This window comes from Bos javanicus, chromosome 13, assembly GCF_032452875.1.
Source record: "Bos javanicus breed banteng chromosome 13, ARS-OSU_banteng_1.0, whole genome shotgun sequence".
Classification (NCBI taxonomy): domain Eukaryota; kingdom Metazoa; phylum Chordata; class Mammalia; order Artiodactyla; family Bovidae; genus Bos; species Bos javanicus.
In genome coordinates, this window is record NC_083880.1 from 75,289,815 (window position 1) to 75,714,562 (window position 424,748).

The following is a 424,748-nucleotide window of genomic DNA, read 5'->3' on the forward strand; positions in this document are numbered from 1 at the left end:
GGGTGTGTGTGTGTGTTTGACAGAGTGGTAGGAAAGTGCACTGGCTCCTTGATTTTTTTTTCTCCAACATCTAGGCTGGGCTTGTATGAGGGAATTCAATTCAGTAAATGTTTACCGAGCACCCACTACCTTCCAGGCACCAGTGCAAAAACCAGGGCTGGAGCAACAAAGCAAACACCACCTTGGCCCCCAGAGTGGCCAAGAGGCAAACGAGCAAGTGAATGGAAATGGGAGCAGGTGCTCGTGAATGGGTTGGAGACAAAGCTGGGGAGGCAATGGGGCACCTTCTGCACAGGATCCTCCCGGAAGACCAAGTGGAGTCTGGGAGAGACTGGAAGGAAGCGAAGGCGGTGGCCACGTGAGGAGGTGGGAGGAATAGTGTGGCAGGCAAAGGGAACAGCAAGTACAGTGGCCCCGAGTCATCGGAAGACAGTTCCTCCAATGACTGTCTATTGGAAGAACTGCGTGACTGACCCAAGTGAGAAGAGGGGGTCAGAAAGGCAACAGGGTGAGGGTGGGGGCAGGTGGGTCTCTGGCCCTGAGGGAGGTGGCAACCCTGGAGTGTTTTGGACAGAGGAATGAATGACATGATATCAAATGGCCTTGAACAGGATTCCCTAGGCTGCTGTGTGGGAACAAGACCAAAGCGGGTGAGGCAGAAGCAGGGAGTGTGGTGAGGAGACGGCCAGAATGGTTCAAACAAAAGAGGAGAAGGTCCAAGTAACAGGATGTAGGTTTTGTGGTGGAGGTGGGGTGTGCTGGGTGGGGGGACAGGAGCTAATTTCTGTGTTCTCATGAATAGGATTTACTTTTGCTAGCCAATGTATATTCATAATTTCTGGCAGATCCCCTGAAGAAGTGAACGGCTACCCACTTAATATTCGTGCCTGGAGAATTTCATGGACAGAGGAGCCTGGTGGGCTACTGTGCATGGGATTGCAAGGAGCTGGACACAACGGAGCAACTAACACTTTCACTTTTTTTTTCCAAGAGAAAGATTCATTTATTCTAAGTGTGCGTGCAGTTGGATGAAGTTTTACAACAAATCCACCCAAGTAACCAGCGTCAAGACGGAGAAATGGAACTTACCCCTCCCCCCACAGAAGCCCCCAGAAGCCTGTTCCATGTCTCTACCCCTCCTCCAAGGGGAGCCACTCTCCCAGCTTCCCGATTATATTCTGGAAGTAAAGCTAAGAGGATTCACTGCTGGGTTGGGGAACGGGGTGTGAGGATGAGAGAGAGGAGTCAAGGGGAGTCATTTCCTATGATGGGAAGCTGGGTGGGAGCAGAGACCAAGGGCTGGAACCAGTTTTTTTTTTAACAGACTGCATTTGGAGCTGCTGGTGCAATCCCTGGAAAAAGATAGAGACCAGCTTATCTGGGGGCTGCAAATTCAATACTTACAGGGATGAACAGCACGAGGGGGAGAAGGTCTGCAAGTAAGAAATGCTTCACTCTCCTCTTAACTGCATCATGAGAAGAGCAGGATGAGCATGGGGTTAATTGTGGCCAGCAGCCAGCCTCAGAGCCAAGGGGCAATAGGGCAGGGTGGGGACTGGCGTAAGCTGGCACACACAAGCCCTCCTCACTCAAAAGGGGAAGTGCTGGAATGAGGGTCCAGTGTGGCTGGATCTCCTGATGATGTTTCCAGAGAAGTCAGATATCTGGACGTTGCTATGAAACCATCCTAATCATTTAACACTGGCAACCAAAAAGACACACACTCCATGGACCCATCAAACATGTCTACAGGTACAACAACCAGTCCGATCCAGATGAGAACCTTCATTTTACAGACGGGGAAACGGAGGGCCAGAGAAGCCTGGGATTTTTCCTAAATTCAGAGAGGAAGTTAGTGGAGAGATGGGCCAGGCGCTGAGTGGGCCGGATCTCAGGCCACTGGTTTAACCTCGTTCACCACTGCATTTAAAAGCAGGCATTGTTCCCACAGTGGGCAGCTGCACAGGCACCCATGCCAGGCTGTACAACATGGCTGGGCTGCTGCGCTGCTGAGTCTTGCGGGCAAAGCAAGTGCCCAGGTCCAGTCTTGTGCCACCTGGCTCCTGGGCACCACTGCCCCTTTTGGGTACTGCCATGGCCACCAGGACCCCAGCAAAGTCACTGCGACAACAGGAGGCAACATCAACAGTACAGGGAAGAAAAAGCAAAGCACGTCGCAGCAGCTGAAAGACTTTTCAAAAATATGGTGCTCTTGGCGTGTCGCTGCACACTGGAATCTCATTAACCTCCTGGGGCATGTCTTACATGGTTGTTTCAAGCAGTGCGGGCATGTCGGCCGTCCTGCTCAAGCTCGGGTTTAAAGAGTCACTGGTCCAGTCAAAAATGGCAGCTGGCACCAGCCCCTTCGTGGTAGCGTTGGCCACCCACTCACACACACCCATGAGGATCAGTGTTACCTTAGTTTCCTGGCCCTTGACTGTCAGATATTTTTGGAAAGTGAGAATTTTTAAATTCCCTCCAGCTGCAAAGCCTTGATGAACTCTTCAATTGCGGACCTGAAAACCTACTTCTTTTAAATGACACATTTTGGGTTGGCTTTATTAATAGGATGTAGGGTTTGTGGTGGTGGTGGTGGGGGGAGGGCAAGGGCTAATTGCTGTGTTCTTGTGAACAGGATTTACTTTTGCTAGTAAAAATTCAGGGTTTCAAATCATTGTAATTTTGGGGGGGGCTTTATTAGTTTTGGTAATGCTATTCATCACAGGGCTTGTCTGCATAATTGAAAATGTCAGCAAAACACCACCAATGAGTTGTCATCTCAAACAGTCAGCTAGGAAATATTCTTCTGGAAGGCCATTGCTGAGGGTCTGCCTGCAAAAGCCTCAGGGTTTTAATGTTTGCTCAAGTTCTTAACGGACAATGGTTCATCAAGCTGGTTTTTAAAATTCTCTCTCCTCCAGTATTTGTTGTCAGGCTGCCTGCAGCTTAGCGTGCAATATTGTGCAAAACAGCTACCAGTGCTACAACTAATGAAGCAGAATTTAAGGCTTCACAATATGTAATCAGGATCTAAATTAGCATCAACACTTTGACAACCATTACACTTGCTTGGGGGGAAAGAAAAACAAATATTTCTGGTATTTTCATTAATCCCCCCAAACACCTTCAAATCTGGACATGATGGGGCCTGCCTCAGCTGGCTTTTCCCAAATTTCATTAAAGTAGATCAGAATCATTTGTCTCTGTTCAGGTACAATAGGAAACTTCGTCCAATACTAACGGCATCAGTTGGCTTTGGACACCTGGGTCCTCAGAGCAAACTGGATACTGCACTTATACGGAAAGCTGAGGCCAGCTTGGCCTAACTGACTCCATCTCAGACTTCAGACATTCCAGAACTACTGTCACGAAGTTTACATTGTGTTGCTACTTATATTTTTTGAGTTAAAATTACATATTAAAAAAAAAAAAAGATTTTGCGTCATTCTCTAAAAAAGGGAAATTACTAGCAGTTGCTGTAATTGGGAGGCAACTGCGAAATAAGAATACAAGCCCAGGAGGGGCTGAACCAGTTTATCAGCTAAAGGGGGTGTGACCCGAGGCCCCTTGCTCTCTGAGAGGGACATTCCTTAAGAATAGAAATCCAAGCACACAGACCCAAATTGAGACTTTCTCTTGAAATAGTCAGGAACAGGCAAAGGAAAAGGAATTCCTCCCGTGGGCTTCAACATCAGTGACCGCTGTGACCAGGCTCCTGCAGGGCACCTGTTAGGGTAACCAGTGTGCCCTGCCACCATGCATGAGGGCTTGTGCTTATCTTTTCTGGCTCCCAGATTTATTTTCATTTTGGGGGCTTGATTAACTGCATTTGTGACAATAAGAAAACTAAAGGAACTATAAACTGACCAACCTGGTTTTACTGAGATCTGACTATCGACAGTTTCCTAGTTAGCCCATAAAAAACCCTTATCAGTTATTTCAGTTAACTTTTATAAGAATCTTTGTGGGACAAATTCTCCACTTTCAAGATCTCTAAAGTGGATCTGTTATACCCCTGCCCCCTTAAAGCAATTAAAGTGAAAGTGGAAGTCGCTCAGTAGAGTCTGACTCTTTGTGACCCCATGGGCTACACATCCATGGACTTCTCCAGGCCAGAATGCTGGAGTGGGTAGCCTTTTCCCTTCTCCAGGGGATCTTGCCAACCCAGGGATTGAACCCAGGTCTCCCGCATTGCAGCCAGATTCTTTACCAGCCGAGCCACAAGGGAAGCCCAAGGACGGGGTGGGTAGTCTATCCCTTCTCCAGCGGATCTTCCTGACCCAGGAATCAAACCGGGCTCTCCTGCATTGAGGGTGGATTCTTTACCAACTGAGCTATCACCAAAAGGTTTCAGATGGCATCATCAACTCAATGGACATGAATTTGAGCAAACTCCAGGAGACAGTGACAGATAGGGAAGCCTGGTGTGCTGCAGTCCACGGGGTTGCAAAGAGTTGGACATGACTTAGTGACTGAACAACAACAGGTTTTAGCAATTTAAAGTTGGAGCTGCCTTTCTGGGGTCTAATTCCAAGGACACATGTACACAGCAGAGCCAGACGGTAACACCAGTGCCAGGTAATTCCTCTCGAGGACAGGACTGGAGCTTTTGTGTTGCTGTCTTTATGTGAACAGTTGGCTTTGGGTTCCTAACCACCTTCCACAAGGAGCCTCCCTACCATTGAGATCCCAAGTAATGCCTCTGCAAAAAAGCCGACAGGAATTCCTACAGCTTTAAGGGCTTAAATCTCAAACTTTGATTCTGTGTTTGGAGAAATGGGAGTGGACTGAAAGGGCAAGCAGGAAAGCAAATTACCATACCAAACAGCTATTTGTTCAAGGCATAGTTCTCTTCTAAGCCCTGACTCCTACGGCCAGTGGTCAAAACGCAAGAGAGTAACTGGAGAGTAAAGTGAAAGTGTTAGTCGCGCAGTCGTGTCCAACTCTTTGGAGCCCCATGGGCTCTAGCCTGCCAGGCTCCTCTGTCCGTGGAATTTTCCAGGCACGAATACTGCAGTGGGCTGTCATTTCCTTCTGAGGAGAAGTCAAAAGATAAGGGAACTAGAGCATTAAGTGAATTCTTCAGCAGAGTGTACAAATCACTTGTAAATTTACATTGCTTTCACGGAACTAGGGGAATAAAACTGATGATCCATTTAAAAAATGTAATGAAGAAATAAAAGCAGACATTGTTGATGGGGGTGTGTTGGAGTCAGAACTTAGAATTCTCATACTCCTCTCACCTTCTGTAAGATGCAAACTCTTCCCCCAGAGCAAACTCCAAAGCTTTTCTCTTGTGTCTTATTGGCCAGAAAAAGGTCACACACCCACCCCTATCTCAGGGACTGAGCTTAACTTTCCTGGAGCCACCTGCACCTAGTAAATACCTGGACAAATCGAGGAATTGTCCACAAGGATTAAGGGGGTTGGCTTTTAGGAGGCAACAGACAACGTCTGGCACAACCTCTACCGTACAGGCTGATGACTCTGGGCAAGGTGTTTCCTGCGAAGATCAGGAAATGGATGCTGGGTGGCGAGGGCAGAAACAGTAATGAATTTGCTCTGCCCCCTTTTACAGTGAGGAAGGGAGGCTGGAAGGGTAGGAAGTTTAACTTCTTTGCACCCAGAATGACAGAAACTTGCGACCTCTGGTGGCAAAGGAGAGCCACTCCACTGGGTTCAGGGAAAGGGGAATTGGGTCCTTTGGAATTGCTGGGCCCTGAACTCAGGACACAAGAGGAGATTCCTAGTTCTCAAAAAGAGGGTTGGGGGCAGGCCCTTATAAGGACATGGGCACTCACTCAGTCAGGGTCTCCATCGGTTGGTGACGGCGGGGTTAGGAGTTAAGGATGAGTGCAAGGCCAGAGCAGTGCTTGCCTAGGGTCCCCAAGACTCAGTAACTGAGACAAATATTTTAATGTGATATTTTAAACAAATCAACCTGGCAAACTATGGGCCACAACCAGGCGCCTGTCTGTTTAAAGGAAATCGTAAGGGAAGCGGCATCAGGATCCAGGCCGACTCCTCAGTTACAGCAGAGACTACAGCCCACGGGCCTTACCAGCGCGCCCACCTCCCCGAGGGCAGCTCAGACGGTTCAGGAGCACGCCTGCATGGGCCACTCGCCAGGCCGGGCTTGGGTAACTGCATTCCGTGGCCCATGGCCCAGCCAGTTCTCCAGATGTGGCCTGTGTCTGAATCTGCGGGACACCTCTATGTCAGCACCTTGCCCTGCTCTGCCACTCACTCACTGTGTGACCTGGAGCAAGGCTGAGTTACTCTGTGCCTCACTGCCTTCCCTTGAAGATGGGGCGATGTACACAAAGAACCTAACTGCTCAATACAGTTAACTGATGTTGCAAATGGGAGCTTGAATCCCAGCTCTGTCGCTTACTGCGATCCTAGCACATCATAGGCCACGTTGCTTAGTGTTTCCTTATCTGTAAAATGGAGGTTTGAACCCCTGTCTGGGGGGCGGGGGGATTCCAGGGGGAATTCACACAAGGCTGCTGGTGCTGTTGGCTCACTGATGCAAAGCACAGGCCGTCCCCTTGTGGAGGTCGAGGGATCTGGGATCGCAGAGCGTTCCCTAGCCTGGCCTCTGTGAGACACTGAACTAGGAGAATCCACTGATCCCCCCCAGGAAGGCTCGTTCACCCTTGTTTCCCAGCCTGGACTGAGGAAGAAGATGGAATGTGCCTCCTGGGAACAGGCAGACATCTCTCCAGTCTCTGGTTATCTCCTTCTCCCCGCCTGCAGAGGCCAGTTTTTGCCTCCCTGTTGCTACCGACACCTCCCCCAGCTGCAGGCCAGCGTGTCACGTAGCTTACCATCCACCTGTCGACCATCATCACAGGCTCAACCTTCTCGCTGCTCTCTTGCCTTCACTCTGACTCCGTACAGTCTTTCCTATACTGATGCCATCCTTTCACAACACAGATCAGATGCTCCGTTTAAAACTTCCTGAGTTGCGTTAAGAAGAAAAACCCAACCTCATTACCAGGCCCGGAATGACCCAGCGCGTACCCACTTCTCTGATTTCACTTTCTGCTTTTCCTTGCTCGGCTGCCAACCAGTCCCACTGGCCTTGCTGTCCCTTAAGGAAGTTCCTCCTTTACCAACTTGGTACACCATGCTCCATCCGCCATCTCTCGGTTCTCTGGTGCGTCTTAGCGCCAACGTCACTTCATCAGAGGCTTCTCTGACCACTCCTGCCCCTCGCCCTGCGACGCACATTCCTCGAGGGCACCTGGGATCTCAGCATCCTTTACAGCCCTCATCACTGTCTGAAACCGTCTTAGGTACTTAGTTTGTTTCCCGAGTGGTTCACGCCCCCGGTCTCCGGGGCCTGGCACACAGAGAACACTAGGTATCTGCTGACGTAACGCCTGCACACACGGGTCAACCATTCCCGCCACGAGGCAGAGATTAGCCATATTAGCCGTATAGTACAGGAGGAGACTGGGGAATGAGCCTGCAGTCTCGTTGAGAATATTCATTGAAAAAATTATGGTCAGCCTCTGTGGCCTTGGAGTTCTTTGAAAAACAGTGTGATATAATGCCAATACATAATGTAATAATTTGAAGACGTGTCATAGCCAGCATCTCATTTCTTAAAGGGTCAATGGAGTTAAGCAGCATTTTTCATTTTTACCATATTCTCAAAAAGAACTGTATTTTACACCAAAACCTAGTATGTACTGTTGTCTATATACACATTTGAAACAAGTTTCATAAAACAATATTTACAATACTACATACAATGCACTTTAACATTTTCTAATCTCTGATTCCATTTCATTTTTTAATATGCTGGTTGCATCCCACTGTACTGGTTTCAAGAGGAATATGTCATGAACACAGCAACAAAAAAGGCTGGGTTAGAGAGCTGATAAAGATACACAGCCACCAACTGAGGTTCTGTCCTTGTCTCACCAGAAGGACTGAAAAGTGGTTCAGTGTGGTTCACTGGTTCAGTATGTGGTTCAGCATTTTGTAACGTCACGCCCTTCAATCTGAGGTGTATGCCTTACAACTGCAGAGAAAGCCTGAGATTTCTTCTGAATGCCCAGTTCTGCCAGACATATACAGAGTGAGAACAGCCAACGGCAGGTGATAATGCCTAACAAGCACAATCGCAGCACTTAAAATTACCTGATCATCTTTATTTAGGTAGGATCTCATACTCATAGCCTTCCTTCAAATGTACCGTGAACAGTGTCCTGCCTGTGGCTGTCACACAGTGATTCTTCTAGCCCACCATGGATCTCTTTCTCCCTCTGAGGCGCACCTCATCTAATTTTTTTAACACTGGTTTGGACTTTCTGGAGGCGGCGGAGTAGCTCTTCAGAAAGGCTTCAAACACAGTCTCGGTGTTGGGATGGGTACTGAGGAAGGCCTTCTCTAGGACATACAGGTCAACTCCCTTGTCTTCCGGAAGTGCTGAAACGAAGCTCAGCCCAAAGTCTATGAGTACAATGTTCAGCTGCTCCAGGGGGGGTTTCAGGAGCATGTTGGATGTGGTGAGATCACCATGAATGAGGTCTTCGTCGTGCATTCGAGCCAAAACCTGCCCGATGGTCCTGGCTAAGTCCAGGAGACTTTGGGGAGATTTTTCAGTCTCCAGAGTGGATTCAATATAATCTCGAACAGTCACTGAGCCTTCGATTTCTTCCATAAATAAGCAGTTGGAAGCATAGTCCACAAAAAAGACTACTGGGGCACATATTCCTGTAACCAAGATATAAGGGGTCATTGAATTAGATACTTTTTTTCTTAATAGCTTAATTTTCTAGCTCAGTCAGAAAAATTTTCCAGTGTGTATCTGAACATTTTGGGGAAAAGATTTAGGAATGCTGCAGAAGGGTACAGCTTTCCTTCTCTGGAAGTTTCTCCTGCCGGACTATGCTTAGACCACCCCAGCTAAGGTCAGCACAGCCAGGGCTCCCTCCTCCCTTCTACCCACTGTGACTGAACTTCATTTGTCATATTTGGGCTTCCCTGGTAGCTCAGCTGGTAAAGAATCCATCTGCAATGCAGGAGACCCCAGTTCAATTCCTGGGTCAGAAGATCCAAAGGAGAAGGGACAGGCTACCCACTCAAATATTCTCAGGCTTCCCTGGTGACTCAGCTGGTCACGAACCCGCTGGCAATGTGGGAGACCTGGTTTTGATCCCTGGGCTGGGAAGATCCCTTGGAGAAGGGAACAGGCTACCCGCTCCAGTATTCTGGCCTGAAGAATTCCATGGACTACAGTTCATGGGGTCACAAAGAGTCAGACACAACTGAGCAACTTTCACTTTCCCTGTCATGCTGCTGCTGCTGCTAAGTCACTTCAGTCGTGTCCAACTCTGTGCAACCCCACCGACAGCAGCCCACCAGGCTCCCCCAATCCTAGGATTCTCCAGGCAAGAATACTGGAGTGGGTTGCCATTTCCTTGTCCAATGCATGAAAGTGAAAAGTGAAAGTGAAGTTGCTCAGTCCTGCCCGACTCTTAGCGACTCCATGGACTGAAGCCCACCAGGCTCCTCCATCCACGGGGTTTTCCAGGCAAGAGTGCTGGAGTGGGGTGCCATTGCCTTCTCTGATACTTCTTCCCTAAAATACAAATCAAAGTAAACAGCCAGAAGGGTAAGCACCATTAGTTATATGTTCAAACATATGAAAGCAGTTTCCTGACAAGGACAGAAGCAGGAGACCAAGCAGCGTGCTGGCCTAGAGACGAATCTTTACAGAGAGGAAAGAAAGTGAGTCGCTCAGTCGTGTCTGACTCTTTGTGACCCCGTGGACTGTACCTACCAGGCTTCTCCGTCCATGGGATTCTCCAGGCAAGAATACTGGAGTGGGTTACCATTTCCTTCTCCAGGGGATCTTCGCAACCCAGGGATCGAACCCGGGTCTCCCACAATGGAGGCAGATGCTTTAACCTCTGAGCCACCAGGGAATACAGAGAGGGAGGACAAGTTCAAATCCCAGCTCCCTTCCTTATTAACTGTGTATCTGTAAAGTCACATGCATTTCTCTAAGCCTCCATTTCTGCTTCTATAACATGAAAACAGTACTACCAATAATCCAATAACTTCACTGAATTTGAAGATTCAATGACTCTTTACTGAATGTCAATCACACTCAAGACACTTCGAGATACTAGAGACAAATGTGTAGAGATACAGCAGAAAACAAAGCAACCGGGATCCCTGCTTAAGAGAACTAAGCTCCTGGAAAGGGTGAAAATAGGAAATACGAACGCATGCATAACTGCAAATCCAAGCAAGGGCAGAGACAGTGTGCTTGTTGGCAACTGAATTTCTTCCAGATCTCCCAGCACCTAACAACGTCTTGGTGTACAGTTGATGCCTAAAAAATCACCAGTGAAAGAAACAAAGGTAGAAAGTGTAAAAGTGAAAAGCCAGTGTTTCTGAGTCAGAGGGATAGGGGGTGAAAGCTTACTAACTGTGTAACCTTGAGCAAGTTACTTCTCCCCTCTGAACTTTGTTTCTCAACAGAGGCAAAGGTTTATGGTCATGGTGCAAAACAGTGTTTAGTCAAGGCTATGGTTTTCCCAGTAGTCATGTACGGATGTGAGAGCTGGACTATAAAGAAAGCTAAGCGCCAAAGAATTGATGCTTTTGAATTGTGGTGTTGGAGAAGACTCTTGAGAGTCCCTTGTATTGCAAGGAGATCCAACCAGTCCATCCTAAAGGAAATCAGTCCTGAATATTCACTGGAAGGACTGATGCTGAAGCTGAAACGCCAACACTTTGGCCACCTGATGTGAAGAATTGACTCATTTGAAAAGACGCTGATACTGGGAAAGACTGAAGGCAGGAGAAGGGGACAACAGAGAAAGAGGTGGTTGGACGGCATCACCGATTCGATGGACATGAGTTTGAGCAAGCTCCGGGAGTTGGTGATGGACAGGGAAGCCTGGCGTGCTGCAGTCCATGGGGTCGCAAAGAGTCGGACACGACTGAACTGAACTAGACTGTGTGAACCCAGAGACCCTGGCTCCTGCGCAAGTACTTGTAACTACATCTGCTTCTTAAAAGTAACTAACAGTGATCGAAAGTTGAGATTGTACAGATGGGGAAACTGAGGCTCGGGGCAGTTAAAACACACGCTCAACGTTGAGTAAAGGTGGCAGAGTCGGGAACTGAACCAGGCGCCAAGAGCTCCGGGACAAATGCTCGTCGTTACAACGTCAAGTGGCTTCTTAAGAGTTAATGAAAAGAAGGATGAAAGGAAGACATTTCTTAATGGAAAGCCGTGAAGAAGGTACAAACAGAGAAACTGAGTCAAATCTCGCCCTCCCCCACCACCCCGCAGCGCAGGGGAGCCCCTCACCTGCGTCGCCCGGGCCCCGGAGCCTCGGGGGTCCCCCGCGTCCCCAAGCTGGGCCGTCTTACCTGCGCGGCGACAGCGGAGCAACGCCCGGGCCTCCTGCACCGTCCGCCGCCGGCTGAGCCGCGCTTCCAGCGTCGGGTGCCGGTAGCCCTTGGGGAAGCGGTGCTTCACCACGGCCGCGCGACCCTGGAAGCGGCCGCGGAACACGCGCGCCTCGGCGCCCTGCTTCACCAGCTCCAGGCCGCTCAGGAAGCGGCTGTTCCGCTCCCGGGCTGCGGCCAGCGCTTCGGCCGCGGGCGCCAGATCCTCGTTCGGCTTAGAAGCAGCAGCGTCGGCCGCCGCCATGTTCGCCGTTTCCGCGTCGCCGCTCGGAGCTCTTCGGCCGCCTCCGGAAACTGTCGGGGCTGCTTCGGCTCGCTCCGAAAGTTCTCGGACCTCTTCGGCCTCTCTAATGCCGACCCTTTTGCCTCCTGGAAGTGGTTCCTCCTCCCAACCTTTCGGCTCTTTTCTAAGCCGCCTGATCTCGCCACTCGGCTCTTCGGCTATTTCCGTACACCCTCGGCAGCTCTCGGTGAGCCGCTCTTTCCACTTCTCGGCTCTTTCCGGAAGCCCTTCGTGACTCTTGCGGTTGGCTTTGGTGGCGCCACCGCTCAGCTCTTCGGCTATTTCCGGAAAGCTTCGGCGTCTCTTTGAAAAACCTCTCTTGGACTCTGCTCTCAGGAATCTATCTGGATCCTGGGAAGTTGCACGTCACAGTCCCTGAGTTTCATACATACACAGGGAAGGTAACCTTTTCAAACATCAGACCCTTTGTTTTGTACTAATGTGGTTTCCAGCACCTTTCTTCAGTTCAGCCTACTTGAAGCTCCTATAGAACCAATTCTATTTGGTTTGGAAAACCCAGTTTCCCAAGTTTGTAGTTTCATTATCATAATTCTTAGTGTCCATATGGTCATCTCCATGGTTCCCAAATCTGTCTGAACTGCTCTGTATGGTTGTTAGCATAACTGAGGCCATCTTGGGTCTGTACAGTTCCTTCTGTCCTTCTGCTCACCCTACCTATGGCTGTTCTGTGTAATAAATCTCTTCTCTGTCATCAGTGATTTTTAGGTCCAGGTGGCCTCTATGCTTTGTTAGCCTCCAAACGACGAAGACCTTTGCTGATGTACTCTTGGTTCCTGCAAAAACCAGTTACGCATTCATAAATCTTGACTTAGGAATGCACTTCCTGTTTCCAAGCATGTATCCCTAAACCCTAGGTTAACTATAAAATTGTCCCAATGGCCTCTTGAAGGTTCAAAGTGCAGCTGCAAATGCTTCTGGATCTCTGTCCACTTGATTCTACCCTGTAAGTTACCTTATAATACACTTATCCGTTGATTATATGGAGCTGCCTGCCTTGTTTTCCATTCTCAAGATACCTTTTCAGTTTGGAGGGCACTTTTTGTTTCCTCTAATTTCCAACACCCTCCTTTGGAAAAATCCATTGTGCAAACATATTTAAAAGTCCCAGGCTTGCTATAGTCAGACTGGTTCTGACTTTTACCATAGGAAATCTACTTTAAAATCTTTCAGTGGCTCCCTGTTGTGCTTCAGACAAAGACCCATGAGATCCTGCATGGGGCCCTGTGTCCCTCTCGCAGATTCATCTCCCACCAAACTCCCCTTTGCTCTGGGATCTTCAACACATTTGCCTTCTCTCAGTCTCATTCTTGCCAGGCTCCCTCTTGCCATGGGGCCTTTGCAGCTGCTATTTCCCACATCAGAAGTGCTCTTCCTTCTCTTGGTTGCCTAAACTCATCTAGGCATCTTTCCATTTCCAGCTCAAATGTTACTTCCTCAGGAAGCCCTCCCTGACTTCTCATAGGAGGGAAAACCCAACTTAATAATTCCTGGAGTCCCTGTGAATCTCTCTTTTGTGTTGCCTTTTTGTTTGCTTACATGACTACTTGATTAGTGGCAGGATTTAGTTCCCCACAGATTGTTAATCTGAGGGCTTTAGTTCCTCCCTGGCTATTGCCTGGAGGCCACCCTCAATTCTTGCCACATTGGCCTCTCCACTGGGCAACTCACAACACAGCAGGTGGCTTCATCAGAGTGAGTAAGTGATCAGAAGAGGTTGAGCAAGATGGAAATCACCATCTTTTATAACCTGATCTCTAAAATGACAAATATTTTAGAGTACACTTTTGCTGTATTCCCTTTGTTAGAAATGAGTTACTAGCTCCTGCCTCGCCTCAAGGGAAGCCATTTTTTAAAAATAATGTTTATTCTTTAAAATTTTTATTTATTTATTTTAATTTTCTTGTGGCTGTGCTGGGTCGGCCTTCGCTAGTTGCGGTGTTGTGGTGAGTGGCAGCTACTCTCTAGTTGGGGTGTGTGGGCTTCTCATCGCAGTCGCTTCCCTTGTGGTGGTTTCTCCTGTGGTGGAGAACGGGCTTTAGAGCACATGGGCTCAGTACGTGTGGCCCGTGGGCTTGCAGTTTGCCCCATGGCATGTGGAATCTTCCCAGACCAGGGACTGAGCCCACGTTCGCTGCGTTGGTATGTGGGCTCCCAGCCAGTGGACCTGCAGGAAAGTCCAAGGGAAGTCATTTTTGAAGACGCCTACCAAAATGCCCAATTAGAACTTTTTCTTTCTCATTTGGGGCAACCAGTGAAGAGAGATTCTGTATTCTCTAGAAGAGATAGAACCCGGCAGCAGACTTGCAAACATCTTCCTGACATAATGCAAGCCATGAAGATCAAAGACTTCCTGCCCTTTTCCATCGTATAATTTCTACAAGTTATCTCAGGAATGGAACAGCCTAAGCTTTTCTGTATGTCTCCTGGTGACAATTCCAGATACGCACGTGAAGGAGGAACTGTCACGTGGCAAAAGCCAAGAGGCCTCCTTGGGTTCTTCTTCATGCCAGAAAGGCAGTAGAGCTTGATGGAAAGAGTGTGGTTTTTCCCCATGAGCTTGACTTCAAGATCAGCTATATACTAGTGTGTGTCCTTAAGCACTGTTGATTCCATGTATTGTTTATGATGCAAGTTACTTCAGTTCCCTTTGCCTCACTTTCCTCATTCATAAAATGCTCCTCTCCCGGTCCGTCTGCCCTCATCGAGTCTGTCTGCCAACTTTTCTCCAGCCCCACTGCTATCACTTTAGTCCACATCAATGTCACCTTTTCACCCTGCAACAGCCTCTAAAGGGTCCCCTGTTTCCACTCCTGCTCCCTACAACCTGCTGCTGCTGCTAAGTCACTTCAGTAGTGTCCGGCTCTTCGAGACCCCATGGACTGCAGCCCACCAGGCTCCTCCATCCATGGGATTTTCCAGGCAAGAGTACTGGAGTGGGATGCCATTGCCTTCTCCCTATAACCTGCTGCTGCTGCTAAGTCACTTCAGTCATGTCCGACTCTGTGCAACCCCATAGACGGCAGCCCACCAGACTCCCCCATCCCTGGGATTCTCCAGGCAAGAACACTGGAGTGGGTTGCCATTTCCTTCTGCAATGCATGAAAGTGAAAAGTGAAAGTGAAGTCGATTAGTTGTGTCCGACTCTTCGAGACCCCATGGACTGCAGCCCACCAGGCTCCTCCATCCATGAGATTTTCCAGGCAAGAGTACTGGAGTGGGGTGCTATCGCCTTCTCCGTATAACCTGTTAGAACTGCCCAGTTATTTCTGTGTCAGTTGGAATAAAGTCTCATCCTGACCTCGGCCTCCCAAGGACTTAAATGATCTGGGTTTGCCAACACCTACCCTGGACTCTGGGCTTCCCAGGTGGTGCTGGTGGTGAACAACCCGCCTGCCAATGAAGGAGACATAAGAGCCTTGACTTCGATCCCTGGATCGAGAAGATGCCTTGGAGGAGGGCATGGCAGCCCACTCCAGTATTCTTGCCTGGACAATCCCCATGGACAGAGGAGCCTGGCTGGCTACAGTTCATAGGTGAAGAGGTGGACAGAGACTGAAGCGACTTAGCATGCATGCTTGCACCTTAGACACTATCTCCCCCTGTGCTCCAGAAACTCTGGCTTCATTTGTTTTTATGCTGCACAAGCTCCTCCCTGCAGGGCCTTTGCCTTTGGTCTCCCTTCTGTCTGGAAGCCGAGATCTTAGCTCAAAAAATCCCCTTCCCACCCCCAGCTAAAGCAGCCACCTGTGGCTGTCTAACCCAGCACCCTAGCTTAATTCTCTGCCTGGCCTTCATCACTAGATGGTATTTCTCTGGTTCTTTTGGCTATTTATCTTTCTGCTTCCCACACCAGAAAGTAAACTCCACAGGAATAGAACGAACTGTCTTTCTGGTTCTCCCAGCCCATCCTCAAGACATAGGAGAGTGCCTGAAGGCAGATGGGAGGTGTCCAAACCTAAGTGTTCAATGAATGGAACATGAATCCGTGAAAGCCTGAGCGGCTGAAGTGGGTGTGTGTCAGTGCGGATGTACACACGCTCGCTGGAGAGGCCAAACTAGCGTGGATCGCAGTGATTCTGACTCCTTTCCTCTAGGAGGACAAATTGTGGGCTCCCCACCCGCAACCGGGATGACGGTGGGTGGGGTCCCAGCCGGGCCGGGCGAGACTGGCGACGTCCCGAGCACACCACCGTCCCGCCCCCTGAGCACAGGGGCCCTAAGCTGGCCGACGTGGCGGCGGCGCTGCAGGCGGACAGGCGGGGAGGGAGGGACGGAGGCGGGCCGGAAAGTTTGTCCGGCTGCGGCTGCCGAGACAGGGACTCGGCGGGGGCGATGCACACCCAGTCCCCCGGCGCTCCCCGCTCGCCTCGGGAGCCCTGGTCACCATGGGTAAGTCGCGATCGGCGCTGCGGGCAGAGGGGTGCTCCGGACCGGGAAGCCCCGCGACCCCATCCTTGCGCGCGCGCACCCTCTGCACGCCGCTGCCGCTCCCAGACCAGATACCGCCCACTCGGGTGGCCGCCGGGACAGCAGGCCTTGGCTGGGGGCTGGGAAGGGACTTGGGCCCACTTCCTTCCACGCTCCTTTCTGCCCAGAAAAAAGTGACCTGAGAGGGCTCCTTAACTTGATACCAGGAGTTTTTTCTGGGGCCCTACCCTCTCCTGACCGCTTGAAGCCTTGCAGCGTCCCACGAGTGAAATTGCTCCTATTCTGCAGACGAAGAAGAGGCTCCGAAAGGAGCAAACTCATTCATGGATTCGCTGAGCACTTCTCTCCAGGCACTGTTCTAGGCTTGGGATGCTGCTCTACACAAAACAGACAAAAACCTCTGCTGTCAGATGCCTAATAGACGGGAGATAGAGGAAAGTGGGGCGGGGTGTGGGGGGCGGGGGAAGATTAGGAAACTTCTTTGTTGCTCCGGGGGCCTAAGGTTTGTGTTTTTCTCTCTGGATTCAGAAGCCTCAAAAGGTCAATCATTGATCCACCTGGCAGACATTGGTTTGGGGGTTGGGGACTCAGTGGACCTGTATGTAGATTTGGGGGATCAGAAAGACAGGTGGTGGGGGGTTTCCAGCCCTCATTCTCCCATTTCCCAGGTGCATCCTGATCTAGGACAGGGTAGTTAACTTCTCTGACCTTAGTTTCCGCATCTCCAAAATAGTCACCAGGAAACACCCCATCACAGGGAAGCCATGTGAATGACATGAGAATATGAACTTAAATACTCCATATACCACTTGCACATGGTAAATGGTCCGTTAACGTGAGATTTCTTTTTTTTTTAAATCACACCCAACATCGGAACTCTGGAATCAGATTACTCAAGTTCAGAATCTGCTCTGTGACTTGATAAACTCTCACCCTAGGCAAATGTCCTTACTTCTCTGTGCCTCAGTTGCTTCAGCTGTAAAATGGGAACGGCACCAGTGTCTGTGACACAGGGTTAATGCAGGAATTAAGGCAGCTGCTACAGGTATGGCTTCTGGAAAAGGAAGTGAGCTGACTGATAGTATCAACAACAGTCTCACTTATATCACCTGTCGTTGGGACACTTGGAAGCCAGCCGTCTGGGTGAAGATATTTGCATGGGTCAGCTTCACCCCTGGCTTTTCCCTGGAGTTGCAAGGGAAGCCACGGCAGGTCTCTGGCCGGGGAGGGATCCAGTTCCTTGTGCCTCTGGCTGAGAGGCTGCTCTAGAGTCATTCACCGAAGGTGCCCTGCGACTTGCGGCTGGTGACATGTGCAGCCATGAGCTGGGTTTTTCCTCTCCACCTGCCCCTTGATTCTCTCCCCTGGGAAGCTCTGCTTTCAAGAACTGAGGGACTTCATCCAGCGTGAGCCAGTTTCACATACTGTATTTAGACAGACAATCCATAGAAAGGGAGTCGTTTAGTCGCTCAGTCCTGACCGACTCTTTTACGACCCCATGGACTGTAGCCCACCAGGCTCCTCTGTCCATGGGATTTCCCAGGCAAGGATAATGGAGTGGGTTGCCATTTCCTCCCCCAGGGGATCTTCCTGACCCAGGGATCGAACACAGGTCTCTTGTATCTCCTCCATTGCAGGCAGATTGTTTACCTGCTGAACCATCTACTACCTAAACTCAGGCTGGGCTGTCATAATTTGGAGGCCAGGATTTACTCCACTTCCTGTCCATGGCCACTTCCAGACCCTGAATCCACCAAGACACTCAAGAGCCCAAATCCTTTCTGTCTGGATCCCCTATGTCCTGAATTCACGCATTCATTCAATCATGTGTTTACTCAGCCAGTATTTACTGAGTGTCCACTGTATGCCAGGAACTGTCCCCAGCATCAGGAGACAACTGAGAACTCACAAAGAATTCATGTCCCTTTAGGGCTGATATTCTGGTTGTTGAGCCCCCCCAAATATGTAAAATGTATAGTTATTTCATATGATGACAAGTACCATGGAGGAAAACAAGCAGCAAAGTGGGATATGAAGCGCTGGATGCCATGGGAGCTTGCAGTTTTAAGTAGAGCACCAGGGAAGGCCTCATGAAAAGGTGATACTTGAGCAGGACCAGAGGGAAGCAGGGGTGGGGTCGCTGAAATGGAGGGAAAGGCTTTCCCAGCAGAGGGGAGACCTGGTAAAAAGCTTTGACTTGAGACGGGCATGGAGTGAGGAGGAACCGCAAGGAGGCTGGTGCAGCAGGAGCTCAGCGAGAGGAGGCAGGTCCTATAGGGCCTTGAAGGTCACTGTCAGGACTTTGGCTTTTTTCACAGAGAAAGAGGAGCCTTGGAGGGCTCTGGGCAGAATAATGTGGCCTGACTTGGGCTATCATAGGATCTCTCTGGCTGCTCTAGAGCATTAAATTAAGTTCAAATGTATCTGACACAGTCCTTGGAATGGGATGTAAAGATACTGCCGTGGATCCTGACTCAATCTTTCATTCACTCAGTAGAAGCTTTAATTGGCCCATCTTAGGTTTCAGGGTGGGGCTGGGGCCTAGAGACACGGAGACAGTAAGTCTCTGTTCTCATCATGTCCTGTTTAATAAGGAAAACACATCAATTTCACGATTACTTAAGCAAATGCAGAAGAAAGCAGAATTGGCTGGAAGAGAAAAATATGACTTGGAAAGTTGAGGAAGATGTACAGGAATTAGAGTCTCTGTCAAACTAGCTTGACCAGGAAAAAAAAAAAAAGTACTTATTTATTGGTCCAGGAAAAATCCACAGCTTCAGGCATGGGTGGATCTAGGAGCTCAGGCAGTGTAGTCAGGATTCCCTGCTAGGGAAAGATGACCCTCAGCTGCTCCAGGCAGGTAAACTACCAGCTCAGAACCCCTTAGCAATCACCCTGGGCTGGACTGTCTCTCACTGGCTCAGGGTCAGCCACGTGGCATTCACCACTGCCCAAGGCCGGAGAACCTGCTAGGTAGTCAGATCTGGGTCACAGACACAACGTCTGGAGCTAGGTGATGGGGGCTGGAGGTGGGGAGGTCAAGTCCACCCAGATCCAGAGACTTGAGAGATGAAGACAGGAGAGGTGAAGGCAGCTCCCCACAGAGCACAGGGGACTGAGGCCAAATCACAATGTGTATTACCAGAGCCCCTCAGGGAGGTGAACTGGGACTGAGGAAGATGAGTGAGCATTTGGGGAAGAGAGGTCGGGAAGAGAGGGACCAGGTCGTGTAGAGGGCAGAGCAGCATGAAACTCTATGATGTGTGCTGGAAACAAGTGTTTGCAGGGTGTGTCGGAGGGGTGGGGGTAGGGGTGGAGAGGAGAGGCGGCCAAGGAGGTAGGCTGGGGCCACCAGCTCGTGCAGGGACTGGGAGGTCATGCTAATGAGTTAGGACTTAATAGAGCAGGTGGTGGGAGCCTTGGAAAGCTTAAATACATGGGTTTGGGAGTCAGATGGGACAGCGTTTGAGTCCTGATCCTGTTGCTTCCCAGCTGTGAGAACACTTTGTTTCTCACAGAACACTTAGAATCTAAGCCTTAGTTTCCCCATCTGTCAAGTGGGGGTAATGAGAGCAGTACCACCTAGAGTTGTCACCAAGGTGACTTGAGAGAAGGCACCTGGAGTCTTTGCAGAGAGGAGACACCCTGTCAGTGACACTTGTTAGTATTACTGTTTGATCTTCCTTTACTGTTGCTGTTCTGCTCTTACCACTGAGGCCTGAGTCTGTCCTTCAGCATTTTCCGGTGGAACCTGTGGACGGTTAGCTTTGGCCCTGGGCCCTTTGGCTGGGTGCCCATTCACCTCCAGAAGAACCCAGGACATGGCAGAAAAGTTCTGTGTTTGCATGGGATTGTCTCACATTGCCTCACTGCCTGGACGAACCTTCCCTTCTGGCAGTGAACTCTAGAAACTGAGGGACGTGGGGCAGAAGGGGGTGACAAGGGGCAGGACCTGGGTCCCCAGGATGTTGGTTGATGGTCATGAAGAGGAAGGACTAGGCCAGCCAGGGAATGGTAGGGGGTTGTTTCCTGGGGGGCAGAGGTGATGCAGAGAAAAATGAGCTGGGTAGGGGGAGGTGATTCCTCCACCCATGAAAGTCCTCTCCCCGCCCCTGCACAAAAATTGCCTAACATAGATGGGGTGAGGCAGAAGTGAGAAAACAGTGAAATCTTATTCTGCCAAGGTTTTATACTGGAGTACCTAAGGGTACAGACTGTGGAACCAGACTGCCAGGCTTTGAATCTCAACAAGCTACTTACCATTAATACTCTTCATCTTAGGCAAGTCATTTCGTGTCTCTGATAATCGGTTTGTATGTGTGTGCTCAGCTGCTCATCGATGTCCTACTCTTTGTGACCCCGTGGACTTTAGCCCGCCAGGCTCTTCCGTCCATGGGGATTCTCCAGGCAAGAATACTGGAGTGGGCTGCCATTCACTGCTCCAGGGGACCTTCCCAATCAAACCCAGGTCTCTTGCATCTCCTGCATTGGCAGGCGGATTCTTTACCATTAGCACCACCTGAGGAGCATGGCGATCAGTTTACTCCTTCATAAACAATACAAAAGCCCACCTCATAAAGTTGTGGTGAGAATTAAATGAGCTAGTCCACGAAAAGGGCTCAAAGCAGTGCCTGGTCCAGAGCAAATACTCCATAAATCTGACTACAATGTTACGAATGTTCTTGTCAGGTCCAGGGTAGGGGGTGGGTGAGGCAGATATGTCTGGATTACTCTAGATGCTTCCAGAAGTATTTGTTTAAATATGTGAATTAAAAATTAAGAGCAACCTGTTTAGCTACTCTGCCAGTACAGTAGTTGCTGGCCACATGTGGCTATTTTTACACTTAATTAAAATTAAATAAAATTAAAACCGCAGTTCCTCAGTTACACTGGCCACATTTTAAGAGTTCGATTTAAAAAAAAAAAAAAGTGCCTAGAGTCCACTGAAAGTGAAATCTGTCAGTGTCCTCCTGATCTGGCCCCTGCCTACCTCTCCTACCTCATCACCCATTACTCTCACTTACTGATCTCCAGCCACTCCGGCCTCTTGCTCAATAGGCCATGATTAAAAGCCTGAACTCTCTAGTCACATCAACTTTGCCACTTACTTGCTGTGTGAGCATGAAAAAGTTTCTTCACCTCTCTGTGCCTTGGAGGATGATGCTAATAATAGTAGATTTTAAGGTTGTTGTAAGAATTAAATGAGTAAATACATGTAAAGCCCTTAAAACAGAGCCTGGTACTTAGTACCATAGGAGTATTAGCTATTAATAGTTATTTTTCAAATATGCCCCAAACTGTCCAGCTTCAGAGCCTTTGTTTCTGCTATTCCCTTGTCTAGAATGTTCTTCTCCCATACTTGACATGACTTCCACCCTCACTTCATTCAGATCTCTGCTCCAGTTTTCCCTCTTCAGAGATGCCTTAGCTGTCTGGCTACCCTATTTAAAACAGAACCCCTCCATTGCTCTCAACCCCCTTTCAGCTCAGCCCAATCGCTCAGTTGTGTCCGACTCCTTGCGACCCCATGGTCTGCAGCATGCCAGGCTTCCCTGTTCATCACCAACTCCTGGAACTTGCTCAAACTCATGTCCATCGTGTTGGTGATGCCATCCAACTGTCTCTTCCTCTGTCGTCCCCTTCTCCCCCTGCCTTCAGTCTTTCCCGGCATTACCTGCTCTTTTTTTTTTTTTTTTTTTAATGACACCTATCACCTATTCATTTATTATCTGCCTTTTTCTACTAGAATGTCAGGTCCTTGAAAACACCACTGTATTGCCAGCCCCAAGAACACAGCCTAGTGTGCTGTAGATGCCAGATAATTTTTTGAATGATTGGATGGATGAATGAATGGATGGGTGTGTGTGTGTATCTGGGTAAATAGAGAATAGAATACAATGACGGGTGGATGAATATATTTTTGGATAGATGGATCAATAAATGGATGGATGTTTGGGTGAATTAAGGGGTAGATGAGTGGACCAATGAATGGAAGAATATGTGGTGGATGAAGCAGGTGGGTGGACGGAGGAGTGGATGATGAAGGGATGGGTAAATTGATCAATAACTGGATGAACAGATGGAGTGGATGGATGAGGGAAGGAGTGGATGGATGAGGGAAGGAGTGGATGGATGAGGGAAGGAGTGGGTGGGTGAGGGAAGGAGTGGGTGGGTGAGGGAAGGAGTGGATGGATGGGTAGATGGATGGAAGGAAGGATGGAGGGAGAGATGAATGAAGAAAGAAGTGGATGAAGGGATGGATGAAGGATAAAGGAAGAAGTGGATGCATGCGTGCGTGCATGTGTGGGTATATGGATAGGCGGATGAATAAATGAATAGATGGATATATAGAGGGATACACAAATAGATGAGTGAATAGATGGAGAGATGGAGGGCTGGACAGATGGAAAGGGACAGACGGATGGACGATTGGATGGTCTGGCATGGACACATTCTGCACCCACCCCATCACTTTTGTTTTTCAGGCCGACCTTCACTCCTCCTGCCCCTGTGTGCCTCGGTGTCCTTGCTGGGTGGCCTGACCTTTGGCTATGAACTGGCAGTCATATCGGGTGCCCTGCTGCCGCTGCAGCTTGATTTCGGGCTGAGCTGCTCACAGCAGGAGCTTCTGGTGGGCAGCCTGCTCCTGGGGGCTCTCCTTGCCTCCCTGGTAGGGGGCTGCCTCATCGACCGCTATGGCCGGAAGCAAGCCATCCTCGGGAGCAACTTGGTGCTGTTGGCAGGCAGCCTGAGCCTGGGCCTGGCCGGCTCCCTGGCCTGGCTGCTCCTGGGCCGCTCGGTGGCTGGTTTTGCCATCTCCCTCTCCTCCATGGCCTGCTGCATCCACGTGTCCGAGCTGGCGGGCCCACGGCAGCGGGGAGTGTTGGTGGCCCTCTACGAGGCAGGCATCACCGTGGGCGTCCTGCTCTCCTACGCGCTCAACTATGCACTGGCCGGCGCCCCCAGGGGATGGAGGCACATGTTTGGCTGGGCCGCTGCGCCCGCTCTCCTGCAGTCTCTCAGCCTCCTCTTCCTCCCTGCTGGTACAGTCGGGGCTGCAGCCCGCAAGGACCTCATCCCGCTGCAGGGAGGCGAGGCCACAAAGCTGGACCCGGGGAGGCCGAGATACGCCTTTGTGGACCTCTTCAGGGCCCGGGACAACATGCGGGTCCGGACCGTCGTGGGGCTGGGGCTGGTGCTTTTCCAGCAGCTGACCGGGCAGCCCAACGTGCTCGCCTACGCCTCCACCATCTTCCAGTCGGTCGGCTTCCAGGGAGGCTCCTCCGCTGTGCTGGCCTCCGTGGGGCTCGGTGCGGTAAAGGTGGCGGCTACCCTGATGGCCATGGGGCTGGTGGACCGAGCTGGCCGCAGGGCGCTGCTGCTCGCTGGCTGTGCCCTCATGGCCCTGTCGGTCAGTGGCCTCGGCCTCGTCAGCTTTGCTGTGCCCCTGCACTCAGGCCCAGCTTGCCTGGCTGTGCCCAATGCCACCAGGCTGTCAGGGCTCCCTGGAGACTCCGGCCTGCCCAGGGGCTTGGCTCCACCGCTGCCGCCCACGACTGACCAGAGCCCCAGGCAGCCAGTCTTGTCAACTTCTGAGAAGACCAGGCCTCCTCCCGGAGCCGAGGACCCTACAGCCCTAAGCCTCACTCCCCCTGCACGCCTTTCTCCCACCCCCAAGCACACCCTGCTGCACTGGACCGCGCTGGTCTGCATGATGGTCTTTGTGAGCGCCTTCTCCATTGGCTTTGGACCCGGTAAGTGGGAGTCTTCTGCAGGTAACTTGGAAGCCTTCTACCCCTCCTAGCGGAAAGCCTGGGGACTGAAACTGTCAGGGTCTCAGAAGGACCAGATGTGGCTTGACCGTGAGGACAATGAGCTCAGACTCCAGGGCTCCTTGCTTCTTTGAAGCTACTTCTTCCAAGAGCAGGAGCCTAATTTGTGTCTGTCATGTTTTCTTCCTTATAAAGACCCAAAATCTTTTAAGCTTCATAAAGTCAGAATGTGCCCCTGGATGGCTCACTCAGAAGGGTTGACTGGAAAGGAATTTAATAAATAGGGTGACCAACCATCCCAGTTTGCCTAGGACACTGAAAGTCTGGGGTCCCAGGAAACCCGTCGGTTTCCTGGGCAAACCCAGGTCGCTGGTCCTTCTAAAGGGAATCTTATGGCCACATGGGTGAAACAGCAGGGAGAAATGGGTGTCAGGGGCCTGACCCTGCACTGAGTCCCATTGTTGGGGGACTGCCTCCTGGACTGTGGGTGCCAGGCCCTGGGTCCCAGCTACTAGGCATCCTGTCTGCCCTCCTGTTCTAGTGACCTGGCTTGTCCTCAGTGAGATTTACCCCGTGGAGATCCGAGGGAGGGCCTTTGCCTTCTGCAACAGCTTCAACTGGGCCGCCAACCTCTTCATCAGCCTCTCCTTCCTCGACCTCATCGGTGAGTCCTCTAACCTAATTCCCTGGCCCAAGACCCAGAAACAACTGCCTCCAAACAGAGCCCAGGCTTCCATATCGTCTGGGTATAAGTGACAGAAAATCCCATGCAAACCAGTTTATGAGCAAAAGGTAATGTTTTTGTCTTAAGTCATGAAAAGAGGAGGGTAGTAGCTGTCTTTAACCATGACTGATCCAGAAGCTTCAACAAAACTGTGGGCCCGCTTTCATACTCTCTTGGCTCTGCCTTCCGTGCTGTGAGCTTCATTCTGGGGCAGACCCACTGCATGGCTGCAAAGATGACCACAAGCAGGGCTCTTCATCTTGGCAGCCTCCTGGGAAGGAGACCCTGTTTTTTCCAATGGCTCTCACTCATGTCCTGGGACTGACTCTCATTGGCCCAGCAAGATCACATGCCCATCACTGAACTGTCACTGGAAAGCTGCAATATTCTGATGCCCAGGCCTTGGGTCACATACCCAGTCTAAACAAGGTGGGGTGTTAGACACCCCACTGCATGGACTGAGAGTTGGGGGAAGGTTCCCCGAAGGAAAACTGAGGTGCTAGTGAAAGAATGAGAGGGGTCGAGAGACAAAGACAACAGAAGATATGACCTGCGAAATTTCTACTTCATTCCAGGCCCCGTTAGTTGGCAGCAGGCGGGTCAGGGGGCGGGGAGTGGAGGAATTGGCTTTATTGACAACCTGGGAGTTGAGGCTGAAGGGGGGGATAGAGTGGAAGTGTCCAGTTCTCCTCGGTCCAGGAAGCCATCCCTGACTGGTGGTGGGGGATGAGTTTGTTCTCAAACCCGGAGTTTGTTCTCCGGGTAGGGTGTACAGAGATTGGGAGCCCTGAGTGTGGGTCTTTGCTCTCTGCCCCCATCAAGGCAAGTCCATTCTCCCCCAGTAACTAAAAGTTTCCACTCTACGCCAGAGGAGTTTGCATTTTTTTCCTATTTGCAGCAGCAGAACAATTCTCCAAATAAAATTTTGTGCAGAAGCTCCACAGAAGTGCCTGACAACATCCAGAACTCTCAGACACACTGTAAAATCCTCCAGGCTAGAGAAGAGGGGAAGGTCCCCTCCCCGACCCACCCCTACCCCTAGAGAGAACGTGTCTGAGACCAGCAGGAGCCACAACCTTTCCTTTCCATTCTAAACTTTTCAGCTTAAACTGGCTCATGCCCGCCTGCCAGCAGGAAGCTCTGCTCATATCTGGTTTGAGTGACATCTCTTCCTACCTAGCATTCAGACCCAGTCTGAGTGCTGGTGGGGTGGGGTGGGAATTATATGGGCCCAGAACACCAGGGAGGGGTGTCCAAGATGCAGAGGATACTTGTGACCCAAGGCCAGGGGTCATCGGGGCCCAGGTGATGGGTGGCTGGGTGGGGGGGCTCCACCCCCAAGGCACAGTTCTGAGAGTTCAGTTTTTTTCCCACTTCCTGCAGCCAAGGGTTTCCCCTTCAAAAGAGGAGCCCTTGGGGGCTGTGGGAAATACTGGTGGAAGAACCCATCCACCATGCCTGTCCCCTACACCCAGTCTTTGGGAATTCAAATTTCTCACTGGTGCCTCAGTTTTCAAGCATTCCTTTTATGTGGAATGAATGAGAGATAAGAGAGGAAGGAAGGGAGAGAGAGGAGGAAGGAAGCAAGGGGAGGAAGGGCTTCTTAGAATTGTTTCATATTCTATCATCCCCATCTCACAGATTGGGAAATACATCCTTCCCAAGTCTAGCCAGGTAATCAGAAGACTAGAACTCAGTCCTTCTCCCAGCCCAACACTCTCTCTCTGCTGGTATAAGCATTAAGTGGAGGTCAAGCTTCTCAGGTGACTCAGAGGTAAAGAACCCACCTGCTGACACAGGAAACACAGGTTCAGTCCCAGATGTTTTGTGGATTTGGGTCCTGGGCCTTTGCCTGCCTCTGGGACAACCAGTCCCACTCCTGCTTTATGGTACTTTTATCTGACAGTGTATTGGTCATTCTGCAGATCTACCATCTGGAGAATCTGTTCAAGGTGAACTGATTTTCAGTGTTTCACCTGGAACACTGGTCAACCAGTTGGCCCAGGCTAAGCTCTGCCCACATTCCACCCTGTTGTCCCAGGTGCCATTGGCTTGTCCTGGACCTTCCTGCTCTACGGGCTGACTGCTGTCTTCGGCCTGGGCTTCATCTATTTATTTGTCCCAGAAACAAAAGGCCAGTCATTGGCAGACATAGACCAGCAATTCCAGAAGAAATGGTAAGGTGGTCAGGGCTGGCCAAGGAGGAAGAGTGACCTCAGACTGTGAGCACTTTGCTTCGGGATTTAGTCCTTACACTTGGCCTTTGCAGAAGAGTGTTTTTCTTCTCTTCCTGTTGTTCTTACTGCCTGGACACAATGACTTTTGTCCTATCTTTGTATACGAGCTCTTCTCCTTGAGTGGGATGGGGAAAATGGGACTGGAGGGCGGTGATGTGGGAGAGGCTGGTTGGGCGTGATGTCACTTCCCAGCAGGAGGGACAGGAGCTAGTCTTTGTGTTTAGGAGGGTCACCCCAGCTGTGATGGGGGTATCTGGCTGTAGAGGGCACAGGTGGACCCAGGAAGACCAGGGGGAACAGCTGGGCCGTTCAAAGGAAAGGTACATTAAGGCAGAAAGCAGGAAGGCTCAGGTAGGAGTGGGGAGGAGAAGGGATGGGGACCCCAAGCATGGCCCACCCCCATCACCCCCAGGGAAGGCCGCCAGGCCCTGCCGACCTCCGACCCCACCTGCTCTCTGCGCTCCAGGTTCCCCCTGAGCTTTGGCCACAGGCAGAGCTCAGCTGGCGTCCAGTACAGTCGTATCGAGGTCTCTGCAGCCTCCTGAGGGGGTCCATCTGGAAGGTGCTGGAACCGTGGCTCTAGTCTTCAGCTTCCTGCTTGCCTGGGCCCCAGAACACAAGGGCTAGATGGCCCTTCAAGACTCGCCCCTGCTCCAGAAGAGGTCTGTTTTGCTGGGGGAAGAGGGATGAAAGTCTGAGAGCTGCAGTCTTCATTTTGAGTCTCAGGCTCAGAGGGTTCCTGAGGCTTTGCCTTCCTGCCTCAGTTTCCCCACTGACTCCGCACATCTCTGCAGTAATGACATGATGAGAGCATCTCACGGTGACTCTGCTGCTCTGTGGGCTTTCTCAAAGAATCTCAAAGGTACCACCCTGGCAGGAAGTCACTCCTGGAATCACCCCTAAATCCAGCAAAGTATACCATATTATCTGCTCTCTTTCTCCATCTGGCTGGGACTTTTGTGGGGGAACACCTGCTTTTTGGTACTCAGATCTCATTTTGTCAACCCCTCCAATTCCCTTGCCCAGAACACTTGTCATTCACCAGAGACTCAGATGGTTGGTAGGAGGCTTGAGTTCTAGCCCTGACTGTAGGTGTTCTTGCTGTCTGACTGTGGGCCTCAGCTTCCCTTGTATGTACAATGGGGGATCTGAACCAGGTGGTTCTTAAGATATCTTCAGAAGCCAATGAGTCAGAATTTTAAATGCTGGCAATACCACAGATAATCAGCATGGGCCCTGCTTTCAAGTTGCTAGTCATCCCTTTGGGGGAGATAAGTTTTAATTAGGGGAAAGGTGAAGAATTCCAGAGTTGTGTGCCCTGAAATCCAAGGGCCATCACAATGCGGGTCATGCGCTCCAAGAGCAGTTTCCAGGATGGCACAGGAGGACTTTGCAGAAAGGAGACAGGTCTGAAAGCTAACAAACACGGTTGTAGGTGTGGCCTCCACCTCTCGGCAGCTACTGAACTTGAATAAGTAACAACTCCCTCAAGCCTCAGTTTCCACCTCTGTAGAATGGAGTTGACTTTCCCCCTAAGGGTGTATTTAATCTCTGTCTCCCATCAGGAGTGTCTTCAACTAGTCCCATTCAGCTGGTCAGGGTGAATGGGATTTCTCTTTACCCTCAATACCTAGGTCCCTACCTTTGGGACATTGTAAAGGGTCACTCCCCACTGCCCCAGGCCACAAGGGTCGAGTCAAATGGGACAGAGCAAATAGCTCCACCCCACAGGACTCTGGCCCTTCCCGAGTCCTCCTCTCCTCCCATTTCTAGATACTTCCTTTAGAGCACTGGAGCTGGCTTATGCTGGCTTGTGAAAGCTGATTGTTAAATTTTCAGACTCTTGCAAGCTCATTATTAAACACAGTTGCTAAAAAATTAAATTATTTAAATTTATACTTAAATAAATTATCTTAAAAACCAAGGTAATTATACTCTAAGCTCATCACTTCCTCATTTTACTGCATTTTGCTTTTGTCTGTGCTCTTAAGGTGATTTACAGCTATTGTATCACAAGAGGAGCATGGGGGAGGGGCACTGCCCACCCCTTGCCGATTCTGCATTCAGTGATGTCATGCTGGTCACTTGAAACGTCTGCAGGGAGTGTCTTTGCATCAGAGAGACTGAGGAACATGACAGATCAGGGCTTGATGTATTGTTTTGTTGATTTTCCAGTCTCAACAATGTGATTGATAAAATGTTAATAATGTAAATTAAACTTAACACTTTGTCGTGTCTGTAGTCGATACATTGTGAATGGCACAAAAAAATGGAGGGATTATTATCCAGTTCAGCCAACAGGTGACTCATGTCACCAGTGAAGGAGTCTGAACACACACCTTCCTTGTTTTCCTTCCATCTTACTCGTTCACATGAGCAAACATTTCACCTGGAATTCGTGTCACAGCTGCACACATGCTTCGGCGGTGTGAGCACCTTCCTTACCGAGCCGTGTTGCTGCCACGCATTTCTTCATGGTCTGATTTTGTGAAATCATGGCTAAATTGCAGTGACAGTTGGTTTTGGAATCCAGAGTTTGACAGGAAAATCAGTGAAAACATTTCTGAGAGAATTAGCTAGCTGGAGTTTACAACAAAGAGTATTTACAATGAAGTGTTTATTATTATTTGTAAATTTGTCAGGTTTGTGCAACAGTACATCCTTTATCCCAGTAAAATTTACATACACACATTGTTTTTTTCCCCTAAAGAGCAACTATTACCAGTCCACTAGCAGCATTTACCCGGCCACCATTGCTTACAGCCGTTGTTTTGACTCCTTCAGACCTAATTTTCTCTGCAGGAGCCCCCAACCTTCTGAGTTCTCCTTTCCTCTCAGCCTAAGGGGATACTTTTCCAGTCTTAGGGTGGGTTCTCCTCTGTTTTGATCAGGGTCATAAACTCATAGATCAGGCAGGGGATGTATTTGCATGTACAAAGGCCCTGAGGTCAGACTGAGATTCCATCTTGGAGGAATGCGAAGGAGGAGTGAGTGAAGGGTAGAGTGATGGCAGAAGATGAGGAAGAGGTCAGCAGGGGTTAGATCATGAAGGACCTTCCAGAAAACAAGTTTCCGACTTTCTTCTAAGTGTTCTGAGGAGCCACTGGAGAACTTTGACAATGGTATGGCATGATCAGACTTAATGGTATAAAATACCCTTTGTGGGTGACGTTGGTGAATACAAAAAAAAAAAAGAATGTCAGTTACAGAAATAGAAACCACAAAAATACTATGGAAGTAATCCGGTTCCACTGGATTTGATTCTTTTGCAATACTGTCAACAACCGATGGCTTTGAGCTTAAGGCCTCCTCTGTGTTGAAAAGGGGGGCTTAGCAAGTGAGAGAGGTGTTCATGACATAGTAGCACCATCCTAAGACTGTGTCTGGATTGAAAGAACAGTGGTGTGATTCAGCACATTTACATGTTTGTGAACCACCGAAAACCATTTCCAATGCCATGGGCACTAATGCTTCCCAGTCTTTGGTTGGTGTAGCACTAGAGTGAAACGATCAAGGAAAGCTTAAGCACCAAGAAAGAGACAGGGTGCCTCAGTTACTCCCTAATCAGACCCTGCTGGAGAGGAGCATTGGCAGTGTCAGCCTGGAACCATGGAGACAAGAGCAAGGTCCCCACAGCAAGTGACCTTCAAGGAGGACTGGAGGGATGAGGGGATGGGTCCTCCAGCAGAGGAGAAGGCTGTGTACATCCACCCTCTATCTCCCTGATGCTTTGAGGGGCTGCTCATTCATGGGACAAGAAGTGAAACCCATCACAGCCCGTGCCTGAGGTCATGGGTCATGAGACTTGGGAGGGGAATCTCCACTCCTCCTTTGTGGATAAGGAAACCAAGGCTTACAAGGAAGATGACTGATCCTCTCCAGCTCTAGCATCCTCTTGGATGACACCTCAGCGTGGCCTCTCTGGGTCCCTGTACCTGCCATTCCATCAGCCTCCTGTTCCACCCCAAACCTGGTCAGCCTCAAGCCCTACTCAGTCTTAATGTTTTATATCAAACATCCCACTTCCTGGCCACCATGTGCTAACACTTCTCCTAGTGCTTGAATGCTCCCCCTGGCAATAACTCTCTGACCTCACTGACATCTCTGATCTCTAAATGCTGATCCCTGACTCCAGTGCTCTTCCAGAACCCATCAAGAGGTTCATGGGCTTCATTGTCCTTCTTGTCGAATCTAGATCCCACATCCCAGCCTTAGGATGAATCCCTGCAAACACCGTCTTATAGATTAGCCATGTTGATACTGGATTAATGTACACGCCTGCTGCACGTGGGCAGAAAATGCACATGTCAGCCAGCCTGACAAGCAGGTTTCACTGGAAGCCCAGGAACTCAAAGCCTCACACTCACCCTCCAAATGCTCCGACACAGCAAAGGAAATGCTCAGTGAGTGGAAAGGGCAACGGACAGAATGGAAGAAAATACCTGCAAACTCTAAATCTGATAAGGAGTTAATCTCCAAAGTATATAAGGAACTCAATAGCAAAAAAGCACATAATCAAATTTAAAACTGGGTTCTGGACCTGAATAGACATTTTCTTCCAAACACATACAAATGGCCAACAGGTACATGGCAAAACCACTATCAAAACCACAATAAGACCACACGGGTGAGGATGAGCATAATAAAAAAGAAGAGATGACAAACGTCAGCGAGGATGTAGAGGAAAGGGAACCTGCTCCATTGGTGGGGATTGCAAACTGTTGCAGCCACGATAGAAATCAGTGTGGTGGATTCTCAGAAAGTTGAAAGGAGATCTATCGCATGAGCACCCACTCCTAGGTACATGTATGAAGAAACTGAAATCAGTATCCCAAAGAGTTATCTGCATACCAGGTTCACTGTAGTATTATTCACAGCAGCCAAGCTCTGGAAACTACCATAGATGTTGACTTTGGCCATGTGACTTGCTCTGGCCAATAGGATGTGGGCTGAAGCTACAAGGTATCAGTTCCCAGCCTTGACATTAAGAGGCAGTGGGTGTCTCCTCTCTCTCCTTGGGGAACTTTCTACATCTACCATAACAACAGGGTACCCCAGCCCATCTAGTCTGGGCCCCAGAAGGAGAAATCTGGTACAGTCCTGAAGCTGACCTGTAGCCTGCGGTGGGGCTGTGCCAGCCAACTCACAAGTCTGAAAGTGAGTGCTAACTTGTGATTATGGAATTGATTATCACACAGCAAATAGTGACTAATACAGAATCCACCCAGATAGTAAGTGCTTTTAACCTCACCCACAGGGTATACAATTCTCATGACTGAAAGCCCTAAAATAAAAAAATAATAATGACGGCAATAATAATAGTAATACAGTCTTTGCTTGCACAAATACAAAATACTGAAACATCAAGAAAAATAAAACCCACCCAAGCCCTACTACTAAAACATAATCACTAATGTGTGTCCAGGCGTGGTCACGTCAGTCGTGCCTGACTCTCTGTGACCCTACGGACTGTAGCCTGCCAGGCTCCTCTGTCCATGGGGATTCTCCAGGCAAGGATACTGGAGTGGGTTGCCATGCCCTCTTTCAGGGGATCGTGCCCACCCAGGGATTGAACCTGTGCCTCTTATGTCTCTTGCATTGGCAGGTGGGTTCTTTACCACTAGCGCCACCTAGGAAGCCCCAAATCACTGACACCTTGGTGTACATCCATCTAACCTCTTATCTCTGATGACAGATGAAGCAACTTAGGAAGAGAGATAAACGGCAACTTCATCCTTCAAATTGTTCAGATTAAGACCTTGGAGGCATCCTTGACTCCTCTTTTTCTCTCTCACATCCAGTCTGTCAGTGCCTCCTGACAGAATCCCATCTTTCTGATCACCTCCTCCATCACCATCGCCACCTCACCCCCACCTCTCACCAGGAAGATTGCAATAGTGCAACACCGGCCTTCTTCCTTCTGTTCCTGCCTTCTCGTCTGTCCTCCACGCAGTGGCCAGAAGGAACCTTTCTAAACCTAAGTCGGTCCATGCCACCCTTCTGATCCGATCGCCCCACGATTCCTCCTCTTACTCAGCAGAGCACTGACCACCACCTCCCAGGCCCTCCGTGCGGTGCCCACCCTTTCCTCTCAGACCTCATCTTTTTTCCATCGCTTCCAACTCATCTGACCAACCCCGCCTTCCATTCTTGGCTCCTCTGTGCCCTGTGGTAGGAACGTGCACACAACAGATATCTGGACTGCTCAACTCCTTGCTTCCTTCCACCTGTTATTCCAAAGCTGCCTTCTCCGGAAGGCCTTCGCTGGCTACCACAGCTAAAATTGCACACTCGCATGTGCAAATGCACACGCACACCACACATGTGTACACACAGCTAAACTTGCACACTCACACGGACACGCACACACTGACACTTCACATTCTCCCTTCCCTACATCCTCGCTTCTCCTTGGCCCTTTCCAGTCTCCAACAGACTGTAGCTCATTTATTTGTTCGTTTATTATCCATATCCCCTGTGAGAATATATGTGCCGCAAAGGCAGGGTATTTTGACTGCTTACCTCTGTACTTCGTGTCTAGAACAGCTCATAAGTGGACACTCAGTATTTATCACATGAATGAATGAAGGAATGAATGAATGAATGAGCGATGGATAAGTGAATGTAAAGTGCCTAGAGTGTGGCAGATACAGAATAAAGGGTATTTGTTAGTACCAGAGACTTAAAGAAAAATGCTTTCTTCCTCTTATATCATAGGTGTTATAAAAAGTTGATATAAATTTTTTAATGGAGTATAAATATTTAAAGTCATAAAGGTCACACTGGTAGAATAATAATATAAGCAATAATATCACTAATAAAAACAAGGGAGTAAAAGGAAAGAAAGCAGCAGTGGAGGGAATGCAGATGACCAAAATTCCTCATCTCTCTCATCACCAGACATTGTCTAGGACTGATAATTTAAGAAAAGCACTCTGTGTTTCTTTTTTTAAAGAAGAGGTCTCAGTGCTCTAAAAACAGGTCCTAAAGTGTATTCTATTTGGCCCAACCATTGCTTTTAACTTTTTTGAGTCAGTACCAGCTTTTGAAATTTGGGCAGTTTTCACACTTGCACTCTGAAGTCTAGCCAGCAGGTGGCAAAGGGTAGCAGCCATTCTCTGCAGATGTGGCTTTTAACCCACAGTTGGCTGCGGAGCCACCTAGCATTTCATCCCTGGTATAGTTTTATGGTAACAACCTTAAAGGAAGGAAGGTGGGCAGGGACGAAGGGAAGGAAGGAGACAAAATTTTAACAGTTTTTATCTCACGGATGTGGGGCCTGGGAGTGTTGGAATGATCAGCTACTCTCTGATTTGAGCCTTTTAAGCTCCATGTCTTCAATATATTCATGTAAGTTCAGGTACGCATGTCTTGTTTCAATAATAAAGGGACTGCTGCTGCTGCTGCTGCTGCTAAGTCGCTTCAGTTGTGTCCGACTCTGTGTGACCCCATAAATGGCAGCCCACCAGGCTCCCCCGTCCCTGGGATTCTCCAGTCAAGAATTCTGGAGTGGGTTGCCATTTCCTTCTGTAATGCATGAAAATGAAAAGTGAAAATGAAGTCGCTCAGTCGTGTCCGACTCTTTGCGACCCCGTGGACTGCAGCCCACCAGGCTCCTCTGTCCATGGGATTTTTCCAGGCAAGAGTACTGGAGTGGGGTGCCATTGTCTCCTCCAATGAAGGGACTAGTTAGGTTTAAAAAAAAAATCATTGAAAAATAAATTTTTACATTAGGAAAATCTCAAAGCACTGAAAAATCTAAAGTTCAAAAATAAAACTGCCCAGGCCCTGCCAGTTACTAACCACATGTTGGTGTATGGTCACTGAACCTGTTACTTATGATGATAGCTAGTTTAAAATGGAGACAGACAACACTCTGATAGACACCTCCACATCACTTAGACTGTACTCTATCTAAAACGAGCTGGCATATACCTTTGTAGACCATCGGGCATTGACATGAGGCTGAGTTCATGTACGTATTGCCTTCACCGGTGTTAAAAACTGTATCAGCAGTTTCACTGTCTGGCTTTTCCTTTACATCGGAATGTATAGAAAATCAAATTATGTGCATACCAAGTCAGCATTCCAGTTTTCCTGGCAAAGACTGATTTTTGCCAGTGGAAACAGAGTGTTCTCATTTTCCTTCTTCCCCCCACCATCCTCTGCTTTTCTGGTTTCTCTGTGAGCATATTTTCCCCCTGGATCTGGCACTGTGAAGTTGCTAAGTTCTTCCAGATTTGGGATCCGATGCCATCCTACATCTCCAGGTTTGACAGGCGAGGTCGGTGGTCACTGAGATACGATCCAGAAAGCTCGCTCTGAGGTCATCGCTCAATCAGATGTCAACTCCCGAGGTGGGGGGAATTTGGCAGCCGTCCTGCCTTTGGACGCCAGCTTTCACTGCCTTCTCCCTGAAATACATCTGGCACAACGCTGGGCACAAAATAAGTGCTCACTACATCCTTGACACTTGGAACCAGTTCAGGTAGCTCTTGGCAGGAGGTAGAATTTTTGCTCCAAATCAACTCTTCACTGCCCTCCTTACCAATATCTCCAGATCTGAACAGCATTTAAAGCACCAATGTGCATGCTCAGTCATGTCCAATTCTTTGCGACCCTATGGACTGTAGCCCGCCAGCCTCCTCTGTCCATGGAATTTCTCAGGCAAGAGTACTGGAGTGAGCTGCTGTTGCCTTCTCCAGGGGATCTTCCCCAAACAGGAGTCAAACCTACATCTCCAGCTTTGGCAGGCGGGCGGATTCATTACCACTGACCGCCTGGGAAGCCCATAAAAGTACCAACGGCCATTCTAAATTCTCGAATGCCATTGTGGCTCCGTTTCTGAAGATATTTACAATGTGACCCCCATGTTAGCACCTGCGACTTCCAGCCTTCCAGAGTCACCCTCTCTCATACCTGATCTGAAGCTCCATTCCATATAGTGATCCTGCCTGCCATCACTGTCTCTTTGAACTTGCTCCTGGGGCAGACACATTCGCGTACATTGAAAGTGAGGAAGCCAGCAGGTGCAATCACCAACCCTATTTCCTCTCCCGCCAGGCACTCAAACACAATGAGTGGGAAGGTTCTTTACCTGGCCTCGTGTGATCTATCCCACAGACTCCACAGCTTTTCCACTCACCCTTAGATAATGATAAATAACAATATAAGAACAATAAAACACCTTCCAGTTATTTCCAAGTGTAATGGTCTGTGTGTGCTCAGTCATTCAGTCATGTCCGACTCTTTGCCACCTCATGGACCGTAGCCTGCCAGGCTCCTCTACCCATGGAATTTTCCAGGCAAGAATACTGAAGTGGGTTCCCATTTCCTACTCCAGGGGACCTTTCTGACCCAGGAATCAGACCCGTGTCTCTTGTGTCTCTCTCCTGCATTAGCAGGCAGATTCCTAACCACTCTAGTGCCACCTGGGATGCTAAGTGACAGTCTAAAATCAGTAATTAACATGTCATGTCAAAATTCCCAATTTCATTCATGTTACATCTTCCCCTTCCCCACCTCCACCAGACACCAAAGATGCGAGAGGCAAAAAAGGCCTTACCTGGCTGGCACTCTTAGGACACGGTGTTGTGCCTTCTGGACTCAGCGGGTGTTGGCAGTGGTTTGCAGTGGGGTGTGCGTGTGTGCGTGCGTGGGGTTTCTTGGCCATTCCCCCGCCTGTGAATGCACTTCCTTGGAGGCAGATCCTTGGCGTTCCGTGGTCCAGTCCCTGCCCTTGGATCTCTCACCTTTCCAGGTGGTCCTGCCACTGAGAACCCAAGTGATCTCAGGCTTCTGTGGGGTTCAGAACCAGTCCTCGGGAAAATTCACACCTTTGACCCACTTGAGCCACTTCCTGCTGTTGCTCGCAGTAATCCATTTCCTAGGGAGGCTGAGCGGCCACTATCTGAAATTTGTAAACTGTTGGAGGCCTGGGCGTGTCCAGGAGACTCAGGGCAAACTTCCAGGTGGTTCCCCCACATCGCTCTGACTTTTCTGTAGGTAAGGAGCCGCCAGCAAGGAGAGCCTGGTTGAGGATGAGGCCAAGACGTAACGTGGCAGGGTGACGGTAAGGAGAGAAATAGATTTCTAATGACATTGTTTGAGCATCTCACATCCAAATTCAGACCCACTCATGAATCTCCTTTTGTTCTTTTAAACCCGTTCACCTTATTTTTTTTCTTCCCTTGCAATCAAGAGACCTGACTGATACAGAAGGAGGAGCAACTGTCTCCCAGGAGGGGAAAGGGTTAAGCATTTAATCTGAGACATGCCCAATCTTAAATGTCTCCTTAGCATAACTCACAGCAAGAATTTCATCAATTCATTCATTCAGCGAGTATTTCTGGGCTTCCCTGGTGGCTCAAGTGGTAAAGAATTCACCTGCCAATGCAGGAGACATGGTTCGATCCCTAGTCAGGAAGATCCCACATGCCACGGAGCAACTGAGCCCGTGTGCCACAACTACTGAACCTGTGTTCCAGAACCCGGGAGCCGCTACTACTGAGCCTGTGGCCAGAACTGTTGAAGTCCATGCACCCCACAGCCAATGCTCTGCAACGAGAAGCCACCACAATGAGAAGCCCACACAGGCAAAAATAGATAAATAAAATTATTTTTTTTTAAAAAAACAAGTATTTCTGAAGCACGTGGATTTCCCTGACAACCGCCCCCCTACCCTGAACCAAGTTAAGTATTATTATCCATATTTTATCAGTAAGGAAATGCAAGTGTCAGCAAGGACACGAAGCTTGCCTGATGTCGCACACTGGGATGTCAGAGCTGGGTCTGGACCCCATGAACTTTCCCATAAGGTTTCACTGACTGCTCTGTGAGGCTGCTTATTGGATCACATTTCAGGAGAGAGCTTCTGGAGGTGCAGGGCACAGGTTGTGCCATCCCCAGGCAGTTGACCAAGGCCATCGATTGAGGCGGGGTAGGCAGCAGGCTCTCTGCCCTGGGAGAGCCTTTAGATTATGCCCATGTGACTCAGTGAGTCCAAGTCAGCCTGGAGTTTTTCACGGGACTTAACACAAAGCCATTGGAGAAGGCCATGGCACCCCACTCCAGTACTCTTGCCTGGAAAATCCCATGGAAGGAGGAGCCTGGGAGGCTGCAGTCCATGGGGTTTCGAAGAGTCAGACACGACTGAGCGACTTCCCTTTCACGTTTCATTCTCATGCATTGGAGAAGGAAATGGCAACCCACTTCAGTGTTCTTGCCTGGAGAATCCCAGGGGCGGGGGAGCCTGGTGGGCTGCCGTCTGTGGCGTTGCACAGAGTCGGACATGACTGAAGTGACTTAGCAGCAGCAGCAACACAAAGCCATACATCCAGTAGGTGCTCAGGAGTAGTTTGTCAAGTGAAGGAAATAATAGGGAAAATGCCTGTCTCCGCACCTGGTGCCAGTGCCGATTCAAAGCGGTGCAAATCGCCCCGGGAAGGACCACGAGTGTGTCTGCGTGCTAGGTTGCTTCAGTCGTGTCCAACTCTTTGTGACCCCATGGACTGTAGCCTACCAGGCTCCTCTGTTCATGGGATTCTCCAGGCAAGAACACTGGAGTGGTTTGCCATGCCCTCCTGCAGGGGATCTTCCAGACCCAGGGATCAAAGCTGCGTATCCTGCAGCTCCTGCATCGCAGGTGGATTCTTTACTCTTGAGCCATCAGGGAAGCCCGAGAAGGACCACATACACACGCAATTGTATGTCTAAGAATTTTCCCACAGGTACATTTGCACATCAGGGCTCCAGTGCAAGGCTGGGCAGACTGCACTGTCACACAACATGAGGGGAGCACTTTTTTACATCATGGAGGATGGGAGTGAGAGGCAGATAACTTTTCACTGTCTACCTTTTTGTATCGAACAAATTTTTTTCCTTTTACCATAGTCATGTAAAACTTATGGTGCATTTAAATCACTGGTACACTGCTCGGCACAGCAGTCATTATAACTATTGTTGCAATTTTTAAAGATGTACTGTTTGAACCTCCTACAGTGTTATTACACCATAGAGACACACGAGGGCGCGCCAAGCACCTAATAAAGAAGAGTTTTCATAGCTGTGACCCTTGGAGGCTCTAACTTTAAGAACACAGTGGTGGGGGGGAAAACACCCTAGGGGTCTCCTGTAAGTGAGGAGGGCGATTCTTGGCACCATCTTGGTCCTGTCGGCCAACCCTGTCAGGGTGAGGGTCCACTCCCTGAGAGGGTGGGGAGGAGAGCTGGAGAAGCCAGACTGAGCAAGGGAGTCTTTGTGCTCTTGGGTCTCAGTGTTCTCATCTATGTGATGGGGACGGTAAATCCCACCTTGCAGGGCTGTTGCGAGGATCAAGCAGGGACTCCTAGAGATCAAAAGAAGCCTGAACTAGTTCTCTCTGTAGTGAAAAGTTGTAAAGAAAAAAAGAGAGAGAGAAAGAAAAGATAAAGCCCCAAATGGAGTTACCAAAATCGAAGTCACTTTTACGAGGTTAGATTTTAAAACACACACACACACACACATGCAGGGCAACCTAACAGGACTAGGCAGAGACAGAGATGGTGGGATGCATTTTAAATAAGTAATTCACGTGGTCTGATAGTGGGACCCAAGTTTAATGATTTTCTATGGTCTCTTCTGCCTTCAGTTCTGGTGGTATCGCTCTGTGACTTGGGTACAACTTTATTTGAAGATCACATGTAAAAGCTGATGCTAGGACCTGCAACAGAGAGACTGCTGTCCTCCCTTCCTCCTGACTGAGCGAACTCCCACTTTGTTCCAGCACAGAGCAGATGGCAGTGAGCTCAAGGGAGAGATGCTCCGGCCCCAGTCCCAGGAGGACAACTGTTATTGATGTAAATCATTCCCCTTTGCCAGTGATTGGTTTCCAGGTGGACTGATGCCCTGACTCCGGCCAATGAGAAGTAAGTTCATGTCTCCTGGAGGCTTCTGGGAGAGATTTTCCTGTTTAATAAGAGACAGACAGACCCTTGAGAAACTTCTCCTTCTGCCTCTCCTCCCACCTTTGAACATAGTCAGAATGTCTAGACTTGCAGCAGCCATCTTGCAACCACAAAGCAAAGCCCAGGGGGATGCAGGGATCCCCACCCTTCTGTTTGACATAATTGAGGCTGAGTGAACCAAACTTGGAACCATTTAATTCGATGCACTTTCTAGAAAATACAGTTCAAACCTCTTCTAGATGATCGGTTACTTGCAGCCAAAAGCACATCTGATGATACAGGGCTTATGTGAACTCCGTGAGGCACCTGCCAAATGCTTCTTTGGCAGAACCTGAGAACTGCGTATCTAACAAGCTCAGAGTGGATTGCCGTGCTCTCTTCCAAGGGATCTTCCCAACCAGGGATCGAACCTGCTTCTCTTATGTCTCCTGAATTGGCAGGCGGGTTCTTTACCACTAGCACCACCTGGGGAGCCCCAAATGGAGGATAATCGCTTTGCACTGTTGTGGGTTTCTGCCATACAACTACGCGACTCAGCCATAAGTGTATAATGTATATCCCCTCCCTCTTGAGCCTTCCTCCCATCCCCCTTCCCACCCTCCATATCTGTTTTCTTCTCACTGTTGTATCTCTGCTTCCAAGCATGGAACCTGGCACACAGTAGGTGCCCAATAAATACTGATATTTGCTGAATAGAATAAATGGATGACTAGCGGCTTATTGATATTTGCTGAGTACAATAAATGGATGACTAGCAGCAGTTATACACACTGCATAGTTGTCAGGATTTAATGGGATAATTTTGTAAGGCATTTGGCACAGTGTGTGGGCCTTAAATGTTAGTCGCTTAGCGGTGTCTGACTGTTTGTGACCCCATGGACTGGGGCTTGCCCGGCTCTTCTGTCCCTGGGATTCTCCAGGCAAGAATACTGGAGCAGGTTGCCATTTCCTTCTCCAGGAGATCTTCCTGACCCAGGGATCGAAACCGGTTTCCTGCATTGCAGGCAGACTCTTTATCATGTGAGCCATCAGGGAAGCTGGCCCAGCCCTTAATCTGCACTCAACATGAGAAGGTCACTAATCGAGACCACCCTCCCCGGGGGCAGGGTGGAGCGGAGCAGGCAGTGAGAACCTTCCTCTACTCTAATTTCTGATTTCCTGAGGTTCAGGCTTTGGGGATAGGAAGAGCTTCTCTCCCCAGGAAGTGAGGAGGTAAAGAATCCCCCGCCTTGACCCCTAACTGGACTCCCCAACCTTTGAGCACTTTCTGAGCCAATCTTGTGGCTCTCTCTGCTCCAGCCCGGGAGGAACCCAGGGAGACTTGGATCCCACTGTATTTTTCTTGCCCCCACACTGGAGAATGGGAGGCCCACGGGCCAGGGAACAGAGCGAGTTTTTGTTTTGCTAGCTGTCCCCGGCCCCTGTAGTGGGGGGGACACGGACGCCTCCACACCTCTGGGGATTCTCCCAGCTCAGCCAGCCTCTTTGGCCTCCCTCATTCACCCACACCCACCGGGGACCTGTTTGCCAGATTCTTTTCACCACTTTTCTTTCTCCACAATAACTCTGACCCTTTCTGCTATTGTTTTTCTAGGTTAATTGGATATGTGCTCTTTGCCGTGGAGGCCTGCGGACCACGCCAAGCACAACAGGCCCAGCACGAAGTGGGCCTGGGAGGCCCGGCCCACCTCGGCAGCCTGGGGCCCGCTCAGGCAGGGGCAGGGGATGTCTCTAGGGGACCAGGGATGTGAGCTCACCTCGCATGGGCAGCAGCCAACTGGGGTGGGAGGCAGGAGGGAGGAGGGCGTCTTATCTGCTTTTCAACTTCTTTTTCTTAACAGAGCAGATAATCCCCAAATTGTTCTTTTTTTAACAATTAATAAAAAAATCTTTTGGCTGCACCATACAGCATGTGGGGGTCTTGTTCCCTGACCAGGGATCGAACCCACGCTCCCAGCACTGGCAGCATGGAGCCTTAACCACTGGACCACCAGGGTTTTTGTTCTTGTTGTTTAGTTGCTCAGTCATGTCCAGCTCTTTATGATCCCATGGACTGTAGCCTGCCAGGCTCCTCTGTCCACGCAAGTCCTCCCCGGTTATTCTTTAGGAACTCATGTTGATATTTTCTGAGCCCCTTTCAACAGAAGAAAACTGTAGCAAGGTGTTGGGGGTAATAATAGAAACCAAGAGTGCAGTGGTTCTCAACTGGGGGGCATCCATGCCCCCAGGAGGCATTGGTCACTGTCCAGAAACCTTTGGGTTGCTGTGATCTTTGGGTGGAGTGTTGCTGGCATCTACTGAGTAGAAGCCAGGGATGCTGCTAAACTTCTTACAGTGCACAGGACAGCTCTCTCAGAGAGAATTACCCGGCCCAGAATGTCAACAGGGCTGAGGCCAAACAACCCTGATTTCTCACGATCCCATTGTATGGATGAGCTGGCTGAGGTTCAGAGCAGTTATGTAATATGTTCAGTGACACACAGGAAGGAAGGGTTGGGACAAGGTTTCGGCCAGAAAGCCTGCCCTGCTACCCTCCTGTCCCTCCCACTATTAGATCACATGATGCTTGCTCCTTGGAAGAAAAGCTATGACCAACCTAGACAGCATATTGAAAAGCAGAGACATTACTTTGCCAACAAAGGTCCATCTAGTCAAAGCTATGGTTTTTCTAGTAGTCATGTATGGTTGTGAAAGCTGGACCATAAAGAAAGCTGAGCGCCAAAAAATTGATGCTTTTAAACTGTGGTGTTGGAGAAGACTCTTGAGAGTCCCTTGGACTGTAAGGAGATCCAACCAGTTCATCCTAAAGGAAATCAGTCCTGAATATTCATTGGAAGGACTGATGCTGAAGCTGAAACTCCAATACTTTGGCCACCTGATGTGAAGAACGGACTCATTGGAAAAGACCCTGATGCTGGGAAAGATTGAAGGTGGGAGGAGAAGGGGACGACAGTGGATGAGATGGTTGGATGGCATCACTAACTCAATGGACATGACTTTGAGTAAACTCTGGGAGTTGGTGATGGACAGAGAGGCCTGGTGTGCTGCAGTTCCTTGGGCGGCAACGAGTCGGACACGACTGAGCAACTGAACTGAACTGAACTGGGGTGATGGCATGTGAAGGAGCTTGGAGGAGGGGCTCATTCCAGTCGAGGTGGGAGGTGGGAGAGGGGTGAGAAGTGGAGGGTGGAGTCCAGGAACCTACCACAGACGGGGGAGGCACTGGGAAATTTGGAAGGATTCTCAGAGGATGGCCAAGTCTGTCATGATCCCTCTTCTCATTCACTTTTACCTGCCTCCAAACTTCCATAGGGCACCTCCAAACGCGCCACTTCGGGCAGATCTTGGGAGCTGCGCTGCAGTATCCAATAGTGAGCATCAGAGGGCGCAAGAGGTCCTTTGCTGCCTTTCCCGCTTAAAAAGCTTTTTCATTATAAAGGAATAGGTGTGCCTTAAAGAGAACGCGGCCAAAACAAAAAAAAGTAGAACAAAGAAATTTAAACTGCCCCTAGTCCCACCTCCAGGGGCAGCTAAAATTTAAATCCTACTTTCTTCTTTTTCTTAAGCCAAGTTGTTTATGATTTCTCTTTCGTTAGTTTTTCAACACAGGTGTGATCACCCCCAGAGGCTTGATTCTGTGGCCTGGATTTTCACCCAAGGTCACATCTGAAGTTTTTTCCCAACTGTCTAACAATCTCTCCGTGCCACCTGTAGTCTCTGAGTGGCGGCATTGGAGGGGGAGGGGTGTAGGCGTCCACCCGATAATTGGGTTTTAAGTGCCAACTGCGTGCCAGGCTGTGTTTGTGCCCAGTGAGGGGTGGAGGCCAAGGTCTAGGGAGACAGGAGATACCCGGGATCCCTTCATATCTGGAGCAGTGCAGGGGGGTGGGGTAGGAGGGGACCCCCAGGGTGATGTGATGGGGACTCTGGGGTGGTGGTCCAGGAACTGCCACTCCGAGGATGGGACCTTCAAGCCGGGACCTGGAAGATGACAAGCAGTCAGCTGGCAAGGAAGGAGGGATGAGACAAGTGCTTCCGCCAGGAGCATGCCGGGCACATTCGGAGACCAGGCTGGGAAGGGGGCGACCGGCTGGGGGCTGGGCGGAGAGAGGAGAGAGGGCAGCCGCCAGACCAGGGGAGTCCCCCGGAGGACCACGGAGGGGAGGTCCAGCAGGATGTCTCGGGGGTTTCTGCACAGTGGGTGACAGGCTCTTTACACTTTTTTTCCTTGGAGATGGGGGAGCAGCAAGAGGAGAGGAGCCAGGAGGCTACTGCAGACACCCAGCAAGAAAGGACCGTGGTCGGGAGAGTGGACAGAGAGCAGCTTCATCCAGAGCAGGACTTTCCTTTCCCAGTGGCGCTAGTGCTGAAGAATCTGCCTGCCAATGCAGGAGATCCAAGGACACGCGCCATCCCTGGGTCAGGAAGAGCCCCTGGAGGAGGGAATGGTTAACCAGTATGCTTGCCTGGAAAATTCCATGGACAGAGGAGACTTGCCGGCTATAGTCCGTAGGATTGCACGATTGAATGCACATGCACACAAACATTTTCTTAAAAATCTAAACAAAAGTAGAGAAAATGGTAAGATTGACCCCAAGACCACCCCTCTGACTCCCAACTCCCGGTCCATCTGCCCTCATTGATGGACCCACCCCACCCCACCGCACTGGGTGATTTTGAAGCAAACCACAGATGCCGCGTCATTTTACCTGTGGACATTTCGTAAATATCACCAGAATGAGAATTTTAAAAAATGTCACCTTGAGACCATTAACATGACTTCAAAAATTACCCATGATTCCATGCTGTTGTTGCTAAGTCGCTTCAGTCGTGTCCGACTCTGTGTGACCCCACGGACAGCAGCCCACCAGGCTCCTCTGTCCACAGGATTCTCCAGGCAAGAACACTGGAGTGGGTTGCCATTTCCTTCTCCACCATGATTCCACAGTGTCAGCCTAAATCTAGTGTTCAAATATTCCTGATAGTCTAATTAGCTTTACAGTTTATTTGTTCAAACAAGCACCCAAAGACGGTACAGATACTGTGAATGGCTAATCTGCCATGGGCTTCCCAGGTGGTGTAGTGGTAAAGAATCTGTCCGCCATGCAGATGACTCAAGAGACACAGGTTCAATTCTTGGATCAGGAAGATCCCCCAGGGGAGGAAATGGCAACCCGTTCCAGTATTCTTGCCTGGAACATTCCATGGACAGAGAAGCCTGGTGGCCGGTCCATGGAGTTGCAAAGAGTCAGACATGACTGAGCACACGCACGTACAACCTGCCCCTTAAATCTTTTAATCTACAGGTTCCGCCTTTTTCTTTGTGTGGTTTTTTGGGGGTCGGGGGAAAGCTGGCATTCAAAGACTCAGAAGGAGCTGGACGTGGGAAGAATCAGGTTTAACTCTTTTACTTAAAACCGCAGTCATTCCCCTTTCCATGCTTGCTTCCTTTCTCACCTTCTAACATAGATTTTGATTTCTGAAATTAAATTGTTCACTTGTGTCTGACTCTTTGCAGCCCCATGGACTGCAGGCTGCCAGGCTCCTCTGTCCGTGGAATTTTCCAGGCAAGAATACTGGAGTGGGTTGCCATTTCCTTCTCCAGGGGATCTTCCCGACCCAGGGATCGAACCCATGTCTCTTGTGTCTCCTGCATTGGCAGGCAGAATTCTTTACCACGGCGCCACCTGGGAAGCGCATTAATTGGATTTATTGCTTATGTCTTTTCATTGGAATGCCAGCTCCGTGAGGACTGTTCTGTTTGCCAGGGATCCCTCAATGCTTAAAACAGGGTCTGGCACACAATAGGGGCCTAATAAATTTTTCTTGAGTGAATGAACGTTGCACTCAGAGGCAGCTTCAGATTTCTTGTCAACAGTGAGTTCCCAGCAACCACGAGGAATCAATCAGAACAGGCAAAGGAGATAAACCCAAAGCTACGGGGATTCAGCAAGAGGAGACTAGGGATTTGTCAAAGAGGTTCCAGCTGAAAACCCTTTCAGTGGACTTCTAAATTGGACTGAATTGGCTTCAACCCCAGCTCCACCACTATATAAACTGTATGATCTTGGGCAAATCCAACGTCCTCTCTGAGCCTCAGTTTCTACATCTGAAAAATAGGGAAAAACAATAGACGCCTCCCAGGGTCACTGAAAGAATTAACAAGATAACATATGCTAAGAGTTCCAAGGGCCGCGGGAAGGAGAGGGATTGGGGCCATTACATTTCATCTTTAAATTGACTTACCATGGGTCTTGTCTACACTGGAAGGTGCATGAGGTCATCACAAAGCTACTGGGAAATCGGGGAGCCAGGTAGGAGGAGTAGGGGTCACTTTGGGGCCTGGGCACTCTCTGTCCCCTCTCCCTGCCGCACTGTCCCCCTCCCCTGACTCTTTCTGGTCATTCGAGTTTCAGGTCCAACATCAGCTCCCTAAATGGGTCTTCCCTGGTCACTGTGTTAGAAGCAGCCTCTCCTCCCCTCTCCTCGCCTCCGCCCGTCACCCTCGCCTCCATCACGGAGTTGATTTCTATCATAGTGGCCATCACCAGCCGTAAGTCATCATTGCTTCGCTGTCTTCTTTGTCTTGCCCTCCACCAGCCATGCCTCCCCACCAAACGTGACCATAAATTCCTTTTCTGCGGGGAGGGGCAGGGCTGTGCTGGGTCTTCACTGTGGCGCGCAGCTTTCTCTAGTCGCAGCTCGTGAGCTTCCCTAGTTGCGGCACACGGGCTTAGTTGCCTTGCAGCACGTGGGATCTTAGACCCCGGACCAGGGATCGAACCCTCATCCCCTGCATTGGAAGGTGGATTCTTAACCACCGGACCACCAGGGAAGTCCCTCGATCACAAACTCCTTGAGAATGGGCTCTCACTGGTTTTTTCTTCACCACCTGAATCCCCAGCACCTAAAACGGTGTTCGTCCCATAGCAGCACTCAAGACACAGGTGCTGAACGGCCGAATCAATGAGGGAGTGACTTAGGACAATGGGAAGAACTCATGGAGGGAAAGCAGGGGAGGAAGGGAGGCTGAGAGGCTGTCCCCCCAGGAGAGGGATTTTGGAGTTTCAGACCGCGGTGGGTGGAAGTGTAGAAACAGATCCCCAGGAAATACCAAGCCTCCTGCAATATTACTGGTTTTTAAACGTGGCCTTAATGTGATTTTGGCATATTGGGAGTAATAAAAGTGTAGGCGATGTCTGCTCAGAACACACTCCCCGATTCAATTTCCACTCTGCTCGTGAGCATGTTGCTAAATTGTCTGGTCCCCTGGGTTAAGAACTCAGATTCCTAGTCTGCTAGAATCGAAAGGCCCTGGGAAGTGATCTAGTGCAGAGCTTTCCACTTCCTTCGACGGCAGCCCATGATAAAGAGCTACATGGTAACCCAGTACCTGCTCCAGCTCACAAGAACCTGAAAGTCAGAGGAAACTCACTCACCCTTCCTCATGCTCAGCTACTCACATTCTGCTATTTTCTATTTTTGAAATAATGGTCCCAACCCCCAACTTGATTGTGTGACTCATTTAATAGGTTTCAGCTCACAGTTTGAAAATCAGCAGACCTAATGCCTTCAACTTACAGATAGGAAACTGAGGGATCGGTGGATCAGTGACCTTCCTAAAACAACGGGAAGTTAGTGGTAGAGCTCAGGGCTTCCCAGGTGGCACTGGTGGTAAGTAACCTGCCTGCCAACGCACGAGATGTAAGAGACATAGGTTCGATCCCTGGGTCTGGAAGATCCCCTGGAGGAGGGCATGGCAACCCACTCCAGTGTTCTTGCCTAGAGAATCCCGTACACGGAGGATTACACGGAGGCAGGTTACTGTCCATGCGGTCGCACAGAGTTGGACACGACTGAAATAACTTAGCACACATGCATTTCAGGGTAAAGGAACTTCCACATTCCTTCCAGAGTGGATGTCTGGGAGCCTGGGAGTCCAGGGGAGAGCAGAGAGCCTGGAAATGGAGGAAATCCAGCGTGGAGAAGAGCAATTTTGCTGTGATGCTCTATGTGCCCCACTAAATACCCTCTCCACACCTGCCCTGCCAAGCCAGCGTGTACAGCATCACGCTGTCGGATTGTCCTCAAGATGTTATTGCCAGCCAGCAAGATGGTGTTCATTTGTAGGTTTCCTTGTTGTCTATTCCACCGCACACAGTACCCAAAATATAATCCACACGAGAGGAAGGACTTAACTGTGATTCTCTGCTGTGCCTCCAGCACCCAGAAAGGTGTCTGGCACATAGTAGGTGTTCAATAAATCTTTATCAACTGACTATGAGAATAAATGGAGCAGCTGACAGCGGGCATCCTGGTTTTGATGAAAGCAAATCTCAGACCACATCCATTTTACACAAATTGTTACTTATCAACAGGCAGCAGAAAATAGCCTCACAGGCCGACCTGGAAGCTTAATGGACTGCTGGATCCTTGTCCTCTCTGAGGCTCAGAAAACACTTTGCACAAAAGGTTCACAGTGGGGCAAAGGCAGCAATATTCCAGCAGCAGGATTTGTCTGACATCCACAGGGGTCAGAACCAAAGTCACTCAGGGATCTGACCTACGATAGCCAAGGGTACCACTCCCTAGATCAGCTCTGTCCAATAGCACTTACAACAAATGAATCGGTTCTGTCCAGGACATCAGCCCCCAGGCACATGGCTATTGAGCACTTGAAATTCAAGCTGATGTGACTGAATTGAACTGAATTTTCGATTTTATTTAAACTTGGGTTAGTTTACAATGAAGTTGAAATTGTAGCTATTGTATCAGACAGCACAGCCCTAGATCATTAAACCCTGTTCGTGCAAGTGCAGGGAGCTGCTGTAAAATATTTTCTGCCACCTCCTTCCCTTGAGTAGCACTGAAGTCACTGAAGAGAACACATTCTAACATCCACTTTGTTAATCATCAGCCACGACTTTCACCACTGCCATTTATGTCTAACGTTCATTGTATCAATTAGTGAAGTCTCTGGTATTGACCAAACATCAAAGTCATTGCCTCTGGAGTGTGGTCTCTCTGATGCCTTGCTAGGGGATCACCCACAGAGAGTGAATTATTGATTAGAACAACTGACCACCATGAAAACGGTGGTTGAAATGAACACTGTCAGCCCTCCATATTCCACGGGTTCCGCGTCTGCAAGTTCAGCCAAACGCAGGGAGCAAACCTAATCTACCGTCCAAAGGTGGTTGAACCCGTGGATGCGGAACTGTGGATATGGAGAACTGACTCTGGGACTTAAGCATCTGGGGATTTTGGTATCCACAGCGAGTCCTGGAACCAGTCCCCCAAGGATACCCAAGGATGACCGCCCATCTATGTGCCCCATCTCTGCAGAAGAAAAAGAAACACTAAATGCATTTTAATGTAATTATCTTTGATGACAAGTTATGAAGGACCTGAGAGCGGGGATAATGGGAGAAGGTTGTGGTTAAGCCCAGCTTCCCAAGCAGGTGATTTTTGAAGTTCAGGACTGAGAAGGAGAAAGCCAGAGGAGGACAATGGGAGAAAGCCTTGCAGAGGCAACTGTAAGCGCTCAGGACCGGGGGCTGTCCTCGGTCAGTTTGAGGAACAGAACAAAGACCAGTGTGGAAAACTAGTGAGCAGCCAGAACTTAACAATAACAAGGATTCCGGATTTTGTTTTCTCATCCTTCACTTGAGACACTAACAGATACTGGGTTAAGCAAAGCTCAGAAGAAGCCGGAGACTTCCAGTTGAAATGAAATCCTCTGTATAGACTTTCTGTTATGGGATCCAATTCAGTATCGATATTCTCATTTAAAAAATACTAATTTCCATTAGATTGAGGCCAGAATGCCCTGGGAAGCCTAGTGTGGTTTGCCAATTGATTCACAGAATGAAATCTTATCTAAAATCTTTTTATTTTATGCTATTAAGGACACAGGAGGGAGCCAGGAGTAAAAAATTTCCCCGCCAGGTTAATGCATGGGGTCAACTGAAAGTGGCCCCAGGGCTGTCTTAAAAAGATTGTCATTTGTGATTTCTCACTATTTTGTTTCCCGCTACCAGTAATTGAAAAAAATTTTTCTTCCCTTTGGGGGAGGTTAATGCATTGACACCTCCTTATCAGCACCTCAGATCTTTATTGGCAATTTCTTCCCGGGGCTGGCATCACTCCCATGTGCCCTTGGGGGGAGTGAGGCGGTCAGCGTGGTTTGCTCACACTGGTCTCTGCTTCTCCTCCTGCCGATGGGAAGCGGGGCAGAGGGCGTTGAGGGAAGGAGGGGGTGCTTCCCACAGTTCTTAGACCACAGGCATCTTTGGTGCTGGCCACGTGATAACCCAGGGAAGGACAGACTTGATGGGATGCTCAGGTCTCACGGGAAGTCATCCGCTGCGCCGATGCAGAACTGATCAGGAGGAGAAAACCATCAGCTTTCCAGGGCCAGAAAAGAGGAGATGGCTTCCCTCCTTCTCTTTTGCTCTTCCTTTAATGATAATAAAGGGTTTTTATTTCCATGATGAGACTTCCCTGGTGGCTTAGCAATAAAGAATCCACCTGCAATGCAGGAAACATGGGTTCAATCCTTGGGTCTAGAAAATTGACCCAGTCCAGTATTCTTGCCTGGAAAGTCCCACGGACAGAGGAGCCTGGTGGGCTATAGTCCATGGGATCACAAAAGTTGGACATGATTTAGTAACTAAACCACCACCATTTCCATCATACAAGTTCTGTGCTCTCATTAGAAAGAACACAGAAAGCACAGCAAACATCCACCCCTTTTTCTCTCTGCTCCAGCCTCACTAACCCCCAAGTTTTTATGCACTTGCTGTTCCCTCCACTTGGAACCTTCTTCCTCCAAACATCCTCAGTCCCTCCTCTCCTCCCCATCTTTGTTCAGCTGTCACCTTTTCTCACTGAGGCTTTCCATCACCCTGCTTGAACTCAAAACCCCCATCCCCAACCTAGCACTTCTCGTCCCCCTGTCCAGTTCTGTTCGGTTCTCCCAGGTACGTGCCAAGCCCCAGCCTGCTCTGTATTTTACTTACTCAGGTGTTTACTGTCTGTCTCTATCCATTAAGAATTTTTGCAACTTGTTAAGCACTGTTTTCTTTTTCAGTGCGTGTAATAGTATCTGGCACCTAGTAGATGCTCAATAAACATTTGTCAATGAATGAAGCAGAGAGGTTGGAAAAAAATCACCCACACTTCTCTTTCATAGTCAACCACTGGCAGTATTTTGGTGCATTTGCTTCCTAATTTTGTGGCATATATTGGCTTTTGTTTTCATCTCTACAGTGGAGTCATTGTGTACACCAGGGTTAGAGTATCAAGAAAAACGCCTCTGGAGAGAAACCAGAAATGCCCATGAAAGCTGCTGCTAAGCCGCATCAGTCGTGTCCAACTCTGTGCGATCCCATAGACGGCAGCCCACCAGGCTCCCCCATCCCTGGGATTCTCCAGGCAAGAACACTGGAGTGGGTTGCCATTTCCTTCTCCAATGCAGGAAAGTGAAAAGTGAAAGTGAAGTCGCTCAGTCGTGTCCAACTCTTCGAGACCCCATGGACTGCAGCCCACCAGGCTCCTCTGTCCATGGGATTTTCCAGGCAAGAGTACTGGAGTGGGGTGCCATTGCCTTCTCCTATGAAAGCTGCTAATTGCTCCCAAATGATTTTGTCTACCCACGAAGTAGCTGGTTTGCTTTTGAAAGGTTTGTTGCATGGAAATTACACACCCTGAGTTACCAGAGAGTGACGCTAAGGGGGAGATGCTCTCAGGAGTATTGGACCCAGAGTCTCTGTCCCCCCAGCATCTCACCCCCCATTTCACACTCAATACACGGCAAATTGTCCTTAAATTAGAGGAACTGCCTGTACTGTGTAAATAAACTTTTCTTACCTATTTATTTATTGCAGTACAGTTGATTTACAATATCATGTTAGTACAACATAATATATGTATGTTCTTTTTCACGTTCTTTACAAGTCACTAGAGAATATTGAGTCAGTTCCCTGTGCGTACAGAGGTCCTCGCTGGTCATCTGCTTTGTATAGTGCGTATATGTGCGTCTCAACCTCCTCGCGCCCTCCCCCTTTTCCCTTGGTGACCGTAAGTTTGTTTTCTGTGTCTGTGAGTCTCTTTCTGATACGTGCACCCCAACATTCACAGCAGCACTATTTACACTAGCCAAGACATGGAAGCACCCGAAATGCCTGTTGACAGATGAACGGATAAACCTATGGCATGTTTATACAACGGAATACTACTCAGCCGTAAAAAGGAATGAGATAATGTCATTTGCAGTAACATGGAAGGCATACTAAGTGAAATAACATACTAAGTGAAACAACGCAGACAAAGACATGCAAAGTGAAATCACTTAGCCAAATATCACGTTATTATATGTGGAATCTAAAAAAAACACAAGATACTAACGAGCTTATTTGCAAACCAGAAAAGTCTCTTTCCTTTTTAAATGTTTTCAAACAAGAGACTATACAGGTGACTTCACTTGCCATTGATGGACATGCATGCAGCTCCCCTATGTACAACTCTAATTTCAAATTGTGCTTTTTCACTTCATTATACTGTATTCGTTTCCTATGTTCTTGCAAACTTGTCATGCCTATCATCTGTAAAGGCTACGTAATCTGCCATCAGGATATGCCCTCATCTATGTCTTGTTCAGCCCATCCTGTATTCTCGCACATTTTTTCCCTGTACCCTGCCCAGCTTTGTAAATAGAAACCTCCCTTCAAAGGGCCCTCTTTAATTCTGTCCCCATTTCTTCCTCAGACCCCGGCTGATACGGATCTCTGTTAGTCTACATACCCTCAGCGTCACAAGCCAAGACTGCAAACTAGTGGCCCTCGAGGGCTGAACTGGGTGTCATTCTTGCTCAACTGATCTTTGCCACCGTTAGTCATCAGGAGAGCTCGAGTAACTGGATGTCCACATGGAAGTTCAGATCTGGCCACACACGGCTGCCCCTCACAACATCTCTCAGCCATCAGGGAGGAGCTGTGACATCTGCTGCCTTTTTAGAAGCTTGACCCCAAGTTCTCCACGAACTACCCTCCCATCTAAACCCACCTTTCCTATTGACATTACCTGCCTGGCTCCGCTAGCCATTGAGTTTATGATCTCTCAAGTCTTCCAGACTTCACCTGCCTTTAACCACGGGCCTGCTTGCGAGAGAAACCAGAACTAGGATCCCACTTTCGGGTTTGGGGGAAGAGCTCGGATGGCAGTCGATGTTGGAGGAAATGGACCACAGTGATGGCCCAGGAGCTCAGCGGCTGCGGTGGGTGTGGAGGCAGCAGGCAGGCTACGTATAGATCGGCCCAAGCTGGAGAGACTGTGCTCCAGCGAAGCTAGTTAGATTTGGGAATAGCGGCCTTGGTAATTAGCCAGCGGTAAGAGCTGAGAGGCAACGTGAGAGCTTCTCACTGAAAAGTCTCTCTCTGCGATATGAGTTCAGATGGAACCAAAGAATTAGAAGGCTCTGCACGAGGCCACCTTTGCCTTCCTCTCTGGGGTTTCTGATGGAGCTCTGGGACCCAGTAAGAGCGAGATCAAGGCCCTTGACCTTCTAATGAGATGATGCTGTAAATTTCCCTCCAATTTGCTTATCAAGTTTACCAGCTCACACTTAACCAAATGCAAGGTTAGGCCTGGAGAGAGCTCCCTTCATGATCAATGAGCTGAGAAAGCTCTCTGGAAGATTCCCAACACACACACACACACACACAAAGATCCCAAAACCCAGCACAAGAAAGAGCGTATACAGAGCAGGGAGAGTTAAGGCAAAGAATCCCAACTCAGGGGCTTCCCAGGTGGCAGCAGTGGTAAAGAACCTGCCTGCCAATGCAGGAGATGCAAGACATGTGGGTTCGATCCCTGGGTCAGGAAGATCCTCTGGAGGAGGGCATGGCAACCCACTCCAGTGTTCTTCCCTGAAGAATCCCATAGACAGAGGAGCCTGGCAGGCTACAGTCCATAGGGTCACACAGGGTCAGACACAACTGAAGCGAACTTGGCCTGCACACAAGCACCCCAGCTCAGTCTGGAGGTTACACCGCCTAACAGGTCTCACTGTGCTGGTTCTGAGTTGGCACCCACGATATTCTCACATGGACAGTTTGGGAAAGTTCAGTTTTGCAAGCACCTGAGGGACAATTTTCAGACTTGGGGTCTGCAGTATGATCGGGTGATCCATTAACATCTGGGAGTTGGACAGACTTCAAATCCAGCCCGTCTCGAAGCTTGGTGCCTTTAGCAATGAGAGTAACCTCTCTGCGCTGGCTTTACTCATCTGGAACATAGATACCGGCCGTCGCCGCTGAGTTCTTGCTGCACAAAGCAGAGGGCCAGCAGCACAGCATCACCTGGGAGCTCGTAGAAATGCAGGACCTGGGACCCCACCCCAGGTGGGGGTTTCCACCCCAGAAACTGTGTTTTCACAAGATCTCCAAGTGATTCGTGTGCATCATACATCTTGAGAGGTACTGACTGAGCTTTTATGAGAAGGACATGTAATTAATTCATTGATTCGACACATTTCTTCAGCACTTAGTCTGTGCCAGGCTCTATGGCAAACCCTGGGAATACACCAGGGAACGTGATCCACAAATCCTGACTCTTTTGGAATTTAATTGCTATGATAAATATGTAAATATGTAAAGTGAAGCGGTGCTCCTGGATGGGGCTTGGTGAGAAAGATTATGATGGTGGAGAGAATGACAAGGTGGCAGCTGAGCATCAGCCTGATGGAGGTGAGGAAAGGGGCGTATCACAGCTGACCTGAAAAAGGACCTGCAGAGACACCTCAGCAGAAGCCATGCTTCCTGCGTTTGAAAGAGCAGAGTGGCTGAAAAGAAGAGAAGGTGCCAGAAGATGAGTTGGGAGAGACGAGAGGACAGAGGTAGGTAATGGGTGACTTTAGGAGTCGCCAAAGACTGTGGCTTCTCCTTCAGCAAGCAGGGAACCCCCACCACTGGCAGGTGGAGAAAGAAGGGGTAGCAGATGGTAAGTAGGCAACCAGGGGTGCCGTTGTTGGAACTGTCCCCGTTATACAGACAGTGTGGAAGCAAGCTGGAGGTTTCAGCTTGGACATCCCTTCTCTAGAATTCCTTCTTGGACTGCCCACGCTGGAGGGGAGGGATTGTAGCTGTTTGAGCACCCACAGGCTTCTGAAAGCTCTTGGGTGTGGCTGGGGTGGGGAGTTGGCCAGTCTTATTCACGATCATATCTCAGAGCTGAGCACAGTGCTTGGCACCTACGAGATGCTTAACAAATGCTTTGCCAGCTAAAGGAATGAGTGTACACAAAAACCCAGGGGTGTGGACAGGCGGGTGTGCTCAGAAAGGGTGAGAAAGTGGCTGGGGAGGAGTGGTGGGGTGTTGTTAGATGCGAACACCTGAGCTTTGTCCCTTCAAGGCGCCCTGGAGCCTGACACCCAGGAACAAGGCAAGGGCCCAGGCCGGCTTTGGTCACACAGCTGGGACATGTGACCCAGCGGCCGCAGGGACTCGGGGCTGAGAAATCACGGCTTTTTGTGCTGAACTTGGTGAGGCTTCTATCCTCTGGCCACCTTACGCTTGGGCCCAGGCTCCTCCACGCGGTTTTTTCCCCAGCAGCCGTGCTTGGCCCTGGGAGCTGGAGCAGAGCCCCTTGGAGAGCCACGTGGCAGCACTCCAAGAAAGTAACAGTGCGCATGCTCTCAGACAGGGCATCCTGCCCCATGGCAAAAGCCCGGAGCAGGGATTCTCAACCAGGACAACCCTGCGCCCGGGGGACACCTTGGCAACGCCTGGAGACATTATTTAAAGTCTTCACTTATTTATGCGGCTGTGTCAGGCAGTTAGATTGCAGCGGTACGCGGGATCCTTTCCCTGCAGGCACAGACTCTCTAGTTGTGCCACGTGGGCTCCAGATCATGTGGGCTTCAGTGGTGGCCAGAGGAGGGCTTAGTTGCTCTGAGGCATGTGGAATCTTGGTTCCCCCACCGGGGATCGAACCCCTGTCCCCTGCATTAGAAGGCGGGTGCTTAACCATTGGACCACCAGGGAAGTCCCTGGAGACATATTTGATTACCACACCTAGGGGTGCGCTACTGGCATCCTACGGGTAGAGGACAAGGAGGCTGCTAAGCGCCCTACGCTGCACAGGACAGTCGTCCGCATCAGAGAATTATCTGGTCCAAATGTCAATAGTTATTATCGTTTCCTAAGGAGCTTTTGAGGAGGGCATGGCAACCCACTCCAGTATTCGTGCCTGGAGAATCTCCATGGACAGAGGAGCCTGGTGGGCTACAGTCCATGGGGTCGCAAAGAGTCAGACATGACTGAACGACTAAGCACAGCACAGCACAAAGGAGCCTTTAGGGACATTTTTCCTAAATGCCCACCCCCAGGAAATTTTAATACCACGGGGACACTGTGAGTACTGTATGTGTTTATGTGCTGTAGGTATAGCTGTGCTTTATACATAAGCAGAGTTAAGGGTTTTAAGTGTCTATCGACAGATGAACAGATAAACAAAATGTGGTCTAGACCTATGATGGAATACTGCTCAGCCTTAAAGAGGAAGGGAATTTGGACACAGGTTACAACATGGATGAACCTGGAAGATGTTATGCGAAATGAAAGAAGCCAGTCACAAAAAGACAAACGCTTTATGATTCCACTTATAGGAAGTGCCTGTGTGCATGCGTGCTAAGTGGTCAGTCGTGTCTGACTCTGCGATCCTACGGATTGTAGCTTGCCAGGCTCCTCTGTCCATGGGATTCTCCAGGCAAGAATACTGGAGTGGGTTGACGTGCCCTCCTCCTGGGGATCTTCCCAACCCAGGGATCGAACCTGTGTCTCCTGCAACTGCTGCATTGCAGGTGGATTCTCTATTTCTGAGCCACCAAGGAAGCCCATAGGAGGTACCTAGAGCTGTCAGATTCATAGAGACAGAAAGTAGAAGGGTGCTTGGTAGGGGCTGAGGGGAGGGCGAACGGGGAGTTACTATTTAATGGGTATAGAGTTTCAGTTTCACCAGATGAAAAGGGTTCTGGGAGATGGATGGTGATGATGGTAGCATAATAATGTGATGGACTTAATACTACTGAACCATATGCTGCAAAATGGTTGAAATGGTAAATTGATGCCATGTGTATTTTAGCACAAACTTTTAAGAGTTCTGTATTGCCAGCCCCACAGCAATCGATTCTTATCCCCTGGGACAGTAGGACACCTGTTAAGAATGCATAGTTGAGCAAGTCCCTGCATAGGACACGCGTGTACATGCGCATGGCAGTGCAACTCACCCAGGACACACGTGTTTGCATGTGCATGGCAGTGTAGCTCACACAGGACACACGTTTGCATGTGCATGGCAGCGCAGCTCACCCAGGACACACGCGTTTGCATGTGCTTGGCAGCACAGCTCACACAGGACACACATGTCTGCATGTGCATGGCCGTGTAGCTCACACAGGACACACATTTGCATGTGCATGGCAGCGCAGCTCACCCAGGACACACGCGTTTGCATGTGCTTGGCAGCACAGCTCACACAGGACACACATGTCTGCATGTGCATGGCCGTGTAGCTCACACAGGACACACGTTTGCATGTGCATGGCAGCGCAGCTCACCCAGTACACACGCGTTTGCATGTGCATGGCAGCACAGCTCGCCCAGGACACACATGTTTGCATGCGCATGGCAGCGCAGCTCACCCAGGACACACACGTTTGCATGTGCTTGGCAGCACAGCTGGAGGAGATGGGACCTGGGTGTTCCTCCCTGGTGACTGGGGGAGGATGGTGACTGCCCGGCCATGGAGGGCGGAGGTGCTCTGATGGAAAGATGCTTGTGTTCAGAGACTACCAGTCACAGGTGCTCCACAATCATCCTCTCCAGGTTTTCAGAAAATCCATTTACAGCCAAAATGTCTCTTTGCTCTCTCGAGTTGATGACTCAATGACCATTTCAAGCCAACTGCTTCCCTGGATGCTAGAACTTTCAGGAGAAGGATTAAAGGAGAAGAGGTCACAAACCAAGTGAGTTCTGCCGGCTGCCTGGGAATTAGCCAGGTGAATGAGGCAGGGAGAGCACGGGGCACATGGAACAGGAACCATCAGGGATCTTTCAGAAATTCTCAGTGACTGAGTGGGAGGCCAAAACAACGAGCCATAAGATGAGAGCAGAGACGTAGGCAGGGGCCAGACCACGAAGGACCCTGGTCACCCTGGCGAGTGAGGAGGTCAGTGGGTTTATGGGATGGATCGTATAATTTCTGGCATACCATTGTAAGGACTAAAATTTCCCCGGAAGGAGATGGAAGCCACTGCTGGGTTTGAGCAGAGGTGGCACATAGTCTGGGCTCTCCAGGTGGCACTAGTGGTAAAGAACCCGCCTGCCAGTGCAGGAGACATGAGAGACGTGGGTTCGATCCCTGGGTTGGGAAGATCCCCTGGAGGAGGACGTGGCAAGCCACTCCAGTATTCTTGCCTGGAGAATCCCATGGACAGAGGAGCCTGGTGGGCTATGGTCCATAGGGTTGCAAAGAGTTGGACACGACTGAAGCGACTTGGCACGCACGCACAGCACGTCGTCTGACTTCGGTTTTAACGGAAAGGAGGTGCCACTGATACTTGCCCCTGAAACTCAGCCAGACCGTACAACAGATTGAGGTCTGTTACTTCTTCTCCGGAGTAGTTTCTAGATGAGAATTCAGCCTGTCACCCCCAAATACAGCAGGCCATTAGCCCCCCATCTTAATCAGATCTCGCCTATCTTATTAAGCAATTTGGGGCCGTTTCTAGAGAAGATTTTGTTATTTCCCTAAATCTCTGGCTGCTTCATTTAGACCTGGTGTTTAGGTGGAATGCAATTAACACGTTCCAAACCTGGTTTCCCCTGAAATCCAATCAATTGTAACTCGTTTTTAAATCACGCCGCTTTCTCTAATTGGGAGCTGCAGCCTCCACAGAATAGCGATTTAAGTCAATTATTGCATCGCCTGCATGAAAATTGCGCGATTTATGTTGGCAGCTCCCCCACATTACTGATGAGCTTCCTCCAGCTAATGGAATAATGAAAACACAAAACAGATTTACCGTTCTTAATAAGAGAGAGAGATAATGAAGGCAAATTAAAATGGAAGCTCAGATCTGCGTGGAGAACAGGTAATGCAGTTTCTTCTTTTAAATTAACATTTGAATTCTCAAATGCTGATGGCAGGCGGTGGAGAGGAACTCAAAATTCTATTAGACACAAGTGTGCCCCTTGGGTTTGGTTTGGGAGATGGTGGTCTTCCTTTGCACTTCCTGGACTTCAGTTACAGGATGCTGTTAGGAGATGAGCCCCCGGTGCCCCGTTCCCCCATCCTCACCCCACAGCCCCATTTATTACAGAAAACTCACTACCGCCAACCACCCGGCTTTCTTGTTACATGCATTCAGTCATCTGCTGCTGCTGCTGCTGCCAAGTCACTGCAGTCGTGTCCCACTCCGTGCGACCCCAGAGATGGCAGCCCACCAGGCTCCGCTGTCCCTGGGACTCTCCAGGCAAGAACACTGGAGTGGGTTGCCATTTCCTTCTCCAATGCATCCCCCTCAAAATTCTACAAGCTTGGTGGTGTTATTATCACCATTTTACATTAGAGAAACAGGGAGTTAAATCATGGATCTACGTTTAAAGCTGCACGTGAATCCATATCAGAGTTTCTCAGCTTTGGGGCCCAAATTGTCATCTGGGGCCAGATAACTCTTTGTAGGGGGTGGATGATTGTTCTGCACATTATAGGACATTCTGTGCATTGTAGCATTCCTGGTCTGCACCCACTAGATGCCAGTGGTACCCCTGTCCCCCCGTTGTGACAACCAGAACGTCTCCAGACATAGCCAGATGTTCTCTGGAGGGTGATACCATCCCCGGCTGAGACTCACCGGTCTAGAATGTGGGTATTCACCCACCACCCAGGCAGCCTCTCTTGCCAGGAAGGGGAAGGAACACGGGGTTGGAATTTGGGAGACTGATCCTGCTTCACAGTGGGATCCACAAGAAATCATGACCCCTCCCTGGCCTGGTTCCCTGACTTGTCAAATGGGGGTAACAACACCAGGACCTGGAATCTGGCTTGGCTGAAGAGGTTTGGCCAAGGTCTTAGACGGTCTGGTCAAATAAGAAGCAGCAAGCCAAGGGGAGGATAGAGAGAAAAGGACCAGATAGATGCCAGGGGCCAGGAAAGCTAGTTGGAGGGTCCAGACTGGCAGGAGGTAAGGCCAGGGACTTCCCTGGTGGTCCAGTGGCTAAGACTCCGAGCTTCCAATGCAGGGCGCCCGGGTGGGTTCCACCTCTGATCAGGGACCTAGATATCCCAGGCTGCAACAAAGATCGTGCCACAACTGCAACCCAGTGTGGCCAAATAAATAAATAAATGTTTTTTAAAAAGAGGTAAGGCCAGAAGTGGGTGCCCAGCAGCCAGCACAGGCAGGGCCCAACTCTGGAAGGCCAGGGGAGTTGGACCCTCTGCCATCCTTCTTCCCTGCCACCCACCCCACCCTGCCTCCCTCTTGCACCTCCTCTGTACCAGGCACTCAGCGTCACAGACTCAGTTGTTGTCGTTTAGTCGCTAAGTTGTGTCTGATTCTTTTGTGACCCCAAGAACTGTAGCCCGCCAGGCTCCTCTGTCCATGAAATTTCCCAGGCAAGAATACTGGATTGGGTTGCCATTTCCTTCTCCAGGGGATCTCCTCAACCCAGGGATCAAACCCGCATCTCCTGCACTGGCAGGTGGATTCTTTACCACTGAGCCACCAGGGAAGCCCATAGACTCAGTTACTCCTGGACTTTCATTGTGTGCTTTCTCATCTCCTAGGGCAGGTGGGTCTGAGTGACAGCCCAGAGGTTATCAGAATCACAACAGTGATCCCAGTAAATATGAAAATGGTAGCAATGTGCGTGAAGCGCCGTGCTAAACCCTTCACGTGCATCATGCCAATGCCACGAGGTCCTCCCAATGGCTCTTGTTTTTTTTCAAAGTTCACTCATTCCTTTTTTCTTTCTTTTTTCCTTTTCTGGCTGTGCTGCATGGCATATAGGATCTTGGTTCCCTGACCAGGAATTGAACCCTCGCTCTCTGCCATGGAAGCTCTGAGTCTTAGCCGCTAGACTGCCAGAAAAGTCCCTGGATCTGTATTCTTATGACTACTAGCCCAGTGGGATGGCCTACTGCTAAGTGTCCCAGAAGATAAGGAGAGGCAAGAGGGTCCTTTGAGGCCAAAGAAAAAGAAAAGAGAAGGGGTGGGGGACGTTTGCTGGTACCAGCTGTCATTTACTGAGTGCATCCTCTACACCAGGCCTTATCCTAAGGCCTTAAATGGTTTCACCTGTTTACTCCTCACCATAACTTTTTATCTCCATTCCATAGCTAGAGCTTAAGCCAGTTGCCAAGTTTGCACAGCTAGTAAGTGGCAGAGCTACGATCTGAACCCACGTGGCCTGGCTCCAGATTCTGTGCCCCAACATCTGCCCATTAGAGCTGTTGGCTGCAAAGCGCACCTGGGAAGTTCGGGCTAATCTTACCAAAGGTCTTGTGTCCTGATCATGGCATGAGTGACCAGGGCTTCCTGCCTGGGTGGGAATTGGATGTCTCATCAAGAGGGGACTGTGGACCAGTAAGAACCGCCTCCCATGACTTGAGCCATCCCCGGCCACCGGACATTGGTACAAGACTTGGATGGGGGCACCCAAAAGGACTAAATCTGGTTTTCCCTACAGTTCACTGACATGCATGTGGCTAGGAGACCAAAAGAAAGTGCTTAGCAAAATGCAGCAAAAATTTACCTGAGTTTGTGGACTAAGAATACTCCAAGGACAATATTCAGTCAGTAAGAAAGAGGCCCAGCATGGGGGGTGACAAGGAGCAGATACTTAGTAATCATTAGCTTCTTCCCAGTTCCTTACTGCCCCACCCACACTCAGCTTGGCTGACCCTGTGGCTGGGGTTAGTTTTGGGGTAGCTTTGCAGACTTCTGACTGCCCCCACCCCTCACTTGCTGCAGACCACTCTCCCTTAGTGACTTCTCTTTCTTTTCAGAGGCCCGTGCTTAGCTGTGTGAACTTGGGCAGGTTGCTTGGCCTCTCTGAGCCTCCACTTCCTGGGGGGGTGGTCAGGATCTGTGGACTCCCCCTCTAAAGCTCTAGGAATCTGCACTCTGCTCCCCTGGCCACCCTCTCCTCTCGTCTTTTCCTCCCCACTCCTCCTCCTACGCTGTTTTCCTTGCACCTCTGCACACAACTCTGAGACTCTGTCTAGATCACGATTTCCCAGGGATGAGGGGCAGAGTAGCATAGAGAAGACCCCCTGTTTTTCTAAGAGGTTCAGGCTAGATATGGGGGCGCTCAGTTTGCCTTTTCCAGAACTTTCTAGCACAGGTAGAGCTCAGCTGACATCTGGTCGACAAGCTAAATATTTATGGAGCTCCTAAGATTTCCCGCCATGTTAAGCCCATTGCTTTATCTCCCGTCTGCACAGAGCCCTTCTCTGTTCACCTTGGGTCAGGCATTTCCCAGAATCCTCTGGGTTTCAGGCAGCATCTCTCAGGAGGGTGATGAAACCACGTCCGCCTCTAATCACTTCCAGTAATAATAATAGTTCCCGACATTGTATAAGATTTCTCAAAGCCCCTTTGCACACGTTATCTCACTTGCTTCTCACAATAACCCTGAGACTTGGACATTCTTTTGAGTCCTATTTTAGAGAGCACTGTTAAGTCACCTGCCTCCGAGCTCCCGGCCATCGTGGTGCAGAGCCATCACAGCCCCTCGTGGGCCATCTGCAGTGGCCAAGGGCCGCTCATCCAGGTTCAGCTTATCTGTTGGACCTGGAACAAGAGTGTAAATGGAGGCCCAGGGACTTCCCTGGCAGTCCAGTGGTCAAGACCCGGCATTTCCAATGCCAGGGACACAGGTTCAATCCCTGGCCAGGGAACTAAGATCCTACGTGCCACTTGGCACAGCCGAAAAATAAACAATACAGTAAAGTTAAAAGTTTTAAAAAATGACTGGAGACCCTAAGCTTCATGTGCAAAAGGTATGAATAAAGCTAAGAATGTGTTTTTGTTTTTTTTTTTTCTTCCTCCTACCTTGACAAACATATCTGGAAGGCCAGGTTTGAATTTAGCAATCTCACACTCTTTGGCGTTTCACACTGGAATGTGCTAGAAGCCATAGTATACATGGCCTTTTCAGTTGCATGAGCCAATAATTTTTCTTTATGCTTAAGCCACTTACGTTTTTGTCACTTATGACTAGAAGACCCGCTAATACATCACTGTGGAAGACAGACTGGGAGGCAGGAAGGTGGCTCAGTTGTACCCTTTCAATTGTGAAGGTCAGAGGCCCACAGTAATTTATAACCAGACCTTTTAGATAAAGAAATAGTGATAGTTGAATCGAAGAATTTATACCAGAAGATGCATAAATCTCTGAACAACACACATATACACTACACCTTTTTTTAAAAAAAATCTTTTTAGGTTTTATATTTAGGTCTATGATCCATTTTGAGTTAACCTGCTGTATATGGTGCAAAGTATGACCAGTTGCTATTTTTTTGCATAGAAGTATTCAAATTTTCTAGAGTTATTTTTCATTCCGCACCTCTCAGCATGTAGGATCCTCGTTCTCCAACCAGGGATCAAACCTGTGCCGCCTGCATTGGAAGGTGAAGTCTTAAGCACTGGATGGCCAGGCTACTCCCATCACGCCTTTTTAAGATAAGCAAATCATTCAGAAATAGTGTGGGCACCTTGAAATTCTCAGCCACCACTTACTCTCACAATCACAGCTCATCTGATTCAATCCCTTTATTATACAAATGAGGAAATGAAGGCTCAGAGAGAGGAAGTGATTTGCTCAAATTCTCACAGCTCCTGAACTGCAAGAATCATTCATCAAATCAGCAAATATTTATTGATCACATACCACATCCAAGATCTTATGGGAAGCATTGGGATACCACAGGGCAGAGGTGACAGAAGATACCACTGTGGCCCACCGTCTGTTTTTGCAAATAAAGCTTTATTGACACACAACACTGTTCATTGGTTATGTATTGTCTGTTGCTGTTTGTGTTTTGCAGGAAGGCTGTTCAATAGCTACAACAGAGACTGAGTATCATGAGAGGGTTGGGCTTACCTTGGGTTCTGACCACCTACAAGTTGATACCCCATGCTCGAAGCTTCCACCATCCTTATTGGAAGACAAAGACCCTTGGGTCAGCAGGGCAGGCATTCTGGCTCCTCTCTCCCCTTAGAAGAGGCCAGGGCAGCAATCTTGACTTCAGAATCTTTATTGGAAAATAAACACCGTTAATGTACAAGAAATCCATCCAAGGGTCCAGTCAAAACATCCCCGTGTGGGATTGATGCCATTCTAATGGACTCCAGATGTCCTCTGGCCCCGGTGTCCCGGTGACCTGAAGGAGGGAGGAAGGCCCTGGGAAGGAGACATGTAGCAGGTTCGGAACCCAAAGAGGCATCTTTATCACCCCAATTTCTTCCTAGTGGGGAAGTTTGGGGGGACTCCCTCACCCCGCTCTGCTCACCAGACCCGGTTGATCTCTGCTCTCGGTGGTCTCGACAGCCCCCTTCTCTTGCGTTTATTCACCTGACCAAAGGAGATACCCAGGGTTAGGATTCTACTTGGAATGGGAGCTGGGGATGCTTTCCCAAGCTAGAATCTCTGCCAAAGCCAGCCAGTGCAGGAGAGAGAATTGTGGAAGGAGCCGGCTGTAAGGGGTGGGGAGTGAGTTATGGATGGAGGAGGCCAGAGATATGTATCAGAGCCCAGAAAGGAAGACACTGAGTTGGGGGTGGGGGCAGGGGCTGCGGTGGAAAGGCAACCACAGAAATGGCTCAATGTATTATGATTTTAAAGATAACCATTCAAAATCATCACTTAAATACCTCTTCACTCACTTTTCCATTTAAATACCTGAGCTGGCCCCAACTGTCTCCCTCTCAGGCCTCACTTCCTGCTACCCCGCCCATCAGTCATAGGGCTCCAGCCGCACTTAGTCTGCTTATTATTCCTCCAATAAGACCAGGATCATCCTGACTCCAGGCCTTTGCAGCTCCAGGCCTTAACTGTATTTGAGGATGGCTTGCTTTATTCAGATGTCCTTCTCCAGCAATGCTTTCCCTGTCCTACTAAAACACTTGCCTCCTTCCCATCTGATTCTTCTATCTCTTAAATTGTTTCACTTTTTTTCCAAAGCACTTCTCTAGCTGCTATCAGATTCAGATGGTGTATTTCATTTTCTGTTTATTCATTTATTTTTCCACGTCTCTCTCTGCTAGTTTCTATGTGCCACCTGGGGACTGTATCTCACTCATTGCCTTGTCTCCAGCGCTTAGATCAGGGCCTGCACTCTCAAGGCGCTCAGTCAATATTTCTTGAACAGGACTTCCTGGGGGTCCAGTCGTTAAGAATCCGCCTGCCAGCAATGGAGAAACAGACATAGAGAACAGACTTATGGACACGGGGAGAGGGGAGGAGAGGGTGAGAGGTATGGAGAGAATAACATGGAAGCTTACATTACCGTATGTAAACTAGATAGCCAATGGGAATTTGCTGTATGTCCCAGGGAACTCAAACAGGGGCTCTGTATCAACCTAGAGGGGTGGGATGGGGAGACAGACAGGAGGGAAGTTCAAGAAGGAGAGGACATAGGTATACCTATGGCTGATTTGTATTGATGTTTGGCAGAAAACAACAAGATTCTGTAAAGCAGTTATCCTTCAATTAAATAAGAATAAGAATAAGAATCTACCCGCCAAGGCAGGAGATACAGGTTCGATCCCTGGTCCAGGAAGATCCCATGTGGTGCGGGGCAACTAAGCCCCCCATGGCCACAACTTACTGAAGCCCGTGCACCTAAAGCCCAGGCTCTGCAGCAAGAGAAGCCCCTGAGTGAGAAGCCCGTGGACTACAACTGGAGGGGAAGCCTGGCTCGCTGCAACTCGAGAAAGCTCGCGTGCAGCAACAAAGACCAAGCACAGCCAAAAATAAAAAATAAATAAAACGATAAAAATTATTTCTTGAGCAACTACTGTGCTCATAACATCCTTTTTGTGTAAAAAAAAAAAAAGATTTTTTGTGTGTGTGTGTGTGGACCATTTTTTAAGTCTTTATTGAGTGTGTGACAATACTGCTTCCATTTCATGTTTTAGTTTTTTGGTCCTGAGGCATGTGGGATCTCAGCTCCTTGACCAGGGATTGAACCCATACCCCCTGCACTGGAATTGTGAAGTCTCAACCACAGGATGTCCCTGTGCTAATGCATTAATGATGTAAAAATAGTTAAATAACCCACCAGATGAGACTTGTGCCCTTGGGAGAGTTGAGCCACCCCCAACCTGGCTCCTGGACTGCCACAGTGCCCCACGCCCCTGGAGTCAGGAGCAGACAGCCACGCCTCTCTGTGATGCAGTCATGTCTGATCCCAAGGGCTGAGAGCTGGGAGCCTGTCTCATGCACTCTGGTTGGCCTTCCTCTCACCCCTTGGCTGCCAGAGGATGACCACTGGAGAGGGCTGAATAGCAACCAAGGCAGTAACAGTAATTCAGGCTGATAGCTCAGAGACCTCGTTAAGCCTCACAATAACCCTGGACAGGAGGTTGCAACCATCACTACCCCGTTAGCAGAAGAGAAAACAGAGGCCCAGAGAAGTTAAATGCTTGCCCAGGGTCCTGTGCCCAGCAAGCAGAGGAGCTGAAGGTGGAAAACCATAGTCATCCTGGTTAGGAATTTGGTCTAGGTCTGCTTGGGGCCAAAGCTGGCATCCTTGTCTTTACAACAAGGAGCTCTAGTGTGCTCTGGAGTCCAGGAGAGTTAAGTAGTTTTCATCATCAGTGTGGTTCTGAAGAGGAAAGAAGCCGGAGAGGAGAATTACCTTTGGGCATAGGAGAGGATCCTGCTAATGGGATGACCCAGTATCCAGGATCCTGCTCCACCAGTCGCCTCTTAGGGTGGCCTTCCATCCTCCCGTCCCATTATTGCCAAGATACTGGAATCAAGCTTTGTGGGGGCTGCAAGAAAGAGCCCTGTGCACTCTCACCAGGCCTCCCTCCCCGAGAGAACACAAACTTAACAAATGCCCAGTGATTGGTGTGAATTTCTCATGATGTACACAATCCAGGATTGGCTCTATCAGCCAGAGGGAAGCAGAGACTTTTAGAAATCTAGCACTAAAAGGGAAGTTAAAAACCATCTATCCATTCTCCCTTTCTTTCACTCTGTCCCACCCTCACTGCTGTTCTTGGAGCACACAGGGCTCCCTCCTTCCCCAGGGCCTTTGCATTTGCTGGGCCTTCTGTATGGAACAACAGTCTATCTCTTTCCTATCAGAAAAACAAGTCAGCCTCTCAGTAAGGCCTTTCTTTAGTGTTTGTTCTTCTTCTTCTTTTTTTTTTAATGTGGACCACTTTCAAAGTCTACATTGAATTTGTTACAGTACTGTCTCTGTTCCGAGTCTTGGCTTCTTGGCTGCTGGGCATAAAGGATTCTAACTCCCTGACCAGGGATTGAACTCGCACCCCCTGCCCTGGAAGGCGAAGTCTCAACCACTGGACCATCAGTGGAGTCCCACCAGTAACACCGTCTTTACCATTACAAACTCACACCTCCCACTGGTCCTTCTACTCCTCTTCCTCACTTTGTTTTCTCAGAGGACTTTCACATCCTCTGTGTGTGTGTGTGTGTGTGTGTGTGTGAAGTCACTTCAATCGTGTCCAACTCTTTGCAACCCTATGGACTGTAGCCTGCCAGGCTTGTCTATCCATGGGATTCTCCAGGCAAGAACACTGGAGTGGGTTGCCGTGCCCTCCTCCAGGGGATCTTCCGACCCAGGGATCGAACCTGAGTCTCTTATATCTCCTGCATTGGCAGGTGGGTTCTTTACCATTAGCCCCACCTGGGAAGCCCATTCACATCCTGATATACATGCTATTTACTTATTTTCGTGTGTATTACCTTCCTCCTATTCTCTGGGATGTCAGCTTCATGGGAGTAGTGGTTCCTGTCTGTTTATCCAATGCCAGGTACATAAGAGGTGCCCAATATACATTCATCGAATAAATCTATGTTCAAGAGCATTCCATTTTACAGGTGAGGAAGTTGAGGACCAGCAGAGTGACAGACTCGATCAAGCCATGAGATAAAGTCTATGTAGGTGTCCTCAGGGTGTTGGAAAAAATTACCACAAACTTGGTGGCATAAAACAAAGCTATTTATTGTCACAGTTCTGGAGGCCAGAAATATGAAGTTGAGGTGTTGGTAGGGGCTGTGCTCCCTCTGAAGGCTCTCAGTGGAGGGTCCTTCTTGTCACTTCAGCTTCTGGGGGCCTCAGCATCCTTGGCTCGTAGCTGCATACCCCGCTCCAGTCTCTGCCTCTGTCTTCTCACAGCTCTCTGTCCTGGGTCTCTGGGTCCATCTCTTCCTTCTTGTAAGGACACCAGTCATTGGATTTAGGGTTCCCCCCACCAGCTCTGGGATGAGCTCACCTCGAGACCCTTAACAATTACAAATCTGCAAAGAGCCTATTCCAAATAGGGTCACATTCTGAAGTTGCGGGTGGACATGAATTTGGGAGGATGCTGTTCAACCACTACACTGGTAGAGCTGACAAGGACCCGGGTCTCCCCCCAACCATGTTCCCTAGGGGCTTCACCAGCGGTTCGGCTAAGAGAGGCTGGGTTGGCAGCCGGCGGCTGTGGCTGTCAGTCTCCCGTGAACTTGTCAAGACGGAGAGGGAAAAAATAAACTCTGGGGTTAATGAAAGCAGCGAGATGATCTAGGCTGATCCCTGTAATCCCCTGCTCTGAGCTCAGCTTTCCATCATCAGTCGAGGGTTCTTTTTTTTCCCCCCTTCTTTTTCAGAGTTTCCCCAGAGAAGCAAACCTTCCAAATTTAATAAACTTCCTCTGCCCCCAGCCTTCCCTGAAATAATGTAATAGCAGGATGATTTTCAAATGTCTGTCCTGACCCCATGATTGATGAATCTCAACGAGCAAAAAACGAAGGGGAGGGGGACATGGTGATGAGGGGATGAGAATGCACCAGTGTGGTTTTTTAAAAAAAATAATTTTAGTTACTTATTTGGCTGTGCTGGGTCTTTGCTGCTGTGTGCAGGCTTTCTCTAGGTGCGGGGAGCGGGGGCTGCTCTCAAGTTGCGGTGCACAGGCTTCTCACTGCGACGGCTTCTCTGGTTGCAGAGCACAGGCTCTAGGGTGTGCAGTCAGTCAGTTCAGTCGCTCAGTCGTGTCTGACGCTTTGTAATCCCATGGGCTGCTGCACATCAGGCTTCCCTGTCCATCACCAACTCCCGGAGCCTACTCAAACTCATATCCATCACGTCAGTGATGCCATCCAACAATCTCATCCTCTGTCATCCCCTTCTCCTTCTGCCTTTAGTCTTTCCCAGCATCAGGGTCTTTTCCAATGAGACAGCTCTTTGCATCAGGTGGCCAAAGTATTGGAGTTTCAGCTTCAGCATCAGTCCTTCCAATGAATATTCAGGACTAATTACCTTTAGGATGGACTAGTTAGATTTCCTTGCAGTCCAAGGCACTCTCAAGAGTCTTCTCCAACTCCACAGTTCAAAAGCATCAATTCATCGGCACTCAGCTTTTTTTATACTGCAACTTTCACATCCATACACGACTACTGGAAAAATCATATCTTCAACTAGACAGATCTTTGTTGGCAAAGTAAGTTCAGTTCAGTTCAAGTAATGTCTCTGCTTTTTAATATGCTGTCTAAGTTGGTCATAGCTTTTCTTCCAAGGAGTAAACGTCTTTTAATTTCATGGCTGCAGTCACCATCTGCAGTGATCTTATTTCCCAAAATAAAGTCAGACACTGTTTCCACTGTTTCCCCATCTATTTGCCATGAAGTGATGGGACCAGATACCATGATCTTCGTTTTCTGAATGTTGAGCTTTAAGCCAACTTGTTCACTCTCCTCTTTCACTTTCATCAAGAGGCTCTTTAGTTCTTCTTTGCTTTCTTCCATAAGGGTGGTGTCATCTGCATATCTGAGGTTATTGATATTTCTCCCGGCAATCTTGATTCCAGCTTGTGCTTCATCCAGCCCAGCGTTTCTCATGATGTACTCTGTATATAAGTTAAATAAGCAGGGTGACAATATACAGCCTGGACGTACTCCTTTCCCTATTTGGAACCAGTCTGTTGTTCCATGTCCAGTTCTAACTGTTGCTTCTTGACCTGCATAATTTCTTAGGAGGTAGGTCAGGTAGCCTGGTACAGTCAAAGGCTTTGGCGTAGTCGATAAAGAAAAAGTAGATGTTTTTTTGGAACTCTCTTGCTTTTTCAGCGATCCAACGGATGTTGGCAATTTGATCTCTGGTTCTTCTGCCTTTTCTAAATCCAGCTTGAACATCTGGAATTTTACAGTTCACACACTGTTGAAGCCTGGCTTGGAGAATTTTGAGCATTTCTTTGCTAGCATGTGAGATGAATGCAATTGTGCAGTAGTTTGAACATTCTTTGCCATTGCCTTTCTTTGGGAGTGGAATGAAAACTGACCTTTTCCAGTCCTGTGGCCACTGCTGAGTTTTCCAGATTTCTAGGGTGTGCAGGCTTCAGTAAATGCGGCTCCCAGGCTCTAGAGCACAGGCTCAGTTATTGTCGCACACGGGCTTAGTTGCTTCATGGCACGTGGGATCTTCCCAGATCAGGGATCGAATCCATGTCTCTGACACTGGCAGGCAGATTCTTTAGCCACCAGGGAAGCCCTGTTAGTGTGTTTGCATCTCTGCACGACTGCTGTGAGTGACGGTGGGCGTGGTCAGCAGAGAGGTGTGTGTGTACGAGAGTGTCAGGTGGCGTGAGGGGGGTCAAGGCTGAGTGTGAGTGAGCCATGTGTGGGCAGCTGATGCAGGTAAGCCTGTAGATGTAACTGAGTAGAAATGAGCACACGTGAGTGCACATGCATGCTTGTGATTGTGTGTGCATGCTGGTGTGCGTGAGTGCATGTCGGAGAGAATGTGGGCAAGTATGTCAGTATGTGTGTCCAGGCAAAGGATGTACATGTGCATGTGTGAGTGTGTGTGCTTACGTGTCCATAGGCTAACATAAGTGCAGGTCTGAAGGGTATATGTGGGCCTGTGGGACTGTGGGTGTGAGTGTGTGATGGAGAAGGTGTGAAAGGCTGACAATATAGTGACCATGGTCAACACCACCATATTGCATCCTTGAGAGCTGCTAGGAGAGTAACGCTTGAATGTTCTCACCATAAAAACAACAACAACAAATTGGAATTGTAGGATGAGAGCTATGTTAATTAACCTTATTGTGGTAAGCATGTCACAGTGCATGTGTGATGAAATCATCACACAGTGCGTTCTAAATGTACACAGTGTCATATACAAATTATATCCCAACAAAGCTACAAAAAAATGTGTGGGACCAAAAAAAGGATTTATGTACCCTGAACATCATGCTAATATTAAAAAATAACACCCAGCTCCCCACACAGTCTGCCCCCTCCCACATTTCCTCTCTGAACTTGCCCCGTACCACTCCACTCCCCCATTCCCTCTCCTCCAGCCACACCAGGCTCCTTGAACACAGCAGGCTCATGTTTGCCTCAGGATCTTTGCACTTGCTGTTTTTTCTGCCTGGAATACTCACATTCCAGAAACGTACATGACTTCCTCCCTCACCTTTTCCTGGCTCTGCTCTAATGTCATCTGATCAGAGTCTCCAGCTGTGACCACCATTGGCATCTGCCAGCCATCCCAACCCCCAGTCCCTGGGGTGGAGCAGAAGGACAGAAGGACAGACTGGGAGGAGGGAGTGAAAGGGCGGCCAGAGGTGAGCGATGAGTTGGTAACTATTAGAAAAACTTCGCTGGCTTGACAAGCAATCCCAGGTCGCATAAAATTCTTTGTTGTCAAATCTTGGAAGGGAAGTTTTTTAGACTGGCTGGAGAGGAATTTAGAAACCATCTAGCTTCATGCTTCTTAAATGATTTGTGGTTGTGAACTAGTATTAAGCCTCTCTGGATAAAGAGTGACAAAAATATAAAACTTCAAACCGGCTTAAACCAAAAAGCAAATCTGTTGGCTCATGTAACTATAACATCCAGAAGTAAAATTGGCTTTCAGCTTGGCTGGATCCGGGGACTTACTTGTGTAGTCAGGAATGGTCCCCCTCCATCCCTCAGCTCTGCTTTCCTTTGTGTTGGATTCAGACCCAGGGGGCTGTCTTGGCCTGGGTGTCTTGAATGATTTTGGGCTTTCATTTAGCTTAGCAACCCGAGTTCATATCCTTGCAGAAACAATTCTAGGATGACACCCACTGCCCTGACTTGAACCCTCCGCTCAGGCCAGAAAGACGGCTCGACACACAGGGTGTAGAAAGCACTTATTATTTTTGCTGACCAGCACGTGCTATGCTGTGCTGTTCTTAGTTGCTCAGTCGTATCCGATTCTTTCTGACCCTGTGGGGTGTAGTCCACCAGGCTCCTCTGTCCATAGAATTCTCTAGGCAAGGATACAGGAGTGGGTTGCCATTACTTCTTTAGGGGATCTTCCCCATGCAAGGATTGAACCTGTGTTTCCTGAATCTCCTGCATTGGCAGGTGGATTCTTTACCACTGAGTCACTTGGCAAGGCCAGATACTGTGCAGTGTTGCGTGTACTCTACACAATGGTAGGTTTTATTTTCTTGGACTCCAAAATCACTGCAAACAGTGACTGCAGCCATGAAATTAAGAGATGTTTGCTCCTTGGAAGGAAAGCTATAACAAACCTTGACAGTATATTAAAGAGCAGAGCCGTCACTTTTCTGACAAAGGTATGTCTAGTCAGCGCTATGGTTTCTCTAGCAGTCATGTATAGATGTGAGAGTAGGATTAAGTGCTGAGGACCTCATGCTTTTGAATTATGGTGGAGAAGCTCTTGAGAGTCCCTTGGATCGCATGGAGATCAAACCAATAAATCCTAAAGGAAATCAACCCTGAGTATTCATTGGAAGGACTGATGCTGAAGCTGAAGTTCCAATACTTTGGCCACTTGATGCAGAGAGCCAACTCACTGGAAAAGACACTAATGCTGGGAAAGATTGAAGGCAAAACGAGAAGGGGGCAGCAGAGGATGAGGTGGTTGGATGGCATCACTGACTCAATGGACATGAATTTGAGCAAACTCGGGGAGATAGTGAAGGACAGGGAAGCCTGGTGTGCTGTAATCCATGGGGTCACAAAGAGTTGGACAGAACTTAGCGACTGAAAGACAACAACCACAATAAAACAAAAACCTCCAAATGCCGATGCGTTCCTTATTTGTTTATATTCTTAAAACTACAGCTTCATGGTACCGCTAGTTATCTGCCTTTGACGTATATCTGTCCTGTGTCCCCTCCCCTCATGGGCTCTCTGGCACCTGACCAAGCATCTGGATGAAGGTTTTAGCAGGTGCCAACGAGCTTAGCACTTCTGGATGTCACGGTGTGAGTTCACCCGGGCTCTTGGTAGAGAGTTCAAGTCCAAAGGCGGGCTCCAGGGGTGGAACAACCTGAGAGTGAGCTGGCTTCCCCACAAATCCATAATAGCTTCATTCAACAAGCAGCACTTCTTGAGGTCCACCTCCTGCCCCTGGGAGTGGCGAGCCCAGGCACACTGGACTGCAGAAGCCCCCGGGGGGCCCCATTCCAGGGGAGTGGCCCCACCTCCCCTACAAGGAAGCAGACTGCGGCAGGCCAGACAGACATCCCACTCACCCCTCTGCTCGGCCCTAAATGCTTCCCCACCCGGATTTTTATCCCTGGGGGTAATTACATGTGATTTCCTGGTGACAGATGCTGTCAGATTCTGAGACCCTGGTGGGACAGGCCGTTGGGCCTCCCCACTCCCTCCCTCCTCACCTTGTCTGGCTCCCTTCCTTCGCCTCTCGACCTCCAAGTGGTTATTAAAGTAATAAGCGGCATTTCTGATCCAGCTGCAACATTTCTGACGGTTCTTGTCGCCATCCTAGACAGGGGACTTCCCCTCTCCCTCCAGGAGCTGGAGAGATCTACCCCAGATGGCCTCCTCTCCGATTTCTCTAGGTCGTCTGCTCAGTGGTTCATGCAGTCGTGCATTCATTCTGGCCGCTGCAATCTCGCTGGCCTCATTTCCTATCTCTTTTACTTGATGGTGGGCCCCATCACACTCACTCCTTTCTGCTCCTCTGACGTGCCCATCTTTCCGCTCCTTCCCCTTCCCATGCCAGCCCCTCAGCCCTTGAGCTGGCCTTGCTCTCTGCCCAGAACTTTTTTCCTTCAGAGCTTCCCGCGGCTGCCTTGTCTTCATCCTCCAGATCTACCTTATCTCAGAGAAACCTTGCTGAACCACCCTGACTAAGACAGTCTTCGCCCACCAGACACTTTCTGAATCATGGTACTGTTTAACTCTTTGGGGCATCAGCATTTTCTGTTGATTTTCTTGGTGATCTACTGATGGGCTTGTTTCTGGTCTGTGATCCATTCCAATCAGAGGAAATAAAGGTCAGAGGAAGCCTGGTCAGTTTGTTCCTGGAGACCAAAGCCACTTCTGGCCCCAAGCGGGTCCTCAAAATCTTTGAGTGTCTGATTTGGTCTCCGCAGGAGCAGACACCGTGACAGGAATTCAAGTGCAAGAAGTATATTTGGGAAGAATGGGAAACAGCACTAACTGAGTGGGGAAGTGATGTGGGAAGGAAGACGGCGCCCACAGCAGGTGGCATCAGGCAAGTTTCCACCTTGGGCGACTGGAGCCTGATCCCATTGGGATGTTCGGGGTAACCATGGAGAACACGCACCTCAGTTACCCTCCCCTGGGGAGTGAGCAAGCTGGAGTAATCTCCAAACTCTAATCAGTCATTAGCTGAGGGTTGCTCTTGGGAAGGGAGGGAGTGTTAATTCCTTGGTACCTCCTACCTGCCACATGCAGGGCAGAACTCATCACAATGGCTCATGGAAGCCCTCAGGCAAAGAAATACAGATGTTGGCACCTGCAAAGTCAGTCTGGGGTATACTGAATAAAGACCAAATGGACCCAGGCAGAGGGCGGCGGGCTGATGGTGTCTGCTTGGTGAATAAGTGAATGAATAGAAAAATACCATCATTCATTAATTTCATAAGCCTGAATACTTACAGAATATACAAAGCCCTGGCAACACAGTGATGATTTAAACAGACACAGTTCTTGGCCTGATGGAGCTGGTGTCTGGGAAGGGAAATGAGATAGACTAGCAAAAAGCAGATCATCACAGACTTCACTGTTCAATTTCAACTATGACACAGGCACTAAGGAGACAGGGAAGGGAGAGTGGGGCTCTGAATGTTTGTAAAGTGGAGACCTGGGGAGGGGGCTGTGGCATGATGGAGGGATCTTCCTGAGCAGATCATATTGAACTGGAAATATTAACTTGAAGGAACAGCATTTGCACAGAGGGAACAGCATTATGAATGCTCTGAGACAAAAGGGTGATTTGTTTGAGAATTACATCATTCTGCAAATTCTATCTTCAGTGGCCTGTCTTGAATCTCTACTAGGTATTAGCAGCTAATGAACATCTCAGATTAATGTGTTCCCCTAAAAAATGTTTTTCGGATCCCAAACTTGCTTCTCCCAAAAAAGTTTTCCCATCCTTGTCAATGGTTCTTGCACTCTCCTCAGTTACTCAAATGTCACCTTGACACAGAAGAGCCCTTTGATCACTAATGTGAACATGAAGCAGTATTCCACCCCATTTGGTGTCTTCATCGCTGGTATCACCACTTGACTATAGTTTGTGCCTTGTTTATCGTCTGCCTCACTGAAATGTCAGATTCTCTAGAGGACAAATGTTTCTGTTTCCTGAAATATCTCTGCCCCTAGAATAGTACATGGCTCAACTAATATCTGTTTAAATAAATGAATATCTGAACAAAAAATGAGTGAATGATTCTGTCTCCACTACCAGACTATGTGCTACATGAAAACTAGGACTGTGTCTGAGTTTTAGCTTAGGCTGCAAGAACCAAAATTCCCAGCCAGCAGTGGCTTAAGTACTCAAGACATGCAATTGTATCATTTAACAAGATTTCAGGAGCAGTCCTGCTCAACCAGGGGTGATTTTGCCCATCATGGGACATTTGATAATATCTATAGAGATTTTTTTTTTTTATTGTCACGACTGGGATGTGAAATCTACTGAATGGAGACCAGGAATGCCGCTAAACATTCTATAGTACACAGGACAGCTCCCCACAATAAAGAATTATCTGCTCCATGTGAGGTTGAGAAACTGACCTAAATGAAAATTTCAGGGTCTAAATGGTTTCAGAGTTTGTTCAATAGTTCAGCAATGGCAGGACTTTGTGTTTCTGTGATTTTCTAGAGTTTTTCCTCCTGGTTATAATATGGTTGCCATTGCTCTGAGCATCACACTCATCATCCCAATCATTCCAAAGAGAAACAAATATCTCTCTTGCTCTCTCTCCCTCTCCATCTCTTTCTGAAAAATCTTTCATTATATGTCCAGTGACACACCTTGGGTCACATGTCCACTCCTAGTCCAACTGTCCAATGAAGACTGAGTTACTGTGATTGGCTTGGATCAATTGACTCATCCTCTGGGACAGGACCCTGTGCCTGGGATCAAAATCAGGGTTATATGAGTAATAAAGAAAGGGAATGGCTGTTGGATAGTCAAGTCAAAGGGAAATGTCCATCACTGAAAATAATTTCATTTTTTACTTTTTATTGCTGCTGCTGCTGCTAAGTCATGTCAGTCACGTCCGATTCTTTGCAACCCCATGGACCGCAGCCCACCAGACTCCTCTGTCCATGGGATTCTCCAGGCAAGAATACTGGAGTGGGTTGCCATTTCCTCTTCCATTCTGATTGCTCCTACCACCCAAACCAAAAACCAACAAACAAGTAGAACATGCCTTGCTCTTCCAGTTATTGCCCACCCAGAGTTCTACTTTTGCCAACCTAACCCCACTTCCTCAGTTTGCTAGAGAAAAGTAGGCAACTCTTTCCACTGTTCCCCACAAGATCATGATGGGTCCTAGTTTGCCTTTGAACCCAGATCAATCGGACACCCCTTCCAATATCCCCTCAGGGAAATGCCCCTTCTTCTTCCTGCCAGAAGTCTCTTGCTGGCTGGACAGATCTAAGCTGCTGGTAGCAGTGGAACAAACATCCAAGTTCACCAAAGAGGCCTGACCTCAGGAAGGCAGGTGGGTGTTAAGCAGCCTGAGCCCATCCGTCCGCAAATGCCAGACAGCTGTGCACATCTTTGGGGTGGAGATGAAAAACAGATACTTAATGTATCTGGTTAGAAATGAGGATTTTCTGGTTTGGTTATGCCTGTCATTTCGAATGTGTCTCTTCTATTATTTACAGCATTTGTGCACCTGACCTTGTCAATTTCATCCCCAGAAGCAATTTGGCAAACCATCTTCACAATCCAACCAGAGTGCGGGGGAGCTCTCCGCCCAGACTCAACCTCTCAAGCCTTTGTTGGGAGACAAGTCTGGGTAAAGATGCGCCTGTAGGAAAAGATTTGGGAAGCTGTAGACAACGCTCCTCAACTAGGGGCAGAGCCAAAGCAAACTGGTTTCTTGATTTCATCCTCCTTTACCTTCACCTCCAAATCTGTGGATGGCCCCAACACCCAACCCATTCCAAGTCCCTCAGTCTCAAGGTTATCCTTTCCTTCTCTCATACTGTACATTCTTCCCATCCGTAAATCCTATTGGCTCTTAATAAAGTTGATTCCCCAAACTCATCTACTTGCCGGTACTTCCCTAGCCATCACTCTGGTCCAAACCACCATCATCTCTAAAGTACTGCAATTGCCATCTCATTGGTGTTCTTGTTTCTATTCTTGCCCTCCTTTAAAGCCAGTCTCTATAGAGCAGACAGAAAGATCTTTCAAAAAAGAAATCAAGTCAGGGGACTTCCCTGGTGGTCCAGTGATTAAGGCTTTGCCTTCTAAAGCAGGGAGTCTGGGTTCAATCCCAGGTCAGGGAGCTAAAATCCCACATGCCTGGGGCTGAAAAACCAAAACATAAAACAGAAACAATATTTTAACAGTTCGGTAAAGCTTTTTAAAATGGTTCATATCAAAAAGAAAAAAAATCTTAAAACAAAAGAAGAAATCACATCAGGTCCCTACCTTGCCTGAAATCCACCAATGACTAATTATTACACTTAGAATAAAATCAAATTCCTGGCAATGACTTCTAAGCCCTGCGTGGTTGGTTCCCCAGAGACCTCTGTTCCAGCCATGTGAGCTCCTGTCTGCTCCCTGATCACTGCAAACTGAGTCCCACCTCCCAGCCACAGAGGATGCCTTCCTCACACAGGAAAGACACAGTTCTCAGACCAATCCTCAGACTTCTCTTGCCATGGCTCACTCCTTGTCATTCACATCTTCACTTCAATGCCATATCCTGAAAGCCTTCCTGAGCATCTAGTCTATGCGGCCAACTCACTTCATCAGTCACCATGACACCATCCCATTCTGTTTGTTGATTACTTGGTGAGTACTTTCCTCCCTTCATTAGACTGTCACCTCTGTGAGAACAGGAGCCGTTTCTAACTCTTTTGACACTATTTTCTGAGTCTAGAATGGTACCTGGAACATAGTAGAGGCCCAGTAAATTGTTGTTGCTGTTCGGTCACTCCATCGTGTCGGACTCTTTGCAGCCCCATGAACAGCAGCGTCCCAGGCTTGATTACTAGTGGCCTTTTTGCCAGAGAGTTATCCTGATATACTGGGCCCCCAGGACCCCTGCCCTCTCTGAGTCTCCCCGAGCCTTGGCTGTCTAGGAACCTTCAGAAGGGAAGCAAACACCCTGGGAATGCCCTACTCTCAACTAGACTCTGAGCTCATCGGGACAAAGCCTGGACTAGATCTAGCTCTGTCTACCCCCGGATAAGTGCTGGATACATGGTGGATGGAGAATTCCGTCTCTACCTCAGAACAGTACTGAGTACCAAGAAAAGCTTGATTCTTTATTCTTGGCAAACTCAAAACAGCATAGCATCTGCCCCAGAGTGCAACCTCTCTGACGTGGCACTTCCACTGCTAGGACACAGGTGTGAGGCACACACAGGTGAGGCAAACCGCATTGGGAGGGTGTTTCCTGCAGCATCGACAGTCCTGGGGGAGACCTGGAACTTAACCCAAAAGCTCCTTTTTACAGGAATGGCTGCATGTACCATAGTTCTGCCAGTATTAGGAAATACTCTAAGTTGACTTCTTTTTTTAAGATTTTTTATTTTGATGTGGGCCATTTTTAAAGTCTTTATTGACATAGTTACAATACTACTTCTGTTTTAGATTTTGATTTTTTGGCTGCAAGGCATGTGGGATCGCAGCTCCTTGACCAGGGATCGAACCTGTATCCTCTACACTGGAAGATGAAGTCTTAACCATCGGACCATGAGAGAAATGCCTCTGAGCTGATTTAAAAGACACAAAAGTGCTTGGATGCTGTGTTCTTTCTTGAGCACCTACCACATGCCAGATACTGTGCTAAATATATGGGGAGCAATGAGGACAGAAATCTGTGCTCAAGTTGAGGAAGACAAGCAGAAAAACTAAGTCAAAGGAAGAATAGGGCAGATGGGGAAAAGGGCGATGGAGGAAAATTAAAAATTAAACAGGCCAGGGTTAGGGGATTGCCTAGCTGTCTCTGAAGTCTCGTGGAGATAAGGGTCCTGGGAAAAGAGGGTGATGAGGGTCTGGACTTCTTGGGGTGTCTGATGGAGCCAAGGGGTCAAAGACAGATTAGTTCTGATGGTTTTGAGGCAGATAAAGGTGAACAGTGGGTGTGGAGGGGAGGTGAGGAAGGGGTCATGCTGAGAAAGTGCACGCCTCCAGCACCCCCGCCAGGCAAGCTGACAGAAGGAGGTCCGGGGCGGCAGGTCACGTGGGCCTCCTTCGCTGCCCCTCCAAGTCCATCCTGAAGGACAAGCCAGGGGGCAAATCTGAGCTCTCCCCTCCCCCAGTTTCCTGTGGGTTCAACCAGTGAGAAGCCCCAGCAGGAGATGGACGCATAGAAGCAGAGTGAGCGCAGGGTCTCTATCCCCCTGCTCCCTGCCGGGCACAGTCTCTCTCCATGCATCTCTCTCTGGGTTCAGGGGCTCCTCCCTTCCTGAATCCCTTCTAGCCTGGAGAGGTGAAGGCTCCCACGGCTGGTACCCCAAGTGCAGAGCACCGTCTGCAGGGTTCTCCCTGCCTCCCCCCACGCTTTCGTAAATATTTCATTCACTGAACTCTCCTCTATGACCTAGACTGACTGCTCCATCTGTTTCCCACAGGATCCTGATGGACACACGGTGGAGTCTCTTAGCTATAAGAGGTAAAATTACCCGTAGGCAGGCACAGAGACTTCGGGACTGGAAACAAAGCCTCACCAGGCCCACCGGACCCCCGGGAGCCTGGACACAGCCCACACTCTCCAGACTGGCAGAGCTGATCAAGGTCCCTCTTGGAGAATCCGAGCAGACTTCAGGGATGGTCTGACTTGAGACAGGCCCAGGACGCATTGAAACACCAAGTTCTAGAACCTTCTTGGGAAAGGAGCACGTGAGAAGCGTCCTCCTCTGCCAGGCTGCCTGTCCTTCCCAACACCTGGTGCACCATTGGAAGCAGACAAGATGGGGGAAACCAGCCATGCACCAAAAGCTTCAGAGCTCTCTTTTTCCCAATTTTCTGATAACCTCTGTGCAAGAAAGCTAGCATTTCATAAAATCACAGCTATTTGCCATTCATTTTCTAAAATTCCATATGTCCATTTTTCTGATTAAAGTTCATTCACCTTTCTACAGTCGGCAACCATTCTAGTGTGTTCAAGATGTATTTTGGGGGAATTCCCTGGGGGGTTCCAGTGGTTAAGAATCTGCCTTGCAATGCAGGGGATGTGGGTTCAATCCCTGGTCAGGGGACTAAGATCCCACATGCTGCAGGGCAATTAAGCCTGTGGGCCACAACTAGAGTCCATGTGCTACAAGGAGAGATTCCGCATGATGAAGGAAAATCCCTTGTTCCAAAAGTAAGACCTTATCCACCCCCCCCCCCAAAAAGATGCATTTTGGGTTTGCATGTGCCCATATGGACATGGAACAACAGAATAGTTCCAAATAGGAAAAGGAGTTCGTCAAGGCTGTATATTGTCACTCTGTTTATTTAACTTATATGCAGAGTACATCATGAGAAACACTGGACTGGAAGAAACACAAACTGGAATCAAGACTGCCGGGAGAAACATCAATAACCTCAGATATGCAGATGACACCACCCTTATGACAGAAAGTGAAGAGGAACTCAAAAGCCTCTTGATGATGAAAGTGAAAGTGGAGAGTGAAAAAGTTGATTTAAAGCTCAACATTCAGAAAACGAAGATCATGGCATCTGGTCCCACCATTTCATGGGAAATAGATGGGTAAACAGTGGAAACAGTGGCAGACTTTATTTTTCTGGGCTCCAAAATCACTACAGATGGTGACTGCAGCCATGAAATTAAAAGACACTTACTCCTTGGAAGGAAAGTTAGGACCAACCTAGATAGCATATTCAAAAGCAGAGACATTACTTTGCCAACAAAGGTCCATCTAGTCAAGGCTATGGTTTTTCCTGTGGTCATGTATGGATGTGAGAGTTGGACTGTGAAGAAGGCTGAGCGCCGAAGAATTGATGCTTTTGAACTGTGGTGTTGGAGAAGACTCTTGAGAGTCCCTTGGACTGCAAGGAGATCCAACCAGTCCATTCTGAAGGAGATCAGCCCTGGGATTTCTTTGGAAGGAATGATGCTAAAGCTGAAACTCCAGTACTTTGGCCACCTCATGTGAAGAGGTGACTCACTGGAAAAGACTCTGATGCTGGGAGGGATTGGGTCAGGAGGAGAAGGGGACGACAGAGGATGAGATGGCTGGATGGCATCACTGACTCAATGGACGTGAGTCTGGGTGAACTCCGGGAGTTGGTGATGGACAGGGAGGCCTGGCGTGCTGCGATTCATGGGGTCGCAAAGAGTCGGACATGACTGAGCGACTGATCTGATCTGATATACAAATTGTAGTATTTGGGGATACATATATGCTTTTACCTTCTGTAAATGGTAAAGAGCTGTCTACTAGGACTAAGTTCTCAGGATGCATTCATGCTGTAGTGTGTATGCCTCATCCATTGCTCAGAACTGCAAGAGAGCCTCCATATTTTATCCATCTACTCCCTCAGTAATGAACGCCCCGGTAAACTCTTCTTGCCACCTCCACTGATGCTGGAATGATGTCCTTTGGGAGGTCCTTTTATGATCTTCATGAGAGTTTGTCTTGAATTAATACCTGGGAGAGGATTACCTCTACTAATTCAGCAGTGCCTGCCTGTCCGCTCTTTAGAAAGACTGCATCAGATTACCCTCCTGCAGGATATTTTTGCTTTACCCAGTTTTTATTACTTTTTACATTTTGAGTTTCCACAGTTAGGTATACCCATGTCCAAGGTCCTTCTTGTTCACACACAATTTCCCTCTTTGTCCTTTTCAAAGCTCTTCATCTCAAATTCTGTTTTGTTGGGTGCCAGGACCTGAGTGCTTTCTAATTTTACATGCTGCCTTTCTGACTCAAAACTTGTGCCTGCTAATCCCACTGATCAGATTTATGTCAATGCCCATGGCTCATGCATGTCCATTGTCAAGATGGGATAATTCCTGTTGATGGATTCTTCAAAACAACAGCCTTTTGCCAGCAGAGAAAAAAACAACTAACTGTCTAAGAAATGTAATTAAACTCGGTTGTTTATGCCTGCTCAGAATCCATTCCTTTTTCTGGCCTTAGAAGCCCAGTTTTCATCTGGGAAATCCATCCCTCTCCTATTCCTAGTCTGTGAGGATCCATCTCTCCCCGGATCCAAGTCCTGGCCAATCAGAGTATCCCACTCCTGGCCACTGTGATTGGTTGAGCAAGGGCAACTGACCCACACCATTTCACAACATTTAAACCCAAGATATTACATGGAACTTTTTAGGAAAAGGTACTCTATTCCTGCAGAATGAAACATGGAACCACTGGAAGCCACCTTAGCCATAATATGTAGAAAGCCTGCTCAAAAAGGGAAACAGCTGACAGAGAGAGAGAGACAGACACAAAGAATTGAAAATTCATCATGACATCATCGTCTTCTGAGCTACTAGATTCAGCCACGCCTGAAGCCTGCATGCCTATGTTGTTTTATTTTTTCCAGATACACGATCTAATAAAGTCCCGTTTCGAAGAAGATAACTTGAGTTGGATTTCTATCACGTACAGCTGAAAAGTGCCTAATACGGTGAGTGACAGGCAGTTTACCCCAGCACCTATTGGGAAAAAACCAAACTACCCATCAATTATCTATTAGCCTTAGCCCCTGCCCACCTCCTGAAGCTCGTGGTTTACCTGGCTTTCTCACACACACTCTGCCTCCTGGCTCTTCCTGGAGCACCGCAGCTGGTCCTCCGTCAGACCTTTGCGTTTGCTGTTCTCTCTGACGCGCGTGCTCCACTGCCTGATTGTCACCTCCCCATTTCCTTGTCAGGCTTCAGGACTCAGCTAGGATGGGGACTCCTCAAGAGGGACCTCCTTGACAAGTCCATCAAGATGCTCTCCCAACACCCTGCTTTTCAGCCCGGTGCAGCCGTCCCACATATGTGATGCCTTCCTGTGTACTGAGTCCTTTACTTTGTTCCTACTTGTTTCCCTTGATACCATGATTCTGTTTTTTCATCACCACAACCTGGTGTTTAGAACAATGGTTCCTGGAAGATGCTCCATAAACTAATAAAAGAAGGGAATTTGGCAGGGAAGGAGGAGGTAGGGAAAAAAAGGAAGGAAGGAAGAAAGGAAGAGAGGAAGAAAAAAGAAAGGAAGAGAGGAAATGAGGGTGGTGGAGGATGGATTCAAACAAATGTTCTAGGTCTAAGAAAGAGCCATTCCTTTCTTCTTCACACACTCAGACTTGGTCCAGAACCAAACTCAGAAAATATCAGAGCCTTTGAAATCCCATCTCGGAATGTCCCTCTGGCCCGTCACTTAATTAAATGACCCCATAATGAAATTTCTCCCCATTGAGTCTATATTTAATAATTAATTGACCTCTTCAGCCCAGCCATGCTTGGAGTCTCATCAATTATGCATCTTTCCCTCCTGCACTCAACATTCACCTCCTGGGAAAGTAGGGCCCAGACAGGAGAGGCTCGTAGTGGCTGGAGCCTGAAAGGGCCCCTCTGAGGCCTGGAGGTCCCCAAAATGCTGATCTGCTGGAGAGATACGGGGTGGAGGTTTGGGGGCAAAGACAGTCTTGGGCCTGAAACTTATTCTGAGGGGCCCTCTTTATTAAGAAGAAGACAAAATTACTGATACAAAATCTCATACAAACTCAATATTTAGAAAAAAAATAAATCAAAAACAATTACTTTTTAAAAAGCTGGCATAAGCCACAAAATTCAGAAATAAAAAGCAATATCATTAATTAACTTCCTGGTATGCTTTGAGAGGGCTTGCCAGGTGGCTCAGTGGTAAAGAATCCACCTGCCAAGCAGGAGACATGGGTTCAATCCCAGGGTCGGGAAGATCCCCTGGAGAAGGAAATGACAACCCACTCCAGTACTCTTGCCTGGGGAATCCCATGGACAGAGGCGCCTGGCAGGCTACAGTCATGGGGTCCCAAGAGTTCAGACACAACTTGGCAACTAAACCACCACTGCCACCACAAAAGAGAAAAGGAAGGTAACTCAACCTTTCCTCTAGAAAATTTGATCAGGAAAAAAAAAAAAAACAACTGACAGTTTTTAGAAAAGTTTCTCTTGGCCTGGTAATCCATAATCGGTAATGTCATACCCAGTGTTAGTTTGCTACAGCCGTCATAACGATGTACCACAGACTAGGTGATTTAAACAATAGAAATTCATGTTCTCGCAGTTCTAGAGGGTGGAAGTCTGAGATCAAGGTGTCAACAGGGGTGGCTTCTACCGAGGTCTCTCTCCTTGGCTCAGAGATGGCTGTCTCCTCCCTGGGTCTTCTCTTTGTGTCCGCGTCCTCATCTCCACCCCGTCTAAGGACATCAGTCATATTGGATTAGAACCCGCCCTGAGGACCTCATTTTGACTTAATGACCTTCTTAAAGACCCATCTCCAAATACAGACACATTCTGAGGTCCTGGGGGCTAGGACTTCAACACAGGAACTTCGGCAAGGATGCAATTCAGCCATGACACATACCTTTGCAGGACGGTTGTCAGATTTGGGGAAACCACTCTCAAGTTTCTTTCCTATGAGCTAAAACATTTCAAGGCATTTCAAGTTTTCTAAGCCCAGTGTCTCAGCTCCAGTACCCTCTAACTGTTGACTCTCATCAACCAAACTGTCAATGCCATCCATCCTCGTGTTGTGACGACGTCCCTGGGGCCACCGTGAGCAAGAGGAATTTTCTGGGAAGCCATTCTCACATCTGGAGGTCAAGCAATGACTTAACTATGCAGAGATGTCTGTGAGCCACACAAAACATCTCATGGGGCCAACTGAATGCAATCCCAACAAAACTTCCCTTTGGCCAGCCCTCTAGGGCTGTCCCAACACAGTGGTCTTGAGAAATAGTAGTTAAAATAGCACACTTTTGCAGATTTCACAAACATATGGTTCCATGGACATGGTGTTAGGGCTCTTCCCAGAGTTTTAGAAGATGCCCGGGTGAGTGACTCGGGCCCTGAAATTTAAGCTTCATTAACTTCACAGGAAATCTGCCTCGGGGCGGTGCGGCGGTCTGTGTTCTGAGCATCCCCTCTCCAGCCCCTCAGAGTCCTGGCCAGGCCAGAGTTCCAAAGAGAAAAGCAAATGGGGCTTTTTGTGTGTGTGATGAGGCGTGTATTTGTTTCCTAACATCACTGTAACAAATTACCACAAAGTCGGTGACTTAAACAATATGAACTTATTCAGCCAGTTTTGAAAACAAGAAATCTGCAATCAAGGTGTTGGCAGGTCCGCGCTTGCTCTGAAGATTCCAGGTGAGAAGCTGCCGTGTCTCTTCCAGCCTCCAGTGGCCCCTGGCAGGCACCGGCTTGGGCTAGCGTCACCCCAGTCCCTGCCTCCATCTTTACCCGCCCTTCCTGATGTCTTTTCTGTCTCTTATAAGGATACCTGTCACTGGATTGGGCCAACTCAAACCCAGGAAGACCTTATCTTGAGATCTTTACTGTAATTACATCTGCAAAGACCTTTATTTCAAATAAGGACACATTCATAGCGTCAGGATTTGGACATATCATTTGAGGAGGGGGACACTATTCAATCCACTACAGGGGGTCACCAACGCCCTCACCAGGCATGGCCTTTAAAGAACAGGCCTAGGCTCCAGGGATTTCATTGGAAAGACCACCTACTCAAGACTGAAATCCCACTATAATCATTCTACTTCAGGCTCAACTTGATTTCAGCACATCCATCCATCACCCACAGGTGAAGCCTCTGAAAGCAAATGCTTGGGAGACAAGTTTCTCTCCAACACAGCAGAGTTGTCCAAACTTCAATCATTTTCTCAACTTCTGGGATGAATTTCATGTCCACAAACCACTTAATGTTCTACTATTCATTTAATGTTTTTTCCTCAAATGGATCTATTTTAAAAAATTCACACCCATGAAGGGGTTTGACATGCTTCTTCTGGTTTTGTCTCACATCATATACATTCACATCATTAGAACTCACAGGTAGGGATCTCTAGCTTTGTGCCAAGGGGTCTCTAAGCCCTGGTTAATTAATCCTCACAGCAACTCTGAAAGGAAGGAATTTTTAAAATTATCATCCCATTTTACAGTTGAGAAACTGAGGTATAGAAAGGGTAGGTAACTTGAACCAGGTAATACAGGAAAAAATGGGGTGCAGCTTTGTTTCATTCACCGCTGTTTCCCAAGAGCCTTGAGCAGTGCCTGACACAGTAGGCACACAGTAGGCATTTTATTGTGGAATGCTGTCCCAGTGTAGCAGGATCAGTACATATAGGGAAACAGAGAAAGAAATGAGGGCAGAAAAGTGTCCTGGCGCAAGACCGGTGGGGGCCACAGACCTTGATAGGGATCAGAATTGTGTTCTTGTGCAATAGGAAATTAATGGAGGACTCTGGGTCACAAGAAACAAGTTCTGGGTTTTTTTTTTTTTTTCTATTTTGATTGACTATGATTTCTTAAAAAAATTTTTTTAAGTAGAGGGTAATTACAATATTCTGGAGAAGGCAATGGCACCCCACTCCAGTACTTTTGCCTGGAAAATCCCATGGACAGAGGAGCCTGGTAGGCTGCAGTCCATGGGGTCGCGAAGAGCCGGACACGACTGAGCGACTTCACTTTCACTTTTCACTTTTATGCATTGGAGAAGGAAATGGCAACCCACTCCAGTGTTCTTGCCTGGAGAATCCCAGGGATGGGGGAGCCTGGTGGGCTGCTGTCTACGGGGTCGCACAGAGTCGGACACAACTGAAATGACTTAGCAGCAGCAGCAGCAATTACAATATTCAGTTCAGTTGCTCAGTTGTGTCTGACTTTTTGTGACCCCATGAACCGCAGCACGCCAGGCCTCCCTGTCCATCGCCATATTATTAGAGGATAATTACAATCTTCCCTCATAGCTCAGTCAGTAAAGAATCTGCCTGCTATGCAGGAGACCCTGGTTCGATTCCTGGGTTGGGAAGATCCCCTGGAGAAGGAAATGGCAATCCACTCCAGTGTTCTTGATTGGAGAATCCCATGGACAGAGAAGCCCGGCAGGCTATACCATGGGGTCGCAGGAGTCGGACATGACTTAGTGACTAAACCACCACCACACTATTATGATGGTTTCTGCCATAGGTATACATGTGTCCCCTCCCTCTTGAATCCCCCCCCCCACCTCCCTCCTCATTCCACCCCTCTATGTTGTCACAGAGCACCTGTGTTGGGTTCCCTGATTCACACACCATCTCCCACTGGCTATCTATTTTACTTACGTAATGTACAAGCTCTGATTTTGAAAAGATTGCTCTGGCTGCCTCAGAGTGATGCTGCTGCAGGTGAAAATTTGGCAAAGTATCTGACACTGAGAATGTGTGTTCTAATCAACTGGCCTGAGAGCAGCTGAGTGAGGAGGTATTTGGAGAGGCGGGGATGGGACCAAGAGGTCCTCCTTATCCACCAGGCCAGTGGCCCTGCTGAGGAGGGCCTGGCACTAGGCCTTCCGAAATTACATCTAAGTGAGCTCTCCACTTAGTCCCAGGGCTTCCTTGATAGCTCAGTTGGTAAAGAATCCGCCTGCCTTGCAGGAGAACCCAGTTTGATTCCTGGGTCGGGAAGATCCCCAGGAGAAGGGAAAGGCTACCCACTCCAGTATTCTGGCCTGGAGAATTCAGTCTATGGACTATACAGTCCATGGGTTCACCAAGAGTCGGATATGACTGAATGACTTTTACTTCACTTCACTTCGTCCCATGGACGGAGGAGCAAGTGGCTGATAGGAAGCAGAGGTTCACCTCCTACAGAGAAACCCCTCATCATCCAACCAGACCCTTGACCGCATTACTGGCCACCCTGTCTGCAGGGCTCTAAGGAACTAGCATTGTACAGCTCAGTCCTATAAGCGTCTTTAGGAAAAGCACAACTTGGTTGCACTTTTGATTGGTAATGGGCTGGGGGGCGGGGTCAGGTACGGGTGGTATTGGGGTGTGGGGTTTGGGTGTGAAGAGGTTCAAAAGCGTTGATGCCGTCAATGTCTATTTAAAATGGGATAGAATTTCAAAACCCTGCTTCCGCATTTCGTGTGCATACCTGGTGTAGCAATAAAAATGAAGCGGAGGGGGTCACTCAACGTCACCGAGGGTCCCCTGGGGACAGTCCTGGACTCGGAGTCCCTGGGGAGCTCCGACTTGCTGGGCGTCCTTGGCTGCGAGGTTGGTCTCACCTGGCTTCAGTCTCCTGCACTAAGCGAGGTCACAGAACTAAGGAGGAGGCCCTGGGTGCGACAGAGGGGTTGCGGCTCCCCTCCCCGCCTCCAGCGCACGCCTTTTACCCCTGCGCGCGCTCTCTCCATCCCCCCTCTCCCCCAGGCTGGAACACCCCTAAGAGACGGCTGCGGTAATGACCCGCGACAGCTGCGCTCCCACTAAGCAGCCGCCCCTCCCCGGGCCCCCGCCCTCCACCCTGCCGCCTCCGGAGACAGGTTCGCACCTGCTCGGGGCCATTTCTCATCAATTAGGCCTTGGCAGCGCTTGAATGGGGCCCGGCGAGGGCGCGTCCCGGCGGCCCCTCCGCGCGCCGCCCCCGGCCGCCCCTGGCGGCCCGGCGCACACAGATGGCAGCCCGGGCGCAGCTGCCCGCCGGGCTCGCGGGGGCCACAATCGGCCCAGTGTTCGCTGCCCCCAGGTTGGGCAGGGGGCCGGGCACACCTGCGCGGCGCAGATGGTGCCGCCCGCGGCAGCAGGCACCGAGGACCCTCCAGGGACCAGGAGGCGGGACGAAAGCTGGACGGGGGCGTGGGAGGAGGAGAGGAGGTATGGGGGGGGGGGTGGTCCTTCCCTCCCTCCCCGCCCGGTGATTCCTTTCAAAGTCTGGAATCTGGAGAAGGGGCAACTGAGAAAATGGCACTGGGCTGTGGGACCAAGCCAAGCCCCCGTCCGTCCCTTCCCCATACCATTCCCTGCGCCCCTGGCCCGGTGGACTCCCGAGCCCCCCTCGCTGCAAAAAAGAGTGAGTCCCTTTTGGTAACCTAAATACTCAACAATAGGGGAAAGACTAAAAAATGTGCTGTGGTTTCTGCAAAGCCCTGACATGCGGCCGTGAAAAAAACATACTACAGAAGGGACGCAGGTCTCGAAGCAGTATGTTCAGTGTACTGGATCCAAGATTGGATTCTGGCTTGCTTCATTGCTTTGGAGCTCTGCAAAACTACTGAGATCACCTCTTCCAACATCAGTTTTCTCATCTGTAGAATGGAATAGTAATAGGACTGTTGCAAGAGTTAAATGAGACTGTGGGTTCAAAGTGCCCAGCATAAGACACAGTTAAGTACTTAGTATTTTTTATTTCTTATAAAAATAACACATACTCATTGTTAGGAATTCACACTCTATCAACCTATGTAAGATTCCAAGTTAAAGTATCATGCTTTCACCTCTACCTGAAATATCCATTAGTAATGGTTTACTGTTTGGCTCCAGGATTTTTTCTGGCATTATATCTACATTATATGTATAATATACATATGTGCTGTGTGCTCAGTCATGTCTGACTCTTTGCAACTCCATGGACTGTAGCCCACCAGGCCGCTCTGTCCATGGAATTTTCCAGGCAAGAACAGTGGAGTAGTTTGCTATTCTCTTCCCCAGGGGATCGTCCAATCTGAGTCTCCTGCATTGGCAGGCAGATTCTTTATCACCAGCGCCACCTGGGAAGCCCCCTATATATGTACATAGACTCCCAAATCAAAAGAGAAGCAGTTTGCTGCTGCTGCTGCTAAGTCGCTTCAGTTGTGTCCGACTCTGTGCGACCCCATAGACGGCAGCCCACCAGGCTCCGCTGTCCCTGGGATTCTCCAGGCAAGAACACTGGAGTGGGTTGCCATTTCCTTCTTCAATGCATGAAAGTGAAAAGTGAAAGTGAAGTTGCTCAGTTGCAACCCCATGGACTGCAGCCCACCAGGCTCCTCTATCCACGGGATTTTCCAGGCAAGCAATCGAATTCTTTAAACAGCTGTAGAATATGCCATCCTATGATGGACCATCACGGACTTAAGTGGTCCTCTTTGTGGCTAGCTGGTAAAAAATCTGCCTGCAATGCAGGAGACTCTGGTTCAATTCCTGGGTCAGGAAGACCCACTGGAGAAGGCAAAGGCTACCCACTCCAGTATTCTGGCTTGGAGAATTTCATGGACTACAGTCCATGGGGTCACAAAGAGTCGGACACGACTGAGCAACTTTCACTTTCACTGGAAGGGACTTGGGGTTTGGTTCCCTAGTGTTGGAGCAAACACCACTGAATGCACATCTTCATGCCCTGCAGTGAGATTTTCTGTAGTTTCAGGTCCTAAAGGTGGTTTTGCAGAGTTAGACTCTCCCGGGCTGGGACTAGGGAGAGGCAATCAAGCCACTCCACTCAGGCACAAAATTTAAGAGGACACCAAAAAGAACCGTAACCAAGATACATCAGACGTTAATGCAACAGTTCTTTAAAAATGAATGCTAAAAACACGTCACAATGAACAAAATATCACAGTTTTACAGATAGGATCTGGCAGTGCCATACTGAACTACACTGAAGGCTGTGGCCAAAGAAAATGCATGCCTCTATGTACAGAATTTTGTATATTCTTTAATGGTAATTTTTTCCAGAATATTTTTAAAATTTATTTTATTGAGGTATAGTTGATATACAGTGCTATGTTAATTTATACTGTACAACAATGTGATTCAGTTATACATATAAATGCATTCTTTTTTCATATTCTTTGCCATTATGGTTTATCCCAAGATATTGCATATAGTTCCCTGTGCTATACATCCATTCTATATAAAATAGTTTGCATCTGCTCATCCCAGACTTCAAATCCATCCCGCCTTTACCCTTCTCCCCGCTTGGCCACCTAAAGTCTGTTCTCTATGAGTCCATTTTCTGTTTCATTAGTAAGTTCATTTTTGTAATATTTTAGATTCCACATATAAGTCATATCATATGATGTTTATCTTTCTGACTTCGTGTGATAATCTCTGGGTCCATATGTATTGCTACAAATGGCATTATTTCATTCTTTGTAGCTGAGTAGTATTTATTGTATATATGTACCACATCTTTATCCATTCATCTGTTGATGGACATTCAAGTTGATTTCATGTCTTGGCTATTGTGGATAGTACTGTTATGAACACAGAGGTGTATGTATCTTCTCTAATTAGAGTTTTTTTCCAGATATATGCCCAGGAGTGGGATTGCTTTTTTTCCAGAATACTTAAGTAGTTGGCAAAAAATATTGTAAAGTTGAAAAGTAGGCATATTAAACAAAGCAGCATTATTTTATGTTTAAATATTTTACTCATATCAGACAGAATTTGTATCAGTCTTACTTTCCTGGCTTTAACGGAAGTAAACTCATCACTAGTATTTTCAAAATCTACTTCTACAAAGAAATTAACCATGAAAAAAATTACATAAAAATGTGTTTATCAGGGATGTACATTTTTTCTCTTGCCTCAGGCTCTAAAATGACTCAAGAAGGTTCTGGATGCTTTAAATTTGTCATCCCAAAGGGTTATAACAATTATCATTCCCACTGACAAGGGACTTCGTTTTTCAGGCATCTTTGGGCATTAAGCTGCTTCCAGCAGACAGTCATTATCTCCACATTAGGCCCTTGTCTGAGAGGACCCCGGAGCTGGCTTGCCTACCGGGGCTGGCTTTCTTTCCTCATTCACTGCCGAGGAAAACCCAGACAGCCCTACCAGTGCCTGGGCGGGCTCAGGTTACGTCAGGCTCCGAGAGCGGCCTTATCACAGATCTGCAAAGGCCCCGCGCGGCGCTGCGCTCTCAGGAAGACCTTTCAACTCCGGGGCAAACTCTAAAAACCCTGCAGCTGCCTCGGGGGCAATGAATGCAGCTCCGAATTGACTAGATCTGGGACCCTCGCTGAAATCTCATGAATGTTGCCTCACCTGTGGCCAGCAACAGGGGCTCTGCTCCTTTGCCTCTTCACTCCCTCTACGGACACCCCGGGCCTCTCTGCTCTCGGCGGCCCTGAGTCAAGCCCTAGGACCAGGGCGAGTTAGTCACGGTCTCTGGAGCGCAGAGGGGCAGACGCAGGGGTGAACAAAGAGTTTCTAAAACATTTTCATGTCTGTTATTATCTCACCGCTTTGTTCTGGGAGAGCTGGGAGCACTTGGGCCAGATGTAACTGGATGTCAGCGGGCATCTCAATCTTATGTCCAAAGCAGTAACAGTAGTAGTTGTAATAGTAATAATGATGATGGTGATGATGATGACAGAGTATTTACGGCAACCAGGACTGTTCCAAGTGCTTTATACACATTAACTCATTTAGTCCTCATCACAATCCAATACTTTCCTGTACTGTCCAGTTCCATTTTACAGATGAAGAAACTGAGGCATAGTGGGGCTTAGTCACTTGCCTGAGTTTCTGAAGATGCTAAGTGGCAAAGCTGCAAAATGAACCCACGGGTCTGGCCCCAGAGTCTGCTACACTGTGATCTTCTATTCCTCTTTTTTCTCCCTTAGTTTTCCACATCTTGGAAAAACAGCAGCACTCAAAAGAAGAAAAAAAGAGAGAAAAGAAGGAAGGAGGGGAGGGAGGGAGAGACAGAAAGAGGAAGGAAAGAGATTCAGCCACCACTTTTATTCCACTCTTTGCCAATCTTTTTCAAAACCGACTTCTCATCACTCAGGTATCAGAGACACCTGACATCTGAGTTTCCCCAGAAGTGTCACAGGCATGTAGTTTATTTGAGAAGCGTGAGGCAAAGGGAAGCAGGGAAGGAGACAGGGGTGTGAGCAGCCAATACCGTATCCCTTATTAAACCAGCGGCCACATGGGTGACCACGGTTTCATTCCTCAGACAAACCCTGGGAAATGGTGCAGATTACATGCCCCAGAGTTATTCTGCCCAAGGTGAGGGAGCTAGAGTGTTTATACATTAATTCCTGAGTCACTGGTTGAGAATTGTCACAGTGTTAGATCCTGGGTACTTCTTCCCATTGGCAGCAAAGCTTTCTAGTTTCAGGGAAAGAAGCTCCCAGGCCCAGATGTCCATACTGGCAGTTACAAGTTATTAGAGCCTCCAGGGACCATTTTCCTTGTCTATCCCCTACTCCTTCTTCTCCTTTCTCTCCATACAATGTTATGGACTGAATGTTTGCAACCCCCACCCAAACTAATATGCTGAAATATAACACCCAATGTGATGATATTTGGAGGTGGAACATTTGGGAGGTGATTAGATCATGAGGCTGGAGCCCTCATGAATGGGATTAGTGCCCTTATAAAAGGGGACCCAGAGAACTTGAATAGAATTTGCATGCTGCTGTTGTATGAACATAGTATAAATCTTGATTATGTTGAATTGGTTCACAGTGCTCTTCTGGTCTTCTGTATCCTTCTACTTCTTTGTATATTCATCCTATTAATTTGCGAGAGTTGGATATTGAAACTCCAACTAAAAATCTTATTTATCTACTAAAAAATAATTGTAATATATAGTGGAGCTGTATGTAACTTTGTTCTATATTTTTTTAAGTCTCCTGTAAATGTGTTATCATACTTTCATAATTTAAAAAAAGAAAAAAAAGAAAATTACTGACCCCAAAAAATAAGTAAATAAAAGGGGACCCAGAGAGCTCTCTTGCTTGCTGTCTCTGACAAGTGAGGATCCAACAAGAAGTTGGCAATGTGCCACTTGGAAGAGGGTTCTTCCCAGAGTCTGGTCATGCTGATCCCCTGATCTCAGGCTTCCAGCCTCCAGGACTGTGAGAAATCAATTTTTAAAAAATAGTTTCTCTTTATTTTTTTGCTCGCACTGGGTCTTTGTTGCTGCATGGTGGCTTTCTCTAGTTGCAGCAAGCGGGGGAGGGAAGCTGCATCTCATTGCAGTACACAGGCTTCTCGTTGAAGTAGGTTCTCTTGTCGTAGTTCACGACCTCTAGAACGTGGGCTCAGAAGTTGGGGGACATGGGTTTAGTTGCTCTGCAGCATATGGAATCTTCCCGGACCAGGGACCAAACCCATGACCCCTGCATTGGCAGATGGATTCTTCACCACTGCACCACCGGAAAAGTCCAGAAATCAATTTCTGTTGTTTTTAAGCCACCCAGTCTGTGGAACTTTCAGACTGAGACAGAAGACAGAGAAGAGAAGGAAGCCAATATAGAGTGTGTAACCAAGGAGGTGATCACGGCAGGCAGCCAGAGTTTCATCTCACTGGGGCTGTCCGGATGTGGCGGGTGGGGGGCAGCACAGAACAGGTGCCTCCTGCCGGGAGAGGGAGCACAGGTATTTATCCTCCAGTCCCCACCTGTCATTGGGCGAGGGCTGCTTCTTTGAGCATTAACTCCTCCGTCCTCTGGCTTGCCCTGAACGCAGGCCAAGCATGCTCCTGGGGCCAGAAAAAGAGCCTCAGGCTGGAGGTTGGCAGGTGTTTGCAGTGAGCATTCTCTGGTGAAAGGAGGGCAGTGCGAGAGGATGTAGATGAGGCACCGCTGTGGCTGCTCCAAGTCACTAACTTAGAGGGAGAAGCGGGTGGTGGCCCTGCTATTTGCCTAGCATCATGCTGAGTGCTTTCCTTGTACAATTTCACTGCAAAACATTCTCGTGTAGCCTCATAGGTGGATGAGAAAGGCAAACTTTAGGGAATGTAGGGCTTTGCCTAAAACCACATACCCAGTTAAACATGGCAGATTCATGACTCAAACCAGGTCTGTTTGATTTACCAGACCCAATATTTTCCCCCTCAGTCCATTTCTCTGGCTTTCTCTGCATCTCTGAGATTCGTGAGCCTCAGCATTCAGGCCCATCAGGGTAATATGTACCAAAGCTCTTATGAGTGCCGAAGTGAATAAAATGCTAATCCTCATCAATAGATTAAACTGAGAAATGCTTAAACCAGAGATCTGTCTGCAATAAAAGCAATTGGGTTGTTTCTTTGTAATTTGACTGCTCACATGAGCCCAGGAACCTGCCTTATAGCTTTACAAATCTGTGATAATTTCCTTCAACTTTTCCATTTTATTGCTGCCATTAAAATCCCGTTGTGTTCTTAAAACAGGAAAAAAAAATGATTAAAACAGATGTGGCTCTTAAAGTTACAATATGAATTTTACAACCCAGGGTTTTATGGTACTGAGAGAAATTTCAGCCACCAGGGTCAGAGGCAAGAAAAATGGGACCGGATTTCTGAAATGGGTTTGGGGAGGGGGAAAGAGTAAGGGCACGGGGGTTCAGAATGACAAAGACAGCCAACAGAGCTAATTTCCTGACGTTTACTTCTCTCTCCAAACTCTTGGGACCAACTACAGGATGTCACATTTGCAGCTTGCACCCCAAGTTTAGTCTCTGCAGCTACCAAGGTTTGATTAAACCACTTTCCCTCACTCCAGCCTTCCTGCCAAGCATCTCTCTTCAAATCATACTTTCCACGTAAATAGTCTGCACGGATCTTTGTTTTGTTTATGGAGGCAGCATTTTGTCATAAAAAGAGCATTGAGACACAAGTTCTAGACCCAAATCTTCAACAAATTCACTGTGTGACTTGGGCAAATCACTGAATTCTTGTGCTTCAGTTTCTTTGTCCACAAAACCAAGGACTGTACGAGGTCTCCAGTTTCTCTCCCAACTCCGCAATTTCCTGACCTCGTCCACAGGATCATGGTTTCCAACACAAAGAACACTCTGAATATTTGTTGCCTGGAGAAATAAGTGAATTCCTAATTCTTCTTTGTTTCTCTTTTTAGAAAAATGAAGGGGTTATTGACTTCTACTAACAATCAAAAAGAGAATTAAAACCACCATGAGATTGATTTTCCTTTTTTTAAAAAAATAAGTTATCAGCCTGGCAAAGAAAGACAGAGAAATGGGGATTCTTCTATACAGCTGAGTCAGATTGTATAATGGTATGTGTGCGCTTAGTCGCTCAGTCGTTCTGATGCTTTGTGACCTTATGGACTGTAGCTCACTAGGCTCCTCTGTCCATGCGGATTCTCCAGGCAAGAATACTGGAGTGGGTTGCTATACCCTCCTCCAGGGGATCTTACTGACCCAGGGATTGAACCCAGGTCTCCCACATTGAAATTAAAAGATGCTTACTCCTTGGAAGGAAAGTTATGATCAACCTAGACAGCATATTAAAAAGCAGAGACATTACTTTGTCAACAAACATCTGTCTAGTCAAGGCTATGGTTTTTCCAGTGGTCATGTATGGATGTGAGAGTTGGACTATAAAGAAAGCTGAGCACCGAAGAACTGATGCTTTTGAACTATGGTGTTGGAGAAGACTCTTGAGAGTCCCTTGGACTGCAAGGACATCCAACCAGTCCATCCTTAAGGAGATCTGTCCCAGGTGTTCGTTGGAAGGACTGATGCTAAAGCTGAAACTCCAATACTTTGGCCACCTGATGCAAAGAGCTGACTCATTTGAAAAGACCCTGATGCTGGGAAAGATTGAGGGCAGGAGGAGAAGGGGATGACAGAGGATGAGATGGTTGGATGGCATCACCGACACAATGGACATGGGTTTGGGCAGACGCCGGGAGTTGGTGATGGACAGGGAGGCCTGGCGTGCTGCAGTTCATGGAGTTGCAAAGAGTCAGACACAACTGAGTGACTGAACTGAACTAAACTGAACTCCCGCATTGTAGGCAGATTCTTTACCATCTGAGCCACTAGGGAAGCCAAAAGTGGTATAATGCTTATTATCAAAATGTTAAATGGGCATATCCTTTGATCAGCAATTTCATTCTCAGGAGTTTATCCTAAGGAAATGATCAGAAAAATATAGCATGAAGAAATGCCCACAGTAACAAGTCTAGGTAAAGAGAAAAAAAGAATATAAACAACTTATGTGCTGTAAAAACCTGAAAAGATTTCTGTACTGGAAAAATAATCTGAATTCTTTTCAGATTATATATATATATAATATATACATGTATATATATACATGTATACATACAGGGGCTTCCCAGGTGACACTAGTGGTAAAGAGTCCACCTGCCAATACAAGAGATGCAAGAAACATGAATTCGATCCCTGGGTCAGGATGATCCCCTGGAGAAGGGAATGGCAGCCCACACCAATATTCTTGCCTGGAAAATCCCATTGACAGAGGAGCCTGGCAGGCTACAGCCCATGGGGTCACAAAGAGTCAGATATGACTGAGCATTCATTTCCTAGTATTTATATATACATCTGATATATACATGTATATATGTATAGATGTACATATATATATATATCAGAATCACTTTGCTGTACACTTGAAACATTGTAAATCAACTATATATCAACAGATTATTTTATAAAACCTTGTATTTCACATGTGTTTAATTACGTATTCAAGTTTCACTCAAGTTGCCCCACAACCTGAGTGTCAAGTCCATGAAGGCTATTTCCTTAGTACCTAAACCAAGCCTGGTGTATAGAAGGTGCAGAAAACATGAATGGTGACTTGAGTGGATGAATAAAATATGCAGATATGTATATACAAGAGTAATCTGTCGCAGTGTGGTTTATAATAGTGAAAGTTTGTTTAGAGGTAATGCAGTATATTTTTATGTATATTTGTCATTCTGTAAATACTCCATTTTGCTATTGAAATGTTTTACCTTTTTCTTGTCAATTTCTAGGAGCTCTTTGTAGGTTAGGAATATTGTATCTTTGCCTGTCAGTTTTGTTGTAAATGTCTCCTCGTGCTCTCCTGAGTGTATATAAACATTCTCTCAGTGTTATCCAAATGTCATGTTATTTTCTTACATTTAGATACTTGATCTACCTAGAATTGATTTGTGTATAGTATAAAGTAGGGTCTAACCTACCTCCTTATAAATAGATAGCAGTAAGCCTATCTGAAACCTTACAGCAGTTCTATTGTAAAATAAAATATCCTGTTTCTACTGAATTGAAATGCCACCAAAATATTTTTTTCCATATATACTTTTTAGATTCTCTTCTGGAATTTACAATTTCCTACAAATCTTTTTGTTTATTCTTAACATTTTTCTTTCACTAATTTTCTCATAATATAGCAGCCAGGGTCTCAAGAGGAAATAAATGTCCCACTCAAGCAAGAGGACACAGAAGGGTTTAATACACAACTTGCCAAGGGAGGGACAGGGTCTATGGAAGCCAACAAGGGATAAAGCAGTACAGGGCTACTCAGGGAGCTGCCGCGATCTCGAGACCTTAAAGGAGGCAGAGAAATGCTGGAACTGGCTTGCACTGGCTAGCAGGAACCAGTTGTCGGCATCTCTTTTGGGCTACGCATGACTTCACGTGGGTAACTTGAAATCAGCCACGGTGGGAATATTTTACACCAAGGAAATTGGCAAATGCTATAAATCAGAGCTCCTCATCCCCAGAGTCGACTGTTCAATGCTTAGCAACACACCTCCGGGAGAAGTATTGCCTGGAACTGGGAGAGTAGACTTGTCTGGAGCAGCCTGTCTGTGAGGAACTTTGATCTCCACTAGGACACAGCCCAGTCACCACAGCCCAGCAGGGAAGGAGGGGGGAAAAGTATGCTGACCACCTTCCATCCCTTCATACCTCTCTACCCTTGCAGCGCCTCCCACTCCGGAAACCCCAGCAGATGTCAGGGGACACGGGAGCTGGAGACACAGTCCGAGAGATCAACTTCCAGGGGCATGGAGCAAAGGGTGGAAATGGAAATATCCAGATGGAAATGTCCTCCCAAGACAATCTGGTAGGACAGCTTGTCTAATCCACCCACACCCTGATCCTCATTTTCAAAAACATCTTGGAGATTCTTATCCATGTCCCTAAAGACCTTGTTGAGATAAGGATTGGAATTTTATACAACTTAATGATTAATTTGGGAAGGATTGAAGCTTTGTGAAATTAAATCTTCTCATGCAGGGACATGGAATGTCTTTCTTTGGATGCCATTTATTTAGGATTTTATTTCTTATTCTTTAATTAAATCTTAAAGTCCTTTCGATATGGGTCTTGTATTGTATTTTTATTGCTAAATTTCATCATATTTTATAGTTTTGATCACTGATATGAGTGAAATCATTTACCTTCCTTGTTCACTAAATTCATACTTAATGAAAAGAAAAGCTATGGATTTACTCATCTTTAAAACATATCAGAGCAATTTATAAATTACCATTTACAAATACCAAATACTCAAGTGAATACTATTTTTTAAAATAACCTCTTTTGAATTTTCTACACTTACAATGATATGATCTGCCCCCTAAAAGAGACAATTTTGCCTCCTTATTTTGAATATTTACACTACTTATTCCATTTTTATATAATTACATTAGCTAATTATATAACTAGCTAAAACTCTTAAATAACAGTAGAGACAATGACCTTCCTGCCATATGTCTCATTTTACTGGGCCTGATTCATGTTTCATGGTATCTTAATAAGTCATTGTTAGGTTATCATAATTATTTTTATTCTATTTATGTAGCTTCTTTTTATCCTTGGTTTTACTTAGAGTTTTTCCTAGGAACAGCTGTGGAATTTTATCAAATGCCAATCCAGCATTTTTTTAAATATAAAAATGGTTTTCCTCGCTTAATTTGCTAATGTAATGATGTAATAAATTATATTGTCAGCTCTTCTAATGAGCTATTCCTGCTTCTGAAAAGGATGTTATTTTCCCATGATATATTATTCTTTTTAATATGCCACTAAATTCTATTTGCTGACATTGTATTCAGATTTTTAGTATCTCTATTCACAAGTGAATACGATCTAGGGTTTTCCTAATTATACTAAGAATGAGAAATCTTGGCATTAAGGTTGTTCTTTGCTTTGATAAATGACTTAGGATCTTTGCATCAATTTCTACTGAAACGCTTTGAATAACATTTTGGTAAATTTTTAACAACTTCATTTTTTCCTGTGGTTTGCCTTTTAACATTTCTGACCTCTTCTTGAGTCAGTTTTGGTCATTTATATTTTGATTTAAAAAATCACTTATTTCCTCTAGATTTTCCATGTTTTTGCCCATGGTGTTTCCAAGCCATTTTCTTAAAATAATTTTACTTTCTTCTTTATCTGTAATTACATTCCTCTCTCATACTCGATGCATATTATTTTCTTTATTTTTCTTCCAGAAGGCTCACAAAGGCTTTATCTAGTTCTCCCCTTCCTCTTGACCCTCTCTTTCTCTAAAGAACTTTGTTTGGCTTTGTGTTCTGACTGTAATGGCCTGTGGAGCGATGGGAAGGGTTTTGGGGGCCAATACGCATTCCGCCACTTGCAGGTGGGGGACTTCGACAAATCATTTCACTTTTGTGAGCCTCAGGCTCCTTATGTTCCCATGTCCCAGCCTTGCTCCCTATAGTCATCCATTGTATGAACTGATACATTTTGATTGAGTTTCTGTCACTTGCAACTCAGAGACCTGAGTAACTCTAAGGGGTACCCTATGAATTAAATTGCAGTTGATTTTTTGACCCAAAGGACCCCCTCTGTCTGCTTGCACAGCCTCCAATCCCTCCACCCTTGTGTCCCTAATCCCAGGATATGGTAATTGCCTCTCCTCTTGTCTGTCTCTCCCCAAAGACTGCAGCTACTAGAGACCAGAAAACTTTTTCATTTCTGTGTTCTCCTCGTCCAGCCTAGAGTCCAGAACCAATCTCTCTGACGTAAGCCCATCCCTAACAGTAGAGTCCAGAACCAATCTCTCTGATGTAAGCCCATCCCTAACAGTAATGTGCAGGTTCCTTACTCATTGCGCAGGTAGCTGACCACATCCACCTCTATGGGGAACTCCTCGTGCCCTTCATACTTCAGAGTCCCCATTTTACCTGCCCTTAATGCTCTGTATGTTTCCTTAACACCATCCAACACACCTGTTAATCACACACCTGTCTAGTGTCACATGGGAGCAAGGACACCGTCCTGATGGTTCTCGGCTGTGTCCCCACCCCTGGAACAGGACCCGATCCACCCTGTATGCGTACTCAGTCACTGAGTCATGTTCAACTCTTCGAGACTCCCTGGACTATAGCATATCAGGCTCTTCTGTCCGTGGAATTGAACCAGCAAGAATACTGGAGTGGGTTGCCATTTCCTTCTCCAGGGGGGTCTCCCTGACCCAGGGATCGAAGACATGTCTCCTGTGTCTCCTACATTGCAGGCTGATTCTTTACCACTGAGCCACCAGGGAAGCCCCACTAGGAAATCCATAAATATTTACTGACTGGATGAATGAATGAGATCAACCAATTTGTGCTCAAATCTGGAGGATTCTGGTGGGTTAATGATCAATTCCCCTCAGATTGCAAACTTATTTATATGTCATCAAAGTGTTAGTTGCTCAGTCATGTCTGACTCTTTTGAGCCCACAAAGCTCCTCTGCCCATGGGATTCTCCAGGCAAGAATACTGGAGTGGGTAACCATTCCCTTCTCCAGAGGATCTTCCCAACCTAGGGATCAAACCCGTGTCTCCTGCATTGCAGGCAGATTTTTTACTGTCTGAGTCACCAGGGAAGCTCCAGACACCTCCCAAACCTTCACCTGGAGCTGGAATACTGAGCACGAGAGCGGGGTGACCTCTCACCTGGTCTGGATTAACATGAGGACACTTCCACACCCATCCCACTCTGGGCTGCCTGCCCTCCTAAAGCTGAGGTTATGTTTCCTATTTGTATAAAAATCTCTCTCTAGCCTCTGCTCTTAACTCCCCTGAAAAATGTCACCCCCATCTGCCTTTAAAGGAGTAATAAGTGAAGTTGCTCAGTGGTGTCCAACTCTTTGTGATCCCATAGACAGTAGCAGGCTCCGCCGTCCATGGGATTTTCCAGGCAAGAATATTGGAGTGGGCTGTCATTTCCTTCTCCAAAAGGAGTAATAAAGATAATATAAACAAGGATGATAGGAATTCTCTGGTGATCAAGTCCCTACTTGGGGAACTAAGATCCCACAAGCCACATGGCATGGCCAAAATAATAAAAAAAAGGATGATAATAACAAGTGTTTATCATGTGCCAAGCACTTAGCACACTTCAGATCATCTAATCTTCTCCCATAAATCCTATAAGGTGGAGGTACAATTATTGCCCCCATTTCAAAGACAAGGAAACTGAGGCCCAGATGGATTAAATCAGTTATTCACGGTCACACAGCTGGTAAGTGATGGAGCCAGACAGTCTGACCCCAGAAAAAACTCACGTAACCACTAAACTATATAATAATGACTTCCCTACATTTTTTACGATGACTCACAGCAAAAAATACTCTTTCTCTCATGACCCAGTTCACACATATGCATTCACCCACAAGAAAGACTGAGACAGAAGTTTCGCAAAGCAATACTTCCTTTCATTATGTGTCATGCATTCTCTCTCCTAAAGAGAACAGATGATGGGAATGATCCGGGGCAGCTAACAGGCGGTACATATTCAGTAGGTTAAAAACTAGGTAGATGTCACGTTTGAATGAGCAACACTGCTTTTTGTTGTTGTTTTACATCAGAATTCGACAGCCCCATTTTAGCCAATAAGACCTGTGTCAGACTTCCAACCTACAGAACTAAAACGATAATAAATCCATGTTGTTTCTAGTCACTAAGTGTGTGACAATTTGTTACAGAAGCAACAGGACACTAACACAACTAATAAGAAACCTTCCGTTCTTAGTTGCCTCTGGGAATGATCAGTTGAAGGACAGGAATGAAAAAGTATACATTGTTTGAATTTTGAACTATGTGAATGTATGGTTTTAACATAAACAAAATGTTTTGACTATTTGGGAATTCCTTTTAAGTCTCCCCTAAACCCAGACTAGAAAGCCATTGATCCACTCCAGTCCCCCTGGTAAACATCAGGTAATGTTACCTTCATATAGCATGAATCCCCTTTACTGCAGCTCTTTCAGTCTGATTTTGCTCTGAGAAAAACTTTCCCACTCTTGGGCTTCCCTCATAGCTCAATTGGTAAAGAATCCGCCTGCAATGCGGAGAGCAGGAGACCCTGGGTTGATTTCTGGGTTGGGAAGACCTGCTGGAGAAGGGATAGGCTACCCACTCCAGTATTCTTGGGCTTCCCTTTTGGCTCAGCTGGTAAAGAATCTGCCCACAATGCAGGAGACCAGGGTTCAATCCCTGGGTTGGGAAGATCCCCTGGAGAAGGGAATGGCAGCCCACTCCAGTGTTCTGGCCTGGAGAATTCCATGGGGTTGCAAAGAGTTGGACACAACTGAGTGACTTTCACTTCCCACTTACTCTCTGTCTACGTGATTTTTGTAGGTCCAGTCCCTAGTGTTGGGCTTCCCTGGTGGCTCAGATGGTAAAGAATCCACCTGCAATGCAGGAGACCTGGGTTTGATCCTGGGTTGGGAAGATCCCCTGGAGAAGGAAATGGCAATCCACTCCAGTATTCTTGCTTGGAGAATCCCCATGGAGAGGAGCCTAGTGGGCTACAGTCCATGGGATCGCAAAGAGTCAGACATGATTGAGTGACTAAGCACAGCACACCACAATCCCTAGTGCTGGGGTGAGCACGTGACTCAGGCTGAGCCCATCCAGCCTTGTTCATCCGGGCACAGTGACTGTTCGGGCGTGGGAGGTGGCTCCAGAGCTATTACTCTTCCCCACGACACTATACCTTGCTAGGTGGTGTGCTGTGCTTAGTTGCCCAGTCATGCCCATGGACTGTAGCCTGCCAGGCTCTTTGTGACCCCATGGTGGCAAATGTCTCCCTCATTGCAGGTGTATTCCTTCTGAGCCACCAGGGAAGCTAGGTGGTAGTGAGAATTAAATGAGAGAAAACTTGCCAGGTGCTTGGTACAGGGCATGGCACAATAAATTCCAAGCTCCATAAATGATGCTTTTCTGACTTTACACACTCTCTTCTGCCGCCTCTATGTCCATGCCTTACTTTACCTGTGACACACCCAGCTACATGCTTCTGGAGGCCTGGCATCCACTGATCTAACTCTGGAGAAAGACTGAAGTCAGTCTATTCCTCACAACAGCTCTGGAGGAGAAATTCCCACAGGTCTCACCCAGAGGTGGCTAAACCATGTCTCTGAAAACCTTGGCAGGGCCAGAAAACTGTGCCCTAGTCCCAGGCAGACAACCCAGAGAACTCAAGTTCAGAGTTGAAGAGTTCAGATCCCGGGCAGTTCATGAATGTTCCTGGACCCCAAAGAGTAATCTGAGAAATTGTTTGTATCAGCAAAGAATGACTTAACTCTTGGCAAATTCTAGAAGACAGCCTCTTTTTCGATTTCTAGAGGCCTTCCAAAGAAAAGAAACAGTTTAGGTTTTGCTCTGCTCTGTGGTTGACTGGAGACTCCCACCCTCTGTGGTGTAGGGGACCCTTGGGTGAGGTCTCAGCTCCCAGGAACAGCGGGAGGGAACATTCATGGAGTGCAAGCCAGACAGTTTGGTTTCTCTGGCCACGGGGGCCTCTGAGTCGACTTCAGAGACCACCAAAGGGTGGAAGGGTCTTCAACACTGATCCCAGGATCTCGACTCTGAACTGCACCTACCAGTCGACAAGGCTGGTCTCCTCACCACTCCAATCCAACCTGCTCCCTCTCCCACCATCTTGCCTTCCCACACATGGAGCCAGCTGCCTGGGATGCCCAACCTGCCATGACTAAACAAATCTATTTCAGTTTTCAATATCCAGGTAAAGTGCTACATCCATCCCGTGGAGACTGCCCTGAACACCACAGTTTAACACAAACTTAAAAAGAAATTTTTTTTAAGATTTATTTGTTTGGCTATGGTGGGTCTTCTCTAGTTGCATGTGGGCTTCCTCTAGTTGCAGAGAATGGGAGCTACTTTTTGTTCCCACGTGTAGGCTTCTCACTGCGGCGCTTTCCCTTGCTGCAGGCACAGGCTCTAGGTGACCAGCGTCCGAGGCTGCCGCACGCGGGCTCAGTAGCTGTGGCGCATGGGCTTGGTTGCTCCGCAGCAGGTGGGATCTTCCCAGACGAGGGATCGAACTGGTGTCCTTCGCACTGCAAGGCTGATTCTTAACCACTGGACTGCCAGGGAAGCCCCCAACACAAACTTTTATTTCTTTCCCTCAGCCCGCTATACTACTTCTTCATTCATTAATCCAGCAAATCATTTTAAAGCAAGCAGTTCTCAAGGCTGCTGGTCTCATGAACCCTGTAGACTCTTGAGAATGAGAGAGGACTCCAAAGAACACATTGATTTTTACTGTATTAGAAATCAAAATCAGGAAATGTTTAGAATACACATTAATGTATGTGCAAAGAACAATAACAAGCCCAGTCTATGTTAATATCAGGCAATGACATCATCATACATCATGTGACCTCTGAAAAACTCCACTCGACACTTGTGAGACAATGAGAGGGAAAAAGGCAAATAGCATCTTATTATCATTATATCAAAACAAAAATAAGTTTTGATCTTATGGAATTGCTGAAGGTTCTGGGGGAGCCCAGGGCCCCGGAAGCACAGTTTAAGCATTAGAACACTTAGAGGCACTGAGATCTCCCTCTCCTTCCGGAAGCCTTCTTATCTTTTATCTATCATTGCCTTTTTGGTGTAACTTTAGTATTTATATTACGGGTTCTGGTTAGCATTTTTAAAAAATCAAATAGGATCAGATCAGATCAGATCAGTCACTCAGTCGTGTCCGACTCTTTGAGACCCCATGAATCGCAGCACACAAAGCCTCCCTGTCCATCACCAACTCCCGGAGTTCACCCAGACTCATGTCCATCGAGTCAGTGATGCCATCCAGCCATCTCATCCTCTGTCATCCCCTTCTCCTCCTGCCCCCAATCCCTCCCACCATCAGAGTCTTTTCCAATGAGTCAACTCTTCGCATGAGGTAGCCAAAGTACTGGAGTTTCAGCTTTAGCATCATTCCTTCCAAAGAAATCCCAGGGCTGATCTCCTTCAGAATGGACTGGTTGCATCTCCTTGCAGTCCAAGGGACTCTCAAGAGTCTTCTCCAACACCACAGTTCAAAAGCATCAGTTCTTCAGCGCTCAGCTTTCTTCACAGTCCAACTCTCACATCCATACATGACCACAGGAAAAACCATAGCCTTGACTAGACAAACCTTTGTTGGCAAAGTAATGTCTCTGCTTTTCAATATGCTATCTAGGTTGGTCCTAACTTTCCTTCCAAGGAGTAAGTGTCTTTTAATTTCATGGCTGCAGTCACCATCTGTAGTGATTTTGGAGCCCCCCAAAATAAAGTCTGCCACTGTTTCCACTGTTTCCCCATCTATTTCCCATAAAGTGGTGGGACCGGATGCCATGATCTTTGTTTTCTGAATGTTGAGCTTTAAGCCAGCTTTTTCACTCTCCACTTTCACTTTCATCAAGAGGCTTTTTAGTTCCTCTTCACTTTCTGCCATAAGGGTGGTGTCATCTGCATATCTGAGGTTATTGATATTTCTCCTGGCAATCTTGATTCCAGCTTGTGTTTCTTCCAGTCCAGCGTTTCTCATGAGGTACTCTGCATATAAGTTAAATAAACAGGGTGACAATATAGGATAGGAAAGGGGAAAAAAGGGACAGGAAGGAAATATTAGCGTGTAAAAATGGATAAAAGTGACAGTTTTCATTACTTCCCATGAGGCTGTGTATCTGAAATGAACAAGAACCATAAAATCAACCAAGAGTAGGATACATGTGTGTATATTCTAGGTACTTTGTTATGCATTGTTCTAGATACAGCCAAGACTGCATTCAGATATCGATATATCTATACAGATTGAGATATGAACGGGAATACAGATATGGTGATGAATGTGGGTTTATACTTGTTACCATCAGTGGGTGATTGTAAAACCTTGAAAACTAGTCTACAACAAGACCTCTTGTTCCTCAGTGTAAGGCAGTGTTTAGCAAAGTGTGGGGGCCTTTAACCGTGGTGGTGTGGGAAATGATGTTTTGGTTGCAAACTGCATGTGAGTATGCCATGGAACACTTTATCACATAGTGGGATTTGCCGGGCAAGAGTGCTGGAGTGGGTTGCCATTGCCTTCTCCGAGTGATAGTGTTAATAATCCCTGTCCAATTATCTTTCAACTATTCTATTACATTCAGGAGAAAGTCTCACTTGAAGGTGAGGATACATCTAACACAGATGCTCTCGTGCATGTATGTTCAGTTGGGTCCAAGTATAATCCTATGGAGAGAGGAGCCTGATGGGCTACAGTCCATGGGGTCACAAAGAGTCCTCTGTCCATGAGATTATCCCAACAAGAATACTGGAGTGGATTGTCATTTCCTCCGTCAGGGGATCTTCCCGACCCAGGGATAGAACCTACCTCTCCTGTGTCTCCTGCATTGACAGGCAGAATCTTTAGCTCTGCCCCACCTGGGAAGCCCCACTTTCAACACTAACACATAATCTCCCTTCATAATTGAGGCAGCTTCAGGTTCAGAGTTCTCAGCGCATCACAGCATCTAGCTGAGATTGAACAACATTGTTTTGGTTTCATTAAAAAATAAGTATATGTAAGTACATACACATAAAGTATTAGAGTTACTGTCTGTGTTATAGTGATGCTGGTTTTCCATTCTGAGATGTAACATTTCATATTTAAATAAATTTATTGCTGTAATAAAATGAATTGATTTAAATAGCTTTAAGAAAGTAATGGGCATGTCATGGTGGAGAAGTCTGACAGAATGTGGTCCACTGGAGAAGGGAATGGCAAATCACTTCAATATTCTTGCCTTGAGAACCCCATAACAGTATGAAAAGGCAAAATGATAGGATACTGAAAGAGGAACTCCCCAGGTCTGTAGGTGCCCAATATGCTACTGGAGATCAGTGGAGAAATAACTCCAGAAAGAATGAAGGGATGGAGCCAAAGCAAAAACAATACCCAGCTGTGGATGTGACTGGTGATAGAAACAAGGTCTGATGCTATAAAGAGCAATATTGCATAGGAACCTGGAATGTCAGGTCCATGAATCAAGGCAAATTGGAAGTGGTCAAACAGGAGATGGCAAGAGTGAATGTCGACATTCTAGGAATTAACAAACTAAAATGGACTGGAATGGGTGAATTTAACTCAGATGACCATTATATCTACTACTGAGGGCAGAAATCCCTCAGAAGAAATGGAGTAGCCATCATGGTCAACAAAAGAGTCCAAAATGCAGTACTTGGATGCAATCTCAAAAACGACAGAATGATTTCTGTTCGTTTCCAAGGCAAACCATTCAATATCACAGTAATCCAAGTTTATGCCCCAAACAGTAACACTGAAGAAGCTGAAGTTGAACGGTTCTATGAAGACCTACAAGACCTTTTAGAACTAACACCCCAAAAAGATGTCCTTTTCATTATAGGGGACTGGAATGCAAAAGTAGGATGTCAAGAAACACCTGGAGTAACAGGCAAATTTGGCCTTGGAACATGGAATGAAGCAGGGCAAAGGCTAATAGAGTTTTGCCAAGAGAACACACTGGTCATAGCAAACACCCTCTTCCAACAACACAAGAGAAGATTCTACACATGGACATCACCAGGTGGTCAACACAGAAATCAGATTGATTATATTCTTTGCAGCCAAAGATGGAGAAGCTCTATACAGTCAGCAAAAACAAGACCGGGAGCTGACTGTGGCTCAGATCATGAGCTCCTTATTGTCAAATTCAGACTTAAATTGAAGAAAGTAGGGAAAACCACTAGACCATTCAAGTATGATCTAAATCAAATCCCTTGTGAATATACGGTGGAAGTGAGAAATAGATTTAAGGGCCTAGATCTGATAGATAGAGTGCCTGATGAACTATGGAGTGAGGTTCATGACATTGTACAGGAGACAGGGATCAAGACCATCTCCATGGAAAAGAAATGCAAAAAAGCAAAATGGCTGTCTGGAGAGGCCTTACAAATAGCTGTGAAAAGAAGAGAAGCAAAAAGCAAAGGAGAAAAGGAAAGATATAAGCATCTGAATGCAGAGTTCCAAAGAATAGCAAGAAGAGATAAGAAAGCCTTCTTCAGTGATCAATGCAAAGAAATAGAGGAAAACAACAGAATGGGAAAGACTAGAGATCTCTTCAAGAAAATCAGAGATACCAAAGGAACATTTCATGCAAAGATGGGCTCAATAAAGGACAGAAATGGTATGGACCTAACAGAAGCAGAAGATATTAAGAAGAGATGGCAAGAATACACAGAAGAACTGTACAAAAAAGATCTTCACGACCCAGATAATCACGATGGTGTGATCACTGACCTAGAGCCAGACATCCTGGAATGTGAAGTCAGTGGGCCTTAGAAAGCATCACTACGAACAAAGCTAGTGGAGGTTATGGAATTCCAGTTGAGCTATTTCAAATCCTGAAAGATGATGCTGTGAAAGTGCTGAACTCAATATGCCAGCAAATTTGGAAAACTTAGCAGTGGCCACAGGACTGGAAAAGGTAGTTTTCATTCCAATCCCAAAGAAAGGCAATGCCAAAGAATGCTCAAACTACCACACAATTGCACTCATCTCATTCATGCTAGTAAAGTAATGCTCAAAATTCTCCAAGCCGGGCTTCAGCAATATATGAACTGTGAACTTCCAGATGTTCAAGCTGGTTTTAGAAAAGGCAGAGGAACCAGAGATCAAATTGCCAACATCCGCTGGATCATGGAAAAAGCAAGAGAGTTCCAGAAAAACATCTATTTCTGCTTTATTGACTATGCCAAGGCCTTTGACTGTGTGGATCACAAAAAACTGTGGGAAATTCTGAAAGAGATGGGAATACCAGACCACCTGATCTGCCTCTTGAGAAACCTATATGCAGGTCAGGAAGCAACAGTTAGAACTGGACATGGAACAACAGACTGGTTCCAAATAGGAAAAGGAGTACGTCAAGGCTGTATATTGTCACCCTCCTTATTTAACTTCTATATAGAGTACATCATGAGAAACACTGGGCTGGATGAAGTACAAGCTGGAATCAAGATTGCTGGGAGAAATATCAATAACCTCAGATATGCAGATGACACCACCCTTATGGCAGCAAGTGAAGAGGAACTAAAAAGCCTCTTGATGAAAGTGAAAGAGGAGAGTGAAAATGTTGGCTTAAAGCTCAACATTCAGAAAACGAAGATCATGGCATCTGGTCCCATCACTTCATGGGAAATAGATGGGGAAACGGTGGAAACAGTGTCAGACTTTATCTTTTTGGGCTCCAAAATCACTGCAGATGGTGATTGCAGCCATGAAATTAAAAGACGCTTACTCCTTGGAAGAAAAGTTATGACCAACCTAGACAGCATATTGAAAAGCAGAGACATTACTTTGCCAACAAAGGTCCATTTAGTCAAGGCTATGATTTTTCCAGTGGTCATGTATGGATATGAGAGTTGGACTGTGAAGAAAGCTGAGCGCCGAAGAACTGATGCTTTTGAACTGTGGTGTTGGAGAAGACTCTTGAGAGTCCCTTGGACTGCAAGGAGATGCAACCAGTCCATTCTGAAGGAGATCAGCCCTGGGATTTCTTTGGAAGGAATGATGCTAAAGCTGAAACTCCAGTACTTTGGCCACCTCATGCGAAGGGTTGACTCATTGGAAAAGACTCTGATGGTGGGAGGGATTGGGGGCAGGAGGAGAAGGGGACGACAGAGGATGAGATGGCTGGATGGCATCACTGACTCGATGCACATGAGTTTGTGTGAACTCCGACAGATGGTGATGGACAGGGAGGCCTGGCGTGCTGCGATTCATGGGGTCTCAAAGAGTCGGACATGACTGAGTGACTGAACTGAACTGAAGAAAGTAATGTTGCAGGTGGTGTGCATATCTGGTGAAAAGTGTGAGATGAAGGTGGCTACTGAGTGGTTGAAGTTCCAGAAATACTCAACGACTTGGAAAGAGCATCTGATGGAGTTAGACATATGTGAGTTCAAATTCTGACTCCGCCATTGGCTTTGTGATCCAGCCAGTCTGGGATGCATTAGTCCTTTGGGCTCTGGAAGTTTTCAAGGATCAAAGACATCCCAGGGTGAATTAAGAAGACTTCAGGTGAGAGAAACATCCTTGTAATGAATTCTGTGCTACACTGTGTGCTAAATAAACAATCCATGGGCATTATCTCACTTCAGACTCACAGCTACCTTGATACAAGGATGTTAGTTCTACAGCTGAGAAGAGAAAGGCAGAGGAAGTGCAATGATCTGCCTAAGGTCACACGGCTGGAAAGCGCAGGAGCAGGTACTTGAACTCAAGCGCATCTAGTGCAGCGTCCACTGGGGTCCTAGAAAGCTTGCCCAACGTCTTGGATTCAGTTCCAGAAGCAGGAGTGGCCATCTGGTCAGGGTCCCCTCTAATCACCCTCCTCTTTCTGCCTCTTCTCTACAGATGCTACTACATGAACATGGTGGGAAAAGTCGAGATCATTTTAATTTCTTCTGCTATAGCCATAATTTATTTTTACTTGCTTTGTAATTTACATCTGGGGAAAAAAAAGCAGGCCTTTTATTTTCCCCTAGGTCTAAGAGGCTACGATCAATGAAGTCATTGTCATTGAGTTAAACATTAAGAGGCTGGTTTGTCAATTCAAACTCAAGGTTACATTAAAAAAACATTTAGTTGAATTTTATGAGGACAAGAATATGCATAAATCTGATAGAAAAGATTTCTTCCCACCCACCCTGCTTATATTTACATTTTTGAAGTCTTCAAGGTCTGACTTACAACAACAGCTTTCACCTTTATTTAGACAACCAACTGTCATGGCTGGTTCAAGGCTTTGTATTTTGAAGGACTTGCATTCATAGTTCAAAGTTTCTATTACAAGTGAATGGCTTCTGATTGGAGGTTTAATTTTATTCAAAATTACATGAGAGAATTTTGGAATCATCGTTGTGATTCCTTTCAACAAACCAATGATCTTAGTTTCAAATTTGAATACCCTCATCCCCGGGCATAACTTTTTCATCGGGTCATCTTACGGGGGCGGGGTGGGGGAGCATTCAGGCATAGGTAACAGCAAGCACCAAGATCTTGAGATGAGAGTGACCCCCCCCCCAGTTTCCAAGGAGAAGCTTCAGGGTCTCCAGAGTCAAGGGAATGGGATCAGATGGGATCAGAGAGGTGACGGGAGTCGGGAAGTAGAGACCATTCAGGGTCTGTGCTCCATAGAAGGACTTTACCCCTCCTACCCCAGTGCCTCAGTGGTAAAAGAATCCACCTGCCGAGGTAGGAGATGCGGCTTTGATCCCTGGATCAAGAAGATCCCCTGGAGAAGGAAATGGCAACTCACTCCAGTATTCTTGCCAGTCCCATGGACAGAGGAGCCTGATGGGCTATATTCCTTGGGGTCACAAATAGTTGGACAAGACTGACCACATCCACACCTATTTTCAGGTAAGGACTTCGGCTTTACTCTGCATAGGATGGGAAGCAATTGAAGGGTTCTGTGCAGAGAAACAGGATGTTCTGTTTTAGGTTTCAATAGGACCACTCAGGAAATTGTAATGATACTAGGTCTTGGGAGGACTAGCTGAGGATTCTATACAATAAGCCGCGCAAGAGATGATGTTGGCCTGGGTGAGACCAGGAGTTTGTTCAGGCCACGAAGTTTGAAATGCCCACTAGACATACAATAGCAGATGTTGATGAGACAGCAGGGGACTGAGTCTAGAATGCAAGGGAAAGGCTGGGCTGGAGGTAAAACAGAGGGAGCTGTCACCACGAAGACTCTGTTTGAAGCCCAAAAGTGTTTACCTAATGACTGAAGGCTGTCGAGGAAAGAAATTTCCATTGAAAAGGAAATTTGAGTGCTAAAAAGCTAGAGCATCTCAAGAAATTGGGGAGTGTTCTCTGCCCAGACAGAGAAAGTAGAACCCACAAAATATCACCCAGCCGGGACCCCAGCCTGAGGGTAGAGGCTGCGCAGAGGCATGGCTATGGACTGAGTGCTTCTGTCCCCCCAAAATTCTTAGGTTGACATCCTAGTCCCCGTGGTGATGGTATTAGGACGTGGGCCTTTGAGGGTGGGTTGGGATTAGTGCCCTCATAAACAAGGCCCCACAAAGCTCCCTTGCCCCTTCTGCCACGTGAGGTCACGTCAAAAGGGCACCGGCTGTGAACCAGGAAGCCGGTCATCACCAGACATGGCATCTGCTGGCGCCATAATCTTGGAACTGCCCACCTCCAGGACTGTGAGAAATAAATTTCTGTTGTTTATAAGCTGCTGGGTTCCTGGTATTTTGTTAGAGCCGCCCGAACAGACTAACACAGATACCCAAGCCAGGGCAAACCACGAGGCCTGGTTACAAAATGACAGCAGACGTGTTGTAACTGAATCACAGGCCACTGTCTCTCCTCTGAAGTATTTTCCCTGAGACTCTGCCTGCTTCTGGCTTTCCCATCCCTCTCGTGGTTCATTGTTTAACAGCTACAGATTCCTCCATTCCGGTTCGCACAGCCCTTGACAATGTGACTGCTGCTTCTCCCATCGTGTCCGGCTCTTGCGACTCCATGGACTATAGCCCTCCAGGCTCCTCTGTCCAGGGGATTTTCCAGCAAGAATACTGGAGTGGGTCATCATTTCCTTCTCCAGGGACTCTGGACCAGGGATCAAACCCCAGAATCCTGCCTTGCAGGTGATCTCCTGTACTGCAGGTGGATTCCTTACCAAATGAGCCACCAGGGAGGTGAGGTCTATTTCTCCACCCCTTTGAATCTGAGCTTGACTTTGTGACTTGGTTTAACCAACATGATGTGGGGTTCCAGAACATGTTCTTAAGAGACCTTGACGCTTCTGCCTTCACCTTCTTGGAACCTTGAGACCACCACGTAAGGTGGTGTGTCTAAACCTCCTGGGGGATGAGACCCTCTGTGGAAGAGGAGCAAGGTGTCCCAGACAACAGCCAGCGAGACAGAGGAGGGTGTCTATTTACAGCCCTTTCAGCCTCAACCTATCTCCCAGCTCTGCAGACACATTGGTGAGCCCTGGCCAATCAGGAGAGAGACTGCTCATCCAAGCAGAACCACAAGATGTCACATCCAGAGTCACCCAGCCTATCAGCAGCAAAATCTGTGTTCCCAATGACTTTGCCTGCGTTTTCTCCTTCTATGAGTACACACAGCCCCGAGCTACAGTGAAACAGGCTAAGAAGAACGTATCTGAAAAATGCTTTTTAAGCGGCCTCACCATCCCCGTCTCTCTTCCTGACTCGCGGCCCTGCTCCCAGATTATCCTTGGAAAACTCAAAATGTCTAAGACGATAAAAGTTTCCAAACTTCCCCAGCCGACAGGACTTTGATCTCAGTGTTTCCCACATTTTGCAATGATTTGCCTTTTGAGACGCCCCGAATTCTCTCGCCTGACCAGTTAGCAAGAGCCAGACCATCTCTCAGGAGGGCTGATGTTAGCCCGAGAAAAGAAAACATCACTGTGTATTTCGCAAATACCATTCAAATTCAAATGTCCCAATTTTTGTTTCAGTTATTTAAATAATGCAATCAATTAACTTCTTAATTTGAATTTTTAATTTATTACTAGAGCAAATTTAAGCCTCTCCACCCCTCAGAGAGAGAGAAAAAAAACCCCACATCTTTAATCCATTTGCTTCCATCACCCATGTATTGCATTTGTAGGGGAACAATATAGTTACAGTTCCATGGTTCCCTTTTTTTGTTATTGTTTAGTTGCTAAGGGACCCAGGGAAGCCCGGTTTCCTTTTTTTACACTTGATAGAATATTGTATGGGCTTTCCTGGTTGCTCAGACAGTAAAGAATCTGCCTGCAATGGAGGAGACCTGGGTTCAATCCCTGGGTCGGGAAGGTCCCCTGGAGAAGGGAATACCCGCTCCAGTATTCTTGCCTGGAGAATTTCATGGACCGAGGAGCTTGGTGGGCTACAGTCCCTGGAGTTGCAAAGAGCTGGACACAACTGAGTGACTAAGACTCACTTCCCAGGGATCAGCAAACTTTCCTCTGTAAAGGGCCTAATAAATCTTTTAGGCTTCGCAGACCAGATGGTCTCTGTTGCAATGACTTGAGTCTGCCACTGTGATCACAAAAACAGTCACAAGCAATCCATCAGGGAATGGGTGTGGCCGTGTTCCAATGAAAACGGTTCGCAAAAACAGGTGGCCCGCGGGCCACAGTGTGCAGACTTCCTGTATATGCTTTTAAGTATGAGATGCAGCGGCATGGTAAGGAGCTGAGGCTGAGAGTTTAGTACCAAACCTGTGTTTCAGTTTGATCTGTTCCAATACAAGTTATAGAAATCTGATTGCACAAATCATATAACCGCTCTCTGCTCCAATTTCTTCATCTGTATAATGGGAGCAGTATGACTAGATCCCACGTCAACAGTATTAAATGGGCTAAAGTGTGTCGCTAGCTCAGGCCCTTCACTGGACGTGGCAGCACCAACAGAAACAGTAGCTGCCATGATGACTTGTTACCTTGAGCCAGGCTTTTTGCTTGTCTTCCATCCGTCTGCACGTTAGTCCATTGAGTAAATATACTCTAATCTTTTTCATTATTTCTCCCAGGCTGTCTACTTTAAAAATCATTCAACGCCTTTGAAGAGTGAAGGATGAAGGGGAGAAACTGATTTGAATTTGGGACCACATGTCTGAGTAACTCTGTGTGTTTGATGGGTGGTGGTGTTTAAAGACATCATCAACAGTGAAACATTAGTGCCCAGGAAGACTTTTCTTCCCCTCCCCCTATCAAGGACATGTCTACTAAAAAACGTGACTGCATTACAGAATTCATTGAGTGTGAGTTGGGTTAGATAGGCTCTTCATTGAAAGTAAGAGAAACTTAAATTCCTGATGGTCCAGGGAAGTCCGTCAGTGGGGTTCTTCTAAACCAAACAAAGGAATTTGTTATAAGGAATCAGGGATGTTCTATGGATTCCAAAGCCCAAACATGCAGGCCACATCAGCAATCCAAGATGAGAATGGAAAGATATTGGGGCCAAGATAAGGGCATCTCTTCCTCTGGGGCAATATGGTATCTCCTCCCTGCAATGACTGCCGAAAAAGGTACACCTGGATAGTGTCCTTTAAATCTCGTTCTGTGTGCAGCCTCCTTCACTGGATCCAAGACTACAGAGTTATTATTATCAGGTGGGGGCAAGGAATGACAGCGAGAATAAGAGAAAAGAAGGTGTCTGTGTCTTAACTTCCCACCATGGTTTTGGGCCAGGAGACCTACATCAAACAGGTTAGGGGGAGCCTGAGATAAGAGGGGCTCCTGCCTCAATTTTTCATGTAAGACTGAAAATGGATCCTCTCTCTGGCTTCCTCTGGCTGACTTGTCTACACCCAGGGATGTCACATTGGAAGTGAACTTGGAGCAGCAAGTTGGTGAGGCCAAGGACAACCTTGGCTTTCTGCTTTGCCCTGTTATTCTTGGTTCCCAACATAAGTAAGGGTGAGACATGGCGTTCCCTGTGGCTTAGAAGTTGGGACTCAGAAGGCAGCTAAGTCAAAATTTAGCACATGGATCATGGTACCTAGGGTGGTGAAGGCAGCACGGCTCGCTGCAGAGGCTGGGATGGAAGGTGGACTGCCTGGGCATGATAAAATTATGGGGGCGCAGTTCACGGTGGGAGATGGGGGTAAAAGGGAGGCACTGCGGCCATGTGCAGGGGGAGAGCATTGGCTCAAAGAATCCCAAAGTGAAGGAGAAAACAAGTTAATAGTGAGGTTCTGGCCGAGTTGAGGAAGAACAGATATCCTGTTCCATCAGCCATCAGCTTTCACTGTGGAGGCCCCAGGACCTCCAGGGAGTCACAACAGCAGGCTGTGGATGCAAGGACATCTTCCCTTCGGACCACCCACACTCACACTGCCTCTGAGCACCTGGAGATCATCTCAGCAGGATAGACACAGAAATAGGGGACCTGGGACTAAAATAGTACAATTTAAATACATGTAATAGGAAAACAAAATTTGTTAATGCCCCTCACACCTCAACAGTAGAGGTCTTCCTCTATTTGAAGATCAGTTTTCAGGGACTTGGAAGAGCCAAATGGTTGATGGGAACATAAAGATTCACCTAGCCTTTCCATGTTTGTATTGAACGTTGATAGAACTGGGTGGAGGCAGACGGAGGTGGGAGTGAGGATTGGGTGTGAGCAGAAAGGGGAGTCCGTTGCACTGTTGACAGAAATATGGAAATTCATAAGAATCGTTCATTGTACAAATTACAAGGTGTACCCCATCCATGATGTGTGCTGAGCTTAGTCTCTTAGTCATGTCTGACTCTTTGAGGCCCCATGGACTGTAGCCCGCCAGGCTGCTCTGTCCTGGGGGATTCTCCAGGCAAGAATGCTGGAGTGGGTTGCCATGACTTCCTCCAGGGGATCTTCCCCACCCAGGGATAGAACCCAGGTCTCCCATATTGCAGGTGGATTCTTGACTGTCTGAGCCATCACGGAAGCCCATCCTTGATAGTAGTTCTTATTACAAGCATAATGTTCTTGTTTAGTTACTAAGTCATGTCCAACTCTCTCGGAACCCCATGAACTGTAGCCTACCAGGCTCCTCTGTGTATGGGATTTCCCAGGCAAGAATACTGGAGTGGGTTGTCACTTCCTTCTCCAGGTAATCTTCCCGACCCAGGGATGGAACCCATGTCTCCTGCATTGCAGGCGGGTTCTTTACCACTGAGCCACCAGGGAAGCCCCATCTCAAGCATACGACTAGGTAATAAAGAAAACAAAATATAAAAAAAAGAAAAAAGGGACCTGAGTAGCTCAACAGCTGAGCATTACCTAGATAAAGTATTTGAATCACTAGATTAGACTCTTTTTTATAGGATAGCTTCTAAAAATTTTTTTCTTTAATGTAATATTTAAGAGGTCAGCAAAGTTTTTCTACAAAGGGCCAGAGTATAAATATTTCATTTTCCAAGTTATACGGTCTCCACCATGAATACTCTATTCTGCTGTTGTACTCAGCAAACAGCCTTAGGCAGTTGTAAACAAATGGACATGGCCACATTCCAACAAGACTTTATGGACACCGAAATTTAAATTTCATATAATTTTCAAGGGTCATGAAATAGTCTTTTCATTTTTTTTAACCATTTCAAAACCACAAAAACCATACCTAGCTTGAAAGTCTTACAGAAACCACAAAAAGTTATATATAAAATATGTTATAAAATATAAGAATAAATGAAAAACCTGTGAACTTGGTATCCAACTCAACTCTCAAAATATTACTCACACCATCGACTCTCTACTCCCTTCTCCCATCACCCTGCCTCCCTCTACCCTGCCCCAAGGGGACCACATTCTCAGTTTTGTGCTTACCTTCCAGTTTTTTCTTTCACAGTTTTATCAAATATGTATGTTTCCCTAAGCAACATGTGTAAAAACTTCACTTGTGGGGGAGCTTTCTAAAAATAATATTATATTGTCTATAATTTAAAGGGACTGGCTTTTCAGATGTGACATTTTATTGCTAAGATTTATCCGTGTTGTTCCATGCAGCTGTGGTTCCCTCATTCTCACTACACCAGGGGTCCCCAACCTCTGCGCTCCATTGCCTGATGACCTGAGGTGGAGTTGATGTAATAATAATAGAAATCAAGTGCACACTAAATGGAATGCGCTTGAATCATCCTAAAAACATCTCGTCCGCGGAAAAATTGTCTTCCACAAAAGCGGTCCCTGGTGCCAAAAAGATTGGGGACCACTGCACTAAATAACATTTTAACCAAATAGAGATGAGAGTAAGTTTCTTTCCATGCAAGAGGGCTCATGAGAAACCAATCAGAAAATAAAATCGCCCTGTATATCCACCACCTAGACGTGTCAGCGTTGTTTCCTCCTTCACTCACTGCTATTTTTTTCTTTCCAGCAGGCATATGAGCAAACATGGCCACCTCCAAACCTCCAGCTTCTATATCCTCACTCCTGACCTTCGTGGAGGAGGCTGCCCTGTACGTTGAGGGATGTTTAGCAGCATCCCTGGCCTCCACCCGCTAGATGGCAGTAGCACCCCCAAGTTGTGGCAACCAAAAAATGCGTCCAGGCAATACCATAGAGGACAGTGTCAACCCAGGTGAGACCTGCTGCACAGCGCACGCACAAGGACTTGTTTTAAACTTGAGTAATAGCAGAGACCCACTCAGGGTTTGAGTGTCACATGTTCTGATTCTCCGGAGGACAAATCTGACTGTTCAGCCTGAAACTGGAGAGGCAACAGTGGCCAAAGATGGCACGGGGGTTGGGGGAAGTCACGTGGTAAACACTTGGCCTCGGGGACTTGGCCACAGGTCACTGGGGGCTGTTCTCCATGAATAGGATCGTGGGCTAGGTTAGATAACCTCTAAGGTGTGGATTACACCAGTTCATTTTATCAGTAAGTATTCAATCTCGTATTTCGCCCACGGAATTTGATGCAGGGAATTGATTATGAAGGTGTTGGAAGGGCTGGAGGAATGAGATGGAGGATGTGAGGTTACCGGAGTCCACAGGCGTGGTGCCGCTGAGTCTGCTGTTGATGGGAACGAGCTGCCTGGGTAGGGTCAGAAGCCGCGTGTCACTCTGCCGCCTCTGTCACCGGTCAAAGGAATCCCCAGGAGCAGGGGAAATGGCCTCTTCCCTCTCCCACCTTCCATTAACTCCACGGTGCCGCCAGAACCACAGGAAGCCAGCTAACGAGGTGGGAAGTGTAGTTTGCAGCTTTCTAGTCCCTGCAGTGGAGGAGAAAGGGGAGTGTGGGCACATGGAGCTGGGAGTCAACCTACTTTGCCTGCTCACACTGCCCAGCCTGCGGCATGCTAGTTCCCCAACCAGGGATCAAACCCACGCCTCCTGCACTGGAAGTGTGGAGTCTTAACCGCTGGACCTCCAGGGAGGTCCCGAATTCCTAGGAATTCTTGAAGCTGTTGTTTATTTCATTTTTAGGAATTACTGCAAATCTTTGATGTGCTCAGTTCAGTTCAGTTCAGTCGCTCAGTCGTGTCCAACTCTTTGCGACCCCATGATGTGCTCACGTGCTCATAAATGCTGCAAAATAGAAGTCTCTTGGGCTCCCCGGTGGCTCAGTGGTGAAAAATCCGCCTGCAATGCAGGAGCCACAGGAGATGTGGATTCTATTCCTGGGTCAGGGATAGAACCCCTGGAGGAGGGCATGGCAACCCATGGTTCTATCCCTGGGTCAGGGATAGATCCCCTGGAGGATGGCGTGGAAACCCATTCCAGTATTCTTGCTTGGAGAATCTCATGGACAGAGGAGCCTGGAGGAGCCTGGAGTCCATGGGGTCGCAACAAGTCAGACATGACTGAAATGACTTAGCAGGCACACGGGAAGCTCTTAGGGTTCCATATATATATATATATATATATATATATATATATATATATATATATATATCTGGCCAGGCACAGGTGCTGTTCCACCTTCATAGTGTGATTACATCTACCCTAATTAAGTGGACAGATTTGGAGATGAGTGGATAGGTTCCCAAGGAGGCTGAAATGCTATTACCAGAAGAGGGAATTATGCTGGGTCAGCCAAAAAATAAAAAAATAAATTACATTCTGAGGGAAGGAGGAAGCAAAGGAGAGTTCCAGGCAGAGGCTGTGAAGATCAAAGAAAACCTGTGATGCTTCAGAGGACCCCAAGGAATGCTCAGGACTCAAGGTCCTACATCAGAGCTGGCAACGTGAGAGATGAGTCTGGGAGGCCAGGCCACAGGGCGTCTCAGCCACCTGAGGGTTTTGCCTTGATCCCAGAGGCAGTGAGAAGCCACTGCACGACTGAAGAAGGAGACTGAAGATTCTGAATTGCCTTCACATTTGATGAGTTAACAGTTTTGCAGAGAGCGGGGTGAGAGGGAAGAAGCACTGCTCTCAATATCAGATCTTGAAAACAACCCTATTAAAGCAATTGGGCAATCACGTTTTCCAGCGGAACCCATGTGGGTGACATGTGTTCCTCCAATGGGTATAACAACCCGGAGATGCTTTTGAAGGGCACGATGGCCCTCTGACCCTCATGCTGTTTGCTGTGATTCACTCAAGTGATTTCATTCCTCAGCTGAAAGAAGAGGGTGCTTGTACAGGGGCTACAGCACGCCCTGCCCTGCAACTTTTAAAAAGGTGCTTCTTGTATCAAACAGCACAGGTGCTTCCAGAAAATGGTTAGAGTTAACCCTTCAGAAGCCTCAGTCATCGCCCTGCAGGTGGGCCATGACCATCCTCCACGGGAGGACAAATCCCACCTTTGAAACAACCATATGGGGCAAGTTCCGCTCCTAAGACAGTGTCTGCATGTCTGTTTCTACGCGTAGTTAAATTGCATGGAAAGTACAACTGGGTTTGTCCCCGGTTTTCCCATTAGGGATAATATAAAGTGGAGGCGGAAGTTAATTGAGTTCCGAGTTGACTGTGTAATGTCGGGGAATTGGGACTCTGGCAAGCTGGTCGTGTGTAACATGTGTTCTTGGGGGTAGCATGTTCACACGACCTCCCTAGGGGAGGAGAAGTTTTCTTTCACCAGGAGTGCAACCTTCAGAAAACAGGCTTCTGGAGTTCCAAAGGGGCTTTCACCTACATTACAGGATAAAGGTCTCATTTTGCTTAGAGAGACTTTCTTGCAATGGGGCATGTTCATGATATTCAAGAAAAGGTAATAAAAAACCCCTGCCTTTCAACAAGAGCCATAAAGTCCAAGTGGTTAAGAGCTGGGACCCTGGAGCCAGACTGCCAGAACACTCACAAGTTGAGAGACATGGCACTGATCACTTAACCTTTGGGGCCTCGATTTTCTTATCTGTAAAATGGAGTAGTCAACTGCACCTCCCCTATAAAACCACAATGAGGATTAAACAAGTTAATCTCTGTTAAGTGCTTAGAGCATTGGCTGGCTATTTAATTGTTTGCTGTTAGTAATGAGCACTTCTGTGCTAGGACATGGCACTGAGTTCTTTAAGTGTCTTGTTTCATTATAAAAAAGAGAGAGAGAGAAAGTCTTCATGAAAGCAAAAGTGGGTTTGCGTGCAAGTTAGGTTGCTTCAGTCATGTCCGACTCTTTGTGACCCAGTGAACTGTAGCCCACCAGGCTCCTCTGTCCGTGGAATTCTCCAGTCAAGAACACTGGCGTAGGTTGCTGTGCCCTCCTCCAGGGGATCTTAAGAACCTAGGGACTGAATCCCGTGTCTCTTGCATCTCCTGAATGGCAGGTGGGTTCCTTACCACTAGTGCCACCTGGGAAGCCCCGAAATGGGTTTACCTTGAGGCTATTAAAGTTAAAAGAAGACCTCTGGAAAGCTCATAACAGCATGTATGGTAATACTGGCAAAAGTCAGACCTGCTTATGCCCTTAAGTTATATAATCTTCAGGCTCCAGAACACCACTTCCTTCCCTGGAGGTAGGGAGTCTTATTCCCATTTCACAGAGGAGAAAACAGGTTCAGAGAAGTAAGATGACTTGTCCAAAGTCGCCAGAGAGGAGTGGAGCTGAGATGCCAGCCCAAGTCTGTCCGGTGTCTACGGGACCCCACTGCCTGCTCTGGGAGCGGACAGACAATTGCAGGTTCCCGCCAGCCAGAACCTACTTCTCATCTCTCCTACCTGAGTCCTGCCCAAGTGGCCATCTAGAGCTTAGCCCCCATAAGCACAATTTAAACAAAAACATTTTCTGGATGAATGAATGAGTGATTTTCTAACCTCCCCTCCCAGATCCAGTCCAAGGACCATGACTTCTCTTCCCCCACTGCGTATGTCTTAGGGGCCCCAGCACTGTTGTTAATCAGGTGGGACCCTATCCCTGGCCTAGGACAGGACACAGGAGTAACCCAAGCTAGGGCAACAGGGGGCTTCCTCTCTGGAATGTGAGCTCAGAGTGACTAAAAGACACAGAGGAATTAACTCCTGCCTCCTACAGCGTCCTTGGTCCTGTCCGTTCCTTTCCCCTCTTCTGAAGCCTTTCCAAAAATTCCATGACCTCCTGATAGCCTCACCGTAAAGTCTCTTTTACTCAAGGTTGCTGACAGCAGGGTGCCAAGATTCACAATCAAGAGCTGCAGTCAAAATTAATTAATTAATTATGAATTTAGGGGAGGGGGAACAAAATTTGCCCTGTAACAATTGGTTTTATAATTTAATTTTTGTATTAAGTTTTAGCTATACATCTTCGCGTTATTTTTTAAATTTCTTTACAGGGTATATTCTCAACTTTTTATAGTCCACCTACAATTACCTTATATCACTTCATGTAAAAGGTAGAAATACTATAACTTCATAGATCCACATTCTCCCATCTTTTATGTTATAGTTGTTATCTGTATTAAGTCAACATACATTATAAACCCGAGATAGTGCTATAGTATTTGTTTAAACATAGGTATGTATTATAAAGAAATTAGAATGGAAAAAGTGAAAACATAGAATTTGGTATTCATCCAACTATTTAACATTTGTAATGGTCTTCATTCTTTTCTGAAGCATGAGATTTCCATTTGGTAGCATTTCCCTTCCACCTGAAGAAATTCCATTAACACTTCTTGCAGGCAGAACCACTGGCAAAGCAAATTCGTTTAGTTTTCTTTCATCTGATAATATCCTTCATTCTTTTTTTTTTTTGGTAAAAGAATTTTATTATGTGGCTTAGGTAGGTCTTTGCATTCTACTAACAGAAAAGCATTTTTCCACATCTTAGTCAACCTAACGATATATTTGTGGTTTTATCTACATGGCTGCAGTATTACCCTATCGAAGAAACCTTCCTTTCATTTGTACTTTGGTGCAATTATACAGTAGATACCTCTTTCTCCAGAAAATAAAAATATTCTTGATCTAAGCTTGAAATGGAAAAAGACAATAACACCAAGTTTCTCACACCACTTGGTAAAAGATTGTAATAGGAATCCAAACAGTGTACTGCTTAACATACAAAGATGACACGTGCGCCACTGTTGTAGGCACTCAAAACTCTGTAGGAATGCTTCAGCACGTGGGTTTATTTTTCTGGGGTTTTCACATGTAATAGGTGGAATTGTACCATAATGAAGAATAGTCACCTTTTGCTCAAGAGACTCAAATATTAGACTCTAGCACGGGAAATATCTCTTGCGGTCATAGTAATGTACGAATGGATAGGGAAAAAAATTGCCTTAGCAAAAATTTCACCACTGACCAAACACCTGAAATGTTTTTATCACAGCTTTCATATGTTAAAAAAAAGTTTCCTGCAGAGATGAAGCATATTCATGAAATGAAGCCTAGTCGCTATCATCTGAACCACGTTCTGAGCCTCTATCCGAGGCCTCGTTGTTGGATCCCTCGGGTTCTGATTCATTTCCGGAACCTGGGCCCGAGCCCTCAGTCTTGATGAATGTAGAATATTCATACTGGATACAGAATTCTGGGTTGACAATTTTTTTTCTTTCTTTCATCATTTTAATCATATGGCTTCACCCTTCTATGCTCTGTGTTTTCCCATGGAGTGTCAAACATAAATCAAATCTTTGCCCATATTTGTAATATGTTGGTTTTTCTCTTGCTGTTTTCATGACTTGCTCTTCAGGTTGACTTCAGCATTCCCTTTCTCATCTCTGTTCTTCTTGGTGTTCATTGAGCATCTTGAATGGGTGAGTTTATGTCTCTCATCAAACTTGTGACATTTTCAGCATTGTATGCTTAGGTGTCCAACTCTTTGTGACCCCAAGGACTGCAGCCCACCAGGCTCCTCTGTCCATGGGATTCTCCAGGCATGGATACTGGAGTGGGTTGCCATGTCCTCCCCCAGGGGATCTTCCCAACCCAGGGATCAAACCCGGGTTTCTCACATTGCAGGCAGATTTTTTACTGTCTGAGCCACCAGCGAAGCCCATTTTCAGCATTATTTCTTCAGTATTTTTTCTTATCTCATTCTTGTTCTTCTCTCCTTTTCTCTGTCTCTCCTACTCAATCAGTTTCAAAGTGGGGTCTGAATCGCCTGCAGGATGAGAGGTGGGGAAGGCTTGTACAAAATGCAGATTGTTGGTTCCTACCCCAGGCCTATTGAATCAGTCTCTGAGACTGAGACCCAGAGAAATAAGGATAAATGCCCCAGATGATATTTATTTATGCACAAAGTCTAAGAATGGCTGCACAGCATTTTCTAGGCTTCAAGGGCTGGACCTCCCTCTGTCCACAGAGATTGGTTCAAGGGTGGGCACTGAATGCACCCTGAGCTTGTGAACCCCAGTCCCAGAATTCTATTGGAAATCTTGTAAAACAGAAGTCCTCTCTTTCCATTGGGAGCACTAATGTGAGGGTGATGGAAACCTGCAGGGGTCAGGGTCTACCACCTGGTGAAGACCCACTGGAGAGTGAAGATTTCAGTAGGCAAAATGGAGCTGGAAAGGGAAAAAGAGGCGTCTATAGATTCTTTTCTTAAATATTTATTTAATTTATTAGGCTGTGACAAGTCTTAGTTGCAGCATGCAACTCTTTAGTTGGGGCATGCCAACTCTTAGTTGCAGCATGGGAGATCTAGTTCCCTACCCAGGGATTGAACCCAGGCCCCCTGCATTGGGAGTGCAGAGTTGTAGCCACTGGACACCAGGGAAGTCCTGATTCTAGAGGTTCTTAAGGGAATAGCCCAAGAATGAACCCATATGCAGAAGACCCAGAGGGCTGAGAAAATCAAAGAGAAATGAGGCCATAGTCCTGAAGCATGCTTCTGTAGCCTGCCCTATCCCTGATTTGCAGTTAGGAGAACCTCTGACCTCCCTTTAGAGCAAAGACAGTTCAAGTTGTGGTTTTTTGTTACCTGGTGGTTCAGAGCGTAAAGCGTCTCCCTGTAACGCAGGAGACCCAGGTTTGATCCCTGGATCAGGAAGATCCCCTGGAGAAGGAAATGGCAACCCACTCCAGTATTCTTGCCTGGAGAATCCCATGGACAGAGTAGCCTGGTAGGCTACAGTTCACTGGGTCGCAAAGAGTCGGACACGACTGAGCGACCTCACTCACTCAAACGGAATATGCACTAAGTCCTTCATTCATGTTCCAAAGCTTGATCATTCATTCAACAGTCATTCATTGAGTGTCTACTGTGTGCTTAGCACTAACGTAGATGCTGGGGACACAGCAGTAATCCAGTCACACAAACTCGCTGGCCTCATGGAGATTCCAGCTAGGAGGGTTGACAGGCCATCAATAACACCTATTTGCATATATACATAAAGTATCACTAAAAATAGCAAATAAGAGGGAGAGAAAGAAAGCAGGGAAGGAGGATAAACCATGGCAGGTTTCTGAGCAGAGGAGGGTCATGGGTTTTGTGGCCTTAGGCAAGTGGTTTCAGCTCTGTGAGCTTCATTTGCTTACGGTATAAAATCAGAGTGAATCCCATTAGGTAAACATCATAGTAATAATTGTTTCAGGCAAGATCCACCCACAAATGCTAAAATCAGTGGGCAAAAGTTTACAGAGAGACAGGATTCTCACAGAGCATGAAAGTATCACCTCCAGGATATTTATTAATTACCAAAGGAAATCTTAGAACTTTACAGCAGAGAAACTCAACAGGCACAACCCTGACCAAATGATCAAGGTTAGTTAGCATCACCAATAATAAGACATAGGGAAATCCTGTAACCCCCGATAAGATGCCATGAGAATGCAACATCACTTTTGCACTGTTCTTGCCAAAGATTCATAAGCTCAACCTAATCCGAGAAAACACCAGACTAACCCAAATGAAAAGACATAACTCACCACTACTCATCAATCAGAGGCCGTGAAAAATCAAAGAAGGTGGAGAAATTGTCACAGACTGGAGGAGACTAAGAGACAATACATCTAAATGCTATGTGGGTTCTTAGAGTGGATTTGGGAACAGAAAAAGGATGTGAGTGGGAAAAACTGGTGAAACTTGAATAAGGTCTGCAGTTGAATTAACAGAATTGCTCCAGTGTGAATTTCCTGGGGTTGGAGATTGATACTTGTGCAACAGTAGGTAACTTGCTAACAGTGGGGGCAGCCAGATGAAGGGTATACGGGAACTCTCTGTACTATTTCTGCAGTTTTTCTGAAAGTCCCAAATTACTGCGAAACTGAAAATTAGGGCGAGTAATAGTTCTTATCATAGAGATGCTATGTGGATTGAACACACATAAAGCCCGTAGTGCAGCCCTGGATAAGCACCCTATAAGTGATGGTGGCTGTGACTGCTAGCCCCTTTCCATCTGTTATCCAACCCTTGCTCACATAGCACCAGCGTGCTCATCGCTGCTTGGTGGCTTTTGCTGTCTCTTGCCCTCAGCAGTGACTTCTCTGTTTGGGATTGAGTAAACAGGACTCCTCAGATCAGTCCTAAAAACCAAGAGTTTAACCAAAAGCAAACTGTGACTCTGGCTGCCTGTATCACTCCAATTATGAAATAGAAACCAGAAGCTCCCGAGTGCTGGATGCAATACATTAACAAACAGTCCCGGCCCTGCCTCCCCCAGAAGCAGATGGTATAATTTATTTGCACAGGTCTACGAGGAGTAAGAAGAAAGCATCCACTCTCAGACAGACCTGCCAAAGTCTCCAAGGCAAAGGAGCCACTTGCGGTTTCACCCTGGATCACATTCCACCCTAAACCAGTGTTCTCCAAACTTCTGATCAGGCAAACCATTTTGAAACATCTCTCCCAGTATTGATATATTTACTCACAAATCATATACATATTCTACTCTATTAGCATATTCTCTGGTGAAGCAGATGCAAGAAAAAGGGTAAGAAGAAGTGATAAATAAAGAATATTTTGCAAACAATGATTCAATGACATTAGAAAATCTTTTTACTCTCATTAAACCATTATTACTGTTTGAATATTGAAAACAATGTGATTCAATAGCCTTTGTTCTTTTTAAATTCTTGGCTTATAATCATATGGTAGATTTTCTAATCAATTATTGATTTTAATGGCTGTCGTAAATGGAAAAATAACTTCATAAAGATATGTCTTCCAACTGGAAGAAGGATTTCACTTGCTGTAGTTGCTTTCTAAAATGCTTTCCAGCCTTTTCATCCCATACACCAGTTTTGCAAAAGTTTTGGTTGAAATCTGTCTGCTTCCTTCTATCTTCCCTGAGGTTAAACTATTGTTCTTGAAAATGGATTCAAGAGCGTTGAATGTTTATGCTTTTAACCCATGAGTTTAAAATCCCCTGACATGTTAGGTTGAGATGATTTTTTTCACAATTTATTCAACATTTATTTATTTATTTATGGCTGTGCTGGCTCTTCATTGCTGCATGCAGGCTTCCTCGAGTTGTGGCAAGTGGAGGCTACTCCCGAGTTGTGGTGCATGGGCTTCTCATTGCAGTGGCTCTCTTGTGGAGTATGGGCTCCAGGCATGAGGGCTTTGGTAAATGTAGCACACAGGCTCAGCTGTTGCAGCTCAGGGGCTTAGTAGTTGCAGCTGGAGGGTTCTAGAGCAAGGGCTGGGTAGTTGTGGCATGCGGGCCCACGGGATCCTCCCAGACCAGGGATCAAACCTGCGACCCCTGCCCTGGCAGGTGGACTCCCAACCACTGCACCACCAGAGAAGCCCTAGGTTGTTTTGCTTCGTTATACACAATGGGATGATTTTAAGTTATATTAGAAAATGCCATTTCCAAGTTTTTACATGTGTACAGTTTTGAGCATTTATATAGGTAATTTACATAATGTTGAACCATGTGAAAATATCAACAGTAATCCCTGAACAAGAATCTTTCCAAGCATTTGTTTTCAAAATAATCTCTCTGTAGTCCAGTTTTCTTTTGAAAAGCAATCCTTTTGTCTCTCATTTTTAAGTGCCACCGTCACCCTGAAGGCCCTGAATAAGTGTGTGGCTGACCCAGTGCCTGGAGTAGGAGGAACATGAACTCTGCCCTCTTCCTCTGCTTGCGTGAGTCTCGCCATCTTCTCCCCAAGGCATCTCTTCAGCCACTTGGTGGCTGCATGCCTTTTGGGAAAGGTTGGTTCAAGTACAACTAGAGTGGCCACAGAGCCCCCATCTGGTCCTCCTCCAGCTGTGTCCTCTCCCTGGGGGAGGAGTCAGTGAGGTGAAGGGGATGCGCCCACCCAGAATCCACACACCATCTCCCAGACCACCCACTCTGGACCCTAGAATTTCCTTCCAGGGCTGTTTGAGCTTCCTCCCCAGGGCAATCCTCCCACGAGCAGATGGCATCAGCAAGGTCCACATGTTGCAGCCCCAGAGAAAGCCAAGCACAGGGGTCAGGTCAGAGCTGGCACATAGGCACTGGCATGTGCCAACGTGTGCATGGAGCTCCTCATAGTAGAAGGAGTTAGAGGTAGAAGGAAAAGGGAGGTGGCTATAGGCTGGGTGAAATTCCAGCCAGAACATGGAGAAGTCCAAGAATTCTAAATCTGAACCTGGCAATCCAAGTCATCATGGCAGTGTATTTGTAAAAGTAGGAGACTTGATAAAGCTTTATTTAACATTTGAATATTTAGACATACGGTAAGTGGGCCTCCATTTGTACAATTGCCCTGGGTCCCACAGATTGATAAGGGCAGTTGATCAGGGCAGATTGGTATCATTCAGCTGCCTCTTCCACAGGGGCAGCCACTTCAGAAGGCCATTCAGTGAGATTCTTCATCAAATGCCACCCATTATCGGGTGCTCTCTCTTGAGCTCTTATTGCCAGAGGGCCCTAGGAGGCTGCCAGCCTGCAATAGGACAGTGCATCAGGTTGCTCTCCCAGCTTGAGACCACAGTGTCCACCATTAATGGCAGACTGGCATGAATCTGAAAGTCCGAACCTACCAATAGGAGAGGATTCACCGTGGGGGACTGGGAAAGAGAAAAGTTTTCAGTTCCACCCCAGACCTAAAAACCCATTTCAAGGGCTGCTGTAATCAACTCCACTGTCAACGTGAAAGATATTCCAAAAAATATAGAGTGAAAAGAACAGTTGTCCAAGAATGGAGAGAGCACACAAATAATTTCCAAGTAGCGTTTATTAATTTCTAAGTGAAAGTGAAAGTTGCTGAGTCCTGTCTGACTCTTTGCAACCCCATGGACTGTATATATAGGCCATGGAATTTTCCGGGCCAGAATACTGGAGTGGGTAGCCTTTCCCTTCTCCAGGGGATCTTCCCAACCCTGGGATCGAACCCAGGTTTCTCTGCATACCAGCTGAGCCACAAGGGAAGCCCCTAATGTCTAAGTAGTGTTAGTTAATCGACTTACCTTCAACACATGACAGAGGTAAGTGAATGAATGAAAGTGTGTTGCTTCCAGCCTCTCAACTTCGGAAAACTCCAGTTCTTCCCTCTGCAGTTCTCAAATCCCTAAGGGACCCAAGACTATCTAACCTACAGTCTGAGAGGGCATCACTGCCAACTGGAATGTTCAGTATTAGTAGAGCTGAATGCCTTTCTTATTATTTTAGATAAAAATTATACTTAGAAATAGTTCCTCTGTTGTCCTCTTGAATTCCAATGGTTAATCTGACCTACTTCACACTGGAGACCCTGCCATAGATGATGAATTCCAATTAGAGGAGTTAAAAGCCTTAGAGCAGGTTATCTGCTGAAACAGATGCCAAGCAACCAAGGCTTCTCCAAATTCAAAGGAGAAAATTCGGTAAGACATTTTAGTTACCTCATTGGAGAGAAAGTTCAAGAATTTCACCTCCTGCTAATGAATATGGAGAAAGGGAACAGGGCCACAGCAGAAAGAGGAATTACTGAGAAGTCAGAAGACCAGCACCTAGTTCAGCCTCTACCCAACCATGTGATTGCCTCAGTTTCCCCATTTGTAAAATCAGAGGATCAGCCTTGATGCTTGCAAGTTGAAAAGCTTAGATATGCATCAAATTAAGGGCTGCAAGTTCAAATGATTGTAGGGTCCAAGGAGAAAAGATACATGAATGAAGAAGCCCAGGAGAGACAGCACAGGGCGTGGTGGAAACCATGGTGAACGGAAGAGAAAAACCACTAGTCAGCTCCATCAGCTGCCACCGTTTAGGCAGGAATAGAAGCCGATTATTGACAGATGTTCCAATTATTTGGGGAGGAACAGAAATCCAGATGTTAGAGAAGTTTTTCATCTCATTCATGATGCCATCCAATTTTTAAAAACAATTTTTGGTAACACTGGGCAAACAAAATCCACCCTGTTTTAGACACGGTCACACGGAACTACAATTCAACTTCACTGGCAGCATTGACTGGAAAGGCTTTATGTTGCCCTGTCCTCATGGCCTTAATGTTTACTTCTGCAAAAGATGTTTATTCGCCTGGGAAGTGGCTCCCTAACAGAAACATTTGTTTTAACTGTTGTGGCAAATCATCCATTTGCTAGGAGACCAAGAGGAACAGCCAAACTTTTTTCCCCTACAAGAGAGGCCAGCTTATAAAAGCATTTGCAGATTTGTTTGTTTGTCTCTGTAAGAGAGGCCAAAGTTGCTTTGGCATACAGTGATGCCCTCTTGTACAGTTGGGATGCAAGTTTATAACCCGGCACTGCAAATTCAGCACCTGATAAGGGAGACCTTGATAATCTTGGTAGAATTTACACTCAGTCTTACACACAACTGTCCATGTGAAGACCCATTCTTCTTCCTTCCTCATTCACTTGTCCATTCATTTATCTGAGCCTGCTTTGTGGCTGATATTGACCTATTTTTTATAATAAATATCAAGTTAATTTCTAGCCTTGCTTCACACCATTTCATGCAAATGATCCCTGCCTAAATGCACATTTCAAAGGGGACTCGTTTTATTTGATCCTTCAATCTTAACTTTGCCCTCTAAGCATGCCAGAGATACCTAGAGCCTCAATTTTTAATATAACTGTACAAAAAATTATGGGAAAATAGAATCCAAATGATGGACTAGATTTTTTTATATAATCAGGCAGGAATTAATTTTTCAAAATAATTGTCTAGAGGTGATTCAGTTTCACATCCTCTTTAAATATGTATTTTTCAGTGTTCTATGGCTTGAAGGAACGATTTTAAATTAGTGTATAGAGTAGGCTCTGAATCATAAAATAAAAATGCTAGCAGTGAAGCTCTGTCATCTTGGTTGCAAAACTATTTTGTCTAAATGATATTCTGCCTTCCTGTTAAATCCACTTTCTTCCGCTCTCTTTCACTGTCTAAATAATTTTATCAGTGGAAAGACAGAGGATTGGGACTTCCCTGGTGGTCCAATGGTTAAGACTCTGCACTTCCACTGCAGGGGGCGTGGGTTCAATCCCTGGTTGGGGAACTAGGATCTCGCATGCTGTGTGGCTTGGGGGAAAAAAGAAAGATAAGAGGATTGTTTGAATAATTGCCACTTAGAGATGTCCTGGCTGGAGAAATTCTAAGATGGCTCCCATGATCTCTGCCCTGGTGTTAATGCCCTGTAGAATTCCATCCCCTGCAGGGGCGGGGGCCCTGTGACTTCCTCCGAGCCAGTAGAATTTGGCAAAGGTGATGGAACGTCTCTCCCTTAATTAGGTTACATTAAATGGCAAAGGTGAAGGGAGTTACTCCTATGATTTTATATATACACATATAATTTATATAAATGTAAATAGTATATTTTATATACATATATAAAACTTCACAGGAATTTTTATATAAAATATGTATATAAAGGTTTTACATGTGTGTGTGAGAGAGAACCCTGTTGCTAGCATGATCTAGAGGAGGGAGAGATTCTGGCCTTGAAGCAAACAGCTCTACCTCTGTGAGCTCTCCATGGTGAGTATGAACTCCCCAGAGTGAGTGCAAATGGTACTGACCCAGGTCCTTGCACTCTTTCCTCTATAGAAACTGTTAAGAGGCTGGGGCTTCCCTGGTGGCTCAGACGGTAAAGAATCTGCCTGCAGTGCAGGAGACCCGGGTTCGATCCCTGGGTGGGGAAGATTCCCTGGAGAAGGGAATGGATACCCACTCCCTTGCCTGGAGAATTCCATGGACAGAGAAGCCTGCTGGGCTCCAGCCCATGGGGTCGCAAAGAGTCAGACACAACTGAAGCGACTTAGCATGTGCAAGAGGCCAGATGAGAAATTCAGGAAGGCCTTATGCTGTAGCATGAGACAGGAAGAACTAGTAACAGGTACCCCTGCTGGGCCTGGCAGAAGGCTGGCTCGTCCCTTAAATAGGGTTAAGAGGGTGGAGCAGGTCAGTGGGTGGGGCCAGAGGCGTGGCTTAGGTGGCCCGCCCCTTGCTGGCAGTGTGTGCAGGCACAGGTAGAACCCTGCTTTTGCTTCTGCCGTCTCAGGAGTGGGGGTTCGTTGGTGGCCTTTTTTATCTTGTACATAATTTGCCCCAGTGGACAGAGGTATGGTTATTTTTAGCCCCTTTCAGTTCAGTTCAGTTCAGTTGCTCAGTCGTGTCCAACTCTTTGCGACCCCATGAATCGCAGCACGCCAGGCCTCCCTGTCCATCACCATCTCTCGAGTTCACTCAAACTCATGTCCATCGAGTCGGTGATGCCATCCAGCCATCTCATCCTCTGTCATCCCCCTTTCCTCCTGCCCCCAATCCCTCCCAGTATCAGAGTCTTTTCCAATGAGTCAACTCTTCGCATGAGGTGGCCAAAGTACTGGAGTTTCAGCTTTAGCATCGTTCCTTCCAAAGAACACCCAGGACTGATCTCCTTTAGAATGGACTGGTTGGATCTCCTTGCAGTCCAAGGGACTCTCGAGAGTCTTCTCCAACACCACAGTTCAAAAGCATCAATTTTTCAGTGCTCAGCTTTCTTCACAGTCCAACTCTCACATCCATACATGACTACTGGAAAAACCATAGCCTTGACTAGACGGACTTTTGTTGGCAAAGTAATGTCTCTGCTTTTCAATATGCTATCTAGGTTGGTCATAACTTTCCTTCCAAGGAGTAAGCATCTTTTAATTTCATGGCTGCGGTCACCATCTGCGGTGATTTTGGAGCCCAAAAAATAAAGTCTGTCACTATTTCCACTGTTTCTCATCTATTTGCCATGAAGTGATGGGACCAGATGCCCTGATCTTAGTTTTCTGAATGTTGAGCTTTAAGCCAACATTTTCACTCTCCTCTTTCACTTTCATCAAGAGGCTTTTTAGTTCCTCTTCACTTTCTGCCATAAGGGTGGTGTCATCTGCATATCTGAGGTTATTGATATTTCTCCCTGCAATCTTGATTCCAGCTTGTGCTTCTTCCAGCCCAGTGTTTCTCATGATGTACTCTGCATATAAATTAAATAAGCAGGGTGACAATATACAGCCTTGATGTATTCCTTTTCCTATTTGGAACCAGTCTGTTGCTCCATGTCCAGTTCTAACTGTTGCTTCCTGACCTGCAGATAGGTTTCTCAAGAGGCAGGTCAGGTGGTCTGGTATTCCCATCTGTTTCAGAATTTTCCACAGTTTATTGTGATCCACACAGTCAAAGGCTTTGGCATAGTCAATAAAGCAGAAATCGATGTTTTTCTGGAACTCTCTTGCTTTTTTCGATGACCCAGCAGATGTTGGCAATTTGATCTCTGGTTCCTCTGCCTTTTCTAAAACCAGCTTGAACATCTGGAAGTTCACGGTTCACGTATTGCTGAAGCCTGGCTTGGAGAATTTTGAGCATTACTTTACTAGCGTGTGAAATGAATGCAGTTGTGTGGTAGTTTGAGCATTCTTTGGCATTGCTTTTCTTTGGGATTGGAATGAAAACTGACCTTTTCCAGTCCTGTGGCCACTGCTGAGTTTTCCAAATTTGCTGGCATATTGAGTTCAGCACTTTCACAGCATCATCTTTCAGGATTTGAAAGAGCTCAACTGGAATTCCATCACCTCCACTAGCTTTGTTCGTAGTGATGCTTTCTAAGGCCCACTTGACTTCACATTCCAGGATGTCTGGCTCTAGGTCAGTGATCACAGCATCATGATTATTTGGGTGGTGAAGATCTTTTTTGTACAATTCTTCTGTGTATTCTTGCCACCTCTTCTTAATATCTTCTGCTTGTGTTAGGTCCATACCATTTCTGTCCTTTATCGAGCCCATCTTTGCATGAAATGTTCCCTTGGTATCTCCAATTTTCTTGAAGAGATCGCTAGTCTTTTCCATTCTGTTTTTTTCCTCTATTTCTTTGCATTGATCGCTGAGGAAGGCTTTCTTATCTCTTCTTGCTAGTCTTTGGAACTCTGCATTCAGATGCTTATATCTTTCCTTTTCTCCTTTGCTTTTTGCTGCTCTTCTTTTCACAGCTATTTGTAAGGCCTCCCCAGACAGCCATTTTGCTTTTTGCATTTCTTTTCCATGGGGATGGTCTTGATCCCTGTCTCCTGAACAATGGACAAACCTCCGTCCATAGTTCATCAGGCACTCTATCTATCAGATCTAGTCCCTTAAATCTATTTCTCACTTCCACTGTATAATCATAGGGGATTGATTTAGCCCCTTTAGTTTCTTTGTATTCTGTTGCTAGAGGAGAGGTTTGTCCAGGTGCTAGCACTGCAGCAAAGAGTCCCAGGTCCTTGGTCTCAGCCTGTCTCATGAACTCTGTAGGATGGATGTGGTCTCTCCATGGTGAACTGAACCCCTTATGATGAGGACAATGTGGCAGGGAACTGCAGGTGGCCTCTGGGATCTGATAGTGGCCTCCAGTTGGTGGCCTTTAAAGAGCTGGGGCCTCAGTCATGCAACCACAGGGAAATGAATTGTGCCACAAACCTGAAGGAGGTTGGGAGTAAGTCCTTTCCCCAGTTGTTAAGCCTGTGGGTGAAAACGCTGCCTGGCTAGACCCTGACTGTGGCCCAGTGAGATGTGTAGAGGACTCAGTGAAACTGAGCCCGGACTCCTGACCCACAGAAACGGAGCTAGTAAGTGTGTGTTGTTTTAAGCCACGTAGTTTGTGATAACTGGGGCTGTACAGCAATAGAAAACTAATAGAATTGATTTGCGAGGACTTTTGCAAATATTTCGAGTCAAAAAAACTTTAATGCTGAGAAAGACTAGTCCAACCCCTTCATTTTAGAGGAGCCCTGGAAATCAGAAATGGGGGCAGACACACAGCACGCAGTGATAAAACCAGGAATCCTACCTCCTGGGAAGTGGATTTTATCCGAAAATCTCATACCTAAAAATAGAACAAGGATAGCTAGCACTGTGTTATGTACCAAGTCTGTGCTATGTGATTTGCATAGATCATTTTACCCTAAAATAATTCCTTTTTAAAAAATGACCATTTTACAATTTGTTTTTAATTAATTGCTAGATCATATGGTAGTTCTATTTTTTTTTTAATTTTTTAAGGACCCAACATACTGTTTTCCATAGTGCTTGCACCAATTTACATCATTTCCACTAAGAGTGCACGAGTGCACAATTTACTCACATCCTCGCCAACACTTGTTATTGCTTGTCTTTTTGATAATAGCCTTTCTGAAAAGTGTGAGGTGACAGCCCATTTGGTTTTGATTTGCGTCTCCCCGATGATGAGTGATGTTGAGCATTCTTTCGTGTGCTTTCTGGCCATCCGATATCTTCTTTGGAAAAATGTCTATTCCAATCTTCTGCCCATTTTTTAACCAAATTGTTTGATTTTTTGCTGTTGAGTTGTATGTATATGTGTGTTCTTTATATATTTTGGTTATTAGCACCTTATCGGATACATGATTTACAATCATGTTTCTTGCATCCGGTATGTTGCCATTTCAGTAGGGGTTCCAGTTTCATTCTTTTACATGTGGCTCTCCGGTTTTCCCAACACTATTTTATTAAAGAGAATATCCTTTCCCCATTGTATATTCTTGGCGTCTTTGTTGTAAATCAATTGATCATATACCCATGGATTTATTTCTGGGCTTTCTATCTGTTCTATTGATCTATGCCTAATTGCTTTGGCTATGACTCCAATGGGCTTCTCTGATGGCTCTGTGGTAAAGAATCTGCCAGCTAACAGGAGACGCAGGTTTGATCCTTGGGTGGGGAAAAACTCCTGGAGAAGGAAATGGCAAGCCACTCCAGTATTCTTACCTGGGAAATTCCATGGATTAGAGGACCCTGGCAGGCTGCAGTCCATGAGGTCATAAAATTGTCAGACATGATTTAGTGATTCAACAACAACAGCAATGACCTCTAGTACTGTTGGATAAAAGTGGCAAGAGTGGGCATCCTTGTCTTGTTCCTGATTTTAGAGAGATAGCTTTCACCTTTTCACCACTGAGTTTGATGCTAGCTGTGAGCTTATCATATATAGCCTTTATCATATCACATCATTACATTTCCTCTATATCCACATTGTTGAGAGTTTTCTTTTGACCATAAATGGATGTTGAATTTTGAAAATGCTTTTTCTGCATCTACTGAGTGATCATATGATTTTTATCCTTGATTTTGTTAATGTGGTGTATCACATTGATTTGTGGATGTTAAACAATCTTTGGATCCTTGGAGTAAATCCCACTTGATCATGGTGTATGATGCTTTTAATTTATTGTTGAATTCAATTTGCTAATATTTTGTTAAAGATTTTGCAACTAAGTTTATCAGGAATATTGGCCTGTAATTTTCTTTTTCTTTTTTTGTACCATCCTTGTCTGGTTTTGTTATCAGGGTAATTCTGGACTCTTAAAATGTATTTAGGGGAGTTCTCTCCTCTTCTGTTTTTGGAAGAGTTTGAAAAGGATTGGTATTAATTCTTCTTTGACTGTTTAGTAGAATTCACCATCTGGTCCTCGACTTTTGTTTGTTCAGAGGTTTTTGATTACTGATCCAGTCTCCTTGCTAGTAATCAGTCTGTTCAGATTTTCCATTTCATCATGATTAAGTCTTGGTAGGTTGTATGTTTCTAGGAATTTATCCATTTCTTTTAGGTTGTCCAATGCGTTGGCATGTAATTGTTCATAGTCATCTCCTATGATCTTTTGTGTTTCTGTGGTATCAGTTGTAACATTTTTCATTACTGATTTTATTTATTTGAGCCTTTTCTACCCATTCCAGTATTCTTGCCTGGAGAATTCCATGCACAGAGGAGGCTGGCGCTCTTTCTTGGTAATTCTACCTAAAGCTTTGTCAGTTTATCTTTTGTTTATTCTTTTTATCATACATAAATACTGTCACTCATATTATTTGTGACATCCCATAAATTACATTTCTCATACATATAGATTCACCTTCTTCTTAAATGCTGTCAAATATGGTACACCAGGGCACTTAGCCATTTCTCTTCAGTTGCCTTTTGCTTCCTTCTGCTTATTCTTATAAACAAGGTTCGATTAAATTTTTTTGTACACGCTCACTGTAGACTACCTTAACCTGGGTCTCTAGTGAGGAGACAGATTATAGAATTCTTGGGTTATTCTTTACATTTTAATTAATATCTCCAAATTTTTCTCTTAAGTGGTCACACCAATTTGAACTTACAAGGGATATTACACAAGAGAAATCATGCACACGAAACTCAATAACCTATAGTCAAGCGTTGAATGTGGCAGAGACTGCTGTCACTCAGTATGTCTTCCTACCTTAGTAATAGAATACAACTGATCCTTGAACAACATGGGTTTGAACTGCAATGGGTCCCCTTATACACGGATTTTTTCCAATAAATAGCATATTACAGTACCATACAATCCGGTTGGTTGAATCTACAGATACGGACAACCCACTGTAAAGTTATACTTGGATTTTTGACTAGGTCAGCATGCCTAACCCTCACATTATTCAAAGGCCAACTGTATTTAGTTCGGCACTATCTATCTGCCTAAATAAAAATAAAATCCACATTTTCCAAACTCCCATGGAGCTAGACATAGTAATATCATTAAATTCTGGTCAATAGAATGTGAAGGAGGTGATGTGTTCAACTTCTGCGCAGATCCTTTAGGAGAAAAGAATGAGCCCTACGGCGCTTTCCCCTCTTCCTGCTGACTGGAATGCAGATGTGATTACTGGCACTAGAGCAGCCATCTTGGACTGTAAAATGGAAGCCACCTGTCAATGGCAGAGCAGAAAAAACAGAAGGACCCTGGGTCCCATGACGGTGGAGCTATCAAACCAGCCATCCACTGCCTACCCAGACTTTTAAGCAAGAGAAAGAGAAGCGTATTGAATAAAAGCCACTTTGGGGGAATGTCTTTCTGTCACAACAGCCAAAACAATGCAATTATTAAATTCTAAAAGAAAATTATCTGGTAAAAGAAGATTCCAACTGGGGGGATTATAAAAATATTATTTTACTTGATCTTCCCAGTAATTCTACAAGGAGGAAATTTTGTATATGGGTATTTAATTGCCATTACTGTTGTAGATTGTTAAGAACGTTTATAGTACAACTATTTTATTCCCCTTGAGACTTTTCTACACTGTTGGAGAGGGAAGGCCAAGGGATTCAGCTCCGTTGAAGGAACCAGGAAGAAATGTTGTCCAAACCAACTGGGGTTTTGGCAATGAATCTGCATTTGTTCACCAGTATAGCTTTTGTTTAGATTCCACTGTTTTGAAAAATTAAGTGGTTGAGTATTTTAAATTTTTTCCTAATCCGAGTGTAACGAATGACCTTTCCTCTCCTTAGGTCACTAAAAAGAATTTTCTTGTGTTTGTGGCTAATTCCTTCATGGCAGAGGCCCAAATAAGGGGACAGGGGGACACTTAGGTCAAAACTAAACATGAGATGAGAGCAGGATCATGGATTTCCTGCGGCTCATTCCATTTTCAGTCATCCATACTGCTATACATGTGTTTGAGTGGTTTTTTGTGTACTGAATAAGCTGTACACAAATTCTAGGAAATAATTTTGAATTACTAAAGTTACAACTTACCTAACCTAGTTTCTCCCCCTTGGGTTTTTAAGTTTCCTTTTTCAAATCTATTGCTCTAAGAACAAAATAACAAAATTCAGCCAGTGTTTTTAAGGAAGTCATGGATTAATATTTGGTCCCACTTAAAACGTAACTAATTAAATGCCTTAAAACACTTGAAATTGCATTTCTAAATTTGATATCCTGGATTTTCTTTGCAAGTACTTTAACTGTTCAATATTTCTACTTCTCAGTCCATTCTTTTTTTTTTTTTTTCTTTAAAGAGAGAGTGACTCTATTTTATTCTTTATTTATTTATGGCCATGCTTGGTCTTCGTTGCTGTGCACAGGTTTTCCCTAGTTTCGGGGAGCAGGGGCTATTCTTCACTGCTGTGTGCAGACTTCTCATTGCAGTGGCTTCTCTTGTTGCAGAGCAAGGGCTCTCGAGCCCGGGCTCAGCAGCTGTGGCACACGGGCTTTGTTGTACCGTGGCATGTGGGATCGTCCCAGATCAGAGATCAAACCTCCCCAGCACTGGCAGGCAGATTCTTAAACACTGGACCACCAGAGAAGTTCTCAATCAGTTTTTATAAATCTAATAGATAACACTTATATAGAAAACTTAAATTCTCTTATGTGTTCTAAATGATTACAGATAAACTTAGTGCAACTTTGACTTACAAATTTCACATTTAAGCAGTGCTTCAATAACATTAAACATGATAATTAACAAGTCTGACCAACATCCTACTCTGATGGGTCCAAGTCACTTAAACATGAGTCTCTTAAAGTATGTAAACTGTTAAATATGAACAATTTCCTTCTTAACAAAAAATATTAATATGATGATTTTGACTTTGTTGAGTATTTCCACATTTATTTATGAACCTTGGTTAAAATATGCTTCCTGATAAAACTGCTTTCCCGTTTCAGCTATTTCTATAATTCACTCTAAATGTTCCTGGAGTTTGAAGATGAAGAACTAAAGAGCCTCTTGATGACAGTGAAACAGGAGAATGACAAAGTTGGCTTAAAGCTCAACATTCAAAAAACTAAGATCATGGCATCTGGTCCCATCGGTTCATGGCAAATAGATGGGGAAACAATGGAAATAGTGACAGACTTTACTTTGGGGGTTCCAAAATCACTGCAGATGGTGACTGCAGCCATGAAATTAAAAGACGCTTATTCCTTGGAATAAAAGTTATGACCAACCTAGACAGCATATTAAAAAGCAGAGACATCACTTTGCCAACAAAGGTCCATCTAGTCAAAGCTATGGTAGTAGTCATGTATGGATGTGAGAGTTGGACTATAAAGAAAGCTGAGCACTGAAGAATTGATGCTTTTGAACTGTGGTGTTGGAGAAGACTCTTGAGAGTCACTTGGACAGCAAGGAGATCCAACCAGTCCATTCTAAAGGAAATCAGTCCTGAATATTCATTGGAAGGTCTGATGCTGAAGCCGAAACTCCAATACTTTGGCCACCTGATGTGAAGAACTGACTCATTTGAAAAGACCCTGATGCTGGGAAAGATTGAGGACAGGAGGAGAAGGGGATGACAGAAGATGAGATGGCAGGATGGCATCACCGACTCAATGGACATGAGTCTGAGTAAACTCTGGGAGCTGGTGATGGACACAGAGGCCTGGCGTGCTGCAGTCCATGGGGTCACCAAAAGTCAGACATGACTGAGCAACTGAACTGAACTGAACTGTTCTGGAGTTTAAAGATGCTTACCTTCTAGGGCAATTATTCCCCTCAAGTAGCTGAGATTGTTTCCAACTAGACTTCTTAACTTGGGGTGCATGGCAGAATTCAGGGGGGTCTGTAAACTTGGATGTTAAAAAAAGTATCTTTATATTCACCAACCTCTAACTGAAAATTAACACTCCCTTCAAATGTGAATGTGGCAACAAACCATAACAGATGAACAGGACCTCAACTCTGTTACCAGCAGGAAGTATGGGCATTTTCATATCATATTATGGTTGTTAACAAACATCTTGAAATATCTTCTATATTCAGCATTACTTCAAAATTATGAAAATTAAAGGCCTTCTCCTTTATTAATGTATTAGTAAAGGAACTCACATGACTATGTCACAATATTTTAATATTTTTATGGAGGTATGTGCTCAGTGGCTCAGTACTGTCCAACTCTTTGTGACCCCATGGGACTGTAGCCCGCCAGGCTCCTCTGTTCATGGAATTTTCCAGGCAAGAATACTGGAGTGGGTTGCCATTTCCTCCAGACCCAGGGATTGAACCCAAGTCTCATGCATCTCCTGCATGGGCAGATGGGTACTTTACCGCTTTACCATGTCACCTCTTTGGGAACATTTTAAGGGTTTAATTGTATCATTGTTGATGTATAGATATATAGATAGAGATATACAGTGAAGTCATCAATACAATCCACAAACTGGACTTTTCTTTTATTGTTTGTTTGCCACATGGCATGCAGGGTCTTAGATCCCTGACTAGGGATTGATCTCATCCCCCTGCATTGGGAGTGCAGAATCTTAACCACTGGGCTGCCAAGGAACTCCCCCCACACTGGACTTTCTCATCATATCCTCGACAGTTTCTTTGAGCTCTTGTGTAATCCATCCTTCCTGCCACACCCATCCACAGGTGACCATTGCTTTGCTTTTTGTCACTGTATATTAGTTTGCCTTTTTGAGAATTTTATATAATTGGAATCATGCATTGAGTCCTTATGGAGTGAATGAGGGTCTGGCAGTTTCCTTCAGCATAATGATATTGATATTCATCTATGTTCTGTGTGTACATTTCTTTTATTGCTGAGTAGTAGTCCACTCGGAGAAGGCAATGGCACCCCACTCCAGTACTCTTGCCTGGAAAATCCCACGGATGGAGGAGCCTGGTGGGCTGCAGTCCATGGGGTAGTTAAGAGTCGGACACCACTGAGAGACTTCACTTTCACTTTTCACATTCATGCATTGGAGAAGGAACTGGCAACCCACTCCAGTGTTCTTGCCTGGAGAATCCCAGGGATAGGGGAGCCTGGTGGGCTGCCATCTATGGGGTCGCACAGAGTCGGACACGACTGAAGCGACTTAGCAGCAGCAGCAGCAGCAGCAGCAGTCCACTGCATGGATATACCACAATCTGTTTATTCATTTACCTACTGATGAATAGTTTCACTGTTTCCAATTCTTAGCAATTACAAATAAACTTGCTATCAACATTCACATACAAATCTTTGTGTGGATTTGTGTTTTCCTTTCCCTTGGGTGTTAGATGGCTGGGTCACATGACTGGGAGATGTTTTACATTTTGAGAAACTGCAAAACAGTTTTCCAGAGTGGTTGTACCATTTTACATTCCTACTAGCCATGGATAAGAGTTTAGCTGCTCCATATCCTTGTCAGCACTTGGTATAGTCAGGCTTTTCAATTTTAGCCAACCTAATGACTACACAGTGGTATTTCATTATATTTTTTAATTTATGTTTCCATGATGATTGATGATGTTGAGCATCTATTTTTGTGCCTATTGGCTATTCATGTATCTTCTCTGAAGTGTTTGTTCAGAAGTTGTACCCATTTTTTAAATTGTTTTGGAATAGTTATTGAGTTGTTCAAGTTCTTCATATATTGTTATATTTCCCTTATATTTTTATGTCTGTCTGGTAGAAGTATTATATTTTTTCCATTCTGTAGCTTGCTCTTCATTTTCTCAATTTTGTCTTTTGAAGAACAAAAGGTTTTATACTTTGATGTAGCTCAGTTTACTGATGTTCATGGTTGGTACTTTCAGTGCTCTAAGAAATGTTTGCCGACCTCAGAGTTGCAATGATTTTCTCCCTGTGTTGTCTTCTGGAAGATTTACGGTTCTAAGCTTTCCTTTTAGGGCTCTAATCCACTTTGGGTTACTTTTTTTTTTTCCATTTTGGGTTAATTTTTGTGAACAATGTGAGGTAATCTTTTTCTTATCAGTAAGAAATAAGAAATTGTTTCTTATCATTATTCAGTTTTTTAGCACCCCATGTGCATTATATGCATTTCTGTATATCTACAAGCATTTTTCTGAGTAAATGTCCTTGGACTTCAGCAGACTGCCAAAGAGGTCCCTGGCAGATATTCTAGAGATTCCAGCAGAGTGAGAGATAAGGAACTGCAGACTTTCAGGGAAAATACTCTTGATGTGTTTGTAGGAACCCATCAAGTCAGCCCACCCAGTACGGGGCACCCTTTTTCAGCACAGTGATATTGCATAATAACCATAGATCTGATCCAGAGTGCTGACTGGGGTCTTGTCAGAGATGTGGATGGAATGCCCCAACCCACATCAGGAAGTGTTAGGTTGATGATTTTGTAATTTCAAGGAGGATTGCTCACAGCCCCTGGTGTACTTATGGAAGCTGTCACCGCCTCTTGTGTGATCACTTGATGGAGCTTCACATGTCTTTGTCCTCAGGACATATCCAAGCCGTTCTGTTTAGGCAGGGTGGCCATCTGTCCCAGTCTGCCTGGAGCAGTCCTGGTTTATGCTATAATTGATTTGATTTTTAAAAATCTTTTGGCCATGCTGCACAGCATGGGGGATCTTAGTTCCCCAGCCAGGGATCAAACCTGTGCCCCCTACATTGGCAGGTTGGAGTCTTAACCACTGGACCCACCAGGGAAGTCCTGATGTTTGCTTCTGTTTTTTTTTAATTGAAACATAGTTGATTTACAATGTTGTGCTAGCTTCTGGTGTACAGCAGAGTGATTCAGTTATATATATTCTTTTTCATATTCTTTTCCACTGTGGTTTATTACAGGACATTGAATGTAGCTCCTCGTGCTACACAGTAGGACCTTGTCTATCCATCTTGCATATACTAGTTTGCATGTGCTAATCCCAAACATGCTTTATTACAAATAGTGCCCATTCCACTCTCTCCTGTCCCAGTATCAGAAAGCATTCTGATTTGTTCAAGTAGTTCTGTTAGTTTCTGTCTTACAGGCTCTGAGGATCATGAACCCAGCGAAGCACTTTGAAATCCATGGCTTCCGATCTTGACTCTGCAGAGCTCTGGATGCTTCTTCAAGACCCTTTACAAGTACCCACAGGAGAAAGGTGCAAGGCAGGCGGCTGGGATTTTTCAACTCTGATTTCCATATGGAGATTCTATGTACGCTTGTGTGGCTTGTGGGAACCTAGATCCCCAATCAGGGACTGAACCCCGGGCCCTCAGCAGCAAAAGCAAGGAGTCCTAACCACCGATTGCCATGCTTGCTTTTTTTTTTTCTTTTAAATTCATGTTAAAAACATGAAATGCTTCAAAGATTTGCACATCATCTTTGTCCAGGGGCCATGCTAATCTCTGTATCATTCCAATTTTAGAATACGTGCTACCAAAGCAAGCACAATATGCTTACTTTTGAGTTCAATAAAGTTTGAAAGCCACTCATATAATCGATTGCATTTTCCCCTTTGCATTGACTGCCAGGAAGCTCAGCATCTAATTCTCAGTCCGCCAACAAGAAGTGCTCAGAACCTCCTACCCTACATATTTATGCAAATCTCACCCTTGAGTGCCTTTTCTTTCCCTCTCCATGTTTCCCCTTCACCTGCTTTTCTTGTTTTCTCATTCTGCTGCAACATATATGTTTTTGCATGTAACCTCAAGTCCTTTTTGGAAAAAGTCAAGGTTTAAACGAATGCATTAAAACAAAAAAACGATGCTTTTTCTGTAGAGGAGATTTTTACAGATGGGAAAGGAATGTGATTAGAATAAGGCATGATTTGGCATGGTGAGTGCGTATGTGTTTGTAGGATATGTATATACACGTTGAAAACCTTGTGAAGTTTTTGTTTTCAAAGTTAAGCTGGTCTTCTGGCTTCAGAGGACATTTATACTTGGAAGATTTTAGGGGAAAAAATACTTTACTCCAGGTTAGGCATGCCTGTGGTCTACACTCCAAAGAATCTGTGTTATGGTTAGCATTTTCAGATTTTGTCTGGGATTATTTTTCTGGTCATTATAAAATGAGGACAAATAGTTATCAAGAAGAAATCAAGGGAAAGAGGGACAGGAAAGAAGTGCTCCTGCATAGGAAGGGGGCTGGATTTTAAGTGATCTTGAGTAAGAAATGGGTGCCTTAAATCTTATCTGAGTTTCCATCTCATATGCTGTGAATCTGTGATCAAGTCCTTTTTCTCCCAAACATGGGGATTCTCACCCTCCGCTGCACACTAGAATCACTGGGAACCTTAAAAAAATATGCTGATGCCTCAGTCCCTCCTCCAGAGAATCTGGTTTAATTGGTCTGGGGTGAGGCCTCAACATGGGGATTTCTAAAAGCTCCCCTGGAGATTCTAATGTGCAAGCCAGGGTTGAGAACCACTGCCCTAAGAGAAGGAAAAAAATAAAATTAATAAGCACCTGCCTCCTGTTTCTGTCTCTGGGGGCCATAGGGTGTGGCTTCGATTTATGAGATAATGGGCCAGATTCTAGTGAAAGAGTTGAGAAGGTGAAGGCGGGTAGGAATAGATTAACCCTTTGTATTCCATTGAGTACTCTTGGTTAATAAGTGTTCATCACCATTTTGCCCACCATTTGCAAGAAGGAACACATTTCACATCCTAACCCAGTATACACACACACACACACACACACACACACACACACAGTCTTACTCTGCATGCAGTTCACTTGATATTTTCTATTCCAGTCTACTCCATTCTTTTACTTTAGAAAAAAAAAAAGGCTGCTTACTGCCACTATTTAAACAACATTCTAGGACTTCCCTGGCGGTCCAGTGATCAAGATTCTGCCTTGCAATGCAGGGGACGTGGGTCTGATCCCGGGTCAGGAACTAAGATCCCACGTGCAACTACAGAGCCCAAGCACCACAACTAGAGAATCCACAAAGAAAGCTCCCGCATAATGCAACTAAGACCCAATGCAGCCAAATAAATAAATATCTTTAAAAAATAAATTAAACAACATTCTATGAAGGCTTGTGGACCCAGATAAATTAAACACCTCTGGAGAGCATTAAGATGCTCAGTCTATAATGACTTAGAACTTTTTGCAAAGATGCTATGGGAAGCAAAGTTTGTACAGTAATATCAATATATATAGAACAATGCTCGTGCCCAACTACAGTCACAGGTTCAGGAACATGATCTCAGTGAATCATCCCAATAATAATGTAAGATGGGTACTGTTTTGTCCAGGGCTTCCCTGATGGCTAATTTGGTAAAGAATCTACCTGCAATGTAGGAGACCCAGGTTCGATCTCTGGGTGGGGAAGATCCCCTGGAGAAGGAAATGGCAACCCACTCCAGTATTCTTGCCTGAAAAATCCCCTGGACAGAGCAGCCTGATGGGCTACAGTCCATGGCATCGCAAAGAGTAGGACACATGTAAGTCACCATCTCCATTTTAGACATGAGAAAGTCAAGGCCAAATACACATATACATCCTGCAGCTAGACAGCAGGAGAGTTAACTTCATCCAGAAACAGGAAATCTAACCTCAGCCATGTCACTGGAGGAGAATAACCGTGTTCACTGAATATTAATAGATTCGCATGCCTGAATTTTGGGGAGCAGAAAAGGGATGGAGTAAGTTTTGACCAGAGGTGGCTCCTGGTAGAGCAGGGCCCGCTGCTTATACAACTTGAGGGCCTTTTACTTAAGAAAAAGAATACGAAATTATGAGTCTGAAATTAGGTACGAAATTTCTTTGAATTAAGAAATCACAACAGGGGCTTCCCTGGTGACTCAGTGGTAAAGAATCCACCTGCAAATGAAGGAGACATGGGTTCGATCCCGGATCTGGAAGGATCCCACATGCTGCAGAAGAACTAAACCTGTGTGTCACAACTATTGAGCCTGTGCTCTAGAGCCTGGGAGCCACAACCACGGAAGTCTGCATGGCCTAAAGCTCGTGGTCTGCAACAGGAGAAGCCACCGCAATGAGAAGCCTGCACACCTCAGCTAGAGAGTAACCCCTGCTTGCCACAACTAGAGAAAAGTCTGTGCAGCAGCAAAGGCCCAGCAGAGCCAAAAATAAAATAAATAAAATTATTAAAAAAAAAAAAAAGAAATCACGACAGGCATATTTTAAGAAGCTGAAGAATCCCACCAACATCACAAATCCCCAACTCCTCTTCCCTTCCGCTGGATCTCTGAGATGCCAGTGGCCACTCCCATACACCCTACTCAAGGTCAAGTGCTCCAGGGGGAATCAGAGTGGAGAGAGATGGTGGGCTCTGCCGCTTGCCACTAACAAAAGCAAACAACTTTCGTAAATTTCACATGAACAGGTGACCCATGAATAGATTTCTAGGTCCCTGTCAGGGCCTTACAAAGAGGCATAGCAAGTAAGGGACCCAAGGGTTAAGTTTCACTGTCTTCCCAGTAACCCCACAGGTGGAGTTACAGGCTTTATATCTTGAGAGCAAGCGCTTTGAAGTCAGCTTGATCTGAACTTCAACCCTGACTCAGACATTTTCTGCCTTCTCTTTGAGCTTAGATGATCATTTGTAAAACAGGCATGCTAGGGGCTTCCTTGGTGGGTTCAGTGGTTAAGTCTCCAAGTTCCCAATGCAGGGGGCCGCAGTACCATCCCTGATCAGGGAACTAGATCCCACATGCTGCAACGAAGATTGAAGACCCTTTGTGCCACAACTAAGACCCAGGGAAGCCAAATTAAAATTTTTTTTAAAAATTAAAGAATAGGCATGCTAGCAGCATCTACCTTCTGGTCTCTTTGGGGGATCAGAGGAGACAAGGAAATGTCCTGCAAACTGGATGGATGTAGGGAGGCCAGATATAGCAAATAAAAATATGGACATCCAGTTAAATTGCAATTTCAGAGAAAAGTGAATACATTTTTAGTAAAAGTATGTGTCACCTATTGCAGAGGACATACTTATACTAAAAGTTAGTTCTGTTTTTCTATAATTCACATTTATCTGGGCATCCTGATCCCAGAAAAATATGATTGCTTGAGCTTAACCAATGGCAGTGGTTGACATTGCTTTCAGATTGAAGCAGCCTGGGTGCTTATAAAGGGCTTCCTGAACATTAGAAGGTGGGTGAGAGGAAGAAAACTGCGGTACAGGCTCTGTTCATGACAGTTTATTACGGGGAAGATTGAAAGAGGAGAGGATGAAGTGGGGTGCCTTCATTTAAGGGTATGTGTGGAGGGCATTATACCAGGCTTTAGGTAAGCCAGTTAAGTTCTTGGGACCTCAGTTCCTCCTACATGTAAAACAGGTCAAAGGAGATCCTCCAACTCTCCTCCCACAGATATCTTCAGAAATGACACTTTCTCATCATACGGACGTCACCTCCTCAGGGAGGTCTTCCCTGACTACTCCAGCCAAGATTCCTGTTCCCTTGCCCCAGCACATACTTCCCCTCCGCCATAATAATTATAATTTTCTGAAATTGACTTGATTCTTTACTTGATTGTTTGTTTACGGTCTCCCAGTTAAGTTCCGGGAAGGAACAAAACTAGTCTGACTTGTTCTAGCTGAATCTCCCAAGAGCTGTACCTGGCACATAGATGGTCCACAGATGTGGAATGAATGAAGAGGTGGCTGAATGAGTGAATGCAGTGTCACCCTTGAGGTCCCTTCCAAGCAGTCTTTCTCTTCTGGGGGGGCCGCGCCTGGGTTGCCGAAGGAGGAGGTGTGGGTGTCGGTGGGTGGGGAGGAGGCTGAGACCTCGCCTCCTCTAGGACCGGCTGGAGCGAGCGCGTCCGGCTGGGCGGCAGGCGCCGAGGGCAGCGCCGAGGCAGCTGCAGGGCCGGAGCCCCGCGCCCCGCGTTCAGCCGCCGGGGGTGTGCGCGCCCGCGGAGCCCGGCGCCGCGCCTCGGCGCCCCCACGCGCCCACGTCGCGGCGCGGGGACCCGGGCGGGGGCAGAGGGAGGGCCCGGCCGAGGGAGGGGAAGGGGCCGGTCCTCCCCGCGCAGGCAGCGGCCGCGGCAGCCCAGGAGGCGGAGGCAGTGGCGGCAGCAGAGGCAGCAACGTGCCCGCCGCAGTCAGCCCGGCCGCGTCCGACCCGCGCCCGCCTGGTCGCCGGCACCGCGCCGCGCCCGGGCGCCCTCTCCACTGCGCGCGGTGAGTACCGCCCGCGGCGCCCAGCCCGGGCCTGCCTGCGGGGATTCGCTGGTGTTGACCCGGACCCCCTGGCCTGGAGCCTCTCTCTCGCACTCGGCCAGCCGGGGCCTCCGCAGCTGTCGGGGCCCTCGAGGGCGCACCGGCAGGGTCGCGGCGTCCGGGGCTCCCAGGGTGTCTCAGGCACAAGGGCAGCGGGGAGAGCGCGCAGATCTAGGGAAAGCCGGTCCCGGGGCCTCAGTTTCCCCTTTCGCCCGGAAGGCCACGACCCTGAAGTGTGCGCTCCAGCGCGGGACAAGTGCATGACGCTCAGACTCGCCGGGGTCCTCCGCGTTTGGTTCGTTTTATGGCCCGGGTGGTTAGCGATGAGCGGCGATCCGCTTATCGGACCCAGAGACGCCTGGAGCCGGGAGCCAAGCTCACGCCCTCGGGCGCTGGTAATGGGGTAACGGAGCAAACGGCTGGAATCCCAGGGATGGGGCTGGAATGGCCCCCTGAACCTTTTTCTAGCTGTATCTCTTAAAAAAAAAAAAAAAATCCATCTGCGCTCGGCCAGCTATGGTCCAGCTCTCCGGGCTTTGTACCGGAACGGGCGTCCGGGCGCTAGATGAAGTTGGAGCTGAAACTTAGAAAACTTTACATCAGAAGGATGTTTAGAAGGAAGCGAGAGTTTGCTGTAATGGGACAAAGCGGAGAATGGAATGGGGTTGTTGCTTTTTTTTTTTTTTTTTTAGGAGAGCAGCCTGGGGTTTAAACGGCTGTGATGGCTCTTAAATCTATCTCCTGTCCCCAAACAAATAGGTTATACAATTAAGAAATGTTAGGAAAGCTTGACCGGGAAAAACTTTCGCATCCCCAAATCCTCAATACGCGAAATTCTCAGCTGCGTGAAAGGGAAGCGCTTTGACGGTTTAAGGTTCCTACTTTCCTTTAGCGAAGCTTCGAAGCTTCACTGGGGCTAAGAGTTGACAGCATGCACGCTTGCTCTTTAAAAAGCAAGACTGATGCTGCGACTTTATGGATAACTTTTTTCTTTTCTTCCCCCGAAATGCAACGTAATCTTTCGAATTACTTTTTTAAAAATAACCTTGAGGTATATATAAATCACCCCTGGTGGAGGTACCTTTTAATTACGGGGCGCAGTGGAATGAGTGAGCATCGGAGCTGGGTGTTGTGGGCAAGGCAGAGGCAAGGTAGAATGATTTACAAACATCAAGTGAGAAACTGAGTGCTGAATTAGGTTTGAGTTAGGGCGCTCCCTTCCAAAGGAAATTATAACCAGCGGACAATTGTATTTCAAGCCGAATCTGTTCATTTCGCGAGCCCTTTCCTGCTTGAGTGAAATTTCTACTTCTAGTCTGAACTAGTAGCCGCCTTACCAGCCTATGGTCCTTTGGGGGGCGGCGGGGTGGAGGAGGGGAGTTGGAGGCGGAGAGGAGAACCTCCTTTTTAAAATAATGATTGTGAAAAAATCTTCAGGCAAGATTTTTTTTTTTTTTTGCCCAAGAAAGTTTCATTTTGTTCCCCCACCTTTCTCTCCCCATCACTTTAAGCCCCTTAAACTTTATACTTCCTTGCATTTAGACATACTCAGACTAGGAAAACTTAATTAGTAATTTATGTAACAAATGCCGACAGTATGAATCTTACTTTAGACTAAGCGTAAACTCCTGTTTGTATCCCAAATCTCCTTGCCTTTTGAGGAAATTCTAAATTTTGCAGTTTCGACCTATGTGGCTAGATCTGAAGGGACCTGACCTTTTAAAAAAGCACTTCATGTGTCCCATACCTAGTTAGTCGCTCCAGTCTTGTACCTGTAGGTTCACAATATGATAAACTATTTTACCTTAAAGGTCTCAGCATTTTTCCTGTCTTGAAAATAGCTCATCTATTGAGTATAGTGACTGTATGTATGAGAATATTCTATAAACACATACATCTTTCCTAATATGAAATAGCTAAAGACAATACAACAAAAGGTTATTATCCCAATACTTTGAGATTTAGAAAAACAGATGTTTTCAGCCCTGGTGTTTTAGAATCTTCTTTTCATGCCTTTTGTGTTGTATTAAACACATCATAAAGAAATATGATTTGTTGACTTGTTATAGGATTACCATTTGGCAAAAACACCCAAGACACGCTGTTTCAAATACGCGGTATTACTTCTGCTTTAAATTGCATGTAAAAGATGGCAAGCCTTGTTCCAGACGGATAAATTGATAAAATGCTAGCTGCTGTTGGGAGAGCAAAAGAGTCCTCCACACACACACTCACACAAAAGACCAAAAACAAAATAAATGCTTTGTGGTGCAGCTGAGTACATTTTGAATTAGGTTGAGCGAGCTACTGAGATCCTGGGCAGCTTGGGGAAAAGTATCCACAATTCAGGCACGTCCACTTTAAGACGTTTTTGGTTCCCCCAGGACAAGATGACTCCTTTCCCACAAAGAAGAAACCGTTTCCTTATTTTTTCAGTTACTTTTCCAAAGATAACTTGTGTCAGGCGCAGGAGACCAGAGTTATGCAGAAAGCCAACCGTAACCAGCTCCAAAAAACGAGGACTCATTCTTACTCCTTCCACCAGATGTTTTTTAGGTGTCCTCAGCTGGAATGCCCAGTTTGAAACTAATTAGGCCAGCAATAAACTCCTTGTATAATAAAATCGCAGGCCGTTATGCTGCATAAGTGGGGTTCCCGGCAGCTCATGACAGATGCCTCTCTCTGCAGAAAGAGCCCATGGCTGTCAAGAAAAAATGAAGGAAGTGGGAATATCTTGTTTGGATTTTTTTTTTTTTTTTTTTTTTTGCCTGGCCCTCAATATCCAAGCACACCACACACGGTGCCTTCTTTTCTCCAAGGAGGTGGGTTGTATCAGGGGTTGAGTTTTGTCTTTGAGGACAGGCCTCCTTAGCATAAAAATGCTCAGGGAAGAAGGAAAACCATAAGTATTAGGCAGTGGCCACAGGTCTGAGGTGTAGTGATGAGTGTTGGAGTGTGTGTGTGTGTGTGTATGTGTGTGTGTGTGTGTGTGTGTGTGTGTGTGTGTGTGTGTACGCGCATGCGCATGGAGACTGGGTCAGAAGGCTTTCTCTCCACTAGGCACAGATAAAATGCAGGGTTCTTTGGCCTGACGTCAATTCCTTCCAGGAGAGGATAACTTTTTCCCCTTAAAGATTTTTTTACCTCTTTCTCCTGATGTAGTTTCTCCTTATCTGCAGGGTGGGGTTGTGGCGGGGGAGAGTTGGTTTGCGGAGATGAAGTGGCTGGTTATTCAGTTACCTCCGAAGGCTGAACCTTCTGCCTCTTGCCAAGATTGAGTTTTGTTGGTGGAAGGAAACTTTTTTTCCAAGCTAGCTGCTCTGAAAAAGGAGTCGGTGGACTCGGCTCAAAAGGAATCCCTTTACAGAGAATTAACCCCAGAGCTGAGAAGACACGGCCCGTTGACAGAAAACACACATATCCACTCACTCCCCGCCCCACAACGCCTCCCTCACTCCCCACCTTCCTCTCTGACCCCCAACCCCCTATATCATAACAGCTTTCCGAAGGGCCCACTTTTTGTCCCCCTGCCGTTTGTGGCTGTTCAAAAGTCCCAAACATACAAAACAAAAAGAAGGCTCTGGTAGGGAAGCAATTAGCGAGAATTCGCCAGAGACAATGCTTCATTTTCCTATTTGAAGATCGTAACTGGCCTAATGGTGTTTAACTAACACCTCTTCTAATCCGAGGATAAACCCCCTCAGTCAGGTGACAAATACTTGAAATGACTGTCTTAGTTAGACCCACTGTCTTGCTGGAAATGAATCAGAGGGGCTAGAACTAGTTCTTTGTTGCGTGTGATTTAGAATCAATTCCAAGATACGAGAGTGCCGGCCAGGTGGATGGAGGGAAAAAGGACGAAGAAAGCCATAGGCTTTACATTTTATTTTTTTGGCTGCTTTTTTTCTTTCTTTTGCTCACTTGGTATCGATCGCTTTGTCATTTCTGTCTGCTTAATTTCTGTCCTTGTATTAACAGTGATGATGAAAATAACCGAGCGTTTGTATGCCAGGCCTGAAGTCAACTCTTGACATGTATTTTTCAGGATGGCTCTGACAACATTTTGAGTTAGGTATGGTTACTATTATTAATTTTCCCAACTTCGTTAACAAAGAAACGCAGTCACAAGTCAAATGTCTGACAAAGCTGAAGGGCGCGTGGGCCAGAATCTAGGCCTTTAGCCTTCTACTGACGGGGCTGTGAAAACCTTGCCTCCGAGAATATTTCTGCTCTCGTTTCCCTTTGAAAAGAGATGCTGAATTTGGATCATTTTAAATGCCCTGAGCACAATGATTTTCTGATTGTACCCTGATGTTTTTTTGCCACTGTCCTAAATGATAGAAAAAGCACACTAAGTGTTTGGAAAACACAAATCTGGGCCTTGGTGAACCATGATATTTAGCAGGTTGTATATGGTCTATAAAGGGAAAAAAAAGTTTATTTACAAGGACTAATTTGATTTGTTCCTTCAATACTATAACGCTATGCATTTCAGTTCCTAAAAAGAGTCAATAAATTTACCGGCAGTGGCAAGGCCCGAAAACATTACGGTAGGCTGTCCAAATCCAGTTTACTGGAAGGTGCTGGATCGCTATGGGTGGGTTGCTGTTTGGAGGTTGAAATACAAACATTTGGAGTTCGAAGAATAATTTGGAACAGGTGGTCCCAAGAGTCAGGTAACCAGAGCGATTTATCTTTGCCACTTTGAAGGTTAAGGGAGGCTTGGCGGTTGCCTGAATCTGGGACAGGCAGCCTGAGGGTCAGGCAAGGGCTGAGAGGGCCCCCACTTTGGGATGGAGCCTGGAGGGATGGATGAAGGGGTCTCTGCACATAGACCCAGGTCTGTAGAAAGCAGGACTTTGTCTTGCGTGTCATCGCCCATCTGGTGATACTAGTTAGGGTGCAGCAGTGACTGCTTATATGTTTTTGCAAAGGCTGCCTCTGCTCTCAGATATACATACACAGAAATTTACAACAGGAGCTCAGAGGAACAGGCAGTCAAGGAAGCAGGTTTACTTCTCACCAGTTTTGAGAATGTGCACATGCCAATTGTCTTTGCCTAATAATGCCTATTTAAACTTGAACCAAAGATTTGAAAGAGGCTAGAAATTATTTTCTCTCTTAGTATCCGTAGTATTGTGTCAATAACATGAAAACAGATGTGGTTTCAATGGTTTGGGTTTTTCCCCTTTAGTTTCCTTTTGAAGATCTAGTAAAGTTAGATTTTTAGATCCGTATTCCCAGCTTTAACATATCTGCACCCATGTACTTATAATCATTTGGAGGAAAATTGTCGGCTCTCTGTGAATTTAACTAAAGGAAAAAAATGTTAAAATCGACATTTTTTTTCTCCGAAAGAATGAGGAACTGAAGGGTTAGACTACTGTTTTACTTTTGTCTCGCATCAGCTGAATCTGTCAATTCCCCTTTCTTTTCTGTTCATCTCCCAAGAATGGTCTTTCATAACTGAAATGTACAGTATATTAGCCAAAAGACGTTTTAATTTTGTTAAGAAAAATCATGCCAGAGACGGCCGAGTCTGTTTCAACCATTATTGTTTCTGTAGCGTGCATACTTTGGGTTTCATGGTTAAGATGTGGATTTGCCAAGAAAGAAAATTACAGCAAGAAACTATGCTGAAAACATATACACTTCTGTTTGAGAAATGGGAAAAACACAGAAAAATTCCACACGGTAATTGCTTTAACGTGAGTTTTAAATGTCATTGTTTGACTTATGTCAAAAAGTCCCTCTTAGCTAATTCTCACAGATGCTGTTACCAAATACCTCACCTTAAAAATGGCAAATGTGGGTCTTACTCTGATGATCTTGAGGCTTTCAGAGATATCTGCAGTCCCGGTGGAAACATTCCAAATTTTTAGATTGTGCAGGCTGAGTTTTTTTTTTTTTTTAAGGTTACTTAGATATCGATTTTATTTTCTTGACCCAAAATAAGAAAACACGGGGAATTCTCAAAAGCTTTTTACAGGCTGCTATTATGAGAAAAGAAGCCAAACCAACATGTATTAGGTCATGAGCTTGAAGTGCATAAATAAGCCCTTGAAGGTCACCAAAACAGGGCGAAAACCACCAGTTCTCTTCACCTCGGCCAAGTCTAAATTCCTGCCTGTTAGACGTGTTTGGTTCAAGTGGACACAGAGTGGGGGGTTCTGAGTCTACGGTTGAAAGATCTTCATTTGGATTCTGAAGACGTTCTTGCAGGGAGAAGCTAGAGCGGAGGGCTGGAATTCCCATCTCCTTTGGATCTCTCCCTCCCACGGCTCCACCAAAAAAGCAGGTTCCGGGGCCACCCCTTCCTTCAAAGCTGAGGTTTCATTCCTGGTGTTTGGCGATGTGGAAGCCAGAGGTCGAAAATGGCTTGTGTTCCTTCTGGTCAACTGCTTCGCCTCCCATCCCCTTCCTGTAGTAACTTTGCGGTTAAGGTATTAGTAGTCTCCAAAACAATTTGTTGTTGTTGTTGTTGTTCTAAGAACACGTATGTGTTTTTTGGCCGGTGGGGCACAAGATGTAAGTACAGACCTTTCGGTCTTCGTTGATGGGCAGCTCCTGAAAATTCAGAGAGGTGGAGAGGATTCTGCCGCATCCCTGAATTTGGTACCAACACTGGGGCTGATGGAAATTCCACGCAGGGAGAAAATCTCTTCACAGGAGACACAGAAAGGGTTTCGCTGCAAAGAAGATTGTTTTCCTTTGTGGGTGTGTATTATTTGCAAGGATGGGAACTTTAGTTTCACAGCGTTCTGGAAACACTTGTCTCCCAGCAAAGGTCTGAATGCCCTTCCTAGTTGGGAAGGGGGAGGGGGAGAGAAGCCGAGCGGGCAGATTCCTGCCCCTCTGGCCTTTTGTGTGGCTAGTACAGTAGAGGGAAGCGGTGGCTCACTGCTTAGAGGGTGTCATGTGGCATAACAAGTTGTGACTTGCCGCTTGTGTTGTAAACAAAGTTTTGTCCCCATCCAGCCGTGGAAAAGAATGGAGCTGAGATTATTCACCTCCGGGTCTGTGATGGGGCTTTCTGGCGGTCTCCCCTTGCTAAAGAGCCCGGGCTCCCTGGAGACTTTAATTTTGGAGTGTGGAGTGAAGCGGGGCGGGTGGGAGGGGAGAAAGAATGTCTTAAACTCAGCAAATGTCTGAAACGCTCCGAATTTCTCCAGCATTGCTGTGACACCCACGAGAAAGACAATGATAAGAGGACACAGAAGCTGGCTTTTGGGCGGATGGGGCTAAGCAGGGAGATTGGGGGCTTGCTAGTAGTTTGATGTAGAGGAGAGAGTTTTCGGACACCTTGGGACCCCTAGAATGCCTTGCTAAGTGTCTGTGGGAAACTAATTTGGAAATGTCTTCCCTGCAGTTTTGCTGTCCTTTCTTCATGCTTGTTTTTAGAGAATTAGGTTTTAGTTTTGTTTTTAAAAAAGACACAAGATTTGTTTGGGAATAACAAGTGGCTCATGGTTACTGAATACTTACTATGTGCCAGCGTGCTAAGCAAACACTTATATTTCTGACTCCAAATAGCCTTAGATGGAAGGGTCTATTATTATTACCCCTATGTTACAGATGCGAAATTGAATCTCGTGGAGAAGTAATTCATCCACGGTTACATGGCTCATATCAGAGCCAGAATTGTTGATTCCTAACCACTAGTATACCCAGCTCTCCCACCTCCAACCCCCCGACCCTGGTGTAATGAGAGCTACATTTCCTGTACATGTCTGCCTTGGAGAGCTAGATTTCAAAGTCAGTCTCCAATTGTTTTGCCTGGAGGATATTATTCAGTGATGATCAGGTATAAAAGTTGGGTTCAGAAATAAGCGACATTACCTGATTCTCACAGAATCTTGAGCCTGTTCTTATAGAATAACTAAAGTTTAGAATTGAAATCTGTTGAAATGGTGGCTGCATCACTGCAGTTAGCTGGTCTAAGCTATTGCCTATGGCCACTTCTGTGCTAGCAGAGTTGAGTAATTACTATAGAGACTGCATGGCCTTTTGTAGAATGTTTGCTGACCCCTGAGCTATTGCAATATGACAAGACAAATTTTGTTGACAAAGAATAACATTTACTTGGGACATGACATATACCATTTTGCTGATTTTATTAACACTATTTACTGAGTCCTACATGCCTTGTGTGTTGCATGGTGATGGGGAAAGTTACAAATGCATTCATTCACTCATTTATTCAGCTTTATTTATTGAGCTGTGTTCTAGGCATTGGGCTAATTAATGGCGACCCAAAGGCAAGAAGGACCCACCCAATCTGGCACCTCTGATAGCAGGATTGATATTCACATGGATCTCTAAGATGCATAAGCCAGGAGCCAGGCTGCTTGGGTTCAAATCCTTGCTCAGCATTAACCAACTACGTAATGTTGGGCAAGTTACCTAACATTTACATGCCTTGGTTTCTTCACCTATAGTTTAGGGTGGTTATCATGGAAATATGGGCTTCCAGTGTGGCACAGTGGTACAGAATCCACCTGCCAGTGCAGGAGATGCAAGAGACACAGGTTCGATCCCTGGATCAGGAAGATCCCCTGGAGTTTGAAATGGCAACCCACTCCAGTATTCTTACCTGGGAAATTCCATGGACAGAGGAGCCTGGCGGGTCCTTGGGGTCACAAAGATTTGGACATGACTGAGCATACGCACACACATCATGGAGTTCAAGCTAATAAATATAAAGTGCTTGCAGTAGTACATGGCAACTAGGGTGAGCTATATCAAAGTCAGCTACTGTATTATTGTCATTATTATTAACATTATTTCAGCTTAAATGCATTATTTACATACTTGCATGACCCTAATCTCAGTCTCCCCTCTGTAAAATGGAGATGATGATAATAATGATAATAGTAAGTGCTTCAAAAGGCCATTGTGAGAATTTAAATGAGGCAGTACATGTAAAACACTTTGCTTTGCTACAGTGCCTGCCTACATTGAATGCTCAATAAGCCAGCTATTATGCTCAAGCCAGCTGTCATTACGCTTGAGGTTATAGGGAATTACATACCGGGCCAGTGATGTGCCTCTAAGCTATTGGTCAATGGAGTCCTTTTTCAGTATCAAGCGAGTGTAGGGCAGTGGTTAACAACACAGACCCTGAACTCAGACAGATCTGACTTGAATCTTAAGTCCACCACTCACTAACTATGCCAGCTCAGGTTGGGGGATGACCCCCTCAACTTCCCAAACAGCGGAGGCAAGGGTCGCTGTGCATTAGGAGGTCCTGAGGGTTAAAAGGGGTAGCAGGGTGTTTGGCACATAGTAAGCACTCAATAAATGCAAGCTTGCATTATTATCACCCCGACTCCTTGCCCTACTCCCACCCCCCAGAAAGCACTGAACATTAGTAAATTTTAATTTGAAAATAAAAGAACACATTTTAAAACTGCCAAACAGATTTAAAATAATATTCATTAAACAAAATTAAAATATTCTATTAAAGCCAGACTTTGGGCTCAGACCAAATTTTTATAACCCAAGCTTAAAGGCCAAGGAGTCCCTCAGCCACAATGGGGACATTGTGATTGAACTTGAGACTTCAACGCTGCTATTGAGCCGTCTTTGAAATGCACGCACGTTTCCCGTTAAAATGAAAGGGAAGTCATAGGAAGAAAAAAAAAAGTGAGGTTCTTGCTCACCCCAACAAACCTTAATGAATTGAAAAAGAAAAACAAAAGATTTCTCATTTTTCTCCTGCTGCCTTATCCTGCCAAAGAAGCCTGGCCCCCTTCTAACCCCAGCTTTGAATGGTACCCGAGACCATTTCAGATCTGATATGCTCCACCAGCTAAGCTAGTATCAATTCTGGTCTTTGTCAGGTTTTATATGTGGTGGTCATGTATCAGTGGGAGCTGGGACCTGAGAGCCCAGCTGCTAGGGTCCCATCCCAGCGCTGCCTCACCGAACTCTGCCTCACTCGCCATAACCAAAGATAACCTCCTCTTACCTTTCGGTAGCATCCTTCATCCTCACTGAGCCTTTCACAACACATGGGAAAAGTAACAGCAGTGGACTGTGACATCTTTCTCTAGGTGGGGTTTCTTGCCAACCAGTGGGTGGCATGACCTCCTTCTCAGACCTTGGCTGTGATGTGGGGCCATGAGATTAGGGGGAGGGAGGCTGGGCAGCCGTTGGGGAGGGCATGGGGTGGACTCCCAGATCCACCCCCGACCTGCTGTGTGATATTGGGCAGAGGACTTGGGCTCTCTGAGCCCCTCACCCATTCATGGGTCATTTGCCATCTCCTCAGCTACCCACTCCAGTGCTCTTGCCTGGAGAATTCCATGGACTGTAGTCCATGGGGTCACAAAGAGTCAGACATGACTGAGCGACTTTCACTCACTCCTCCATGCTGGGTTTGTTAAACAGCTTCAATACAGTGATGGATGGGAACATGGTCTGCAGGTTCAGAGAGTGGTGGTTCTTACAGTGGACCCCTAGAAGTACTAAGAAAAGACAGAAAGTGACCACTACTTGCCTAGGGAATATTCCTTCTTATTCTTCAAGTAGCTTCAGTCTTGGGATTTCAACATTCTGGAAGAATCTACTGGTCTCTGAAGAGCAATCTTCTTCTTAATGGGGAGGGGGGGTGAGTAGGGAGGGTGTACCGTTTCCACATTAAAACATGGATGAATATTTTTTTTAGAGTTCTGTCTTTATGTTATTATACATTTGAAAAATAGCAGGCACTTCAGAAAAATGGTTTCGTATGTTTTTAACCGTACAAGACAAAAGTATTTTAAAAATCAAGTCCACCAGGTAATTCTAGCAAAAGTGGCATCCAGGTATTTACAGCAAATAAGTCAAATAACAGAATTTTCTACTAACCAGAATTGGAATTCTGCACTCAGTTTTCAGGGGAATACAGTGAAACAAACGAGTTTTCTCATTTGTAAAGTCATCTCAGAGCACGTGTCTGGACATATTCAGTTTGTATCTTGTATCTTCAGAAGAAGAATGGCTGTCCTTTGGATGAATATGATGCTAATTAAAATCACCTCAGTTCCAGGATCTGTTCTGATCGACTATAAGGATCAACTCACTTATTCCTCACAACAATTCTATGACGGAAGTCTATTACTATTCACATTTTAGAGGAGGACAGTAGGCACAGAGAGATTAAGTGGCTTGTTCACGGTCACACAGCAAGTAAGGAGTAGAGCCAGGCTTTGTCTGCAGATGGTTCTAGAGACAATCTTCATATCCCCTGCACTCCCTGCCTCTTTAACCACCATAGAAAAAATTAAATTTTCCTTCTCTTTGACCTTCACGTTACTGGACACTTAATTAGTTAGGGACAGGCACGTGAGGGAAACAAAGGGACTGTCAGTCCTGACTGTAGTTTTTCAGTATTTTACAAGGATGTGTTGGTGTATTAGCCTCCGCTGCAGCATAATGCAGGGGTCAAGAGCCAGCCTGTCTAAGTCTACGACTTACTAATACTATCTTTGTGACCTTGGGTTTACTTCTTCCAGCGACAGTTTCCTCACTTAGGAAGTGAGGATCATGAATCTACAACATCAGAGTTAGCAAATATTAATCTACATCATCAGCGTTAACAACTGTGCTCTGAGTAGCAGAGGGCATCTGATACACAGTGACTGGTTGTCTGGTGCTGTTTATTACCTGTTGGGGAGAAAGTAACTGTAGAAATTGTCTCTCCCAGTGAGGCACAGTTGCAGTGGGGTACAGTCTGGAGTGAAGGAGAAGGGAAAGAGCCTGGGATGTGGGGCTCGAGCTGGAAAACAGCCCAGGATTTTCCATATGAGATCAGAGACACTGGCTTTCCTCGTCCCCACGTGAGAAGTTGCAGAGACGACTCCTCAGCAGGCAGCCTGGAACTCTTGAGCCCGCCGGGATTAGAATCTGCGCTTGAGGACCCCACGCCCCCTCCTCCTGGGATGGGGGCGGGGGGGGCGAGGCTTGACTGTCACGTGACCAGTACCTGGCAGCGGGGAGACACTCCTCACCACCCCAGGAAGAGCTGGACTTTGGGCGTGAGCTCAACTCAGAGGCAGAGAAGAACTCTTCCAAAAACCCTTCCCCGCTTGCCTGTGCAAACTCAAACACAACTGTAGGCTGTGATTCCATTTTTCTTCTTCTTCCCTTTCTTCTGTCTTGGAAAACGTCCTTCTCTCCAGAAGCCTCGGCCGAGTTTCCAGGGACCAGGTGTGCAGACCGTCTGGGTTTGCTGCCTTCCGCCTTCCTCCTCTGCTTCAGCTCCCCTCCATTTCCTCCTGAATATAGAAAATGGAATTTCATTCATTCATTTAAAAATATGTATTGAGCACCAGCTGTGTACCAGGACCTACCCTGGACATGGAATACAGTAGAGAACAGAAACAACCAAAGTCTACTCCCTCGTGGAGCTACACTTAAGAGGGGGAAAGACCACAGATAAAAACCTGTATGTGTGCAGTACACTGGATGTCAGACGCTCATGCCCCTGTGGGGAAAATAAACAAGAGAAGGTTGATGGAAACTGTAGGGGGGGCGAGGTGGGAATGAGAGGGCTCCCTGCGCAGACAGCCTCTGAGCACACCACCGCTGGAGTGAGGGAGCCCTGCCCATATCTGGGGAAGAGTATTCTAGAAAGAAGAAACCAGCAAAGGCAAAAATCTTGAGATGGCCATGACCTGGAGCCCAGTGGGCTAGGCCCGCTGAATAGGGGGAAGGAGGAGGTGAAATTGTGAAGGAGGGGCCCCATCCGGGAGGGCCATTCTGTATCAGTTAGATGTGTCTGAAGTCAACAGTATTATAATTTTTAAATGACTTTTTAGAAGTACATAGGACCTAAATCTGAGGTCAGTCATCGCAAGTTCAGATAGCCAGAGTGGCCAGCCAGGTAAGAAGTGAATGAAATGAGCAGGGTAATTACCCAGGAGAAATGAGGACTCCATATTGCCATGTGTTCTGATTTTTCAAAAGACACCGAAACCTGGACCTTTGTGAGAAATGTTCTGATTTTTAAATCAGCGTGAGGAACCACGGGCATGCAATTGCATGCTCACAGTTTGAGCCCACTCTTCCAAACATCCCTGTCGACCTTGGGAGTCTGACTTCAGTGAAAAGGCATCAAGCTTTTCTCAAACACTCTCTTTTCTTTTTTACCAATTCCCGACCAGAAGGATGCCAAGAGATGCTAAAAATTGTTTCCAGGAAAAAGTAGGACTTGAATCTCCTGGGGATGGGGGCTGAGATATCTTCCAAGGAGCAATCAGTTTGCTTCATTTTTTATGTCTTTCTCAGGACTTTTTCCTGATCACCCCTCATCATGGGTAATGGCAAACATGGTCCAAATCTGTCCTCCTTCGGGTTTCCATTAGTTTCATGATGATTATTATTTTGTCATCTGGGGTTGATTTATGAGCGGTGAAATGTTTGCAGGTTTCGTAAATGGTTGTCAGCCACTGTTTAGAATGGCAAGGAACTTCTTGTGTTTTTCACATTGTAAGGACTGTTGTGATAGTTTCCAGTGGCTACAGACATGAAATGGGATAAAAGGAGGGGGCCTTGAAGGATTCCACATAGAGTGATTGGAAAATTGAGTAATTAGTTGGAGGTGGGGGGCTCTGAGGGTGGGAGGTGGGGGCTCAGAGCCCTAAATATCTGGGATGCTGAGACTGACAACACCGACTTTATAGTCTGCCTTCTCAGCCCCAAAGCTGGAGTTAAGCAAAACCCCAGCCAAGGGCCCACATAGCTATCAAGATTCTTCCGGATGAAAGTAACAGAGAACTTACTTCCAAGCTGGTTTAAATAAAAAGGAAATGTATTGACTTGGGAAAATGTAAAATTCTGGGGTGTGCTGGCTTCAGGTGTGGCTGGTTCCAGAGCTCAGATATAGGTGATGCACCCATCTTTTAATTCATCCCTGTTCAGGAGGATTCCGTCCTTTGTCACATGCCACTTCTGGAACTCAGGATGGAGTGGGTGAGAAGTAGATTCCCAAACTGAACGCAGCAACATTTTCTGGAAGTGAGGAGTGGACTGGTTCCCTGTGGACCCCCAAATTGCAGTGTAATGCTGCTCTAGATTTGCCTTGACTGCCCCTCTTCTGCTGAACTACAGTGCCATTTGTGAAATGTGATTTCACTCTTTCTGTACATCATCTCCTCAAATATTCCTGTGAGGATGGCACTTTTAAGGTGTGCTACTATTCTGCCTCCCACGTGTTCTTTCCCACAGACCTAGAGGATGATCTTTTATTTCAAGTAAAGGTGTTTCCGGGGCTTCCCTGGTGGCTCAGCGGTAAAGAATCCGCCTGCATTGCAAGAAACGCAGGAGACTCGGGTTCAATCCCTGGGTCAGAAAGGTCCCAGGGGGAAGGGCATAGCAACCCACTCCGGTATTCTTGCCTGGAGAATCCCATGGACAGAGGAGCCTGGTGGGCTGCAGCCCATAGGGTCGCAAAAAGTCGGACACGACTGAAGTGACTTAGCGTGTGCATGCACAAGGGTGTTTCAGAGACGGTCATCTCTTTTCATGGTGTCTTGTACAAAATTAATGCTCAATCTTGGGGTGCTCCAGCCAAGCATGGGAGCTGCAGAAGACTTCTGAGGAAAAAATGAAATGTCTCAGCATCACCTGGAGTGGCTGGAGCGACCTTGGGGAGGCTGTGCTTATGTTGCTGGGCTTCTGATGATCAACCTGTGTTTCTTATCCTCCTCTGAGCCTTGCCCTTCACTGTTGCCTCCACTCCATTATTGCCTTTTTCCTGTTGCCTTTAGTGACCCTACAGTAATATCTGATGCAACACAGAGGTTGCAAGCCAGCAGCCAAAAGGCATTTTGTTTGGTCTGCAGAACATTTAAAGTAGAAAATGGAGCCAACATTTGAAAATCTGGACATAGTACACAACAATGCAGATTTCTGGCTTCCATTTAAAAATCAGAAGATCTGTTGACACTTTGCCCACATCTTCACATGACCTCAATTGACTGGAACTGGGACATGATTGCCTCTTTTAGGTGGATGAGTTCTCAGTTCCCCACGGTCCCCACCTTTCTCTGTTGTCTCCCCAAAGCAGGGGTCCAGGGTTAATTACCGTTGGCCATTGGGATGGTGCTGTTGGTTGTCCTCCTGTCCTACAGTAGGTTTCAAAGGGAAGAGAAGTCGTTCCTATATCCAGGTCTTCATCAAAAGTATGAAAATGAAGTGTAAATCGAGTTGGTCGTTAGTATTAAGAAAAATAAGGAAAAGCATGTTTCTCAACGTTGGCCCCGTGAAGATTTGAGGTTGGACAGTTCTGTTTGTGGAGATGGGTCCTTGCATTATAGGATGGCATTTAATATGTCCACATATGGACCATACTCCTTTCGGAAATAAATAGTTCCCTGTGCTCCAGGCATCCACCACCAGTTTGGTAAGAAGAGTTACCGTAAGAAAAAAAAGAACAAAACTGTTTTTGCCCTGAATTGCTCACTGGCAGGCCCTGCATTGGCAGTAGAGGTTCTGAGTTGGCTGATTTGGGTTTAATCATAGGTGAACTTGCCAACTATTGAGGCCACTTATGACAGCCTGTCTAAGATGTTATAGAAGGGATTCAGCATTGGAAGAGAGGTTGAACCATCTTAGAGTCTTTGGAGAATTTCTTGACTTTCAGCTGTGAAAGGACATCGTGGCCACTACTTTCAAAAGGCTTGCAAACAGTCGGTTCTGCCACTGAGAGCGGACCAGCATCGAGGCTTGCTGCAGAGCAGATGGAGGGACCAGATGGTCTCCAGGTGTCTCTTCCAGCTCTGATTCTGTGAGCTGCTCCTCAAAGAGTGAATTTCCCCAAGACTGGTTTGGTTTGTTGCCTCCTGCATCACAGCAGCTCCTAACAGTGGTCTGTGATGGAAACCCAGAGGAACATGGTTGTCCAGGGAGGGAAATGAGGCTTCCCTAGGCCAGTACTGTGTACTGCTGGCTTGGTTTTTTTGTTTATTTGTTTTGGCCTTTGACCCATGCTCCAAATCTGGTCAAGTGTCTGAAATAGTGTCCATGTTTCAATTTCACATAATGACAATAATGGGTGCCAATCATCTATTCAACACATGTTAATTGAACACCTGCTATGAGGCAGCCGCTGTTCCAGGCACTTGGCAGGAAGCTGAGAGCAAAACTGACCAAATTGGCCCAGTAGCTAAGACTCTGCACTCCCAATGCAGGGGGCCTGGGTTCAGTCCCTGGTCAGGGAACTAGATCCCACATGCCGCAGCTAAGAGTTCACAGGCTGTAACCAAAAGATCCCGTGTGCTGCAAGGAAGATCAAAGACCCTGCATGCCACAACTAAGACCCAGTGCAGCCAAAGAAATGGAAAAAACAAACAAAAACAAGTGACCAAGTCCTTGCTCTCATGGAGCTGTGTTGTTGGTGGAAGAGAGATGGGCAATATCAGGAAGACAAGGAAAAATACATGTAGTATTTAGTGTTATACTATATGTACATATACATATAGTGTTAACTGCTATGGAGAAAAATTAAGTGGGAGGGGGGAAGCAAGGAGGGTTGTAATGCAGCAAGGAAAGGTGGTATTTTTAATTTAGTTTTAATTTAAAATAAAGTGCTCAGTGCAGTGGTGTTCTAGTAAGTTGGCTGTCTAGAAATTAAGATCCTTATTTGTAGCATTTGCCACTTCCCATGGTGTAAATATTCCCACCATGCTGATTCAAGCTCCTGATGGTGTAAAAACCAGTTCACAATATTCACAGCAATTTACCAGTCATTTCTTGCAGGTTGGTGCTGGCTGGCTCTAGCACGCCACCAGTGGGGAGGGCCTCACCATAAACTATCTGGCTGATGAGCACGTGCAGAAGCCCTGAGTGAGATTGTGCTTGATGTATTCAGGCATAGCCCAGAGTCCATTGTGGCTGAAACAGAGAGAGGGGAGAGGGACAAGAGATGCGGTCAGAGAGCCAGAGGCAGATGACCTAAGCATTTTAAGCCACGGTTGGATTTTTGGCTTCTCCTGCGACTGAGGAGGAGGAAGCAGAAGAGAAACAGGATCCGATTTACATTGAGCAGAACCCCTCTGACTGCCCTGAGAGCAGGCAGCAAAGACAGAGCAGGTAATTCTGTTGTGAGACTGCTAATGGCAAGAGATAATGACTTGGAGTCAATACTGTGGCCCCTGATGCAAAGAACTGACTCAATGGTAAAGACCCTGATGCTGGGAAAGATTGAAGGCAGGAGGAGAAGGGGACAACAGAGGATGAGATGGTTGGATGGCATCACCAACTCGATGGACACGAGTCTGATCAAGCTCCGGGAGTTGGTGATGGACAGGGAAGCCTGGCATGCTGCAGAGCATGGGGTCACAGAGAGTCAGACATGCCTGAGCAACTGAATTGAATGGAATGACTTGGAGTAGGCGAGTAGCAGCAAGGGTGGGGAGAAGTAGTTAGATTCTGGATGTATAAGCGGAACCAATGGAACTGGCCAACAGAATGGGTCTGGGAAGTGCTATGGAGAGTCCAAGGTGACTCCAAGGTTTTTGGTCTGAGTATCTGGGAAGATGGAGCTGACATTTCCTAACATAGGGAGGCAAGTTGAGGAGCAGGTTGAGAAGGAAGGTTAGGCGTTCTTCCTATGAGCCTGTGAGTGCTTACGTGCAGCCTCTTCTCCTTCCATGCTCATGAGGAGGTTCTTTTATTACCCCATTTTCGAGAGGCTGTGACAGGGACTCAACGTGGTTAAACAGCAAGCCCCAAATGGCCCCGCTAGGACTGGACCAGGCCAGAATTGCCCCCTTCCACCGCTCAGCTGTCTTGCCATGTTTCCTTGGCTCTCCAGCCACATTCCTCCTTTTTATTTTGAGGAAATGGAGGCAGAAAATTTCTGCGATGGAACCAACCAAGGAACCAAAAGCAAAGGAGCTCTGCAGGGCTCACCACTGCAGGCACAGGTGGGTCTGCTCAGTCGGTCCACTGCATGCCTCTTTCTGTGACAAGCATGTTGGATTGACTCAAGAAGATTAATATTTCACAGGAGAACTCACACTTGGCAGAATCTGCCCGCCAATGCATGAGATGAGGGTTCGATTCTTGGGTCAGGAAAGATCCCCTGGAGAAGGAAATGGCAACCTACTCCAGTACTCTTGCCCAGGAAATCCCACGGACAGAGGAGCCTGGCGGGCTACAGTCCATGCAGTGCAGAGTCGGACACGACTGAGCACACCGCCCCCTGCACGCCCCTGATGCTCTTGCTAGCGGCTTAGGGATCTTAGGGAACTCATACTTACAAAACATTAGTCAACAGCCTAGAAGGCTTTGGTTTTGGATGGACGTAGGTTTAAATCCAGATCCCACCGCTCAGTAACTTTACCTGCCTGAACCTCAGTTTATCCATCTGTGCCGTGGACACACTAAGAGTTCCACTCGAATTAAATGAGATAATTCATAAGGTGTTTGGCACTGTGCGTAGCCCAGAGGCCACACAGGGCAAATGCAGAGTCCCAGGACCGTTATGGTTTGAGTGAAGGAATGAGAAGCTTGTGTTTAATCGTAGACAAAGGCTGACTGGCCTTCTGAAGCTGGGGTGGGGACAAGGAGTTGTGAAGTGTGTCCTGCCTGAGAGCTTTGTAGTTTGGCCATTTTTTTTTTCTTTTTGTCCAATCCTGGAGGTTGCGGCCTCTATCTGCGTCTCTGCTGTGCTCACAGGCAGCCAGTCCTTGGCCATTAACTGCTGTCGGAGCCCCCAGAGGGGCCGACCTCGGCCCCACGGAGAAGGCTGCCTTGAGATGTCATTTGCCAAAGGCAGAACAGCCTGTTCTCTCAACAAGCAAATCCCCAGATGGGAGCCCATTCAGGGCTGCCACGTTTTTCCTGATGAAATTCCTGACTTGGTGTGTTGTGTTTTTTTAAAAACACGCCCACTGCCTCCCAAAACCTCAGCCGAAGAGAAACATTTCTCGTTGAATTACTGGGTTTTGAAAGGGTGTCAAGTTATGCCCCACTTTCATGGCCTACATACGCCACTCTTTCCACTCACTGCTTTGGAAGAGAGTCCCAGATGGCAGAGCCTGGCTGTTATCTCAGCCGCCCTTGCGTTTCGCGGATGGGAAAACTGAGGCTCGGAGAGGCCAAGGAGGAGAGCCACACGCTGAGTTGGTCTCCGGGCCTCGGCCAGACCCAGATCTCTGGATTTCAGGCCCATTATTCTTCCTCCTTCATCAGAGGTCACCAACGGGCAGCCTGTGGCCACCTCTACCCCACAGATGTGCTTTCTTTGGCCCAGGAGTGTTTTAATTTGCATCAGTTGCCAGCATTTAGAAATCAGGAGATTCCATATAAAAACCCACATTTCTGGCTGCTCTTAGACCATTGGGAGATCTGCCAAGTGAGGTCTGCATTCCTGCCTGGTGACCATTGAGGATCTCAGTAATGTCCACTCCCTTTAGCCAGAGCATGTCTTCATTTTGCCGCAGTCCCCAACCTGCCCTCTAGTCTCCCTGGATGCTTGGGGCTGAATGTCAGTTACCATCATAGAACTTCTCCCTTCCTGGTTCTCTGATGGCGATGTGTGTGTGTGTGTGCTCGCACACACTTAGTCCGTCAGTCGTGTCTGACTGTTTGTGACCTCATGGACTGTAGCCCACCAGGCTCCTCTGTCCATAGGATTCTCCAGGCAAGAATACTGGAGTGGGTAGCCATTCCGTCCTCCAGGGGATCTTCCTGACCCAGGGGTCACACCTGGGTCTCCTGCATCGCATGCCGATTCTTTACCGTATGAGCCACCAGGGAAGCCTGATGGTGTAGTTAAGAGGAAAGTAAACGATATCTTGAAGCTGCGTCTTTATATCAAAAGCAAAGAAACAAAAGATGAACTGAAATGGCTGCTTATTTTAAAACGAATGGTACAGAATATTATTTCTTTGTAGCAGGGAAGGAATTTTCTGTGAATTTAATGTGCAAGCAGAATACATCGGTGTCAGAACAGCCAGCCGTCTTCACTCCCTGATATTCCCTCTGCCTCCCCTTTTCCGCCAGCATCCCATTTGTGACCCCCTCCATGCCAGGGCTGAGGTTTCCACTTACTTTTTTTAAGACAGAATTAAACTTCCTTGACCGAAGTCTGCCCCACTTCTCTGAAACTTGAAATGCTATTAAATGAAATTAAGAAGTTAAAAAAAAAGTCTAAATAATCTTTTCATTACTCAAGAAAGACCGTGTGTGTGCATCTGAGTGAGTCTGCGTGTGTGTCCACGTGCGTGCATGCTGTGTGACTTTGTGATGTGTTCTTGATTTATGGGATTTCCCCTGAATAGAACTGGATGAAAGTGTTTTTTCCCTGGCTCTGGGACTGGCACTTCTGGACTTTGGTGTAAATTTAAGCCAGGGTGCAAAGCCAAGTGGTTTTAACTCTCTTTTAATGGTATAGCAGGGAGCTGGGTTAAGGTTGGGTTAAGAGTGACGTTTCTTCTTTCTGGGCCATATTGGGAGGGCTCGTCGAGAGAAGAGTTGTGGATTCCAAGTTTTTAAAATGATCATCACGCTCCTTCCAGGAGAGCTGACCAAGAGAAAAGAGACTCACGTTTTCAGAATACCTGCTGTGTGTCAGAACTCAGTGTAAAGATTCTCTCAGTCTGCTTTCCGAAGTGAGCTATGGAAGTTTCTTTGAATACTGACCTGTTCTTGTTCATCTGTATTAGGAAAAAATAGAGAAAGATAGCTGTAAAGCACATAATGAGTAGTATTTCCTAGAACGAGGTGCAATTTGTTTAAGGGAGAAGAGTGCATTTAGAGGAAAAATATGTAAATAGCACAGGTGGCTTTGTGGATGTGACAAGATCATGAGTGATGGGTTTGGTTTTGCCCTCACAATACTCAGGAGTGGTCAGGTGGTCAGCCTGCCCCTAAGCTTGGAAACCCTTCTAACATCGTGTACTTCCTCAAAGCACTTAAACTTGTCATTAAATACTTAGTTGTGTAACCTTCTGCATAGTTCTAGCCAACTTCTTTGAACCAAGGCTCTGTGGTCATTTCATTGTTGCTGCGTTCCTAGCCTCCGGGAGAGTGCCAGGTATGTGGTAGGTGCTCAGGGAATGGCAACACAGGATGGCATGGACACCCTGCGAGGCGGGAATTGTCCCCATTTTACAGACGGGGAAACAGAGATTCAGAGGGGCTAAGTGACTTGCTTTAAGGTGTCACAGCTAGGATAGGGCAGAGCCATGGTTCAAACCATTATGTCCTCTGATCATAGGAACACTCCCTTTCATTTATTTTTGCAAAGTTTTTTGAATGCTTTCCTGAACTTCAAAAAAATTATTTATGTATTTATTTTTGGTTGCGCTGAGTCTTTGTTGCTGCACAAGGGCTTTCTCTAGTTGCGACAACGGGGGGCACTCCGCTAAGGTGGCATCTCTTACTGCGGAGCCCAGCATCTGGAGTGCACAGGCTTCAGTCAGTAGCTGGGCTTCGTTGTTCCGAGGCATGTGCTATCTTCTCTGACCGGGGGTTGAACCTCTGTTCCCTGCGTTGGCAGGCAGATTCTTATCCACTGTACCACCAGGGAAGTCCTCCCTTTCATTTATAAAGCCCTCTTGAAAGCTTTTTCATAGCGATTGGACTCACTTCTACAAAATGACATTGGCCTATTTTTGTTGATGACTGATCTAAGGCACAGAAGGGGAAGGAAGCAAGTTAACTTTCCCACCCCTCCGCCTTTAGACCATCCTCACCAACTTTCAGTTTGGATAATAAAAGCAATTTTTAATACCCAGGACACCTCCACCTCAGGGGAGGGGAATGCAAAGTGATTTGATGAACTGCCAGAGTGAGCAAGGTCAGGGAAGACCCTAAACTGTATCATGGAGTCACAGTAAGGGTAAAACTAATAGTAAGTTGAGATGCCTAGAAAAATTCTAGCACGTGGGATAGGAAATAGTTAACTGCAGTTAACTATGGGATGTAGAATGGGGAGAGAAGAGATTTTTGTTTTTCACTTTATATACTCTCTGCACGTTCTGAAAACTTTTACTAAGGACATGGATTGTTTTATATTCAAATAAACAGTGAATTTTGAAATGTAACAGTAGCTGACTTTCACCTGGGACACTTAAGAGTATCAAATAGTGAATTACAAACCTTTGAAAAAATAGGGATCCAGGAGTTTAAGCCAATAATAAATAGATAAGTAAATAAACAGCGGAGAGGGAGGTTTCTTGTTTACAGTAGAATGACAAGGGCTGACGGGAAGTGTGGAGGGAGGGCTGGATTGGAGACATACCATGTTGTAACCATTATGGTAAAAGATTTGGTGCCATCAGGAATCATTCATGAATACCAAGTCTGGGGTAGGGATGTTGATGAGAGCCAGGAACTTTGTGTGATGTTTAAGGATCTCCCCATGGATGGCTTGTTAATTTCAAGGGGGAAAAAGTGGTCACTGTGCAGTGGAGAAATCAGATGACACGTTGCCTGGGTGATCAGTATTAACATCATCAGTGAGAGGAGGGTGGGTACAGGGTACCCTTAGAAGGACACACCATCAGCCGTGCAGTGGGCTGGCCAAGAATGCAGAACCTGAGTCTAATCATGAAGAAACAGCAGAGGAACCCAGAATGTGGAACACTCTGTTTTTTAAAAAACCCCACCTTATTCTTTAAAAACGCCAGTGTTGTGAAAGACAGAGAAAGGCCAGAATCAAGAAGTCTAAAGAGATATGACAACTAACTTCAGAGACTATATCTAGATTGGGTCCTATGTAGGAGGGGAAATGCTATGCGGGACAGGGTTAGTCAGTTGACAAATCGTAATATGGAGAGTGGATTAGGTAAAATAGGATATTGGCATTCAATGAACTGATGGTAACTGTCCTGAGATTATGTACGAGAATATTCTCAGGAAATACACCCCGAATGAATGAATTCTTTAACAGTAAAGGGCCATGTATCTGTAACTTAGTGTTAAATGGTTCAGAAAAAAATTAGATGAGTGTGTGTGTGTGTGTATTGTGTGTGTGTGCACGCATGCACGTGTGTATGGAGAGAAAGAACAGTTTGTAAATCAAATGGGATAAGACGCTTTCAGCAAGTGCATCTGGATAAAAGGTACACGTGTGTTCTTTGTACTAGTAAGTCTGAACACTCCAGTATTCATGGGCTTCCCTGGTGGCTCATATGGTAAAGAATCTGTCTGCAGTGCAGGAGACCTGGATTGGATCCCCTGGAGGAGGACATGGCAACCCACTTCAGTATTCTTGCCTAGAGAATCCCCAGGGACAGAGGAGCCTGGCAGGTCCATGGGGTCGCGAAGAGTTGGACACAACTGAGCAACTAAGAACAGCACAGCACAGCCCTGTTATATCCTTTACTCCTCAGAAAGACCCCTGACATCAGGCATGGTTATGCTTATTTTCACAGATGAAAAAACTGAAGGTCATGGAGGTAAAGTTGCGTCAAGACCCAGAGCGAGTCAGTGCTAGAGCAGTACCCCCACATTTCTGCCCAGAACCCACACTCTTATCTATTAAACTGGTAATGAAATGCCTCTTCCAGTGATGGTTTTTCAGTGTTATGCCAGCGGAGCCCTGCATAACATTAAGTCACTGAGTCATTTTTTTTTAATCTCATTTCCATTCACTTTCAATTCTTTTAAGTTCAGAAAAAGAAGTCTCAAGTTGGTGTGAGAAGGTTAACAGCCTATATCTGATGATTCTTACTGAATAAGAGAGCATCACTGGGCAGGTGACTGTTGCAGGTCCTCCACATATATTTGCTCTAAACTGTATCTCTATGAAGATAGTTTTATTATCCTCACTTTACAGATAAGGAAACTGAGGCATAGAGGTTAAGGATCTGGACAAGGGAGGAGGTGGCTTTTGAAATCTGGGAGTTTGGCTCAGACACTGTGCTTACTTGGGTTCACCATTCTGTTCAACAAGCTCAGGGGCGTGCATTTGAATGAATGAGAAAATAAAAACCCCCAAACCTTCAGTCAAAGTCCACTCTAGGCATCAGTCTCTGATCTTTCAAGTGCTGCCTGGACCATTCTTAGTTCCATGAATTTCCTTTTTGTTATATATGTATAAATGGGGATGTGGACAGTAATAAGATCTGCTGTTTACTGAGCATCTCCTAAGTGCAAGGTGCTGGGACAAGTACCTACACATCTTGTTTTTGTCTCACTTGAATCCTATGCAGTAAGTACTATTGTCCCCATTTTACAGATGAGAAGACTGAGGTTCAGAGTGTCTCAAAATCTTCAGTTCAGTTGTTCAGTCGTGTCCAACCCTTTGTGACCCCATGGACTCAAAATCTTAGGCAACCCATAAGTGGCAGAGATGGAGTTTGAAGCCACATTTCTCAGATTCCAGAGTCTGGATCCATCACCACCCTGCTTGGCCTGGGCCCTTGGGGAGCTGGCTTGAGGATTCAAGCTGTTTTCTGTGCTCTCTGGCACAGGGCACTGGACAGGTAAAACCACCAAGGCCTGGAGTGGTGGTGTTACATCTGCTCGTGGAAAACTGACCTCAGCTGTCGTTGGGGTCTCCCTTTCCTCCTCTGGTGGGTCAGGGTGCAGATGGCGGTGCGGGGAGGGGAGGTCAGGAGGCAGCTTTCAGGGACTGCTTTATGGAAAGGCTTCTAGAAGGTTGTGTGGCCCGGAAGCGGCACTGCGCTGATGTCGGGGGCCTCTACCTCGGAACTACAAGCAAATTCTTCCCTCCAACAAGAGCACATTGTGTTCTGGCCCTGCTCTCCCACCCAAGCTACTTAAAATGCGGATCCTGCTGCCAACAGCTACTTTTAGCAAGGGCAGACTATCATAAGGAGAGAAACTTGTGAGAAAATAGCAAAATGGAAGCATTGTTCCTGAGGGCTTGGAGCAGGCTCCGGGAACTGTGGGGTGGGAGAGGCCTGCAGACGTGCTTTGCCATCACAAATAAGTTGTACAATAATAATAATAATAAAGTCCCAAAGCTTTTTCTGAAAACTGAAAGGAAGAGAGGGCTGGAGAAATGAGTTCTCAAAAGGTCAGAGTCCTGTGGTCCTGTGGAACCTCAGCTGGAGGAGCTGGGGGATGTTTGGAAGAAGAGAATCATATCTAGAGGCTGGAAGGAACCGTGAAATTGATGGAGTGATCGTTTGTGAAGAATGTGGGGCATGAGGGTAAGCTTGTGGGTCAAGAGGGTAATGGAGAAAAGGCCCCTTTTTTTGAGGAGTTAGAGTTCCTAGGGACAGACAGGTATCATGGGATGAAAGGTTGCAAGGGCAGTTCCAACTCCACACCAGTTAGACCTTCTGATGCTGCCAGGAGGCTGCCTCATGCAGTAGTGAGTAGACCGTCCCCAGAAGCATTTAAGCAGAGCCTGTGTGATAATACAGGGATTTCATCTTTGAGCTAGGACACAAGACTTGAGCAGAGGCTCACAACACTGGTCTGTGTTTCAGGACCAAGAGGATTGAGTAGTGACATTTTAATCCGAAAGATGAAATTAATGTTTTTTTAAAAGACTGCCCTTTGAGACTATGACTGAGTGGGTGTTACTCACTCAGTTGTGTTTGACTCTTTGCGACACCATGGACTGTAACCCTCCAGGCTCCTCTGTCCACAGGATTCTCCAGGCAAGAATACTGGAGTGGGTTACCCTTTCCTTCTCCAGGGGATCTTCCCCACCCAGGGATCAAACCTGGATCTCCTGCTTTGCATGCAGACTCTTTACCGTCAGAGCCACCAGGAAGCCCCTTTGAGGCTATGCCCTTCCTGTGTTTCGGTGTTTCAGTGTCCTTTATAAAATTACCAGTTTGTGGAATGTAGAAGCCTGGAAATATCAGGATTAGATAATGTCCCAGTCTGTTCCATTGCTAAGATTCTGTGATTTTAGGAAAATATGCTTCTGATTTGGATGAAACAGGATAGGGGGAATGCATGTAAAATCAAGCCTAAAACTGACACATCGAGAAATGGTCGTGTCAGCATATTATTTAGAAATGTGGAGTTAATTACCAGAAGGAACAGCTAAAAAAGTTGACAGTGGTTGCCCCCTGAGAACTGGGCTGGAGGTGCGTTTTCCTCTAGTATCTATTCTGTGTTATATGAATTTTGAATTTACATGTAGCTATATGAACTTTGATTAAAAATTTCAAAAACTTTAAGAAATAAAACACGATAGTAGCTGCCATTTTTTGGATTCTGTGCTAAGAGCTTTTCAGATATTGTCATATTTAATTAGTTGTATCTTAGAAATGAGGAAATGTGCTCAGGGAGGTGAAGTGATTTGTTTTGCTCTACAAAGAGGGCTCCCTGGTGGCTCAGTGCTAAAGAATCTGCCTGCCAATGCAGGAGTTTCAGGTCTGATCCTTGGGTGGGGAAGATCCCCTGGAGAGGGTAATGGCAACCCGCTCCAGTATTCTTGCCTGGAAAATCCTATGGACAGAGGAGGCTGGTGGGCTACAGTCCATGGGGTGGCAAAGAGTCAGGCACAATTTAGCAACTGAGTGCACACGCACAAAGAGGGAACTGCCAAGGCTTTTTTTGACTTGAGAACCCAAGTCAAACTCATATACACAATTCTCTGTTGTCCTCTGCCCAAGGTGAGACTTCTGTGAGGTTTGAGAAGAGGGAGAGGATGAGGAGGTGGATGGTGCTGCAGAATGGACCAGAAGATAACTGGAAGAGAAGTGATGACAAAAAGAGGAGGTTGTGGTTTGGTTTCTAGATTGTGCGTTCTGAGAAATTCTGCAGAGAAGGCACAGATGCACATTAAAAGAGAAATTAATGAACAGTTTCTTGTTTCATTTTGGCCTTGATGGGAGGGAGGCAGAGAGGGAGAAAGCAAGCTGTTTTTGAAGACTCCACTCTGTGCCAGGCACTGTGCTAGGAACCTTATGTAAATGTCAGCCAGTTTAGTGCTCACCATGACCCTGAGGAATAATCATAGTCACTATGGAGGTCACTTTGGAATGCCTACTGCAGGGTTTCTCAGCTCACAGTTGGGGGCTGGATGGTTCTGTTGCGGAGGTGCTGAGCACCGTAGAATTTAGCCGCACCCCTGGCCTGTATCCTGTAGATGCCAGGAGCATCCCCCACCCTCTCAAGCTGTGACAATCAAAAATGTTTCCAAGAAATAGAGACACAAACATAGACAACAAATATATGGACGCCAAGTGGGGAAAGCGGAGTGCCGGATAAGTTGGGACTGACACACACATATATTTACTGTGCTGTGCTGTGCTTAGTTGCTCAGTTGTGTCCGACTCTTTATGACCCCATGGACTGTCCATGGGGATTCTCCAGGCAAGAATACTGCAGTGGGTTGCCATGCCCTCCTCCAGGGGATCTTCCCAACCCAAGGATTGAACCCACATCTCCCACATTTCAGGTGGATTCTTTACCCTCTGAGCCACCAGGGAAGCCCATGAACACTGGAATGGGTAGCCTATCCCTTCTCCAGGGGATCTTCCCAAAGGAATTGAACCAGGGTCTCCTGCATTGCAGGTGGATTCTTTACCGGCTGAGCTACCAGGGAAGCCCCATATATATACTACTATGTATAAAATAGGTAACTAATGAGAATCTACTGTGTCGCTCAGGGAACTCTACTCAAGTGCTCTGTGGTGACCTAAAATGGGGAGTCTGAAAGGGGAGGGATACAGGTATTCATCTGACTGATTCACTTTGCTGTATGGTAGAAGCTAACATGACATTGTGAAGCAACTATATTCCAAGAAAAATTAATTTAAAGATAAATTAAAAATGTTTACAGACATTACCAAATGCCTCCTGGGAGGCAAGACCACCCCAAGTTGAGGATCACCAGTCTCCTGTGACTGGGCATGCCATATGGATTGTCTTCAGTCACCTCTATAGCTAGTGGTTGGGATGTCCACCTTATAGATGAGAAAACTGAGGCTGAGAACAGGGGAGGGATTCACCTGGGGACATGTAGTTAGTAGTAGTAGAGCCGAAAATCAAAGTATTTCAATAAAGACCTGGATCTGGGCTTGACCTCGATTTTCCCCAGGCTAGCATTAAAATGCAGAATTGAATCATACTAGTATTTCATTAATGTTTTAAAAGCAGGCGGGACAGCACCGAATGCTGGCAAGGGTGTGGAGCAACACAGCCTCACATTCATTGCCAGTGTGAATGCAAAATGGTACAGCCACTTGGAAGAGAGTTCGGCAGTTTCTTATGAAACTAAATATACTCTTACTACTATCCAGCAGTCATTCTCCCTGGTATCTACCCAAAGGAGCTGAAAACTTATGTCCACACAAAAACGTGCACATGAATGTTTATAGCAGCTTTATTCATAACTGCCAAAACCGAGAAGCAACCAAGATGTCTTTGAGCAGCTGAATGAATAAACCGGCTGTGGAAAACTATTTAGCACTGAAGAGAAATGAGCAATCAAGCCATGAAAAGATATGGAGGAAACTTAAATGCACATTACTAAGGGAAAGAAGCCAATTATATGCTGTGTGGTTCCAATCGTATAAAAGGCAAAACTAAGGAGACAGTTGAAAGATCCGTAGTTGCCGGGGGTTAGGAGGAAGGAGGGGTGAATAGGTCGAGCACTTGGGATCTTCAGGGCACTGAACTCCTACATGTGGTACTTTAATGGTGGATATATGTCGTCACACATTTGTCCAAACATAGGTTGTATACCACCAAGATGAACCCTGATGTAACGTATGGACTTTGGGTGATAATATTGCGTCAGTGCATGTTCTTTGATGGTGGTAACAATGTACCACTCCTGTAGGAGATATTTTTCTTTTGGCCATGTAGGATCTTAGTTCCTGACCAGGAATTGAACCCATGCCCCCTGCATTGGAAGTGCAGACTCTTAACCACTAGACCAATGGTAGGGGAGGTTGATAGGTTTAGGGTATGTTGATAGCACTATGCATGCTTAGGGGCAGAGTATATTTAAGAAATCCTGTACCTTCTGCTCAGTTTTGCTGTGAACCTAAAACTGTTCTTTAAAAAAGTCTTAAAAAAAAAAAAAGGCTGGTAGCATTGTAGCCAAGAGAACAGGCTCTGGAGCCAGAAGCCTTTATTCACTCTACTTACCCATTTGGAAACCCTGTCATGTTATTTAACATCTTTGGGCCTTAGTTTTCTTCTCTGTAAAATGGAGTTAATGATAATACCTCTTCACAGAGTTATTCTGAGGATTAAATGACACAGAGTAAAACAGTGCTTGGCAGATCAATATTCAGCATTGATGAATATGAGCTGTTATTCTTATTTGCGAGCTTTTAAATCCATTTCACGTACTCAGGCCTGGAACTCAGACCCCAGTGACGTACATCAGAACCTCATTGCCTAAGTGGCTGACTCTGCTTCTCTGCAGTCAAGTCCTGGAGTTGCAATTTGGGTCAATTTTTCACTGACCACTGAGCAATCATTTCCGGGCTGCAGAAGTAGCCAGATTTGGCTTGAATGTCCCAAGAAGAAGCCATCCAAGCTGATCAAGCATTCGCCTTCCCCACCAACGGGAGTCTCAGGAGAACTATGGAAATATCTCTGCACATGGAAGAGATTAATTCACGCGGCCACAAATAGCTCGAACACTGTGTCCTCAGCGCTGTGATCTCCTATCCCCTGAAATTTACTCAGGGTGCCAGCTCGGCAGCCGAAAAAGCCACAGGGCTGCCTTAGCTACCCAGCCTGTTTAGCTGGGGGACCTCTCAGGAACTGAAGGGGACAGAATGAGATTAAGTAGTTTGTTTTTAATTTCACCCTCCCACTACCATCCCCATCATAGCTTACTTCTGCCCTCCCACACATCAGCCAAATGAGCTTGTTGTATGGCCAGAGTTCCCACCTCCCAGGCCTTTGCCTCCCTCATTCCCCTACCTAAAAAACCCTCTTTTGTCCCCATGACCACCTTTCCAGTCTCTACAAGGCTAAACACTAACATCTTTCAAGTTTAGTGCCACCACCACCACATCCTTCTAGCAGTTCACAGATGTGCGACCTGGAATGGGGTTTAAAACCTCAGCTCTGCTAAGAAGGGGCAAAGGGCTTACTCTCTCTGAGCCTCAGTTACTGGCCCTGTAGAATGGGAAGACTGATTGGTGTCTTCCTCAAAGGATCATATCAGATTTAAAAGAGAGAAGTGTGCTAGGAGCTTGACACTGATGAGCATGTGATAATGACTCAGTTAGGTTAGCTCTGGGTGGGTGAGGCAGAGAGACCCCTTTGTATAGCTGGGGACGGCAGGAGAACATGCAGAGAGGCAAAAGGGAACGCCGAGTGGTCAGAGTCCTTAAGCACCAGATGATGGCAGCTGCCATTTGACTGGCCACACCTCCATTAATATGGCAGATAAGGAGACAAGGCATCCTTATGGACTTAGGCAGCAACATCAGTAAGAAGAGCTTGGCATCAGCTTCCGCATCCCCATAGTCCCAGAGGGCTCCAACCAAAATCTCTACTGGAGCCACAGGATTGACTCTCACTGTCCAAGTTCGGTCCCATATCCATTCCTGAACCAATCACGATGGCCAGCAATGAGTCAAAGCTCTGATTGGCCAGGCTTGGAACATGTGTCCATCCCTCAACCAATCACATTGGTCGAGGACAGGCCAAAGCTCTGATTGGCTAGGCTTGGGACCTATGCCCATCCCTTTGAAAGACAATGTGAGACTGTCAATTTGTATAGACTGAGAGTGAAGGAGGAGTGTTTCTCTAGAGGAAAGTCGAGATGCTGTTAGAGAAGGCGAGGTAAACACTGGGCAGTTAGGGATAACAGGTATCAGTTTGACCCTTGAAGAAGATGGTTGCATGGTTAGAATGAGAGTTCAAAAAGTGGGACAGGAGATCTGGACTGAAGGGAAGGGAACCTCAGAGAGAGGAAACAGCATGAGCAAAGGCCCCAAAGCGTTAAATGACATGTTTAGGAAGCAGATGTCAAGCTCACATGCGTGGATCATAGGGAATTGGATGGGAGTAGGTGGACAAAGTTGGAGAATTGAGAAGGGGCCAGGTGACCAGGGGTCTTGAATGTCAGATGGTTCAAAGAGGAAAGGGCTATGGTCCACCTCGTGTTTTAGAATTTATTCCTTCATCCAACACAAATTTGCTGAGCACCTACTATGTGAAGACGCAAACTCCTTGGTTATATTTTCATGATACCCAAGGACACGATAGGGGACGCTGCGTCCGAGGCAGGGTGGCCAGTGGGGAGGCCAGTGCACCGGTGCAGACAGAAGAGGATCAGACTTAGTGGGGATGTGGAGCATATTTCCCCCGAATCACAGCTCTGCTCAAAGCTAAACCCGGACTATGTAGAGAATGCTTGAGGCAGATTGCCAGGCTCTCATTTGATGCCGCTTCAGGGCAGCCTGCTGGGAACAATTTTGTAGCATCTGCTTGCATAGACTGCCACCCACCGAATTAGCCTAGATTTGAATCCTTGCTGCTGCATACACTACTGGCTCTATGACCTGCCCCACCTCTCTGGGCCTCGGTCTCCTTCTCTAAATAGCTTAGTGATAGTACCTGTCTCCTGGGCTGATCGTGAGGATTAAATGGAACTGTGCCAGCCAAGCGCTTGGAACATAAGAAATGCTCAGTAAATGGCAATGTTACTAATTACTCTTATTACCATTTTCAAGGCACGTCACCTCTGGTACTCATCTGACTGTCTTGGAAAATGAGTTTTGATCCCATGTATCTTGGTGGAGAGGTAAAGCACTTAGCAGCTCTGTGACCTTGGGCAAATGATGTCACCTCTCTGTGCCTCAGATTCCTCATCTAAAAAAAAAAAAAAAAACAGAGCTAATCTTAGTACCTGCTTACAGGGCTGCTGTGCGAATTAAGTGAATTATGTTAGGTGCTTGGAAGAGTTCCTGGTACGTAATATGCTCTTGATATACATCAGATAAATAAATATCAGTAGTCGTATGCTTTTAATGAGTAGGAGTAATAGTGATAATTAAGTGAGGTTATGACATAATAAGAGCTTATTAAATAGTGGCTATTACTCTTATCATCATCTTCCCATCAAACACTTTGAGGGGAAATGACAGCATTTGGTTTTGCGGACAAAAGGGACACCATTTCCTCCCACAAAGGCAGATGCCTTTCTTCCCAGATCACACGGATATTAAATATTGCTCCTTGGGTGGGGTGAAAAGACATCCATTGAGGAAAATTTGCCCCCAGCCCTCCTCAAACAGGACAGGAAAAGAAGGCTGGTGCCTCTCCCTGACTCACTTCTCCCAGGATAACAGGAGGGGTGCCCCCAGCTCCTGTGACAGTCCTGTCATTCCCAGGATTTGACTGTAGCTAGCGTTTTGGTGCTCTGACTTGGAGATTTTTTTCCCCTTTCTTGTGCCTGGAATAATTTGTGGCTCCATTTACAAGAGTAAAGTTCTTGTGATCAACCCCACTCAGGTCCCGGAAGGAGTAATGCCTGGAAAGTGGTTTGGAAAGGTCAGTTGAGGGCAAAGTCCAAAGTGATTTTAAGTGGCCCAGCTAAGTGCCAGGCCGAATGGGGAGCCCTTTTAATTTATGACAGCCTTGCCCTGAGAAGAAAGAAAGACAACACTGCTCTGGAGCCGTTTGACTGCAAAGTAATAAATCCCTCTGTGTATGTACAAAGTACACACAAATCTAGCTCACGTTTCAGGAGAAAAAATCTCAGTTGGGGGGGATTAGAGTTGAATTCATGGACATGAACCTACAGGAGGAACTTCATGGAGAATAAGGGTTTTATAATCATCGTACTTTTGTATTTATATGGATTTGATCTGAGACTGTTTGAGATCACAACTGAGATCCAAAGTTGTGTGACTTTGAGCAAGTTACTTCACCTCACTGTGCCTCATCTGTCCAATGGAAAGGATAATAGTACTAGTTTCTAGTTGTAAGGATTGAAGGGATTATTAGGCATAAGGAAAAACAGTGCCTGGGATACTGAAGACACTTGGTACAAGGCTTACTTAGTATTACCTTATACAGACTTCTCTTTGGAGGTTGGTGGTAATTTTCTGCCTGGCACACAGGAAAGTCAGTCTAGAGAATGGCCTTGTTGTTTGCAAGAGAAACCTGTAATTGTCTATTTCTCCTTGGTTTTCTAGCTTGGAGTCCAATGCAGGCATTTCATCATGTCTTGATTTTTTTTCTTTTTTAATCCAACCTTTCAGGATATGCCTCCTAGCAAGGCATTTTAGAATTCTTGAATCCCAGAGAGATTTTTCTGGCCACATTAACTCACAGGGGAGTTCTTCAAAACCAAGAGGAGAGACTGCAAACCACTGGGTAGAAAACTGACTCATTCATTCATTCTACAAATATTTCTTGTGGGCTTACTATTCACCAGATTTCTGCACCAGGCTCAGGGTACTGCATGACACAGTACAACTGACTCTTTGGGGAACCAGACCCTGATTTTAGAGCTGTACCTCCACCAGTACACTTACTCATCACCACAGTCCTATGATAGATGCCGTTTGCAAGTACAACAGATGTGAAAACTGAGGCCCAGAGAGTTAAGTAACCCAAAGGGCTACTTAAGTAGAGTCCAGATTCAAACAGAAGCAGCCCACCTCCAAAGTCTATTCTTTTCTCTTTTTCTCCCCAGTTTCTTAATTTGGAAACTATCAAACCCACAAAATTTACCAGTGTGGTCCAGTGAATATCAGATCCTTATCACATGGCACCAGTTGTTAAAAGTTTGCCACGTTCACTTTATTACTCTCTTTCTCTATAAATTTTTGCTTGACCATTTGAGAGTTTCTTGCAGACATCCTAATTCATCCTTAAATACTTCAGTGTGTATAGTAGTTATCTATTGCTGTGTTACAAATTACCCACCCCCAAAACATCATGACTTGATAAAACAAATACTTATTATATCACAGTGTGGAGGGCAGGAATCTGGATGAAGCTTGTTAGCTGGGTCCTCTGCTTCAGGATCCATCACTAAACTGGAATCAAGGCCAAAGCTGGGGCTGTATTTATGTGAGGTATCATTATACTAGGGCTTCCCTGGTGGCTCAGATGGTATAAGAGTCCACCTGCAATGCAGGAGATGGGGGTTTGATCCCTGAGTTGGGAAGATCCCCTGGAGAAGGGAATGGCTACCCGCTCCAGCTGCCTGGAGAATTCCATGGACAGAGGAGCCAGGCGGGCTACAGTCCATGGGGTTGCATAGAGTCAGGCAGAACTCAACAACTAGCACACGTCACGTGGCTGTTGGCAGGAGGCCGAAGCTCCTCTTCACATGGACCTCTTTATAGGGCTGCTCGTGGTGTGTTGGTTGGCTTCTCACAAAGTAAGCAGTGAGAGAGCAAAGAGAGAGATGGAGAGAAATGGAGAGAAGGAGAGAGAGAAAAGGAGAAAGGGGAGGGTGAGCTGCCAAGAAGCCAAGATGAAAGCCACAAAGGAGGGACTGAGGGGCAGTCAGAGGCTGTGGGTCATCCCAGAAAGACATGAAGGTGAATCCTGAACTGGTCTTGGGATGGAGAGGATGGCTGGGAGAGCAGTTGGGAAGATAGAGTCTCCTTCTGATGGTGGAGGTGAAGCGGAGTTAGGGAAAGGGAGGTGGTAAGATTTAGGGATGAGAGAGCTCTGCGAAGTCAGCATGTCTTTAAGAAGTGGGGGTTGTCTGGAATTCGGTGCATCAGCTTGTGATGCTTAAGGCAATACTGAGGATGGGAAGTTCTCCTTGGTAGCCAAGTTGAATCACATGATTCAGAATCTGCCTCTTTTAGGAGGGGCAGTCAGCCTTGCGATTAAGACTCCGACTGCTGGGGACTTCCCTGGTGGTCCAGCCGTTAAGAATCCACCTTCTAGTGCAGGGGATGACAGTTTGATCCCTGGTCAGGAGACTAGGATCCCACCTATCTCGGAGCAGCTAAAGCTTCACCCTTCAACTAGAGGGAAGCCTGAAAACCACAACTAAGACCCAACACAGCCAAAAAATAAATAAATATTTTTTTTAAAAAAGACTCAGCCTGTTGCCTGGGTTTAAGTTCCAGTGCTACTCAGCTGGGCAAGTGGTTTAAATGCCCTATTTCCCTATCTTTAGAATGGAAATTCTACCAGTATCTCCTTCATAGGGTTGTTGTGAAAAGAAACCAGTTAACTGGTATTTTCCAGACCTGCCATTCCAGACCCAGAGAGACCTCTGAGTTTTGGGGCTAGCTAACATTCCTTCCTCTTCTTTGGGTAACTTGCCTTGATTTTCCTTGAGGAGTCCCTCACCCACTCTCAGGTTGCAGAGATTTCCCTCTGCTCTAGTTCTGTGCTGTGGCGTTTCACTGTTTTATCTATTACCCCAAAGTTTCATGATGAACTTACATGTCTCTCTCTCTCTCGGCTACTGGACTGGGAGTTGCCAGTCCAGATCCATTCCACTTTCTTGATGTAAAATCATCTTGATTGTCCTTTTGGGAAGCACTCCTTCCCCACTCTCAGTTCAGGAGGGTCTGACTCCCCTTCCCACATGCCTGGTGAGCATATGACACAGGTTTGACCAATGAGTACTATATAGCATCACCTTGGTGATGGTGATTGGTTCAGGGATGGGCACATGGTCCAAACTTGGCCAATCAGAATAATTCCTGAGTGTTAGCTGGTACTATTAAGAAAAAATATAACCTTATTATAGGGATTGAAGAGCTGGCAGGGGATCAAGCTGGACACACCAAGGACTATCTTTGCCAACAACTTGGGGGAAAGAATGCTGAGAATGAAGCCAACATGGAGGAGAGTGAAACAGAGCAAGAGGGATGGTAATGACTTTACTGTTTCTAAATCCCTTGATCAAGCTATATCTGAAGTTAGCTAATCCTAAGGTTTCTAGTTATGTGAGTCAATAAATTCCCCTTCTTACTTAAACCAATTTGAGCTAAATTTCCTGTCATTTGCACTGAAAATGGTCCCAATATGCACATCTTCCAGGGAAAGAGGATGATTTACTGTAAATCCTTACCACAGAAGCTAATTTGTTTGCAGCAGAACTTTGCTGTAAGAGAGCAGGGCTGATATTCTTAGAAATCAGAGCTCTTGGCTTTCTGCCCTCTATTTGTAAAAGATGGTGCAGCAAACCCTCTAACCTTCCTGCCTTATGTAATGGGTTTGCCCATCCCCCAGGAAGTTCATCAAGGTCTAGTTGTTCCCGATATTACTGCTAGGATCTTGAGTAAGTCACTTACCCTCTCTAAGCCTCAACTTCCTTATCTGTAAAATGGATATATTAATAGTACCTAAAGTTTTAGGAAAGAGTAAAATAATATATGTTAAGTATTAGGACAGAGCTGGGTATATAGTAAGTACCCAATAAAACTATAGCCATTTATAATTATTGTTAGATGAACGATCTTCTGTGGGCCCATTATTATTCAAAGATCTGTGAGAAGATATACCCGGAGTATGATATGCCTGCCTGATATCTCAGGAATCTTCATGGAGGAAAATGGCTTGATCTGGCCTTTCAAGGATTCACCCCAATTTAAAAATATAAATAAAGAGATGGGCTTCTTAGACAGAGTGGACAGAAACACAAACCAATGAACTATTATTATATAAACAAGAATGCAGAAGCATGAAGAGGTTAATCATTGGCCCAAGACCACTTTGGTCCTAAGTGGGGACACAGGATTGGTGTGTCTGTATCCAGAGCCCACATTCCTAATCACTCTGCGAGTAACCCAAGTGTTACTTGCTAAATCATGTCCACCTCTTTGTGACCCCAAGGACGTGTAGCTCACCAGGCTCCTCTGTCCATGAGATTCTCCAGGCAAGAATAGTGGAATGGGTTGCCATTCCCTTTTCCAGGGGATCTTCCTGACCCAGGGATCAATCGTGGGTCTCCTGCATAGCAGGCAGTTTACCATCTGAGCCACCAGGGAAGCCTAACCACTCTGCAAACACTATTACTGATTTTAAAAACAAATGAGAAGAACAACAGCAGTTATTGAGGTCACATGGCTGAAAACTCAAATGATGACAAAGATGTAAAAGAAAAGGCATGGAGATCACCCATGTAGCCAGGGCTAGAGCCCAGCTCTCTGGGCTCTGGTCCTCAAGGAGTTAAACCCTTTGTTCTGTGATCGTGGTCAGGCCCAGGCAAGGGAATCTGGGAGAGGAAGGCGACAGGCCAGCTGAGGGAGGGGTAGACAGCTCCAGGCAGCTGGTGCCACTGGGGGCTGTGGCCAGCTGTCTCCCACTGACCAGGCCGGGCACCCCCAGGCCTCTCACAGGCGAGGCCCAACAGCTGTGGGAGGGGAAGGGTGCCTGTCGCTTCAGTGGACCCGCAGAGCTGGCCAGTGACCCCGAGGTGAAAGCTTTGCCCGCCGGCTCCTCAGCCTCCTGACTCGCCATCTGTCTCGTGGCCTGGAAGTGCCATTTCAGATCGTTCCCTTCGGTGTAAATGGGGAAACAACTCTGAAATAGACAGTGGGCACTGTGCAAGACACAGCATCTTTCAAAAGCCCTGGTCCCACAGGCTGCCAAAGGGTATTTGGTGGAGAAGGCTGGTTGGGGGTATCATCAAAGAGATGGTGCGGTGAGAAGACTGTGCCTTGGGACCCCAGGGGCCCGGGTTTGAATCCTGAGTCTGGGCAAGCCCCCTCACTGGATCACATGTCATGTATGTCTTTCTTGAAGTGGCACTGGAAGGATTTAGTGAGATGATGTTGATTACACACAATGTCTAAAACCAAACTCCTAGGTTCATATCCTTAGCTGTGGCTTTGGCAGGCGTCAGTAATGCCTAACGCGGCTCCCGAGCCATGTTAGGCACTACTGACAGGCAGGCTCTGTAATCTTTCTGGGGCTTAGTTTCTAAAATTTCTAGAATAGGGTGACAATTTTGTTGCTGTTTAGTAATTAAGTTGTGCCTGACTTCTTTGCAACCCCAAGGACTGTAGCCCTGCCAGGCTCCTCTGTCCATGGGATTTCATCTATCAGGCTAAGAAAATGAAGACACTTCCCCTAGGGTAAGGAAATAGATGCACTCTTTTTAAAAAAGATTTTTTATTTGGCTGCACCAAGCTCTTGGTTGTGGCATGGGAGGTCTTAGTTGTAGCATGTGAAATCTAGTTCCCTGACCACGGGTCAAACCCGGGCCCCCTTCATTGGGAATGCAGAGTCTTAGCCACTGGACCACCAGGGAAGCCCCAGTGCACTCTGTGTAGAACTTTACTAAGCACTGTTAAGAGAGGCCGTTTGTCCTGGTGAGTAATTCCACTACCTGCCAGCTGTGACCCGAAGCAAGTGACTTCTCCTCTCTGTGCCTCTGTTTTCCTCATTTGTAACGTGGAGCTCCTCATAGCCCCTTCCTCAAAGGCTTGTTGTAAGGACTAGAGGAAATATGATAAAAGCCCCTGGAGAATAGCGGTGAGCATGCTGTAGACGTCAGCCCTTAATGTTGTGAAAGTGCTTGTCGATCGTGAAGTTGATTGTGACTAGAGTTCTTGTGTTACTGACATTCTTTCTAGAAAATTCCTCACCAAAGAGGGCACAATAGACAAGCCAAGGAAAGGCACCATGTTATAACAGAAAGACCTCCTTAAAAGATGAGGAGTAGGGCAAGGGGCCCACTGATTTCAGGGGACATTTTCTGTGTCCTTGAGAGAACCTAAGAGTTGAGTTCATGCAGCTCCAGAATGGAACCTCTTGAAGGCCTCCAACAACCAGCTGTGCAGCCTTGAAGATGTACTTAGAGCCGAATTAAGTGTGCGCAGGTCTCTGGGGAGAGAGACCTGCTAGGCTGAGGCCCCTCTCTGTTGCTAGCTCTGTGACCTTGGGCAGGAGCGGGTGACTTAACCTCCCTCTCATCTGTGAGAGGAAGACCCCAGCAGACTTGCCTCACAGAGAGGATTCTGTGAGTGAGTCCTCGTGGGGCGGTGGTTCCTAACCAGGGGTGACTTTTTCCCCCTACCTGCAGTCGACATTTAATAGTGTCTGCATGCATCTTCGTCAAGCTGAGAAGAGGTTAGAGTGAGTATATGCTATAGAGTGAGTATATGTTATAGAGGTTCCAGTGAGTAAAGGCCAGGGATGCTGCTAAACATCCTACAGTGCCCAGGACAGCCCCCAGCAGAGAATTATCCAGCCCCAAATGTCAAAAGAAATCCTGACTGAGTGTACGGTTTCAGCCCAGTGCCGTTAAATGGTAAAGGCTCATATTTGTTGAAGGACTTAAAAAAACTTGCTCTGTCCGTCTCAGCTTTATTCTAGCATGGAGAGGATGTATATGTGTGTGTGTGTGTGTGTGTGTGTGTGTGTGTGTATACACCTCACAGATTTGTCATGAAATTTAAGGGGAAAAATCTCTGGAAGTTCCCAGCCCAAGGCATGACCCCTTCTGGACCAGGTCACCGTTGTCAGCTGTTGAATGAACGTGGCAACCAGGGGGCACAAAGTCCCAGATCTGAAACTGGGGAGTCAGCATGAATTTCTCCCAGTTCAAACTGTTTTCTCCCTGAAGGATTTCAAGGGTGACATGTACCCAGAGAAAGAAGGCTGGCAGCAGAGTGAACAGAAGGAATCTAGGATCAATTTGACCCCTGGGGTTCCCCCGCCTCCCAGATTTCCAAAGCTGTAAGAATTTTAAGGGGAGCTTAAGGGGAGTGTTGTTGCCTGTTTGTGATTCCTCAAGTCGTCTCTCTGTTAATAGAACCTCTGAGGATCAAAGCCATTTTTTTTTTTTCTTTTACTTTTCTCTCTCTCTCTCTCCTCTTTTCTTTCTCTTTAAAAGGATGCCTTTCCTCTCAAGTACAGGAAGTTGGCTTGGGCCAAAAACAAACAGGGTGGTTGCTGAAAGCTCTCAGGGTCAGCATGGAGCCTCCCAATGCTCCCTGAGCAGGTTTCTAACCAGAAACCTCCTCCCTGTTCTGTCTTCTTCTCTGGCTGGGTCCCAGTAGTAGTAGTAGCAGCAGCAGTAGTACTGGTAGTAGTTCAGTCGCTCAGTTGTGTCCAGCTCTTTGTGACCCCGTGAATCGCAGCACGCCAGGCCTCCCTGTCCATCACCAACTCCCGGGGTTCACTCAAACTCACGTCCGTCGAGTCGGTGATGCCATCCAGCCATCTCATCCTCTGTCATCCCCTTCTCCTCCTGCCCCCAATCCCTCCCAGCATCAGAGTCTAATGAGTCAGTTCTTTGCATGAGGTAGCCAAAGTATTGGAGTTTCAGCTTTAGCATCATTCCTTCCAATGAACACTCAGGACTGATCTCCTTTAGGATGGACTGGTTGGATCTCCTTGCAGTCCAAGAGACTCTCAAGAGTCTTCTCAACACTACATCTTAAAAGCATCAATTCTTCAGCTTTCTTCACAGTCCAACTCTCACATCCATACATGACCACAGGAAAAACCATAGCCTTGACTAGACGGACCTTTGTTGGCAAAGTAATGTCTCTGCTTTTGAATATGCTATCTAGGTTGGTCATAACTTTCCTTCCAAGGGTCCCAGTAGGACCTGTCAAATAATTAGTGCTCAGAAAAGTTTGTTATGTCGGTGACTTGTATTAGTCTGTTTGGGCGGCTGTCACAAGTTACCATAGGCTGGGTGGCTTAAACAATAAATGTTTACTTCTCCCAGTTCTAGGGGCTAGAAGTCCAAGGTCAAGGCAGATTTGAAGTCAAGTAAGAGTTCGTTTCTTGAGTGACCATTTTCTCATTGTGTTCCCACCTGTCAGAAGGGGCCTGGGAGCTCTCTTGGATTTCTCTTAAAGGGGAGCCAGTCCCATTTAGCAGGGCTTCACCCTCATGACCTAATCACCTTCCAAAGGCCCCACCTTTGGATACGACCATGCTGGGGGTCATGTTTCAACATATGGATTTTGGGAGAGGCAGAAACTTTCAGATTATAGCATGTCACAGATCTTACCTAATTGATGCCAACTGTGCACTGAGAAGAGGCATCAGGTAGGAAGGGAGGGGAGCATGAAGGGTAATGATGCAGGCTTTACCATCTCTTAGCAATTCTTTTGAAAAAAATATAGTTCTTTGAAAATGTATGCCCCTGCGATAGCCATGGGAAAATTCCTCCTTTATCTGGATGGCCTTCACTTCCCTGGGCCTCAGTTCCCTCATCTGTAAAATCGAGCTAATTATAGAATTTGCATAATATTGTGGATTCAGCGAGATCGCCTATGTAAAGTGCCTACAATAATGTCTGCTGTTTCCTAAATGCCGTGTAAGAATTAGCCAGGGTGGCCGGACTCTGAGTGCCGATCTGGGGGATTTTTAGAAAGCTCAATCTCCTTGTTTTGTTCTGTTTTTTAACCATCCCCAAGGCATCTCAGAGAGTTCAGCAGCCTGTCTTACACCTCAGCGCTTGATGATTTTGAACAGGGTCTGCCTTTCACCCCTGCGGCTGGCTGGGCCCCGCTGGGCGTGTTGCCGGAAGGGTGCCTCATCGTTCCTATCTGCCTGGTCACTGGTTGTCGCAAGCTCTTGATGTAATGATTGGGTGTTTTGCTTTAGATTTCCAGACCTCAGGCAGGCTCCACTGCGGAGGGTGGAGGCGCTGGGACCGTCAGATCAAACCAGCAGCTGTTGAGTCTCACAGCATGGAAGATGCTAAGCTGCCCTTCTCTGGGCTGAGGTCCGGCACGCAGGCTCTTGTGTACCTGCAGTGAGGGCTGACTTGGAACCCAGGTGGTCGGGGCACAGAACACCCTGAGCGCTGAGGACCTCGAGAATAAGTGTTGACCTTCGGATCTGGGTACCTTTCCCCAGTGGAAGTTAGAGTCTTATGGTCAGGGTTGGCTTTTCTCCAGTGCCTGCCTGTGTTTGAACTTGTTCCTCCCCTGGACTCACCCATTGGTTCCCTGTAAGACCATCCGACCCTCTACCAAGACGGGCCATTGGTGAAGAAGGCTCCTCTCCTTACTTCTAAGCTCAGAACCCTGGGCGGTCTTGCCTGTGGAGATGGGGTGCGTGGCTCTGTGTTTTATTACTATTTATTGTTCTTGTTATTTTAACATTTACGGAGCACGTCTTAGCTGTGAACTCATTTCTTGGGCGTCACTGCGGTCAAAATCTCTCCGGGGTGCAGGGCCAGAGGTTACTTTGATTCGTTTTTGGCTTTTGCCCTATTTAATTTATTAAAAATATTGTTCTGCTTGGGGCTCCCTTTGTTCTAAGGACTTTTCTGGAGATGGCTCTGAGTCCACCCTAAGCCTCCAAACACCATTGTTTGAACATAAGCCTGGGCATACTTGCAGCCAAGAATCGGCAAACATTTTTTGTAAAGAGCCAGATAATAAATGTTTTGGGCTTTGTAGTCCAATGATCTCTTTTGCAACTATTCAGTTTTAACTGCCATCACATGACAGCAACCATAGACAACACCTAAACTAACAAAATTTTATGAAAACAGAAGGCAGCTAGAATTTGGCCCAGGGGTAGGAGCTTACTGAATCCTAATGTAGATGATGCGGTTCTTGTTCTTCTAATAGAAACTCATCTTTAGTTCTTCTGTGGATCTCAAATATAAGTCCTTCCATTTCAATCTGTTTCTACTTCTTTGTTTGATCCCCTGGAGCAGGGGCCAGAAAACTGCAGCCCATAGGCCAAATCTGGCCAGATAACTATTTTGTCAATAAAGTTTTACTGGAACACACAGTCATGCCCATTCACTTCTGTATGGTCTGTGACTGCCTTCGCCCTACACAGGCAGTGTTGAATAGTTGTGATGGAGACCTCTGGGCCTCCAAAGCCTGAAATATTTAATATCTAGCCCTTCACAGAAAATGTTTGCTGACCCCTGCTCTAGAAAGATGGAGAAGAGCTGGAAAACACCATTTCTTTTCATGGGGCTTCCCCAGTGGTCCAGCGGTTAAGACTCTACCTTCTAATGCAGAGGGTGTGACTTCAGTCTTTGGTCAGGGAATTAAGGTCCCATGACTCAGGTCCCACATGAGGGTATGGTCAAAATATTTTAAAATAAATAAACTTAACTTCTTAGACCTTTCCCTCCAAGTTCTCCTTTTTAGTCCTCCAAATTGTTTCAGTTCAGTTCAATCCAGTTCAGTCGCTCAGTCGTGTCCAACTCTTTGCGACCCTATGGTAAATCCATAGTTAGTATTAATTTTATTCCCTCCCTTCCTTTCTTCCTTCCATCATAGTAAGTTCAGTTCCGTTCAGTTCAGTCGCTCAGTCGTGTCTGACTCTTTGCATCCCCATGAATCGCAGCACGCCAGGCCTCCCTGTCCATCACCAACTCCTGGAGTTCACTCAGACTCACGTCCATCGAGTCAGTGATGCCATCCAGCCATCTCATCTTTTAGATGTTCTTTTTTGGACCCGAAGTTTTTCCCAAAGTTCCATAGTATTGGCTCTAAAAACTTTTGACCATGATTCTCAGTAAGAAATGTATGTATTATGATCTTGTAATGACATAAGAAAGAAAAACCACATGTGTACAGAGAAGACACGGCTCCCACCAGCACCACCACACAGAATTTTGTTCAGTCACTTAAGTCATGTCCGACTTTTTGTGACCCCATGGGCTGCAGCATGCCAGGCTTCCCTGTCCTCCACTGTCTCCCAGAGCTTGCTCAAACTCTTGTCCATTGAGTTGATGATGCCATCCAACCATCTCATCCTCTGTCGTCCCCTTCTCCTCCTGCCTTCAATCTTTCCCAGCATCAGGGTCTTTTCAAATGAGTCAGATCTTTGCATCAGGTGGCCAAAGTGTTGGAGCTTCAGCTTCAGCATGAATACACAAGGTACATATATAAATAAAAGTCTCAGTAAGCAATACTGACTCTTACTGCATGCAGTACATGCTCGTATTTTCTATTAATATCAGTCAAGATAGGCTTGACTCTGCTGTAGTAATAAATAGCCCCAAATCTGAGTGACTATAAGTCAACAGATACTTGTTTGCTGTTTTTGTTCTGCATCCCTCCTGGGTTTCTGGTGACTCTGAAGCTATAGAACATCATACACTGGTTCTCTAAGCCTCTGTCCAGAAGGGTCCATCGTCATTTCCTTTAACATTTCTTTGGCCAAAGTAACTCATGTTTCTATAACTTTAAACAGGATAAAGAGGCGTGGTACTAGCCAAAAGACAAACCTGACCTATTTGATGAACAGCACATTACCTTATTAGTTATCTCAAAGACAGGGTTTTAAATTGCAGTTGGCATTTGAGACTCTGTTTTTAAGGGGTTAAGGGACAGGGAGGCCTGGTGTGCTGCAATTCATGGGGTCGCAAAGAGTCGGACACGACTGACCGGCTGAACTGAACTGAAGCGTTTAGTGTGGAAATGTACCATAATGTACTCCACAAGGCATTACCAAAAACATAGATGGCCAATTTCTTTTTATGGAAAGATCTGAAATAAAGAAAGAAACTAGAGGAGTAGGATGGGTTTAATGCTTTAGAAACTGTCCCAAATATAAGTGGGACTAAACCTACTCTCATAGTCAAGACAAGTTACATGTGACAGAAAACCCAATTAAGACTGACTTAGCGAGTAAAGGGACTTCATAGGCTCAAGGAACTGAGAGTTCAGATTTAGATCTACATTCAGGTATAGCTGGTTCAGGGTTCAGGTGAGCCAATCAGGATTCCAGGTGCTTTCTGCCTCTTGATTTTATTTTCCATTTTGGGGGCTTAATATTCAGACTGCATGTAGAGCTAGATGGTAGAGGTATCTCCATCCCCACATCTTCTCAGGCACATAGTAGCTGCTCAGTAAATATTTACTTATTTTTGTCCGTGCTGGGTCTTCATTGCTGCATGGGCTCTTCACTAGTTTCGATGAGTGAAAACTACTCTCTGGCTGTGGTTCATGGGCTTCTCGTTGCAGTGGCTTCTCTTGCCGTGGAGCACAGGATCTGCCGGGGTCCAGCCCCGGTGGATCCAGGGGTTTCGAAGGGGAGACAGCTTCGGGGATCAGGAAACAACAGCTTACTTAAATGTTTATTAAAGATATAAAGAGTGGTTAAATAAGGATAGCTCAGTGAAGAAATTCAGTGGAGAAAAGAGGCTGAATAATTCAGCCAGAAGGTGAGAGAAAGAACGACATGGGGAGACCAAGCTTCAGTGAACAAGGCCCGCACTTTATTTTCCAAAGTAGTTTTTATACCTTAAGTTATGCATAGAGGATAATGGGGGAAGGGGTAGAGTCATGCAGTAAGCCAGGCTTTCTTCCTGCAAACTTATCATATGCAAAAGTTTAGGTGATTTGCATCATCTTCTAGCCTGGAGGCCTGTTAACATTTTAAGACCCTTTCTTCAGAAAACTTATTTTTCTCTAAAGGTGATTAGTCAGGTGCCACCCTCCAAAAGCATTAGATAAAGTTGCATTCCTATAGGGCAAAGGTGTGGTGGGCTATAACAAGAAAAAGAATTAACTCAAGGGTCCAAGGTTACAAACATTAAAGCTACTACTTACACCAATCATATTAATCAATACACTGCCAGGGACACAGCAGGTAAGGGATATGGAGACTTAGCAGCAAACATTGGCCCAACAAGTGAAAAACCCTTCACCAGTACAATTTCTAATCAATCTTTTAACTGCTCAAAGGAATCCGTATTTAGACAGTTTAGAACATCTCATGCCTCTCACAGTTGGGAGGCTCTGAGCAAATCACATGTGGCCGGAAAAACCTATTCAGGCAGGCTAGAGGACTTCCAAAGGAGTTTGTAGGTTGAAACACAATCACACCCAGGAACTTTATTAACTGGAGCTGTAAGTTAACTCTTTTTTTCAGAGAGAGGTAGTGGGGAACAACCTCCCGTAAAGTCAGAGGTGTAGGTGAAAGCACAAAGCAGAAAGTAGGCAGACTCTGGTTTTAGGGGTAGATGCTTGAGAATTTCCAGGGGGACTCCTGTGGCTCGATCCCACCTTTGCGTGTGCCGAGCCTCCTTCCTCATGACCTTTGCCATGAGTGGAGCTCCTCACCGCCGGCTCCTGGCAAGGACCTAGGATGCTGGTTCCAGTCGTTGTATCTCCCTGCCGTAGAGCACAGGAGTTGGGGCACACGGGCTTAGTTGCTCCACAGCATGCGGGATCTTCCTGGATCAAGGATCAAAGCCGTGTCTCCTGCATCGGCAGGAGGATTCTTATCCCCTGAGCCACCAGGGAAGCCTGTAAATATTTACTGAATGAACAGACTACTAAGATTGGTTCGAACGGTTGGTACTTTTGTTCAAGTGTTAAGTTGATACCTATTTTAAGACTTGTGTGCATTGGCCAGTGGATGGCACAGAGGGAAATGGTGAGACAAGTTGCTCTGTTTTTGGATGCACTGGGTCTTCCTTGCAGTGCGTGGGCTTCTCTAGTTGTGACGCTTGGGCTCCAGAGCACGTGGGCTCAGTAGTTGTGGTGTGCTGGCTTAGTTGCCCCATAGCAGGTGGAATCTTAGTTCCCTGACCAGGGATTGAACCCGTGTCCCCTGCTTTGGAAGACAGATTATTCATCACTGGACCACCAGGGAAGTCCCAAAGCAAATTGCTTTGATTGCAGTCTTGACTGCATCACTTATTCACCATGTGGCTTTGGGCAAGGGTCTCAGCCTCTGCGCCCCTTAGTTCTACATCTGCAGAATGGAAGCTAAGAGTTGCCCAGAAGTTCAAATGAGGTCGTAGTAATATTTACTACTTCCTGACAGCTCCCCAAGGGTCACACACTGTCCTCGGGTGTTTACACGAATTATTGAACCTTTACAACATTCCCTATGAAGTAGCTACTACAGTAACATGCATACACCACACAGGGAAAGCATAACACAGAGAAGCTGAGTGGCCTGTGCTCAGTGAGTGCTGGATCGGGTGTGCACCCAGCGGTCTGGTCCCAGAGCACGTGTTTTTATCAACTGTGAGTGCGTCGTGCCTGGTACAAAGCAAGCACTCAATAATTGAGATGACTATCAATGCTTGCTTGTTTGAAGGTGATGGTGGATCATGGAGAGGCTGTGCACCAAGAAAAAGCGAAGCCCAGCCTCCACTACAGCTGCCGCCTGCCCCAAGCTGCTCCTTGGAGCTCATCTTCCACACAGTGTGTGACTGAGTCCTGCCAGTCCAGCCTGCTTATCCCTTGGGGCCCGTGGTATCTGCACTCACTGTCTAAGACCCTCACTCCAGGTCAGCCCCACTGGCATAGAAGCAGGGAATCCTAAGATATATATAGAAGTTACACCCCTAGTGAGTTTAAGATGCAGAGCCCAAGGCGTTTCCCCAGAGGAGTGAGGGTAAAGGAGTCACGCTGTATCTAAACACACAGAAAATGGAACTTCATCTGTATTTCCATTTTGTTCTATTTCAGTTTTGTACAACTCATGTAACTCATGTAACTCGATTTTCAGGTATCATCCTACTCTATGAGACCTGATGTTTGAAGTTACGGAACTCTATTTTTTGAAACGTTTTCACATTAAATAAAGTTTTACCATTATTTCTAATATTACAACTTGGGGGAACTTTTCTGGCGGTCCAGTGGTTGAGATGCCATGCTCCAAGGCAGGGGACACGGGTTTGATCCCTGGTCAGGGAACTAACATCCCCGTGCCACATGGTGTGGCCAAAAAGTAAAAATTAAAACAAAACAAAACAAAAGCTTGGCAGATGTGAAAGAGAGATAGTTGAGTAATCTTAATAGCTTAATGTTTCTCTGTGACTTAGTAATGTGCCACTGTTTGATGCTTTACATATACTAATTCACTTCATCTTTGTGATGATCCTCTGGGACAGGTTTCACGTTAAGCTCATGTTACAGATGGAAAAACTGAGGTCCCAGGGCTCAGTAACTCCCCAAGCTCACCTAGCGGGTAGGAGAGCCCACAGGCCGTGTCCATAACCTCCACACTAGGTTAACCCAGTTATGACATCCGACCCTAAGGAATTTGGTACGGTCACAGGTAGTGTTTGTGAAAAAAAGATCTTGGGGAACAGTTTTGTTTTCATGGTTGATAGAAAGAGCAGCAGCATAGAAGGAGCTCAACTATATTAAAAATAAATGAATATATGAACAAGTGGACTTGGGAGCAGGGGAAATGTCCCAAAACATTGACTTGGAACAGGACTTTTCAGCCTTGGATGTAGGGACACGTGATTGTGGTGGGGATGGCCCCATGCCTTGTAGGATGTTTTGTAGCATCCCTGGCCTCTATCCGCTAGTGCAACCAGCACAACCACCTCCCAGTTGTAACAACCGAAAGTGGCTCTAGTTGTTGCCAAGTCTCCCATGGGATGTGCCATCATCCTGGTTGAGAACCATGTGGTTATAGATACTAAGATCACAAGTGGTATCACAGTGCCATTTCTCCTTCTTTCTTCTTTTCTATGGCTTCCAAAGTTACTTTGAGAGGTAAGCTTAGATTACATAAATAAGTTGGAATAAAGAATCTCCTATTAGGAAAGATCATGTCTTGCTTGTTCAGAACCTTCCAGTGAATTCTGAGTATACTCAGCCTCACCAAGACTGACAAGACCCTGGTGTGGTCCGGCCTCTGGCTGCTTCTTGGCTGTGTTCTGTCCCCATTACTCTCACTCACCACATTCCAGCTGCTCTGTTATTCTTTCTGTTTTTCAGACACACCTGGCTCATTTCCACCTCAGGACCTTTGCATATGCTGCTCTGCCCAGTTGCTCATCCCTATCTCCTCTCCGCATCGCTTGTTAAGCCACATCAGGTGTCTGTTCAAATGTCACCTCCTCCGAGAAGCCTCCCCTGGTCACCCTGTCTGGAACAGTCATGTATCCTCCCTTGACTGTCTGTCTCTCCCACTAGAATGTCAACTCCTGGAGGGCTGGGACTGTGTTTCATTTACTGTTCCATCTCCAATCCCTGGAACAATGCTTGGCACATAGTCGAAGTTCAATAAATATTTGTGGAAGGAGGGAAGGAGAGAGATGGCAGGAAGGAGACTTGGAGGAGAAAGGAAGGAACAAAGGGAGGGAGGAAGGAGAATAATTAAGAAAAATAAAATCAGTAAACTCAGGAGCTTATGGTAAAAGCACAACCTCACAACCCACACAGCTGTGTTTCTCTCTAAATTCCAACTCATTTTGAACTTGTGGTTTATGGACAAAAGATTTGCATAGCAAACAGGCTCCAGGCAGCTAGCTCCCTTGGAGAGAACACATTAATATGATTTTTATGCTGCCTCTTTCCAGAAATACCATGCTGATGAGTGACCTGTGTTAAAGCAGCAATAACATAAGTAGAGGCTCCTTCCTTGAGCTGGTGAGTGATGGAAGGACTCTTAAAATGTGTTGTCCCTCAAATACCAGGAAGCACCCAGAGCCACCGAGTCCTCCTCAAGGTCTCCTGCTCAGCCTTGAGCAGAGCTGTAGTTCACATCGCCCTTGACCTTGACCCAAAGGGAAACAAGCTCTGATGACAGTTCCTACAATGAGGCGTGTGTGATGCTGAACTGGTGTGATCTGCAGGCCGAACATTTTTAATAGACCGCTTATTCTGGGTTTTTTGTTTACTTGTTTGCCTTGCTTTTGGGTGGGGGGAGGAAGCAATGCCATACCTTCGGTTATTCCAAAGGTCAGAAAGAGACGTCAGCATGTCCTAGTCCTGGGTTGATTCCCAGGCTCTGCTGGGTGAGCAGAAGGAGGTGGGGTTTTCTCTTCTCTTTTCATCCTTTTGTTATATTGCTCACTTTCTCCAACGCTTGGCTCATGCTGTCAGTATACATGGTTTTGTTTGTTTTGTTTTGGCCAAGCCACGAGGGGTGTGGGATCTAGTGCCCTGACCAGGGAGCAAGCCTGCACCCCTGCATTGGAAACACAGAGTCTTAACTACAGGACCTTCAGGAAAGTCCTGAGTAAGCATACTTTTAATGAGCATCTACAGTGAGAGATGGTTGGATAGCATCACCGACTCAATGGACATGAATTTGAGCAAACCCCAGGAGATAGTGACGGACAGGGGAGCCTGGTGTGCTGCGGTCCGTGGGATCTCAAAGAGTCAGACACGACTTAGCAACTGAACAACAGCCGTGTTGCTAGCCAGCCCCAGCCTGGCATTTAGAGAGTCTGAGGAGGTATAAGAACTGTCCTCCACAATTTCTGCTTCACCAACAACCTTTATGCTCTTTGAGGCTCAAGTTTCTTGTGATTTTTTTCTTGTATTGGTTTTGTTTTGAATCACAGAAGTAATTAACAGGCTCATCATCAATTCCCAGGTTTCCTCGTAACAGGGCCACTTCTAATTGTTGGGTGTGTACACTTGCAGATGTGTTTTAATGTGTATGCAAACCATCATATGAAGTCATATAGTTTTCTTTTTTACAAAAATGAGATTGGGCTTTGCACACCACAACTTCCTGCCTTCGACTTTTATATGGTGGACAAGTTTTCCATGTCTGACACTATCAGCTGGTTCACTGGCAGATACAGCATCATCTTTTTCCTTCCTCTGTTGGCTAACCAGTACAAGGATCAGCAAACTTTCTGTATATCCAGATAGTAAATATTTACACAGTCTTCACTGCAGCCGTTCAACCCTGTCAGCAACGTAGCATGAAAACAACCATGCTGCTGCTGCTGCTAAGTCGCTTCAGTCGTGTCCAACTCTGTGCGACCCCATAGATGGCAGCCCACCAGGCTCCCGCATCCCTGGGATTCTCCAGGCAAGAACACTGGAGTGGGTTGCCATTTGCTTCCCCAGTGCATGAAAGTGAAAAGTCAAAGTGAAGTCGCTCAGTCGTGTCTGACTCTTTGCAACCTCATGGACTGCAGCCCACCAGGCTCCTCCATCCATGGGATTTTCCAGGCAAGAGTACTGGAGTGGGGTGCTACTGCCTTCTCCGGAAAACAACCATAGAGAGATGTAAATCAAGGGGCATGGTTGTATTGCAGTAAGACTGTATTTGCACACCAGGTAGTGGTGACCAGATTTGGCCTCCAGACCACAGTTTGCCAATCCCTGACTTTGTAGTCTTCTACATTTTTCTTCATACTCTTGTGTTCCTAAACACATGGATTTAGCTTTGGGTTTACTTGGGTTTTTAATTTTTTTCAATTTTGAGGGTTGAGAAGAAACAGGAGGAATTGCTGATTATGTTTAAATAATGTATTACATATGTTTAGCATCTTATTTTTTTTTTTGGTCAGTGATATTCATGGGATTGCCTTTAAGGCAGTTGATATCACTCTTATTTTCAATGGCTGTATAAAATTTCATGTAGTAGATAGACTGTCTGTATTGGTCTAGGTAATGCTAGCTGCTGTAACAAATAAATCATGTAGTCTGTGGCCTTAACACAATCACCATGCATTTCTGGCTCACTTAAAGACCAGTAACAGTAGTGGTGACCAGATTTGGTGGTAGACCATTTCCTGGTAGACTGGTATTCTGCCTGTGGTCCACTAGAGACCCAGGCTCCTTCTGTTGTGTAGCTCTGCCTCCTTTAGTGCCTCAGAGGCTAGTCCAATCAGCAGATGGATAAAGAAGGAGAGGGAATGATCGAGTGTTAAAGACTTCACCAGCCAGGCCTATACATCACACACAATGTTTCTGCTCATGGTTTATCGGCCAGAGCTCAGTCGTTGGCTGCGTGTAACGGCAGGGGCTTCCGTGGTGGCTCAGCAGGAAAGAACCCACCTGCCAATGCAGGTGGATATAGGTTTGATCTCTGGGTCAGGAAGATTCTCTGGAGAAGGAAATGGCAACCCGCTCTAGTATTCTTTCCTGGAAAACCCCATGGACCCTCCTGGTGGACTAGAGTCCACGGGGTCACAGAGAGGTGGACAAGATCTAGCGACTAAACAACAACAACCACAGTAACTGCATGGGAGGCTTGGAAATAGTCTAGATCTGTTTAGAAGGAAGAAAAGCTGGATTTTGGTAACCATGTAAGTACCTCTGCCTTAAGAACTCAGTGACTTGATTAAGCAGTTACAGTCTGGCTCAGTATAGAGCAAGCACTCAGCAGGTGCTACCTTGATGACTGTAAACGTGTGGCTTGGTACTGGTCTGACAGTCTAATGCTCTCAAGACTTAGTACATGAAAGTAATACACTGAGAAGTTTTCTAAGGATCTTTTAGGAATAAAGTGCATAAGTACCTCAATTTGTAGTGTGTTCCAAACCAAAGCCCCTGCTCTCTCCTACCAGATTTCCTCCTATTGGCTGTGAACTCCACTGTCCACTCATGGTTCATGCTGAAGACTCCAAATTCTCACTGGCCTTCTTCCAGTCCCTCCCTTCTTGTATCCAGTTTCATCCATCGCTAAACATTTGTCCAAGTGGCTCAGAAATAGCTCTGGATCCACCCTAACATTTTATTCTCATCATCCACCCTTAGTTGTAACTTTGGTGTCTTTTGCCTCAGCTAGAACTTCTGTTAACAAAACCAGTCTACCTGTCCCTACCTGTCCCTACACCTCCCTCCACGCCACCCATCAAGATGCTGCCTGGGTAAGGTTTTCCAAAATTGTTTCTTTGCCCAACATTCTCCATGGGCTCTCCTGTCCCCAGAAGAGAAAAATTCAAGTGTGCAGCCAAGTCAACTGCATTTCTAGCCAATTTCCAATCATTGTTTAGGAGATGAGTTAGGCTGGGAGCCAAAACATGCCTGGTTGCAATAAAACTTCATGATATTTGGTGAATCTAAGCCCATGTTTTCTATAAGTATGAGAAAACCATGAACATACAGTTTTCCACTGACAGTTAATGTGAAGGTAGTAGCATTATGGGAATAAAAGATAATGTTCCTATGCTTGGTCAATCACTCAGTCTTGTCTGACTCTTTGTGACATGGACTGTAGCATACCAGGCTTCCCTGTCCTTCACTCTCTCCCGGAGTTTGCTCAAACTCTTGTCCACTGAGTCAATGATGCCGTCCAACCATCTCATCCTCTGTCACCCACTGCTCCTCCTGCCCTCAATCTTACCCAGCATCGGGGTCTTTTCCAGTGAATTGGCACCTTGCATCAGGTGGCCTTGATCGGAGCTTCAGCTTCAGCCTCAGTCCTTCCAATTAATATTCACAGTGATTTCCATTAGGATTGACTGGTTTGATCTCCTTGCAGTCCAAGGAACTCTTAAGAGTCTGCTCCAGTACCACAGTTCAAAAGCATCAATTCTTCGGTGCTCAGCCTTCTTTATGGTCCAACTCTCACATCCATACATGACTACTGGAAAAACCATAGCTTTGACTAGACAGACCTTTGTTGGCAAAGTAATGTATCTCCTTTTTAATATGCTGTCTAGGTTTGCCATAGCTTTTCTTCCAAGGAGCTAGCATCTTTTAATTTCATGGCTGCAGTCACCATCCACAGTGATTTTGAAGCCCAAGAAAATAAAGTCTGTCACTGTTTCCATTTGTTGCCTGTCTGTTTGCCATGAAGTGATGGGACCAGATGCCATGATCTTAGTTTTCTAAATGTTGAGTTTTAAACCAGCTTTTTAACTCTCCTCTTTTACCTTCTTCAAGAGGCCTTTTAATTCCTCCGTGCTTTCTGCCGTTAGAGTGGTGTCATCTACATATCTGAGATTTTTGTTATTTCTCCCAGCAATTTTGATTCCAGTTTGTAATTCTTCCAGTCTGGCATTTCAAGTGATGTATTCTGCGTATCAGTTAAATAAGCAGGGTGACAATATACAGCCTTGACGTACTCCTTTCCTAATTTTGAGCCATTCTGTTGTTCCATGTGTGGTTCTATTTTTGATTCTTGACCTGCATACAACAGTTGGAGAGTTCTGAAAAAACATGGTCCACTGGAGAAGGGAATGGCAAACCACTTTGTCATTCTTGCCTTCAACTCCATGAACAGTATGAAAAGGGGAAAAAAAAGCATTCCCACGAGGTGACCCATTTATTCCTTGACATCCAACACGTAGTAGATGCTTAGGAAATAAGTGTTGAATGAGCACATACGTGAAAATGGATCCAGCTGAGTCACAAAGACCTTTTTTTAAATGGACTATAGTTGATTTACAGGTCTTCCCTGGTGACTCAGTGGTTAAGAATCGCCTGCCAATGCAGAAGACTTGGGTTCAATCCCTGGGTCAGGAAGATCCCCTGGAGGAGGAAATGACAACCCACTCCAGTGTTCTTGCCTGGGAGATACCATGGAAAGAGGAGCCTGGCGGGCTACAGTCCATGGGGTCGCAAAAGAATAGGACACGACTTAGTGACTGAACAACAGCGTTGATTTACAATGCTATGTTAATTTCTACTCTACAGCCAAGTGACTCAGTTATATATGTATGTGTACATTCTTTTTTATATTCTTTTCCATTATGGTTTATCCCAGGATATTGGATATTGTTGCCTGTGCTATACAGTCAAACACAACTGAGCAACTGAACAGCAGTAGAGTGGGGTCGTGTTGTTGATCCACTCTACAGTAGTTTGCATCTACCACCCCCAAATCCCCAGCCCATCCGTCCCCCACGTCCTCCCCCTTGGCAACCACAAGCCTGTTCTCTGTGCCCGCAGGTCCGTTTCTGTTTCATAGATAGGTTTGTGCTATATTTTAGGTTCTAAAGACCTTTCTAATTGCATTTGCATCCATCACTGTAGACAGTAAAATCCTCTTCCTCAGCTCAGAGTTTCTCGACCTTGGCGTTATCTACATTTTGAGCCGGATAATTCGTTGTTGTGGAGAACTGTCCTGTGCATTGTAGGATGTTTAGTAGCATCCCTGGCTGCTACCCACCGAATGCCAATAGCACTTCTTCCCCAGTCGTGATGGCCAAAAATGTCCAGACATTGCCCAAGTTCTCCTGGAGGCAAAACAGCCCCCGCCGCTGCTTAGCTGGTCCTGGGGAGGCCCTGTAGCTCTGGAGAACTTCACTGCCTCCCCCGACAGAGCGTCTCCCTCCTGCAGCACTCTGCTGCGTGTACGCCCAAGACACGCATGTGTGTGCACACGTATACACATCTCCCTTCAGCTGCCCCCACTTTGGCATATAGACCTGTCAGAGAATGAAGACTGTCTTACCCTCCCTCTCTGACTGTCCACTTACTGAATCCAGAACCCGGCTGCCATCAGGGGTGCCTCCTTTCTGAAAGGCTCCAAGCACCCCATCCCATTGAAGTCAGCAGGAGCTCCGGCGAGGGATGGTGCCAGAGAATGTGGGAACTGCCTGCCCTGTGTTCTTCTGTGCCTTTGAAACCTCAGGAAGGAGTTGTGCAGAAAGGGTTGCAAGAAAACATTTAAAGGGGCCCCTCTGGCCACACCTACCAGATACAGGCCAGGTCAGCAGCCTGCACTCATAGCCAAGGTTGTAATGTGCCCAAAGTTTGCTCTGATTTGTTAAATGTTTCTATGCGTATCATTCTGGGAAGTGCTACTATTGACTTTGGCTGTTGAGCACTTACTATGCACTCGGCAAAGTACCAGGCATGTATACGCTCATTTCATATCACAGCAACCCTGGAGATGGACACTATTATTACCCCATTTTATAGCTGAGAAAATGAAGGTTGAGAGTCTCCGTGGCCCCAGGGACAAACCTTGTAAGAGAAGTCGCTGGGATTTAATCTCAGGACCTTCCTCTTCCAGATAATAGCTAGGATTTACTGATGTGTTTACCAAGTACTGCCCGGAGCACTTCCTGTGCCTTCATTTATTTAATGCTCCCAACCACCCTATGAACTCGATTCCTTTATGATTCCCGTAGAGAACTGAGGCATGTAGAGGTCAAATGACTTGTCCAAGGTCCCACAGCTGGGCTCCAGTGGTCTAGCTCTTAAGCCCTATGCTCTGGTGCAGAGGTGGCAAACAGTGTCTCAAAGACCAGATCCGACCCACAGCCTGTTTTTGTAAATAAAGTTTTATTGAGACACAGCCATGCCCATTCATTGACATGGAGCTGCTTTCCGATTACAGTGGTAGAGTGGACCAGTTGTAGCAAAGATGATGTGACCCACACAGCCTAAAAGGTTTACTGTCTGGCCCTTTAGAGAAACATTTGCCAACCCTTGCTCTCAGGCCTTCTCTGATCACCATCCAAACATCTGAGCTGTGGGACCCCCACAGCCTGCTAGATTTGGGGCATGTGTTGTAGTTTTAAACAAGTTGATCTTTTTGGCAGCTACTGGAAAGAAAACCCACATCCTAGAAGGTGTTGTGGAGGTGCCCTCAGAGCTGAGTTCTCATCTCCATCACATTTCTTACTTTAAGATTAGGCCAGCAGCACGTGTGCAGGCACCTCCTCGGCCCCCAGGGAAGGGAGAGGTATGTGAAGAAATCTGAGACTCTTTTCCCTTGCTTCATTTAATCCCAGACAAGCAAATAAATAAGCAAATACATAAGCTACTAGTTCAGGTCATCCCAAGTCCTCTGGAGGAAATAAAACAAGGTGACTTCTACACCCAGGCCTTCTCCATACTCACTGGGGAATTTTTTTAAATCCTGATATTCAGGCTTTACCCCGCAGAAATGCCTGACTCAGTTGATGTGAAGTCAGGACTGCTGCTGCTAAGTCACTTCAGTCGTGTCCGACTCCATGCGACCCCATAGACGACAGCCCACCAGGCTCTGCTGTCCATGGGATTCTCCAGACAAGAACACTGGAATGGGTTGCCATTTCCTTCTCCAATGCATGAAAGTGAAAAGTGAAAGTGAAGTCGCTCAGTCGTTTCCGACTCTTTGCGACCCCATGGACTGCAGCCTACCAGGCTCCTCCATCCATGGGATTTTCCAGGCAAGAGTACTGGAGTGGGGTGCCATCGCTTTCTCCTGAAGTCAGGACTAGGCATTCATTAAAAAAACAAAAAGCACTCAAGGTGGTTCTGAGGTTCAGGAGAGTCTGCAGGTGGGTCACAGGCAATGGTGAGACAACATTCATGGGGTGGGCAGGCAGCTTCCCTAAGGAGGTGGCCTTTGGCTAAGCCAGATGAACAATCGGAAAGAGGGAACAGCATGTTCGAAGGCCCGGTGGGGAGAGGGCGTATGATGCAGGGGGTTCAGCCTGACCAGAGCTCGGGCTGCCAGGAGAGGGTGGGGAGGGATGAGTCTGAAGGGCTGCCAGGGCCTGGGCCTGAGAGTTCTGAAACCAGTGTTGTTCAGATTGCAAGTCTGAATGCCTCAGTGGGTCGTGAAATCAGTTTAGTGGGTCACAGCTGGCACTGGGCTGGGGGAGGCAAAGAATAGAATAGAAAATATTCATGTGTGTTGCCCATGAGGTCAGTGTGGTTTCTCGAGACTTTTATTTCAAGTTTTATAAAGGTGTACCCTGCACGGCATTGAAAAATGTGTTTCTTACTGTGCGTCTCAAAGATTTTGAAAGCTGCTGTTTTTCATCCCTGTGAAAGTCTGGAACTGAGCCCAAGGGCAGTGGGGAGTCATTAAAGAGGTTTTAGTAGGAGCACGACAAGGTCAGATTTATGTTAAAATCTTACCTGAGGAGCATGGAGAAGGGATTCAGGGAGGTGGGTCATGGAGGCTGGGAGGTGCCCCCAGGGGCTGCTGGGCTGGGCCATCAAGAAGCGAAAATGAAACCCGAGGGGTGTTCAGGGCGTGGAGGGCCTGCAGGTAGTTGTCGAAGAGCTGCATGTACCCCCAAGAAGTGCCAGGGGAGTTGAGGGGTGGGAGAGTTGGAAGGTTGAGTTTGAGATTCTGCCTCCCAGCCTTCCCTCGGGAGCCTTGACCCCATCTTGTCACCTTTCCTGTGGCCCAGGTATCACTTGCATGACTGACACCTCTTTGCCAGACACTCTGCTAAATACTTTCAAGTATTAGCTCATTTATTACCCTCACAACAACCCATTGGTAGGTACTATTATTATTCATTCCCATTTTATAAATGAAGAAACTGAGGCCCCGAGAGGATAAGGTCACAGCTATGATCAAGTTGCATAGCTGGGATTCCAGCCAGGCAGTGCGACGCCAGCATCAGCAGAGGGTCCATGGGAGCCGACATGCCTGAGTTTGAGTGATAGCTAAGGGCTGTCGTGAGGATTCAATCAGCGATACATTCAGTGAGTAATACCCGTAGAGCAGTGACTGCTAGAGTTTGGTGAGTGATCGCTAAATAGCTGTTGGTGCTATTGCAAAGTGATAGAGCAAATCAACAGTAGAGCCAGGGTTCAAACCCACATAACTAGTGAACAGAATGGCAGCTCCAACTGCCAGGGCTCGGATCCCACCTCTGCGGCTGACCCTCTGGGTTGCTGACACGTGGGACCAGCGTTAGCTCTCATTTGGGCCCTCATTGCTGAGGACTTAGAACTGAGTCTGGCCTGTAGTGGTGACCCCTTTCCAAGTATGAGCTGTCAGTGCTACTATTCAAACAGGAATACAAGCACCAAGGCCAGGGTCAGGGTTCAAGCTCATTGCAGCCAGCTTGCTCCGAAGTGCATAAAACTCAGTTTAAAAGAAGTCAAGACACCAAGGCTTATTTCTCTTCTGCTCCCTCAAACCCTTAATCCCTTCTCTCCACCCAACAGTGGACCTAAATTAGAGCGTCAGGCCCAGGAGGGACTCGGGAAGGAGCAGCTTCAGACAGCGCTACAGACTCACAGCCCCCAGGGGCCACGTGGTCTGGGCTGCTCCCAAGTCTGACCTGGTCAGCTGCCTCCTTCCTGTCTCATCTCAAAGAACTGTTTTCCTTGGCGTAGGACGGAGACAGGTGACCCCACCTGGCTGGTTCAGGCCCAGGCTTGTTCAGCCTCTCAGACACTTGGTCGTGGCCTCTTGGCTTCCCCGAGGTTGGCACAGCCTTGCCCGCCTTGGCTCCTGTCCACCGTGCCGTCCCCTGCAAGTTCAAGTGGCCCTTTCTAGAATGTGTTTGTCCGGTCAAGGTTGACAGACTCCTCAAGCCACCATCTCTTGGCTTTTGTGGGAGACTGTGGCTGCCAGGCTGCCGTGGATGTTTCACTCAAGCCTTGTCTTTTCTTGGGCTGTGAAGTCGGCTAAAGAAGCAGGGGAACTGGCTGAAAGCTGATGCCCGTGTTATCCAAGACTAGGCAAGTGAACGAACTGTAATTTTGTGTATATAGCACCTGGTAAACATTTGGAGAACTTTAAAATGCAATATACAAGCTCTTCTTGACAACCAGGATATGAACCTGGCAACCTCCTGTAGGCTCTTAAATTTGTTCACTCATTCATTCACTCATTTGTTTATTCAGCAGATATTTATTCAGCACATATTCCGTGCCAGCTGTCCTAAGCACTTGGGATAAGTAAGAAACAATCTAGTTACGGTATCTATTCTCATGGAACTTATTAGGTCTCAAGCCACACCATCCAATAGAAATGTAAGTTAAGTGAAAAACACAAACCACATGTGTAATTTGAAGTTCCCTAGTAGCCACATTAAAAGATAAGAAATAAGTGAAATTAATAGTATATTTTTATTTTACCTAATGTATCAAAACCCAATCAAACCAGTCAATCCCAAAGGAAATCAACCCTCAATATTCTTTAGGAGGACTGACACTGAAGCTGAAGCTCCAATACCTTGGCCACCGGATGCAAAGAGCCGACTCATTGGAAAAGACTTTGATGCTTGGAAAGATTGAGGGCAGGAGGAGAAGGGGGGGAACTACAGAGGATGAGGTGGTTGGATGGCATCATCAACTCAATGGACAGGAGTTTGGGCAAGCTCCAGGAGATGGTGAAAGACAAGGGAGCCTGGTATACTGCAGTCCATGGGGTTGCAAAGAGTTGAACGTGAGTGAGCGACTGAACAACAACTATATATAAAAAACTAGTATCATTTCAATATATAAGCAATACTTTTACAATTATTGATGCATTTTTACATTTTTTTGGTATTAAGTCTTGGAGATCAGCGTGTATTTGACATAGCCACATTTCAAGTGCCGAAGAGTCACACGTGGCTCATGGCTGCTATGTAGGACATAACAGGAAAGGGAAGCATCATACAATTAAATTTTCAGCTAACTGTTTGTTACAATGATAATAAACTCCATGATCAAAAAGTGCACGGTTCAGTGAAAACTAATCCAGTAAGGGTGGGTGGTGGTGGTCAGGGAAGGCTTCCTGGAGGCAGTGACATTGTGACATTCATGCAAAATCCTAAAGGTGGGGGTGGGTGGGGCCAGCATCCAGGGCAGAGGTAATAGCTGCCCATAGAACCCGAGGTAGCAAGGAACTTGCTGCTTTTAAGGGGCAACGGGTGAAATACCAGTGTTGCTAGAGGATAGAGTGGTGAGGGACGTGATGGGAGAGAGTGACAGGGTCCCCTGAAGCGGCCAGCATTTGTCTGGTGCAGGGTGAGGCTGCACTACTAAATGGCAACCGGTGCTTGGAGGGGCAGCCACATCTTCTAGTTATACCACGTGTCTAAAAGTTTGGTTTGGCTGGTGTATTGGATTCCTCCAGGACAGCCTGTGTGGATGGCTCAGCAGTAGCCATTGCTCCTCTTCTGGACCAACAGACCCCCAGTCTTGTTGGCCTGTGCTTGGGCCAAAGGGATGAAGGATGACTAGACTAAGCCCCTTTACCATGAGCCAGTTCTGACTGATGAGACATGGCTCCATGTATGCTGGACAATGCTGCTATAGATGGTCCTCCGAGATAAAATGAAGGGCTGAATGCCCCTTTCCCATGCTTCCTCCTCTGGAGAGGCCACCCTAAGTTGTGTTGCTGGGACCTGTGGCTTGTGGCATCTTCTGCCCATGGGAGAAGCCAAGAGAATGCGCTGACCTAGTGTGCGTGTCTCAGTCCTTGATATTCTTGACCCTTCTGGGCCCCATTGACAGACATCGCATGAATTGTGATAACAAATTCATATGTAGTTTCCTGTGAGGTGCCCTGTGTGGAGTGAGCAAACATTTACCTGCCACTTACTACATGCCAGGCATTCTTCACAGCACTTTATCTCACTTCATCTTCTCAGCATCTCTCTTATCCAGGGCATACAGGTAAAGCCAGAATTCACACTCAGGTTTTGGGGCTGTTTAAACCACCATTCTGTACTGCCTCTCCGTTTTTCTAATGTGTTCATTTGCAAAGTTTATTTTTCCCCACAGAACAGCATCGTTCTAAAACAGGGTTTCTCGTTGGCACTTGGGACATTTGATTCTTTGTTGTGGGGGCGTCCTGTGCCTTGTAGATATTTAACAGCCTCCCTGACCTCTACCACTAGATCCCAGTAGTATCCTCCCACAGTTGTAACAACCAAGAATGTGTCCAGACATTGCCGAGTGGCCCCTGCAGGACAAAATTACCCCCTCCCCACTGAGAACCTCTCCTCTAAAAAATGTTTCACTGGACTTCCTTGGTGGGTCAGTGGTTAAAACTCCACCTTCCCAATGCAAGAGGTATGGCTTCGATCCTCGGTTGGAAAACTAAGATCCCGCATGTCACTGGGCATGGCCAGGGGAAAAAAAGAAAGAATAAAAGATGTTTTAGTGCCAGTCACCTAGGTGGCTCTTTGTGCAGGCTGTTTAATCTTTCTGGTCCTCAGTTTCCTCTTCTGCAAAACGATGGCCGGGGCGGGGGCAGGGGGGTACAATATTGATCTTATTTACTTTGAGGATTAAATGAGCCAGTATATGGGAAGCAACTAACGTAGCACATGGTGTACAATGAGCTCTTTCTCAGTGTGAAGATTTGGCTTAGATGTCCCTCTGTCCTGTCTATCTTTAGCTAACAGGAACTGCTAGCTGGATTTTACTAGTAAGAGTGAACTCCATGGTCCAGAGTGAAATCTACCAGGATGTTGATTCTGGGAGTCAGGGCTGCCATCTGTCTTGCCCCTGGCCCCAGTGGACTCCTGGGGCTTCGATCTGTGCCATAGAAGGTGCTCACAGCATTTATTGAATGAATAAGTGACTTAAACCCTTGTGAATATCTACAAAACTGTTCTTTTAAATGCCCCTTAAGGCTTCTCTTGTCTTTCTATTTGTTTTTCCTTTGTTTTTTTTTTTAAACTTTTTTTTTTTAATTTTAGTTTGTTTTTGCTATGGTCATTCAGTCCCTAAGTTGTGGTCAGCTCTCTGCGACCCGATGGACTGCAGCACGCCAGGCTTCCCTGTCCATCACCATCTCCCGGAGCTTGCTCAAACTCATGTCCATAAGTCAGTGATGCCATCCAACCATCTCTTCCTCTCTCTCCCCCTTCTCCTCCTGCCCTCAATCTTTCCCAGCTATCAGGGTCTTTTCCAGTGATTTGGGTCTTCGCATAAGGAAGCCAAAGTATTAAAGCTTCAGCTTCTTATTGGAGTTTCAGCATCAGTCCTTCCAGTGAATATGTAGGATTGGTTTCCTTTAGGACTGTTTTTGCTATAGCTGTTTTAACCATCCTAGGAATTATAGATCCTGAGGATTCTTTGGTACTGCTATGAGCTGAAGAATCACCAGCTGGACCAGCCTAACTCCAGAGCCTCGAACCTGCTTTAGTTACTTCCTTGGCTTATTTTGGGCTTCCCTGGTAGGTCAGCTGGTAAAGAATCCACCTGCAAAACAGGCGACCCCAGTTCGATTCCTGGGTTGGGAAGATCCACTGGAGAAAGGATAGGCTACAGACTCCAGTACTCTTGTGCTTCCCTGGTAGCTCAACTGGTACTGCCTGCAATTTGGGAGACCTGGGTTCCATCCCTGAGGTGGGAAGATCCCCTGGAGAAGGGAAAGGCTACCCACTCCAGTATTCTGGCCTGGAGAATTCCATGGACTGTATAGTCCATGGGATTGCAAAGAGTAGGACACGACTGAGCGACTTTCACTCACTATTTCAGCCCCACGAGGCACCCTTTGGCCCTTTGATTTTTCCCCAGCAGCTTGTGGCTGCATATTAAATCTTGCCAGGGGCAAATCTCGGCAGAGAGGGTGTGCTTCAAGCTGTTGGGTTTAGGATCTGTGTAGAATTAGGAAGTCCTTTCCTCTTTTATGTACAAACACCACTATAATACAACTCCTTATTACATGTAAGGAAAAAAAGGATGCAGAGGGTCACACCTGTCCCTGAAACCTAATCCAACCACTGGAAGAAAACAGGACTGTGAGTTAGGATGGCGTTCCCATCCCTACATCCTTTTTATAAAATGTATCTCGTGTTCTTCCATTGGATCCTGACGGTAGTAAGTACAATCCAGCGTGAGTATGAACTGATATTTTTCTCAAGTGGCCACCATTTTGCAAACTCCTGTTTCCATTTCTCCGCTGGCCTCCACTGTGGAAATGAAGGCTGTCTACTTGCTTAAGTGTATACGTAAATGTTTAGAGTCATGGTTTGTGACCAGGGCCCCAGGGGACCTTTGGCAGTGCCTGGAGGCAGCTCTGGTTGGTACGACTTGGAGAGGGAAGTGCTGCTATTATCAAGTAAGGATGAGGACCAGGGATGCTGTGAAAGAGCCTACAATCCACAGGTCAACTCCACACAGAAAAGAGTCATCCAGCCCCAAATCTTAAAAGTGCCCAAGCTGAGAAATCCGAGATCAGTAAAGGTCCATTGCTTCATTGATTAAAATGGCAAAAAAAAAAAAAAAGATAACATGAGAGTCCATAGATTGGGGAATGACTAAATAAACTTCTTTACATCATTTCTATGGAATACTGGGCATTCCATATTAAGAATTAGGTGGTTCTGTGTGCATGTATATGCTGCGTGTAGTGATGTTGAAAATTGCCCACGGTATATTTTTTAAATAGTATTTTTGGTTAAAATAAATTAAAATCTGCTTTAGTAATATTAAGGAATTTTCTAGGCATAATGGTATTATGTCTGTGTTTTCGAAAAAAGATTTTGGGTTTTTTCAGGGATTCACTTACAGATGATATTTATAGATGAAATTTTCCCAGATCAAAGTATATTTTGGCTGGGATTTGCTTCCAGGTACTATGAAAGAGGAAGGAGATGGATGAAAGCAAAGCTAGATTGGCCATGAGTTGGTTGTTGAGGCTGGGTGCTGGGCAGAGGGAGGCTCATTAGCTGAGTCTGGGTATTTTTGTGTATGTTTGGATTCCACATAATAAAAATGCTACGCATAAACACACACACATGCACACATAAATGCATTGAAAGAAATCTGGTAGGAGATACATAATAAATAGGTGTAGACAGGCTTCCCAGGTGGCGCTAGTGGTAAAGAATCTGCCAGTTCAGGAGACACCAGAGACACAGGTTCAATCCCTGGGTCGGGAAGATCCTTTCCTGAAGGAAATAGCAACCCGCTCCAGTATTCTTGCCTGGGAAATTCCATGGGCAGAGGAGCGTGCAGTCCATGGGATCACAAAGAGTTGGACACGACTTAGCACAGCACACAACACAGACAGACAGGACAGACATAGATTTGGTTCTGTGTAACAGAGAACTGAAATCATGGTGGCATAAATATCCTAGAAGTTTATCTGTCTTTTATGTAAAACTCTGAGCTGATATATATATATATATATATATATATATATACACATATACATATACATATATTTATATAAGATAAATATATTGTTTTTCTATAAGGTCATCAGAGGCCCAGACTCCTTTCATCTTTTTATGTCATCCTTAACATGCTGCCTTTTCCTTGTGGTCCGAGATGACTCTATCACATTGAAACCTAGCAAGGAAGAATGGCATAAAAGGGGAGCTTCACCCCACTTTTTAAAGGACCTTTTAAGTGTTGCATGCATCACTTTTGATTCCATCCCGACCATAGTTTAGTCTCAACCACAGCCTCACCACAAGGAAAGCTGGGATATTCATTCTGGTGCCTGTATGCGTGCCTGGAATCACAGATTCCTTGATTGTAAACGAAAGGGAGAGAGGAAGAATTCTGGGGATCACCTAACAAACTCTACCGTGGCTTACCTCAAACTGTGAAGGATGATCAGTACAGACCAGTGAAACTATAGAGGACCTCATCTTTTTCCATTATATGTTGCTTTAGTCAACTCTTTTATCATACACAATTTGTTTTTATTTTGTAAAAAAGCTATTGATAAATGGTGCATACCTGATTCTTGCGCATAACGCTGTGAGGCTGTAGGGTGAACAGATATTTTGGCTGGGATTTGCTTCCAAGTACCATGAAAGAGGAAGGAGATGGATGAAAACAAAGCTAGATTGGCCATGAGCTGCTTGGTGGGGTTGGAAGATGGGCAGAGGGAGGTATTCAATATTCAATACCCACTGACTGTGTAGTGCCAATTTCAGTGACTTATTCTAGATGCTAAGGCTTCCCCGATGACTCAGTGGTAAGAAATTCGCCTGCAATGCAGGAGTTTCGAGTTTGATCCCTGGGTCAGGAAGATCCCCTGGAGGAGGAAACGGCAACCTACTCCAGTGTTCTTGCCTGGAAAATCCCAAGAACAGAGGAGCTTGGCAGGCTACAGTCCTTGGGGTCGCAAAGTCAGATACAACTCAGCGACCGAACACGCATGCACACTAGATGGTAAGGATGCCACAGTGAACAAGACAAAGCACCTCGGACAGTGAACCAATGAATACGCAACGTGTGTTAAGATCCTGATCAGACTTGGAAAGACAGCAGGGCCCGGGGATAGAAAGTGGGGAGTGGTTGGCGTGAGGGGAAATGGGTTTGATACTCTGATCAGGGAAGGCATCTCTGAGGTGGTGACATTTGAGACAGCACCTGAAGTCGGGGAAAGCTCTGGGAAAGAGAATGTGTGGCGGAAGGAACCAGTGCAAGGCCATGAGATGGTTTGAGTGAAGCAAAACAGTGTCCCTGCATTTGAGGAAGGACAGACCTTCTGTTACTGATCCAGGTTCTCAGACTCTTCAATCAATAGGAGTTGTTAAGAGGCCAGACGAGAAACTCAGGCAGGGCTTTCCTGGGGCTCGTGCAGCACGAGGGAGGGGAGACAAGCACCAGTGGGCGCACTTGCTCGCTCCCCAGGGGAGCTGGTCCCTTAAATGGGGGGAAGGTGGGGTGGGTCCAGGGATCGGGCCACAGGTGTGGCTTGGATGGCCTGCCCACCCGCTGGTGGTGCGCCTGCTCCTACTCCTGGCACCTAAGAAGTGGCAGTTGGGTGTTTGGTGTCTTTGTATCTTGTTGTTCATAATTTGCCCCAACTGTGCACGCAGTTACTTGCAGTTACTTTTCGTCCCTTTAGTTTCTTTGTATTCTGTTGCTCAGAGGAAGCGTTTGTCCAGGTGCAAGCACTGCAGCCAAAGGTCCCAGGCCCGCCTGTCTCACTCCTAGGAGACGAGATTGGAGGGTGCTTAGCACCCACATCATGTGGGACCTTGGATCTGGTGTTATATTAAGCCATTTAGGTATTACTCTTAAGTCATTATGGACAAAGATGGTTTTTCCTAATTATTTGCAGTTATTTTCAAAATGTGGAAGAACATTCCACTGACACAGTATCATGCAGTAGAAGGAGGTCCTGTTCAGCACCCCGTCAGCTCTGGGACCTGAGGACATGTATTCGGCTTATTGGCCTCTAGATTTCTTTGCCTGAAAGGGTGGAAAAAAGAGGAGTTTGTGTCCTTTTCCGTCCTACAAGCTGTGCAAGCAGTAAGTCAGCTCACACTAGCCCAGGTACTGCCATTTATCCCCATTTGACAGGTGAAGAAGTTGAGGCTGAGACGTCAAGCAAGATCCCATACCCCTGGTAAGTGGCAGAGCTGGGATTTGAACCCAGACTCCGAGGCCCCTGAGGGGGTCCTGCTCAAGTCAACCCACTGTTCTGGGCTCCTGTTGGCTTGGCCCAGTTCACAGGCTGGTTGGGAGGAGCAGTGAAGAAAGATTTGTGGCAACAGTTTGGCAGCTTGTAGATGCTGCACAGATGTATTCATACGATTGCAATTCTCTCAGATAACTCTCCTCATTCAAAATACATTTTTGAAAACTTCCAAACCCCTAATGAAATAATTGATTCAGGCCATGAGCATGAGTGGATGAAAACGTTAGATGAAAGGTATAGGGGGAGCTTCATACTGGAGGAGGCAGGGTATTGCCACCTGGTCTCGCTGTCACTGGAAGGGCAGGGGGGACATGTGGACATCATGCCCCTCCTGATGCGAGGCGATGGGAAGAACTCAGCACTGCTCCGAAGCCTTGCTCCCCCACCAGATTAATCCAAACCTAATCTCATTTTAAAGTGAAATCGTGGGAAATGAAGTAGAAAGAGAAATTAACAACACCATGAGGAAGCCAACGGATAAGTCCAGAACATGAGATGGTCTACAAGACAACTAACCTACTTTGTCAACATGTCAATAGTCTGTTTAAAAAAAAAAAAAAAAAGGAAGGGGGAGGCTATGCTAGTTTAAATAAATGTAAGAGATACAATAGGCAAATGTGGTGTGTGGTCTTTGTTTAGACCTTATAAACAGGTATCTTATAAACCTGTTGAGGGCATGTGGAGACAAGGTTTGAAGATGAACAGTGTTCAGGATGGCACCAGGACGCACTGTGACTTTTGTTAGGCGTGATGATAGAGTGTTCAGATTTTTATTATACAAATGAATTTACAAAACAGAAACAGACTCAGACTGAGAAAAGGAACTTAATTGTTGCTCGGTAAAAGGATGGGAGGAAGGGAGTTTGGGATGGACATGTACAAATTGTTATGTTTTAAATGGATAACGGACAAGGTCCTACTGTATATATAGCACAGGGACCTCTGCCCAATGTTACGCGGCAGCCTGGATGGGAAGGGGGTCTGGGGGAGAATGGATACATGTATAAGTAGGGCTGAGTCCCCTTGCTGTTCCTCTGAAACTATTGCAACATTGTTAATCCGCTATACCCCATTACAAAATAAAAAGTTTTTTTTTAAAGTGTTCAGATTTTTAAATGATGTTCAGTGGAGAGAGGAGACTTCAAGAATTTTTTAAAAACACTTTACCAAAGAGAGAAAAAAAAATAAGAGACACATGTGGTAAGATCTTGAAAACGGCTGAATCTGAATGGTACACAGCAATTCATTTTACCATTGTGTCTGCTGTTGCGTATGATTCAGATTTTTCATTAAAAAAAAAAACTTATAGCCCTCACTGCAAAATCATCTTACCGAAAAAGGAGGGGAAAAAAACCCCTCAGTCTATGAAATTGCATAAAATTGAGCTAACCTCAACACAAGAAGAAAAACATTTTAACAAACTCATGAATCACGGCATGGCCCATTCAGTTTGAGCGTAACGATGTAACTAAAAGAGATCCATCATTAGGGAAGATTAATTTTAAGACATCTGCTGCCAACGTGGCAGATGGCAGGAGAGTAGAGCTTTCAGCATCAGACATCCTGGCTTTAAATCCACCTCTGCTACTTGTAGTTGATTCTAGACAAGCAACTTCTACTTCTGTCCTTGCCTTCCTTATCTGTAAAATGGGATCTAAGTTCTGCCAATCTCATGGAGGCTATTGGGAAGATAGAAAGAAAGAAGAAAGTGAAGTCACTCAGTCGTGTCCGACTCTTTGTGACTGTGACCCCGTGGACTACAGTCCGCCAGGCTCCTTCCTCCATGCGATTCTCCAGGCAAGAATACTGGAGTGGGTTGCCATTTCCTTCTCCAGTAGAACATCCCAACCCAGGGATCGAACCAGGGTCTCCCACATTGCAGGCAGACTCGTTACCCTCTGAGCCACCAGGGAATCCCATTTGGGAAGATAACATGAGTTCGAATCTGAAAAAGCCCTTCAAACAGGGCCTGGTTCCTGGACAGCGTTCACTGCCTGAGAATTACTGTTTTTCAGTTTCACAGTGGTCGGTGCTTCACGGAGACCCAACTAAGGATTTGGATAGGATGAAGATATTCTAATATTTATTTTTAGAAGTATTTTTTTGGCTGCACCGGGTCTTGGTTGCAGCTCTCGGGCTGTTCCTTGCGGCGTGTGGCCTTCTCTAGTTTTGCTCTGTAGTTGCAGTGCTTGGACTCAGTTGCCCTGTGAGAGCTTAGTTCCCCGACCAGGGAAGGAACCCACGCCCCCTGCATTGGAGGGCAGGTTCTTATCCACTGGCCCACCAGGGAAGTCCCTCTAATATTTTGTGTTTAGTACAGTTTCTTTTTGCATTTCTCCACTATCTTTCTCCCACCCCTCCCTCTTCATTCACATTAAAGCGTTCTGGCTCTGTGACCTCAGAAGCAGTTTCTCCGTGGTTTAAAATGGGTCCAGGCCATTGCGGTGGACTGTGGTTGGGTGAGTAAGAGGGAGAGGGGCAGTGATGGGCAGCAGGGCTGGTGTGGTGTCTACCGAATGCAGGGACTGGACTCAGCAAAAGGTCTTTGCCATCCAAGGAACGCTGCCTGCCGCCGGCTGCTGCTTGCCTGCCTGCTGGGGAGGTCCCCGGGCTCCTGGTGGCCTCCGAGTCCTTGATGTTCCCCAGCCACCACTGGTGCAGGCAAGCCTTCCCTTACAGTAAAAGTCCGTGGTGTTTTGCTTTGTACCTTGTTTTGTTGGTTGTGGGTTGGAATCTTTTTTTTAATGGCTCTGCATGAGAAATAGTCTATAAAGTTCTGCATTTTGCTCCAGGGCTGTGCTGAACCCAACCTGAAATCAGCGGAGTGTGTGTGGTCCCACCTCGGTCGTCACCACACGTTGGGCGCTTTTGTGAAGTTTGTCTCTTGTGGGTCTACTGAATATGGGAAAGCGCACTGTAAAATGCAAGCATCTGACCTTGAGTCATTTTTTAAGCCAATCTCCAGTGGTCATGTACTGTATGATTCTATTTATGTAATATTCTGAAAGTGACATTTTAGAGATGAAGAAAGGATTAGTGATTGCCAAGGGTTAAGGGTGTTGGGAATGAGGATGGCTGTGTTTCTGAATGGGGTAGCACAAGGGGGATCTTTGTGGTGATGGGATAGTTGTCTGTCTTTTTTTAGGAGGGTTCTTTTTTAAAATATTTATTTATTTGACTACACCGGGTCTTAGTTGCACGTGCAGGATCTTCATATTCGTGTGGAATGTGGGGTGCTTTTTAGTTGCAGCAGGCAGCATCTTTAGTTGTGGTATATGGGATCTAGTTCCCTGACCAGGGATCGAACCCAGGCCCCCTGCACTGAGAGCATGGAGTCAGCCTCTGGACCACCAGGGGAGTCCTGAAATCACCACTCTTGATTGCAGTGGTGGTTACATAAATTTGCAGATGAGATAAGATGACACAGAGATACAAACATACTGTCCCAATGTCAGTGTTCTGGTTTTGATCTTGTACTATGATTATGGAAGTTATAATTGTGGGGGAGGAGGGAGGGATTTGAATCAAGGGTACCCAGGACCTCTTTGTACTTTCTTTTTTTACGACTTCTTGTGACTCTGCAATATTCTCAAAATAAAAAACAAAACTGGATTCTCCTAAACAATGGGCCCTTGTTTTACATGGTATCAGGGCTGAGAGAAGCGTAGTAAAATTCTTCCATTGATGTTTTTATTCTGCACCAAGTTCACAAAGAAGAGAATTTATCAGACCTGAATGAGAGAGCTCAGTCTGGGGCTAAGATTCAAGACTCAGGCTGGTTTTCCTTTCTGACATAATTCACAAGATTTTCCTTTCGAAGAACTTCATCTGCTTGGCTGAAGGATGGTATGAGGAGTAGACTGCTGCTATGGGGCAGATGCAGATAATTGCTGCGTCTTCCTAGGAGAGTTTTGGATAAAGGCTTTCCGATCAGGGAATGGAAACAATGCAAGGTGTGAAGACAGGACATGGCCACTAGGAATATAAATTTCGATCAGCCACTCCGAGGCAATTTGCCAACGTCCCTTACAATTTTAAAGGCAGACCCAGCCTTTGCTCTCTTGGGGTATCACCCCTAGAGAACTGCATGCTTGTGCTCCCAAGAGGACCCATCCCAGGCAGTGTGGCATTAAGTTATATCAGCCAGCCTTGGGAGATCTGAGGGCTGGCCCAAAGCTCTGGGAATCCTATGCAACAGTTAAAAAGAATAAGCTAGATCTCTGTGTCATGACATGGAATGAACATCAAGACATTTTCTTATTAGAGCCAAAAATGTCATAGAATAGGATATTCAGGGAATGACATTGATAAAAATGTATTCATGAAATACATTTATAAAACAATACTGTGTGTATTTAAGGATATATGTGGGTGTTTTGTGTGTTTATGACTATAAAAAGGTCTGCAAAGCTCTTCATTTTATTAATCATTGTGGATATAGCTAATAGGAGATAGTGACCAGAAGTGCCCTTGCATGAGTGCTAAGTCACTTCAGTCGTGTCCGACTCTGCAACCCCACAGACTGTAGCCTGCCAGGCTCCTCTGTCCATGGGATTCTTCAGGCAAGAATACTGGAGTGGGTTGCCATGCCCTCCTCCAGGGGATCTTCCCAACTCAGAGATCAAACCCACATCTAAGATGGCCTTAAAAAAGTGAAGTCGCTCAGTCGTATCCGACTCTTTGCAACCCCGTGGACTGTAGCCTACCAGGCTTCTCCATCCATGGGATTCTCCAGGCAAAAATACTGGAGTGGGTTACCATTTCCTTCTCCAGGGGATCTTCCCAACCCAGGAATCAAACCCGGGTCTCCCGCACTGGAGGCAGACGCTTTAACCTCTGAGCCACCAGCCTTAATTTTATCTAAAATTCTAAAATTTATTGAAAAGTTTTGAGATATTAGCTGGGTCATTAAAACTGTATCATAAAAAAGTAGAGTAATACAGATAATAGAGCTGTGATAATAGATAATAGAGATAATAGAGCAGGAGGAGATCCATCTATATGGCTGGAAGATCTAACCCAGCTATCTGGGGTCACCCACTGATGAATGCCACCTAAGACTGAAGAGCAACTCAATCTAGAATGTCAACTCTGTGAGAGCAGGGAACTTGTCTGACCAATTTGACACTGTATCCCCAGTGCCTGGAACAGTCCTTGGTCTTCCTAAAAAAAAAGGGTGGGTGGGAGTAAATTAGTAAATGAGTAACAGTTTTGATTTTTGGTGTATGATATGAATAGAGTCATTCAAAAAACTAAGATCACAGTATCTGGTCCCATCACTTCATGGCAAATACGCTATGCTATGCTAGGTCACTTCAGTCGTGTCCAACTCTGTGTGACCCCATAGACGGCAGCCCACCAGGCTCCCCCGTCCCTGGGATTCTCCAGGCAAGAACACTGGAGTGGGTTGCCATTGCCTTCTCCAATGCATGAAAGTGAAAAGAGAAAGTGGAGTCGCTCAGTTGTATCTGACTCTTAGCGACCCCATGGACTGCAGCCTACCAGGCTCCTCCGCCCATGGGATTTTCCAGGCAAGAGTACTGGAGTGGGGTGCCATTGCCTTCTCCAACATGGCAAATAGATGGGGAAAAAGTGGAAGCAGTGACAGACTATTTTCTTGGGCTCCAAAGTCACTGCAAAAGCTGACTGCAGCCATAAAATTAAAAGATCCTTGCTCCTTGGAAGGAAAGCTATGACAAACCTAGACAGTGTATTAAAAAGCAAAGATCACTTTGTCAACAAAGGTCTGAATAGTCAAGGCTGCGGTTTTTCCAGTAGTCATGTATGGGTGTGAGAGTTGGACCATAAAGAAAGATGAGCACCGAACAATTGATGCTTTTGAACTGTGATGCTGGAGAAGACTTTTGAGAATCCCTTGAACTGCAAAGAGATCAAACCAGTCAATCCTAAAGGAAATCAAAGCTGAATAGTCACTGAAAGGGCTCATTCTGAAGCTGAAGCTCCAATCCTTTGGCCACCTGATGTGAAGAGCCGACTCACTGGAAAAGACTCTGATGCTAGGAAAGATTGAAGGCAAAAGTAGAAGAAGACAGCAGAGGATAAGATGATTAGATGACATCATTGACTCAATGGACATGAGTTTGAGCAAACTCCAGGAGAGAGTGAAGGACAGGGAAGCCTGGCATGCTGCAGTTCATGGGGTCACAAAGAGTCAAGCACAACTTAGCAACTGAACAACAGCAACATGAATAGAGTCAGCGATTCTAAATGATTGACAGCTTGACTCAGTGAATGAATCAGTGAATGAATTTAGTGTCAACTGTGTTCCTACTTTACCAGCCTTCTTCCTAGCATTTGGAGAGGAGACAGAAAGTACCTCATGCATCTGGGGTGTTGGTTCCTTCTGTATCCCAGCCCTGTCTCAACTTCTGTTAAGTGACATCTTCCCCACTGAAAAGGGGGAGACAGGGTGGAGATGGAGATGTGGACAGGAGGGGCTTGTGGCCGTACCAGTCAGCAGGTGGCATCCTTCCCCCTAGATGTGGAAGTCGTTTGTGGTGACAGCAACCCCTGAATTTCACTGTATTTACAGTTTATTCCTACACTGAACACCAAAGATGTGACATGCATGTATCAGAATGGGAGTCACAGTCTTCTAAGACTGTGCCACTCAAAGGTAGTCTGTGGACTTGCACTGCCAGTGAAATAGATACCTTCCAAGGTTTGTGTTCTGTGGGAGAAATATCTTCTACATCGGGTAACCCCAGACCTCTCATTGGCCTCCACTGACTCATGTGACCATCACCCTTGAGCCAATCACTAGACAGAGGGATGAAGGATGCAAATGGCCAATCTCCAGGCCTGTCAGTCAACCCCACTCAAGCCACATGCACAGAAAGTGGGGGAAAAGCAGTTCCCCTGAAGAAAAGAAAGATGCTATTGCTGCAAGAACCACCAGGACCAAGTGCCAGGCACGCGCTGCTCCCACCATGTTCTTTAAGTGATAACTTTCTCCTCCATGCTGTTACACTGGACATTTCTGCTTTCTAAGCTCCAAGTGGGACTACCAGAATCCCTGTGCAATATATACATGTATCAAATCATCTCATCATATGCCTTAAACTTATGTAATATGTCAGTTATATCTCAATAAGCTGGAAAAAATATAACAAATGGGATGGGGGAGCAGGAACACCAAGGACATGACAGCCAGGCAGAACTTAATAGTGTGATAACCATAATTAACAAACACCTGTATCATTTGACCAGGAGCTATTGGACTACTTCTCTCTTCTGGGATGGCCTGGGGACAGTAGCATCCAACATCTATGTACTTTTAAATTTTTATTTGTTTTTGCTGTGCTGGGCCTTTGCTGCTGCATGTGGGCTTTCTCTAGTTGGGGCGGTCGGGGACTACTCCTGAGCTTCTCATTGTGGTGCGCAGGCTCTAGGCTCGTGGGCTCAGTAATTGTGGCACACGGGCTTCATTGATCCACAGCCAATATCCACGTACTTCTGATCATGTCTACATACAGTGCTAACCCTGGCAGAACAGTAAACCAGGGGCCTCAAAATCCTTTCCTAGAAGGGCCAGGCAGCAAATGTAAACAAGCGTCCTGTGCAGAGCAGTGACAATGACAGTGACCAGCACAGTGTTTGGAACATATAACAGGCGGTTAATATTGATTGAATAAGTAACGTTTATTCATACAGCACATTCATCCATCTTACAACAAATATTTATTTAGTCATCAAGAACCAGGCCCTGCAGGAGATCTGGGGACTGTAGTGGTGGACAAAATAAAATCCCTCAGGTAGGTTGTAATCTGGTTGGGAAGACAGATGGAAATTAAATAGCCTAAAAATTGTTAGAGTGACTGGCATATGAAAGAGAGGGGCATGGGTCCCTGGAATGCGCCCGGGGAAGGGTCTGTACTCAGGGAGGGGTTAGTACCCCAGATCCCTGGGGAAATCCTGCTCAAGTTGAGACCCCCCAAAGGGCAAGCGGAGGGGAGTCGTGTTCCAGGCAGACGGAACAGCATGTGCAAAGGCCCCGTGACAGAGAGCGTGGGGTGAGAGGAAGGCCAGCACCCTGGAATGAGACAGCGAGCGAAGGGAAGCTGGATCAAGGCTGCTCTCAGAAGTTTTTGCTTTGTTCTAAGAACAATCAGAGGTTTTAAGCAAGGATGACGTGAAGGCGGCAGGTTCGGATTTATGCTGTCAGAAGTCCCTCCGGTTGGCGCACAGAGAACAAGCAGGAGGGAGGCCAGAGTGGCCCCATGGAGGCGGTTCGGAGGCCAGTGGTAGTTGTCCAGGGCAGAGAGGGTGGCGGCTTGGCCCTAGGCGATGGGAGTGGGGGCCGGTGGGGAGAAGTTCACAGGTTCTGTGGATGTTAGCAGATACACTTGACAACCCCGAGTGATGGATTGGATGTGAGAGCTGAAGGGAGAGGAAGGCGGGGGGAAGATCCTGGGCTTTTAGTGTAAGCAGTGCCGTCCCCACCCTGCCTAGGCCCGGGGAGACGGAGGTGGAGGGGCAGAGACATTTCACAATAAGCAGATGTATTTTGAATGAAATCAAATGGGGTGGAGGCAGCCAGGAAGGTCCAGGTTTGAGCCACAGCTGTTGCCCCTCCAGAAGCCAGTGATCGCTGTCGGCAGATTTGGATTTCTAAGCCCCTGAAGGCTTCCAGGAGTTGGCCCTCTCTAAGGGCCCTTTGGCTGACTGGCCATCTGTCCTCTGCATCCAGCAGGCAGGGCCCCTGTTCTCAGCCAAGGTAGCAGTGCGCTCGGCGGGGGGTGCAGAAAGGTGAGCTGCCCGCCCGCCTGGGACCCTCCATCTGCTTTTGATGCTTCCCAGCCTTTGAAGTCACCCCCGCCCCCACCCTCCAGCTGTCATCTCTTGGGCTCCTCCACACTCCCCCAGAGCTTCTCTGTCCCCAGGGACACTGGTGGTGACAAGGATAACAAATGATGGCAAGCCGCTGGCAGCCGCAGGAGGAAGAGAGGGCAGAGGGCGGGGACTTAGGCCTCTTTCTCCTTTCTTGTTCCTCCTGTCCCGGTTCTGAAGCTGGTGGTGTATCGGGGTTTTGCAACAGTGCAACGCAGGACAAAATTTTATTTGGTAAATGAATCCCGCGCCTTCACTTCCTTTCCCTGCCTTCATGAAAAGGAAGCTGAGTCTTTCTCCTCCCCTCGGACTCTGTTATGACAAGCCTGACTTCTCTCTAAGCTTCCCTGCAAAGAGAATAAACCAGTCTCCTCTTTCAGGTAATTGTAAGGGGTGGGGGAGAAAGTGAAGGAAGTGTCCCCCAAAACTGTGAGAGAACTAACTCTGCCTGTCAGACCATGATAGGAACCAGTGGTTTCCAGACAGTCCTCAAGGCGGTTCCCAGCGTCAACCACTTCATGTTTCAAGCTTTTGTCTGTGTGAATGCAAATAATGTCAGTAATTACTCTTAATTGAATATCCACTCGCTCATGCCTTCTCGGACATAATGCAGAACAACCTCCCTGAGAGGGTATTATTATTTTCTCCATTCTGTTGGATGAGGCTCAGAGAAGTTAAATAACCCGCCCAAGGTAACAAGGCTCATAAGACCCAAAGCTAGGATTTGAACCGTAGCAGGTGACAGAGCCGGCTCATTGGGTGTTGGAGCTGGATGGACCCTGGGTTTACATTCTGACCCAGTTTCAGTCGCAAGCTGTGGTTAAGAGCACGCTTCCCAGATGGCTCAGTGGGAAATACAAGAGACGTGGGTTCGATCCCTGGGTCGGGAAGATCCCCTGGAGAAGGAGATGGCAACATTCTTGCCTGGGAAATCCCATGGACAGAGGAGCCTTGATGGGCTACAGTCCATGGAGTCACAAAAGAGTCGGACGTGAATTAGTAACTAAACAACAACTACGTGATTAAGAGTACAGACCCTGGAGCCAGACCACCTGGTTGCAAGTCCTGGCTCCCCCACTAACTAGCAGGTCACTCTCTTAGTCTCCTCATCTCTACCCACATCACTGCATTAAGATGAGCTGATACATACAAAGAGCTCCTAGCCCCAGAGTCAATGCTGTCTAAGTGTTAGCTGTTTTTATTTCGGTTGTCTATAAAATGAGCACTCTAATGGGGCCAGGTTAGGACCTTCAGAGCCCTCAAAACACCAGAGAGATTAGTGCCACTTCCTCTGATGCCTCAGGTAATTCAATAATAAAACAATATGACCCATAAAACATGAACACAACATTCACCCTGTGCTGAAATTCACAAAGCTTTTTTTTTTTTTTTAAAGATCCTCAGGGCAGAATAGGAAATGTTCACCAAACAGGAATGATTCTCATTTCCTTGGTCCTTGTGCTTTGCTTAGCCCTAAATCTGTGTTTAGTCATCCTGTTGGGAAATATTGCGTGAGCCAAAAAATTCGTTCCCTGAATGAACTTTTTTGGTCAACCCAATAGACGTGGATAATCCTATTTCCCCAGGCGGTTGAGAGAATTAAAGGAGATAATTAAGGTAAAAATTATCGAGAAGAAAGTGCCTGGCACATAATAGGTGCTTGGGACATAGGAGCTGTGGTTAGAAATTTTGGAAGGATTTTTCTCACTTTGTGTTGCCTTGAACTATTCATGTTGCTATAGTTTGTGGTTAATGGTTTGCTTCTATGAGATAGCAGTGCCCATAAGCTCTAGGTGGCAGCAGGAAAGAACAATAATCGGGTTCTTAATTTAGGGTCCTGTTTAGTGTGTGAGGACTAACATTTTTTTAATATATTGTATTTATTTTAAGGACTACTTTTTTTTTTTTGGCCATGCTGGGCAACCTGTGGGATCTTAGTTCCCTAACCAGGAATTGAACCCAGATCCTCAGCACTGAGGGCTCAGAATCCTAACCCCTGGTATGCCAGGGGAGTCCTGGGACTAACATTTCTATTGCTTTGACTTCGTTCGTGATATTTATTTATTTGCCTCTGAAGGATGGTGTGTTTGTACTGCTCTAGGCATGTTTGAATTTTAGATCTTGCATTACCTAACAAAGACCCTAGTGCAGTACATTGAATGTGCTGCTGCTGCGTCGCTTCAGTCGTGTCCGACTCTGTGCGAGCCCATAGACGGCAGCCCACCAGGCTCCCCCGTCCCTGGGATTCTCTAGGCACGAACACTGGAGTGGGTTGCCATTTCCTTCTCCAATGCAGGAAAGTGAAAAGTGAAAGTGAAGTCGCTCAGTCATGTCCGACCCTCAGCGACCCCATGGACTGCAGCCTACCAGGCTCCTCCGTCCATGGGATTTTCTAGGCAAAAGTACTGGACTGAGGTGCCATTGCCTTCTCCGAGATTAAATGTAGTTATTGATAAATTGAAGTTTAAATCTATCATTTTTTTCTATGCGTTCCATCTCTTCTTTGTTTCTTTTCTTTCTTGCTTTCTTTGGATTAATCAAGTATTTTTATTATTCCACTTTCTCCTGGACTAGCTTGTTGGCATACATTTATTATTTTTATTCTCTAAGCAGTTACCCTACAGATTATAGAATGCACTGATGATAAATCTTTACCAGTTTACTATAAATTAGTACTTGTCAGAGAAGGCAATGGCACCCCACTCCAGTACTCTTGCCTGGAAAATCCCATGGGCGGAGGAGCCTGGTGGGCTGCAGTCCATGGGGTCGCTAAGAGTCGGACATGACTGAGCGACTTCACTTTCACTTTTCACTTTCATGCATTGAAGAAGGAAATGGTAATCCACTCCAGTGTTCTTGCCTGGAGAATCCCAGGGACGGTGAAGCCTGGTGGGCTGTTGTCTATGGGGTCGCACAGAGTCGGACACGACTGAAGTGACTTAGCAGCAGTACTTGTACTACTTCAAGGAGGATGCACAGTCCTTAGAATGTGTTTAGTTTATTTGTTCCTCTCTGCTCTTGAATTTACCCTTTTATGTTGCTCTTTCAGTTCAGTTCAGTTCAGTTGCTCAGTCGTGTCTGACTCTTTGCGACTCCATGAATGGCAGCACACGAGGCCTCCCTGTCCATCACAAACTCCCGGAGTTCACTCAGACTCACGTCCATCGAGTCAGTGATGCCATCCAGCCATCTCATCCTCTGTCGTCCCCTTCTCCTCCTGCCCCCAATCCCTCCCAGCATCAGAGTCTTTTCCAATGAATTTACTCTTCGCATGAGGTGGCCAAAGTACTGGAGTTTCAGCTTCAGCATCATTCCCTCCAAAGAAATCCCAGGGCTGATCTCCTTCAGAATGGACTGGTTGGATCTCCTTGCAGTCCAAGGGACTCTCAAGAGTCTTCTCCAACACCACAGTTCAAAAGCATCAATTCTTCAGCCCTCAGCCTTCTTCACAGTCCAACTCTCACATCCATACATGACCACAGGAAAAACCATAGCCTTGACTAGATGAACCTTTGTTGGCAAAGTAATGTCTCTGCTTTTGAATATGCTATCTAGGTTGGTCCTAACTTTCCTTCCAAGGAGCAAGCATCTTTTAATTTCATGGCTGCAGTCACCATCTTCAGTGATTTTGGAGCCCCCAAAAATAAAGTCTGACACTGTTTCCACTGTTTCCCCATGTATTTCCCATGAAGTGATGGGACCGGATGCCATGATCTTCATTTTCTGATTTTCATCCTCCTTGAATTTTTATGCTTCCAGAGTATTATTTTGTACTGCAAGTCTATTTGCTATAGTAATCTAAATTTTGTAGCAAAATTAAGTGGCAAGTGATCTTAATTTGTTTCATTTTGTCTTCATATTTGAAGGATTTTTGTTGGCATAGTATTCGCATTGGCAGATAAAATTCCATTGTTTTCTGGTTTCCATCATTTCTGTTGAGAAGTCTTATTAGACCGTCTTTAAAAATAATTTGCCTTATTCCCCCTCTGACTGCTTTTGAGATTAGTATATTCTTACATGTGTGTAGTTTGACTGTGATATGCCCTGGAGTATTTTTCTCTGTGTTTATCCTGCTTCTGATTCACAGAGCTTCTTCATTGCTTTGGCTTGATGTCATTCATCAATCTTGAAGGGTTTTCAGTGAGTTTATCACTAAATATTGTTTCTAAGTTGTTCTCTCTCTCCTCTCCTCTGTGGTCCTATTACATGTATGTTAGACTTTACTTGATGTCCGATGTTTACTTTATGCTTTTTTAAAAACTTGTTTTCCAACCTTCTTTCTGAAATTTGTCTAGTGACTTACATCTCAGTTCATTCTTTTCTTCTGTTATATCCAATCTGTGCTTCAAAGGCTCTGCTGAGTTCTCAGTTTCAGTTATAGTACTTTTCGGGTTTAGAATTTCCATTTGATTTTTTTTTTTTAAGGAATTCTAGTTCTCTAGTAGCATTTTCCATTGTAAATCTCTTTTCTTGATCACATTATCAAGGTTGCTGAGAAGTCCTTGCTTAGTTACTCTGATATCCGAATCTTATATATGAGTTTGGTTTTTTTGTCTTGGTTTTTGACTGTTTGGTTTTGTCTCTTGCATGCCTGTGTTTTTGTGACATGCTAAGCATTGTGCAGGAAAAATTTTTGGAAACTTTGGAAGATGACATCTTCCCCAAAAGAAAAGTTGCTCTTTGGCAAGTGGTGACAGTTGAGGCAAATCACTTTGATCTAATAAGAGATTTAAATGATTCAAAACAGGATCTATTTGGTTGGTCCTTACTCCAAGGGAGTGACTTTTCAGAGGTCTCATGAAAAGGCCGATTTGTTTACCAAGGAGTCTCATCTTGATGGACCGTGAACTCCAATTTTGTCTCCCTGGTACTGGGAGATTGCCAAATCTCTGCTTCATTCCTTGCCTTCTTAGCCACCACCTTTCTGCTTTGCTTCTCTGACTCTTACCCCACCCAGGTTAGGTTTCAGCAAACGTCTCAAAGGTAATGACTGTCAACGACGTCAGGCTGACTTCTCTGTGGTTCTCACATCTCTAAGATCTTAGCTCCTTGGGTCCTAGCTGCCTTAGTAACCTGAACTCCAGTTTTTGTCTCCCCAGCTCATTGAGACTGGAAAACTCTAAGCTGCTTCTTTTTTCTTCTGTGCTTATAAATTGGCAAATGTCGTAACGGGAACAGTAGTTGAGGCCAGACTTAGCTCAGTCCACGTCTCACCTCTGGGACCCTGGGCCTTTGAGTCCTGCCTTAGTTGCCCTGCAATGTCTTCTTCTTGTTGTTCAGTCGCTCAGTCATGTCTGACTCTTTGCAGCCCCATGGACTGCAGCACGCCAGGCTTCCCTGCCCTTCACCAGCTCCCGGAGTTTGCCCAGGCTCTTGTCCATCGAGTCGGTGATGCCATCCAACCATCTCATCCTCTGTCACCCCTTCTCCTCCTACCTTCAATCTTTCCCAGCATCAGGGTCTTTTCAAATGAGTCAGCTCTTCGCATCAGGTGGCCAAAGTATTGGAGTTTCAGCTTCAACATCAGTCCTTCCAATGAACACCCAGGACTGATCTCCTTTAGGATGGACTGGCTGGATCTCCTTGCAGTCCAAGGGACTCTCAAGAGTCTTCTCCAACACTACAGTTCAAAAGCATCAATTTCTCTGTGCTCAGCTTTCTTTACAGTCCAACTCTCACATCCATACATGACTACTGGAAAAACCATAGCCTTGACTAGACAGACCTTTGTTGACAAAGTAATGTCTCTGCTTTTTAATATGCTATCTAGGTCGGTCATAACTTTCCTTCCAAGGAGTAAGCGTCTTTTAATTTCATGGCTGCAGTCACCATCTGCAGTGATTTTGGAGCCCAGAAAATAAAGTCGGCCACTGTTTCCACTGTTTCCCCATCTCTTTGCATGAAGTGATGGGACTGGATGCCATGATCTTAGTTTTCTGAATGTTGCGCTTTAAGCCAACTTTTTCACTCTCCTCTTTCACTTTCATCAAGAGGCTTTTTAGTTCCTCTTCACTTTCTGCCATAAAGGTAGTGTCATCTGCATATCTGACAGTAATACTCAGTAAAAAAAAAAAAAAAAAACAAAACCATAAGCTATGGGACTGAGGCCAAAAGTGTCACATTGCTGTCTCTTTCCTCATCAGGCTTGTCTGATGGCACATAATCCATGGAGCTCAAACACAAAAGCCTGTAAGACCACGGGGAAATACAAGGAGATGGAAAAAGAAAGGTCAAATATAAGACACTAGGGAGTGGTGGGGACTGTGGCAAACGAGCTCATATGCCTTGGCCAAAGTGGGCAGCCAACTGATAGTTGCAATACAGAAACGGTCAGTATTCCTCTAATTCTTCAAGAGAAGCTGAAACTCTAGATTCTTATGTGAAATCACCTCATTTTTAAATATTGGCAACTACTTCAAATATTTTTAAACCCTAAGAAGATGTAAAACAGTTCCTTACGTTTTTCACTGGATTTGGTCATTTAGCTAACAATTTGCTGCTTTCCATACCCACACTCAGAGCATTTGTATGTCTAGAGACCAATGCAATTTTTTACAACATTGTCTATTTTTTAACCTTCAATTATTTGCATATATCAAAAAGAATGAAGGGAATGAGTTTGGATAAAATGCAAATTTCTGACACCTACGGTCAGACAATAAGTTCAGTGTCTGCTATTTGCCACTCTCCACGCAATATGTTTTGATATATTAAAGAGATACAGAGGCCTCTTTCTGGAATGTCTTGTGGCATTTGAGGAACAAAAAAACCGGATCTCAGGACCCATGTATACATGGGAACACTTAGGACCCAAATGTTTGTCAGCTAACAGGGAGACATAAACACTAGGAGCTAGTTTGTGTGGAATTTTCTCTTTTTATATGTGGTAGCACATATAAAGTACTTCCTATATGCAAGTCCTGGGATAAGTGATTTCTTTCTTTGTTATAAATTATTAAGTATTTTGGGCATGCAGAGATGTAGAGTAACCCTATGAGAGCTTCCCTGGTGGCTCAGTCAGTAAAGAATCCACCTGCAATTTGTGGGGAAGATCCCCTGGGAAATCCCATGGATGGAGGAGCCTGACAGGCCATAGTCCATGGGGTCACAAGAGTCGGACATAACATAGCGACTAAGCCACCACTTGTTGCTCAGTCGCTAAGTCATGTCCGACTCTTTGCGACCCTGTGCACTGCAGCATGCCAGGCTTCCCTGTCCTGCACCGTCTCCCGGAGCTTGCTCAAACTCATGTCCATTGAGTCGGTGATGCCATTCACACCTCATCCTCTGTCACCCCCTTCTCCTGCCCTCCACCACTTGCTTGTTAGAGGAAGCAACAAGCTTCCTTGTTTTTAGGGGGGTGGCAAACTTTTACTGCTAGATATGAAATATTTTCAGCTTTGTGGGTCTCTATGGCAACTACTCTACACAGAAATTGCAGCATAAAAGTAGCCGTGAAGGATACAGTAACCTGCCAAGCAGGGCTATGCTCCAAGAAAACTTTACTAATGGACACTGAAATTTGAATTTCACATAATTCTCACAGGTCATGAAATGCTATCCTTCTTAGGATTATTTTCAACCATTTAAAAATATGAAAGACATTCTTAGTTCATGGGTCACATAAAAACAGATAAGCTGGATTTGGATGGGTCAGAGTTTGTGTCAACCTCTGAACTACATTGTTGCAAACACAGTTGAAGCCCCAGGGTACCTCTTTCTAAATTTCATCCCCTGATGGCCCCTAGCTAACCAGTCTCCTGAAACAGGTGTCTATCCTTCCTATACATACTATTATCTTTTTTATTGATTGTACCTCTCCCTGAATAGTGTGTCATATTGATTTGTATACTTTTGAACTTCATAAGAATGGTATCGTATGTTGGGTACCCTCTGTCTCATTGCCCATGGCTTTGTCTGGCAAACTGTTCATCGTGCTGAGTGGGGCTCCAGGGCAATCTTCTTCATTGCTGTATTGTATTCCACTGTGAGACCTTTCTACCTGTATTCTTCATTCCTGTGGTAGAGAATGGGCATTTAGGTTGCTGCCTGGTAGGTCCTTTATTTGTGTCTCATCTCTTTGCATCTTCACCATGACCTTGTAATGGAGATACTGATAACCCCCATTGTTCAAATGAGAACACCTTTGACTTAGAGCCGTTTGGTTAACTCGTTCAAGGTACTGAGTAGTGAAGTGGAATTTGAATCCACAGTCTTTTCAGGATGGAATGTGAGTTCATAACCATGTTGCCATTGATTGGTACACTGTGTTCTATTAACACAGTAACGATGGATCCTGCCAAGGATGACCTTGGATACTAATGTGCAGTGACTACCATAGCCTTTCTCTGAGGACGACTTGAATCAGTGTCACGTGTTATTGGTTGTAGTTCAGTCCTTTGAAAATTGCTGTGTTTGACGTTGTATACATTAATAAAAAACCTTACTCCCCGTATACATGATATCGTATGGTATTCGTCTTTCTCTTTCTGCCTTAGCTCACTTAGTATGATAATCTCTAGATCCATCCATGTTGTTGCAAATGACACATTTTTTATGGTTGAGCAGTATTCCATTGTGTGTGTGTGTGAACCACATCTTCTTCATCTGTTCATCTGTCGATGGACAGTTAGGTTGTCTCCGTGTCTTGGCCGCTGTAAACAGTGCTGCCGTGAACACAGACGATGCATGTATCTTTGAGAAGCAGACTCAGAGACAGGACAGACTTGTGGTTGTGGAAGGAGAAGAATTGGGGGAGGGCTGGTTTGGGCGTTTAGGATTAGCAGATGTAAACTATTATGCATAGAATGGATAAACAATAAGTTCCTACTGTATACACAGGGAAACTATCTTCAATATCCTGTGATAACCATTATGGAAAATAATATGCCAAAGGATTATATATGCCATACATATATATGTGTATATATATATATATAACTGAATCACTTTGCTGTACAGCAGAAATTGACACAAATTGTAAATCAACACAAAGAGCCCAGGCTGGTGCTCTGTGATGACCTAGAGGGGTGGGATAGGCAGGGGTGGGGAGCAGAGGGAGGTGCAAGAGGGAAGGGGTGTGTATATAATTATAACTGATTCCCATTGATGCATGGCAGAGACCACCACCACATTATAAAGCAATTATCCTGCAATAGAAAAAGTCAACCATACTTCAGTAAAATAAATTTTTTAAAAAAGAAACCGAATGAGGTTTGGGTTAGGGAATGACCTAACCAAAGTGGGGCTAGAAATTTAAGAATAAGTACTGACCTAGTGCAAGAGTTGGAGAAGGCAATGGCACCCCACTCCAGCACTCTTGCCTGGAACATCCCATGGATGGAGGAGCCTGGTGGGCTGCAGCCCATGGGGTCGAGAAGAGTCGGACATGACTGAGCGACTTCACTTTCACTTTTCACTTTCCTGCATTGGAGAAGGAAATGGCAACCCACGCCAGTGTTCTTGCCTGGAGAATCCCAGGGACGGGGGAGCCTGGTGGGCTGCCGTCTATGGGGTCGCACAGAGTCGGACACGCCTGAAGCGACTTAGCAGCAGCAGCAGCGGTGCAAGAGTTATAAAATTTTTCATTAAAAAATGAGAATGACCCCGAGAGATTTGTCCCTTTTCCTTGCTGCCCTCTCCAACCCTCCCTCCGTAGCGTTTATCAAAATCCTGGGTAATTCAGGAGCTAGTGTATTCTTTCTTGATGGGGACTACAGTGCTGGGCTGAGTGCTCTGCTGCCAGAGGGACGTTTACATATCCATGACATCTTTTGAGCCTTCCTCCGTTTGCATAAGTGACATGTAACACCACATTCAGTCTCTCTTAACTGCAGTCAACGCCACTTTCTCTCCATGCCTCTGGCTTGTAGGAATCCAAATTCAATCCTACCTCGCCACCTGTTTCTCTCTGCCTCTACTGGAAAGTCTCCCTGGCTCACTCCAGCTTAGTTAGATGACATTTAAAAGGCCCAAATATAATTTTTCTAATGGCAAAATACAGGAGGAAGGAGGAGAAAGTTTTAATCAAGTGGGTGTATTCTCTGGAGGGGAGCAAGTACTTCATTTCAATTCCTCATTTCCCTCTGATGAAAAGTTCAGTGAATTTTTATGATGTAGAATTTATAAGATGGCTGAGTTTAGGTAATCAGCTTTAATATTTATACTCTTAGGGAAAGAAATGGGAATCATTAGTAGGCATGCATAATTAATGAATAAATTATATTTCCCTTTGTTTTCTTGCAGGTACAAGGAAATGCTAGAACTACTGGTCTCAGCCAGCCTTACTGTAAACAGTGATCGTCCGGGTAAACTGAAGCCTAGCCGTGCTGACGCCGATGTCTGGACTCTGAGTGACAGAGAAGGTAGGCCTCCTGCTGTGTGCTTTAGCGGGCCTGGTGGTGGTTCCGTTCAGCCCACGGAACACGGTAAGAGACTGACAGCCTTAGACACGCATCCTCTCCCAAGTACCGTCATTACGACAGTTTCTCTTCCCATCCAATTAGATTATTGACTCTGGACCAAAACTTTGTACTTTGCTAACAATTTTGTCTAGTCATTAAAGGTAAAAGTATGCTGGTTCGTGTTCTGAACTTCCTGTCTTGGTCTCCAGTTCCAAGAAATGCTGACACCTCCACAGGCATGAGTCAGTTTCAGGTTCCAGGCCCGGCCCCGGGTGTGTCCTGCAGGCTCTGGGGCTGGACCTCTCCTACCACCGCCCCATCCAAGCAGGCATCCTGTTTACGGGGGGGTTGACGTTGGGACAACAAGTCATCTGGCTTTTGCTTTCAGGTCGGGTTGGAGTCAAGGAAGCAGAGGAGAGTTAAGCTGTTTAAAAAATTATTGGCAAATGATGCAGTCGGACGAGTTTTCACTAGAACAATTCCAGCTATTGTTTGCACTGTTTGGGATCTGTCAGCCTTCCTGGTAAAGCTCAGAGTTACTTAGCAAAAGGCATTAAGCTATTATGTTTAACCATTGAGCTTAACCCTTTGTTTGAGCAGCTTTGAGATTTGCTGCTGGTTTTCCAAGACCCCTGGCTGTCTCTCCTTCATTGTTTGTGTTTGAGGCCAGTTCGTGGGGACACAGTGCTATGTAATTGTCATGGAAAACCAAAGAGACATGGTTCTAGTTGAATATAACATCAGAAGGAATTTGCTTTTAAGCAACTCCAGGCTTTGGGGAGTGATTACTGCTGTCACCAAGACAGCAGTCAGTAATGTCTTACATGCTGGTCGTGAAGCTGAAACAGCCTTGCTGAAAGTACCATCAAGAGAGTCTGGGCTCCTGTGCCAAAGCTACATAGTAGACCAACACAGCCTCGTTCCTCCCAGGCCTGTGGAGCATCTGGATAAGCCACCCTGAGCTCTTTGAGAGTTTGAGATAATTTCCGGAACCCTGTTCAAAGACCGTCTTCCTTTTCCTTCAGCCTGAAGGCACCAGTCAACTAAAGACTCTTCATTTCAGAGCCAGTAGCAACAGAAAAGGACATAGACTGCTGAGAGGGGAGGATCCCAGACTGACTCCCAGCCAAGTGACCTTGGGCAAATAGCTCAACCTTCTGGGGCCTCAGCTGTCTCACCTGTCAAATGGAGAGCTGGGAAACATGACCACTTCGTAGGGTGCTTACTGCAGGGATCAAATGAGGTGATGTTGTGTAAAAGGTTAGTCCTTCAGTCGTGTCTGACTCTTTGCTAGCCCATAGACTTTAGCCCGCTGGGCTCCTCAGTCCATGGGATTCTCCAGGCATGGATACTGGAGTGGGTAGCCATTCCCTTCTCCAGGGGATCTCGCCAACCCAGAGGTCAAACCTCAGTCTCATGTATTACAAGCAGATTCTTTACCGTCTGAGCCACCCGATTGGAAGTGTGATAAATAAACTTACATCCATTGAATCAAATAGCCACAACGGGGACTTCCCCGGAAGTCCAGTGGGTTAAGACTCTGCACTTCCAATGCGGAGGACTCGGGTTTGATCCCTGGTCAGGGAACTATCACGTCCCACATACCACACAACATGGCCAAAGAGAAAAGAACAGATAGTCACAGTGGACTCAAACCCGTGCTTGCAAACTTGGCAGCTCACAGCCAAGCCTGGCCCTCAGGTACGTCTTTGTCTGATTTATACTGTGTTTTAAATAAAGGTAACTTGTAAAAATTGAGAGAGTGTGCATAAAAATCTAGATTTCTAGTTTCTCTGGAGATGCCGAATGCTCTAGAAGTGCTGGGCCTCTGTCCCTACCAGGGAACCTGGCTGCCACCACTGGGGACTGAGGGGCAGCTGTGGCGAATGTGACTGCCACCCCCTCTTGCCCTTTGTTTTTGTGAGCATCTATTCCGTCTCAGGCCCTGTTCAAAACAATAGAAATCTAAATGAATCCTCTTCTCCTCCATCAGTGTCAGAGCGAACCCTTGGCACCTGCTACATGTCAGGCATTAATGTGTATTAACACTTTAGTGTCTGTAACTCTAAGAAGTGGACACTTGTTTTACAGGTGAGACACAGGTTGCTGCTGCTAAGTCGCTTCAGTCATGTCCGACTCTGTGCGACCCCATAGACGGCAGCCCACCAGGCCCCCGTCCCTGGGATTCTCCAGGCAAGAACACTGGAGTGGGTTGCCATGTCCTTCTCCACAGGTTAAGTGGCTTGATTGAGATGACAGTTTAGTGATTGCCAAATTTGAACCTATGTAAACAGAATGGGCGGAGAAGGCAATGACACCCCACTCCAGTACTCTTGCCTGGAAAATCCCATCAACGGAGGAGCCTGGTAGGCTGCAGTCCATGGGGTCGCTAAGAGTCAGACACGACTGAGTGACTTCACTTTCACTTTTCACTTTCCTGCATTGGAGAAGGAAATGGAACCCACTCCAGTGTTCTTGCCTGGAGAATCCCAGGGACGGGGGAGCCTGGTGGGCTTCCATCTATGGGGTCGCACAGAGTCGGACACAACTGAAGTGACTCAGCAGCAGCAGCAGCAAACAGAATGGGAAAGACTAGAGATCTCTTCAAGAAAATTAGAGATACCAAGGGAACATTTCATGCAAAGATGGGCTCGATAAAGGACAGAAATGGTATCGACCTAACAGAAGCAGAAGATATCAAGAAGAAGTGGCAAGAATACACAGAAGAACTGTACAAAAAAGATCTTCATGACCCAGATAATCACGATGCTGTGATCTCTGACCTAGAGCCAGACATCCTGGAGTGTGAGGTCAAGTGGGCCTTAGAAAGCATCACTACAAACAAAGCTAGTGGAGGTGATAGAATTCCAGTTGAGCTATTTCAAGTCCTGAAAGATGATGCTGTGAAAGTGCTGCACTCAATATGCCAGCAAATTTGGAAAACTCAGCAGTGGCCATAGGACTGGAAAAGGTCAGTTTTCATTCCAATCCCAAAGAAAGGCAATGCCAAATAATGCTCAAACTACTGCACAATCTCACTCATCTCACACGCTAGTAAAGTGATGCTCAAAATTCTCCAAGCCAGGCTTCAGCAATATGTGGACCATGAACTTCCTGATGTTCAAGCTGGTTTTAGAAAAGGCAGAGGAACCAACGATCAAATTGCCAACATCGGCTGGATCATGGAAAAAGCAAGAGAGTTCCCGAAGAACATCTATTTCTGCTTTATTGGCTATGCCAAAGCCTTTGACTGTGTGGATCACAATAAACTGTGGAAAATTCTGAAAGAGATGGGAATACCAGACCACCTGATCTGCCTCTTGATAAATCTGTTTGCAGGTCAGGAAGCAACAGTTAGAACTGGACATGGAACAACAGACTGGTTCCAAATAGGAAAAGGAGTATGTCAAGGCTGTATCTTGTTACCCTGCTTATTTAACTTATATGCAGAGTACCTCATGAGAAATGCTGGACTGGAAGAAACACAAGCTGGAATCAAGATTGCTGGGAGAAATATCAATAACCTCAGATATGCAGGTGACACCACCCTTATGGCAGAAAGTGAAGAGGAACTAAAAAGCCTCTTGATGAAAGTGAAAGTGGAGAGTGAAAAAGTTGATTTAAAGCTCAACAGTCAGAAAACCAAGATTATAGCATCCGGTCCCATCACTTCATGGGAAATACATGGGGAAACAGTGGAAACAGTGTCAGACTTTATTTTTCTGGGCTCCAAAATCACTGAAGATGGTGACTGCAGCCATGAAATTAAAAGACGCGTACTCCTTGGAAGGAAAGTTATGACCAACCTAGATAGCACATTCGAAAGCAGAGACATTACTTTGCCAACAAAGGTTTGTCTAGTCAAGGCTATGGTTTTTCCTGTGGTCATGTATGGATGTGAGAGTTGGACTGTGAAGAAGGCTGAGCGCCAAAGAATTGATGCTTTTGAATGTGGTGTTGGAGAAGACTCTTGAGAGTTCCTTGGACTGCAAGGAGATCCAACCAGTCCATTCTGAAGAAGATCAGCCCTGGGATTTCTTTGGAGGGAATGATGCTGAAGCTGAAACTCCAGTACTTTGGCCACCTCATGTGAAGAGTTGACTCATTGGAAAAGACTCTGATGCTGGGAGGGATTGGGGGCAGGAGGAGAAGGGGACGACAGAGGATGAGATGGCTGGATGGCATCACTGACTCACTGGACATGAGTCTGGGTGAACTCTGGGAGTTGGTGATGGACAGGAAGGCCTTGCGTGCTGCCATTCATGGGGTCGCAAAGAGTCGGACACGACTGAGTGACTGAACTGAACTGAACTGAATCAGACTCCAGGGCGTCCCGGACGGCAGAGTGGTAAAGAATATGCCTGCCAGTGCAGGAGACACAGGTTCAACCCCTGGGTCAGGAGGATCCCCTGGAGAAGGAAATGGCCGCGCACGGCAGTATTCTTGGTTATGAACCCGTTTTAGAGATGTGGAACTTGAGGCTTGGGGAGTTGAGTAACTGGCTTAAAGTCACACAGCTCGTGGTAGGGCCAGGAATTAAACCCAGTCCCCTGGCTCCAGTCTCTGCTTCTAAACTCAAGATCTTAAGGGTCTTCAGACCCCAGATGTTCACCCCTCACCCCCAGTGGTAGTACCCACAAACACCTCGTCTCTCTCCTTTTTTGGGACTTGGAGCTGTCTGCACGCTTTCCAATGCCGGGGGGAGCGGGCGGGGTAGGGTCAGCGGGGGCCAAGAGAAAGACTTTGGGAGTCAGCAAAGGGGCAGAGAGAGGTTGCTTCCAAATTCAGACCAGGCAGGGCTGGCAGGGTCAGTTTACACACACACACACCCACACACACACACGCACACAGACAATGTACACATGTTTCTTTCTCTTGATTATTGGTGTGGGCAGCGAGCTCTGGGACTCAGCAGGGGACATTCCACTCTAGCTATGGCCTCAAGTGTCAGACTCAGCTACTCTTCCTGCCCGACCTCTGGTCTCCCTCCTCCTGGGCCCACCCCTTCTGTTACAGAGTGACCACAAGGATCCGCCCCAAAGGAGGACCCCAGGAGACATGGGCCACAAGGCCTACACTCCAGGAGGTCTGGAGGGGAAACTCGAACCCAAGAAACCCCCCAAGGCTCCCATTGTGTTTCCTACTTTAAGTCCTACCTTTTTAAAGTCCCTCGTCTAGTGGCCTAATCTCTTGGGGGCTCATTTGCCTCTTCTGTTAAGTAGAATAATTAGTCCACCAAGCTCATGGTTGATGTGAGGTTGAAATGACTTAAAACATGGAGAGGGCTTGGTGTTTTTAAAAAGTATAGAATCAGATCTAAATTCCTTACTCTTGGCCGGGGGCTCTGCTTTGTGACCCTGGCAGCCTCTCAGGCTGGACTCCACCCCATTGCCCCTGCCATGGCGCCCAGCCCCTGGGCTTGTTTCTTTTGCTGTAACTGACAAGTCTGATTCCGCCCTCAGGGCCTTCACATGTGCTGTTCCTCTGCTTGGACCAGGTTTCCTCCCATCCCAGGACCATCACTTCATCCTTCAGTTCTTAGCAGAGAGGTCTTTCCTTTCAGAAGTAATCATTTGTTTATTCATTCAAGAAATGTTTTCCTCAAGCACATGCCCAGCATTGTGTAAGTACTAGGAAGGAAATACAAAACCTTTGCCTCCTGGAGCCTAACCTGGGGTGCTGGTAGGGCGAGGGTCTGATGGTAATAGTAGATAAGAAAGATATATAGCATGTGGATGGTGCCACACACTGTGCTGGGGGGGCAGAAAGCAAGGTGGGATAAGAAATGCAGGGACATGGGATTGCAGTTCTTGTTAGGGGCACTAGAAATGTCACTGGGAAGGGAACACTTGAAGAAGGACCTGGAAGAGCAAGTTCCCTGGCCATCCAGCGGTTAAGAATCCTCCTTGTAACACAGGGGACTTGGGTTTGATCCTGGTCAAAGAAGTAAGATTCCACATGTCTTGGAGCAACTAAGCCTGTGCACTGCAATGAAAGGTCCCACATGATGTGATGAAGATCCCATGTGCCATAACTAAGGCCCAACACAGCCAAATAAATAGATTAATTTAAGGACGAAAAAAAAAGACCTGAAGGAGGTGTGCGAGAGCACTTCATGGTGACAGAGAGGAAGAGCCTTAGGAGCAGAGGAAATAGCATGTGCAAAGGTCCTGAGGCAGCAACTGTCCCAGAGCACGTGAGGAGCAATAAGGAGGTTGGTGTGGCTGGAGCCCAGTGAGCAAGGGACCGGTGGCAGGGGGACGAGGTCAGAGAGGCACCCAGGATCAGACTCCGTGAACCCTTGGAAGGACTTGGCTTCTACCCTGAGTGCGATGGGAGCTATGGGAGGGTTGAGAGCAGATGAGAGATGATCTGGTCTACGTTGACAGGATCCTTCAGGCTGCATGTGAGACAGGACCGGGGATGCACACAATGGGAGTCCAGGAGCTAAAGAAGAAACGTTACAGTAACCCAAGTGAGAGGCCACGGTGGCTTCCATGAGGTGGTGGTGGTGGAGGGGAGAACAGGTCAGGTTCTGCAGCAGGTTGAGGGGGAAGTCAGCAGAACATCCGGCCATGCTGTTCTGTTTATTTTGTTTGTATTCCTGCTCCCTGCCTGGCGTGTTGTGTTTGCTCCCTTGCTTTTTGTCTGCCCTTCCACCAGAATGTAAGTTCTCTGAAGGCAGATCTTACCTACTTATTTGCTTACATATCTGGTGAGAACAAGGTATGATGCATAGTAAGTGCTTAAAAAATACTTGTCAATAGAAAACAAACTTACAGTTACCAAAGGGGGGCAGGGCAGGGATAAATTAGGAGTTTGGGATTAATACATACTACTATACATAAATTACTCCTTGGAAGGAAAGTTATGACCAACCTAGATAGCATATTGAAAAGCAGAGACAATACTTTGCCAACAAAGGTCCGTCTAGTCAAGGCTATGGTTTTACCAGTGGTCATGTATGGATGTGAGTTGGACTGTGAAGAAAGCTGAGCGCCAAAGAATTGACGCTTTTGAACTGTGGTGTTGGAGAAGACTCTTGAGAGTCCCTTGGACTGCAAGGAGATCCAACCAGTCCATTCTAAAGGAGATCAGTCTTGGGTGTTCTTTGGAAGGAATGATGCTAAAGCTGAAACTCCAGTACTTTGGCCACCTCACGTGAAGAGTTGACTCATTGGAAAAGACTCTGATGCTGGGAGGGATTGGGGGCAGGAGGAAAAGGGGATGACAGAGGATGAGATGGCTGGATGGCATCACCAACTTGATGGACGTGAGTCTGAGTGAACTCCGGGAGTTGGTGATGGACAGGGAGGCCTGGAGCACTGCAATTCATGGGGTCACAAAGAGTCGGACACAACTGAGCGACTGAACTGAACTATATATAAAGCAGATAAATAACAAGCACCTACTGTATAGCACAGAGAACTATACTCAATATCTTGGGTTTTTAAATTAATTAATTAATTTCAATGCTCCATGTCTTAGTTGCAACACGTAGGATCTAGTTCCCTGACCAGGGATCAAACCTCGAACTCCTGCATTGGGCGTGTGGAGTCTTAACCACTGGACCACCAGGGAAGTCCCAGTAGGCTTTTTTCTTTTTTTTTTTTTTGGCTGTGCTGCATGGCCTGCGGGATCTTAGTTCCCTGACTAGGGATCGACCCACATACGCTGCAGTGAAAGAGCAGTCTTAACCTCTGGACCACCAGGGAAGTGCCTATAGTCAATATCTTGCAATAACCTATAACGAAAGAAAATCTGGATCACTTTGCTGTACACTTGAAACATTGCAAATCAACTATACCTCAGTTCTTTAAAATGATACTTACCATGTTTAAAAAGAAGAAGAAATAGTTGTAAAAGGAATCAAGACAGGAGACACAGCATTCTGCAAGACTATAGGATGTGGTGATTAAATGAGCTCCACCCTCCATGATCTCACAGCCTTAGCACAAGCTGTGTCCCCTGTCTGCAGCGCCCTCCCTTGCTGCTGCTGCTTTTTTTTTAAAGACAATTCAGTTTCTGATCACCAGGTAACACAGTCCTTATAAAAAAACTTGAATGCTAGGCCAAATTCACCTTTGCTGCATTTACCCAATCTTAGTGGTTTCCTCCCCTCCCCAGAAGTAACTACTGTTATCAATGTTTTGTGTTACTGTTATTGAAGATTTCTTCTATGTCTAACATGTGCATAAATGTATATTTCTGTAATTTTAAGGAGATACGTTTATGTTCTCACATTCTCCAGTGCATCTAAGTCACCTTGGAAGTTCTGTTGGCACACCGGTTGCAGGGCCCCATTCCCACATTTCTGCTTCTGTCATGGTTTGGGGCTGGGGCCCAAGAATTTGCATTTCTAGCAATTCCCAGACAATGCTGATGTTACCAGTCCAAGGACCATGCTTTGGGAACCAGGCTCCAGGACATTGGGGCCTGGGTGCGCATTGGACTCTCCTGGGAAGTCTTTTGGTAAAAATTTAATGCAAATGTCCAGATCTTACCCCCAAGGAGTCTGATTTAGTTGTTCAGAAATGTGACCCAGGCGGTGAGGTTTTTTTTTTTTTTTTTGGCTGCCCCACGAGGCATGTGGGATCTAAGTTCTCCTGACCAAGGATCGAACCCCACCCGCTGCATTAGAAGCATAGTGTCTTAATCACTGGACTGCCAGAGAAGTCCTGAGATGTTTTTAAAGCTCTCCAAATGCACCCAGTTTTATGCACCCAAGGTTAATAACCCCTGCTCTAGATGTCTACTTCAGGACAAAGACAATTTTTTATTCCTACATATGTGTTTAAATTTCTGTTCCTAATTAGCACACAGCTCAGTGCCTGACTTATGGTAGATCCTTAAAAATTACTTATGGTTGGGTGAGTGAGTGAGTGAATGGAGGTGAAGTGGATGCTTGGTTAGGTGGATGGGTGGGTGGTGGATAAATAGAGTAGCCTACGGGCTTCCCAGGTGAGGCTAGTGGTAAAGAACCTGCCTGTCAATTCAGGAGACATAAGAGATGCAAGTTTGACCCCTGGGTGGGGAAGATTCCCTGGAGGAGGGCATGGCAGTCCACTCTACTGTTCTTGCGGAATATCCCGTGGACAGAGGAGCCTGGCAGCCTTCAGTCCGTGGGGTCACACAGAGTTAGACAGGACTGAAGTGACTTAGCACGAGGAACCATGGATAACTTCAGGTTGGTTTGGTTTTGAGAATAAGATGTTCTGGGGAATAAAAGAGATAAGGCCCATGCAGTCCTTAGCAGCGTGCCTGGCTTGTAGGAACCACTTGAGAAATAGAAGCTATCGTTCGTTACCATTTAAGGCAAAATTGGATTTGAATTTTATCCCGTCTTCTGGAAGGAGGAGGGAAAAAGTTATGGAACTAAGGAAGCAAAGCTGAATCAAGAAAAAAGAAAAAACTTTTTTTCTTCTAAAATGCAGACACATTTTGCAAAAGCTGAGACTATAATCTCATTAAGTGTTTCCTTGGAGAGGTGAAGTCACCGCCCTGTGAAACAAGCAGCTGTCAGATGCACTCAGGCCGCCTGCGCCGCCTCTGCCCCGGGGTGATGTGGTTTCGTTTCCAGTTTCAGTCACCGGTTCTAGCCAGGGGCTGGCAGGTTTTCCTTCATTTCCCCAAGCCAGGTTGAGCTGCCCAGAGCTTTGCCTGGGTCTGGCCGGGGGAGGCACAGATCAACCTGACCTTTGGCATTTTGAAGCCTTTTTCAGCGGGCTTCCTGGGGGGGCCTATGCCCCCAAAACGACCTCCTCTACCTGCACGGTGCACACGTGCACACGCTGGCCTCCTCATACAGTGCTCCCTCCTGCTGTCTCTGCCCCTGGTCTCAGTGCCGCTTAAAGCACCCACAGGAGGGAGATGAGCTGATGAAATTTACAGGCACGCACCTTCAGCAGCACAGACCGGCCTCAAGACATCTCGCATTATCTCATCTCATGGGGATCAGTTGGAAGTGGCCCCTGGGGCCCAATTAGGCAACATAATAGTGGTGGCTGCCTTCAGAATCATTAGTTTCTTAATCCTCCCAGTGAAAGGAGAGGTAAAAAAAAAATGTGGGGACACTCAAATTGGGCTTACAATGGAAGTCGATTAAGCGAGAGCCTCAGGAGAATAGAAAGCTAATAATAGCTCCTCTGTGTTGATCAGTTACCATTTGGTAGGTACCTGCTTTGCAGCAGCCCTACAGGGATGAGATGGTGCCCCATTTTGTGGATGTGGAAACTGAGGTTTAGGGAAAGGAAGCGATGGACCCAGGGCCATACAGTTACAGTGCAGCAGAGTCAGGATTTGAATTTGACCCCTTAGCCCATGTACTTTCTTTGGAAGGAACAATAAGACAACAAATTATGAGACTTGAGTTGTAAATCTGGTTCACAGCGGGTGCATGGTAAGCACTGTTGAATGAATGAACCCACCGGTCTGTCGGTGGGTAAGTTACATCACACAGTCACACACACACAGTCACACACTACCTGTGTGTCCACACACACAGACTCCAGCTCTAGTTTCCTCATATTCCATTAGATCATTTCTATTCCCTTCTTGGCCCCGGTATGCATTTGCTTTGTGACTTCTGGAATGAAGATTTATTTTTATGAAGCCAGAGCTGGGACTTCCTAGTAATTTGCAATTCCTTATGAGCCTGTGGTCTAAACTCTCACTACTCGGAGTGGGGTTTCCGGGCCTGCCGTGTCAGCGTCTCCTGGGAGCTTCCTTGACCTACAGACTCGCAATCTGCATTTTAATAAGATCCCCGGGCGAATCCTGTGCATAGTCACGGTCCAGGTGATCTTCTCTGTATCCGTGCCTTCTTCTGCACCTTGGTACAATTATAATTAAGTTCTTTACCTGTGTATTTGTTTACCATCAGTCTCCCCTGCTAAGTGGAGGGTGGCTCAGACAGTAAAGTATCCACCTGCAATGCAGGAGACCCAAGTTCAGTCCCTGGGTTGGGAAGATCCCCTGGAGAAGGGAATGGCTACCCACTCCAGTATCCTTGCTTGGAGAATCCCGTGGACAGAGGAGCCTGGTGGGCTGCAGTCCATGGAGTCACAAAAAGTCGGACACGACTGAGTGACAGACACTTCCACTCTCACTCCCCTGCTAAACTGGAGTGTCCATGAGTACAGGAACCCTGACTGGTTTTGTTGATTCTTGTAACCCATTACCTACCACATGCCTGGCATGTGGAAGGTGGTGAATGAATGAATGAGATCACCCTGAGGCTCTGGCTATCTGTTTAGCTAATCCTTCTCCCTTCACCCGTAGGAAGAAGGGACTTAGAGCTTTCAATTCACAAATGAAGGAGGCTCTCCACCCCTCCCTTGAGAGCCAGCTGCCCCAGTTTCTGTGTTAACCACATCCCTCGGAGACACGTCATGAAGCTTGGCGTAAATAGATTTGGCTACGGTGAGTCAGGTCACCAGGGCTGTTTTTACCACTGGCAGCCTGGATTTAGTGCTAGTGCTAAGTCACGTCCCACTCTTTGCAACACTGTGGACCATAACCTGCCAGGCTCCTCTGTCCCTGGGATTCTCCAGGCAAGAGTACTGGAGTGGGTTGCCATTTCCTCCTCTAGGGGATCTCCTCAACCCAGGGATCGGACCCACATCTCAGGCGTCTCCTGCATTGGCAGGCAACTTCTTTACCACTAGTGCCACCTGGGAATACCCAACGTGGATATAAGTCACCATCAACGTGGATATAAGTTGCCATCAGTGATTCTGCCATTGCCCCCAGTCTTATCCACCATGCCATGTTCAGCGGCATGGCCAAGACTGAGAACAGAACACTGTAGTCAGTAGGAAGGGCATCTCCACCTTCCAGACTCTGGATCCCACCAGCATCAAAGGGCTGATGCTTCGACAGCCTGTGAGGTCTTCACCACCCTTGGGTCTCACTTGAGAACAAGAGTTAACACGTCTTCTGCCCCTGCGCTAAGGGTCCCATGTTTGTGATGGGGCAACCAGGAGCAGTATGACCACTCCCCCTCGATTGCCAGCATGCCTTCTGGGCCTGGGACACTGGCCTCATGGAGAGACTCGTGACCGAAGTCCACATTCTCTATCCCTCTGGCAAGCTTGGGTGCAATGGGCGTGCTGCTGTCCAGAGGGTCATGCCTGCACCCAGGGGCATTGCCAAGTCTGTGGGCCAGACCATTCCTAAGCTGCATGGAATGCCATCTGGCATGGTCTCCACCCCATGTAAGTCTAGCTCTGACTTACCATTTGGAGAAAGTTGTCACATACAACAGGAGCCAGAGAGTGGTGACTCGGGGGGTCCCTGAAAGGTGTCCAGGGCTACCCCGAGAACCAGGCTGTTCCTACGACATGAACAATAATGCCTCTTCCACCTTTCATGCTGGGGTTGGCGTTGCCCCACGACCACTCCATCAGGCCCTTTCCTGATACACAGAGGATGTATGGCTCCAACTGCAGCTGGGCCTCCTGGTCCACAGGACTAATATCCCTGGACCCCAGCAGAGGAAGAGAGAGGCTCTCTGCTTTCGGGGATTCCCTACCCCACCTCTGCACCCAAAGAGTTGAGCATGGCCGTCCTTGACACAGTCCCACTCCAGGGCCCACAGGAAGGGAAGGAACTTGAGGACCCAGTGTCGTCACATCCCGTCAGGATTCTCGAGGAGGTCCGTGCCAGCCTTACCAGGGAAAAAAGGAAGAAGAAAGGGAAAGAGATTATTCTCTATAGAATACATTCATTTTCCAGGTTCTCAATTCTCCCAGGCATCTTGGATTCAAAAAAGTTAAATGTGATACCAGTTTAAAAAAAAAAAAATAGGAGAAAGCTTACGCTTTTCAAAAAGCACATCATCTGCAGAAGGAAAATCTCATAGCACTGACTGAAGGCCTGTTCCTGGCTTGTGCAGTCTTCCTGGGGGTTGTTGGGGCAGAAGAGGGAGAGGATAGGAGGTTTGCACGGCTGGAGAAGGAGACGGGCCCTCGTGGGGAGGGCAGAGCATGCAGCGGTTCAGAGGAAAGGAGGAGGCAATTGGCGCCGCGTGAACCCACAAACCAGGGCGCAGAGGTTGCAGGCATGGGAAGATGCTTTCTTCACAATCCTAGAATGCCGAGTTCATCTGAGCCCACGGGACTATTTCCATAGGTTGCGATTTTTATGAATATTTACATGTTTATTAAAACACACCACAAAATGTTTAATTCAGTATCTTATGTAGTATTATTACTAAACATAAATCACACGCTTCTTACCAGTAATGAAACTGAGGCTGTTTCAGAAGGAGACGGTCCTCGGGGAAGCGGAGGAAGGGGGATATGGGAGGCTTCACCTGGGGCAAAAACCCAGAGCAGGGACATTAGCGGTGAGGAAGCGGAGCCAGGGCCTTTCCGCGGCTTTGGACCCCTGTTGGCCCGACTTTGTATAAAGACAGCACATAGGAAGATACGTTATATTACAGTCATCCAGCACACACACACACACACACACACACACACACACCACATTCTCACATGTATAGCTAGAATAAAAGTTTTCCACGATTCCTTCTCGTGTGCTATGTGGCCAGTATATGCTGATGCTGTCCGTCCTATTTTATTTTTAAATTCCAGCTATAGCTTTCTAAGTGGACTTCAGGACTTGCCTCCTCACCCTAGTAGCTTGGGACTCAAACAGAATTTGACTCAACCAAGGAGATGATTAAGGAAATGGGCTTGGGACTCCCCTGGCAGTCTAGCGGTTAAGACTCCACACTTCCAATGCAGGGGCACGAGTTCCATCCTGATCAGGGAACTAAGATCCCACATGCCACAAGGCACAACTGCCCCCCCCGACCCCGCCACACACACACACAAAAAAAGCAAATAGACTTGGGACTAAACAGCCTTAGGTTCGAGTCCCAGTTTCCATGTCCACAGGCTTGAGCAAGGCACCTCATTAGCCTTTGGAGCCTTGGTTTCGGCATGACTGCAATGAGGGTGTCCTTGTTGCGTTGGGAGTGAAGTGAGTTCAGGCAGTTAACGCAGAGCCTGGCACGTGTGAGCTTGTTGGTGGGGGCTGGTTGTTGTTAATGATGATGACTGCACTCGTGGGCTGCTGTGCCCTGTTTGGGAAGCCAAATTCCGGAGCCAGACCACCTGAGCTCAGACCACAGATCTGCCCCTTAGGACCCGTGCGTTCTTGAGTGCGTGATGTCAACTGCACCTCCCTTCATCTGTAACACAGGGACGGGAACAGAACCTTCCTCAAGGTGGGAGGGGGGAGGATTATGAGGATTAAAATAGTGAATCCAGATAACAGGTTTAGAAGAGAGTTTGGCTCGTAGCCGGCACAGGGTAAATGATGGATAGAATCATCACCGTTACCATCATCATAATCTCATTTCATCCTCACGCACCGCTGTGAGACAAATGTTTTCCCCCATTTCACAGGAGGGTGCCCTGAGCCCTGGAGACTATAGGCAATCTGCCCAAAGTCTCAGTGCTGACTCAGAGGTACAGTTGGGATTGCAGGTTGGTTTACAGAGCGGCCCAGAGCTCTGGAGGGCGTGGAGTATTTCTCGGGAGGCACAGGGACACCCCTGCCCCTGCCCTGCAAACCAGGGAGTGTGAATTGGCAGGTTGGTACAATCAGTCGACACGTCATCTAGAACTTGCCGGGGCTCCACACTGAGGACATTGCATTGTCTTTGTTCAAGATGACACAGCACAAAATCCTCCCCAGTGAACTGATGGTGTTTGAAATGATCCTCTTGGCAAAATCTCTCCCAGCAAAATTGTATCACCTCTTCATCATCTCCTGATCATTGCCTCCCAACCATGGTTGGAGGCTGAGTGCCCAGGGACACAGTCCTTGTACCAGGACTTTAGGCGTCTCCCATCTCCCTCCCCACACTCTAGTTGGAGCCTTGGAGACAATCCAAGATGTGTCTCCCCTAAGTGCTGGAGCCAGCCCCACCTGAACCCCACGGACTGAAACTGGGGAGGGAGAGGAGGAATATTAATGTGATGTCCTCAGAAGGAAGGAAAATGGGTGTCGGATAGCCAAAGCCAACCAGTATCTGCCTTTCTGGGTTTCTGGGGTTGCCTTTAAAGCAAAGAAAAGAGTGGGTCTCCATCCAGCAGTAGAAATGGTGCCAGCTGACATCTAGTCATGGGCCTAGCTCAAGCACATTCTTTCTGTCTCTTTAGTCTCCATTTCTCCATCTGTACAGTGGGTGGGGGGATGGATTCCACCCTGATGTTTCAAGATGCTATAGATTGTATATACATAGTCTTTCACTTAGTACCTGGAGACAAAGCACACCCAGAGAAGGCTTTTCAAGAAGGAAAAAGTGCTACATTGATGTGGCTTGGATAAGCTTGTGTGCTTGAGAAAGTCCCTGACAGCAACTCCATGAGTTTCTTCCCCCTCAACCTGGCATCTGAAGTCACAGCTTCTGGGGACCATCTCACTGACAGCTCAAGTCCTTCAAATCTTTTTTTCCTCTCCAGGCATCACCACATCGGCTCGGAGTGTGTCCCAGCTCTTTGCAAGGTAAGTACCCTTGCCTTAGCTTCCTCTCACTCTCTCTCCCTTTTCTCCTTGGAGGCAGAGGCTCTGGAGCCAGACTCCCTGGAGAGGAATCCCAGTGATGCTCTTAACTGGTTGAGCGACCTTGAACAAATGACCCCCACTTCCCCAGGCCTCAGTCTCCCCATCTGGAAAAAGGGAACAATCCTGATGTCTATTTCACATAAAAGACACTTAGAATGGGGTCTGGAATAGACTGTTCCGGGAGTGTTGGCTATTGTTTTCTTCTCCTTTTTTCAATCCTTTCTTTCTTTCCTTCCTGTCCTTTCCTAACATAGATTTTCTCCGTTCCTGTCTCCCTCTTGCTTCTCTATCTCTCCCTCTCTGTTTTTCCTTCCTTCCTTTCCTTTCTCTTATCTCTCTCTCCTCCTTCTTCCCTTCTTCCTACTCCACTATTCACCCAACACTGCTCAATAACCAAATCTCCTAGGAGCTCTGGAGACTTGCAGGATCAATGAGACACAGCCCCTACCCTCAGAGAGCTTCCAGTCTAGTGGGAAATGGACCAGTAGATGAGAGAGCTCAATATGGTGAACCGTACAAATACTCCACTAGAGCTGCGTCCAGGGGTCGGTGGGAGCCTGGTGATGGACAGGGCTTACCCAAGGCAACTGGGGAGCTGCCTTGTCTGCACCCCGCAGTGTGAGAAGCCCCAGCCTTGGCAGGATGGTCAGCATGGCCCTCCTCTGAATACTCACCTCCTCCATAGCTGGATATTCTCTTCCCCAGACGACCCCGGAGAAGCTGTTTGTAAGGAACACACTTTCTCAGCACTCCTTTCCCTCCAGAAGATATTTTGGGGGTTGTCAGTAGCAACTGAGGTCTATTAAATCTACCTAACTTGTTTTGTGGCCTTGGGGTTAGAGAGCTTCCTTGTCCTCTCTCTGGCTTTTCATTTGACCCCCAGTTTATTCCATGAAATTCACATCAGTTTTGATGGGAAGCAGGAATTGATCATCTCGGATTTCCACCTTCTACTTCCAGATAGGTGTAAATTGGGAACATTTTCAAATAAAATTCTCTGCTCAGTGCTAAGTCCCATGCTCTGGATGTGTTTCCAGGCACCTCATAGGGTGGGAATCTTGACTGATGAAACACCTTCCAATACTGGATCTGGTGTCTCCAGTTCAAGCGACTTTCTTATGCATCTTGGAACAAATTCCCTGACCCTTTGGCACAGAAGTTGTCAAAAGGAAAGGGGGCCTGAGAACATCTTTTTATAATTCTGTGAATTTTTACATGTGTCTCATACATGCCATTAGGCTTCATATGTAGGAGAAACTCTGGAAATGAGAAGGTTTTACTGTATTAATGTGATCAAAATGGAATCAGATACCAGTTTGGGAATCTCATTACCATCTACTGATAAACTCTGGTCAGAATGATTAGATACAGTTTGTCAAGTTGCACAGAACTTTAGAGTCTGGGTTTTTGACCTAAAGGGTCTGGGTGTCCTAGTGGAGTGGTTAAGGACGTGGCCTCTGGAACCAGGATTCAAATTGTGGATCAGCTGTGTGCATTCTCTCTGCCTCAGTTTTCTTATCTGTAAAATGGGGATGGGAATAGTAAGTGCCTCCAAGGGTTGTCACAGTTGCTATGAGATTTAAATGAGCCAGTCCACATACAGTAATCAGGACAGTGCCTGGCGCATCATAGACCCAAGAATTGTCAGTGTTTTTTATCACAGGAAGGACTGCTGAGGACAATGTGAGAGTCAGAAGAAAGTCTCAAATCCAGCTGAATACAGCGTCCAGGAGAGCAGACCCAGGCTTTCCAAAGCATCTGCTGTGCAAGAGAAGGGGAAAATAAGGAGTGTGTATGTTCATGTGTGAATCTCTCCTGGTATTAAAATATTGGCGACTCCAAATTAAGAAAAAGACTGCACTGGCCAAAGAAATTGCATCTGTAGATTCACCGTCTTGTCCCCATCCGGTTAGAATGAGCTAACCTTGACTTTATTTATTGCTGCCTGCAGGACTGAGTCAGTCCCAGGCCTGTCCCTGAGCAGCAGCAAAGCTCCATGGTTACAAGTGTGGGCTCAGGAGTCACACTTCCAAGTTCAGATTCTGGATTTCCCGCTTTCTAGCCGTGACTTCTGGTCTCTGAGCTTCAGTTTTCTCTTCTCTAAAATGGGAGTTAGCAGAGCCTCTACCCCAGGAAGTTGATATCAGTATTGATGTGATGTAGACCACATCAGGCCTGTGAGACACAATGCCTAGCCTGTGGTCAGAGCTCAGGGGTTACTAGCAGTCATTGTTTTACGGACGTCGTAGGTCAGCAGCCCTTTATTTACTTTTCTAGGATTTTTTCCTAGTATTATTTATTTTTGGTTACACTGGGTCTTCATCGCCACTCACAGCCTTTCTCTGGTTGGGGCAAGCAGGGGCTAATCTCTAGTTGCGGTGTGTGGGCTTCTCTTTGCAGGGAACATGGGTTCAGTAGTTGTGGCACACGGGCTTTGTTGCCCCGTGGCATGTGGGATCGTCCCAGACCAGAGATCAAACCCATGTCTCCCACATTTGCAGGCAGATTCTTAACCACTAGACTGCCAGGGAAGTCCCTCAGTGGCCCTTAAGTCCTAGCCCTTATGGAACCGATTATTCATCTTGGAGTAAGGAATTCATTTGTGTTCTTTGGTTGCAAGTAAGACAAATAGACCCCAGCTGTGTTCAGATGCTCAGTTGTGTCCAACTCTTTGTGACCCAAAGGACCTAGTCTCCTCTGTCCGTAGGTATTTCCAGGCAATAATACTGGGGCAGATTGCCATTTCCTCCTCCAGGGCATCTTCCCAACCCAGGGATTGAACCCGCATCTCTTACGTCCCCTGCATCAGCAGGCAGATTCTTTCCGCTAGCACCCTCTGGGAAGCCCAGACACCAGCTGATATAAGCCCGAAAGGAGCTGTTTTTTTTTTTCTTCTCTTTTTTTTTTTTGAAGCATCTGGAGTAGCTCACAGTGAAATTGAAACTGGAATGATCAGGTCTTGAGAAAGACCCGGAATAGGACCGCTTCTGGGATCCAAGCAATAGGAAGGGAATAAAAACAGTCTTTTCAGAATGTGGTTGTTGGAATGAATTATTCAGCTCAGGATTTCAGTTCCCAGAATAGAATCTGATTGGATAATCTTGCACCCTATGCCCACCCCGTAGCCTAGAGCAGGGCATCTTGACTGGCAACCCTGTCAAAGCTGTATCAGTTGGGAATGTGTCTAAGGGTAGAAAGTCACAGCGGAATGGGCTCTACTGTAGTAATCAATAAACCCTGGTCCCGGTGGATTAACACAACAACGGTCTCTTTCTTACATAAAGCCCAGGAATCGCATGGATCTCTCCAAGGCAGCGCTCCTCCACAGGCTGACTCGGGGTTCCAGGGTGCAACCCTGTTGGCTCCGCCCTCTCAACTGGCACCCTCCACATTTGCTGCTGAAAGAGGAGAGAGGGCAGCAGGTCTCGAGGAGACGGTTTTATTGGCTAAACTGCTGTGTTGAGCAGAATCCAGTCACGTGGTTGAATCTGACTGCAAGGGACCCAGGAAGTGTCATTTTCCTGGTGCCCAGGAAAGGAAACTGAAATAGGACCTGATGAACATGTAGGTTGTCTCTTTCCTGGAAAGAGTACATGGTGGTCCAGGGACTAGGACTAGTACTCTCATTGCTGGGACTGGAGTTCCTGATCAGGGAGGAAAGATCCCAAAAGTCGCAAGGCCAAAAAAATAAAAAATACCCTAAGGGAAATAGCGGTAGTGGTGATACCAGGAGGGAGGGATGTGCTAGGTTGGGCTTGGAGATTTAATCTTCTTTCTTCCACACAGACCTTGCCCGCGTGTCCCACCTGGTCAGCCTCCCTCGGCCATGGCAGCCTACAGCCAGACACAGTACAGTGCAGGGATCCAGCAAGCTACCCCCTACACGGCTTACCCACCTCCAGCACAAGCCTATGGAATCCCTTCTTACAGTGAGTACCTGACCAAGCCCTTGCTTTCCCCAGGATCCCTAACATCATGGTCTTCATTCTGCCCAGACGCTTCAGTTAAATGCAGAAAGAGGCATGCAGCCAGCCTGATTTTGGATTAGAGATAGAGAAGAAGGACAGACACTTTCAATACAGTTCAAGTTCTAGAGACTATGTCAAGGCCTCTTTTGATTGCAAGGGTAAGAAACTTAACCCAAGCTGGCTTAGAGAAAATGGAAATTTAATGATTCACATACTGGTAAGCTTGGGGACATTGCTGATATCAGGTATGGCTGGATCCAGGTGCTCAGAGGATATCAGGAGGAAAATGTCTCTCTCCATTTTCCGATGTTTTCCTCTGAGTTATCTTTACTTCTACCTGGGTTCTGCCAAGATAATCTAGAACTGAGATAAGGTGGCCCTTGGATATTTTTTAACCTATAATATATACTTGACATTTGCAAAATTAATTGCCAGTTTTTAAATCGAAAGTGTTTACGTAGAAATTCGTATTTCTAATGTCTTTGAAAAAAAACAAACAACAGATGACTGGGCAGCACTGGGCCCACATTTTTGCATCAACAGTAGGTAACTGTGTAGGGCTGACCCTGTTAGCCTTTGTTGGCCACAGTCCTCTCCTAGCCCTCATTACTCAATTGAATTAGCTGCCTGAAGACGTTTAAGCTTACAACCCCTGGCCTAGAGGGAGAAAAAACAAATGAACTTTTAAAAATCGTAGCTTAAAGCATAAATTCAAATTATGATTCATGGGATGAAGGAAGACAAGATCGTGAAATGGAACAGAACAAGGAAGATTTAACTTGGGTTCCAGCTCCAAGAAAGGTCTTTTACACAAGGAGCTGTCATCTGAGAACTGAGAGATGACCGTTAGTGAGCACGGGAAGAGAGGCATCCAGGCAGAGGATGCCTGGGAATCCTGGGGAGATGGGTTTGGCAAACCCTAGAAGCCCCGTGGCTGGAACACAGGACCTAGATGAGACAGGCGAGATGGGCAGTCTTAGCACCTGGGGAGGACTTTATTCCAGTGAAACAGGAACTTAAACATAGGTCTATAAACAGGTCTATAAACATAGGGCTATCTGATGCAATCTGGGGTTTTTAAAGATCACTCTGGGGCTTCCCTGGTGGTCCAGTGATTAAGAATCCACCTTGCAATCAAGGGACACTGGTTCAATCCCTGATCCGGCAAGATCCCTCATGCCTCAGAGCAACTAAGCCCGTGCACTCCAACTACTAAGCCAGCGCTCTAGAGCCCACTCGCTGCAACCGCCAAAGCCCGCCTGCCTAGAGCCTGTGCTCTGCAACAAGAGAAGCCACTGCAGCGAGAAGCCCCACACGACAATGAAGAGTAGCCCCTGCTTTCTGTCATTTGAGAAAGCCTGCGTGCAGCAACAGAGACCCACCACAGCCAAAAAGTAAATAAATGTATCTTTAAAAAAAAAAAAAAAAGATCACTTTGGCTGCTGTGGGGAGATTGGATTGGAGAGAAGCAAGAGGAGAAACAGGAAGGCAGATTGGGAGACTGATGAAGCCTGGAGTGGAGTGATGGTAGAAGCCTGCTGGGGGCAGTAGACAGACAGAGATAGACATATTCAAGAACAGTTGTGGCGTTAGGAGTGACAAGTTGTGGGACACTGGGTCGCAAATCCATCAGAGACGCCATCACTGAGATGCTGTGTCTTTGAGATGCTGTATCACTGAGATGCTGCCACCCACAGTCCTCAGGGCTCTGTATCCACTCATTCTTTTAAGCCCCTACTCAACTCTTGAAGGAAGGACCAATCATTATCCTCTTTGAAGAGATAAATAAATAGAGGCTCAGAGAGGATAAATAACTCGCCCAGGGTCCCCCAGTTGGTCAGTGGTAGAGGTGGAATTACACTCAGCAGCCTGGGCTCTGGAGTCCAAGCCCCTCACCGCTGAGCTCTGCTGCCTGAGCACACATTTCAGAAATCCTGGGGGATTACCTGTGATGGACCTCGGCCAACTGGTGTGGGCATCTTTTCTAACTTCTGTCCCTCCTGTGCCAGAAGACAGGTGATAAAATCACAGGTGAGTCACCTGCCTGGCTGACAGTCAAGACACATGAAACCAGATTATTTTTCAGCATAAAAGAGAACCCTAGCTCTGCTTCCAGACAAAACATGGCATCCGGTGGAAATTAATTTGGTCAAAAGTCATTTTTCAGTCCCAGTTACTTTCAGAGGCTCTCTGCCCTCAGAATACAACATAAGGGGCAAGGCCACATATCCTGGGTTCACACCCCACCTCTGCCCCTTAGCTGGTCCTAAGACCCAGGGCGAGTCACCTCCTTCATACAATGGGAGTGATACTAAGTCTGGCTTCCTAACCATTGTTGTTGCTGTAAATGGGATCATCTACATCCAGTATCAGCTACTTTTTTCTTTAAGGGGCCAGTTCCTAAGTATTTTCAGCTTTCTGGGCCATGCAGTCTCTATCACAGCCACTCAGCACTGCCGTTGGAGCATGAAACCAGCCAGACAATATGTGAACTAATGAATGTGTCTGTGTTCTAATAAAGCTTTATTTACACAAAAAAACAGTGGGCCACAGTGGGTCCACGGACCACAATGTGTCAGCCTTTGATCTATATTAAGGGCTTAGCTCACGGGGCCTGGCCCAAGGGAAACGTTCAGTCAGTACAGTAGCAGCCAGGCTGCCATACACCTGGTATGTCCACATCACTGAGTAATGACAGGTGGGCTGAAAAGCCCTTTCCTTTCACACATGCCTGTGCCAGAGCAGGCGGTGTTTGCTCACCGTCTGGACAAACCTTGTTGAATCTTGTTAGGAAACTTTTCTCCTTGCTCCTTGGCAAATTGTGTTATTACCTTTGTTTAAATAGCTGCAGGGAAATAATAACACAGTTGAGCAAACCAGAGGCAAGGAGGTCAGGAGTGTGGAGTACTTTTTTCTCAATTTGTTATGCAAACACAATGTTATGCAACTTTTAAGACATATGTAAAAGAGTAGCACTATAAATAACCGTGAGCTGACCATCCAACATGAAAAATAAAGGGAGGTTATCTCCCTTTCTTGTCAAATACCCACATCCCTGGATTTGCTGGTTACTGCCCCTTTCCCTTTATTAATATCATTGCTCTGCCTTTCTTTGGACTGCTATGTGTGCTCGGGCGTGTCCAGCTCTTTGCGACCCCATGGACTGTAGCCCTCCAGGCTCCTCTATCCATGGGATTTTCCAAACAAGAGTACTGGAGCCGGTTGCTGTTTCCTTCTCCAGGGGACCTTCCCGACCCAGGGGTCAAAACTGTGTCTCCTGCATTAGCAGGTGAATTCTTTACCAGTGTGCCACCTGGGAAGGCCTTATGTAGGGTAGAGCTTGGCAAACTTTTTCTGTAAAGAGCCTGATAATAAGTATTTTGCGCTTTGTAGGCCATACAGTGTCTATCAAAGCTACTCAAGTCTACCCTGTATTTTGATAACAGCCACAGATAATACATAATTGAATGGGTGTACAGGCATGCCTTGTTTTACAGCATTTTGCTCTCTTATGATTCACAGATACTGTGGGGTTTCTTTTTTTGTTTTGTTTTGTTTTTTAACAAATTGAAGGGCCGTGCTTTGAGCTAGTCTGTCATGGCCATTTTTACATTTGCTCACTTCATCTCTCTGTGTTACATATTGGCAATATTTTGGACTTTTGCATCATGTCTATATTTGTTATGGTAATCTGTCATCAGCGACCTTTGGCGTTACTATTGGATTGTTTGGGGCCTCCATGAAATGGGCCACATACGATGGCACATTCAATCAACCAGAGTTGCGTTCTGACTGCCCACCAGCTGGCCGTTCCCTCATTTCTTTCCCTCTTCTCAGACTTCCCTGTTCCCTGACACACAACAATATGGAATTAGGTCAACTAATAACCCTTCGGTGGCCTCAAAGTGTTCAAGTGAAAAAAAAGAGTCACACATCTCTCACTTTAAATTGTAAAAATGCTAAATTTTTTTTTAAATTAAACAGGAAACCAGAGGCAAGGAGGTCATGAGTGTGGAGTACTTTTTTCAACAGGAAGTCCTGTTGAAAGCCTAGACAGAAGACAGCGAGGCTCCGGCACCAAGTTAGCCAAGTTGCTGTCATAAGTGTCGGTGAAGTCGTGTACCATCTAGTGCATAAAACCCCTTCACACCCATTACTGAGAGGCACCAAGAGAAAGCAAAGAAAACCCAGACTTCAGAGTTACCTGCTAATCGCAAGACTCTGATTAAGTGGCCTGGTTTTCTGAACCTCAGTTTCCACATCTTTAAAATGGGGAGAAACTTCCCTGATGGTTCAGTGGTTAAGATACCATGCTTGCACTGCAGGTGGTGCAGGTTCGATTCCTGGTCCGGGAACTAAGCTCCCATATGCCTGCCTCTCAGTTTGGCAAAAAAAAAAAAAAAAAACATAAAATAAAATGGGGAAAGTCATATTGCCTAGTTCATGGGATTGTTGTGAGTACCTCATTCACAGCTTTAGATATTCATTCATTCCCTTTCTTTTCGTCTCCCAGCAATCCTGCCAGTGGGAATCAGCATCTTATTTCATAAGGGAGGGAGTTGGAGGAGAAACTGTCCAGGTCACCAAGTAATGAAGCAAACCGTCAGTCCTGGGCTCCTGCCCAGACCACTTGAGTCAGAATCCGTTGTTTTTTACCACATTAAGCATTCTCTTTATTTATGGGGGTGAATGGGTGAGAAGGAGGGAAATCATAACTACAAAACCATCCCCAGAACTAGCAGTGTCCTTTTAAAAAATGCAAATTTAAATAGTATTGAAATACTGTTTTACACCTATAAGATAAAGATAAGCAATATAAGAGTAAATAAGCAAATAAGAATGTAGAGTCAGGCAGGAAGCTGACCACATGTGCAAAAGATGAGATCCACTTAGCCTGCCTTTCCCTTTATCACTCTTGAACACGTCCTAGGATGTAAAAACAAACAAAAACACCCAAAAAAACTGTGGTGAAAAATAGCACCTTAAAAACCAACCTCCATGTCTCAGAGACAGTTATGGGAACCATGGTGACCTGGAAACTCACAAATTGGGGAGCTTCTGGAGACAGTGTATTGTCATGTGGGAACATGGTCATGAGGTTTCTAGATCATCCTGTTGCTCAAGAGAGGCCGTAAGTCTAGATTTTGGGGGTGAAATCTCCTGATTTTTAAACAAAAACAACCAATTTCAGGTTTTCCTTTAACATACACAGGCCAAGAAGGACACGTGGGACTGAGTTAGAGCTGAAATCATGCTGTCTTGATTCCGCAGCTCTTCTGCGGGTGACAAGGAAGCATCCTAATTGTGTGTGCCTGGTGCTTCTCTTTCCCCTTCCAAGGCATCAAGACAGAAGACAGCTTGAACCATTCCCCCGGCCAGAGTGGCTTCCTCAGCTATGGCTCCAGCTTCAGCACCCCAGCCTCTGGACAGAGCCCGTACACCTACCAGATGCATGGTGAGTGCAGTCCTGCGCCCCTCCCTGCTGTCTCGAAGGTACTGCCTGAGTCGGGTGTCCAGTCGTTCATTCATTTATTCAACAGCTTTATTGAGTACCTACTATGTGCCAGGACCTATCTCAAGTAGCGGAGTTGCAGTGGTGGGCAGAGGAGATAACAACTTCTGCCCTCATGGCAATTACAAGGGCAGGAGGGAGAGACTGACAATTAAACAAGGCAGCAAATAGCAAATGGCTAATTTCAGAAGGGGTTGAATGCAATGAAGCCAATAAACGGACAGAGAGTGATGAATAGTTGAGGGGTCCGGAGAGGTGGGAGAGGTAACTTTAATAGTCATCAAGAAGGCTCTTGGAAGATGTGACATAGGACAGAGGCCTAAGTATGAGGCAGAACCAGCCCTGCGCAGACCAGGGGGAAGAACATGCCTGGCAGAAGGAACAGCCTGTGCCAAAGCTCTGTGGGGGGGGCGGGGGAGTGTCTTAATGTGTTTAGGGCACAAAATAGGGGCCAGTGGGGCTGGAGCAGGATTAGGAGGATATAAGAGGAGAGAGTCTGGGGGAGAGCAGGGCTAAAGCATGCAAGGCCTTGAGGGCAGAGGGGAGGTGTTGGCTTTTATTTGAAGTGTGATGGGACAGGCAAGTCCATTGTAGACTCAGAGAAGTGACAGGTGTTGGGAATACTGGACAGCAGGTAAAAAGCATTGTTATTCCAGGCAGGAGGTTCCAGGCTCCGCATCCCCATTGGGCAGCCTTAGAAAGGGAAGAAACTCCAGTGTGACTCCCACCAACCCCACATACCCTAAGGAACTGGCCTGCTGCATTCTCCTGTTCCCACCTGTCACCATCCAAAGGCCCCTTCCCTTCTCTGGTGCGCCGTGGGGAGTGTGTTGGAGCTGACATATGGAGTAGAGGGCTGATGGCAGTAATTCGGGGCATCCTCCCCCTGGTATTCTTTTTTTCCTTCTTGAAAGCTGGTACGAATGACTACCAAGAGTCTGAAAAGTAATGTGTAAAATTAAAAGAGTAATGACAAGGTGGTGGGCTAATGCATGACGCTACATTTCTCTAAAAAAAAAATCTTTGCAAGTTTTGCTGCTTTGTCTTTTTAATTAAGGAAACAATTTAAATTGATGTTAAGGGCATCCTTTCAGGAAAAGGCATTATGAAGAGACAGCAAATGATCTTGGGGGTATGTAAGAGAAAGGAGGTGATGAGCATTAATGCCCAGACGTTGGAAGACCGTCCATGTAAAAATTTGCAGTAGAGTTTGTTGATGACACCATCAGCTAACGTTAACCTAGCATTCACCACATGCCACACAAACTGGCTTATGATCTCATACAACCTTCATGACACTCCACAAAGTGTTGGTTCTAGTATTATTTGCAGGAGACAGAACTGAGTCATAGAGGGATTGCCTGACCCACCCAGCATCACTGCAAGGAGCTTAGATTTTACTGCAAGTGCAGTGAGAAACAGGCTGCAATAAGTGTCTTGGGGGCCTGGTGGATTCCCAGCCCCAAACCAGACTCAAAGCCTGCTCTTCGCTGTGGTACCTCCTGCCTCCTTTGCTTCTGTTGGCACCTCTGTCTCCCTGGGGGTCTTTTCTGAGTCCCACTGAAGGGGATAAGGTGCTGGGACCCATCTTCAGGTGGGGAGTAAACAGTAGCACAATCCTGATCATAAAGGCTTGTGAAGACCCTGAACTTTAACTTATCTTTGGATTGATCTTAACCGTGGTGTTGGAGAAGACTCCTGAGAGTCCTTTGGACTGCAAGGAGATCCAACCAGTCCATTCTAAAGGAGATCAGCCCTGGGTGTTCTTTGGAAGAAATGATGCTAAAGCTGAAACTGCAGTACTTTGGCCACCTCATGCGAAGAGTTGACTCATTGGAAAAGACTTTGATGCTGGGAGGGATTGGGGGCAGGCGGAAAAGGGGACAACAGAGGATGAGATGGCTGGATGGCATCACCAACTCAACGGACGTGAGTTTGAGTGAACTCCGGGAGTTGGTGATGGACAGGGAGGCCTGGCGTGCTGCGATTCATGGGGTCGCAGAGTCGGACACGATTGAGCGACTGAACTGAACTGAACTGAACTAACCATCTTAACCAGTTCTTTTTTCAGCTTTTCCAATAGAAACGTATGTGACTGTCTCAGGGCTTCTAAGGAGACAGACAGTGAACAATTAAATAAGTCGATCATAACAGATTGTGCTAAATCGCGTGAAGAACCAAACAGGGTGCTGTGATGGGCCTTGAAGAAGCGAGTGGTGATGGACGTTGCCCAGATGGTCAGGAGGCCTGAGTGGTGGAAAGGAACCAGCCTGTGAATAGCTGGAGACTGGACAGCCCAGGCAGAGGGACCGGCGGGAGCAAAGGTCTGGAGGCAGGAAAAGGCTCGCAGTGTTGAAAGACTCCAATGGAGACTTGAATCTGGGGGTAGTGAGAAAGGGATATGAGACTGGAAAGTGAAGCAGGAGGCACCCCTGGACTGGGACGTAGAGAATATGTTATTTCTTCTCTGGTCCGTATTACAGAAGTTACAGGAGGTGGGCTCCATCAACGCTGCTTCAAACACAGTGAACATGAGGAAGTGGCTTGCCCAAGGGCCAGGAAGTGATGAGAGCTGGGATTCAGAGTAGAGTTCCTGAGCCTGTGCTGTTCCCTTGCAAGTGCTGTTTCCCAGACTCCTTCAGACTCCAGACGCTGCCCTTGTTCTGCAATTACACATTCCCCTTGATCTTCCCAGCAGCTCTGTGACCTAGGTTCTGTTGTATCCCCATCTTACAGGTGGAAAAACTGAGGCACACCGTGGTAAAGTGGCTTGCCTAAGGTCACCTGGCTGTGGCAGTGGGATTTCAAACCAGGCAGTTCCCATCCAGAGCCCAGGCACATAACCCCAACACTAGTCCGCTTCCACACTCTCATAGATCCTTCTAGAAGACCAACCTCCATGGATGAGCCCTGGCCCAGACCCCACCCCCATCAGCCCTCACAAATAGAAAAACATCTCCTGACCCACTCCCACTGGACCATGGGAATAGTCCAGGTTATTTTCTTATCGTCTTCATGGCCCAGATGCCAGCTGGACTTTGTCCCAATTAACTGCCTTCAGTCTAATGCTAATGGCCATAAACTGCTCTTGAGACAGCCCAGGCATTTTGCAAGCCTGACATATTCCTCCTTAAGTATTTTTTTTTCAAATGCAAACACACAGAAGGCTCACACACCATGCCCATGTGCTTCCTATTAACTTTTTTTTCAAGTTGTTCCAGAGGAGAAATAAACTCTCCAACTACTCTGTGTGCCTTTCAGAATGGAAGATGTGGGTTAAGCATAGGGTTTTTGAAAGAAGAAGGGAATCAAGAGAGATTGAGATTGAGTTTGGGGCCTGAAAGCACCAACTTGGAGTCAGATTGGTCCATATTCAGAAGCTGAGCTGAGTCCTTTTCTTTAAGAATTTAAAATCATCATTTTATAGAAGTAAAAATAAGTCCCTGAGTGGGGACCACGCCATCATTTACAGATGGGTAAACTGAGGCACAACAGCAGCAGCGTGACTTGTGTAGGGTAAGGACTGGAAAGCATTAAAAATGCCTCCTGCTGGGTCTTCTACCCGATCTCAGTAACTTCCAGAAACTTCAGCAGAGCCATTTCCCCTGCCCCCCACAGCCCTGGTTGGAGATCTGTATCTGCTAATATAGCATTGCCCCACTGCCAAATGTACAGTAAATGTAGAAAAGAAAAGTTCACAGCCCCTGTGGCCTTTTCATGGCTGTTTATTTTCTTTTTTAAGTTCACCCAGGGGTTTTCGTAGCTGAAATGTATTTCTTATGAGTTTGATTTTTTTGTTGTTGTTCCATTTCGGCTTTTCCTGCTAAAACACTGCTGTTCATGGAAACGGCCACAAAGATTAAAAAGAGAAGAAAAAAACAAACAAACAAAAAATCTTGAGAGTGTGTTGTAAGAACTTACCGGTGCCCCCGAGGGGTTAAGAGCCCTGGACCCGGCTGCAGTCAGCACTGTGTCCTGCGGCAGGACCTGGGTGAGGTGCTTGGCTTCTCCAGGCATCCCTTTCCTCACCTGTGGGACCAGCATCATAGCAAGAGCGGTGAGCCCATGGGGCTATTGGGGGACTACACAGAATGGCCATGAGCAATCAGATGAAGTCCTTCAAGACCGGGTGTACTTTTTTATTATTTCTCTCGTTGCTTCTGTAACATGAGAGTTAAAGGCAGTAACCCTGAAGTCAGGCTGAGCTAACTTCCCAGCTGTTCCCTATGTGCCAGCGTGGGACTTTGAGCCTTGTGACTTCTTGGTACCTCAGTTTCTTTCCCTGTAAAATGGGGATACGAACTGTACCCACGCGTGGGGTGCTGCAGTAATTAAATGAGTTAATGTGTGTGAAATATTCAGAACAGCACCGGCACAAACTAAGTGCACTACAAATGTTAAATATTATTTTCATCCTAATGTCTGATTTGATGGTATTATGTTTTCCCCAAATTCATTTCTCTTTCCTGAACTCTCCTTTTTAGGAAGTAGTTTTGGTAAGAGAAAAGACAAATACCAATTTGACATTGTTGAGCCACCCACATTAGCATCAGATTCCCTGCTGGTGAAATATGGTGAATGGGGCGGGGCTGTGCAGGGGCGGGCCTTACAAACAGTGGGAGAGCCTTCTTCTGGGGGAATTCCTCTTTACTATTATTTACCAAAGTCAGGGATTGTTTGGCTGCCCTGGTGGCTCAGTGGGAAAGAATCCACCTGCAAATGCAGGAGATGTGGGTTCAGTCCCTGGGTGGGGAAGATCCCCTGGAGGAGGAAATGGCAACGCACTGTGCTTGCCTGGGAAATCCCATGGACAGAGGAGCCTCGGTGGGCTGCAGTCCATGAGATTACAGGAGTCGGATACGACTTAGTGACTAAACAACATCAATAACAGGGATTGTTAACAGTGAGCTCCGAACCCAACATAAGCCTTTCGAGAGCAACATGGATATGTGTGATTTGAGGATGCATAGGGAAATTGAAAGTCCAGAGGAAGAGTCTGAGCCAATGATTTCATCCAGAGACCTCTGAGGTTGGTTTGTGCTGGATTCATGAAATCTAGCACCTTCTCTGGCTCCAGCCAGATGTGTGACTTTGGACAAGTCACTGAACTCTAATGATCTGTGTTTCACAGCTCTGGCACTCACAAATACTCACTGAAAAATAAAGAAGTTGGGAAAGGTCATTGTCAAATACATCAAATACACTTGGCAAATAGTGTGCAGTGTGAACTCAGATGTCTTCACTGCAGCACATTTCGCTCAGTCATGTCCAACTCTTTGGAGTTCTCCAGGCCAGAATACTGGAGTGGGTAGCCGTTCCCTTCTCCGGGGATCTTCCCAGCCCAGGAATTGAACCCAGGTCTCCTGCATTGCGGATTCTGTACCAGCTGAGCCAGCTTCCCGGGTGCCGCTAGTAGTAAAGAACCCTCCAGCCAATGCAGGTAGACTCAGGAGACTCGAGTTTGATCCCAGGGTGGGGTAGATCCCCTGGAGAAGGGAATGGCAACCGACTCCAGTATTCCTGCCTGGAGAATCCCACTGACAGAGAAGCCTGGAAGTTTAGTTCAGTTCAGTCACTCAGTCATGTCCAACTACTTGTGATCGACCCCATGGACTGCGGCACACCAGGCCTCCCTGTCCATCACCAACTCCCAGAGCTTACTCAAACTCATGTCCATCGCGTCAGTGATGCCATCCAACCATCTCATCCTCTGTCTTCCCCTTCTCCTCCCGCCTTCAATCTTTCCTAGCATCAGGCTCTTTTCCCATGAGTCGGTTCTTCACCTCAGGTGGCCAAAGTATTGGAGTTTCAGCTTCACCATCAGTCCTTCCAATGAATATTCAGGACTGATCTCCTTTAGGATGGACTGGTTGGATCTCCTTGCAGTCCAGGGGACTCTCAGGAGTCTTCTCCAACACCACAGTTCAAAGCATCAATTCTTCGGCGCTCAGCTTTCTTTATAGTCCAACTCTCACATCCATACATGACCACTGGAAAAACCATAGCTTTGACTAGATGGACCTTTGTTGGTAAAGTAATGTATCTGCTTTTGAATATGCTGTCCAGGTTGTTTATAGCTTTTCTTCCAAGGAGCAAGCAGTCCATGGGGTCGTACAGAGTCCGACATGACTGAAACACACACACACACACACACACACACACACACACACACACGCATAGGCCTTTTCAGAGCCTTTGCAGACTAATGTGCCTTGTGACTCTCCAGGAGTGAAATTCAGTAGTCAGTTTTCCCAGGTAGTTTTGAACAGGGACCCTCTCCCTAAACTAATGTTCTCTGCTCACTGGGAAGCCCTGGTTGTAACGACTCTTAGTCCCCATGCTCAGCTGTTTCTGTCGTGTCTGGCTCTATGCGACCCTATGGGCTGTAGCCCACCAGGCTCCTCTGTCCATAGGATTCTCCAAGCAAGAATACTGGAGTGAGTTGCCATGCCCTCCTCCAGGGGATCTTCCCCACCCAGGGATCAAACCCCAGTCTCCTATATCTCCTGCATTGGCAGGGTTGTTCTTTACCACTCACACCACCTGGGAAGCTGTTAGGCCCCTTCCTGTGTTAAAATTCTTTCTCTAAATTTTTTTCATGATGATCACGCATGTGTTCCTTTTTTCCTGTATTTTCATTTATTTTTTTATGAGGTTAATTAATATACCATAAAATTCACCATTTTTAAAGTGTAGATTCAGTGATTTTACTGTATTCACAGAGTTGTGCAACCATCACCCTATCTAATCCCACAATATTTCCATCATTGCAAAAGAAACTCCACACCCGTTAGCCATCATTCCTTAATTCCCCTCCTGCCAATTTATTTCCTTTTTTTAAAATTTAATTTATTTTTGACTGCACTGGGCTTCCCTGGTGGCTCAGCTGGTAAAGAATCCACCTGCAATTCGGGAGACCTGGGTTGGGGAGATACCCTGGCAAAGGGAACAGCTACCCACTGCAGTATTCTGGCCTGGAGAATTCCATGGACTATATGGTCCATGGGGTCGCAAAGAGTCAGACACGGCTGCGAGACTTTCACTTCACTTTTCATTTTTGACTGCACCGAATCTTCATTGCTGCGCTCAGACTTTCTCTAGTTGCAGCAAGCAGGGTCCACTCTAGATTGCAGTACACAGGCTTCCCATTGCAGTGGCTTCTCTTGTTGCAGAGCACAGGCTCTAGGGCACGTGGGCTTCAGTAGTTGTGACATACGGGTTTAACTGCCCTGAGGCAGGTAGGATCTTCCTGGACCAGGGATCAAACCCGTGTTCCCTGCGCTGGCAGGTGGACTCGCCCACTCTGGACCACCGGGAAAGTTCCCAGTGTATTTCCTTTTATAATAACAAAAAAAGATGTATTTAAAGTTACTCCTTTATATTAATTTTTTAAGCAGGTTATGCATTTATCTACTTTAAACATCTACAGAAATCTCTATCCCACCCTCATCCAACATCCACTCAGCTTCTAAATCCCCGGTACTTAGCCCCTGTTCTTGTGAACCCAACCGGAATTTCCTCTTGCAAATATAAGCAAACATGAGCGCAGTCTATTCCATTGCATATTTCTATGCCAGGAATCAACTCATTTGTGATTCATAAACAAGGAAATGATGTCAGGGAACGCCAAAGGTGTATTGGTTCATTTAAGATTTTCTCCTTATCATTGGTTTGAAGCAATTTAATTTTCATGGGCCTTGATGTAGTCTTTGTGATTCGAGTACTTTGTGTTCATTGAGCTTCTTAGATCTGTGAGTTTATAGTTTTCATCAAATTTGGAAAATTTGGGGGTATTATTCAAATATCCTCCCCATGTCTTAAGTCAATTAATCTTTTCTTCTGCAGTATCTGATGTGCTTGTTAATTACTCTCCAGTGATTTCTTTTTCATCTTGTACATATTTTTCATTTCTAAAAGTTTTATATGGGTCTTTTTTTTTTTCTTCCATGTCCCTATTTAACACGCCCAAGCTTTCCTCTGGCCCCTTGAACAGACAGTACTGTTTTAATGTGCTTATCTACTAATTCTGTCACCTGTGTCATTTTGACATTTTCATTGATTTCTCTCATTTTGTTATATTTTCCTGCTTCTTTGCATGCTTGGTAAGTTCTTTTAATGTTTATTTTTATTTATTTGGCTGTGCTGGGTCTTCAGTGCGGCACGAGAGATCTTCTAGTTTGAAGCATGCAGGATCTTTGGTTGTGTCTTGCAAACGCTTAGTTGCAGCACGTGCGATCTAGTTTGAACCCAGCCCCCCTGCACTGAGGGCGCAGAGTCCTATCCATTGAACCACCAGGGACACTTGCTTGATAAGTTTTGATTGGATATCAGGGACTGTGAGTTTTGCCTGGTTAACTGCTGGATATTTTTCTATTTGTGTGAATATTCTTGAGCTTTGCTCTAGAATGCTGTTGTTGCATGGAAATAGATTGAGTCTTTCGAGTCTTGCCTCAAGCTTTGTTGAGGGGGACAGGACAGCATCTGGTCTAGGGCTCTCTCTACCTAACAGGCTTTCCCAGGACTGAGGCAAGCCTCTCTTGAGTATTCCTCTCAGTGCCCCAGAAATAAGAGGTTTTCCAGTCATGTTGGTGGGAACAGGAACTATTCTCAATTCTATTATGAGCTCTGAGGATTGTTCCTTTTGATCATTTCAAGTGGTTCTCTCCTGGCCTTGAGTAATTTCTTCACAAGCATATGCCAGTCATTACTCAAGGGAGCTCTCACGGGGAGCTCGGCAAGTCTCCAGCTCACTTTCTCCGTGCAGCCCTCTTTTCTGGTACCCTGCCCTGTGAAGTCTAACCACCTTGGCCTCCCTGGACTTGCAGCTTCATCTCCTCAATTCAGAGAGAACGCTGGGGGCCGCCTGGGTCCCCCTCCCTGGACGATCCCCACACGGGAGAGAATCTTACAGATCACCACCTGTTTCCTCTCTTTCAAGCATTATGGTCTTTCTTTCCTTGGGTTTTTGGTTGTTTTTTTTTACCTTTCTAATCACTGACCTATTTATTTATTTTTTGAACTCTTTATTGTTGGAGTATAGCCAATTAACAATGTTGTGAAAGTATCAGGTGGACGGCAAAGGGACTCAACCATACATATACATGTAGCCATTCTCCCCCAGACTCCCCTCCCATCCAGGCTGGCACATAACATTGAGCAGAGTTCCCTACTACAGTAGGAGGTCCTTGTTGGTTATCCATTTTAAATAGAGCAGTGTGTATTAGTCGAAGGCATCATTGTCTTTCATTATCTCATGCCCAATGTCTTGGCAATCTAGTTTTTAAACCGTTTCCTGTGAGAGGGAGACCAGGCCCTGGGTCTCAGTCTTGACCAGAACTGGAGGTACTGCTGCCCTGATTCGTCGGCACTTTTTCCCATCACACGTAACAGCAGCTGAACGCGAAATACTTAACCCGGGTAAAGACAACAAACCTTGTAGGAATAATTCTGCCTCTGCTGCTGCTGCTAAGTCGCTTCAGTCGTGTCCGACTCTGTGCGACCCCATGGACGGCAGCCCACCAGGATCCCCCGTCCCTGGGATTCTCCAGGCAAGAACACTGGAGTGGGTTGGCATTTCCTTCTCCAAGGCATGAAAGTGAAAAGTGAAAGTGAAGTCACTCAGTCGTGTCCGACTCTTAGCGACCCCATGGACTGCAGCCTACCAGGCTGCTCCATCCATGGGATTTTCCAGGCAAGAGTACTGGAGTGGGGTGCCATTGCCTTCTCCAAATTCTGCCTCTAGTGACCCGTATTCTTCTTCTGACCTCAATTTGGCCATGTGCTCTGTTTTTGAAGAATCTTTGTTGCAGCTTCCCCCAATCTTTGTGTATTTTGCCCTTGTTTCCATGATTCGACACCTCTGTTATCCTTCACCTCGCACCCCCTCATCAAGATACCTTTATCTCCTTTTTAAGGGGAAGTCCTGTATTTAACATGGCACCTCTCTGTGGAGTACTTATTTATTTTTTCACTGTGCTATTATTTTTATTGGGATTATTATTGCTTTCATTAATGCTGCGGTTACTAAGTTGCATGGCTTTTTAGCAATCTGCTTGAATCCTGCTTTTTCCCATAAGCCCCATTATTTTAGTGCACAATTTTACACAACTCCAAGCCTCTCAGATTATAGCAAAACCTTTGTGTATATTGTTTTCCTAGGAAACATAGTGTGCATACTCTCTGTACTTTGCTTTCTTAACTTAGCTATATACATTGGGGAACTTTCTCAGTCAGTCTGTAGAAAGTGCTTCCTCATTCTTTCTACAGATGCCTATTATTCCACTGAATGATATTCTGTAAATGATTTAACCAGTTCCTTATGGGGGGTTCCCAGTCTTTTGCAATTACCACCAATAGGCTATAAATATACTCCTATATGTATATCATTTTGTTTTTCTGCAAGTATATCTGATAGACAAATTCCCAGAAGGGTCAAGGGGAAAGTCCGTATTTAAATTTTCTAGATATCTCTACCTTACTCTCCATAGGGAGCCTATCCTATACTCCTACCAGCAGTGTATGAGAATGCCTGTTCTGCCAACCCAGTATAATCTTACTATTGGAGTTTTTGCATGAAAAAATAGTATCTCAGTGTGCTACTAATTTCTAATTGTGTCTTACAGGGGTAAGCACCCTTTCAGATCTTTGATCAATTTATGTTTTCTTTTCTGTGAACTAGGAGATTAGACTTGAAAAACTGTACCAGAGAAGAGTGCTAAGGTACTAGGCATACCAGTATTGAAACATAAAGCTGGAGGGACTTCCCTGGGGGTCCAGTGGTTAAGATTCCATGCTCCCATTGCAAGGAGTGCGGGTTCGATCCTGGTTGGGGAATTAAGATCCCACATGCTGCATAATGCAGCCCACAAAAAATTAACAATAAAAAAAAAAATATAAAGCTTTACTAATCAAAATAGTGTGATTCTAATATTGGAAGAGACTGATTGACTAGTAGAGGAGACCGTATAGTCCACAATGAGACCAAACACGTCAGGAAATTTAGCACATGGGGTGAATGGCATCTTAAGCCAATGGGAGAAGAGAGAATATTCAGAGAATGGTGTTGGAACAACTGGTTAGCCATCTTGGGGTGGAGGGTGGAGATCCATTCCTATTATTGTATACCAGAAAAAAATCCAAATGGATCAAAAATTTAAGTGTCAAAAGTAAAACTATAAGGTTATAGAACAAGGGACTTTCCTGGTGGCCCAGGGGCTAAGGGTCCACTATGCCAGTGTAGGGGGCCCGGGCTCAGTCCCTGCTCGGTGGTGTAGATGCCTCCCTGAGGAGCAGCAAAATAAATAAAGTTTTAAATGCTTACCACTTAAACAAACTGGTAAGGCTGGATGGCGTCATTGACAGAATGGACGTGAGTTTGAGCAAACTTCGGGAGATGGTGAAGGACAGGGAAGCCTGGTGGGCTGCAGTTCCTGGGGTCACAAAGAGTCAGACATGACTGAACAGCAACTTAGAACAGCAACAACAAAGTTTTTTAAGGTTCTAGAGCAAGAATGAATCAAACTTTCCATAACCTTGACGTCAGTGGACGTCATGACTAAGAAATCCAGAGGCCATCCATGGAAAGACACAAATCTGACAGTCTTTGAGTGGTTTTGTTGCTGTCTTTGTCTTGGTTCTGGTGTGGCAAAGAGCCCCCAAAGTAATGTTGGAACAACAAAAACAAAACAAAAACAAGCGGTGCACTGGAAGGAAAGGTTCACATGTCACATCGGAAACACATGCTCTTTTTCAAGTGATTCTACAGTTCTATGAATTAAGCTGCTCTAGGATATGATTCTTCTAATTAAAAGAGACATGAGCCAGGTGTACAGTTATAGGGAGTGGTAGGGTCCGTGGCAGCTGGAGAGCACAGACCCATCAAAGTTAAGGGGTGGGTGTTACTCAGCTTCAGCTCCTTGCTGCTGCACTAGAATGGGACCCTGGAGAGGCCAGATCTTTCGTTTTTCAAGAAAATCCTCAAAACTATATATTTTTAATAATTTTTATGTTGATATATTGTATTTTCATTTTTATTCAGTTCACAAAGTTTTTGGTTTTTTTTTGTTGGCTGAGTGACGTGTTAGTTCCCTAACCAAGGATCAGACCCGAAGCCTACAGGGGAAGCGTGGCGTCTTCCCCACTGGACTGCCAGGGAATTCCCTCAAAACTGTGCAGTTGTCTTTTAGTCGCTGAGTCGTGTCTGACTCTTTTGCGACCCCGTGGACTGTAGCCCACCAGGCTCCTCTGTCCACGGGATTTCCCAGGCAAGAATACTGGAGTGGGTTTCCATTTCCTCCTTCTCTCATTCTTTTTTAGTATTGGCAATGGATTTAAACACTCTTTAAAATACCTGTGAAGCAGACACACATGTATAAAGCTGCTGTTTATGCCTCTGTCTTGCAATCTGGTTCTGTATTTTCATAACTGAACCACAGATTACGAGACCAGGAATGGAAGGAGAAAATTCCAAGCCAAGTGATGACCTGGGGAGCCAGAAATATCACCTCCTTTGGCCCCCATCTCTGATTTATTTCACCACCAAGGCACGTCCCAAAAGACTGGAGTTGTGGGTATGGGTATAGCTGAGTTGGAGCCCAGTGGCCTCCTGGTGAAATCAAGTATTTCCCTATTTCTGCTTGGCAGCAGCAACTTTCAAGCCATCCTGGCTCAGCTAGTTTTGAGCAGTCTGAGTCTGCCTGGTCTCACTGTGTCGGTCAAGACAGGAGCCAGGCTTGGCATTCCTCGGGTTCCTGGCTGGTGGTCAGGTTTCCTGGAGTGAATCAGCAACTCTCTGCACACGATGAAGTGGGTGAAGTTTTCCGATACCTGTCAGCACTCTTATGCCACGCAGCGCCTCCACCCTGGTGGCTGCTTTCTAGAGACCTTCATGTGTGTTGGCAGGCTTGCTGCCTCCTGCTTGAGCTGAAGTCTTCTGGATTTAGGACATATCAAGATTAAATGGATGGTCTTTTCCTCTGGTTGTGTAGCAAGTTTGATTTGGTCACCCCCAGCTCCAGAAGCTGCTGGAGGTCACAGATGAAAAAAGTTGGAGAGATTGAGAGTTAGTTTGGGGACCAGCAGAGATTTTGATAAACGACAGTGCACTAAAGCCAGCATTGGCCTGTAGACCTTTTGGTGATGATGATGGAAACGTTCTTTATCTGTGCTGTCCAACATGGTGGCTACTAAGTCCGTGGGGTCACAAAGAGTTGGATTCAACTGAGCGACTGAACTGAACTGAACCACGTGTGGTTGTTGAGCATTGGAATGTGGCCGACGTCCATGGCCATACCACTCTGGACACGCCTGGTCTCGTCTGAAATGTGGCCAAGGCAAATGAGGAGCTGAAATTTCTATTTTCTTTTATTTTAATTAATTATATCAAACATTAATGTGGCTAGTGGCTGCCATATTAGGTAGTGCAACTCTTAAGAGATGATTAAAACCCATCTCTAAACCTGGTTACTTCTGGAGTTTAATGAGGATGACTAGTAGGCATTATGGACTGAAGGCTTTTGTCCCCCTGAAATCCATGTGTTGAAGTCTTAACCCCCAGCATGATGGTATTTGGAGATGGGGCCTTTCGGAGGTGATTAGGGTTAGGTTAGGTCTTGAGGGTGGGGCCCTCTTGATGGGATTGGCGTCCTTACAAGAAGAGGAAGAGAGCGATCTCTTTCTCTCTCATCTTACACCCTGAGGAAAGGCCGCATGAGGACACAGCGAGACCATGGCCATCTGAAGCCAGGAAGAGAGCTCTCATCTGGAACCAGATCAGGCAGCGCCCTGATCTCAGACTTCCAGCTTCCAGAACTGTGAAAAATAAATTTCTGCTGTTTAAACCACTCTGTGGTATTTTGTTGTGACAGCCCCATCTAACTAAGCTGTAGATTTTTCTGAGACATTTAAAAGCAAAGGAACAGGACTTCCCTGGTAGTCTAGTGGTTAAGAATCCACCTGCCAATACATGGGACATGGGTTCAATGCCTGGTCCAGAAAGATCCCACATGCCGCAAAGAAACTGAGCCCATGAGCCATCACTACTGAAGCCCTCGCACCCTGGAGCCCATGCTCTGCAGCAAGAGAAACCGCCACAATGAGAGGCCCACGTGCTGCAACTGGAGAAAACCCACAGGTAACAACAGAGACCCAGCACAGCCAGAAATACATAAATAAATAATTTTTTTTTTAAAGCAGAGGAACGTTTTTTAAAATTTCATCTTTGCAGATGCTTCATCTCCTTCTGTTCTTGCCTCCTACTATGAGAGATATTTTCAAGGCAAAGGTCCATTCAGTCAGTTCAGTTCAGTCGCTCAGTTGTGTCCGACTCTTTGTGACCCCATGAACCACAGCGCACCAGGCCTCCCTGTCCATCACCAACTCCCAGAGTCTACCCAAACCCATGTCCAAAGGTCCATTACTGAGGGCTTAATAAGTGTAAGTTCCCTGAATGTGGAACTGAGAAGGAGGGGCAAGGCTGCCACCTTCTTACGACCATTATTGCAGCAAATATTAATAGAGCATCTTCTCTGTGCCAGGTGCTAAGAGCACAAAGGTGAGCAAGACAGAGAAGGTCGCTACCTGCATGGAGCTCGCAGCCCAGAGTAGGGAGACAAACAATAATCAAATGATGGCAAAACACATGTAAAATTGCATCAGTAAAGCACCGGGAAGTAGAGCCAAGGTGGACTCTGCAGATGTCCGTTCCACGCCTGATCTCTTCATCTGGTCCAAGACACACCCACCAGCCCAAGCGATGCCGGCAATAAATGGAGGAGCCCCAACCCTACATAAGGGGGCAGCTCCTTTTGTTGTATGCATGGGTCAGTTATCTCAAATTTTCAAAACGAAAAACAGAGATCTGGAATTTTCTCAGATATTTCCCAATTTGAAAAACAAAACAAAACTTAAATTGGTGGCAGCAAATTAAAAGAACTACTGTGCAGGTCAAAACAAAGCACAGCTACAGACTGGATTCTGCACCCCCCAGGCCACCATTTTGCTAACGCTGTTCTCCATGGTGACCATGGAAAGGACTGACATCTGGACAAGAGACTCCGTGCTTATTTTAGAGGCCTCACCCTCAAAGAGCTGACACCCAGCACCAGCAAACAGCTCCCCGTTACTTTATCTCTGAGCCTGACTCCAAGGCACTGGTGGAACATGTTCCGCCATTCATTCAACAAACATGTAGAGATGAAAACAGACAAAAAGCCTGCTCTCCTCAAGCTGGGGTTCTGTGGCAGGAGACAGATAATAAATACGAAAGACAAAGCATATAGGATGTGAGATGGCAAGAATAAGAACTAAGGTAAAAACTATAGAAGGAAGCACTGGAGATTGCATATTTTTCTTTAGAGTGGGAAGACTCCACGGAGGAAGAGTTGAGCAAAGGCCTTCAGCAGAGGGATCCACGTGGTAGGTGAGCAGTCCAGGTGTCGTGTGCCTGAGGAGAGTCAGGATGACCCATGCAGCTGGAATAGAGTGAGCAGGTTGAGAGGGACAGCGGAGATGAGAGCTTCGCGCCATGGAGAGAACTCCAGCTTCTGCTTTAGGGTGGGAGACTTGGAGGAGTGGAGGGCTTTGAGCAGGGGAGTGATGTGATACAGCTTAGTTTTAACAAGCTCCCTCTGGCCACCATGTAGAGAACAGACTGCAGGGACAAGAATGAAACAGGACACCAGTGCAGAAGTGACTGAGTAGGTCAGGCAAGAGACGGTGGGGGCTGGACTCGCAGGGGAGGTGGAGGTGGGAGAAGCGGCCAGATTCTGGGTGCGTTTTAAATGCGGAATTGCTGATTGTAGGGTGCGGACGAGATGTATTTGGACCATGAGAAGGGGAACGCTTCTTGATCTGTGGGTCTCTAGGGTCCAGAAAAGGAGCTGCATCTTCAAGCTCAGTTTCCCTAGGAAGACACTTGGGGGCCTGTGACGTGGACAGCAGCCTGGACACCAGGGCTGTTTATATCCCAGTTTCTAACCCTGTCGGGCTTCCCAGGTGATAAAGAATCCTCCTGCCAACGCAAGAGACAAGGGTTTGATCCCTGGCTCGGGTAGGTAGATCTCCTGGAGGAAGAAATGGCAACCCACTCGAGTATTGTTGCCTGGGAAATCCCACGGACAGAGGAGCCTGGCGGGCTACAGTGCATGGAGTCACTAAGACATGACTTAGTGACTAAACAACAAACCCCATCAGACCCAGTGCCCCCTGCTTTTTTTTTTTTTTTATTACAAATGTCCTAGAAAACAGCTTCACACTCCTGAAATTTAATTCATATATAATTTAACCTACTTGCATGTATCTTTTAAAGTCAAGCAGAATGCCCTTGCTATAAAATAATTTATAAACTATGTTTTTGAACAAATAAACTGCCCAGGCATGACCCCACCAGATAACCTAATGAAACAGTCAGACTCACCCGTGGGAAGACTCATGCAATCGCGGCTGATGAGCTGGGCTGTGTGGCCAACCAGACATCACCAGCACGTGGCTGTCAGCGGCATGTACTTCCATAATGGCAGGCCAGTCTTGGTAAAATCCAACCAAAGCAAAGGACAGCCGTCCTTCTACTGACAGTGGTGGCATCCTTGGGAAATTGTCCTGAAGCAGTGACAACCTTCAGGGAGGCTGTTCTCCGAGAGGTCACAGGTATAAGGCTCACAGAACAAATTAAGATGTCCAGATAACATGGTTTATTAAATCGACTTAAACTGAGGAATCCGGGGAGAGAGATGGAGTTGGTACCTTTAGGACAGGGTACAAGGAGGTGGAAGAGCCATACGGCCTGGGGCCTGGGTTCTGTGTGTGTCCTGTCTTTCTCTCTCTCTCTCTCAATCCCATCAGCCTTCTTGGTCAGTCGGACTGGAGTTCAAGCTGAATAAGGGGCTCAGCAGGTAAAAGGTACCTGGCCTTAGAAAGCTGCCTCACCTCTGCTGTGCGGGAGAAGCAGGGGAGCAACACCGCCTGCTTCCACGGTGGCCCTCCACTTGCCCTGCTGGGCAGCCATGATTTTAGCCATGTTTCTAGGGCACTTGGGGCCAGAATGCCACAGACTGGTTGTCCCTATCGGATCGGATCAGATCGGATCAGTCTCTCAGTCGTGTCCGACTCTTTGCGACCCCATGAATCACAGCACTCCAGGCCTCCCTGTCCATCACCAACTCCCGTCCATCGAGACTCACGTCCATTGAGTCGGTGATGCCATCCAGCCATCTCATCCTCTGTCGTCCCCTTCTCCTCCTGCCCCCAATCCCTCCCAGCATCAAAGTCTTTTCCAATGAGTCAACTCTTCGCATGAGGTGGCCAAAGTACTGGAGTTTCAGCTTCAGCATCATTCCCTCCAAAGAAATCCCAGGGCTGATCTCCTTCAGAATGGACTGGTTGGATCTCCTTGCAGTCCAAGGGACTCTCAAGAGTCTTCTCCAACACCACAGTTCAAAAGCATCAATTCTTCGGTGCTCAGCCTACTTCACAGTCCAACTCTCACATCTATACATGACCACAGGAAAAACCATAGCCTTGACTAGACGAACCTTTGTTGGCAAAGTAATGTCTCTGCTTTTGAATATGCTATCTAGGTTGGTCATAACTTTCCTTCCAAGGAGTATGGAATTAATTTCATGGCTGCAATCACCATCTGTAGTGATTTTGGAGCCCAGAAAAATAAAGTCTGACACTGTTTCCACTTCCATGAAGTGATGGGACCGGATGCCATGATCTTCTTTTTCTGAATGTTGAGCTTTAAGCCAACTTTTTCACTTTCCACTTTCACTTTCATCAGGAGGCTTTTGAGTTCCTCTTCACTTTCTGCCATAAGGGTGGTGTCATCTGCATATCTGAGGTTATTGATATTTCTCCCGGCAATCTTGATTCCAGCTTGTGTTTCTTCCAGTCCAGCGTTTCTCATGATGTACTCTGCATATAAGTTAAATAAGCAGGGTGACAATATACAGCCTTGACGAACTCCTTTTCCTATTTGGAACCAGTCTGTTGTTCCATGTGGATGGCCAATTTGGGGTTGATATCAACATCAGTAGAGAGCCTAAATGAGGAAATTAAGTGTCCGTGGGTCATGAGTGTTCTGGACAGACAGGAAGCCCAGTGGCTGGAGGAGGGTAGATGGGGGAAGATAAGGTTGGAAGGTGGTGAAGCCAGACCTTGAATAGCCTAGTGGCCACGTGGAGGTGTTTAGATTTCATCTTGAGAGGATCGAGCAGCCATCAGAGGTTTTCAAACAGAGAGGGTTAGTCTGGTTTGCATCTTCGAAAAAAAACCAGGTAGCCGCCATGGGGTGAGTGGACTGTAGGGAGGTTACGGAAGATACAACCAGGAGGAAGGTCTTTCTGACCACCAGCCCATCCCTGGACCTCCCTTCCGTCCAGGGCTTTAAGGCAGGCACAGTTGAAGCCCATATTCACGAAACTTGGCTTGTAACAATACCCACCAGGTCCCAGAGGCTCAATTCAGAACATTCTAGATTCATCCCAGTTTATCCTTTCATTCTTGAAGGAGCAAAGACCCAAAGAAGGGCTTTGACGTTGCCCCTCTTGTGTATTTGTTTTCATTTTTAGTTCTAATGTGTCAATGAAACAGGAACTGATCCCACAGCAAGGTCTGTGTCCGCAAAATGTGTTGAAAACCTGGAAGAATAAATCTGATAAGTACGGTTAGAGAGTAGGAGGTGATGGGGAGTGAGGAAAGGAAAACAAAAAGGAACCAAATAACAAAACAAACAAACAAACAAAAACCTACAGACACACAGAAACGAAAGGGCTTATACAAGTCCCTGCGAGGCAACTCCTCACAGATAAGAGGAGGGCGCCGTCTGCTCCCAACCCCGGGGCCGGCTGCCTTCTGCTGAGGACTAAAATGGATAATGAAGGGAGGACAGCGAGGGGAGGGAGGAAAAACAGCCTCAGGCAAGGAACCGTTGATTAGCCTAGAGACACAGACAGACAGACACTGCAGATCCATCTTCACTCAGAGAGAAGTCGAGGTCAGGACGGAACCAGGCTAGGGACACAGAATTTGTACCTTAGAACAAATCAGACTTTTCTGCTCCTAAAAGTTGTTAGGAAAGGGGGACCAGGGCCCAGATCCCACCCTGGAGACCTCTTGCCCTGATCCAAGGGAACTCGTAGAGTTTTTCTGATGTCTCAGCGTTTCTCTCTGTCCTGTCTGAGTTCTCTCTCTCAGTGTCATTTCACGTTCAGCAGTGTCCGCGTGCCCCAGGCATGCAGCATCATCCTTCAGACCCTAATCCACTTGCCTTTTTATAGCTATTTTTAGTTTTTCATGTATTTGTTTTAAATCACATAATAATATTAGTGTTGTATCTTTCTGGAACATCTCTCCAAGTGTGTGTGTGTGTGTGTGTGTGTGTGTGTGTGTGTGTGTAAGCGTGTGTATGTGTATTTCTCCTCGCACAACTGGAAAATTCCTTAAAAAAATAAAATACCTTGCTGTTCATCTTATTTTATAAACTGCCTTTTATATTTGTCACTAAATGGCACTTTTGTAGATCTCTTAAAGTTAGTCCAGATACACCCAGATTATTCTCTGGTTTCTGACCTCCTTCTGCTCCATCGGAAAAACCAACCCCCTGGGTTTGAATCCCAGCATCACCACTTACTGGCTGTGTGACTTCACACAAATAACCTCTCTGGGACCTGATTTTCCCATCTGTGAAATGGGGTCTCTAGGAGTAGCTTATCTGTTGTGGATCTGGATGCTAAATAGTACATGCACAGGGCCTAGGGCAGTACTTGGAACAGTCAAGGCACTTTGTTAGTGTCGGCTATTATTATTCTTAGGGCTTCCCTGGTGGCTCAGACAGTAAAGAATCTGCCTGCAATGCAGGAGATACGGGTTCAATCCCTGGGTCAGAAAGATCCCCTGGAGAAGGGAATGCCTACCCACTCCAGTATTCTTGCCTGGGAAATGCCATGGACAGAGGAGCCTGGTGGGCTACAGTCCATGAGGTTGCAAAGAGTCGGACACGACTGAGCAACTAACACAGCAGTAACAATTATTCTTACAGGTAAATCATGGCATTTAGCCATTCCTCTTTAGAGGGGCAGTTAGATGGTTCCCAACATCTCACTGTATTTGCCTTCTGTGTAGCCCATAATCTCTATATCTCTTCTGCCCCCAGAATATGGGTTGCTCTCTGGAGTGTTAGTTGTTGGGCTGGAACCTTGATTGTTGGGCCATCTGCTGCCCTTTACTTCGTCCTGGGATCCCCATCTCTGTGTGTGTTTGTCCCTCTTTGGGGCAACCATGGCACCTTCTGATGTGTTTGGCAACCTCTCTGGGTCTCACCAGACCTTGAGTCTCTTCTGCGCCAGCCCTAGATCGTGGTCTCCAAGACCTGGCTGCTCAAAAGATTGGGCAAACCTCCAAGCCACAGCCTGGAGCCGTCACAGCTGCTGCTGCATTTGGGCCCCAGTCAGCTGCCTGACCTTTACATTCTCCAGGCTTCTCTGAATGACCTCCTTAGAGACCCCTGGGACCAAAGTAGGGATGTGGCCAAAAGGGTGAACAGGAGGACCCCACCATGGGGAGGGAGTGGGACCTGTGACCTCGGAGGCCCAGATTCTTAGCATCTGCTCCTGCTGGGGCTTTAACCTTTCTCATGGCGTGTCACCTGCCATAGGGTCGTTCACCACGTGGGCATCCGATATTGCGCCTTGGGATGGCGGGCCGATTGCCCTGGCCTGGAAGGGTGGGGCAGGTTATTAAAAGGGACAGGTGGACTCAACTTCCAGTGTTTGCCCAGAGTGGGAGTGTCAGGGACAACATGGTCTTCTCTCTGGAACTCACCTTTCCCACCTGTAAAATGGGAGAGTTGAACGAGATATCACTGGCTTTCAACCTTCGCTGATCACAGTCCACACTAAAAAAGACCTTCTACATCACAGCCCAGTATACACTAAATGTACAGATATTTGCTTTTTGCATGACCAAGTTTCTGCAAACACTTAAACAACCACTCTTACCTGTGTTTCACCCTGTGATCTTTTCAAGGTCTAGATTCAGCTCCCGACCCTTTGAAGCTGTGTGACCTTGGCTGGATTACTTAACCTTTCTGTGCCTCAGCTTCTTCAGCCCAAAGTACAACAGTCGCCCTATTCATTTGCTGTTGTTGTTCAGTAGCTAAGTCGTCTCCGACTCTGCAACCCCATGAAATGTAGCCCCTCCATGCTGCTCTGTCCATGGCATTTTCCAGGCAAGAATACTGGAGTGGTTTGCCATTTCCCGGGGATCGAACCTGCATCTCCTACATTGGCAGGTGGATTCTCTACCCCTGAGCCACCTAGGAAGTCCATAGCTTACTTATAGGATTGTTGTAAAGATGAAGGGAGGTAGTATTTATGAACTACACAGAAGAGCACCTAGAACACAGTATGTAGTTGATAAATATAAGTCATTGTGCTTTACAGATATTGTAATTTTTTTTGGAGGAGTTATCTATGATGTTGGTTGAGGACTGAAGTCCATGGAGTATTTATGGTTGCCCAAGGACACAGGAATAGAGACGAGCCTGGCTTTAAGGCCTTTGGCAGGCAACTGTATTTAGCTACAACTAAAACCATTTGTTTTCTGTGTATTTTCTATTTTTACATTTTCATTACAGATGGCAAGTGGTATTGATTTTCTCATATGGTAGTGATGTAAAGTCTTTTTCTCAGACAAATTTATTTAAGAAAAACAATGGATGATTTTGTAGACATTATGACTTAGGACAAAGCAAAGTTTTCTAAACGCGAGTCAATCTGAAGTTGACTTAATAGAAATAGTAAGTAAAATATGTAAGAGTGGCTTGGAGACGTGGTGAAAAGCATAAAGAGGTAGGGAGGTCAAGTCTGGATGCATGGATCTAGCTTGAGATCTTTCTTGTACCAACGTGGAAATGGAGGCTCTGACCGGGGACGTGCTTGATCTGGGGGACCCGCTCCTCAGTGACAAGGCCCAGAGGCGTCCCTGGATTTTGCAGTTCGGAGGCCAGGCTGTCCTTGTGCCCACAGCCCTGTCCCTGCGAAAGGGGGAATGAAAAATAATGAAGGCCAGCAAGGAAACAAAATCAGCTGGACTAGTTCCCTAAGGCTGCCATAACGAGGTTCCAGAAACTGGGGATGCCTTTAAGAATAAAAATTTCTTGCGGCACAGTTCTGGAGGCTAGAGTTTGAAATCAAAGTGTTATTCACTAGGTCAGTTCCTTCTGGAGGAGGCACCAAGGGACCGTGTGTTCCATGCCTGTGTCCTAGCTTCCGACAGCTGCTGGCTCCCTCCGCGTCCGCTCTCTGCCTTACTCTTCCCAGCACGTTCTTCCTGGGTGTCTGTGTCCAAATGTCCCTCTTCTTGCAGTGACGCCAAGTCATTGGATTGGGTGCTACCCTAATCCAAGATGACCTCATCTTAACCTGCATTACATCTGCGGACACCCTATCTCCACCTAAGGTCACAGTCACAAGGACCGGGGGTTAGGAGTTGAACAGGTCTTGTCCGGGGACACAGTTCAACCCACAGCATTGCCCACCCGGGGTCCCTGCCTGAGCAGCAAGAGGCGGCTGGGGCGGGGGCGGGGGGGCGCATGGCAGGGCCGAGAGCTTGCTCTGCCCCTGAGATGTCTGGGCTGTGCAAAAAAATTGAAACCACCCAAGCGAGAGGGGTCGGTCAAGGCCCCTGCTGCTCAGCTGGCTTGCATTAGTCTCAGTCGAACTCTGTGGCGGCAGAGGCGGTCCAGGCCCCAGCACGTTCGACAAGGACCGGCCGCCGCCAGCAAAGGTCAGGGCCCCCTCTTTACAGTATAAATATCACCCGCTTCCTGGCCACCCCCCTCCCGCAGCCACACAATATCTCTTTCAAAGATCTCAAAACACCAAAGCAGACCGTACCAAATTGACTTTATTATTTTAAAACCGGCCCCTTCTGTCCACCACCACCCGCCACCGCCTTCCCAGGGGGAAAAAAATTCATAATAGATGTCTCTCCAGCGTGTGCCTCTGTTCTCTGCTCTCTGATGGTTCTCGGAACCCTGGGGCAGTAACTCTTATAGTGTGTCCTAATATCCAGCCTTTATTTGACAAATATTTAGGGACCGCCAAACCTCACCATGGCCACCAGGAGTCAGCGGCCTGTGTAGTGACAGGTGCTGAATCCTGGTGAAAATAGCTTACCCTGGGCAGCAGTGTGGTGGGGTCGGAAGGGCTTCTGGGGGCCGGGGGGTGGGGGCCAGGCTGAAGGCTTCAGCTGCGTTCACTCCCTTGGTCCTCACTTGAGCGCTTGTGGCAAGTTCGTTACCATTTGACAGATGAGAAAACGGAGGCTCCAAGGAAGGAAGTCACAAAGCCAGGACATGCCATAACCAGGCTTCAGTTCAGTTCAGTTGCTCAGTCGTGTCTGACTCTTTGCGACCCCATGGACTGCAGCATGCCAGGCTTCCCTGTCCATCACCAACTCCCAGAGCTTGCTCAAACTCATGTCCATTGAGTCGGTGATGCCATCCAACCATCTCAGCCCCTGTCATCCCCTTCTCCCTCCTTCAATCTTTCCCAGCATCAGGGTCTTTTCAAATGAGTCAGCTCTTCGCATCAGGTGGCCAAAGTATTGGAGTTTCAGCTTCAGCATCAGTCCTTGGGGCTGAGACTAAAGTAAAGTAAAAAAAAAAGGCATTCTCCCGGGTGCAGAATTTAAGAGGATGTCCAAAACTCAGTAATCATGATCAATGTTTTAATACAGTATTTAAAAGAGTCAGAGTCAATGCCAAAAAACCCTGATGCGGAAAGTGTCAAAAAACTTTTATGCCTCTTTTTTATTTTTTTAATCTTTTCTGGCCACACTGAATGGCATATGAGATCTTGGTCCCCTGACCAGGGACCCCTGCATTGGCAGCGAGGATGTCTTAACCAATGGACCTCCAGGCAAGTCCCTTGTATTTTTAAATGAAGACAGACTGCTGACGTTTCTCTGTTTTTCAGCCTTGCCTTATTGGGCAAGGGGCTTCGTAGGTGGCTCAGTGGTAAAGAATCTGCCTGCCCATACAGGAGACGCAGGAGACACCCCTGGAGGAGGAAATGGTAACACACTCCAGTTTTCTTGCCTGGGAAATCCCATGGACAGAGAAGCTTGGTGGGCTACAGTTCATGGGGTCACAAAGAGTTGGACATGACTGAGCACACACTCACTTACTGTGCAAGGGGAACAGTTGTTTCCAATTGTCCCGTGATTTGGGCACCCACAGTCATGGGGTCCTGCCAGGCTGGGCTATGAGGGTGTGCAAGCAGATTCAGCAACTTTATATATAGTTTTGCTTTTTGAACGTAGAGTGTTTAATAACTTTTTCCGCTCGGTTCAGAACGTGAGAGGATATTTTGGTAAAGACACAGAGAACTGGGTGTTTTTCCTTTCCCGTAGGCTTGGCACCAGCCAGGATGGTCTTCCAGGCAGCCTGGGTGAAAAGTCCTTGTCTTGCATTACTCCCTTCTGGTGGGTCTTAACAATGTCGTCCTATACACGCCCTCACGTAATCTTCATAACCAAGTGTGGGGTGCAGACCGTGGCCTCTGCATCCAGACCCTGACTTCCTATTCCAGCTCGACCACCTAGCAGCCGTGTGACAGGCAAGCAGCTTCGCTTTTCTGGACCTCCGTTTCCACATTTGTAAGATTCAGATCACAGACATCTCCGTTGTGTTGCTAAGATTGTTGTAAGGGTTAAATGAGTCAGTGTAAAACCCTGAGAATAGAGCATGACACAGAAGAAACACCACACATTCAGGAGTAGTACTATTATTTTATTTTCATTTTAAAACTTTTTGGCTGCGCTGGGCCTTCATTGCTGCGCGCGGTCTTTCTCTAGTTGCAGAGATCAGGGGCTCCTGTCTAGTTCCAGTGCACGGGTTTCTCACTAACGTTGGCTCCTCTGGTGGCAGAGCACAGGCTGTAGGTGCACGGGCTTCAGTAGCTGTGACCCAAGGGCTCTAGGGCGCCAGCTCAGTATTAAGGTACACGGGCTTAGTTGCTCCACGGCATGTGGCATCTTCCCGGCCCAGGGATCAAACCCGTGTGCCCTGCATTGTCAGGCGGATTCTTCTCCACTGCACCACCAGGGAAGTTCTATGAGTATTATTATTATTATTTATGAGTATTATTATATTGTTTTCTATTGTTGCTGTAACAAATGACTGCAAAATTGGCGGCTTAAAACAGCACACATTTGTTATCTTACAGTTCTGGAGTTCAAAAGTCTGAGGTCAGAAGGTCTCGCTGAGCTAAAATCAAGGTGTCAGCAGGACTGCTTTCCTTATGGAAGCTCCAGGGGAGAATCCATTTCCTTGCCTTTTGCACCTTCTGGAGGCTGCCCACATTCCTTGGCTTGTGGCCCCTCTCCCATCTTCAGAGTCAGCAGCGGTGGGTCAGGTCCTGTTCACAAAGCATCACTCTGATCTTCCGTGGTTACATCTCTCTCCTGCCTCCCTCTTCCACTTTCAAGGACTATGTGGTAACACTGCATTCACCTGGGTAATCCAGGCTCCTCTTCCCATTTTACAGTCAGCTGATTGGCAACCTTTATTCCATCTACAGCTTTAATCCCCTTTTGCCATGTAACCTCATACAGTCCCAGACTCCAGGGATTATGATGGATAATGGGCCAGGGAGGCATTATTCTGCTCAGTCACTCACTCATTCACTCATCAGTAACAAACAAATATTTATTCAGGAGTGTGCTGTGCTTAGTCACTCAGTCATGTCCAACTCTTTGCGACTCCTAGCCCACCAGGCTCCTCTGTCCATGGGATTTCCCAGGCAGGAATACTAGAGTGTGTTGCCATTTCCTCCTCCAGGGGATCTTCCCGACCCAGGGATCGAACCTGAGTCTCTTGGTCCCCTGTGTCTCCTGCCTTGGCAGGTGGATTCTTTGCCCACTGAGCCATCGGGGAAGCCCCCTGTTTATTCACAGAATGCACCGTGTAGCAGGTTTGAGGTCCCAGCTGTGACAATACAGACAGAAATTCCGCACTCAGCCCCAGCTGTCCTCACTGTGAAGCCGAGCAGCCTCTCCTCCTTTGTGACACTCCTTGCCCTCAGAATCCCTCCCTCCTGGGCTTTGCAAGGTGCCAGCAAAGAAAAAAACTGAACCGCGCCTGCCCCTTCAGATGCGCCTCGTGTAGGAACCCCTTCAATGTCAGAGCAGCTGGCAGTGTCTGAAGAAGTGGAAATGCTGTCCTGGCTCATGTGGCATCAATGCTTGGATCCTGTCAACCCATCGAAGCCAGTGCAAGTCGACCCTGGGACATGTCCAATGGTCACTGGCCAGTGTAAGATGCCCTACCCCGACTGCCTGAATGACAGCCACTGCCTGAACGGCTCGAGGGCTCCAGGGGCCGTGTGTCACTAGAAGTGGGGGCAGAGAGAGGGAAGGAAATCCAGAAGATTATCACTGAATAGCACATGTTTGGTTAACCCTTGGAGTGCCGAACTATGTCCTCAGAGATGCAGGTGATTCAGAAGCACCCTGGGGCTCCTGCAGGTAAGCAGCTTAGGCCTGGGCGGAGGCACACGCCACCACCACCACCAGCACCACCGCCGCAGTGAAGTTAGATAACCAGCCAGTGGGCATCGCGCACTGGGCCAAGAGCTCAGCTGTCCCCTCTACCACTGGAAGTTAAACTACAAGACAGACCTGCTTTTGCTTCTCCAGGGTTTAAAGGACTCCGCTCTTCAAGACATCCAGAAACTTTGTCAGCTCTAACCCACCAGAAAATCCCCCCCGTGCTCTTTCCTTTCATGATATGTTACTTAGGTTGTGTGTATAGTTACTACACACACCGAGTGCGGAGGGAGCAGGTCCGTCTCTCTCACAGCCCCCCGTGACTCCTCCCCAGAAGCAGCTCCTGGCCCCAGTTCTCGAGTGTCCTTCCAGAGATAGTCAGTGCGTGTCACATCTGACACTTTACATACAAATGATAAAAACCCGACCCGAAACGTACCAGGACTTACAACCTTTCTGCTGCTGCCTGTGGCTCACTCTGGTGTGTTCTTAGCAGCAGCAGCTTGCAGTCGCAGGTTCTGGATTTTGTCAGAAGGGGAGAAATCAAGGAAGCCCTTGGTGAATTTCACTGAATAAACGTCTGAGGCCTGTGGGGCCTCAGTGGAAAAGCGTGTGGGGATCAGTTAGTGATGTCTGCCTTGATCGTGGTAGGGGAGGTTACAGGGTAGATGCTGCAGTTTTCTCTCTTGGTCCAGAAAGTGTTTCCCAAACGTCAGGCACTCCAGTTCTTGCTCATGATTTTTGTCACATATAAGTCCAACCTGTGACACGACTGTGCAGCTGAGCACACACACAAGTACTACTTGTATTGTTATTTGATTTTTTTTTTAATTTATAGACTTCTTTGGGCTTAAAATAAATTCATTTTAAAAGGGAAATTTGCGGCATTACCTTAAGTGGAAAGCCAGCATTATTTGCTATAAATGGAGAGAAGTGTGTAAAAATAAGTTCACTGAAAATAAAATAGTATTATTAAATTCTGGCCAAGGCTCCGAATCTCTTAGCTAAAAAGAGATTAGTAAGTATCAGTAAGTATTTTCTCTTGAACCTATTAATAATGAATATTTATTTAAAATTATGTTCCAAGTGGTACCTCATTAACTACTCACAACTACTATATAAAATAGAAATTGTTATCATTTCTGTTTTATAGAAGAGGAGGAGGAAACCGAGGCACAGAAAAAGTTGATAACATGTTCAGAGTCACTCAGCTAATGAATAGTGAAGCCAGGATTTGAACCCAGGCAGTCTAGTTCCAGAGTCCAAGCTCTCAACCTCTGAGCTAGGCTGCCTATGAGACAGATTAAAAGAGAATTAAAAAGGGATTCATCTAAAATTATCTTCTGTACACCCATCAGGGATTTCTGCTACACTCTGAGACCCATAGACTAGTAGAAGCGGCAAAGCTAGTCTTAGGACATAAGTCCAGGTTCTAATCCCATTTCTGTTAATAATTCATCTGTGACCCTGGTCAGTCTCTATCTTCTAATTCCCCACTGTAAAGTACAGGAGTTGGTCTGTATTTGAGCTTCTAGATGGCAGGAACCTTCCCTTAATCTCACAGGACCCATGGCATCTGGCACACATTTTCAGTTAGGGTTCATCCAGCCAGAAGCCACAGAAAACCCAGTGTCCCAGCTTTCCTCGGTGTACCTCCCTTATTGTCCTTAACCTCTAGCTTTCACCCTCATTCTTGTCGCCTAATAGTCACCAAATGGCTGCTTCACCTCCAGCCCTCACCTCCACATTTCAGGCAAGCAGAAGAAGAATCAAGAAGGAGCAAAGCCATAATCACGAAAGCTAACGTTTTCAAGTCTTGTCTTGTCTGGATTTGTATCATATGGCCACCCTTGGCTGCAGGCAAGGCTAGAGAAAGGATTATTTTTACCTGGATGCATTGCTACTCTGGGTGGCTTCTCTTAACAAGAATGAGGAGGAAATGGACATTGTGGTAGGCAACCATTAGGTGACTGTAAACGCTCAAAGAAGGAAAGGAAGGAGGGGAGGGTTAATTCCTTAGACCCCCGCTTCCAGCTCTACAGGACTGTGATAAAGGAATGTTCATCCTGCTCCCTCTTAAGGCGCTCAGTGCCCAGCAGCATAAACACTATATTTTTCCATAAATGGGCTTTTCTGTGAACTTCTACATGTTGAGGCCACTTCTGTTTTTACTGGCAAACTTACTCCAGGGAATGAAAGTTCACCATGGTGCAGATGTATATTTAAGTACGACAGGAGGCATAGGCAGGGGACCCATGGAAAGAGAATGTTTTAAAAGAGGGAGGCAAACATTCAGCCTGGGAAGGTCAGGTAGAAGTCTCCGGAAGAATGTGTCAGGTGCCTCCCTGCGACGGCGGGGACAGGAAGTGGCCTTGGAGCCAGGCTTGCTCCTTCCAGATGCCCGTGGTCATGAGCGTGGACCACATTTTTCACGTGACCTGCCAGCACCCTTTCCACAGTGCTGCACTCATAAGGCAGTTTCTCTGTTACTTTACGACCTGGCCCACCTTAGCATTTCCCCATCCACTTTCTAGCTGGGTGGCCTCGCAAAAGTTTCTTAACCTCTCGGTTCCACAGTATTCTCACCTGAATAATAGGCTGTTGATGATATCACTTCATAGAATTATTATGAGAGTTAAGTGAGTTGATACATACAATGCTCACAGTGACTTTCCTGGCACATTATAAGCTCCATATTAAGGTTATTGTATCGGCATCATCGTCCCACATGAGAGGGTCCACAGAGGTTGATCCATTCCCAAACAATGTTTGGGCAGCTTTGGCATATTCATCTCATTTTCACAATGGTCAAGAGGGAGAGTTCAACAATGCTGTGAGATTCTAGATCCCAGTGACATTGTCCAGAGACAGAAGATCCTTTTCGCCACAAACCTATTAATAAATCCATATTCTTGGAGAGAAGGCTTTGAGAAAGTGTTCATGAGCTTGGTTGATGTTGAATAGAGCAGGGCACTGTTTGCCAGCATTCCCCTTCCCATCAGGTACATGACCCTAGGCAGTACCCTTCACATTCGAGTCATCACAGACGTACATCGTTGCCAGGACTGCTTTGAATGTGCGGGGCCTCCTTCTAATGGGTCTGCTTTCCACATGTTTGTGTCCACACGTCCCCAGAAGTCATGGATGCCCATGAACACTTCTTACATTTATTCATTCATTCATAAAATGTTTGTTGACACCTACTGTGTACTGGGCATGGTTCCAGGCACTTGAGATGCTTCGGGGAACAAAACAGCTAAAAATTCTATTTTTGTGGTGGGAAAGACAGGTAAAAACCAATATAGGAGATAGAACAAATAAGTCCGTTGTATTGTAGGGCGATAAATACTGTGAATGAAGAACAGAGTTGGGGAACTTCCTGGGCAGTCCAGTGGTTAAGACTCTGCACTTCCATTGCAGGGGGCCTGGGTTCGATCCCTGGTTGGGGAACTAAGATCCCACATGCCACCCGGTGCAGCCAAAAAGAAAAGAAAAGAACAGAGTGGCAGGAGGATTGGGGTGTGGCAGTGGGGACAAGCTGTATCTTTCCATCAGGTGAGGTCTCACCAAGAAAGTGACATTGAGTAGTTGGTTCGTTCAGACAACGAGTATTTGTAGAACTGTTGTGTGTGCGCTTAGTCGCTCAGTTGGGTCTGACTATTTGTGACCTCATGGACATAGCCCACCAGGCTCTTCTGTCCATGGAATCCTCCAGGTAAGAACACTCGAGTGGGTTACCATTTCCTCCTCCAGGGGATCTTCCCAACCCAAGGATCAAACCTGGGTCTCCTACACTGCAGGTGGATTCTTCACCATCTGAGCCACCAGGGTAGCCCTTGTAGAACTGTTACATCAACTGTTTCATTGCTTCACTCGATAAATATTAATCAAGAGCATGCTGTATACCAGATCCCATGCTGGAAGTTTAACAAACACCCTCTCATTTCATCTCACAAAAATCTCATTAAATAAGTACTAATATTTCTTAAATGAGCAAATTGAGTCCCAGAGAGGCAAAGTGAGCTCCCCAAGGTCACACAGTCAGAGAGCAACAGAACATAATTCTGAATTCGGGTCTGAGACCCTCTTGAGTACACGCTTCCTACCTCTTAAATATACTTAACAAATAGTCACACTAATCAAACGATGGTGACGTGATTGGTGCTGTCAAAGAAGAGTACACAGGGCTTTGAGGAGCTGTAACTGCACCTGAGCAGATACAGAGAAAAGCCAGACGGCTCCTGTGTGTGGACTGGCTACTGCTGTGCAACAAACCACCCCCAAGCTTAGTGGCTTGAAACAGCAACAGTGTGTTACTCCTCACGATTTCTGGGGTTGATTGGGCTCAGCTAGGGGGTTTTTCTGCTCTTTCTGGTGATGCCTGGGGTCACCATGCTGCCACATTCAGCAGAGATGCCCAGGAGGGCCGTACTCACTCGTCTGGCAGCGGGTGCTACTCTAGGCTGGGCGCTTTGATTCTCCTGCACGTGGGCCTCTCTTCCTCCAGCTGTCTGGTCAGCTTCCTGACAGCATGGCGGCTGGGTTCCAAGAAGGCAAAGGCCAGAACTGCCAGCTCTGGAAGTTCCAGAGCATCAGTCTGCCGCGTGTTATTATTGGTCAAAGCAATCACAAGGCCAGCCAAGATTCAAGGGGGAGGGAAAGAGGGCCCAGCACCAGATAGAGGAATCAGCACCTACATACAGTATTCAAGGGATTCTTATGAGCCATATTCAAAGGCAACCTACCACATTCTGTCTTAAAAATTTCTCACGAGTTTCTGGAGTAGCTAGAATGCAGTGTTCCCATGGCTGTGTTATCAGAAGGAACTTTTGTCTGGGGCCGCCCCTGTCCTTTTCCTCAACTTTTCTCCTGGACATCTACATAAGTAATGGAATTGCTTTTGGGCCAAGAGAATTTCTATCAGAAAACTGCCAGGACCCCTGTCTTGGAGAGTTTCGTTTGACATCAGTGGTGTATGAGGGTTTGGGAGTAGTGTTGGAGTGTATGCAGCTCAGCTGCTGTAACAAGTGAAAGTCGCTCAGTTGTGTCCAACTCTTTGGGACCCTGGGACTATACATTCCATGGATTTCTCCAGGCTAGAAAACTGGACTGGGTAGCCTTCCCCTTCTCCAGCAGCTCTTCCCAACCCAGGAATCAAACCAGGGTCTCCTGCATTGCAGGTGGATTCTTTACCAACTGAGCTGTGAGGGAAGCCTTCATAGCTGTAACAAAGACCAGAATTTAAAACGGTTCCACAGGGGATTTCTGTGGTGGTCCAGTGGATAAGACTGTGCACGTCCAATGCTGGGGGCCTGGGTTTGAACCGTGGTCGGGGAACTAGAACCCATATGCTGCAACTAAGAGTTCACAGGCCTCAACTAAAGACCCCACATGCCACAGCTAAAACCCGGTACAGTCAAATACATGAATTAAATATGTTTTAAAAGCTATTTTTTTAAAAAAGCAGTTCAGCAGGATAGCAGTGTGTTTCTCTCTGATGTAACAGTCTGGGTGGAAGCCGCTCTGCAGAGTTGAACGCTCAGACCCCTTCCCTCGCGCTGCTCCTCGGTCCCCAGTTGCCGCCCTCCACCTCATGACCCAGGGTGGCTCACACCAAGCTTAGCCCAGCCAGAGGGAAGGTGGTGGGGAGAGGAGCAATGGGCCACGCCTTCCTTTTAAGAGCACAACCTCGGGGTTGCACATCACACATACACTCATGTGACACTGGTCAACTCCTAGGCAGTTGGCCGAACCTAGCTGCAAGGGATGTTGGGAGATGTCAGGGTGGCCATGGCCCCAGCTCAGACTTGCAGAGAGAAGGAAGGGACAAACATCTGGGGGCTGTTATCAGGCTCTGAGTGATATAGTGATATAGAAATAGTGACAGATTTTCTTTTCTTGGCCTCCAAAATCGCTATGCATGGTGACTGCAGCTATGAAATTCGAGGATGCGTATTTCTTGGAAGAAAAGCTATGACAAACCTAGACAGCGTATTAAAAAGCAAAGACATCACTTTGCTGACAAAGGTCTGTATAGTCAAAGCTGTGGTTTTTCCAAAAGTCATGTACAGATGTGAGAGTTGGACCATAAAGAAGGCTAAGCACTGAAGAATTGATGCTTTCGAACTGTGGTGTTGGAGAAGACTCTTGAGAGTCTGTTGGACTGCAAGGAGATCAAACCAGTCAATCCTAAAGGAAATCAGTCCTGAATATTCATTGGAAGGACTGATGCTAAGAGCTGACTCATTGGAAAAGACCCTGATCTTGGGAAAGATTGAAGACAAAAGGAGAAGGGGGTGACAGAGGATGAGATTGTTAGACAGCATCACTGACTCAGTGGACGTGAACTTAAGCAAACTCTGGGAATTAGTGGAGGACAGGGAAGCCTGGCGTGGGACATGACTTAGCAACTGAACAGCAATGGGGCTCTGACACCCGTGGCTGATTAGGGGGAGAAATATGTGGGTATGCCCAAGGATGACAGTGACCAAGTTATTTCTGCACAGAGCAGTTGACTCCAGCTACCTACTGGCATTCACAACCCTCTTTTTTTTTTTTTTCTACTTTAAGAATTTATTTATTTTGGCTGGGCTAGGTCTTCATTGCTGCATGGCCTTTTCTCTAGATAAGGGAGCACAGGCTAGTCTCTAGTTGCAGTACATGGGCTTCTCATTGCAGTGGCTTTTCGTGTTGCAAAGCCCGGGCTCTAAGGACCACAGACTTCAGTAGTTGCAGTTCCTGGGCCCTAGTACACAGGCTCAATAACGGTGGTGCACGGGGTTAGTAGTTCCCCAGCATGTGGGATCCTCCTGGACCAGGGATGGAGCCCACATCCCCGGCATCTCCTGCATTGGCAGGCAGATTCTTTGCCTCTGAGCCACCAGGGAAGCCCTCAGCCCCCTCGTGGTGTAAACATCCAGAGTAGGAGCTTTGACGGCAGGCTGGTGTTTCGAGTGGCTAGGAGCCAAATCCTCCCAGCCAAGTGTGGAGTTAGTGCTGATCTGCTTTTTCTGGATCAGTCGTTTCATCTGCTCTGAATGTGTCACCAAGTGGCTGCAACCACAAACAGCCCAGTCCAGGGCCAGCTCCGGGCCAGGTTAATCACCGTAACATGTGCCACTGCTTAAGAGCAGGCTGGTAAGATTTGAGTTCAAGAGTTCAACAGCTTGGTGTGCTCCTCGGGGGAAGCTCTGACAGATTTGAGCACCTCTTGGAAACATAGAACAAAGACAGGCTCCTCTTGGAGATAGCTAGCCACTTACCAGCTGTGCAACTTTCAATCTGTTACTTAACTTCCCTGAGCTTCACTTTCCTTCCTTTTGAGATGGTCACCATGGGTATGATATCTGTTTCCTCCGGGTTATTGTGAGGACAGAACTTAGATGACATTAAGGCAACTTGTCCGATTTTCTAAAATTTTGTGTATTTTCATACTTTTTTTTTTTTTTGGCTGTGAGCAGTCTTCGTTGCAGCCCCTGAGATCTTCAGTCTTCGTTTCAGTATGCAAACTCTTAGTTGTGGCCTGTGGGATCTAGTTCCCTGACCAGGGATCAAACCCAGAGCCCCTGCATTGAGAGCAGAGCCTTAGCCCACTGGAACAACAGGGAAGTCCTTTGTTTTTTGTTTTTGTTTTTTTTTCTTGTTTGCACATTTCGCATACGATTTTTCGCTTTTTGAAGCTTAAATGTTGTGTTTAATCCCCTCAAATATTCACTTAGACTGTAAGATTCTTAAGGGCCGAGTCTGTGTCTCATTCTCCATTGTGTCTTCAGTGAATAATTACAAGACGTGCATGCACGCTTGCATGAATGAATGAATAAGGCTCCCGGGTCCCGGGGCAGCAAACACGAATGGCCACAGGAACAGGGCGGGTCACACGAGTGAGTAAAGTGGACTGAGCCTAAGAGAAATTGGCCTCTGCCGCATTTTTCGCTCTTATTTTTGTTGGAGACAGTACTATTAGTGTTCTATTGGTGCTACAAAAAATTGCCCAAATTTAGTGTCTTAAAATGGAGAAGGCGATGGCACCCCACTCCAGTACTTTTGCCTGGAAAATCCCATGGATAGAGAAGCCTGGTAGCCTGCAGTCCATGGGGTCGCGAAGAGTCGGACACAACTGAGCACCTTCACTTTCACTTTTCACTTTCATGCATTGGAGAAGGAAATGGCAACCCACTCCAGTGTTCTTGCCTGCAGAATCCCAGGGACTGGGGAGCCTGGTGGGCTGCCGTCTATGGGATTGCACAGAGCCGGACTGAAGCGACTTAGCAGCAGTAGCAGCAGTGTCTTAAAATAACACAATCGTTCTCTTGGGACTTCCCTGCCGGTCCAGTGGTTAAGACTTTGTGCTTCCAATGCAGGAGGTGTGGGTTTGATCCTTGGTCAGGGAAATAAGAGCCTGCATACTGTGTGACACGGCCAAAAATATATATTTTTTAATTCGTTATCTTTTTGTCTTCAAGGTCAGAATTCTGAAAGCAAAGGTGTCAGCAGGGCTGCATTCCTTCTGGAGGCTCCAGGGGAGAATCCATTCTGTCGGCCTTTCTAGCTTCTAGAGGCTGCCCGCATTCCTTTCTTGCAGCCCCTTCCTCCACTTTCACATTGCATCATTCCAACATTGGTTTCCATTGTTTTATCTCCTCTCTTAGCAGACCTTCTTGCCTCCCTCTTATTAGACCCTTGTGATTACATTGGGCTCGCTTGGCTAATTAAAAATAATCTGTCCATCTTAAGATCCGACATCACATCAGAAAAGTCCATTTTGCCATTTAAAGTAACATATTCACAGGTTCTGGGGGTTAGGACATTGGTATTTTTGGTGTTGTTTACTCAGCCAACCACAGATACACACACAAAAAAACATTTTAACTGTAGAAAAGTTATCAAGTCAAGGATGGTAGGATTTATCCTTAGTGGTGGGAAGGCAATAGGGAGGGGAGGGGAGTGTGGGCACATGGAGAGCACATTCTCATCTAAAAGCAGCAGACGCTCCTCATTTGTAATGTGTGATGGCATGGCAGAAAGTGAGCCCAATTTTCCAGAGCTCCCATCCCTTTTTTGAAAAAAAAAAAAAAAAAGGCAAAATCTGGGTTATATGAAATTAATAACTTCTGTCAGTTTTATTTTTTAATTTTTTGGCTGTGCCATGCAGCATATGGGATTTTAGTTCCCCAACCAGGGGTTGAACCCGCTTCCCCTGCATTGGAGGAAGCATGGAGTCTTAACTACTGGATCTCCAGGAAAGCCCTGTGTGCGTTTTTAAATCCTCATGCCACAGTTACGTGGCAGATACTATGAAATGTCCAGGTTGATAAGCTGACAGAGAACACTGAATTGCTATATTTGTTTCACCCCATTCTCTCCCAACAAAAGAGAAATAGCAGAAATGAGAGTGATGAGATTAATGATACTAACAGCAGATGACAATGGTTACGGCATTTCAGAACCAGATCCCATTTGCAACACAGTACACATGTTTATTCATTTAATTTTTACAGTAACCTTGTCAGGTGGCTACTATCTCAATACCCATTTTACAGATGGAGAAGTTGAGGCACAGAGGGGTTACTTAATTTGCACTGGGTCACCTAGCCAGTAAGTATCCAATTCAAACTCCATCAGAATTTGTCCTTTTTCTTTTTTTAACTTTTTATTTCAAAGTGAGTTAAGACTTCTAGGAGGAGAGTTGCACAGGTGGGACAGAGTGTCCCTATGCACCCTTCACTCAGCTGCCCCCAGTGTGAGTTTTCTGGAACCGTAGTACAGTGATTGAAACCAGGAAATTAACTGGGGCACGGTGCTTCCAGCTGCACTACAGACCTAACACGAAATTTACCAGTTTCCCCACAAATTTCCATTTTCTGTTCCAGTATCCCGGGTCACATTTAGTTATTTGGTCCCTCCTGGTCCCCTATCTCTGACAAACCTTCAGCCTTTCAAGGCCTTGACACTTTGATGAATACTCGTCAAGCATTTTTGTCAGAAGTCCCTCAGTTGGGTTTGTCTCATGTTTTCTCAAGGTTAGATTGAGGTTGTGCATTTGGGACAAGGAGACCACACACGTGATGCTGTGCCCTCCTTGCCTCTTATCAGGGCTACATGATATCAGTCTTATTACCCGTGATGTTAACCTTGATCAGCAGAGTCCATGCCCTATAACCCTTTGGTTTAAATGCTTTCCTTCTGCAGAGAGAAGGGAAAATACAAAATAAACAGAAAATATGCAGAGCGACTTGTCGGTAGACCTCATCCAGCCCGCACACTGACCTAGTACGTAGGATTTGCTTTGTGTATGTGAACGCCCCTCTGAGTTTTAAGACAGACTTAAAAACACCCACGAGTGATGGCAGGAGTGGGGAAGGACGACACCCAAGTTCTGGGACTTTGGAAACCATTGAAGGTACAGAGATTGGAAGAGCTGACCAGAGAAGGGGAAATAAATCCAGCAGAGATGAAAGCCAAGGTCTGCAGCTGCTTGGACCATCAGATCTTTAAAAGCCACGTGAGGTTTTAGGGCAGGGAGTGAATTATGGCTCTTAGGACCCAGGACAGTCGGCTTTGATCTAGAAGTGGGAGACATCTTAAGGGAAACCGTGGCCTTTACGTAAGGTATTGCCACATCCTCCTGGGGTGCATTAGATGGACCCACTTGGAATTTACAGGTCTGCGGAAGCAACCTTAGTCCTAATGGTAAACACTTGAAAGAGGCAGCTTTGTAAGCAGAGGAACGACGCATTCAGGGAGACCCAGCCCCATACTCCCGTAAAGGGTACCTGAGAGGGATGCACCGTTTTACGAGGCTCTCTGCACCCCCTCAAGTTGGACAGATGTAGGATTTGTGAGCTTATGAGGCATTCGAGGATGGCTGTGGGCGGTCATTTTGGTGAGCACTTGACCTCTCTATTTGAAAAAGTATCAATTTGGAGAAGGTTGTCTTTACTGCCAAGAAACTTTAGACCGGAGGCTGTTCTTTGGTTTTTGGATGGCCACCCTGTCACGAACCAGATGTTGGCCTCTGTCTGCCCCAGGGCGAGCCCCTGGCCCCTCCAGTAGAATTTCCCCTGGTTGCTGAGCGCTGGCTGCCGGGAGATTATAAAAACACGTTCTGCAGGGCTTCCCCACGGCAGACTGGCCTTGGGGCCTGTGGCTGGCATCGCAGAGCATGATCAAAACAGCTCTGCAGGCAGCTGTGTACTGTTGGGGCATCAGAACCCCATGGAACAGATCCAGCAGCTAGGGGCACCCTAGAAGGAAGAAATTTTCACTAGGTTCAATCAGTCATACACTGAAACTATTAATGAACCTTCCAGGGTCGGGGGTGGAAATTCCAGCAGCTTGGAGGTTGTTGAGATGGAGAACAGCAGGGCCCAGAGTCGGGCAGTCCTGGATTCCGATCCCTAGCCCTGCCACTTATAATCTCTGAGTTATAAATGGCAAGTAGCGTAACCCCTGTGGGTGTGGCTCTCTCACCTTCTGCGAGGCTTTACTAAAATACAGAGCCTTCCCTGACCAACCACCCTGTATCCCAGTGTTCCCTAGCTCCCCTCCTCGCTTTGGCTGGCTCCAGCACCTGTCACCATCTAACAAGTTATTTGACATGTTTATTCACTTCCGGCCCCTCCCCACTAGGAGGTCAGCTCCACAGAGGCAGCGGTTTCTTTCCGTTATCTTATTCACTGATGGGTCCTTTGTGCTTAGGACAGGCTGGCACACAGTGGGTGCTCAGTAAACAGGGTGGAATGATTGAAAAGAGATCACCCCGAGCCCCCTTTGTTCCATTCTCCTTGTCAGAGGTGGGATAAACTAGGAAAATTAAAATGAGGGACTTAGTGTAGTTCCTAGTACATAGTATTAATATGTGCTCAATAATCAGTTATCCCAGTCAATTCCTTCACTTTTTTAATTCATTCAATAAATAGCTGTTGAATGTAATGTGCCGCATATGGTGCTAGGAGCTGAAAATGGTGCCCAGAACAAAGCCTACCTTCTTTTGTTTTTTTTTTTCCAAAAATTATTTCCAGAGAGCCCATCATGTACCACTTACTCTTCTAGAAACCAAGCATAATACAGTGAATAAAAGACCAAGTACCCGCACTCAGGGAGCCTACATCCAAGTGAGAATGAGATAGACAATACGTGTGTATCCAAAGATGTAAAGATGATTTCAGAGGCTGCAAGTGCTACCAAAAGAAAAAATCGAAACCAGGGTAGTGTGCGAGGAGTGGCTGGAGTGGCTGGGGCAGTGGGGACTGCTTTAGCCGGCAGGGTCAGAATGTCCCATCGAAGTTGGGGCTGACGAAGGAGGCAGCCCCATGGAGAGGGGGCAGGACCTCCGGGCAGGACCGCCAGGCCTGCAGCCCCAGCATCACCTGGGAGAGGGTTAGAAACCTCAGGGCTCACCCAGAACCTACAGAGTCTACTTTTTCACAGGATCTCTGGATGATTCGTGTGCACACTAACATTTGGGCTATAAGCAGGTATTCCAAGCGGAGGGAGGGGCAAACATAGACCTCTCAAAATGATGTTCTAAACAGCGAGGAAACTGGAAGGAGGCCAAGCGGAGGTGTCCTGGTTTGCTAGGACTGCAGTAACCAAGTCCTACAATTCTGGAGGCCAGAAGTCCAATATCAAGGTGTGTGCAGGGTTGGATCCGTCTGCAGGTTCTGAGAGAGAATCTGTCTCTTGCCCTGCCCCCAGCTTCTGGTGGTCGCCGGCCATCCTTGGCCTTCCTGGGCTTGGAAACACAGCACTCAGGTCTCTGCCTCTGTCCTCATAGGGCCTTCTTCCCTCTGCCTGCCTGTGTCGAGTCCTCTCTTCTCGTGAGGACACGAGCCACTGGATCATGTGTTGTGTACGCAGTCTCTCAGCCCTACTGGATGCTTTGCAGCTCCGTGGACTGTAGTCCACCAGGCTCCTCTGTCCATGGAATTTCCGGGGCAAGAGTACTGGAGCGGGTTGCCATTTGCTTCTCCAGGAGATCTTCTTGATCCAGGGATCGAACCCACGTCTCCTGCATTGGCAGGCAGATTCTTTACCACTGCACCACCTAGGAAGCCCGTCATTGGATCAGGGCCCACCTAATCCAGAATGACCTCATCTTAACTTGATTATATCTGCCAAGACCCTATTTCCAGATAAGGTCATGTTCATAGGTCCTGGAGCTAGGACTTGAATAGATCTTTTCAGGGGGCACAGTTCATCCCACAGCAGGGCAGAAAGGTGGAGCTCTGTGAGGTTAGAGAAGACGCAGGTCACAGCAGGCCTGTGGACGTAGTGAAGGGTTGTAAATACAACGGGAACCCAGGGAGGCCGTACTGATCTGGAGCAGAGTGGGCCTTGAGGATAAGGAACTGAACCAGGACCTGGGTGGGTACAGGAAAATCCATGAAGAGACTATGCATTCTTGGGCAAAGAGATGATAGAGGTGTGGAGGTGGTGGTGGTGGAGATGAAGAAAAATGGATAGACTTGCAGGGTATTTAAGAGGCCGTATTCATAGAAATCAGTGATGGCATTTAAATCTATGAGGTGGGGAGAGCATCAAAGATGATGATTCAATCATTTCATCTGATCTTTCAGCAGACTTTTTTGCATATCTACTCAGTGAAAAATGGGTATGTTATTTCTTTTTGGAGGAGGGCAGTCATGTAAATGCCAAGGGCCCTCATGGTCACCAAGTGGCTGCACCAGCTCAGCTGGTTTACGATCTAATACCTTGAGATTCCCTGTCATTTGGACCTACGTGGTTCAGAGGCACATCCCTAAAGCAGTCATTGTGCTCGGGGGAATGTGATACAGTAATCGATCCAGGCTGGCTCACACACTCCATTCTTGTCAAATTTCCACCAGGGCAATATAAGGCCTGTCTAACCTTAATGCCCTCCCTAGGCACTTGACATCAGCATTACATTTCTCTGATCTTGGGACTACCCTGGGGGTCCAGTGGCTAAGACTTCTGCACTCCCAGTGCTGGGGGCCCAGGTTCAGTCCCTGGCGGCGGAACTACATCCCACATGCCGCAACTAAAGATCCCATGTGCCGTGACTAAGACCAAACACATACATACATAAATAAGTATTTAAAAAAAAAAAAAAAAGAATCTCTGGTCTTTATAGGTTCCCATTCTCAAGAGTCTCTCTCGAGGAGCTGCTTGGCAGGAAGAATTGCGTGTTTGGCCTTGGCATCCATTATTACCTCCTGATGTCTTTCTACCACACTGAGCAGAGAAGTCACACAGTCAGTCCTTTCCTGAGTTGTATCAGATCATGCCATTCCCCTGCGTGAAAGCCCTGCTGGGGTTTCCTGTTGCAATCAGAAATAAATGCCGGTGCCTAGCCATAGCTGCCCCCAGCCAAGCCTGGCCTGGGTCGGCGCCTGAAGAGCCTTTCAGACCACATCATGCATACGGCCCCCTAAGCCCTTCTTCCATTTCAGCTCACACTGGCTTCCCTTTTGTTCTTCCCATCTCAGGGCCTTTACATTGTGCTGATACCCCCAACCTGGAATGACCTTTCGCCAGCCCTTCACTGGTTGGGCTGGTTCTGTCTCATCCATTGAGCTTCTGCACACCTACCATCTCCTCTAAGACGCCCACCCAGTTTATCAATCTTTCTACGTAACTGAAAGGAACAGATTTCCATGTTTCGTCCGGCGTGTTTGCTCGGGGCAGCCTCACCATCCTGCCTCTTGCCTTTCTCACCGAGCGCCTTGGACGTCTTCCCGCAGCAGCACGTGTGGCCCTGCCTGTGATCGCTGGCTCCCCGACAGTATCCTCGCCCCTCTTGGCGCCCCCACCTCCCCCGCCTCTGCCCCAGCTTTATTCCGACTCGTGTGGCAGAGACACAGTGACAGGGCAGCCGATCTGAAAAGGCATTCTCAGGAATGCGGATTGTTTTATTACCAGTTAAATATGCTTTATGCTACCTGTGAATGAGGCCATTGTGACATTTAGCAACTGATTTGATTAAACGCAGATGTGGGCTGGACTCCACGTGGAGCAAAGATGCGAGAGGACAAGCTCCGGGGGTGTGTTTGGATTTGTTTTAAGATGGCAAAATGGGCTTGACGACTCGGTATCAGCAAGACAGACTTGGGCGCCTCCCTTCCTGTCTACGGACCACGAGTGGGTCTCAGAGCCGAGAGCTCAGTGCGGGCCCACCCCAGAATCCTCTGTTTTCATTTGGGATCTGTGTTTGGCCCTATCCAAATTGTTTTCTTTTTTTTTTTTTCTTTTTCCAAACTTCCTGGATGTTTTTACTTCCATGAAAATTTTCAAAATGGTAGATCAATGAAATACTCTCTTTGTTGACACCTCCAGCGGTAATTATGAACCCAGAGAGGATCATAAGCTCACTCCTAGTTACTGAACACTTACTCTGTGCTGGGCTCTGCCTCTCATAAGCCTTATCTCACAGAATCCTCATAATAAATCATAGAAGTAAACTGTGCTCAGTTCCACTGTTCAGGTGGTAAAACTGAGGCTTAGGAAAACTGAGACTTGTGCACAGTCACGAGGGCAAAGTAATCAGTTACATCTGAATTCACTGTTGTCATCCACCCCTTCCAGGCTCTTAGATCCAAGAAGATAGGACCCAGCTCTCTCTCTCAAGATAGAAATCTTGGCACATAGGAGGCACTGAGCAAATATTTATTGAATAAATGAGTGAATGTCTGGGTGAGTGGACACAGTAGGAAAAGGGCTGGGCCAGGGCTTACCAGGTCTTTGCGGTCACTGGATCCTGGGTAAAGAAAAGAAGCAGAAAATCGCCCTGAAAAAGAGCTGTGTGATTTGAACCTGGGCCATGGATGGGATGCTTGAGTGGCTGGGTTTCTATAACAGGCTCACCTCTCTCTAGCTGTGGTTTTTCTCTGTGGTACATTATCTGCTGATGACTTTGTATATCACCCCCCCCACCCCCCGCAACTGCATATCCAGAGTTTTCTCGCTTGCAGTCCTGGTATGGTTTCATCAATCTTATTCTAGTACTGGCAGCAGTCAGACTTAATGAATGAATGAGCACCTGTTGGGGGTGGAGGGATGGGTTTTTTTTAAAGCATCTTTTAAAATAGTTAGTTAGTTGCAGCAAGTGCAATCTTTAGTTGTGGCAAGTGGGAATCTAGTTTTTGAGTGTCATTGTGGACCCAGTAGAGTAAGTTCCTTTGTTACAGGGAAGGAAATTGTAAGATAGATTCCAGAGCAAGTAACATTGATGAGAGGGTGCTTGTGCATTAGGACTCTCCGTGAGATTTCCTTTGCCTGGGATGGCAGGTCAGACATGCGGGTGACAGTGAAATCAGGAGGGCCTAAAGAACCTGTGGCCTTCCCACAGCTGCTTGGAAGGCTGAGCTGCACACAGGCTGGGGCTGGAGCTCTGGAGTCAGGCTGACCTGGGCTTGAACCCTGCCCTGTCACCTACAGATAGAACCTCCCTCCTCTGGTGCGTAGTGGAGACACAACAAGATAATGTGTGTAAAACGACCAGCCCTGGGGAAGGTAATAAGTGTTCAATAAACGGAGAACATTACCCTTAGTAGTACAACAGCTAATGCTGGTAACTGAGGCTTCTCAGGGCTTAGATTAAGTTAAAGCTGAGCTTGAGAGGGAGGAGAGGTTTTCATTGACAACTGTCACCATCTCCTTAAAAAGTGTGAATCCAGGGACTTCCCTGCTGGCCTGGTTGTTAAGACTTGACCTTCCAAAGCAGGGGGTGTGGGTTCCATCCCTGGTTGGGGAGCTAAGTTCCTACACGCCTGGCAGGCAAAAAACCAAAACATGAAATGGAAATAATATTGCGACAAATTCAATAAAAATTTCAGAAGGGTCCACATCAAAAAAATCTTAAAAAAAAAAAAAAAGGAAATCCAGAAGGCAACAAGCCCAAGAAGGGATGTGCAGAGTCACCCAGTCATCAGAGAAATGCGAATTCAGGACAATAAATGAGATGTCCTAACTGGATAGCAGAGATTAGCAAGTGGGGTTATGCCAACCGCTGGTGGGGACTCGAGGACAGGGGACCCACCAGCACTGCCAGTAGCTGTGCCAAGAGCGCTCACTCAGTCCTTAGGGAAACTCAGTCTGTTCGGCCTTGGGACCTAGCAGCCCAGCTTGCAGGAGTACATCCCAAGGAAATTCACACACAGACCACGAGGGAGAGGTCCAACGATGTTCACAGCAGCCTTGTTGGTGATGGAGACATCCCACGTCCCTTCCCGGATGGAGGAAGGAACAAAAGAGATAGGAAGAAAGCACACAGGGAGGGCTGGGCAGCTGCTGGGGCGGCAGGCGGGATATACCCGCAGTAGCATCGATGGGTCTTAAGAACCTAATGCTGACACTCAGTGCCGGTAACTAAGAGGTTAACACCATAAAAGGCAAACACAGACACAGAGGCATCCCACTCGGAAAAGATGTCATACACTTTCCAACTTGTGCTTTTTGTCTCACATCTTATAAGCAGCACAGGTTAGTTTCAACTTCAGTTTTGCTTTCTGATACAGACGCGTGTACCTCGTTTAGACAATGGCTGACTTTTATGTTTTGATTAGTCTGCATTTGTATATGTGACTTTTGTCTTGAAAGCAGTAAAACCATAGACATGTGCAAAACAAATAACAAATGTATGAATATTAAGTACGTAATGTAGAAATCAGCTGTGTACTTAAAAATATTTTGGCCGGGTCTGGAACTTTCAGGGGATTCATGCAAGAAATATGGAACGTAGATTTTTAATGAGCGATGTGAAAAGATACCAGTAAAGGTACTTCAGGGAAAAAAAAGAACCTAATGCTGGATGAAAAAAGCTAAGAAACCATAAGAAATGTAATGCACAAAATTTACCGGAACTACATATAAATGAATGGTGATGTTAGTCGCTCAGTCGTGTCTGACTCTTTGACACCCCAGGGACTGTAGCCCACCAGGCTTCTCTGTCCATGGGATTCTCCAGGCAAGAATACTGGAGTGGGTAGCCATTCCCTTCTGCAGGGGATCTTCCTGACCCATGGATTGAACCCGAAACTCCTGCGTTGCAGGTATATTCTTTACATCTCAGCTACCAGGGAATTATATATTTGCCCGCAAAACGCTAGTGCACCATTTGTAAGAACACAGAAACAAAGGATACACACAGACACACTGGAATGGAAAATGTGCAAAGAACGTGAATTAACTCCTCAGCACTTAACGTTTTGCATGATGACAAAGGCGGGGGATTGGGGGTGGTGAGATGCTAGCCGCACAGGTTCCCTGACATTGATGTAAGTACAGTTCCAGGGACATGACGAATTCTTCAGTCCCTCGTCTAGGTATAAATCTCAATCTGTGCGCTCAAGGGGGTACAAAATAGAACTGATTTTATTTTCAGTATTTCAATGTGATTTCTCTTTGGAGCCACCATTTCCCTGAACCGATGGGAAAGTTTTGTCTGGGGCTTTCCCAAACTCTCCAAAATGTTGGCTGTAGTTCTGGCATCTTACCCAGTGTGTTGTGGGGTTGGGGGCTCATCCTGTCTTCCCTTACTGGGGCCCAGGCTGCTGCCAAATCATTCATTTCTTGGCCCATGTAGCCTTTTTGGGTCTGGGGCTCTTCATTGCTCTGTCTGTGCTACATTGTGGACACAGGAATCTTCTATTGTTCTGTCTTCCTAGACCACAGGTCACAAACTGGAAACCCATTGGCCACATCCACCATGTGACCATGTTTTTAATTTTTTTTGTTTTTTGTTTGTTTTGTCTGACTACTTTGTATTTATTGCGTACACTTTAAAATTGGAACATTTTATACAAATCCAGATTTCTGACTTGTTTGGAAAAATCAGACGCCCTGGCTACTTTAGACTCACATTTCTAGGTGACACAGGTAAGCTGGAGCTGAGTAGTATTGTATCAGTTAAGAATGCTTTGGTCTGCAAGGAACAAAAAGCTCAATTAACATCAGCTTACACCATAATGGTATTTATTGGGTATTTAGCCAGAAGTCTGGACCCCCAAGGTTGTTTGTCAGCTCAATTTTTTATCTTCGAGGACCAAGTTCTTTTCATCTTTTTACTCCTTCTGCCTCAGCCAGTGGACCTTTTGTTTTTATGGTTGTGACCTCATGTCCCAAGATGGCTGCTGTAACTCCAGACATTACATCCTTACATAATCCAAGGGAGGATCCAGCAGAGGAACAAAAGTCTCTCCCAGAAGCCCCCTTGACCAGAGCTACATTACATGGCCATCTTGAAGCTGCTGGGGGGAAAGGAATTGGGAGTTCCTCCTGGAGAGCCAAATAGTGTCTGCTCCAAGCTGCTGCCCCCTTAGATAGAAACTATACATTCTAGTTTGACACAATCCCCACCACCCTCATCATTCCCTGACCCTGAAACTGCATGTCAGTCACCATTTATCACTGTCTGCACCAGCTCCTTCCCTCTCCTCCCTGTAAGGTTCTGAGGGCTTCCTGTGTTAGCCGCAGCACACACGGCCACTTCTGACTTGAGGGTCTTTTATTTATTTTTTTAATTAATTTATTTTAATTGGAAGCTAATTACTTTACAATACTGCAGTGGGTTTTGCCATACGATGACATGAATCAGCCCTGGGTGTACATGTGTTCCCCATGACCTGAGCATCTTGCTGCTTTCTCAGCAGCTACATGCGGGTGCAGAGAATGGAATCCCTCTGCCCCGCGACTCCTGCTCGTCCTCACTCGCCTCCTCTCACTCTTTTCCCTCCCTCTTGCTCTGTCCCACTTCTCTAGCCAGGAGAATTGCATCCCCCACTTGAGAAAAGCCTTCTTTCTTCCTATTTCTTACTAAGCCGTTTTACCTACTTCACCCTCATTCTTAGTTGGCCTGCCAAGTGGGATCAGCCCACGAGCCTGCTGGCTAGCAGGAACAAACACATACGAAACTGGAGTGAGAAACTTTCACAGCAGCTCCATCGTGCCCCCAAATCCATGCCCGTGATCAGAGACTCGTCTCCTTGAGCAGGGTGTGGACCAGTTCAGGACGATCCCACCATGAATTGCCGCATCTTCTTCCCCAAAGCGTTAGCATTTAAAAGCCAGCGTTCACACATCACTGTGTTTTGGTCTGTCTGGAGTTATCTCAACTCCTTGCGTATCTCTTCACTCAGTGGTCTTCTGTCTGTCCTCTCTGAATATCAGCATCAACCCTTGCCCATTGTATGATACTAGAAAAGTCGTAGACACAGTAGTATTTGGTACATCACTGGGAAACGATTATTCAATAAATGAATGACCATTCACTTAAAAACTGTTTTACTGAGCCAGGCAGTAAGAATCAACTTTTACTTAAAATCCAAGAAAACCAACCAATCAAAAAAATAAAGCAGTTCTCCGATATGACACGCAGAATAGCAATGTCTTCAGCAAGAAAGAAGGGCATTTCTTTCTCTCCTCAAAGTCCAAACTGATGTGGCGGTTCTGGTCTGCGCATATGGCGGGGTTCCAAGCTCCTATGTCTGGTTCCTCAGTTTTGTGATCCAACATAGCTCCATTCCAGGCAAGGAAGAACCCACCTCTGCCCTTTGAGGGCACGACTAGGAAGCTGCACACAGTAACTTAGCCCTCTTCCCTTCCCTGGAGCTCATCACATGACCACACCAGTCACAGGGGAAGCTGGGCCACGGGGCTTACTCTAATCGGCCATGCGCGCAGCTTGAAAGCAGAGATTCTCTTAATATGAGAGAGAAGGAATAAAGGGATAGTGGAGGGGACCCCAAAGCAGGATCCGCCACCATCGTCCCCTTAAGAGAAGATGTTTTTCCTCTTCTCATCCTTGCCCTCCCCAGGCCTTCCACCAGCCAAATGGAGGCGAGAGGTCAGTGTTTAACATTCCAGCTCCAGGTGGGTCCATTTGCAGACCACATATGTGGCATGAGGCATCTGGGGCTGTGTGCCCCCTTCCTCCTGCGTCCTCTCTGGCATGGGAGGGCTCTCTCACTGCGGGGACTCGGGGACTGCCCTCGGCATGCTGCGGTTTGTTCAGCTGCCCATTCTTCTCATGCCCCTGGGTCATAAAATATAAACAAACAAGAAGCCGTTTGGGAGAAAGAATACCAAGGGATGAGATTGTGGGCCGGTTTATTTCTAAACCCGCCCAATTCATCATTCAGAAGGTTGCCACTAAAGAAAAGAGAAATCAGGAGAGAAAGCACCGCATCCAGAAGTGACTTCCCAAGGCAGGCATGTTTCTGTGATTTAGCAGGGAGGGGTTGCCATGGTAACCAGGACCCCCAAAATGACCTTGAATGAAATCGACTGGCCTAGACTTTCTGCCAGATGTGTCCTGACAGGCCGTGGAGGAGAGAATGGGATTCCAGCATATCATGCCATATTAGTGTGGACACATTCTCTGGTTTCTGGGTCTCAGATAAGCCTCCGTGGAATGAAGATCTGAAGCAGATGCCCACGTGTGCTGGTGTTCCTGGTTCGTGCTCTCTTCCTGCAGCTCACTCCTACTCATCCTTCAGAGACTAGTTTAGTTGTCATTTCCTCCAGGAAGCCCTCCCTGACTCCACACCTCCCAGTTGGCATTTCAGAACCCTTCCCTGTGCCCCCCAAGCTCCTAGTGAAATCACTTTCTGGCAGTTTACTTCTCCCCCACCTTACCAGTGCTTGGGACACATTCCCCTCACCTCTGGATAAGAGTGGTGTTGTTCAGTTGCTAAGTCCTGTCCAACTCTTTTGTGACCCCATGGACTGTACCCAACCAGGCCCTCTGTCCATGGAATTTCCCAGGCAATAATACTGGGGTGGGTTATCATTTCCTGCTACTCCAGGGGATCTTTCTGGACCAGGGATCAAACCCACATCTCCTGCATTGGCAGGAGGATTCTTTACCACTGAGCCACCTGGGAAAGCCCTGGATAAGGATATGGTTAGTTTATTTTGTCGATCTGACTTTGGAACCATTTCAGTGTTTTATATAGTTATAAAACAAGTTTAACAGCAAACTGTTATGAATCTAATGGTATATTGAGTCAGTGTTATAACCTCTTGGAAAAGAGATTTTACTTGCCCATATTTTTACTCTTTTTCTTTCTTCCTGCCTGATGTTTCAGGGTTCCTTTTCTCCCCTACCTCTCCCCCCCCCGCCTAGTTTTTAAAATTTCTTGTCTCTTTTAAGAACTTTCTGTAGCCCTTATTTCAGGGGAGATCTATTGTGACAAGTTCTCTTGGTTCTCCCTCATTTTGAGAATGTGTTGATTTCCCCCATTTCTGAAGGATGTTTCCTCTGGATATAGATTTCTGAGTTGATACTCTTGAATAATGTCGTGCCGCTTTGTTCTCGCCAATAGAAATTGTCAAGCTTATTCTAAAATTGATGTGTAAATGTCAAGGTTATACTGAGAAGGCGAAACAATCTTGGAAAAGAAAAACCAAGTTGGAGAACTTACACTAGCTGGTTTCAAAACTTCATATAAAGCTACAGTAATCAAGACTGGATGGAATTTGTGCAGAACGGATAGGTCAGTGGAAGAGAATAGAGAGCCCATAAATAAACTCTCACGTTGTCAATTTTTGACAAAGGTGCCAAGTGATTTAATGAAGGAAAGGATAGACTTTTTATACTTGTGTTGGAACAACTGGGTAGCCATGTGCAGAAAGATTAATTTAGGCCCTTATCTCACACAGTACACAAAAACTCACTTACATTAGGTCATAGACCTAAATGTAAGGCCTTCAACTCCAGAATTTCTAAAAGAAAATATTAGAAAGAGTCTTTATGACCTTGAGTTAGGCAGCAAAAACAAGATTTATAAAAAATATTAGTAACTTTAAAACTTTTGCTTTGGTTTTCAAGCAACACCATTAGAAAAATTAAGAGACAGGACTGGGGGATAATATTTGCAAATCATATGTCTGATAAAGAACCTGTGTCCAGAGTATATAAAGAACTCTTATAAATCAGTGTTAAGAGGACACCCTAACTTTTTTTTAGTGGGAAAAAAATTTGAATGAATCTTCATCAAAAAAGATACCTGAATGACTAATAAGTACATAAAAAGGTGCCCAACTTGATCAGTCATTAGAGAAATGCTACTTAAAGCCAAAATGAGAGACCACTACACATCTACTGCTCAGCTGCTCAATCGTTTCTGTCTCTTTGCAACCCCATGGACTGAAGCCCACCAGACTCCTCTGGCCATGGAGTTTTCCAGGCGAGAATACTGGAGTGGGCTGCCATTTCCCACTCCAGGGACACATCTACTAGAATGGCTATAATCAAAAAGAGCTGCCTGAGGCTGAGGATGGGAGAAGAGGTTGACTGCAAACAGGCATGAGGGTTCTTTGAAGGCAATGGAAATGTTCTAAAACTTCATCGTGGTGACAGCTGTACAGTAAAGCAATTTACTTTAAAGATCACTGAGCCAACATTGACAGTGGAGGGATTTTATAAAGTGTGCCCCAAAAACAGTTCTAAAAAGAAACCGCTTTGGCAGTACAGTGTGTGTGCTCAGTCACTCAGTCGTGTCTGACTCTTTGTGACCCCATGGACTGTAGCCCGCCTGGCTCCTCTGTCCATGGAATTCTCCAGGCAAGAATGCTGGAGTGGGTTGCCATTCCTTCTCCAGGGGATCTTCCTGACCCAGGGATCAAATCGAGGTCTCTTGCATTGCAGGCCGATTCTTTACTGTCTGAGCCACCAGGGAAGCCCTGGCAGTATAGAGCCATGTTGGAAAAGCAGACTTGAGCCAGACTGCCTGGATTCCAGCGCCCGAGGCTGTCACTCACTATCCAGGCTGCCTTGAGCACGAGACTTAATTTTCCTCTGCTCACTTCCCCCATGAGGAGCCCTGACACACACAAGTTGACTGCTGTTCTGGTGGTAACCCCCGTCTTCTTTCTCTGGGCTCCCGCTCCATTGACCCCTTTTTCTTTCTCTGTAACCTGTCAAGCTAATCCCTACCGGAGAGTCTCACCCTCAGCGTTCGTGAAGTCTCTTCCCTCAAGGCATTTCCATCACTGGTTTCCTCTTACCATTCATGACTCAGCTCAAATGTCATCTCGGAGGTCTCCCCTGACCACCAGCTTACCTGGTCAGGGGAGACCAGGTAATGACACCACACTCATTCATTGACTAAGTAGCATTTTCTAGTAGTAGTAGTATCGTTTTTATTCCCATTTTACAGGTGGGACAACTGAAGTTCAAAAAGGAGAAGTCATTTTATTCATTCAATTCAAAGCATAATCATTGCTACCTTACATCCTTTAGAATGGCTGCAATATTTTTTAAAAATCAGAAAATAAGTATTGGTGAGGATGTGGAGAAATTGGAACCGAATCACTTTGCTGTACGTCCGAAACTAACACAACATTTTAAATTAGCTATACGTCAGTTTTAAAAAGTAAAAACAAAATGGTTAAAATGGCCAGTGTTGTTATGTACATTTACCACAATTTTTAAAAAACTAAATTATTTTTAAAACATAGTTATGGAGTACCAGAAGCTATGTTGTGTGCACTCTCATTTATCTCTCACCAGAATCCTTTGAAGGTGTTATTTGTATTTTATTCATTAACTGAGAGAACCGAGGTTCAGAGAGATCGTCCGAGTCATAAGTTCCATCCCAAACTGTCGAACCTCAAAGACTCCAGCCTTCCACTGCGCCTTTCTCCTCCACGTCCCTCCCTGACTGTAAGAACCTCATCTGTCACTCCTTCCCACAGGCACGGCCGGGATCTATCAAGGAGCAAATGGACTGACCAACGCGGCCGGATTCGGAACTGTGCACCAGGTAGACTAGCTCCCTACCAGTGGCTTTCTTGGCTCTTTCCATAAGCAGTCCCCTTAAATCAGGGCAGCCAGAGAGGCCACCTGCACCAGGCCTCTTATTCCCTGGGTTTGGAGGCCACAGGGGCCAGGCTACACCAACAGCCATCGGAAAGAGACAGCGTAGAGGCAGAGAAATCGGAATTGTTGGCAGATTTCCAAGATGAAGGGGCTCTGTTCTGTGTTCCATCTTGATCCCCGTTGAAGACACCCATTGACTGTTGAGTCTGGAATGTATGAAAGCAAAAACATGTGCCTTTCACCAGACCCCGAGCTCTTCAAGGGTGAAAGGACATCATCTTTACCTCTGCATCTCACTGTAAAGTGCCCAACTTTACATTATAAATACTTGTGAAACGGAGCTTAGTCAACACTATAAAGATGGATGGATGTTGGCCAATAATGTGAGTCTCTTGGTTTCACTTAGAGAGTGAGTTAAGAATTAACCTGCTCACGGTGGACGGGAACTCTGTGCACTGCCTGTGTACCTTTCCTATTAAGAACCTTCCATGAGTTCTTTGCAAGATTGAGAAGCTCTACTTTCCAGGGGGGCTAAATATATGAAACAGTGACTATGGTGGGAGAGTTGGACTATCTGGTTGGTTGAAACAGACCAAGATACTCTTTGATAAAGAGGATTGGTATTCTTTGATTTCATCTCTAAGACTCCCTCCTATAAGGTTCTGGATCCTTAATGCTGTGTAGGCGTACTAGATTTGAGCCACCACCACCACCACCCACCATGAACCTAAAATGAACCTAGACTCCTGCACAAGTGTACGTGGTCTTCATTCCTCACTCAGTTGTTCTTTAATTTTTCCAGCATTTATTGAGTGCCCACATGTGCCCAGCACTCTTCCAAGCACTGGGGATACAATAGTGCCTGAGACGGATGCTGTCAGAACCATACCCACGTCCCTTAGGGTGTACCCGTTGGCTTCCAGCTGCCAATCTCTGCATCTCTGGGCACACAGGTGTTTTCTGGAACCAATGTATAGGGCAGTAGGAAGTGCCAGGGAATTGAAACCCTCTGGGAGCAGCTCTCAAGCAAAGACTGGCTGGAGTTGGTGTATAAATACCCCAGCTCCTTTGCCCCCTGGGAGAGATCTTTCTGAGGTGTGTTTTTTGCCATCCCAGCATCTCCTGGGTAGAATTCAGCTCCAGTCCCCACTGGAGAAGCCCCCGTGCTGACTGCTTGCCCTTCTTCCCTTTGCTACCTCACTTCCCCATTCCCCAGCTGGTCTTGCCTTCATCCCCCAAATCCTCTACTTGAATCCTTGTCTTGGGGGAAAATCTGCTTTTAGCCAAAACTCCAGCCCTCATAGAACTTTTATTGTAACGGTGGGGGAACAGGGATCAATTCAGAAGACCCAGCCCAGGAGGCCCCTCGCCCCCGTCAGCCTGACAGTCTTCCCCACTCGCAGCCTTGTGGGTTTCCCTTTCCAGGACTATCCTTCCTACCCCGGCTTCCCGCAGAGCCAGTACTCCCAGTATTACAGCTCGTCCTACAACCCTCCTTACGTCCCAGCCAGCAGCATCTGCCCTTCTCCTCTCTCCACGTCCACCTACGTCCTCCAGGAGGCATCTCACAACATCCCCAGCCAGAGTTCCGAGTCTCTTGGCGGTAAGTACCATCACTGCCCTGTGGTCATTCATGGCTGTGGTCTGAGCTCTTGTATGAAAGATGAACTGAGTGGAGGTCCCAGTTTTAATGAACTGGTCACCCATGAGTTAGCATCAGCCCTCAGATATGTTTTGTTGGCTTTTCTTTGTGTGTGGATGTGGGGGCATGGTGTACGTGTGTTTTTAATTGCACCCATGTTTTAGAAAGTCATAAATTTTTACCTAAAAATTCTAATGCCTGCCTTCTCTTAAAAGACAATCCGGTCACCCTAGGCCCACATTGTTAAGTGACAGGGCTTGGCTGGAGCTGAGTAATGTTTGCTCCATTTAGACAGAGCACACCCGATTCCACATCTAGGCCCTTTGGTGATGTTTGCATCCCTGTGTAAACTAGCTCACCAGCTTGTGCAAACTAGCTCACCAGCTTGTGCATTCATTTATTGATTTCGTAAATCTGCTGTGCACGTGTCTACTCTTTATGAGACAATTTAGACTCATCACCATTAAATACCATGGCAGCCATAAATTAGACCGTCCAATAATAGGAAATATTGCATTTTCTTCTTTTCTGAAGCCTCCTGTTTCTGGGGCTTTGTAGAAGGCAAGCTAGCATGATGTGTATGGACATTCATTCAATAAATATTCATTGGTGGATGGCTAGAAAAAGACAGTAGTGAAGACTCACCACTTTCGTTCCTGTAGCTCTTGGTGCAGCTGTTGCTTGCGTTTTCCACCAGTTGGGGTGGGTTAAATCGCACTGGCTTGGTGACAAATGGGAGACAACACAGCCAAGCATTTTTTAGTCAACTTGGAAGGCAGTTTAAGGTTTGGGCGTTGACTTTGGTCACTGTGACCTCATCAAAGAGTATAGAATAAATGCATAATACCCACCTTCCAATTTCCAAAGTTTGCTTCCTTGGAAGAGTATGAAATGTAACAAACTTGCCGAATTATCTTTGCCCATCCTGCTTTTCAGCATGTGGCCTCTTCAAACTGGTTTCAGAAATGAAATATAAGCAGGAAATCTTCCACTTGATGCTACTATCTATAATTTGCTGGTGAACTGGATTCTAGAGACTTGACTTCTCAAGAATTTGGGTTATGTGAGATGGTCATTTTTGTTCCCCATCCGGAGCGAACATAAAGGCTCTTTGTGTCTCTTTGAAATTTTCCCTTATTGTTTCCCCCTGTTCTTCATTTATCCCCTGGCCCTAAGGTTCAACAATAAGTGGTTGAGATGGTTTTTACTGTGTGTCTAACAAGCTCACATAAAATCTAATGACATAAATAATAGTCAGCTGTAACCAAGGTCTCTTGCCTCATCTCCCCCGTGTCTGTTATAAAGGAACGGCATGTAAGCTTACTTGTGCACACACGCACACGCTCATGCACTCTCTTAAAATTCCCCATAAAAACTCCACTTCTGAAATTGTCCAGGATCTCCTTGAGTGGTTGGTTCTAAATTCCAGAGGCTCAAGAGGTTTATATATTACTGACAGATCATGCTCACCCTTTGCGTTGTCCGGATACGCTGTCCTCAGGCTCTGCTCCTCCGCAGCCCGCAGCCCCATCAGCGCACTGTTGGCATCAACACGCATTCACAGTTACGTGAAGCCCCAACAATTCGCGGACGTTTGCAGAGCAATTCACTGATGGCGGGAAGATCCCCTGGAGAAGGGATAGGCCACCCACTCCAGTGTTCTTGGGCTTCCCTTGTGGCTCAGCTGGTGAAGAATCCACCTGGAATGAGGGAGACCTGGGTTCAATCCCTGGGATGGGAAGATCCCCTGGGGAAGGGAATTGGCTACCACTCCAGTATTCTGGCCTGGAGAATTACATGGGATCACCAAGAGTCAGACACGACTGAGCAACTTTCACTTTCACTTTTGCTGATGGCAAAGGCAAAATCTGAACCTCTCTTGTTACTCAAGAGAAAAGACAAATCAGTAGTGGTTGCTTTAATTCAATTATTCTACTTCCACAAACTTACACTAAAAATAAAGTTTCACATAGGTACAAAGACTTAAGTTAAAAGAATTCTTTTTGCAGCAGAGCAAAAGCCTGGAAGTAACCTAAATATCCATGAATAGGAGTCACGTTAAATAAACGGTAGCGTACCTACCCTTGGCACACTATACATCTGTTGAAAAGAATCCACTAATACGGATCTCTCTGAGCTGTTGTGATAGGTGAGGAAACAAGAACTACGTGCATGACATGGTCCTGGAGGGTTTTAAATATGAGTATAGTTAAATGCCCATATTCGCATAGAAAGTTTCCGGAAGGATGCAAAAACAACCGTTAACTCATTTTCTCTGGGGAGGGAACTAGAGGGAAAAGATGTAACAGACAATCTGTAGGCTCCTCCACGGAACAGCAAAATTCACATTTGTTTCAAATGCACATGAAACATTTACCAAAAATAGAACTTCCGGGCCATAAATCGTGAAGTCCCATTACATTTAAAAGGTTTCAAGGAATAAAAAGTACATACTCTGAAGTAACACACTTCTAAATAACCCATGTGTGATAGTTAATTTTCAAGGAATGAAAAGTACATACTCTGAAAATAGGGGAAGTAAAAGGAAGATTTTTGGAAAATTCGCAAATATCCAAAAGCGAAATAACACACTTGTAAATAACCCATGTGTGAGAGTTAATTTTATGTGTCAGGAAGAGAGAGAGTTCTCCCTTCCTCTGCCTTCTTCTACCCGAATCCTCAATGGATTGGCTAATGCCTACCCACATTGGTTAGGGCATATCTTCTCTACTCACTAATCTCTTTGGAGATACCTTCACAGCCACACCCAGAAATAATGTCTTACTAGCTCTCTGGGCCTTCCTTGGCTCAGTCAAGTTGATGCATAAAATAAACCATCCAGAATATGTTTTTTCTTTAAACTTTCAAAACCAATAATAAGAAAACAACCCGATAAAGAAATGGCAAAGTATTTTAACAGACATTTCACCAAAGAATATACCAGCACAGCTGGAAAAAAACGAAAAGCACCTGACTGGAACTTCCCTGGGTGGGTAAGAATCTGCTTTCCAAAGCCGGAGGCACAGGTTCAATCCCGGTGTCTAAGATCCCGCATGCCGCAGGGCAACTGAGCCCATGGACCACGTCTAGAGAGAAGCCCTCACCCCACCACGAAGAGCCCTAGTGCTGCAGCTGAGACCCATCAGAGCCAAAAATAAAATAAAGAACTATTTTGTAAAAAGCACATGACTAGAGTGCTGCGTTAGTCAGAGAAATGCAAATTAAATCCTCAAACACACACCCCTTAGAATGGCTGTAATTACAAAGACTGGCCACACCAATGAATGGCAAGGATGCAGAGCAGCTAGAATCCCCTTAACCTTGCTGGTGAGAGTGTGAAATGCTACAACCACTTTGGAAAAAAAGTTTGCAGTTGCTTATGAACCAGTAACCACAGTCTCTCATAACGAGAAAGGTCATGTCTATGCAGACTGATGAGTACTGATGAGTGAATGATCATAAAAGCTTTAGTCCAGCCAAAAACTAGAATCAACCCAAATGTCCATCTCCAGGTGAACAGATAGGGATACAGCCACCCAATAGAGTGGTACTCAGCAACACAGAGAAATAAACTAGCGATAAACATAGCAACATGGATTGAATCTCGGAACAGTTCTGCTGGTTGAAAGAAGCCAGAAAAGTGTGTTTGTATGTGTGTGGACATCACATACTAAGTGATGCCATTTGTTTAAAACTCTAAAAAATACAAACTAATTTATGGTGAAAGAAAGCAGACCTATGGTTGGCTAGGGAGTGGGTAGCAGGAGGAAGAGACTACAAGGGAATTACAGAGAAACCCTTGCTGCTGGATTTGTTCATTATCTTCATTGTGGTGGTGGGTTCATAGATGTGACCGTGTGTTCAAAACTTATCAAACTGTGCTCTAAGTATGTATGGTTATTTTGTATGTCAGTTATACCTCAACAGTTGTTAAAATAAGTAAAAACATTGAAAGGGGAGAAAGAAAAAGAGTGAAATGACTCCAGGAAAGATTACTATAATTTGCTGTATAGCATGTGCACCTCTGACCTTGTCCTTGAACTTTGACCCTTCATTCTAAGAATGTATAAGGTTGGGGAAAGCTGCTTTTTTTGGCACCCCTAATAAATTGACTTCACCTAACACCTTATTGGGACATTTCTTAGGTAGCTGGTGTTTCCTCCTCTTTTTAATAATATTTGCCTGAATTTTAATGGGGCCAACCGGTGTTTTCTAAGCCTCCACAGTCTTAGAACTACCAAGTGAATCAGGATAAACTTTATTTATGACTCTTAAGCATCTGTGAATTTATTTACTGCCTTTTCCTCATCCTCCAGAAGAAAGTCTTTGCTAGTTTGGTGTTTTGGAAGTCTCTAATGCTGTGTCCCAGAAATTTGGGGGAGCTGGAGACAGCCCAGCCGTTCTACAACTCAAAATCACATCTTTTTTTATTATGTCCTTAGTCTGCTAAGTTTTATAAATATTAAATAAATAAAATTCAATCCCTTGGGTTTGGGAGGGAAATAGTCCTTCCAGGGTAGGAAAAAATTAGTGGCTTGCCAAGTATTTTTAGACAAAAGCGTTTCTCCCCGCCACCCCAATGATCCAAGAACTGGCAATTATGGAAGGAAAGATGGAGTCCACAGGGTACATTTGGGAGCTAAAACAAGCAGATGTAAGATGAGAAAGTGGGATGGGAGGTCCTCTAAGGTTCCACACTGGTTTACAGTTCTGTCACTCTAGTGACACAGGCAGACCCAAATTTTAGTTCTGGCTTTATCGCTCATTTGCAGGGTTACAGGCTTACATCATCTCCATAAGCCTCAGTTCCCTCATTAGTTAAATAAAGATAATAAAGTCTAGTAAAATGCATTTAAAACTTCTGTGCTTAAAAACCAACACAACTTGGATGCTGCCTCTGGGACTTAAGTCCTGCGGGGTGCTGACCACTTGTTCACTGTGGATCATTAGACAATTGCCCAAGGGCAGGAGCCTGGCAGCCTCTCGGCACACTGTGTCCAGAAGCGCCACTTCAACGAGAATCCGAAGGTGCCCACCCTCATCCCTGCACCTTCTCACTGGTCCTTCATGTATGTAGGTCTAGTCAAGCCAGAACTCATTTTGAGCCCTTTGCTGATATCTCCTAATTGCCAGCCCTGTGCTGGATGCTCTTGCCTTACAATCTCAAATTGACAGATTTCTTAACAAGAAAAGTTTAAAGGACTTGCTTTTAAGATACATACAGAAAATGCAGCAAGCTGCCTAGTGACAGGAACGTAGAGAATTCTCCCCACACACCCCCACTCACCCCAAGGGAGGGAGTTTGATAGCCAGCTACGTAGTGAAAAGTGAAAGTTGGTTGCCCAGATGTGTCCGACTCTTTGTGACCCCGTGGCTCCTCTGTCCATGGAATTCTTCACTCAAGAATACTGGAGTGGATTGCCATTTCCTTTTCCAGGGGATCTTCCCAACCCAGGGATTGAACCCTGCATTGCAGGCAGATTCTTTACCATCAGAGCCACCAGAGGAGCCCAGCCAAACACACATGTATATGTTATTTTCCTCCTCCTGTTAGTTTAGGGATTCTCAGACCTTAGGGTATATAGACAGTTGTAAGCACAAAACTCTGTTCACTGAAGTTGTAGCTGCCCACCCTTGCCTCTCTCAGATCCCTGCTCAGCTGTCACCTTATCCACAAGGTGTCCCCTATAAATTAGTGACCCCCCAGCACTCTCCCTGCTCTTATCCGATTTGTTAGTTCTCTGTCACACATGTCCCCACCTGGCATGTTACATGTTTACTTCTCTCTCTGATGTCTCTCTCCTCCCTCTAGTCTGGGTGCTGTGGGAACCAGTGCCTGGAACTATACCTAGTCAGTAAATCTTTGCTGGGTGAATGAATGATTATGAATGAGCAGTTTAAGGAACTTTTGAGAGTTAATTTTGATCCTACATGATCTTTACCTTCACTGCTGCCTTTGAGACCTCCCATTTTGGAGTTAGATGGTTCTGGTATAATCGTTCACAGGAGGAGACACTCAGCCAGCTCTCTGATCTGTCTGCCCTTTCCTTTCCTACGCCAGGTGAATATAACACACACAATGGACCTTCCACACTGGCAAAGGAGGGAGACACGGACAGGCCACCCCGGGCCTCCGACGGGAAGCTCCGAGGCCGGTCTAAGCGGAGCAGCGACCCCTCCCCAGCAGGGGACAATGAGATCGAGGTAACTCCAGATGCTTCCACCCTGTTGAGTGAATGTCACGTCCACGTGTGGCTGGAACAGGAGGTGGGGACCAGAGTTCTCTCCAAGTCCCTGGGAGGAAGATGGCCCTTTGTGTTCACAGAGTGTAGTAACAGAAAAGTGCCCTTGATGAGAAGGAGGGAAGAATTTGACTGGCCACACGGAAGCACTGTTGACTGCAAGGCTAGGAAAAGTGACCCTAGACGTGGTAACAACCGGTGAGCCAAGACAGCATCACCTGGGGGCCTGGGAAAACCCAGACTGTGCCCACCGCCAGGGATTCCAAGTCAGTAGATCTGGGGCAGGGCCTGAGAAGCTGCATTTCCAGCAGATTCCTAGACAATGTTGATGTGGTGGGAGACCACACTTTGAAAACCTCCAGTAAAAAGAGACACAGATGTATAGAACAGTCTTCGGGACTCCGTGGGAGAGGGAGAGGGTGGGATGATTTGGGAGAATGGCATTGAAACATGTATAATATCATATAAGAAACGAATCGCCAGTCCAGGTTCGATGCAGGATACAGGAAGCTTGGGGCTGATGCACTGGGATGACCCAGAGGGATGGTACGGGGAGGGAGGTGGGAGGGGGGTTCAGGATGGGGAGCACGTGTACACCCGTGAAAGATTCATGTTGATGTATGGCAAAACCAATACAATATTGTAAAGTAATTAATCTCCAATTAAAATAAATAAATTTAATTAAAAAAGAAAGAAAGAAAACCTTCAGTAAAGATGACATTGGACAGTGGACCTTCCCCATTGGATTGGAGTGATTCTTAACCTCAGCTACTGGTTAGAATCACCCGGCGTGCTTTTGAAAATTCAGATACCCAGACCTCCTCCCAGACTAATTAACTGGACATTGCAGGGAGTTCTAAAAGTTCCCCTAGTGACCCTACTGGGTGTGTGTCGCTCAGTCGTGCCTGACTCTTTGCAGCCCCCTGGACTACAGCCTGGCAGTCTCCTCTGTCCATGGGATTCTCCAGGCAAGAATACTGGAGTGGGCTGCCATTTCCTCCTCCAGGGGTTCTTTGCAACTTAGGGACTGAACCCACGTCTCCTGCATCTCCTGCATTGACAAATGGACTCTTCTACCACTGAGCCACCTGGGAAGCAATAGTGACCCTCCTACAGCTTAGATATTTATCTATCTGGAGATAGGGGGCTGGCTGAAATGAATTTGCATTGTTTCTGTGATTCTGAGTTTTTCAGACAGTGGCTCTCAGTCTGGGCTGCATATAAGAATCTCCTGGGGACTTTCCTCATGGTCCACTGGTTAAGACTGCCCTCCCAATGCAGGGGGTGCCCAGGTTCAATCCCTGGTCAGGGAACTAGATCCCACATATCGCAACTAAGACCCAGTGCTGCTAAATAAATAAATTAAAAAAAAAGAAGAATCTCTGGGAAGCTTTGAGAAACCTTCATTCTCAAGCTGCAGATCAATGACGATCCAGATCAATGAAGTCAGAGTCCTTGGGGAGAGACCCAGGTGTCAGTATGTTTACGCTCCCTCCATGATTCCAGTGCAGCCCAGGCTCAGAACTACTATCGAAGAGCCGCAGCAGTCCTGATTATAATGAAGCAAGTGTGGGGTTATTGGTCAGGTGCTGACATTTTCCCAAGCAAACAAAAAAGAACAGTGTGCATGAGAGATTGAGGAGACAAGTAAAGGAGACAAATGCCCCCCAGAGTGTTAGTCACTCAGTCATGTCCACCTCTTTGTGACCCCATGGGCTGTAGCCCACCAGGCTCCTCCATCCATAGGATTTTTCCAAGCAAGACACTGGAGTGGGTTGCCGTTTCCTTCTCCCAGGGATCTTTCCTGGCCCAGGGATTGAACCCGGGTTTCCCACATTGCAGGTAGACTCTTTACCGTCTGAGCCACTGGGGAAGCTCATGTTATCTATCTAGCTCATGTTATCTGTCTAACTGTTATCTAAGAGAAAAAATGGGCACATGCACAAGTTTCTACTTGTTTGCAGAAGGCAGTCATTTGTCGGCTTGAGTGTGCCATGGGTATACACGGGTAGTGTTGGCAAAGCCTGGGTCACTGTCTTGGTACCCAAATGCAGCATCATCACACCCCTGTTCACAATCCTGTACAAATCTGGCAGCTACAAAGCTCAGCCGGCAAACTCAGATATGCTAAGAAATACCATTTTCATCGTTTCCTTAAAACCAGTGTCATTTTGACTCTGAGTCCCCATCCATCCAGGTGGTGGGGAATTCCATTTCATTACTGGGGCCCTTCCCCCTGCCGGGATTATGTGAGAATCTCAAGGTTCATGTGGTCTCAGAAAACAGAATAATAGGGACTTCCCTGGCAGGCTATTGGTTAAGATTCTATGCTTCCAATGCAGAGGGTGTGGGTTTGATCCCTGGCGGGGGAACTAAGATCCCACATACTGCACAATGCGGCCAATAAATAAATAAGTATGCCCCTGGTTAAAAAATAATAATTTTTAATTTTTAAAAAAAGACAAAATAATAGCCTCTGTTGTCCAGTGTGGCTTGGTGGCTGCTGCCTTTCTCATTTTCAGGATCTGCAGTGGTCATTGGAAGTCCAGCCATTCTCTGGGGTCTCCTGCCATATGTTGGGCATAGAGATCCTTGTTGACAATAAGGACTTTGAGGTATTAGGTACAGTCATTTGGTTGCAAACAACAAAAGCCAATTCTGGTTACTTAAGCAAAAAGGAATTTACTGGGAGTAAACGGCATGAAGAGGAAGTGATACAACCAAAGTTATGAAGAATATTATCAAAGGCCATGCTGGGAAATCCAGGGTGCCAGCCCCAACTGCAGAGCAAAACATTTAAAATTCTAACACTATGTCACTCGACGTTTGATTCCAAAGAGGCGGCATCCCATTGGCCTGGTCTAGGTCCTCACTCGTGCCCAGATGGACAGTCCCACCAAGACAGCGCGCAATGGGAAAGAAAACGGGATGCTCTTCTAAGCCAGTAGGGGCTTCCCTGATGGCTCAGTGGTAAAGAATCCATCTGCCAGTGCAGGAGACAGGGGTTCAATCCCTGGTCCGGGAAGATCCCACATGGCATCGAACAGCTAAGCCCCTATGCCACAACTACTGAGCCTGTGCTCTGGAGCCTGGGAGCCACAACTACTAAAGCCCATGTGCCCTAGATCCTGTGCTCCGCAACTAGAGAGTGGCTCCTGTTTGCTGCAGCTAGAGAAAAAGCCTACGCAGCAACAAAGACCCAGCACAGCCAAAAATAAATAAATAAAAATTATTTTTTGGAAAGGGGGTGGATGCTGGAGACCCTAACAACAACAAATGGCCAATATTAGGACATTTGATATTTAGCCAGTGTTCTCTGGTAGGACGTACTAGTTAACCAGTGTTTACTAGTAGGGCTACGCCATATTCACTAAGAGAGCAGTGGCAGTTGTTTATGGCTGGTGTCTGTTCCGATCATCCCAGAAGTTATTAAGTATTTTGAACATCACTCCCCTCCCCTAAGGCTTCCCAGGTGGCTCAGTGGTAAACAGCCTGCCTGCCAATGCAGGAGGTGTGGGTTCGATCCCTGAGTCAGGAAGATCCCCTGGAGAAGGGAATGGCAGCCCACTCCGGTATTCTTGTCTGGGAAATCCCACGGACAGAGGAGCCTGGCAGGCTGCAGCCCGTGGGGTTTCAAAAGAGTTGGACACGACTGAGCGACTAAACAATGACTCTTCCCTGTGCTTGGTCAGCCTCTGGAGGTACACCCAGCCATCTCCTCCGAGAGCTGGACTGCCCTAGGAACCTGCCACAGAGCGTGTGTTCCCACTGCTCATGGCACCATTCTCAGTCCAGAGGATTCTGTCCTTGCTTTTCCTCTAATTCTTAAAGCCACCACCTTCCAAAACCAAAGAGACTTTGCACAAACCCTTCAGGAGATTAAGCCTTTGCGAAAAGTTAGAAGAAAATGTACTGGCTCCAGGTTACCCTTGCTTTCTGCCCTCCCAGATGCCTGAGGATTTTCTACCAGCTGGAAGTTGCAGAGCTATAGAAAATCCCGGAGAGCAACTCACACTTTACTATTTTTAAAAAATGTATTAAGTCACTAACGTGGTTTCTGCTCTTGGTAGGGGACAGTGGGGGCGGAGAGACATTTTTCCATTAAGCTGAGAAGGGGGTGGGGTGGCATGGAAGTGGGGGATTATGGGGTGATATTTTTCTAGAAACATCTGCTGCTTGATTCCAGAGTAAGTACCACTGGGCAGGAACAGTTGAAAAGGCGTGAGCTGTGTTTCACTGCCGTGCTTAATTTCAGCATGGAGGGTTTGCACGAGTCGCACCTCCTAAGTCTTTGGTACTGTTGCTAATGACCGTAGCCCACGAGAGAGAAATTAGGTAGAGAAGTGGAAAGAAGGAAAATTCGGAGTCTGTATTAGTTAAAATCCCTTGACTGCAGGTGCCAGAAACCAACTTGAGCTGGCTTAAGTGAAAAAGCAGAATTTATTTTAAGGATACGGGGATTCTCTTAGAACTCATGAGCCAAAGGGACAGCCAGTGTCGGCAAGATACTGTAAGCAGAAGGTGGGAGAGGCCAGGAAACGCATTTACGCCTTCTCGCCCCACGTTCCACAGTGTAGGTGCTAGAATCCCCAGGCAGGAATGTCCCTTCAGTGTACAGGTTACTGGGCACGGCTCTCCTCCAGGCCCCTCACTCTGTGCTCACAGTCACTCAGTCGTGTCCGACTCTTTGCGACCCTATGGACTGCAGCCCACCAGGCTCCTCTGTCCATGGAATTTCCCAGGCAGGAATACTGGAGCAGGTTGCCATTTCCTCCTCCAGAGGATCTTCCCGACCCAGGGATCGAACCCACGTCTCCTGCATTGGCAGGCACATTCTTTACCACTGAGCCAGCTGGGAAGTCCTCACTAAAGCCAGCTGAGAAGCCCTTGCTTCTCAGTAAAACCAAGTCCTACAAAAGTCTTGGATCGTGTTTCCCTCTCTCCAACCTCTGTTCCTCTTCCTCCGCAGAGTGGCCTGGCCTGGCCTCCAGATCATGTTGCCAGCAACAGCCACCCAAAGACGATGAATTTCTTTCCAGGCTCCAGTTTTGAGTTCCCGAGGAAAGGCTTCTGACCCAGTGGGGTTAGGGGCCCAGCCCTGGCCCAAACCCTGGTGGGCTAAAAAGTTAGGGTCATCGGCAGAATGGCCACCGCAAACAATATACCCACTAAAAATCTAGGGCAGGGAGATAGAATGGTGGCCTAGTGAGGAAGAGGGACAGACCCTCTTCAGAGGAAATATAGTCAATAAATTAAGGGACTCTGCATTAAATTTGAAAAATATTCGTTGATTTTTTTAAAAATCCTCTTACCAAAGTATCTAAGTTTAACTGATCCAACCCAGTTGGATAAACTAGGACTTAGCATATTTAACCCCCCACAGTGATTTTCAAACACTTTTTGCCTTGACCTATAATAGGAACAATACTTATTATCATGACCCAGAATATATATACACATAATTGTAAGCAGAGCAAAAATTTCACAAAGTAATATTCAAGTCTACTAATTGTTTTGAAAACCTCTGTATTCATTGATCTTTTTCCTTTGAGATATTACCTTTCTCTTCACTTTTAAAGGCATTACAGATGTGTAAATACAACCCCTGACCCCCCAGAGGGTTTTCCAAGGTGGCCCACTCAAGTTGGTAGACTAAGTAGGTACCTTTGCTGCCCCAACACCAGCTACATAAATGATCAGTCAGCCCTTTTGTTCTTAAAAATAATGATCACCAGAAAAATTAAGAAAACCTACAGTATGAAAAATTATGGCCAAGATAAATGAATAGGATAAATGAGAGGTAATTTAAGAAACAAAAGAGATCATAGAAAAATTCTCTTTGGTTTTCTGCCGGGGTCCAGCCCCGATGGATCCAGGGAATTCGAAGCGGGGACGGCATCGGCAAGGATCAGGAAACAACTGCTTAATTAAACGTTAATTAAGGATATAAAGAGTAATAGAATAAGGATAGCTCAGTGAGGAAATTCAGTGGAGAAAAGAGGCTGAAATAAGGATAGCTCAGTGAGGAAATTCAGTGGAGAAAAGAGGCTGAATAATTCAGCCAGAAGGTGAGAGCAAGAACGACATGGGGAGACCAAGTTTTGGTGAACAAGGCCCGCACTTTATTTCCCAAAGTAGTTTTTATACCTTAAGTTATGCATAGAGGATAATGGGGGAAGGGGTAGAGTCATGCAGTAAGCCAGGCTTTCTTCCTGCAAACTTATCATATGCAAAAGTTTAGGTGATTTGCATCATCTTCTGGCCCGGAGGCCTGTTAACATTTTAAGACGCTTTCTTCAGAAAACTTATTTTTCTCTAAAGGTGATTAGTCAAGCGCCACCCTCAAAAGCGTTAGATAAAGTTGCATTCCTACAGAGCAAAGGTGTGGTGAGCTATAACAAGAAAAAGAATTAACTCAAGGATCCCAGGTTGCAAACATTAAAGCTACTATTTACACCAATTATATTAATCAATACACTGCCAGGGACACAGCAGGTAAGGGATATGGAGACTTAGCAGCAAACATTGGCCCAACAAGTGAAAATCCCTTCACCAATACAATTTCTAATCAATCTTTTAACTGCTCAAAGGACTCTGTATTTAGACAGTTTAGGACATCTCATGCCTCTCACAGTTGGGAGGCTCTGAGCAAATCACATGTGGCCAGAAAAACCTATTCAGGCAGGCTAGAGGACTTCCAAAGGAGTTTGTAGGTTGAAACACTGTCACACCCAGGAATTATTAACTGGAGCTGTAAGTTAACTCTATTTTTCAGAGAGAGGTAGTGGGGGACAGCCCCCCATAAAGTCAGAGGTGTAGGTGAAAGCACAAAGCAGAAAGTAGGCAGACTCTGGTTTGGGGAGTAGATGCTCGAGAATTTCCAGGGGGACTCCTGAGGCTCGATCCCGCCTTTGCGTATGCCAAGCCTCCTTCCTCATGACCTTTGCCACGGGCGGAGCTCGCTCCCAGCAGTTTTCTTATCTTGTATCCACAGAATAAGAAGTGCGGGCTAATGGAAAAGAAACACGCAGAGACAAAGAAAAAGCTACTGTAGATTTTTAAATGATAGACTCAAAAGTTTCATAGAAAGGTTAGAAGAGAAAGTTAAAGACATCTCTGAGAACATTTATTTAAAAAAATTATAGAAAAAATATTTTTAAAGGATAAGTAATATCAATCCAAAAGGTCTAATTTGACTGTTGGAAATTCCAGAAAGAGAGAACAGTGGGAGAGATGAGAGGACATTATTTAAAGAAATAAGATTGAAATTATTTGAATGCTGAACAGTATGAGTGAAAAAAGACTACACCTAGATATATCCTCATGGGATTTGAGGATACCAAATATAAAGAAAAGAGCCTAAAACATCCAAAGAGGAAAAAAGTAAAACCTACAAAGAACTGAAGATCAGTGAAACATCAGACTTCTCATTAATCATGCTGGATACTACAAGATAGAGGGATTCTTTCAAAGCTCTAGACGGCATTATTTTCCCATTGGAATTCTGCGCTTAGAGGAACTTTATAGCGAATTAAGGTATGATTAGATTTGTAAAAATGCAGCAAGATTACTTTCTATGCACCCTCTAAGAAAAAGCAACCTAAGGATATACTCAAGCAAAACAAGGAAGAAACCCAATAAAGAGATTTAGGATCCAGAAAACAGTGAATCTGACCCAGAAATGCAGTGAAGGGGAGTCTCAGGATCCTAGCTATGTGGCAACCCTAAAGATGATCCAGTCCACATTGGAACATTCTGTCACAGAGGAAGAACATCTTTGATATAGAGGGTGTGGCTAAATTTGAGATTCTAATAAAGAGACCATATTGGAAACAAAAGAATTAAATCAGTTAATAAACTCCAGCAAAAATAAAAGTTATTCCAGACAGGCATGATTCCTATGTGAAAAAAACTGAGCTATGACATGATTTTAATCAAGATGGAGTACAAGAAAGGAGAATACATATGACCTTAGTGGCAGAAACGGTTTCCTTAAAGTCATTCTGGAGGGGACCCCCTGGTGGTCCAGTGGCTAAGACTCCACACCCCCAGTGCATGGGGCCAGTGAACTAGATCTGGTCAGGGAACTAGATCCCACTTGCCACATCTAAGAGTTCACCAAAGATAGAAGATCCCACATGCCGCAACGAACACTTGATGGAGCTAAATAACTACGTTGTTTGTTTTTTTTTTTAATAAAATTAAAATAAATGGGCTCCAGAGTTATGACACTGGCTACAGAGAAAAGGAAGTAAAATCCTAGCTCATTACTTGGCTCTTCAGTGAACAGTAATCACAAGATGTAAATAAATGCCCTTTACTGGCTACCAACTTTTAACATCAACATGAAGACAGAGCACTTAAGGTAGTTATAAAACCCAATGCACGAACCAGTTTATCCACACTGACAAGGCAAAAGTAAGGCTGAAGCTCAAATACTGGAGAGGGGAGGAGCTAGTGGAAAGGGTGAAAGTGAAGTCGCTCAGTCGTGTCCTACTCTTTGTGACCCCATGGACTGTAGCCTACCAGGCTCCTCCCTCCATGGGATTCTCCAGGCAAGAGTACTGGAGTGGGTTGCCATTTCCTTCTCCAGGGGATGTTCCCCACCCAGGGATCGAACCTGGGTCTCCGGCATTCCAGGCAGACGCTTTAACCTCTGAGCCACCAGGGAAGCCCTGGTGGAAAGGGTAGGGACACCAATATCCATATTTTCCATATTGAGCTTGCTGTTTTAGCCAAGAGAAAATATCCAGAGCATATGGGAATTGAAAATAGAGCAGTTCACATATGTGAAAAACATAAAATTCTGGAGAAACGGGGGAGATTACCATGAGCTAAACCTTCGTCTTTCACAATGCCCAGTCTAAAGTGGGCAAATCAGGGATTTCCCTGGGGGTCCAGTGGTTAAGACTCCACCTTCCAATGCAGGGGGCACAGGTTCAATCCTTGGTCAGGGAACTAAGTTCGTACATGCTTCGAGGTGCAGCCAAAAATCAAAAAAGTAAAAATAGAAACACAAAAAAAACGAGTAAAGTTGGCAAACCAATAAGTGAAAGTATGTAATTTAGAGTTATAAAGGTAATCACCAGAACTGCTAAAAACAAACTCTCAGAAGTAGCTAGGCTTATGGTGAGCAGTCAACGTAAAATGGTAGTATTTCATTTTGTCAAATGAGTTCTATGATTTTTATTGTTGGTTTTGGACTGAATTCCTCCTTTTTTGAGCTTTTATGTGAAAGGCAAGAACAGGCATCTCACAGTTCTGGCATCTTTGGGTTGACAGGGACCCCCAGGATCAGCCATCAGAATATATTTTACACAGTTGAGGTTGAATGGAGACTCAAGGACCCATCCATGAGTCACATGTTTTAGAAATTAGAGATAATGTTTTTCAAGACATCTTTCTCCTCCCAGGGAGTTAATTTCTGCAGACATCAAGTCAGATGCAAGCAAATGTATTTATCTCCTTTCTCTCCCTCTCTTTCATCCCAGCGTGTGTTCGTGTGGGACCTGGATGAGACGATAATTATTTTCCACTCCTTACTCACGGGGACTTTCGCCTCCAGATACGGGAAGGTAAGAATCATGTTGTCTCTCTGTTTCTCTCTTTTTTTTTCAGCATAACAGTCTGTCCAGCTGGTTTATCCTGGGAATTGTGGGGGCAGCTGGTGAGGCAGCTTCTCCAACAAATGCTGCCCCTTTGCATCACCCCAGGTTTGAGAAGTCCTATAGAATTTTCCCTTGACATGTGAAAATTCAATCAGCTTCCCCCATTGTCTGCCTTGCCTTTTCTTCCAACACATGAAACAGTCAACATCCACTTGATCGGATGTAAGCTTGTAGTCTTCGCCTGTCTCCCTCCTCCTAAGAGGGCTAGGAGATGCTTCAGCCAAACCCAGGAATCCTAGCTGGAAAGTGAGGTAAAGTACTTTTCTTCCTCCCTATTGTTTATCTTACTATCTCTGGCAGATGAATTTAATTTTCCTCCCATTTTTCTGAGACAAGGGGGAGGCATTTTGTCAGCTCCAACAGCTTTGCAAATGTATCATCGACAAATTATGTCAAGGAACCATCCAGTTAGAATTTCAGGCAGATGCTGTTGGTGGACTGGTGGTCCATGCAAGAACCACCAAAAACCCCTTAAAAATGCAAAAATGAGGGTTTCCCCAGTGGCTCAGTGGTAGAGAATCTGCCTGCAATGCAGGAGATGCAGGTTCGACCCCTGGGTCTGGAAGATCCCTGGAGAAGGGCATGGCTACCCACTCCAGTATTCTTGCCTGGAGAATACCATGGATGGAGGAACCTGTCGGGCTACAGTCCACGGGGTCTCAAAGAGTCAGACCAAGCAACAGAGCATGCATGCAATGCAAAAATGAACCCAACTGCTAAAACCCAAACCCTGCTGATTCTTTGCATCCATCCTGAGGGCTTGGTATCAACCCCCCTGTGGATGCTCCAGATGTCTGCCATCTCTTCAGGGAGACAGGTAGAGGTGGAGGGGTGGGGCTTTGGGGGACAGACACAGAATCAGCTTTTCTGAGTTAAGCGACCTGTCGGCAGCTGCTTCCACGCATGAGTGGGAACCAGGAGACTCACCAGCGCCTGGAAAATATTTCTGTTTCTGTTTAGAGCCCAGGAATATGATTTGACATCACCTCATGGCTTTTCCAGCTGCTCGTGTTTTTTATGAGGGTTGTAACAAGCTGGATGTGTAATTAGCAAGATAGATTTATCGTCTGCCGTTACGTTGTAAAGAATGTTAAAATGGTGTTGGTGGTGCAGAAACCTCTCGGCGAGGAGGAATGCCGTTAATATGTCTAGCAGTGCCTGCGGGAAATCCGGCATGCGTTTTTGGAGCGTGCACAGCTTAGGGAAAGGATGGCAGAGTCCAGAGCTGCTGAAAGCAGACTTGGCAGCTATTGCAAAAAAAAAGAAAGAAAGAAAATGGGCTTTCCCAAAGGGGCTGCAGTAGCGAAATGCCCACCCGGGCTGGGTATTCTGTGGTTCTTAACCACCCAGATAAAACCATCTCCCCTAAGAACCATTCCTTCACTCTTCTTGCCCTTCAAGAAGTTCCACTACTTCACGCAACAATTTGGTTTCCATGGAGGGCTTTGTAATCTTGGGTATGATTTTTGTGTCTGTGTCTCACCACCACTTTTTAAACCAAATTATGCTCCTACTGCTGCTGAAAATTTGAGGGTATGGAAAGCTGGAGAGGGAAAGTTTAAGAGATGACAAGCATTTGTTTTCTGCATCTATGTCTCTATTTCTGCTTTGCAAATAGGTTCATCTGTACCATTTTTTCCTAAGGAGGATGGGATGAATTGGGAGATTGGGATTGACATATGTACACTACATATAAAATGGGCTTCCCTGGTGGCTCGGTGGTAAAGAATCTGCCTGCCAGTGCAGGATGAGAGTTCGATTCTTGGGTCAGGAAGATCCCCTGGAGAAGGAAATGGCAACCCACTCCAGTATTCTTGCCTGGGAAATCCCATGGACAGAGGAGACTGGCGGGCTACAGTCAGTCCATGGGGTCACAAAAGAGTCTGACATGACTTAGCGACTAAACAACAATACTGTGTATAAAATGATAACTCATGAGAATGATATGGCACAGGGAACTCTCCTCAGAGCTCTGTGGTGACCTAAATGGGAATGATACCCAAAAAAGGAGGGATATATGTATACGTATAGGTGATTCAACCCACTCCATTCTTGCCTAGAAAATCCTGTAGACAGAGTAGCCTGGTGGGTTACAGTCCATGGGGTTGTAAAGAATCAGACACAACTGAACGGCTTTCATTTTCGTAGGCGATTTACTTTGCTATACAACAGAAACCAACACAACGTTTTAAAGCAACTCCAATAAAAAATACAAAAACAAATTACAGGCTCACTTAAGGCAGGGACAAAGCTCAGAGCTCTCTTCTGGGCCCCATGGCACCTGGTGCGTGTCAGTCCTCATCACTAGCCAGCTCTCTGCAGCCCGATCACCTGTTCACCACCACCTTTCCCTGCAGCTCTCTGGTCTCCAGTCTTGCCCTTTCCAGCCACCTACAGAGAGATCATCCTAAAATGTAAGCCTGGTCTCTCCTCTACTGAAAAATTGTCAGTGGCTTCCCTGTAGAGAAACCCTAACCCCAGCCTCCACGGCCCTTCACGAGCTGGCTCCTTCCCGTCTCTCCCGCCCTGTTTCCTGCAACTTATCCAGAGTTGCTTTCTGTCCTCGTAACCTTCCACATTCTCCCCATCTATCCTAGGTTTCTCTCAGCATCAGAGCCTGAGGCCAGGAGGGAGTGAGTGCTGGTAGTTTAGCCGGGGGGGGTGATCCCAGGGAGCACTGGGCACAGAGTGGGGAAGTGAGGTGGGGAGGGAAAGGCAGCCTCTACAGGGTACGTGAATACTGGGTTGGCCAAAATGTTCATTTGGGTTTTTCCATAACATATTAGCTATTAACAAGAAGTAGCTATGGCTGCAGGTAACTGGGGCTCAGAGCTATTGGGGACCTCTGGGAGACTCACCTCAGAGGTTATAGCCCAAGGAGCAAGGATGATGAGATATTTATCTACAAATTCCCTTCCATCATGGGTTGAGGGATTCTTCTAGGGGTGTTAGCTCCCTGAATTGGCCTGCCCCGTGGAAACTCTAGGGCAGGAAATCACAGGTTCTAACAGGAGAGAGCCTCTGCTTGCTGAGAGGACCTGGAAGAGGGGCATACTGGAGGTTTCTGCTATAATCTAGAATGTTCTAGAAAGTTGGTGTACTTAGGTTAGCTCACACTTATCTTTCAGTTTCCGTTTTCAGTGTAACTGCCTCCAAGAATACTTTCCTAACCACTCCCATCTACATTGCATCTCTTCCCATAATTCTTATTTTTCACTTGCAATTACGGAATTCCCTGGTGGTCCAGTGGTTAGGGGGCTTTCCCAGTGGTAAAGAATCCGCCTGCCAATGCAGAAGATGAGGGTTCGATCCTGGGGTCAGGAAGATCCTCTGGAGAAGGAAATAGCAACCCACTCCAGTATTCTTGCCTAGGTAAGCCCATGTACCCAGGAGCCTGGCGAGGAACAGTCCATGGGGTGGAGTCAGACACAACACCACTGGCCGACTGACGCGCTCACCAGAGGTTAGGACTCCATGCGCCCATTGCTGAGGGCTCAGGTTCCATTCCTGGCCAGGGGACTGAAAATCCCACGAGCCTTGTGACGTGGCCAAAAAATTAAAAATAAATAGAATTATGTACTCATTCTCTGTCTCCCTGCTAAGTTGTATGTGCCCTGAGCACAGTGACCATGAACATTTTTTTATCAACCCACCTAAGCACAGTGCACAGACCAGATTGCTCAATGGGTATTTGTTGGGAGAATGAATCGGGGTGGTCCTCTAGAATGAAAGCAGCATGACGACAGGCACTTTTTTTCCCATTTTGTTCATTGCTTCGTCCCCAGAGCAAAGAACAGTGCCCCCTACTTAGCAGACATCAAATAAATATTTGGTGAATGAAGGGAGGAAGGAAAGAAAATAGTATCAAAACAAAAAATTCCTAACTGGGGGCCACACGCCAAATTCTGCCTGCAGACATTTGTGTTTTGCCCCTAGAGTGTTAGAAAAAATGTGAATTTGTCGCCAACATTTAAAAAACCAGGAGATTGCACAGACCAAAATAATCGCGATGTCCAAGTCTTCTTGAAAAATTAGAAAATCTGGCAATCCTGCACTCCCAGGTGGCAGCAATCAGCAGGAGCTGAGTAGCCGCTGCCCAGTTAGCGGGGGTGGACGCTCTCCAGCCCATCCACGGCCCCACCTGGCCTGTTTAACCCATTTAGGGGACCTTCCTGACCCCACTGGCACCTGAGTTTCAACATCTGTCCTAAAATTTGGGAACCACAGAAGTTAGAGCTGGAAGGACCTGGGAGATCATCACATCCAGTGAGTCTCCATGGGACAGTAGGAGAAACTGAGGCCCAGAGAGAGTGAGGTCACCCAGGGGATAACAAGAGCCACGCCTCAGGCTCATGTGCCTCCCTGGATACTCTCACAAGGTCCAGGGAAAACTAAGGTGAGATGCTCTTGGAGACCCCAGGTCTCCTGTGCCATCATCATCCCTCTTCTAGACTCTTCCACGAAATTAGAAAATGCTTGCTCCTTGGAAGAAAAGCTATGACAAACCCAGACAGCATATTAAAAAGCAGAGACATTACTTTGCCGACAAAAGTCCATATAGTCAAAACTATGGTTTTTCCAGTAGTCATGTACAGAGGTGAGAACTGGACCATAAAGAAGGCTGAGCACCAAAGAATTGATGCTTTTGAACTGTTGTGCTGGAGAAGACTCTTGAGAGTCCCTTGGACTTTAAGGAAATCAAACCAGTCAATCCTAAAGAAAATCAACCCTGAATATTCATTGGAAAGACTGATGCTGAAGCTGAAGCTCCAATACTTTGGCCAACTGATGTGAAGAGCCCACTCATTGGAAAAGACCCTGATGCTGGGAATATTGAGGGCAGGGGGAGAGGGGGGTGACAGAGGATAAGATGGTTGGATGGCATCACTGACCCAATAGACATGAGTTTGAGCAAACTCCAGGAGATAGTGATGGACAGGGAAGCCTGGTGTGCTGCAGTCCATGGGGTCACAAAGAGTTGGACACGACTGAGTAGCTGAGTCAGCCTGACCCCTCTCCCCACTCCCCAAGCCAGAAATGGCTCTTCCAGAACCAGACACTGGCTGAGATTGGAAGTCACATCACTTGAGCCGGCATTGATGGACTCTGAATCCTTTCTTGGCTCCCCAGCCTTCCACCCCAACCCCTGATTTATGAGCAGCCCATAACTTTTTAGGATGTGATCGTATGTGTCAAAAAGAGATGAGTGGGAAGGCCCAATCTGGTAACCAACTTCAGGGCCTCTCTAGATCCATGAATGTTACCAAATGCAATGCTTCCAAAAGTAATTTTTCAGGAAAAGCTCAAACAATGAAAAACACAACTCTTATCTGTACACTAGCTTGTTCTCGTGGGGATCAAAAGTCAGCTGCTTCCGGTGGCAGTCTCCTTCACCCCGATCATGGGGGTCTCAGGTAGAACGCCACGGTCAGTCCTTCAAGACTTTGGACAATGACCTCCAGCTCTCCTAGGTGAGTATGGTTGGTTGGTTGGTTTTGCTAAATCCAGCCACTCTAAGAGAGACCCAAAGTAACCATGGCTCAAACAAGATAGACGTTTACTCCTCTCACCTTGCAGTCCAGGCATAAGCAGTTCAAGCTGATAAGGCTGCTGCCCAACACCAGGGACAATGGCCCCTTCCATCTTGTTCTCCTCCATCCCTGGAGCATTGCCCTCATTGCCAAGGTGAAACGGCTCACCCCTGCGTCTGCATCTATCCAGTGAGAAGGGAAGCAGGAAAAGGAATCCACTCCTCTCTTTTTCAGTTTTATTTTTTTCCCCTCCCTTTGAAGGGCCACATCCAGAAGTTGCACAGATCGTTTTTGCTCACATACCATTGGCTGCGACTTGATCGCATGGCTACCTCTAGTTGCAAAGGAGTCTGGGAAGTGTAGTCTAGACATATGCTGTATTAAAATTCAGGGATTCTAGGATTCTGAGAGGGGGAAAAAGGAAGAAGGTATATTAGAGGACAGCTAGCATTTTCTGGCACAAAGTCACCATGCAGTAAGAGGAAGAAGCATGAAAGAGAAAATTGTTGAGGAAGAGTAAAATTTGCCCTGTTCAAGAGACCTGGAGGGCAATTGTATTTGTGTGTCTGAAGCTCTGAAGGGAGGTCTGGGCTATAAACTTGGATGACAGTGGAGGAGATAGAGAGGAGCAGGGGGAGTGTGAGCCCCATTCTGCAGATAGAGTAACTGAGATACAGAGAGGTTATGTAGTCAGGGTATTCACAATGGAACTAAAATACATGGCCTTGACTTTTGGCCCCCTTCTCTTTGTGCTCTTCTTATAGCTGCAGCTACACGAAGCCCATTATTAATAGCTTATATCAAGCAGGACACTCAGCTTCAGCACTCTGGAGTGTTTAAACTACAAAGGGAATTTATTAGATCACAATAATTGAAAAGCCCAGAGGTAATGGGATTCAGGTTGGGCTGGATCCAGAAGCTCAGTATCTTAGGACTTGGGTCTTTCTGCATCCCTCGGCTGACTTTTTCCATGTGGCAACTCCTTCTTAGAAATCCCAGCTGAAAAAGAAGACCTCCTTTCCAAATTCCAGCACAACTCCCAGGCTTGAATCTCATTGGCCCAAACTAGGTCAAATGGCCACCCATGTATCAAAGTCTGTGGCCCTCTATAGCCAGCCTAGGTCAGGAGCCTGGCATTGAGGGAACAGAGGAGCAGGTCAGCTCTACCCCAACCACATGGGAGTGAGAGGTGTGTCCTGAGTGGGCTCTGCAGGTCACGACCCTCTGTACATCCACACCAAGGGCCAGGATGGGGCTGTTGTGTTGAGCACCATCCAGGAAGCAGAAGTCATATCAGTTGTGGTCCCAGCCGAAGGGGCGACTCACTGTTTACTTAGGGAAATAAAGAGCTACAGAGCTAAAATGATTAAGGAATGATTCAAAACAGAGTGATTGAATTTAAAACAGAAACTGGGCTCTCTTCCTGTTCCCAATCAGGGCATGTGCTGCTCGAGGCTGTCATCTCTCCACTTCCTTTCCATCTCTTCCCACCCAGTGCTCACAGCCAGAGCATCCCTTTGGTGGCTGCACCTCCTCGCATCTTGTGGATCCATTAGAGGTTCCCTGGAGAGCCAGAGCTGCCAGTGATCGCCGCCTCTTTCCTAACCTCTCCTCCAGCCCCACCTCCCCTCCGGCCCTAAACTCTTATTTTTCCAGCCGGGACTAGACAAATGCAAGGTGGTCAGGAGCCTTTGCCTGTGGCCAGGAAGGGATCCTAGGGAGGACTGGTGAGCAGTCTTTCTGGGTTCACAGTGGGTCGGCCCCGACTCCCCCTTTTGTGCCCTGCCTTCCAAGCTGCTCAGCTTGGAAGCTCAGCTCTAGGCCCAGTTGTGGGTATGTGTGTTTTAATAACAGCTTATTGATATATAATCCACATACCATAAATCTACCATTTCACTGTGTACAATTTTATTAGTTTTTAGTATATTCACAGAGTTGCGCAACCATCACCAGCATCTAATTTTAGATCATTTTCATCACCCCCAAAAGACAGCCCAAACCCTTTAGTAATCACTCCCCATTTCCTCCAGCCCACCCCCACCCCCAGCCCCCGGTAACCACTAATCTACTTTCTGTCTCTATAGATTTGCCTCTTCTGGACACTTCTTATAAATGGAATCGCACAATATGTGGTCTTTTGTAACTAGCTTCTTTCACTTAGCATAATGTTTTTTCAATTATCCGTGTTGTACCATATATCAATACCACACTTTTACTGTCACATAATTTTAGTGTATGCATAGACTTCGTTTTGTCCATCCATTCATCACTTGATGGACAGTTGGGTTTTGGCTATGATGAATAATGCTTCTGTGAACTAGTTTGTGTACTAGTTTTTGTGTAGACATATGTGTTCAATTCACTTGGGTATATACCTAGGATTGGAATTGCTGGGTAGTATGGCAACTATATGTTTAAACTTTTGAGAAACTGCAGACTCTTTTCCAGGGTAGTTGTCCCACGTTGCATTCCCAAAAGCAAAGGATAAGGGTTCTACTTTCCCCACATCCTCTCTAGGGCTTGTCACCATCTGACTTTTTGGTTACCGTCCTCTTAGTGCATGTGAAGTGGCATCTCGTGGTTTGGGTTTGCATTCCCCTGATGACAAACTGTGTTGACTAATGACTGATGTTTTCACGTGCTTATTTGGCTACTTGTAATACCTTCTTTAGGGCGGCCTAGGTGGCCCTAAGAATTCTTCAGTAGTAAAGAATTTGCCTGCCAAGCAGGAAATGCCAGGTTCGACCCTTGGGTCGAGAAGATCCCCTGGAGAAGGAAATGGCAACCCACTCCATTATTCTTGCCTGGGAAATCCCACGGACAGAGGAGCCTGGTGGACGACAGTCCGTGGGGTCACCAAAGAGTCAGACACGACTTAGCGACTAAACAACAATAACTATCTGCTTTGATACCTATTAAATCCTTTCCAGTTTTTTATTGAAATATAGGTGATTTACAAGATTGTATTAGTTTCTGGTATATAGCAAAGTGATTCAGTTACACATATATATTCTTTTTATATTCTTTTCCATCACTTTATTTCAAGATATTGAATATATTAATAATTCCCTGTGCTATAGAGTCATTGTTTAGTTGCTAAGTCATGCTTGACTTTTTTGCAACTCCATGGACTGTAGCCCGCCAGGCTCCTCTGTCCTTGGATTTCTCAACAAGAATGCTGAAATGGATTGCTGTTTCCTTCCTAATCCCTTCCTGAGGGATTGAACTGTTTTTCAAGACATATTCAATATTTTGAAATAAACTAATGGAAAAGAGTATGAAAAGAATATATATGTATAACTGAATCACTTTGCTATATACCAGAAACTTGTACAATATTGTAAATCAGCTCTATTTCAGTAAAAAAAAAACAGCAAAGGATTTAATAGGTGTTTCTTTAAAGCAGATACTTGTTGTTGTTTAGTCGCTAAGCTGTGTCTGACTCTCTTGTGACCTCATGGACTGGCGTCCACCAGGCTCCTCTGTCCAGGGGATTTCCCACCTTGGCAGGCAGAAAGTCTCCTGCCTTGGCAGGTGGATTCTTTACCACTGATCCTCCTGGGAAGCCTTGGGCTATACAGTAGGCCTTTGTTATTTATCTGTTTATATATAGTAGTTTGTACTTGCTAATCCCAAACTCCTAATTCATCCCTCCCCTTTGGTAACCATGAGCCTGTCTTCTGTGTCTGAGTCTGTTTCCGTTTTATAAATAAGTTACTTTGTATGTTTTAGATTCCACATATAACGGATACCATACAGTATTTGTCTTTCTCCGTCCACTTACTTCACTTAGTGTGGTAATTTCCAGGTCCATCCATATTGCCGCAAATGTCTTTATTTCATTTTTTTATGGTTGACTAGTATTTTGACCCACACACATATCTTCTTTTATCTTTTCACCTGTCAGTGGATCCTTTGCCCATTTGCGAGTAGTTCATTTGTCTTTTGTCATTGAGTTGTAAGAGTTCTTTATACATTCTGGATAACACACCATTATCAGATATGTGATTTGCAAATGTTTTCTCCCTTTCTGTGGGTTGTCTTTTCACCTTATTGATGATGTCCTTTGAAGGATATGAAATATTGCAGGGGGAAGGGGTTTAAATTAAAACTTTTTAAAAGTGGCCCAGGAAGGAGCCCTCATGGAGAGGCTGAATTTTGAAAAAAAGACTTAAAAGGAGGTGGAGGAACAGGTATCTGCTGTAAGAGCAAGAGGAAACAGCAAGTACAAAGGCCCTGAGGCAGAAGTCTGCCTGATGGACTTGAGGGACAAAAAAAAGCTAACATGTTTGGAGCACAACAAGTCAGGGGAAAAATAGTAACTCAACTCGCTTTTCCCCTGAAGAGGGAGCCGTGAGGTTTGAAACAGAGGAAGGACAGACAGGGTCTGAGTTATACTTCTAAAGAGTCTCTCTTGCTGCTCCCCCAGAAAAAGGGGTTGTCCTGGCTGGAAGCAGAGAGACCAGTGAGGGGACTGCTGGAGCAGTCCCGCTGAAACACGATGGCTGTTTGGACCAGAGTGGGTGAGATGCTGGAAGACGAGCAGTGCAGCAGTCTGGACATATTGTGACGGCAGAACCAACCACACATAGAGTGCAAAGCGAGTCCTTATTCTCACCCCCTGGGCTTCAGAGATGTCTTACTCACTGTCCATGGTCTCCCTCTAAAGGGACCTGATCTCTTCTCCCTCTATTGCCAACTAGCACATTCTTCTTGGAAAAAATCTCCCCTTTTTTTTGGAGGGGGGGGGCACATTCACTGTATACCAAGTACTCTGCTGCTGTGAACATGTGTTTTTTGGGTTTTGGTGGGTTTTTGTTGTTAATTTTGTTTTTTTGAGTTGAACCTAAGTGCCAACATGGAGTTATTCACACTTTGCCCACACAGGCCTCTTCCTTATATCACGTGGGCACATGTATGTTTCCTTGGAGGCCCGTTTGGACTCTCCCTGCTCCCCTCTTTGTAGTTCATCGTGTACCATGCTGTGGACTTCCCTGTAAAGTATGTATTACTTTCTTGTGTGCGTTTATTCCTTCTGCCTGTAGGTGGCGCTGTTTGAGTAGCCCTTTTTCTTACCTTTCTCCCTCGGCACGGTGGTCCCAGGTCCTTCCACGTGGCCGTATGCCTGCTCCATTGCTCTAACTCAGTGGTCTTCAGCTGGAGGTGACTTTGCCCCCAAAGTGACATTTGGCAGTGTCAACCGCTTTTGGCTGTGGCGACTTGGGGTTTCTTACTAGCACCTAGTGGGAAGAGGCCAGGTATACCGCTAAACATCCTACAAGGCTAGCGGTTTTTTGGCGCCAGGGATGGGTTTCATGGAAGACAGTTTTTCCACAGACCAGGGTAAAGAGAATGGTTTCAGGCACATTACACTTATTGTGCACTTTATTTCTATTATTATTACATCAGCTCCACCCCCGATCATCAGGCATTAGATCCCAGGGGTTGGGAACCCCTGCTGTAACGCACTGGACAGTCCCCCACAACAGAGGATTATCTAGCACCAAACGTCCGTAGTGCTGGGGTTGCGAAACATCACATCCATCTGCTGCTCTGAGTTCCAGGGTTCCTCGTCTTCCTTATCCCCTCTCCCTGCAGGGAGGACACCCAGGGTCCACCAGCTGCCCACCAGCACAGAGAATGCTGTGACAAGCACCCTTTATGAGCTGCCTCTGAGCTTTATACCACTAACCTATAAGGCAAGACTGTTCTGTTACACCCATTTCTGGGAAGACTGAGGCTCCGCAAGGCAGCATGATTCAGCCCAGGTCATCCACCTTGAAAGACATGAGACCCAGAAGGCAGCCCACCGCTCTTAGTCAGCATCTAAACTGCATCCCCAGTGATCCATGTGAACGTCCTCAGGGTGCAAATTAAAAGCCACTGGAGGGACTTCCCTGGTGGCCCGGTGATTAAGAATCCGCCTTCCAATGCGGGTTCAATTCCTGGTCAGGGAACTAAGATCCCACAAGCTTCAAGGCAACTAAGCCCACACCGCAACTAGAAGGAAGCCCGTGCACTGCAATGAAGAGCCCATGTGCCACAGCTAAGACCCAACGCAGCCAAATAGTTTTTAAAAAGAAGAACTTCCTTTAAAAAAAAAAAACAAAAAAAACAGCGTTATGAACTCTTCTGCTTGACTGGGCTCCAGGAGCACACAGACTGGATCTGATGTCTTCATAGCTTCATCCCCTGGCAGCCGACAGTGCCTGGCACATCCAGTTGATAAATATTTGTGGAATAAACAAATAAATAAACAGCTCATGGGTAGGGAGATTTCGGTGTATGTGGTTGCACGCACTGCAGAAATGAGATTCCAGGGTGTCTGCCCTGCAGGAAACAAACACCCAGATGCTTGACAAGATAGGGGGCTGTCAGCATCGATCCGAGGCCAAGATGCCAGGTGCCAACCTGGCCTGACCTCACCCAGCTGTGGAGCTGGGCCCACAGCAGGAGCTCAGCAAAGGCTATGGAAAGTTAAGTAAGTGGCCCCTCCAGGCAGGCCTGGGGCCAGGGACTCTTTGGCAGGTGGAGGACCTGGGATGCAGCCAGGTGAGCCTTGGTGCCTGAGCAGACTCCAATCAAGGGCTCCTCTCCACATCACCCCTTTACAAGAGCCAGCCCCTGCTCAATCTGAAGAAATTAGAGGTTTCACACTGGCAATGTAGGGGGCCAGATCTGGCTTGAAGACAAGTTGGCCCTCTGGCATTTCCTTAAGTTCTCAATTCATTGCCAGTATTTTAAAATCTGGATGTCTCCCTTCTCTTGGAAAACAAGAAGATCTGGCAACACCAGGCCTGAGTTTTCAGAGTGGAGACCCTTTGGCAGGACGTGTGCCCTGGGGTTCACCCCTGCCCCCTTCACTCCCTGGAGTCACTTACCCTCCCTGGGCTGTGGGTTGTGGCTCCATGGTGCCTCATTTGCACCCCCAGAGGCATTTACATTTGTGCCCTGCCAGTGCCAGGTTGCACCCAGCCTAGGTGGGATATATAGGGCAGAGGTTACTGGTCCCTGTGCCCTCCAGGTCCTCTGCATGGACTCTAAGACATGTGGGTCCCTGGTTCCCTCCAACCAGATTCCAAGCTTTGTCAGGTGGTTCAAAAATGATGCCTTTAGGACTGCCCACCCCACAAAATGCAGGCTGTTACTTCCTAAGGATCATCTGTTCCAGGAATCCATTATTATGACTGCGAATTCTGTTCACTCAGTTCAGTTCAGTCGCTCAGTCGTGTCCGACTCTTTGCGACCCCATGAATCACAGCACGCCAGGCCTCCCTGTCCATCACTAACTCCCGGAGTTCACTCAGACTCAAGTCCATCAAGTCAGTGATGCCATCCAGCCATCTCATCCTCTGTTGTCCCCTTCTCCTCCTGCCCTCAATCCCTCCCAGCATCAGAGTCTTTCCCAATGAGTCAGCTCTTTGCATGAGGTGGCCAAACTACTGGAGTTTCAGCTTCAGCATCATTCCCTCCAAAGAAATCCCAGGGCTGATCTCCTTCAGAATGGACTGGTTGGATCTCCTTGCAGTCCAAGGGACTCTCAAGAGTCTTCTCCAACACCACAGTTCAAAAGCATCAATTCTTCAGCACTCAGCCTTCTTCAAAGTCCGACTCTCACATCCATACATGACCACAGGAAAAACCATAGCCTTGACTAGACGGACCTTTGTTGGCAAAGTAATGTCTCTGCTTTTGAATATGCTATCTAGGTTGGTCATAACTTTCCTTCCAAGGAGTAAGCGTCTTTTAATTTCATGGCTGCAGTCACCATCTGCAGTCATCTTGGAGCCCGGAAAAATAAAGTCTGACACTGTTTCCCCATCTATTTCCCATGAAGTGATGGGACCGGATGCCATGATCTTCGTTTTCTGAATGTTGAGCTTTAAGCCAACTTTTTCACTCTCCTCTTTCACTTTCATCAAGAGGCTTTTTAGTTCCTCTTCACTTTCTGCCATAAGGGTGGTGTCATCTGCATATCTGAGGTTATTGATATTTCTCCTGGCAATCTTGATTCCAGCTTGCATTTCTTCCAGTCCAGCATTTCTCATGATGTACTCTGTATAGAAGTTAAATAACCAGGGTGACAAGATACAGCCTTGACATACTCCTTTTCCTATTTGGAACCAGTCTGTTGTTCCATGTCCAGTTCTAACTGTTGTTTCCTGACCTGCATACAGATTTCTCAAGAGGCAGGTCAGGTGGTCTGGTATTCCCATCTCTTTCAGAATTTCCACAGTTTATTGTGATCCACACAGTCAAAGGCTTTGGCATAGTCAATAAAGCAGAAATAGATGTTTTTCTGGAACTCTCTTGCTTTGTCCATGATCCAGTGGATGTTGGCAATTTGATCTCTGGTTCCTCTGCCTTTTCTAAAACCAGCTTGAACATCAGGAAGTTCACGGTTCATGTATTGCTGAAGCCTGGCTTGGAGAATTTTGAGCATTACTTTACTAGTGTGTGAGATGAGTGCAATTGTGCAGTAGTTTGAGCATTCTTTGGCATTGCCTTTCTTTGGGATTGGAATGAAAACTGACCTTTTCCAGTCCTGTTGCCACTGCTGAGTTTTCCAAATTTGCTGGCATATTGAGTGCAGCACTTTCACAGCATCATCTTTCAGGATTTGAAATAGCTGAACTGGAATTCCATCACCTCCACTAGCTTTGTTCGTAGTGATGCTTTCTAAGGCCTACTGGACTTCACATTCCAGGATGTCTGGCTCTAGGTCAGTGATCACACCATTGTGATTATCTGGGTCGTGAAGATCTTTTTTGTACAGTTCTTCTGTGTATTCTTGCCATCTCTTCTTAATATCTTCTGGTTCTGTTAGGTCCATACCATTTCTGTCCTTTATCGAGCCCATCTTTGCATGAAAGGTCACCTTGGTATCTCTAATTTTCTTGAAGAGATCTCTAGTCTTTCCCATTCTGTTGTTTTCCTCTATTTCTTTGCATTGATCACTGAGGAAGGCTTTCCTACCTCTTCTTGCCATTCTTTGGAACTCTGCATTCAGATGCTTATATTTTTCCTTTTCTCCTTTGCTTTTCGCTTCTCTTCTTTTCACAGATATTTGTCAGGCCTCCCCAGACAGCCATTTTGCTTTTCTTCCTTTCTTTTCCATGGGGATGGTCTTGATCCCTGTCTCCTGTACAATGTCACGAACTTATTCCATAGTTCATCAGGCACTCTATCTATCAGATCTAGTCCCTTAAATCTATTTCTCACTTCCACTGTATAATCATAAAAGATTTGATTTAGGTCATGCCTGAATGGTCTAGTGATTTCCCCTACTTTCTTCAATTTAAGTCTGAATTTGCTAATAAGGAGTTCATGATCTGAGCCACAGTCAGCTCCCAGTCTTGTTTTTGTTGACTGTATAGAGCTTCTCCATCTTTGGGTGCAATGAACATAATAAATCTGATTTTGGTGTTGACCATCTGGTGATGTCCATGTGTAGAGTCTTCTCTTGTGTTGTTGGAAGAGGGTGTTTGCTATGACCAGTGCATTTTCTTGGCAAAACTCTATTAGTCTTTGCCCTGCTTCATTCCGTATTCCAAGGCCAAATTTGCCTGTTACTCCAGGTGTTTCTTGACTTCCTACTTTTGCATTCCAGTCCCCTATAATGAAAAGGACATCTTTCTTGGGTGTTAGTCTAAAAGGTCTTGTAGGTCTTCATAGAACCGTTCAACTTCAGCTTCTTCAGTGTTACTGGTTGGGGCATGAACTTGGATTACTGTGATATTGAATGGTTTGTCTTGGAAACAAACAGAGATCATTCTGTCGTTTTTGAGATTGCATCCAAGTACTGCATTTCAGACTCTGTTGATCATGATGGCTACTCCATTTCTTCTGAGGGATTCCTGCCTGCAGTAGTAGATATAATGGTCATCTGAGTTAAATTCACCCATTCCAGTCCATTTGAGTTCACTGATTCCTAGAAAGTCAACATTCACTCTTGCCATCTCCTGTTTGACCACTTCCAATTTGCCTTGATTCATGGACCTGACATTCCAGGTTCCTATGCAATATTGCTCTTTACAGCATCGGACCTTGCTTCTATCACCAGTCACATCCACAGCTGGGTATTCGTTTTGCTTTGGCTCCATCCCTTCATTCTTTTTGGAGTTATTTCTCCACTGATCTCCAGTAGCATATTGGGCACCTACTGACCTGGGGAGTTCCTCTTTCAGTATCCTATCATTTTGCCTTTTCATACTGTTCATGGGGTTCTCAAGGCAAAAATAGTGAAGTGGTTTGCCATTCCCTTCTCCAGTGGACCACATTCTGTCAGATCTCTCCACCATGACCCACCTGTCTTGGGTTGCCCCATGGGCATGGCTTAGTTTCATTGAGTTAGACAAGGCTGTGGTCCTAGTGTGATTAGATTGATTAGTTTTCTGTGAGTATGGTTTCAGTGTGTCTGCCCTCTTGCAACACCTACCATCTTACTTGGGTTTCTCTTACCTTGGACGTGGGGTATTTCTTCACAGCTGCTCCAGCAAAGCGCAGCCGCTGCTCCTTACCTTGGACGAGGGGTATCTCCTCACTGCTACCCTTCCTGACCTTCAATGTGGGATAACGCCTTTAGGCCCTCCTGCGCCCGTGCAGCCACCACTCTTTGGACGTGGGGTTGGTCCTCCCGGTGCCGCCCCTGGCCTGGGGTGTGGGGTAGCTCCTCCCGGCCAGCCCCCCTGACCTCGGACGCGGGGTAGCTCCTCTCGGCCACCACCCCTGACCTCGGACTTGGGTAGCTCTTCTCTGCCGTTCCTGCGCCGTTGCAGCCTAGCACTCTTGGCCGCTGCCCTTGACCTCGGACGTGGGGTAACTCCTCTTGGCCGCCGCCCTTCGGGCATGGGGTCCTCCCGGCTTCTGCCCGCTCTCGGCCGCGCTTAGTGCGCCGGTCACAGCCGCCGTCTGTTCACTCAGTGTGGTTTAAATGCTACCCTCTCCTCTCCTAAAACAAAGAAAAGAGAAGCAGTGCTATTATCCAGGGTCCCTTTCTTAGGCAAGTCTGCCTGGCCTTCCCAACTGGTTAGAAACGCCCTCTTGAGATGACAGCAGGCTTCCCCTAGCACGTTTCTTGGTGTGATTATTTGATGATAGAATAACATCACTATTATTCTATGATCGTTCAATGGCAGGGACTGAATTTCCATTGAAGTAGATGCTATTAATGCCTCATCTCTCTCACCACAGCCCTCCCCATCCCCACAGGCATGATGGGTTCCCTCCGTAAGAACCTGTGACACTCTGGGGTGCAGTCTGCCACGCGTCCCCAGAAGGGCAGAACCCACAGCAGCGCCCTGCTCATGGACCTGCCCTTGCTGTTCCTCTGCCCCGCCACCTCCGTACTTGGTCACCAGGGCTTCCTGGGGTCCCCTCCCAGATAAACTGCTTGACCTGAATCTTAGGCTCAGCATCTGCCTCGGGGGGAGACCCAAACTAAGGCATTAAGGATGCCTGGATGTTCAGACATCTTCATGATGCATTACTTACAGGAACTGAAACTCCACATCGCAGGATCCCTGTTGTAACATAAGCCCTCCTGGCCCCTCAAAGCGTGGTCCAGGGACTGGCCTCATGAGGGAGCTGTTAGAAATGCAGTCTCAGTTCTCAGTACCAGAATGGACGTGTTGACTGGACATCTCCACACCTTAGTCCGTGAAGCAGGATGATAGCCATGCATTCCCTGGTGACGGCGTTTCTCGTGGGTCCTGCCAGCCCGCCAACCTCTTTGTGTATCTAGAAGAGGCTGGGCAGACAGAGCCCGGCCAGGTCTTGGCTCTACACATCTCTGCCGGGGGCTCCCCTGCCCTCTCTGATCAGCCAGTCCTCCTCCCCCATCTCTCAACCGGTGTAATTACGTGATTCCGGCTCGGATTCCGGAATCCAATACCCAGCACGGTGCCATCAGGATTCAATCAGATCCAGTTGGCGAGACACGGCTTGGCCTGTCCGTTACTGCTTTACAAACTGAGAAGAAAAAAAAAAAAAAACCCTGCTTTTATGACCCAGCAGTTAAAAACTATTTGTAGAAGTTGCTAAGGTTCAAATCAAAAGTGCCCTCCCTGGAGGGCGATTAGTTAATTTCAGAGGAGCACAGCTTCTTTTCTTTTCTTTCTTTTCTACCCTTCTACCTGGAGATGTGGGTCTAATTCACTTCTGCCCTTCAGACATCGAGAGCGCTCCATCCTTGGACAAACACAAGCCAAAGTGCTTAAGGACATCTGTTTATTTTATTTCTTTAATGAGAAAACCTTCCAATTTCTCCGGGCTCAGCTGTGTTTATTTACATTGTGTTAACCATGTGAGGCCAGCACCTTGGATGTTTAAAGGCCTGGCTGGGGCCCTTGCCGCGGTCTCCAGCTCTGAAATGGAGTCAGCCCAGCCCAAGGAAAACAGAGTCCTTGGAACTCTATAAAATAGATTTTCAAAATAAATACTGCCTAATTCACTCAGTAGATGTGGATTAAGTCAAGATGAATACAATTTGGAAAGGATTTTCTGAGGAAGTCGGAGATTTCTTTCCCCCACTGGGGGTTAAACCTTGTATTTGAGTCTCCGCGCCCACCCCCACCTCCCGCTCCGTCTTCCCCCACTTCCCCCACCACCACCCCCACACCCCGCAAGCTCTCTTTTCAGTTAGGTAAAAGGTATTTAGTCTTTGTGGCTAATAAAGAAGTGATGATTTTGATTGGGCTCCTCAAGCCATGATTCCTTTCTTTGCAGGACTAGGAAGAGTGACTTAACTAATCGCTGTCTTCTATCTGGGAAGGGCAGGACGCGAACATCTGCCCTTGTCATTCCGGTGGGGGTGGAGGAGGAAGAGGTGGGAAACGCTTTCAAAGATGTCCTCGAGGTGAATGACAGTTGGAGGGGCCGTGGGCAGGGGGGTGGGACCCTTTGTAGCTTTAATCCCCTGTAATAGTTCTTCCCTGAGCCACTGGGCCTCCATGCCAAATGCCTCTGCTTATGTATTTTAGAGCATTAAAGGATTATTTTCAACATAAAATATATTTCAGAGATGGTTCGGGGTTGTCAGAAAGGTGCTCATTAGCAGAGACTTTCTTTGAAGCCCCAGGCTCGCTCTGCTGGGAGACAGACCATTTCTACTTTGGCGGAGGGTTTCTGAGCTAGTTAAGACTCCTGAGTATGCCTCGTTTTCCGCCCCCAAATTGAACAAATGCGACTGCTTTCCCAGACTTTGGCCAGTTTTTTTTTTTTTTTTTTCTGTCTAGCCTCACCTTTCACTGAATGCTGCAGGGCACCTGGAAAAAAAAATAATAATAATGCTAATCATAATAAGAGGGAGTTAAATCTCCTGTGTAAAACCTACAAATTGTTGGTCGGGTTAGAATGAGAAGCTCTTTTGTCTGCTATAAATATAGGGGAGCTGCTCACAACGATAAGAAGTGGGAAAAAAACCCCGGGCACCCTGCGAACCTGAATAATGGGAACAATTTTCCTTTACACTTAACTAGCAGGTTGAGAGGCCGTCTCCCCCAGTGTCCCCCCACCCTGTACTTTTTTTGACGGTATTTATTTCCGGACAAAAGGGCTCCTGAGCTGTCCAAATATCCCAACCCTTTCCACGGGCCTTGGGTGATGAGGGTGTCTGTCCATGAGTGGCAGGAAGGTGTCAAGGCAGTTGTATGGGAAGTTAACTTTGACAGGGAGAGAGGTTCCCCCCGCCAGGCCTGCTCCCCACACTTCTGTGAATTCACGAACTTGTGGGCCCTTCCGATGGCAGAGAGGGGAAGGTACTAGTGCAAATTCCCCGATGGGGCCTAATTCAGAGGAGAAATATGCAGTGTAAGAATCTCTTTGGAAATGTCCATCAACAGTTGAATGGATAAACACATCCTCGGATAGTCATACAATGGAGTATTTTCAGCCATAAAAAGGAATGGAGAACTTAATACGCACTCGATGTGGACAGACCCCAAAAACATTATGCTAAAGGGAAAGAAGCCAGGCACAAAAGGTCATACGCTGTGTGTTTCCATTTATATGAACTATCCGGAGTAGGTAAGTCCACAGAGGCAGAATACAGATTGGTCGTTACCAGGGACCGGAGGGGAGGACGGATGGAGAGCAGCTTCTCCATGGGTGTGGGGTTTCCTTTGGGGGTGATGAAAATATTTTGGAACTAAATAGAGGTTTGCTCATCTGTAAAACTGGAATAACAGTTCCTGCCCCACTGACCTCAAAAGACCAGTCCGGGAATCATCTGCTGTTTCCCTAAAAGCACTGTGGGTGCCGTTAAAGGAATGCAACATTGCCTGAGCTGGTAAAAGATGAACATTTTTTAACTTGAAAAATGAAGGTATGTGTTTGTTTTTTTTTAAATACTCTCCTTACCTGGTTTTGGTGTCCAGGTGATACTGGCCTCAAAAAAAAAAAAAAATGAGTTGGGAAATATTGCCACCTCTTCTGTTTTCTGGAAGAGCTCGTGGTGAATTGGTGCTATTCTTCTTGAAATGCTTGGTAGAATTCTCCAGTGAAACCATCTGGACCTGGAGATTTCGTTTTTCAGGAGGTTTTTAACTTTGATTTCAGTGTCTTGAATAGTTACAGCTATTTCACCCTGAGTGAGTTTTGGTAGTTTGTGGTTTTTGAGGAATTTGTCCATTTAATTCATTGTTGAATTTAAGTGTCTGGAGTTAAAAAAAAAAAGTATACTTTTACAGTGACTTTCAGTTTCTAGCATATTATAACCCACACCCAGAAGCCTTCAATTACAGGGATAAAAAATGTAAATCTCTCCCTGCATGCGTGGCAGTGGGCTATGAGTCATCTCCTTGGTCCTTAAGATAAACCTACAAGGTATATGTGATCCTCATTCTATCCAGGACACACCTGGATTTTCGACTACCAGTTTCTTAAGCGGCAGAGAAAGGATCAAACCCCAAACTCCAAAGGCCATTGAAAGCCCCTCTGCCACTGAGCAGAGCACAGCCCATCAGAAGACCTCCAAGTTCCATGCACAGCTTTCAGACCTTCAGTCCAACTCCAGGTCCTTCCAATGCCTGATTTCCCCCAGTGGGCAAGAGGAGAGCTGTGGACTACACCTGACTCTCAAACATAGTTTTGGGTTACATTGTTTAAGTCAGCTGCCACCATTCAAACTGGAGAGATTTTTTTAAAGCTTTATTTTATTGAAGTGTAGTTGATTAGTTGTATTCAGTGTCTTGTATTCAGTGTTGTATTAGTTCCTCTATGCAGCTAAGTGATTCCGTTTTATATATATATATATTCTTTTCCATTATGGTTCATTACACGACATTGAACGCAGCTCCCTGTGCTATGCAATCAGACCTTGTTGTTCATACATAAGAGCCTGCCTCTGCTGATCCAGGACTCCCACTCTATCCCTCCCCCAACCTTCCACTCGCCCTTGGCAACTACCAGTCTGTTCTCTATATCTGTGAGTCAGTTTCTGTCTCATAGATAAATCCATTTATGTCATATTTTAGGTTTCACGTAGTAAAAGTGATACCGTATGGCATTTGTCTGTCTCTGTCGGACTTCACTGCGTGTGATCATCTCTGGGTGCATCCGTGTTGCTGCAAATGGCATTATTTTGTTCTTTTTAGGGCTATTCCATTGCACGTGTGTACCATATCTTCTTTATCCACTCATGTGTGGAAATTTGGTTGTTGCCATGTCTTGGCTGTTGTGAAGAGTGCTGCTATGAGCACAGGACTGCATGTATCTTTTTGAATTACAGTTTTTCTGGATATATACCCAGGAGTGGGATTGCTGGATCATATGGTAACTCTATGTTCAGCTTTTTGAAGAACCTCCTTGCCGCTTTCCACAGTGGCGGTGCCCGTTTGCATTCCCACCAGCAGTGTTGGAGGGCTCCCTTTTCTCCATACCCGCTCCAGCATTTGCTATTTTTAGACTTTTTAATGATGGCCATTCTACATGGTGTGAGGTGGTACTTCATCATACTTTTGACTTGAAGTTATCTAATTATTAATGATGATGAGCATCTTTTTATGTGCCTATTGGCCATCAGTATATTTTCTTTGGAGAAATGTCTGGGTAGGTCTTCTGCCCAGCCTTTGATTGGGTTGTTTGTCTTTCTGTTATCGAGTTGGATGAGCTGTTTGTAGGTCACATCACCTGCAAATATTTTCTCCCAGTTCCTGGGTTGTCTTTTCATTTTGTTTATGGTTTCCTTTGCTGTGCAAAAACTTACAAGGTCCCGTCAGATGATGAGTTTTCTTTCTTTGTTTGGCTGTGCCTGGTCTTACTTGTGGCACCTGGGAGCTTCGATTTTCATTGTGGCATGCAGGGTCTTTTAGCTGTGGCACGTGGGATCTTTAGCTGAGGCCTGCAAACTCTTAGCTGCAGCGTGTGAAATCTTGTTCCCTGACCCGGGATCAAACCTGGGTCCCCTGCATTGGGAACATGGGGTCTTAGCCACTGGAGCACCAAGGAAGTCCCAAATGCGGAGATTTTAGATAAACAGCAAGGATATATTGTATAGCACAGAGAATTATAGCTGTTATCATGTAATAATCTTTAATGGAGAATAATCTGTAAAAGTACTGAATCTACGTACTATGCTATACACCTGAAACTAATATAATATCATCAATCAACTAGACTTTAAATGAAGCATTTTTTAACTGTGAGATTTTCACAGAAATTAAGGCTCTGGGTTCTCTTAAAAAATCAGAAGATCTGTCCATGCTGCATCCACACTCCCAAAGGTCACCACTTGGCTGGAGCTGCATAGCAACTGGTTCCTTTCAGTGGGGTAGGTGGCTTCCAGTTGGCCACAATCCCCACCACTCCCTGTTGCCTCCCTGACATGAAGGCCACGTGTCAGCTGTCATTCCTATCTCGCTTGCACTATTGTCTTTCTCTAAGAAGAGTTAAGGGGAAAGTTAAATATTTCTTGTACCAAGAGGTGGAAATTGACAGATCAGCAAGGCACGTGTTTCACTCCTTGAAGTGAGCTACTTAGTCTCTGTAAATCTTGCTGGCTTTTGTGCCTCATTCACAGAATAAAGTCCAGACCCTCTGGGCTGGCTTGCAGACCTTCCATGACCTTGGTCTTCCTTCCATTCTGTCCTGCCTCACCTCCCAGACTCTCATCTTTCTGTTTTCAGCTACAGCCTACGGTTGCACCAACAGACTCCCCCAGCTTTATCCATGCAGTTCCCTTTGCCAGGAATGCTTTTCTCACTTGCCATTCATTTGCCCAGCTAATGCTCACTCAGCATTCAGGTCTTATGTTAGACATCTCTGCCTCCAGGAAGCTATCCTTGACTATACTGAGTTAGGTGTCCTTCCGGTGTGTTCCCTTAGAACCCTCTTCTATTTTTCACTAATTATTTTATCACCTACTGATTTGTGTCTTTCCCTCACTGGACTTCAGAGCTCAAATGCAGGGACTGTGACCATGTCTTACTTCCTTCCACATCTCTGCTTTCTAGCACAGCACAGTCTATATGCCCCGTAATTAGTGGTCAGGTTAATTTTCTCTCCATTATAACTCAGCACAAGCTGATTTAAACAGAAAAGTGAATTTATTGGCATTTATAACCAAAAAGTTCAGGGGCATGGTTGAATCCAGAGGTTCAAACGGTGTCAACAGAAGTCAGCCTCTTTGCATCCCTTGGCTCTGTTTTCTTCAGGTTGGCTTTGTTCTTTTCACGTGTGATGGCAGAAATGCCCCCAAGCAACACAGGACTGCCAGCCTGATAACTGTTGTAGAAAGAGAGTAACTCTTTCCCAGGAGTTCCAACCAAGTGCCAGACAAAGCTCTCCTTGGCCTGGCTAGAGCCAGTCACTCAAAGGTGGATGTAGGTTGAGACAGCCCCCTTGGGACTACACAGATGGGGAGTGATGGAATCCCCGGCCCCGCACAAACACTCAGGATACTGTTACCAGAAGGTAACAGCATGGATGCTGGGAAGACAAGAACACCAGCCCTTAGCTTCCATGTGTATGTTTTAAGCCATATGAGAGCCAAGAACGCACATGTTCTTACCCAGCTCAGAGTAGGTGCTCAGTAAGCGCTTGAAGACAAATCTGGCCCAGTTACCAGGGGCCACGCCCTTAGATGTGGCTCTGAAGGGTCTGGCCCATTACCTCCATGCCCTCATCTCCTAGGACTCCTCCTCTTCCTCTCTCTACTCCAGCCACACTGGTACTCAGCCCTGCCAGCCACACCCGACCTCAGGGCCTTGGAACACTTGCTTCCCTACGTCTGAACCATTCCTCCTCCCACATGGCTTCCTCCCTCTCCTCCTGAAGATGTGTTCAGATGCACAGATTCACACAAGGACCTCCCTGACCATCCTATGAGATGCAACGCCTCCCGCACAGCCCACACAACACAAATCCTTTGCTGTATTTTTTCCATAGTCTTTATCACTCCATGTATAGAATACACTTTGCCCAGTTCTTGGAAGCACACTTTGGTGGTCTGTAATAAATATAACCGTAAGTAATAATGAGTGAATGAATGTCTTTTAAAGAGCTGCATCTTTATTTATTTATTTATCTATCATATATTTATTTGGCTGTGCTGCGTCTTATTTGTGGCACACAGGATCTTTAGCTGTAGAATCTAGAATCTTTAGCTGTGTGGAATCTAGTTCCCTGACCAGGGATCGAACCCTAGCCCCCTGCATTGGGAGCTCCGAGTCTTAGCCAGTGGACCACCAGGGAAGTCCCAAGAACTACATCTTTAGAAGCATGTTGCTGGTTGTGTAAGAATATCCTCTCTCGTCCGACTCTGTGCGACCCTATAGACAAGCCCACCAGGCTCCCCTGTCCCTGGGATTCTCCAGGCAAGAACACTGGAGTGGGTTGCCATTTCCTTCTCCAATGCAGGAAAGTGAAGAGTGAAAGGGAAGTTGTTCAGTCGTGTCCGACTCTTAGCGACCCCATGGACTGTAGCCTACCAGGCTCCTCCGTCCATGGGATTTTCCAGGCAAGAGTACTGGAGTGGGGTGCCATTGCCTTCTCTGAATGTATCACTACCACTACAAATAATAGTAATAAAAATAATAATGAAAAGCACAAGACTCAAGAGTGTTGATGAGGACGTGCCCATTCCTGGACAGAAGCAGGAGCCACTTTGCTGGGTGTCAAGCCCTGGTCTAAGCATTTGGTGTGAACTTCCAGAAATGCACTGGTCTCAAATGCCCCTTGGTCATGAATGGTGACTCGAGTTAGGGTGGTCATCTCATCTGGGTCATCTGGAACTTTCCCAGTTTTCACATTCAAGGTGCCAAGTCCCAGGAACCTCCTCAGTTAGGCACATCCAGATAGTCGGTCCCCCTAATCCACTTTCACAGCTCCATTTATCTATTTAACATTTTGCATTTAAATTTACATCCTAGGGAAATGCTTTTAAAGCTGCCAGACACCTCCAGCTGAAAGAACATTTTTCAAAGGATAAAAAAAAATCTTAAGAGGCTGAGTAGTTGCGTAAAACTTCAAAAGAAGAACCAGTTTAGACATCTTTGTTTGTTCTCTTCAATTTAACTATGATTTTATCATTTGTAGTCAGTTTGATTCTTTTGTGATTCAGTGATGACGGGCATTTATCCTTCTGGTTTTTTTGGTAAAGTTCTTGTGAATACAAATAGACCCATTTGCTGAGCTAAGAAGATCGTTTCTATTTTCTGTGTTCTCCTATGAAACTGCCAAAGAAGCCAAGTTTTTTTTTTCGTTTTTTTTTTCAGCTTTACTGTTTAAACATGTGAATCAACCTTTTTTTTTTTTTCTTTACCACCATCATTTACTTGTCTTTCTCTTTCAAACAAGCTGATCTGTTTTCCAGGAGTTTCCAAGTAATTAAACCCAATTAAAACCATTAAATTCTTTCTTTTAATGACAACTTTATTATTAAAAGCTAACCACAAGGAGGAGATTTAACTGGCAAAGCCCTCCATTGTGTGTTAATCCGTCCCTAACCTCTGGCTGACACTTCCAAGAGATAAACCCCACAGAATAGCGAGGCTGGTTTAATGAATAGCTTTAATTAATACTTTTCTTCCTTGTGGCAGAGTAATTATTTGTTCAGCTTGTAAACAGCTACTTGGCAGTGTTTTTTTTAAGGCCCAGTTGGCTTGTATGGCGTGATGGCTCTGGTTGATTTTGTGTGTTTGTGCGTTTGGTTTTCTTTTTTCTTTAAAAGGGAGAGGGAGAGCACTGTGTTCCAGAATCGGTGCAAAAGCACGTTGACCCCAAGTTGGGGGCGTCAGGGTAATCGACACAAGAGAAAAGCCAGGCGAACACACGTGGCAGGCTGCCTGAATTTGTGAACTGTCTCCAAGGTAGGCAAGGCTGCCCTTTGCAGAAGTCTGCAGGCCCAGACAGGGTGCCCGCCAAGACACAAGCTTGGCCTGAGGCGGTCTGGGTGCTGGGATGAGAAGGAAAAGGCCAAGATCACAAAGCGCCAAACCAAGCTTCTTCTCCATGTCTCCCCTGATGGCCCCTTCAGGTGGCACCCGAGAAAGGGACGGCCCAGTGCAAGCGCTGGGTGTGGCCAGTGAGGCCCTGGAGAAGGTAACTCTGTGAATAAGGATGACAGACCCTCTGCGCTTGCTCCCAACTCAGTATCCACTAAAGAGCTTTACATACATCAGCTCGTTTACTCTCATCCTTTAGGAGTAGATGCTCTGGTTACCCACATGTGCAGGCCAGGAGATGGGCACAGCGACTTCTGGCAGTCACTGACCTCTAGTAAGAAGGACAGAGCCCGAGTCTGCAGACTGGGGCCTGGCTGCAGTGGTGACGCCGAACAACTGGGCCACGTGGACTTTTGAAACAGAACGGCACTTACACTCAGCTGGTTGGGAGATCGAAGAATTTTTTAACTTGTCACTTATTTAGAAAGCTAGTTTCATCGATAAGGTTGTCCACTCTAGAATTACAGAGTTAATTGACTAAGAGCCAAGCCTTTCATTAATTTTAAAGGAATTAGAGCAGCGGTTCCCCACTTGAGGGTACTTTGGCCTCCCGGGCGCTTGACTGGAGACATTTTTGGTTTTCACAACTGGATGAGGGGGATACTCCTGGCACCTAGTGGATAGAGGCCAGCGATGTCGCTGAACAGCCTACCATGGACAGTACAGCCCCAGCAAAGAATGATCTGGCTCCAAGGGTCAACAGTGCCGAGGCTGAACAACCCTGATTTATCAAGAGCTCCAGTTTTTCACTCCAGAGATATTCTGTAAACACACAAAAGCAGGTTCATGCACCCACCTATCGGACTCCTAAAGAACTAGCCCAAACTTCTTCTTTTAAAGTAATTAAGAGTTCCCTGGTGGTCTAGTGGTTAGGATACAGCACTTTCACTGCCATGGCCTGAGTTCAGTGCCTGATTGAAGAACTGAGATCCTACAAGACAGGGGTCCCCCACCTCCAGCGTCTAATGCCTGACGATCTGAGGCGGAGCTGATGTCATAATAAGTGTAATGTGCTTGAATCATCCTGAAACCATCCCCCCACCACCCCAGTCCATGAAAAAATTGTCTTCCACAAAACGATCCCTGGTGCCCAAAAGGTTGGGGACCACTGCCACGAGACACGAAGTGTGACCCAAAAAAATAAGAATAAAGTAGTTGACTAAGGAAGTCTCTTAGTGAATTTGACTGTTAACCATGCCGCTAGCTTTCAGAAACACATCTAAGGAGCTGAGTTCTCACAGGAATATTAGCCGTGAGCTTGCTAATTAACAAGTAATTAGCAAGATCACATCCCGAACTCACAAACATCTACCTCTGCTGGTTATACACGTTTCCTTAAGAAAATGCCTTGTGAGGAGCTTGAAGTAGGGTTAACTAACTCCATCACCTAAGAAGCTTCAGGGTAAGAGAAGAGTTTGGAAATCTCCGGATGCCTCTTTAGACCTGCTTCCCGCTGGGAGCACTCAGAGATGCCTTTGGAGTGGGAAGTCCAGGAAGGCTTACACCTGGGGCTGGGTCCACTTAGACCGGAAGTGGTTTAACCTGTAGGATGTCGGCATAGGAGCATCTTGGAGGAAAGACCGTGGGCTGCCCCCTCTTCATGTTGAAAGACTGACTGGCGTTTCACCTGAGACCCCCGTGATGAGGGTGAAAGAGACTGCCCCTGGAAGCTGCCGTCCTTTGATCCCCGTGAGAACAAGATAACGTGCATACGAGAGTTGTGTTTTTCATTGTTTGGTTGGTTTTTTTCTGAAAATTACTTTTGGAAGCATTGCATTTGGTAACATTCACGGATCTAGAGAGGCCCTGAATTGGTTACCAGGATGGGCCTTCCCCCGGCTCATCTCTCTTTGACACATACAATGACATCCTAAAAAGTTATGGGCTGCTCATAAATCAGGGGTTGGGGCGGAAGGCTGGGGAGCCAAGAGAGGATTCAGAGTCCTTCAAGGCCGGCTCAAGTGATGTGACTTCCAATCTCAGCCAAAGCGTCTGGTTCCTGAAGAGCCATTCCTGGCTTGGGGAGTGGGGAGCGGGGGACAGCTAAGAAGTGAGGGATTTACTGGGTAACTTTTTTTTTCCACATCACGTCTGGGAAATGAGAGGCACAAATGCTCAGGGGCAATGAAGGGAGATCCTTCCCCAGCACGTGGTCTCTCCTTTTATCCACTCTGAAGCCCAGCAGTTATTAAAAAGGAAAGCTAGCCTGAGACTGAGAAAAGGATCAGGCTGATTTTTGCATGGCAACCACCTGTCATTTCTCTTAACTTTGGAAGTGTAATTTAATTAAATGGGTCCCTTGTTCATTAATGGAGAAGGAAATGGCAACCCACTCCAGTATGCTTGCCTGGAAAATTCCATGGACTGAGGCGGCTGGTAGGCTACCAGGTAGCCAGGGTCCATGGGGTCGCAAAGAGTTGGACACGACTGAGCGACTTCACTTCACTTGTTCATTAAAAGTAGACCTCAACAGTTTTAAATCAGACATTTACCAAAAAAAAAAAAAAAATTCTGGTGGTAATATGACTGTAGCTTCTTTTTCTTAATAAAGCACTTGTTAATAGTTCCTGTGAAGACATACTCCGTGAGTAAAATGGATAAGATTTTGGTTTCTTCGGTAATCCTGTTACCGAAAGTGTGTGGGGTCCGGCTGCTTGCCAATCCAAAAACAGGCCACGTTGATGGAAAGGAAAGTTAGCTTTATTTCAGATACCGGCAGCTCAGAGGGAGGGTGGCGGACGTCTGTCCAAAGGCCAACTCCCCACCACCACCACTGGCAACCAATGGGCAAGAGCTTTTATAGAAGTCTTGGGGGCGGGGGGGTACATGCAGAAACAGCACAGTCATCTCTGACAGTCATCTTCAGATGGGTCATCGGTGGTCTGACCAGTGTCATCTTGATTGTTTTAGGTCCAGTTAATCCTCAATTCCAGGGTCCATTTGTTTCCATTTCTTTGTGGCCAGTTTTCAGAATCGCGGTAGCTCATGTCCTGGGTACAGTCTGGTCATCATGTAGCTAACTTCTCCACCTGCTATTTTAGTATCTATAAGACAACTCACAGGATTTGGCTCAGCATACTATCTACAGCCCTTGAGAAAGAACTAAAGGTCCTTGACTATGCTTAACGACTACATTATTATTATTATTCAGGCTCCTTTGACTGTGTTCCTGTTTGCACACTTCCCACTTCTTGGACTCAACTTATTCTTTAAAGTTTTCCGCCAACCAAAGGCAGGCAGAGGCCTGATAGTGGGGGGAGGTGGGCAGAAGGCACAAGGACCAGAGGGATCTGCTCCGCTTCAGTCCTGGGTTTGAATCCCAGCTCTGTTGCTTTGAATCTCCTCCTCGCTTTGAATCTCATTTAATCTGTAAACTAGGGACAAGATATTTTGAGGAGGAAGTGTGCTAATATACAAAAGACTTACACACACTTAAATATTTATTTTTAAAAATACTTAACCGAGCATCTGCCTTGTACCCGGTCCAGGTTCGAGTTACATAGCAGTAGCTCTCAGAGAGCTTGTGTTCTGGTTGAGAGAGAAGCATCAGAAATCATAAGATCTTTCCAGATAATGGTAAATGCTGTTAAAAACTGAAACAGCGTAATGAGATGCCACATGAGTGGAGGGTCAGCACCCAGGTTACTTCAGGCGGGATGATCAGAGAAGGTCTTTCTGGTATTGAAAGTGGGAACTGAATGTTACAAAGGGGCCGGCCAGGAAAGCATCTGGGGAAAGGAAATTCCAGGCAGTGAGAACAGCCAGTGCAAAGGCCCTGAGGCAGTATCGAGTTGGCAAGCTCACAGAGCAGACCAGTGGGTTAGAGTGGAAAAGTGAAGGATGCTGGCATTATTCAGAGGGCCAGAGGATGCTGATGGGTTTTAAAAGAGGAGGGACAGTTCTGGTTTTTGTTTTAAACAGACCGATCTTGCTGCTGTGTGGACAACAGCTTTGGAGGTGAGTGGAAGCTAGCTAGCCATATATAGCCCAGTATACAAATGTGCTTGCTTTCAGCCTCCCTCACCGTCTCCCTCTCTCAGTGATGATCTAAAGGCCCCTTGGGAATAAAGTAAAAACATGAGTTACAGGCTAGGCTCAGATAATTAGAAACAGGTTTTTTTATAACAAGAGTGTCCAGCAATGAAATGGGAAAGTTACGTGGGATGTGTGACAATTTTTCATTACAAATGACTGTCCTGTGTCCCTGGCACCCTCTAATGTGTATTTCCCAACATCACCAAGCAGTTAATTCAGTTCTGACTCTGTCTTCCTGAAGACAGCGTCCGGGTTAATCCCACTCGCTAAGGGCTCAGTCCCACAAGACCGCCCCCACTTCATGCCAGTTGCACATCTACATTGTTACCTGTGCTTCTGACCAACTGGCTATAAATTAGAGGTTCCATGACCCCCTCCTTGGGTTCAACTAATGTGCTGGAGCTCACAGCACTGAAAGAAACACTTACATACAGGGACTAGTTTATGACAAAGGATATCATGAAGGATACGGATGAACAGCCACGTGGCGTACATAAGGAGGGTCCAGAGGGGTCCCCAGCACAGGAGCACCCACATGCAACTGGGGTGTGCCACCTTCCCAACACGTGGATACGTTCATCACCCCAGGGAAAGTTGCTCAGTCATGTCTGACTCTTTGTGACCCCATGGACTGTAGCCCGCCAGGCTCCTCTGTCGGTGGGATTCTCCAGGCAAGAATACTGGAGTGGGTTGCCATTTCCTTCTCCCAGTATTATATTAGTTTCAGGTATGAAACATAACGAGTCTGTATTTTTATAGATTTCATAGCATAAAAAGGTTTTATAGTATGGTTGACTGTGTTCTCTGTGCTGTCCATCACATCCCCGTGACTTACGTGTTTTACAGCTGGTAGCGTGTACCTCTCAATCCTCTTCAGCTGTTCTGCCCACCCCTCTCTCCTCAGGCAACCACTTGTTTGTTCTCTGTATCTATGAGTCTGTTTTCATTTTATGTTGGTTTGTTTTGGTGTTTTGATTCCACATACAAGTGAAAACAAACAGTATTTGTCTTTCTCAGTCCAGCTTATTTCACTGAGCAAAATATCCTCCAGCTCCATCCGTGTTGTCAGAATGGCAAGATTTCCTTCTTTTTCACGGCCAGGTAACATTCCGTTGTATGTACACACCATATCATCTTTATCCACTCAACTGCTGATGGGCACTTAGGCTGCTTCCATATCTCGGCTATTAAAAATTCCAAGGGCTTTAGGAGTTCTGTGCCAGAAACAGGGACAAAACCCAAATATATATTTCGTACTATAAATCACAATATCAACCCTCCCCAAATGCCACTTCCCCCCAGTTATGACAAGGAGGAGTGTTGCCCAAACTTGCAAACTGCTCTCTAGGGGGAGATGCCACCTTTGCTGAGAACCTCTGCCTTAAAACAGGCTTCTCTGGTGGCTCAGCAGTGAAGAATCCGCCTGCAATGCAGGAGCCATAGGAGACACGGGTTCGATCCCAGGGTCAGGAAGATCCTCTGGAGGAGGAAATAGCAACCCACTCCAGTATTCTTGCCTGAAAAGTCCCATAGACAAAGGAGCCTTGTGGGCTGCAGTCCATGGGGTCACGAAGAGTCAGACATGACTTAGTGACTAAACAACTGCCTTAAAACATGGTATATGAGATCACACACCCAAAAGAGCAGCATTTTGTCATTTTTTTTCATTGCATGCTGTGTGGTAGGCAGACAAATGGGCCCCCAAAAGGTGTTCAGGTCCCAGTCTCCAGAATCTGTGAATGTTACCTTGTATGGCCAAAGAGACTTAACAGGTGTGATTAATGTAATCAGAGTCCTCAGAAGAGGGAGGCAGGAGGTGAGAGTCGATAGCAGGAACTGGCTGCGGCGAAGGAGCCAACGCCAAGGAATGCACTGGCCTCTGGAAGCTGAAAAAGGCAAGGAAACTGATTCGCCTTTGAAAGCTCCCGAAGGAACACCTTGACTTAATTTTTTTATTTATGTTATTTATTTCTGGCCGCACTGGATCTTCGGTGCTGTACGGGCTTTTCTCTAATCGCAGAGAGCGGGGGCTACTCTTTGGTTGTGATGCATGGGTGTCATTGTTGCAGAGCACAGGCTCTAAGCTTCAGTAGCAGCAGCACAGGGGCTCAGCAGTTGTGGCACACAGGCTTAGTTGCTCCATGGTACGTGAAATCTTCCCGGACCAGGGATCGAACCCCTGTCCACTGCTTTGGCAGGCAGATTCCTATCCACTGGGCCACCAGGGAAGTCTGAAACACCTTGATTTTAGATTTCTAATGTCTAGAACTCTGTAAGAGGACAAACTTTTGTTGTTTCAAGCCACTGAATTTGTGGTGATCTGTTACAGCATCCACAAGAAACTAACATACATGCTCATCTTTGTGTTTAACTTTCTGCGATGGTGAGTGGAACAGGTTTGCCATCTGCAATTGTGAGGACAAGTTTCTTTCTGAACTGTGTTTGTTTAAAAAAAAAATGTGCAGGAAGGGTAGCTCAATTAAAGGAAAATCCTAAGTTAACACAGCTGCTCTGCAGTGTGTGAAACTTGCAAAGGTATTACAAGAATGGCCGTGGTTTAGCAAATACCAGGTCAAACTACTGCACGGGAATTTCTAAGTGGGGAAAGCGTTCTGATGGAAGGTTGTGGACTCTGATGCCTTTTTTGCTAATTTGCCTGTGCTAATAATATACCCAAGCACCAGGAGGAAATCATATCGCACTCATTATCCTACGGGAGCCCTAGAAAGGAGTCACTTGCTTATATTCATGTGAGGAAACTGAGACCCAGGGAGGGTGAACATCTGATCCAAGGTCATGTCCCTGGGGAATGGCAGTCCTGGGATTTGAAGCCAGGTCCTGCTGACTCCGCAGTTAATGTTCTCGGTCGCTTTGCTTCAGGAAGCTTCTTGCCTGTGGCCACTTTCACGCATACCTGGTGAATGGTGGAGGCGATCTGTGGTGCTCATTGGAGGAAAGCACTTGCTCCATTAGGCAATGCTTGTATAAAAAAGAGACTGTGGCCCTAAGACCAGAAAATAAAACAGGCCCTTCCGTGCACTTGCCTTCACAACACTTTAGGGTTGAGGGAGTAAGAGGTGCCATCAGTCTTCTGAAGTGCTGCCTGGAAAGGCTCAGTTATTCCTAAGATGTGCAAAAGCACTTGAACTTGCCTGTGGTCATTGCCACTCTGACTGAAATATACCTGTTTGGGTGCAGACACAGGGAAGCTGTGAGCAGAGTCAAGAATCTTTCAACTGCATGCAACAGAAACAGCACACATTAGTTTAAGACAAAATGGAAAATGTATTTGTGTAACCAGAATATCCAGAAGTAGATTTTAGAAACAGTGGGATCTGATCCCCCAATATTTTCGTATGAATTTGCATATGATGATGTACTTTGATGTTTCGTCATCTATTCTACTGCTGCTGCTAAGTCGCTTCAGTCGTGTCCGACTCTGTGCAACCCCACAGACGGCAGCCCACCAGGCTCCCCGTCCCTGGGATTCACCAGGCAAGAACACTGGAGTGTCATCTATTCTAGAGATTGGTAAATTTTTCCCTGGTGGCATAATAAATATTTTAGGCTTTAGGCTAGGCTCTGCAGGAGCGATCAACGCTGCCATTATAGCCCGAAAGCAGCCACAAACGATGAGCAAAGAAGTGGGCATGGCTGTGTTCCAGTAAAACTTTATAAAAATTGACAGCCGTAGTTTAGTAACCCCTAGATTCTCTTATCGGAGAAGGCAATGGCTACCCACTCCAGTACTCTTGCCTGGAAAATCCCATGGACAGAGGGGCCTGGTGGGCTGCAGTCCATGGGGTCGCTAGGAGTCGGACACGACTGAGTGACTTCACTTTATTTTTTCACTTTCATGCATTGGAGAAGGAAATGACAACCCACTCCAGTGTTCTTGCCTGGAGAATCCCAGGGACAGGGGAGCCTGATGGACCGCCGTCTATGGGGTCGCACAGAGTCGGACACAACTGAAGCGACTTAGCAGCAGCAGATTCTCTTATATTTCTTTCATTCTTTTTTTGTCTTTTTTAAGCTGGTCATTTTTAAAGTAAACATTCACTAAAAGGATGACGACCTGCTGCTGCTGCAGCCCACCAGGCTCCCCCGTCCCTAGGATTCTCCAGGCAAGAATACTGGAGTGGGTTGCCATTTCCTTGTCCAATGCATGAAAGTGAAAAGTCAAAGTGAAGTTGCTCAGTCGTGTCCGACTCAGCGATCTCATAGACTGCAGCCTACCAGGCTCCTCCGTCCATGGGATTTTCCAGACAAGAGTACTGGAGTGGGGTACCATTGCCTTCTCCCGGATGACAACCTACTCTTTGAAAAACTCGTTTAATCTTTGTATTAATAACAATTTTATGAGTTGATTAACCCCATTTTACAGATGAAAAACTGAGGCACACAGAGGTTAAGTAACTTGTACAAAGTCATCTAGTGGTAAGAGGTGGAACTAGCCTTGAACATAATAAGCAGTCTGGCTCAGAACCCACACTCTTAACCTACTACAAAACACTCAGTAATGACTGGCTATTATTATTATCCAGCCAGCTGTAAAAAAAAAAAAAAAAAAAAAGACCACACTCTTATAAGTTAATTTCAAGATGAATTTGGGGGTGTGCCTTTCTTTTCTTCAAAGCGTTGTGATGCTGAATAGTGTGGCTCTCACCTCTTTAAATTATAAACGGAATTAAATGATGAATTAAACCATCTACTACAAAAGCGTTATGTGCTTAAAATAGAAAACTTGGAAAATTCAATAAAGGAAATTCTCTTTTGGACGAACAGAGCTGTGATTCATTACATACGACTTTTTGGTTCAAAACTTGGACTCCTTCAGAAATGAAAATGGTTTCCTCCTAATCCACAGGGATTGGGCAGAAGACCTCTTAGAATACGGCTTAAATCGGAGAGCTTAGATATTTGGGAGTGATGAAGGCACTTGACAGAAAACAATTGCCGTCATCTAAATTAACATCTAAATTAACCCCGAAGAATTTTTTGCATTCAGATTTTGAAACCTCCAGGAATCCACATGCCATTTTCCTCCTTCAAGTTTGTTTGATATTCGATTAATTTCGTTTTAGGAAAAGACTTTCTGTTTTAAGGCTCTTACCCTCTCCGCCCGCATCCAGGAAATACAGCCATACGTCACAAGATAACTTACTGATCCACAAGGCAGATCTTTGAGGGGCCCATATGGTGAACACCCCCACCATCTTCCTCTAATTAAGAGAACCTCACCAAGAATGCGTGATAATTAGGTTACAGCTGCATCCAGACCCACAGCGTCTGCCTCGAGGGGGGTTGTTGTGCTTGGAGCGTCCTCATCAGCTTCCTAAATGAAAGCGTGCGAAGCCCACCTCGCCGTCATCAAAGCCGAACCCTGACAAATCTGTAGAACATGAGAGCACATTGAAAAAATCTGCAGTCTGATTTGTACCTTTGTGGGGAGAGAACCACCCACAGATTCTTGAGTCAAAGACGACATTCCATCCGCCCGACCCCAACGGCCCCCAGCGCAGTCCTTTCCACAGACAAGTTACAAATCGAAGCCTGTTTTGGAAAAACTCCCTTTTCTCAGTTCTCCATTCTGGTTTAAATTGATTGTTTCTTAAGCACAATCTGTTTCTTGCTGTTACTTAAGAAATTAACCACCGATTTTTTTTTTTTAATCCAAAGAGTATGTAATGATTAAGAAAATGGTTTTCATGTGAGATGGTATTTTCATAAAGCACATCTTTCGTAGGGTACCATCTGATTCGGGATATTCCTGCTGGGTTTACAGAAACACGAGGAAGCACACTGGGATGTTTTGACAATAACCAGTGCTTGCAGAGTGCCTGATATCCCGGACCCTGGGCTGGGGGTTACACGTGTGCTGTTTCATTTAGTCCTTTTATTAGTTGGAAAAACATGGTGCAAAGACTCCATATTTTAGGCTTTCTTTGGGAGGAGTGCTAGTTCAGGTGGGCTTCCTCCCTCTCCAAGCTACACGGGGTGAATTAAGCTAACAAACCAGGATGGTGTGTTTATAGAGCATGTCAGGGATGCATTCAGAGGGCAGCATGAGATGAAACCCCTGTCACCCTGTCCTCACATTAATTCATGCTCAGCCTCCACCAATTTTTGTTTCTTCATTTCTCAGTCTTTACAACCCTGAAAAAAACATTTTCTACTTGGATACAGTGGTCTGGCCCGGAGTAACACTGTGTGTCACTTAACTACAGGGACAGTTGCGCTTTTCTTGGGCTGTTCTAGACTTTTCCACCTCAGCAGAACTAGTTTTTATCAAGTATCTTGAAAAGAGGTTCCCACTACACAGTTTAAAATCATCTAATAGACAGCATGCAAGCAGATTTTAGAAAAAACTGAAATAAGAGAATGCTTAGGGAGTAGTTAGGTATTCTAAAAGTTCTCCTCAGAAACCTTTGGGTGTCTTGAAGTTTTTGTTTCAGTTTTTAATAATCTCAGAAATGTTTGAATCTCTTCTCTTTAAAAAAAAGAAATTGAGAATATTCTAGATAAGGCTAAAGTTCACTTTGATCATCACTTCTAATTCCTCTCTCCCCTCCACTCGGCTTTCCAAAGGTAATTACTGTTCTGATTATGGATATATAGCTTTGCAGATATTTACAGATATATAAGGGCCCATGGAAAATATGTAGTAACATTTTATATGTCTCCAATAAATGGTAATAACATGCAGTATATAACTCTCTGATATGTACTTTCAGTCAATATTTTTTTGATGTGTCCATGTTAACAACTGGAGATCTGGTTCATTTGTTTCCATTGAATTTAGTTTCCCATTGCACGAATATTCTACATTTTATTTCTCTCTTTAGTGGACAGCTAAATAGTTTTCAGTCATTTGCAGTTTACAAACAACTCTGTAATGAGCATCTTTTTACACATCCCTTGTTCACATATATGGATTTTTCTCTAGGGTAGTATTTACTCTGGTCTTCCCTGGGGGCTCGGACGGTAAGGAACCCGCCTGCAATAAGGGAGACCTGGGTTAGATCCCTGGGTTGGGAAGATCCCCTGGAGAAGGAAATGGCGACTGCCCACACTCCAGAACTCTTGCCTGGAAAACCCCCATGGACAGAGGAACCTGGCGGGCTGGAGTCCATGGGGTCACAAAGAGTCGGACACGACTGAGTGACTAAGCGCGCAGTGTACACTGGAGGGTAACGTTGCTTGCCGAGGTTTCCCTTTCTGGCGGCACTGGGCCTTCACTGCTGCACGGGCTCTCTCCAGTTGCGGCGCTCGGGCTTCTCACTGCGGTGGCGTCTCTCGTTGTCGAGCTTGGGCTCTGGTGCCCGCGGGCTCAGTGGCTGTCACGCACAGGCTTAGCTGCCCCATAGCATAGGGAGTCTTCCTGGACCAGGGATCAGACCCGTGTCCTCTGCTTTGCCAGCTGGATTCTTAACCACTGGACTACCAGGAAAGCCCCTCCTTTTGTTTTTAGTTTTCTTTGAATCCAAGAAATATATGCGTAGAGTTTAAAACTCATGTCTTCTCCAAAGGAAGGGATTATGAAACGCAGCGAGCAGTCCCCAGTGATTTCCCCCCAACCCCACCCTGTTTTTTCACCCAGAGGCAACAACTCTCAACTCTTGATTCTTTGCGTATTTACCTTCAAATTTCGAAGTAACCTGCTTCTTTACCCACTGCATGATTTTTTTCTGTTTTCGGCAGGATCTCTGGCTTCCCAAACTACAATGTAAGGCTTTAGCTCTCTCTTCTCACCCACCCTTGCCTCTCACACACATGTAGACTTTGTTTCCACACCCTCCCAATATCAGTAAGTCATCATTTCAGCTTTATTGATGTAGAGGATTCGGCTTCTTATAACCATGCAAACACTTGTCACGGGTAAGCCATTTTTGTCTACAGTAATTGCTTTTCCTGTTTTGTGTGCTGGCCTGAGAGTTGACATTTTTCTGAATAAATCCTTTCAGTGGATGAATCTAGATGGCTGCTGCTTCTTGCTTCCCACTTAGCACATGGAGGGCTGGGCATAGGTGGTTAGGCGTACAAACAGCCTCACTAGGAAAGAATGTGTGCACTCCTGCGGAGGTGAAATGGTTTGGTTTCGAGCAGTATGTGGAAACACCCCCCAAACCTTTCCCCAGGTCACACAGTGATTCCTTACTTGGCTCCATGGAGTTTGTTTTCCCCATTTCCTCTTCGTTTTTCATGGACCACTCTACCCTGCGACTTCCAGCCAGGGCCTGGCGTGCTAAGGTTTGGCTATGGAAGCCCTAATGAGGTGTTTCACCTAATGGCTGTGTTCCTGGGCTTGATTCTTCACAGTTGTGTGTGTGAAGCTGAGATCACCAGCTGCGATTTTCTATTTTTTTAAGGGTCAAGACGGGTTTATGTCATTCATTATTTGTTTTTATAATAGAGGTAATACAGCCTCCTGGTGAAAAATTCAACTGGGAAAAGAGGTGTATGGAGGTCAAGGCCACCTTTCCTCCTCTCCCAATCCTGGCCGCTCCGAGGCCTCCTCTGAAGCCGAGCTGCCCTGAACCAGATTACCGGCTTCAGATCCCGGCACTCGCTAGCTGTGGCATCTTGAGCAGGGTGCTCTGTGAGCCTCAGTGTTCTCATCTCTGAAATGGGAAGATATTAAGTGCTCACCTCAGAGAGCATTGTGGGGATTAAATGAGTCAATAAATACTTAGAGAGTGGCACAGAGAAAGCACCTAACAGATATTAACGAGGACTGTTACTAAGTGTTGTCTCTCCTTGTAGATCAGTGGTCCTTAACCTTGACTGCACATTGAAATCAGGTGGGGAGCTTAAACTTTTCTCGTGCCTGGATCCCACCCGCAGCCATTGTGATTTTATTGATTTGTAAATGCTCCTTACGCCAACAAAGTGTGCGGCCAGGGCTGAGAACCATTATGACTATATTTCCCGCGTGTATGCTCTATATTTTCCACGTGTATCAGTTGGAATCAGTGAGGTTATGCTGCAGCAACAGACATGCCCCGAATCTCACCTGCTTCTTATTTATGGTACATGCCCGTTGTGGTCTGTTGTAGCTCTGACACTCATCAGCTTTATTCTGGAACCCAAGCTAACAAGTCACGTGTAGCTGGAACATTTAGCCTTGTGAAGTGGGAAGAGAGCATGGCAAACCATATACTAGCTCTTAAAGCTTCCAACCAGAAGTGGAAAAAAAAGGGAGGGGGGAGAGTTAGTCGCTCAGTTGTGTCTGACTCTTTGAAATCCCATGGACTGGGATCCCACAGGGCTCCTCTGTCCATGGAATTCTCCAGGCAAGAATACTGGAGTGGTTATCCATTCCCTTCTCTAGGGGATCTTCCTGACCCAGGGATCGAACTTGGGTCTCCTGCACTGCAGGCAGATTCTTTACCGTCCCAGCCACCGGAGAAGGCCCTTCCAACCAGAAGTGAAACATATCTTCTGCTGACATTTCGTTGGCCAAAGCAAGTCACATGGTCACCGTTGAGTTCCACAGGGAACCTCTAAATCAGGGGTCAGCAGCCTTTGTCTTCAGGGGGCCAGATAGTCAGCACTTTAGGATCAGGAAGGATCTGTCACAACTACTCACCTCAGCCTTCAAAGCCCAAAAGCAACCATATACAACACACTCTCCAAAAATGTAAAAATCGCTCAACTTGTGAGCCATTCAGAACAGACAGCAGGCCAGATCTGACCTGCGGGCTGTAGTTTGCCAGCGCCTGGCGTGTATCCTCTCCCTACAGGGAGAAGCTTTTCAGGAAGGGACCCCAAATATGGATGAAGAGTAATGCAGTCTACACATTATGTGTGTAGGAACGAGAGGGCGAGAGAATGGACCCTTTTATTGTTCACTGTGTTTTACACAGTAATTGCATGCATGCTAAGTTGCTTCAGTCGTGTCTGACTGTTTGTGACCCTAAGGACCGTAGACCGCCAGGCTCCTCTGTCCATGGGATTCTCCAGGCAAGAATACTGGGGTGGTGTGCCATGCCTGCCTCCAGGAAATCTTCCCAACCTAGGGACCCAACCAGCGTCTCTTATGTCTCCTGCATTGGCAGGCTGGTTCTTTACCACCTGGGATGCCCTTTACACAGTGTACTGTGATACAATTTGCTCTTGTTCCTTAATACTGTGTTTCTGGATGATTCTTTCATGTCAAGAGTTCTAGCATGACTCCCTTTTTTTAATGGCTGCCTAGTTTTCCCTGGTATGGATGTACTACATTGGGTTTTGTTTGTGTTTTTATAGTTAATCCTCTCTTGTTAGATAACAGTGGTTTTTTTTAAACATCTGGAGCAGGAAGGCAGCGTCATAGACTGATCAGTATAGAGAACCAAGATCCCAAGTCTGCCAGTAGTTTATACATGGTTTATACTGCTCTCCCTGAAATGTCTTGTTTTCCAAGAGGTTCTCTTTTCCTCCAGCCATTTGTGGTTCTTGCAACACTGAACACAGGTGCCATTCCAGAGGCCTTTGGGGGGCAGATTTAAACACTGATGAGGATAAATAGAAATAATGAAAAGGTAGACGTGAAATCCCAGAAGCTGTGCAACATTATCACGCTGAGCCCACCTGGACACACATTTTAGGCCGTGTGGGAGCCACAGAGATGAAGACAGACCACAAGCACCGTTCACAGGTGGGACCGGAGGAGGGCAGGCTGAGATGGCACCAACTCCACTTGCACGCTCTTCTCCTCTTCTTCCTAACAGGACACCACGGCGTCCGTGCGCATCGGCCTCATGATGGAGGAAATGATCTTCAACCTCGCAGACACACATCTGTTCTTCAATGACCTGGAGGTTTGGAATTGTTTGATTACTTGTTTCATTCCATAGTTGCTTTATTTAATCACCTGCATCTGGTTTGGGGGCGGAGACACTGCCTTTTCGTTTTCCCTTTTTTCTTTTTCATTTGGAGGCTAGAAACTTTTGCTTGCAACCCCCAAGAAGGCATAGGACTGTGGCCAGCCACAGCTTATTGGAAACACACTCGACCGGATTCCCTCTGCGGTTAATGGGCTTTTCTCTCTGCTCTAGCGGTGATGTCCACTGGCAGTTTTACTAATCCAATCAAAGCTGTGTAGTTTCTTCCTCCTGAAATTTACTATTTAATAAAGTTTATTAAGGCAAATTAGTATGGATCCTCCTGGGTCAGGAATAATTAGCAGCGGGCCAGGATGGAAGCTTTTAAAAACAATTTACATTCCCCTGAAAACATGTTTTACAAAGAGAAAGGGGAGGGGGAGCATGCTGATTTAAAGTATCAGCTCCTGTGCCCTTAAGCAAGGAGCAAGGGAGATGGGAGAAGGGGGAGAGCAGCTTCAGGAATAAATTTAATTCATTTGTTTATACACTGCCTGTGTCCGAAAGATTGGGGAAAAATCTCAAATGGAAAACATATTTAAGATAGAGCTACTAAAGCAAACACAAAGGAACAGAAAGCCACGTAATGAATAAGGCTGAAGCATTGTACAAAAGTAAAAATCTGGCTTGGGTTAATGACAGCAATTCAGAGTCTGTCTGTGAGCTTCCTGGTAGCAAAAGCAAGAAAGGAAATAAAATGCACTACCTTCCCCTAATGAAAAAGCAAACGGCTTTCTCCAAGGTAAGGAAAGGTTGTCTGATAAGAGAATTAACATAGGAATCTTCTAGATTTGTAAATTATATTCTCATTATTGGCTTAACAGATAGAAAAATAAAGGCAACCTAAAATATAACTGCTTATGAAAGAACAATTCTATTTATCCTGGTAGGAATATTTTTTCCTAGAATCTGAAAAATCCCTGGGGACTCCACTGCGAAATAGAAACATCAAGGCTATAAATTTCAAATCTGTCCTGGCCAGCCTGGAGCATTGCCAGTATTTATCATCAGGAAAGGATACAGGGTTTCCTTTCTGTTCTGCTGTCCTAGAGTTCCAGAGGGAAAATGCTTGGTGAAATGATGGGTCTTGTGTTCTGTCCAGTCTCGACAAGCCATTTGGGCCTCAGTCCTCACGTCTGTGAAATGGGATTGATGCCCTCTGTCCAGCCTCTTTTTTAAGAGAGGATTGAGATAGAAACTTGCTGAGGAAGAAAGAGAGCTTTGGAGTAGTGGAAAATGCCAGTAGCATCAAAGCCCAAAACTATCTCTTTCACCAAAAGCAACATGCAAGCTCTCTTTACTAAGGCCTCTCATATCTTGGAGGGGGAAAAAAGAGAGAGAAAGAGCTTAAATCTTTAAATTGAAAAAAAAAAAAAAACATGGCAATTGAATTCGGCAAGTATTATGGAGCCTAATGTAGTAAAGACTCCACTGATCACACATAGCAAAACCCAAGTCGCTTTAGCAAAAAATGAAAACTATTGGCCCTTGTAGTTGAAAAGTCCAGGGTAGATTTAGTTTTTCCCTATATTCTGCTTAGAATATTACTTATATAAGAGCAGAGACCATGTCTGTCTGATTCACCTTAAATCCCTGGAGACCAGGCAATAAACAGCCAAACAAATATGTAAACAAAAAGGATGTGAAGAAAATAAAACAGTCAGGTGTGATAGTGAGGGAACAGGTTGGAGTAACAGCATTCTCGTTCTCGAGGGAGTCAGGGAAGGTGTCTCAAGGACATGGCATTTGAGCCAAGGCCTGAATGATGGCAGGGGTCAGCCAGGTAGAGATGAAAGGAGATGGGGTCAGCAGGTGCAAAGGCCCTGAGGTGAGAACTAGTGTGATGTCTTCTAGGCTCTGCGAGAAGGCCACGTGACTGCAGTAAGTGAGTGAGAGCAGAGAGAGATGAGTCTAGAGAGGCAGGCATGAGCCAGACACAAGCCATAAACATCAGGGTTTATTCTGAGTGCTGTGGACAGCCATGGGGCGGGGGAGCATGAAACAAGAAGAGCCACGTGACCTGGCTTATGTGTCACAATGACCACTCTGGCTGCTGCATGGAGAACAGGCAATAGGAGGGGGAGGGGAGAGACTGGGGGACTAACATAGAGGTACCTCCAAGCAAAAGAAGAAAAACGGGTTGGATTGAGATGGGAAGAAGATGTGCACTTAGGGATGGTGGTAAAGCTAAGAGGCCTTGCTCACAGGTTGGACAAGGGGGATGAGGAAGAGTGAGGAGGCAAGAGAGACTCCTGGGCTCAGCCTGACCTGGGTGATGGTGCTGTTCTCTCTGTGATGGACAACACAGGGGAGGTGAAGAATCCATCCCTCTGTCAAGTGCACCTGGGGTCTGAGATGTCTGGGACACTCCAGCGATGACACCAAGTGTGTGTTAGTCGCTCAGTCGTGTCCCACTCTTTGTGACCCCCATGGACTGTAGCCCGCCAGGGTCCTCTGTCCATGGGGATTCTCCAGGCAAGAACACTGGAGAGGGTAGCCATTCCCTTTGCCAAGGGATCCTCCCAACCCAGGGATTGAACCTGGTCTCCCACACTGCAGGCAGATTCTTTACCATCTGAGCCACCAGGGAAGCCCGATGATACCAAACTGTGAGGCAAATACATAAGCGTTTGAAGCTCTTATGCAATAGAAAGGCAGATACACAGTAGGGGCTTTGTCCACCTTGGTTGAAACTGAGACTCAGAGCCAGGTATTTTGAGGGGACCGTTGTATGCTATTCCTCACTGGCCCCAAAGTCAAAGTCGCACCTCTTAGAAAACCATCTTAATTACCAGCTGGAGCTACTCAGGGAAGACAGTTTGTTTTTATTCTCTACACTTTTTTTTTTTTTCCAAAATGTCCCCAATGCCAGAAGCCCCAAGGGCACCTCGGCAGAATTGAAACCACGTTCCTCGATGGAGAAGTTAAGACTCACACAAGTGAAAACATACTGCTTGCTGGTGCTGGGGAGCCCCTGTCAAAATCTGAAGAGCAGCCTCGTGGAGCTCTGCAGGGAGGCTGTTCCGGGCTGGGCAGAGGCGTGCTGTCTGCGGAGCCCAGTGCAAGGCCTGGCTCCTGGGCCGATGGTTAGATGATGGCATTTAAGGAGCAAAGTCTGATCCCTTTTTCTGAGCCTGCAGTGCTGTCTGTAAAAGGTGGTCGGCTTCCACAAGCAGCAGTGATTTATGGAGAATTTAGCGTTCGCCAGGCCCTACTCTTAAGTGCTGTGAATTCAGTGGCCAAAAAAAAAAGCACAGCAAGATCCCCCACCTTGGACGCACTGACCTTCCAGTTGGGGAAACAGACCATAAATAACTGAATATAAAATGTCAGATGAAATGCTCCAAAGAGAGCCTAGCAAAGTCAAAGGAGATGGACCCAGGGGGTATTTTACTTGGTATAACCAGATAAGACTTCTCTGACATTGGAGCAGAGACCTGAAGGAGGTGAAAGAGAGAATCATGTGGGTATCTAAGCAAAGAGTGTGCCAGACAGAGAAAACAGCAGTGCAAAGGCCCTGGGGCATGGGCAAAGTTGGCAAGTTCCAGGAGCAGGGAGGAAAGGCCAGAGCAGGAAGGATTTGGGGGAGGGGAAGACAGATCATATGGCCCATGGTAAAGTTCCAGATAACATTCTGAGAGTGACCAGAAGCCACTGGACGATTTTGAGCGGGGGAGCAAAATGACCTGACTCGTGGTTCAGAGGCGCCCCCTGGCTGCTGGGTGGAGAAGACCAAAGAGGGAAATGGTGGAAGCAAGTGTTTTGCATTAAATCTGATTCTGGGCCTCAAGGGTGAAAGGGCTCCTGGGGCGGGGGAGGGGAGGGTGGAATCCACGGAGGAAGAACTGGTCAGAGACAAAGTAGGTGCCAAGTTCAGCTTTCCCTCTGGACATTTGGGATGCGCATCCTGAGTTCAGGGCAAGCACCTGCTCATCAGCTCAGTCTGCCTTTGACTCCTGGCCCCACCATCTCCTGGGCTGTGTGACGTGAGTGAGTCACTGCATCTCTCTGAATCTCAGTTTTCTCATCTGTTAAAGGGGTAGCTGAAAAGTCCCTACCTTCCAGGGTTATCATGATGATGGGAGATGTATGGAAGCAGTCAGCACAGAGCCTGCTCCCGTGTACATGTCCAGCAGATGGGGCTCCCCACCAGTGGCCACATGTGCCACTGGGACGACACGAGAATGGGGTAACTTGGTACAGGGACAAACTAATTAATAATTGTTAGATGCATTGTGTGATGAGCTAGAAAATACAACTAGCTTACCAATCCCTGATTTTACCATAATTCGGTAACAATACTTATAATACAGAGATATGGCAAAGAAAAGACAGTGGTGGCTGACCTGGACCTCCGTTGACAGCCAGTTGCTGGAATCTGGGCAAAAGTCTTGACAATTACCTGGCCAGTTTGCCTTTGTGCTAGAACTGCTTCTTTTGAAGGAAAATCCAGGGCAGAGGACCCTCACCTGAAATGCCAGCGGGGCTGCGGGGCGAGGGTGGAGGCTCGATTGAATTCACACGCCGACAGCTCCGGAGCGGTCAAGCCTCCGGGGCTCACTGAACTGCCCGTGCGCCCCCCGCCACGCCGGGGCCGGACCCAGTCCTGCGTCCCAGTGACTGCAGGCGCTGGGGGGCAAGCCCTCTGGGTTTTGATTTCAGGGCTCAGTGCACCGCAGGGGTGGCGATGCCGATCACCCGCGTGGCCCCGAGGTGAGTGGGGCAGGGCAGATTCAGGCAAGAGACAGCCGGCCCTCGCTTTTCCCACCTTCCCTGCTCTCAGGTGTCAAGTGGAGGAGACTGAGTGTCGAAATGGGAGGGAAGAGTGGGTTTTCACACGAAAGGGAAGAATTTTTGACTTCTAGCAGGCGGAGCCAGAGAGGCCACATAACCCAGTACTTCGGACGGCCTTGTGCAATGAGGAACCATTCCACCCAAAATGCCAGGGGCACCCCGTTGAGAAATGCTATGCGGAGCCCTTGTATTTGCATATCACCTAGTCAACTCTACCGTATTTACGAATTACCTAGCATTCAGCACGACCCAGGCTTCATGTAACTTACTTGAAAAAAAAATATTTTTTGTTGTTAAACTTACTTTTTTTTCTTACTAATTTTTTGGGGGAGGGTGGGTATGACTAGCACATTATGCCAGTGATATCATTGGTGATATTGCTTAGAATGAAACTAAGGTTTTATTTATTGTTTGTTTTATTGAAGTATAGTTGATTTGCAATGTTGTGTTAGTTTCTGGTGTACAGCAAAGTGATCCAGTTATATATATATATTATTTCATATTCTTTTCTAAGTGCTTTGTTACAGGATATTGAATATAGTTCCCTGTGCTAAATATAAATCCTTATTGTTTATTTTATATATGGTGTTGTATATCTGGTCATCCCAAACTCCCTTTCCGCTTTGGTGACCGTAACTTTGTTTCTTATATCTGTCTGTTTCTGTTTTGTAAATAAGTTCATTTGTATCATAGTTTAGATTCCACATGTAAGTGATATCATATGTTATTTGTCTTTCTCTGACATCACTATATGATAATCTCTAGGTCCACTCATGTTACTGCAGATGACGTTAGTAAATTCTTTTTCGTGGCTGAGTAATATTCCATTGTGTGTATGTACCACATCTTCTTTATCCATTCCTCTGTTGATGAACACTGGGTTGCTTCCGTGTCTTGGCTATTGTAAATAGTGCTGCAATGAACACGGGGTGTATGTGTCTTTTTGAATTAGGAGTTTTTTCCCAACACCTGCCTAGGAGTGGAATTGCTGGATCATATGGTAACTCCATTGTTCATTTTTTAAAGGACCTCCATCTGGTTCTTCATAGTGGCTACACCAATTTATGTTCTCACCACCAGTGTAGGAGGTTTTCTCCAAACCCTCTCCTGCATTTGTTATTTGTGGACTTTTTAATGGCACCCCACTCCAGTACTCTTGCCTGGAAAATCCCATGGGCAGAAGAGCCTGGTGGGCTGCAGTCCATGGGGTCGCTAAGAGTCGGACACGACTGAGCGACTTCACTTTCACTTTTCACTTTCATGCATTGGAGAAGGAAATGGCAACCCACTCCAGTGTTCTTGCCTGGAGAATCCCAGGGACGGGGGAGCCTGGTGGGCTGCCGTCTGTGGGGTCGCACAGAGTCGGACACGACTGAAGTGACTTAGCCGTAGCCGTAATGATGGCCATTCTGACTGGTGTAAGGTGATACCTCCTTACAGTTGAGATTTGCATTTCTCTGGTAATTAGAAGCCAATTTTTTAAACATTTAAACAGGAGAGTTGACTGAAAGAGGTGTGATAAGAATGCACCACAAGTCGTCGTAGTGAATACTGTTTGAGAAATTGTTTCAGTGACATCAGTTCTGTTTCAGTAATTTAAATCTCTCTGTGATAGAAAACGTGTCTCTTATGGAAGGTCACAGTCAAAACACTTGAAAGCCAGTATTCTAGAGCAGGGCTGTCCAGTAGAATTTTCTGAGCAGTCAGTGTTCTGTTCTGCGCTGTCCAGCACAGTAGCCACTGGCTACCTGAGGTTGCTGAGCACTTGAAATGTGGCTAGTGTGACTGAGGCCCTGGATTTTTCATTGTATTTAAGTAATTTTAATGTAATAAGCCACGTGTAGCTGATGGTCATATTGAACAGGACAGAACATTTACCTCATTGTACTCATTGTTAGGCTTCCATGGTGGCTCAGTGGTTAAGAATCTGCCTGCCAAGCAGGAGATGAAGGTTTGATCCCGGGGAAGGGAAGAGCCCCTGGAGTAGGAAATGGCAACCCACTCTAGTAGTCTTGCCTGGAAAATCCTATGAACAGAGGGGCCTATCGGGCTATAGTCCATGGGGTTGCAAAGAGTTAGGCGCGACTTAGTGACTTAAATAACAACTCATCGTAGGAAGTTCTATGAGACAGTGCAGCTCTGGAGCCCTAAATTTGTAAGACATGACCTACATTTTCAGTTAGGATGGTGATGATAATAATAATAACAAGAACAGTAATCACAGTTGGCAGTTTCTGAGCACTTACCAGGTACCAGGCACTGTTCTAAGTAGTTTATAGGTATTAACTTGTTTAATCCTGGTTATTATTATCCCCACTGTCTCAGTCTGCCCTAGTTGCCATAACAAAACACCACAGACTATATGGCTTACACAACAGAAATAAATTAGGGACTTCCCTGGTGGCTCAGATGGTAAAGAATTTGCCTGCAATGCAGGAGACCCAAGTTCACTCCCTGGGTCAGGAAGATCCCCTGGAGAAGGGAATGGCAACCCACTCCAGTGTTCTTGCCTGGAGAATCCCATGGACGGAGGAGCCTGGCAGGCTACAGTCCTGGGGTCACACAGAGTCAGACACGACTGAGCAACTAACAGTTCTAGAGGCCAGAAGTCCCAGATTAAGAGGCTGGCAAATGTGGTCTCCAGTGAAAGTTCTTTTCCTGGCTTGTAGAGATCACCTTCTCACTGTCTCCATGTGACCTTTCCTCGATGTGTGTACAGGAGAGAGAGAGGAAAAAAAAAAGAGAGTGTGTGTGTGTGTGTGTGCTAGCCAGTTTTGAGTCTCTTCTTGACTATTATGAGCACATGTGCTCAGTTGCTAAGTCATGCCTGACTCTTTGCAACCCCACGGACTACAGCACGCCAGGCTTCTCTGTCCATGGAATTTCCCAGGCAAGAATACTGGCATGGGTTGCCATTTCATTCTCCAGGGGATCTTCTTGACCCAGGGATCGAACCTGTGTCTCCTGCATTGGCAGGTGGATTCTTTACCCTTGAGCCACCAGGGAAGCCCAAATGAACACACTAATCCTATCAGATCAGAGTCCCACCCTTACAACCTAACATTAATGACTTCCTTAGATGCCCCCTCTCCAAACAGAGCCACACTGAGGGTTCACACTTCCACACATGAATTCGGGGAGGACACAAACATTCAGTCCATAACATCTATTTTACAAATGAAGAGACTGAGGTACAGAAGGGTTAAGCGAACAACCCAAAGTCACACAGTTGGCAGAGGCCGTCTTCAGACCCAGGCAGCTGGCTCTCGAGCCCTTCCACGCATCGGCTGTGCTGTGCGGTCTCTCCCAGGAGAGATTGCCATCTGGCTAAGAGCAGAGATTCCCAGTGGGAAATCTCGACTTGCACAGGGCTGTAGACAGCAGGTTCTGAGGGAAAGGGGGAGCAGGGAGGATAGATGTGCCAGGAAGCCTGGAGAAGGACTGACAGCAAGAAAATAAATTCCTGGTGCACGTGAAGAAAGTGAAGATGAGAAACTCCTCTGTGAATTAGCACAGCATCTTCACATTGTGTATATAAAGGTCACACAGATAACAGCAGCCTAAACCACACTACAGTACTAGAGCACCCTCCCTCCCCCCGACCCCCGCAACAGGAACAAAGCAATAAACAGAGAATCTAAATGCATTTCTATAAAGCAGGACATGGACAGAGGCTGGAGCTGAGTAGGAGGCACTGGTGGGAATAATAAATGCAATCACAGTGACAGCTGACATGTCCTGAGGGCTCACCTGTATGCCTTCATTTAACCTTTACAGTAGCCGCAGAGGTAGATTCTGTTATGTATCCCCATTTTAGAGACGGGAAGACTGAGGCACAGAGAGGTTAACGTACTCAGGGCTGACTTGTATTGAGCTCTAACACTGTGCCCAGCATCACACATGCATTTTCTCACTGAAATCTTAAGTGCCATGCAAAGGAGTTGTTTCTTTTTTAAGACTATTTTATGGATGAAGAATGAAACCCAGAGAGGTCACTTTTCGAGGGTCACAGAGCTAGTAAGAACAGAGTGGAGGTCTGATCCCGGGCCAAGCTGACTTCTAGGCTAGGATATTTATCTTTCAAAGAAGATAACAATTTTGAGATGAATGGAGACTTGGAGAAGGAGAACAGGTCCACAGAGTGGGTGGAAGAAAAGAGTCCTTCATAAGAAACGAGATCAACGGAAAGGTTTTGGCGAAAGGTATCCCCCGCCCAACTCAGGCCTGGCCAGGCAGGCAGGTGGGCCAGAGGGAGGACATTTCTAGATGCTGCTGGAGCTCTGGGAAGGCTCATGCTGGAGGGACTCAGAAGTAGCTGGAGTCTGGGCAGGCCGTGGCTGCCTGCCTGACACACAGGCCTGATTGCTAAGCATCTGATTTATGGTTCTGCAGGAGCTATCAGGGAGAGTAATATTTCACCGTGTCAGCGCTGAGCTGCTCTCCAGAACGTCCTGCCCAACTGACCATTAATGCAACATGGACCACAGCCTCTTTAATGCTCTTCAGAGAACTTAAACATGCAGACAACACGAGGAAGATGGCCCGGGTTTCCCTCCCAGGAAGCAGGCCCCTCGCCGGCTAATCTAGAGGCAGGATTAAGCAACCTCGCTCTTAAAATATACCTGCCTTGGAGAAGGAGTGGGCAGGGAGTCCATCTGCGCTCTGAGTCATTTTTCTAAAGCAAATTTGTCAACAATTTCCTTTCTGCGTTTGTGTCTCCAAGCAGCCAAGGACAAAAAATAATGGGATTGGACCACAGCAGAGCAGGTCGGGAAAAGCCCAGCTGTCACCAGCTTAATCAGAATGGATTTTGATGGGTATTTGTCACCAGGCTTACTGTTCATAAATGAGCAAGGATACAAAGTAGCGAAACCTGTGGGATGCAGGCAGAGTCTAATCCAGATAACCTTAAATTACATTTATTAGAAAAACCAGGAAAATTAATAAGAACTGGTCATTGAAAAGACCATTAAGTAGATAAGTCCTTGGTAAACACAAACAAGGGGAAAAAAAAGAGAGAGAAAAAGAGATCAGTAACCAACATCCAGAATGAAAGAGTGGACATTATTGTAGGTTCAGAGGAGATTCTCTTTTTTTAAGTATTTATCTATTGTATTTATTTATTTGGCTGCACCGGGCCTTAGTTGCAGCACAAGGAATCTTTAGCTGTGGCATTCGACTCTTGGTTGTGGCATATGGGATCTAGTTCCCTGACCAGGGATCAAACCAGGGCCCCCTGCGTTGGGAGTGTGGAGTCTTAGCCACTGGACCACCAGCCCAGCCACTGGGCACCTTTGCCCAGGCCCTGTGACTCTGTATGTAAGTTCCACTGACCTGGTCTGAACTTCAGTTTCCATGCTGGTGGAAGGAGGGGTCTGGACTATCACTGGAATCCTTTATCAGGCCAGCCGTATGCCTCATCACACACCGACGAGTGGATGCAGTAACCATATTTCATGGTTTTAAAATCCTGGAGACCTTGAAGGCCCAGAAGCAGTGACACTCCTGCAGCAACTAGTGTACGTGGCACCCAGATCTTGGCTTCTAAACACCATTTTCCAGGGAAAGGAACCAGGGCTCCTTGGATATGAGACTGATTCTAGGGCAGGACAGGAAAGACATGGTAACATGGAGCATCTTACAGTGCCCCAAACTAAGGACATACTCACAAAGCCCCATGATGATGGGGTATGTCATAGGGATACAAGAGCTGACCAGAAAGAGTCAGAGCTGGAACAATTTGAGTACTAAAACAAATAACATAGCATCTAACCCTAAGTATGGGCTTCCAGGTGGCACAGTGGTAAAGAATCTGCCTGCCAATACAGGAGGTACAAGAGATACGGGTTCAATCCCTCAGGAAGATCCCCTGGAGTAGGAAATGGCAACCCACTCCAGTGTTCTTGCCTGGAAAGTTCCACGGACAGAGGAGCCCGGCAGGCCACAGTCCATGGGATCACGAAGAGTCGGACGTGACTGAGCAACTGAGCACACACACAACCCTAAGTACAAAGTAAGCACCCGTGAGTCCGTACTGACGCAGATAAAGGATTGAATAAACAGACAAGTGGGGGAGAAGAGACAGCTTTACAGTGGAGAGACCTGAGGAACACTGCCCGAGCCAGGCGATCAAGGTCAGCATCGCCAGTGTTACGTCATGCTGGTACAGCATACCCTTGATGTGATGTGCTGGGAGTGGCACTTTCACCTCTGTGATCTCCCTCACCAAAAGCCCTAGCCCCGGTCTAACCACGAGCAAAACATCAGATAAATCCCAGTTGAGAGACATTCTGCAAAATACCTGACCAGCATTCCTTTAAACTGTCACCAAAACCAGGGAAAATCTGAGAAACTATCACAGTCCAGAAGAACCTAAAGAGACAAGATGAAAAAATATATCATGGTACCCCAGATGGGATCCTGGAAGGGAAAAAGGATGGTAGTGGAAAACGGAATTAAAAATAGACAGTAGCTAATAATAATATAGTGATATTTATTAGTTGTGACAAGCCATTTGAATATAAGATGTTAACAGCAAGGGAAACTGGGCATGTGCTGTATGGGAACGCCCTATACTATAGTCACAATTTTTCTGTGAATCTAAAAGTATTCTAAAATTTAAAGTTTATTTAAAACAAACAAACAAACAAACTGGAGACTCATCCAGTAACTTGCCCAAGATCACACACCTAGGAAATGGCAGGGCTGGTACTGGAGCCCAGGGATGGGCTTTTGAAGGCCAACTATAAAGTCAAGGCCATGTGAAACTTAATGTGTCTACCCCTGTTCTCTTCTGCCCTGTTCCCTGAGATGTATTAATGTGTAGCATCCTGACGTGTCCATGGGATTAGGACTGAAGACTACAGTGTTCTGCTTTGCTTCTAAATTGTTTCATCAGCAGAACTGACCATCCATGAACCTCTTGCAGTGGTGAACTCAATTCAGTTTGAGGCTATGGAATCCACAGTAGTAATACTAGCAATAATCAAGACAAACGTGTATGTGGTATTTTCTACAGTCAAGGGACTTTTCAAAGTGCTCTATCTGTATTGACTCATTCAGTCCTTACAAAACCCTAAGTGGGAAGTACCATTCTGCACCTCAATCACAAACAAAGAGGCTGAGAGTCAAAAAGATTCAATACCTTGTCCAAGTTCATTCTGTTAATAAGTAGCAGAGTCAGAATTTGACCCAGATCCCAGAGTCTGTGCTGTACTCTCTGACCTTGCAAAAACCAGTTAAAAAAAAAAAAAATGGACACTACTTTACGATTTCCCAGTTTAGTAGATGAAACAAATTAGCCAGTGTATTGGGCCTAGATTCATCCTACAGGCCCCACAAACTGCAGAAACAGAGAAACATTTGTCCTGAAATGGGGTAGAATTGGGGCAGTTTTTACAAAGGCAGTGACATCAACAAACCTTGGCAGGCTTTAGATAGTTGGAAAGAGAGCGGGGGAAAGCATTCAGAACAGAAGGAACAGCAAGTGCAAAGGCCCTGGGGCCAGAGGACGAGGGTTGTTGAAGGGCTGCTGCTGCTGCTGCTAAGTCGCTTCAGTCGTGTCCGACTCTGTGTGACCCCATAGACGGCATAGAACCCACCAGGCTCCCCCGTCCCTGGGATTCTCCAGGCAAGAACACTGGAGTGGGTTGCCATTTCCTTCTCCAATGCATGAAAGTGAAAAGTGAAAGTGAAGTCGCTCAGTCCTGTCTGCCCTTAGTGACCCCATGGACTGTAGCCTTCCAGGCTCCTCCGTCCATGGGATTTTCCAGGCAAGAGTACTGGAGTAGGGTGCCATTGCCTTCTCCACTTTAGCAGAGGCTATGTCTGCAGTGCATTGGGAAATGGGGAGTGGAAGGTGATGAGTAGCAGGGTGTGCAGACAAGTGGGGCCTGAGTCATGGTGAGGACTTGGAGGGAGGTGGGAGCCATTGTGGGGTTTTGAGCAGGGGAGGGCCAGGATCTGACTTAGGGTTTAGCAGGATCCCTCTGGCTGCTGGATGAAAACTAGGCTGGAAAGATGGAGGGTAGAAATGAAGAGGTGATGGTAATAGCTGAGTCAGAGGTCCGCAAACTTCTGTCAGGAGCCAGAGAGTAAATATTTTAAGTTTTTCAGGGTCAGACTGTCTCTGTCTCAACTACTCACTTCTCCTGTTGCAGGACAAAATCAGCCACAGACTGGAAGTAAATGAATGAACATGGCAGTGTTCCAATAAAACTTTATTTATATAACAGGTGGCAGGCCAGATTTGGCTCCCAGGTCATAGTTTTCTGCCCCCTGGTGTAAGTGGGAGGTAATCATAGCTTAGACCATGGTGGGAGCAGCAAGGGAAACTCTTTCCCGAGACTCTTTCCCTTTGACATGTTAAGTTCCTGTTTCCAACCAGATTTATGATCTTCCGGATCTTTCCATTTTCATTTATGTGTATGGATACATTCGTATATAGTATCTCATTTTGTTTTTCAGTTCCGTTCGGTCGCTCAGTCATGTCCGACTCTTTGCAACCCCATGGTTTTTAATCCGTGTAGACCCCGGTGATACTGGCCATCTCCTTCTCTAGTCTGCTGCTTTTTGCCCCGCAGGACGTCTTTGTGCTAGCCTAACAATCTCTGTCTTCCTTCTGAGCGGCCGGGTGGGAGTGTCCTGAATGGATATACCACAGTTCATTCCGCCATGACCCAGTTGAGGGAACTGCAGGTGATTCCAGCTTCTCACTGGGGTGAATGGCCTCCTTGTGCAGGACTCTGTGTGTGTTTCTCTGGGTCAGAAAGTGTCAGTTCCTCAGCACCACTGCGCCTCACCAATGTTGAGGCCACAGGAACCCCCCACTCTGTCTTGGAAGGGCATTCCTGCTCAGATCCACCCCCCCAAAATTATAGTCACACTTTGAGTCCAGAGAGGCCAAAGGCACCCTGGGCAGTGAGAAGCTGGCATCCTCAGCGTGAGGATGCCTGTCCCCCACGCAGCCCAGTTGAGGAGCCGGGGGTCCTTGCCCCCAGGACCCAGCCCAGTTGAGGAGCCGGGGGTCCTCACCCCTGGGACCCAGCCCATCCTCACATCCTCCGGCCTGTCCCGCTCCCCTCGGTGCCGGCTCGGCAGGTAACTCGATCCAGGTCAGCTGGCGGAGTATGAGGTAGCGTCTAGCTGAGCGTCATGGTATTTTATTAAGCCCGAAATGTGATCGCTACTGTTGTCACACTTTAGCGCCCCCAACAATCCCCTGGCAGATGAGAAAACCAGAGCCTTCCCGCATGCCTTTCCCCTGACGTCAGGGAAAGTGCAGGGAACCCTGCCCGGGGGCCCGAGAGCCTGGGTGACCCCCCGGAGCAGCTTTCAAGCCTGAGGGAAGGACCGGGGGCCACTGGGCAGTGTTTTTCCAATTTCAGGCAAAGCAACGGACTGGGGGAAATCTGCTATTAATTTCTCCTTGGTGCCTGGGTCTCGGAAGTCAGCACTGGCTTTTCAATACAGTCTCCGTTAACCTATTAGGATGGCAGGCCCTAGGATCCTTCTGTCTTGATGACATTGCTCTGGATCAGGGGTCTCAAACAAGGATGCTCATGGGGGCCCAAGTGAGGTAAAGTGAGGAAAACCCAGCAGAGGCTGTGGGGGAGTGGAGATGGAGCTTGAGGCTGTGGATGGTCAGGACAGAGGCATGCAAGCCCTGCCTTGCCAGAGCATGTAAATTCTCAAAGTAGCAGAAAATCTGGAGAGATGGAGAAGAAGGGAGAGAGAAGGGAGGAAGGGGAAGTGAGGGAGAGAGGCAGGGAGAGAGATGGCTGTTGTTCCAAAAAATGTTTTATTGTTTTAAGACAGTTTGGGCTAGATGAGATACATCTCCTGGCCAGCTCTCAAGCTCTTCCCTAACTGAACCTGTCAACACAGCAGTGAAATTGTCCACCCTGTTCCTTTGTCCCTCCAGAGCTGCGCTGTCCAGCGGAATTTTCTGCAGTGATGGAAACGTGCGCCATCCAGTATGGTAGCCACTGGCTCCATTTGGCTATGGAGCCCATGAAATAGACCTAAGGAACTGAATTTTCTATGGAACTTTTTAATTTATTTATTTATCTTGGACTGCACTGGGTCTCCACTGCTGCACATGAGCCTTCTCTAGTTGCAGCACGTGGGCTTCTCACTGCAGTGGCTTCTCTTGTTGCAAAGCCTGGGCTCCAGAGTACGTGGGCTCAGTAGTTGTGGCACACAGGCTTAGTTGCCCTGTGGCACGTGGGATCTTCCTGGAGCAGGGATCGAACCCTTGACCCCTGCATTGGCAGGCAGATGCTAAACCACTGGACCACCAGGGAAGTCCTCTATTTAATTCTAACTAACTATAAAGAACCACGTGTGGGGACCTCCCTGGTGGTCCAGTGGCTAAGTTTCTGTGCCTGCAATGCAGGGGCCCTGGGTTTGATCCCTGGTCAGGGAACTAGATCCCACATGCCACAATTAAAGACCCTGCATGCTGCAATGAAGATCAAAGATCCTGCATGCCCCAACTAAGACCCTGAGCAGCCAAATAAATAAAGTTAATATTTAACAACAACAAAAAAAAGAACCACGTGTGGCTGATTGCTACTGTATTAGATAACGTGATTATAGGACCTTTTCAGTCAGAGGTATGCCATCACAACTCTTTAGGAAAGAACACGCCGTCTCAGGGACAGGGATCAATTATACCACCAAGAGATTAGAATCCTGGGTGCATGGAAAGAAAGGCGATGTGGAATCATACATAGAAACGGTTTAGGTGTCAGCCAGATGTCTGCTAGCTTGAAGAGTGGTCATTCATTGCCTCCCAGGTTTTTTTTTCCCACTACTACCCAAAGAATCTCTCAGTCGGGGTCACCGCTGAACGTCCGCCATGTCATTTGCCCTCTGGTCTGGCTGCCCTCTGCTCAGGGCTGACCCCAAGGAAGCCCCTGGGCGGACCTCCCTGCTGTTGCTGCCATCCAGGCGTGTCAGAGCGCACCACCCACCCCCAGGGACCTCAGACACACCAGGTCCCATGCCACAGGACCCCAAGTCCTGCTTCACCACTGCCACAGAACTGTGGGCAAAGCAGGCCAGGGACTCTGGGCATAAACCTCTTCCCAAGCCAGAGGCTTCAGCAAACCCCCTCCAGTCCACAGCCCCGTGAGGAGGCCGGGAGGGGTCAGCGCCACACCACCCCTTCTTCTAGGTCCCAACCTTAATCCCCACAAAGCCGCCCAGGCTTCCCCAGGTACGACTGTCTCCACCCTGCCCCCTGTATCTCCATGACAACCAGGTTCCCTCTGTATATCTTTCACAAGTGATGGGAAGGTGGTTCCATTATCCCCCAGCAAAGCTCCTGTCCTCAAAGATGAATTCCAGCCTCCTCCTTGTGTAAAAAGAAATCTGCTCAAGATATTGATAGCACCATTTTTTTCCCCAGCGTGTCTCCTCCTATGAGGAGTCCAGGGATGTAACAACCAGTTTTTTTCTCAGAGGTCAAGCTCAGAGTTCCACGTGTGTCTTCTCTCTCTAACAGTCTTTACTAGGAGGTCTCTACGCCCTGACATTGTCTTGCAAAAACCAAAATGTGGATGTTTACAAATCTTAACACAGTAATCAAAGCTAACATTTATGTAGCACCAGGCTTTTCTTCTCTCGTTAACCATGTAAGCAGGTTCTGTTGTTATCTCCATTTGCCAGTCTGACCTCTGAGGTTCAGGATGGCTGTGTCATGTGCTCAAGGTCACACAGCTAGGCAGTGGTTAGGTCCAGGATCCAAACCCAGGCGATCAGATTGCAGAGCCTGACTCTATAATCAGTACCATGGTGGCACGCACAGCACACTCATGATTTTTGCCTTATGGATCTTTCACCTGAATGTACTTTATGATGGAGGTGGAGCTCTTCACAGGATTGGTGGGATTTGCATGTGGCCTCCTTGGGGGCACTGGCATCATCCTTGCCTCTTGGTTGCCAACTGCAAAAAACCCCTCTCCACTCCCTTAAACAGAAAAGTCCGTGTATTCCTTTCCTGTGACTGCTGTACAAATTACCACACACTTAGTGGCTTAAAACAACACCGCTCTAGAGGTCAGACATCCAAAATCAATTTCACTGGGCCGAAGATGTCGGCAGAGCTGGTTTCTTCTGGAGGCTTTAAGGGGAGAAACTGTTTCTTTGCCTTTTTCGACTCCTGGCAGCTACCTGTATTTCTTGGCTTGTGGCCTCTTTCTCCACCTTCAATGCACCTCACTCCAGTTCTCTTCTCTGTCATCAAATAATACCCCTCTGCCTCTTACTTGCAAGGACCCTTGTAATTACATTCAGGATCCAACCAGCGTACTCTCCCCATCTCGAGATGGTTAACTTAATCACATCTACAGAGTTCCTTTTGCCCTGTGAGGTTCCTGGGATTAGGACATAACACATCTTGGCGGGGGCTGCAGTTCAGCCTACTATAGTGGTCAGGGTGGCCTCCTCTCAATTGCGGCGGGATAGAGCGAGTCATGTGATCGGACCTCATCCCTCTCTCCGGCTCCCAGACCTGCTTTCCTCTAACAGCCCCAGGCTTAACCCCACCATCCAGCAGCCCCAGAGAAAGGAGAGCTCCTCTTTCTCAAAAGTCCCAGGGCTGGTTCTCATTGGTCCATCTGAGACCACACCCTCATCTCTGAAGCAATCACTGTGGCCAGAGGACCCTGGGTCTCTCTGATTGGCTGAACCTGGGTCACGTGCCCACCAATGTCATCCCCTCCTCTCTGTCTTAACTGCCACGTGTTAAGGTATTTCTGCAGAGAACATGAGTGGTGGCCGGCAGCTTGTTACTGGAATCCATTGAATGGCCAGCACTTGAAAGGGTAACCTGGCACATAGCAGACGTGAAGCTGCTCAGTCGTGTGCGGCTCTTTGCGACCCCATGGACAGTAGCCTACCAGGCTCCTCAGTCCGTGGAATTTTCCAGGCAAGAGTGCTGGAATGGGCTGTCATTCCTTCTCCAGGGGATCTTCCCCACCCGGGGATCAAACCCAGGTCTCCTGCATTGCAGACAGACAGACGCTTTACCCTCTGAGCCACCAGGGAAGCCCAAACTATATGCCTGGCACATAGTAAGTGCTCAATAAATGATGGTCACAGGTGGTGGGACACAGAGGGGAACTTGGGCAGGGGGTACCTCCTGAAGCTAACGCTTGAAGAATACAAGGTTCACTAAGCAGATGAAAGCAGAGAACCCTCCACACAGAGGAAGCACCTTGAACAAAGCAAAGGCTTCCACGGTATGGCCATGGTGACCGTAGGTCCTAGTGTACCTGGGGACAGAGGGAGATTGGATTGGTCCTATTTTGTGCCTGTCCTCCCAGTGTATTACTAATAGCAGCCCCCTTTACACTGCAAAACTGTCAGGGAGTGCATGATAAATTATACAGTCATTACCACCCCTTATAGCCAAGCAGCTCCTTCATAAGGAAACCAAAGGCAGAAGAGGATGAGACTTACCCAAGGTCACCCAACATTTAGTAGCAAAGTCTGGACTGGAATTCAAGACTCCTGACTCCCAGTCCAGTGCTCCTTCACCCTCCAGCTTATGAAATCAGCTCTCAAAGCCTGCATCAGCTTCACCAGTCACATATCTCCCTTTTTCTCTTCTTGCCAAATTCTCCATAGGATTGTGACCAGATCCACGTGGACGATGTCTCATCTGATGACAATGGGCAAGATTTAAGGTAGGAATTCAGGGAATCAAAAATGCCCCTTCTGATTGCGAATCAAGCTCACCTATCACTGGGACGCAGAGAGGAGGCTGGTTATCAGTGAAGGGTGTGCCTGCCTCCACCATAACTGGGACTTGTTTCTCTGAACTCAAAAAGCACAGTCATGCCCCCGACCCTACAGCTTCTTCCACATCATCTCAAATCACTGGAGCTGAGCTTCCCATAAATCCCCTGTAACTCTGCTTCTGCTGATCTCTTTGTGGGTCTTTTTTTGCCCTGCTAACTAAAGTAATCCGTGCATGGGGGCACGGGTTCAGTCCCTGGTCAGGGAACTAAGATCCCGCAAGAATAAACTAATGCATGCATATTGTAAAAACTGTCATACACCACTCCTAATCTTGCCTCCCAGAATCACTACCATCAAGAGTTTAGTACACCTTTTTCCAAGGATTGACTGCACTCATTAACATATATATATATATATATATATATATATATATAATCTGATATAAGATCAACACAGTCAACACTCAAAAATATTTCTTGAATGAATAAATGGTATGTTGGTTTTCTAGGAAAATCACTCCAAGGACATGAATTCCAGAAATAAGGTCCCCAACTGCTCAAAATGAGACAGCTTTCTGAAGAATGTGGCTGAGGAATGTTCCAAGCCTGCCCACTATAAAAACAAAACCCTTGTTAATCTGTGCTTATCAAAATGATCACTATTCAGCACCTCTCGGCCCATCAAAAGTATTGTGAGACCAAAACGATGTTTTGCTTGTGGGCCGTTTGTGGTAATTTTGCTTAGCGTTGGCTTCTGAGGTGTGTCTTCCAACTTACTCCAAAAAAAAGAAATCAAAGTGTCTGTTACTGAGCCCTGCAAGTCTTTTCAAAGCCCAGCTCAATTAGAAGTGATTGGTAGGCATCGCCTGCTTCGCTTTAATTAGCCATTCAGAAAATCCTCTGCAGTCAGGCCTGGCCAGGACCAGGCTCCAGGGCCCGCCAGGACTGCTCAATTTATGGAGTAAATAAATCCCAGATCAAGGCTAATTGTGTCCTTTCCATGAAGTCATCCCTGGGAACCACTCTCCCTTTCAAAGCAATAAGCAACCAGCGTTCCATTTTTATCCTCTCTGCTGTAGTGGCTGGCTTGCATCGAAAGCAGTGCCCCTCTGAACCCTGACTCGAGCTAAGCTGTTGGGTACCAACTCACTTCAAGAATCCACAATCCAAGGGTGTTTTTTGCCCCCAGGAGCCAAATTCCCCATGTGTTCATTCAGGAAATATCTGTTAAGGACCTACTGTGTGCTAGGCATCAAACGCCTCCCCCCCTTTTTTTTCCCTCAGTTAATAGTAAAAACAGACTGCCCTGGTGGACCAATAGTTAAGACTCTCTGCTTCCAAGGCAGGGGTCACAGGTTTGATCCCTGGCCGGGGAGCTAAGATCCCACGTGCCACAAAGGTGGCCAAAAAATAATTAATTAAAAAAAAACAAACAAACAGTGAAAAGAAACAGCGGCACCGTCCTTATCTTGCACCGTGCCCTGCTCCAGATGCTTCACATGGCTCACCTCATTGCACCTTCACAGCAGTTAGGGAAAAGTGGCTCTTACCACCCTCGTTTTACACGAGAACAGGAGGTGCAGAGAGGTCAAGTAACTTGCCCAACCTGACACAGCTGGTAAGTGCGGGAGGCAGGATTCATGGACACCCTGCCCTGCCCTCCACCGCTTGGCAGCACATCCAGCCATCTCCCCAGGGTGTCCGCTGAGTTTTAAGTCAGCGTTTTTCAATAAATCCTCTAGCCTTTCTGCACTACCCAGGGAGGGGCTACTGGTGGCTACCCATCCCAGAGCTGACACCTGCCTCTCCCGGAGGCTCTCGGGTTAACCCGCCACCGCTGCTCTGTGTAGCACAGACTCTCCTCTGAGCGGTCCCTGCGATACCAAGGGAGCTTCCCCAGCGGGTCTGATGCGGTGGATACTGGTCCTGGAAGTCGCACGTGCGCGGTACCATCTCCCATAAGTACCCAGGAGGTCGTGCCTGAGCTCTGCTTCTCCAGGGATCCAGAAGAGTTTGAAAAAGAAGAAGAAGCCACTTTTGAAAAGGAGGAATGTTAGGGTGAATGGGTGCTCCAACACCCAAGTTCACTGCCACTCAACCAAGGCCACAGATGGGTCTACAGTCACACAGACGCCCTCTGTGCCTGCCCAGCGGCTCCTCGTTGGAGACTGCGGTGCTCAGACCACTGGATGAGAAGTGGTCTGAAGCTGTTCTTCCATAGCCTCTTAAAAAAAAATGGAAAAGAAGTTGATAGAAATTAAATGAAAAAACAAAATTCTCTAGCAGGATGAGAACCTTGACAGTACAGAGGAAGGAGTATGTGGCAATTTAAAGTGTGGGTTCTTGGGGCATATGATTCTCCTTAGTAACATTTGTATTTCAAACCTTATGAACATTCCCTCTTATAATTTCTCTTCCTAAGGACATGGTCTTTGTATTGTAATTTATCAAAATCCACTGACTTTCATAAAAAATACGTATTTTCCCAACATATGTAAAAAAAAAAACTATAGTTGAATATCACTCATCAGGCTATTCATATCAATGGTTTTAAATACTACTCCAAAATGTGAAACTTATATTTCAGGAAAAAATGTCTTAATATTTTTTATAAAATATTGTGAAATATCCAAAATATTTTCCCTTTACTGTGTCAATTGAAAAGAACTCTTATAAAATTTCCTTTACTTGATAAAACTAATGAGTTAAAAATTTTTTTAAATCCAGAGAAAGAGACCTTATATACAGCAGGCTATGTAATGATTTCCATTTAACATTAGACATAGTGGTGGTCACTCAGATAAGAAGTAACCTTGTATTTATCCAAACACCCAATAAAGCAAAATTCTCAGGTAGAAAAACAAAACGTGTCAGTTCTAGAAAAGAGGAGCCCTGATGGGATAAAGTCACATAGCCCCTTTCTCATCAGGTTAAGAATGTGCTTGAAAAGTGCCCAGCACAGTGAATAATCCTTACTAAATGGCTCTCTGTCCCTTTGATTAGATGTTGTCTGCTCCCTTTTACTAGTTGGGCTTATTTTATTTCTCTTTAGCCCCTGATCACCGCCACCCAAGGGAGGGGCTGAGAAAAAAGTGACAGCAACACCTCTGTGTGACAAAGCCACCGGCATCTTTGGTGGGAAAGGAAGGATTCCATAATTTCAATTTCCAGTCCTCAGGAGAGATGGTCCCAGCTTGTGCAGGACTTCTGGGGCCAGCATCCACTGTGCCAGACCCGCTGGGGAGGCTCCCTTGCGGTTCAGGGACGGTGGGGAGGAGTCTGTGCTACACAGAGCAGCGGTGGGCGGGTTAACCCGAGAGCCTCTGGGAGATGCAGGTGTCAGCTCTGGGACCAGAGTCATGCAAACAAGTTGTTAGAACAGCCACATTTTATCTCCAGGCAGAAAACATTTTTTAGTAATGTTCTCAAGATCTCAGAAGTTACGATGTTAAATACCATGTTATCAAGCTAGTGGTCGAACAAGCTAATTACACACAATCTGTATTTTTCTTTTTTCTTTTTTTTTGGTCATGCTACACAGCTTAGGAGATCTTAGTTCGCTGACCAGGGATTGAACCCACACCCTCAACAGTGAAAGCATGGAATCCTAACCACTGAACCACCAGGGAATTCCTCATCTATTTAAATCTGAGTAATTCAGTAAAAAGCAGAGCAGAGACTGTGATTACCCCTATTCAAATCTACCATCTCCAACTCACCACTTGCTGATATTATGACTTACTTGCTTCTAATCTTGTACACACTCACAAATGTCTGTGAAAAATGACCCAAGTGAATGTGTGTGTATTTATGGCCATATGGGCAAGAATTTGTCTGAAGAACAGCTTGTGTCAGCCCATTGGTATCTCTGGGATTGTCCATCCAGCCTCCTCTGGAGAGAATCCCTGCGTCTGCAGCTGAGCCCTTTCACATTAAGTCACCCTGCTCAGTGTCCTCCTGGGCCGCCTGCCCCAGTGGTGAAATCTGATTTCAAATTTGAGGCATCACGTAAGGCATCTCTGTGGATCCTGCAAGGGTTTTGTTGTCACCAGTTTGATATTCAGGCTGAGCCCCATGCACAGGAGAGAATGACCCAGCACTTCCCACTTCCAAATTCCCTTTTCTCTGTCGCAGCACTTGTGTTGAACTGGGGATACCTAGGGTACAATTCCCCAGTGTTGTTTCATTCCTAGTGCATCACATCTCCACCCTTAACCCATCACAGATAATCCAGAAACAACAAAATAATAGGAAGAGAAAAACGTCAGCCAGCTGCCCCCGCCGCCATTGAGAGGCCCTGGTACCACGCTGAACTGCTCCCCACACCACACCCAGGCTTTTTCTCTCTGAAGAGACCTTCACTGTGGAAGTTTTTGGTCCACATATTGCCTTGTGACGTCCCATGATTTTGCAGACCTGTACCAGGTTTCCGGTGGAGGGAAAGAAAATGGTGTTCCATGAGACCTGGGGTTCTCCTTCTCACGCTCTAGCTGCTGTAGGTGACAAATCGCCCACAGTTCCCCCTTCTGGTTCCCAGCTGGCACTCCTGTCATTAACTTCCTGTGATGCTCTGACATGTCCCCAGGGCATGCTTCATGCTGACGGAGGGTTCTATCTACAAAGTACCAGCAATCAACTCTGCCTGATTTTTTCTTTTTTTGGCTTCAGCGCTGTGCACAGGCTTTCTCCACTTGGGGCAAGCAGGGGCTACTCCTCCTTGCAGAGCGCAGGCTTCTCACTGAGGTGGCTTCTCTTGTTGCGGAGCACAGGCTCCAGACTGCGGGCTCAGTAGTTGTGGCCTGGGGGGCTTAGCTGCTCTATAGCACGTGGGATCTTCTGGGACCAGAGATTGAACCTGTGTCCCCCACACTGGCAAGTGGATTCCCAACCACTGGACCACCAGAGAAGTGTGACTCTGCCTAGTTTAAAAGATAAAATTAGCGTGGGGAATGCCTATGGAAAGACACAGAGATGCTCACAGCAGAGGAAGAAAGGGTTAGCCGCCAGGCCTTTCGAGGCATGTGAGGCAGGGCAGATTTGGGGATCAAAGTATCAAGAGCTCACTGGTATTTTCTTCTGGACTCTTCTCTCGGGGTGAACCGAGGCCAACCACTTTTTTGGAATTGCCTTTCCAGCTTCAGATTCCAAAGTGGGGGGAGAGAGGCTTTCCTTGGCTTGCACTGCATGCAGGGAACAGAATGACTGCCCCTCAAAAAAAGAAAAAAGGAAACAGAGATGTTCTTTGATACCAGAAGGAAAGAGAATGGATGCCGACTGGGCACGAGCACAGGATGCCACTGTTGTTTGGGAAGTTAATGAAAGCTCTGATCCTGCTTCTCCCAGAACGCAGATACTCAGCATCCTCGCACGTTCGGGGACACAGGCAAACATAAGCCCACCCACGAGTCTCCTGGTGAGAAGCTCCCACCTCCCCGCAATAACGCTGTCTCTTCTCCCTCTGCCGTCTCCCCAGCACCTACAACTTCTCCGCCGATGGCTTCCACAGTTCGGCCCCAGGAGCCAACCTGTGCCTGGGCTCCGGCGTGCACGGCGGCGTGGACTGGATGAGGAAGCTGGCCTTCCGCTACCGGCGGGTGAAGGAGATGTACAACACCTACAAGAACAACGTCGGTGGTGAGCGGGCCGGGGAGAGGGCGCTCGGAGGGTCTGCCTGCCTGGGCCCCGGGCGCACCCCCGGACCGAAGGGAATTCATCAAGAATGGATGCTGTCACTCACATCCCACCTGCGCGGCGCCAGGCTCCGAGAGGCCCGCAGACCCTAGCTCACCTGGGGTGGCCCTCGTGACGCCCTCTGGGAGAGGGCACTATGATCTCATCACCCCCACTTTGGGTCTGGGGAAGCTGAGGAAGCGATGACATGTCCTGCCCATGCATGATCACGCCTCCGGCCCCGCCGTGGTTCTCCACCTCTGGTCCTCGGACCAGCAGCATCAGGGTCACCGGGAGGCTTGTTGGAAATGCATTCTCTGGCCCCCACCTCAAACCTGTCAGATCGGAGCTCTGGGGTGGGCCTGGTCCTCTGTATCTTGACTGGCCCTCCAGGTGATTCTGATGCTTGTTGAAAGCTTGAGGGCCACAGGCTTCAGCCCTCACTACTCAGATTGTGGCCCCTGGAGCAGCCACATGAGCATCACCTGGGAGCTGGTGAGAATTGTAGACACCCAGGCCCCTCCCAAGGCAACTGAGTCAGATCTGTGTCTTTAACAAGATTCCCAGGTGATTCGTGAAAACACTGGTTCGCAAGCTTGGCTCATATTGGAACCCCCTGAGGAATTTCCCCTTCTGCTTTTCTTGGCCTGGCTGCCGCTTGGCTTCGGGACTTACTGAGTTCCCTGTGCAATTCTACTGTGTGGCCAAGTCGTGAAAGCCACCAGCTTCAGTGGCAGGAGAGCATTGGTTTATCACACTGAACAAGAAACCTGGAAGGGGCTGGAGGCAGGGTGGGTTCACCAATGACCAGGCCCTTGATCAATATTTCTGGAATTCTCTAGGCCTTTGACTCTTAACAGGTGAGGCTGCTTCTTCCCCGGGAGGTACATGGGGATGTTTTTGATTATCACGACGTCTCTAACCAGCTACTGGCTGGTAAAGGGAATTAGATTTGAGTAGGCGGATAATAGAATCTGCCGTCTACACCTTGACCCCATTCCCGGAAAGAGTCGAGTCCCGGGAAGAATTCAGGGTCTCCAACTGGACAGAATCCACTTCTAGTCCCAGCGTGGCCACTTTCTAACTCCCTGAGCCTTAGTTTCTTAAGTCTGTGAAATGGGGATAAAAATAAATCTGCTTCCCTGGTGACTGAAAGGTTTGTTGTTAATGCGTACAAAAGGCAGGACTGTGCCTGGAATGCAGCAGGCACTCAGTAAACAGTAGCATTTATCACTGGTTCCTTTCAGTTTCGCTGTCTTTTAGATTCTTCTCTGTTTGCTTTCTGCGGGTAGAGCATCAGTCCTTCAGGACAGATTTTCTGCCTTGTCTGAGGCTGCAGTCCTGGCAACAGCGAATGTTTATTGAGCATTTCCTCCATGCGAGGCTCTATTATGAAGGCTTTTTTGTCTAATAGCTTTTTTGCTCTTCACAACACCTCTGTAACAACTTTCTTTTAAATAATTTTTCTGTTATTTCTTTTGGCCTGTGCTGGGTCTTCATTGCTGCACGGGCTTTTTCTCTAGTTGCAGAGAGCAGGGGGCAGCTCTCGCGTTGTGATGCAGGGGCTTCTCACGGCAGTGGCTTCTGTTGCAGAGCACCAGCTCTAGGGCATGTGGGCTTCAGTAGCTGCGGCTCCCAGCCTCTCGAGCACAGGCTCAGTAGTTGGTGGCGCATGGGCTTACTTGCCTCGTGGCATGTGGAATCTTCCCAAATCAGGGATCGAACCTGTGTCTCCCACACTGGTAGGCGGATTCTTCACCACTGAGCCACCAGGGAAGCCAGGTATCAGTTTTTATCACGCATGTTGTACCAAGGTGGAAACTGCGGTCAGAGAGTCTCACAGCCCAAGCGGCGGAGCCAGTCCTGGGCCGGTGACTTCTCCACCTCTGCCCACACTTCACGGCCTCTCACACCCAAGCCTGTCAGCTGCAGGAAGGAAGCAGAGAGCTTCGTGGTCGGCCCTGCCTGCTCACCCATCTCTGCACACAGATGGAGGGAAGCAGGTGTGCTTGGAATAGGGGTGACAGGGACCGAGTCAGCCAACAGAGGCCCTCGGGTCCTCATCCAAGTTAAGCCCCAGGAAATGCTCAGGGCTTCTGTCGGGCTGTTCTGCTTTCCAGTCAGCTCAGGGGAAATTATCTGATGTATCAACAGGCAAGGAGCTGGCGGCTGGCAGAACACCGGTGCGCAGCCCCTTCCTGCTGCCCCGCCCTCAGCTATTTCTGCATCACAGAACCAGCCCAGTGAGGGCTGCAGCCGCCAACCCAGGAGTCACTGTAGACAGCAGCATCCTAAGGGTTTCAGTAAGTGTGTCTGGAAAAGAGCAAGATACAGGATGTAAAGAGAAAATGCTTAATAAGTCAGCATCTGGGAGGCAGTGAATGATCAATCCATCCATCCATTGAGCCTATCAGTCAATCTCAAAATAAAATTTAGGTCACTGGACTGAAGTTGTCCTTGGGTGTCACCTGACTTGAAACCTCAAAGTACAGTAGCTAGACTCCCTTTCTGTCACCCTACTTCCCCAGATCTCTAAAATGATAACTGTATGGTTTTTTGCTTTGTCCACAGGCTTGATAGGAGCTCCCAAAAGAGAGACCTGGCTACAGCTCAGAGCCGAGCTGGAAGCTCTGACTGACCTCTGGCTGACCCACTCTCTGAAGGCACTAAACCTCATCAATTCCCGGTAGGTGGGAGCCCCCATTTCTCTTTGTGCTGCTGAACTTTCTCCCATTCAAGGCTGGTGGCCCCTTCACGTCCACACTGGGACAGTCGAACTCTCCAAATTCTCCCTGGCACACTTTCCAGACATTTGATAAAGCTGGGATGTACCAGGCACCATGGACACCTTGTCCCATAGATGAGCAGATAGCTGCAGAGACTCAATCAGAGGCCAGCAGAGCTAAAGACTTTGGTCCGTAGGTCTGTCTTCTCCCGTCCACTCTTGCCCACAACACCCTGCAGCCACAACATCGCCTGGTGAAAACCATTTTATAGAATGCCCCAGTTTATCTGGTGGGCCCTTAGTGAGGTCAGGGGAGTCCAGTTTCATTCTAGGCCTCCTAATAAATTGCCTCTTACTCTTAAAAAAAAAAAATCACCTGCAGCAGAGAACAAACTACTCTGTACCAACATCAGAATTCTTGTGACCCAATACATGAATGGTTACAAAATGGCAGCCCGTGAGCTGAATGCACCCTACTGATGCATTTTGTCTGATACACACTTGGCCCCAAAGACAGGGAAGGTTAATCCAGAACCGAAAGGTTTTGAGGATGTCAGGTGTCAGAACTCGCACGTGCTTTCCAGTCCTTATGCCAGGCCTCACGTCTCCCTGTTCTCCCACACTTGTTCTGTACCGCTCAGGTATGTTTCCAGCAGGTCCCTGCAGCTATTTTAGTGACCCTTGCAATTAACATTTGCTTTGTAAATAGAAGTATTATACTTGTATTCAATTGTAATGCATCAGGAGGCTTAAAAGAGAGGAATGGCGGGAGGATCCTGGAGCTCCATCCACCCTCACCTGAAGATGACTTGGCCAGAGCCTCCAAACCGCACCAGAATTCCCACCAACTCCAGGCTCAGCTACTAAACTCCTTGTGCTATCCTGGAGTTCTGACCCACAGTCTTCTTTGTCCTCAGGCCCAATTGTGTCAACGTGCTGGTCACCACCACTCAACTAATTCCTGCCCTGGCCAAAGTCCTGCTGTACGGATTGGGTTCTGTGTTTCCTATTGAGAACATCTACAGTGCAACCAAGACAGGTAGGGGAACCTGCACCTACAGGGGGAGGGTAAGGTCGACTTTGCCTGCCGGGATGAGAGGTTTAACGACACCAGGGAAGTTAAAGAATTTGTCCGAGGCATGACCAAATTCCCCAAACCACTCTCATAACCTCTGCTTCTAGAGAAATTGCTTAGTTTTGCAGTTTTCCAAAGTGTATTAGTAAGATATGCACAAAGCTGCTATTAACAAATACCCGCAAATACAAGGGTTTAATTACATTAGTGCGTGTGTGTGTGCTAAGTCGCTTCAGTCATGTCTGACTCTTTGCAACCCTGTGGACCACAGCCGACCAGGCTCTTCTGTCCATGGGATTCTCCAGGCAAGAATACTAGAATGGGTTGCCATGCCCTCCTCTAGGGGATCTTCCTGACCCAGGGATCGAACCCTCATCTCTTTTGTCTCCTGCATTGGCAGGCAGGTTCTTTACCTCTAGCCCCACCTTTGGGAAGACCCTAATTACATTAGGGCCAAAGCTAAGTTCTCTCAGAGGTCAAACAGACCAAAGGCGAGTGATCCAGGCTGATGGGGTGATTCTGTTCATACTCATCCAGGAAGCAAGGTTCTCCCCATTTTTCCCATCATCATCCCTTCTAATTTTATTCTCATGTATATGGTCAAATCAGAATCTGCCATATTGTTATTCTAGCTTATGGGAAGGGAGAAAAGAGGAAGGGGTGATACACCGCCAGTATTGTAAAAATAACACTGGGGGCGGGGTTTACTTCTACTCATCTATTGGCCTAGCTTAGTCACGTGGCCACAACTAGTTGCCAGGGAATCTGGGAAATGTAGTCCATAGCTAAATGACCATAGCTAAGTCCATGGGGTCGCTAAGAGTCGGACACGACTGAGCGACTTCACTTTGACTTTTCACTTTCATGCATTGGAGAAGGAAATGGCAACCTACTCCAGTATTCTTGCCTGGAAAATCCCAGGGACGGGGAAGCCTGTTGGGCTGCCGTCTATGGGGTCGCACAGAGTCGGACACGACTGAAGCAACTTAGCAGCAGTAGCAGCAGCAAGCCCGGGTAAAACTTGGGAAATTCTATTACTAAGGAAGAATAGGAAAACATTTCCCACCCCAGGATGGTACATGAGGTGGTTTTATTTTAGGTAGTACATTGAATAACCTAACTTTGAACCACACAGAAGACTGTTGATTTTTTAATGCTCTTTCAAGAAGTGTCTCAATTTAGTGTTATCCTGTTTCAACAACTCTTTCATATTTGCTGATCTCCCTTATTAACAGATAAAACACCTTAGGCTCAGAGCTTTCATCAAATAAGAGAATTCAGTAACTAAAAATGAACAGCAGCATTTGTCATCAGGACAAGTAATATTGGTTTTTCTGGGGTAGGGGTAGAGGGACACTGTGTCTTGATTAGTACGTGTGTGTGTGTGTGTGTGTGTGTGTGTGTGTGTGTATCACCTAAAAATGTATAATAATACAAAATCTAGTTAAGATGTTTTTGATGAGATATTTTTACCTGTGTTTTGTTTTGGAGAAAAAATCAATTTATAATATATACTTTGGAAGCATTTCCTTAGAGCAGAGCCTTTACTAAAGTTCTAGACCAGAGATGGCACTGGATATCCTTCAGTGCTCAGGGTGGCAAAGAAATTAGCCAGCCCAAAACGTCAGGAGCACCGAGGCTGAGAAATGCTGATATAGGTGAAGCGCTCAGCAGGCGCCAGCATAGAGTCACAGCTGTCACGATTAGAACGCTTCTCGTTATGATGGTAGTTCCTAAACTTGCCGACGAGGTCAGGTCGAGCTAAGATCTGAATTCAGTGTGCCAGGATTGATGCTGCTGCCTGGCCACCTGGGACGAAGGAAAACATGAAAAGATGATCATCTACACGAAGCAAGAGAAAAACAAACCAGGGAATCACATGAGGGCCACCCTGGTGCCAGGCTGCCCATCTTCGGACACGTGAAGCCCGACACTTCTGCTTCCTAACCCTGGGACCCTGGGCAGATCACCTCACCTCTCGGGGCTTCACATCTAATCTGTAAAACGGGTCCATCGCTCTTACACCGGACAGCTGCACAGACACCAGAGCGTGTTTCAAACCCCTGTTCTGCCTTTCTGCTGGGTCCCCGTGGACCAGCCTCTTAACCACTCTGGGCCTCTGTCTTGTTGTCCTGTCGCCTGGGGACAGGGACACCTCCAGGTTTGCTCAAGGATGAAATGATTCATCCCAGGTCCTTAGGAAGATGGCTGCACAAAGTAAGCTCTTATTAGTGGTGATTATTCACCGCAGCCCCAGGTCCTCACCGAGCATCTCCCTTTCCTTCCGTGCATGCAGGGAAGGAGAGCTGCTTCGAGAGGATAATGCAGAGGTTTGGCAGAAAGGCCGTCTACATCGTGATCGGCGATGGAGTGGAAGAGGAGCAGGGAGCCAAAAAGGTACTTCCTCCACGCAGCTCTCAGGCTGCTTCCCCCTCCTCTGTTGAGCCTATCTCCTTTCCAGGCTCTTTGGTCACTGGTCCACTCCCACTCAGAAATCGCAGAAGCATCCTGAGTCATTTCCTTCTGCAAATCCCCCCTCCGTGCCTTTGGCTGCCGCCCCTGGTAGCCTTGCATTGTTTCTGGGACAACTGCTCAGGAGCCCAGAGACCCTCCGTCAGGGCAGGCTGGTGGGGGAGCTGGTGCACGTGTGTGTTTTATTTAATACTCACTGATCATATGTTCCAGGAACCCTTCCCAGTTAATAAAGACAGCATTAAGCTAATAAAAAAGAAAATCCTGCTTTTGTGATCTCAGGCCCATGAGGAGACAGGCAGGGGGGTTCTGGTGGCCGTAGCTCTGTTCTTGGAAAAGAAACAGCTGCTAAAGTCTGGGGTCTGGACCTGTCGACAGCATCCCAGAGAGCCTGCCGCCCCCCCCACCCAGAGGCCTGGGAAGTGGATTGTTAATGTCACAGAGCTTAATTTGGGGGATATGAATTCCCCCTTCCTGTCTCAGAAACAGATTCTAAGGAAATGCAAAAATGTTTAGGGTCTCAGTGGATGAAACCCACAAGAAGATGGAAGGTCCTGAGACGGGCTTGGGAGAGGGGAAGCTTAGAAGGCTTTGCATGTACTGGTCCAGCCTCCTGGAAGGCTCCTCCCTTTCCCTTCCTTGCTCCTCCCCTTACTCTTCCTGATTCATCCTTTTCCAGCCTCAGCCTCCCTCCAGAGGAGGATTTCCCTCCCAGCTCCCACTCCGACCTTCCAGCTCAGTGAAGCCTGCCTGCACTTCCCTCCCCCAGCTCTCCATATTCCTCCTCCAAGGGCGTATCCCCTCTTGTCATGAAAGAGTTACCTTTGTAACTCGTGGCTGCATCACCGACCGTCCACCTGGAGTGCAAGCTCCGTTAGCTGAGCACCTACTGTGTGTGGCCTCTCTTGCAGGCGCTGTGCCTGGGCAGTGAGCAGAACACACGGACCGTCTCACCCCTCACTCAGCTCACAGCCTGGGGACAAGCAGTCAGCACCTAAGTGTAACAAGCGTGTCAGATGACCACCAGAGCTTGGGAGAAAAGCAAAGTGGGGAGTGGAGAACAAAGGCGGCACTGGGGGGGGCAGGCTAGGAGTGTATGTGGTGATCAAGGCCGGCCTGGCTGCGAGGTGACAGCCGAGCAGAGGTGGGAGGAGAGGAAGTAAGCCAAGTGAACATCCATTAGTTCAGTCGCTCACTTGTGTCCGACTCTTTGCAACCCCATGGACTGCAGCATGCCAGGCTTCCCTGTCCATCACCAGCTCCCGGAGTTCACTCAAACTCATGTCCACTGAGTCAGTGACACCATCCAACCACCTCTTCCTCTGTCATCCCCTTCGCCTCCTCCTTCAATCTTTCCCAGCATCAGGGTCTTTTCTAATGAGTCCATTCTTTGCATCAGGTGGCCAAAGTGTTGGAGTGTCAGCTTCAGCATCAGTCCTCCCAATGAATATTCAGGACTGATCTCCTTTAGGATGGACTGGTTGGATCTCCTTGCAGTTCAAGGGACTCTCAAGAGTCTTCTCCAACACCACAGTTCAAAAGTAACTTTTCCCTCTGATGAAGTGAGCATCAGAGGGAGGGAATTTTGGGAGAGGAACCAAGGAGTTCGAAGGTCCGAAGGCTGGAGCTTCCTGCAGAGAGGTGGGGTGGCCTCAGGGATGCACCAAGCAAAGGGCACGGAGGGTCAGGGAGGTGCAGTCATGGAGGTGCCTTGGGCCTTCAGAGGGACTTCAGCTTTTACTCTGAGTACTTCTTTTTAAAGCAGATTTCTTTAACTTTAAAAATGAACTGATTTTGAGGGACTTCTTTACCTGGCTGTCCTTACCACTGGCCCTCCAGTGGCTAAGACTCCACACTCCCAATGCAGGGACATAGGTTTGATCCCTGGTCAGGGAAGTGAGATCCCACACACCACACGGCATGGCTTACATTCAATTTAGAGGAGAAAATATTAATCATAGCTATCGGGGTGACCATGAAAAAAGCTGAGCACCGAAGAATTGATGCTTTTGAAATGTGGTGTTGGAGAAGACTCTTAAGAGTCCCTTGGGCTGCAAGGAGAACCAGTCAGTCCATCCTAAAGGAGATCAGTCCTGAATATTCATTGGGAGGACTGATGTTGAAGCTGAAACTCCAATACTTTGGCCACCTGATGTGAAGAGCTGACTCATTTGAAAAGACCCTGATGCTGGGAAAGATTGAAGGCAGGAGGAGAAGGGGACGACAGAGGATGAGATGGTTGGATGGCATCACCGACTTAATGTATATGTGTTGAAGCAAGTTCCGGGAGCTGGTGATGGACAGGGAAGCCTGGCATGCTGCAGTCCATAGGGTCACAAAGAGTCGGACACAACTGAGCAAGTGAGCTAACTGATATGGATGCTACACCAGGATATGACCAAAACAGTGGTGTGAACCTCATGAATTATCACATGAATCCAGGACCGCTGTGCCAGGTCAAGAGCTGGTCTCTGGTGAACCTACCTGAAGCCCACTTCTGGGGTGGGAGGGGGAGTCTAGAGCCCCTTTTCCAAGTTCAGATCTAACTGAGAACTTCTGCCCAAGCATGTGACAGCGATCAAAATAAACTTTAACTCTGATAGAAGCAGATTGAGAACCTGCTTAGGCCTCTGGCTGTGGGCACCTCCCTACCCACCCTCTGGTTCTCACCTGGAGAATGACAAGGAAGTCCATGGAGCAGTCACTGCTGTTTACTTGCCTTCTCACGTCAAAGGGCATTTCTTAGGACAGTGTAGCAGATGTTTTCAAACGTCTTCAAACACTGCAGTTGCATCAATTCTTCGGCGCTCAGGTTTCCTTATAGTCCAACTCTCACATCTATACATGACTACTGGGAAGACCATAGCCTTGACTAGATGGACCTTTGTTGGCAAAGTAATGTCTCTGCCTTTTAATATGCTGTCTAGTTTGGTCATAACTTTCCTTCGAAGGAGTAAGCATCTCATTTGAAGAGACCCTGATGTTGGAAAAGATTGAAGGCGGAAGGAGGGGATGACAGAGGATGAGATGATTGGATGGCATCACCGACTCAATGGACATGAGTTTGAGTAGATTCCGGGAGTTGGTGATTGACAGGGAGGCCTGGTGTGCTGCAGTCCATGGGGTCACAAAGAGTCAGACTGAGCGACTGAACTGACTGAGCAAATGTTTTGAAATGATTATTTACTATCCTGAAATGAAATACTAATGGATAATAAAACCCCCTTAAAACCATAATGGCCTGCCCCAGGAAAATTTTAAAAGAAAAAAAAAACCATAGCGTCCTGGAGATCAACATCCAGTGATAGAGAGAGAGATAAGGGCGGGGCCTCCCTGGTGGTCCGGGGGTTAAGACTTCGCCTTCCAGTGCTGGGGGCGCAGATTCTATCCACAGGGGGCTAAGATCCCACATGTCTCAAGACCAAAACATAAAGCAGCAGCATCTGGTAACAGATTCAATAAAGAGTTTAAAAATGGTCTACATCAAAAAAAATTTTTTTAATGAAATAAGGGAAAGTCATTTGTACTCAAGGGTTCCTCAGGTGGCGATAGTGGTAAAGAATCCACCTGCTAATGCAGAAGACATGAGAGACACAAGGTCGATCCCTGGGTCAGGAAGGTCCCCTGGAGGAGGGCATGGCAACCCACTCCAGTATTCTTGCCTGGAGAATCCCATGCACAGAGGAGCCTGGCGGGCTACGGTCTATAGGGTCGCAAAGAGTTGGACACGACTGAGCACACACACGTATTTATACTCACAATAACATGTGCTCCAGTAGGTAAATGTTTGAGCACAGAGCCTTGCACCCAGAAGTGCTGTCACTGAGGATGCAGCCCAGCAAATGCAGGACACACATGTGCAGTCTCGGCCACTCACAAAGCCATCGAGCTGCTGCGGCCGTCACGTGATTGCTCCAAACTGCAGAGCAACCCGTGGTTAGGCTCGGAGTAAAACAAAATATAGGCTTCCCCAGTTCACACAGTAATTGCAGCCCTGGAAAACGTTTATTAAAAGCATGTGAAAGATACTCTATTTATGTGGCAAAGTGGAGTTAAGGGTCTCCACTCAGGTTATTATGAATGGGTTTATACTTAAATATCTGGCAGAACATTTGAAAATCATTCAAGTCTAAGGTGTGTGGGATGAAGCAGGCACCTGCCCCATGTGTTGTGCCCCCCAATCATGACAACAGTCAAAACTCACACAGTCACTCCTAGGGGGCAGGCTGCTGCTTTGAGAACTGTTAGTCTAGGGTCGCCCTCCCTTAGAGAGCCAGGAGGAGGGGGAGCTGAGAGATGCCTCTTGATAAACTAAAGGAGTCCTTTTTTTTTTTTTTGAGATCTTAGTTCTCCAAGCAGGGATTGAACCCATGCCCCGTGCAGTGGAAGCACAGAGTCTTAACCACTGGACCTCCAGGGAAGTCCTGGAGGTGCCTCTTTCAACTCTGTGTCCCTGGCGCCTCCCTCGCCTCACCCTACAGCCACCTGGCTCTCACAGAAACAGGTGGCCAGGGGAGCGTATTTTGCCCTAAATCCCAGCTCTGCCATTGTTGGCTGTGTGGCCTTCAGCCAGTAGCAACCCTCTCTGAGCTGCCTTTTTAATCTATCACACCTGCAGAGAACATACACCAGGGGGGCCAGCAGAGGAACCGTGCAGAGTTAGCCCTCAGTAGCCCAAAGCTACTACTCAATAGCCCAAAGTTACTACTCCCTGGGGCTGCAGGAGAAAGCTAAATCCATCTTCAGAAATTCAGAGGAGGGTCTCTCTCCAGGGGAGCCAGCAGAGAAAGAAAACAGGAGTCCGAATTTGCACATAACAAAGAGGGAAGATGAATTGAGCAAAGAATCTAATTAAAAATAAGCAAAGAAGAGGGGGTTTCCCTGGTGGCTCAGTGGTAAAGAATCCACCTGCCAATGCAGGAGATACAGGTTTGATCCCTGGTCCGGGAGGATCCCACGTGCCACGGAGCAACTGAGCCCATGCATCAAAACTGCTGAGCCTGTGTTCTAGCGCAGGAGCCTTACCTACTGAGTCCACTTGCCCTGAGACCGTGGTCGACAACAATAGAAGCCACTGCAATGAGAAGCCTGAACACCACGCCTGAAGAGTAGCCCCTGCCCCTTCAGCTAGAGAAAAGCCCTCATGGCAATGAAGACCCAACGCAGCCAAAGATAAATAAGGCAAAGAAGTTTATCAAAGAAAACCGGAGAAGTCTGATAAAAAAAAAAAAAGTAAACTGATATCAAAAAAGCCAAATGTCATCACAATAAATGGGAATGAAGCACAATTTCAAAGTCAGTGATTTTCTGACAGTTTTTTTTTTTTTTAAGCTGGCTGAATGTGAAAGATTCCTAATATAGAGAACAGTTGAAAAATACAGAAAAAGTGTTCATATGTATACTAACAATGAAAGCCAGTATAGCTGTATTAATATCAAAGAAATGGATTTTAAGGTGAACGTCATTACTAAAAAATTAGAAATATAAAAGTATTCATTTGAGCTAAACTTCAGTTCAGTTCAGTTCAATTCAGTCGCTCAGTTGTGTCTGACTCTTTGCGACCCCATGAACCACAGCACACAAGGCCTCCCTGTCCATCACCAACTCCCGGAGTTCACCCAGACTCATGTCCATCGAGTCGGTGATGCCATCCAGCCATCTCATCCTCTGTCGTCCCCTTCTCCTCCTGCCCTCAATGCCTCCCAGCATCAGAGTCTTTTCCAATGAGTCAGCTCTTCGCATGAGGAGGCCAAAGTATTGGAGTTTCAGCTTTAGCATCAGTCCTTCCAATGAACACCCAGGACTGATCTCCTTTAGGATGGACTGGTTGGACCTCCTTGCAGTCCAAGGGACTCTCAAGAGTCTTCTCCAACACCACAGTTCAAAAGCATCAATTCTTCGGCCCTCAGCCTTCTTCACAGTCCAACTCTCACATCCATACAACTTGCAGGTATCTAATAAAATAGCTTGGGCTTCCCTGGTGGCTCAGAGGGTAAAGCGTCCGCCTGCAATGTGGGAGACCAAGGTTCAAATCCTGGAAGGAAATGGCAAGCCACTCCAGTACTCTTGCCTGGAAAATTCCATGGACGGAGGAGCCTGCTAAGCTAACGTCCATGGGACTGCACAGAGTCACACACGACTGAGCAACTTCACAATACAATAGCTTAAATAAGAAAAAAAACAAAGTCTGCCCACATAACAAAAACTCACCCCAGTATCTTGTTTGGGCAAAGTCCACAGGAGCAAGTGTCACTGAATCCAGGCCGAGGGAGTGGGTAAGGTAGTCCCCAGCAGGGCCAGGTTTTGTTCAGCGGAGTTTGCGACGCCAGAGATGCCGGCTGGCAGCTTCAAGAGCGGAAAGCTGACTCTTTCTCCCGTTAGCTGCCCAAAGGGCGGGGCCAGCACCAGGGGCCCAGGCCCCTCCCGTCTCGTTGCTCTGCCAGTCCTAGTACTGCTCTTACCACACAGACCGCTTCTCTCCCCTCCACGTCTGCATTGCCCCCACCAGGAAAATCAAGGCGAGGGCGGAGGGGAGGACTTCCCGGCCCTTTAAGAGCACAGAAGATACAGGTCGACATCACGGCTGCTCAAATCCTATTGGACGGATTTTTGAGTCAGAAAGTCACACCTTGCCACAAAGCGAGCTGGAAGATGTAGCCTTGATTCTCAGCCACTCCTGCCTAGCAAGGAAAGAAACGAAGAAAAGGAAGAAAACAAGGAAGGAACATTTTCTGAGAGAGAAGGAGAGAATGGAGGTAGGGAGCCAGCCAGCAGTCTCCATCACAGCCGGCAGGTGGCGGGGCTGTAACTCATCCCAGCCTTCAGTTCAGTTCAGTTGCTCAGTCGTGTCTGACTCTTTGCAACCCCATGGACTGCAGCATGCCAGGCCTCCCTGTCCATCACCAACTCCCGGAGTGTACTCAAACTCATGTCCATTGAGTCGGTGATGCCATCCAACCATCTCATCCTCTGTCATCCCCTTCCCTTCCTGCCTTCAATCTTTCCCAGCCTCAGGGAAAGAGTCAGTTCTTTCCAATGAGTCAGTTCTTCGTATCAGTTGGACAAAGCACTGGAGTTTCAGCTTCAGCATCAGTCCTTCCAATGAATATTCAGACTGATCTCCTTTAGGATGGACTGGTTAGATCTTCTTGCAGTCCAAGGGACTCTCAAGTCTTCTCCAACACCACAGTTCAAAACCATCAATTCTTCAGCGCTCAGCTTTCTTTATAGTCCAACTCTCATATCCATACATGACCACTGGAAAAACCATAGCTTTGACTAGACAGACCTTTGTTGGTAATGTCTCTGCTTTTTAATATGCTGTCCAGGTTGGTTACCCACTACTCTTTATTACTGATGTCATCATTTTATTTAATCCTCCAAGCCCCTCCCCCCACAAAGTGGGTACCACCCCACTTCATTTTATAGAGGACCTGTTTGAGACTCAGAGAGGTTAATTAACTTACTTAAGGTCACACAGCTGGTCATGTAAACTGCTACGTGTTTTGTGCCAAACTCCTGGTAGGAAGGAGGCGGACTTAGGAGTTTCAAACACCGTCGTTCCGCACCCCCGAGCTGGTCAGAAGAGAGTGGAGTCCACCAAAGAAGACTAGGGCACACCACCCCCATACGCCAAGCTCCCCTGAAAATGCCCACCAGTGTCTGAAGCAGCAGCCCCAGCATGTTAATGAGCAGCTCTGTGCGCCAGCAGCTCTCCTGGCCTGATGGATGGGCCTCATTAGCCCAGGCCGCCGGACACCTGAGCAGCGTGAAATATGGTGACAGGACGGGGGCTTCGGCTGTCTCAGCTGACAGTGTTGTTAATATCTCCATTTTAGCGGGTCATTTGTCTCCACCTCTCCACAAGTGATAAATCCACCCGGGCTCTGCAGCCACCAGGCCTGGGAGGGAGGCTGCTGAGACAATCTCTTCCCCTTTGCTCATTTCCTCCCAGAAAAATAAATTACATTGTTTAAGGAGGGAGTGGATTGGTCAGGCAGCCACCAACATCCATCTTTGCAGAGAATGAAAGGCTCAGCCAGGCTGAGGGGAGGGGCAGGGGGCTGAAAGGCATTAAAGAGATGGCATCTGTTGCCCACGATGGATCATTTTTTGCTTCCTTTGGGCAAAAGAGAAAAAGATGTGTCCATTGAGAACTTAGCTTTGAAAAACTCTTCTTCCCTCTTCTTCTCCCTCCCTTCCTTTTTTCTTTCATTCCACGAATATTAAGTGCCCACTGTGGGCCAAGAGGCATGCTAGGCAGCAGTGAACATGACCTTCCAAGCTCAGACCCTCCTCGGGGCCTTTGCACTTGCTGTGTCTTCAGCCTTGACTACCTCCCCCCGACATTTGCATGGCCCCTGCCTTCCCATTCTCTGGGGCCTACTTAAATGTCACCCCTCCGGAGACACCTGCCCTGACCCAGCTATCAAAAGTGCAGACCCCCCAGAGGCAGGAAAGGGTTTATTGTGCTCCTGGAACCAAAAGGACACTTGTATAGTTTCTACTCTGTGGGCAAAAAACCTCACAGGGCAGCACACCCACCACGGAACTGGGGCATTCACATATGTTCATCAGGCATCCCCTGTTCATTCAGTAAATAACTGAAGGTCAGTGACCATCTTGAGGAGGCTCAGTATCTTTTAGCTGTAATGAAGACTTAAACACTTGCTCACCTAACAAGATTAGAAGTAGGTGTACCCTAGGTTGTTGCAGTGGGTCCAAAAACTCACCAAGTATCCCTTTCCATCATTTTGCTCTACCTTTCTAATCATCTTTGGCTTTTTCATTTCTGCTATGTTGCCTCATGATCTCAAAACAGCTGCCACAGCTCCCGACATCACATACTAACATGCCAGCATTCAAATGAAAAGGGAATGTAAGGAGAAAAGAGTTCTCAGGTAGTTATCTCTAACCCTGAGGAAAATCTTTCCCAGATGCCCCCAGCCAACTTCCTCATTGGCTTCAGTGGCTCACAAGTCAAGTGGGATACAGGACAGATCCCTGACAAACAGGGTTGGGGTTGTCATAGCTGACTTATATAATCATAATTCACCCCTTACTTACCTCTCTGGCACAGTGCTGCCAAATTCAGGATTCTGGAAGTAGAAAGGAGGAGCACAGTTGTTGGACAGGCATCAGCTTTAGTTCATCTGGTGATGAACACGCAGTCAAGTTTTTTCTCTGGAGTCAGACAGAATCTCTGTGTGCCCCAATCTCCTCATTTGTAAAACAAGATAGACATGGTATACAGCAAGTATTATCCCCATTTTTCAGACAAGCAGCGGAGTAAATCACTTAAGGTCACCCAGCTAATGACGGCAGAACAGAGCTCTGACAAGGACAGTCTTAAACATTTAACCTTCACACTATGGCAGTGTTTTATAGATTTCTCCTTTCACATGAGTGATTTCTTTCCGTAATCAACATAGCACTTCTTTTACACCAGTTACTTCTACTGTATCTGCATGCTGCCTGTCCTGTTACCTACTTCACGTTTCCCTTTCAGTCAGCGCGCTTATGTTTAAAATGAAAAACCTCATTGCGTGACAGTAACAGAGAGCAAGCATCGCCTGCTGTAAAGAAAAGATAAAAACAGTCTCTGGGACCAGCCCTGTCTGTTCACACGGAAATTAGTGAGTGTCAGGGAGGGGTTGAAGACACTGTAGCATCTGGCCAAGACTTTCTGTCTGGAATATCATGATTGAGAACACATTTTTAAGACAGAATCGCTTTCCTGCTGTGTGATTGATGCCATGTCTGTGCACCGCTTCCCTGGTGGCTCAGACGGTAAAGAATCCGCCTGCGGAATAGGAAACTCAGGTTTGATCCCTGGGTCGTGAAGATCCCCTGGAAAAGGGAATGGCAACCCACTCCAGTATTCTTACCTGGAGAATTCCGTGGACAGAGGAGCCTGACAGGCTATAGTTCGTGAAGTCACAGAGTCAGACACAACTGAGCGACCATCACTTTCAGCACACCAAGACCACAGTGGTCCCAATGGAGGGGAAAGGAGCCAGTCAGTCCACATGTCAGACAGTACAGGATAAGGCATCAGAACAGGCGCAGAAGGGGACTCCCCTGGTAGTCCAGGGATTAAAACGCCACACTCCCAGTACAGGGGACACAGGTTCCATCGCTGTTGGGGAACAAAGATTTCCCCAGGACACTGGGCAAAGCCAAAAAATAAATAAATAACAGGCTCCAAAGAAATAGAAAGGATGACCAGACCGGTGGGTACTGATCACATCAGTGGGTGGTGGGGTCCACCATGATGTGTTGACTTGGTGACTTCTGAGGCTCTCGCCACAGGCATGGGATCCAGCGGGGCTGCAGGAGGTGCCAGCAGAGCCGTAACCATGAGTCTGCGGTTCTGTGTTCCAGCACAACATGCCTTTCTGGAGGATATCCTGCCACGCAGACCTGGAGGCGCTGAGGCATGCCCTGGAGCTGGAGTATTTATAGCAGCGCCCGCGGCCTCGCCACCTGCCGTCAGAGATGCAGCCCACCAGCCCAGGCCCCTGGCTTTCCCCGCCGCCCCCGCCAGATGCTGGACACCGGGCAGGGTCCCTGCAGCCAAGAGGTGTCCAGTGACCATCTCAGAAGCTGTCCTTTCAGTCCCATCGCGGGTCCTGAGAAACAGAGCACCCAGCAGTGGCTTTGGAATATTTAACTTTGGGGAAGAGGGCTGGCTCAGAGTCCAGACTTTTCTGCAAGACTCACAGAACAAAAGCAAGGAATTGCTGATTTGGGGAAGGGCTGGTGATGAGAAGGGAACAGGCTTTTTTTTTTTCCCACTTTAATTTATGGACTAATCTCATTACTCCGCTATTATGCTCTTGTACCTGTGTTGATGGTTTTCTTAGCTGTTGGTTTTTTTGTTTTCTCAGCTGGCAATGTTTGGTGGTGCACAGTTCTAATCGAAGCCTCTCTGCTCCGAGTTGTGCTTTGGGGGGACTAGTGAAGGAGACGATTCGGGGCTGTGGGGAAGACTGTGGCTTATTTTGTGTTTAAGAACCTAACCTGACATCATGCGGACAGTGCGCGTGCCTTACGCTGCCATCTTGTTTTCTGGGAAGAGGGGACCCTGGGGAGGAGGTGGTATTTTGCGACGGAAAGAGGCATTAAATAAAACCACGTTTACATTTTGAAGTGGGGTAGGGTGTCACTACTTGATGACCACCTTTGCGGCTTCTGAATATGTTGGTCTTTTCCTCTTTCACTGCAGAAGTATAAAATCCAACTCAAATCGGCTTAAGCCAAAAAACAAAGCATCTCCAGGAACTTTAGTCCATATATGTCTTCAGGCATAGCTGGATCCTATAGTGGAGATGGGGAAACGACCTGATGATAGAGTCTCAGAGCTAGAATCTGATACACAGAAAGCCATAACCGACAGTGAGATAGGCGCGGAGCTCCCTGGGGGCAGGTGCCGTTTGTTTCACGTTTCCCCCCAAACCAAGCATGGGTCCTGATGGTCGAGTGACTTTCTCCTGGGTGGTTTTACTTCTCAGGCAGGCTCTTCCCTGTTGTGGCAAAAATGGCTCCAAGAATCTTTCAGCAAAACCACACCAGTAGAAAGAGCTGCTTCTGCCTTGAGGTTCCAACAAGAGCCCCAGGATTGTGTCTCATTGGCCAAACCTGAGTCATGAGCTACCCATGGAGCTGGATTTAGGGTTCAATCTCTCATGAGCAGAAAGTTGGAGAGAGCTGGTTCCCCAGAGGAGGAATCAGTGAGCTACTGCTAAACGAATTTGGGGGGTGCTATGGAGAAGGCAATGGCAACCCACTCCAGTACTCTTGGCCTGGAAAATCCCATAGACGGAGGAGCCTGGTAGGCTGCAGTCCATGGGGTCTCGAGTAGTCAGACATGACTGAGCGACCTCACTTTCACTTTTCATTCACTTTCACTTTTCACTTTCATGCATTGGAGAAGGAAATGGCAACCCACTCCAGTGTTCTTTCCTGGAGAATCCCAGGGATGGGGGAGCCTGGTGAGCTGCCATCTTAAGGGGTCGCACAGAGTCAGACACGACTGAAGCGACTTAGCAGCAGCAGCATGGAAGTAGAACTAATCTCCATGCCAATGGTAGGAGTTTGTTTTCCAGGGGATGAACTGAGGATTCAGTGTGGGAAACAGGAAGGGACATCCAGAGGAGTTCCAAGGACATCTTGAGCTCTGATGCTGCCCACAGAGTTCCCAGCAGAGCCTGGACCCATTTGATTGGATGCTAAGCCTAAGTATAAGCTCCTCCCTCTATTCATGTTGGTGAAATCCAGGGTCTTCAATTGACTGGCATCCATGTCAGCGGAGATGGGAAAATGACCTGATGATTGGAGTCGCAGAGCTAGAATCTGATACATAGGAAGCCATTACCAACAGTGAGTAGACTCCTCGCTAGGCGCTGAGCTCCCTGGGGGCAGGTGCTGTTTGTTTCATCTCTGTTTCCCCCAAAATCAAGCATGGAATGATATTCTTGGAATCAATCCACAGAGTGGATGCTAACACAAATTGGAATCCCATTATGATGAGGTTCCTATGAAAAACCGACACAGCATATTAAAAAGCAGAGACATTACTTTGCCACCAAAGGTCCACCTAATCAAAGCTGTGGTTTTCCCAGTGGTCATGTATGGATGTGAGAGTTGGACCATAAAGAAAGCTGAGCACCAAAGAATTGATGCCTTTGAACTGTGATGTTGGAGAAGACTCTTGAGAGTCCCATGGACTGCAACCAGTCCATCCTAAAGGATATCAGTCCTGAGTGTTCACTGGAAGGACTGATGGTGAAGCTGAAACTCTAATACTTTGGCCACCTGATGCAAAGAACTGACTCATTGGAAAAGACCCTGATGCTGGGAAAGATAGAAGGTAGGAGGAGACAGGGATGACAGAGATGAGATGGTTGGATGGCATCACTGACTCAATGGACATGAGTTTGAGCAAGCTCCGGGAGTTGGTGATGGACAGGGAAGCCTGGCATGCTGTAGTCCATGGGGTTGCAGAGTCGGATACAACTGAGCGACTGAACTGAACTATAAACGAGGTAGAAAGAAGGATGGAAGTATAATTGAAATCATAGTAAGGTAATTGGCTGGGTGAATGGAATATTTGTAAAAATGGATAAATAGATGTTTAAATAGTTGGGTGGGTAGGTGGCTGGTTATGTGATTGGAGAATGGATGAACAAATGGGTGGATAACACTTGGGATGACTAGATAGATGCTAATATAGACTATGAGTGGTTGGATGATTGGATAGATACCTGAATTGATAACCAAATGGTGAGATGGTGAGGTGAATGGGTGGATGCTTGTCTGGATGAATGAACGGTTGCACAGTGAGATGGAAAGATGGATAGAGGGTTAAGTAGGTGAACGAGTGGCTAAATGGATGGATGGGTATTTGAATGATAATTGGATAGAATGACTAATGGTTGATGGGTGACTGATAGTAATACTATGATAGTTGGATACATGATTGCAAGAATGGTATAATGGTTAGATGGACAGGTGGTTAAATGGAGGTAGAGAATCCCCAGAGTTAGCTGCTGAAAATATGGGTCAACCTCACTGTAATCTGCCAACATAGGTTTCTTTCATTGAGTGGAGGAGTTGTACTGGATGAATTGACTTCTGGCTGGAGAAGAGAGAGAGACTGGAGCAGAGCCACCCAGGGAACCAGTGATGTGAACACTCCTGAATCCGCCCTGTTTTCCCCTTGACACCCTGGCTACTTAGATACCCACTTGTAATCACGTGCTATCCACCCTTCCCTTGCAGCCACCATCACAACCTGGTGTCAGATAGAGAACAGAGTTGTGGTTGTCAAGGGTGGAGGGGAGAGAGACGGGCTGGGAATCGGGGGTTGGTAGATGCAAACTACTACATTTAGAGTGGATAAACAACAAGATCCTAATGTACAGCACAGGAGACAATATTCAGTATCCTGCGATAAACCATAATGGAAACGAATGTGTATATGTGTATAACTGAGGCACTTTGCTGATTTGCAGAGATTGGCACAGCACTGTAAATCAACTATACTTCAGTATTTGAAAAAAATAAAGTAGTCCTACCTCCAAATACTAAAAGAAGAAAAAAACTGCTGTCAAGAAAAATTCTGTTTAGAGTTTAACAACGAGTAAATTTACTTATAAAAAATAAATTTTATTTTAAAAGACTTCCGTTAGCGGCACGAATAGTAGACTCTCAGCTGTCCACACAGAAAGAGGTTTGGGGTGAAACAGACCTGTCCCTTAATCCTGAAATTAAGGGACACTGCCTAGGTGGTCAACTACTTCTCTGTTGTGATGACTGACTGCCGAAGGCTGGTGCTGATGGTCCACAGTCGGAAAGTGTTTCCTTCTGAATTCTAGATGACTCGGAGCTCTCAGTGGGTAAAGACAGTATCTCTCTCATTCTGTAAGAGATGGCAATTAATGAATGCTGGATGATGGATGGATGGATGGATGGTGGATGATAGGCAGATGGATGGACGATGGACGGATGGATGGATGGTGGGCAGATGGATGGATAAATGGATGGACGGATGGATGGGTAGCTAAGATTCAGTAGTCCCAGGCTTCTTGCCTTCACTGTTTATCCAAAAGTATCTTGCAGCCCTCTGGGACACTCTTAGAAGTAGAGTAACTGGACTGTGCAGTAGTCCCAAACAAAAGCCCTTGGCCTTCTGGAAGTCTGAGCATAACACCAGCACTTCCTGGCCAGCTCAGCAGAAGGACAGAGAATCAAAGAAGTCTTCAGGTCAGCCTCCAGGGCTGAAGGTATTTGTTTCACAAGGGATTTAGAAATCAGAGAGCTAACATGGGGATTTTTCAGTTGCAAAGGCATAAATACCATCAAAGTGGCTTTTTTAAAAAAAGATGTCTTTGGCCTGCTTGACTGAAAAGTTCAGGAATGTGTGATCTCAGACCCCATCACCACCCCAAATGCAGAATTCAACAAGTGTCTTTAAATTCTTTTAAATTCAGTCTCTTTGTCTCTACCCCTGGACTCTTGTTTCCTCTAACTTGGCTTCATTTGTGGACAATAATTCACATGCTTGGGGTAAAAGATGCGGCAGGAGTGATTCAACAAAGATTTCTATTGATTGAGCATTGGTTAATTCTTAGAAGGATAATTGCTTAGGAAAGATAGGTTAAATTTATTATGTGAGATTAAAGTGTCCTGATGGTTGAAATATTTCGAGTTCGTTCTTCCTTAGTTATTTGCAGCCAAAAGCATCTCAACATATACAGCACGTAATAAATAGTAGTAGTAGCAGTATTATATCACATGGGCTCAGATGTCTACTCAGAAAATCAGTCATTCGAGTGGAGTGGACATTTTTCCATCAGATATTAATCGAGTATCTACAATGCATTGGCAGTGTCCCAGGTACAACAGACACATATTTGAATAAGACATTGTGCTTGCAAAAACAAATTGAGAAATTTGACCACCTTAAAAAACTTATTGAAAAACTGGCTTCCCTGGTGGCTCAGTGGTAAAGAATCTGCCTGCCAATGTAGGAAATGCTGGTTTGATCCCTGGTCTGGGAAGTTTCTACATGCCGAGGGGCAACTAGACCTGTGCACTACAGCTTACTGAGCCTGTGCTCTAGAGCCCGGGAGCCCCAAATACTGAAGCCCACTTGCCCTACAGCCTGTTCTTCACAACAAGAAAAGCCACGGCAGTGAGAAGCCTGTGCACCACAGCTAAAGAGCAGCCCCCGCTCTCCCCAGCAAGAGAAAGGCCCTCGCAGGAACGAAGACCCAGCACAGCCACAAATAAACTATAAAAATAAAAACACGAGACAAAAGTCAAATTGAAATTCAAATCGCAGACAACAGCAAGTGTTAATCCCCCTTAATACATAAAAAGCTCCTAGAAATAAACAGTAGGCCAACAACCCAAGTAAAAAATGGTCAGAGGCCATGAACAGACATTTTTGTATTTTTTTTTAAGTACAACTGGTTCTTAAACTTATACAAAGATGCTCAAGTTCACTCATAATAATGCAGATATTTTGAGATACCATTTTTCACATCAGATTGACAAAAATTCGAAAGTTTTATGACTCACAGAGCTGGTGGAGCTGTGGGGCTTCGTGCATTGCTTATGGAAGCTGAAATCGGTACACCTAAGGAGGGAAAGTTGGCCATATTTATCCAATTTGTAAGTTTGACTCAGTAATTCCACTTCTGAGACTCTATCTACAGATATATTTACGTAAGCATGCATATTCTGTATAGAGTTATTTTCTACAATACCATCTGTAATAGCAAAGAATGAAAACCAACCGAATATCCATCAGCAGTGGACTGATACATATTGGCTGTGGGACTTTTTATTTCGTTGGAGTTTGGATCTTACTCCAAATCCAGTGAGAAGACGCCAGAAAGTTTAAAGCAGGAGAGGGGCATGATCTGACTTCTATTTTTAAAAAAATATCCTGATCTGGGGGATGGGTACCCAAGTATAACCATGTGTAAGAAAATGTCACGATGCACACTTGAGCTTGGTGCAGTAAGCTGGGTGTAGGTTACAAAGGGAGAAAATACCCTCAAGGTCAAGAGAAAGTCCACGACCAGCTGTTTTTGCCCAGACACCCTGCCTCCATCCTTCCCGCTGGAAACCATGGTCCCCGACGCAGATGAGGAGGGACGACGTCTCCAGGTCCCCTAAAGGGCCCCTCGTGGTCCTTCCCAGCCTCTCCCCGGCCTTCCACCTCTCTCCTGATTTCTGTCACCCCAGATCTCCAAGCTCCTATAAATGGACCCATACAGAATGCAGCCTTGTTTCTTTACTCACATGTCGTCCGGGTGCATAGACAGTCCATTCTGGATAAGGGAAAATCTGGGTTGAGCGCGCTCTGCGGTTCTCCCCCAGCGCCCGCAGCCCCAGCGATGCTGCCGGCTCAGCACCCGCGACGCTGTGCTCGCCAGTGACCACCAGAGGGCAGTGCGAGCCCGCCATTGGCCCCAACTGCCCGCAGGTGCCACCCAAACTTAGGCCTGGAAATCGCACTGCAAGGATTCCAGAAGCACTTTCTTAGGCTGCACCCTTGCTTCGGGGAGTGCTTCCCTGAAACTGCAGCACCTTCAAGGATGTGTTCAGGCCCAAGAGTTAAGGATTAATTGACCTGCTGTGGTCACAATGGGGATTCTAGCAGAGAGCAGCATGGTGGCCTCGAGCCATCAGTAACCACTGCCCTGGAAGCACTTCTTCCTACACTCAGCCCGGCTTTAAAAGTTAACTGCCCTAATGCTTAATAATACCATCGTCATGATAGTTTAAATTGTTTACCAAAATGTTGGGGTTTTTTTTTTATCCATAAATTCAATATAGCAAAATATGCAGAAGTTCATTCAAGGATGATGGATACGCCAGCTCCAGCCAAATACTGATTTTAAAATTCAACCATCAAGTATTTGGCCAAAAATGAGTATTTGGGGAACTCAGGCTGCAGGGGAGAGGGTGTCTCTTTGCCCCTGTAGCTCCGTCCCCACCGCACGGGTACTGGGACCACAGAAGCCCAGCCCTCCTGTCTCCTGTAGCCCTTGGGTCCCTGCACGCCACCTGGCGTTTCTGAATGAGGCGCTGCACACAAGCCTGGCTTCTGCGTTTATTAAACACCTGCTCTGCCCCAGGCACCCGGCTAAGCCCTTGACCTGCACTAGCTCCTTTCATCGCAGTCACACAGGTGCTGTCTGGAGAGGACAGATTGCACGTGGTTAAGATGTGGCCTGGGGTCAAATCCCAGCTCTTCCTTTTCCTGTTTGTGGAAACGTCACTCTCTGAACCTCAGCCTTCTCACCTGTAAAATGGGGTTGATGAGAAAACCCACCTCACAGAAATGTTGCCAGCACTGAATACATTCAGACATGAACATTTTTTATTTGAAAGCCTCCTTTTCGGTCACTGCACATGAGAAATGCATGTTATATACATCAAGACCCAGTCTAACGTAGATATATGTGTGTGCATATTGTGTGTCTAAAACTAAAATATGTTCCACAAAGCAATGCTGACCTATAATACTATGATCCATCCTGTTATTTTCCATCCTGTCCTGGTTTCTATTTAATATTTAAAAGATGCAGGCCACAATCCACTAAATTGACTCCATGACCCACCGTTTAGAAAATACTGGTTCAGTAAAAGGCTCGGCAGACCATGTTGTTCTCAGGAGTCCCATTTTACAGAAGGGGAAACTGAGGCCCAGAGAGTGTCGTCGCTTGCCTGTGACCCCACCCACTGGAAGGTTACAGAGCCCAGACTCCAACCCAGTATCTCTGACGCCTAAATTAAGGCTCTTCCACACAAGATGCACACTGGCCAGATCTGACCCACAGAGAAGTTTGACTGATTTTCACAATGTTTGCAAAATTTGGTACAACTATAGATAACTTGGAAGACATAACTCAAAATATGAATCTTCAACTTTCCACTAAAAAAAGTGGGCAATCTGGCAACACGGGGACCTACGTACACACGGGATCAGCAGGAGCCACACCAGAGCCGCCACTTTGAGCTGCTCTCCAGGTTCACTCGTTTACCCCAGTCCCCGCCGTGCCATGGAGAGAGGAGCCTGGCGGGTTACAGTCCATGGGGCTTCAGAGAGTCAGACATGACTTAGCAACTAAACAACAGCAATCACTGCTGTTTTGTGTCCCCGACACTGAGACAAACCATCAATTGCTGGAGTCTATGGTTTTTTCAGAATGGAGAAATATTTTTCTATCACAAAAGGAAAATCAGGACTTCCCTCGTGGTCCAGTGGTTAAGAATCTGTCTGCCAATGTAGGGGACACAGGTTCGACCACTGGTCTGGGAAGATCCCACATGCCGTGGGACAACTAAGCCCATGAAAGCCATTGACCCCACATTCTAGAGCCCGTGTTCTGGAAAAAGGGGAGCCACCAAAGAGAGGCCCACGCACCGCAACTAGAGAAAGCTCTCTCACAGGAATGAAGACCCAGCACAGTCCAAAATAAATAAATTTTTTCAAAAAAGAAAAAACAAAAACTAAACCAAGGGACCTACGTTTCAAAAAAAAAGCACAAATCTTTTCTCACATATTTAAATACAAAGAAAACACATCAATATCAACTTAACCCCAAATCTGTTTCACCTGTCTCTATTCCCTGACTTGTTGAGAATTTGCAACCCCCATCCTAACACTACCTTTATCTACCTCCGCCTGGTTTGCCCACCACTGTGTCCCCAGCACCCGAAACTGCTCAGCCAAGAAAAAGTGCCTAATTAAGAATGAATGGCTTTTATGCAAAAGCTTCTCCTAACAAATACGCAGTAACGGTGAGAGCAGGCACTCTTTGGTCAACAGGATGGCTTGAGTCCGGCTTCTGCCGTAACTAGCTGTGTGACCTCAGGCAGTTTCCTCCGTCTCTCTGGGCCCCGTTGTGTCCTCAGCTGCAAAAGGCACCGTGTACATAAGTGACCGGGAATGTGAAAAACGCAGGATAAATGAAGTTCCCTTCTCCTCCTTCATTTCGTCAAGGTGAGCCGAGGTCAGTACTCAATCATGTTAACAAGCCCTCTGGTGACCAGTTAGCCTGGCCTTGGATTATCTGCGGGCCAGGGAGGTGATGGTTTCCCATTAACATCATGGCCTGAAAAGAAAGCCCTGGGCCAGAAGGCAACATCAGAGAGTCAATCCCCAGGCACACCTCTGGGTGAGAACTGGCTTTCTCAACGTCCGAGCGTGCCTCTCGCTGCTTACCTTCCTGAACTGAAGAGGCTGGAGAGCAGAAAATTTCATCTCCCAGACTCCCTTGCAGCCAGGGATCTGAAGCCTCTAAGGGCTTACCCATCAGCTGTGTCCACAAGACACCTGTGCTTGTGCTGAGAAAGGGAAAATGGCTGAGCACAGGAGACTGGCCTGCAGGTGAGCAGGGCCTCCTGATCCTGGGGCCTGGCTCCCTCAGCCCTTCTGAGATTCTGTAAATACTCATGATGTTATCAGTCATACCCTAGGAAATTTGAGCAAACTCAGGGAGACAGCGGAGGACAGAGGACTGACATGTTGCAGTCCACTGGATTGCAAAGAATTGGCAAGACTTAGCGACTGAACAACAGCCACACCCCATCAGGGAAGCAGCTAGATCCAGCCCATGTGGCTGGGGTATAAAGAACCTGCCTGCCGATGCAGGAGATGCAAAAGATGCGAGTTCGAGCCTGGAGTGGAGAAGATCCCCTGCAGGAGGGCATGGCAACCCACTCCAGTATTCTTGCCTGGAGAATCCTATGGACAAAGGAAGCATGACGGGGTACAGTCCACCGGGTGACATAGAGTCAGACACGACTAAAGCAACTTAGCATGCACACACGCACGCACAATTCATTATGAGAATTATTAATAAGCCTTATATGTCAGCATGTGGGAGGAGGTTGAGAAGTGAGGTCTGAACAGGGACTTGTGGAGCCACCAACCAGGCAAACTGAGAGGCCATGGGGTCCATCTAGTCACCAAGTGAGGCTGCCGAGGGCCAACAGTAGAGAAATGGATCGGGAACCATTGCCTCTGCAGCCAAGCGGCTGGTGACAGCCAGGTGCTGATGCCCAGGAGTCAGGAGGAAGACATGGACACAGCCCAGAGGACAGCAAGGACATGCCAGAGCCTGCAGGCAGGTCTGCGGCTATTTGTCACCACATCAAACTGCAGCGACCTTGTAAGAGGACAGACTGCTGCTCCCCGTCCACCTTCAAACTCTCTCCCAAGTTACTTTTGGTCAATTTCTACCTGGGAACCAAAGAAAGGGATTCTGGGAAATACAGTCCCAGCCTAGCCAGATAAACACAGCGGAGCACAGACCAGTGGCTCAGTAAACCCTTCTGCTTCAATTAGTAGGGTGACTTCTGCTGAGGTAAACTGACCTGACTGATAGACTTTGGACAAGTCTGCAGTGGGTAGACATTTTTGGTCAATGCTTTAATTTCCCATCTTACAAATCTGCACTAGAAATAGCCTGAATCTCACTTTCCCAGCCTCCCCTGCAGTCAGAATGTAAGCATGTGACGTAGGCTCAACCAATCAGATACACCCAGATGGTACCCAGGCTCAGCCAATCAAAAACATGCAGATGGTACTTGGGCCTCAGTTAGCTACAGCCACGTGGAACGTAGGCTTAGCCAATGGATACACCTACAGGTGAAAGCAACGCAGGCGGATTCTGCTGCGTAGAGTTCCATCTAGAGGAAGTGGAAGAGACCTGACTAGTGTTTCTAGTGACAGCGGCTGTGAGTGGACCAGTGGGCGTGACAGGAAGCTCCTGCAACATAATCTGTATGTTGCTCATGGCTGTCTCTCCAGCCCTCCCTCCCAGAGATCTGAGTCACTTAATATCCTTTGTAAGTTCCTTTCCTGCTCAGACTTAACCTATAATGGATTCTACTGTTTTCAAGTAAAAACCTGACGCTCCTCTAACTTCATTTAACTGCCAAGTCTGTTTCCCAGCCTAGACAGAGGGAAACGATGACCACTCCCGGGGGCAGTGGAGTCAGACAGAGGCATTTTTGTACACTTAGCACAATGCCACAGACTCTGGCCCCATGTCATCGGAGGCGGTCACAGACCTGGGTCGTGAGTCAGGCAGACTGATTTGAATCCCGGCTCTGGCACTGACTGACCTGTTTTGTGACCTTGAGCAGACCACTTTCCTCATCTGGAGAACGGACTGGGATTAGTGCCGGCCTCAGGGGGTTATCATGGAGACCAAAAGATTCCAGTACGGAGCAATCTCTCAGCACACAGCTCAGGGTGCGGGACGCACCCGCACCAGTGATGCTGGAGGGAATGTGAGTGGCCTTTGTTTTGCTGGATTAAAGAAAATAAGTAATCATAAAGGCGCTGTCCTGAGGGAGTCCAAGATGAAGATGGTCTGTGAACGCTGAAGTTTAGAAAACATTTACATGTTTAAAACCCAACCTTGACTAATGTCACTGAATCATACACTTTAAAAAAATGGTTAAGAGGACAAATTTTGTTACATCTTTTACCCCATTAAAATAATAATAAAGTGAAATACCCATAGCAGTTATACACTTTAAATGCTATGTCAGTAAAGCTTTTTAAAATACCAACCACCCTGGCTTCCCAATTCCTTCTGATCCTAATTCAACCCCGCGCCCGCCGACCTCTCTTCTTTCTCTGACCTCATCAACCTCCAGCGCTGAATCCCTCATTCTGGCCTCACTCGCCTTCCTCCTCTTCTTAGAAGATCCAGACGCCCCCTCGGGTCTTTTTCATTTGCTCTCCCTTCTGCCTGGGATGTTCTTCCAACCAGGCTACAGGCTCTGAGATCGAGCTGCCCATCAGGATCACCTGAAGAGCTTTATGGAGGCCCAAGCCCCACCTCGGAAAGTCAGATGTCATTACCTGGGGAAGGAGGGCGGCACCTGGACATTTATTGGTGTGTTGTTCTAACAGGTGCGTCTAACGTTCAGCAGCGTTAAGAAGTCACTGCTCTACACATCACACTCAGTCCCCACCATCTTCAGGTTTCAGTTCAGAGGCCAGCTCTCCAAAAGGCCGTCCCCAGTCACACCATTTACCTCCCTTCCGTATCCTGCTTATTTCGTGTCCCCCCTAGGATTCTGTCATATACGTATCTGACTGCTTCCCAGTGAGAATGTCAGATGGATGAAGGCAGAGGCTGGGTCCTCAGTGCTCGGCTCACACAGGTGCTCAGCACACAGCTGTTGCCCGAGTGAACCTCCACCAGTCCCGCCTGGGTCTAGCGCCAGCTCTAGGGGCTGCAGTTCTCCAGGGAGGCCACGAGGTGGCGATAGTACCTGGCTGCATTAAAGGGCACTTTGTCAACAAAGATCCGTCTAGTCAAGGCTATGGTTTTTCCAGTAGTCATGTATGGATGTGAGAGTTGGACTATAAAGCAAGCTGAGCGCCGAAGAATCGATGCTTTTAAACTGTGGTTTTGGAGATGATTCTTGAGAGTTCCTTGGACTGCAAGGAGATTCAACCAGTCCATCCTAAAGGAGATCAGTCCTGGGTGTTCATGAAACCCCAATACTTTGGCCACCTGATGCGAAGAACTGACTCACTGGGAAAGACCCTGATGCTAGGAAAGATTGAAGGCAGGAGGAGAAGGGGACAACAGAGGGTGAGATGGTTGGATGGCATCACCGACTCGACGGACATGAGTTTGGGTAAACTCCGGGAGTTGATGATGGACAGGGAGGCCTGGCATGCTGCAGTCCATGGGGTCGCAAAGAGTCGGACACAACTGAGCAACTGAACTGAACTGAGACCCACCAGGCCAGCTGGGCAGGGTGGGG

At 46.7% G+C, this 424,748-nt stretch overlaps 3 protein-coding genes, 1 long non-coding RNA gene, 2 other non-coding genes and 1 pseudogene across 9 annotated transcripts; 3 read left to right on the forward strand and 4 right to left on the reverse strand.

Moving 5' to 3' along the window:
- The first annotated feature begins 275 nt into the window (after positions 1–275).
- Positions 276–4,329, forward strand: LOC133258798 (protein FAM210B, mitochondrial-like; annotated as a pseudogene).
- Positions 4,330–7,785: 3,456 nt separating this feature from the next.
- On the reverse strand, positions 7,786–11,853 carry TP53RK (TP53 regulating kinase). The gene is made up of 2 exons (XM_061437830.1): positions 11,407–11,853; positions 7,786–8,730 (listed from the first exon to the last, which is right to left on the reverse strand). Exons 1-2 carry the CDS (start codon positions 11,687–11,689, stop codon positions 8,252–8,254), a joined length of 762 nt encoding a protein of 253 aa, XP_061293814.1. The 5' UTR covers positions 11,690–11,853; the 3' UTR covers positions 7,786–8,251.
- A 3,857-nt stretch (positions 11,854–15,710) lies between these two features.
- On the forward strand, positions 15,711–29,156 carry SLC2A10 (solute carrier family 2 member 10). The gene is made up of 5 exons (XM_061437828.1): positions 15,711–16,138; positions 22,663–23,931; positions 24,491–24,613; positions 26,715–26,850; positions 27,377–29,156. The coding sequence occupies exons 1-5, from the start codon at positions 16,135–16,137 to the stop codon at positions 27,453–27,455; spliced, it is 1,611 nt and encodes a 536-aa protein (XP_061293812.1). The 5' UTR covers positions 15,711–16,134; the 3' UTR covers positions 27,456–29,156.
- A 116,384-nt stretch (positions 29,157–145,540) lies between these two features.
- LOC133259970 (U6 spliceosomal RNA) lies at positions 145,541–145,644 on the reverse strand. The gene has a single exon (XR_009740634.1). It is a non-coding gene; the product is annotated as a U6 spliceosomal RNA (small nuclear RNA).
- A 4,159-nt stretch (positions 145,645–149,803) lies between these two features.
- EYA2 (EYA transcriptional coactivator and phosphatase 2) lies at positions 149,804–412,580 on the forward strand. Of its 4 annotated transcripts, none has more exons than XM_061437833.1 (16): positions 149,804–149,865; positions 235,959–236,077; positions 251,593–251,635; positions 255,482–255,624; positions 261,002–261,118; positions 312,398–312,465; positions 313,947–314,124; positions 320,225–320,367; positions 329,897–329,980; positions 370,793–370,882; positions 389,375–389,433; positions 394,961–395,121; positions 397,729–397,843; positions 398,800–398,921; positions 401,254–401,354; positions 411,813–412,580. In XM_061437833.1, exons 2-16 carry the CDS (start codon positions 235,969–235,971, stop codon positions 411,891–411,893), a joined length of 1,614 nt encoding a protein of 537 aa, XP_061293817.1. In that variant the 5' UTR covers positions 149,804–149,865; positions 235,959–235,968; the 3' UTR covers positions 411,894–412,580. The 4 variants fall into 4 exon arrangements, with proteins under 4 accessions (XP_061293817.1, XP_061293816.1, XP_061293815.1 ...); XM_061437832.1 differs by lacking the exon at positions 149,804–149,865 and adding an exon at positions 150,127–150,356; XM_061437831.1 differs by lacking the exon at positions 149,804–149,865 and adding an exon at positions 185,937–186,100.
- TRNAS-GGA (transfer RNA serine (anticodon GGA)) lies at positions 329,005–329,076 on the reverse strand. The gene has a single exon. It is a non-coding gene; the product is annotated as a tRNA-Ser (tRNA).
- LOC133259845 (uncharacterized) lies at positions 355,844–371,072 on the reverse strand. Its single transcript, XR_009740533.1, has 4 exons — positions 370,653–371,072; positions 365,322–365,472; positions 361,827–363,264; positions 355,844–361,294 (listed from the first exon to the last, which is right to left on the reverse strand). It is a non-coding gene; the product is annotated as an uncharacterized LOC133259845 (long non-coding RNA).
- Positions 412,581–424,748: the final 12,168 nt, after the last annotated feature.

What these genes read in the sequence shown, in the direction of transcription:
- TP53RK (XM_061437830.1), bottom strand. Translation starts at nt 11,689, where the DNA reads ATGGCGGCGGCCGACGCTGCTGCTTCTAAGCCGAACGAGGATCTGGCG. An exon ending in GCTCCGCTGTCGCCGCGCAG is followed by an intron (nt 8,731 to 11,406) that starts GTAAGACGGCCC and finishes TCTTGGTTACAG; the next exon opens with GAATATGTGCCCCAGTAGTC.
- SLC2A10 (XM_061437828.1), top strand. An exon ending in CTCCTTCCTCGACCTCATCG is followed by an intron (nt 24,614 to 26,714) that starts GTGAGTCCTCTA and finishes CTGTTGTCCCAG; the next exon opens with GTGCCATTGGCTTGTCCTGG. An exon ending in CAGCAATTCCAGAAGAAATG is followed by an intron (nt 26,851 to 27,376) that starts GTAAGGTGGTCA and finishes TCTGCGCTCCAG; the next exon opens with GTTCCCCCTGAGCTTTGGCC.
- EYA2 (XM_061437831.1), top strand. Translation starts at nt 186,069, where the DNA reads ATGGAGGAGAGTGAAACAGAGCAAGAGGGATG. An exon ending in GAGTTCCGAGTCTCTTGGCG is followed by an intron (nt 314,125 to 320,224) that starts GTAAGTACCATC and finishes TTCCTACGCCAG; the next exon opens with GTGAATATAACACACACAAT. An exon ending in CTAAACCTCATCAATTCCCG is followed by an intron (nt 397,844 to 398,799) that starts GTAGGTGGGAGC and finishes CTTTGTCCTCAG; the next exon opens with GCCCAATTGTGTCAACGTGC.